This window comes from Homo sapiens, chromosome 1 (genome assembly GCF_000001405.40).
Source record: "Homo sapiens chromosome 1, GRCh38.p14 Primary Assembly".
In the NCBI taxonomy this organism is placed as follows: Eukaryota; Metazoa; Chordata; class Mammalia; order Primates; family Hominidae; genus Homo; species Homo sapiens.
The window spans coordinates 161,556,776-162,042,598 of record NC_000001.11 but is presented as its reverse complement, the minus strand read 5'-3'; the positions used below and the strand labels follow the sequence as shown (position 1 = coordinate 162,042,598).

General features: G+C 41.5%; 7 protein-coding genes, 2 long non-coding RNA genes, 1 other non-coding gene and 6 pseudogenes across 56 annotated transcripts, besides 38 other annotated features; 6 read left to right on the top strand and 10 right to left on the bottom strand.

Annotated features, from left to right (window-relative positions):
• Window positions 18,106-18,400: a silencer, noted in NCBI's record as "tiled region #11962; K562 Repressive DNase matched - State 4:PromP". NCBI's record gives its function as "represses a minimal TATA promoter and a strong SV40 promoter by Sharpr-MPRA in K562 cells {active_cell/tissue: K562}" and the evidence as "EXISTENCE:reporter gene assay evidence [ECO:0000049][PMID:27701403]".
• Window positions 18,469-18,618: a silencer, noted in NCBI's record as "silent region_1489". NCBI's record gives its function as "represses an Ori minimal core promoter by ATAC-STARR-seq in GM12878 lymphoblastoid cells {active_cell/tissue: GM12878}" and the evidence as "EXISTENCE:reporter gene assay evidence [ECO:0000049][PMID:35858748]".
• OLFML2B (olfactomedin like 2B) lies at window positions 18,730-59,407 on the top strand. 4 transcript variants are annotated; one of them, NM_015441.3, is made up of 8 exons: window positions 18,730-19,342; window positions 22,417-22,680; window positions 25,092-25,199; window positions 36,126-36,302; window positions 42,261-42,486; window positions 44,250-44,774; window positions 57,619-57,795; window positions 58,323-59,407. In NM_015441.3, exons 1-8 carry the CDS (start codon window positions 19,169-19,171, stop codon window positions 58,922-58,924), a joined length of 2,253 nt encoding a protein of 750 aa, NP_056256.1. In that variant the 5' UTR covers window positions 18,730-19,168; the 3' UTR covers window positions 58,925-59,407. The 4 variants fall into 4 exon arrangements, with proteins under 4 accessions (NP_056256.1, NP_001284642.1, NP_001334629.1 ...); NM_001297713.2 differs by having other exon boundaries at window positions 42,258-42,486; NM_001347700.2 differs by having other exon boundaries at window positions 42,255-42,486.
• Window positions 39,223-39,724: an enhancer, noted in NCBI's record as "H3K4me1 hESC enhancer chr1:161972665-161973166 (GRCh37/hg19 assembly coordinates)". NCBI's record gives its function as "activates a minimal SCP1, AML or CMV promoter by ChIP-STARR-seq in naive H9 embryonic stem cells {active_cell/tissue: H9 hESC(naive)}" and the evidence as "EXISTENCE:reporter gene assay evidence [ECO:0000049][PMID:30033119]".
• Window positions 71,213-71,382: an enhancer, noted in NCBI's record as "experimental_558 CRE fragment used in MPRA reporter constructs". NCBI's record gives its function as "activates a minimal promoter by MPRAs in K562 erythroleukemia cells, with activity observed for the non-introgressed 1:161941092 or rs61809500 variant allele {active_cell/tissue: K562}" and the evidence as "EXISTENCE:reporter gene assay evidence [ECO:0000049][PMID:34662402]".
• Window position 71,297: a transcriptional cis regulatory region, noted in NCBI's record as "Neanderthal adaptively introgressed variant 1:161941092 (GRCh37/hg19 assembly coordinates) or rs61809500 in the experimental_558 CRE". NCBI's record gives its function as "modulates activity of the experimental_558 enhancer by MPRAs in K562 erythroleukemia cells {active_cell/tissue: K562}" and the evidence as "EXISTENCE:reporter gene assay evidence [ECO:0000049][PMID:34662402]".
• On the bottom strand, window positions 78,529-276,279 carry ATF6 (activating transcription factor 6). 6 transcript variants are annotated; one of them, NM_001437597.1, is made up of 16 exons: window positions 276,157-276,279; window positions 264,279-264,355; window positions 260,600-260,687; window positions 258,503-258,609; window positions 251,062-251,191; window positions 250,272-250,475; window positions 240,327-240,547; window positions 222,781-222,966; window positions 221,438-221,529; window positions 196,019-196,150; window positions 190,764-190,934; window positions 189,276-189,375; window positions 182,322-182,392; window positions 179,287-179,401; window positions 130,219-130,303; window positions 78,529-84,153 (listed from the first exon to the last, which is right to left on the bottom strand). In NM_001437597.1, the coding sequence occupies exons 1-16, from the start codon at window positions 276,236-276,238 to the stop codon at window positions 83,945-83,947; spliced, it is 2,070 nt and encodes a 689-aa protein (NP_001424526.1). In that variant the 5' UTR covers window positions 276,239-276,279; the 3' UTR covers window positions 78,529-83,944. The 6 variants fall into 6 exon arrangements, with proteins under 6 accessions (NP_001424526.1, XP_011507611.1, NP_031374.2 ...); XM_011509309.1 differs by having other exon boundaries at window positions 179,287-179,398; NM_007348.4 differs by having other exon boundaries at window positions 190,764-190,877.
• Window positions 150,922-151,659, bottom strand: LOC100422526 (proteasome activator subunit 3 pseudogene; annotated as a pseudogene).
• Window positions 260,301-260,390: an enhancer, noted in NCBI's record as "active region_2008". NCBI's record gives its function as "activates an Ori minimal core promoter by ATAC-STARR-seq in GM12878 lymphoblastoid cells {active_cell/tissue: GM12878}" and the evidence as "EXISTENCE:reporter gene assay evidence [ECO:0000049][PMID:35858748]".
• Window positions 265,089-265,208: a silencer, noted in NCBI's record as "silent region_1488". NCBI's record gives its function as "represses an Ori minimal core promoter by ATAC-STARR-seq in GM12878 lymphoblastoid cells {active_cell/tissue: GM12878}" and the evidence as "EXISTENCE:reporter gene assay evidence [ECO:0000049][PMID:35858748]".
• Window positions 269,984-276,150, bottom strand: LOC124904444 (uncharacterized). The gene is made up of 2 exons (XR_007066695.1): window positions 275,793-276,150; window positions 269,984-273,571 (listed from the first exon to the last, which is right to left on the bottom strand). It is a non-coding gene; the product is annotated as an uncharacterized LOC124904444 (long non-coding RNA).
• Window positions 276,272-276,351: an enhancer, noted in NCBI's record as "active region_2007". NCBI's record gives its function as "activates an Ori minimal core promoter by ATAC-STARR-seq in GM12878 lymphoblastoid cells {active_cell/tissue: GM12878}" and the evidence as "EXISTENCE:reporter gene assay evidence [ECO:0000049][PMID:35858748]".
• Window positions 276,382-276,461: an enhancer, noted in NCBI's record as "active region_2006". NCBI's record gives its function as "activates an Ori minimal core promoter by ATAC-STARR-seq in GM12878 lymphoblastoid cells {active_cell/tissue: GM12878}" and the evidence as "EXISTENCE:reporter gene assay evidence [ECO:0000049][PMID:35858748]".
• On the top strand, window positions 276,452-278,816 carry ATF6-DT (ATF6 divergent transcript). 2 transcript variants are annotated; one of them, NR_187279.1, is made up of 3 exons: window positions 276,452-276,769; window positions 277,098-277,171; window positions 278,442-278,816. It is a non-coding gene; the product is annotated as an ATF6 divergent transcript (long non-coding RNA). The 2 variants fall into 2 exon arrangements; NR_187280.1 differs by having other exon boundaries at window positions 277,098-277,175.
• Window positions 278,001-278,170: an enhancer, noted in NCBI's record as "experimental_482 CRE fragment used in MPRA reporter constructs". NCBI's record gives its function as "activates a minimal promoter by MPRAs in K562 erythroleukemia cells, with activity observed for both the introgressed and non-introgressed 1:161734304 variant alleles {active_cell/tissue: K562}" and the evidence as "EXISTENCE:reporter gene assay evidence [ECO:0000049][PMID:34662402]".
• On the bottom strand, window positions 285,361-292,813 carry DUSP12 (dual specificity phosphatase 12). Of its 2 annotated transcripts, none has more exons than XM_005244862.4 (6): window positions 292,454-292,813; window positions 290,818-290,944; window positions 290,615-290,733; window positions 290,135-290,231; window positions 289,338-289,524; window positions 285,361-285,813 (listed from the first exon to the last, which is right to left on the bottom strand). In XM_005244862.4, exons 2-6 carry the CDS (start codon window positions 290,883-290,885, stop codon window positions 285,652-285,654), a joined length of 633 nt encoding a protein of 210 aa, XP_005244919.1. In that variant the 5' UTR covers window positions 290,886-290,944; window positions 292,454-292,813; the 3' UTR covers window positions 285,361-285,651. The 2 variants fall into 2 exon arrangements, with proteins under 2 accessions (XP_005244919.1, NP_009171.1); NM_007240.3 differs by having other exon boundaries at window positions 290,818-290,931.
• Window positions 291,797-292,443: an enhancer, noted in NCBI's record as "NANOG-H3K27ac-H3K4me1 hESC enhancer chr1:161719946-161720592 (GRCh37/hg19 assembly coordinates)". NCBI's record gives its function as "activates a minimal SCP1, AML or CMV promoter by ChIP-STARR-seq in primed H9 embryonic stem cells {active_cell/tissue: H9 hESC(primed)}" and the evidence as "EXISTENCE:reporter gene assay evidence [ECO:0000049][PMID:30033119]".
• Window positions 292,505-293,014: an enhancer, noted in NCBI's record as "active region_2005". NCBI's record gives its function as "activates an Ori minimal core promoter by ATAC-STARR-seq in GM12878 lymphoblastoid cells {active_cell/tissue: GM12878}" and the evidence as "EXISTENCE:reporter gene assay evidence [ECO:0000049][PMID:35858748]".
• Window positions 294,586-294,635: an enhancer, noted in NCBI's record as "active region_2004". NCBI's record gives its function as "activates an Ori minimal core promoter by ATAC-STARR-seq in GM12878 lymphoblastoid cells {active_cell/tissue: GM12878}" and the evidence as "EXISTENCE:reporter gene assay evidence [ECO:0000049][PMID:35858748]".
• Window positions 294,736-294,815: an enhancer, noted in NCBI's record as "active region_2003". NCBI's record gives its function as "activates an Ori minimal core promoter by ATAC-STARR-seq in GM12878 lymphoblastoid cells {active_cell/tissue: GM12878}" and the evidence as "EXISTENCE:reporter gene assay evidence [ECO:0000049][PMID:35858748]".
• Window positions 298,396-298,555: an enhancer, noted in NCBI's record as "active region_2002". NCBI's record gives its function as "activates an Ori minimal core promoter by ATAC-STARR-seq in GM12878 lymphoblastoid cells {active_cell/tissue: GM12878}" and the evidence as "EXISTENCE:reporter gene assay evidence [ECO:0000049][PMID:35858748]".
• Window positions 303,392-303,601: an enhancer, noted in NCBI's record as "active region_2001". NCBI's record gives its function as "activates an Ori minimal core promoter by ATAC-STARR-seq in GM12878 lymphoblastoid cells {active_cell/tissue: GM12878}" and the evidence as "EXISTENCE:reporter gene assay evidence [ECO:0000049][PMID:35858748]".
• Window positions 306,389-306,498: an enhancer, noted in NCBI's record as "active region_2000". NCBI's record gives its function as "activates an Ori minimal core promoter by ATAC-STARR-seq in GM12878 lymphoblastoid cells {active_cell/tissue: GM12878}" and the evidence as "EXISTENCE:reporter gene assay evidence [ECO:0000049][PMID:35858748]".
• On the bottom strand, window positions 306,497-306,791 carry RN7SL466P (RNA, 7SL, cytoplasmic 466, pseudogene; annotated as a pseudogene).
• FCRLB (Fc receptor like B) lies at window positions 314,456-321,055 on the bottom strand. 6 transcript variants are annotated; one of them, NM_001002901.4, is made up of 8 exons: window positions 320,938-321,055; window positions 320,749-320,844; window positions 319,896-319,946; window positions 319,590-319,610; window positions 318,978-319,232; window positions 316,512-316,778; window positions 315,606-315,896; window positions 314,456-315,352 (listed from the first exon to the last, which is right to left on the bottom strand). In NM_001002901.4, exons 3-8 carry the CDS (start codon window positions 319,924-319,926, stop codon window positions 314,937-314,939), a joined length of 1,281 nt encoding a protein of 426 aa, NP_001002901.1. In that variant the 5' UTR covers window positions 319,927-319,946; window positions 320,749-320,844; window positions 320,938-321,055; the 3' UTR covers window positions 314,456-314,936. The 6 variants fall into 6 exon arrangements, with proteins under 6 accessions (NP_001002901.1, NP_001307170.1, NP_001275760.1 ...); NM_001320241.1 differs by lacking the exons at window positions 320,749-320,844; window positions 320,938-321,055 and adding an exon at window positions 320,315-320,342; NM_001288831.1 differs by lacking the exons at window positions 320,749-320,844; window positions 320,938-321,055 and having other exon boundaries at window positions 315,606-315,792.
• Window positions 315,109-315,158: an enhancer, noted in NCBI's record as "active region_1999". NCBI's record gives its function as "activates an Ori minimal core promoter by ATAC-STARR-seq in GM12878 lymphoblastoid cells {active_cell/tissue: GM12878}" and the evidence as "EXISTENCE:reporter gene assay evidence [ECO:0000049][PMID:35858748]".
• Window positions 315,419-315,678: a silencer, noted in NCBI's record as "silent region_1487". NCBI's record gives its function as "represses an Ori minimal core promoter by ATAC-STARR-seq in GM12878 lymphoblastoid cells {active_cell/tissue: GM12878}" and the evidence as "EXISTENCE:reporter gene assay evidence [ECO:0000049][PMID:35858748]".
• Window positions 315,709-315,758: a silencer, noted in NCBI's record as "silent region_1486". NCBI's record gives its function as "represses an Ori minimal core promoter by ATAC-STARR-seq in GM12878 lymphoblastoid cells {active_cell/tissue: GM12878}" and the evidence as "EXISTENCE:reporter gene assay evidence [ECO:0000049][PMID:35858748]".
• Window positions 315,769-316,008: a silencer, noted in NCBI's record as "silent region_1485". NCBI's record gives its function as "represses an Ori minimal core promoter by ATAC-STARR-seq in GM12878 lymphoblastoid cells {active_cell/tissue: GM12878}" and the evidence as "EXISTENCE:reporter gene assay evidence [ECO:0000049][PMID:35858748]".
• Window positions 316,219-316,358: an enhancer, noted in NCBI's record as "active region_1998". NCBI's record gives its function as "activates an Ori minimal core promoter by ATAC-STARR-seq in GM12878 lymphoblastoid cells {active_cell/tissue: GM12878}" and the evidence as "EXISTENCE:reporter gene assay evidence [ECO:0000049][PMID:35858748]".
• Window positions 319,994-320,093: an enhancer, noted in NCBI's record as "active region_1997". NCBI's record gives its function as "activates an Ori minimal core promoter by ATAC-STARR-seq in GM12878 lymphoblastoid cells {active_cell/tissue: GM12878}" and the evidence as "EXISTENCE:reporter gene assay evidence [ECO:0000049][PMID:35858748]".
• Window positions 320,174-320,273: an enhancer, noted in NCBI's record as "active region_1996". NCBI's record gives its function as "activates an Ori minimal core promoter by ATAC-STARR-seq in GM12878 lymphoblastoid cells {active_cell/tissue: GM12878}" and the evidence as "EXISTENCE:reporter gene assay evidence [ECO:0000049][PMID:35858748]".
• Window positions 323,653-323,702: a silencer, noted in NCBI's record as "silent region_1484". NCBI's record gives its function as "represses an Ori minimal core promoter by ATAC-STARR-seq in GM12878 lymphoblastoid cells {active_cell/tissue: GM12878}" and the evidence as "EXISTENCE:reporter gene assay evidence [ECO:0000049][PMID:35858748]".
• On the bottom strand, window positions 328,247-335,370 carry FCRLA (Fc receptor like A). Of its 11 annotated transcripts, none has more exons than NM_001184866.2 (6): window positions 335,256-335,370; window positions 332,107-332,124; window positions 331,687-331,839; window positions 331,125-331,391; window positions 330,381-330,665; window positions 328,247-329,514 (listed from the first exon to the last, which is right to left on the bottom strand). In NM_001184866.2, the coding sequence occupies exons 1-6, from the start codon at window positions 335,332-335,334 to the stop codon at window positions 329,219-329,221; spliced, it is 1,098 nt and encodes a 365-aa protein (NP_001171795.2). In that variant the 5' UTR covers window positions 335,335-335,370; the 3' UTR covers window positions 328,247-329,218. The 11 variants fall into 11 exon arrangements, with proteins under 11 accessions (NP_001171795.2, NP_001353124.2, XP_011508367.2 ...); NM_001366195.2 differs by having other exon boundaries at window positions 332,107-332,121; XM_011510065.2 differs by lacking the exon at window positions 330,381-330,665.
• Window positions 334,895-335,074: an enhancer, noted in NCBI's record as "active region_1995". NCBI's record gives its function as "activates an Ori minimal core promoter by ATAC-STARR-seq in GM12878 lymphoblastoid cells {active_cell/tissue: GM12878}" and the evidence as "EXISTENCE:reporter gene assay evidence [ECO:0000049][PMID:35858748]".
• Window positions 336,615-336,834: an enhancer, noted in NCBI's record as "active region_1994". NCBI's record gives its function as "activates an Ori minimal core promoter by ATAC-STARR-seq in GM12878 lymphoblastoid cells {active_cell/tissue: GM12878}" and the evidence as "EXISTENCE:reporter gene assay evidence [ECO:0000049][PMID:35858748]".
• Window positions 357,347-358,904, top strand: RPL31P11 (ribosomal protein L31 pseudogene 11; annotated as a pseudogene). The gene is given in 1 exon segment (NR_002595.1): window positions 357,347-358,904. The product of NR_002595.1 is annotated as a ribosomal protein L31 pseudogene 11 (transcript).
• Window positions 363,945-395,356, bottom strand: FCGR2B (Fc gamma receptor IIb). 15 transcript variants are annotated; one of them, NR_169827.1, is made up of 10 exons: window positions 395,338-395,356; window positions 379,246-379,429; window positions 372,327-372,347; window positions 370,950-371,207; window positions 370,550-370,687; window positions 369,370-369,624; window positions 368,526-368,639; window positions 367,286-367,342; window positions 365,234-365,271; window positions 363,945-365,123 (listed from the first exon to the last, which is right to left on the bottom strand). NR_169827.1 is itself a non-coding variant. In NM_004001.5 (9 exons), the coding sequence occupies exons 2-9, from the start codon at window positions 379,355-379,357 to the stop codon at window positions 365,046-365,048; spliced, it is 933 nt and encodes a 310-aa protein (NP_003992.3). In that variant the 5' UTR covers window positions 379,358-379,429; window positions 395,338-395,356; the 3' UTR covers window positions 363,945-365,045. The 15 variants fall into 15 exon arrangements, 14 of the variants coding, with proteins under 14 accessions (NP_003992.3, NP_001002275.1, NP_001372932.1 ...); NM_004001.5 differs by lacking the exon at window positions 370,550-370,687; NM_001002275.3 differs by lacking the exon at window positions 370,550-370,687 and having other exon boundaries at window positions 370,950-371,204.
• Window positions 371,021-371,599: an enhancer, noted in NCBI's record as "H3K4me1 hESC enhancer chr1:161640790-161641368 (GRCh37/hg19 assembly coordinates)". NCBI's record gives its function as "activates a minimal SCP1, AML or CMV promoter by ChIP-STARR-seq in naive H9 embryonic stem cells {active_cell/tissue: H9 hESC(naive)}" and the evidence as "EXISTENCE:reporter gene assay evidence [ECO:0000049][PMID:30033119]".
• Window positions 395,105-395,164: a silencer, noted in NCBI's record as "silent region_1483". NCBI's record gives its function as "represses an Ori minimal core promoter by ATAC-STARR-seq in GM12878 lymphoblastoid cells {active_cell/tissue: GM12878}" and the evidence as "EXISTENCE:reporter gene assay evidence [ECO:0000049][PMID:35858748]".
• Window positions 404,049-404,238: a silencer, noted in NCBI's record as "fragment chr1:161608151-161608340 (GRCh37/hg19 assembly coordinates)". NCBI's record gives its function as "represses an EF-1alpha promoter that drives an FKBP-Casp9 reporter gene in an ReSE screen in K562 erythroleukemia cells {active_cell/tissue: K562}" and the evidence as "EXISTENCE:reporter gene assay evidence [ECO:0000049][PMID:32094911]".
• FCGR3B (Fc gamma receptor IIIb) lies at window positions 410,636-419,403 on the top strand. Of its 5 annotated transcripts, NM_000570.5 has the most exons (6): window positions 410,636-410,713; window positions 411,461-411,544; window positions 412,211-412,231; window positions 412,564-412,821; window positions 416,197-416,454; window positions 417,960-419,403. In NM_000570.5, exons 2-6 carry the CDS (start codon window positions 411,505-411,507, stop codon window positions 418,082-418,084), a joined length of 702 nt encoding a protein of 233 aa, NP_000561.3. In that variant the 5' UTR covers window positions 410,636-410,713; window positions 411,461-411,504; the 3' UTR covers window positions 418,085-419,403. The 5 variants fall into 5 exon arrangements, with proteins under 5 accessions (NP_000561.3, NP_001257964.2, NP_001231682.2 ...); NM_001271035.2 differs by lacking the exon at window positions 410,636-410,713 and having other exon boundaries at window positions 411,423-411,544; window positions 412,567-412,821; NM_001244753.2 differs by lacking the exon at window positions 410,636-410,713 and having other exon boundaries at window positions 411,423-411,544.
• Window positions 417,666-417,960: an enhancer, noted in NCBI's record as "tiled region #4269; K562 Activating DNase matched - State 5:Enh". NCBI's record gives its function as "activates a minimal TATA promoter and a strong SV40 promoter by Sharpr-MPRA in K562 cells {active_cell/tissue: K562}" and the evidence as "EXISTENCE:reporter gene assay evidence [ECO:0000049][PMID:27701403]".
• Window positions 417,697-417,889: a silencer, noted in NCBI's record as "fragment chr1:161594500-161594692 (GRCh37/hg19 assembly coordinates)". NCBI's record gives its function as "represses an EF-1alpha promoter that drives an FKBP-Casp9 reporter gene in an ReSE screen in HepG2 liver carcinoma cells and K562 erythroleukemia cells {active_cell/tissue: HepG2 | K562}" and the evidence as "EXISTENCE:reporter gene assay evidence [ECO:0000049][PMID:32094911]".
• RPS23P9 (ribosomal protein S23 pseudogene 9) lies at window positions 423,014-424,604 on the top strand (annotated as a pseudogene).
• Window positions 429,425-430,118: an enhancer, noted in NCBI's record as "NANOG-H3K27ac hESC enhancer chr1:161582271-161582964 (GRCh37/hg19 assembly coordinates)". NCBI's record gives its function as "activates a minimal SCP1, AML or CMV promoter by ChIP-STARR-seq in primed H9 embryonic stem cells {active_cell/tissue: H9 hESC(primed)}" and the evidence as "EXISTENCE:reporter gene assay evidence [ECO:0000049][PMID:30033119]".
• Window positions 429,631-429,680: an enhancer, noted in NCBI's record as "active region_1993". NCBI's record gives its function as "activates an Ori minimal core promoter by ATAC-STARR-seq in GM12878 lymphoblastoid cells {active_cell/tissue: GM12878}" and the evidence as "EXISTENCE:reporter gene assay evidence [ECO:0000049][PMID:35858748]".
• Window positions 430,119-430,813: an enhancer, noted in NCBI's record as "NANOG-H3K27ac hESC enhancer chr1:161581576-161582270 (GRCh37/hg19 assembly coordinates)". NCBI's record gives its function as "activates a minimal SCP1, AML or CMV promoter by ChIP-STARR-seq in naive H9 embryonic stem cells {active_cell/tissue: H9 hESC(naive)}" and the evidence as "EXISTENCE:reporter gene assay evidence [ECO:0000049][PMID:30033119]".
• TRL-CAA6-1 (tRNA-Leu (anticodon CAA) 6-1) lies at window positions 430,570-430,653 on the top strand. Its single transcript has one exon. It is a non-coding gene; the product is annotated as a tRNA-Leu (tRNA).
• On the bottom strand, window positions 434,049-436,427 carry HSPA7 (heat shock protein family A (Hsp70) member 7 (pseudogene); annotated as a pseudogene). Its single transcript, NR_024151.2, has one exon. The product of NR_024151.2 is annotated as a heat shock protein family A (Hsp70) member 7 (pseudogene) (transcript).
• On the bottom strand, window positions 441,379-461,260 carry FCGR2C (Fc gamma receptor IIc (gene/pseudogene); annotated as a pseudogene). Its single transcript, NR_047648.1, has 7 exons — window positions 461,050-461,260; window positions 454,157-454,177; window positions 452,780-453,037; window positions 451,201-451,455; window positions 450,357-450,470; window positions 447,009-447,046; window positions 441,379-442,969 (listed from the first exon to the last, which is right to left on the bottom strand). The product of NR_047648.1 is annotated as an Fc gamma receptor IIc (gene/pseudogene), transcript variant 1, non-coding (transcript).
• Window positions 449,684-449,890: a silencer, noted in NCBI's record as "fragment chr1:161562499-161562705 (GRCh37/hg19 assembly coordinates)". NCBI's record gives its function as "represses an EF-1alpha promoter that drives an FKBP-Casp9 reporter gene in an ReSE screen in K562 erythroleukemia cells {active_cell/tissue: K562}" and the evidence as "EXISTENCE:reporter gene assay evidence [ECO:0000049][PMID:32094911]".
• Window positions 452,873-453,373: an enhancer, noted in NCBI's record as "H3K4me1 hESC enhancer chr1:161559016-161559516 (GRCh37/hg19 assembly coordinates)". NCBI's record gives its function as "activates a minimal SCP1, AML or CMV promoter by ChIP-STARR-seq in primed H9 embryonic stem cells {active_cell/tissue: H9 hESC(primed)}" and the evidence as "EXISTENCE:reporter gene assay evidence [ECO:0000049][PMID:30033119]".
• Window positions 463,515-464,457: an enhancer, noted in NCBI's record as "H3K27ac-H3K4me1 hESC enhancer chr1:161547932-161548874 (GRCh37/hg19 assembly coordinates)". NCBI's record gives its function as "activates a minimal SCP1, AML or CMV promoter by ChIP-STARR-seq in primed H9 embryonic stem cells {active_cell/tissue: H9 hESC(primed)}" and the evidence as "EXISTENCE:reporter gene assay evidence [ECO:0000049][PMID:30033119]".

Genomic DNA, 485,823 nt, shown 5'->3' with positions numbered 1-485,823 from the left:
TTTTATTAGATGCTGGACATTTTGAATATTACACTGTTGGTGGTGTTTTAATGTTTTCCTTTAAAGAAAGTTTAATTTTATTTTGAGAGGCAGTTAAGTTACTTGCAGACTAACTTGATCATTTTGAGACTTGTTTGAAAGCTTTTCTAGGGTGGACCTTGGATAGGTTCTACTCAGTGGTATTGAGAGGCTTTTTTCTTCCTGACACCAACCAGTTCTGACACCAATGAGGTGTCCTGCAATTCAATTCAACGCCAACACCAACTACCTGGAGTTGGCATCAGACTCCACAGGTTTAAGGGCTCACTCCACAAAATTGTTCTTACTTTAGATGCTTCTCAATTATTGGGTCCCCAGGTTACCCCCATTCTGCCCAAAATGAGTGCAAAGTTGGAAGTTCCCACAATCCCCCCTGTTTCATGTTTGATAATTTTCTAAATGACTCACAGAATTCAGAAAAGTGCTTTGCTTACTATTACTGATTTATGATAAAGGATACAACTCAGAAACAGCCTATGGAAGAGATGCATAGCGCAGGGTATGAGGGGAGGGGGACTCAGAGCATCCATTCCCTCCCAGTGCCTTGATGTGTTCAACAACCTGGAAGCTGTCCAAACCTTGTCATTTGGGGATTTTTATGGAGGTTCTGTTACTAGGGCATGATTAATTGAATCACTGGCCATTAGTGATTGACTTAATATTTCTAGCCCTGTTTCTCATCCTCCCCACCTTCCACTGCCACACACAACCCCCAGGTTGAGCGGTGGGGTGGAAAATTCCAAGCTTTATCTTTCTGGTGACTATCCCCCATCCTGAAGCTATCTAGTGGCCTGCCAAGAGTTGCCTTGTTAGAACAAAAGACACTCCTATCACCCTTATCATTCTGAAAATGCCAGGATTTTTAGGAGTACTGCGTCCCCGTGACCAGGGACAAAGACTATATATCTTCCTACAATACCTGTGGTATTATACCTGGTAAGTGCTCAACAATCAGCTCTCTGGGGTGGGGGTGGTTGAAACAACTGTAAATTGTAGTATATGCTGATTTACTTGGCGTAAATATTCTGTAATAGCTGATTTCCAGCTACCAATGTATGTCATTGAAGTTGAGACAAGAGATATACACAATTGGCTCTCACAAACTAGTGCAAGCCAACTTCAACACACCACTGCCTTTACTGTGGCCTGGCTGAGCCCTAATACTTCATGAAGCATAACCATTTTGGGGTCTCTACTGAATGCATGACTGTTGAAAGAGGCCTCTCTACTCTGAATGGTCAGAAATCGAACATCTTATCCATCCTGTGTGAGCTCATGTTAATCGCTTATGTTAGATCTCTCTGGTAATTGTTCCTTCTCTCATAATTTTATTTGTACACCTGTCATGGAGTTTCATTCTACATATGTACAGCTTAGTGTTCAGTCCAGGGTTCAAGACAAAACCTTATGCCCATTTCTGAACCTATCTCACTCCCTTCTTCCTGATACTGTACCTTGAATATTCAAGCTGCCTTGGCCTCCCTGAACTCTGATCTCTGTCTCCTTAACTCAGTTAGGAAGATGCCACAATCTTCCTGGGTTTCCCCTCCCTGCATCACACTCCAGAAAGTTCCTCCAGGCAGAAAACTGTGCTAATCTTAAGTCTCACCTTGTTTGTTTCCTTTCTCTGAGGGCTCATGGTCTTGGGCTACCTGTTGTGCAATGTCTGAAACTTGTTTCATGTCTTTTGTCTTGTCTTCTGGTTGTCTGCAGTGGGGTGGAAGTCTGTTAGCAGTTACTCCATTGCAGCCAGAAGAGGGAGTCCTCCTCAGTTTCCATTTAAGTAAAGCCAATTCTTTTCTTATAGGAAGATATCCCATTTCTGATTTTATATTTTCCTTTTACTAAGGAGGAACTTACCTTATTTCTGTTTTCATAGAAACCATCAGCTTGCTACTCTTTTACCTACCATGCTACTCCTTCCTCTACTGCTAGTAAATGGATTGCCCACACACCCTGGAAAAAGCCTGGTGGTCGCAGCATTCTGAAAGAGCACCGTGCACCTGGCTCACCCTCTCTGAGCAACAGAAGTTTGATTGCTACACTCTGGTGGGGCCCATTGGATCTAGAATGATCCATAACACTATCTGGAGGAGTTTCTCTCCTCAGGAAACTATAAAAATGTTATAAGGACTAATTGAAAGTAACTGAATGCACATCAACAAATGAGTCTAAAGTAGAATTGGTTATATCTAGTTAAGCATAAAATAAATACTGAACATTTGATTCTTTTATATTAACTTCAAATTCTCCCTTATGAGGTAAGTGGGAAAAAATCTGTAACTGCACAGGCCTAAGAGGTTATGTCTGTTCTGGTACAATCTGGATTTCCCTTTTCTTGCATTATTGAGGCTTGGCCAATCGTCTTCAAGTGACCTATGCTGCTCTTGCTCCATACGAGTCTGTGCTGGGAGGGAGTCATCTATTCATCAGTGACTTTCTTACCTTACACATGACCATTTTTTAGCCTCTGTCTGAAATCACTTTTATCATTTGAACGTCAAGGTCTTTAACAACGAAAATGATAATAAGATTTTTCTTTCTTACAATATACTCTGCAAAATGCCTCCTGTCTGTTACTTACCATTAGGGAATGGCTTGTCTTTCTGGTGGTATTATGGTATATATCATTTCTTGTGGCCGCTATAACAAATTACTGCACATTTAGTGGCTTAAAACATCAGAAACTTATTCTCTCACAATCTTGGAGGACACAAGTGCAAAATCAGTTTCACTGGACCAAAATCAAGGTGTTAAAGGGGCTGCAGTCCTTTTAGAGGCTCTAGGAGAAAATCTGTTCCTTGCCTTGGGGACGTATTACTCCTGTTTTCAAGGCCAGCATCTTCAAACCTCTGTCTGCTCCTTCTTCATGTTGCTTTCTCTTTTGTGTGTATCAAATGTCCCTCTAACTCTCTCCTATAAGGACATTTGTGATGACAATTAGGGTCCACCTACACAAGCCAGAATAAGCTCCTCATTTCAAGATCCTTAATCACATCTGCAATGACTCTTTTTCAAAATAAGGAAACATTTACAGGTTCCAGAGATTAGGATTTGGTTATCTTTTTGTGTGGGGATGGGGCAGGGAGGTTGGAGGAAGCAGTCTGCAGCCCACCACACAGGGGTTCTGCTCCATGTCTACATGCATCTCCTCAATGACTGTTGACTTCTGTGAGACAAGTCTTCTGTTCATGCTGTGGCACTTTGAGGGTAGCAACTAAAGAAAGAAAAATCCAGAAAAAAATGAACTGTGTAGAAATGTGGGTGCTATGGAGCCCCCGTGTAGGTCCCTGTGTAACACTGTTAAATTACATACCATTTCTGTCTGTAGAAACTAAGGGTTTTTCTTTTCAGCCATTTCAGGCCCACTTTAGTCAAGGCATCCCTATGTTGGTAAGAAGCACAGTGACATACTCCAGAGACTCTTCAGACAGCACTACCATCTCTATTTGTTACATGATCTTCATTTATTCTAGAAGTGTTCTGCACAGTTAGCCTCAAGAGAACCCAGATCAGCAAGGCAGTGCCCACAGCCACCATTAGTCACCTGAGAGTTTCAGTGAGGAAGAAAAATTAAAAAAGCAAAAAGAGAGATTCTGGGGCACAGATAGATAGTAAGAGATGAAAAAATAATAAAAGAGGAAAAATAAAAGAAATAGCTCCATCTGGAGGGGAACAGTTAACCAATAAATGACTATACATTTAATGAGCAACTATAATACAATATAATGTACTAGAGCAGAAAGAAAGAAAATAAGTATGACATCATCCTTGCCGTCAGAGAGCCTTTAATGTAGTAAGACAGAAGTATACACATCTAACTATAATACAAGATATATTAATACAAGGATCATGCAAAAGGGTCAAAATGATGTGGAAATTTATTTTTTTAGAAAGTGGGGTCTTGCTATGTTGCTCAGACTAGATTCAAACTCCTGGGCTCAAGCAGTCCTCCTGCCTCAGCCTCCTGAGTGGCTAGGACAACAGGCATGCACTACCACACCTGGCTGCTGTGGGAACTTAAAGGAAGTCCACAGCCAGCTTAAGAGATCACGGAAGGTTTCACAAAGGAGACAGTGTGTGAGTGACACCTAGAACTAGTAGCAGAAGGAAGATAAGAACTCACACAACTCTGTGCCTGAGTCCTGTACAAATCCATGGTCTGTAACTTCAGCTGAGCAAGCTTTCAGCACAGGGCATGCCGACTCCAGGTCCTTACAATTTCTCTTTCATTCCCCCAGAGCAACTATTTTAGAACTCCCTCACTCTCCTCAAGCTCTACCCCACCACTTCTTTCTAATTATCAACAGAAAACCGTTAGCAAGAACATTTTCAACAGCTTTCATACATCTGTGAGTCAAACTGCATCATCTACATCCCACCCTACTTCTCCCCTGGCTCAGGGAAGAGGTGTTCCTCTTCCTGTGTGAGGTGGGTGGATGACCATCCCACCCATGCTTGGAATTACTCCTCCTCCCCCCTTGTAAGGGACTTTGCTCTGCTTGTCATTCCCTCTTTCTTATATGAAATGGTGAAGAGAGCAGGTTCGAAGTGGAATGGCTTGGGTTCCCATCTTAGTTCTACTTCTCTCTAGCTATTACATGAATAAATTTTCTCTCTGGGCCTTGGTTTCCCTATCTGTAAAATGGCATCTACTTTGTAAGGTTGTTGAGAGGATCAAATGAGCTATTCCTGTAAAACAGAGTTGAATCTCTGGCCCATAGAAGGTGTTCAGTAGGTGCCAGTATTTATCTTTCACCTCTCGTCAGTGGGCCCTTTAATCTCTGCCTCTAATCATGCTCAAATCACATCTGTCTATGGAAATAAAAATCCCTCTCTGGATTATCTCCTCTACCATTTGTTCTTCCTCTCCACTTCTCTTATGGGCTCTTTCGTTCCACTTCTCTTCATAACCAAAACTCTTGAAAGAATGGTCCATGCAGATGGAAGCTGTAACCTGAGTTTCAAGAAAGCCTGGAGCATGATTGGAGAGCACAGGGATAGTGGAAAGTGGGTAGCCCAGGTCCAAGTCACGGGCAAGCTGAGGTGTTGGACTTTATCCAGAAGGCCGTGCCGAGCTGTTGACTTCTGGCAAAGAAGTGGTGCAGTCAGAACTGTTCTTTAAGAATATTAACCTGGTAGCGATGTGTAGGTAAGAGCTCTTAGAAAATTGTTGCACTGGGAAAGGTGAACTTACGAGCTATAAAGGGGTGAAATACATAAAATCAACACTAATCGAACTGAGAGTCCTTGGCGAGGGATGAGGTATGGGAAAAGAGACAGAAGAAATCATGATGAGTGTGAGGTTTCCAGCCTGGTGGCTGCCTTCATTCAGACAGGGGAGTGAGAGGGAGGAGGAGAAGCTAGTTTGGGGATGGAAATGATGAGCTCAGACTGGGACTTGCTGGGTTTGAAGAATGACACCAGACACCAGGTGTCACTATACTCCCAGTCTGAAAATTGCAAAGCAGCCACTGCGCTACCAATCTTTTTTTTTTTCTTTTCTTTTTTTTTTTTTTTTTTGACAGAGTCTCGCTCTGTCTCCCAGGCTGGAGTGCAGTGGTGCGATCTCGGCTCACTGCAACCTCCGCCTCCTGGGTTCAAGCGATTCTTCTGCCTCACCCTCCCAAGTAGCTGGGATTATGTGCGTGCCACCACGTCCAGCTAATTTTTGTATTTTAATAAGGACAGGGTTTCACCAGGTTGGCCAGGCTGGTCTCGAACTCCTGAACTCAGGTGATCCACCCACCTCAGCCTCCCAAAGTGCTGGGATCACAGGTGTGAGCCACTGTGCCTGGCCTATCAAAGAATCTTAAAAGGCTGTGCAGATGGCAATCTCTAGGCAAGGCTCCTGTCCTGACTTCCTCTCATCTGCAGGGCTGGCACAGAAACTCCACATGAATTAGAGACTCTAGGTGTGTTAGAAATCCCACAGTGCTGATGGCTCCCTAGGAGCTCAATGCCCTGAAGGACTACTTCTTCAGGCCTTTAAGGATTTTGACCTTGGGGAAATAAGGTCTTAAGCCAAGAGTCACAAACTCATATGCCTTCTGGTAGTTATCGTAGGTAATATTATCAGGAGAGGGGAAGTCTGTGCAAACTAGAGTGCATGCCCAACCTAAAGACATTCAAATTCACAAATTAAAAACAAAGAGATCACTGTGCTGGCCTAACTAAATACATCTGCATCCAACCACTTTGCAATTTATGCCAAACTACTCACTCAAGGAATATGTTGACATCAAAGCCTTGAATGCTTAGGAGATGTAAAAGGAAGGGGGAGATATTAGAAAGAGGATAAATTGAGCCTTGACCAATTAACTCTCCTGAAGACAGTTTGTTTCTCTCCCTGTTTGTGTCCCAAATGCCCTAGAGCTAGGACACTGTGCTGGAGGCTCAGGGAGGCCATGGTCCTGCTGTGTCCTGCAGGAACCAGAAAACATTGGAGCATATTATCTGACTCAGTAATCCCCAAACTTTAGGCATTTGTGAAGGTCCTCACCCTCACCATGTTTGCCTTATCATCTGGACTGACTTTTCTATAAATAGAGCCTAAATCAATTCCCCTTTATATTTGTATGCATCCTAAATGTGTGAGTTTGAGTTACGTTTTTCTTAACACCCTTTAAAATGAAAAACATAGTCATTAAAATTAAAAGTGAATATCTGGACACCACCTAAAATAGTCTCAAGTACCCCCAGAAGTATGCATGTCATATGCTGGAAAGCACTGGTTCAAGTCCCTCACTTCACAGATGGAAAGGTTAAGGGAACCTGAATATAGTTTGGTGTTCGAAAGCACTGGCTCTGAATAAATAAGCCCTCGGTTCCAATCCAGACTCTGTGGCTTTGTCTAACTGCTTACACTTTCCGAGTTTCTGTTTTCTCATCTCTAACATAGGGGAAACTGCACCTGTCTCCCAGCAATGCTTGGAGAATTAGTGAGATTGCATGGAAAGCACTCAAGAAGTGGAGCTGTGGTGAATGTTCTATCACTACTGAGCTTGTTCCCATCCCAGAGTGAGCCAGGGGCAGGTCTGGAACCAGGACTGTTTCTCCTGCCACCTGGGCCAGGACACGTGCTCCACAGGAAGTGATTCACCACTTCAGAACGGACCAGCCAGATTCTCTTGGCAGTGAGCCCTGGGGCAGCCCTCCTGCTTCCCACTCCTCTCCCACTCACCTTTGAGGTATAGGCTGCCCACAATGGCTATGCAATTACCATGTTATAATTTATGCAAACACAAGATGTACAGGTGTTGAGAAATGTGGCATGAAAAGCACCAAATGTCTATCCTTCTTACACCTCAAATGTTCAACATTTTCTACAGCGACTGATGGCCTTATGAAAACATACAGAACAGCCATTTTCTGTGGATAGCTACATTTAAGACAGCTGTGTTCTAGAACACACTACAAAGGACCAATAAATCAAGCTGCTTGGCTTTACCCAAGAATTCAGAATTTTAGGGCTAAAAGGGACCACCCTGAAAATCACTCAGTCCAACCAGTTGTTTCGGCAAATAGACAAAACTGGGGCTCATGACTTCCTAGAGAGGTCAATTACTTCCCAAGTACACAGAGCTGGTGTGGTAGCTCTGGGACACCTCACTCCGTGACTGCATCTGTGATTGGTTGGTTAAAGCTGTTCGTTCCACTTTGCATGTAAGTGGTTGGAGAGCCTTAAGCATGGAATTCTATAATGAGATAAGGCATGTGGGTGAAGGGCTGAAGTCAGATTTTAAAAAGCTAAATGTTCCAGGATAGAGTGTGATGGATGGCATGAACTTGCAATCACACAGACCTGGGACCAAAGCTACCTTGCTACTTACTAGCTGTACATTCTTGTCCTTGAGCAAGTTAGTCCAGCTGTCTGCCTCCATTTCCTTATCTACGAGCTAAGGGTAACAACATCTACACTGCAGGATGGTTATGAGGATGACATTACATGCTTGTACAGGGCTATACAAAGTACTTGTGTTGGTCCATTTTCTGTTGCTGTGACAGAATACAACAGACTAGGCAATTTAAAAAGAAAAGGAGTTTATTTGCCTTGCTATTCTGGAAGTTGGGAAGTCCAAGAGCATGGCACCAACATCTAGTGATGGTCATCCCATGGTAGAAAGGCAGAAAGTGGAAGTCAGTGCAAGAGACAGAGAGAGCACAGGAAAAGAGAGCCAGAGGAAGCTCACTTTTATAACAGAGCCACTCCCTTGATAATGAACCCACTCCAGCGATAGCTACATTAATCCATTCATGAGGACAGAGGGATTAACTTTCCACATGAAGTTTTGGGGACTGACATTCAAACCATAGCAGTGTTCAAATCCTCATTAATCCTAAGGGATACAAATCATATTGTAGGGTTCCCTGGAGTTAAGCAAAAGCCGTGTGGTTCTGGGCATACATTTCAAGGTCAATAAGAAGTGGAGCTAAAACACCAAAAAGCTCCTGGGAAGAAATGGAGAGCTTGAATAGCACATGCTTTTTCGGGAACCACATACATCACTTCATGTAACACAGCCCTAAATTGTGAGAGAAGTAAGGAAGAGAGAATAAGAGGAAAGGAGGGTGAAATCAAAGTGTTGAAGGAAGATGAGAGTTGAGGGGGGCTCCCAAGATTCACTGGAACAGCTTGAGTTGGGTTTTCAGAAGGAAGAAAGTAATTTTTTAGAGAAAGGAGAATAAGAAATGTCAGCAGGAGTTGGAACTCTGGGGCGGTGCCGCCCTCTCTCAATCGTGTTGCTGCTATTTTAGGAGTCTCTTTGGATGGCAGCGTTGGCTCTCAGAGCACATAACCAGGTTTCCTCCTGTCTAAAGTGAGGCGTCCCTTGGGTCTCTACTCAGGACTCAGCATCAGGCCAGGGATGCCTGTGCCAGCCTCGCTCTGCTCACTGCCTTGCGTCAGGCGGTGCTGTCTGTCCTCCAGAGAAAGTCCTCCCCACTCTCTGGGTTTCCAGGCAGCAACTCCCTGGGCAGCTGCAGCCACCAGATATGCCTGGCTGCCCTGCCAACAAAAGCAAGGAAGGGGCTGGCAGTTGGCTCCACAGACCCATCTCTGAGAACACCTCAGGAATCACCCAAGCTTCAGCAAGTTATCTGCTTAAAGTTCAGTCCCTGCAACAAAGCAAACCCCCAAAAAGGGTGGGGTGGGGAGAACCTCAGCTACTTAAATCACAATCACTAGATGGAAGGAACAGAGAGTCAAAAATAATAAAGTTTCCTTTTTCAAATACGAAAACAGAGGTGCAGACAGAGGTCCTAATCAGTTCACCTGGTGAGTCTGAAATGGGCATGATTATAATTATCTCTATCTAATAAACGATTACTATTTTAAAATTCATTCAACATTCAACATGTATTTGTGAATGGGGCAAGCAACGGGTTGGACATTTTTACATACATCTCTTATCTCCACAACAACCTAGTACTGTTAGAATACTACGGCTTAGAAAAAAACAACTTGCCCAAGATTCCCCACCATATGAGTTGCAGCATTGAGATTTGAACCTGGGTCTGTGGTTTTGAAGCCCCCATAAAGCTGAGACTAGACTCATCTCTCTTGCTCCCAAGTAAGACTTCACCTTCATATTAGCGTCCAAGTTTCCCCTCGATGCTAAATCTAAGATTTACCCTTTGTTAAGCCTTCTGTGATCTTTACATTCTTTGTTATTTTCAGCCTTCCAATTGAGGGTTGGGGTTTCATTTCTAAAGGGATAAAGAAAGGAACATGTGGTTAGCAGTAAGCACCAGTAAGCAGAGGTGAATATTTTTATGATCCCCACCTTAGTATTAAGAAACTGAGGCTCACAGAGATGAAGTGACTTGCCCAAGGTCAACAGCAGTTATGGTGGAGCCAGAATTCCACAGCCAGTCTGTCTAACCCTACATCCCAGACTCTGTCATGGCTCTAGGCTGCCTGACAAGGCTAAAATTGTTACATTCATGTACCCCAAAGAATGGAGGGGTGCATGAATGTAATTTAATTTCATATTCAAATGTATGAATGTATGGATGAGCAAGTGTATTGACTAAATATTTTCAGTGATTAATCTACCAAGTGAAATATCTATAGCAAGCTGAGGTCTGCATGTATACACACCAGGTTAAATTTACCATTTAGTCTGTTGGCTGTAGGATGGTGAGACATCACATCTGGATTAGAACAAGCCAAGCAGGAGGAGGAAAAAAATATCACCTGGAGAGAGAGGCACACAGAGGAGTTGCTTCTGCCATTCCTGGATACTAAGTTGGGTTGTCTCTTACGGGGAGATACTTTTCTATAAGATGATTAATTTATGCTAAATAAGTACATCTTCAGAAGTAGAAGGAGGCAGAGAGCCAGCCAGCAATGGAATAGGAGAGAGTGGACATCCATTGATTTGTCTGGTCTAGCAGCTCCTCCCTAGAAACTGCCCCTCTTTCCACTTTGTTTCTACCAAGTGACCTGTCCCCCTGCCCCCCGCCTTAGTTGATTAGTTCAGGATTGGGCATCTGACCCATTTTAGAGCAAGGCCTTCCCTGGGCATTTGGAATTGGGCCTGAGAAGGAAAACTAACCACACTCAATATTCAAGTAACTCTGACCGGGCACCTTCAGTCTACTGTGTGGACCAGAGATGTCCTAGGTTCAAATGAGCCTCTGATGACCCCAGTGACATTAGAGCCCTTGGGTTTTGTGAGACACTCCTACATCCTTATAATAAAGTCTCCTTTACCCCCAACACCTTTTTTCCTTTAATCTATATAAAGTTGCTTGTAACTTACAAGCAGGAATCTAAACTAACATCCTTCCCCTCTCTCACCTCCATATCCAGAAAGTCACCAAGTCCCACTAATTCCACCTTTTTGGTATATCTCATACCCACCCCTTTCTCTTCACCTCCATGCTACTGCCTTTATCAAAGCCTCCCCATCCGTGCCTGGATTTCTACAACAGCCTCCAAATAGCTCTCCCTACTTCAGCCTGACTCTCCCATTCATTCTCTGTGCCACTGCCAGGGCCACCTACTAGAGTTCACTCCCTTGCTTACCAGAATTCTCATAGCCTTTGGCTTGAACTCCAAACTCCACAGCACATACACAAGCCTCGTGTGATCTGGCCCTCCACTCTAACTGCTCGCTGCATCCCCTCTCTCCCTCTGCTGTGACCCCTGTGTTCCACCTGAGCTTGCATTTCCCAGTAACTCATCACCGTTTTCTAGTCTCTAGACTTCTACTTGGCACACTCCTCTCCCAGCCTTTTCTCAACCAGCTTCTATTCATCCCTGCTGATCAGGAATAAATATGAGCCCTTAGACATCAATTCTAAGTCTAAGAGGTGGTAATGCATGGGCCAGGTCTTCCTTTTCTCTACTTCTGCCTCTCTGGGGTTGTCCCATAAACAAGGCCTTTTGACTTCTCAGTGTCTTCCACTGCTACTTTTCTAGCAAAACCAGCTCTCAGGAAGGGGCCTGTTATTTACTCTCTGGTATAGATTTAAGGCAATGAATCACCTCTTCCAGGAGTATCTGCATGTGGAGATTCATCACTGAAGGCAGAACTCATTAGCCCTAGTAAAGGGCTATCAGGCTTCTGTGAGAATGCAGGGGAGGTGTGTGAGTGCCCTGAAAAAGCACACCACACGGACACTACATCATGTGTAGGAGCTGCCCTGAGCACGGCGGTCTCTTAGAACCAGGAGAGAGGGAGAGAGAGAGAGATCATGGTGTGTAGAAAGCAATGGGCTGTATGCAATGTTCCTGACCTGTCCCAGGACAGTGTTCAGTGGTTGCCAGACATGCCTTGCATGATTCTCAGGGGCCCCATTCACAGGGACTATGATATGAATGGTATCCCCTAGAGTTGTGCCATGTAGCAGCCCTGGAAAATTCCTTGGAAAGGCAGAATCTCTGCCTACCTATCCCTCCTTTAGTCACCACCAATTATAGAGGGCAAGGGAGCTTCCCTTTGAGTCAGAGCAATGACCCACTCAGCACAGGACTCTGGCTCAGGCAGAGCCATTCCAGGAGGCCAAGTGGTCTGCAGGCAGGGAATTGCAGTCATTGCTCTGCCTTTCTCTCTTCTGTCCACTCTTCACCACCTGAGTCATTCATCTAATCTGCAAGTCTGACAATGGCACTCTCTTGCCCCCAATCTGTCAATGGCCCCTCAGTGCCTGTGAGACATACTCCTAGCTCTCTGGGATGGCACGTAAAGGCCTCCACAACCTGGCCTCTCACTCTTTCACTAACTTCATTTCCTCTCACTCTTCGTCTTGTATTTTACACTCCAGCCTCTGCCTACATCACAACCTTCATATCTTGAAATCCCAGTCCTTGTGGTCCCCTTGGCCTGGAATGCCCTTCTCTCCTCCTCCACACCTTCTTTCCCTGACCCCACTTCCCTACTTCTGTCCCTCAGGCACCATTGTCCTTTACCTGGCAAACTCCTGCTCCTCCTGGAAGGTCCCCCAGAGCACCCTGACACCACTCTCCTCCCATAGACAGTTGGATTGGGTGGCCATTACCTTGGCCATCCTGTCAGTGGGCCTCCACAGTGTCTGGCACTTGTCCATTTATGTGTCTCTCTCAGGAGACTGTGAGATCCTTGAAATATTATCTTGAATTAATTATTATTAATGTCTTATTCATTCATGTTTCTTTAGTGTCTAACTCAGGACCTGGCACATAGATATTATACTCAATACCTGAGTGGATTTCACTTCAATTAGCTTTAAACTTAAATTTTATTATGTAAAGCTTAGTTTAATAAAAAGAAATTACCATGCTTGGCGTATGAGGAAATGCAAATTGTTCTTAAAACTGGGGAAATTCAGAGAAGGAAAAACTTATTTTCTTTGCTAAAATATCTTGAGGAAAAACATACTCTTCTGTACCCTTTCCCAGGATCAAACATTTATAATCTTTATAACATGAGTTCCTGAAGGCAAAGGTTTTTTGTCATCTTCATCTTTGTGTATTCAGCAGTTCACAGAGTGCCTGGCTCATAATATATATATTCAATAAATGAATTAAACTGAATTAAAGGAGAGAGAGAATGTAGAAGATCAGAGGCAAAATAAGAAGCCAGGAAAGCAGCAAAGCAGGGTGACCAGGGGAAAAAAGACCTCATTTTCAGTTGTGCTTTCCATCATTCCTTTCCAGCATTTTTATGGCAGTTCCCTGGCACAGCTCCCACTCTGCAGCGAGCCAGGGAAAGGAGATGGCAGAATGATGTTGCTCGTGGGACTTTGCCTTGCTCTTTGATTCTGCTGCCGTGGGGCAGGTGCATTTTCTCAATTACACACAAAGGTGGCAGGCCATTTCTAGCCACCTTGGCCCCACCTGGCAAATGAAGCCTTAATTTTCAACAGACAGACATTTCAGAGCAAAGTCAGGAGGCTCCTAGGTAAACGGGAAAACAGATGCTCTTGCCAGATGCAAACTGGCTCGTGAGGGATGGTGGTTGTGGTTGCTGAGGGATCCCCAGAATTCAACAACCTGCTAGCCAGCCACAACTGGTGAGGTCCAGGGTCTAAGATAGATGAAGTGGCACACTTACGGCTTTCTGAGACCCAGTTCTTGGAACATTTCCACAGTCTGTCCGTCTCTAAACCTGTTTCCTCATTTGTAAGAGGAAATGATACTGACTCAGGGGATTTCTGACCGTCAAATGATGCCTGGCACATGGGAAGCACTCAGTACAGAGTCGCCATCATACATATCACTGTGTTGGTGCTTCAATGACTTCATCTGTTAACCAGGGAGGGCAAGACTTATTTTACACCATGATGCGAGGATCCAGTGACGTGGAATTCATAGGCTCTGAGCAAAAGATGCAGGGATTTTTATGTGAATTTTATGCCGGTTTCCTCTATCCTGTGCTTTCCAGCTATGTTTTTTTTTTTTTTAACACAAGTAAAAAGCACTTAACCCAATTTGCTAAAGCCAAACCAAGCTCATCACAGAATCATCAGTTCAGGTTGCCAGGCAGGCAGGTAGAAGCAATGCCATGAGCAGTGTATCTTGATTTCTGAAAGACAGTGATAAAAGTCTCTCAAGAAATGCTTGTAGACATGATGAAGACATGTGGACTAGGCACCAACACCCATGACTGCCTGAACAGTCATACACCAAAACGGTTAACATCAATAAGGAGAGACTTTTCCTATTATGGAGGTAGAGCTCTAGAATATGGCCCTATCTGAAGGAAGATGGCTTTTTAAAATTAATCATTTGAACTAAGACAGAAACTATGCTTAGTGAATTTGGAAATTATGCAAAACCAGGACAAAAGCAAAAATAGCAATATTTCAACAGGATGAAAAAATGGACCAAAATCATCACACTGTTACAGTAAAAATGTAAACACCTATACTTGGATTAAAAAAAAAGAGAGAACATAGCTGGAAAGCACAGAATGGAGGAAACCAGTAAAAAATTCACACAAAAATAAATTTAAAAACTACACTTAAAAGATAAATCAGTGTGAGTCGTTGGTGCAATCTGGCTGCCAAAACTAAGGTAATCTTAGGCTGCATTAATAAAAGCACAGTGCCCAGAAAAAAAAAGAACAAATTGTTTCAATAGGTTCTAATATCTACTCAAACTGGAGTCTTTCTAGAGAGAAAATAACCAAAATAATGAAGAGTTTGGAAGGCCATGTGGTTTGAGAAACAGTTGAATATAATGGAGATAAAAGATGAAGAAAGTGGGCTAGTGATGTTGAGAAAGAGGATATTTAGAAGGTACTTAACCTTTTTTTTTTTTTTTTTTTTTTTGACAGAGTCTTTCTCTGTTGCCCAGGCTGGAGTGCATTGGTGTGATCTCGGCTCACTGCAACCTCTGCCTCCCCGGTTCAAGTGATTCTTCTGCCTTATCTTTCCAAGTAACTGGGATTACAGGCGTGTGCCACCAGGCCCAGCTAATTTTTGTATTTTTAACAGAGACAGGGTTTTGCCATGTTGGCCAGGCTAGTCTTGAACTCCTGACCTCAAGTAATCCACTTGCCTCGGCCTCCCAAAGTGTTGGGATTGCAGGCGTGAGCCACCATGCCCGGCCAGTACTTAACTATTTATCTTTAAGTGAAAGGAATGAAACTCTCCGTGAGAAAGTCCTTAGACATATTCTGTGTAGGACTGTAGGACTGGACATTAAAAGGTGACTTTAAAAGTAGACCCTAAAGGAAATATATTTTAGTTAGATAAGAGAAAGGACTCATGGTCATAAGATGGCTGCCACAGCTCCTGGCACTTTTGAAACAGCCCCTATAAACTTTATAAAATTAACCAGGGAAGAAGGAAAGGGAAGAAATGAAAATAAACCAAGTTCACAGCACATTCAGCAGTAATCGTGAGGTCTACTTGCTCTCTGACCTGTTTCCTCATAGTTACTCTGTGCCTATTGCCTCAGAATCACATAGATCCTGTTAAAAGATTATAAAGCCCCTTAACTGTTCTATAGAAAACAACTTGAACATTATGAAACATTATGTTTTCCCTTTGAGATACTCTTTTGGGTCCTGCATACTGATGAAGCTACTGACTCAGCTAGTTTGAAGGACCCCATGAGATCCTGACTCACCAAAGAAGGCAGTTTCCACATCCTGATGATAGAACTTTGTTCCATCGTCTTGGCCCAACCAATTAATAACCTCAATTTTTTAGCCACTCACTCTCCACAATCCCCTTAAATTAAAACGCCAGCCCAGAGCTCCTTGGAGAGATGGATTCAAGGGTCTCCTCCCATCTCCTGACGTGGTGCCCTGCAATCATCAAATTCTTTCTCTGCTGCAAACCCTGCTGACATAGTGTAATTGGTCTGTTACTGCACAGCGGGCATAAGAACCTGTTGGTCCTATAACACTTTGACTGTGGTCAAAGACACAATCAAAGACAAGAAGTGAGGGAAGAGTAGCACCAGAAAGGTCCTCTCTCCTATTTGTTTCTTTTATCAGGAAGCAAAATATCTTGTCCGGGTGGTTACCCCTAGCTGTAAAGGAGACTGGGAAATTGAATGTCTGGCACAGGGGTAGCTGGGACTTGCTTAAATCAATTATGACTAGGTCAAAAAGCCAATGCTGTAAGAATAATGGAGTGGAAAATGGAAAGAGCTTGGGTCCTCGCTGACATCACTGAGTTGCTGAATTAAATTTTAAACAGCCAAGCTTGTCTTCTTAGAGTGGGATAATAAATGTATATTTGACTGAGACATTCCTAGAAGGATTTTCTATCACTTGCAGTCAAATGCACCCTAATGGATACAGAGATGGTATTTATAAAGGTAACTGAGCCTACACCCAGTTGGACAATTCGTAATTTCCATTCATTCAACCAATATTTATTTAGTGTCCACTTTGTTCTAGGCACTGGTTAAACTCTGAAGATGTAATGGTGAGCAAAACTAACAAGGTCCTTGCCCTCTTGAATTTATAGTCTGGTGGGGAAGACAGGCACCCCCAAAACAACCCACAAAGGAGGAATATAAATATCCATCTCTCCTGCTTCTATGAAAAAGAGGTACATGGTATTATGGGAGCATTTAATAGAGAAATTATGCTGGTGGTGGAGTCAAGGAAGGCTGCCCTGAGAAGTGAGCAGCCATCTGAAATATGAATATGCACATTCAGGATTATGTCTTTGCCCAGAATGCTCTCTTTCTCTCCCCTGCCATGGCCCCCCCTCCCATCATGTTGCCTTATCCACTGTTTTGTTGAAACCTCCCATCATCCCAGTCATCTTCAGTATCATGCTTTCATGAAATCCACACTGACCTTTCCACTAGAAGTGACCTATTCCTTATTTAAACCCCATGAGATATGTTCTTACTCTGCCTCACAATTTCAGTGCTTGTTCTGCTTACCTCCTGACTCCCACGCCCACTTTGTAAGATGTGGACTATCTCATCTTCCCATTAAATGTCTAGCAACCTAGCTTGTTGTCTTGCACTTAATCAACATTCAATGCTTACTGTAATTGATTTTTTTTTTTTTTTTGAGACCAAGTATTGCTCTGTAGCCCAGGCTATAGTGCAGTGGCGGATCTCGGCTCACTGTAACCTCTGCCTCCAGGGTTCAAGCGATTCTTCTGCCTCAGCCTCTAGAGTAGCTGGGATTACAGGTGCATGCCACCAGGCTAGGCTAATTTTTGTATTTTCAGTAGAGATTACAGGGGTGAGCCACCACACTCCGCCCCTTAACTGAATTTTAAAACTACACTTTATCGGTGGGGCACAGTGGCTCACCCCTGTAATCCCAGTGCTTTGGGAGGGCAAGGCGGATGGATGGCTTGAGGCCAGGAGGTCGAGACCAGCCTGGCAACACGGCGAAACCCCAACTCTAGTAAAAATACAAAAAATTAAACGGGCATGGTGGCGTGCGCCTGTAATCCCAGGTACTCTGAAGGTCGAGGCACGAGAATCACTTGAACCCAGGAGGCGGAGGTTGCAGTGAGCCAAGATCATCCCGCCACTGCACTCCAGCCTGGGTGGCAGAGCAAGACTCTGTCTCAAACAAACAATCAAATACACCACATTTTATCAATGTTTACCCCCATATAGTTTCAGAAAAGATTTGATAGCTTACACAGAGGAGGGTGTGTGCATGATGTCCCCACAAACCTAGACACCCAGAGCATTGAATTTTTGTCCATAAACTGAATTTTTTGAAGATTAAAATATACTAATAAGGGTTATTATTATACTTATGTCAACTATTACTTATATGCGCTAGTTTCCTTAGTTTATTACAACCCTTATTCCTCAGCATAAGAAGCAAGGTGTTTGAATTTCCCAAGGGTGCATAATATCCTTTGAAGGGGCCTGGCTCTGTTCAATATTCCGAGTGACAGTTGTCCAGGATGGCACAGTGCCCTTCCTTAAATTCACATATTGGTAATCTTCACTGTAGGTTTATAAAAGGTTGTCCTCAGTAATTGAGGGACATAGTAACATAATTGCACACTATTGAAAGTGGACTCCCTCTTAGAGATAATCTGGTAACAGAGACCCGGAGATTTGTCCCAAACCAGGAAGACAGGAAGAGCTGTTCCCTTTGGTAATCATTTATCAGGCAGTAGCTTTCCCCATGGGGACTCGCGGAGAGTGTCGGAGATGTACAGTCATTCCCCTAACTTTCAACGTTTACACAACTCAGGACACACTCTAGGAAGGAATTCAATGATTTTCCTCTGGGTGGAGGTATTACTAGGTTCTAAAGCCGTGGCAGGCAAGCAGCTACCAACGGCGCTAAGTTCAAAGCTGCCCGAGAACTCGCCCAGAGTTAAGTCAGGGAAAAGAAACGCCTGGGAACAAACGCGCCTTCTCCCCTGCCCCAGGTGTGCTAAAGGACGATGCCGCAGATCCCTAACTAGCTCAGCCTTGGAGCGAGCGCTGGGTGCCTGCGATGGAAAGTCGCTCTTCTCGCCAAGAATGGTCGAACCCCAAAACTTCAGGGACGCCGCTCGGAGTAACTTCTCTTCACTCACTTGCGATCAGATGAGAAGAAAGTAAAGCCCTTCCAACGTCACCCTCAGCCGGCGCGCGGCAGCTGAGTCCCAGCGGGGACGGGGTCCGCCGGGTACCCCTCCGCCCGAGCCCTGTGCGCTTCCAGGTCCTCCTCCTCCGCGCGGTCACTGGCTGCATCTCCGCCGCCCCGGCACAATAGAGGCTCCGCCCTCCTTCCGCGCGAGCTCTCCGCGGCTCCCTAGCCCAGCAGCCCTCGCCCAGCAGCCCGCGCCGCCACCGCCTCTTCCCTCCCCGTGTCCGGTCCCCGTGCGTCCCGAGGCTCCCCGCCGCCCGTCCCGGCGCGCACCGCGGGCGTCTGTCCGAACGCCTTCCAGCCACCTGAGCCCTCCTGCGGGCGACTCGCTCAGCTAGCCCGTGCCCGCCTCCACCTTCTCCGTCATCCCCTCTTCCTTGCGTCCGGCTCTCCACTGGGGCTGCACAGTCGAGGGCTGCTCGCGTCGGGAAGGAGATGCCCAGAGTCTCTGGGGCGCACCCTCCCGTCCCGCTCAGCCGCACCCAGCTTTAGAAGGTGCTCTCAGCAGCCACTTTCGGGCTCTAGCGAGGACACCCTCTCGCAGAAGTCCTTGCCGAGACCCCCCGCCCCAGCCATTCTCTGAAGGGGCTGAGGACACTCTTATCGCGCCCCTCATGGCCAAGCCTCGGCTGCTAGTTCTCTACTTCGCTCTGATTGTGGTTCCGGCCTGGGTGTCCAGCATTGTCCTCACAGGGACAAGCGAGCCCCCAGATGCGCAGACAGTGGCGCCTGCGGAGGACGAGACTCTGCAAAACGAGGCGGACAACCAGGAGAACGTTTTATCTCAGGTAGGATGCAGAGTGCCACGACCGCCCTTCTTGCCCTGGATGGTGGTGAGAGCCAGAAGCTGGTCCTTGCTGAAGTGTTTGAGGGCAGCTGTTTTTCCTTCCATTACCAATGGAAAGGGCTTTTGATTTTTCATGTATCGGAATATTTTCTTAATGGAAGGATATAGGTTCTCCTCGCAAAATCATAGGGTGCTTAAAGGTCATCAAATCAGGAGAAAGGAGAGGTGAAGGAAGGGAAGATGCCGCTCGACTTCTTGAGAAGAAAGAAAACAAAGTTGTTTTTGGTTTCAGGGTTGTAAAAAGTATCTCTTGTCTATGTGGCTGTCTGTCAGAATTGGAATGTGAAAACAGCCGGATATGTTGACCAGGAGGCAGATGGCATATCCCATCGGGAGATACTTTATGGCAGAGGGTGGGACACCAGGCGGGAGCATGGGGTGAAGTCAGAACAGAAGCATGTGTGATGAATGTGAGGTGACCCCCAAACAGAGAGACTGAGAACATGACGGAGTGTACTGGGAGGGGAGAGTGGGAATGCAGATGCAGGCAGCTAGGGCAGACTGTCAGTGGGGGCCCGAGTAACCCATGATAGTGATGGGCTTCGTAAAGTGTCCGTTTACCAAGTACTTAAACTTGTTTTTTCTGACTCAATCTTCAAAACACCCTAATACCCATTTATAGATAAAGACCATAAGAGATACATGGGTAGGCCGGGCGCGGTGGCTCACGCCTGTAATCCCAGCACTTTGGGAGGCCGAGGCGGGCAGATCACGAGGTCAGGAGTTCAAGAGCAGCCTGGCCAATATGATGAAACCCCATCTCTACTAAAAATACCAAAATTAGCCAGGCGTGGTGGCAGGCACCTGTAGTCCCAGCTACTCAGGAGGCTGAGGCAGGAGAATCGCTTGAACCCGGGAGGTGGAGGTTGCAGTAAGCGGAGATCGCGCCACTGCACTCCATCCTGAGTGACAGAGTGAGACTCCGTCTCAAAAAAAAAAAAAAAAAAAAAAAAGAAGAGATACATGGGTAGAGCCAGGGCGTCTGACAGTCTTCAGCCCAGATCTCATGTCTGTAAGGGGTAGTTCTCTCTGGAGTGTTTATTTTGTGCTCTCCAGAGCCGGCATGATGACGTGTGGTGGGTGTCACCAGAATCCTCAGAATGGGGGATGTCTGAAAAAGGATCCTCCAGGGCTGCCTGTACCTTCACCTCCACCAAGCCCTAGGACTGGGCCTTGTCTCCTTCCTGTAGAGAGAATAATCAGCTGCACTTTGGGATTTATCAAACACTAGCCTCCTCACTCTTCCTTTAATAATGATGCTAATGTATGCCCTCTGCCCCCCCATTACCTCCCACTGACCCCTAAATCGAAAAGACATAAAAATCTCTCACACTGGGGCTCTGGAACACTATCAACAAAAACTTTCCTGAAACCCGAGCCTCCTGTAAGGAAGGAATCCACCCAGGGTTCTCAGAGCAGGGTTATGTAGGAATCCAGGCAGAGTTTCAGAGAGCAGACAGCCACAATTTACTATCAGCCCGTAAAGAACAGCCGCTTAAGTCACCCTTAACTACACCACCTTCTTCCACTGATCCATTCTGTGTTTGACAACAGCCCTAAAGCAAATATTAGTATTAGAAGAAACCCAATCTTTGCAAGGAAAACATTACAAGTCTTCTTCCCCCAGACAGCATCCCAAGGAACATTTCTACTCAAACAAGCTCAATGCTTGCCCACTGAAATCATTAATCAAATGAAGGGAACCCTTCTGCCTGCCTAGGAAGGGAGCCCTGGCTTTGGGGATGTAGGGCCTTTTGGAGAGGATTGGGAGAGAAGAGCCTTTTCCCAGCAAGCGCCCAGAGTTGGGGCTCCAGAAAGCCTACTGTCGCGTGTTTTCCTGCCTGGGGAGGCTGGCAGGGGCAAGTGCCCAGAAGGAAATGTTTAGCATTGCAAAAGCAGCAAGTGCTGCCAGTTTGCTTTCCTGGGTTTGGCCTGGGGTTTAGGTTCAGAAGCATGAACTCTTAGACTGAGTAAACCTTACTAACTTCTGGACCTGCCTCTTTCCTCTCAATTCCCTTTCTCCACATCTAACCCATCCTTCAAGGCCCAGATTAAATGCCACTCCTCGAAGAAGTCTTCCCTGGCTTCCAGTTGGAGCCGCTCTTAGCTCCCACTGCCCTTTCCCTCTGCCTCTTCGGGGGCACTTATCACTCTGTACTCTGTGTGACTGCTATTTCTATGCCTCCTGCACTGTAGGCTTCTTGAGAGCAGGCTCTCCATCTGGCCCATCTCTTTATCCTTCACAGCACCTCACAGTCCTTAGTAGGCACTCCATAAATGTTGAATAAATGAATGAGAGATGCCAGTAGTCTTCAAACTTGAATACCAACTTTTCAATCTCTCCAATTTCTTCTTTTCCTTTTTACACTTAAACCTGGATTCTGATTGGGTGCGGTGTCTCACGCCTGTAATCCCAGCACTTTGGGAGGCCGGGGCAGGTGGATCACTTAGGGTCAGGAGTTCAAGACCAGCCTGGCAAACATGGTGAAACTGAAAATACAAAATTAGCTGGGCATGGTAGCATGTGCCTATAATCCCAGCTACTTGGAAGGCTGAGGCAGGAGAATCACTTGAACCTGGGAGGTGGAGGTTGCAGTGAGCTGAGATCATGCCACTGCACTCCAGTCTGGGCAACAGAGTGAGACTCTGTCTCAAAAAAAAAAAAGAAAAAGAAAGAAAGAAAAGAAAGCCTAAACCTGGATTGTAGCAGAAGGCAAAGGCTATTGGACAAATGACTTGGCTCATCTGGTTTTTCCTTTAAATAATGAAAGGCTAAGGCCCCATGAGAAAGGCACAGCTTTCCAAGACAAACGAAGAGAGCTGAACTCTGAATGCCTTCAAGGAAATGTCAGAGTCAGCAAACTGCATCTCAGTGACCTATTGGCTCTGTGGTTCAGAGTTTTCTGAGGTCTCTGACTAGTGCAGGACATTTGACTAAGTAAATGGAGAGCCTCCTTCTGGAGGCTGACTGACACCTGTGTTTGCATGCCCCTAACCCGTTTTCTGTGTGTCTAGTTGCTGGGGGACTATGACAAGGTCAAGGCTATGTCTGAGGGCTCGGACTGTCAGTGCAAGTGTGTGGTGAGACCCCTGGGCCGGGATGCCTGCCAGAGGATCAATGCGGGGGCCTCCAGGAAGGAAGACTTCTATACCGTGGAAACCATCACCTCAGGCTCGTCGTGCAAGTGTGCCTGTGTAGCACCCCCATCGGCCCTCAATCCCTGCGAGGGAGACTTCAGGCTCCAGAAGCTGCGGGAGGCAGACAGCCAGGACTTGAAGGTAGGACCTGGTATGGGGCAATGCCTTGGACGAGAGGGCACTTTTGAGATCCACAAGTCTGGTAAGGCCATGGTTGAAGATTCTAAGCCCTTTGAAGAAGGTCAGGCCTGTTCCCTAGAGTGCTGTGTGTGGATCAAGGTTGATGTCCTAGCAAACTTGTCCTTTTCAGCTCTGGTGTATAAGGGAGATGCTTAAAGCAAAGTGTGCCTACCCCTCCTTATGGAGCCAGAGAGGCTGGGCCTGGGAGCAGCTGCCAGGCCCAGCTGGCCAAAAGAACTCAGCGTTCTTCAAGAAAATTGCTGCCACAATTTACTATCAGCCTAGCACACACCCCAAAGAGGCAAAAGAAAAATGCGAGTAAGGCTTTGGCCCTTAGCACAAGGGCTGGGTTGGCCTAGGGAAGGAGAGGCCGGGGGCCTGCTCTAGATTGGGTCATCAAACTGTGATCCTATAATGGTCCTTAGGGTAGGGAAGCTCAGGCCCCACTTAGGCAGCCCCATGGGTTGGCTGAGGGCTTCTGATCCTGCACCCCCTCTTCCCTTGCAGCGTGGGGTAGTGGAACAAGCTGGGTTTTGGAGTCAGACAGACTTGGGTTCAAATCATAGCAGTGTGATCCCACTTAAGTTATTTAACTTGTCTGCCTTCCAGCTCCTTGAATAACATGTGGTAATAATAACATCTACTTGGTGGAGTAATGAGATAACAACTAGGAGGTACTTGGCACGATACCAGACATTCAGCTAGGCATGACCATGTAAATGAATGAATGGATGACTATGTAAAGCGCTGCTGGCATCTGGCACTCACTCAGTGACTAGTAATCATTAGTGTCTCTTTCAGCAGAGTAGTGTTTACCAATATCAGGAGTATCTCAGGATTTGGCCAGAGCCGCAGCTCTGCCATGGAACAACTTTCTGAACCAAGTGCCACACTCACTCAGTTGTAGGATTAGACTCTGGGGGAATTCTGGAACACTATAAGGCAAAATGTCTATTAGAAATCAGGAAATTATCACAGTACATACTAAGAGCCAGCTATCTTTTTATGGCTTCTATCCAGGATTCAGCTCTCTTCCTCTGGTAGGGAGAAAGGAGTTTACCTTCTAAACATGAGTATTTCATACTTGGACTTCTTCATGTAGAAGCTAGGCTCTGAGATAAATGGGGAGTGTAGATTGCAAAAGTGTGGCCCAGTAAACTTCCAAGAACTGGCCCTCATCATCTTCCCTCTTACCCTGCAGTCTGCATGCCCTCAGTGCCGCCAGAGCCTCGGCCACCTTCCTGCCAGGGCCTCTGTACTGGCAGGCAGGATGGTATTGATAAAAACTGAGAAGGCTGGGTGCACTGTGGCAGCTTGCCATAGAGCAAGAGTCTCAAAGATGGGACGCTGAGTCCTCTTTTAGCCCAGGGTCAGTTTAGCACTTTGTGCTAAGGAGAACCTGTCGATGTCTTTCAGAGCCTTTAGTAGACAATGAAATTGAGTGTTTCAGAAGCACATCCTCAGGGTATTGACATGTAGAGCCACCTTGTTGAGTATTTATAGAATAAAAATACCTGTTATGAGCCAGCTATCTTGGGGAAACAGAGATGAAGGATACAGAGACACTGCTTGCTTGTTTTCTTTTTTTAACTTGTATTTTAGGTTCAGGGGTACATGTGCAGGTTTGTTATAGAGGTAAACTCACGTCATGGGAGTTTGTTGTACAGATTATTTTGTCACCCAGCTACTAAGCCTAGTACCTAATAGTTATTTTTTCTGCTCCTCTCCCTCTTCCTACCCTCCACCATCAGGCAGCCCTTAGCATCTGTTATTCCCTTCTTTGTGTCTTTGAGTTCTCATTGTTTAGCTCCCACCTATAAGTGAGAACATGTGGTATTTGGTTTTCTGTTCCTGTGTTAGTTTGCTAAGGATAATGGCCTCCAGCTCCATCCATGTTCCCATAAAAGACATGATCTCATTTTTTTCATGGCTGCATAGTATTCCATGGTATATACATACTGCATTTTCTTTACCCAGCCTGTCATTGATGTGCATTTAGGCTGATTCCATGTCTTTGCTATTGAGACACTACTTTCAAGGAGCTCACAGTCTAGTAGGAAAGACAGATGTCAATGCAACTGACAGATTTCATAAAAGAGGTATAAACAGTTTGTGAAGAGGTCTAGACCTCAGGTTTACTTGTTCTTGTAGGACTCTCCCATTTTCTTACCCAAACATTTCGGAAGGCAGAATGCACATACACCATTGTGCTTGCCTACATCCCTGTCTACACAAATGTGTTTCTCACGGCAACCTCTCAATTCCTGGCTAGTGGCTTTCCTGTCGAGCCCCCAGTATGCAGATCTGAAAGGAAACTCTGCCCTGTGTCTGTGTGCCCCAGCCCTGGACTAACCCCTTGCCTTGTTTCATAGCTCTCCACAATCATAGACATGTTGGAAGGAGCGTTCTATGGCCTGGATCTCCTGAAGCTACATTCAGTCACCACCAAACTGGTGGGGCGAGTGGATAAACTGGAGGAGGTAAGGAAGATTCTGGTTTCTATATCTTTTTCTTGATTGAGCCCAAAAGCATATCAAACGTCCCACAGTAAATTTTCAGCTAGCACATGTGCTGACTAGACTTAACCCATCCTATTCTATGAAAGGGAAAATATACATAAAAGATTCATTCAAAATTATGCCAAATTGTTGGTGACAAAGAAAATCAGTTAAGTAGAAATGCCAATACTGTACCTTCTTTTTTTCATAAAATCCCCTTAATCATATAACCAATGTCTTTCCATTTTTACCTTGACTTCCAGGGACCTCAGAACTCAATGAAATGTAAAGGTACAATAAGCATCTTACCTCCAGTTTTAAGGTGGAGTCATCTCCTTCCTTTGTATATGGTTCCTAATTTCTCTTAACTGTTCTGGTGCATACCCCTGTATTTATGTGTGTGAATCCATCTGAAATTCATTTTAGAGGAAGAAGACATAAAAATGATTACTAATAAGTAATGTTCCCTACTCAGCATTCAGGCTGGTCATGCCCAGAATGAATGGACGAGTCATGCAATTTTCATAGACAAAGACACCATACTATTCTGACTGGGCTCTGGGAGTGGTACAGGTGGTGCTGTGGTTTTCATCTAGTGGTGTGTGAAGGGAGCTGGGAGTTGTTACAGATACTGTAATAATGTTGACAGTGCTTGTTGCTGTGATGCCTTAACATATAGATGAGAAATCATGTAGTCACCCAAAAAGTAACTAACGATCATTATTCAATCTTATTGGTAAGGAACTTTATGGATATGTTTCATTGACTCGCACCTGGTTCTTGGACTGATAACTTGAAACAGTGACTCAAAGAGCTGCTGCTCTGAGTGGAAATCTATTTCTTTAATGTTTACAGCATTACTGTAAGTGGCAAATTTAATAACACAATGACTGTAAACATATCAATATTCCTTATGAAAAAGTGGACTTTTGGGGGGCTATCATGAAAGAGCTAAGGTTCTTCGATCTATGATTAGTAGATGTAGCGGTTTGTGGCAGAAAGAGCAGCAGGCTTGGAGTCAGGACAGAATGAGTTCCTTACTCTTTGTTTGTGCTGCCAAGCAGCCATGTCCTACCTTCTCCATCTGGACAGTGAGAATAGTACCCTGCCTACTCCATATGATTGCTGAGAGGATACAAAGTATGCTAATCAGTATGAAAATGCTTTGAAATGGTTAAATTAAACAAGGCTCTGACCATGGAGAGATTGAGGACAAACATTCCTACATTACTTTGCCAGGATAGCTGGCACAAAGATGATGAAACACTGAAGTTACAAGGATTAGTTTCAACACACTCCTTCCACCCCTTAAAATTTTCCCGGAAAGTGAACACTAGTTCCTTTTCCACCCGCCCTTGGGCTTAGCTCCTCCAATGCTATGATGAGATGTTTTCTGAATAAGGCTGTTGGCTCTGGGAGGGTTGGTAGGTCCTTAATCACATCAGATATGAGGTCTGATGAGAGGGGTCAGGGTTTTGGATCCTGAGATTTGTACACAGATCAGAGTGGCCAACAGAACCGCATCAGCCTCCTCCTCGCTGTCTGCCACTCTCTTCAAGGGGTTCTCTCAAAGAACTAGGACCCTGGGCATCTTGAGTCTCTCCTTCCTCAATGTTAACAGCCAAAATGATGACATTGTGGATGGTCAGCACCATCCCACTACTAATGGACTTCATGCAGGCTTCGGACTCTTCCTCCTAGTTAAAACCACTTTCTGGTTCTTTCAGATACATTCAAAAGGAATTAAACCAAGGTCCAATATTGGGAAGTGCCTCTGTTTTCCTAGGCCCCCAGAACCATCCAAATGTGCAATGCCCCTTTAAGAAAAGGATTGCTCTTCTATAGGAACAGGAGCGACAGCAACCTCTTCTGCTTTTACCTGACCTTGGCAGCCAAACAGTTGCCATTCTGCCTGGAGAACACAGCTTGAGAAAGATAGATCTGGAGGGAGAGTACAGTGCTCTGGAGGCCAAGGTCAGGTACTCAGCCTCTGAGAAGGCCAGTGGGCTGGGCTTGTCCAAGGACCACAGTCTTGTTACAGCCTTGTCTAGCAGCTGAGCCCTCCCTGCTCAGGAGGGAGTATGGGTGAATTTGATGCAATACCAGTGCCCCAGCAGGGTGGTATCGTCTATACAGTCACACAGTAACCTCGTTTTTGCAAAAAACAGTTTTAGTTACATCAATGAGAGTATCTGCTTGCCAAAGCTGTGATATGTTTAGTAGCAAAGATTGGACCTTAATAATAATAATCCCTTACATTTGTATAGCATATTACGTTTTGTAAAGCATTCTGTATACATTTAGCCCATTTGTTCCTGGGTAATGTGAGAGCCAAGGAAATTAGATGACTTGACCAAGATCACAGTGCTAGGAAGTACAGGGCCTTCTGGTTCCTGGTCCAGGGCTCTTTCTAATCAACCCCGTAAGTTTCTTCAAATCATTGCCATCTGTCCTGCAAGCATCAGTTTTTCTTAACAGGAACTTCAAACAATAGCTCTTCCAGGGGAATTTCTAGGCAGAACTGTGACTCTATCCCATAGACCCATTAAATAGGATTAAAGTTGAGTTCGGGAAGGAGGTTTCCCCAAACCAGACAGCCTAAGGTGATAGGGTGCTGAAGTGTGACAGTAGTCTTCAGATGGGTCTGGGCCCCTGTGCCCAAATAGTGGAGCACTGTATTTGTTTGAGTTTGTCTCAAGGCTCATGCCAGCTGACTGTCTGGAGTCTGCAGTAATTGAAAAGGCAGAATGTTGGGTAAATTGAAAAAACACTCCCTCTCCAGCTCGGTTCTGCAGGAGGAATGGAAGTTAAATTCTGCTCCTGGTCCTTGAATATTCTTGAATCCCAATGGGAGCTCTTTGGAGGTCAGACAAGACAAAAAAGGGGTCAGATTGGAGAGGCATTTTGCCCAGAGTAAGATCAATGGTTGGCAGTATAAGCAAGCACACATTTATGGGATATAGCCACAGTTCCACCTTGGGTATATAGGAGGAGGTAGGAATGGAAACTTCATTTGCAGATGAAAGAGGAAGGAAGGAGAGAGAAATGGAATCTGAACTATTTTGAGTTTACCTTTTGGTAAAATCAGCTCTGGGAGCAGCTCTGCTTAGTGGAATGATTTTGGGTAAGCTTTTGTTTTAAATACTGAAAAACGACACATGCATAGAAAAGTGTATAAACAATGAATATAGTTTAACAAATTACCATGAACAAAATGCCTGTGTAACCACCAACCAGCTCAAGAAACAGACCAATTTTAATACCCCAAAAGGCCCCCATATGCTCTCTCCTACTCATACCCTTCCCTCAGGGGAACCTTTATCCTTACTTTTATGTTAATCATTTTCCTTGTTTTTCTTTATAGTTTCATCGTTTAAGGACGCATCCCTAAATGTAATAGTTTTGCCTTTTTTGAATGTTAAATACATAGAATCCTACAGAAGTGTGTGTGTGTGTGTGTGTGTGTGTGTGTGTGTGTGTGTGTGTGTGTTGGGCTTTTTTCACTCAACTTTATATTTTTAATATTTACCTATGTTGTTTTTGTGTCTTGTGGTTCATTCATTTTTATTGCTGTGTAGTATTCTATTGTATGAATATACTACAATTTATCTGTTCTCCTGATGATGGGTATGTGGATTGTTTCCAGTTTCTGAATGCGTAAATCAGAATAGCCCTATGGACATTCCTATACATGAACATCCCTGTGCATGTACCCTGGTGCATGTGTGCCTGCATTTCTCTATGGTACATTAGATAAGTGGAACTAGAAGATAAGCATTAGTTATGCTTATCTTCAACTTCAGGAGATATTGCCAAACTGTTTTCCAAAGTGGTAGTATAAGTTTACATTGCCTCCAGCAGGGTATAAAAGTTCTGCACACATCCTCACCAACACTTGGTATTGTCAGACTTTCTAGTTTTTGTCAATTTGGAGGCTATAACTTAGTAGGGTCATTTCACTGTGTTCTAGAAACTTAACTCCAAAAATATCTTTCCAGTTCACTGGGGGAGGTCTGAAACCTCATAAACCAGTTTTAAAACTGCTCCAGGAATAAGAAACACTCAAGGTGGTCAGCAGTCCAACATAGACCCCAGCTGACCTCTCCTTCCTGTGAGTGGCTGGGAAGGGGAAGGGCATGCAGGAAGTGTAGGTACATGTTGGAGTTGAGGGGTGGGTGGGCACAGAACATAAGTATCTGAAGAGATAGGAGTTAAAAGTCTAGAAAGAAAACCTGTAACTTCCAAAGGCAAAGGCAAGCCCTGTTCATTGCATACAGAGCTGGCAGTGGCACTCACTCAGCTCAAGAAAAGACTTCATCCGGGCTCTGAGTGCACTCAGAGACCCATAGACTTGTAGGCTGCCAGGCCTAAAGGTGGATTCTGAAGGCAGCAGGACTAGAGGCATGGTGTTCAACCCCTAGCAGCACATACTGCTTCCAGGGGCAGATTTATTACTAAAGTGGAGAAAAAGACAAACAGAGGGACAGATCATTATAATAATCTTCTAGCATCAAGGCTTTAGTTGGTTTCAGTCATTTCTGTAAAATTTGCAAATTTTATGAAGAAATGTCCCACCCCCACCTTGCTGCAGGATACCTGTAAGTGTTTATAAGTGCTTGAAATGCTTATGTACACATGTGCCTTTGTATATGTGTGGGTGCATAGCCCATGCTCTTAAAATAGATGCATGCCTGCAAGCTTTCCATAGCGTGGTTTCTGCTTTGTCCCTTCTGGTGTGTGTATCTCTTTCCTTTTTCACGAATCTACCTGCTGGAATTTGCAAACCACACCCATGAGCATAGATGGCACGAGGGAACCTTGTGTCCCAGCTGAAGACTTTTCTCCTGATAATGTTGCCTCCGAGGAAGATTTAAGTCCACGATGGATTTACCAGACCCAGAACTGGTCCGCTCCCCAGAATGTACTGGCACAGGCATTGCTGAGGGCTTCTCCCCCACACCTAAAGCTTTGGTGGCTTTTGTGTTTCTGGACTGAAAGGCATGATCAAAGAAGCATTCCTGACCCTGGGGGATATATCGTTTCACCAGCTAATAGGAAAACGTAATTTTCATCTGTGCAGACTTGGCTGTGAGTTGGGGGAGCTGTCTCTTTCCAAGCCCTACCTTTCCTTCCACCCTCCACCCCTGTCGAGACACCCCCAGGGCTCACTCTCCTGATCAAATCTGCTCTTTCCGAGGGGTTTGCTGTAAGTCATTTCACTCTTCTTCCTCAAGTGAAGGCTTGGAGAGGGGCACTGCTTACCCGGCCTGACTTCAGTGTCCTTATACGTGAAAAGGCAGAGGGTCGAAGTTAGTGTTTCTAAAATATATTTCAGCCTAACACTATTTAATTCAATTTACATCTTAATATGAGTTAAAGCCAATATATTACCTCTCCCAGGGTTGTATATACTTCAAATCTAATTTGCAATTGTGGGATATAAAGTTTTCTTCTTGGCTGAAGAGACTTACAGTGCGAGTGTCAGCCCTCCATCCGTCGGCCTAGGAACAGTTTAGAGCTGCCAGGATGTGCAAGTGTGCATGGCTCGAGTGGCTCTATTTTAAGGGGTAAGATTACCCTAATATAGAAATTCATCACCAGAGGCCTGGGTCTTCTTGCTGTTGCCTTGTTTGACTTTCCTGCCAGGCCCTGGACTTCTTAAGGGCAAGCTGGGTCAAGTCATCTTTGTTTCCCAGGCCCTGGTCCAGCACCTGATGTGGGACAGATGCTCCACAGCTGTTTGGTTGGATGAATGTTCAATGGGGCAGCTGGTGGCTCCCTGAACCCAGGCCTGCCTGTCTCTCCCATCAGCTGTGGTCGGAGGGATTAGGCCATGGCCTGCCTGTCCTGCCATCAGGAGCACCGGCTGTTTCCAGCTGTTCTCTTCCCCAGCTCTCTTACCAGGGGCTAGGAGACAGCTGTCAGCTGGGGTTGCTGTCCCAGGCCATCTGGTCGTAGCTGTCTCCTGGAGGGTGCAAAGGTTGAGCACGGTGAGCTGATGGGAACTACGAGCCCTCCCCCCTTGGGTCCAGTTACCCTCACACTTGCTCAGGTCACTCCCATGAGAAACTATGTCCCATCTGCCCTTGGGCTTGCCATCTGTATCTTAGCCCTGTGCGCATCCAGCTATCTGCCAGGGAATCCTGATGCCCACAGGACCTACCAGGCAGCCTCCCAGGCAGCCTCCTTAGATATGGCTGTGTGCACCTGCTGTGTGACTTGGGGCCAGGGTTTGCCTCACCTGCAGTCTGGCTTTGTCTACTCCCACAGGTGTCTAGTGTGTCTCTCTACAGCACACCAGCCTTGGGTTCTTACCTTCCTCCCCATGCCAGCCATACCAAACCCTGGCTTCCCTTTCCTTTTCCACCTGCATGTCTGCTATGGAGACCCCAAGGGTCCCTCCCACTCCAGCTTCACCCACATGCCTCAAGCCTGATTTCCTTGCCCAGCACTGTACCACATGCAGCCCCTTATCCATCTCTGTGCCAAGCTTGGGTGAGGTAGGTGTCATCATTCCTTCTTTTCCTGCCTGGGGCCTAGAGAGGTTTCATCCCTTGCCCTATGTGGTTATATAAGTAGGCCATGACTGTGGTGTGGGTTTACACCTGATCTCCAGAGCCAGCACCCTCCCCCGACCACACCCCTGTCCCTGGTTCTATTTGTAAAAACGAGACCACAGAGAACTGCCAGAATTCTGCCCCATGGTCATCTTTCCCCTGGTCCCAAGGTTTTGGCTTAAGATACTACACGGTCTCACCCGGGCACACGCACACGTGTCTAAGAGCTGGACAAGGTCAGGATACGGTCTGTGTCCTTCATACCCATTCCATCGGTCTACACATCTGGTTGTGCTGGCCCTACATGGCTTGTCAAAACACCAGCCATGCTGACTAGGGCTGACTGATGGCTGTACCCCTAACTCCACCTGCATCCGGTTCCCCTTTGCCAAGGGTCCCTGCCTTGTTTGCACGTTCTCTTCCCTCTGGTGTGTGTGCATCTGGCTGAAGTTAGCAGTGGACACCTGTTCCCATCTGGCAGTGTGGCACCAGTGGACACCTGTTCCCATCAGGCACCCTCCAGTGCCCAACTGCATACCTCTCCTGCACATGGCACTTGTTCTATGAACACCTCTGAGTTCCTTGGCTCTGCCTGGCCCAAGGAATCATGATGACAACGTTCCCAAATCTTTCATTGCCACAGTTGGCTGTGTCCAGCCTTCTGTCTGAGCCCTCTATCTGTCTGCTCTTTCTCCCTCTTCCCTTCCCTCTTCTTCAGTGTGCCAGGATCCTTGGCAGGGGCCATGGGTACACTTGCTTCTGCCAGATAGGCACGATTCCCACCTCTGCCGCCACATTGCCAGCACTGCCCACGAGCCAAGTTGCACACACCAGAAATGTCATGGTTGCAGCTGTCCCAGGGGGAAGAGCCTGAGGCATGAGGTCATGGGGTTCACCTATTTCCCAGGGCAGAATCGAGGGTACCCTGTGCAGGTGGCATCCCCTGCATCTCCTGAGAATCGCCTCACCAAAGGCCTTTGGTGTGAGAAGCGCAGAGTCCCAGGGAGAGGTGGGGAGCTCTTGAGGGCCAGCACCCCCAGGTTGGAGGTGGCTGACTGGGGGTGGCCAAGGAGGGGCAGCTGTGGCTGCTGCCCTGGGGGACACCAGCTGGCTGAGCCCTGCAGGCCAATGGGGTGATGCCACCGCCAGCCTCTTGTTTATTCAGGCGGCTGGCAGGCTTTGCCATTCCCGTGAGGGGAATAAACTGTACTGCTTCTCTGGGTTCTCAGGGGCAGGCTTGCCTAAAACCCTCATCTGTGGAAATGCAGAATAATGGCTCCTCACTGACACCCAAAAGGGGATGGGAGACTATAAATCAATGTGAAGGGGGACTCCCTAGGGCCCTAGAAACCCTAAGACCGGGGTTGGGGGGGCACCCTTTGCCTCACAGTGAGTGTGCCACACCCACTGATGCACAGTGTTTAGGAATCTAGTGAGATCTTCCGTCAAATAATAAGGATACTTAGGCCCAGCCAGTCAGTCCACCCAGAGGTGTCACCACCTTTAGTAGAGTCCTAGGGCCAGAGCTGGGCCGCAGGTGTGGACACTCCTCAGTCCGCTCCTCAGAGAAGCCTATCGACCTGGCTGAGGAGTCAGTGCGTGCATCTGTCACATCACCCTGGCAGAGTTTCTGCAGAGCACTTTTCACTAGTTGATATTTTCTTGTCTATTTCTTTGTCTATTGCCTACTTCCCCCTCATGGAGGGTGCCCTTCACCAGGGCAGGATCCCAGTGGCCTTGCTCACGCTTGAACCCTCAGTGCAGCACTGAGCACGTGAACGCCTTAATAAAAAGGTAACACATTGAATCCCTGCACCTGCTGGGCTTGGTGATCTGTCTTAGGCTGTGAGAGCTACAGGAGGGGCATCCACAGGTGTTGCTCTCAGCAGGTGCTGATGGATTACAGAAATGCTTGAATCCCACTAAGGGGCCAGGAACTTTTCCCGTCAGTCCCAGAAAGAACTCAGCTCCTATAAAACAGCCCTTCTCACACATTTCTGTCCGTTTTTCAAGCAGCTGTGCCCCAAGCTTTCTCCACTTAGGGCGGTGCTTCTCAAACTTTAATGTGTACACAGAGTATCTGGGGATCTTGTTAAAATACAGATACTGATTCAGCAGGTCTGAGTGGGCCTGGGAATCTGCAGTTTTAACAAGCTCCTGTGTGATGCTGATGCTGCTGAACTCTGCACCACACTTTGAATAGTGAGGATTTATGAGAGTCCAACATTTCTGTATTTCTCAGCATCTATGCATATCCTGTCATGTATCCTGAACCCAAACTGTAAGTATTCTCCGGCTTTTTGACATGCTTGGTGCTGCTGAGAGCTGTCTGTGTGCCGGGATCCTCTCCTGGTGTTCTTAGTGATCCAGCAGGTGAGCTGAAGAAGCAAGGGCCAGGAGGCTGGGTGCTGGTTCCACTCTGCCACTTTTTTGTAGTGACCTTGAGCAAGTCACATTCTTGCTCTGGGCCTCAGTTTCCTCTCTGTGAAATGAGAGGTTAGTCATGAGTTCTTGGGTCCATTCCAGCTGTAACATTATATGAAAAATAGCAGCCACTTAGTCCGGTATGTTTCATGCACATCCATATATATTAACTCACTTAATCCTCCTAACAACCCATAGGAAAAGTGCTAGTATTATCCCCACTTTACAGATGGGAACCTGAAGCAGAGGTGTTTCAGTAATGTGCCTGAGATCTCAGATCTAGCAATAGCAGCATGGAGGATGAACCGGTTTCCTTCAAAATCCATGCTCTTACCCATTACACTTGACGGCCTGATAGATAACACCTAGGAGTGACTGCGCACCCGGGAAGATCACTCATTCTGAGCATTCTTAAAACAAGATCTCTTTCTCATGGAACTTAGCTCTCACAGTTAATTCTGTGCAATTTAGAGAGGCTGGCTTAGCCTAAGTGCCATGGAACACACTGAGCCCTTCCAGCACTCAGGATCTGGCATGTGATGAAATGCCATAAGAATGGCATGGCTGATGGTTCGGGAGCCAGGTTCATTTAACAAGCACCTATGGGGCTTCTCTGGGCAGCCCCTGTAGGAGACTCTGGAGCCGCGGTGTCTGGGTGTCACAGCCTGGATATGCCCACCTCCTCTGGCTCTGCACTACTGGGACTTCCCTCTAGGATGTTAGTAGCATCCCACCAGGCTGCAGAGCTGTGCCTGGCAATGTCAGCTTTTACACTTCCTGTGTCTGTTTGTTAAAGAAAGATGGAAAGCAAACACATCCTCTATTTTACATCATTGCTTCCTCAACCTCATAAACAGGGCCCAAAGGAGAACATCACATTTAAGAATGTAGATGCTCATGGAAACTTTAGAATGAGGGCCAAAGTTGGATCTCAATATAGTCAAATCTCTTTAAAAATAACTAGAGGAAAAGGGGCACCTCTAAGGCTGTCGACAACTTTCCTTGATTTAAATCCCATTCAGTGTTCAACTTCTCTAGGAAGCTACCTGGGACGCCTCCACTTTCCTCCTGCTCTGAACTCAGGAAACCTCACATTTGGTATTTACAGAACCTGACATGGTTTGTCTGTCTCCAGTTATAGTTGCCATCTCTCCCACCCCACCCAGATCCAGAACCCCAAGGATACTTACAGCCTTTCTTTCTGTAGCACTACACTTAGACACTCAAGAGGTACTCACCAGTGTTGGTTGAATGAAATGTAGCCTTGATCTTCTCTGGTATGAACCAGGTCTGGAACATGGCTAATTTGCCAAGTGAGGGGTCATTTAGTGAAACTGTTTTTATGGGTAAATAGGAAAGTTTGAAGCCAGCCTATCAATTTTCTATGTAAATGATGCTTTTAAAGTACCAGGGAATGGTTTGTGCTCACTAAAAAGGCAGAGTAGTTTTTTGTTGTTGTTGTTGTTGTTTGTTTTGTTTGTTTGGCCACCTCTTCCAAAATTGCTTAGAAAGCCCCTCTTTCATTAACTGAGCTACTGGTTCAGATGTATGGGATGCGAGTGAATGGAATTCTTTAATGTTCTTCAACACTGGATAAGAGTGGACTATATACAAAGGACAGAAAAAGAACCTGGTGTCCTGGTGGCCCAGAGACTTGTCAATGTTATTAATAGAAAAGCTATGGTAGTTTGGGCAGTATTTTCTGTAGTTGGATATCCAAGCGCTGAGCTGCCCTGGAAATACTGCCAGGAGACCTGGTACCGGTGCTCAGCCCAGGGCTGGGCACACTCTCTAGCCCCAATCACTTGTTGGATGATTTCTCAGCCTGTCTGTTGTGTCTGTGTGCTCTGAGCGAAGATGGCTGCTAGCTGCCTCCTGCTTGTCTTCAGGGTGCTTTAATGGATCATCTTTTTTTTTTCCTTCTCAGGAAGTGTCTAAAAACCTCACCAAGGAAAATGAACAAATCAAAGAGGACATGGAAGAAATTCGAACCGAGATGAATAAGCGAGGCAAAGAAAATTGCTCTGAAAACATCCTAGATAGCATGCCAGACATCCGCTCAGCCCTGCAGAGGGATGCAGCAGCAGCCTACGCCCACCCAGAGGTATAGCCCCAGCCTCCAAGGGCCTCTGATCACAAGCCCTGGAAGTGTGATATCAGCATCTCTCCTCTGCATAGAACTTTTCAGGCTTCAGTCCTTTCACAGAGATGAGCTCGCTTCATCCATACAATTGTTCTGCAGGTTCTGTAGATTTGATGAGCAGTTGACTCCATTTTACTTCACACTGAAGCCCAGAGAGGATCAGTGAGTGTTGAAGCCAGGACTGAAATCTGAGTCTGAGTCCCAGCCCCCATTTTTTTCAAGATCTGATATCCCACCTTTGTGAACATCTCTTGTGTTTGTAAATAGGGAAGATATGCATGCTGGCTTGTCTGGGACCATCCTGGTTTACTCCTGCTGTCCTGGCATGATTTTTTTTTTTTTTTTTTTTTTTTTTGATAGGTTCCAGCTCTGCCACCAAGGCTGGAGTGCAGTGTTGTGATCATAGCTCACTGCAGCCTCAAATTCCTGGGCTCAAGTGATCCTCCTGCCTCAGCCTCCTGATTAGCTAGGACTACAGGCACATGCTACCATGCCTGGTAATAAAATTTTTTTATTTTTTGTAAATACAGGGTCTTGTTATGTATTTTCTGTAAATGCGGCTGGTCTGGAACTCCTGGCCACAAGCAATCCTTCTGCGTCAGCCTCCCAAATCACTGGGATGACAGGCGTGGGCCACTGTACCTGGCCCTGGCATGGTTATTAGTAGCACCCTCTTTTACTCTAAAAAATGCCCCAGTTTGGAAACAAATTATATTCCATCCCTCCTCATTTATAGGGGACTTTGTAATTTACTACATATTTTCATAACTATACCATGTGGCTGTCGTCACAGCTCTAGAAAAGCAGGCCAGACGGAGATCAATAGCCTCATTTTACAGATAAGGAAACAGATCCAGCTATGAGCATGGTCTCCCTCTCTCAGTTGGGAAGTGGTGGCAGAGGGTCTCAAACCTCTGTTTCTTCCTACCCAGTTGTGTCCCTAGCACGAAGTTACCCATGAATGGATTGCTGCCTAATGTGATTTGAGTGATACCAAAAGACCTCCTTGCTTAAAAATGCCTCCCCATTTGGTGCCTGTTTCTTTTGGCTCCAATTACTACTAAGTTATGTTTATGTACTAATGGTTAAGTGCTACCATTTAATGTATTGGGTTATTTACTGAATTGTTGTCCAAGAAATAGGCATTAATTTGGGAGATAATCCAAAAGGAAGAGGAAACAGGTAAGTTTTGGTGGCAGGACTTGAAGAGTCCTATTAGCAAGACACATTATTAGCAAGATGGGTCTGGATCAAGTGTTATAAAAGGGGTCACTGGGCAGCCAGGGGATGGCAGCATTTAAGAGAGACTTTGCTCATTTTAACTGGTTACCAGGGGTTGATGGTAGATGGCAGAGTTGTGGCACACTGGTGCCCAGGGAGTGGGTTCCAGTTGGGCCATTGAGGGATCCCCTCGGCTTCGGGGAGTCGTTCTGAGTGTGGATTGAGCAGGGCCTGGGACAGCTAGAGTCCCTGAGCTGGTCTGTCTGTATGCTGTGACATGAAGAACTTTTGGGAAGCATTGCTGTGCAGGACTGTGTTGCCTGGGCCATTAAGAATTGAGATAAGAGAGGCAGGAAGTCTGGGTGTGTGGGCTTGAAACTCTTGGGTAGGGCAGTTCATCAAAGGGTGCCAGGCAGGCAGCAGCTGGGTTTGGGGATCTTGGGCACACATGTTCCAAAGGCAGGACTGCAGGCAGATTGGGGCTTTTGAGGTAACAAGCCCTGAGAAGAATATGGTGCCTCCACCCTCCCCAATATGTAACTCAAAATAAAAATTCCAAACCATAAAATAGATATAAGAAAGGCCAATAATTTTCTGGCTTTGCCCATGATGACTACTTTGGTGCTTTTTTGGAAATATCATATTTCTTCAGAAATTATTTTGATTCTCATTTTTGGGTGTCCCTGACAGGCTGGCTACTGAGCAAGTGTTTAGTCTGCTTGGTGGATCATCTCTGAGTGGGTATGAGCTCATAAACCAAGGAGCCAGAAGACATTTGGGCTGGAAGGGAACTTGAAGGCTCCCACTCATTACACCTGGGCTCAGTGTCTCTTATTTCAGCCCACCTGGCATCGGTGGCTCAGCTGCCCAGTGGAGCCAGGCGCCCCTTTCCTGCTCTGGCTTCCAGTTTCCCAGTCGGCTGAGCTTAAGAGTGCATCTGTTGTCTTGATGACACATTATGTGGTATGTTCGGGAACCCAGCTCAGATTTCCTGAGGGCAAACAGCAAACCAAATAAAAAACACCAAACCCTTTTTCTCCTTGCTCAGCAAAGTCCCTTCCCCTCCTCCAGTCCCCATTCATCAGGCTGCTGAAGTTAGCACAATCCTTCCCCACCAGGGTGGTGGGGCAGAAAGGGGAAGTGGTGCCGGAGGCCCCAAGGCAGGATCTTGCCATCCCTCTCTTTTGTGAACCCCATGCCAAAAAGCGGGTGGAAGGGGCGCTGGGTTTAGTTGTTCATTTTCAGGGTTCCTGTAGATAATGTCAGAGCTTTCTTGGAATGGTGAGTGTTAATTTGTTGAGGGCTTCTCTCTAAGATGGTCCTTGCCTGAGGGGTTGGCATGGGGCTCTGGGGGCTGGGTTGGGAGTGGAGAGAGCAGGGTGAGAGTGGAGAGAGCAAGGTGGAAGTAGGAACATTCGACTCCAGGAGCTGAAGTCATACAGCAGACACTTGGATTCATAGAGAAAGGAAATTGAAGCTTGGAGGGGGCCGCTGCCGCCCAGTGCAGCCTGTCGCCAGTGGATCCGTGGAAATTATATGTTCTCTGGCAAGGGCTGTCCATGGTCTTGCTCCATCTCCTTGGCTGGGAGAAAGCACTGCAGTTCCCACCCTTCCCTGAGAGCCTGGAATTAAAGACAGTTACTGGGGTTTGCGGCGAAGAAATGACAACCTGCTTTTGCAATGCAGAGGGAGACCAGGGTCCGGTAATTAGATGCCGTTCAGCGTCTGAGTCACGGGCTGTGGCCAGGGTCTCCTGACAGCCTGCCGAGCAGCTCTTCCCAGTGGGAAATGAGGGATCTCCCAAGTCTGCTGGGTAGGAGCCAGACCATGACCCGGAGGACTAGGGCAGGCAGGCGAGTTTTTGGATGGCAGGCAAGTTAGTCCTGTGGTCACAGCTGCAGGCAGAGGCTTAATGGAAGGAAGAGGCAGGCTCTGAGGGCAGGCAGCCTGGGGCTGACCTGAGTTGTGTGACTTAAGAACTGCCCCTCTCAGCCACTTAACTGATTGACTTTCAACCAAATTGCTGAACGACTCTGAGCCTCTGTTTCCTCATCTGTGACGTGTGGATAATGGTATCTACCTTCCCCATTGTTGTAAGGGTTAAAAATAATACAAAGGGACATGGCCATAATAGGTGTTCATTAAAATATCATCTCCACCAACCAGATATCCCCTACAGCTCAGGTGGAGGTTACATCACCAGCAAGAACAGGGAATTGAGGGAGGGGCAAGGAGCAGGAGTTGGGGCTGCCCCAGGCACAGCCGAGCATGTCGGCCTGTTTCCCCTGGGCAGACAGGGGAGGCTGGCAGAAGGATGTCCCCTACCTTTCAGGAGTCGGTCACCACTGTGTGCTGGGGAGAGAGAGATACACAACCCCATTGGTTGTGCCATCCAGAAGAACTCTCTTGTCATGAGAAAACAGGCACACGCTTGGGGGTGTCCTTGGGGGTAATGAGGACTCAGGGCTTTTTCCAGGCCAAATTGTAAAGATCAAAGCAAGAGCCTGGTTTGCTTCTTCCTGTGCGAAAGGAGCACATTGGCCGTGGTGGCCAGGTTCCTACAGCCAACATGGAGTAGCTAAAGGCCCTGCCCTGCCTCCGGGCACTGGGCATCTAGGAACACAGGTTTTGTTTCCACATGGGCTCTGCTCTCTGGGTGGCTTCCACCAAGGCCTAGAATTACAAGATTAAAGGGAGCTCACTCACCTCCCCCTGGTTGAGAAGGGGCCTCATGGTTCAGGGGGCTGCAGGAAGCCGCCTCTTCATTATCCAGCCACTGGAGTCCTGGGGAGAGCAGGGCTGGGCCACGCTCCTCTCAGGCTCCCACACTTCTCTGATGGAGCCACCAAAGCAGCTGGACCCACCTGTGGGGTGGCCCTGACTTTGAGCACAGTCAGTTCACAGGTTGTATGCCCAAGGTCCTTTGCTTTCAAAGGTGGGTGATTATAATCCTGGACAGGGAGTCTGGCTGAACAGACCAACACAGGACCAGAGATCCCGCCACACTGTGGACACAGGGGCTCCTCCTTGGGCAGCAGCTCTGTGGAGGACAGAGTGGTCCATCTACATGATCAGAGCTGTCACAGGGCACTCTCACAGCGCCATCCAGATGCCCAGTCACCGGGCCATATGAGCATCATTTGTTTTGACAAAATTAAATGCTGGTTAGTTACCAATGTAGATGATTCCTTGGGATTTGTTATGATTCAGAAATTCAATTTAACAAATATTAGGGAGCCTCAATCCAGGGGAATCAAAGATGAACAAGAAATGGTCTCTCTTCTTTCAGATTCCCATAGTCTACAGAGATAGCAACATCCCTAAATAGTGCCTGTGGAAAGCAGGCTAGGAGAGGTGCTACAGCAGAAGCACAGACTTATATTCATTAGGACTTGTGTTCAGCTTGGGTAAGAGACCCAAATACAGTGCCTTAAACAATAGAAATGTTTGTTGTTCTTTCACGTAAAACAAGCTCTGGAGGCAGGCAGTCCAGGGCTGGCATGATCAGCTCCAAGATGTCGTTAGTGACTTTCATCCTCAAAATCCCCTCATGATCACAAGATGGCTGCTCAGCTCCAGCCATTCTGTCCACATTTCAGTCCAGAGAAATGAGGAAGAGAGCAAAAGATGCCTCCAAGCTGAATCAGCCCCCCTTATGCAGAACTTTTCCAAATGCACATCCCATCAACTTCTTCCTATACCCCACTGGCCAGAATTCAGTCCCATGCCCACTCCCGTAAAACCAGGTCTTCATTAGTAAGGAACAAGAGGGCAGGGAATTTGGGTAATCAGTGAGAAATCTCTGCCATAAAGCACAAAATGAGGCTTGGGGAAGATTGATTAATTCTGAATTAGAAGGTCCAGGAGTATTTCCTTGGGGACCTGAAATTTTAGCTGGGCCTTGAGAAGTAGATAAATAAGTAGATATATGGGGGAAGGAGGTATAATGGCTATCCAGGCAGAGAAAACAGGCTGAACATAGATCCAGTGGCTCAGGAGAGCCAAGAGTTTCAGTAGTCAGCCAAGTGACTGGAGTGCCTAGGGCGTGGGGTGCAGGGCACGCAACAAGAGAGAAGAATGCTGAGCTAGATCAAGATCAGTTTTACTTTGGACTTTATTCTGTATGTAGGAGGAAGGGTTTGGGGGCTGGGGGTGATATGTGTTTTAGGAAGCCCATTTTGATTGCTGTAACAAGCTTCATCCTGAGGCGGTGTGCATCCTGGTCCTTGGGCTTCATGTCCCAGCCCAGGCATCCTTCCCCTCACATGGATCTCACCCAAAACAACTTACACCAGATCTAAGTCACCCAGCATCCCTAGGCCAGATCCAAGAGGAGGACTGCATTCTCTGGGCAGTATACGTCAAGCATAGCGACACTGATTCTGGAACCAGACATCCTGGCTTCAATCTGCCTTACCACTTACCTGTTGTGGGACCTTGGGAAATTTATGTAACCTCTCTGTGCCTCAGTTTCCTGAACTGTAAATGATCATGATAAAAATATGTCCTACCTCATAGAACTGATGAGAAGATTAAATTAGTTAACATATGTAAATGTATAAAGCACTTAGAACAGTGCCTGGCTCTTCGGAAGTGCTGCTGTTATTAGCACAGCCTTGGCTCCAGCCTTGCCCCCACCTGCCCACTGCCTCTCTGACCAGTGACCTGACCTTCCCTTGTGTCCCCTCTGAGGAGCAGTATGAAGAGCGGTTTCTGCAGGAAGAAACCGTGTCCCAGCAGATCAACTCCATCGAACTTCTGCAGACGCGACCCCTGGCTCTGCCTGAGGTGGTGAAGTCACAGCGGCCCCTGCAGAGGCAGGTCCACCTGAGAGGCCGGCCGGCCTCCCAGCCCACTGTCATCCGGGGCATCACCTACTATAAAGCCAAGGTCTCTGAAGAAGAGAATGACATTGAAGAGCAGCGTGAGTTGGGGTCAACAGGGCCGCCCCAGAGGCAGGGTAGGGAGGAAGTCACCATTTGGACCATAGTGGGCTGGATTCCTGGGAGCCATACACCCCTCCATACACAGCATTCCAATTACTGCTGTGGCCCTGTTATCCAGAGCTCTCACTGCATTTCCTCACAGCTCGCTGAGTGGCCTTGGGCAAGTCACTTAACTTCTCTGAGCTTGCAGAAGACCATATGGCAGAGTGTGGCTGGGCTGGAAGGGACTTCAGTGCCCTCCAGTACAGTCCTCCCCATTTGCAGATGAGAAAACTGAGGTTTGGGGAGACTGACTTGCTTAGAGCCACAAGGTGGGCTTCTCCAATACTTGCTCCTCCCTCCGGGGGCCCTGAGCTTCCTGTCTGAGTCTCCAGCACCTCCCCTTTGATCTCTGTCCTTCTTCATTTTTCATGGAAGAGAGACGATCCCTTTTCACATCACGTTTACCTTGTTTCCTTAGGCTTCTTCCTCTTCCTGTGCTCCTCCTCGCCTCCTCCTCCTCCTCTTGTCTTCTTTCTTTTCCTTGCCCAGCACTCCCAGCAGGCCCCGACTCTTCCCCTCTCCCCAGTATGTCTGAGCGAGTCCTTCCCCATCAGGGCTGATGCAGCAGCTTCCTGTCTGTCTCCTTGCTTCTGCCTTTGCCTCCACCATGTTTATTCTCCACCCAGTAGCTGGCGTCATCATTTTGCCCATGTGTTTTTTTTGGTCATTTTTTTTGTGTCATTGATTTGTGGTAGTTTTTTACATATTCTGGATACAAGTTCTTTGCCATCATATGTATTGCAAGTATTTTCTCCCTACCTATGGCATGCATTTTTAGTTCCTTAATGGTGTTTTTGATGAGCACATGAAGTCTACTTTACCAATTATTTCTTTTGTGGTTAGAGCTCTTTGTGTCCTCTCTAAGAAATGTTTGCCTCTCCATATTCCATCTCTGCTCAAAATCCTGCAGCCTCCCCCATTTCTTTCAGAATAAAAACTGAACTCCATACACAGCCTCTAAGTCATGCATGCCCAGCGCCTGTCCTCACTGTGACCTTGCCTCTGCTTCAGTCATGCTGGCCACCTCGCTGCTCCTGGGCCGCTGCACGCATGTCCTGCCTCAGGGCCTTTTCTCTGTGGTTATTCACCCATGGAATCTTTGTGCCCGATGGCTGCTCAGCTGACTCCTTCACCTCCTCCAGGCAGCTGCTCATCTCCCCAGCTCAATGAGTCTCATCCTCACCACTTTATTCTTCTCTGCAAGTTTCCCTTCCCTTCTAGCTTGTTTGACCCTCTTTACCCTACATTTTGTTCCCCATAGCACCTTCAGGTGCACAATCCTGTCTATTATCAAGCGTCTCCACCACTATATAGAAGCTCTGTGAGGTCAAGGATCCTTGTTTTGCTTGCTGTTGTTATCCATACTCCATAAACATGTGCTGGAAGGATGGATTGGATGACTCACTTACTCCCAGCCATCGGGGTTCAGGACCCATGACTATGCGTCCTGCCAGTGACCCCTGAGTCCTGGGGGGAGCATGGCTGCAGTCTATTCAGAGAAACCCCCTGGAAATTCAATGTCCTTCCACCTGCGCTCCTGTACACCTTCTTCCAAAATCCCAGCCAGGCCCCCTCTGTAACTCAAGCCGTCGTGTTAAGGAAAGGCACCCTCTAATTCACCTGCTCATTGCCATGTGCTCTTGTCATCTGTAGGTTGTTTCTTTCCCGTGCCACAGTGAACCTTGTGTTTGTTTCACAGAAGATGAGTTTTTCAGCGGTGACAATGGAGTGGATTTGCTGATTGAAGATCAGCTCCTGAGACACAACGGCCTGATGACCAGTGTCACCCGGAGGCCTGCAGCCACCCGTCAGGGACACAGCACTGCTGTGACAAGCGACCTGAACGCTCGGACCGCACCCTGGTCCTCAGCACTGCCACAGCCCTCGACCTCAGATCCCAGCATCGCCAACCATGCCTCAGTGGGACCAACACTCCAAACAACCTCGGTGTCTCCAGATCCCACAAGGGAGTCAGTCCTGCAGCCTTCTCCTCAGGTACCAGCCACCACTGTGGCCCACACAGCCACCCAGCAACCAGCAGCCCCAGCTCCTCCGGCAGTGTCTCCCAGGGAGGCATTGATGGAAGCTATGCACACAGTCCCAGTGCCTCCCACCACAGTCAGAACAGACTCGCTGGGGAAAGATGCTCCTGCTGGGTGGGGAACAACCCCTGCCAGCCCCACGCTGAGCCCCGAAGAAGAAGATGACATCCGGAATGTCATAGGTAAGTTCATTGTACCTGGCCTTGGTCTCCTGATCAGCTCAGGTAAAAGGCTGAGCCTGGAAATATCTTGAGAGGAGAGGGAGGCACCAGATGGTCAAAGTTCTTTATGGGAATGGCAAGTGGAGTTAAGCCTTTGACCAACGATTAGTTTTAACATCTAGGGTTTATTTATTGAAAATGTGCCAGTGGCAAGGGTGGGACTCTTTTTTCCTAAAATAGACATATAAATTAATGGAGTCAAGATTTGGCTTCAGGAGTTAGTTTTATAAATATTTGTTGAGGGCTATCCATACACTAGGCTTTGTGATGGCTATTGAGGTATCCAGTGATGAATAAATGAATTTTTCTGTGGTAAGTTTACCAAGCCATAAAAGAACAAAGGGTTTTTACTGGGGGGAAAGTCTCAGATTTGTAGTAGAGTGAGAGCAGGGGAATAGCTGGGGCAATGGGCCTCCGTGCAAAATCATGAGCCCCACCCATGGAGAGCATAGAAACATCATGGCACCATGTGACAAGTGCTGTACCAGAGGAATGGAAAAACAGAGAAAAGAAAGAAGGAATATTAGCTTGGCCTGGCTGCCAGGAAGGCTGGGGAAACTTTTCTAAGGAGGTGTCATTTGAGCTGGGATTTGAAGGATGAATAAGAGTTTTCTTTTTTTTTCTTTTTTGAGACAGAGTCTCGCTCTGTCGCCCAGGCTGGAGTGCAGTGGTGCAATCTTGGCTCACTGCAAGCTCCGCCTCCTGGGTTCATGCCATTCTCCTGCCTCAGCCTCCCAAGTAGCTGGGACTGCAGGTGCCCGCCACCATGCCCAGCTAATTTTTTGTACTTTTAGTAGAGACGGGTTTTCACCATGTCAGCCAGGATGGTCTCAATCTCCTGACCTTGTGATCCCCCCACCTCGGCCTCCCAAAGTGTTGGGATTACAGGCGTGAGCCACTGCGCTGGGCCTGAATAGGAGTTTTCTAAGCAGAGAAGGGAAGCCTCCTGACTGTTAGGTCTAAAAAAACAAGGTATGTTCCAGAAGCATGGAGAATGCAGCCCTATTCTGTGCCTGGGAGCTCCGTGGCCCAAGAGAACGCAGAGCAGTGAAATAGGAAAGTAGAGAAAAAAGGAACTATAAAAGGAAAAATGGGAGCCAGTTACAAATGTCTTTTCCAAAAAGAACTAAACCAAACATTCATTAAATCACCACTGATCATGACTGAAAAATAACACTATTGAGTAATAATTTCATCAAAATATTTGTTGAAAAATACACTTGATTTGACAGAAGATTTGGCCTGCCTTATACATATCTTTCCCTTCTCCCATTTTTCTTGCCCTTGGCAGCCTCATTCCCAATCCTTCCTCAGCATAAGGTACCAGCTGCTGCCAGAGACAGAGCGGTGAAGGAGTACCTGCCAGGAGTCAGACACTGCTCTCTGCCATTGATAGCTGTGTGACTTTGGCCAAATCTCTGCCTTCTCTGGGTCTCAGTATATGCTATGGTTTTCCGCAGGAAGTTTACCAGGTCATGATTCTGCTCCTCTTCTTCCATTCATGGTGTGTATGTGCCTCTCTCTCTGTCTCTCTCTCCTTATGGTGTTTTTTATTTGCTGTTCCATGCTATTGTAAATAAAGATTCTTGTTGGGTGAAAGTTTCAGAATAATGGCAGAATGACAGCAGTGAAATAGCCCATAGAAATGGACCCCAGGGCAAAATCTCATGAACGCTGGCCTGGAGGAAGCTAAGCGAGAAGGCAGTTCTTGGGCCTTAGAGGTGAGGGTGGGAGCAGGAGAGAATGTTTAAGTTTCTGAAGCAGGGGTCCTGCTGTGTTTCTGCAGACTGCCTTGGGGTCAGAGAAGAGGCTACCACTTGTGCACCAGCTCTGGGCAGCCTGGCCTTTGTGCTCTTGAGAACAGGCCCTGAGCCCAACACTCCATCTCTCCCTTTGCCATGGAAGTGAACTTCCCTGGGCCCCCATACTTCTACCATTTCAGCTTCCTGTCACCCTTGGGTGAGAGGGAACATCCCTCCAAATATTTAGGAATCTGGCCCCTGTCACCCCTACCACAGTTTTCCAGAATGCTAACAGTGAAGACAGGCTGCAGGTAGGACCCACACACCTTGCAAGCCATCAGGCAATGGTGTCTGCCAGCCTGGGAGCCTCTTCCGTCGGTGACTTGCTAGCCAGGAGTGAGTTGTTCACTCTCTCCATAACCTACCAACCTGGGTCCCAGAACCCAGCCTCTCCCCAACTGCCTCCCCAGGACTTTGCCATCAGCAGGCTTTTCTGGTGTTTTCAGGGACACTTATAACTCTTTCCCCCTCCAGTAGCCTAATTGAGATGCTGATGCCCAGAGAAGCCATGTGTCCCAGCAGCCATTTACCTGGTGGTAGGAATGACATTTTCTCTTGTTCAATATTCTGTTTAACTAGAATAGCATCATCATGCTGACGATGTAAGGTTTGCTTAAAGACTAGCCCGTGGCATTTTTCAGAGGAGCTGGGGTTCTCACCTCTTATGTCGACTGCAGAAGAAATAGACATGGACACAGATGTAGTGTGTTCTTCAAATGCCAAGGGGTGAGAGGAGGGGTGGCCCAGAGAAGAAAGCTTTGGCTGTCTAGGCATTGTCTAGCTTCAACAAGTTTGTTTCTGGGAATTATTTTCAATAGTTTATCACTGCCAAATGCCTCCCTCTGGCTGCTGTTGGTGTGGATGAGATTTTCATACCCTAACATTCTCTGCAGACCCCTGACTTGCCTGTGTCTGGCCAAGAAAGACCGTGATGTGATGACATCTCCCAGTCATCAGTAAAATTAAAAAGCTTTTGGCTGAAATAGACATGGGCCACTGATTTGCTACCTGGGAAAGCTTGTTTGCTGTTTGATGAATCCAGCAATTTTGATTTTTGAGCTATTTAAGATGTGGTTGTAAACAGCACTAATTTTAAAAGAAAGATTTTTATCCCATGGTTTCCAATCCTGATTTTGTGATGCCCTAAAATGTCTACCATTATCCTCAGGAGAGTTATAAAATGTTCAAAAAAAATCCAAAAACAAGTAAATTAGAATTCATTTTTGGCTGTGCAAACGAAACATTTGGCCGTAGTGTAGCTCTAGGACAGGGAGAGGAAAAATATTGTCAGTAATTGGAGCTGGGGTTTGGGTAGGATTGGTACCATCCGAGAAGGCGCTTCTGCTCGGGACAGCCCTGGCTTTGGGAATAGCTCAGGCTACTGCAGAGAAATGAAACTGCCACATGGCCAAGGCTCTGCAGATTCCCAGACTTTAGCAACTACAATTCCTGATGCATTTTGTAGAAGGGGCTGGTTTGGAGTGGGGGAGGGCAGGTGGCAGGAGCAGACAAAGAGGACAGTCAGTTTATAACAATACCAGAGAGAGCCTGGCTCCTATTTGAATCTAGAAAATACCATGAACTATGAAGAATGTCTCCCCCACAAAGCAGATGACTGTAACCACCCCGAGGCTTGGCCAGCTGTGCCGACCATGGGGCGTGATGGCCAGTCCTGCCTGTCTCGTGTCAGGGAGGCTGGTCTGGGGCAGCCCAAGGAAGGCGATGCTGACGTGGGCTGGGACAGCTTCCAGAGCCTCTGCAGAGCCCAGACTCTAAGTCACTAGACAGGCAGCTCCCCCAGCCCCAGCTCCACAGCCCCAGCTCCACTGGTCTCAGTCTCTTTGCTGATGCTCCTAACCCAACTTGCTCAGAAAACTGGAAATCCAGTCATCGTATAACACAGGGGCCTCTGGCCCTAGAAATAAGGATATAAAATGGATAAAATATACCCTTGCAGGTGGTAAAGGACTGAAGTCTAAGCCTTTTGATGAGGATAAAGAGTCATCTAGTATTAATAATTCATCTACCACTACAGCGTGCTCGGCTGCAAAGATCCAAAGTGAGCAAGAAGTGGTCACTTTCCCAAAGGTGCAGGGAGGCAGCAGTGACTGAAGTGGCCGAGCACATGGGAAGTGTGGCTGGCAACGGATGCATGCTGTCCAGGGGCGTCGTATCACTTCTGCCATGGGGCTCCTCTCTGAGGGTGTTCTCCAGCTCACCAGGCTCAGAGGGCAGAGAAGAACTCTCCAGGCAGAGCCAAGAGCATGCGCCAGGTTGGGCAGGGAATGGAAGGCAGCCCAGGTACGCCAGCACAGATGGGGTCGAGTGAGGGAGAGTGATGGAATTCCAGGGTAGGGAGCCGGGGCCTGATGATGAAGGGAATGAGAAGTAGGGACTCGATGCTAAAAGAGATAGAGAGGGCTCTAAGCATGGAAACAATATTCAGATTTGCTCCAGTATTAAGTGGACCATCACACACTCAGGATGTGTGAGTGCCGTGGGTGTCAGGGATGCAAAGACAGATACGGCAGGGGCCCTGCCCTGGAGTTGCACAGCTTGTATTGAGACCAACACAGACACATGACTTCAACGCAGGGTGGTGAGCACTGGGGGGCACAGGCCACAGTGGGTCACAGAGGGAGACTGAGGCAGCCCAGGACCCTCTTCCAGAAAGAGGTGCTGGCCTAGCTGTTTTGTAGCATCAGGGGAAATTAGCTAGGCAAAGAAGGAAGGTAGCACTGCAGTGAGAAGAACCAGAGCCAACAAGAGCATCGGGGCCCAGTGCAAAATGACAATGTGGGGCCCGTGCTCAAAAGGCAGGGGAAAAGTGCCATGCCGAGTAGTAAATATAAAGCTCCTCTTCTTCCATTCATGGTGTGTATGTGCCTCTCTCTCTGTCTCTCTCTCCTTATGGTGTTTTTTATTTGCTGTTCCATGCTATTGTAAGTAAAGACATACAGGCATGCCCCATCTTATTGCACTTTGCTTTGTTGTACTTCACAGAGAGTGCATTTTTTTACAGACTGAAGCTTTGTGGCAACGCTGTGTCAAGCCAGTCTACCAGCACCATTTTCCAACCCTATGTGCTCACTTTGTGTCACATTTTGGTAATTCTTGCAATATCTCAAACTTTTTCTTTATATCTGTTATGATGATCTGTGATCAGTGATCTTTGACAATTACTATTTTCATTGTTTTGGGGCATCACCCACCCACACCGATACAAAGCAGTGAACTCAATCCATAAATGCTGTGTGTGATCTGCTGCTCCCCCAACTGGCATTCCCTGGTCTCTCTCCCACTCCTTGGGCCTCCCTGTTCTGTGACACACAACAATATTGAAATTAGGCCAATTAATAACCCTACAATGGCCTCTAGGTGTTTAGGTGAAAGGAAGAATTCCACACTTCTCACTTTAAATCAAAAGCTGGAAATGTCAGAGCTGAGCGAGGATGGCATGTCAAAAGCCGAGATAGGCCAAAAGCCCTCTTGTGCCAAACAGTTAACCAAGTTGTGAATGCAAAGGAAAAGTTCTTGAAGGAAATTAAAAGTGCTACTCCAGTAAACACATGAATGATAAGCAAATGAAACAGCCTTATTGCTGATATGGAGAAAGTTGTAGTGGTCTGGATAAAAAGACAGTCCAACCACGACATTCCCTTAAGCAAAATTCCCTAATCCAGAGCAAGGCCCTAACTCTCTTCAATTCTATGATGGCTGACAGAGGTGAAGAAGCTGCAGAAAAAAGTCTGAAGCTAACAGAGGCTGGTTCGTGAGATTTAGAGAAAGAAGTTGTCTCCATAATGTAAAAATGCAAGTGAAATAGCAAGTGCTAATGCAGAAGCTGTAGCAAGTTATCTAGAAGATCTAGCTAAGATTGTTGATGAAGGTGGCTACACTAAACAACAGATTTTCAGTGTAGGCAAAACAGCCATCCATTGGAAGAAGGTGCCATCTAGGACCTTCATAATTAAAGAGGAGAGGTCAGTGCCTGGCTTCAAAGCTTCAAAGGACAAGGTGACTCTTCTGTTAGGGGCTAATGCAGCTGGTGACTTTAAATCAAAGCCAGTGCTCATTTACCATTCTAAAAATCCTAGGGCCCTTAAGAATTATGCAAATCTACTCTCCTGGTGCTCTATACATGGAACAACAAAGCTTGGATAATAGCACATCTTTTTACAGCATGGTTTACTGAATAATTTAAGCCCTTTGTTGAGACCTACTGCTCAGAAAAAGAAATTATTATTTGAGACAGAATCTTGCTCTGTCACCAAGGCTGGAATGCAGTGGCACGATTTCAGCTCACTGCAACCTCTGCCTCTCAGGTTCAAGTGATTCTCCTGCCTCAGCCTCCCAAGTAGCTGGGATTATAGGCACATGCTACCACGCCCAGCTAATTGTTTGTATTTTTAGTAGAGATGGAGTTTCACCATGTTGGCCAGGCTGGTCTCAAACTCCCAAACTCAAGTGATCCGCCTGCCTCGGCCTCCCAAAGTGCTGGGATTACAGGTGTGAGCCACCGCGCCTGGCCAGGAGATTATTTTAAAAATATGACTGCTCTTTGACAATGCACCTAATCACCCAAAAGCTCTCATGGAGATGTGCAAGGAGATGAATGCTGTCATGCCTGCCAACACAGCATTCATTCTGAAGCCCATGGATTAAGGAGTCTTTTTGACTTTCAAGTCTTATTATTTAAGAAATACATTTTGTAAGGCTATAGCTGCCATAGATAATGATTCCTCTGATGGATCTGGGCAAAGTAAATTGAAAACCTTCTGGAAAGGATTCATCATTAAGAACATTCATGATTCATGGGAAGAGGTCAAAATATCAACATTAACAGGAGTTTGGAATAAGTTGATTCCAACCCTCATGGATAACCTTGAGGGGTTCAAGTCTTCAGTGGAGGAAGTCACTGCAGATGTGGAAGTATCAAGAAAACTACAATTAGAAGTGGAGCCTGAAGATGGGACTGAATTGCTGCAATCTGATGATCAAACTTGAATGGATGAGGAGTTGTTTCTTATTGATGAACAAAGAAAGTGGTTTCTTGATATGGAACCTACTCCTGGTGAAGACAGTGTGATCACTGTTGAAATGGCAACAAAGGATTTTGAATATTACATAAACTTAGTTGATAAAACAGTGGCATGGTTTGAGAGGCTTGACTCAAATTTTGAAAGAAGTTCTACTATGGGGTAAAATGCTATCAAACAGCATCACACACTACAGAGAAATCTTTCATGAAAGGAAGAGTCAATTGATGCAGCAAACTTCATTGTTGTCTTATTTTAAGAAATTGCCACAGCCCCCTAGCCTTCAGCATCCACTCCTCTGATCAATCAGCAGCCATCAACATCGAGGCAAGACCCTCCACCAGCAAAAAGATGACGACCCACTGAAGGCTTAGATGATCATTAGTATTTTTTAGTAATAAAGTATTTTTAAATTAAGGTGTATACATTTTTTAGACATAATGTTATTGAACCCTTAATAGACTGCAGTATAGTGTAAACATAACTTTTATACTCACTGGGAAACAAAAAAGTTGTGAAACTCACTTTATTATGATATTCGCTTTATTACAGTGGTCTGGAACCAAATCCACAATATCTTTGAGGTATGCCTGTATTAAAAATTTAATTTACTAGCATGAATTATACAATTCATCTTTATATTGTGCAATGTTAGTTTTAAATGCAAATATAAGATCTTTCAACTTTTATGCAGAATCCACCAAAATGACTCATTTCATATTTTGTAACTCCTTCATACCTGTGTATGTATGTTCTTATTAGAATAGTGGAAATACTGCACAAAACTAATTCATCTGTTTTTGTTTTACTTGATATATGAACATTTTAACAACACTCCCTGCCTTCAGCTTACTGAGTGAGGAAGGACTAAAAAGAAACGGAACTATGAGTTGCCCTATCCTTCCCTCTTCTTTCGTATCAATTTCAACATAGGTTGTTGTCTAATACAGGGAAGTAACACAAGAAAGAATATGATAGGGTTCCTTGACCATTTGTGTTTCTTAGAACACCACTGCCTTCTTCCTGCTTTCGGAGCACGATCTGGTTCAAATGTAAAATGTGGCCTCTGGGGCAACACACCTACCTTGTGCTCACTTTGAATCTCACTGAACTCAGGCACGTAGTGGGTCTACCTGCAATTCTGTGCTCATTGGGCATAGCAAACCCTATATGCAAGTGGGGGACAAAGAATGTGGCCACACATATCTTGCATTCTCCTCTGCTCACAAACAGGCTGCACTGTTAGACTTCACATAAAATACAAGTTCGAGGGTGAAAATATTAAGATATTCAAGATGGTGACAGCAGATCATTAAATGAAGGGCAGCCCTTCAAAGCAAGGGTCCTGTGTGATTGCACAGATCATATGCCCAAAAAGCCAGCCCTGGGTTTACGGTGAATACCATAGCCCTGGCAACTATGGTGAATACAAGCAGCTAGGTGTGGGCAAGAGATCTCAAGCTGGCAGCCTGAGGGCCAAATTCATCCTAAGATGTGTTTTTATGTTCTTGAATCTGAATGCCTTCAGGTCAGCTCTTCCAGTTCACCACAGTGTCTTCTGCCACCTTTTGTCTCACACTCAGCCTGACTCATCATTTCAGCTCCTGCCTGACCCCTGTAGGCATCTGAGTTTGAGACCTCTGAATGAAGGCAGATGACAACAGTAAGAATGGTGATGCAGGAAGGGCTGATGTGCTAGGATGGGGACTCTGGGCTGCACTTGGTGGTTGGAGATGGTGAGTCATTAAGGGTTTAAGAAGATGTGCATCTTGGAAAAGCAGCACAGGGAATACTGGGGAGGATAAGTTAGAAGTGGGCAGAGATGAGCCAGAGAGACAAACTGGCGCAATTGGAGTGATCCAGGCAAGAGTTGGTGAGATCTGAACTACGCCATAGAGGTGGAGGATCAGGGTCAAGATGTTACTCAGTGCTGAGTTGGAATGTGGGTGAAGGGAAAGGGGACATCAGGGATGACCTAGGTTTCTGGCTCAGTTGGTGGATGGTGTGCCATGGCTTTCTCTGGGACAGTAAATACAGGAGGAGCAGGCTGTGAACTGAAGCAAATGATTTCCATTTTCAGTCCTTTAAGTTTGAGGAGCCATGAGGACATCCAGAAAGAAAGTGCCTTGTAGGTAGTTGGATGGATTCACGGTGCTCAGAATCAGGACCTGGGCTGAGTTGTTGGCAGGAGCTGAGTCTGCAGGAAGAATGAGGAGGGAGGAGGCTGAAGGTGGAACTCCAGAGGGTGGCATTTGAAAGCAGGCAGAAGAGGAAGCACTAGCCAAAGAGCTGGAGAAGGCCAGACCAGGCAGGTGGGCGGGACCAGGAGAGAGTGGTGGTGGAAGCTGGGGGAGGAAGGAAATGCCTTCTGAGGTGGGTGGGTGGGTGTCAGCGGGGGTGGGGGGTGGCTACCTCAGTTTCCAAGCAAAAAACAGAGGCTTGACTAGAATAAGAGGACTGGAGAACACCCCAAGGGGCAGCAGTCGGGTTGAGGGGCTGAGAGGCATTGCTGACGAGGTTAGTTGGGGAGCAGACGCCCAAGGACCCTACTGGGGAAGCTTGCCAAGTAAGCACCAGAGCTGAGAGCTGGGGAGAGCCAGGAAGGCTCTTGCTTGCTGATTTATTTCTTTTAGAATGCTGAGATTTGAGGAGGTTTATATGCTGAGGGGAAGGGCCCCTTCTTTTCAGACCCTGGTAACGTTTGAAACAGGACCAGCTGTCTCCCAGGACTGTTGGTTAAACGACAGAATACATAGAAAGTGCGTAGTAAATGTCAGTGTCACCGGCATCCTTGGCAGCCCTGCTCTGGGAAAACCTAAGATGAGATGCAGACTGCACTCTCCTGTCTGCAGTTCCTTTGAACTTTCTCCCATCTTTCTGTCATCCCCCTTGAAGAGGAGTCAACATACAGTACCTTCTCTCCAAAGCTGATGGTTTGCTGCCAAGTGTGGGAGCATCTGAGCTGCCCCAGATTCTCAGAGCACAGTGATGCGTCTGGGTCTCATGGTTTACTGATCTCTTCCCTTGATCCTGTCTTCAAATGCTCTGAAATCATTTGCATTTGTCCTGCCTGGGCTCATCCGCAGGGCAGCAGTGTTTGCTCTCTCTGAGGGCATGTGAAAATGCAGCCTGAGGTCCTAGTACTAGGACTATGAAAATGCAAGCGGGGACTCCCCTCTTCCTGCAGAAATAAGGGTGCCCTAACCCAAGAAGCTGACTCCATCTGTATCCATTTCCTATGCCTCCAAATTGCCACAAGCTTAGTTGCTAAAAACAGAAATGTACTCTCTAACAGTTCTGGAGGCCAGAAATTCAAAATGAGTCTTGCAGGGCTAAAATCAAGGTATCAGAAGGGCTGGTTCTTTCCAGAGGCTTGAGGGGAGAATCCGTTTCTTGCCTTTTCCAGCTTCTCATGGCTGCCAGCATTCTTTGGCTTGTGGCCACATCACTTCAGTCTTTGCTTTTTTCATCACATTGCTTCCTCCTCTCTTGTGGTCAAATCTCCCTTTGCCTCTGTGTCATAAGGATACTTGTGACTGTATTTATTCAATAGGACCACCCAGATAGTCCAGTATAGTCTCCCCATCTCAGGATTTTTTTTATGTAATCACATTTGCAAAGTCCCCTTTGTTTCCTTTTGTCCCAATCACAGGCTCCAGGGATTTGGACCTGGATATCTCAGGGGTATATTACTCAGTCTACCACATCATCTTCAGAGGGGACTCTCCATGCACTCTGGTGAAGGAGGCAGGGCATGCATTACAATCATTTTACTTCTGAAGAGATTAAAACTTTTTGACATTACAGTTGCAACAGACTTTGGAGTTGGTGGCTGGGCCAAGAGCAGAGCCAGGCCTCTGGCCCCAGCCTGGGGCACATCTATAGCCCAGCATTAGGGCCCTGCCACTGCAGAGCCTTGGTGTGAGACGGAACCCTGCAGGGATTTTCAGGGCTGCTGGAGCTGCACAGACGAGTCCTGGCTTTCAAGAGTCCATCTGCAATTTCTGTGTTTGGTCAGAGAGGTGGCATGGCCATGGTAATCCCCAGACAGAAAACACCTCACCTCATGGCCATCTGTGGGGCTTGAGGGCATGAGCCAGGGATGCCGCTGGACAGGGAATTGGTGCCCTTTCTGAGCTTTGCCAGGGCAGAGGATTGCCCGGTGATGGCAATCCTCATGGTGAGCTAGGGCTCACCTCAGTGCAGAAGGAGCGTGGCGTCCTCATTGGCAGCCAGGGCCCTGCTTAGCTCCAGGGAATGAGAGCTTTTCCATCAAATCTCTGCTGCCAGGGCTCAGTCAGAGTTTTCTGTTTTATTGTCTTGAACAGATGAGCTCAGCTCTGGGGGAATGAGGCATTGGCAGGGAGGTTCTTTTGTTTGTCTTATGGAGACTGAATCTCTCCCCGCTCCGTCAGACCAGGACCTAATAAACCCCACACTGAGCTGCCTAAACCCTGCCAACTGCACCCAGCTATGGGGCCTGCCTGCAAAACAGTGTTCATGCCTCTTCCATCCCCAGCTGCCCCAGACCCAGGGCCAAGGGCCCAGCTGCTTGCTCCTGTCCTGTCAGCTGCAGGGCTTGGACTCCTTCCTCAAACCACTGCGGGGAGCAGAGTAGATGGAACGGATTGGAACAGTTTGGAAATGAGGGTGACCTAGAATTTAGAGAACTCTGGAAGCCAAACTGTAGGGTCTTTTGTTACTTTTGTCCCAGGTGAGTGTCAAGGACCAATTATTCTCATCACCCATCAGTGTCGTCATGATGGCAGGTGGGGCAGGGGTTCTGCTGGCCCCAGCTGCCAGCAGGGGGTAAGGAAGCTGTGAGGGCAGCATTCATGTGGCTCTCTCACTGCCCCCTTCCACTGCCCTCTTCCCACCTCCTCCATAATCCACAAGTGTGAGGACAGGAAGAGCACATGCCCTTAGTCACGTGTGACTTCACTATCATTCAAGGCTATGCTCAATAATAATACTGCATATAAGCATTGCAGGCTCTCAACTTCATCTAGAACCCAGTATAGTTCCAGTGGCTTTTTAGGGCCTCTCCTGGGCACCGGATCCAGAGCCACTCAGAAGGACGTTGCTGAGTTCCTGTCCCATCGTGGCCGACTTGATCTCTGAAGGAGGCTTCTATACCCAGAGTCAGCTCCTTATTCAAGAACTTGGTATCTTGCCCCCCAGTTACCCAGCAGAGGGCCCTGGCATCCTGCTCCCAGTAGTGACAGGGGCTTAGGCTTGGGGACAGCTCTCTAGGACAGCAGGTGGGCCTCAGGGACATGAATAGCCATTGCTCCACTAGGGCTGGTCCCACAGCCTGGGGCAGCTCAGCAGCTGGCAGAGCCGAGTTCCTGGTTACACCCAGCAGAGGCCTCTCCTCTGGCCACACTTCTCATGCTGTGTGTTCACCCTGGGATCAGACATTTGGGTGCCTGCAGCAAGCCAGACACCGTGTTCTGAGCACTGAGAATGCAATGAGGAAAAGCCACATTCCCTCATCCCTTGGTGCTTACGCTCCGGTTGGGGGCAGGCGTGGAGGGAGGAGAGAGAAGCACAAACATTGTGGAGATGCAGGATGACATGCTCTGTAAGAGAGCAGCATTCATGGTACCCTGAGAGCTGAATGGAATAGAATAGAATAGTTCTCCAGAGGAGGGCATGATGTCATAAAAGGACTCTGGATCTTAGGTCTTTGAAGGATAGGACTGAGAAGTCAGAACAGGAGCAAAGCATAGTGGTGTGAAAGTTGCCAAAGATGGGCATGGTGGAGGCTCAAGTGTAGGGTCAAGTGTAGGGTGGATCAGGGGAGTAGCAGGAGATGGTGTGGAAAAATGTTTGGGGTCAGGTTATACAGGGCTGTTAAAGCCTGCCGAGGAGTCCAGACTCTAAATGGATGAACAGCAAAGGTTTAAGGGGTGAGGCATCACTAGATCAGCCCAAAACCTCCATCCACCTCTTCTCCACCAGGAAGGTGCAAGGACACTCTCTCCACAATCACGGGGCCGACCACCCAGAACACATATGGGCGGAATGAAGGGGCCTGGATGAAGGACCCCCTGGCCAAGGATGAGCGGATTTACGTAACCAACTATTACTACGGCAACACCCTGGTAGAGTTCCGGAACCTGGAGAACTTCAAACAAGGTACATGATAAAGATCCAACCCAGACTGCTCCTTCCCTTCCCCACGTCCTCTGTTTTTATCACAGCCAGGCCTCTTTGGGTGGTAATGACGGATAGGAAGGATGACACCTTCTTCTGATGGCTAAAGGACCTTTCCTTGGAGAGCGGTCCCCCTTCCCCACTCCCTCACATTCTCTGCCTCTCAGCTCTGCCCCTCCTCCTGAGCTCCTGGGACATGGAAAAACCTCCGAGTCCAGAAGACAGGCTCCCTTTCCCATAGCCCTTGACAATTTATGAACCACATTCATGTATATTAGCTCCCCGGATCCTTGAAACAGGCAGATGGGAATTGTCACTTCCCTATGACAGATAAGGACACTGAGGCACGGACAGGTTGAGTGATGTGCTACAGGATGCTAGAAAGTGGCAGAGCCAAGACACAAACCTGGGTTTCCAGACCCCTCGTTGATCATCACTCACTTAACCACATGGGCTGCCCACCCTCTGCCATGCCACTCTGAAGCCTCCTGTTTTCTCCCCACCTGCAGGTCGCTGGAGCAATTCCTACAAGCTCCCGTACAGCTGGATCGGCACAGGCCACGTGGTATACAATGGCGCCTTCTACTACAATCGCGCCTTCACCCGCAACATCATCAAGTACGACCTGAAGCAGCGCTACGTGGCTGCCTGGGCCATGCTGCATGACGTGGCCTACGAGGAGGCCACCCCCTGGCGATGGCAGGGCCACTCAGACGTGGACTTTGCTGTGGACGAGAATGGCCTATGGCTCATCTACCCGGCCCTGGACGATGAGGGCTTCAGCCAGGAGGTCATTGTCCTGAGCAAGCTCAATGCCGCGGACCTGAGCACACAGAAGGAGACCACATGGCGCACGGGGCTCCGGAGGAATTTCTACGGCAACTGCTTCGTCATCTGTGGGGTGCTGTATGCCGTGGATAGCTACAACCAGCGGAATGCCAACATCTCCTACGCTTTCGACACCCACACCAACACACAGATCGTCCCCAGGCTGCTGTTCGAGAATGAGTATTCCTATACGACCCAGATAGACTACAACCCCAAGGACCGCCTGCTCTATGCCTGGGACAATGGCCACCAGGTCACTTACCATGTCATCTTTGCCTACTGACACCCTTGTCCCCACAAGCAGAAGCACAGAGGGGTCACTAGCACCTTGTGTGTATGTGTGTGCGCGCACGTGTGTGTAGGTGGGTATGTGTTGTTTAAAAATATATATTATTTTGTATAATATTGCAAATGTAAAATGACAATTTGGGTCTATTTTTTTATATGGATTGTAGATCAATCCATACGTGTATGTGCTGGTCTCATCCTCCCCAGTTTATATTTTTGTGCAAATGAACTTCTCCTTTTGACCAGTAACCACCTTCCTTCAAGCCTTCAGCCCCTCCAGCTCCAAGTCTCAGATCTCGACCATTGAAAAGGTTTCTTCATCTGGGTCTTGCAGGAGGCAGGCAACACCAGGAGCAGAAATGAAAGAGGCAAGAAAGAAGTGCTATGTGGCGAGAAAAAAAGTTTTAATGTATTGGAGAAGTTTTAAAAAACCCAGAAAAACGCTTTTTTTTTTTAATAAAGAAGAAATTTAAAATCATCCCCCAGTGCACTTTTGTTCAGCACCGATATGTCTGGCCAGGTGTTGGATCCCGCTCCCGGAAGGAGACGAGGTCTGGTGTTCCTCAGAAATGTTCTCTAGCTGAAGTGGCCTGCGTCCAAGTTCAGTTCCTAGGAGCTCCTCCTCCCCTCCTGATAGGGGCTTCCTGGTGGGGGATTTGGAATGAGCGACCCCCGTGTTCTCTTTAATTTTGTGGCATTGATCTCTTCATTTTTCTGTCACACTGGCTTCCTTGCTCTGTTCTGCTACTCCTCTGATCACTTCACCCAAGGTTGGGGAACCCGTTCATTCATTAGCCCTGCTTCTCGAGGTCTGGTCTTAGGCACTGTTGAAAATACAAAACTGAGTGAGTGCGACCTTGTTCCCACACTTCCTTAAGAAGTTCTCAATCAATCCATCTCTCTCCCCTTCTCTCCTTCTGCCCATAACCCTGTCTGCCTTTTCCTGAACAAGCTCATTCGGCCAGGCTTTCCCTCCCACCTTCCCTTCCAGGAAAGGGGCCCCTTTCTGAAACAAGGTCCTTGAGGGAAGCACTTGAGGGATGGGGAAGAACTGCAGCCCCTCCCGGTGCAGGGCTGAGCCCTGTGCAGTGCCTGCTGTCCACAAGTGTGATTTTTTTCCTCCACATTACACAAAACAGGAGATAGAACATCTGAAAAAGCCTGAACAGGCATCTCCTGAGGTTATGAAGGAGGGCAGGACCCAGGGATGCCGCAGGGAGATCAGCACAGCTCTCCTGTTGCAGCTCCCCTCAGCCTCCTCCCGACCCCTCTGTAGGCGGCCTCACTTCCTGACCCCAAGTTAGAGGGTCACACCAGGGAGCACCCCCGCTGTGTAGAGAACAAGGTGGGGGGCCATGAGGAACAGCCCTCCAGGGAGGCCGGCTGCAGCTTGTCTGGGTGAATCAATTGGTTTTAGAGCCAAACTGCCCACTCAGGCCAGGTGAGGACACTTCTCAGGTTCCTCCCACATGCCGGAAGGAGGAAGCAGAGGCAGGGGTAACCGCAGGCCTGAAGCTGGGTGGTCGTTAATGTTTTCCCTGAGCACAACATCCAGGACTTCTTCAAGCAGCTTTCTTTTGTGGGGTTAAACTTTGGAAACACCAAGACTTAAACACCAAGATTTAAACAAAGAATGAGTTTCTCCAAAGCCTAAAGAGCAGAATCATGACCAGGCTATGCTCCACCTGCTGCCGCCTAGGGCAAGACCTGAGACCCGCAGCCCCACCCTTCTGGGCCTCTGCCCTCACCTGTAAAATGAGGGGGTGTTTCCCAGCCCTCAGACTTGCTGGCTGAGTCTTCTCCAGCTCTATAATACCTCGTCAAACTTAGAGCATTTTAATTGCTTGATACTGATGGGAAATATATTTATTTTTTTTCCTGTTAAAAGACTTCCCAACAGTATATTTCAAAAGTAGAGAAAAAATTCCTAACAATTTATCCTTTCATTCTTTTTACATTCATTGATTTATGTGTACATTTATTCATTCAGTAAATATTTATGGAGCCCTGACTGGGGATGGGAGTAAATAACACAAAGTCCCTGCCCTCCTGAAGCTTATATTCTAGACAGGGAGAGAGAAAAAGAAATACATTACGTGTAATGTGACAGGTGACAATAAAATAAAGCAGGGAAAGATGGGAAGGGAGGGGGTTGAAGTTTACAAGAACAGGTCCGAGAAAGCCATCTGATCAGGGGATATGGAGCAGAAACGGAAGGCAGAGGGGTTGAGCGAATCTCAGACCTGAAGGCTGTGGGCAAGCAGACAGTAGGGAGCTAGAGGCCTGAAGGGGCCCCACGGGCACCCCAAGTGAGGCTGGTGGAAGCACCTGCAACCAACCCAGCACCCTGGGCAGGAACAAGGTGCATTCTGCTGTCGCTCGGCATCCAACACAGTTGAGCACAGCTGGGTGATGGTGCGCAGGCCTTCTTCCTGCCTGCTTCCTTCCCCACCGTGAAGATGGGTGTTTGATGGAGAAGACCATCTCCAGGGGCTGGGTCTTAGTCCCAGCTCTCCAACTTGGCATTTGTGAAACCTTGGATAAGACCTCTCTGAGCCTGTCTGCCGTCTGTAAAAAGGACCACATTCTGTCTGCAAGAAGGGTAGATTCATGAAGATTCAAGTAAAGCAAGGCAAGTAAAAGAGTGTAAAACACTGGCCGTTATCACGGTCTAAAGTGAAATTCCTTAACTTGATTTCCCAAACCAGCTCCGCCTTTGGCATTCCCTGACGATCTCCTGGTCCCCTGGGATATAAGCTTAGGGGCCCTCTGTTTACTCCCTGCTCCCGGGGTCTCCATAACAACTTAATTACCCGGACCTCAGGTCCTTTCCTCCCACAGAGGCATGGTGGGACACAGTGGGCTCTCATGGCCAAATCCCAGCTCTGCCCAGTCTGGCTTATGATCTTGGATAAGACATCGGACTTCTCTGAGCCTCATTTTCCTCCTCTTTAAAAAGCGAGTAATGAATCTTTTTTACAGGGCTGTTTGGGGACATAATGAAACAACGTTATGAAACACAAGGCAAGTAACAGGCATTCAATACTCTTTGTTTTTTAATTGACACATAATTATATAGCTTTTTATTATGAAAACCTTCAATCATACAAAAAAATAGAGAGGAAAGTGTAACAAACTCCACATTCCCATCACTAAGATATGACAATCATCAATATTTTGTTATATTTGCTTCATCTTTTCTTTCTTTCTTTCTTTCTTTTTAAGACAGGGTCTCACTCTGTTGCCCAGGCTGGAGTACAGTGGTGTGATCATAGCTCATTGTAGGCTTGAACTCCTGGGCTCAAGCCATCCTCGTGCCTCAGCCTCCCGAGTAGCTAGGACTATAGGCACGTGCCACTAAACCCAGCTAACTTTGTTATTGTTTACTTTCTGTAGCAATAGAGGCTCCCTATGTTGCCCAGGCTGGTCTTGAACTTCTGGCCTCAAGTGATCCTCCTGCCTTGGTCTTCCCAGTAGCTGAGACTATAGGCATAAACCCCTGCACCCAGCCTTTCATCTTTTACAAACTTTTTTGTGCAAATATTTTAAATTAAGGACAGCATGACATTTTACCCAAACACTTTCGTAAGTATCTCTTAAGGAAATTTTTAATATAAACTTAACCTAACAAGATTAATTATGATTCCTTAAAATCAATAACATACAACCCAAATTTAATTTCCCCAATGTTCCCAAAAGTGTCTTGTATAGCTGGGACTTTGAACCAGGATCAATCAGTATCCACACACTGAATTATGTTTTTGTATCTGAAATCTCCCTCTACCTCCTCTCCTTTCCTCTCCCCTCCTCTCCTGTCAACTTTTCATTTTGGAATAATTTTAAATTTACAGAAAAGTTGCAAAGTAGGAAAGAGAGTTCCTGCACACCCTTCAAGTAGTTCCCCCTAATATTAACATCTTGCATAACATAGTATTTGTCAAAGCTCAAGAAACCCATATTAGTGAATTATTGTCAGCTCCAGTTAAGCCTCTTTTCATCTAGCATGATTCTCCCTGCCCGACATCTTTCTTTCATGTCTTTGATTTGCTGAAGAAACTGTGTTGGGTTTTTGGTGACACATCACTTTCTGGATTTATCTGATTACCTCCTTCAGGTGTCATTTAGTTTATTCCTCTGCCATGGTCTGAATGTTTGTTCCCCCCACCCCCAAATTCTTATTTTAAAACTTACTCCCCAGTGTGACGCTGTTGGGAGGATTAGGCCATGAGGACAGAGCCCTCATGATGGAATTAAAAGAAGCTCCAAGGGCGGGATGTAGTGGCTCACACCTGTAATCCCAGCACTTTGGGAGGCCAAGGCCGGTAGATCACCTGAGGTCAGGTGTTCAAGACTAGCCTGGCCAACATGGTGAAACCCCATCTCTACTAAAAATACAAAAATTAGCCAGGTGTGGTCATGGGTGCCTGCAATCCTAGCTACTTGGGAGGCTGAGGCAGGAGAATTGCTTGAACCCAGGAGGTGGAGGTTGCAGAGAGCCGAGATCGCAGCACTGCACCCCAGCCTGGGCAACAAGAGCAAAATTCGGTCTCAAAAAAAACAAAAACAAAAACAAAAACAGAAGCTCCAAGGAGGCCCCTTGCCCCTTTGGCCATGTGAGGGCACAGCAGCAAGGAGTCATCTAGGAAGCAGAAGTGCCCTCACCGGACACTAAACCTGCCGGTGCCTTGATCCTGGAATTACCAGCCTCCAGAACTGTAAGCTATAAGTTTCTGTTGTTTATAAATTACCCAGTCTAGGGTATTTTTGTTATAGTGATACAGACAGGAGACAGGGAAATACTGGGTAGAAGAGGGCAGTTCCCCAGCAAAGGCCCCACCCTCAAGCCTGAAGACACACAGCCCTAATTGAGGACAGACATTTCTGTTTTTGAGCCCAAAAAGTTGCCTTTTGATCCCCCACGCACCCTGCATCCTGCCCCCATATAAACCCAAGACCTTAGCGGGAACACACAAGTAGCTTGGCAGTTCCCCCAATAGGGAACATTGGGACTAGCAGACCAGCAACGGCGGAACAATGCGGCAGAGAAAGAGAGACCAGGAGGGACGCCTGGATACCGACGGGAGTTCGCCCGGGGACGGTCGGAGAAGAGTCCAGCCACTGGGCAGCCCGACTCCAGGGGAAGACCACCTTCCCACTGCATCCCCCCGTTCTGGTTCCCCATCCATCTCTCGGAGAGCCACCTCTGTCACTCAATAAAACCCTGCACTCATACTTCGAGCTTGCGTGTGATCCGATTCTTTCGGGACACTGGGCAAGAGCTGGGGATACAGAAGGCAGAGGGTCCATTGAGCTGATTAACACACAAGCCGTCTTCAGACAGCAAATCTGAAAGAGCCTTGTGACACACGTCTACCTGGGCTTCCGGAGTCGCAGACATCCGCCCCTAGACGCTGCTGTGGAGCCAAAGCCCAAAAGCAGATGCGCCGGCCTCTGCACGTGTCCCTAGGGGTTGCTGGGCGACTGAGCAGGCGAACCACACCCCTGTCTCGCCTGCTGCCAGGGGAATCAGGGAACTCTCCCTTTTCAATAGTAGTCTGAAGGGCCTAAAACATCCTCTTTCCAGCTTTTGCCTTAAAGTGGAGGTTAGATCTAAAAGCTTGATTAGATTTAGGAGAGACATTTTTGACAAAAGACTTCATTGTGATGCTGTGAACTTGGTGCTCCATATTTTCCGTATTTGTCCTACTCTTTTCAGTGCCTTTTGTCAACCTCACCACCCTAGGATGATGCATTGCAAACACCCCATACATGTTCTGCCTGCCTCCTTGGTCCCCTCCCACCCCCACACATCTGCAGTTCCCATGCTGACAGATGAATCTTGCTTTGGTCCTGTCCCTGTAACCACTGTCAGGTTAAATAAGAGTGCCTCCTGGGCAGTAGTCATCAAGCAGGTTTGGTTTTTTCCTGTCAATATCCCCATGAATTTATTTGGTGGGTCTAGTTCTTTTCCTTCTCCTGGACGAAAACTTGGACAGACCCCTTGATTTCTCTGGCAACTCTCAGGTAATAAAAAGTCCTGTGGTCATTTTAAATTAAAACAAGAACAACACAGACTCTGTTGGGTAATTGAAACAGCCAGTCCATTTTAATCATCAGAATGTTGAACTTGACTTCAGGTTGCTGCTCCCAGCCTCGTCCTTGCTGAGGCCACTGGTGAGGGGTCATCCACTTCCCCCATGGCTAACTTTGGTACCTGCCCTTCCAGAGTTGAGCAGGAGAAAGAGGGGAGGACAAAGGGGGCAGGAAAGGTGTTACTCTGTGGGTAAAGTCATAGGGTCTAGCACTCCTGAGAGGTGCTTAAAGTCTCCTGAGCACTTTTGTGGGTTCTTTGAAGAACTCCCCCTTTTTGCTAGGGATGCCTTGTCACTGTCTCTTCACATGGACTAAAGCTTCTCCATTCCGGCTGGTTGTCCTCCCCTTCCCCAGCCCTTAGAAATCTAGGGGTACATCTGGCTGATTCTACTGGTATCTCTGCCACTCTAAATGGTCCACTTGGATAGGACTTAAGATGACCCCATTCATGGACATATCTGGTGCACAGAAAATTCCCGTACATGATGTATCCTGACAAAGCTGGAGTGCAGGTTGGTCCTCAGCTAAGTCGTCTTTGCTGAAGAGTAGCTAGCCAGCCCACCTTCTCTCGTTAGGTCTCCCAAATGGGAGTGCATCACTGGTCCACTGTTAGCCCCAAACTGCAAAGAACATGGACTATGTGCCCCAAGAAGTTCACTTAAAACTCTCTTCCCTTAGCCCTAAGATAAAGGGCAGGCACGTCTCGCCCCAGGGTGGAAGGGGTGGGACTCCAGAAAGCTCTCTCCAGAGGAATCCTCTTCTAACATCCTCTTTCAAAGTTTCCAATTCTCAATTCTTTTACACTCTTAATGTGGTTGAAGAGTTTAAAAGTCTCTAACCAGTTTCCGGACACCTCTTTGGTGAATGTTGCCTGCGGTCTGGCCCATCCTTTGGAATGTGAGATCTGGCATCTCCTGGGGCCTTGGCTGAAAACTCCCACTCTTATACCCCATAATGCTTTGGCAGTTCCCTCCTCCAAGGATGCCTTCCCAGCCACCCTGCCCTTCTTGACACCTTAGACTGTCCTCAAGATCCAGCTCAAGTAAAGTCTTGTCCGATTCCTTAACTGGAGCAACAGTAGCCCTTACTACCATGCATGGCACTGACTACATGTGTCTTTTTTTGCATGTATTTGTATTTTGCATGTATTAGAACAAATCTGATCAGTTCAGTGAAGTTTCTCTCTCTGGAAAAGCAGAGGCTGTTCCTTATTCACCCAGGATTCTCCGCAGCACTTAGCACAGAGCCTGACTCACAATACCTGCTCATTAGGGATGTGCTAAATGAATAAATGAATGAACAAGGAATTAATCTTGGCCATACAAAATTCAAGGTCACATCAGTGCCTTCCCAAACAGGAACGTGACCAAAGTCACAGGCCTTCCTGCAATCTGTATTTGGGGAGCCATTCTCAAACAGTGCTTTTCTCAAGGCTATCCTGCCCACAGACTCACAGTGCAATGCCCACAGACCAGGTGGATCTGGTTGCTGGAACTCAGGAAGTTGAAGCTTGAGAAGTGCAGGCCACTCTTAAGAGAGAATCGCTGCAAGGGCCAACAATCTCCACCCTGCGGTCATCTGTGAGCCCAAGACGTGTCCTGTTCATCTTACGTCGCCAAGGTCTCAGTGAGGATAATGGGCTGTTTCCCCACTTGAAAGGAAGAGACACAGAATTATGCCTAGTTTCTCAACCAGTTATACAATTAACAGGAAATATGACAACTTGGGGTTTTTGTTGAGCACAGACAAGCAATATTCAGTGTCTGAGGCCTTGATCCTGGGGGGGTTTGGTGGGTGACTTCAGCCCTCCTGACCAGGGAGCTTCATGTGGCTGCCCATGTACCCTCAACAGCCAGGTCGTCTTCCCTACCTCCTCCATCAATGCTTGACTTTCTCAGTGTGTCCCCAACCATCATGAAATCACAAATGGGCACCAAGAAAATGTCTGGGACTATGACTTTCCAAGAAGACAACACAGAAGGAATATTTGCTTTTTGAGAGCATTCTAATATTCCTTATGGACTTTAGGAATCCTTGGTTTTAAGCAATAGAAATAGAGTTTTTCTAGCTTAGGCAAAGAGGAATTTATTAGGAGGATACTTGGAAGTTCACAGACTCAAAAGAAAACCTGGAAAATCAGGCCATGGGAAGGCAAGAAGCAGGCTGGCTCTGGGCAGCAGGACATTCTCTTTGAAGATACCTTCATGGGAGCTTCTGTTTCAGCCATGCATAGAACCCAGTTGTCTCCATTCAAGACACAAATTTTTAGGAGAGAGTCTGGTTAGTGAGCTTGGGTCCAAAGACCACCTTGTCACCAGGGTCGGATTCTGTGGTTGACAGCTCCACCCTAATCACACCAAGTCGGGAAGGGCCAGTTCCCCCAGTGAAGGGCTGTTGAGCAGACAAAAACAAACAAATAAAAACCAAAAAACAAAACCAGATGTCTACTGAAAACAATTCCACTAATATATTTGAAATATGATTCAATTTTCCAAAGTTCAGTGTATACACAACTCTTTGTTCAACTGAATTTCTCTTTTCCTACTACCTGCTGGAAAGTTTAAAGTTCATAGCAAGCATGTAGGATTTTGATGGTGTCCACGTTGCCTTTGTGTCTCTCCTGGTTCTATTTTATGTTTTTTGTTTGTTTGCTTGTTTGTTTTGTTTTGTTTTTGTTTTTTTAATGTTCCTTTATCTCTAGTTTGCTGCCTTGGTGTATGCTGTGACTTTTTTTTTCTGGAATAAGGCAGAATATAAATGAGCAGATTATCTGTGACTCTTCAGAAATGTATTATGGTGTAAAGCAAGGTTTGTCTGTGCTGCGAGTTTTCCCACTGGAAGGGCTTGTAGTCTGGAAGCCAACAGTGACAAAGATGTCATCGTGGCACGGAATCCCTGGAGTTCTCTATTTTTAAAGCTTTCCCAGAGCAATTAGATGCAGACAAGTTGCATCAAACTTTTACTGCATAGTATTCCTATGGTTAGGGGAATGCAATTTGACACATGGTAAGACAGGCCAGTTGAGAGAGAGAGAGAGAGAGAGAGAGAAAGAACAAGAACAAAGGGAGGTTGGCTGAGGCAACCTGGGGCCAGGCCCTGCTCTGGGGTTATTTTCCATGTGACCTCAGCTGAGCTCTCTCTTTCTGGAGGAGCCTGCCTGGCTCTGGAGCACCAAGGAAAATTTGGCAGTGCCTGAGGGAGTTAAAGTGCGGCCAGCAGCAGCAGGTGCCAGGAAAGGGCTGGAAAACGCTGGTGAACTTCCCAGAGTCACACAGCAACTTCAGTTATGGTTTGGAGAGGAAAGTCTGGAGTTGGAGAGGAAAGTCTGGGGTTGGACAGAAAAGTGGGAGGTCTGCCAGCTGCCCTCAGAAGAACCCCAGCTCCACCCTCCAACCTCTGTGATAAGCTGGCTTTTCCCCCCTGAGCCCAGAGGTTAGGAGAGGCCCGAGGGCTGTGCGCTTAGCAAGGATGTCTTGGTTGTGGAGATCAGAAACCCACTCAGCCTGGTTCAAAGAGAAGCTAGCTGTGAGAGCGCCCCAGGCAGTCCCACAGATACTCAGTGAAGCTTCATGCTCCTCTCAGGGACCGGGACAGGAAATTCTGGAACTGTGTCAGTCCTCCCAAAGTGCTGGGATTATACTCCTCTGAGCCCTCAGAGCTCTCTCACTTCTGCTCAGCAGCAGCACAAGGAGCCTCCCCAAGCCGCCCGAGCTCGAGCATCCACGACTCCCCATCCTCTTCAGACTCCTGAGGGGCTCAGCTCATCTGTCCATGCTGAGCATGTGGACTGACCATATCCACCCCTTGTCCAGTCAGCCGTATAAGGAGGAACAGGCCGTGTAGACCCCTAGGCTCATAGGAGGGCTCAATACATGTGGATTCCATTGGGAAGGGTCAACACTCGTTCTTCCTCTAGTGGAAGGGCCACTGAGAGCTTCAGGGTCCAGATTGACTCCTGTCAAGAGCACTGTGGGAGGGATTCCTGCACCCCAGGGCTACTGGGCTCAAGGACTCTGAGGACACGAGGTGTGTTTGGTCACTGAAGAAGAGCAATGCTCTGTGACTTCCGAAGAAACAGACTCAACTTTGCAGGCTGACACCTGCATAGCTCCTGCTGGGGACCTCTTCCAGCATGACTCTCTTGAGACAGAGCTACCCAAGTTCGAGGAACCATGTGAGCCCTCGGAGGGTTGTTCAACACCGATTTCACATCGAAGTGGTATTTGAATGCAGAAAGTTGTCTACCCACCAGCTTCACTTCTGCCGGGGCCAAACAGGCCTTTGCCAGGAGGCTGCAATGGCTCCTGAGTATCTCTTCCCTGCCTGTGCTCAAGCTGTTCTCACCCCTGCCATGCCTGGACAGGCGTCCTTCCCCAGTCACGACCTGACTGACCTCTCCCACTCCCTTAGGCCTTAGCCAAAGCCCACCTCCCACAGGAAGGCCCCAGCCCCATCCTCTCCTCCCCTCTCCCTTGGGCTTCCGCACCTTTGTCTTAGCCTGCCTGGCATCTGGCCGCCTCCCAGCTACTCACGCCTGTGTGTGCTTTCCTCCCTAGCCTGGTTGCTGGAGGACGTCTCTGTGTCCTGTCAGAGCGCGGCCAGGAGAGTAGAGGGGCTGATGGGCTGATGTCGGCTGCCATCAGAGAGCTCCAGTTCTGGTCACACAGAAGGACTTCTGACCCTTCAACAGCCCCTAGAACCCACCAGGGCCCAGTGGCCCCTAGTTCACCCTGCCCCTCTAGCCCTCTCTTCCAGCAGTGGAATTCCCCTCTGCCCCCGAAAGACCCTAGCCCTGTGCTGACTCCCTCACCTCACAATGGCCACTTCTGTTATGGAGTGGCCATACCCTGCTGTGGCACATTTTCAGAACAGAAAGGGCCTTCACTGGAACACCCTTGGGGTTACGGCATTCCTGCAGAACGCACTGGCCTATTCTCTGCAGATCTGCAGGAGACAGGCCCCTGGGTACCCAGGGTGAACCCCACCCCTAACTTCTCTCCTCTCTCTTGAAAAAGAAGGGCCAGTAGCTGGCACTGACCCCAGGCTCTGCTGCATTTCTTACTCTGAGGAAAGCCAGTCCACATTTTGTTCTTCTGTGAGGCCAGGCCATTGGTCAGGATGGACATGAAGCCGCGCAGAGAGAAGGGAGTTCAGTCAGGCGGTGAGGAGCGGAGGCCCCAGGCGGCTCTTCTGCAGGAAACTGCTGTCTGGAGGCATGCAAGGCGGCTTTCCACTGTGGGGCACAAACCACTGTCCTGTGAATCCCCAGAGCACCTCAAACCTAGCTGGCAGGATAGTCCAGGGGAGATGACAGTCAGGGAGAGAGGACAGTCTGGGGGGAGATGACAGTCTGAGGGACAGGACAGTCTGAGGGAGAGGACAGTCTGGGGGAAGAGGACAGTCCAGGTGGAGAGGACAGGATAGTCTGAGGGACAGGACAGTCTGAGGGAGAGGATAGTCTGAGGGAGAAGACAGGACAGTCTGAGGGAGAGGACAGTCTTGGGGGAGAGGACAGTCCAGTGTAAGAGGACAGTCCGGGGGGAGAGGAAAGTTCATGGGGAGAGGACAGTCTGAGGGACAAGACAGTCTGGGGGAAGAGGACAGTCCAGAAGGAGAGGACAGGACAGTCTGAGGGACAGGACAGTGTAGGAGGACACTCCAGGGGGAGAGGACAGTCTGAGGGAGAGGACAGTCCAGTGTAGGAGGACATTCCAGGGGGAGAGGACAGTCTGGGGGAGAGGACAGTCTGAGGGAGAGGACAGCCTGAGGGAGAGGACAGTCTGGGGGGGAGAGGACAATCTGAGAAAGAGGACAGTCCAGGGGACAGGACAGTCCAGGGGAGAGGACAGTTCGGGGGGGAGGACAGTCTTGGGGGGAGGGCAGGTGTAGGGGGACGACAGTCCAGGGGGAGAGGACAGTCCAGGGGAGGGGAGAGGACAGTCTGAGGGAGAGGACAGTCTAGGGGGGAGGGCAGTCGTGGGGGGGAGAGGGCAGTCTTGGGGAAGAGGACAGTCCAGGGGAGAGGACAGTCTGGGGGATAGGACAGTCTGGGGGAGAGGACAGTCCAGGGCGAAAGGACAGCCTGAGCCCAGGTGCTGAGGGGCCTGCCATGCTACGGAAGAGTGAAACTGGCTGGTAGATACACTCAGCATCATGAAGCACTTGATGTTGACATTAGCTTTGAATAAACCCAAATGGTTCACCTATCTTGACACTGTCAGGAAAACAGTTCCACTGGTGGGGAGCACTGATTGCAGGCTGGGCTGGTGAGGGTCTTCATACCTGCTCCACCCTGTGCTGTCCCACTAGCAAAGATGGGACCTGCCCGCCCACTCCCAGGGCACACTGAGAACCGAGGGGCCGTGTCATGGGCTGGTATTTTGACTTTGCTGATGGCTTGTCATAGCAGGTGGGTTACAATCACACCCACTTGTGAGGCGTCTCCTGATTTTGTACAAAGTTGGAGTCAAATCTTTCCTCTAGGAATTTAAGAACCTGTATAATTTTTCTTGGTTTTGTCTTCAAAGTTTTTTTTTTTTTTCCCCCTGTGACTCAATATTTGGATGTCTCTCCCTGAGAGAAGCCATTAGGGTAAGATCTAAGAATCAGGCTGGTGCCAACCTTAGAGAGGGGGAGCTGCCTCCACCCCAACAGTCACGGAGACAGAGGCCTGCACCCACAACTCACCTGCCTGTCCCTGGGGCACCGCCCCTTGGCTGCCATGGCAGCACAAGCCGGCTCCCCAGCAGGGAGATTTCAAAGAGGGAGGGTCTGGCTTTCTAGCCACAGACCCAGAGCTCCTTCCTCTAGGAGCTCTGCAAAGTTTGGAGGGGAGAGAACCTTCAGGACAGAAGGGAATGAACACACAGGCAAATTGCAGTGTCTTCTCCCTTGCCTGAGGGCTGCTGTGAGAAGGGGTGCACTCAGCCTCCCACTGGCCTGAAAGCCCGAAGTGGGGTGGCTTTGGCTGGCCCGCTGTTTGTGGTTTGTGTACTATTCTCTCCCTCCTGGTTTACCGTTTCTTCTGTTGCTTCAGGCTTCTTCTGTGTCAGCAGTTATCCTCTTTCCCCATTCCTTGCCCAACCCAAACCTTCTCTCCTTTCCTTTGCAGTTCTTTTCACATCTTTCTGTTTTTGTTTTTGTTTTTCCAGTTTCCTGAGGTCTGGGAGCAGACTCTCCATCTTATTCTCTCTGCGCCGGGGCCTCCCCCCACCACTCCTCTCCTCTCTCCCTTTTCTCCGTCTCCCCCTCTCTCCTTCTCCCGGCTCCCTCTCCCTCCAAGAATATGCCATTTCCCAAAAAGTTCCATTTTCACAGCCATGGTTATTTTCATGCATTTCCCCGTTCTAACATCGCAGAGGAATGTCTGACATCATCTCCACAAGTGAATCCAGCACTTTCCAGCCCCCACCCCTACCTCTCTCCCCTCCTTTCTTTACCAGCTGTTTGCTAGGTTTGGACTTTGATTATCCAAAAGCATTTTTTTTTCTTGTTCCAGGGACCCTACTCCACCCTCAACCTCTAGGATGGTGTTGCTCCATAAACATCAGAACTAGACCTCAAAAGACAGCGTCCATTGGTTCCCAAGCTTTTCTGCACATTAGAATCACCTGGGGAAATGTTCACACTCCTATGCCCAGGTCACACCCTCTACCAATTCAGTCAGAATGTCTGGGGGTGGGAGCCACGCACCAGTATTTGTTAAAGGTCCCCAGTGGTTCCAAAGTGCAGCAAAGTTTGAGAACCACCAAGCTAGGGCTGAAGTGAAGGGGATTCCAGCCTTTAGCCAACTCTGCCCATGGAGCCTGGGGCACACACCTTGCCTTCAGAGCTGCGAAGGAGGGGCCACGAGCATTCTCTCTGGGGTGCCCCTGCCCAGCGCTGGGGGTTCTCCCAGCCACCTAGTGAAGACCTGCTCCAGGGAGGCTGACGGCCCCCTCCCACAGCAAAGGGTGCTGGTTCGAAGCAGGGGCTCCCAGGAGTTCAGTGCCCAGGAGAGCTGTGGACCTGTTGGGGAGCAAGCAGCCGGTTCCGCCTCTCGTCCTGGATGCATCCCCCGAGCCTGGATGGTGGCTGACTTGGCTGAGTGCATGCATCTGATTCCTTAATCAATTCTTTTTTTCTTTTTCTTTTTCCATAGGGTGTGGTAGCTAGTGCAGTGTGACAAATGCCAGTCTATCATGCACATTCCTGGAAGGACAGTGTATATTTGTGGCTTTCTAAATGCTCAATAATTCAACAAAACCTGGATTTCACCTAAAATGCCCAAACCACCATGTCCCAAGCACACTATATCCACAGGCCTGATTCAGGCCTCTCAGCTGGGAGTGCAGCCACCCAGGGTGGCAGCAGCAGGGATGGAGGCTGTGGATGCTGAAGATGTAACCCCTGTGGACTTCCAAAAATGCAGCACACACACACAATTCTTTCTTTTTCTTTCTTTGCTTTTTTTTTCTTTTAATGGAGACAGAGTCTGGCTAGCTCTGTCGCCCAGGCTGGAGTGCAGTGGCACGATCTCCACTCACTGCAACCTCCGCCTCCCAGGCTCAAGCAATTCTCTTGCCTCAGCCTACCAAGTGGCTGGGATTACAGGCGCGCACCACCAAGCCTGGCTAATTTTAGTATTTTAGTAGAGACGGGGTTCCACCATGTTGGCCAGGCTGGTCTTGAACTCCTGACATCAGGTGATCCTGATATTACCACCCACCCCAACATCAGCAGCCAGGGGAAGGTTCATCTCTGGCAGGAGTCTGCATCTTCCCATTCTCCAGTCTTGCTGACAGGGAACTACACGGGTGTTTCTCAGTCCCCTCTCAGAGTCATCTGGGGAACTTGTTGAAACACAGGGTGCTAGGCCCGGCCTTGGAGTCTGACTCAATGGGTCTGGGTTGGGACCAGAAAAGTTGCATTTCTAACAAGTTTTGAGGTGCTGCTGCAGTCTCAGGGCCCCGCTTGCAGACTCGCTGGTTTACATCCTCTTTCCAGGCCCATTTCTAATATGCCACAGACTGAAGCCAGAGGAAAAAGCAATAGGATGAAAAGAAAAGGGGAAGGCTGGGCCCGGTGGCTCACACCTGTAATCCCAGCACTTTGGGAGGCCAAGGCGGATGGATCATGAGGTCAGGAGATCGAGACCATCTTGGCTAACATGGTGAAACCCCGTTGCTACTAAAAATACAAAAAATTAGCAGGGCGTGGTGGCGGGCGCCTGTAGTCCCAGCTGCTTGGGAGGCTGAGGCAGGAGAATGGTGTGAACCCCAGACGCAGAGCTTGCAGTGAGCCGAGATCGCGCCACTGCACTCCAGCCTGGGCAACAGAGCGAGACCTCATCTCAAAAAAAAAAAAAAAAGAAAAGAAAAGGGGAAGAGGAAAACAAATGATGCCTCATCTTTTAAGGGAAGGCAGGGATCTCTGCTGTTTTCCCTTGCAGTCCTGCCTCAGCACTGGGCATCGCACATACTGCAACTTCTGTGCCCTGTGAATATCTGAATAGGGTGCGGTAGCTAGTGCAGTGTGACAAATGCCAGTCTATCATGCAGACTCCTGGAAGGACAGTGTATATTTGTGGCTTTCTAAATGCTCAATAATTCAACGAAATCCTGATTTAGCCTAAAATGCCCAAACCACCATGTCCCAAGCACACTATATCCACAGCACTTTTGGAGGAAAAAAATCGAATTCAAGACATTAGTAGGGTTCCTGCTCTTCTGGAGCTCACTGTCCCACAGGGATGATAAATGTTTACCTGGTAATTGCAAAGGCGATGGGAGTTAGGAAGGGATAAGTACAAGATGCTGCTATGGCAACAAAAACAATCTTTCTATGAGTGGCCTTTTCCTTCCTTGGACTATTTGAGCCCTGCTGCCTTGTACCAGATGATAAATCCTGGGAAGATGGAATCGGCCCCAACCGTGCTGCTACTTGCAATGTGCTTCTAGTTGTGCTCCCCTGGGTGGTGACCTGTAGAGTCATTTAAAACAAGAGATTAAGTGTTTCAGCATCTTTCCTGCTCATATTGTCTAAATTAAGACGAATTTCCTGTTCCCCCTAGCTGGTGATTTGATGGAGACAGCCTAGTTGGATGTGTGGGGGTTGCTGTAATTCCGTCTTCCTAAAGGTTGCCAGGCGGAAGGGGACAACATGTCGATCTCATGTGAACGAATGGCTTAGCAGAGAAGAATTCCAGCAACTCCAGGAAACCAGAGACAATATGGCGAAATGGATCATTTGATGTCCTGGGGCCAGCAGCCAAGTGAGTGGGTGAGATCTGTGCCCATGGCAAAGATGCTGGCCATGAACCTCCCACCCCCAAACTCTCCTGAGAGTAGCTTGTGTCCAACTGAACTTTCTTTTTCAGGCTGACCAGAAATCTTACCCTCACCTGGAAATGATCTTTACTCTTCTGTGGGGACAGAAGGGTGACCACATAGTCCCATGGAAGAGACATAACTCATGTGTCTAGACATGTAAAGGACATGTCAAGGATGTTGTCTAGTTCATCTGTATGGTTTCCTACAGCTCCATGGTAGATGTTGGAGCTTCGCACAACACTTAGAACTAGTGGCAAATGTTTAAATTCCAGGGCCATTGCCTCTAGCCCACTATGAAGAAATGCAGCCCAAGAATCGAAGCTCCATTGGGTGCTCAGGAAATGGAGATAACTCGGAGGCTTCAGAAGTCAAGCAGGACACCTAGGGAAGGAGCATCTGAGATGGCTTTTGAGGTTCTCAGTTCTTCCTTTGTACCCAGTTGATGTTTGCAGAAATATGGGCTGTACTGTAAACAATTGGCAACAGTATTTTCTGTTAGCCTTGCAAGGTCCGCCTTCCAAATGGATACAGCTTTTAGGACTGACACTGCTGCACTCAATCTTACAAGATGATCCATTTATTAATATGGTGTGTTGTATTTATTTTAAAGATATATCCTTCACTTCTGAAACAAACCATTTCAATTTTGGGTCTGCAGATTAGTGATCTCTTACACAAGCATCTCTATTTCATAGTCCAGCATCCACATCAGCAGTTAATTCTGCAGTGAAAACTTTCTATAGAACTTGTGATCACAGGGAAAACAGTGGATACATCCTGGGATGGAGCTGGATGCCACACTTGGGTGGGCTTTTGGATATGAGTAGAGTAGGAGAGTTAGGAGAGCCTAGGATCTTCAATTATGGAGGAGCCAGCTTGTATCCACCCCACTGGGTAACTCGTCCAAGATGGGGACTACAAGGACTGAGGTCTAGAAGAATTGGTGCAGCAGCCCAGCATGGGCTCTGCATGCAGCCAGCATCGAGTGTATGCCTTCTGAGTCACTCATAGAAAACCCTCGAGTACTGCTGGACCTTGCCTCTTAGCGACTCTCCCTCTTTCCTGAACATGCCTCAATACCCTGGTTGCCTGTGTTGTGTGGCTTGGTTTCTTCCTCACTCATTTGTCTCTTTATGACTTCAAAGGATGAATGACAATGTAGCATAGTAGAAGGAATGTGGCTTTAAAATCATGACAGACTTCATTTCAAATCTCAACTCTGCTATGTACTAGTTGTGAGATCCTGGGCAAGTTACTTAATCTCTTGTGACTATTTCTTCATCTGTAATTCACAGACATAGGTATTATTATGTCGATGATGAAGGCTTGCTGCAAAGTTCAAATGAGCTAATGCTTGTAAAGGCTTAGCATGATGTCTGGAAGGTTAAGTCCTCAATAAGCATCAGCTCCTACTCTGAACTGAACTAAGAGAACGATTCTCTTCAGGCATTTGCACAGATCATGCCGAATGAATACGACGGAGTGAAATATGCGATAGGTTTCCTATGGTGAGCAAAACATTGGAAGTGATTTAAATCTCTACCAAAATTGGACCAGTTAGGTAAATTACAGGGTAAATGCTAAAGAGGCCCTCTATCTATGATACCATGTATTATATAACCCAAATGTCATTTGTGGTTACCCTTTGAGATTCAAAAATTGGCTTGAACCATATCCCACATAGAGTGAGAAGTCCCAGGGGACAATGCCATAAAGATTGTGGGGGCGGGGTGGGGGGTTGGAAGTTTTTATTTCCCTGTTTCACCTGACGTCCACTGACACTTCAGTGTATGAATTATCTTGCTGTGCTGTCTTCTTCTTCACTAGTAATATCATGTTGAGTCCTACCTTCAGTCTCTCACTCCCAAGGCAACATTGATACAAAACTGTGTATCTGCTTTTACTGAAGAGTTGGGGCAATGAAGAGGATTTGCATTTCAGCATCACAGTTTGTAAAAGTCCTTTGCCCTCCTGCCACCAGGGGGTCTTTTCATGACACTCCCCTTGGGGGCTTTAGTCTCCAGCCCTATTCCTTGGTCCCATTTCTCTTTTCTGCTGTTCAACCCTCTACCCTCCAATCTCTGCTAACTTTGTCTGCAGTAGAGGTGATTTGAGGTTGGTCTCCTAGATGAGGGGGCGGGGGGGGGGTCTCATTTTCTAAATAAGTCCATTAAAGTATCTTCTGAAACAAATGTAGTTTTGCCTCTCAGAGAACCCTGATGTTATTGTAGTTTTGTAATTTATGTATATGGCTCCATGGGCTGACTGTGAGCTCTTTTAGGGCATGAACTTATGCCAGATCTATGTATCAGCAGGTGGAATAATATAATGGTGAATAATTCACATAATTGCCTGGGCCCAAATATTGGGCCACTATTTTTTAATTTTTATTTTTGAGACAGGGTCTCACTCTGTCACCCAGGCAGGAGTGCAGTGATGTGATCTTGGCTCATTGCAACCTCCGCCTCCTGGGTTCAAGTGATCCTCCCACTTCAGCTCCCCATGTAGCTTGTAGCTGGGATTACAGGCACCTGCCACCATGCCTGGCTAATTTTTGTATTTTTTGTAGAGACAGGGTTTCACCATTTTGCTTAGGCTGGTCTCAAACTCCTGAGCTCAGGTGATCCACCTGCCTTGGCCTCCCAGAGTGCTAGGATTACAGGCGTGAGCCACTGCACCCAGCCAGCTCCACTACTTATTAATAACCATCTTACAAAATAGGATGTAGAGACGATTGAAATAAGATAATATAGTTAATAAACCAGTGTCAGAGGTAATCATTGGGTGCTCAGTAAATGCCTGCATTAATTACTCCTGGATGGATCCCTTGCTGTCAGTCTGCAGTGACTAGCTTCAGGTGTGGTGGCATTTGCCATTGCAAGCTGGGAAGAGGCCTTTGGTGAGGACAAGATGCGTGACCGAGTAACCCACTTTCCTGAAGACATAGATAAAATATGGGTTTTTAGATTTTTTTTTCCTTGATAAGATTGTAGTTTAAATATCTGGACACTTAAATAAAGGAAATTTTTACTTAATTAGGCTTGGGAGAAGAGTGGAAAATAGTTCAACAGTTTCATCTGAACAGTAACACAAGCCACAAAGCCTTTTCAGGCTTCCTTTCCCATTACTAACCCCCCAACACTGAAGATTCATTTGGGGGCTTTTTTCTCTCTTTCTACATACAGAATAAACAAGGTAAGTTTAAAAATTCTTTATTTGAATTTTAGAGAAATAACAGGTAGTATAAAGACTTGCTTGAAAGTATGAAATAGTCTGTTGTTATTATTTCTTTAGGTTTTGCAAACCAACATCATTATTAAGGGAGAGAATGGTACATCTCTCCTCCTCATCTTTAACACGTTCTTCAATTGGCATGGGTACAACCTGAGCAAAAAGATCCTGGTGAAATGGCATCTCTAACACTCCCCCCTCAGTTCTAATGGCTCCATGGATGAAGCCCTACTGGACTTAGACCATCCATACTTGCCAAAGTGGTAACAGGAAACCAGTGCCTCTAAGGCTAGTAGTGCATAGTAGTTTTCATCTAAAGCTCTGTTTCCCCATCATCTCCTCTGTCCTGGTGACTGGCCTGGAAATTATGGCAAGGATGAGTTAAAATGGATCAATATACAATTGCTGTGAAAGTCAACCTACTAATCTCTAGCTGGGATTAACATAAAGGGGATATGCCAAGCCTCCTGGTTTATTCAACTTCATTGAGAGCAAACAGCACAATAGTGTTGTTTGTTGGCCTTGGCAAATGATAAATTATGATTTATTTACTCCTTAGTTACCAAACCTAATATAATTAAAAGTATTTTAGTGTGCTAAATCCCTAATGCTTAAAGTTAGCAAACCAATATGTTGAGAATGGCACCCACTATGTGACAGTGGCTGGCCATGACATGGATTCATGCGTAAGATCAAATTTTCTAATCAGATACCTTTGTCATTCTTCTTTTCATAAATTCTATTGCATCTAATAACACACATATTAGAACAAATGGCCGAAAGTTCTAGTCTTACCCAAAATAAACTGTTTAAAGCTTAGTCATTAAAAAGATAAGAACAGAACACACTTTACTTTCTTTTTTTTAGGTAGGAGAAAACTGCATTTCTTTTACGAGCATAGTTCCTTTTGGATTCTGGCAACATCTTTTTGGGTAGTCTAGTATTGTTTCCTAGGAAATTAAAAATCAATCCCAATCCCTGTGGGTGGAAGAAAATGGGAATATTCACTTCCAAATGTTATTAGGGGTGGGAACGAACATTTCTTATATTTCATTCTCTTTTAGGCTTTATTCTTGTTTCTAAAAGTTATAATTGGTATTCATATTAGCAGCAACAATCCTAATTTCTGTAAGTTAAAATGACTCAGGACTGATGAAAATAACATTTGTGGTAAGGAATATGGAGTCCACAGGTGGTAATAAGTGTCTATCAATTTTGGCAATTCACAATCTTATTTAAGAGGTTAATTGGTATGAAATAGCCAATAGTATGAAAAGATCTCAGTCGGCTGAAGGAAGCTGAGTCAGCCCATCAGTATGCAGTGGAAAGAGGGCTTTCATGGCTGGAAAATTTCCCATGACTTCAGAGTGAAAGGGGGCATCAGATCAGGCTCTAACTCTTCAGGCTGTGAAAGCAAAAGTGGTTACTTCTAATATGTTGTTGAAAGTGAAAGTCACTTTGAAACTTTGCAATGTGTTAGAAAGTCAAATACAATTATAAGTTTTTCCTGTAATACATTTCTGTCAAGTTTCACAACCTAAGCTTGGTAAAATGGCAAGAATCAAAAAATAGTAGGAAAGTGGCAAAGAGCTTGAGAGTTTTCCAGTTTTAACGATGCTAAATGCCACCACGGCAGTCTCACCAGCATCTCGCTGCGGTGACTACCGGGGAATACACACAGGGGAGGAAGGTTCAGGCTAAGATTTAGTCAGGATGATGTCTCTTTAAAAATGATTTGAAAAATCAATTTGAATCCCAAGTTCCTTTTCTGTTTCTAAACTTACTTGGAACACTTAAGAATGACTCACATAACATTGCTTTCAAATACCTCCGTGTCAACTTCTTACTGGCAAGAAATGGCAAAGAAATGCCAGTTTTGTGCTGGAACTTGTAGTCATTAAAAAAAAAAATTAGATGATGCTCTGAGTTTTATAATCGTGAGGGATTTTTTACTTGTGAAAACACAAATCCCACCCAAAACTCCATGTGAAGTTTCTGTACTACAAGCATGGCAAACAGCAGATTTGTTTCAAGGATGATCCTTTCACATTAACTCCTAACTTTGGAGTTAGTTTACACTAACACTCTAATGAAGCTGTGTCCCTGTACTGCTGGGCATAAGTCAACCCCAAAGGGACAAGCTCCTAACATCTGATTCAGTAGTTAACATGAGGAAACATCCACTTACTTCCATTAACCCTTAAAAATTTGGGACTTGCAACCAGGCAGAAAGACTATTCCCATCAGTCTCTACCATCACTTCCCAAGAGTGTATTATTGTCAGCCCCAAGAGCACAAAATCATCTAATAACAGGAGGACCTGCCTCCTCCATGAGTTTATCTAATTGTCTCATAAGCTTGCACAATCCTGTTTAAAATTTAATAAATAAAAAAATACACACATTACCCACAATTTCTGGCTGCAACCCCCAAAAGGCAATCCCACCAAAAAAAAAAAAAAAAATTAATCTGGCATGGCAACTTCTCATTTCCTAAAGGGCCTTGTGCATACAAACATTAAAATAAAAACTACAATTGTGCCTAGGGATTAATTATAGCTTTGCCAGCAATTTAAAAAGTGACTACTTCTTTGCATTTGTCAATTGCCTTTCACTCATTTCCTGAAACTCTACCCTTAGGAGAATCCTGTCCCCTCATTTCAAAGATCCACTCAAGAACAGGCAATGACAAAGAGTAGAAGGGCTAGTGAGAGACAAAAGAAGGCAAAGCTCCCAGGCTGCTCTAGGCGGCACCTTACAGGCACCCCTAGCTCTGTGGCAGAGCTGCCGGCCCTGCTACCACCTTCCTGCTCTTCAGTGGAGACTCCCTCCCAACCGCTACCCACCTTTTCACCTGGAAGAGAGGGACTAACGTTGGTGAGTATGACATAACCAAAGTCTTGCATCTGAGGAGTTGGCAAAATGATGATAGAAAAAGCTGGGAATCGAGGGATGAAGTAAAAGTGAAGCGCTAAGAACAAGAAGGCCACGAGATGGGTCCTTCTCCTGTGATTCTGTCACAGAGAGGAGGGAAACTCTATTTATAATCACCCCACACAAACCAGGTTTACATTGACCATGATAACGTATGACAGTTCCAGCAGAAGATTAGCATCTTGGGGATGACTATGTTGCCACTGTCTACTAGCCATGGTCACAGCCTCTGGTGTGGCTAATTCACATTACAGAATGGGAAGGGGCAGGGCCAGAAGAAATATCCCATGATAAGACTGCCCAGTCACCTGAAGGTCTTCTGGGCATTTGCCTTATATTCCTTGGCACCCAGCAGAAGAATGGTCCCCAGAGAAAATGGTTCTTGTCTGAAAATCACCCAGGATAGCCAAATCTAAGGGGAGTGCTGCGCTGCTTAAAAAGGTTTGTAATGTGGAAAAAGAGGAAGGTTAATTAGCACTTTTCAAACTCCAGACTCCCAGGTAACACAACAATAAAGCCCTGCTTTTCCCCGCTCACAAAAGTTGAACTGATTTCCTTGGAAAGCATTTAACTAGCTTGGACAAAGAGGCACCTGTCCAGAGAGTTAGAAGTGCTGATGGTTCTTTAAAATTATTTAGGAGCCAGACCTAATTTCACAGGCAGAAAACTAACTAGCTGCATATAATCCTTGAGAGGTTGCTACAATTTCTCGTTCCCTTTCTTGTAAGGAAGAAGAGAAATTGATTGCTATAGTGTGGAACAAGAAGAAATCTGACAAAGGCAAGTCAACTGGGGTAAGAAACAGTATTTGTAGATGAGTTACATCAAAAAATTGAAAAGTTTTGTAGGAGAGGGAGGAAGACTCACTTTAGAAACTGAAAGGTAGAACATTAGAGAGGACATCGCTGTATGAGATCCAGTTCTATGAATTCATCAAATGAAACATAATTGTCTACTATGGTGAAAAAAGAGGCATAGTACAGTAAAAATGAACACAGCTTTTTTTTTTTTTTTAACCATGGGAGGACAAAAGATTTAATTCCTTCACTATCTTTTCGTTGGAGAAACTGAAAATTATTGCCATATTATGGGATGCACTCCCTCAGCAGGAATCCACGTTCACTAATCTGCGTTGTTTTAAGGAGCAAATACTTGTCAATTCTTCAGTGAAAAAACTTTTGTCTTGTTTAAGTCTAAAGTTACTTCCATATTCCTCAGCTGAATTTGGTATAATTTCAATAGAAGAATGAATGAAAATGAAAGCTTTGTCCTGTGGTCCATGAGGACCTGGACCAGATTAGTAGAGAAAACATAAGTATGTGTGCTAATACTTGGTGGCCTAGAGTCCCCAAAATAAACAATAGTTGTGGCTTTAATCTCATACTGCAGTCACATCGAACTTTCCATCTTTTTTTTTTTTTTTTTTTTTTTTTGAGACGGAGTCTCGCTCTGTCGCCCAGGCTGGAGTGCAGTGGCGGGATCTCGGCTCACTGCAAGCTCCGCCTCCCGGGTTCACGCCATTCTCCTGCCTCAGCCTCCCAAGTAGCTGGGACTACAGGCGCCCGTCACTACGCCCGGCTAATTTTTTGTATTTTTAGTAGAGACGGGGTTTCACCGTTTTAGCCGGGATGGTCTTGATCTCCTGACCTCGTGATCCACCCGCCTCGGCCTCCCAAAGTGCTGGGATTACAGGCGTGAACTTTCCATCTTTTAAACATGTGTATTAATGGAGCTATCTCCTCTCTCCAAACCCCACCACTGGCCCTTCCCTTACCCTTCTATTTTCTCAAATTTGTACCCACTCCCTGACCCCCTTTGTTTAGGTGTGAGCCACAAATCCTAAGTAAAGATAAACTTTACCAACTGGGAGTTTTTCCTTTTATCTAAAGCTCCAAATTGTTTTGCTTGTTTTTGGAGTGTTTTTGGCTTTTCTGGTTTTGAAATGTGTTTTCTCAAATAAGCACAATATCCAGAATGGGTTTGCATTAAATGAATGAAAAATCGAATCAGTGGAAACCATTTGAACATGCATGTGTGGCATAGCTTTAAATAAAATTCACTTTATGAATCAATAAGTGAAATGGCAAAAAGGAGAGGTGGATATTATTTAAAAGAAGATGACTGTTTAAACACAAAACCATCACAGAGGGAAGAGAGGTTTAGAAAGGTACAGAAAAAAAAATCTACACCAGGTAACACTGGAGGATGCAGGGCTACATTTGCCACTGAAGAAACATTGTTCTCTTGCATCTGAATTCCAGTGCTTTCCAAATAGATGGGTAGATGATGAAAAATGGAGCAGCTTCTTTTATTTCTTCTTCTTTCCTCCTTGAATTCTAGTACGAGACAGTTCTCTGCCTGCCACCAAGGCAGAAAGCAGCATTTTGCTCACCTGCTCTTCAGTCTGGCAGGGTCCCACGCTCAGTTTTCCAGCATAGCTGCAGGGTGCTATTGTAATGACTCAGGGATGGTGCTGACAACGTGGGTTGCCTCTGTGGCTGCGGGAGGGGAGCCAAAGAAGGTGTTGGTTTGATTCCTCTGCTGATCTCGGAGGTAAGGAGGAACTGACGAACTTTTGATATGGAGGATCCTGGTGTCCATCACCTGACAGTCAATCTGCATCATCACTTCGTAGTCCTGCCCATTGATCACATTCTCTGCAGACAGGAATATACACAAAGAATAAATATTCAACAGAATGTGCATCTCTGCCATAAGCTTCAGCCCCAGAAATACAGAAATGTGCTTTAAGGGTGTGAACTGTCAGTAAACTTTCAAGGGGTGCAGAGGGACTCTCAGTCAGTAAGCAGAGCTACAAGTGGGCTGGGTGCCAGGATCACCTGTTCTCTCCCAATTCTAGCTCCCAAACAACCTCCATTGACTAAACAACGGCTAAAGCAACTGCCAGGGTTAATAATGCCACAGAGCATCTGTCCACAGACATCGTATATCTTGTATGCTTTCTGTGCAGTGTATTACTCTGATTGGAGCAACTGGAACAGAAGGGCTTTTTAGTGGGGAATACAGAGAAGAATCCCTAAGTCCTCCTCCCTGCCTTCAACAATGGGAAGAAACAACTGTCAAAAGGACCAGCATTCCATGTGAATGGTAAGGAGACCCTGGCCAAGTACGCTTAGCTCCTATTCATCAGTAATATTTCTGACTTCATTAAGACACTTCCAACTATGAATTTAAAGGTTTGCCATTAGGAGTGTGAGGTACAGTGAAAACTGACAAGTTATAGACATCTGACAATTATGCTCTTTTCCAGAGATCACTTCCCTTCCATATTGAGGCGATCTTTATTTCCAGAGTTCCTGATTCCAGGCACAAAGTGTCAAGTACAATTCCAACATGGAATTAAAGGGAGTCTACAGAACTTGCAGGTAAGCTAGAGAATATTTACAGAAGGGAATGGGAAAACCATATAGAGTCATGCTTTCTACATATGGGGCAACTCATTATCATGAGTTTAAAATACACAGACACAGACTATACTCCATTCCTACTTCTTAAGAGGATAAAAGCTCTTTATTTTAGGGAGAGGACCAAATTACTCCCTGATTTGTAATTCTGGGTGGTCATCTTCCAACTTGTAGTCAATGAAACTTAGACATAAAACTGATGAGAAAATAAATAATATTTTTCAAGCCCAACTGAACAATCACAGCAATACAGTAAAAAGATGTGTGAACATGGGAGAATTCTGAGTACTTAATATGGCATCTGAGTTTGCATTTTCATCCATGAATCCAGAGCGGGGTGTGGGGCTGGGGAAGAACTGCCGGCAACAACCTAGTTCTGTACTGCCTTTCTACAAAGATGACACAGAGCCAACCAGTGATTTTTAAAATTAAATGTTTGGCTTTTCCAAGACAAAGAATTGAATTTAAACGTAGAATTCTTTCTATTCTACTTTTTTTTTTTTTAACTTTGACACTGAGCATGCCAAGCATTACAAATCTGGAGGAAGAAAATGCAAAGTCTGACATTTGGTCTTCAGATTCCATTGTTATGTATGGGACAACTATGCTGTGGAGCTTGTCACTTAGAGAGCTAAAACAGACTTTTGGAGATCATCTAGTCCAGGGTGTCCTAAATTCAGGTCTAATTTATAGACTTCAGGGAGTCTGTAAGTTCCCTGAAATCATACGCAAAGTTTTGTGTGTGCATGTTTTTGGAGAGAGGGGCCATCAGATTCTGAATGGGGTCTGTGACCCCCAAGAGTTAAAAATTATTAGACAGATCTAATCTATCAATTCTAAGTGTCTTGAGCAGATGATATATTCTATTTTAAATCCAATAGAATACATAATTCCTCCACTTCTGTTGGTCACTCATTTGTTCCAATGTTTAAAATAGTCTTCATTGATGATAAATTTCCCATTACCAGTTTTGAAAATCTCTTCCATTATAGTTGAAGTTAATTTCCTTCTTTCCCAGTCTCAGCAGGGAGGAAGAACAGCTGGTTGCTGCTGTGTATTAACTAACCCTACCTATTCTTTAAGACCGCTGTTATGGAAGCTTAACTCCAATTTCACAAGTACGGCTGCTTTGCAATGGCTATTACTTATCTTTACAGAAATAAATCTGAAAGTCTATAAGTTAGCCAATGTTTCTCATCAAAGGGTTTTCCAAAAAGTAGGAGATGAAAGAAAGAAATCTTGTTAATGTGCCTGGAGTCATTTCATTTACAACACGTGACTAAGTTCAGATTTCAAGGCACCACACCAGTCATTTCCTTTTGGAACCATAGTCCCTCTCTCCCCATTTTAGAAAAACTGAAGGGCTGTGTGTGCGTGTGTGTGTGTGTATGCGCATGCACTGTGGAAGACCAAATAATGGAAAACACATGTATCAGAGACATGCAATACACATTACTAATTCTTACTGGTTTCCTGGATTAACTCAGAATCCAGATGACAGTTTAAGATCAAGACTAGGTTCTCTAATACAGCCCAAACCACCTGCAGAAGTCATTAGAGCCCACGTGCCTGTTATGGTTTAAACTGATAACTGCGGTTTTTTAAAGCTTTAAATATCAAGAAGAGATGGAAAACCTGGGAATGTAAGCTCAGATGCTTTGAGGGAAATGTAAAGCTATGATCTGATTCCAAGACTCAGGAGTTCCTAGCCATGGTTGGAATGGCATTGTCATCTTAAGCCCAACCAGAAGGAGACTCAGGCTAGGTTTGGTCTAGGTGGCTTTAGAACGGGATCTCTTCCTCACACTCTTCTTCTGAAGGTAACAAATTCTGGACCAAGGAAACTATCAGCATTGCTAGAAGACGACTCTACCAGATAGCATGTGAATGCCTGAAGCTGAAGTCAGGAAGCTCCTTCTGAGTGACAAGCTGGATAGTTCAGCATTTGGGGTAACATGCCATTAGGAGTCCCAACATAGCCACATCTCTATAAATGATAAAGGAGTCACAGCAACATTCTCTGGTCTACTGTATGAGACATTATAAAAAGGTTCTTTGGGTGGCTTAGTACTAACACCCTTGGACAGTTAGTGAGGCAATCTCGTCATTACTGACGAGGCTCTAATTATTTTAATTAAAGGAGGACAAACTGGAAACAGCTCGTGGTAACTCATGATCTTTGTAGGTCCCTCCCCTGGGTGGCTGGGCATCTGTTTATATAGTATGCACCCAGGAGCAGCAGAGAGCCCCCAGAACTCCTCTTAATCATGGCAGATGAAGCTCCTGCTACCCTTTACTTTAAGACTTTGAGTTCTGGCCACCCCTGGGAAGAAAGCCACCTTCAATCGTTGCCTACAACTTGCCTGTCAGTCTGAATAAAAACTATCAGATCGAGTTTTAACTGGGGAAACAGAGAAGACTCTGGCTTAGATAGGAAGGAAAGGAAGGTCTCCTGAAGGAAAACACAGGCAGGGATATGAGACACTGAGGATGGACCCCACACTTTCATTAAGGACCAGGTCTTCACTGCTAATATGCAGGGCTCTAGTAAAGAGAAAGCAGTAAAATCATGGGTTTTATGACAAAATAGAACATGGTCAACATTAGATTAGGGAATTGTGAGAGCTGAGTTATGTGCAAAGACTGAACCATTTTTGTAAATGTATACTTAATGAAAAAAGACCATGACTTATTTAGGAAAAATAGAACCAAATAGTACGGGAGTCAAAACATTAAAGGTTCACTCTTCCATCAGCACACATTTGGGCACTGCACAAATGGTTCAAATCTTATGTTCTGGGCTTTCTGAGTAAACAGAATGAGATGAACACTGAACTGAGTCAGGAAAAGGGTATAAAGTATGATTAATTCAAATTCAAAATTAATCAGGCAAATAAAAAGGAAAGAGCTAAATGGCTTCAAATATGAGCACTAAACTATGATTCTGAATGCCCAGAGGGTTGGAGAAGCCAGAAAAAGTGTCTGGACATTGGAGGTGGAAAAACTCTAGGCAATGTGGAATTTTGAACAGCCTGTTAACATGCAATAACTGAATTAAGCATGGCCTGCCAAGAGACTGTTAGCTGGGAGATGACTAACACACTAGCCAGACACCTTGATCATAAACAATTAAATATCCAAAACATTTACATGAAGTTTAATATTAAAAAGTGATAAGACTTCACCAGTACTTTGCAAAGAAGCATAAATAATGAGATTTCTATTCAGAATCAAACACTAACCCTAAAAAGAGGTAGCTTTCTCTGTGTAAACTAGGCTGGTGACAGGTAGTGCTGCTGTATATGTGCCTGAATCCCCTGGGGTGTGGGGTACACAAGTGTGGAGGCATGGAAGGTAAATAAATATCCACTCACTCATGGACCACGAGAGACCTCTTCAACAAAAACAAACAGAAAAACAAGGGAGGCGGGAACACAATGAACAAGGAAGTGGTAGAATGTCATGTTTTTACTGTGGTTTCCAAGAACTTCCCTAAGTTAACTCTACTGTGCCATTCTTACTTATAATTTTCAATCTGAGTCCTGGTTTTGACCATCCCTACACACCATGCACTGCATTTCTGTTAGTATTTTTTCCCTCTGCTTGGCAAACAAACAAACCCCCTCCTTTCCTGCTCTTTTCTGCCCAGTCTAATTTTCTACTTAGTCCAATTCTATTAATTCTTTGAGGCCCACTTCTTCTTATAAACCTTCCATGGGAACTCCAATATTGATCTTTTCCCTTATAACCAATTTATAAATGTTCCATTTAATTGAATAATGTTAAAATACTTTTAGAAATGAAGTTTGGCTCCCTTAAGAAGTGCCTGGCAAAAATTGAGGTGGGGTGAAATTGAAGCTGGTCAGGGAGCGTGGTAAAACTAGAGCCCCTCAGTTATAAGTGGGAAGAACGCTGAGTGAGTAACAGTAAAACTGCAGATGGGGTAAGTGCTTCCAAACTCAAGAATCTTTCTGGAGGCTTAAGGGAGAACACATGCATGGGGCAAAGAGCTTCTGGCCACCACCACGTATTCCTTTTGCTGAAATAAATTAAAAACAGTTCCTCTGACAGGAGAGATTCAGGATGGGAAGTGTCCAAAGGCAGGGAGGGAAAAAAAGAGACAGCACACATTCAGCTGTGACATAGCAGAATTTGTTCACTGTGATAAGGGTATTGTGGACACTGGGCAATGAGGATTCAGATAGGGAGAGCTTGTCTAGTTAGATGATCTATAATGATGTCACAAAACAAATGTATAGGCCTCGCTAGAACAGTGTATGTAAAAACCACCAACCTTCCAGGCACTCTAAGTGGTCATGATGATTGAAGGGTATTACTAAAATTTAGTGAGCAGGGGTCAGGGATGCTGGCCGTTCTGTGACACACAGGACAGTCCCATATGACAACTGTCTTATATCTCATATAATTCACGTAGGTTAAAAAGAAACTTGATTATTACTAAATTAGTCTAGAAGCTCACTGTTTTAAATTTAAATATAAAGTACTTTTACATGAGTTTAATATACCCTAAATTTCCAGGAACGAAGCTACTGAATAATAATTTACTTAAGAAACACTTAGTGTTTCTGTGTGCTAAACACTGCTCATCTAATTCTTGTAACAAGCTCCTAAATGAGGAAGAATTATTATTATTCCTATGTTGTAGATGAGGAAATGAAACATGGAGACATCACGTGACTAGCCACTCAGCTGGCAAATGGCAGGAGAGATTCAAACCTAAGCAGTATGGCTTCAGAATCCTTTCTCACCACCATTCCACTTTGCTGGGAGCATTGTTTTTGTCTGAATTCAATCAAGAATTGTCTATCATTTCAGAAAATCACATCATCTATGGTCAAAGACACTCCTGATATCTGAGTCACCACCAGGAACACTTGGATCAGTCTGTATTTGTTACATTCACAGTGACAGTACAGATCAGTGCAAGCGTCTGACTTGTTCACTGTCTCCTAATGCAATAGAAGCATTATGATATATTATATATATATAATGCCTGAACATTAAATATTCATTTATTCAACAAACATTTAGTGAATTCCTACCACATGACAGGCACAGGGGGACACAGTAGTAAACAAAACGGAAAAAAAAATCCTGTCCTCATGGAGCTTAATTCTTATAAAAAAAGAGAGTGAGAGGGTGGATACAGAAAATAAAGAAAATAAGTTATAGAGAATGATGAATAAGTGCTATGGGGGGAAAAAGCATGGAAGTTGATTAGGGATTGAGTGTGGGGTGAGGTGGGATGGGAGAGTAGCTTGCAGTTTTAAGTGCAGGGCCCAGAGGAGGACTCTCTGAGAAGGTGACCTCTAAAGACTTAAGGAGGCAAAGGGGGAAGAGTTGCACACACGTCTGAGTTTCCAGGAGGACATTTTAGTGGAGAGGACTGGCAAGCAGTAAGAAACTGGGGTGGGGACTGATACTCTGCAGGAGAAAACAGGGCTAGAACCTGTAGGCTTGGGACTTATATGTAGAAAAGAGATAGATGGAGCCCTGGGGCCATAGGGTATTACTCTTGGGGAGAGAATGCTGGGAACACCTGTGTTAAGAAGGAGGGGCATAATGGGAAAAGAGAAGGTTTGTGGTTCCATCAGATAATTGGGAGAGCACTTTTAACTGATAAACCACACTCAATTTGTAACCTTCACTAATTCATTCAACAATTATATGAGCACTGATTATAGACCAGTAATGGCCAGGTACTATTACAGACTCATAAAGATTTAGATTCTGTATCCAAATTAGACAGAGGGAGGATTGCCTAAAGGAAAACAGACACCACAAAATGGATCCACAAAACCGTAGTCAGCATTTACTGAGTGGCTTAAGAAACTGGGAGGAATTACAGAAGATGAGTTTTTTTCCCTTGTGCAGCTTACTCAAGTTCTGTGAAACCAGAAATTACATTTAAAATACTGGTAAATCATCAAACAAATGCATTTCCTCAGGTCTTCTCCTATGACCAAAACTCTAATAGCACTCCCAAATCATATCTGTTCTTTTCCTTCATAGTATCTGTTACAAAGTGTAATTAAACTTTGGCTTATTTGCTTATTTAATAATGTGTGTCACCCCTACTAGACTATCCACTCCATAAATTCAGAGAGAACATCTGTTTTGTTCACCACTACATGCCCAAAGCTAGCACAGTGCCTGGCACCCAGCAGATGATGAAAATATAGAACACAACCTTCAGCAATGAGAAGGCTGTCCTCTAATACTTGCTGGTCAAGTCATCAAGAAATCCTTTGCTTTCTGAAAATTCAACCATTCTTGGCTCCAACTTGAGAAAGTGCCATCGCAGAATAGTTCCAGAAATGGTGGTTTCTGGATTTCTAATATCCTCAAATACAAATTTAGACAATACTTTGTTAAGACCTTGTCCCTAAAACACAATCAAAGTCACTTCTCTTCAACCTCAAGCTTATCTGTTGAATTCATAACCATCAACAATGACTCTTTGAAAGGTGACCCAATGACATTTCTCCCTTGGGAAATTTAGCAGCCTATGCCACAGAGGTCTAAGCTATATATGGTCAAGTTCCTATAATATTTTCAATCAAGTTTAGCTCCCCTAGGGCTTTTGATAGTCTTCTAGGACTATTTCAGGAAATCTGGCTAATTCCATTAAAGTTCAAAGACTAATGGTATTAGATTTGCTTTTCACTGGACCTGGCTACTCTTTTCCAAAAATGCTGCCCACAACTGTGGGAGGTTTCTTCATTAGATCATAGAAAAGAATATCATTTCATCGATCTCAAACACTTCTTGAAACACCATTAAAAAGAAAATGACTAACAAAATTATTACGTATTTTCTTCAAATAGAGTTTCTAGACTACCAAACTGACATCTGATTATGTAGTTACAATTAGTGCCTCAAAAACAGAAAACAAGTGAACTTCAGGTGTGTGTACAAAGGGGCCCATGAGAAGACTGGGTTGGGGTAAAAAATCATTTTGAAGGCTGAGTGAACTAGCCCTGGAACCTGATTCACTGTCCTAAACACAGCTTGGAGGTTTAGCCTGGGGTCATCAGCCAACATGAGGAATGGCCTATTACTTTCTGGCTTCTAATGATTAAAACACTGGCACCATGTACTAGAAAACTGTTTTATGTCACAATCTGAAATTCAAGACCCATAAAAACTAAACCAATGTTCAGAAGCACGTCCCTATAACATCCAGTAACCATGAAATAACTACCCTGAAAACAGATTAAGGACCAAACCTCTGCAATGACTACTGTTTGCCAAAGAGTACTCTTTCTTCTGAAAAACTATGGCTCTTTAATTGCATTTAAAATCAAGGCATGGGAATTACATGTTCTTCTCAGAGTATCAAAATGGCATTCTCTGCAATATCTCTGCCCATGGTGTTGGGCAGGCTAGCTTCTACAAGGAATCACTGAATTAAATTCTAGAGCATGAAGGAACTTTAAAGGATAAGAGGAATGATACTACCAAATTACTCTCTGCCTATTAAAAAGCCTGGCATATGTTTTACTGATAAAATGGAATCTTAAAATATTTTGGATAGTTGTCACACAACACCACGAATATTCAGGGGAAAAATGTATTCAAAGGCTAGAATAACTGCCTTAAGTTAAAATGATTGAGATCTGACATGACACTATAATTTTAGACCAAAACCCCATAAACGGAATTCTCTTATATGCAGTCAGAAAGCAGTTTGTATAACACTGAAGACAACTGTTCTTCAAATTTGTGTTTTCATAGGAGGGAGTGTCTCTTCCTGCTATGATTTGGATATTTGTCCCCTCCAAATCTCATGTTGGAATCTGATCTCTAATGTTGGAGGTGGGGCTTAATGGGAGGTATTTGGGTCATGGGGCAGATCTCTCATGAAGAGATTAATGTTCTCCCTCAGGGGTGAGCGAGTTCTTGATTTATTAGTTCCCATGGGAGCTGGTTGTTAAAAAGAGTCTGGCATCTTCCCTCTTTCTCTTGCTGCTTCTCTCATCATGTGATTTCTGCACACACAGGCTCCCCTTCACCTTCTGCTGTGAGTAGAGGCAGCCTGAGGCCCTCACCAGAAGCAGATGCTGGCACTATGCTTCTTGTACAGCCTGCAGAACCGTGAGCTAAATAAACCTCTTTTCTTTATATATTACCCAGCCTCAGGTATTCCTTAAAGAAATGCAAAACAGACTTACTACCATACCTGCACAGGTAATAAAGCCTGTTGGAGGACAAAGAAACAGGTTGGACACCCCCATTTCCAAACTCCTGAGGCCTCTCAGACACATCTACTTCTGAGCCTCAATTCAACTCAGACACACTCCTAGCAGTAATCACACTAGAATATCAGTTCCCTATGGACAGGTGTTTTTATCTGTTTATTCACCACTGAATCCCCAGTCCTTGGCACACAGAAGGCACTCAATAAATATATTTTGGAATAAACGAATGAATGAGGCCTTGGTTGTGTAGACATGGCCCCACAGGAGGCTGATTTAAAGAGGGTGTGGGTGACAGTGATCTCCTCTGCTAAACTCAAGAAACTGAGCTAAGCAAGAATTAGCATAAGTCAGCTGCCTCAGGAGAGACAGGTTGTCCTATAGATTCAGTTTTTAACTAGATAATTCCTTTCCCCTCCAAAAAAGGGTGAGAATGGGGTTAAGTACAGGGTGGAGACCAGTCTGAGAAGTCAATGTCTGAAACATTATTTGCCATTCTGGGTCTCATGTTCTCCATTGTCAGCAGTTCTCAGTCCACGCTGAACTTGGCTGCTTTTTAATCATATAATGTTCAGCAAAGCCTAGACATTTGAGTACATTCAAGTGTTTACTTCCTTCAGTTCCTTACAACTGATCGTTTTGTCGGCTTACATAAGTGAAACCAAGGAAACATCCTCATAAAGGTGTCTGGATTTATAAATAGTTTTATTGCTCCGTTTAAGTTCTGCAACATGCAGCCCTCCTTGCAGGCAAGTTTCATTAACAATAGGTAAGGCCAAATATATGTTGAGAATCTGAGATCGTGAATTCAATCTCATCCTTAGATGGAATCTAATCACCTGTTGAGTCATTTAAAATTTTACTTTTTAAAAATTTTTAAAAATGTAAATTTTAAGTTTATCTTTCAAAAATAAAGGTGGGGACAACAGTAGGATTTTTTTAAAGTCTTGCTTAAGAGACTAATGCAGATACTACTCTCAGCAATACAATCATGTGAAAAAAGTAACTGATGACTGCCTTCTTTAAACAATTCTTATAAATGACTGAAGCTCACTTTGGTATTTTCAATATTTACTTTACTCTTGCAAATGAAGTGATCAGAAAATATTAATTCTGGAAAAGATGGGATAAAGGATTTTCTCTTTCGCTACTATTGGAAACCGATCTAGAAAAGCTGTCTAACAAAGTACTAAGAAAGGATCTCCATATTATTCAGATAAAAAGTACTGGAGGATTCATGATTGAACAACTAGTAGTGGTCACTACCAAGTACAATTAAGGCACTGCTCTGCCATGAACTGATAATCCAAACCAAAAACATTAGGAACGTACCCTTTCTTCAGAGTCTCAAAAGGAATGGCTTAAGGTACTTTGGGAGGCTGACGGGGGGGTGGATCACTTGAGGTCAGGAGTTCGAGACCAGCCTGACCAATGTGGCGAAGCCCTGTCTCTACTAAAAATACAAAATTAGCCAGATGTGGTGGCGCACACCTATAATCCCAGCTACTCGGGAGGCTGAGACAGGAGAATCACTTGAACTTGGGAGGCAGAGGTTGTAGTGAGCTGAGATCATGCCATTGCACTCCAGCCTCGGCAAGAAGAGCAACACTCCATCTCAAAAAAAAAAAAAAAAAAAAAAAAAAAAAAAGGCGTGGCTTAAGGACTATGGAATATTTTTTATTTCTATAATATGAAATAATTTGGAATATACTATCTTGCACACTAAATAATTGTTCCTTTCTGTGAATTCTGATATACTACTACTTAAGCATATAAATAGCAACATTTATGACTCTGATAACAAATGCTTCTTTTTTTCAGAAATTATTGAGATTTTTGAATTATTATAAAATGGACATAGACAAGTCATCTCTTGCTATGATTACACTATTATTCTGAGCCATAAAAACGAATTCTTTTCAGCAGGTGACAAAGACTCTCATTAAACTAACTCTAATCAGATCTCCATAAGCCCCCTGCTCAAATGGGCCTGACCCTGGGCTTCCCTCTCTGTCCTTACAGAATCCAGTTTGAGCAAGAATCCGGCTAAAGTTTAACAAAAATCCTCCACCCTTGTTATCTGATTACCCTCGACATCTAATCACCCTGGCCTGCCTTCAGCAAGAATTCTGTTGAGTCCATCTAGCAAGAATCTCCCTTACATTGGTGTTTCCACTTAGTAATTTTCCATCTACTGACCCCCACACCTTGCTCCTTGGCTACAAATCCCTACTTGTCCTTGTCAGAGTCAGACTCCAGCCCAATCTCTCTCCCACACTGCAAGACTCCACTGCCGTAATCCTTGTATCGTTCCCATAGCCTCCCTTGAATAAAGTCTTCTCTATTGTTTTCAACAAGGGTCATGAATAATTTTTCTTTAACACAAGGAAATCACTGCTCTTAGTTCTATTTCTATTTCTCTCGGAAAATGGAAGCAGTCATTCTTACACATATACCGAGTGAATTCTGGTGCTATAGCTCTGTAGGTAAGAAGCCAAATGGTATTTTAGAAAATTGAACAGTGAATTAACCATAAAATGCTCTGATGAATAAATGTCATATCTTACTTGCTTAGGAAAGAGTAAGAACAGAGAATGAAGGGTAACAGCCAGGGATGGAGTTCAGGGGCGAGAAGTTTTTTGCTTTCATTTGTTTTAGAAACTAAAATCACAAAATCAGCAATTTTTTGTTGGTTTTTTAGAAGACCTGCCACATTAAAAATTATAAATACTGAATGAAAAATGGGCAAAATTGAGTAAATATCACATTCCAGTGTTCCATTTAACTGTGAAGATAACAAACACTGCTGAAAACCAAAAACTAGGCCTGCTCCATCCCCCAAGGGCTTTGCAGAATGTATGCAACACATGCTCTGAGAAGAGCTTGGAGACCAAATTCCCAGAGATTCCTGGTTGTAACTATGGAACTCAAACCATAAAGAGATTTTTTAGCAAGGATGTCATTTTGACTTTTTGAACTCCAGAGAGTTTCTCATGCTCTTTTATGGAACAATTCCTAATAGGTGGCACTGATACAGCAAAAACATAGTCTTTCTGGAGGATCCATAGTTGTATCGCTGGAGTGTTAACACCAAGGTAAATCAAAGAGAATTCTTCCCCAGGCTCCTCCTAATATTCACTTCTGTTTGATAAAGACTCTGCAGGGGCCAGGTGTAGTGGCTGACGCCTGCAATCCCAGCACTTCGGGAGGCCAAAGCAGGCAGACTGCTTGAGCCCAGGAGTTCGAGAGCAGCTGGGGCAACATGGAGTACTCCTGTCTCTATGAAAAATACAAAAATTAGCTGGGCATGATGGTTTGTGTCTGTAGTCCCAGCTACTCAGGAGGCTAACACCTGAGCTTGGGAGGTTGAGGCTGCAGAAAGCTGAGATCTAGCCACCGCACTACAGCCTGGGTGACAGACTGACACCCTGTCTCAAAACAAAAGAAAACAAAACAAAACAAAAACAGACTCTGTAGGTCTGAAGTCAGGTACTCAGTAGCATCTTACGTAAGTACTTAAGCAGGAGACATAGAAATGTGCTCATCAAAGCAGGTGGCCAAGGGCTGAATGTCCCAGGGTGGTATCAGGGCAGGGACTGTTCAGATGAGATGTCTAACCAAATTCCCAATTATTTGTGATTCATTGAGCCAGCATGCGTGAAATGCTTATATAACATAGCTTCTATCTTTAAGCAGTTTACAATCAAGTTGGTAGGTAAAATACATATGGAAGAAAAATACTAGTAACAGTTCACAAGACCAGATATGAAAAATTACAGGAAAATATGACAGTATGCCTATATCTAACACAAATTAACAAACAGTAAACTTGTTATTAGGATCCCATTTGTAGTTTTGTTGAAAAAGATAAGTATACTATCTCCCAGTGAAAAGTCATTCAAGAATAAACGCAGTAAGGATGGGATGGTGTTTTGGAAACTGCAAGACTTATCTGTGAAGTCCAAACATACTGGACTGGCATAGTGACAACAGTGATGATTATGGTAAATTAAGGAAACTTCTGTCCAAACAAAGAAATTAATAGAACTGCCTTTAACCCAAGTGCAGATATATAAAAGTGCTCAAGGGTAAGGAGAAATAAAGAGATTAATTCCTACTGGAGCAAATGGGAATGGAATAAGAAGGTGACTGAGGGCATTGGTGTTTTGTTTCATTTTGTTTTCAAATAAATGCTTTGGTTTAAATTACTGATAGGATCCAACTTCTGTAATTAACGTGCCATTCTTACTTTTGCAGACTTGTTCTATCTTGCTATCATTTGCAGGTTCACTTTATCATAAGCCATGTGCAGCATATAATAGAAATGAGAATTATAAACCTTACTCAAGTTGTGTATTTAAGAGCTGGTATGTGTAAAGGAGCTTAGGACGGTGCCTCCTGTTCCTAAGGATATGGACACCACCTCAAAATAACTGTATTTTACTCTCTACAGAGGGAATTTTTAATGAAGAAATGAACCAGGATGAGATACAATGCCAAACACTGCATTTAACCTTCTTTGCCAAAACTTGTATAGAGCTGGATAACCAATGGCCTGACTTATTGGTGCACTTCTTTTAGGTCTGATTACCATGTGCAGATTTAATTCAGAGTGACAAAGAATGCCAGGCCATGTTGTACAAACACTTGCTTTCCTGACCCCCAGACACCATTATTGCATATTTAGTTCCCTGGCCTTAAGTCGTCCTGCCTTCTGGTTTCTTTGCCCATTGGATAACTCTGAGGAGGCAGTGGTGAGAGCTTCCTTGCAGCAGAGGCTGCATGAGATTAGAAGACACATGAGATCCTTGACATGCTTGCTGATCCTGCAATACAACACAGTGAGATGACAAGCCTACATTTTGCACAAATGTAGGGGAAAGAATCAAACAGACGGTAATGATGATAAAAGGAGAGTTACAGAAATACCCATGTGTAGTTTATCTACAGAACAAACTGCATACCTTGTATGCATAGAACTGAACAAATTACAAAGAAAACCAGGCATTTCATTCATCCATGAGATGGATTCAAGATTAGAGCTGTGAAGAGCTCTGAACTGACATGGTCCCTTCATTGTGGACATTAAGAATCTCAGGCCCAGAAACACCTGGGTTTATTTTAAGTTCTGTAACTTATTCTCATTATTCCTGCTGCTTGGAGACAGTCCAAGGGAAGGACTGCTCTTCATCCTCTATGATATAGTAACTGATGAAAAATTATTTTAAAAGTGCAAATTACACCAAACTACTTTATTTGGCTGAGTTTTATTTCAGAACTTAACTTACAACTTTTTCGGATTCTGGCCTAACTGAGCACCAAACTGCATGTGGATCAGAAGACCAGTCTTGGTTTTAGCTTTGATGCTGCTATACCATATCATTTTGGGGAAACTCACTTAGCTTCTTTGACTTTCTATTTTCTAATCTGTTTTCATTCATCAAATATTTATTGAGTGCCTGCTATGTGCCCAGTATGTTACAGGTGCTGGAGTGGAGAAGTGAACAACAAAACAGATGAAAGCCCTACCCTCACAGCATTCACATTCTAGTGAGCAGATGGTAAGCGAGAGAAGTAAGTAAATACACAGTATGTTTGAAAATGATAAAGACTAAGGATAAAACTAAAGCATGGAAGGTGGATATGACATGTTAGGGGCTAGACTGGAATTTTGCAAAGAGTGGTCTGGCAAGTCCTGACCAGCAAGATGGCTTTTTGTGTGCGTGTGAAAAGGTGATTTTTTGTTCGAGACCTGGCAGAACTGGGGGAGCTAGTCAAGCAGGTGTCTGGGGAGAGGGCATTACATATAGAGGGAAGAGCAGGTATAGAGGCCCTGAGGCAGGAGCGTGCCCTGAGTATCTGAGGAATAGTAAGGTGACCAGTGTGACTGAAGCAGAGAGAATCAAGGGAAGAGTAGGAGGCGATGAGGCTGGAGAGGAAACCAGCGGACCACTCTCCTTACAGGTTGTATTAGTCCGTTCTCACACTGCTATGAAGAAATACCTGAGACTGGGTAATTTATAAAGGAAAGAGGTTTAATTGACTCACAGTTCCACATTGCTGGGGAGGCCTCAGGAAACTTACAATCATGGCAGAAGGCAAAGTGGAAGCAGGCACCCTTTTCACAAGGGGGCAGGACTGAGTTAGTACAAGCAGGGGAAATGCCAGATGCTTATAAAACCATCAGATCTCGTGAGACTCACTATCATGAGAACCGCATGGGGGAAACAGCCCCCATGATCGAATTACCTCCACCTGGTCTCAATCTTGACATGTGGGAATTATAATTCAAGATGAGGTTTTGGGGCTGGGTGTGGTAGCTCATGCCTGTAATTCCCACATTTTGGGAGGCCGAGGTGGGCGGATCACGAGGTCAGGAAATCATGACCAGCATGGCCAACATGGTGAAACCACGTCTCTACTAAAAATACAAAAATTAGCCGGGTGTCACGGCGCATGCCTGTAATCCCAGCTACTTGGGAGGCTGAGGCAGGATAATCACTTGAACCCTGGAGGCGGAGGTTGCAGTGAACCAAGATTGCGCCACTGCACTCCAGCCTGGGTGACAGAGTGAGGCTCTGTCTCAAAACAAACAAACAAACAAACAAAAAAAGATGAGGCTGTGGGTGAGGACATAGCCAAACCATATCACAGGTCACACAGATTTGGGCCTTGATTCTAGACAGATGTGACATGATTGGAAGGTCGGAGTAGTAGCATCATGAACTGACTTAAATTTTAATAAGATCACATTGATTAGTGACTTGCTTATTTCAAAGTGTGTGATAATCACTGATATTTCCAAAGTTCTTAAGGATTAAATATGATGATGTTTGTGGAGGACTTTCAGGATGTCAAGTGATATGAAATGGGAGTAATTGTTATTGTGTGGAGTCAGTGTGTGTGGCACAGTGGAGAGACATCAGGCTTTGGAATCACAGACTTCATCTATAACATGGGGATATTAATACCTAACCCATAGGGTGGTTGCAAGAGTTAATAATGTCAAGTACTGTACCTATCACATGCAACACACACCTCTGAATACAGCAACAACTGAAAGGTGTCACTGCATTCTGGAGCACAGGAAAAGAGCCCTAGGAATCAGCCATCCTGGGGTCTAGCCCTTACCTTCCACTGCCTCACAGTCTTATGGAGACGAAATAAACTGCATTCTTCATAGTTTGCTCATTTTCTTCATCTCCCCAATGGATGGGGGTTAACAATGATTGCTGTTTTCCTGTGATGGTATGAGGGCTGAGGAGTTAATGCTTCTAACACCACTGTATGAAACGAGATACTGCAGAGTGTTTCTACTGTTAATACAAGTGTGATTAAGACTTACATTAAGGAGGCAGTGAAAGAACCCAGAGAAAGCTGTTGTATTGGAAACAATGTGGCTTTATTTTGAAAACATTACCCAGAGTCTTTTCAGTTCTATGACTTAGTGCAAAAAACAAACAAACAAAACCCCCCCACCCCGCCGAAAAAAAGAAGATAAGAGGAAGAGGAGTAGGACGTGACTTCGAAGAAGACAAAGAAGACAGTGGATGAGAATGATGACAAGCTCGTAGCGGCAGATCTCTATCACACAGTGGAAACAGTTCCAAAGGGGAAAATTTGGCAAGGACTAAACTTTCTTTAAGTCATCATTTAGTGCTAAGAAAGCACTAAAAACTTGTCAAGTTTCTCATCCCTTTTTCATTTTTAAGACAAGTTATCCTAATCTGCTTCTTATAACATAGTACTTCTCACCGGAATCCTTGACATCTCTTCTTTCTGGGCTTCTTAATAAAAACCTTGGGGCTTTTCCTGACTAAAAACAACTAGAATCGCCATGTAGTTTATATGGGTTACCATTCATCTCTAAGGGAGCGGAGCCCGGCTAAAGGCTGAAAACTGGGTTGGTTTATGACAGCAAATACAGGCCATAAACTTTTTAAAGAGAACCTACCTTTCTTGGGATTTTTTAAAAAGCAAGATTTTAAAGCAGTGAAGGCAAGTCTAAGTCCACACAACTTCTCCCACAGACCAACAGTGACTTGTTACTTTTAAACTACTGACTCATCTAGTCAGAATACCTTCAAACACACAAAGCTACCTAGACTATAGCTGGGCCTCACAAACCCCAGACAACTGTAAAGTTCAGTCAACAACCATGTTTTTGCACTATCAGGCATTATGTAATCCTAACAGAGCAATGAATATGCTCAATTTAACCTTTATTTTTTAAGCAGGGCCTAAAATACCCACTTTAATATATAGCCCAGCAGATTCAGTTGATAGGGTACAATAAACAAGGGCTTTTCTCAGATATGTAAGGCAGAGGTGATGCTCTCCCAATGGGAGTTTGTTCCCATGATCAATATGATTCAATTACATAAATATTTACTTAGCAGCTATTATGTGTTGGGCACTGAGAGATGAGTAAGCCCTTGCCCCTGACCAAGGCACTTGCATCTAGGAAAAGAGGCAGCTATGTAAACTGGTATCATCCAGGATAGGTGTGATACGGGTATGCATATGGTACAACAAGAATAAAGAGGAAGGTGCCTACCTAGCCTGGGGAGGTGGAGAGATGACAAAGAACATTTTCTGGCCAGGCACGGTGGCTCACGCCTGTAATCCCAGCACTTTGGGAGGCCGAGGTGGGCGGATCACAAGGTCAAGAGATCGAGGCCATCCTGGCCAACATGGTGAAACCCTGTCTCTACTAAAAAAAAACAAAAAAAATTAGCTGGGTGTGGTGGCACATGCCTGTAGTCCCAGCTACTCAGGAGGCTGAGGCAGAAGAATCGCTTGAACCCGGGAGGCGGAGGTTGCAGTGAGCCAAGATTGTGCCACTGCACTTCAGCCTGGGCAACAGAGCAAGACTCTGTCTCAAAAAAAAAAAAAAAAAGATCTGAAGGAGGTGACACTTGAGACTAAGGGATTCTTCAGCCAGGTCTGAGGTGGGGGAAATTCTACAGAGGGATAAGCATTAGTAAATACATCAAGTCATGAGGTGTGTTGTGCTAGGTAGTACTGAAATACAAAATATAAGTGGAAAATGGGAAAATGAGGCCAGAGAGATAGAAAGAGTTGGTTCACACAGGGTTTAGAATTTATCCCAAAGGCAATAAGGAGACAGAGGAAGGTTTTAAGGAAGTAAGAAACAGGATGGGGATATGTATTTTATTAAAATAAGTCATTGGTGGTAATGTGGAAGATAGATCTGATGAGAAGTGGTTGGATTTGGAGTCCATTTTGAAGGTAAAGTTAATAGGATTGGCAGATGGATCAAAAGTGGATGAAAGAGAAGGCAAGGAATCAAGACTGTTCTAAGTTTCTGGCATGAGCACCTGGGAGACCTAAGATGGGTAGGAGTTTGGGGAGAAAAGTGAAGAGTTCAATTTTGAACAGGCAGGTGTTCGAGAATGTTAGGGAGGCAGCTGAGGAAAGAGTCCTGAACTCAGGAAATAGCTACAAATCTGGGAGACATTAGCTCATAGATAGTATTTAAAGCCATGTGCAGCAGAAACTGCTCCCTGTCCTCCAAAATCCATCACGCTCTTTTTCCTCTAGTAAAAGAACTGCTCCATTTTAGCTGGAAGCCATAGCTACCTACCTAAAGACTATATTTCCTAAATTCTCTTCAGCAAGTTATCATCATGTGACTCAGTTCTGGCCAATGAAATGAGAGCAGATGAAACATGTTTAACTTCTGAGTCCTAAAGGGAAGGGATACGTTCTCACTTCCTATCTTCTTCTTCCTGCTGGTTAGAATACTGACAGGATGCAGGGGCTGAAGCAGCCATCTGGGACCAGAAGATGGAGACAGCATGTTGAGAACAGCAGAGTGCAGGAAAGAAAGAGCGTGGGTCTCCAGTACTAACAAGCTATCCTATCAGTCTTGGACAAGCTCCCACACTTTTATAGGAAAAAGAAATCAACTTTCATCTTGTTTAGGCACCTTCATTCTGGGGCCTCTGTCATAGTAGCCTATATTGTAATTTATATACCATGTGATTGAATAAGATCACCTAATATAAATGACGAGTTAATGGGTGCAGCAAACCAACATGGCACATGTATACATATGTAACAAACCTGCACGTTGTGCACATGTACCCTAGAACTTAAAATACATATATAAAAAAAGATCACCTAGGCCAAAGACTAGAGGGTCTAGGCCTTGGGATATTTCAATGTATAGGGTTTGGGAGAAGAGAAAGAGTCAAATGAGACTGAGAACTAGCATCTAATGAAATAAGATGAAAAACAAAACCAGACAGGAGGTCTCAGTGAAATCACGTAAATAAAGTGTTCCAAGGTGATGTCAAATGTTGCTGGGAATAAGATGAGGATGGAGAAGATAATATGGTAGCATGACGGTGATGGAAACTTTGATAAGTAGTTTCAGTGGAGCGACGAGATGAAAGCCTATTTGGAGTGGGTTATAGAGAGAACAGCAGGAGAGAAGGAGGAAACAGCAAGTATAGATGAGTCTTTTAAGGAGTTCTGCTAAAGAGGATCACAGAAAAGTGAGCTGGTGACTGGAGGGGAAACTAAAATTTAGGGAATTTTTTAAAAGTGAGCACTATTATTATCAAACCCACTGCAATGAAAAGTTTTACTAAAAAGCAAGAGATCTGAAATACAGTATGAAGAAGTTACATTTTTATAAAGGAGTAATTCTCTCTTTAAAAAGATAATAGAAACTCACCTTCTTAAAGGAATGGCAGCTTTCCTCATAATAAGCTGTTGAACTTGAGACCTTTAAGGTTAGTATCACAACCTATTGCTATACTACAAATGGAAATAGCAGTGGTTTATGGAACTCATTTGGAAATCAGTGCCTACAACTTAAAAAAAATAATTGTTACAGTGTGATGACTTTCTTCTACTAACTTCTTGCCTGCCTTACATTTCTGGCACCAATGGGTAAAATCTTTGGTGAACTTTTCTCATCTGAAAAATATGACCATTTCCTTGAAATCTTTACACTCTTATGTTTCTCTGATATTCAAAGGGCTATCTCAGATACTGTGAAAATCACTATCATTTAATAGGAAAGGAGATGGGGCAGGACTCTAACTCTTCACACACAATACTCCATTTATAGGCAATTATTTCTTTAGATGTAATTCTAACATATTCAGTTATGTGAGTCCAAAACGCAAATCTATACTTGACACTAGCCAAAAGAGCCCTATAATTTCTATTAGTAGCACAGTCTCATATAATACCTTAAACAAAAATGAGAGCAGAAGGAAGATTCATAGTGCATGGGATGAAGAAAGTGCACTCCAGACAGGCGAACAGTAGATGCAAAGGCCCTAAGGTGGGAGTATGCCTGGCATGTTCAGGGGACAGCAAAGAGGACTCTGTGCATGCAGAGGAGGAAGCAAGGGTAGAAGGCTAGAAAATGAGGTCAGAAAAGCAAATGTGTTTGTGTACATGTGTGGGAAGGGGAGGCAGAACCATGTAGAGTTGTGCAGGCAATTGTCAGGGCTTTAGCTTTGACTCTGAGTGAGATGGAAAGCTACTGGTAAGTTCTGAACAGAGGAGTGGCGTGATTTTTTTTTTTATTATCTTTTCAGTTCTGGGATACATGTGCAGAACGTGCAGGTTTGTTACATAGGTATACATGTGCCATGGTGGTTTGCTGCACCCATCAACCTGTCATCTACATTAGGTATTTCTCCTAATGCTATCCCTCACCTTGTCCCCCACCCCCCGAAAGGCCCCGATGTGTGATGTTCCCCTCCCTGTGTCCGTGTGTTCTCATTGTTCAACTCCCACTTATGAGTGAGAACATGCAGTGTTCGGTTTTCTGTTCCTGGGTTAGTTTGCTGAGAATGATGGTTTCCAGCTTCATCCACGTCCCTGCAAAGTCCTTTGTCTTTTTATAAGAGCAGTAATTCCATTCATGAGGGCTCTGCCTTCATGACCTAATCACCCCCATAAAGGCTGATTTTCATATCATTACATTAGTGAAGAGATTTCAACATACGAATTTTAATGGGACACAAATATTCCAACAGAGATGAATTATTTATGGTAATTATGGTGTTGAAGTAACCAGAGATAAAAGGCATTAAGGTGATTTTTTTTTTTTTTTTTTTTTTTAACTGAGAGGGAGTCTCACTCTGTCGCCCAGGCTGGAGTGCAGTGGCACAATCTCTGCTTACTGCAACCTCCGCTGCCTGGGTTCACGTGATTCTCCCAACTCAGCCTCCCGAGTAGCAGGGACTGACTACAGGCATGCCTCACCACACCTGGCCAATTTTTGTATTTTTAGTAGGAGTGACATAATTTAAGTCTTAACAGGTTCATTCTAGCGTCAATATTTTAAAAAGACTAAAGAATGTAAGGGTAAATACAGAAAATGTTAGGAATCTATTTCTGATGATTTGGTCCAAAGTGGTAGTGCAAGAAGGTAAGAAGTAAGAAAGGTATGACTCAGGATGCATTGTGAAGTAGAGTTTGCTGAGGGATTAGATATGGGATGTGGGAGGAAACAAAATGGGTCAAGGATGACTGCAAGGAAGGTTTTTGGCTGTGCAATGTGAAGGACGGATATGCTTCACTGTGACTAGGATGAGAAGACTACAGGAGAAGGTTGAGGGTGGAAATCAGTTTGGTTAAGTGTGAACTGACAGGAATCATCTAAGTGAAGATATTTAACAGGCAGTTGGTTACATGCATTTGGAGTTCAGGGATTAGAGTGGGTTTGGAGGTATAAATTTCCCTTCCTGTTAAATATTTATAAAAATGTGAGTGTGGATATTAAACACATGCTGATTAAGTGCATAGCCAAGTGACTTACTGTCATAGTTAGGGTCCCAAAACAGCTTCATAGGTAAGAAGAAAACGAGCAAACTCCAACAAGATGAAATTTAATATGTCAAAATGTAAAATCCCATACAAATATATGATGAGAGAGATAGGGTAGAACAGAGACATGTTTGAAAAACATCTGTAACATTTTAAAATAACTTAAAGAGTGTAATAATTGGATTGTTTGCAACTCAATGGATAAATCCTTGAAGGGATGGATACTGCATTCTTCATGATGTAATTATTTCATGTTGCACACCTGTATCAAAACATGTCACATACCCCATAAATATATACACCTACTATGTACCCACAAAAATTAAAAATTAAAAAAAATTAAAAAGAAAAACATCTGTAGGTTTTAGTCAAGTGTAAGTTTGACAAGTCAAAGGTGAAATATAACTGCTCCTCAAATTCATGCCAACTAAGGTTGTGTTAAGAACACAACAAAAAAGGTGATAGTTCCATTCTCACCTGCTAATTAACACACCAGTAGCGTTGTGTTCCATTCTGAGTTGCTTCGAACCTAAACCATAAGGGAGCAAATGAAGAAACTGTATTTCTATGAGCAGATGTGGAGAAGATGTGGGATACAAAATGGCCATCTTCAAAGACCTGGTAGCCTACCACGTGAAGACGGCATTAAGGCTTTTTCTCTGAGGCCTAAAAATACTGAATTAGAACCAATAATTGAAAAGCACAGATTCTGGAGCAGTAACAGAAAGAAATTTCTAACATTTATAACTGTCTGAAAAAGGAATGGAATATAATCAATTCCGTTTCTTTAGAAATGCTCGAGCATTGCCACTCTTTACTGAGAACCTATTATGAATGCTTTCATATGCTGGACCTATTATATTACTAGGCACTTTATAGAATATATTAAATCATTCTTTCCTACAGTCTCATATGAGAAAATTACAACAGAGAAAAGTGAGCAAATATTATGTTGGTGCAAAAGTAGCTGTGATTTTTGCCATTAAAATGGCGAAAACAGCAATTACATTTGCACTAACCTAATAATACAGCTAAGGAAAAGATGGGATTACACTTGTCTCTGTCTGTTCAGGCTGCTGTGACAAACTGTATAGACAGGATGGCTTATAAAAACCAGAAATTTATTCCTCACAGTCTGGAGGCTGAGAAGAACTAGATCAAAGCACTGGCAGATTTAATGTCTGGTGAGGGTTTGCTTCCTGGTTCACAGATATTCATCTTCTCACTGTGTCTTCAAATGGCAGAAGGGGTGAGGAAGCTCTCCAGGGCCTATTTTATGAGAGCACTAATCCCATGCATGAAGCCTCTGACCTCATACCAAAGGCTCCATATCACAGTATGGTAGGGATTTCAACATATAAATTTTGGGAGGCTACAAACGCTTAGTTTACAGGAACATCTATACCTACCTATCTCAAAAGTCCATGATTACATACGAGTCTATCTCTCTGTCTGTCTCTCTCTGCATTCCCTGGATATTTTCAAGTGTGTAAAGAGGATTAGGGCATTCTTATTAACAACATGGAATAAAAAATATTCCACCTAGTTTATAAGTACTTGCTAATCTAAAGAGCTTTGTGACAATGTTGTACCAATTACTGAAACCCATTTGCATCTGTCTTTCTTTACAACTGAGTGCAGAACCTACTAGATTTCCCTATAAAACCAGATTATCTGTAATGAAAGGTCACTTGAATCAAGGGTAGGCAGAGAAGTAATTCTGTTTTGGGGAGGAAACTTCTTGGGAATGGTTATCACAATGGATGATACCCCAAGAACAAAGCAGACAATGTGAAAGTTGGTCATGACTCTTCCCCTGTTTCTAGGAAAACATGGGTTACCTTAGGAACATGGATTTAATGCTCTCAGTGGTAGAATGATCTTACTCCATGGAAAACAATGCATTTATAACATGCTAAGTGCCATGAAAACATATCTGTTCTTTCCATAAGCATATGTAAAATACAGGGGAAAAAATCACTAGCTTAAAAACAAGAGGAAAAACAATTAGAAGGGAGTTTAGAAGAAGCAGAAACACCCAAATGGTAACTACTACGGAAGAAACTTACATTTGAACCCAGGATCCTTAGAATTATGAGACTTTACATAGAGGGAGTTGGATTGGGAAAGAATGTGGTACAGCCAACAGAAGCTTTGCCAGCACCACTAGGAAACATCTAGGATTGGAAGGAGTCTCAGGCACAACAGCACACAGCTGCTATGTCACTTTGAAGCACTCACTCCTTCCTCTTGCAGAGCCCCTACTGCATTGTGGTTTCTAGTCCTAAAACCTAACCATTTCCTGCTAATTCTTTGGTGCTTCTTATTTTTTTCAAACTTTTCTTTAAAAAGTTTTGGTTCTGAAATGGCTCTGTTAGAGGAGGATGGAGGAAGGTGGCAACAATTTACCGGCATCACAAATCCGAGGGAAGACCTGGTTTTGGGAGAATGTTTGTGTAGCTTTACTCATGCCCAAGGTGGTCATAACTGGATCATTATCAATTCACACCTGAATGAATGTGAAAGTTCCTAATTGTGGCCCCCACTCATCCATGTCTAATCCAGCCTGTTTACGTACAAGTTATCTTGTACACTGTCATGAGATTAATCTTTTCAACTATCATTTTTATTGTGTCTCTTGCTTTTTGATGGTCCCTGCTGTATTGTGAAGAGTGCTGGTGGGATGCTTCTTTATGGTAGTGATGCTGGAGCAGAGAAGTAAATGAAGTGAAGCGAGCCATGTAACGATCTGGGTAAGAGGTTTTCAGGAAGATGGAAAAGCCCTGAGGCATGCATGAGCATCAACATGGGGAGGAGCAAGAAAAACTGTGCTGGAGTGGAAGGTTAAGGGAGATGGCAATAGGAAATGAAACTGGAAACATAGACAGAGATTGACTGAGCTATGGGAGGCCAAAATTAGGAGTGCAGACTTTTATTATGAGTGTAACTCATGATGAGTTAGAAGAGTAATTCAATAAGCCTTGCTGAATAAATGAATTAAAGTCCATTCAGGATCACCTATTTTGTTAAATTAGGGTTGACTTCTAAAGTATGATTTAAGGAGAAAAAATATTCTTTTGCATGTTGTACATGTTCAAATTAAAATCATCTTTACATTGGCCAAAGTTTTCCAATACTAAAATTCAATAGCAATCTTTATAAGTCAAGGGGAGAACATAAAGTTACACATAAAATTTTCTATTCTAATTGTGTCTTACAACTTTAATGTTGTCTCTTGATAAAACAGATTAATAAGTAGCAAATGTATATGCAGACTAAAGATGCTTTAAAAATAATACATATACACATATGCATATTTTAGGATGGAGAGACTTCCTTATATATTTTCAGATAAAATTATCACTTGTTTGCAGGATGGAACTGTACATATCAATGTTCTATATAAAAACACCATGACTTTTGGATTCTCCATGATTAAACAATAGATTCACTGAGTGTGACAGGCAGCCTCTAAGATGGCCCTCAGTAAGCTCCATATTTTGGTGTTCATACCCTTGGTATTTCCCTTCTATAGAGAGTGGGCTGAACATAATAGTTTGCTTCTAATGAGTAGAATATGGGAAAAGTGATGATATATCAACTCTGAGATTAGGTTACAAAGATACTATGGCTTCCATCTTGGACACTCTCTTGTGTTGCTATTGTGACAGAGCCAGAGGCCATGTCATGTGCTGTCTCATAGAGAGGCGCATATGGCAAGGAACTGAGGGAGAACTCTGGCCAACAGCCAGTGAGGAATTGCAGGTCTCAGTCCAAAAGCTCAAAAGGAACTGAATCCTCCCAACAACCATACGAGTGAGCTTGCACATAGATCCTCCCCAAAAATGAGACTGCAGCACCAGCCAGCAGCCTGACTTAAACCTCATGAGAGACCTAGAGCAGAACCACATTGCTAAACTCTACTTGGATTCCTAAACCAAAGAAACTGTGAAATAACAAATGCTGCTTTAAGCCATTAAAGTTTTGGGGGTAATTTGTTACACAGAAATATATAATTATTCATTGAGCTAATATAACATTTTAATGAAGTAGATCAGCTAAATTCTTAATAGTAGCTAATCAAAAAGACATTTAAAATGGTCTGCAATTTACATTTAATCATTTTAATGGCAAGTTTACCTTTAGAATTTTTTTAGCTTTGAAAATTGTTATAATTTGTTTAAAAAGGGCCAATTTGGAAGGGACAGTCAAAAAATCAAAAGGCTATAGAAATCAAATCAAATTTCTTGGTTCAGAAACCAAGAAATTCCAGTTTTAAAGAGACAGAAGTGAATGATTCGGTTCCAATATGCCTGAAAAAATCTAGGGATTGTAGTGGATGGAAAATGAGGCTGTAAAATAATATTGTCTTAAAAAGTACAATAGTGGAATACAAACACCCCACATAAAATGTGAAAGTTGGTCAAAAAAAATAACTTGCATTGTCATTCCAATTGACCATTTATTAGCACTTTTTGATTTTGTGCAACTTACTTAACTTCTTCAAGCCTTTGTTTCTTCATCTATGTAACAGGAATAACAACCCTATATTTTAGGGTTGCAAAGCACTCAGCACAATGCTTGGCACAGGGTAAACAACCAAAAAAAATGTTGGTTCCTATAGCAATTACTCTTTTCTATTATAGACTTAAATTAGAGTTTAGTTCCACTTTCAAAAAATAAAGTATTCATTTCAGGCTACTCCACAACTGGAGACCTTTAGAAAATTTAGCAAAATGTTCAGAAAACCAAAATTTAACCAGAGTTAAGAATAAGGCTTGCTCAAGATAAGGCTTGCTCAAGAAAGTGAAAAGACAAACTCACAGAATGAGTAAAAATATTTGCAAGTCATATATCTCATAAGTGACTTGTACCTAGAAGATATAATTTTTATAATTCAATAAAAAGATAAATTATCCAATAAAAAATGGGCAAATGTTTTGAATAGACAGTTCTCCAAAGAAGATATACAAATGGCCAGTAACACATAAAAAGATGCTCAGCATTACTGGAGTGGGGAAAGGGGTGAATGAGGAGTCACTGCTAATGGGGATGGGTTCTTTTGGGGTGATATGTTCTAAAATTGTACTAAAAACCACTGAGTTATAGATTTTAAATGGGTGAAATGTATGGTATGTGAATTATAACTCAATAAAGCTGTTCTAGAAAAAAGAAGTATAAAAAAGGATAAGGCTTGCAAGGTTTAAATATATATTATTTCGTCTGAAAAAGATAGTGGAAGGCAATTCGATACTGCTATTTAATATATAAAAACATGCAGTCATAAGGGATGTTAGCCAGTTTTTCTCTATTTCTTCAAAGACTTAAGTAACAATATCAGATTATGTTAATTATAAGAATTTTTTAACAGTAGTGTTTATCATTAAAGGACTATAGTTTAGAGGTAAGTTGTTCAATAATTTTTCTCCTTAAAAACAGAACAAATATTAGAATTTCTTGGAACCAGCCAGGTGCGGTGGCTCACGCCTGTAATCCCAACACTTTGGGAGGCTGAGGCGAGTGGATCACTTGAGGTCAGGAGTTTGAGACCAGCCTGGCCAACACGGTGAAACTCCCGTCTCTACTAATACAAAAATTAGCCAGGCATGGTGGTGTGCACCTGTAATCCCAGCTACTCAGGAGAGACTGAACCTGGGAGGCGAAGGTTGCAGTGAGCCAAGACCACACCACTGCACTCCAGCCTGGGTGACAGAGTGAAACTATGTCCCCAGGGGAAAAAAAAAAAAAATTCTACGAACCTACATTTTAGGAACATGTTTTAGATGGAGCAGTTTGTATAATAAATTCCTTCACGTCATTCCAGAAATAAATTCTCTTGTGTTATGTCTTGTATTCTAAGATGGTCCTATTAAAATAAATATGGTGTAATTTTTATTTTTCTGACCTGGTTTACATATGGTCTTTCTTGAAGGCATGGAGATAAAATTCTCATCTCCAAATGGCTACTTCAATCTCTATCTCTGCATAAAGTTATTTATTTGGTTTACTTTAAATGTACAATTTGCTATGATTTTCCATCACCAAATCAAAACAGTAACTGACCAGTGGATATAGAATGTCTCAAAAATTCTCCTCTTTATAATAAATGTGAATAATCTTGCATTTCATATTGAGATAAAGCTATTTTTGAAAGAAACGTAAGGTTCTAATTCATTATGACAAATGCAATTTAATACTCAAATGTTAAAATATATTGTAGCTTAAAATCTAAAAAATAGATCACTGAAACTAGAAAACTAAAATGGCTCTCATAAAGATAGAAGCCAAAAATAATGATGACAAATTCAATGAGTATTTCCCCTGCTGCAACTTGAATGCTTAAACTGTACTGTGTGGGAAAATAAAATTGTTTTAAAAAACCCAAAACAACTAAACTAAGTGGGAGGTGGAGATTTAATTATTTTGGGTTTATGAAAATGTACTGTCATCAAAAAATAAGCTCATAATTTATTTGCCTTCTAAAACATACAATCGGCTTGAGTAAAAACATTAGTTGTCACTGGCCTATCATGTACAAAGTATAGAACTTTAGAGCCAAGGGGGAACTTTAAAGATCACCTACCTCAACCTTCTCATTTTATAGATGAGGATACTAACTGAACTCCTTGCTTACAGGTCACACATCTGGTTAAGGGCTGCGCAGGGTAAGAACAAAAGGCTTTGACTCCAAATGTGGGCTGCTTTCCTAAACATCATACTGACCCTTTACAGAGAGAGATGATAGTGCCTGTACCTGCACAGACCAAATGGGTCTCAAGTAGAGGCTACATTCTTTAGGACTTTATAACTTTGGAGAATATAAGCTATCACCTAGCCTTTCACTAACTGTGGGTTTGTAAACTGGTTTAGGAACACATTGTTTTTTCATCTTTTTGTGATATTAAGGCCAAACTCACCATATTTCTTTTTTGGTTGTTGTTTCCTGGTTCTCATCTCCTGTGTTGAATCTTCTCTGATTATTCAAAATGCTGCTGATAGAAGTTTTTGGCCACTTAGTGCCTGACTGCATACCTAGGTTTACAGAACCTCCTATCTTGTGAGATAGAGCTGACCTCCTACTAGTTAAGTGTATAAAGTACCAGATAATTTATTTCCCAGACTTCCTTGTAACTAGGGTACAGGCATATGGCCTAGGCTCTGCCACACAGATGCACCAGCTCCAGACTGCAAAGGAGACTCTTCTGGAAAGAAGGGTGGCCCTAGAAGGCCTAGAAGGAGTGGTATCTAGTTGCAAGGGCCAGCCATGGCTTTGGTTCTGGAAGTACAGTTCAGGATCAGCACTATCACTGATGTAAGCTATGGTCTATGTCCAGCTCTGTGGTGTAATTTAGGACTTTGTTTTTGTTTACCGTACCTCCAAGTCAGATTCTTTGGCCCTCCTAGAAATTCTACTTAAGTTACCCAGAGTTAGTTTCTGTCACCTGAAACTAAGAAAACTGATTGATACACAGCACCTAAAAAGTAGCTAACAAATGTTCTTCTGTATCATAGTTTATCTGGGGCAGGAGCTTTTATATAGTTTTCATATTTGTACCTCTCAGTTCATAAGGCAATGCCTAGCACCCATCAGGTTCTTAATAACTGGGAGTTACATTGACTGTTTTCAAAGGTGTATGCGTATGACTAACTATATGCCAAATGAGGCTCCCTGGAGTAAAAGGGAGAACAGAATGGTACATTGCTAGAATGTATGAGAGCAGCAAAATTAACCAAACACAGAATAGGGGGCGGAAGATTTCTCATGTTTATAGCCCACTTTGTCTAAATGGATCTTAGTAGCTATCTTAGTTTGAGTTCAAGCCAGTTTTCCTGGGAAAACACATGGCCACATCTATGGAAATGCAGACAGTAAATTCATTAGTGAGAAGACAGTTTATTTTTACTATTAAATGCTATGTTTTGTTTTGAAAGTAGAACTGGTCTGTTGGTCTAGGACAGGCTAGTTTAAGAAAGTGACTGACATTTACCTACTAAAAAATGCTTTTTTTTTTAAAAAAAAGGCTTTTGTATATTTAAATGTCATGGAAAAAGGAAGCAAACTTTGCAATAGATGGCTGCTAAATTTGGATGGAATGAATTTATTTTAAAGTGCTTTAATTAGGTAAACTTAAGATGATAAGAAAGCTATAGCTTACCATCTCCTAATTTATTTCTCCATATTTTAACATACTGGTGGGGAAAAAAAGCCTTTCTGGTTTATCATGGAAACTCCAGGATAGACATCTTTTTGCTGCCATCATGCCAAATTATGTGCTCAGTATTAAATATTTATGTAATAGATGACCAGAACATAAAACAGTAGCTGTTACTCTGAAATTATGGTAACATAAACTCGTATTTAGTTCTGCTGTCTTGACTTAGTCATACGCTGTTGCCTGAGGGAAAGGCTAAAGACACTATTAAAAGTTAGCACTTGCTTTTCAGAAAAATGACCTCAAAGGACCATGCAGAAAGTTCAGTTGTGGTTCTCTTAATTTCTCAGTTATCTCAGCTGTAAAATGGGGAAAATGTTTATCTCACATAGGCTTTATGAGGACCAAATGCAATTATATCTGTTAAAGAACCCAGTAATATACTTAACATAAATGGTGGGTACTCAAAAAAGGGGAGCTGAACCTGAATGTACAACTTAAAACTATTTGGTAATATAGGCAATGAACAGTTAAAAAGCATTTTGTTTTTAAAAAAGGAAACAAAACTCCAAAATACTTTAAACCTTGTAAATACTTAATTTTACTCATTTCTACTCTTATTATTCCAACAGTATAGTTCAGACATTTTTTACTATTAACAGTAATAGTATTCCAATTATTATTTCATAATCTACCCCATAATTCTTTCTTCATCGAACACTGAATATTATCTATTTTAAATGGGAAAATTAATATAAAGATCTCACTGTCAATTAGGGTGGTCCTTGCTTTAAAAAATGCAAGGGATGTGGCATTGCTCATTATTTTCTTCTGTATTTACTAATGTGTTGTAATTTAGCTCAAAGTCACACAGTAATCAGTGACAGGATGAGTTGGTCTTTCAAGAGAAGACAGAAATGTCTTCTAACACATTTATGTCTTGCCTTTCCCCACATCAAATACTAAGTCATTCTGATTTCAAATAGAAAAATGATTTAAGTCCTCAGACAATGTTCTTGGCCTGGTGTGGTGGCTCACGCTTGTAATCCCAGCACTTTAAGAGGCTGAGGCAGGAGGATTGCTTGAGCCCAGGAGTTTGAGACCAGCCTGGGCAACACCGTGAGACCCTGTCTCTATAAATGTTTTTTACATTATATTTAAAAAAGAATGTTCTTGGTATCGTAAACAAATTACATTTTATATTTAAATAAAATGCTTGCCTACAGACCTAAAGGTCTGAGATCTGGTCTCAGCTCTGTCAGTAGCTGGGCTGGATCAGCCATTCACCTCCCTCAACCCGTTTTCTTAGCTGTTTCATGAGGCTGTTGTGTTAAACTCCCCTAAGTTTTCTCTGGGGTCTAAGATTTTCTATGATCTATGTATGCCTTGTTTTCCAGTAAATTAACTCTCTGAAGGCATGAATCACATTTTAGTCTTCTTTTGAAACCTGTACATTACTTGGCATAGTGCTATGCGCTGAATATAAAGCTGAACAGCAATCACATTATACTAAAAAAAAACATGGAACCAAATCATCATAATTTATAGTATAAAACTAAGCAATGACTGCAACGTAACTATTACTTGACATTTAGAATGGTGGGTTTTAACCCTCTTACCTTTCAGTCAAGCAAATGACTTTATTTACCTGCTCTAGGTAATAGGATAGTTTCTAGGTGGAGTGTTCTGCCCTCTTATCTCCATAAGCCATCAAAATATTATGGACTTGTAGACTTACTCTTTACATTCTTTGACAAGCAGCATGGAAGGCAGCCTCTAGGATGCCCCCAAATGATCCCCACTTTCTGGTATTCATACCCTTGTACAGTCCCCTCCCACAATGTACGAGGGTTGGTCTAAGTAACCAACAGCACGCAGCAGAAGTGATGGTATGAGACTTCCAAGATTAAGTTTAAAAGACAGTGGCTTCCATCTTGGGAGTGCTCTTACTCACTTGCTTTCTCACTCTTACGGAACAGTTGCTTTGGGGAAGCCATGTTGTGAGCAGCCCCAGAAAGAGGCCACCTGCTGCGTGAGTGAATGTGGAGGCACATCCCTGAGACCCAATCAAGTCTTCAGCCCCAGTCAACAGCTTGACTTCAATCTCAAGAGAGATCCGGAAGCAGAATCACCCTGCTAAGCTGGCCCTAGATTCCTGACCCTCAGAAACTGTCTGAGATAATGTTTGTTTTCTTTCAGCTGCTAGGTTTTGGAGTAATTTGTTACACACAATAGATAGTATACAGAAAGAATCCTTTTTTAAATATGAACTACCCATCATCTATTGCCTAGATGATAACTTTCTAACTGTTGTCCCTATAAAAGCATAATCCCCTCTCATCTATCTTTTATGTTGCTGCTGGGGAAATCTTTTGAAATGTAACTCTGTTTGTGCCTCTTCCCTGCTCAAAATATTTTAATAGTTCCCCATTACTCAGAGGCTTAAGTCAAACTCTGTATCATGTCCTACACAAGGCCATGATGAACTGGCTTCTGCTTGCCTCTGCAGCTTCATCTGTACCTTGATCCATGTGCACTTTAGTCCAACTTTAATTCCCCAAATGGACTAAGTACTTTTCTTTCTCTGATATCCCTACTTATACTGTTCCCTATGCTCAGAATGCCTCATTCACTTGGCCAGTATTGAAGATTCAGTTCAAATTTCACTGTGTGTTCATTTAATTAATTACATTTTTTTCTTAGATACAATGGACAGTGCCTGGCTTATATAGATACTTCATATATTTAATTCAATTCAACAAACATTTTTGAGCAGCTACTATGTATTAAGCACTTACTCTTGTCAGGCAGTAGGAATAACAAAGAATATTGAATAAATAAGGTCCTAACCTTAAGAAGCCTCCAATTTAGCAGGGAAGTTGATGATAACTACTGATTACAAGTAAGATGAATGTTACAAAAATAAGAAAGTTTGGAGTATTCTGGGTACATAAAGTTGGGAAGGGATCCTAACCTATTCCATGGACTTAGGGAAGCCTTCTCTGAATGTTTATTGAGTAAGGAACTTAAACTGTATCTAATCAGGATAAAAACACAGTTCTAAATTCAGGCCAAAAATCCAAATCAGCAAATAAAATTAAAAAGCTTGGTAGTAACATATATGAAAAAGCTAAAGACTATATTTGACAGAAGGTACAATGTATGATGTAACTAGAAAAAAACACCTTGGTTTCACCAATAGAAATACACTATATAGAATTAGGAGATCCTCCACTATGCTCAGCATTCATCAGCCCTCTTTAACAGATGTGGAAAAACCAGAGCCCATTCAGAAGAGAATGACCAGAATCGAGGCACCATGAACCCAGGTCACAAGAATAGCTTCCAAAAACCGGAAGGTCTTGGGATGTGAAGACTCAGAGGGTATATAGTATACACACAGCTGAAGGTTTGTCATGTGGAAGAAATATTATATTTATATATAATCCTGTGGATTTAAGAGACAGAAAAGGAACAATTTACAAATTGCCAGAGCTATTTAAAGCAGGCAGTCTCTATACATGGCGGTGATTATATCTAAACTGGTTGGCCACAGAGCAACATGTTGCAGAAAGGAATCCAATCCCTCGAAGGGAGTTACCATGGATAACTTTGTACTAAAGCCTTTTTAACCATGATATTTTATGGCATGAGTACAGGAATATTAATGCATCTTTCTTTGTCCTAATCCATACCATAATGATGCCAAGTAGATCACATTTCCCACAAGGTTCTGTCCTACATAATAGAGTGAAAAGAAAGAGATAGGTCCTAGGTATCTTCAAAGAAACTGCTTATATGGCCTTCCTAACAATTCCTTTCCTAGCAGCAAACTATTGTGCAGGTTACATTTGTCTCACTATTTAATCTAAATATTATATTTAAGCTAGGCATTTGTTTCTGTAAAATTAATAATACATATAGAGGCAAATATCTCTATGGATACTTGGTTGAGTTCAAAGGCAACTTTTGTCTGATGTACTCAAGATCCCCAAAGCAAGAATGCTTTCTTAACACAGGAACATATAATTAACAATCTGCATTTATATTTTCAATGTCAAGATTCTAGATTTTTTTAAATATGTGGATTTCTTAGCACTCTCTAACTTTTATTTGTAAAAGCTCAAGAGAAGGAGTATTTCCCAATGTCAATGAAAACTACCATGTCTTTGGCATGTACATCTCTGAAATGACACTGGCCATCCTCAGCTTGCAGATGTCTTAAATAACAAAGAAAGTATCATGTAACTGCTGACACACCTATGTAACACTCCACAGAAAGTTATGATCCCCAATGTTTCCAGTTGGTGTAACTGCAAAAGAGAGAACGCAGAGCAGTCGAACCTGTGCTTACTAAGCAATTCTTCTAAAACATAGAAACTTGAGATTATATGAAGTGGCTCATCTTCTGACAAAGTGCAAGGTTCTTGATTTCCCCGTACAAAGATAAATCCATTAGGAGGAGCTTAACATTAAAAAATAAAAAATAACAGACTTTGGAGAGTTAGTGGGAGGCTCAAACCAACTCTGTTGGCTTAAGTAGATGCTGATCTCTAGTTTTTATTTGTTGAAAGCTAAACCATCTGTTTGAGTAGAAACAGATTTTTGCCATAAGGCAGAAAGAGTGAATGTGATCTCACTGAAAGCTAACAGGACTCTGAAGGTCACTTAGGTACAGGGGGCTCAGCAACTGGCTCCTTTGGGTCAAAGAAGTAACTAATATCCTAGAAGGATCAATGCAAGCTGATTGAATCTAAACCTCTGGGGTCTTGTGAAGGTTCTAATAAACTAAATAATTAATTAGTAAATCAAATACAATGAATATAAACTATTCATGGAAAAATTACCCATGCAACTGCCAATAAATCATCAACACAATAATCATTCTTAGCAAAGTAATAACATTCCAAGTATATAAAGGCAGCTCTACCATTAACCCTATTTTTTCCACTTAAGAAATCTATTTATTTCCAGGTTTACCTTATAGTAGAGAGTTCAGAAGAGGCTCTGCTAAGTGGGAGAAAATCTAATGGTTTGGGAAGAGTTAAAAATGGATACACTAATGACTTCAAGAAATAAGAGGGAAGTAAGGCCAACCAGAGGAAATGAGGGAGGTAAGATACAGCTATAGAACAGCTATTTTTTGTGAATCATAAAAAGGCAAAAATTTCCCAACTCTAAGTATATATTAAAAATTAAGTATCAGAGCATTTCTTTAGGCATGGGATGAAGAGGAGGAAGAGACACAGTTAAATAAAAAAAAAACACCACCACCTTCAAGGTAATTATCTTTGAGTAGTGTTAGATAAAGCCATAAATGAGAGGTGGTTACATTAAGGAGGTTCAGTGGAGGAAAGACTATTTATTCTAGGACCTACAGAAGTATTCTAGTGGTCCACAGAAGTAAAGCAAAAGTTTTGCAGAGGTGGTAGGATTTCAGCTGGATTTTGAAGGATGGGTAGGAGATAGCCTGGAGGGAAGAGGACAGGTAATCCAAGACATGGACACCACATGTGCAAAAATAGAGTGATCTCTTTACATGTACATCAGATCAAGTCACTTCCCACCTCAAACTCCTCAGCACCTTCCCACTATATTGATAAATCACAACTCTTCACCGTGGCCTACAATTCCCTGTCTGATGTGGCCCCTGTTTACCTTCCCGATCTGATCTCGTATCATTCCTTCCTCTCCCTACTGGGTCCTACTCTAGCCTTACTGGTCTTCTGACAAATCCTAAAACGAACACATTCTTTCCAGCCTCAGGGCCTCTGCTCTCTTGTTGCTCCCTCTTCTTGGAATCTTCTGCCCCTTGACTCTTCACAGTTGATTCTTCTCATCCTTCAGATCTTGGTTTAACTGTTATCCCCTCATTACCCAATCAAAAAGGTCTTCTCTACCCCTGACTCCCACCATATTTCATGAAGGGACCATATTTCTTTCTTTCTCCCAAACTGTCATAAGCTGCAATTGTTTTGTTTGGGTTGTTAATTTTTTTTTGTTTTCTTCTGTCTCTTGCACTTAGAGGCTACAGTAAAGTACAAATCATGGGTACCTTATTCTATGTTGGTATCTCCAGCATTAGGCATAAAGGAGAATCAGTGAATGAGTATTTTTAAATGAACTAATGAATACAGATTCAAGGAACTGTTAGTAGAACAGTTTGGTTAGAACTGAGTTGAAAAGGTAATGTGGGGACAGACTGTCCTGGGCCTTAGATGCCAGGCTAAAGCATTTGGATTTCATCTGATAGACACTGAAAATCCACCGCTGGTTCTCAAGAAGGATAATGATATAACAAAAGCAGTATGTAAGGATGACTCATCTTGGCAGCAGTATGCAGGGTGAATTGTAGGAATTAAGATGGAAAAATAATAAATTAGGGACACCAGTTAAAATACTAATGCAACAATATAGACAAGAGGAATAATCTCAGTAATCCCAATCATGCCCAAGGCAAAGCAGAGAAAAAACAAACAAACAAACAAACAGGGAAAACAAGCAAAGAAAGAGGGCTCATCTTTCTTTTCTCTGCAGATTCCCACTCTATATTTCTTGCTGCCCCATGCCTATCTCCATAAGCTTTGTTATCTTGTAAAAGCATCAAGGTGGTGAATGAGGAGAAGTCTAAGACAATACAACAGATGGAAAGGGACACTAACTTGTGAGGGGGCTGGTAGTATCTAACAAAAAGGAAAGAAAATGAAATTCATCAGTCAATAATTACTTGGTATTCCGTTACAAGAGACACACAGAAATACACACCAATCTGTTACAAGAGATACACAAAAATACCCACCAATGACATCTCTAATTCAAGATGCATAAATCTCACACTGTCCCTCCCATTTTATCCATTTCTTTGAATGGCAGTACTAGTCTCTCAGTGGTCTGGTCTCAAAATCATGGAATCAGCTTTTCCTTCTCTCTCCTTTATAAATCATCAGCTGCCAAATGCTATAGATTTTTCCTTTGGAATTTCTTTGGAAATTTTTCCTTTCTTCCCATTCCAAGCTTTGAATCACCTCATCTTGAGATTGTTCCAAAGTATCTATCCTAGTATCTATCCTAGCTCATCTTCGCTCTTCATTTTTTTCTATATACAATTCTTAGCCAGATTAATAATCTCTTAATAGAGTCTTCATTGTATTATTCTTATGTTTGATAGTTTAAAGTTACTTCCTCAACTCATTAATGACCTAAATCATCTGGCTGCATCCCATGCAATAAATAAATATTTATTTCTCTTTTCAACATGAATCCTCTCTTTACTGTCTCTTCCCAGACACTTTGCTCAATTCCAATTTAGCATATGATGGAGTGCTGCAGCAAGCAGCTGCTGCTTGGCCTTAGCTGCTCTTAAGTTGTTGACTCAACACAGCAACTGGTTCATCACTGTGATTCTTTGCTGTGGACTTCTCAATATAATAAAACAAACAAACAAAAAACAACGGATGGCCAGGCACGGTGGCTCATACCTGTAATCCCAGCACCTTGGGAGGCCGAGGGTGGATCCTTACTAAAAAGACTCCAAATTTTTTTTCAAATCATAATGTGCCTAGTTAAAATATTATCTTTCTGAGCCTCCTTTGAAGCCAGGCCTAAATAGTTGACACAGTTTATGTTCAATAAGACATAAGCAGAGCTTTCTAGAAATTTCTGGAAAATGTCTGCTTTCTTGATAGACACCTCCTTTTTTCTGCCTGTAATACAAATATGATGGCTTGAACTGCAACAGTCACTTTGTGATCATCTGGGAAAGGCCAAAAGAATTTCTGCAATCTCGGCCTTAGCCACTCTTAAGCCGTTGACTCAACACAGCAACTGGCTCATTCACTGTGATTCTTTGCTGTGGACTTCTCAATATAATAAAACAAACAAAAAACAACTGATGGCCAGGCACAGTGGCTCACACCTGTAATCCCAGCACTTTGGGAGGCCGAGGCGGGCAGATCATGAGGTCAGGAGATCGAGACCACCCTGGCTAACATCATGAAACCCCGTCTCTACTAAAAATATAAAAAATTAGCCGGGCATGGTGGCGGGCACCTGTAGTCCCAGCTACTTGGGAGGCTGAGGCAGGAGAATGGCGTGAACCCAGGAGGTGGAGGTTGCAGCGAGCCAAGATCGCGCCACTGCACTCCAGCCTGGGCGACAGAGCGAGACTCTGTCTCAAAAAAAAAAAAAAAAAAGAGAGAGAGAGAGAGAAAGAGAACTATGATTATGTATTTTTTAAAAATTAAAACATAGTTTTAAGTGAAGACTCCATTCAACTGTCTGGATGCAATTATATGAAACTGAAATGAAATGAATTACAATGAAAATGCAAGGTAGATAATACTTTTTTAAAAAAAATAGACAACCTGCAGACCTTTAAGGAGAAATATATTGAGAAGAATAAAAGGAAAAACTCTCGACCTGCTTAGGAAACCAGGCTGCTTGAGCAGAATGAATAGGACGGTTTCCAAATATATTTGCCTTGGGATAGTCCAAAAAACTGTGATCATCAAAAGCAGTTATATGAATATTCTTTTATTTTTAAAACCAACACATTTATTTGGTTGGTTTGCTTCCTACCCTTCTGTTACGACCTCTCCAACTAAAAATGTGTTGCATGTGCTGGCACTAGTATTTGCAACCATTGCTATTAAGCTCTTCTAGATTTTCTTTATATGGATGGAAATTACCTTGAGATTAAATATAATTACAGTTTAGCCTGGTAGTCATTTGTTCATCTACGTGGGCCCTTAATTCAAGTAACAGTTATAAACAGTTGTTTATTTTTATTACACATGTACCACACAAACAGGTACCTGGCACACAGAAGGGAAGGGAAACAGTAAAAACAAATCAATGAACATGTTGGCCAAATTATGAAACATATCTGCTGATGGCTTGTTCATAGAATTCATTCCCCTATGAAAGATATCTACAAAGTTTAGCTATCTACCATTAAAAAACAAACATATCACTAAAAAATCAAATTAAAAACCCCCTTTTCTATGCTCTATCTTGTTCAATTATTTACCAAGAGTGAAAGAAAGGAAATGAACAGTTTTACCACAACATAAGTAGAAATAATTTGAAAGCAGGAAATGTTAGCTTACAGTAACTACTAGTAGAACTTCCAAAATCCTTTAAAAAAAAGAAATCAGTAGCTTTTAGTCCATCATCCACTGTTCCACCAACCATGCAATCCTTTTTTAAAAAAGCCTTTTCAAAGCATACCTAGCATTCTATTTTTATTTCAATAATCTTGTGTGACAACTTCCTCAGACAAAGAAAGACTTACTTTCTTGCAGCTTCACTAACCTGTTTTCAACTCTCTTATGAAACAAAGGAATTTAAATAATAAACAGAATGCAAAGTAAAAAACAATAAATTACAAAAATAAAACTGGCATGGAGAACACAGATGATATGACGTGATTTCTAAATGGCATTAATTTCACACCCATATCCTACTCTCTTTAGCGATTTCTGAAACTTTCTTCCATGGCTTAAAACCACAAAGTATAATCATAATACGTTACAGTTTAAGACCAGACATTGACCTGGAAATGTAATTTACTGTGCTTAAATTGGAAAATCAAATTCATCTTACAAATATCCCCATCCAGCATATTACATAAACCAGTTGCTCAATAAAATCTGAATTTCTGTCTTCACTTTCTATCCTTTGCCACCCTCTCCAAAATTTTACAAGCTCCACTTGAGTCAGAGAGAGGGATCACCTCCACAACTCATTTTTGTTTCCAAGTTGTATGTAACTTTTAAACTCAGAAATGACAGAAAATGTATTTTATTCAACTTTCTCAAACCCTTATATGCTCAGAATGAACAACTCTGATATTAGGGATAGCCTCACAATGTCTCTGCTCTTTCAATAAATAGGTACTCAAACTTTTTGTGCCTACATAACTTAAACTCTTCAGATTATACATTATGTAATTATAATATAATTTGTCAAATCCATAAGTCTAATAAGCCAAAGAAATTTATCTCTGGGTCTTGAAGAATCCTATAGAATTATAGTTTCCTATAGGACAACTTTTTGCATGGTTTTATTTATAGAACAATTGCTGAAAAGGAGGCTAATAATTTCAATTCACTCTGAAGTCCAAATCTCAATGTGGTAGAAAGGTAGCCTAGTATATGTTTTAATTACTTTACACTTGAAAAGATTAGACTAATCTGTGCTTGCTAACTATTATTAATTATATAAAATATTATTAAACTAGTAAAATATTTTCAAGTGGTCACAAAGTTATCACCAAATAACATTTACCTTACTTATTCTTTTATTCAACAAACATATACCTATCAAATTCAAATGACTGTATTATGTTATACTGCTCCCAATGAATCTTTCCCACCTTATAGTGTAGGAATAAAATGGTATAAAATCTATCTTAAATTTTGGAGTCCCAAATATTTTCAATCCTTGCACATCTGTCTTTAATATTGAATTAACAATATAATTAATTAGAAGATATTTTATACAATGTATGTAAATCTTGGCTCTGCTATATAGTGGTTGTGCAAATGGTATGAATTACTTTCTTGAGGCATTATCTATAAAAAATAAAGAGAATAAAAGTTGAGTATCCCTAATCCAAAAATCTGAAATCCAAATTGCTCCAAAATCTAAAACCTTTTGAGTGTTGACATAATGCCGCAAGCAGAAAATCCACACCTGACCCTTTCTGATGGTTCAATGTATATTAACTTTGTTTCATGAGCAAAATTGTGAAAAATTGTGTATAAAGGCCGGGCGCGGTGGCTCACGCCTGTAATCCCAGCACTTTGGGAGGCCGAGGTGGGCGGATCACGAGGTCAGGACATCGAAACCATCCTGGCTAACACGGTGAAACCCTAACTCTACTGAAAATACAAAAAATTAGCCGGGCGTGGTGGCAGGCGCCTGTAGTCCCAGCTACTCGGGAGGCTGAGGCAGGAGAATGGTGTGAACCCGGGAGGTGGAGCTTGCAGTGAGCTGAGATCGCACCACTGCATTCCAACCCAGGCGACAGAGCGAGACTCTGCCTTCAAAAAAAAAAAAAAATTGTGTATAAAATTATCTTCAGACTGTGTATATAAGGTGTATCTGAAACATAAATGATAAATTTCATGTCTAGACTTGGGTCCCATCCCCAGGATATCTCCTTATGTATATGCAAATATTCCACAATCTGAAACAATCCAAAATCTGAAATAATTCTGGTCCCATGCATTTTGTCCTTCTTATCTTTCCTTTTTGACCAATGGATTCACACCACATGATCCCAGCATTTGAATAAAGAACAGTTAGCCTGCACTTAACTGGCAGCTCAGCATGACATGAGTTAATGTAAATGAAAGTGCCTCATCTTTCAAGGTTTCCTACACCAGGTACTGTTCCAGGGGCTGGGGATATGGTGGTAAGTGGCGAACATAACAAACAAGATTCCATCCTGACAGAAGAGGAGAAGCTGGATAAGCTGACTGAGGAGATACAGGAGGAAACCTAGACAAGTCATGGTATCATGAAAGCCTAGAAAATAACATATTTCAAGAAAGAAGGGATGTCAAAAATGTACAGGAGGGGAACGACTGGAAAGGAGCATGAGGGAATTTTTTGAAGTAGTGACAACATTTATATCTTGATTGAAATGGTGGCTTCACAATGGTTTACTTTTGTCAAAATTCATTACATTGTATACAAAAAATTGGTGAATTTTATTGTATGTACATTATACCTAAATAAGTCTAATTTTTAAAAACGTAAATGTCATCAAAGACAGTAAAAAGGATAGGAGCTTTTCTAGATTAAAGGAAACCAAAGAGGTATGATGAGTGGGTGTAATGTATAATCTTTGGAACATATATTCAAAAAGTTATAAAGAATATTTTGGGGGAAAATGGAGAGATTTGAATATATGCTATACATTGAACTCTACTGTATCAATGTTAAATTTTTTTTAGTATCATCATTTTATTGTGGTTATGCAAGAGAAAGTCCTTTCTATAGCAGATGTATTTTCAAATATTTAGGGGTAAAGCACCATGTTATCTGCAATTCACTCTCAAATAGGTTTTAAAATCTGGTGAGTGTACATAGATAGATATAAAACAAATATAGAAAAATGTTAACAATTGGTGGTATCTATTTAAGGGTCTCTAGATATTTACTGCACTCATCTGTCAACTTTTCTATAGATTTGAAATTTTTAAAAATAAGAATTGGGTGGACTAAAAAAAAGAGGGAATAGTTAGCTGTGTCAAATACTGTTGAGAGGTCAAGTAAGATGACCATGGAGACATGACCTTTGACTTGGCGAGATATTTGTCATTGACTTCCGTTTTGCAAGAGCATTTCAGTGGAGTGGAAGGGCAAGAGCATTTCATGAAGTGAAATGGCAAAAGCTTGGTAAGGGTGAAAAGAAGACAGAATCAGAGGTAAGGAAGTAGAAGCAGTGAGTGTAAGTCTTTTGAGAGTTCTGCTCTAAAGGGTAACAGAGAAATAGGATGTGAAGTCAAAGAAGTCTCCCTACACCAGAGGTAACAGTAATATTAAGACATTTTGGGCTGGGTGCAGTGGCTCATGTCTGTAATCCTAGCACTTTGGGAGGCTGAGGCAGGAGGATCACTTGAGCCTAGGAGTTCAAGACCAGCCTGGGCAACATAGGGAGACTCTGTCTCTACAAACAATTTAAAAATTAGCTGGGAGTGGAATGTGCCTGTGTTCAGGAGCTGCTCGGGAGGCTGAAGTGGGAGAACTGCTTGAGCCCAGGAGGTGGAGGCTGGAGTGAGCCATGGGTCACGCCATTGTACCCCAGCCTGGGCAACAGAATGAGTCCCTCCCTCGAGGAAAAAAAAAAAAAGACATTTGTATGCTGATGGGAATGACCCAGTAGAGAAGAAGAAACTGTATAAAAGACGAATGGTATAAATGCAGAGTAAAGTCTTTGAGCACTGTGAGAAGTGCTAGGAGTCAGGGTCCAAAAGGAAGAAATTACCTTAGAAGTTGGCAATGATGTCTTAAGGACAATGGCAATGATGATTATTGCAGTAAAACAGCAGCTAACCCCAAAATAGTCAGGTACTATTTAAAGCTTTTTTACTCATTTCATTCTCACATCAACTCTTAGAGGAAGGTATTACTAATATCTTCTTTTACAGATGAGGAAGCTGAGGTACAGAAAAGTTAATTAACTTGCCCAATGATACATATCCAGCAAGTAGCAAAGCTGGGATTTAGAACCCAATGGAAGAGACTTTTCTTTCAGTGCAACAAGAGGGAAGGCAGAGTTTGTGGGTGTAGATGCAGCTGGGCCGGTGGTAGTGGAAACATGATGTAGCTCTTGCATGATGACATCTATTTTCTCAGTGTAGTATTTGGTGAGTTCATCAGCTGAGGGGGTGGGGAGAGAGGATGTTGGAGTTTTGACAAGAGAAGGTGAGAAATTCTTTTTTTCAGAGAGAGGGAAAGTGAATTTACTAGTAATGACTGGCATATTAAATATCCCTTTGAAATTAATGGTCACAAATTTGAAGTGAATCTACTTGTTCTCACTGAACGGTACTTTCTAGCAATTTTCAGCTGCTTGAGAGCAGGCATAGAGAGAAGAGCTGGGTTTACCTAGAAAGCAGTTTTTCCAAGAAAGTGGGACCTAAGAAAGGAGCCAGGAAGTAAGGGGTGTTCACAAGAGAGTGGTGACAGGACCATGGAATTTAAGCTGGGTAAGGAGGAATGTATGGCCATTAAGGATGTGATGGACACAGAAAAGAAGTGGCAGGGTCAAAGGACTGTAGACTTGTAAGTTAAGAGAGTAGTTGGAGTGTGAGTTTTAAAGTAAGAGAGTAAGTAACAGTCAGAGAGTGGGATGCCTGAAAAGGAGATTTCAAAGAGAGTGCTGCTGTTGATGATGATAAGGTCTAGATTATGACCATATGGATGGGAGGCTGAGGTGGCGCGGAATAAAAGATGACTGGATCAAAAAAGGCTAGAGTACTAATGACTCCTCTATGCGGATGCTGAAGTTAGACAGCAGGATGACAGAGGCAGTGGAGGAGTCGTCAGTGAAGGTGGAGTAGACGGCAGCAACAAATAAGGGTTAGAGGAGTAAAGTGTGATGTGACAGATTTGCAAGATGTTAAGGGGACTGAAGGAGAAATAATTTGAAAGTTGTAGTGGGAAGCAAGGATACCACCTGCCCTGCTGCAGACTTTGAGGTACATGAGGAAGGGGAAAAAATCAGGCTCTAATTTAAGAAGTATCCTCAGAGCAAGACTGTTAAGAGAAAAGGCTGAGGATGTAGCATGGTACTTGAAACACGGTATATATTCAATCAATATTTCTTGAATTTGAATTTTGATTTTTTAATAGGACTTATCCTAAAAAGGGAAGTTTTTAAAAAGACTATTTACAAAGAGTCTGAAACAGATTAAAAAGACAATGATCCTCTAATGACTGGATTTTTCCAAATCCATGAAAGGCTCCTCTTCAAAAATCAGTCACCTGGCCAAGATAAACATAGTCAAACAGCATCTTGTTGGTTTTGGCTTAATATAAAGATAGCTCACTGTTACAAAATAAGACCAGGCATTCTCTTGCATAAGAACCCAATATCAGAAGAACAAAATTAAGTGAATTCTGCCTTGATAAAGCTTAGAAAATAGCCTTTCTGAGCATAAGCTGACCCTTTGGTCTATTCTAGTTTAGGCAGAGAAACTTAGGTACCTATAGATTGAGTATAAGTGAGACTTCCTAAATACATTCTTTGGAATGTAATAAAATGCACTTTGGAATATATTCTTCTTCAGGTAGTAAATGATTATTCCATGAGTAACTTCAAAGGTATGTCTTTACTGAAGAAAGAGATGTTCTTCTCAATGTTACTGTTTTTCTTAAACTTATTCTGAATGTCTTTGTAAGGCTAAGTAAATATTGTAATTTTTATGCTTTAACAAAAAGCCCATTTATGTTTATGTCTATGAAGTTACTTCCTAAGCATTTCTAATAAGCTGTCTATATACAGATCATGAAATTCTAAGGTCCTCTATGGTCTTAAAATGTATGATGAATACCACTTTTCCCCTAAAGACTAAATTTTATTGAAACTTATCTGGAATCCCCCCAAAATTCTAGTGTTTTGTTTTATAATTGTATTTGAAGGTTTAATTATATTTATCAATCAAAATGTGAACTGGTTCGACTGCAGGTTAGTTCAAAGGGCTTTTCGTTTCCATCTTCTTCATATACTGAGGTTTTTGCTACCAGACAGAAAATTTACTAGTACCTACATTATGTGAGATACACAAACTTGAAAAAGATGGCCAACTCTCCGATTTTCAATATAATGTGTCAGAGAAAGCAATTAGTCAATAACATACACTGTGCTCATTTATAATCCACAACTGGTAATGGGAGTGAGTTATTTCACTTCTCCATGAAGAATCAAGCTGAAAGTAATCTCTTTTCACTAGATTTCTTAGTACCTCACATATTACTTACGTGACTTTCTCTTTGGAGTACAGTGATTTTTGTGCTTGTCTTTTTTTTTCTTCTAAACTATAAGCAGGTATATTATGCCTTAACATCTGTGCATTATATTATTATTTGTATTTTGTTTAATGTCCAGGGCTAGTAATATAACAAAATGCAATAGTAATACTATCAGTGTCAAACTCATCAGTATTATCAATTAAACATAAACAGGCTTCTGTGGCATGGTCTAGGATGATATCAACATTTAGGTAACACAGGAAACTGCTTTGAGTTCCAAAAATCTAATTTACAAATTCACTGTCAGAACACAGCAGGGGCTTCTTACACTACATTTATGACTAGAAGGGTCGCAGATGCAAGTCTGTAGAGCAGTCAAGATGCTAGCTTTTCCAATTTTGTAAGTAAAAGAAAGCTACTTTTTCTTTTAGGGATGTAGTAATTTTTTTTAAAAGAATAATGGATCTTAAAAATAATAAAACAGTGGAAAAATGTTTCAGAAATAATGTACGGATATATACTCATTTAACTGAACATTTTAAATGTCTTTGAACTAATGAAGAGAATCCTGGTTAAACAAAGAAATCTCATATTGTTCATACATCAGAATTTCAACTTACCATTTATGTTTATTGCTGGTAACACAATTGACATTTTTGGTCTTGTGGTCTTGTTATGGGTGGTAGCTGGTAACAGCAGGTGATCCTAAAATTAACAAAGAACAATCTGTTATATATAACAATTGGCTTAGTCCTAGAACAGGCCAAATTCAGGGCTTCTAAGAGGTCAATATTTCGTTGGGATGATGAAAAATTATAGTTTTTATTTGAAGTTGGCTTAATTAACTACAAACCAGCTTAGAATCATTCATTCATTAATGTAATACACATTTACAGAGTGTCTACCGTTGTCAGGCACTATGCAGTGATCTTGGAAAACTCCTAGGTTTTTACAACACATATGCTGTAGCACCACTATAAAGAATACTGGTCAAGCAGTCAAGACAAGGGATTTTAATTCTAATTCTGCCACTAAATAGCTGTATAATCTGGACAAGACTACGTATCCTTTCTGTGTTTCAGTTTCCAGTCCTGTAAAATGATGGGGGCTAGACTAGATAATGTCACAAGATACTGAGAGTATCTCCCCTAAACAGTCATTCTCAAACTTTTTTTTTAAAGGCAATAAACTCTTTTTCCCATCAAAATTCTTATCCCAGGAATTTTCTATCTGTAGAAGAAAGAAATTATCAACATGTACAAGAAAGATTCTGACTGAAGCAGGGCCAAGGCCTAGAGCCTTGCCTGCTTAGCCTCCTCTTCTCCCTTTGAAGGGACCACAGAATTAGACATTTATTTGCAAGTGACAGGTGCATGCTAAAGAAGTTGTACAGTTTTTGCCCTTAAAAAGCACACAGTTTGGTAGAAGAGTTAAAGAATTATAAATACATGCCTAGCACAATTGTATAGTCCTACACTGTGCAGGGCATCTGAGGTTTCTAATTTCCAGCACACAAGTACTAAAAGTAAGAATAAGCCAAGAGAAGCTTGGCTTCAGAAAAGGCAGAGTATAAGTGTTTTGAAAAATGTATATACATCTGTAGGCATTCTAAGGCTGATTATAAATGACTTATGACTTTGATATTAACTACTGTTTTCAGTAACTCCTCTTCTTCCTAGCAAAAACATATGAACTGTTACAGAAAAAAGAAAAAAAGAAGTATATTAGCATTTCCATTTAAGGGAGCATGGTTAAACTGGAGATAAAACTAAACCTAAGTTTGATGCATTTTGCTTTCTTTTCTTGTTCCTGTGTTCATTGTTTCACCATTCATTCAACAAACTTACTATATGAAATAACTCATCAAAAAGTAGGATCTGATACAGCTGAGAGCAATAAAAATTCAACACAACTTCAAAGTTCAAAGTTGATATGATTATGAAGTGTGATTATCAGCAAAACTAAGAAAAAAATCTAAAAAGTGAAAAACAAATTGAAATTGATATACATGAACAGAACTGTGTAGAAAACATTTCCAGTAACTGCTTGTATTTTGTGTAATTCAAGGCAACATTTCCATGAGAACATGTTTTTAAAAATTGGGGAGGAGAGAGAAGATGAGTAAATTCTGTTAGAATTCCAGCATTGCAGCAAGGGAATTTTTTGTTTTGTTTTTTTAAGTGCATTGTTAGACACAAAGATCACACATTTCTGATTAAGATAACATTATAACCAAGAAAAAACAGAATTTGCTGATCTTCAAGCCATGAAAGTTATACATAGCTTAATTCCTATCATTAAAATACTGCTTCAGGGTCTCTAAATTGAATGTGAAAACAAACCAAAAAACTTGCAAGCCCCAAATTAAGGCTATTGTAAAAATAAACAAACTTAGATTCCACTGGTCATGGGTTAAGGTCAGGCTCAGACTTAATTCTGAGTTTCCTGCTAAGATACAGATGCCATACTAATTGTTGTTTTTAAACATGATCTTCTGAACACAATGTCTCCTACTTTTTCTTTTCACTAAATTTCTAACAAACTAGTTACTTTTGCAGCAGAAAGCTAAAAACTAGGTATGATTTATGAAAAAGAAGAATCATATCTTGCATGCATACGAATTATTACAGTTAACCTGCCTTGTCTCTAATTATTAAAGGTTTGCAAACTGGGGTAACAGTTTTTAAGTACTTGTTTACCAAGAGGCCCAAAAATCAGACTGCAGGGAACCAAAGCTGGTATACTACCAACTCTAACAGTACATATCTTATAATAAAAATAAGTGTCTATATAATATATACATTTTATCTATCTTATCTATATATCTGGGACAATGTAGTTAACTTCATTGAATATTTACCTCCACTTCCTCAAAATAAATGTTTCTTGAACCTCACAACAATGAATCCTGAATCATTACTTTCTCTCTGTGTTCATCTTACTCTTTTTCAGATCATTAGTACTGTGAGTCACATTTTCAGAAACAAAGGAGCTGTAATCACTCAATAAATATTTACTGGCCTCTTACTGTCTTTTCTTTTTTTTGAGATGGAGTCTTGCTCTGTCACCCAAGCTGGAGTGCAGTGGCACGATCTCCATTCACTGCAAGCTCCGCCTCCCGGGTTCATGCCATTCTCCTGCCTCAGCCTGCAGAGTAGCTGGGACTACAGGCGCCCGCCACCATGCCCGGCTAATTTTTTGTATTTTTAGTAGAGACGGGGTTTCACCATGTTAGCCAGGATGGTCTTGATCTCCTGACCTCGTGATCTGCCCGCCTCGGCCTCCCAAAGTGCTGGGATTACAGGTGTGAGCCTCTGTGACCGGCCCTTACTGTTCACTTAAAAAAAATTTACTGAGCACAGTGTCCTGTCATGTATTCAGCACTGTGCTACAGAGGATATTTTCTTTTAAAGAATATAAATCCAAGTTTTTATTTTGTTGGGGAAACTGAATTGTGGCAGAAACAGCCTTTTTTTTTTTCTTACCCAATATATGCTCTCCTTCCTCTGTAACATTAAAATAGCAACAGGACTTGTGATATTTAGTTGGGCACAAGGCCACCCAGAATAAAGACTATATTTCCTAGCCTCCTTTGCAACCAAATAAGGCTACACGGTCTGGTCAACGGACTGTAAGAAGAAATGGCAACTTCTTCAAGGTGGTAATGGTGGAAGGCTTCCCTCCTCCTTCCCTTTCTCCTTCTTGCTAGCTAGAAGGCAGATATGACTGCCAGAGCTGGAGTAGCCGTCTTTGTTCCATGAGACAGAAGCTGCAAGTTGAGGATTATGGAGCAAGAAGACAGAAGGAGACAGGGATCCCGATGATTAAGTAGCTATCATTAGATCTCTGAAACTTATACATGAGACAGAAATAAACTTATAATTTATCTAAGCCACTATTATTTTGGATTTTCTGTCACTTAAACCTAAACCTAAACCAAATTACTAGTTAAATTATAAATCTGTGAAACAGTTCTAAAGGTATTTGGTCAAGAGGAATCTCCATAATGGTTAATTAAGGACAGGACTGTTATTTTTTAACAGCATAGAAACCATATTTATAATTTAGTCTTCTTGATATTGCACCCCCTTTTACTTAAATACTTATTAAGGAACTAGTGAAGGAAATTCAATTCTGGAGGTAAAATTTGATGAATTTGTATTTCTTTCCCTCCAATTAAATTGTTTAAAATAACCCAACAGTGACAAAAATGAAACTACTTAAAAATAAAAAGGATAGTAGAATAAGAATGTTGCCATAGAAAGAAATATATTTCGGCACTGTCACTCAAAACAATGTCATTAATTTTAAGACATCTTCGAATGGACTCCTGAAATGTCTTTATGAGGCTTTCCGTAGGGCTTAGATACTATAGGATTTCCTCTGGAATGAAATCATGTGGACAAATATTATAATCAATGTATTGTTACTCTTATTCCCAGAAAAAGTTAGAGAAACATGGAGGGGAGGGGGCGGGGAGAAACATCAAAACATTTCACCATGAAAATAAAGCATCAGTTTTCTAATGTTGTGCAATATTGTGCATGAGAAAATATGCTACTTTCATATAGTTCTCCCAATTCCCTCTTCCAAGCAATTTGTTAGAAACCAACAGAATATTAGTGTATAACACAGCCTTCAAAGTTACGTTTCTTGTCTTTTTAAGAAAACAAAAGCATTGGAGACTGGCTTATCAAAAGAAAAGGACCACATTTTGCTCCACTGAAATTAATTATGGTAACTCACAATAAAATTCAGGCCCTACTGAGAGTTATCAAATGTTGATTCTACGTATCTATGTAGAGTACAGACTGATTAAATGACCCTTCCCATTCCCCCTATAAAACTCACTGACTGGTGCCCATAGCACAGGGAACATTCACGACTAGTTGAGTTGTGTCTTTTTTCAAGACTACTTTCATTAATTGTATTAGTATAATTGTGTAATAAAATATTACATAAACTAATAGTGTGAAAAGAGAGCAAAAAGATAAAGGTAAGTTTTAAAATGTTCTCTCCTTGCAAAGCAACCATAAAAATCATAATAGTCTGCCCTCAGATTGCTTAACAAGTACCTTTAAGTTCTTATTCCAATATACAGTAACTGTAACCAAGACTGGAAATTATGGTTGCTGATTTGTGAGTATAGTTTATGCAAGAATGGCAACATGGAACTCTGAAGAGTGGATTTGGACTCAAAGAAAAGAAATTGGCCCTGCATACAAAACTAGCCAATGAGTGCACATTAATATAATCAAATGAAATAAAGATACATATCTTTTTAAAAAATTATTTTAGCCAGTATTGTTTATTAACAGACTATCTACTAGTACCCACTATATAGATAAGATGGCTTCTACTGTATTAGAAAACTCTGGCTCAAGGTTGGAGCCCTTTATCTTTAATAGAAAGGAATGTTATTTCTATCATAATTTCCCCTAGAAATGAATGAAACTCAGGCTGCACTTGTGACACTGAGCAGCTTTCACACAGATCAACACAGACCTCTATTAGGGAAAAAGTTTTGCATAGCAGACCAATAGTAACACCAGCCTCTTAACATTTTATATTTGGCCCATATCCACTGGATTCCAGAGATGGGTTTGGTTTTCCAATATAGGAAACTGTTAAAAGCAGATCAAAAATAAAAATAGCACCTAGCCTTATTTCAAAAACAGCTTTGTATTAAATTTTCTCTAACCTATGTCCCTGTCCTAGAGAGCTTTTGTTTTCTATCACTCTATTTCATAACTTTCAAGCTGTCAAAGAAGTTGAAGAACATATTAACCCTCAAAAATCAGAGCCAAAGCATCAACTAGAAGTAGGCCTTTCAGAGTTATTTATCTAAATTCACATTTTGCACTAGTGTTGTTTTCTAGTAGTTATAGTAATTCCTGATCAAAAACCAAATGTGCTCATTCATTAAAGCAATGGCAATTTGGGAATTTGAAATCATAAAAATATACAGACATACATCATGACATATCCTGAAAATAAAAATTACAAAAAACAAAATTAGGGGTGGTAAAATTAAGTAGAATGTAATCATTTAAAGTCTATTAAAATGTCTACGATACAGGGCTTCTCAGCATAGTAAAAACATAAGCAAAGTATATTAGTCACCCCAAAACTAGAAATAGTTCATATAAATAGCTAATATGAATGCTGTATTTGTGCCACTAATGTATGCAATAAAACTACAGACCCATAAAAGGAAATATAAAGCTTGCATCTGTACCATTAATACGCATGTCAGCCAGAAGAATAAATCAAAACTATTAGTGTACAACAGATGGCCCAAGAATGAGCCAAGGTTTACACTTTGACAAGAGGAAACTTTTGACACTTAATACAAATCTGATAATGCTGGCAAGGTCACCAGAGGAAAAATGAGCTTGAAATCCTAATAAGTACAAATTCAAGTTTTGATTTAAGATATACTTTTCATGTCAAACTCTGTAGGATGTCCCCCACAAACTGCCCAACTAACCCTGCCTCCCCTTTTATTAACACCAAAAAGTATTAGGTTGGACCATAAAAAACTGTCATTTTGGTGAGTCAAATATCAGTAATTTCATAAGGTTCAATCTAAGAGTAATATATGCCTCTCTTTTTAAAAACCAGAATTAATTTTGAGTTTCTTGGTCAAAATGGTTTCTTGTAAATACTTTCCGATAAGACAGTAGCATCCAAAATCATTCTTCTCTTTTCATGAGAGTTTCAGGAAAAAATGTTTCTAAACCAGGTCAGGATTGATCTCCCTAGGGAAAGCTCTTAAACAAAATGTTGGTTACATGCCTTGGACAGGTATAGGACCAGGAAGTCTCTGCCCATGTGCTTCATATTACTTCATTCAATAACTTGAGTTGGCCAGGCGCAGTGGCTCACGCCTATAATCCCAGCACTTTCGGAGGCCGAGGCAGATGGATCATGAGGTCAGGAGATCAAGACCATCATGGCTAACATGGTGAAACCCCGTCTCTAATAAAAATACAAAAAAATTAGCCAGGCGTGGTGGCAGGCGCCTGTGGTCCCAGCTACTCAGGAGGCTGAGGCAGGAGAATGGCGTGAACCTGGGAGGCTGAGCTTGCAGTGAGCCGAGATCGCTGCCACTGCACTCCAGCCTGGGCGACAGGGCGAAACTCCGTCTCAAAAAAAAACAAAAAACAAAAAACAAAACAACAACAACAAAAACACTTGAGTTAATCAAAGTTCAAAACTTTGTTAGCTATAATAGAGAGCCTTTTCAAAAACTGGGAAGTATATGATTTAGGAAAATAAGTTAGGGCCTCTGAAACTTATTAGCAATTGTAATTTGTTGAGTGCCAACAGGACAGCAATCCAAAAAAAAGTCTTCTTAAGGAAAAAGATCAAACACTAAATGCATAAAGAGTTTAACCATTTGGGAGTTTGTCATATATAATGTTTACAAGATGTTTCATTTTAGAAAATTCACTTTACTCAGGACTACTGGTAGGAAGTGAATTTCCTGAAGATTACATTGCCTCCTACAGGTGTGTTACCAAAGCAGACCACAGGGGGTCAGGTAGGAGGCTCTATGACTACAGTAAATTGAGTCAACAAGTTTCCTGAGAAAAGTTATTAGGAAACACTTCTAGCAAAAAGCTAAACATAGATATATAGGAGAATCATTATACTTTTTGTTGAAAAAAAGGAACATATTGGGTTGAGACAAAAAATATATATTTTTTTAACCCAGCAGAATCTCAAAAGTTACCTCAAATGCCACTTGTGTTTGTGTGGATAGCACAGCAGGGTGGGAAGGGAACACAGGGAGATATACTAGCCAACTCTTTCATATCAATGATTCTACAAATTTCTGGAAGGGGAGAAAAAAAGGGGTTTCATGTAATATATATTTCTAAAGTTAACTCTCCTTGCATGAGCCTCAGTGTCTAGCTATTCCTCCAGCCTTCACTCCAGATCTTGATCCTTTTCAAAGCAATTTTGATGTTGGCGTCACATAAAGAAATATGGAGGACTATAAAATGCCCCTAAAGCACATTTTAGGAAAGACTAGTCTTAACAAGGCAAACTACAAAGTGGAATAAGAAATTTTAACCATAATATGCTTTATGTACATCAGTGAACAAATTTTCTCTCAGGATCTTGGGTTAACAAAATAGCCAAACTCAACACTTGCTCGCATTAGAAGCTGAGCTTTATTGCCAGCTGCAATCCTAGTTAAAGATGGAGGTATGATACTATATAAAGCTGTTCCACAATCTAGAAGAGTTCACTTTTCATATCACATAGGGTGTACTTTCTAAAGCCTACCAGTTTTCTTTCATCATAAATAGAACAGTAAGTTCTCAGTTTCCATTCAGTTTTGTGTGTGTGTGTGTGTGTGTGTTTTGTTTTTTTTGTTTTTTGTTTTTTTGTTTTGTTTTGTTTTATACAGTCTCATTCTGTCACCCAGGCTGGAGTACAGTAGCGCAATCTCAGCTCACTGCAAACTCTGCCTCCTGGGTTCAAGTGATTCTTCTGCCTCAGCCTCCTGAGTAGCTAGGATTACATGCACCCGCCACCATGCCCAGCTAATTTTTGTATTTTTAGTAGAGACAGTGCTTCGCTATGTTGGCCAGGCTGGTCTCGAACTCCTGACCTCAGGTGATCCACCCACTTCAGCCTCCCAAAGTGCTGGGATTACAGGCGTGAGTCACCATACCTGGCTTCCATTCAGTTTTAAAGTGCATTTTTAAGGTATGATGCATTTGTAGGAAATACAATTTTTAAATTGTTTGGTCAAGTATTGTTCTAAAAAGGATTTCATTTAAATTTCAGGTGGTAACAGCTTAAAAGTCAAACTGGGGTAAAATAGTATAGAATAGTATAATAGTATTAAGTTCTGTACTAACTATGTATCTTTCAGAAAGCATTTAATCATAGGAAGCTGGGATCAGAAGCAAAAACAGTGCCAATGGTAGGTCCTTCTAAAACAGAAGTTCTTAACAAAAGATACATATCAGAATCACCTGCAGGATTTTATAATATAAATACCCACATTCCTCAACTCTTGAAAAACAATTTCTTACATGGTAAGTCTGAGGTGGGCCAGAATTTTTCACTATTAACAAGTATCCCTGGTGATTCTGATGCAGATAGTTCCAGGACTCTGCATTCACAAACACTGGCCAGAGTGGCACAGACAGAGATTAAAAGGATGGACTCTGGAGCTAGACTGCCTGGGTTTGAATTCTGCTTCCATCACTTAATTTCTAGCTGTAGGATATAGAGCAAGTTCCTTAATCTGTGTCCTCATTTTCTCTTTAGTAAAATAGGGACAGTAACAACACCTATTGCACCGATTGTTTATAAAGATTAGACAAGTTAGTATTTCAACACTTATAAGTGTTCAATAATTTTTTTTTTAAAAAAAGGGACCAAAAAGTTTGAGGAGAGTGAAGTCCCTGAGGAAACGCAACAGTTAAATGCAACTGATATAGGAAATTTAGATTTGTTGTTTAAGTTTATTCCCTCAACCACATAGTTGAGAGCCATTGTTCCACTACTGAATGAAATAAAGGATGACAGGCACACATGACCAATCCAAACTCTTTAGCCTAGAAATGAAATCTCTTTATAATTTGGTCCCTACTGATTTGGTCTCTCTCCATCATGATCTCACTTGTGTTTATTCCTTTTTATAAACATTAGCACTAACTGCCATAGATATTCTCTACCAATTCAACCAGGAAAAGGAGACACCCCTATATTTTATTTCCTTTAATATAAAAGATGACAGGAGAAAAATAATTGAAGCACAAGTATTCAAAGCCTCTACTCTATCCCTGTACCTTTTGTAAAGAGGTAAATTTTTGTTTTTGTAAGTGCTGATTAATTGTGTGTGTGCTAGGGGCAAGGAAGTGGTGGAGAGCAGAGTTGGAAGAAACTAAATTAAATTAAATTAAATTAAAGTTTAATTAAAAGGTATGAGTTATCAGCAGAAAAAAAAGGTCTGGAAGTTGGAAAGATGAAAAGAGGTAGATAAAGAAGGGCGGCCTCAGCTGTGGCCTTTGTAGAGGCACACACCTTTACCTGCTCCCACTTCAGATCTTCATTCAAATGTCAATTTCTCAGTGAGGTCTTTCCTAGCCACCTTAGTTAAATTGTACACACACATTCCCACCAAACACACCTCCTTTCCTTTCTCTGCTTTACTTTTCTCTCTAACACCTATTATATATCGTTACCCTTTATAAATGAGCTCCATGAGCTCCATAACAGCAGACATTTTCATCTGTTTTGTTCATTGGTGAATCCCCAGGATCTACTACAACCTTTCATATAGTAGGTAACCACAAACGATTTATAATGTAAACTAGCTAAAGGAGAGCTATTATAATAGATTTTTAACTAGTTTTTTCCCTAAGGAGGCAAGAATCTCTAAGACCCTTTCAGGTCAAACTATTTTCAAGCCTTTTTGCACTTTGTTGAAATTTACTCTGTTGGTGAAAAAGCAAAGCCAAACTGCTAGGCCTTAGTATAAATCTATGTAGTGGCACCAAGCTAGTCTAGCAGTCACTGTATTCTTCACCGCCACATACAGTAACAATGAATCAGCCAACAAATGAATAAATGAATAAAATATTTTAAAGCCAATTTCAGTTTAGAATATCCTTGTTGAAGCAGTAAAAATTATTAACATTCTCTGTGATGAAAGGGCAAGAACATAAAAAACTGTTTTGCTGCCTACTGAAGCATAATGGCTATCTCAAGAAAAAGCACTTGGGTGAATGATTTACAAGCTGAACAACCCACTTTTTTCAATACCACTTTTACTTGAAATAATGGCGAATTATTGTTATTCAGGCAAGGGTAACCCATTAAGCACTTTTTAAAAATGCAGTAAGCCTGATATTTCAAAGAAAATACTTGACAGTATTTGCAAATTATAAAATTTGGGATTTTGAGTGAAAATCCGAATTTCGGAAACCATGTATCTACCACCATGAGTATGACCTTCTTGATGTGATTCGTGGTGATATTAATGAATGTGATTTTTTGACATTGTATAATGAAATATGTTCATATTTAGAAGATCTGCCTAACTCTTAGTGAACCAGTATCTTCCAAATGAGCAGTGAATGATGTTACAAAATCATGCATGGGTACAAGTTCCATTCAAACTGCAAGATAGATCAATGGATTTTTAATGTTACAGAGGGTAAAAGTATCACTGATATGGCTTTAGATTCTATAGTGCAACTAATCTTTAAAGAAATTACCACTTGCTGAGTTTTTATGTAGTATCAAAACAATAATTCACAATTATTTGAAAAGGCTATTAAAGTACTCCTTCCCTTTGCAACTACTTACCTGCATGAGGGTAGATTTTCTTCATATATTTCAACTAAAACAATATATTGCAACAGACTGAATACAGAAATATATAAGAATCTTGTTATCTTCCATTAAATCACATATTAAAAATCTGCAAAACTGTAAAACAGTGCTACTCTTCTCACTAATTTTTTTTTTTTTTGCTTTGGGAGATATAATTATTTTCCATTAAAAATGTTATTTAAAATTTTAATTGTTTTTTTTTTCAAATAAAACATTAAATATTTTAAACATTTCTTAATTTTTATTTCTACTAATGGCTAATGATATTGAGCACATTTTTATGTGCTATTGGCCATTTGTATATCTTCCTTTGGAGCAATGTCTACTCAAGGGTTGAAAAACTAACTGGTTGGGTACTATACTCATTATTGGGTGATGGGATCATTCATACCCTAAACCTCAGCATCACCCAATATGCCAATGTAACAAATCTGCACATCTACCCCAAATCTAAAATAAAAGTTGAAATTATAAAAAAAGACTAGCCTTAAAAATTACTTCCAATAAATACATACAAATATTTCATATGTATGACAGACAGAAATATCTGCTTTATTATAGATAAGAATAATGTTTGTTGCTTAATACGACAGAAGAATGTGTAAGTGGGTAACACAGTGATCTATCTACTATAATTTTATATGTCATATGTCATATGTTTACATAACACCATAATGATGTTACTAAGATTATACCCAAAAAAGTATTCTCATATACATGTACTATCCTATATTTGAAAATACTTTTTTTAATCAAAGTTTTCATTTTTCAGTTTCACACAGCATTGCTTAATTATCTATTTCAAATGTAAAACTTTTAAATGTTCTTGTGTAACTGAAGATCATTAGTTTTGTACAAAACTTACAGAATGAACATGTCTCAGCTAATGCATAAATGTATGTCATGATGTGTACATATGCAAAGCAAATAATTAGCATACACTATAACATTAAGGAGATACTTTAAATAAACTACTTTAATCAAGCTATTCTGACTTCATTTGTTGTCAATACTTTTAATCCTCTTTCTAAAAGTATAATCAGAAATTATATTCATAAGTAACATTTTATTCTTCCTACCATACTGTTTGGTTTTTAGACTTCTAGTAATATAATGATGTAGAGTTTAAATGCAAAAGATTATATTTGACTTAATGGCTTCTTATTGAAAATGTTAACTCCCAGTTCAGCAGGCTCGTAAAAATTGCTTCCTAAGAGGTCTCTTTTCATGTCATCTGTTAATTATTTTTCATGCCATCTGTTAATTATTTATAAGCAAAAGTTGAGTACTATTCCTCACGTCGTCCATAAATTCTTTAAGCGAAATGACATAAAGGAAACCAGTTTTATGATAGCCTAATTGATATAAATGAGAGTTACGTTCCTACAGCATATTTCTGGCTATAAAAACATCACCAAACTTCTAAATAAAGACCCCAAGCACTTCTAATATTAAATATTGAAATAAATGTGAGCTATACATTTAATAAAAACTAATAAAAACAAGTAAGATAATTTATGCAATTTTTGGTGAATCAGTAAGTGATGGTGGTCGTAGTGATGTAAGTTAAGTCAATAAATGTTTGTGAAGCAAAAGTTATAAGGATGTGGGAGGAAACTGGAGAAAACCTGTGCAGACACATGGAGAAAACGTGAAAATTCCACACAGACAGTGGTCCCAGCTGGGAACTGATTTTTTTTCTCATCAATGTTATATTGAAATGAAGCTAAACAAAATGACATTTTTTGAGAACCTGCTGTGATCTGAGACGTTTCTTCAACTCTGGACGGGTGCCTAATAGAAGCATTGAAGTAAGCTGTGGAATATATAGGTCATAGGTTCAATAACTCTGTGCCTATCCCACAATGTAAAATGTAAAAAAATAGCAGAGAAAAATTTCCACCAATAAATATGCAAGACCCAGAGGAATAAGGCAGTGGAGTTTTGAGTTGACTACACTTACTTTATTTAAACTGTTTAAAATGTATGAAATAATTTTTACATGGAATGTTTTGTCTTTTATATTTACTACCAAATAAGACTTAATAAACTTAAGGGAAATTCTTTTTAATCATTTATCAAATGATCTAAATTTTACACATTTAAGAAACTAACTTTTTAAGTACCAAAATCTGGAAGGGTAAATAAAAACATTATGTTCGTGACCACAGAGAATCGGTTTTGAAAAGCAATTTTCAGGATTCTTCATTCTGATATACTAGACTTATTTCTCCCTAACTCTTGGTTAGAAAAGTAATAGAGAATTACTGAAGCTGTTAATAGGGTGACACAGTTGATTTCAAATGGGCTTGTAGAGTGTAAAGATTCAGTACAAATGTTTGGAATAACTTGCAGCTGTTGCAGGGTGAATAGGCTTAATGACATCCTGGGAATACTGAAGGAGAACTGCCTGGAGTACTTTAAAATATTTATATTATTGTGATATGAAAAAAATGTTTAATTAGAAGCCAGAAAACAGTGTAGAAACTTCATTGGCCTTTGTTTAATTCTGAATCAGATTTGTAGATGTCTCAACATTGTTACATATTCCTGGGTACACTTATCCACATATATCCTCTGTTGTAACAAAGTGCCTCCTCTAATAAGAAAGGGGAGAAACGATTTTCTTTAGTTTCATCCAGGTTTGGTTTAGCTCAATTTAATTCAGAATACTTTAGAATTTTACCATATGCAAAACACCATAATGGAAAAAGGGTGAATAAAAAACCCTACACTATTCTCAAGAAACTTATTTAGTGAGGATATACATAAAAATACAGAATACAGGCCTGGCACGGTGGCTCACACCTGTAATCCCAGCACCTTGGGAGGCCGAGGTGGGAGGATCACCTGAGGTCAGGAGTTCAAGACCGGTCTGGCCAACGTGGTAAAACCCTGTCTCTACTAAAAATACAAAAATTAGCTGGGCGTGGTGGCGTGCGCCTATAGTCCCAGCTACTTGGGAGGCTAAGGCAGGAGAATTGCTTGAACCCAGGAGGTGGAGGTTGCAGTGAGCTGAGATCACACCACTGCACTCCAGCCTGGGTGACAGAGTGAGACTCTGTCTCAAAAAAAAAACAAAAACAAAAACAAAAAAAACACACACACACAGAATACAATGAGTACTATATAACTATATTATGGGAATTCAATGAAATCATGGGGATTTAATTGAGTGTTCAAATATTGCTCCTTGAGAAAAAGCCTAACTGCCTATAGGTACTCTCGAGGCACCAGAGGTACGTTATTCTTTCATCCAGATAAAAACACTGGGTAAATGTCTCAATATTCATGCTAAATCTACCCTCTATTTGGTTTATAAAGCATATGGAGCAGCCCTGAATTAGCAATACAGAATATTAGTACTCTAGTCTCTCACCAAAAGCCTGGATATGATATTTAAAAGGCTTGCATAAAGCACATGCTAGCCATCCATTCCTGTAAGCATTCTAAGTTCCAAGACCAAGTTGCACTGTAAGAAGGTTTGGCTTACAATGTTTAGCCTCTCTCTGAATGGCTTTTACTGAATTGTACATTATGAACCAGATGACGAATCAATAAAAATTTACTAGGAGTCAAAAAAATCTATACTTAATGGAAACCCACATCTCCAAAATATACCACAAGAGCAGGTTTAGGCTCAACTCCAAGGATCATCTCAGTTACCTTAGAAATCTTAGTTCCAGAGCAGTGTTGTTTAATAGAAATATACTGTGAGGCATATAAGCAAGCCACATATATAACCTTAAAATTTCGGGCACACAAAATAAAAAAGTAAAAGGAAACATATAAATTTAATTTTAATAATCTACTTTATTTAATGTATCCAAAATATTATCACTCAACACGTAAGCAACATAAGCGTTATTAAAATATTTTACTTTTTCTTCACCCTAAGTCTTCAAAATCTAGTGTGTATTTTACACTTACAGCACATCTCAGTTAGGACTAGCTACATTTCAAGACTAGTGACTACTGTACTGACCAGTCCAGCTCTAAAAGATAAACTTCTTTTGGGAAATGACCCTTTCAGGCTTCCTCCCGAACAGAAAACTACAGCTCTTCTTTCCCCTTTTATTCTGTAGGTTTTTTAGGAGCAGCAGCCATGACAAATCTATGTAGCAGTTCTTTGGTGCTGAAGGTTAGAAGGTGGGGGAGGAGTTGGCCAGTAGAATATTTTTATTTATTTTATTTTTTGAGACAGGGTCTCGCTCTGTTTCCCAGGCTGGAGTGCAATGGCACCTTGACTCACTGAAATCGCTGTTTCCCCAGGCTCAAGTGATCCACCCACCCCCGCCTCAGCCTGTGAGTAGCTGGGACTACAGGTGCATGCCACCATGCCCGGCTAACTTTTTGTATTTTAGTAGAGATGGAGTTTCATCGTGTTGCCCAGGCTGGTCTCAAACTCCTGAGCTCAGGCAAGCCGCCCGCTTCAGCCTCCCAAAGTGCTAGGATTACAGGTGTGTGCCACCGAGCCCAGCTCTTTACATAATATTTAATTCAGTAAAAATATTATAGTCCATTCTGAGTTGGAAACATTTCAACTTCTCTTACATTTTGCAGAAAAAAATAACACACAACTTGAAAGGGATGTTAATTTGTTGAAATTTTACTGGTTTGCGTATTTCTGAAAGAACTCTCTTCTAATGTAATTTTATTTACTGATTAGAACATAGTAAAGTGCAGTGAAAAGTGCACTAGCCTGAAATGGAAGATGATTTGACTTCTAGACCTTGTTTTGTCACAGATGAGTTGTGTGCTGCCATATATATCTCTGATTCTAAATTTCTTCATCTATAAAACAAGGGGCTAAAAGTACACCTCTAAATCTCAAACATCTAAACTGGAAACTATATATTTATTTAAGAAATTCTAAATACTTCACACTTTCAAAGCAATATTATTTTTCCAATATACTATTGCATAACTTTGTAAAAATGAGATTAAATAATAAAGCTAAAATAAATGGCCAAATTGTAAAAGGAATCTAATTTTACTGATAATAGGTTCGATTCCTGTTCATCTGCACCAGCTAGGTTTTCACCAATAAGGAAAAATAACACAACATTCTCTATGAAAGAGAATTCGTTAAATTCAGTTTACTAGTGAAACATTTTAAATTTGAGTAACTGGGATTACTACACTTCACTAATAAAATTCTGCTACTGACTTGAAGACTCATCAAAATAAAGCAAGCAAAGAAAAATATATACAAATGTATAATCATCCAATATGGAGGCTGGGCATGGTGGCTCACGCCTGTAATTTCAGCACTTTGGGAGGCCGAGGCAGGCAGATCACTTGAGGTCAGGAGTTCAAGACCAGCCTGGCCAATGTGAAGAAACCCTGTTTCTATCAAAATTACAAAAGTTGTGGCACACACCTGTAGTCCCAGCTACTTGGCAGGCTGAGGTGGGAGAATCACTTGAAACCGGGAGGTAGAGGTTGCAGTGAGCCGAGATTGTGCCACTGCACTCCAGCCTGGGCGACAGAATGAGACAAATACATCTATCTATCGATTGATGGATAGATAGACGGATGTATTTGGCTTCCCATGGATAATTTCAGTTCAAGGTGAGCAGTTATTTCTATGTGTTAGCAGTATAGTTTTCTAATGCAGAGAACAGGGATGGTCCAGCATCTATTTCTGTAACTCACTGGGTCCTTTATTTTTTCTCAAAGATCAGTAATTTTTTAAAAATGCCTGATGTCAATGCACTACAGCATTTTCCAGAAATGTTTAAGTGCTGACAGAGGAAGTAGAATTCCCTCCTACTCATACCAAATCATGAAAGCTGAAACAGTTCATCTAATCAGTATAAGGCATGAATGCTTTCTTGTACATATTTTTAGAGGTAATTAAATGCTCTAGGGGGAGGGAAAAAGCACTGAGTAATAAAATGATCAGATATGTTGCTAAAGCTATTATGAAGCCCCAACCTAAAAGCAGAGTAAAACCCTATTCTAAATATCTAGACATTCTCACAGTCATATAGGCACATTTCCTCCCAGCTACTTGATCTCTATGTTCCATACTCTAATCACAATTCCTGCCTCAGACAAGTATCATTTTCACAATTAGGAAACAGAGCCTTAAAAATATTTGGGGGAATGGATGTATCTGTTATCTGAATCAGGGGATATCTATCAAACGAAGTTATAATATTAGATTGGATTTAAATGCAGATGTTTATCCTCTATAAAAGTAGGCATATACTATATTGCAATGATGTAAAAACATATATGCATCCTTTAAAATAAGTAAAACACACACAAATAGTAATGATTTTGTTAGGCTAGTAAACCATAGGTGATTTCTCCTTTTATACTTTTCAAATTTCTGACCATTGAGATGGTACTTTTGAAATTAAAAAGCTTTTTATTTATTTATTTTTTTGACACAGGTTCTCACTCTGTCAGCCAAGCTGGAGTGCAGTGGCATGATCTCAGCTTACTACAACTTCTGCCTCCTGGGTTCAAGCAATTCTCCCACCTCAGCCTCCAGAGTAGCTGGGACTACAGGTACACACCACCATGCCCAGCTAACTTTGGTAATTTTTGCTTGAGACAGGGTTTCACTATGTTGGCCAGGCTGTTCTTGAACTGACTTCAAGTGTTCTGCCCACCTTGGCCCCCCAAAGTGCTGGGATTACAGGCATGAGCCACTGCATCTGGCCTGAAATTAAAAATCACTTAAATTGATCACACAGTTATCTATTAATGGTTGAGACTACTTGGTAAGAATTCTATATAAATATGTAAACCTCATAAAGACTACAAAATAGGACAGGCACAGCAGCTCACGCCTGTAATCCCAGCACTTTGGGAGGCCAAGGCGGGTGGCTCACGAGGTCAAGAGTTCCCGGTCAGCCTGGCTGAGATGGTGAAACCCCGTCTCTGCTAAAAATACAAAAAAAAAAAAAAAAAAAAATTAGCCCGGCTTAGTGGTGGGCGCCTGTAATCCCAGCTACTCGGGAGGCTGAGGCAGAGAATTGCTTAAACCTGGTAGGTGGAGGATGCAGTGAGCCAAGATCACGCCACTACACTCCAGCCTGGGTGACAGAGTGAAACTCTGTCTCAAAAAAAAAAAAAAAAAAAAAAAAAAAAAAAAAGACTACAAAACAAATGTTGCCTCTAATAACCAAAGAAAAATTTATAAACGATTCAGTAATTTTTTAAAACTAAGCCCAAACGTTTAAGAAGTTTGAAGTTTAAGAACTTTAAGACTCTTCTCCATCATTTATGTGGTTTAAGACATTTCACTCAATCATAAAAATTAGATCTACTAATTTCAACTTCCAATCAAATTTTAGTGGTCTTCATGTTTTAGTTTTAGAATTTAAAACTAAAATTACTTAATTCCAAAATAAGTTTTTAAAACCATTTCTTAAAAAAAAAAAAAAAAACACCTGCTCAATTCAGCTGCCATCTTAAAAGGAACAAAAACGTGGCTTCAAGTAACAAGTACTAATAACAGGCAAATGATTCACATTGGATACCATATTGTAACACCAGTTCCTAAGTTTATTATTATAAAAGTTTTTCCAACCATTTGCAAGAAAGGGGAAAATCACAAAGAGATTAATTTTTGCAGAAGTAGGGACTTTATAAAGTATTCCAGAGCCAACTTAATTTGATACAGAGTTGGAAAAAGGTGAAAAATGCATATACCAGAAATCTTTAACTACAAAGGACATATTTTCTCAGTAAAAGGCATGCCAGGGATTGGAGAAAATTTATTTCAATCTGTCATAAAGCTTGACAGTTTGAGTAAAAGAAACAAGCAAAAGATGATTATATTATGTGAGGAACAGATATGTTAAGTCTTAGATGATTAACATTAGTTGAAAAATTAAGCAACATTTGTTCTTCCCTTACATTGTCCATTATACACTTGTGTGCAATTAAAGCCTGTCAAATGGTATGAACTGATTTAGGGTTCCCAGCACTTTTCTGAATCAGATAGAACACCTTACAGGGAAAATAAAAAGAACTCTTTTTACTTGAAGGGGAAGGAAGTAAGACGTCTTTCTATTAGGCAATACCTTTTGCTGTTGTTGCTTTTTAAGCACAGATTTGAAAGACTCAGGCTTTTCAGAAGGTCGACAAAAGAATAGTTTCACTTGTTATCATTTTTCAGGAGTTTACTTTGAAAATAAAGTTTCCGTGGCGGGGCGCAGTGGCTCACGCCTGTAATCCCAGCACTTTAGGAGGCTGAGGCTGGCGGATCACCTGAGGTCAGGAGTTTGAGACCAGCCTGACCAACATGGAGAAACCCCGTCTCTACTAAAAATACAAAATTAGCTGGGCATGGTGTCACATGCCTGTAATCCCAGCTACTTGGGAGGCTGAGGCAGGAGAATCCCTTGAACCTGGGAGGTGGAGGCTGCAGTGAGTCGAGATCGCACCACTGCACTCCAGCCTGGTCAACAAGAGCGAAACTCCATCTCAAAAAAAAAGAAAGAAAGAAAGAAAGAAAATAAAGTTTCCGCTAAACCAGTGTATGATTTTTCTAATCTACATAGGTTAGAATAGACTCACAGTGCAGTAATTTATCTTACCTGCAAATGAAATCTGGAAATGCTGAACTTTAAAAATACCAACCATATAGCTTACTGTTGAGAAGACAATGGCTTCCCCTCAACGACGTAGCAAAAGAACACAAAGCCACATTTTAGGGTCTTTAAAGAATGACCCGCCAGGCGCGGTGGCTCACGCCTGTAATCCCAGCACTTTGGGAGGCCAAGGCGGGTGGATCACCTGAGGTCAGGAGTTCGAGACCAGCCTGGCCAACATGGCGAAACCCCGTCTCTACTAAAAATACAAAAATTAGCTGGGTGTGGTGGCATGCGCCTGTAGTCCCAGGTACTAAGGAAGGCTGAGGCAGGAGAATCTCTTGAACCTGGGAGGCAGAGGCTGCAGTGAGCTGAGATCACGCCACTGCACTCCACACTCCAGCCTGGATGACAGAGCGCGACTCCATCTCAAAAAAAAAAAAAAAAAAAGAATGACCTGTATAACCTGAGAGGGAAATGCTAATGAGGGACTTTAAGAAATATCTAAGAGACAAAAAGAAAGGGCAATGAAAATCAACTGGGGGAAAAAGTATTACAGGATACACAGCTTGATGGATTTAGCAGAGACTTAAAGAGACAAACGGATATACAGAAGGAATTCTAAATTGTGTAAAAAGAAATGAAGATCCTGAGATGATAGAAGATTATGGAAGGAAGTCATTTTCCACAGATTCCTCTTTTCATTCTAAGGGAAGTAGATGTCCATTTGTTTAGAATAATTAAAATACATTACTCTTTGCTTACTTTTCTTACCCATCAGAGTTGAAAAATATCAAGTGTATGAGTCCACCTGAAGTAGGAAATTATCATCTGAATTGTCCACATCCGAAAATTAAAGCTCAGATAAGCACACTCAGGCCATCACAAAATTTTATAACCAAGTTTTATTTCAATCTGTTAAACTGGAGGCATACAATGACCTAAACATATCCCTTTAAACTCCGTTCCTCGCAAAAAAAGAAAAATGATGCTGTAAAAGGAGCATTTCTGTAAGTTTGAACAAAGTTCAACGGATAGCAGAACTTTAGGAAAAACTTCATTTAACTTTAAGATTTAGTTTTTAAGTAGCCCCTAAAACCATTCAATGTCGCTAAGGCCATAATAAAGAAACCTTGGGCCAACATTTATCTATAAAGCTGCTTTTAAAAATGGCAGTCTTTTCTTTTTGATGGTTTGTCCCCATTCTCCTCACAAAAGGAAAATCAAATAAAAATTACACCAAAAGATGATTCAGTATGAGGATAAGCTGTATGAAATTCTAAATGGTAACACACATTTCCAGTAATTTCATGACCTGTAGAGTCATTAATAACCAGCCTTCTAGGTGCCTAAACAGCTCCGCCAACTCCTGAAGGCAAATGGGGTGGAGAAAGGCTATCAGTATAGGTTATCACGGTTGGTGCTCCGAGGGATCTTGATCTTCTCAATGTTTTTAAGGATTACATCACGCAAGGTGGCATACTCGTTCCGTAGGTGCAGCAGGATCTGGCGCACACTCAGGTACTCGTTTTCGTCGACCTCTGCTACAGTGCAGCGATAATCTTCCACTTGGGGGTACTTCACTATCTTGGATACCAACTTGGCCTGGGTGTTGTAGTAGGTGGAGAAGCCGCATAGAGAGGAGGCCGCTGTGCTATCCACGGTCCACAGCTGGTCCACAGTGTCTTCCTGGATAGACACCCTGAAGTTGTTGCCGTCCTGCACCTTCAGGATAAGCGGGTGCACCTACATGTGCACTGTGTTGCATTTCTCTCTCAGCAGCTTGATCTCAGGTTTCACCCACTCAGTCAACTCCACCAGATGCTGGTTGCTCCGCAGAAGCTGTCCCTCGCTGCCAAGCAGTGCTGGGACCTTGATGGAGAACTGAGTCAGCAGAACTGGCAGATTTTGGTTGGGCCCATCTCCCTTGTTGCCTGGGGTGGCCAGGGGCTCCGAGGTTGGCACCGAATGGATTCTGGACAGGTCTTGCAGCCGGAGCTCCTGAACTCGGCTATTCAGCTCCAAGACCTTCTGAGGAAAGAAGGTGGACACGAGATCCTCGGCCTCCTGGGCGATACGGGCTCGAAACAAATCTACTTTCCCCTGCATGTCCGGCTCTAGCTTCAGCAGAAAAGCCATGGCTTCTAGAGGCGTCGAGCTTTGGGGTGGACACGACCCGCGTTTTACACCCGCCTTGGCCAGCTGTGCTTGGGCCTCGCCGCCGCCACAACTCCCAACAGACCACTCCAGAAATTATGTCATAGGGTCCCAGAAGCCCACGTGGCTGGAAAGGAAGTGGTGCAGCAGGAAGTCACGCCCCCGCCCAAGTCCTCTAGACGCCTTCAGCAGGCTGACCTGCATCCCCAGCCCTACCAAAGCTCTGTGTGCTGAGGTTTGGGGCCAATCCGCTAGAGCATCGAGGACCACATGTTAGCAGAGAACCAGCCGGATCTAGTTCCCGAAGCCGCCCTTCCACCTACCTGGCGGCCTGGCTGGCGGGTCGCCTGACTATGAAAGACAGTTCCAAAGAATGTCGTTTAAGAAAGCATTGTGAAGACCTGTCAATGGCAAGGCGGCATACTTACATGGGAGCTCAACAAATCGACAATCCCTGGGTCAAAAATATACAATCTCTTTTGAAAAGAACCTCACCAAATGGGGTCTCCAGAGCAAGGTTCACTTCTGGGGAGCCCTAAGTCACACCTTTACAGGTAACCTGGACCTAACCCTTGCTTTCTCCGTAGAAAATCAGAAGTGGTTCATTTCACTGTGGTATTTAAATCAGGTTAGCAAACTTCCGAGATCTTTAATTTACATTACAAATGTTAAGTTATATGACTCTTCCTAAACTCATCTTTTTGGGGACAATTAACAAAATCTGAATCTGGACTGTAGATTAAAGATCAAGGTCAAATTACCTGAATTTGACAACTGCATTGTGGTTATGGAGGTGAATACCCTTGTTTCTAGGAAATACTACATTTTTAAGGTATGAAGTGATATAATGTAGTATTTAACCTGTTCTCAGAGAGTTCACAAAAATAATTTGTATGTGTGTAAAGAAACAGAATGAGGGAAAATGTTAAAAACTGATATATCTGCATAAAGGGTGTATGGGAGTTCAGTATTCATGTGACTTTTCTGTAAGTTTGAAATTATGTCAAAATAAAAAGTGAAAAAATTACCTTTTCCCTAAAGGCTTTCAGAATTATAAAGACAAATTCTGTGCTCTTCTAAAATTTCATTCTACTTATTTATATTCATTTTCCTTCCCCTGAAATATTTTCCTTTTGTTCTTTGTAACACCACAAAATCCATGCTTTTGAATTTTATACTAAAATTATTGACATTTGAATCAAAAAGATTCTCAAGATGCTTTAATACAGTTAGGTTCATATGTAACTGTCACCTCAGACTGTAAACTCAAGGACAGAGGCCAAGTCTTGATTTGTTTCCATTGTATCTGGCACAATGCCTGACATGAAGCAGGTGCTCAATACACGTCTGATGAAATGATCTTCCAATTAGTAAGATTTTGGATAACTGTAACTTCCCATGATTTAGAACTCAGAAGAAAGTGTGAACAAGATAAACATGTTGTTATAGCTTGGGTTCCCCAGCAAGCTGACTCTGAGAGTGTGCTTACAGGAAGTTTATTAAGGATTGTTCTTGTGATAAACACCTGTGGAAGGGAAGCGACAGCAGAGGGAGAAGTTGACTTCAGTACAATCTCAAGGCCTCAGTGGACCCCATGGAAAACTGGGAAAGGTCCTTCAGGGTTGTCTTGAGTTGGGGACAAGGCAATTCCTGAAGAAGGCTGTCTGGCAGCAGGACTTCCAGCTGTTGGGAAATAACCCTTTAGTCCTGAAAGGGAACTTGGGGAATGCATTATAGCTTCAACTATACACATGTGCCATATTAGGATACCTATACTAACAAGGCAGCAATCTGTGTTCAAGACAAGTATGTTCAGTCCCAATTAGGAGTTGAAAATCAAAGATGGTTTCTATGTTCAGATTGCTTCAAGGCTTGTAGGAGTGTGATAAAGGATGCGGTAAAGAGAATTATATATGGGTGGTACATGAGGGAGGGGATAAGGGTGTATATGTATGTGGTTGTATATGCGGTGGAGGTATTGGGGAAATACTGGCAAGCTGGATCTCAAGGTATAAGGGAAAGTGTCAGGAAATAAGGCAGGAGAGGTATGGACCAGCTCGTGGAAGCTGGCCCCTGTTTGCCATGCTTAAGGAACTTGGATTTAATAGAAGCCAACCAAGGAATTTAGGCAGGGAAAAATACATGATGGATGATATGAAGGATGGAGGTGGATTTGAAGGAGAGACTAAAGGAAGAGAGACTGCTGCCATAATCCAAATGAGGAAGTATGCCTCATTTAAAGCAGTGGTGATGAGGTTGAAGAGACATATCAAGAGAGCTTTATAAAGTAAAATTAACAGTACTTGGTGATAGTTTTGGATATAGAGAAATGAGAAAAGGTAGAATTAAACACTATGTAACTTTTTTTTTAACCTGGGGAAAGAATTTTTATTTATAGTTACATTAAACCTCCCCCAAGAGGTGAATTAGATACACATTTTTACACACTCATATTTACTACATTCAAGCTAGGGGAATTTAGATAAGGCTATCAAACAGAAAAGGAAAATCAAATATTGACCACAATTTTCCCAAATCCTGATCTTCTTCATAACTTTGGCTATAAAAGATTACTATGTAATTATTATGGAAATTCCCTTTTATACCCAAAACATCTTCAATGGTATATACGGTTTAACAAATGGTTACTCTATTTTCAAAAAGTAAATACTTCTAGTTGCTCTTTTAAAAAAGCAGGGAAGTTTCTTTCAATGATTCATGCAGCCATTTATATGGAATTATTTTCTTTCGTTGTCTGATGATAGAATATGAAATCCTTTAGGGGATTCAGCTGTTCTTTTTTCTGGTATGATGTAAGAGTTTTATTTATTCGTAATGTTTCCTGTTCTTGTTAATGAGAGTGATGGTTGATAGGAAAATAACAGCCCCTAATTTTTCTTCCCTCATAGACGTCAGCAATCAGCAGTTGTTTTTTAAAAAGTTATTTAATGCACTTGCATGCCTTGATTTGATCCATGAAATTAATACTGAATGCTAACAGGTGGTAGAATGTCAGGGACAGCTGTGTAGAGTATAGTCTTGTTCAGGTTAGTTTCTCCTTTCTCCACAGCCCAGCAGGATTCATGATGTACTGGTGCCAATAACTGACACACCACTCTTCTTTTAGGAATACTTAGAGATTTATGGATTGATTTATCCTTTTATATGTCCTCCAACTCTGAAACCCTGTGAAGAAGCGATTCTGGGGTCCTATGTGTGAATTCCATTTATAGAACCTATTCTAAGCAACATATTATATCACAACTATTAGACATAAAGGTAGCCTTGAGCTATGGATTGGGATTTAATCCTTAGAAATACATATTTTTCACTGATTTCTCTGTCTATAAAAGTTAGGAGAAATATAATTAGTGGGACTAAATCTAGATCATCTTAAAACTCTGATGCTCTGATGGGTGATAACAATTATCCCCTTTACAAAGTTCTTCATCTCCAGGTTGCAATGGATCTTACATTACCTAGCCCAAGGGCTTTATTTACCGCTTATGAACACTTGGTAGTGAGCATCATAAAATGCTTCAGGCCGAGTGCAGTGGCTCAAGCCTGTAATCCCAGCACTTTAGGAGGCCAAGGCAGGCGGATCAGTTGAGGTCAGGAGCTCGAGACCAGACTGGCCAACATGGTGAAACCCCGTCTCTACTAAAAAAAAAAAAGCACAAAAATTAGCCAGGTGTGGTGGCATATGCCTGTAATTCCAGCCACTCGGGAGGCTTAGGCAGGAGAACAGATTGAACCCGGGAGGTGGAGGTTGCAGTGAGCTGAGATCGCACCACTGCACTCCAGTATGGGTGACAAAGCGAGACTCCCTCTCAAAAAAAGAAAAAAAAAAAGCTTCATTTTACAATGTAGTTAGGGTTGACAAATATATCACTTCCCTTCCTTCATTCTTTCTTGTAGACCACTGCAAGTTAAGGGTACAGAAACAAACAACGTAGAGGTACTTGCTGCAATGTCTCTTTGTCGACTGTAGTTGCCAATTCAGTGTCTCTAGAACTGTCTCCAAATCTAATATGTGCATGCATGCCTTTAAATGAAGAGGAGTGGCAATACAGGACTGTGGTTAAGTCCATGAAGTTGGCTTAACATGTCGAATCCTGACTTTGCTACTTATTAGCTGTGTGACACTGGCTAAGTTATGTAACCTCTCTGTGCTTCACTTTGTAGTTGTAAAACTATAAGTACACTTACGCACCACATAATGATGTGTCTGTCAACAATGGACCGCATGTACTATGGTGGTCCCATGAGATTATAATGGAACATATACAGAAATCTGATACATGGCACTTAATGTTGGTGATGCAGATCAAGTAAGGGAAATGACTGACATTCAGTAACATGGCTAAGAAATTTGGTTTTCCATATGAAAAAATAAATATAAACAAAGATATACATCTAGGTTTGTGTAAGTATACTCTATGACGTTTGTACAATGAAGAAATTGCCTGACAATGCATTTCCTAGAATGTATCCCATTGCTAAGTGATGTATAACTGTATAAGATGTTTCTAGAATTTAGTTTTTATATGTATTTAATAAACATAAGTCAATGCTGGAGAAAATTTCTTCGTTTAACAGGAATTGCAAACAATTACAGAGTTATCTTCCTGAAATGCAAGTCTGATCATATTTCTGTCTTCTACAGGTTAAGAACCAAACTTCATGATCTGGACCCTGCCATCTTTTATTTCCTAGAACTGACTACATTCCAACAATTCTCTCACTCATCCTGTGTGCTTACATATTCACCTCTCTGTCTGAAATGCCACACTGCCTCATCTTCCTCCTACTCTCTACCCTACTCATCCTTCTATAACCAACTCTCTTGTTTTCTGAAAAATTTGATACTACCTCCTCCTTCCTTGATGAATGTAGTGCTCTTGGCACAAGTAAAATAGTGTAATGATATCTACCTCATAAAGCTGTTGAAAGGATTAAATGAAATGACTTCTATAAAACAGCTAGGACACTAAATGCTTCAAACATACTAGTTTTATTTATAATCTCAGTATTCTGCAGGATGTCTCTTTTATAGTTCCTATCCCAGTATGAAATTTTGGATTTACAAGTCACTTTTCTCTACAATAATAAATTCCTTGAGAACAAGGATTTTAGCTTATTTGTCTTTATACCGTCTATGGTAGCACAGTGCCTGGTAACAGTAAGTGTTCAATGAACATCTACTGAATGAATAAACAATGAAGCAAAACAGAATAAAATTTTATCAGACAGAAGCCGACTAGCAAAAGAGATGGGACTTTCAAGCAACTTATCTTTTTCTTTTTTCCTCTGAAAAAAATGTTGAATTATATTATATTATATAAAAACCCATTTTGGAAATCTAACAGGAATCTTCTGGGCTTTATACAGGAAAGGTAGGAAATATATTTCTTTTTTCCTCCCATCAATAGCATACAGCTTCACATTCTGCTTTTGACTGTGGTAACATGCCAGAATTCTACTAGTTACAGTATTACTTAGTTCTAAAAAACAGGCCTCACTTAAATAACTGGAGTTCATCTGTAGAACAGTAGTTACGCAGTACTACATGTTTGTGCAAAAGGAACATACTGGGGAGTACTAGAGAGGTACACACAAGGAATGGGGTGATGCTGGCTCTGACTCATGCTCCTACTGTTTATTTATAGCTTCTTATTAATATAGGATTTGTTTTATTTGGCAAAAATACAAGATTTCAACTGACTGAGAGAAGAAGATGTAAGAAAATGCCTAAGCATAAAACTTCTACAGCTGAATAATAATCTGTAGCTCAGTGCTGTATCAACAGGCTCCCCAGGGGATGGTGCAAACTGAAACCACTCCAGAATTACAAATTTCATGAGCTGCAGACTTTACTGCTAAAAGTAAAGTAGTGGTTAACCAAAGATTTTATTCCTCTATAGACACCTCCATTTATAAATGCTAAATTCACTAGTTGGAATTAGATTTTTAGAGTAGTGTACAAAATATTTACGATGAGTTCCTAATTACTTTAAATAATTTTCGCCAGCAACAAACAGTCAAAAGCAAATTTAAAAAGAGAAGCCAAAGAATTTATATGCTTAAAATGGAAACATTTCTCAATGTTAATTTAAAATGACTACCTGCCTTCTTACTCTGATTTTGCTTTTCAACACTTAAACCAATATTTTATTATATATGTATCTGTGTATTTGTTTAGCATCTGACTCTAGAATGTGGGCTCTGGAAAAGCAAGGGCTTGTTTGCTTTGCTCATTGCTGGAGTCCTTGTAGTGTTAACAGCCAGGAACGTAATGGCTATTCAGTAAATATCTCGCTGGACTAATGACAGAAAATTATTGAATTTCTTAATCCAATTCTTTGAGGATAATTACAGTTAGAAGAGCTTTTTTAAAAAAAAAACTATAAAAGTAAGGTAATTATTCAGATAGTCACACTTAGTATGAATAAAGTTGTTTTGGATAATAAAATCAATTCCTAAAAGGTTTGAGGAAGAAAACTTTTAAGCTCTAAAGTTATTTCACATTTATGTTTTCTTTAAAGATCAACAAACGCTATTCATTTAAAAAATTTTAACGTTTTTGTATTTATCACTACCGTTCATCTTCTTAAAGCAGAGGTGTTTGTTTCAAAATGAAAGTAAGATTCACATTTTGGTAGATGAAAAATATGCCTTCCTAGTTTTATATTTTAAAATCAGGTCAACTGCACAAAACTGCAGTAAAATAAAAATAAAAACAATTTAATCTGGACTTTTTGGTTCTAGTAAGTATTTTACCTAAGGAGACACTATATTCTCCCTAATCTAAGCTGAATACAAAATTGGTCAAATAATCCTAGGAGGAGAATGGCTTTCAAATAACCAGCAACCATATATGCACAGAAATTCTGTTGACCATTTCTCTTTGCATGATAGAGTATTATACATACATATTTTAATGAAAAATAAGATAAACTTTTAAAAGCTGACCCAAAAGCCTCAGACCTAAGTGACATTGCTTCATCAGAATAGACCTGAACTATTTTATAATCTGAATTCAAATTATCTTAATTTCCTTATGTTTTTAACAACCTGTGGATTCCTATTATATATAAAAATGTCAAGGTGACAGGCTTCATCTGAAAATGAGAAATAATGCATAGCGACCTTATGCAATTACATCTATTAACAATTACAGAACCTATGCTGATAGAATTTTTTAATCTATATGATTTTATATATGTGTGTGTTTTAATGCTTCTAAGATAACACTAAAGACTGCTTTTATGCTACAAGTGAAAATAATGTTTATTATATCTTGTGAATGAACCCATGACATAGTCATGTGGCTCCTATCTAATATCAATATGAAAATGTCAGATTAAAGGCTAGTTTCTTTACAATTATCAATTGATGTCACTAAATCCATCCAAATGAATGTGATGTAGTCAATCTGAATAAACCCTAAAAACAGCTGAAAACCTGGTGTCTGCTGTTACTCAGTTTTCTGACTGTAATCTAAGTCTGTAGTTCTATAGACATCACATGAAATGAGCACTGAATTAGAATCAATACAGGAAATATTTAAAAGAACTCAAAAGTCACTTTTGCTAAAGATTATTAGAAGAGATTATATAGACTATTGAGAGAGATTCTAGCTATCTTTCTGTTTGGAAGAGCTCTTCCTTTCAAGTTTCTGATTCTCTTTCCCCACAAAATGGAAAAAGGGTAAGTCTAAATTATCTAAATCTAACCTTCATAAATAAACCCAGTTAGATAATGGATGGTAGTGTAATGATACCATGTAATACTCTTGCAGTTTTAACACTCTTTCGAAACATGCCAATTTTCTGTCTGTTTATGGGTGATAAGGAAAATAATAGCATTAAAATGAATTTTTCTGGGGAGTTGGGGGAAAGAATGAATTTGCTAAATCTAATGAAAACAAACTCCTCTCCCCTTGTCATATCCTTTTATGGGTTCTTTCTATGTACCCATATGCTTCCAAGGTCAATCCCCTGATGATAAAGAAGTATACATATCTTGAATACCTATTATGTGTTAAGCACTGTGCCAGTACTTAACTTATTATTTCATTTAAACCTCTCAACAACCCAGGAAGAGGTAACTATTAATATTACTATATTAGAGATAAGGACACTGAAAATTAAAACCGAGATTTGTCTGACTCCAAAGCCCATGCTACCTGATTTTCTACAAAAAAAAAAAAGCTGTATCGACCCCCACTAAAACTTAATTTCTCCACGAAACTAAAAAGTAATGACTCACAGCTAAATGGAAAAACTATTTTTCTTATTTCTGAATAAGACTGCACAATACTACAGCATAAACTATTCCTGTGCTGTTTTTATATTATCTAAGCCAATGCATAGAGTATGTATATGTGTATACATGCATAATATATATAGTTTTAAAAGATTCACTCTAGAGTCTGATTCTGAAGCTCTTTTTCAAATTAAGGAAAACAAACTACTAATAGATTAGCCCAGAAGTAGCAGCTTTTCTTATAAGAGGCTTATTTTTAGTTCTTTGTTCACTTTTCAGTGTATTTCCTAGCACTGTGACCCATACAGGCACATATTATGTGTTTGTCTCATCTGGTCTCCAGAATTTTGGTTTGGCAATATCTTCTGCTACCCATTACACTTTTGTTATAATTATCTACAGTATATGTTATGTTTCCAAAGAGTATATAAATAACATTTCATTGGTTAAGTATAAAGACTGGAAATTTGAGGTTGAAGAAGTTCAATCATAGGATACTGTTTTAAGAAGTTCCAGCAAAATGTGCAACCTAACAAAGTCAAGGATAACACAAAGAAAACTAACAGTCTGGTATAACCTATTTAACTTGGCTTTGCTTTAATTCTTCCTTTAAAAGCTATTAGGTGAAAACACAGCATTGAATATCATACAATACTGGATATCCACACACACAAAATGAACTTTGATATACACCTTGCACATATACAGAAATTAATTCAAAATGGATCATACACCTAAATGTAAAACCTAAAATTGTAAGACTTTAAGAAAAAAAATATGAGAAAATATTTGTGACCTTTAGTTAGGCAAATATTTCTTAAAACCATAAAAACACAGTCCATAAAATAAAAAGCTGACATATTGGACTTCATCAAAATTAAGAATTTCTGCCCTTTGAAAAACACTAAAAAGGAAATTTAAATACAAGCAAAAAACTGGGAGAAAATATTTACAAGTCATGTATTTGATAAAGGACTTGTATATAGAATACATAAAGAACTCGCAAAGCTTCCAGATTGCTGAACATGAGGAGGTGCCTGGAAGGTAGCCTACTTGGAGAGGGTATGGAAGCTCCATACCCCTTCCACATAGCTTGCCCTATGCATCTCTTCCATCGGGCTATTCATCTGTATCCTTTGTTAATCATAATAAACCAGTAAACATAAACACTTCCATGCTGGCTTTCATGAAGCAAGTTGTCATGTTGTGAGCTGCCATATCAAGAGGCCCATGTGGCAGGAACTGAGGGGAATCTCCAACTGAGCAAATAACTGAGACCCTTAGTTCGGCATCCCACGAGGAGCTGAATTCTACCAACAATCATGTGAACTTATGAGTGGAACCTTCCCCAGTAAAACCTTGAGATGCAACTGCAGCCCTGGCCAAGACTGTGATTGTTACTTTCAGATGAAACCCTGGAGTAGAAGACCCAGCAAATCTATGCCTGGACTCCTGACCCATAGTAACTGTGAGATAATAAATGTGTGTGTTCTAAGCTGCTAAACAAAACAACACACACACAAAATCCTCAAAATGAAATCTCAATCATTAGAAAATAACTCAATAAAAAATCGGGAAAGATTTGAACAGACCCTTCACCAAAGAAGATTTATGGATGGCAAATAAGCACATAAAAAGTTGGTCAAAATTAATATAGTTATTAGGGAAATGCAAATTAAAACCACAATGAGATACCACTACATACCTCTATTAGAATGGCTAAAAATAAAAAGATAGGCTGTATCAAGTGTTGCCAAGGATATGGAGGCACTGCAACTCTTATTCCCACTGGTGGGAATGTAAAATGGTACAACCACTTGTACCAAAGTAGTTTGGTAGTTTCTTAAAAAGCTAAACATATGCCTACTATATAACCCAGCCATCCCACTCCTAGGTATTTACACAAGGGAAGTGAGTGCATTTGTCCCTACAAAGACTTGTACACAAATAGTCACAGTTGCTTTGTTTGTAGTAGCTAACAGTAGAAGGTGAATATATTAGTAAATTGTGCTATATCCCTACACCAGAATATTAGCAGTAAAGACGAACTACTGATACAAGCAACACCATGGATTAATCTCAAAATAATTCTGCTGGAAGGAAAATATATATAATTAAGATCCCTTTATATACAATTTTTAAAACTATAAACTAATTTGTAGTAACAGAAAGATCAGTTGACTGGTGAGAGGGCAGGGAAAAATTACAAAGGGGCATGAGAAACAAAACTTTTGGGACTGATGGGGATGCTGATTATTTTGACTATGGTGATGATTTCACCTATATAAGTATATACATATATACACACACACACACACACACACATACATATCACACATAAAATGTGGTGTTAAATATGTGCAGTTTATTATATGTCAATTATACCTCAATAAAGCTATTAAAAAATGAATCTTCACCTTAAAAGAACACACATGACATTGCATGGCACATAAAATTTCACTATCAATTTTAATTTTGAAACTATGTTAAATAATAAATCTTTGCTTCATATAACAGAAAATTAGATTCAAACCAGCCACTCAAGACAGAAATCTGAACACAAGGATTTTATTTTTGTATAAAGACAATTAGTCTTCCAAGTGGTATAGTTCCCTGATTGCTATAAAGGGCAGCTCCTCAGAAAGTAATAAGGGCAGATACCCAAGATAAGCACTAAATGTTCAAATATTCCTGATTGTGGCAGCACAAAATTAAAGTTTATTTATTTTGAAAATGATGAATGACATGCCAAATGAAAACAAAATGGCATTATTAAGTTGCATCTAGCTGCCAACAGCTAGAACTGAAGAAAGGTGTTAAGGAAGAGAAGAGGGTGAGGAAAGAGAGGGATGATACTTTGCTTCACAGCATTTCGAAGTGTTAAAAAAAAAAGAAATTTCAAAGATGCCTGATGATGTCAGCAGAAATAAAAGCTACTGCATAAAGATATAATAATACAGTGTGACTATCATACCTTCTAGAATATTTTCATCCCCAGCAGCTATTATGTAATAGCTTTAAGTAAGGTACTTGCAGAACAGGCAGGTCTTAGCTTAGCTGTTAGGTCTCCATGAAGACCTCCTTGCATAGGACAGCCCCTCCAAGATTGGTTAATGTGTGCTCTTATGACACCCTATATTTACCTTGTTCATCACAACCATCACACCATATTGTAATTATATGTCTTTCATTCTCTAGATTACAAACTCCTTGAGTACAGGGGCTGTGTCTTATTAATCAACTGTAACTCTACACCTGGCATTCTGTTGCAGAGATTTGACTTTAAAGCATACGGCATACTGACACCCCACCAAGGCCTCACAATCCAAATGTCTCTAGTAGGCTCACTATCCCACTGGCCAAGACAACTACTTCATACTTGTGCCTCTCTGCTTAAATCTTCTACACCTCCTCTAATATCCTTACTTTCAGCTGATGACATCAGTTGAGATGTCCTTCACTGGGAAAACAGAAACTGTTAGAAGTGTCTTCTCTTTATCTTCCTGGAACCTAAGGTCCTATCTATGAACTCATCTTGCCTCTACCATAATGTCCTGCCTTACTAGCAAAGGGCCATCCTTCCACCTGTTATCTGAATTCCACCCTTTTGCCCCTTCTCAAGGACTCGACTTCTCTTTTAACATTGCTTTCTTCCTATCTATGGGTTCATTCCTTTAAAATATATAATTGATATCTAGAGTTTGAAAATAAGACAAAACCCTACCTTTTCTCTATTTTCTTTTATAGGCAAACATTTTTAAATAGTTATGCTGTTCTCACTTCCTTACTACTTAATCCATCTTTAACTTTTATGTTTCATGTCATCACTAAAAGGCTCTTGTCAAGTGTATCAGTGACTTTCATGTTGACATATCCAGTGAAAACCAATCCTTCATCTTATCTAACGTCTCAACAGTATTCAAGAATAAACCACTCCTTCCCCATTCAAAAGTCTCTTCTCTTGGTTTTCTCCCTATTTGCTGACCGCTCCTATTTAGTCTCCTTTGCTGCTCTCATCCTTCTCCAATTCAAAATCTAATTTGGTCCTGAACCCTCCTCCTTTGCTGCTCTCATCCTTCTCCAATTCAAAATCTAATTTGGTCCTGAACCGTCCTTTGCTGCTCTCATCCTTCTCCAATTCAAAATCTAATTTGGTCCTGAACCCTCCTCTCTCTATATACTCTCTTCTTGATGACTCCATTATTCCCATGTAAATCCATGAGATAATGTGTGTAAGCTGACCGGGTGTGATGGCTCATGCCTATAATCACAACACTTTGGGAGGCTGAGGTGGGTGGATCACTTGAGGTTGGGAGTTCAAGACCAGCTTGGCCAACATGGTGAAACCCTATCTCTACTAAAACATACAAAAATTAGTCAGGTGTGGTGGCAAACACTTGTAATCCCAGCTTCTCAGGAGGCTGAGGCAGGAGGATCATCTGAACCCAGGAGGCAGAGGTTGCAGGGGGCTGAGATCACACCATTGCACTCCAGCCTGGGAGATGGAATAAGACTCGTCTCCAAATAAATAAATAAATGTGTATGAGCTGACAATTCTTAATTACTCTTCTTAGCTCAGATCTATCCTCTCTTGAGTCCCAGATTCACAGAGCCAATTGCACACATTCCCTTGAATGTCTCACAGACATTTCAAATTTAAATGTATCCAAAAATAACTCTCCACATTTATACCAAACATATTACCGTGCCCCCCAAATATTTTCATCTTAGTAAAAAATGATAGTCCTTTCTACCTAGTAATTCAAGACAGAAATCTGAACACATCTAATATCTCTCCAATTCTCACTAAATCTATCCACAAAATGTATTTAGAATCCATTCATCACTTTGCTGCCATCATCATTTTGCCGGAGCTACTGAAAAAGCCTTCTAATTGGTATCTCTGCTCTCTCTGCTCCTACTGTTAATAGGTCTCTCTCTAATGCATTGTCCATGTAGCAGTGAACATCTTCTACGAACTAAATCATTCGTGTTATTCTGCTGCTTAAATCCCTTTGCTGGCCCTCAGAATAAAACCCAAACTACTTACTATAGCTCATAAGGCTTTGTAGAACTAGCCCCTTCCAATCTCCCAAACCTCATTTTCATTACTCATCCCCCTTCCCATTCACTAGTCTCCTGTCACATTGGTTTTCTTTCAGTGCCTCAAATAAAGCTCTTTCCTGCCTTACTTAACTGCCTTCATATGCTCTTTCCTCTGCCTGGAATCCTTGAATTCCCCCCATGTTTGAGATATCAGCTAAATGTCGCTGTCTCAGGAGAGCATCCTTGTTATTCTCTGAGTCCATTGTGTGTTTTCATCATGCTTACTATATCTGTCAATTATTTTGCTAATTTATCTGGTTAGCACCAACTAAACTATAAGTTCCCTGAGCACAGAGACTATGTATTATTTATCACTGGAACCCATGCTCCTTGCATATCCTCAGAATACTCAGTACATACTTCCTGAAAAACTATTTTCTGAGTGCATGAAAAAACTAAACCTTAAGAGAAACAAGCCTTCTATGATCTAGTAGTAGAATAATGGAGAAAGTTATGAAACACATTATTATGGAGCTTAGTTATATGGACTCCACTACTGAAACTTCTATCTAAATACAACAAAGAAGAATGTATACTTTGTTTTGTTTTATAATATTATTTTTAAATCTTTTTGGAAAAGTTTTCTAAATCTATCTACAGCTTCTTAAATTTTAATATTTCATATAAAAATCTATTACATACTTTTCTTATATTTAAGAATGAATTGCTGGCTTAAAAGACAGGAGATTAGAAAACTTGCCTCCTTAACCCACAACTATACTGTCTACATATAAGATACAGAAAAGATAAAACTGATATATTTGAGAATTTTATGACTCACGGAAAGGTGGAATCTAGCAAAGAAACTGGTCAAAATTGTTAATAAAAAATGACCATACATTGAAAGCCATCTTTCTCTTGTTTCAGACATATGAATAATCTATCTTCTTGTCGCTTATGCAACAAAATCTTTCAAATACTATAATGGTGCCAATTAAGTTGTGATGTCATTCTGAAACCAATCATGTAGAGTTCAAAGAAAATGGAACTGGATATTTTAAACACAGGTGTGAAGAATCCTCTAAAAAAAAATTCTATTACAGCTTATCATACTGGAAATGAAAAGACCACGGAAGTATCCTACATTGTAAGTTATTAATATAATGCAATGACTGAAAAAGTGCATATAATAGCTGAGAGACTAATAAAATTGTGGATAATCGACCTTGCTCAATGCCTGCTGAAAAGTCAGTATAAGAAATCATGACACTTTCCAACCATATGTTAATTCATCAAATTACACTTAGTTGCAAATACGAAGGCTGAGTTAATATCTCAACTACAGAATTGTGCTTTTGTTTTACAAATGGAAGAATCTATAAACTTTATGTTTTGCTTAGATTTATTCAGTATGAGCCCCAAGTAATCAACAACAAAGACCTTTTATAGGAATGCTTGGCAACAAACACTAACAGTACTGAAATATTCAGTGTTGAATAACTTTCTTAAATCTCATCATTTATCTTGAAACAACTGTGTTGATATTTACACTGATGATGCAAAAGCAATGATGGTGCCCTAGCATGAATTAAGACAGCAACATCAAACTGTATTATATAGTTCATCATATTACTGCCCTATGTTCATATACATGCACATACCACACACAGTCAATGTAATTGAAGGAAGTCTTTGATGAAGCAATAAAAGTTATTAATTTTATGAAATCTTGACCCTTGAGTAGAAGTCTTTTTAATATTCTGTACGACAAAATGGGAAATACACATAAAGCATTTCTGCTGCATATCAAAGTACAATTGTTGTCTAGAGGAAAACCACTTGTGTAACTGAGTTGTGAGCTGCACTAGCTACTTTCTTCATGGAACACCACTTTTACTTGAAAGACTGATAAATTATAGTTGTTTAGCCTTGGGTATCTGACAGATATGTTCTTGAAAATAAATTAGTGAATCTACCACTTCAAGGAAAACTGACATATTTTTGACAATGATAAAATTTGAACCCTCAAGTGAAAACTAGAATTTTGGAAAACTTCTATCTGCTACCATGAACTGCTCACAATATTTAAAGACTTTTCTGATAAGATTTGTGATAGTATTAAAGAATGTGACATTTTAATACATAATAAAATGTGTCAACATTTGGAAGATCTGCATAACTCAGTGAACCAGTATTTTCAAATGACCAATGTATGATGTAACAAAACCTTGCACAGGTAAAAGATCCATTCAAAGTGCAAGATCAACCAATGGATTTTAATTTCAGAGTACTAAAAGTTCACAGATTTGGCTTCCGTGTTGCAACTAACCTTTAAGAAACTACCTCTTGTTGCATTTTGGTGTAGCATCAAAGAATACCCACAATTATCTGAAAGGCTTTTAAAATAGTCCTTCCTTTCCAATTACATCTCTGTGTGAGGCTGGATTTTCTTCATATATTTTGACCAAAAAGAACAGATATAAGAATCCAGCTGGTTTCTATTAAGCCAGTTATTAAAGAGGTTTTTCTTAATGTTAACAAAATGCTACTCTTCTCATTAATGTTTCTTTGAAAACATAAAGGAATGTGGAAACCAAAAAGTTTGAGAACCACTGATTTAAGGATCTCCACTCTCTTATCGCTCAGTTTGGTTTTGGACCTGATGGCAAAATAGGAGCCTGAAAGGTTAGGGTCAAATATATAGAAAACAAGGAGATGGATAGATAGACAGACATGCAAACATACCTACATACATCAGAAAATGTCTGCCTACATGGCTGTGGTTTAGATTATCCTCATTCCAAAGTCAAAGAAAAATTATTATTTTTATTGCATATCATTCTCTCTAGTTCATATTGCTCCTACCTCTACTAGAATAGATATTCAAAAGCTGCTAATTCAAAGCACATTTTGGGGGGAGAATTCAACTAACCTCTTTAAGGAACTTCAAAGTAAATATGTGACACTGACCCTCTCCAAGACAGACTCATTCTTAACAGAATAAAATTTATTGAACTTCTATTCAATAAAAAATGGAATCAGAAAAGAAATAGTTGTAAAATGTAATCTGAATAACACTTTACATGTAACTGTTAACTGTTACATGTAGACTGTTTATTCTGTATGATATATTTTAATTTTTCAAGATTTATTTTAGGGCATATTATAATCAGACAGAGATGACTCCAAATAAATTATTCAAAAGATAGTCTATGTCAGATTTAAAATTTGACAAGCTTATCTTAAATTCATTCCATGCAAGAAATAAGCACTATGCAGGGGTAGTCTCATCTTTCTAGGACATTACAGACACATTATAACAGGCATCTTATACATAAGGAGCTTATTAAATCTGGGGCTTATTCATTCCAGAGGTTAAAATGATAGCACAATCTGTTTAACACCCTAACTGAAAAATAATCCTTTCTGTCCATGTATTACCAAGATCAGTGTTCTGACTTTGAAACCCAGAGAAATTCTTACTAGGTATATAATTTCCCTCATGCAAAATGGCACTTAGACTTTTAAAAATGCATTTGAATTCACTCATTTTCAAAGACTGATTTCTAGACTTAAACATGAGACACAGATGGTCCTGATAACAATGCTCAGTAAACTAGACTATCACAATTTCTTTATCACATTACGGTGACTATATAAACTAATTTAGAATATAGTGTCAAACTGATGGATTTGGTATCTAATTAATTTGTTCATTTATTCATTCAATGTTTATTGAATACCTGCTACATGCCTGATATACCATGTATTGGGAACAAAGTCATGACTAAGATAGAGGGTTCCTGCCCTCAGGGTACTTCCTAGCAGGGGAAACAGACTTATTATTATTTAGAAACTACACTCCTACTCTCAGCCAATCATCCATCTTGCAGGCTTCCAGTGTGATGCCCATATTATGAACTGGATATCTCTTCAAAGCCTACCCATAATGAGATCTTTATAGAAGACTAGCAGCAATGTGTTGAAATAAATATCACACAATTATTAGCCTTAACATTTTTCAGGAAAACACCAACTGTCAGTGTTTAGATTTGCTGATGGTGTCAAAAGTTAAAATATTAAGAGTCCAAAATGAACAAATCACTGTATACTATATAGGAGAGGGGAGGAAATGACATGAGTGTTTCAGACCTTGATCCTGAGTCAGATCATAAGTCATCAATTTTTCCTAATTATAATAATTGCTTCCTCCATAATTAAGTTTTGTGACATCATAAGAAAGGTTATACCAAATTTTATGTAGGTTACTTTGCTAGTTTTCTAACTTAATGTGAGAAAAAATTATAAAACCATTTACATATAATTAAATGAGAAATAGTTCTATAAACTTTAACATTTTGAAAACTCTTTACCATTATTAAAAACCAGCTCTGTATTTAAGATTTAAAAGACTTTTGATATCTCAAGCAGTACTTTAAATATGATTTGATTTTTCAAAAATCTGGTTTTAATTCCATACGCTCTTTTATTTTTCTTTTCTGTAGTCCTACTGCAAATAAACAAAAACTGTTCAACTTTCTCCATGCTTTTACTTTAAACAGAAAACAATACAGAGGAGGAACAATGACTTGTTTATTTTCCTTTAGAACATCTGTCAAGCATAAAACATAAACTCTATTCTTATATGTATATAAACTAACTACAATAGTCCTTATTTACCTTATACCCTATCCCTATATCTCTCCTGTCCTTAACACAAACACATACATACACACTCTTAGTTCTCTTCTCCTTATCTATATCTAGGCTATCTCCATTTCCTTCCAGTGTCAGATTTACCAAACCATTGTTTTTCTTTCCCATTCTCTTCTATCTCTTTTCTGGATTCTGTTCTGATTACTCTACAATAAATGTAATCTCAAGTTACCAATGATTTTAATGTTTACACAAGACAAATGAGTTTCTTTCATTTCTCATTCTTAGGGAGCGCTATAACATCTGATACCACTGACAGCCTCGTTTTCTGAACTCTTCCTTGACCTCTAGGTTTTAAAATAACATAAACAAGTTGATTTATTTTCCTTCATCTGTACTCTTCCAATTCTCCTATATTTCTAATAATTTCCTCTGTGTTTCCCTGCTGGCTCTTGTTCCTCCTACACTATTACTTTGAGTAACATGTGGCTTGGTTTTCCACAGGGCTTTGTCTTAGTCTCTGGAAAATGATCCCGAAACAACTCAAAATATGTTTTGAAAAGAGAGATCAACGGAATTAAACTCCAAGTTGACTACCTTCAAAGATATGATATTTGGATATCTTAAACAGGCAATAGAGGGAAATGATCAAGAACATAGAGCCAGACTTTCTTGGTTAAATTCTGACTGCTATTTCTAAACGATGTCACAATGGATAAATTTGTTTTTTCATTTCTACAGCGGACTTTTTCTTCCTTCTTTTTAATCTTTCTTATTGGAGTTCACAATGGACACGACTGCCTCAGGTTCTTCATCTGTAAAATGATGATAACTGCACCTATCTCAATTATAAAGATTAAAGATTATCGTATTGTGTTCTGTATAAGTGTTATTAAATAAATTACAAAACTGCCAGCTATTCAAAAAACAAACTCATTAATTTATAGCCCCACCTTGTAACTTCACATTTTGTTGTTTTTGTTATGGCTGTTTTTCAAAACTCTTAAAATACACTGACTCCACTAGATTGAATCACTTAGTAACTTCAAAGAGTTTAAAGCAATACTACAGCTTTCTAAGAGGAAAGCACACACACACACAAACACACAGATAAAAACTATAGATTTCTGGAGCCAGAAGGAAAAAAGCAAATCTACATTAACTTTATCACTTAACATATAAGGAAACTGAAGATGAGAGGGACTAAGTGATTTGTCTAAAGTCACATAGCAGATGTCACTGAGTGGCAACATTGGGGCTAGAATGCAGGTTCCTAGGGTCTGTACCTATCAGTTGTTTAAAATACATTTTTTCCTCACATATTCATGATGTGAAGAAATGTTCTTTCTGGGAATGCAGTTCTGCTTTGGGGAAATATTTTCTTCCCTCATTACAAAAAATTTGATGAGAACTTTAAGCTATCAATCATTAAATCCTACCTTTCTTCTTTTTTAACTTTTATTTTAAGTTCAGGGGTACATGTGCATGTTTGTTTTATAGGTAAACTCATGTCACGGGGGTTTGTTGTATGGATTATTTGGTCACCCAGATAGTAAGCCTGGTTACTCAATAGTTATTTTTTCTGCTCCTCTCCCACCTCCCACCCTAATTCCTGCCTTTTTTCAAAGTAACTTTAGAAGTCTTTCAGGAATTATTCTATTCCACAGCAAAAAGTCCACCCACACCAAAGCTGACTATATATTCTTAAAAATTTCATTGCTATCCAAGTCACCGAAGTAATTTTAAACATTCATTGAGAAAAATGTCCTCCTTTGTTTCTGCAAACCCCACCTCTAGTAATCTTTTGAAGAGTAGGACATAAAAAATAAGGGTAAACAACACAAATAAACAGTTAGTGGTCTGAGTAGTCAACATTTATTTAGGACTTACTCTGCCGAGCCTGCAATGCATTGCAATAGATCTTGTAAAAGACAAAACAGAATGAATAGACTTTATCCCTGCACAGAGAAAGCATACAACCTGAAAAGGGGAGATTAAACAAATGCATATGAAAAACACATTTCATAATAATAAGACTACCAAATAGAGCAAACAAATAAGAACCATTGAAAAATTATCATGACTCAGATGGATCTGCCCACCATTCTGAGAATTTTGAAGACTTCGTATTATTCTTGAGTTATAAGTTCTCTGTTTGTGGCTATATACAAGTCTACTTACAGACTACTGAACAATCTTTTCTCAAACATAAAGCAAGTTATTTTAGACTTTGTGATTGAAAAGTGTAAGTAAAAAACATGTTTTTATGTTAGCTAGCAATGTTATAGAGACAAAGAACAAATAGTTGAATCCTCTAAAACCACACAACAGTAACTCACATTTAACAAGGAGTTTGAGATCAAATGCTTCTGATCTCAAAGATCTAGCACGCCATATACAGAATCCATAATAAAATGTATTTACACACACAAAAACCCCACTCTTTTCTATGAGAAGCTCTAGAATACCAATAATTAAAACAGCTTCTGTTTTTGCTAAACTACTTCCTTTTTAAGACAAAGCAAAGACATTTCTTTTCCACCATGTTGGAAATTTCAGACACTGTTTTAAAAAGAAACCAGAAACTTTCAAGGCCTATTTATTCTATTCCCTGACTTGAAATCTGAAGCTATACTATAATATTTCAAACCATTAAGTTATTCTCCAGCATTATGAAAGCATAATCTATTAAAGTACTTAATCTATAATTATAATTAACAGGTAATTAACAAACAAACATAATCAGGTAATTAACAAACAAACAATTTTTGAAGTTGTGTAATGAATCTGCCAAAACTGTCCAGCAGATTTTTCAATGAAATATCTTGATTTTGGAGGGTTAGATTAATTTATTTACATATGCTGTAATACATCTAAAAGTGCCAGATATAAAGAAAAAAGCACAACAATGTAAAGAAAAAAAAATCACTGTATTAAATTAGAATCTATCAATTATTGCCCTAGTTCTAATGCTTACCATTTTTGTGTCCTTAGATAAGCTACTTAATCTCTCTTTGCTTCAGCTTTTTCAGCCATAAAATAGGACTAAGAATACTTGTGATTATATGTAAGGAATTGCTAAGATTATGTATGTGAAAGAGGTTTGTAAACTACAAAGGTAGTATACATTGAAGTGTTAATATTTGTATATAATAAAGTGAAATAGAAAATGGACATATAAAAAGAACATTATTGGCATAATGATTAAATAAATCTAGGTTAAGTTTATTAACCTAGGGTACTCAGTCAACTCTGCTCTATTTTTTTATAATGTGCTTTAGACCTGAATGAGAATATATTTTAAAGCTAAAAATTAATTTTAAAAAGCCTTCTAAAAGAAGGTTTTTTAAAACATCTCTCTTCTGAGATAAGACCCTTTTCTAAAATGCAAGTATCTTTCCAAACTCATCTATTCACTTTTTTTTCCAGCTAGAATTTGGCTCAAAGGCCATGAAAGTGGAGATAAGAAAATGGCCAAACTCCAACATCTATGTGTACACTCAAGTTTTGAGGTCTCAGAAACAAAAGAAGGAGCTGTACCCTTTTGAAGTAGACTTTATAAATGAATTTCCTTTGATACTAAAGAAATTCCTCCTGCCTCTGAAGATTTTATATATATACATACAATTGAATTTTTATATATATACATATGTTGAATTTTTATATATGCATATAAACTAAACATAAATTTCTAAGAAATAAATAACAGGCATTAAGAAAATATGCCATTCTTCATGTGTTAGGTATTAATCTAGGTATTAAGTTAGAAAATATCATTGCTATTTTTGAAATTCGTTTTTATGCCCATCCGTGGGACTAAACCTCTGGCAAACATTTTGAACAAATAACACCACTAGTCAACCTTTTTTTTTGCAATAATCACAGTATTTCCTACAGTGTTTCCAAAGTTTCAAGTTTCTGGCTCCTACTGCTTGAATCTGTACAAATAGTAGAACCCATCCCTTCTCCAAAAAAGAAATCAGTGAGGTCTAACAACAATCTACTCCAAAATGCTGCCAACAAATAATTTTAAATGAAGATGCAAGTATCTCAAAGTTCTACTTACTGACATAGAAAGCTGTTAAACACTACACTCAGGTGAATTATTTAGCTCTACAGCTTAGATTCAGAGACAAGAATAAGCTGATGATATCTGGCTAGTGCAAATCATAAATGGACAAAACAGAGATCATCTTTAACTAAACTTTCTACTGGCATTCAGCACAGCTTATATTACTTCTTAGATCAGTAAAATAGATTCCAATTTCTTTAAGCAAAACAATGTAAAAAAAAAAACCTTTTAAATGATTATGAAAAACAACAAACTTCCATCACTGTGACTTCTCTCAATGGCTCATGTCTAAAACCATTCTGTTCAGTAAGCACTCAGTGGTAGGCATTGCTGAGTGTCAGGGGTAGTCACAAAAGCATACGATATTTCCTGCCTTCAAAAGGCTTATCATATAGATGAGAAGATGGGCCTTTTAGATCAAACAATTAGGAACCAATACAAGAAAGAATTTAATGCACACTTACTAAGAACGGGGAAAAAAGAATAATAATTAAAAAAAACAGGCTGTGTGGTATAGTAGTTTATGAAGCTCCCAGTGCCTGCCAAAGTCATTTTCTCAGAAGAGTGGCCCCAGGTTTTTCTCTTGTCACAAATGAATAACTGTGGATCATAAGCCAAAGCTGCCATAGTAATTCTCTGCGTAAGAGATGGTGACCAGAACTACCCAATCAGATCTTTGTGTTTGAGGAGTATGAATCAGTAAAGTGTAAAAAAAAGACTAAAGTGGAATCACTGGAGCTGCTGTCAAATCAGAAATGACAATAAACCACTATTCCAATTCTCCATGAAGACTAGTATACATTCCACCCAATGAAGCACAAGCACAGAGGGATTATTTGGATTCTGAGCCAGTTTCCTGTGCTTCTTTAATCTCACATAACTTACAATAAGTCCCTATTACTTAAGGCTACCCTTATAATCCATGCCGTATATATGACAGTGTTAATAATTTTTATAAGGGACCAGTAAGGGGTGCATACCCAAATATGGTACTATTGCTAGAATATATAAAATACTTGGAAAGAGAGGAGAAAGAGACATCTCTCAGGCAGTCATATGGCTATAGCTCAGATTCTTCTGTAATATTATGTATGTATTTGAAACTGATGAAAAGACACTTTACGTGTTTACTTACAATTTGAGACAGGTACTGAAAACAGAAAATGTAATAGAAATAAAAAATGTTCCCAAAGTAGGCATCCATCTCATTTGCAAAAGAAAAATATTAAACAAGTAGAGATAATATGGCAAACTGACATTCACAGCCATCTGATTCAAAGAGAACCTGTTTTTAATGAAAAACTGCCCCAGGAAGAAATTCTTTCCTTATATATTAGTGGATGAGACAGCTACATGTAAGGATGGTATTTAAATGTGTATTGAAATAATAAATTAATATCATTTCCCAATCTTTCTTCTCAATGTTTCTTTTCTGCCCTTTTAAAATCATCTTCTTCTTAACTTTATTTGAGCTTTCCTGAGTATTTGTTTCTGTCTTAGCTCTTGAATTAATTTTGTTATATTATTTAATCAACCTCCTCCCTCCCTCCCTAAATAGACTATCATACAAAAGCATTTTTTTTTTGAGATGGAGTCTCACTCTGTCACCCAGGCTGGAGTGCAGTGGCGCGATCTCGGCTCACTGCAAGCTCCGTCTCCCAGGTTCACGCCATTCTCCCGCCTCAGCCTCCTGAGTAGCTGGGACTACAGGTGCCCACCACCACGCCCGGCTAATTTTTTTGTATTTTTAGTAGAGACGGGGTTTCACCGTGTTAGCCAGGATGGTCTCAATCTCCTGACCTCGTGATCCACCCGCCTCGGCCTCCCAACGTGCTGGGATTACAGGCGTGAGTCACCGCGCCTGGCCACAAAAGTATTTTTAAAATAAGCATTATTGAGTCCAGGAGTTCAAGACAAGCCTGGGCAACAAAGTGAGACCCCATCTCTACAAAAAATAAATAAAAATTAGCTGGATGTGGTGGCACTCTCCTGTAGTCCCAGATACTCTGGAGACTGACACAGGAGAACTGTTTGAGCTCAGGAGTTGGAGGCTGAAGTGAACTATAATTGTACCACTGCACTCCATCCTGGGCAACAGAGACCTTGTCTCTTAAAACAAACAAACAAACAAACAAAAAAGGCATTAAACTTAATTGGATTTTTTTCTTATTAATGTATCAGTTATTCTACACTCAAAGTGACTTGGAAGTTTGAGAAAAAGTTATTCTCCAACCTCCCTCTCCAAATCATACTAAAACAAACAAATCAAAGAGAGGAGAAAAAGGCAAAGTATTTACAGGAAAATAAGCTACAAATAACTGGAACTAAGCAAAGAAAGCCGAATAGATTACTATGTTGGTGGTAAAAACTCTTTAAGGAGAGTCAAAAGAACAGAAGCACTTTGGACCTTTGTCTGGAGTACTGGGATCATAAGCATTTTTTCTTGCTGAGCTATAACAGGAACTCAGTAGTTATCCAAGAGTGTGTCTGCTTTAGAGAAAATAATTTCAACCGCTCAACTGTAAAGAGATTAAAAGGTACAGGAATGCAGGGTGTGAGGGAGTGTAAGTTTGGGAGAGAGTGGCTTAAATAACAGTACGAAACAGTCAATGGCTACTTCTACATCTTTAGATATTAAAATATTTTGTTAAATACATGTCCATTCATAAAATAAAATAACATAGCTTGCTTATTGGCTTTGTTATAAATGTCTGGTTCATGCTAAGCCGAAACCTGGGGCTCTGGAATCTTCTTCTGAATTTCCAATGTAGTATCAATTATAATAATTTCTGCCAATAAAATTAAGAACCTAAGTGGGAGAAAAAGTCTACATCCTTCTGCACAAGAAATGATGCCACTCACCTTTTTAATGAAACTGTTAGAATATTTTATATTGAAAGATGAAAGAAGACCAAGCATGAGGTAATTTATTATTTCATTTTCATTTCAGCAAGAGCAAAAAGAACAATCCAGGTATTAAAGAACAAAATTCCTGTCCCATAACATAGTTTACAGTCATCAAGATAAAATTAACTTCCTTTTCCCTACTATTGAAACAAAACAAAAAAAATAAAAAGGATGTTATCTTAATTACTATTATCTAATTCAGTTCATTTGTCTTTACTCTTCCTTGATATAAAACACCAAAATGTGATAAATCAGTAATTTGAAAATGAAAAATCGAAACAGAATGTTAGACATACTCCTAATAGTAATTGTGTGAGAGCCAGTCCTAACAGTCTTCCTGAATGAACATCAAGGGACTAGGGAGGAGTGGAAATCAATAATTTTCTAACAGCACTTTTATAGCAAACTAATGAGAAATCACTTTTTACAAATGCAAAAAAATGCAATGCATATATATTTTTTAAACCGCCATTCACTGTCTTTTATAAAAATACAGTCTGTTTAAAGCTAGGATTGGTTGGGCGCGGTGGCTCATGCCTGTAATTCCAGCACTCTGGGAGGCCGAGGCGGGTGGATCACAAGGTCAGGAGATGGAGACCATCCTGGCCAACATGGTGAAACCCCGTCTCTACTAAAAACACAAAAATTAGCCAGGCATGGTGGCATGCGGCTATAGTCCCAGCTATTCAGGAGGCTGAGGCAAGAGAATCACTTGAACCTGGGAGGTGGAGGTTGTAGTAAGCCAAGATGGCACCACTGCACTCCAGCCTGGGCAACAGAGAGAGAATCCATCTCAAAAGAAAAAAAAAAAAGCTAGGATTGTCTTCTCTATAAAAAATACTTGTTCTCTTCCCTTAGAAAAACATTACTAACCATGACTTCAATCCATGGCTTGACAAGTGTTACTTCTAATATCTGTTATACTGTTTTGATCAAATAATACAGTAATTATCCTGAACCTCAGAAAAACTGTCTATTTGAGTGTTAAAAACATTCTCCTACAGTAACTTCCATAAAATATACTTCAACACAATCATTTTAACACCCAGCAGGTTTCTTCTTCATAGTACTGAATCTTCTTAAAAGTTTACTTTTTTTCTCCTACTTTGAACATAATTGTGTCAATAGTAAGGGAAATACTTTGTTTTCATAGACCAGTACAGTTGGAGCCTTGCAGGAAACATTGTTCTCAGCTGCCCCCTTGCTGCTGAAAAGAAACTTTGAGGCTGGTCCTGTACAGAAACATACCAGTTATGTCTGATAGAGTAAGGTGAACACAGGGAATTTTGTGAAAAGGCAGTGATCATGAGACGCTATGGCTAAAGTGTTCCAAATCTCTTAGCATGTTTGATTAATAACTGAAAATATATAAGATGTTTGATCTCCCTAGTTTTCAAGTATCAAAGTTCTCTGGTCCTAAAAACCTGAGCTGCTAGATATTTATACCTTAGGAAAAGAATTAACTAGTTAACTGAGAATTTCAGTGACAGTGAGTGGTAATAATCAGAGAATGAATTTGCTCATTCTATTGTTAGTATAGACACTCATCCCTCTGTATATGTGGAGGACTGGTTACAGAGCCGCCTGTATAACTCCAAATCTGTACATACTCAAGTCCCACAGTTAGCTCTGTGGAATCTACATGTGTGAAAAGTTGGCCCTGCATATAAGTGGGTTTGGCATCCTGCTAAGGTTGAGAAAAATCCACATATAAATGGACCTGCTTCATTCAAACTTGTGTTGTTCAAGGGTCAACTGTACTTACTTCTAACCATACCCAGTGTATTCTTAAAAAAAAAAAAGAAAGCCAGCTACTCAGTATCACTTGAGCCCAGGGGTTTGAGTCCAGCCTGGGCAACACAGTGAGGTCCCTTCTCTTGTTTAAAAACAGAGAGAAAGAAAGAAAAAACAGCTTGGGATAGAAACCACCACTGAGGAATTCTAATTCATTCATGTGCTCCTGGGTTAACCTACAGCACTCTAACAGAGATATTCACATGGCAATTCTATGAAGAAAATATTTTCATTTTATAGAAAAAGTAGATGAAATATAAACAGCTATGCATTTTTTCCATTTAGCCTAACATTCATAACATTCAAAAGTGCTAGTATAAACATTTACTTTTACATAAGCTAACTGATTATCTAACACATTCTTCACCAACCAAATGTTTAATTAAGAAGAGATAAAAGAGGAATAGAGATTCTTAGGAACATAGATCCAAACATTCCACAATTAATAATCAGCCCATGATCCATCTCAAACCTACATTTCAGAAGTCTGTTTCTCAATAACCAAATGGGAATTGGTTTAAAAGCCTAAATAGGAAAAGCCTAAATAGAATATTTTTATGTTTTTACTTTTCCTTTTTTTATAAACAGCATGGCTATCAGGATTACAAACAATAAAAATCAACAAGTAGTTTATATTTCCTAAATACAAACTCATAGTCTGACACCAATTCCATGTTCATCTTTATAATACTCAACAGCTCAAAGTAAAGCATATATTACAGTACTTAGACTGTTCCACTCACATAATTTATTTTATATTGCTTCCTATTTCTCACATCTTTGTATTTTCCACAATATTCAGCCCAATGTCTTGTGTACGGCAAGCACTCAAAAATATTTGCTCTATTCTTTCAAGATGAACTTACCCTTCGAAATGACACAACATAAAATGTGTCTCCCCTTCTGCGGATGGCTTCAAAAAAGTCTTGATAACTTCTGGGTGAAGCATAATACACTTGTAGCTCACTCCCTGAGTTCCTGCTAAAGTAAGAAAAATATAAGGTATTACTAAAATAAAAAGTTTCCTGTTTTCCCAAAATACTTCCCATTCTAAGGCTATGTCTGAATTCTAAGAATCTCTCTCAACCAAAATATTAGTTGCACTTTGGCAGTAATTTTTATAACAATATTTTGCAAAGCCCAAGGATCAGGATATTTTATAAGAACCCATTCACTTATGCTAAAATTCTGATTTCTGAATCAAGGCTCTAAAATGTACTAGATGGTCAAGTACATTGCAAAGCATGTAAAAATAATGAAAGTATCAGAAAATAGAGAGATTTCTGCATAGGTTTGAACGATTTTTAATTTTTTTAGTAATACAAATTAAATCTGAGGAAAAGTCATTTTTCACCACCCTGTCGAATATATGAAGGTATGCTTGCCTACGAGGCTGTGCAAAAAGGTGGAAAAAGCTTAGGACTTGAAAACAAGCAGACTTGGTTTAGAATTCCTGCTTCACTTCTCAAGTGGGCACTCCTGGGGAAATTGCCCTCCATGAACAAACTGTTTCCTCCTCAATAAAAAGAGTATAACCACACAACCCTTGTAGGACTGTTACTGGAGATGTTATATGTCAAGTGCCAAGCATGGATCCTGTCCCATAGGAGTCACTCAACAACTGCTAGTCATTGATATTAAAAGTACCATGTATGTGCCTTACTAAAATTAAAAACTAAAATGATAATACCTCAAACCACATCATGCCCCAAAAAATACAGTCAAATGATTCTAATAGAGTTCTTAATGTGTTCAGGATTTTCTAGGGTTTAGGACCAATATCTGGAAGAGTTAAAGGGATCCTGTAAAAATGCTTCATTTTTCCTCAAAGAGAAAACTTGTATGTATCAATCAAATATTATTAAGAGGAGAAAAAGACTGACCTAAATGGAAGTAATAAATGAGTCATAAGAATTTCCTTTGAAATAACTCCATTTGTTCACTAGGCCATTTCTGATTACAATATTTTGAATATATAGTCGCTTCTTGCTATTTTGTGATAGTTATGTTCTAAAAAGTCACTGCCAGCAATGAATTAGTGAATCCTAAACCATCCTCCTGGGGGAAATACAGGGTTAGGTTCCTGCAAGCCTCTGGTTACAATATTTCTGTTAAGTGATAAATATATAACCTTATTTATGTGTTTCTGTTTAGAGATACCTTCTTTAACATATATTATTCATTCACTAACTTGAACTCACAGCCAACTGCACTATAAATCATGCCTGAATGAAACTTATCTAACATACGTAGTTTCTCCACACAGCACATCACAGCCCGCTTCGGCTTAGCAACACTAGACAGCAATTCAGCAATATGCCTCGGGGCCATTTCAAACAGCAAAATTACCAACAAAAAGCACAAAAATATGAAAAATGTGGACTGTGAAAAGGACCTTGTTTATATAGCTGAGACTAAAAGGCAGAACACTGCCTTGTTCAACCTCACCAGGGAGCATCTACGCATGTTTGCAAATGATGACAAAAGCACTGCTAATATTAGGGGTTACAAATACATTTTAGCAGATTTTAGTAGGTGAATTAGCAAATATGGAATCCACAAATAATGAAAATTGGCTGTAATTCACTAAAACATTTTAACTAATGAAGAAATACCATGCCATTATAACCATGCATCCAAAAATTGATATATTTTTAAAATAAATGTAATTGAATGATATATTCTGGTTAGCAGAGAATGATTAGTTATTATTTAAACATATTTGAATTATCAATTTCAACAGGATAATACAATCTCAGGATTTTAAACATTCATGATTGCTGATATGCTGCTCATTGTCATTTAATAGGAATTCTCAGTTATTAGTATAATGAATAAAATAGCTTTTGACTTCATTTTTACTATCTATCTATCTATCTATATTTTTTTCTCAGTGCCTAGAACACTGGCACACAGTATATTCTAAGTAAATGTTAAATTCATATAAGTGAACTGCAAATGTGTGGTAGAGCTACAGATAGAAGCTGAGATCCTCAAATTTCACTTCAGTGATACTGTTGTCAATGACATCACATCATTATCATTTACCATTTTGGGGGGCACTTATGTACCATGCTAAGTGCTCTAAATATATTATCTAATTTAACCATTATATCAACTCTGTGCAGCCAGCATTTTGTAGATGAGAAAACTTCAATTGCATGTAATCTGCTTGAGCCCACAAAGTAAGAGGTAGAGTTATAATTTGAACTCTGCCCAACAGGGCAAATAAAGCTAGCATCTTAACCATGACACCATATTGCTTCCCATATTATATTTCCCTTTGAAGACATTTAAACCTGTAGATACAGCATTCTCTTTGAAATCTTTCAAAATCTTAAGTATTATTGTGTAGTGAAAAATGCATTGTAAGTAAAACAGCTATGATCTGAATTCTGAGTCTACCACTAGGTCTTATGACTCTGAAAATTACAAAAAAAATAAATGATTTGACCAGTTTTTCTATATATAAAATAAACTTTTAGTTATTACATGGATTTAAAGATAAAATACATGTAAAACACTCAGCAGGACACCTGGTACAGAGCACTCAAAAAATAACATTCCCTTCCCTAGGTTCATGAAACAGATGCAAATCAAGGGCAAGAAAGCTATGGGTATTCAAGATTTTCATCAAAATTATGATGGAACAGCATTCTGACTAAATTTGTATTTAAGGGATTTGGGAGAGTTGAACTTTTGAAATTATCTGGCTTTATTCCAACTGCTCAGTAGTATGTTATATATATATATACATATATATATATATCTTAGAGTATATGACTAATATAAAACTCATAGATGAGAACAAATTTAAGGTGAAAGGGAAGTGTGAATTTCAACTTTCTTAAAATACCAGCTATTTTAAATTCCTTGGCCAAGAGCTTCTGCACTGTCTTACCTGATACTACTAGTGGTTTCTGTGTATTGAACAGCCATCAGCTGAGAATTTGAGCCCTGTTCCAGAGCACCCTGGAATATTAAAAAAAAAAAAAGTTTAATACTGTATCACAAAATTATATGAAATCTTCCTATACTGGTTCATTCTATACTTAAATTTGTTAAACTTCCATTGCTAAGATTTCTGACATATTCAGTTCAAATAATTAAACACTGACAGATATTAGAACTCTTTAGGTCCATTCTAGTCTGGGAGAAGTGTCTTATGGAGATTAAGGCATTTAAGGCACTTTCCATTAAGTTTAAAGAAAGAGCCCAAAAGCTAGTCCAAGCACCACAAATTTTATGACCAAGCTATATAAGTGTTACTGAACATATAACAATGTCTGCTTGTCTAAAATAATTATCTTCCCAATGACAAGTTCCTAAGAAGTATGAAAAGTCCATAATGAAACTAGATCCTATTGTTTACTGAGTTAAACACAGAGATCTTCATGCCAAAATACATCTATGAACTAAGCCATCATTAAAGAGTTCTTATTGATGACTCTTGGCAAGAGAACAGTTCAATCTACACCCATTAGTGGCCCACATATGCTACACTGGAAACCTGTCTTTCACACAGCATTTGCTTTGCACTATGCCTTTTTATTCTCCCTGGTAGTTATGTAAGCTGATTTTCAGAAGCGGTTTGTCAGGGTATCAGACTTCAAGGGCATATTACCAAGTTCTATTTCATTAGAAAGTAATCTTACCCTGTCAAACAATGGTTTAAATAATTTTTTAATCATTTGTTCATTACTGTGTCCATATATCCATCTTTCAGTAATCAAAGCACCTACATGTGCCCAAGCTACAAAATTAAATATTTGACTTCTGCCTTTAAGAAGCTCGCAGTTTAACTGGGAAGACAGATATAGGAAAACAATACAATGCGATAAGCGCTAAAACAGAAGCATGTACAGAAGTTTAAGGGAGAAAAGAAAAGGAAACAATTTTGTTTGGTGGATGGAACCAATATGCAGAGATGAATATAGGGGTTCCCACTTCTGGCTCTGTAACAAGTCAAGGATCTCATTTTATAAAAATCTAATGTGGGTCTTGTATATTGTAGGTGTTCAATAAATGCTCTGTTTAACAACAAATGAAAAAAATCACCAATAAAATGAAAAGAAGAACACAGTTAAATAATAAAATACTATACTTACTGGCATAGTTATCCAGTAAGTAGTAAATAAAACCAAAACTAAATTATAGCTAGTTGATAAATATAAGGTTGAAAATGAACAGATTAACTGGTGAATTTTAAATGATTAGTGCTACTTTGGCCCATATGAAATGAGCAAAGAAGTTTGAAAGAAGCCAGACTTATTTCCCTAGTCTCAGAAAGCAATGGGTAGGCCTTAGGAAAAGCCAAGTTACAGAGATATCAGGCAAACAGAAAACAGATATTCCGTTTACCTATCCAAGATTTATACCAATTAACTAAGGAACCTCTGAAAAACTAGTCATGAGCTTTTGCATTTTCAGCTGTATGGGTTTAGCAAAAGATCATAATTGACAAAAATGTGAGAGGCATTTACACAGAAATGAGAGGATGTTAAAATCTCCAGTTATGCTGTAGATCTTTTTCTCAAGTTCTGTCACTTTTTGCTTTGTGTACGTTGAAGCTTTGTTATTAGGGGCCTAGACATTTAGAATTGTTTTATCTTCCTTGTATGCTCCTTTTATCAATAAAAAATTTCTTTTGTTGTCTCTTAGAATAATCTTTGTTTGGAAGTCTACTTTTTCTGATTAATATAGCCATGTCAGCTTTTTAATGCTTCATGTTTGCATGGCATACATCCTTTTTCACCTTTATTTTCCATCTGTCAGTGTCTTCATATTTAAAGTGTTATTTCTTATAAACAATATATAGTTGGATCTTTCCTTTTTAAAAAAATCTAGTTTGAAAATTTCTTCCTTTTAATTGATGTGTTTAGCCCACTGAATTTAACTACTAATATGGTTGGATTTAAGTCTACCATCTTGGTATGCATTTTTAATTTATTCTATTTGTTCTTTATGTGTTTCTCTTTTCCTGTCTTCTTTTCACTGAACTGCATATTTTTTAGTATTCCATTTTTATTTCTTACATTGTCTTTTTAGCTATATTTTTTCTTTTCTTTTTAAGACACAGGGTCTTGCTTTGTTGCCCAGGCAGGAGAGCAATGATGTGATCACAGCTCACCGCAGCTTCTCAAACTCCTGGACTCAAGCAATCTTCCTGCCACAGCCTCCCTAGTAGCTGAGATTATAGGCACAAGCCACCGTGCCTGGCTCTAGCTGTACTTCTTTATGTTAGCTTTTAGTAGTTGCTCTAGAGATTATACTTTGATATCAGTTACTGCAGTCAATCTTGAAATATTATTCGAACAACATAAAAATTTTATTAAGAGTATTATTCCATTTATCCCTCCCCCCCTTGTGTTCTTATTGTCTTATATTTTACTTCTATATAAGCTGTAAACCCCATAATAAATTGCCATTATTATTGCTTTAAAAAGACAATAGTCTTTTAAAGACATTTAAATACACACACATAAGATAAATATAGTTTCTTTTTAAAAAGTCCTGTTCTTTTTACCCAAATATTTGCCCATTCTGATGCTCTTCCTTCCTGCTAATCTGGGGTTCTATCTGGTATCATTTACCCAAGTCTTTTAAAAAATATCTTTAGCATTTCTTATAGCACAGGTCTTCTGGAGACAAATTCCCTTGGTTTTCTCTATGTGAAAATGTCCTTATTTTGCCTTCATTTTGAAAGATATTTCATTAATTTTCCCCTTTACCTTCTCTAAAAACTCAAAGTCTAGGAAGAGGGTAGAACTATGAAACAGGACAAGTCAAATCAAAGACATAATGCTTAGATACAACAGATATTTCAAAGAAATCAGTTCACTAAAATTACAGAATATTTTATAAGACATAATGCTTAAATACAACAGATATTTCAAAGAAATGTCAGTTCACTAAAATTACAGAATATTTTATAAGAGTTTGGGATACTCTTAGCAACTGAAAGAGGTAACCGGAAGAAAAAAAGGTTGAAATGAGAAAAGAAAAAGGAGAGCAGTTACAGGCTCTTTACACCAAGAAACAGAATTTTTTTAAAATCTTGATATGCTTTGGCATTGACAACAGCATAAAAGCAGAATAATTCTTCTCCTTCCTCTAACCAGGAACTTCTTTACTACTGACAAATACTACTGACAAATACAGATTCTTCCCCATCATTCCCTTCTATAGTAGCTAAGATTCTCACATTTCTGAGCATATCTAAGCTCCCTACAGAAAGAAGTGTACCCAAAATAGCACAGAATGAAATAAGACTTTAAACTACACATCTCCAAATGAACAAAGACAGTAAAATTAAAACAAAATTCTTTTTCTTGCATTGGAATTCCTTTAAGAATAAAGAATACCAAGCACCCCTTCCACAGTAAATGCTCTATTCATTTAATGACTAGGAAAGAAAAACATGACAAGTTCCATCTAATGATAAGGCCAAAAAAAAAGCATTTAGGGCAAGAATTTTAATCTAATTTTTCATTAAGTTAATTATACTAGCTGTGTGGGATTACCTACTGGCAATGATCTATTCCTGACTCCTGTGCTCTTCCTCTGTGTAGCAAAGGATGGAAGCCTGAAACCTATATCGCTCAAACTATTTTGCCACCAGAGCTCTGGATATAATTTAGATTCTGCCAATAAGATGCACTTGCTTCAGATGTGGAAAGCAGAAGGGAGAGAGGGTCCATTTTTCCTCTGACCATGGTAGCAGCTGACGTGTAGGCTTTGGCAGACATGAATTTTTGAAGTACTAGGCTCCACATACCAATGCCAATAAGCAGCTTTGGGACTTTGGGGTACATGTGACATTGTTAATGACTGTCTGCAGCCTCTATTAGTATTAACAACCAATAAAGTTGCCTACTATAGTAGGTGAAAAAAGTTGGAGAGGCCAAGAGAAGCACACAGTAGATAATTACAGAATTTCAGAATGTCAGAGTTTGAGCTCACCTAGACTAGCCCTCATTTTATGTATGAAAACAGTTCCATAATGGTTAAAAACCCATGTTTCTTGTTATCCTTTTAATGTACTTTAGAACATAACACATACTGCTTCCAATTAGTCAGGAAATAATTAAATAGTTTAAGATGTTTCCATTAGCATGTAAACATGTAAACCTGGTGAAATATTTCCCATCCAAAAATAAAACTCTTTCTTGACTCCTGTAGCTACTCCATTTCTCTATTCCCATGTATAGGGATCACCCTGAAATAATTTTCTTCACTTCCCCCTCTATTATTACTTCCCTGAATCCACTTCAGTTGGCTTTTGCCATCACCACTCCAATGAAAGAACTTTCACGAAGGTCACTAACAAGTTCTGATGGTCAATTCCAAAAGTAATTTCTCACTCTTTATCTGAATCAGCATCTCTTAGCTCTCTTAGCCCCTGTAATTAACTGTTACATCCCCTTCTTTAAAAACTTTCTTTGCTTGAATTTTGGGACACCACTATCCCTACAATTTCTCCTATTTTACTGGCCAGCTACTCTTCTTCCTTTTCAAGTACTGGTTCCTCTTTCTCTTTCAACCTGTAATGTTGGAGATGGCCCAGAACTTGGTACCTCACTCTGTTTTCTTTCCTCTTTATTTCTCTCTAGCTAGTAGCACCACAAATTAAACTTCCAGTTTCAACCTCTCTCCTAAACTCCAGACCCAGATATTTGATTGTCCACTTGACTTCTCCACTTGAATGCCTAATAGCCATAACAAACTTAACATACTTAAAATTCTTGACTTCCACCTCTAACTGCTCCTTCCCCAGTACTGGTCTCAGTAAATGGTATCACCAATCATCCAGTACCTAAGCATAGGATTTATCATTATATCAACAATTTCCATCAGCTTTACTTTCAAAATATATTTGGCATCCAGGTACTTTCTGCCACCTTCACGACTACCACACCAGTATGGACCACAACAATTTCTCTCACCTAGCCCACTAAAATGGCTTCTTGTCTCCCTACTTCCAGTCATACTCCCCACCATGGTCCACTTTATGTAGCAACTACTAATTTTTTAAAATATAAATCATATCAAGTCACTCCCCTACTCAAACCTTTCAATGGCATCCCCTCAAACCCATGATGAAACCCAAAGTTCTCATCAAAGCCTATGAAGTTTGCTATGAGCCTACATCTGCTGCCTCTCCAATCTCATCTACCACTCTCCCCTCAGCCCCTGCATTCCAGTCGTACTCAGCTTCTTCATGTTCCTTCCTGAGGGTCTTTACATTTGCTGTTCCCTCTGTCTGGAAGCTCTTTCTCCAGATTTTCCCCTAAATCTTTTTTTTTTTCTTTTTTAGACGGAGTCTCGCTTTGTCACCCAGGCTGGACTGCGTGATCTCGGCTCACTCCAAGCTCCGTCTCCCAAGTTCATGCCATTCTCCTGCCTCAGCCTCCCAAGTAGCTGGGACTACAGGCACCCGCCACCACGCCTGGCTAACTTTTTGTATTTTTTAGTAGAGATGGGGTTTCACTGTGTTAGCCAGGATGGTCTTGATCTCCTGACCTCGTGATCCACCAGCCTCAGCTTCCCAAAGTGCTGGGATTACAGGCGTGAGCCACCACGCCCAGCCTCCCCTAAATCTTTACATTGTTATTTCAGTGACTTTTCTGCCTATGGCAAAAGCAATGTTCTCACCAAACCCTTGTCTTCTTCTCGAGCACACAGAAAGATACATGATCCCAGTCTTTCTAACAGTAGTTTGGGCAAAGTGACAGAGTTTTAGCCAACTAAACATTGGCTAAAAGCCAGGCCTGATTCTTAAAACATTTTGCACAATCCACCAAACTCTTTCTTCCCTAACATCTCAAGCAAGAAGCAAAGAATTTCAAGTTGTTGGGGCTACACAATAGAAGGAACCTGGATCCCTTACTCCCTGCTTGGAGAAAAGCAATCCTAGAAAGTGAAGTCAAATTTTGTGCAAGTGAAAAAATTTTATTCCATTAAGCTACTGAGATTTTGGGGCTGTTATAACAGCTAGCATTAATTACCTTAACAATGTTGTCTTAAAGTGGAACTTCTTCAGAGAAGCCTTCCCTGACCACTCAGTCTAGTCACTCATTTCTCAATTCAAATTCTAACCTCCTATGCTGCTTTGTGTTTCTTTAGAGAACTTAGCTCTAATTTTCAGTGTATTTGTGTATTTATTTATTTGCTTATTGTTTAGCTCTGCACTAGAGTGTAAGCTCCATTAAGGTAGGGACTTTATCATACCCATTACTTTATTTCAGGATCAAGAACAGTCCTTGGCTCATTATTGGGAACTTGCAGATGCCAGTTGCTAGTCTAAATTCTAACAACAAATATTTGATGAATGACGGAATGACTTAATGGTGTTTTGTGGCAAACAACATTGAGATGGAACCCCCACTTAACAGATTCTAAGTAAGACCTGTCATTAAACCATAGTAGTAAATGTCTAAGTTCAGAAATGGATGTCTTCATTTCCAAACTGCCCCAGGTCTTAACATTCTCTTTTTGAAAAGCTCTAAGAAAAGAGGAGATAAGCAGTATTATTTATTATACCATTGTGACAAAGACATTTGATATAGATATCCATGCATAGGAACTCCTGGCTTGAAAGCAAATTTGAAGGTGAGAGCAAGAAATAGCACGATGCCTGATCAGGGAACTACTAATACTATAAAACCTAAACTAGTGCTATAAAACCTGGGAGGAGGACTTCAGTGGCAATGATAGCTGCATCGGAAGCAGCAGGAGACAGTGGGAAGAGGCTAAAGCTCAAGTTTACCAACCTTCTAGGGAAGAGAGTAACCCAGCTGGGAGAAGCCTTCCAACAAATACGCCAACTATTGTTCAAAGACAAACAGAAACATACCTGAAGAATACGGGTTTTCTGTTGATTATTTGTCATTCTTCTTGACTTGGTCCTTTCTACTTCATGTCTATGAACCCATCCTCGAAGTTCATGATTTAACCTATAAAATATAGTTTAATTAATTAAACATAGAAATTAATTAAACATAGAAATGGATGTTTCACCCTGTGGGTGGAAATGAATCTAATCATTTGTAGGTTCCAAAGAGCATTCCAAGTGCCTGATGACTCAATATTGCTTTTTGATTTGAAAAAGTTGACACTTAACGTTGTTTTTAATAAGACATGCATTTTTACATGGTAAACCTGTCAACCATGCATTCAAACTTCAAAGAAAACTACAGCTAAATACCTCCCAAATATAAACACTGGATGCTAAGGTTTTTCCACCAAAAAAAGTATTTCCTTGCCAGGCACAGTGGCTTACACCTGTAATCCTAGCACTTTGGGAGGCTGGGGTGGGAAGACTGCTTGAGCCCAGGAGTTTGAGATCAGCCTGCGCAACACAGTGAGACCCTGTCTCTACAGAAAATTTTTTTAAAAAATTAACTGGGCATGGTGGCATGTGCCTGTAGTCCCAGCTACTCAGGAGGCGAAGGCAAGAGGATCACTTGAGCCTGGGAGTTTGGGGAAGCGGTGAGCTATGATCCAGCCACTGCACACCAGCCTGAGCAACAGAGCAAGACCCTGTCTAAAAATAAAATAAAATAAAACAAAACAAAATAAAAAGTATTTCCTATTTCTGTTCTTGGGCTATATAAACACAAACATTTGAGACACATTGTAGAGAACTTAACAAGTCATAGGACCCCTAACAACAAATAGATGCATTAAAACCTCTTGAAAATCATGCTCTTTTGGGAGAAGAAAAAGAATGAACTCAATTGCCTGGGGTAAAAAAAAATTCAAATTTTTCAACACACGAAATAAAAGCATAGCTCATATATAACTTCCCTTATTTTGCTTACTTTTTACAGCAGCTGTGAAGATGTTAAACTATGTTTAACTGTAGTTGATTACTACATATCACAAAAAATCTGAGGTAGTTTTTGAGGTTTTAAGGGTAAGGTCCAAAATCACAGGAAAAAAAAATTCAAGGGAAAAATTGATAAAGAAGTGTGTACTAACGGTAAAGTATCTCCAGAATCACATACCCACAAATTATTATCTTCCTAATTGGAAGAAAAAGGTACTTTCTGCTATGAATGTTACCAACTGTAAGCCTAACACCATGAAATTTTAATATTAATTTCATTCTGTAGTTTTTAAAGAAGACATATTTAAGTAAGCAACTATCACATAAAATAGACCCATCACCATCTCCATGAGGTTGGTGGAGAAACTGGACAACTAATATGCCTACAGTTATCCACAAATAATTCAGAGATTCTCTCAGTCACTTAGTGAACTTGACCAATTACTTGTCTAGGTTCCAAAACTAAACATGGGAACCAACTCAGATGTTTCTGCAATAATCTACAACACTCACCTGAGAGACTCTGTTGTGTTAATTAGGGGCTGACAAGGAGGTGGAGGAATGTAAAGCAATGGTTCTTCAGTTAGCACCATCAGGGCTTTGTCATTTGAAACAGAATGATCATATCTGAAACATGGATGCACAAAATTTGTTTCCTTGTATCTTAAATTCCTAAGAAGTTTGCTATAAGAAAATCATCATTAGTGTTAACTTTTCATGGAAACAAAAATATAGTAAACAGAATATACTGCAAGATAAAGTATAAAATACAAAACCTTATTTTACATGAAATGTCATTTTCTGATTTTCTACAGAGACAGGATGGTAATTCACATTTGTCTAATCACCATTTATTGAGCAATTAATTTGGAATAAGCGATACAATAACACATGGTTCATCATATCTTCAATGAGCTTAAGACATGCACAATGCTGCTGGTACAGAGGTAGTAACACAGTAACGGGGTAATTGAGGCGAAAATCAAGTGGTATTATGTGACCAGACTAAAGTTTAGGGGTCATTCACAATTCTATGATAATAAAATTGGATAGTATCTGTAAAACAGGTAGGGGTGTGTGTGTGTGTGTGTGTGTGTGTGTGTGTGTGTGTGTGTTAAGGATAGGGTGAGACACAATTCTATGATAAAACTGGATAGTATCTGTAAAACAGGTAGGGGTGTGTGTGTGTGTGTGTGTGTGTGTGTGTATGTTAAGGATAGGGTGAGACATAAAATGCTTGGCAGGAGAAAAGTGAAAGAGTTGAAAAGCCGAATATAAACTATGGGATCATGGAAGAATGTGAATCACTAATAAAACAACAGAGTGACTGACATTAACTAGTTACTCCATTTGCTTCAAAAATATATACTTTCCTAGCCATCGCACTGATGTAGATCATGTGAATTCATATCCAAGGTGTGACGTAGGGAGCAAAACTGGAGTTGAAAGTTAGAATTTGAGATGGGGATATTACTGTTATTTATGCTCTTCAGTCTGCAATCTTAATCTCTCTCACTAACAAAGCTTGCATCTCTCTTGAATTTCTTTATATAGGATGATCTGGATTTAGAAAACTAGATATGCTAATATCTCAAAAGAAAACATGTAAACATATAAAACTGAACATAGTGAGACTCACACTTTTCATTTATTCATTCAACAAATACTTGCTGCATACCAACTGTGCACCAGGTATTGTGCTAGGTGCTGAGAATCCAGTAGGGAATGAGAGAATCAAAGTTTCTGTCCCCAAAGACCTTAATGGGGAAGATGGACCAAATAGAAGAAAATAAATGCATAAAATAATCCGAACTCTAGTAAGTGCTATGAAAGAAACAAACAAATGGTTGAAATGGAAAAGCAATGGTAGTATATACTTTAGATAAAATGGTCCGAGAAGGAGATGGTAGTTACATCAAGGCCTAAATGATGAGAAGACGCCGCCTCTATAGAAACTGGGGTAAGAGCATTCTAGGCATAAAAGAGGCAGGTGGGGGAAAGGTGGGCTCAAAGAACTTTAAAAAGACCACTGGCTGAAGAGTTGCAAGCAAGTGGGGAGGTAGAGAGGGAACAGGATGAGGCTGGAAAGGAATCATAATAAGGTCATAATAAAAGACCAGGTCATAATAAGGAATTACTAAATGTAATAAGAAGTCATAAAAGTGTTTCAAATAAAGAAGTGATATATTTCAATTTACATTCATACCTTGCCATGGTACCAAAAATGGACTCAATGGAGGCAAAAGGGGAAGCTGAGACACTGATTAGGAAAGAGCTATGGCAATCCTGGCAAGAACTGATGATGGCATGGACTAGGTTTGTGGCAGCAGAGACGGAGAGGAGTGGACCAATTCAAGACAATTTTGGGGAAGAGTATCAACAACACTTGTTGAAAGACAGGAATCAGGATTTCTGGCTTAAGCAATGGAAAGGAAAAAACACAGTTGTAGAAAATTGGTTGGAAGTAAAACAGGGAGAGGAACTGAGTTCCACAGTGCACATGTTAAGTTTGAAATGTTAAAACAGAGATGTCAAAGAGACTATTGGATATGTGACTCTGGAGACTCAGAAGAGAAGTCTGGACTGAAAACATAAATTTGAGAGTCATCAGGACATATAGATATGAACTGTGCATGAAATTATAGATGAGTCACCTAGGCAGAAAGAAAATAAAAAAAGTTTACAGTTCCAAACCTTGAGAGTTGGGTAAAAAAAGAGCCCACAAAGATTACTGTGAAGCAGCAGCCAATAAAAAAAGGAAACTAAAAAACCATAGTAACACAAAAGGAAAGTCTTTCAAGGAGCAAATGACCCACACAGCCAAATGCTGAGGAAAGGGCAAGTAAGATGGCAGAAAGCACTGGCCCCTTAACAGAAATAACTCTGGCAGAGTGGAAGGCTAACTTCAAGTTAAAAGTTAGAGATAGCTATTTATGCCACACACGAGAGAAAAGAAACAATAGCAGAGGATATATAGAACATTCTTCCCTGCAACTTGCACCAGGAATATTCTCAATGTCCTCTCTTGTGGCTGTAAGGGTTAAGTAGGTTTAAGTTGTTTGGAATAAAACAGACATGTTGGTGCACAGGTAATGAATGCAAACACAAAAGGATCAGCCTAAAATGAAGCATTGAGTGAGAAGGAAAAAAAGTATCTGTCTTGTGTTTGATAAATCTGAATGCCTCTAAGAGGAGGCTGCTTAACACCTCTTCTTATAAATCTATGACATACGCATTATTTTAAAAATCATGCCTGCATACTTAGAAAAATACAAACACTGTAGTCCATGAGAAAAGTCCAAAACTGCTTTTGAAAATATATTTGTGATCTGAACTCTAGTAATGATTTCTGCACATCTGTGCTAACTGGCTTTGTTCTATCAGCCAAAAATATTCTTTGGAAAAAAAAAAAAAAAGTCTGATAGGAGAAATACCAGGACAAGGATTGGGTGGAGTTAAAGGAGAGAGAAAATCAGCCAACATACAATCTGGAGACAATTAGACCAACATTAGCCCAGGAACAGTCAGAGTTCGAGTCTGCTTGCAAACATTTTATGCCAAGAGAAAAAAATTCAACAAATAAATCATTAAAGTAAATAAAGTAAAGGACAGTGCTAGGGAGCTAGAGTTAATGAGAATTCTTGGAGTAAAGATCAGTTCTGGGTGACATCTTATATAGGGTGACCATCCTTTCTCATTTATCCAAGACAGCAGTACTGGTATTCTGATGTAATTATTACTAGCACTACCTTTCCTTCTTAAGAGTGTCCCAGTTTGATAGAACATTATATGGTCATACTATTTATATGCCACACATTTCTATGACTGAAAAAATATAAGCAGTTAATTACTAAATGATAGGCTAATACAATATTATAAACTATGGGATTAGAATCTACTCATTTTTTATTTGAACCATGTCTCATAGCTCTCCTTAGAAAAAGAAACATAAAGTAAGCTGCATTAAAAAAAATGTATAGGTATCACGGCTGAAAATAGATAAAACATCTAAAATTCAGTTCAGAACACAGAACAAAGTAATATTAGGTGCTTTCAAATGTTTCACAAACATTTTTTGGTATCTTTTATTCAGTATTTATACTGATAAAATCAAGAACATCAAATTAATGGACTGACATTTATTTAAATCTCTCAAGTTGCTGAAAAATATTTCAAAGGACTTGCATGGAATCAAGAATCCATAATCTTTCCTGGGTTGTTTTTTGGTTTTTTTTTTTCCCCAAGACCAGTAACCCAGATTATTCACTCAATGGTGACTTTGGAGAAGGGAGGGAAAAAATAGCTTGCATCCCATGTACTACTCTGAAAGCTGATAAATTTCAGCCAGAAAGTCATTCAGACTTTTAGTTTGAACTAGTATGATCAGACTACTATGCTTTCTGGGAGCCACCATGTTATCTTATGCTAATGTGGAAGGCTTCTACTTGCTGCAGTTAGTGCAGAATAAATAATATTCTTGTAAAGCTTACCTGAACTGTAATTTCAAGCATTCAATCCATAACTTGTTCTATTCTTTAGCAAGACGCTATCTCAACTCTCGTAAATCCAAAGGCTATTAGATTTAAATTTAATTTTTGATGGATCTTATGTGGACACTAACAGAATTCAAAATTATAGAACACGTAGGGCAAACCTGCACAAATTACTTATGAAAATTAAATATACTATTAAACTCTACCAATATTCAGGGGCACCGTTAAGAGATCATCAAGGTGAATATTTTAAGAAGTATGATGAATTTTGGCATGTAAAAAAGCAGGAAATGCTATGTTTTCCAACATTATGACATCTATCATTGCTATGTTGCGTTGCAGCTACTGCCATAAAATCCTTTGGGTCCTCCACTGACTTGGCATACTGTACTCCACAAAAATAACAGTTTTTTCAGGAAGGCTAAGTGGAGACAAGCCTGCAGGATTGTGGTGATCATCTTTCAACAGTATGGATGTAACACAGTAAAAATCAGGAAGAAAGATTGCCCTCAACCTACAAATCCTTAAAGAGATAAAAGTAAACAAATCTGTAATAATTTTCAAGCATTATACTGTGCAATAGTTACCATACTGTGACCTCCCTTTGCCTTGTTAGTCAAGGACCTGGCTCCATTTGGCTCTAATACAAATTCTAAATAACACAGGGAAATGTTTATCAAAAAGTATACAACTATAAAAATGTCCACTATACCTTCTTCTAGTTAACATAATATAGAAATTGCATTTTTATACAATTAAAGCCTTTTGCTATTGACAAGCAATATGGAAATTTATCAAGTCATTATTAAATTGCAACAAGGGAGGGATTCAACAAAGATCACAATAAATGAGTATAAATGATTTTACCTAATGACTGCAAATAGGTTCAATCATGTTATTCCACCATATCATATCCATCCACAGGTGAGACAGTAACAAATATTAGATGTATTATATGTATAAACACATGATAGATAAAATAATTATTAAAGACATTATATATAATATGTATATATTTCAATATGTATATTAATGCACACAAACTGAGATTTTAAGATTACATCTCTATAGGAATTTTAAAACTACAAAAGGTTTCAAAGTAAATTTAATTTTACAATATTAAAAGTAAAATGTATTAATGGTTTCAGTAATTTATGTGTTCTACTACTCAAAATATACACGAACAATTTAGATGCAATGTTATACTACAGATAATTCTCTTGTTTCAGCTTCATTAAATCACTTAGGCCAAAAGATAGATGCATGCCATCTTACCTGTAGCTGTTTTTCTGGATAATACCATCTGATGTGTCCTGTGCCTCTTTAGCAGAAAATCCTAGAAGGTGCCTCCTTTGATTTGCAGGGCTCACACTAGGGTTCATTCTCCTGGAATCCTGTTCCAACATGCTGAAAATAAAAAACAGGAAATAATAGCTGAAATAAAAATATGTCACACATATGCCTGCTACATGCAGCTGTGAAACAAACCACAATTCCTTTGCAGATCCATGCACGTAACAAAAATGCTAGGCATAGACGCAAGTACAAATAGGGTACTGAAGGTGTTCAAATCCTTAGCATGGTAACCTGCACATATCAAAAACAATTTTTCTAAGTATAAAAGTACCTTATTTATAAACTGTTTAAACAATAGTAGTGTTCTATATGTTTTAAAAACTTGATAATTACATGTATATATGAAGTAGAAATAAATACGACACACCTAAAAACAAATTTTAAACTCCAATAATAACTGAAATAAGAAGGCCTCCTGGATGGTGCAAACTGGTGTTTTCAATGAGAGAATACTTCAAATGAAGTAGGAATAAAAGTCAAATTCATTGTTAGCCTTTCACAATTCCAGAAGGCAGGCTATCAGATAAAGCTAAGAAAAAAAAATTTTTTAAATACTTCTATTTGTATTTATATGTAAAAACTTCTATTCTTTCTCCCTACCCTCCCTAATATCTTCACTCATCAATGTATATCCTCTTCAGAGGCATAAGCATTTGGAGAAAACAACAAAATATATACATATAAGCAAATACTGCCTACTTAACTTTTTTTTTTTTTTTTTTTTGAGACAGGGTCTCACTCTGTCACCCAGGCTGGAGTGCAGTGGCACAATCACAGCTCACTGAAGCCTTGACCTCCTGGACTCAAGCAATCCTCCCACCTCAGCCCCTCTGAGTAGCTGAGACTATAGGCATGTGCCACCACATCTGGCTAATTTTTATTTTTTTTAATTTTAGTAGAAATGAGGTCTCACTATGTTGCCCAGACTAGTCTCAAACTCCTGAGCTAAAGCTATCCTCCCACCTTGGCCTCCCAAAGTGCTGGGATTACAGATGTAAGCCACTGCGCCCAGCCTTAATTAACACTTTTAACTCATTAATAGTGCTTAGGAACTTGGCTCATCAATAAGACTTTGTGTGTGTGTTCGCACTTTGTTTTATGATGCAACCCACACAATTTACACTACTCATAAAATTCAACACAAAGGGAATCTCCCTAGAGAAGCACAAAAGATTCTATTTGGAGGGATAAAATGCAAGAGGAAAGTAAGGCTAATGAAAAAGGGTAGTTAAGGAGCCTGTGGTTCTAAAGGAAAAGCGGTTCTTTGAGATAATAGTAGTTTGTCTCCAAATTTGGGGAAATCAGTGTTGGGGGAAAACGGGGAGCAGACACACCTCTCTAGAATATTTTTCTGATCCCTTAATATATTTTCCATTCTCCTCAATTCTTCACCCCCAGAAATCATTGCTACCCAGTGATTCTCACATGGTATGCTTTAGCACTTGGGCATACTGCAAACTCTTCAAAGGTGTACCACCAATTAAAGCCATTGTGTAACATTTAATTTTGCTACAACTGAGGCTATATTTTGTCATAGCTGTATCATTCAGACTAAAGGTTTACCTGAGCAGTCACACATCAATATAAACCTTGCCACAAATGAGGTAAGAGACCTAGTGGAATGTCTGTCTAAACTTAAGAAAAGTCACCCTGATGAGTATTTAAGAAAACATGAGAGAAGCAGAAAACAATAGCAATTTGGGAGGGAAGTCAAATGAAGAGTGTGATGACAACTAAGAAATTTTATTTCTTCTTTAGGAAACTAACTTTAAAAAAAAAGTGTTTACTTTTTCTTTCAAGCATGGTGCCAAAAATTCTAATTATGAAAGTAAGCTATGAATAAAATCAAAGTTAAGAACTTTCCCCTAAGTTTAGAGAATCTCAATTAATTCAACCCCTACTGACCCCGCTATTGTTATTAGTGAAATATCCATATACTAATGTTCCTGTTTGGTGGAAGTACTCACTCCCTGATCCCTCCAGTATCTCTACCACCCTAATTATTAAGAGTTTCCCCTTGTTTTAACTAGAAATGTGCTTCCTTTTTAAAAAACAAAAAACAAAAAAACTTCCACCTTTTGATACTAGTTCTGGATTCTGTGGCTATCCAGAACAAGTCTAAGTAAGCCTTCTTCTAATGTCCAAAGACATCTAACATCCCCCTTACCCCAGGCTTTCTTTTTCAAGATTATAGTTTCTTGATTCTTTCACATGCTCCTCTTTACAGCATAGTCTGAAGTTCCTTTAGCATATTTGATCACTGTCCTATAAACATGCTTCTCAGAGGTAATGTCCAGAATTGGCCACAGTACTTCTTAGGTAGTATGACCACTACAGAATGGAAAAGGATAATTCCTCCATTTGTTCTAGACACTGTTGTTCTACTGATGCAGTCTAATATCGCATAGGCTTTCCTGGCAGTTATATTACACTCTATTTATATTGAGCCCAGTGTAATTAAAACCCTAAGTCCTTTCACACAAATCGATTTTGAACCATTACTTTTGCTTCTCTTCCTATCCCACCTCAACTCTGAATTTGTGTAACTGAGTTTTAGGATCCAGCTGAATAATTTATATCAATTCCTTTAAAAACACTTACCTACTAATCAATCAAGAACTTTTAGGCTCCTCATTAGCAAAAGAAATTCTTCCAAGAAAGTATCAGCATGCCATCAATATCCTGTACTGAGTTGTTATTAAAATAAAAAGCTCCTTCTAAATCTGTAAAAACGTAGGTTTATCTACTTATGAATTAACTGAAATACCACCTAGGTCAAAATTTCCCATCTTGACCATAAAGATATCACAAGAATGTTAAATGCTCTTCTAAGATGCAAATACAGTATATTTTAACAGTAGCTACCACTTTTGAGTACCTACTATGTACTAAGGAAATGAAGGCTCAAAGGAAGTTGAAGCTCAAAGAGTTTAAACAGTTTGCCCAAGTTTATGCTCTAAATAACTAAGAAAGTCAGGATTTGGATTCAGGATTGGAATTCCATCACTGCACTATGTTGACAACATTTCCCAGAATGAATGATTCATCCATTAATTTATTCATGTAGTAAATACCTATTATGTTCCAAGAACTATATTTGGTGCTAATGACTCAAAGATGAAAGATAAAAAAAATCAGAATACAGCAAGTCTTCAAACAATGCTGGTTCATGCAATGTCATTTTGTGATAACACTGATGACAAAAAAAAAGTCAATTCCCAGCCAAGGTCACTGTCTGTGTGGAGTTTGCATACTCTCCCCAAGTCTGCATGAGTTTCCTGTGGGTACTCCAGTTTCCTCCCACATCTCAAAGATGTGCATGTTAAGTTAACTGGCACGTCTAAATGGCTCCAGTCTGAATGAGTGTGCGGAACATGCGTGAGTGCACCCTTCAAAGGGATGGCACCCTGTCCAGGGTTAATTCTTGACTTGTGCGCCGAGCTACCAGGATAGGCTCCAGCCATCTACCACACTGAACTGCAATAAACGCATTGGAAAATACAAATCATTGTAAAATAAAAATGTGTACAGTATACAATAATCATACAAGTGCATGACAATAAATGATGTATGAAAGCTCTCAGCAAGCCTGCCATATTTGTGATTGTTTTTGAACTGTGTGGTAGGATGTGCTCCTTTCACTTTGAAAACATTTATTCCTTGATTTAAACCACCACTACTATAACCACTGTCACTCACTGATTCACCAAAAACTGGATTAATAATTATCTTTTTTTAAAATTTTTTATTTCCATAGGTTTTTGGGGAACAGGTGGCATTTGGTGAGATGAGTACGTTGTTTAGTGGTGATCTGTGATATTTTGGTGCACCTATATCCCAAGCTTAGCTCCCACTTATGAGTGAGAATATAACGCTGTTTGGTTTTCCATTCCTGAGTTACTTCACTTAGAATAGTCTCCAATCCCATCCAGGTTGCTGCGAATGCTATTAATTCATTCCTTTTTATGACTGAGTAGTATTCCATCATATATATATACCACAGTTTCTTTATCCACTTGTTGATTGATGGGCATTTGGGTTGGTTCCACATTTTTGCAATTGCAAATTTTGCTGCTATAAATATGCATGAGCAAATATCTTTTTTGTTTAACGACCTCTTTTCCTCTGGGTAGAAACCCAGTAGTGGAATTGCTGGATCAAATGGTAGTTCTACTTTTAGTTCTTTAAGGAATCTCCACACTGTTTTCCGCAGTGGTTGTACTAGTCTAGGTGACTTTACCAATGTTTGAGAACCATTATTCTAAACTAATCCTGTTTTTCACATCTTTCCTATCTCAGTTCCCTAAAAGGTACACATTTTTACAATAGATTCAACAGAAGTGGACAGTTTGGAAATAGGGACTGGGGGAGTTTGGAGGGACATGAAAAAGTACAAAGTGGCTATTTGTATGACTTATGGATAATTTATAAATTGAATTAATTCAGAACTATTGATACTTTAAGGTTTGTAAAGAATTCTTCTACTAATCATTGTTCTTTTAATGATTTTACTAACACTATGTAAACTGGCATTTCACCTCACAATTCATGGCTGTTAACAGGCAAATGCTTTGAGCTTAACTATCCTTGTAGTCTATCCCATCTGTATCCAGGCTGCTCTATAATCACTTGGCAGCTGTACTTACTGGAAATCAGTTTTAATGTTGATTGGTTTGGCTCATAAGTGGTCACTATTTTTCCAAGTGCCCACTTTGGTAATGATTATCACATTGTAATGACAATATACCCTTAACCATAGCTATTTCAGTAACTTTTAGCCTTTTTTGAGTTAAGGAGCTCAGACGCATTCAATGAGCTTCACAAAAATTATCTTATTTACATTACACAGAGTCAATAAAGTATTTTCAACAAGGGAGTCATGATGAAACAAAATTTAGGATCCAAATAGTCTGTGGGTCTCAATTTTATTATCTATCCATTGGCTAGAATATATTTTGAAGAGGTAATATATTAATAAATTCTGCTAAGAATCTTTTAACGTTTTTCACTTGTTTGTTTTTGGTTGTTATTATTTTTTGGCCTACATTCCCTGTAGTTTTTTTGTCTTAAAATGGAATTTCTCTTAAGCTAAATTACAGACAAGTTGATTGTCCAATTCAGCTAAAAAAACATTTAAATACTTGAACTCTATGAAATGACCCACAGAAACTAATTTTAACCATCTGAATAACTACAGGTTTGTATTTCCCTTATTTTTATTAACATCTGAAAGACAGGTAAGAACTTCATTTCGCTGCCAGAATTCAAGATTGTTTTAGTACGACTGTGACATCACAAATATTGAAAGGAATTTGACAGATCTTGTAATGGTCAAATGTATAAAAGAGTATGAGAAAATTATTATTTATATGAACTTTTAGATTCTTGCCATGAGTGCTTTTGCATCATTCAAATGTCCCCTTTTGTTAATTTTAGAAAAATTAGATTTCCAAGAACTCAAAGAAATGACTCAATCATAGTAAGGATTAGTATAATGAATGCGCATTTGGTGACTGTTTCTAGTTCATAATATTAATAAAGCAATCTAACCAAACTTTGTATAATTGCTTAAATCAGGTTCTACTCAGTACGTTTAAAACAAGCTACAAATATTAAGAAAAAAGAAGAAGTCTCTAGCTGTCTCTATGATCAGAAACATGCTAGTCCAAAGAGTCACAGTAGTTTTAGGCCACAAAATAATCATTACACCAATAAACCTTGCTCACATTATGGGCCATTGGTCCTGAAAAGCATGGATTAATAAAACACAAATGATTTCAATTTCCCCGAAAGTCTGGAAAAAGTATTATAAGAATTGTTACCTTACTTTTTCATTTATTAAATTCTAAAAGCCAACAACTGTTTTAGATTATTTATGAAGCCACTTAATCCTTACAGTGTGGTTTCAGATACTCAGTCTTCATACCAAGTAGCTGAACAAAAAATGGCATATCTCCAAGTCTATTCTACTCCTTGCAAACCTGCTTTCTTATGGTACAAGTAGGTCAATTTTGAATTCAAGCCATCTTACCAGGTAAGAACCATACTGCTTCTTATCCTTAAAAGAAACTGCTTCTTATCCTCAAAAGCTGCTGCTGCTCTGTGGCTTGGAGAGCCACACACAAAAAGCTGAAATTACGTTAAGATGAAAAGAGCAGGGAGATCTTCAGGTTTTAATGTGAAATAGTGGAATGAGCACAAAATTTGGAGACAGGAGATCTGGGTTCAAGATGTTACTCTGAGACTGCTCACTTGAGTATGTCTGGGATACTTGGTCAACTTCTCTAAGCCTCCAATTCCTCACATGTAAAACATGAAAAATAACAAATATTTCACAAGGTTTTCCTGAGATTCAAATGAGACAACAGATGGAACATGGTTTATAAAGCCCAAAGATGACACAGAGCAGGACACTTGTCTTCCTGCCTACCAGGTTCAGGCTAGTGGCAACATAGTAACTAAAGTGATCCTTTTAAAATCTAGGTCAGATTATTATGTCACCTCTGCTCAAAACCTTCTGATGGCTTCCCATTTCTATCATGGTAAAAGCCCAAATCTTTAAAACGACAGAAGTCTTACCTCAATTGACCTCTCCCTGTATCTCACCTCTCTGACATCATCTCCTACTACTCTCTCTTTAGCAAAGCCACCTTGTTTTTCCTTGAACATGCAAGACACATTTCCACCCCAGGATCCCTGCAATGGCTGTTTCCTCTGCCAAGAATGCTGTTCTTCCTCAGATATCCATATGGCTAACCCTCTCCTCTCCTTTAAGCCTTGGCTCAAACACCTGCCTTACAGTGATCACCATTTAAAACTACAGTCCTGGCAGGGAACAGTGGCTCACACCTGTAATCCCGGAATTTTGTGAAGCCAAGGTGGGCAGACTGCTTCAGCCCAGCAGTTTGAGACCAGCCTGGGCAACACAGTGAAACCTCATCTCTACGATAATAATAATCATAATACAATAATTAGCTGGGTGTGGTGGAGTGTGCCTGTGGTCCCAGCTCCTCAGGAGGCTGAGGTGGAACAATCGCTTGAGCTCAGGAGGTCAAGGCTGAGTGAGCCGTGATTGCATTGCTGTACTTCAGCCTGGGGAACAGGGCAAGACCTTGCCTCAAAAAAAATTAAAAATAAGTAAATAAAACTACAGTCCCAACAACTACCCTTCAACATGTAAAACCATTTACCCTACTATACTTTATCCCTTTGTCCAAAGAATTTATAATTTTCTCATTTTACTTATGTTTATTGTCTCTCTTCTTGTTAGAATGTAAGCTAAGGGGTGTTCTAGTTCCTGGTTCATAAGAGGTATTCCTTTTTCAAAAAATAAACAAATAAATAAACTTCATGCACCATCTGCCTCTTGTCAAGATCTACATTTTAGGGAAACTAACCCACAACTCAAGAATGGCAGGTGGTGAAGTCACTATTACACCATTTCCAGATCCAGGAACAGAACATTATGTTAACTTTCAATGCAACTGAGACTAAAAGGAGGAAAAAATGGGGAGTTTTCAAGGTAGTTTCCAAATTTTAAAAAGGTTTTCTTTTCTCTGTTTATTGAATGGTTCAGAGATGATTTTTGCAGCCTAGTAGTAACTGGGGGTAATTTATTAGAAACATAAATGTGGTTAAATGAAGAAATAGACCTTCAAGTCAAGATAAAAGAACCCTCTAAATAGCAGTTCTCAGAGCCAGGGATTACCGTGCTCTGGGAAGAAACCTGCACTTTACAGTGGCTATTTGCCAAATGGGCCAACATGAGCAAGAAAACAACCTGAGATTCTTTCATTCATTCAATAAGCAATTATAAAGCAAGCACTATTCTAATAGATGATGCTTATTCTTGGAACCCAGACACTAAACTGTGAGGAAACCCATGCAGCTGTGGAGAGGTCCAAATGAAGAAAAACCAAGAACCCTGGCCCACATCCCAGGCTCAGGTCCCAGCTGAAAGCCGTCACCAACTTACTGGCCATGTGAATGAGCCAATCTGAAAGTGGGTCCTCCAACCTAAGCCACCCCAGCTAACACTCCACGGAGGCAAAGAAGAACTGTCTGTCCTGAACTCTGCCCAATTTGCAGATTTCTTTACCAAAATAATAACTGCTGTTGTCTTAAGCGTTTAGGTTTTGGGGTGGTTTGTTCCACAGTATTAGATAACTGATACTCTATAGTAATTAGATTGCTGACATCACTGAGTCAGTGTTTAATATAAAAGGTGTGTGTGTGAACAACTCTTTGTATATTTCTCACTACAGAAAAGTATCCTCTGATTATTCTAAATGTCAAAAAACATGGCTGTAAATTTGAGTACAATCTCTCTTTTCTGTTATACTTACATCAATCCAGTCAATTCATAAGCTACTTTCCCCTATCACAGCCAATCCTAAGCTTTAGGGAAACGGGCAGAGTTACTAAAGTCCTAACTCCTCTAACTGTAAATGCCAACTCCTTTTTCTCTGCCTGAGTGGCTGTTGCTCTGTCAGTGATTAAGCCAAGGCTCCAGAGGCAGATTGTGATTCTGATCTCTGCCACATATTAGCTGTGTCTTCGGTTTCCTCATCTGTAAATCAGGAATAATAATACCTGCCTCATGGCACTAGGAGGAACAAATGAATTAATCCATATATCAAATAGAATACTTGGACTAGTATTTAGTGCATAAAACGTAATTAGTATTTGATAAATAATGGCTTAATACAACACGCAGAAAAAACTAGCTACCTTTACTACCCAAGCACACATGGTATCAACCCATAGCCAACCTAGCTTATTCCACAACTAAGAATCTTCACCTGTTTTCATCCTCTTTTCTTCCAACTGCCTTATTTCCATTTATCTCTCATTGTTAATTTACCAAAAAAAAAAAAATGGGAGAAAGGAAAAATAAAAGCAAGTAATTGAGAAATCTGCTTTATTGGGAATTCTGGGAAAGGGCTGAGACAGAAAATAATATAAGGTACATAGATCGTCTGTACATTCCGTACTTCTGGCTCCTCAGAGGCCATGGATTGTGATAAACTGACAGTGTGCATAACATACTAAGGCCAATTTATGTTCAGAACACACAGACACCAAAAAGTCCAAAGGCACGGCACACACCTGCAGTTCATACTGACATTAGTCATAAATCAATTAAGAACCATTTGTAGAATGACACTTAAAATTATGTTTCAAATGCTCACTAATGTGACAAAACAGCTCAATCTGGAGACAAAAAAGACATGAATGGCAAACTGCCTAGAAGTCTAAGCAATATATAATAATTACATATGTACTTCTGTACATTCAAAAGCTTCAAAAGTATCCTATACTACCCTTAATATTAGCCTAGACCTTCACTTGTTACAAAATTAAGATGTTTATTTCCTTTATTATTTATGTTCTGCAGCACTTACACAGCATGATTCCACCCAGCTATATTAAGTACTGAAAATGGTGGTTGAAAATGCTATTTCACACAAACTATCCACTAGTCCTTGTTTTATGTTAACTAAGATGTATGGTCTGAAGAACATATCGAAGTACTCAACTTAAACTCTGATAGTAGTTTTCTCACCTGGCCTAGTTTCTCACCGACCCCTTCTCACTAGGTAGAAAGCAGAAGAGATAAATTTCCTTTTATCTCTTAAGTTGGCAAGGGATGTAGGTTTCTGGTTTCAGCTGCCTTTCCCTTCATTACAACAATGAAGTGTGGGGAAAAAGTAGCCAAGTGATACAAGGTAAAGCCACTAGGATGCTCCTTATAAGCCTCCCTATGTACAACTCACATGAAAGCCAAAACTAGAGAAAAGCATCAACAGAATTTTCCATGCCCTCAAAACCCAGCTCTGCACTTGATAGGTTCTAAGACATCTTTTTCAACAAAGGATGAAATCTACAGAGAAAAGAGAACCAATTACTTTGTGTAGACACATTTTTGACAAACATGAATACGTTAAGACTATTTGAGGAAAGGACTGCCTTTGGCTCTGTTACCCTCCTGCAATTCCAGATTCAGTAACACCTGGTACTCAGATACATTGTATTTCTTCAGTTCATGTGTCACTTTGATAAATGTGGAAAGTACTTTTAGCCAAAAACTCAAATTAGATTTCATTTAAAAATCTGGCTGAACAAAACCGTGTATACTTGGTGGTTTGAATTCTGACGTTTAAGTTACACGGTAACTTTTAACCTACAGCCAATAGTGATATCATATGGCGAAATGTGCTCAACAACAACAACAAAAAATTGGAACCAGATTTGGAGACAAGCTCATCTCAGGATAAGAAGCTAGAATTCTTCCTATAAAATAATGAAAAGCTGACAAACTCAGAGAATGCTGGAATAGAAACATTTTACTTCTAACCAGTTCCACATGACTCAAACTCAATGCCATATGCTCCGTGGTTACCTTTTCCTTAAAGCACAGTCTCATAAGAAAACCACAGAGTAACTGGCCCACTAGTAGCATGATTTACCCTTCCTCATCCAAGTCTGATGTCTCAAACTATAAAGATTCCAGACCTAGTGAGGGCGCAGCATTAACCCAGAACAAAAACAGGGTAAAAGCACTGTCAATTCCAAACATTTGTTAATTTTTTTAAGACCTAACTAAAACATATTTAAAACCTCCTTAGTATGTTCATTTATGATTTGCAGCAAAGGAGGATGACTATAGTGACCTTTAAAATAGAAAGGGGAAAACATAACAAAGGAATCTATAATCTGCAATCCTATGTGCCAGGAAGAAGTTCCCTTCACAGATTATGCTGTGGCCCCTACTCTGTCCAAAACAGAGGTCCATAAATGTCCTCAAGTATATGAGACAAACCTATCTATACAGAGGTGTCTGTCTAGAGACATTTTAATAAAAACTTCCCTTACGTACATTATCTTATAATCTAATGAATAAGTGCTTTTACAATTTCCATAGTGGCTAATGTATAGGAAGAAAGAAATACAAAACTATACAAAACAATGTATAGGAAGAAAGAAATACAAAACTACACACAACAGTTTTCAACCCTAGACATACTTCAGAATCTCCTGGGAAAAATGTTTGGTTTACAAACAAATGCCTTTGACCTACCCTATCAGACTTCATAGGTCTTGGGTAGGGCTCAGTTAGCAATATTTTTAAGATTCCAGAGTAAGGCTGGGCATGCTGGCTGACATCTGCAATCCCAACACTTAAGGAGGCTGAGGCAGGAGCATCACTTGAGCCCAGAAATTCGAGACCAGCCTGAGCAACATAATAAGATGTCATCACTTCAAAAAAACTTTTTTAAATGAGCCAGGTACGGTGGTGTGTATCTAGAGTACTAACTACTCAGGAGGCTTGAGCCTAGGAGTTCAAGACTGCAGTGAGTCATGATCATGCTGCTGCACTCCAGCCTGGAAAACAAAGCAAGATCCTGTCTCTAAAAATAAAAATAAAAAATAAAATTAAAGACAATTCAGGTTATACATTTTTTGGGACAAGAACATCATAGAAGTGATACTGTGCCCTTCTCAGTGCATCCCATCAGGAGCTGCAGATGTCAATATGTCTCATGACTGGGAATGTTACTTTATTCCTTAGTTATGGTGGCATAACCTCTTGTCCAATATCTCTCACATTTTCTATCTCTCTGTCTCCCTGTGTTACATTCTATATAATTTCTTCAGATCCATCGTCCCATTCACTATTTCTTTCTTCAAGTATATCTATTTTTTTGTTTTGTTATTATTATTATTATACTTTAGGTTTTAGGGTACATGTGCACAACGTGCAGGTTTGTTACATATGTATACATGTGCCATGTTGGTGTGCTGCACCCATTAACTCGTCATTTAGCATTAGGTCTATCTCCTAATGCTATCCCTCCCCCCTCCCCCCACACCACAACAGTCTCCAGTGTGTGATGTTCCCCTTTCTGTGTCCATGTGTTCTCATTGTTCAATTCCCACCTATGAGTGAGAACATGCGGTGTTTGGTTTTTTATCCTTGCAATAGTTTGCTGAGAATGATAGTTTCCAGTTTCATCCATGTCCCTACAAAGGACATGAATTCATCTTTTTTATGGCTGCATAGTATTCCATGGTGTATATGTGTCACATTTTCTTAATCCAGTCTATCATTGTTGGACATTTGGGTTGGTTCCAAATCTTTGCTATTGTGAATAGTGCCGCAATAAACATACGTGTGCATGTGTCTTTATAGCAGCATGATTTATAATCCTTTGGGATTATAAATCCTTTCCATGTTTAGTGCTTCCTTCCGGAGCTCTTGTAGGGCAGGCCTGGTGGTGACAAAATCTCTCAGCATTTGCTTGTCTGTGAAGTATTTTATTTCTCCTTCACTTATGAAGCTTAGTTTGGCTGGATATGAAATTCTGGGTTGAAAATTCTTTTCTTTAGGAATGTTGAATATTGGCCCCCACTCTCTTCTGGCTTGCAGAGTTTCTGCCTAGAGATCAGCTGTTAGTCTGATGGACTTCCCTTTGTGGGTAACCCAACCTTTCTCTCTGGCTGCCCTTAACACTTTTTCCTTCATTTCAACTTTGGTGAATCTGACAATTATGTGGCTTGGAGTTGCTCTTCTCGAGGAGTATCTTTGTGGCGTTCTCTGTATTTCCTGAATTTGAATGTTGGCCTGCCTTGCTAGATTGGGGAAGTTCTCCTGGATAATATCCTGCAGAGTGTTTTCCAACTTGGTTCCATTCTCCCCATCACTTTCAGGCGCACCAATTAGACGTAGATTTGGTCTTTTCACATAGTCCCATATTTCTTGGAGGCTTTGTTCGTTTCTTTTTATTCTTTTTTCTCTAAACTTCTCTTCATGCTTCATTTCATTCACTTCGTCTTCCATCGCTGATACCCTTTCTTCCAGTTGATCGCATTGGTTACTGAGGCTTGTGCATTCGTCACATAGTTCTCGTGCCATGGTTTTCAGCTACATCAGGTCCTTTAAGGACTTCTCTGCATTGGTTATTCTAGTTATCCATTCATCTAATTTTTTTTTCAAAGTTTTTAACTTTTTTGCCATTGGTTCGAACTTCCTCCTTTAGCTCGGAGTAGTTTGATCTTCTGAAGCCTTCTTCTCTCAACTCGTCAAAGTCATTCTCCGTCCAGCTTTGTTCTGTTGCGGGTGAGGAGCTGCGTTCCTTTGGAGGAGGAGAGGCGCTCTGATTTTTAGAGTTTCTGGTTTTTCTGCTCTGTTTTTTCCCCATCTTTGTGGTTTTATCTATCTTTGGTCTTTGATGATGGTGACGTACAGATGGGTTTTTGGTGTGGATGTCCTTTCTGTTTGTTAGTTTTCCTTCTAACAGTCAGGACCCTCAGCTTCAGGTCTGTTGGAGTTTACTGGAGGTCCACTCCAGACCCTGTTTGCCTGGGTATCAGCAGCGGTGGCTGCAGAACAGCGGATATTGGTGAACTGCAAATGCTGCTGCCTGATCGTTCCTCTGGAAGTTTTGTCTCAGAGGAGTACCCAGCTGTGTGAGGTGTCAGTCCGCCCCTACTGGGGGGTGCCTCCCAGTTAGGCTGCTCGGGGGTTAGGGACCCACTTGAGGAGGCAGCCTGCCCGTTCTCAGATCTCAAGCTGCATGCTGGGAGAACCACTACTCTCTTCAAAGCTGTCAGACAGGGACATTTAAGTCTGCAGAGGTTATTGCTGTCTTTTGTTTGTCTGTGCCCTGCCCCTAGAGGTGGAGCCTACAGAGGCAGGAAGGCCTCCTTGAGCTGTGGTGGGCTCCACCCAGTTCAAGCTTCCCAGCTGCTTTGTTTACCTGCTCAAGCCTGGGCAATGGCAGGTGCCCCTCCCCCAGCCTCGCTGCCGCCTTGCAGTTTGATCTCAGACTGCTGTGCTAGCAATGAGCGAGGCTCTGTGGGTGTAGGACCCTCCAAGTCAGGTGCTGGATATAATCTCCTCGTGTGCTGTTTGTTAAGCCCGTTGGAAGAGCACAGTATTAGGGTGGTAGTGACCCGATTTTCCAGGTGCCGTCTGTCACCCCTTTCTTTGACTAGGAAAGGGAACTACCTGACCCCTTGCACTTCCTGGGTGAGGCAATGCCTCACCCTGCTTCAGCTCATGCACGGTGCGCTGCACCCACTGTCCTGCACCCACTGTCTGGCACTCCCCAGTGAGATGAACCCTGTACCTCAGTTGGAAATGCAGAAATCACCCATCTTCTGCATTGCTCACGCTGGGAGCTGTAGACTGGAGCTGTTCCTATTCCAAGTATACCTATTTTGCTGTCTTAACCTGGTCATTGTTTTTATAATTTTAACTTAAATTTTTATTTCCAGATTTTTTTTCAAAATGTTCTGGCCAATTCTGGTAGTCTTTTGTTCCTTTACCAGACTTTAATTCTGTCTTTTAATATATTTTATATTCTCTATCTGATAATTCAAATATCTATAGTCTTTCAGAGTGTGATTCTGTAGTTTATTTTTTCTAACTCTTATTCATGGTGGTATGGTTTCCTGGTGTGTTTAATGACTTTTGAGGGAAAGAAGCAGACATGTGCTCATGTTCAACTGGCTCTGTATCTCTGGAAATTTTTCTTTCTTTTTTTTTTTTTATTATACTTTAAGTTCTAGGGTACATGTGCACAACGTGCAGGTTTGTTACATATATACATATGTGCCACATTGGTGTGCTGCACCCATTAACTCGCCATTTACATTAGGTGTATCTCTGAATGCTATCCCTCCCCCCTCCCCCGACCCCACCACAGGCCCCAGTGTGTGATGTTCCCCCTCCTGTATCCAACTGCTCTCACTGTTCAGTTCCCACCTATGAGTGAGAACATGTGGTGTTTGGTTTTTTGTCCTTGTGATAGTTTGCTGAGAATGATGGTTTCCAGATTCATCCATGTCCCTACAAAGGACATGAACTCATCATTTTTTATGGCTGCATAGTATTCCATGGTGTATATGTGACACATTTTCTTAATCCAGTCTATCATTGTTGGACATTTGGGTTGGTTCCAAGTCTTTGCTATTGTGAATAGTGCCACAATAAACATATGTGTGCATGTGTCTTTATAGCAGCATGATTTATAATCCTTTGGGTATATACCCAGTAATGGGATGGCTGGGTCAAATGGCATTTCTAGTTCTAGATCCTTGAGGAATTGCCACACTGTCTTCCACAATGTTTGAACTAATTTACAGTCCCACCAACAGTGTAAAAGTGTTCCTATTTCTCCACATCCTCTACAGCACCTGTTGCTTCCTGACTTTGTAATGACTGCCATTTTAACTGGTGTGAGATGGTATCTCATTGTGGTTTTGATTTGCATTTCTCTGATGGCCAGTGATGATGAGCATTTTTTCATGTGTCTTTTGGCTGCATAAATGTCTTCTTTTGAGAAGTGTCTGTTCATATCCTTCACCCACTTTTTGATGGGGTTGTTTTTTTCTTGTAAATTTGTTTGAGTTCTTTGTAGATTCTGGATATCAGCCCTTTGTCAGACGAGTAGATTGCAAAAATTTTCTCCCATTCTGTAGGTTGCCTGTTCACTCTGACGGTAGTTTCTTTTGCTGTGCAGAAGCTCTTTAGTTTAATTAGATCCCATTTGTCAATTTTGGCTTTTGTTGCCATTGCTTTTGGTGTTTTAGACATGAAGTCGTTGCCCTTGCCTATGTCCTGAATGGTATTGCCTAGGTTTTCTTGTAGGGTTTTTATGGTTTTAGGTCTAACATTTAAGTCTTTGATCCATCTTGAATTAATTTTTGTATAAGGTGTAAGGAACGGATCCAGTTTCAGCTTTCTACATATGGCTAGCCAGTTTTCCCAGCACCATTTATTACTTAGGGAATCCTTTCCCCATTGCTTGGTTTTGTCAGGTTTGTCAAAGATCAGATGGTTGTAGACGTGTGGTATTATTTCTGAGGGCTCTGTTCTGTTCCATTGGTCTATATCTCTGTTTTGGTACCAGTACCATGCTGTTTTGGTTACTGTAGCCTTGTAGTATAGTTTGAAGTCAGGTAGCATGATGCCTCCAGCTTTGTTCTTTTGGCTTAGGATTGACTTGGCGATGCAGGCTCTTTTTTGGTTCCATATGAACTTCAAAGTAGTTTTTTCCAATTCTGTGAAGAAAGTCATTGGTAGCTTGATGGAGATGGCATTGAATCTATAAATTACCTTGGGCAGTATGGCCATTTCCACGATATTGATTCTTCCTATCCATGAGCATGGAATGTTCTTCCATTTGTTTGTGTCCTCTTTTATTTCATTGAGCAGTGGTTTGTAGTTGTCCTTGAAGAGGTCCTTCACATCCCTTTAAGTTGGATTCCTAAGTATTTTATTCTCTTTGAAGCAATTGTGAATGGGAGTTCACTCATGATTTGGCTCTCTGTTTGTCTGCTATTGGTGTATAAGAATGCTTGTGATTTTTGCACATTGATTTTGTATCCTGAGACTTTGCTGAAGTTGCTTATCAGCTTAAGGAGATTTTGGGCTAAGATAATGGGGTTTTCTAAATATACAATCATGTCATCTGCAAACAATTTGACTTCCTCTTTTCCTAATTGAATACCCTTTATTTCTTTCTCCTGCCTGATTGCCCTGGCCAGAACTTCCAACACTATGTTGAATAGGAGTGGTGAGAGAGGGCATCCCTGTCTTGTGCCAGTTTTCAAAGGGAATGCTTCCAGTTTTTGCCCATTCAGTATGATATTGGCTGTGGGTTTGTCATAAATAGCTCTTTTATTTTGAGATATGTTCCATCAATACCTAGTTTATTGAGAGTTTTTAGCATGAAGGGCTGTTGAATTTTGTCAAAGGCCTTTTCTGCATCTATTGAGATAATTATGTGGTTTTTGTCTTTGGTTCTGTTTATATGCTGGATTACATTTATTGATTTGTGTATGTTGAACCAGCCTTGCATCCCAGGGATGAAGCCCACTTGATCATGGTGGATAAGCTTTTTGATATGTTGCTAGATTCAGTTTGCCAGTATTTTATTGAGGATTTTTTCATCGATGTTCATCAGGGATATTGGTCTACTTTACTTCCAACTATGTGGTCAATTTTGGAATAAGTGCGATGTGGTGCTGAGAAGAATGTATATTCTGTTGATTTGGGGTGGAGAGTTCTGTAGATGTATATTAGGTCTGCTTGGTGCAGAGCTGAGTTCAATTCCTGGATATCCCTGTTAACTTTCTGTCTCGTTGATCTGTCTAATGTTGACAGTGGGGTGTTAAAGTCTCCCATTATGCATGAACCCGGGAGGCGGAGCTTGCAGTGAGCTGAGATCGCGCCACTGCACTCCAGCCTGGGCAACAAAGCTAGACTCCGTCTCACCAAAAAAAAAAAAAAAAAAAAAAAAAGTCTCCCATTATGATTGTGTGGGAGTCTAAGTCTCTTTGTAGGTCTCTAAGGACTTGCTTTATGAATCTGGGTGCTCCCGCATTGGATGCATATATATTTACGATAGTTAGCTCTTCTTGTTGAATTGATCCCCTTACCATTATGTAATGGCCTTCTTTGTCTCTTTTGATCTCTGCTGGTTTAAAGTCTGTTTTATCAGAGACTAGGATTGCAACCCCTGCCTTTTGTTTTCCATTTGCTTGGTAGATCTTCCTCCATCCCTTTATTTTGAGCCTGTGTGTGTCTCTGCATATGAGATGGGTCTCCAGTTTTTCTAGGATGGACACTTTCTTTTATAAAGTGTCTCTTCTGAGAAGAATTTGCATTCAATTCCCTCAGGTGCCTACAGGCACCACCAACATAAGCCCACCTAAACTGCATTTTTGTCTTGATTTTGGGGGGATCACACTAGTAGTATAAATTTAGGCTCTAACCTGATTAGGTAGGGGCTTTGAGTAAAGAATTATCAGGAAAGACTTTTCATTTGTTTCCACTCTAACTAAAGCCAAAACCAAGATAGGTACTTAATAACAGTCTCCCTGAGTGGTAGGGCAACTTTTGTTCCCCTCTTTTGGCAACCAAGAGTGTCATTCTTTGGAAGTTCTGGCTTTATTTGGGTAGAGGAAAAGGGAGGCCTCAGTTGTGACTTCCCACCTCACTTGGGTCCACAGCTTTCTTTCCCATCCCCAGACACTACGCCGCAAGGATCAGGAACTATATCCAGAACAAGCACCACTTCCAATGCTAGCTTATCATTATAGACTCATCTTATCTTTTATTATTTCTGGCCTCTGAGAAGCCCTTACTTTGTCTCCAGTGGAGCCAGGAAATAAGAGTTTTGATTTATTTTTTCAATCCATCATTTTTTAGTGTGCTAAACTGCAATGAGTTTCCTGTACCTTTAGCCTACCATATTGCCAAAAACAAAAGGTTAAGGTTCCTTAACCTTAAGGTAGAAAAAATAAAATAAAGTAACACTTTACAGCATAGTAGAAAAGGCAGAGTCTGTAGTGATAATTTAAAAAAAAGAAAAAAAACCTGGGTTAAATTTCAGGTTCTCAACAATAAAATATGACTAATAATCATAGAATTAACCCCAATGAGTAATAAGAAGAGGATTTTCTTTTTAACCAATTCACATTTGTCCTGTTTAGCCAGTCCCTGCTACCTAGAGTTACTATTTATAGACCACCCAGAGTGGGCCAGCTCCTTGAATCCTATGCCAAAAATAGCTAGATGACTTCTTTACTATCCACAAAATATCGATAAGGTCAGAAAAATTAACCCTTATAAGTCCATTTAGTTTATTTTTTTTTCCTGTGTGACGTCTATTCAGTAACCCAAACCTCTTCAAACTAGTCAGCTTTGCTGCATATTACCTTTGACAAAACTCTCTTACTTTATACATTAGATATATTTATATTTCATCACCAAATGCCTTCAGGAAATGTTTAAGGCATACCAATATTTGGCAAACTTGTGTGTTTTATTTTTTTTTTTTCATTTGGCCCATACCAATAAGGCACAAACATTCAGTTCTACGCTGAACATCTGAAACCACATTAATCACTTTACTCGGTAATGTGATCTGTTCTAAAAGAGTTTAGGTTCCTAAATTTAAAATACTTTGGAAATCTCTGATTCAAATGTCTATTTGTCTGACAAACTTAATTTTGTGGTACTTAACAAAAGTTCAGATAGAGCTCACAATCTTTTTTTTTAAAGCCTATGCATTTTCCAATTAAAACATAATAATGCATGCTTAAGGTTTCTAGATACACAAGACTACAGATGTGACACTTGTTCAATAAATATCTTCCAGGTGGTTACTAATAAGGTTCAACTGGGAAGTTCCTGCTCCTCTGGCAGACTCCCGGACCAGAGAAGATCATAGCCTTGCAGTAAAAAGACTGAAAACAGGCCAGGCGCAGTGGCTCACACCTGTAATCCCAGCATTTTGGGAGGCTGAGGTGGGCAGATCACAAGGTCAGGAGTTCGAGACCAGCCTGACCAACATGGTGAAACCCTGTCTCTACTAAAAATACAAAAAATTAGCTGGGCATAGTGGCAGGTGCCTGTAATCCCAGCTACTCGGGAGGCTGAGGCAGGAGAATCGCTTGAACCTGGGAGGCAGAGGTTGCAGTGAGCCAAGATCGCACCACTGCACTCCAGCCTGGGGAACAGACTGAGACTCCATCTCAAAAAAAAAAAAAAAAAATGGGGCCAATCAAAAAATTCTTTTGAATAACACAAATGATGAAACATCTCAATTCCCAACATTTGATTCAGGGACAAATTTCAGTCTTTCAAATCACTGTTGTTCTCTGGGCTTTAATATTTCACTGTTCATGCCAAATTTTGTCTACAAGAAATAGTTCTTGGTTTTTATAAATTTCACAGCCAGTTTCCTCCATATTTCCTTGTTGGTGTCAAAGATATTCTGACTTGTTAAGATACTTTCCTACACTTCCTCATTCCTTCCAGCTTTTCTCCTTGATGCTTTTCTTCAAGTTAAGCCTTTTAACATGTTTTTTTAACTTGAATAGTTCCTAATATTCCCACTACTTCTTCGCTGGCTGTTCCTAAAGCATCACACAGAGAAAGATACAGATCTTAACTGATTGATCCTCAAGATTTTCAAATATTTAAGCTTTCTCCGATTTTTAATCCCCTCTTTCTACTAACTCCTTTTTGAACACAAACCACTTCTTGATAAAATAGGGACCATCATCTCTTCCTTTCATAATCAATCAATCTACCATGGAAATGAGATCCATCCCCACCTTTACTTCAGCAGCTGTGAAGATCATTAATTCATTTTTAAAAATTTTTTGTCTGGTGGGTGGGGGCACTCAAAAAATTTTTTTTGTTCCAGTCTTTTCTTTCCTAAAATTCTATTGATTCATGAGGGCTTCCACAATGAGATGTCCCCCCTAACCCCACTGTCACTTCCTGTAGCATAATCTAATCCTCTTTATTCCTTCATCGAGTACTACTGCATAAAGCCTCCCATGATTGCCACTAGCAGCGTTACTGGTTACTTCTATGTTCCCTCAAGAATATGCCTGTGAATTTGCGATATAATAAGAAATAATATATTTGGTTTTTATTCTGGTTCCTGTCACAGAGCTCCTAAAACCCTTGGAATTTCCTGAGTGATAGGGGGTAAGAAGAGCATCTTTTGTTATCCGTAATAAGCCCCTTCCAGCTGGACCTGAGTTTATGCTAATGAGGTGACTCTTGGATGATGGAGGCTGATTGCCAGAGAAACCAACCACATAATTAGTGGGTTGGGATTTTCAGTCCCATCCCTCAACCTCCAAGTAGGGGAGAGGGGGCTGGAGTTTAAGTGCAATCACCAATGGCCAATGGTTTAATCAATCACACCTACCTAATGAAGCTCCATAAAAACCCCTAACAATGGAATTTGGAGAGCTTCCAGGTTAGCAAACACAAGGAGGTACTAGGAGGGTGGTGCACCTGGAGAGGGCATGAAAGCTCTGCACTCTTCCCCTATACCTTACCCTATGCGTCTCTCCCATTTAGCTTGCCCCACATATCCTTTATAATAAAACCAGTAATAGTAAATAGAGTGTTTTCCTGAGTTCTGTGAGCCATTCTAGAAAATTATCAAACCTCAAGAGGGAATTGTGGGAACCCTCAACTTATAGCCACTTAGTCAGAAGTTACAGGTCACAACCTGGGACTTGCAACTGGTGACTGAAGTCAGGGGCAGTCTTTGGATACTCAGCCCTTAACCTGTGGGAGCCTGTGCTAGCTCCAGGTAGTGTCAGAAATGACTTAAATTGGCCAGATATAATGGCTCACACCTGTAATCCCAGCACTTCGGAAGGCCAAGGAAGGAGAATCATTTGAACTTAGGAGTTCAAGACCAGCCTGAGCAACTTTGCCAGGTGTGGTGAGGTGCACCTGTAGTCCCAGCTACTTAGGAGACTGAGGATCGGGGGATTGCTTAAGCCTGGAAGATGGAGGCTGCAGTGAGCTACGATCACACCACTGCACTCCAGCCTGGGCAACAGAGCAAGACCCTGTCTCAATAAAAAATATTTTACAATTAAAATTTAAAAAAGAATTGAGTCAAATTGTAGGACATCCAGTTGGTGTCCAGAGAATTGGAGAATTGCTCAGTGTAGAAAATCCACATATCTGGTGTCAGAAGTGTGTAAACAAAAAGTTTTTCATTTTTTTAATGCCTATATGTTTATATGACATCCATATAATTCTTTCTCATACAACAGTTGTTTACATATCTGATTCTCTTACTAGACTGTACTTTTATTCATATTTGCATCCTTGATTCCTTGCTCAGTACCTGGCAAACATTAAGTGCTCTATAAATATTTGCTGTATGTCTGACTAAATAAATAAGTACCACGTATACCAGATAAGAAATGAGGAACTAAAAGAACACACAGTTTTTTGAGAAATAGTTTATGAACATATATAATTCCTACTAATTGGGTGAGGGAGACATTCATTCATACTACAAGTATTTATTGAGTAACTACTATGTGCCAGCCACTGTTCTAAGCACTGGAAAACAAAAGAGATAAAAATACCTCCAGGGAGAGAAAGAAAATAAATAAGTTACATAGCATACTTGAAGGGGAGAGGTGCTATGTAGAAAAATGAAGAAAGAAAGGCGATAGGGAATGCAATGGCAGGAGCTGGGATAGACATTTAGAAAAGGTAGTCCAGGAAAGCCTCACAGGGGTGGCATTTGAGCTTTTTTTTTTTTTTTTAATTTTGACCAAAAAAACTTGATGTTTTTTAATCACTTTTTTAAAACTTTTATTTGAAGCTCAGGGGTACATGGTATTTGAGCTTAACACCTGACAGAAAGAATCTCTGAGGGAAGGGCACTGCCGGCAGTGGGAATGAAAGTGAAGACCATGAAGTGCTAGCAGGCTTAGAGTGTTTGAGGAAGAGCACACAGGCCAATGTGACAGGCTAACAATAACATTTTTGATCCACAAGATAGGCAAGAATTTTAAAAATACAATATCCAGTGTTAGGAAATGCGAGAAAATGGATACTCCTCTCTCCTGCTAGTGGGAATGTAAACGGATACAGTCTTTTTGGAAGGCAATTTGGCAAACTCTATCACAATTTCAGATAATCGTAACCTCTAGCTCTAGTCTAGATTCTATCATACACATACAGACACATAAATATATGGAAATACATTTTATGTACACATATCAACAAGTAACTGGAAATACCCTAGCTGCCTATCAAAAGATGGTTAAATAAATTACGGCAGCAGTTGGGCAAGTGTGCACTGGGGTTTTAAGCAGTCCAAGGAACTCTGGGGATCCTAAAAGTCTTTCAAAGTCTGCAAAGTTCTCCCTTTTCCAACTGCATACCGATGTGAGTCTAAATTTTCTTCATTTATTTCAACCCAAACAATATATCATAACAGATTACATGAAAAAACAGATAATCCTGCCAGATCCTGTTAAGTCGGACATCAAAGATTTTTATGAAACTATTGATTTGACCTAAAGAAGCAACAATAGGTCTCAAGTATCCCCATGTGTTTTAGAAGCCTGAAGTCAGTGAGATAAAACCCAACATTAAGAATTTGAAGGAAAGTAACTTGGAGGAAAGAATGTAAAGAAAATACTGAGTAGTCTGGCCACAGCATAATAATAATTAATTTGGTTTTCTGGTTTTCAAAATTTTGGATTGCAACAAAAGGAAATTTCAATATGCTATTTCAATTTTTAGTAGCAAATAAATGTGTATATAGAGAAAAACTAAAACTGATGTATTTGAGCTTCCCCCCAAAAAAAATATTTTTACAAAACTATAAAGTAGTACCACTCTTCTGTATCTCACTAAATTTTTGGAGGTTTGGGAGATATAATTATTCTTCATTAACATGTTATTTATGTTAACATGTAAAGTAATGGTTTACGGTTTATTATTTTTAAATGAATTAAAAATTTTTTATTTTTAAAGTTTTAATTTCTCATATAATAAATATCAGTATATATAAACCACAAAATCAAAAATTATTTGGGATCCTTGGTAACTTTTAAGGGTACAAAGGGGTTCCCAAGACCTAAAGAGAATTGCTAAATTATGGCACATTTACACTACAAAAAACTATGTAGTATTAAAAGAGAATAATGTATTCACATATTTTAAAGAAAGCACAATTTGTATATAATTGTTTCATGTAAAACCAAAATTTTTAAACTAAATACATATAAACACAAAGACACAACACAAATGTGGGAATAGATGTTTATATATTCTATATGAAATGTTCTTCCTGTATCTTACCTAAATAATTCCTAATCTTCTTTTAGATGTTAACACAATCACCTCTTTCTCAGAGAAACCTTGCCTTACTTCCCTAACTAGGTCAAGTGACCCTATTATGTGGCCTCATGATATCATGTACCTTTCCTTCATGGCACCTAACATTGTTACAATTTTGCATTTATTTGTGTGATCATTTTGATTAGTATATGTCACCTATATTAGATTATAAATTTCATGAGAGCAAGGGGTTGATCATATTATTTTCTCAAATTTCCTATATGTTTGAAAATCTTCATAAAAAATGTTTTTTTTTAAAAAAGAGATCATTCAATTTTAACTCCTTTCAATTTCTCAACCAATTTTAATACAGACTTCATGCCTACCCCTACTAAATCTGCTTTCCAAGATTACAACTGACCTGATAATTGCCAAATTCAGCTTTCTACATCTCCCAAGCTCTCAGCAGCATGTGATACCACTGCCCAAGACCTGCTTGAAGCTCTTTTTACTTTGGCTTCAAAAAGCTACTTTCTTTCAGTTCTGCCCCTAATATGCTGTGAGTTTCTTTTCCCAAGGCTATCTACTATTCATACTGGTGTCCCCCAGATTCTTGTTACTTTCCTTCCTCTACTTGTTCTCCTTGGATAATCTCATCTACACCACTAACATTATCTGTCTGTCAGTCTACCTACCTATCTATAATGTTAATTCTCAATATCTAGTCAGTGCCACAAACTTCCTATACTTAAAATAAAAACTATTGTCTTTCTTCATAAAACTATCCATCTGTCTATGTTTGCTTCCTCCGATGACAGCACCACCATTCGGTCCCTCAAGGTAGAAATTTTTGAATTATCCTTAACTTCCCTCTTTTCTTCCTCATGTCCCACATTATACCAGTTAACAAATCCCACAAAAGCTACATCAGAGAGGTACCCTAAGATTGCTCATCCTTTTTATAACCATAGTGTAAGTTCAGACTCTCATTTATTACCTGAAACACCTCAATAGTCTTCTAATGCTTTCTCTGCCAATAGTTTCTCCTCACTGCAGTCTATACTCAATACAACACACAAAGTCCTCTTCCTAATATGCAAAGCTGATTATGTTACCCTCCACCTAAAAGCTAGGGATGCCTCATTGTACACAGCAGCACCTATACTTCTAACCATATATCTAGCCTCAGGCACACTCCCCACATATACAAGATACACTGAACTTTTCACTTTTTTATGAACATGTCATGCCATTTCATAACTGTGCCTTTAAACATGCTGTTCCCTTTGCCTGGCATGCCTTTCTCATACTTTGCACATGGCAAACTGATATTACAGTTCAATGTTCAGCTTCCTTCGTAGGTATCTCCCTTATAACTCAGTCACTCAACAAAAAATGTATCGAGTACCCATCAATACGACAAGAACCTTCACCTCAAGGAACTCGTACTCTATATTATGTTAGGACTCATTCACACTGTTATTATTATGTTCATCACATTATACCATAGTCATCCTTCTACTTGTCTCTCCTCCCAGCTGGATCATGAGATCTTTGAAGGCATGGCTCCTGTCTCATTACTCTTTACACATCTTGAAAAACAAATCATTTTTTCTCTAGTTTATGACAAAAGCTAAAGAATAATGAGAATTTAAGTTTTTAGCATTAGTGTCCAAAATAAATATCTATTCACTTACCTCATAGGTCCATAGTTCAGTATTATAAATGCCAATACTATCATCACACAGACAACTCTTCGCTTTGGACTAGGGACTTTAAGCCTCTGGTTCTAAAGGAAATGACCACATTAAATACAATTAAACTAACATCGATTTCAGAAAAAGCAACGCTTAAGATTAGAATTTTCCTCTTTACCGGTTACGTAAATCTCTTGTCTTACAAATACCTTGTCTTATTTAAAAAAAAAAAAAAAATCAAAGGTGAGGAAATAACACTTTTCAAGACTAGAGCAGAGACTTCCAGGTTCCCTTTTCCAGCAGGGAGAGAAAAGGAGAGAAGCAGAAGAGAAAAAAACACAGCAGCCACTCCATTGCAGTTGCCTCTTCACCCAAGAGGAAAGAATTCAATATATATATGTATATATATTTTTTTGAGACGGAGTGTCACTTTGTCGCCAAGCTGGAGTGCAGTGGCATCATCTCGGATCACCGCAATCTCCGCCTCCCAGGTTCAAGCGATTCTGCTGCCTCAGCCTCCCGAGTAGCTGGGATTACAGGTGTGCACTACACCCAGCTAACTTTTGTATTTTTAGTAGAGATGGGGTTTCACTATGTTGGCCAGGATGGTCTTGATCTCCTGACCTTGTGATCCGCCTGCCTCAGCGTCCCAAAGTGCTGGAATTACAGGCGTGAGCCACCACGCCCGACCAGAATTCAACATTTTTTATATTTTTACGGATCCCCAAAGAATTTTGAGTCACTTCTATAGTTTGCCTCCCTAACCTTTTAAATCATTGTTTTCAGTAAAATATAGGAGTATTCCCATGTACTCAGGGCCAAGAGAAAAAGAGTGTAAGAAGCCCCATTCAGTAGGCATCTATATGGTTCAGCACTGCAGTGAGAAATTCTGAAAACAGCAAATTTCCCGAATAGAACTGAGGAGATTAAAACCTCTTGGAGTCAGCATAGTAACAGAATGCAAAAATCACATTAGTTGTTAGGTGGACTGAGAAAAAATAAAAACACTTTTATATTGTTTTCTTTTTTAAAAGGGAAAATATGGCAGGGCACTTTAGAAGCCTCAGTGTGATTCACTTAGCCAGAAAAGAGGGTGCTAAGGCAATGAATGAGGAGAAACCTAGGAAAAGGAGACAACTTTTCTATGTAGATTGGGGAGTACAATTCAAAGGGTCCCCTTCAAATGCTTTATCCTTACTGCAAATGTTTTAGGACTTATTATACCCTCCTTTTCCTAGCACTATTATTTTACATAATTTAATTTAAAATGTAAAAGTTTCTCTATTTATTAATCCAGAGGATACTTTAGCCCATCTCGACTCAGCCGTATTACTAACACTTACCTCTGACACAACTTCATCCAGCTGCCGCTTCAGTGTTCCATTTTCTTTCTTCAGTTGCTCGTTTTCTGAGAGGGCAGCCTTTAATCTCGCCTCTAACCCTAGCATATATTCTTTCTTCTTCTTGCGAGACTGACAAGCGGATTCTCGATTTTTTATCATACGTTGCTGTCTCCTTAGCACAGCAATCTAGAAAAAGTTATAATGAATCAGAATACCCTGGTTTTAAAATCAGATCAAAATAGATCAGAATATACTCATTTTTACAATTATTTTAACCAACAATTTTTTCAAAGCATAGGTTACTAGTTGTTTCAAAAGAGGTTTGAAAACACACTGCTCAAACTAAATAAGTTAAAATCAAATGATTAAATAAGGCCTTCTAAAACCCAAATGTTAAATAATTTCTTCTTATGTTTTCTAAGGCTCGTTTATTAATCTTCCAATTTTCCCCTTAGAAACTCCCTCAGAAAGTATCTTTAAATATATATGCATATATACATACATCTTAAATCTGTATCTCTGGCCCTTAAATGGCTATGCCCCAGAACCATATATTCAATTAATTATAAGGCCACTTCTTACAGTTATTACCACTTCAAATTCATTATGTGCAAACTGAACTATCTCCCTCTAACTAGATTGTTTAAAAATCTATCCATTTTCTATCAATAGTAACTATTATTTTACTTTATTCACTATATTCAGTCCTTCTCAATCCCTCATTCACTCATTGAATATGTTAAAAGTATATACTAATGACCAAATTTATTCCAGTGAAAATGTGTCTCAGTAATTACTTTCTCTCTATTCCCTCTTCCACTCTCCTAATACAGGCACTCATTAACTCATCCCTATACTACTGCAACAGACTCCTATTTCAATTGTGTTCCATCTCATCCTGTCCACCATTTCTAAGATAACTTCTCCTAAGAAAATATTTTTATCTTACTACTCAATTGCAAAAACAAGCTAGTCATGTATCCCTGCTACCCATCTTTTCTTTTAAGGTCTTCCATATTGTGACCTCCCACGGCCTAACCAGACCTTCTGCCCTAAATCTACAGCTATTCAAGCCACACTCCTCCAATCTTATCATTTAAGGCTACTTCATAATCTCCATACATGTCTAACATGTTTCCTTATTCGCATTGTTTATTTCCATTTGGAATGCTATCTCCTCCACTAACCTAATTCCAAGGTCCATTTGAACTCAATTATTCTAACCCACCCTGATTTTTTATTTTCTCTGAACATCTTATACCCTTAGAATTTGGAGGATATACTGGAACACTCTAATGCTCTCAATTGTTTCAAGAATGTTAACTCTCTCTCTCTTTCCCCACCTAGATTTTATACCTTGAAAGCCAAACCACATCTGATCCTACTTTTTTGTTTAATACCAACAATATCTACTACAACAGAAACTTACTGAGCGAAATTATTTTTGTTATGTTTTCTAAATTAAGTTATGAAGCCTATTGTTATACATTAGTCTAATTTCTTTGGGGAAGTGAGAGAGGTGGCAAAATTAAGTGCATAAAAAGCGCCAACCTATATTACATTGATTAGTATGAGTACACAGATGGTTGAATTACTAATTTCTATATATTTTGCAATGGACTTTAAAAAGTAAACACTCTAGAGTGTTCAATAACTCTTACTGAGACCAGTAAATAAAGTTAAAGAATGTAATCTATTTCCTTTTTTTTTTTTTTTTTGAGATGGAGTCTTGCTCTGTTGCCCAGGCTGGAGTACGGTGGGGAGATCTCGGCCCGCTGCAAGCTCCGCCTCCCAGGTTCACACCATTCTCCCTCCTCAGCCTCCCGAGTAGCTGGGACTACAGGTGCCCACCACCACGCCTGGCTAATTTTGTTTGTGTATTTTTGGTAGAGACAGGGTTTCACCGTGTTAGCCAGGATGGTCTCAATCTCCTGACCTCCTGATCCGCCCGCCTCGGCCTCCCAAAGTGCTGGGATTACAAGTGTGAGCCACCGTGCCAGCCTGTAATCTATTTCTTTTAAAACAACAACACAATTCCCACCCTGATACTACATTTCCTAGAAAGAGAAGTATGCCAAAGCCAACCAAGTGATCTGCCAACACCAAATATTTTCAACAACCTTTAAATCAGAACCCACAAGGAAATGTTACATGAAATGTCAAAAAGGGTGTTTTTTTATTTAAACTACAAAAAGGCTGATTTTTGTGAAACCATCATCTGTAAAAATTTCCCTGAAGAATAACTATCTCACTCTTAAGTAATGCTAAACACGCACATGCACACACACTCACACACACACACACGCACGCACATACAAAGAGCAATGGCAAAGCCATGATGGATTGATTATTCACCAAATGCAAACTATTCTCCGGACATTGCCACTTTGTTCAGTCTACTTTTATTTTTAGTGTTCTTCATGTTACTTAGAATGCCAGTGTCCATAATTAATACTAGAGTGCTGAAGTACACAGAACACTGAACAGGGACATAAAAGTGAAAGTTCCCAGATGGAAGAGTTTATACTAAAAGTTAGACAAAAGGCAACCTTACTTTAAAGGCTAATTAATCTGTGGAATTTAGAGGGGCTTACAGATGGCATACCATTTAATAAATTTCAAACAAGGATTAGGCATTTCTATAAACAATAAAAGCACCTGAATATTACACAGCATTCAAGTTTCAAAGGCTGTCAATCCACGTGCCCCATACTAAAAAAATGAAAACCATCTGTGGTCAAATATTCATTTCTTCCCATAGAAACAGATACACTATAATAGTTCTGAAAATAAATATTCAATACTATCAATAAATACAGAGGATAAAGACAGTAAAAATAAATGAAACCCACGGCTATCACCAAACACAGGGCTCCAATGTTTTATCTCAGCAAGCCATCTTTAGCTATCTGAATATAAAATATTTAAATTATTCAATACTTCCTAGGCAAAAAAAATATGATTTGTAGGCTAAACATACACACATTGTGGTGTTTGGTATTTTTTTAAGTGGGGGGAAGTGGGTATTTTCCTATATAAGAAAAAAAGGATTACACTGTATGTAATTCTGTTTGGTAAACTGCTTTTGCACATACAGTGTATCAAAATGACCTTTGACATGCAATAATGGCAGCACAGATTTTCAATTATCTTGATGTTTCATAATATATTCAATTAATCTCCTCTTGTTGAAATTACTATAGTTTTCAAGATTCTTTAAAATAAGCCTCATCATTTAATCCACTGTTAAGACAGTAGAAGGGCCAAGGCTAGAACTTAGGTCAGTTGACTCCAAGTCCAGTGATACTTACACAACAGCTTCAAACTGCTTTTAAATACCAAATAGAGAGGCTTGCATCACAGCATGGAACTCTAACCTCAGAGAACTGTGTGGTTACTTTAATTATGTGCCTGTCTGAAAACAGAGACTTGTGGAACTGCTTGTATCTGGAAGCCTAATCTCTCTGTCAGCAATCTGAAAACATAAAATCAATACTCTGACCCATTAGCCAATTGACACATCTCTCTTATGGGCATATCAGATGATTTCATACAGACTGAAATAAGCGAACAGCTGGCCAGGTCCTGCTTCTGATCATCCTGCCTCCAGACAACTCTCCCACCAGGCATCTTGCCTTGGAAAAAGTAAAAAGGACAAAAGAAAAAACTCTACAGCTGCAAAATAGTTTCCTTTGAGTGCCACTGCACTATAAAATGTAGTATTTCACTTAGTAAACACTTATTTGACTGTAAGAAAGACTTATATAAAAGGAAAACTTTCACAAATGGACAAGTTCCTTTGAAGGTTGAATCAATGTAAGAGTCAAAGTTTCAAGTACGTCCACATTTTGTTTTTAGTTTAATTTAATTTAATTTTTTGAGAAAGAATCTCACTCTGTCACCCAGGCTGGAGTGCAGTGGCACAATTGCAGCTTACTGCAGCCTCAACCTCACAGGTTCAACAGATCCTCCAGCCTCAGGCTCCCCAGTAGCTGGGACTACAGGTGCATGCTACCGTGCCTGGCTAGTTTATTTTTTTGTAGAGATAGGATCTCTCTATGTTGCCCAGGCTGGTCTTGAACTCCTGGGCTCAAACAATCCTCCTGCTTCAGCCTCTCAAAGTGCTGGCCCAGCTTGTTTTAATTTAATTATCAATTTAATTATCAATCAATAAGGTTTTTAAAACTAAAAACCTTATTGATTGATAAACACTGTAAGTTATTATAGTCTCTTTTTATTAATAAAATTGACTAAAGCCTTGTTTCTGTGATGTTGCTAAGAAATGAGCTCAATGACCATAAATTAAATTAGATATAATACTAGATAGGAGCCAGTAGTGGTGGCTCACACCTGTAATCCCAACACTTTGGTAGGTCGAGGCAGGAGGAACGCTTGAGGCCAGGAGTTTGAGAACAGCCTGGGAAACATAGGAAGACCTCGTCTCTGCTAAAATTAAAAAATTAGCTGGGCATCGTGGTGCACAATTGTAGTCCTAGCTACCCTAGAGGCTGAGGCAGGAGGATCACTTGAGCTCAGGAGGTTGAGGCTGCAGTGAGCCATGATCGCATCACTGTTCTCCAGCCTGGGTGACAGAGTAAGAGCCTATCTCAAAAAAAAAAAAAAAAAAAAAAAAATTAAAATGGGATTTTTATGCTAAGAAATACATTCGAATATCTCATGTAAACTCAAGTCAGATCAAGTATTGATAACCTATGGATGAATCACATGGTAATCATTGACTTGCTGCACATCTTTCTAACAGTTCTTATTCTCATTTGGCTGAATCTTGCCCTCTAAACTGATAGATAAAGTGGAAGCCATTACTGATTAACCTCTTCACTGTAACTGACCAAAAATAAAAATACAATCTTTCAATTAAATAAAAATTACATAACATACATTATTGCATATGTATTGCAGTAAACATATTTATAGATACATTCTTAAAAAACACACATAGTTAAAATCATTGGCAAATTTAATTTGTGGCAATCCTACTTTAAATATTCAAATACATTAAAAAACTTAATTTGATTTTTGTTAAGAATCTTACGTACACTTATTTTTCTCATTAAATTGTTTAAAGCAGAAAAAAAGAGAAAATTTAGACTTTCACTATCTCTACTCTTCTCAATCTCATGACAGTCAAAATTTTATTTTACTCTTTCTATTAAGTTTTGTGTGTATGTATGCATATAACCAGCTCCCATTTGCCAAAAATTAAAGAAGCTTCATACTGGCAACCTGAACCATTTATTTGGCAGATTATCAAGGAAATAATCTTCATCCTGCAAACTATTTCCTTCTATTTTTTAAAATGAAGAATGCCTTCTGATATGTAGTATAGTTTCCAGAATGAGAACAGATAATAGACAAAGTCCCTGCTAGGTTATAGGATGGGGAAACCCTACCAATCTCATCTTCTGAATGAAGATAAAGAACAACCAAAAGAGAGGTAAAAGCAGAAGTATGCACCAGATGCTCTCAGCAAAGCCACACCATGGGCACAGCCTCTTGAAGAATAGAGGGACCCAAGTCCTGAACACAGGGATCTTCAAAGGAGCCTCAAAATGGTTTCCTGTTATTTCAGTTAATGACTCCACTGCTTCACGTGTCTTCAGAAATACTTGATGGAGGCCGGGCGCGGTGGCTCACGCCTGTAATCCCAGCACTTTGGGAGGCCAAGGCGGGCGGATCACCTGAGGTCAGGAGTTCGAGACCAGCCTCAACATGGAAAAAACCCATCTCTACTAAAAATACAAAAAAATTAGCTGGGAGTGGTGGTGCATGCCTGTAATCCCAGCTACTCGGGAGGCTGAGGCAGGAGAATTGCTTGAACCTGGGAGGCAGAGGTTGTGGTGAGCCGAGATCACACCATTGCACTCCAGCCTGGGCAACAAAAGTGAAACTCCATCTCAAAAAAAAAAAAAGAAAGAAAAGAAATACTTGATGCAACTAAATAAAAGTAATAGTAATTTAAGTCATTAAATGAAAATACAAAATTGGAAGTTAGGAGTCCTTAATTCTTGGCCCAGCATTGCAATGAATTAATTGGAAAATCTAAAAATAAAAATAAAAATAAATCACGTCACCTTGTAGGGTGTATTTACATATTAGTAAAAAGAGAGAGTTAGACCAGAATAGTGCTTATGACATTATTATAACCCAATATCAGGTTTATCAATTTAGTAAATCACCACAGCCTTCAAAAACAATTTGACAGAAAAGCACAGGACAGAATAAAAGAAAAAGGGTGCATTATATTTAGTAAGAGTTGTTTCATGAGATTGAGTATAAGAGAGAAAGAGAGGTTAAATACATTTCTTACTGTGGACTGTGTACAAAAAAGTTTAAAGCCACTTCATTAGTCCTCTAAAGGTCTCATCCAATCCAAAAACAAAATAATTCTGGGGCTGATGCTAAATAGATACACTTAATTTAATTGGCACAACGACATAGCACAATAATGACTACTATATAATGAAATATGGATCTGATTATTTTTGCTACAGGTTTCATTTGATACCACCAAATTATTCAAATAAGGTCAATCTTTCTAAACCTTTGTCCCTCATGACTTAAAACTATCTGCTACCTTAATTTTTAAAAATTAAATCTTAAAACTATCTTAATTTTTATAAATTAAGAAAAAACATTTGTAAAGGGAGAAAAAAGGTATCAGCAAGTTTCGAGACTTGGGTAATTTGTTCTTTTTTTTTCTTTTTTCTTTTCCCATAAAGTTGTAAGCAAAGGACGTGGGTAATTTAAAGTCTGAGCTGCATCAGGACTACCTTGAAAGTAAAGGCTCTATTAATGGAGCACAGAGTAATGATGACACCACTGGATTAGGAGAAGACCAGTTATAATTGAGCTAGGCTTGAATCCTAACTCAATTATAAGTGGTCAAATGATTGGGGTGAGAATCAACTGTGTAACAGACATGAAGGTTCTCTGTAAGCTATAATGTACCATACAAATATGGCTTTCAGGAAAATTATGTGACACACACACACACACACACACACACACACACAGAGGAGGCAAAATTATTACTTCCATCAACAATGTACCTCACAGCTGCTCTGATATACCATGCAACTAAAGCAATATTGAAAATACCTGCTCCTGGCCGGGCGCGGTGGCTCACGCCTGTGATCCCAGCACTTTGGGAGGCCGAGGCGGGTGGATCACGAGGTCAGGAGATCGAGACCATCCCGGCTAAAAACGGTGAAACCCCGTCTCTACTAAAAATACAAAAATTAGCCGGGCGTAGTGGCGGGCGCCTGTAGTCCCAGCTACTTGGGAGGCTGAGGCAGGAGAATGGCGTGAACCCGGGAGGCGGAGCTTGCAGTGAGCCGAGATCCCGCCACTGCACTCCAGCCTGGGCGACAGAGCGAGACTCCGTCTCAAAAAAAAAAAAAAAAAAAAAAAAAAAAAAAAAAAAAAAGAAAATACCTGCTCCCATTCCAGCTCCCATTTTCAGATTTTAAGTTTTAAAATTAAAACACACACACACACACACACACACAAAGCATGAAATGTTATTTAATCACTAAAGAAGCAGAAAAAGAGCCTAAAACTTAACATTCCTCTGAGCACTCTGTCTGTTCCTTACTCTGTATTCCTCAGGGCCCTGATTCATTTCAAAGAGCTGTTATAAGATTTAAAGAGAGTATTTACAAGTTATGCACTTAGAAAAGTGCCTGGCACATAGTACTTTATTAATATTAGCCATCTTAGCAATATGACATTTGTTGAATCACTTAGCTAGTTGATTCCTTCAGTAGTAAAATGGGAATAAATAATGTCCCCTTCACAAAGACTTTGTGAAAATCCAGTAAATATTTGGTCGACTGACAGAATTGTAATATTGACAGGTGATTGAACTATTTTATTAATGTAAATTATTGAAGTTAATAAAAGAATGTACCTAGTCTTAGAAAATGCACACTGAAAAAATTAGGGGTAAAATACTGTGAGGTATGTAACTTACCCTAAAATAGTTCAGGAAAAAAATTGTGTGTGTATATGGATGGATGGATGGATGGATGGATGGATGGTTGGATGGTGGGTGGATGGGTGGGTGGATGGATGGATGGATAGTGGATGGATGGATGGATGGATGGATAGTGGATGGATGGATGGATGGGTAGGTAGGTAGATAAAGAATAAGCAAGCAAATTGGGTAAAATGTTAACAACAGGTGAATCTGGCTGAAGAATACCTGGGTGTTCTCTGTACTATTTTTTGTTTTTGTACTTTTTGAAATTTAAAATTATAACTAAATATAAAGTTTAACATGTGTACCCATACAATAACCAAAGTTTAACATGTGTCAGCACACACACACAACCGCAGTGTATACACACTGGGAAGTTATAAGAAGCCATAAGACATTTTCCTTTAGATCTCATACTCAAGGGAGGTAAGAGCCACAGAAAAGTCTAACCATAACACTTTAAATTCTTGAATATCATTCTCGAACTACCTGTAACCAGCCACAAGATCTCTCCTGCTAACAATTAATATTCTTTCACATAGTTATAAAATAGTAATCTTTCAGAGGGAATATCCCTTCAGGAATACACAGCCATTGATACTTTCATTTTTAAAATTTACCACTCTTCTTCGTGAATTATCTATTCGTATATATTGTCCATTGATGGTTGAATTAATTTGCATTTTTCTCACTGATTTATACTCTATATATTAAAAATCGTTCTTAAAAGACTGTGAAAATGTACATGAGTGTTCAAAGTGGCATTACTCATAACAGACAAAAAGTGGAGACAAGCCAAATGTCTACCAACTGATGAATGGATTATCAAAAATGTGGTATATCCATATAATAGAATATTATTCAGTCATAAAAAAGAATAAACACTGACACATGCTTCAACATGGCTGAAGCTTGAAAAAAATATGGTAAGTGAAAGACGCCATACACAAAAGGGCACATAGTGTATGATTCCACTCATATGAAATGTCTGGGACAACTCCACACAGAAAACAGATTAAATGGCTACCAGGGGCTGCAGGGAGTGAGAAATGAGGAAAGACTATGGCTAATGACTATGGGGTTTTCTTTTTAGGGTGACAAAAATATTCTGGAATTAGACAGCAGTGATGGTACCACTAAATTGTACAGTTCAAAAGGGTGATCCTTATGTAATGTGCATTTTATCTCAATGAAGCTGTTAAAAAAAAAAAGACAACAAAAGAGCTTATGGACTCCCCAGACAAATGCACTTGCACATTGCTAACAACTATATGAGGGATGAGGTGAGGTGGGGTAAAGGGGTGTGATATGATCTAGATTTGTGTCTCTACCCAAATCTCATGTCGAATTGTAATCCCCAATGTTGGGGGAGGAGCCTGGTGAAAGGTGATTCGATCATGGAGGCAGATTTCCACCTTGCTGTTCTCATGATAGTAAGTTCTCATAAGATCTGGTTGTTTAAAAGTGTGTAGCACTTCCCTCTTTTCTCTCTTTCTCCTGCTCTAGCCATGTAAGATGTGCCAGCTTCCCCCTCACCCACAGTCATGATTGTAAGTTTCCTGAGGCTTCCCCAGCCATGTTTCCTGTACAGCCTGCAGAACCATGAGACAATTAAACCTCTTTTCTTTATAAATCACTCAGTTTCAGGTATTTCTTTATAGAAGTGTGAGAACTGACTAATATAGGATGCTGATTATGGAAACACTGAAACCCACCCAAGGACTCCATTAAGCCCTGTGACTGACTTCTCAATTAGAACTACCTCAATGGAGGACCATTTGGTAAAACCTATCAAAACTGAACAAGTACATACCTTCTGGCCCAGCAAATCCAATTCTAAAAATTTCTCCCACAAAATTTTTGCAATCTACTCATCTGACAAAGGGCTAATATCCAGAATCTACAAAGAACTCAAATTTACAAGAAAAAAACAACCCCATCAAAAAGTGGGCGAAAGATATGAACAGACACTTCTCAAAAGAAGACATTTATGCAGCCAACAGACACATGAAAAAATGCTCATCATCACTGGCCATCAGAGAAATGCAAATCAAAACCACAATGAGATACCATCTCACACCAGTTAGAATGGCAATCATTACAAAGTCAGGAAACAGGCAATCATTACAAAGTAGTGAAACAGGAACACTTTTACACTGTTAGTAGGACTGTAAACTAGTTCAACCATTGTGGAAGACAGTGTGGCAATTCCTCAAGGATCTAGAACTAGAAATACCATTTGACCCAACCATCCCATTACTGGGTATATACCCAAAGGATTATAAATCATGCTGCTATAAAGACACATGCACACTTATGTTTATTGCAGCACTATTCACAATAGCAAAGACTTGGAACCAACCCAAATGTCCATGAATGACAGACTGGATTAAAAAAATGTGGCACATATACACCATGGAATACTATGCAGCCATAAAAAAGGATAAGTTCATGTCCTTTGTAGGGACATGGATGAAGCTGGAAACCATCATTCTCAGCAAACTACCACAAGGACAAAAAACCGAACACACATGTTCTCACTCATAGGTGGGAATTGAACAATGAGAACACTTGGACACAGGAAGGGGAACATCACACACCAGGGCCTGTCGTGGGGTTGGGGGAGGTGGGAGGGATAGCATTAGGAGATATACCTAATGTAAATCACGAGTTAATGGGTGCAACACACCAACATGGCACATATATACATATGTAACAAACCTGCACGTTGTGCACATGTACCCTAGAACTTAAAGTATAATAAAAATAAAATAAAATTTCTCCCATAGATATATTTGTATATGAACAAAATGAAATAAGTACCAAGTTATTCAATGAAGAAATGTTTATAATGAAAAGGACTGCAAAATTTTACAATAATTATGGCACCCCTATGAAGTAGGTTACTATGTAGCCATTAAAATGCAGCTATTAAAAGAATAAGAAAAAGACCAGGCATGGTGGCTTATGCCTGTAATCTCAGCACTTTGGGAGGCCACTGCAGGAGGATCATTTGAGGCCAGGAGCTCAAGACCACCCTGTGCAATACAACAAGACCCCCATCTCTACAAAAACAAAAAAAAAAATCAAAATTTAGCCAGGTGGCACACATCTAGCTACTCAGGAGCCTGAGGCAGGAGGATTGCTTAAGCCCAGATATTTAAGGCAATAGTGAGCTATGATCATGCCACTGCACACCAGCCTAGGCAACAGAGCAACAGACTGTCTTTAAAAAAATAAATAAATAAATAAAAATTTAAAAAAGGAATGAGAAAAGTTTTTAGTACTGATCTGAACAGATCTCTAAGGTATAAGTGAGAAAAGCAAGTTGCAGGATGACATGTACAGTATGCTACCTTTTCTATGAAATAGGTCAATAAATAAAACTATAAGTACTTACATATTAAAGAACTGTCTCCAGAAGAATGCACACAAAACTAGTAAGAATGACTACCAGACAAGGAAACTGATTTGCAAGAAAGTCTCTGGGGTATAAAAGGACTGTCTCCCTAGAATGAGTCCCCACAAGGTTTTGAGAAGGGAAATTAGAGAAAGGAGAGAGAAGTATTTCATTGTTTATTAAGATAAAAATCAGAATCCTTAAAAATAATTATTTATTATTCTTATAAAGATGCCAAACTGCTGGGCGCAGTGGCTCATGCCTATAATCCCAGCACTTTGGGAGGCCGAGGCAGGTGGATCACTTGAGGCCAGGAGTTTGAGAACAGCCTGGCCAAACTGGTGAAACCCCATCTCTACTAAAAATACAAAAATTAGCTGGGTGTGGTGGCACATAGCTGTAGTCCCAGCTACTCAGGAGGCTGAGGCAGGAGAATCGCTTGAACCTGGAAGGTGGAGGTTGCAGTGAGCCAAGAGCGTGCCATTGTACTCCAGCCTGGGCAACAGAGCAAGACTTTGTCTCAAAAAAAAAAAAAAAAAAAAAAAAAAAAAAAAGATGACAAACTAAAAAGTACAAAAAGTACAGAATAAAGAATGCTGAGGTTGCCACAACATAAATTTATCCTAATGCAATGCATCAGGAAGGAAAAATAAACAACAACAAAAAAAAGCTGTTCACTTCCCCTTCCAAAGCTACTGTAACCTCAAATGAAACTGAACTGCTATTCAAGATAAATTTTTAGAAGCTCCAAACCTACATTTAAAGAGATACTGCAAATATTTAAACAAAGCATATTTTCTTTTATTTGCAGAGTCCCTGGTAGCAGCAAAGCCACAATGCAGTCAGCACAGAAGTAATTTTTTTACTAAACCCTGGATAACTCCAGCTCTCCAAATCCTTCCTATTGGATTTGTTCTGATAGATTCCTCTACTTTGCAGCCTAAAGAAATATCATGATCTCAACTTGTTTGTTGTTAGAAGTTATTAAGAAGTGCCTATTCATTATTTATCTTCTGAGATCTAAGCTAGCCACATAATTTAAGGAGATTCAGCTCACATTTTGACCTAACCAGCGTCCTATTCTTGGATGTTACAGATAAGCAACTTCAACGTCTATTGAAGTTTTGCTTTTTTTCTGAAATAGAACATAGGCAGTCTCTGTTTTTCTGAGTTGCTATGCATTGCAAATAGATTATTATAGACATATTTTTCTTGAGAAACACACCTCCAGGGAGTCTCTTATGAGTTTTGCTCCTACACGTCTTATTGGGTATGCAAAGAATGCAAGGTCCGGACCACTCTTTTCCCAGGCCATTCTCAAGGTTCAGTTTCCAACAAGCAACCTTGAAGGATGAGATAAAATCTCCCTCTAGACAATGAGGAGGCTTGCTTTCTGCTTGCTATACACATGGTAGATTCTCCAAGCTCATGTTCCTCCACTGCAAGAGAGGAACACTGTGTGCAGGGCATCCATCTAGGCCCATGTCACATCACTCCCATAGAACAATACTAAAAATACCTGAAATCCCTAAATTAACTGTACACCAATTCTAGAGAAAGGAAATACAAAGTTCTAATTTGGTATGACAGGAGAATCCCCTTCGCACCATTTCTAATACCTGCAAACCAGTAGCAAAGGATTCCCCCCAGCACCTACCTTCTCATGATGACTCTAGGAACCCAAGACAGGGACTCCCAAAGGGAAGTCATTTTGGGATGGAAGGGATCAAGTTTCCTAACTATAGGATTTAGAAACAGGGTAAAAGGTGATACAGAGTTTGGAAGATATTCAGTGGGGTGACTGAGCCGGAAGGAAGGAGACTCCTAACAGTAGTTTGTATCCCTTCATCAACCTCACATCTGAGGTTATTTATAGTTCTATATCAGTTCTGGATACTTTTCTTTCCATTATTCCCACCTACTGATTTCCACTAAGAGTATTTGCTCCAATGTGGCCCACTGTGGAAGATGTAGAATTTTACCACTTGTTTTTCTGGTCTTTTGTTCCAATAACTAAAACAATGTAATTCCTATAACCTTAAAACAAGGGCAGTAATGTTTCATAAAGTTTATGCGATTATGATGGGTAGGTGGAAGTAGTGAGTGTAATGCAGATTTAAACAGACTGCTTGTTTTTAAGCCCTTGGTTTGATGTGTGGCAACACTAAATAGCCCTTTAAAGAAAGATAAGCATGCTGTCCTATAAAGTCAACTTTGTAGTTCCAAGATTGCCATTTACTAAGAAACTGCACAGAGAACTTCTACACTGAAATGAGAGATCATGTTCATTTTTTCCATCAGGATCACAGCCAAAAACAAACCATATTTCTTGAAAACTTAGGTGAGGTCTCCAAGAGTTAAACAAAACAGATTTACCAGCAAAAGACAGGAAGAGTAAGATATAATTTGAACCAGGCAAACTGTTTCATAACAGAAAATGTGGCATTTAATGCAGTTTGCAGAATATGGTATGCTAAAAACGCTACTTATGGCTGTAGCAGGCCTCTGGAGAGTGAAACCAGCCAAACAAAAGAACTAAAAAAGGTAGAAAAAGAAGCCATGTCAGCATTACAAAGCCACAAAAAAACTGATATGATTTTTTTTTTTTTGGTGGATTACAATTCTTTCACCATACTTTTGGTTTAAAGGCACAAAAGGTATATGATAAAAAATATTTTTTTGATCATTTTAAATTAGGAATTTATATTAATTTATCCTAATTTAATAGGACTTGTGTTTTAACAGACACATGTAATACTGAGGTCAACCAAGTTACTAACACAGAAGGCTATACAAGCTGATCAAAGTTCTTCTCTGCAACTCCTTCTGGAACAGATTTACTTTGGGTTCCTGAGTGGGTTGGCCTGCTGCTAGGACAGACTAATGCTTCTTTACTTGAAATAAACATTCAGTCAAAATTTCTACCAAAAAAACTCATATTGAAAGGCTTGGCTCACGTCTCGATGTGCTGGCCAAGTAAAAATAAGCACAAAAACCTCAATGCAGGTTGACTAGAAAATTATTCTAATTGTCCTTAGGTCTCTTTGCATTAAACATAAAGTGTTTGAATCTTTCTTTATAATCCTGTCAATTCTAAACTTCAAAAAGACTGTGTCTGTTTGGCTTTTGTACTCTTAAGGGGGCTCTGTAAATTTAAAGTATTTTTAATGAAATATTTTAGACATGAAAAAAGATAAAGACTAATTAGAACTTTAAAAATATGTAGGTCAACGGTATATCATTGTTAAAAAAATTAACCTCATCTGAATATACATTCATACAATAAATGTAGACATTCATACATTGAGACTTTGCTGACAAAGTCTCAATTAACGTTGAAGAACTGGGGGATGTGTGAGATGAGAAAACATAGAACCAATAAGTATTAGCTTTTGTTTCTAGCAGTATTTATTGGTTCTACATTTTCTCATATTTTTAGCAGTGACATACTCTTGACCTATATATTTTTTAACTTCTAATTAGTCTTTATCTTTTTTCATGTCTAAAATATTTCATTAAAAATACTTTAAATTTACAGATCCCCCTTAAGAGTACAAAAGCTGAACAGACACAGTCTTTCACACCAGAGAACTAATAAAGGATGTCTGACTAATAGACCAACATATAATTAATTGGAATATGTTTAGAGATTATAAAATGGGTCAATGGCATACAGTGATGATTGTCAACATTAAGATGCTCATTATTCAGATAGTAAGCCTAAAAGTAGAAAAAAAAAAAGGCAGGGGGGTTGCTCTTCTGGTTTTTAAATACAATGATTGTATCAAAAAACCTTATGTTTAGAAGAAACCTTTCTATATTTTTCCTGCACCTGTTCCAGATAACTCTTCTGGAACAAGCAGAACAATTCTATTTTCCACATAACAACCTTCCTTTCCTGGAAGATGGCTCCCAGGTCTACTTTCCATCCTCTCTTCTTCAGTTTACTGAATCATTCCAACCTTTAACCCACTCCTCTACCCCATGGTTTCTAGATACTCTCCCCATCCTAGCTATGCTTTTCTGGACTTTTCCATGTTTGGGATGACTTAGATTAATATTGTTAATATTTTTTAACAACAGTGATATACTGTTGACCTATGTATTTTTAAAGTTCTAATTAGTCTTTATCTTTTTTTCATGTCTAAAATATTTCATAAAAATATTTTAAATGTCCTAACATATTACATAAAGGCAACTTTGGATATTTTCTATTATAAGTTTCATTTGGGGGTATTATATAAGAAACATTCAAGTTCATAATTTAAAAGAGTATTAAAAGGAAATCATCATTCTCAGTAAACTATCGCAAGAACAAAAAACCAAACACTGCATATTCTCACTCATAGGTGGGAATTGAACAATGAGAACACATGGACACAGGAAGGGGAACATCACACTCTGGGGACTGTTGTGGGGTGGGGGGAGGGGGGAGGGATAGCACTGGGAGACATACCTAATGCTAGATGACGAGTTAGTGGGTGCAGCGCACCAGCATGTCACATGTATACATATGTAACTAACCTGCACATTGTGCACATGTATCCTAAAACTTAAAGTATAATAAAACAAAAAAAAAGAAATTTCAAAGCATTATTTTTAAAAATCCTTTTTCATCATTCTTAACCTGGTTGGTCTCCCATGAAAATCATACTCTTTTCTTATTGGTCACACAACTTTTTAATTGAAAATATCACAGAAAGCTTTTGGATTTTTGTTATTGTCATTTTTTTAACATATTGTAGAAATTTTTCCATGCACCAAAAGGATAGAAAAATAAACACCCAGCTTCCATCATTATCAACATTTTGCCAATCCAGTTGCCTCTATCCTGTGCTCACCACCTTCCCATCCCAGCAACATTGTTTCATCTTCAACTGAAACACACGCTATGTATTAGAGCCTATTATGCCATAAGCATTGTGCTTACCTCTTCTAGTCCTCAAAACAAACCAACATAACAGTCAAGCCTAATCCTGTACTGTCCATGGTCTCTAGTCTCATAGCAACACTAATTTTCCTATTCCATGTCTTGACATGCATTGTTTTCAATACCTATACAAACGATGGGACTCTTATTCTAGAAACTGGATGTTCTACTTTCACCAGACAATATTCCTTTGTTATGAATTTTTACAATATTGCTGGCTGAGATTACTGTTTATGCAACTGTGGAGCAATTTTATAATTAAATGGGTCACTGACATGCTGGTTAATAAATTCTGGCAGACAGATCAGACAGTAGTCTGATAAACAACCTTGCATAACCCACAGGATTTTAAAATTACTTTTCAAATGCATTCTACCTAAAGAAAGGATGAAGTAGTAATATTAACAACTAGTAGTATCCATTTTTATTTTAAAGAAAACATACACACTTTGCTTTCCCAATCGTAACTTTAGAGAATCCACTGTTTGACTATATAGCTTTAACATTCATTAAATTTTAGGACCAAGATGTTCAATTTAATACATAAGTTATTTCCAATCATTTTGAAAGAAAGCAAGAGTTAGTTGGCAAGTGCAGTAACTGGCTTTAGAGAGTGACAGGTCTTAGGAAACTATGTGATTTATAAATTATAAGAAATCCCTACAACATGCTAGAAAATTTAAAGGTTTGCAAAAATGGGAAAGTACCAAATAATCACTAAGAGACAGAATTCCTAAGAGTAGCTAGTCATCATTATGAAGTGGTGAAAATACTTCAAAACGGCAAGGAAGAAAGCTAAATATAAAACCTACCTAAAAAGTAATCTATAGACTCTTATCTGAAGATCGCTAAAACATTTCAATCAGGAAACGTTGAATCTGTAAAATATTAGTGGATGACTGGGTTGAGGGTGTAAGGGCTTGAAGAGAATAATAAGAGGGTTGGTTCTAAAGAAGGAGTAAAGAAGAGGGAGGTATGCATACTTTGCTTTTCATCAAACCACTTCACTTTCAAAAACCTTTTCACTTAGATTCTAACGTAGTAAGCCTTACCCTAATTTTCCTCCAAAGACTAGATGTGCAATTCAGCACACTCTTTTATTTGATGCAATATAAGAAACTCTAAAAAAAACAAAAACAAGGCAACAAAAGCAAAAGGTGTTTTTTTGTTGGTTTTTAAATCAGGCATTAAGAGAAGCACTAAGTTTCAAAACTTACATCTGAACCGACATTTCTCATGGTACTTTGTAGGACAGGTTTAGTCACGGAAAGTTTTCCATTCACTGGGCTATTCGCTGAAGGGGCTGGTACCACATTCACCACGTGATTAGGGAGCTGTGTGACTCCCCCAGCAACAGCAAGGACTGGCTGAGCAGAGGGCAGAACTCCAGGTGCTTGAAGTTGTACCACAGTAGGCTGAGACAGCAAAACCGTCTGGCCTGCGTTAGAAAAAAGAAAAGGAATCAAAGGGTACACAACTACTGTGGCAGGGGAAGCAGCTTATAATTAGGTCTTTTCTGCAGACGTAATGGGTAAGATCAACACCAAGGGATTGGACACCATCAATTAAAACATTGGATCAATAGCAGCACACGCTTATGGTGACTTTGTTATGTTTTTAATGTGACCAACTAAATTCATCTCTTTGAGTTATCATTAACAATATACTTTAATATACTTTCTTATTTATCTTTCTCAACTAAACAGCTATCAAATTTGCTGTAATCCCTAGATTTCTAAGAATTAACCTCTGAAATTTATTAGTGCTAAAAGGATTTGTCTTATTATAAATAACAAATCTTTTACACTGAATATGGAGAGTCATGTATTCTAAATTAATAGGATTTACAAATGCATACAATACCAAAAATATCTGAACATAAACTTAGTAACTCAATATTAGAAGAAGAAGGAGCTACAGGCCATGCACTGTGGCTTACACCTGTAATCCCAGTGCTTTGGGAGGCCAGCAGTTTGAGACCAGCCAAGGCAACATAGTGATAGCCTGTCTCTACAAAAAAAAATTTAAAAATTAGCCAGGTATGGTGGTATGTGCCTCGAGTCTTAGCTACTCAGGAGGCTGAGGCAGGCAGATCCCTAAAAAGGACAAAAAAAAAAAAAAAAAAAAAAAGACTACAAATACCAAAAAACTTAAAACCATTTGAGATTAAATCTTAGCTAACAATCACGGTAAACATAAATCTGTGATTCAAAATAGTCTGTAGATGATACCAGCCCTTTCCCTCTTCCCCCAAAAATGGCCTTCAATTCTTTTCTGAGTATTCAGAGGTATCATTATTTTAAATTTATGCTAATCTGACGAGAATTATTAGAGGTTGAACATCCTTAATCCAAAAACCCAAAATCCAAAATGCTCCAAAATCCAAAACTTTTTGAGTGCTGACACAACTTCACAAGTGGAAAACTCCACACTTCTGGTCCTAAGTATTTTGGATAAGGGATACTCAATCTATAATAATGACAATGAAGATGATGCTGTTAACGCTGCAGAAAAAGTGCCTATAGATGACATGGTAAAAATGTGTGATGGGCCTAGTGAAGGACTAAAGCAGCATACAGTCATAACAGAAAAAGAAATCATGTCAGTTTACAAAATCAAAAAGAGACTTCTAAAACAAAAACTTGTTAATGAGGCAGATGACTCCATAGAAAACATTTTTAGAAGTCATCCAGCAGAATGCCTCCTCATCCCTAGAGGACCCACTTCCAGTCTCTCAACTGCTTCTGATGTTTCTTCTCACCTGAAGACATAAAATAGAGGGTACAGTAGGCTTTTAATGAAAACAGCATCAAAGGCAGAGACTGAAAGCTGCCATTTTTTGTTGTTGCTGTTGTGTAGTAGCTGACACTGGTATTCTGGTGATTCTACTGTCCTGCCTTGTTACTCTGCACACATTATTTTTTCACTGTATTAATGGTATGTCATAATTTTTGTTAAGTTCTTAGGTGTGAATTTGTGAATAAGTGTAAGAAAATGATTGCTTGTCAGTAGCATATGAATTCAGAGCCAGGAATGATGGTGGTGCCAAACAACTACAGATTGTCCACAGGAGATAGTGACAACTGTGCTTTCTGATGGTTCACTGTATGCAAACTTGGTTTCATGCAGAGAATTATTTAAAATATTATATAAAATTACCTTCAGGCTATGTGTATGAGATATACATGAAACATAAATGAATTTCATGTTAGACTTGGGTTCTGTCCCCAAGATATCTCATTATGTATATGCAAATATTCTAAAATCCAAAAGTACCCAAAATCTGAAACACTTCTGGTTCCAAGCATTTCATTTAAGGGGTACTAAACCTGTACCATTAACCTAAAGACTTATACAACTCATAACACTAATCTATTAAAAATTTTACTTGCCTGCTAAGTGTTTCCTTTCAGATCTGGCAGATTTTTATAAGGTGCTGAAAGCCTTGCCTAACATCCACAGCTGCTTGAGCCTATCTAACAAAATGAAGGTACTAAAATAACTGGCAACTAAAATATCATGTAAATTTATAATTTGTTTAAGAAAAAAAAAGCATTATGCTTTCAGACAGGTTGACCCATGTAAAACTCAGCTCAATATTTCAAAGGATCGGGGAAAACTAAAAATCAAAATAAAGCTTCAGAACACCTGTTTGTCAAGAACATCTGTCTTGGCTAAAAAAGATAACTTATAAAAGCAAAGCCCTTGTTTCAGATGGCCTCAAAAAACACACTGAAAGTAGCAGAATTTCAATAAACAGCATTTTATCCCAGATAAGAAGATCTAAAAATAATTTCATGGATTTGGAGTAGATACAATGTATTAATACTTCGGCATAAATGATCATTAAACATTTTTACCTTCTCGTTTTCCCTTGGATTCAGTTTTTCTTTCCCCCAACTTTTATTTTAGGTTCAGGGGGTAGACAGGCAGGTTTGTTACATGGATAAATTGCATGTCACAGGTGTTTGGCATACAGATTATTTCATCACTCAGGTAATGAGCACAGTACCCAACAGGTAATTTTTAGATTCTCACCCTCCTTGCATCCTCCACCCTCAAAAGTAGCCCCTGTTGTCTATTGTCCCCTTTTTATGTCTATGTGTACTCAATGTATAACTCCCACTTATAAGACAGAACATGAAGTATTTGGTTTTCTGTTCCTGCATTAATTATCTTAGGATAATGGCCTTCAGCTCCATCCATGTTGCTGCAAAGAACATGATTTCATTCTTTTTTATGGCTGTGTAGTATTGAATGGTGTATATGTACCACATTTTCTTTATCCAGTTCACCACTGATGGGCATCTAGGTTGATTCCATGTCTTTGCTATTGTGAATAGTTCTGTGATGAACATATGTGTGCGTGTGTCTTTATATTCCCTTGGGTATATACCCAGTAATGGGACTGCTGGGTCAAATGGTAGTTCTACTTTAAGTTATTTGAGAAATCTACAAACTACGTTCAGTGGCTGAACCAATTTACATTCCCACCAGCAATGTATATGCATTCACTTTTCTCTGCAATCTTGCCAGCATCGGATATTTTTCAACTTTTTGATAGTAGCCATTCTGACTGATGTGAGATGGTATCTCACTGTTGTTTTGATTTACATTTCTCTAATGATTAGTGATGTTGAGCATTTTTTCATATGCTTATTGGCCATGTCTATGTCTTCTTTTGAAAGTGTCTGTTCATATCCTTTGCCCACTTCTTAATGGGGTTGTTTTTTGCTTGTTAAGTTTCTTGTAGATTCTGGAGATTAGACCTTTGTTGGATACACTGTTTGCAAATATTCTCTCCCATTCTGTAGGCTGTCCTATTCCTCTGTTGATAGTTTCTTTTGCTGTGCAGAAGCTCTTTAGTTGATTTTTATTTATTGATTTTTGAGCTCTGTCACCCAGGCTGGAGTGCAGTGGCACAATCTCAGCTCACTGCACCTGCCGCCTCCTGGGTTCAAGCAATTCTCCTGCCTCAGCCTCCCAAGTAACTGGGATTACAAGCATGTACCACCATGCCTGGCTAATTTATGTATTTTTAGTAGAGATGGGGTTTCACCATATTGGCCAGGTTGGTCTTGAATTCCTGATCTCAAGTGATGCACCCCTCAGCCTCCCAAAGTGCTGGGATTACAGGTGTGAACCACCACGCCCAGCCTCTTTAGTTTAATTAGATCCCATTTGTCAATTTTTGTTTTTGTTGCGATTGCTTTTGGAGTCTTCATCATGAAATCTTTGACAAGGCCTATGTCCAGAACCATATTTCCTAGGTTTTCTTCTAGGGTTTTTATAATTTGAGCCTGTACATTTAAGTCTTTCATCCATCTTGAGTTGGGTTTTGTATACACTGAAAGGAAAGGATCCAGTTTCAATCTTCTGCATATGGCTAGCCAGTTATCTTACCACCATTTATTGAATAGGCAGTCCTTTCCCCACTGTTTGTTTTTGTTAAAGACCAGATGGTTGCAGGGGTGCAGCTTTATTTCTGGGTTCTCTAATCTAATCCATCGGTCTATGTGCCTGTTTTTATACCAGTATCATGCTGTTTTGGTTACTGTAGTCTTGTAGTACAGTTTGAAATCAGGTAGCTTGATGCCTCTGGCTTTGTTCTTTTTGCTTAGGGCTGCTTTGGCTATTTAGGCTCTTTTTCAGTTCCATGTGAACTTTAGAATAGTTTTTCCTAATTGTGTGAAAAATGTCATTGATAGTTTGATAGGAATAGCATTAAATCTGTAAATTGCTTTGAGCAGTATGGCCATTTTAACACTATCGATTCTTCCTATCCATGAGCATGGAATGTTTTTCCATTTGTTTGTGTGATCTCTGATTTCTTTCAGCAGTGTTTTGTAACTCATTGTAGAGATCTTTCACCTCCCCAGCTTGCTGTATTCCCAGGTACTTTATATTCTTTTTTTGGCTATCGTGAATGAGACTGCATTCTTGATTTGGCTCTCAGCTTGGACATTACTGGGGTATAGAAATGCTGCTGACTTTTGTACATTGATTTTGTATCCTAAAACTTTGCTGAAGTTGTTTATCAGATCTAGGAGTCTTGGGCTGAGACTATGGGTTTTCCAGGTATAGAATCATATCGTCTGTGAAGAGAGGTAGTTTGACTTCCTCTCTTCCTATTTGGATGCCTTTTATTTCTTTCTCTTGCCTGACTGCTATGGCTACAACTTCCAGCACTATGTTGAATATGAGTGGTGAGAGGGACATCCTTGTCTTGTTCTGGTTCTCAAAGGGAATGTACTTCCAGCTCTTGCCCACTCATTACAATGTTGGCTGTGGACTTGCTATAGATGGTTCTTATTATTTTGAGGTATGTTCCTTTGATGCCTAATTTGTTTTGAGGTGGCCTCCATCTTTTATGAAGTAAAAACATATAAAATGCAGAAATTACTCAGAAGCAGATATAAACATGCTTAGGCCAAATACGCAAATAAAAATTAGAAACACATAAAGTAAATAGCATATGACCAAGTGTTAGGTTTTAATAACAATAAGAAATTACAGTAAATCTGGCACTATGAAAATATATATTTATCATAATGTGAAAAAAAAAACCAAAAAACAAGAATTCCCAAGTGCTCAAGTCATAGCCAGAGCAATCAGGCAAAAGAAAGAAATAAAAGGCATCCAAATATGAAGAGAGGAAGTCAAACCATCTCTCACACAGATGATATAATTCTACACCTAGAAAACCCATAGTCTCTCCCCAAAGGCTCCTGAATATAAGGGCTCTCTTTTAATATAAAATAATATCCTGGTCACCCAAAACCATCAAGGTTGTCCTTTCAGCTTCTGTGTACTGAGAAAATACATGATGGAAAAAGGCTGCTAAGAATTTAGTGAAGATTTAAAATGAACTTGGAGTTTATTAGTCAGAAGTATAGCTATAAAAATTTGAAGAGCTGTACAAAGATATATGAAATAAATTATTTGGTCTACAGAAAATGCTTGCTTCAAGTATGGATTTGCAGATGCTTTGCAAAATGCCATAAAGCTACTACCCCCATCACCCACATCCCAGGGTCCACAATATACAGACTGAGAACCACTGACTTAAACCAATACTTTGAGAAGAGTATTATAGGAAGCCATGTTCTACATCCTCTGAGTTTAAAATTATGATTAAAAGATCCCTCCCCAAAATTAAACACTGTTCAGGGAACTTTGGGACTATTTTAAAGAACAGAAGAGGTGTAAATATAATGAATTAGGCAACTTATAAGAAAGAATCCTATTTCTAGCTACAGTTACAGATTTAAAGCCCTAGCAGATAACATGTACAGAGGGCTTTGTAATATTTCTTAAACTAATTAAGAAAAATAATCCAAATCTGTACTACCAATTGTGTAATTACCACTGTCTCCTTGCTGAGACGACCGCATCACACAAAGGAGATGGAAGAATACCAAGGCAAGGCCAAATGTGGCTTGAGTCCTACCAAGCCACTGCTGCTTCCTTTTTTTCCCATATTGTATCAAGCCTTTTCATCCCAGAGTACCCAACTATCCTCAAATTACCCAGCAGCTAAATCAGGGATACTCTAAATATTCTAGGCATGTTTGGGTTCAACACAGAATGAGGGGAAACAACTAAATTTCTATGACAATATGTTCAAGTGAAAGAACAAAAAACTCTCATGGTGACTTGGTAAATGCTGACCAGGCCACAAACTACAATGCAAAGAATTGTTTGGGGCCTTAAATAGCAGCTGAACATAGTTACTACTGTTCCTAGTGTGGAAACAGTTAAAAAGGACATTCCAAAGGCTGTTTATCCATTTTAGCATGCTCAAAATCCTCTCTGGCATTACATGCAAATCCCCCTTAACGGAACATGGCTGGATTCAATGCCATATATTTTTTTGACTATGTGTAACTCACTGATTTTGATAGTTCTTTCTTTTAAACTTTCTTCAAAGATTTTAAACTATGTATCAAACATTTATTGAATGCCTACTTTGTCTGAAACAGCATCGGTGTGTGACTTAGGGCAAATAATCTGTACTTAGCGTTCTCATCTAAAAAATGGAGATATCACAACCCATCACCATAAATCATAGAAACATACTGAAGTTTCAAATAATGTGTAAATATTATTTGAAATAAGATAATGCACTTAAGCACTTAGAAGAGTGTCTGGCACATAGTAAGAACTTAAATGCAATTATTATTATTATTAATCTCCTTTTCTATATAATAATAGCTTCCATAAGGGCACTGCATGAGTTATTAATTTATTAGTTATCACAGTGACTGTTATTTAACTGTTTATGTGAATTTAATCCCCCAATTAAAGTGTAGAATTCTTGAGAGCAAGGAATACATCTGTCATTTTTTTTTTAAGGCGATACAGTATAGTGATTATTCACATAGACTCCGAGCCAGACCACCTGGGCTCAAGTTCTGGCTCCACTTCTTATTAGCAGAGTGATCTGGGCAACATATTTTACCTCTGTCTCCCATTTCAATAATTTTCGCCATCATCTACCCAAAAAGCCCCAAGATAGAAAAACGGAAGTCATCCTAGACACCTTCCTCTCTATCGTTCAGCCTCCTTCTACACAATCCAATTACCAATCTCTAAGATTCTACACTTTTAACATCTCTACTCTTCATCCTGGTTCTCCACTTTCATTGATATTCCAGGCTTTCATTATCTCTCATCTACACTACTCAAAACAGTCTTAAAGGACATGGAGGACTGAGAAGTAGAAGTAGGCATAAGTTGTTGCTGGTTGGTAGAAAATGGTGAGCCAAAAAACTAGGAAAAACAAGAGAATTCAAAGGACAATGACAGATTAGTTGAGCTAGAAGAAGGGATTTATAGAAAAGAGTAATATTATAAAGTTCGAAAACTAAACTAGGAGGCCAGGCATGGTGGCTCACGCCTTAATCCCAGAGCTTTGGGAGATCAAGGTGGGTAGATCCCTTGAGCCCAAGAATTCGAGACCAGACTGAGCAATATAGTGAGATCCTGTCTCTATTAAAAACAAACAAACAACAATAACAAAAAAACAAAAAACTAAACTAGAGCCAAATTGTGAAGAGTTTTACATTCCAAGCTAGAGAATCTCAGTCTTAAACCTGTGGAAATTACCTCTTCTTTTTCAATGGTAACATATTTACTACTAGTATTAACATGATTAACTGTATAATGTCTTGCCCATACTTCCCTTCTTCCTCCCCATTCTCAAATAAATGAAAAACATACTTTAAATCTGTATGTTATTATAATAATACCACCTATTTAGATTGTACTATAAAAACAGACAAGGCACCAGGCGCGGTGGCTCACACCTGTAATCCCAGCACTTTGGGAGGCCGAGGCAGGCGATTACGAGGTCAAGAGATCAAGACCATCCTGGCCGACATGGTGAAACCCTGTCTCTACTAAAAATATAAAAATTAGCTGGGCATGGTGGCACGTGCCTGTAGTCCCAGCTACTCTGGAGGCTGAAGCAGGAGAATCACTTGAACCCAGGAGGTGGAAGTTGCAGTGAGCCAAGATCACACCACTGCACTCCAGCCTGGCAACACAGCGAGACTCTGTCTCAAATAAAAGAAAAAAAACAGGCAAGGTGCAGTTCCTCATATTAGCACATGCTCACAAAAAAATAACTATAGTCTTCAGATGACAGGAAAGTATTGAAGTTTCAAATAATGTGTAATTCAGGTTTCTGGAACTGATAAACTGCTCAGAAAAGAACAGTTTGTCTTCTTATTATAGGTAAGATCTTCCATCACTCAAACATAGTCAATGATCTGCTAAGGGCAAATTCTTAGGAATACCCCTGCTTTATACGCTAGTCATATTAATGTCAGACTTTTTGTATAGACGTATTTTAATAGCTTATGGGAACTACAATGAGGTTCTTCATTAGTTTAAATTCTTAGCCTTTGGGAAGGCACAGATCCTTATGAGATCCTAATGAAAGTTTTGGAGACTATCCCTAGAATAATCCACATATGAACATACATTAAATCCTGCATTTTGTTTCAAGGAGTTCATGAACCCTTAATACACATTTATAAATCACAAGAATACCTATTCTATAGGAATGCTACTTTTCAGATGGAAAAGGCAGCAGTTCTGACTTTGTACTGAGAGAGCAGGCATTTCAAACTGGTTTTTGTTTGTTTGTTTGTCTGTTTATTTTTGGTGGGACTGATGGATGAATTTTCACTGATTCATCCATTCTCTCATCTAGGTCTTCTTTTTATCAATGTCATATTGTCTATGACCATGTAATAGAACAAAGCTAAAAGAGTATCTGGAAATTAAATTTATCAAATTTACCCTCATTAAAACTATGCTCCAAAAAACGAGCTACCTATTCACAATTGGAGATACAGTACAAATGTAACATTGGTGTTTATTTACAACCCATACCCCATTATCGCCTAGTCATATCTGGTGCCAACAAACTAAATCCAGAGATAAGAATGCTGCAAAAGTTTTCTTGTACCCAGTGTATACAGATATCAGTATGAGTACAATGATGACTAATCTACCTAAGAGATCTCCATACGGAAATGACTCCCATATCTGAATAGTACCAAATCCTCAGACTTGAACTTCTTTCAATAATGACATAAACCTCTCATAGAATCACAAGTGTATGAGGCCATCTGGTGGATAAAATACGAAACACACAAATTCTTAGCTAGTTGAAAGCAGAGTTCAGGTCTCCTCATGACCAGGTCAATATACTGTTTACTAAACCATGCAGCCTCCTCAGAGATTAAGGGTGTGATTCTATTGCTATAACACACCTGAAATGGACCCTATTATTTTAAATATTCCTTCAAAACAAAAAAAGTTCACAGCCACAAAAATCTGGCTGACCTGAACTCTGCCTTCAACTAGCTTAAAATTTGTGTTCCTGTATTTTATCCACCAGAATAAAATGGCACCAAGAAAGTGTCCCAGATTTTCAAAATAACCATCAGATGTAACTGGTCTGGAGAGCTATATCCCTTGTTATGACAGGAACCACACATTAGTCATCTCTGCAACGTCCTCATAACCAAAGACATTCCTGACAAACAGCACGTGCTCAGAAATTATAACCTGAATTAAAACAAATCATATGACACAACCCTTACTGCCCTCCAAATAAATTTACACAGCCTTAAATTCTGCTCAGGTACCTTTAGTGGGTGCAGGTTGTAAACTGATAATTGGTTGCTGCTTTGCCAATGGCATAAGCGTTGGTACTGTCTGAATAATGATGGTTTTTGCTGGAACACTGGAGTTTGTTTGAGTCTTGGGTGCTGCTGGAAGCAATAAAGGCTTGGGCTGAATTGAAGGTTTTGAATTCACCTGAATTTTTTTCTTTGGAGTCAGTCCATTTTCTGGAGAAAAACCAGACAAACCACAAGTCAATGTGAAAGCAATTACGCAAGCCCTAAAAAACAGATTCTATCACACACCTTTCTCTACACATTATCTTAACTTCGATTAACAATCTTTAACTGGAGTTTAAGCATAGCTACAGTACATATACCTGAATGAACTGAAGAAAAGTACTTAAACTGTTACCTCCTTTTCTAACCAAGCTGCAGTTTTGGGAATGGGACACACTAACTGGTAAAGGAGAATTGCTAAAATCACGGGATAACACCCAGAGATTAATGAGGTAACAAATGTCATAGCTCCATTCAGTTATCTTTAACTGAAACTTTGAAATCTCTCCTGAAGATGGTGGGGTCTGAGTCTATTTTAAAGTATCTTTCACCTGTAAAGACAGAGACAACCAAAGATTATTTCTCCCCTTTCCTCTCCACGGTAATCACTCACAACAAACAATATAGGTCCACCAATTAAAAAACAGCAAGCCAGCCTAATAAACATAAATTTAATCCAGCATTTTCTTTTAAGAAATGGAACCTAAGCTCAATCTGAAATAGAAATAACAGAAGTTAGGAGATAGAGTAATACCAGTCTTGTTCCTAGGACCAGTGACAGGCTTATCTTCCTTCAGTGGCTCCGCTGAAGAGAGACTATTAGAGTTTTCACCATATAAGGAAAGGGGAGACATCTGAGAACTAGAAGACAAATCCAACTCCTCCTGTAGCATAATAAAAACAAAAATTAATGAGTATAATCCTTAAGCAGCAAATTGCATAGAAAAGGAGGAGACCCACATATAAACAGAAAAACACTTCAGGGTAACTTCAAAGGAAAGGTATATTAGAAACTGTATATATATATTAAGTAATAAGTGACTATCAGCATGATCCATCTATACCAAAGGAAAAATAACTCAAAATGCAGAGTAAGTCTATGCCATCCTGTTAAAGATATGAATCATTGATCTGTTGCTACATTTCTTCCTACAAACTACACACACACACACACACACACACACAGAGACACACACACACACACAGAGACACACACACACACACACACATATAAAACTTGGTTCGTAGTCATACAAACATTCAGTATCAGTATAAGGTTGCAGTTAAAATGCCAATATCCTTTCTCCATAATCTCTCTTATTTGGTCTTAAAAGAATATCAAAAGCAAAATAATTTTATTTGTATTCTTTTCTGTTTTCTATTTTGTAATACTGCCTTTGTTCCAAATGTTGTAAAAGAAAGATGCATGAATGGAGCAGTGCTTTGTTGTTGTTGTTGTTGTTGTTGTTGTTGTTGTTGTTGAGACAGAGTCTCACTCTGTTGCCCAAGCTGGAGTGCAGTGACGCAATCTCAGCTCACTGCAACCTCTGCCTCCCCAGTTCAAGCAATTCTCCTGCCTTAGCCTCCCGAGTAGCTACAACCACAGATGTGTGCCACCACGCCTTGCTAAGTTTTTGTATTTCTGGTAGAGAGGGGGTTTCACCATGTTGGCTGGGCTGCTCTAAAACTCCTGACCTCATATGGTCCACCCACCTCAGCCTCCCAACGTGCTGGGATTACAGGCGTGAACCACCCCACCCAGCCAACAGTGCTATTTTCTTTAATTTAGTAGGTGAATTCATAATGATTGAGATACATAAAGATAACATTCGCATTTTCCCAAAGTCTTTTAATATTCAGTGAATCTATCTCATTTTGTTAGAATAAAGAAACAACATAGAAGTAGCAATTCAATTCAGACAGAAAAGATGGCATGCATGATCACGCAATAGACATAATCTCTACTTCATAACATCTTCAAAATAATCTATAAGATTATAATATAAAAATAAAATTTAAGAGAATACTTGTTTACTCTCAGGGTGTTGCAGACCCTCTTAAGTCAGAACACACAGAAGCCACAAAGGAAGAAGAAATAGATTTGAACAAATAATAAGTAAACTATTTAACAATAAAAACTAGACCATAAACAAAGTTAAAAGATATATATTGGTAGAAAATATTTGCGAAAAATAGACAAAAGGCAGGAACAGCCATTTCACTGAAAAGGAAACGCAAATGGTAGTCAAAGGCAAATTTAAACTTTTTTTATCATAAAAAAAAATTTAAATGACCTTGAGAGGATATGGGAGAAAGAAATGCTCTCAGTCTCACTGGTGAGAGTGACAAGTGACAATTGCATCTTCCTTCATCCTTAACACCTACTCAGCATGTAAGCTGAGCAATATGTAGAGTGTATTAAAATACATTTCCAAGAAACCAAAGAGTACAAGGTAACACGGGAGGAGACTATTATCTTCACGGCCTTTGATGCTTAAAAGGTATTTGATAATATTCGACAAGTATTCCTCAATAAAATCCTAGAAAACAAGGATCCGAGGAATACTTTCTTAACATTAAAAAGCTATCAGTAATTATACAGCCAAGTCCAATGCTGAATGCATTACAATTAAAGTCAGGATAAAAAATAGATACCTGCTTTTTCTGTAATTCTAGTATAATTACACTAAAAGAAGAAATTTAAAAAACATTAAAACAAAAGAGACAGCGTGCCTTTTAGCAAGGTAATATGCTATATACTTGAAGCACATGTAACAATCCACTGAAAAAAAAATTTGACTTGAAAATATTGTATTAATATACACTTAGAAAACATAATAAAAAATAAATATTTCAAGCCAGGCACAGAAAGACAAACATCACATGTTCTCACTTATTTGTGGGATCAAAAAACCAAAACAATTGAAATCATGAACATAGGGTAGAAGGATGGTTACCAGAGGCTGGGGAGGGTACTGAGAAGCTGGTAGTGAGATGGGGATTGTTAATGGGTAAAAAAAAAAAAAAAAAAAAAAAAAAGGAGAAGGAATAAGACATATTATTTAATAGCACAGCAGGGTGACTATACTCAATAAGAGCTTAGTTGTACATTTTAAAATAACAAAAAGTATGTAACTGGATTGTTTATAACACAAAGGATAAATGCTTGAGGGGATGGATACCCCATTTTCCATGATCTAATTATTTTACATTGCATGCCTGTGTCAAAACATCTCATGTACCCCACAAATATATATGCCTACCATGTACCCAAAAAAAGTTAAAAATAAAAAAGATTTAAATAAAACAAATAAATAAATATTTCACTCACAATAGCAATAACAATTACAAAATACCTAGAAATTTTCTAAGGAATGTGCAGGACCCATATGAAGAAAACTACACAACTGAACTAAGGCATAAAAGATTTCAGTAAACAGAGAGATATACAATATTGTTGAAAAGAGTGATTACAAGTGATTATAAAGACAATACAGTTAGGAAAACTGATTCATTTTATAGAGAAAATTAAAATTAGATCCCTACCTAGTGCTAGATCCCTACATAATACCACATATTAAAGTGGTGTCTAAGAGTATTAAGAAACCTAAATGTGAAAGGTAAACCATATGGTTAATAAAAGAAAATGCAGAATACCTCTGTGCTCTAAAAGCATAGAAGGACTTCTTAAATAAGCCATAAAGGAAAAGAAAAAAAAAGATAAGCCTGAGTAATTGAAAATTAACTATTTATACTTAATAAAGACTACAAAGTTAATAGATAATAGAAAGGGAAAAGATATAGGCAATTTGAATGTCTAAATCCAACAAGAGTTTTACTATTTCAAGTATATGAGGAATTCCTGCTGATAAACAAGAAGACAACAACTGAGTAGAAAAACTGGCAAAGGACAGGAATAAACAATGTATAAAAGAAAAAAAGTCCAAAAAGCTCATAAGAATGTAAATAAATGTTGAAAACAATAACCAAAGAAATACAAAGTAAAACAAAATAAAAGCAAACAACAAAAAAACACATTGTGCCATGGAGTAAAAATTAAAAAGGCAGACAATGCCAAGTATCAGGAGAGAAGTCACAGGGATCCTCAGGCACTGCTGCCAGCCCACAGAGTACTATGATGATCCTGGAGAGAAATATGGAAGCACTTGTCAAATTAAATACCTGCACATTCTACTACCCAGCAATTCTAGGCATATATTCTAAAGGATTTCTCACATGGGTCCGCAAGGGAACATTTTTTAAAATATTCATTATGGTGTAGGTAAAAATGTAGTGAATGCATACTTGAATGTTGTACAGAGTTAGATGCAACAGATTTGATGTACACAGAGCAATAGGAATTTATCTTAAAAACACTGTGCTGATTTTTAAAAGTAAATAATATAAAGATATCTACTATAATGCCATTTACATAAATTTAAAATACATGCATATAATTGAAATCAGATGAACTTTTTGATAAATGGTACTAGAATAATCATTTTGATAGTCATTTGGAAAAACATAAAATTGGATTTGTATCTCATATAATACACAAGGGTAATTTCAAATGGATCCGAGATCTAAACACTAAAAATAATATCTCATGATAAATACTTATTCATAGTCACTTAGAAAATATTCCTTCCTGAATAATTTTATCCTAAGCCACTAGATGGGGTAAAGCAAGACCACCATCCACGCAGAGAAGTAGCCTGGTGGAATGTCAGGGTCCAAGAAGGGTAGAGAGGGCACTGATATGGCAGGCGGCCTGGCATGAGGAGTCACAGCAGAGTGAGGAGGGCATCCGCATGGGAAGACAGCCTAGTGTAAGGACATCAGAGCCCAAAGGAGACATGTTAAAAGAACATAAGAGCTGGTGTGAAGGGACCCCCACTGGCCAAATCCAGAACAATGTAAGAATCAGAATAAATAATTATAGTAACGGATTATAATCTGTTGAATAAAATAAGAAACGATGAATCCATACAGATATTAACAAATAAGTGAACAAATATAAAGTGTGATGATGAACAGGATATTTTTACATAGTCTTAAAGTATCTTTCTCACAAAATATGTATGGCATAGAGAGAAAAAGCAACTTCACAATGGAATAGGTTGGCAGATAACATCTATGAAGGGATCAAAGTGAAAATAATCAGTATTAGAAAAAATCAAAATTGGGTCATCAAAAGTTGGACACAGACAGCACTTCTGTGACATTCCTGCCACAGATATAAAACCTGAATATGATCCTAAAGAAACATCAGACAAACCCGACTAAGAAATGCTCTTCAAAATAACTAACTCCTAATCCCCAAAAGTGACAAGGTGAAGAAAGTCAAGGATTAATGAAGAACTGTTTCATACTGAACAAGATTAAAAAGACAAGATAACCACATGCAATGCTTGATTCTGAACTGGGTCCTTTTGATAGTCTAAAGGACACCTCTGGGATGTCTGGCACAATTTAAACGAGAGCTGAAGGTTAGATTATAGTAACATATTAATGTTTATTTCCCGATTTTGTGCTTGTATTATGGCTAAGAAATATCTGTGCTTGTAGGAAGTAGACACTAAAGTATTGGAGTGATAGGGGCATCGGACTGGTAACTTACTCTGAAATGCATAAGGAAAAAACAAGTTATTTGCAAGGTACTCACAACACTTCTGTGAATTTGAGATTGTTCCAAACAAAAAATTAACATAAGCAAAAAAAAAGAGTAAAAATATGAGTGAATTATTTTATAACCTCTCAGTGGTGAAAACCTTCCTTTGAGTGAACAAAAAAGCAATTAAAGAAAAGATCAATAATTTGGCTATAGAAAACAGTACACCTGGGGAAAAATAAACACCAGAAATAAAGCAAAGAGACAAAAGAAAAATTGGGGAAAAAATATTTGCAGCTTATTTCACAAACTAAGGACTAATAATCCTAATATATAATAAAGCACCTAAAATATTAAAGAGAAAAAGACCAATACAATTCAATTAAAAAATGAACGGCCGGGCGCAGTGTCTCACACCTGTAATCCCAAGCACTTTGGGGGGCCGAGGCAGGTGGATAACCTGAGGTCAGAAGTTCGAGACCAGCCTGGCCAACATGGTGAAACCCTGTCTCTACTAAAAATACAAAAATTAGCCGGGTGTGGTGGCAGGTGCCTGTAATCCCTGTAATCCCAGGTACTCGGGAGGCTGAGGAGGCAGGAGAATTGCTTGAAGCCAGGAGGCGGAGGTTGCAGTGAGCCGAGATCATGCCATTGCACCCCAGCCTGGTAGACAAGAGAGAGAGTTCATCTCCAAAAAAAAAAAAAGAACAAAAATTTGAAATGACAGTTCATTTTTTAAAAAGAAATGCAAATAGGCCTTAAACATATAAAACATATGAATAGATATTATTTAACCATACTTATAATAAAAGAGATATAAAACAAAACCTATTGTGGAGTGATGATGGGAAAACAGGCCCTCTTACATACTGCTGATGAGGATGTAAAATTTTACAACCCCTATAGAGAGAAATTTGGCAGTATCTAGCAAAATTCAAGTGTATTTACCTTGGTGTCAACAATCCCACCTCTTGAAATATATCCCAAAAATATCCTGGTAAAAATATAAAGTGACTTATGTACCAGGTTATTTACTATAGGTTATTTGAGTCTGGAAAAGACTTATGTACAGGTTAATTGGGTCTGGAAAAGACTAAAAACAACACAAATACTCATCAATAAGGAAATCACTAAATTAAGCATGATAAGGCCATGCAATGAAACATTATGTAGCATAATGGGAAAATTATATACTCTGAAATTAAGAGTTATCCTGCTAAGCTAAAAAAACAAGGTACAGGACAGGGTATACAGTATGCTACCTTTTGTAATTATTAATTTTTTAAAAAATTAAATCATTTGGAGAAATTGTGGGACCTCAGAGAGCTACCAATAGCAGCAATCAGAGAAAAGCTTCATAAAGGAAGTAGTTTTTGAACTGGGACTTGAAGGATGAGTTTTCCAAGACAAGAAAAAAATGGGGCTATTCTAGGCAGAAGAAAGAGGATGTGCAAAAACCTAGAACTGTAACAGCAGCAATCTCACTGCTGTTGTTCACTGCCAGCATCTGGAACAGTGCCTGGCACAGCGGTTGAATGAGTAGAGTGCATAGGAGCTCTCAGAGAGGAACTCTCACAGGGCTCAAATTAAGGGGAATGTGGAAGTAGGAGGGGATAGCAAGAAAAGAGACTGGAAAAGTAAATGGGGGCCAGATCATGGAAAGCCTAGTACTCTGGGAATTTAAATTTCATCCTTGTAAGGACTGGGAAGTTACTAAAAAGTTTTAAGCAAATGACTGATACAGTAAAGCTTGTGACACTGAAAGATTTCTCTTTGAAGATTCCACTGCTAAGAAAGGTTTGAGGAGTTGTAAGGCTGACCAGTTAAAATCCTATTGACTTAATCCAGGTGAGATAGTGATGGCCTGGCAGGGGCAGAAAAGATAAATCCTTGAATTAATATGTGCATATAACCACCAGGATTTAGTAACTAAATGTAGAGCCTGCAGGAACAAAGATACCACAATTTATAGCACATATAATATACTAAAATATTATTTGATTTTTTTATTCTTATACTTTCCCTTTCCCCATTCTAAAAAGTACCTAAATCAGGTACTTCCTTTTCCTGGCCTCAGGGCTTTTGTCTGGACACAGAGCAGAAGTGTTCTTAAAAGAGCTACCAGACTTCTATAAAAACGTGAGCCCCTTCAAAAGGTAGCACTAGGCATTCCCAAACTAAGGCAATCATTCTAGATGCTGTGACTAAAGAGATATAAAAACTGACCATCTTACATTCTTCTATGTCCATATATAAAGAATGTATATCCTAATAGGGAGGAGAAAGAAAGGGTGGGAGAAAGGACAGTAAGCCAATAAACAAATACTGGATACTGTTAAAATGCAATGAAACAAATGAAACAATGAAATTATGGAGGCATGAACAGAGGGGAAAAGAGAGCAAAACCAAAGGCACTAACAACTTTCTAGCTCCCACAAGGCTCTTTCTTGAGTCTCAGTTCCCTCAATAAATGAGACAATATAACTCATAGTAGTATTCAATAAATGTTAACTGCCTCCTCCATATACATATTTTCCAGATAGCATATTATAACCAAAATCATTGTAAAAGACTGGCTACTCACAGGAACATGCTGAGTTGAAGAATAAGAGTCCACTGACCGAGGAGACGAGACTGAATAACTTGAGGAGGCTGGAGAAAGTGGCTGAGGTTCTGCCTTAATATCTTTAACTGGAAAACATGGAGGAAAGGTTTTACCCACTGGACAATAAAAACTTATAATAAAATGAACAAGAAAGAAGGTAAAATCTACTTTTAAAATTCAATCAGATATGGAAGCTAAGGTCACCAAAATATAACGAGTGAAAATGAAAGATGCAGAAAACAATATATCTAGTATGTTTCCACTTGTGTTACAAATTATATATATATGTGGGGAGGGGGTATATATGTATGTCTGTGTGTGTGTGTATATATATGTGTACACTTGCATCTGCACTAATTCTCTGGAAGGGTAAACAGAAGAAACTGGTAACAGTGGTTGTCTCTGGAAAATAGAACTTGTTGGCTGAGGAATAAAAGCAGGAGACATTTTTCTACTATACAGATTTTTGTACCTTTTGAATATTTTACCATATGCAAAATATTATAGCTTCCCAAAAAATTTAAAAAAATAAGAAACAGGAAATATTTTGGAAAGCATTTTTGACAATACAATTCAAACTCATAAAAAATGTTCATATCTTTTAAACTATTAATTTATCCTATAAAAATGTACTGAGCAACTATGGCCCAGGCAGTATCCCTTGGTGTCAAAGATAGAATAGGGTGGGGATGGCAGACTGTGTTTTCCAAAATTAGCCATACGATATCTACCATCCTTCATGATCTTCCCTCATGATCTTCTACAATGTGATCTTGCCACTTTCCCACCAAGAAGTAGAGTCGATTTCCCCTCCCCAAGAATTTAGGTGGGCTTGACTCCTTCAATCAAGAGAAGATAGAAGTAATGCTATGTGAATTCTGAAGCTGGAAATGCAGCCTCTGCTTTGTGTGCTGGAACACTCATACTTGGAGCCTTTGAAGTCTGACTACCCTGAGACCACCATGACTGAGAACACCACGCCACACAAAGAGGCCCTATGCAGGCACTCCATTTAGTAGTCCTAGTCTTCAAGTCATTCCACCCCAGGTGCCACACATATGAGTGAAGAAACCTCAAGATGATTCTAGCCCCCAAATGTCAAGCTACTACAATCTTCAAATCTCCCCAGTTGTGGTCTGGACATCATGGAGCAGAGACAAGCCATCCTTGGAGCACCCGGTCAAAATTCGTAAGCACCCAGTCAAAATTCGTGACCCATAGATTCTAGCAATCTAATAAAATGGTTGTTGCTTTAAGCAACTAAGATTTAGTTTGTCAAACGATAAAACCAGAACACTGACTTTGTGTATCCCACATTCTATGAAGGCAAACAGGCATGAAACAGTATAAGTAAATACATAAAATGAAGAGGAATAGGTAGTGCAGAGGTAGAGAGGAATTTAGATAGGAGAATGTGCTGGTTATTTATTCACTGTCTCTCAGCACTAAGTCCACTTTCTATAATCGGTGATATAAATTATTCCCAGCTGGCATCCTTTTAGGTCCTGTCAATAGGGGATACTAGAAAAAGCTAGAAGGGAGGAGAAGGGATTTTTCTTCATTCTACCATCAGCTGTATCCCAGCACTGGCAATTTGCTCCAGGTTCTGGCTTCTTTCAGTATACTCAACCCCGACCTCATCAGGCCCCCTTAAAGATATTAGTATCAGCCAGGTGCTGCCCCTTCTTAGAAGTACATGTATTAAATGCATGGGACTCCTCCACCAAGTTCCTAGGTTCTGGTAACCCAGGCTCTTCCCTTTGATTCCCTAAGCCCTGTCTGGTTCTCAGGTTAATCTTATACAGAGACATTATTCATAATTCAAAATCACTATTTCTATTTCTGATATGAACTGTTCATTCATTACACTACTGAAACATAACTATGAAACTCCTCATATCCATTTTTGGCAAGAAATTTGTTTACATAATTGCCATACCAGAAGTAGAATGCATAACACCAGGAATCTTTTAACCTACCAGAATAGCCCAATAACCCCACCTAATTTTGAGTATGACCAAACTACAAAATAAAATTGATCTTTTTAAAACTTTTACCAGTGAAACACATAATTACCTGTACAGATTTGGTTGTTGATGTCCCAAATGTCTGACTCCCAAGGCATCAAATCCAAATCAAAATCAAGATTATCAAAATTGTTTTCCTGTAGGTTTCAAATCAGCAAAAGAATATTAAAAGAATAAAACATACACATCTTAAAATCAAACTGTGAGACACAATTTGGCACAAATAATTTAACTGCTATTAGCCAACCTAGTAAAAAGAATACTCTAAGTCAGTCTTGTATGAGAATACATCTTGGATAGCCTAGAGATAAAATCAATTCAGTTACTTGAAGCACAGCAGCAACAACTAGGAAAGAGGTAAGGGATTCAGTATTTAAAACATTTAGTTGGCTTCATTATTTTCTATGAGAATGACCATTACAGGAGTCAAAAATGTGTCTTTTATCTTAAGGGAAATCCAGCAAAATACATTTTCCCATTGCCATTAAGAAAAACAAGACAAAGTAAATGCTATTCATAATATAATCTCTATATACAATAGAAAGAATATAGATATATCCAAAAGACAGGCAAGAATCATAAAGAGGATAGTTACCACTGAGTAATTTTCTTTTTTTTCTACTGTTCTATACTTCCTAAATTTCTAAAACTTTTATGAATCACTGAGTAATTTTCCTTTTTTCTACAGTTCTATACTTCTTAAATTTCTAAAACTTTTATGAATCAAAAAAAACACCACTTTTTAATCCTATAAAATAAAACTAATTTTCTAAAACAGGGTCCAGCAAACTTCTTAAAGCCTGCATTAAGTTCTTTTCATTTAGGTGGTTTTTCTAACCAAAATATAAGCATATTCTGGGTCATCCAGATAACCACCTTATACTATATACATGAATAAAGAAGTGTCACATAATTTCAGAGTCCTCATGTAAGTCTGAGATCAAGTTAGTACCAAACAGTACTATTTTAAATTAAGTGTCTGGAGTCACAGAGACAAAAAGAAAAGTAAACTTAATACATAAATAATGCAATAAAGTCAAAAGGCAGTAAATATTAACTTAATGTCACAAATGATAAAACAGCAACAATAGGATTGCTTGAGCCCAGGGGTTCAAGACCAGCCTGGGCAACATGGCAAAACCCATCTCTACCTAAGAAAAAAAATACAAACACTAGCTGGGCATAGTGGCGTGCACCTACGGTCCCAGCTATTCTGGAGGCTGGGGTGGGAAGATCGCTTGAGTCCAAAAGATGGAGGCTGCAATGAGCCAAGATCATGCCACTGCACTCCATCCTGGGAGACAGAGCCAGACCCTGTCAAAGAAACAAAACAAAACAACAACAACAACAAAAACAGCAACAATAAAATACACCTCGGCCGGGTGCAGTGGCTCACGCCTGTAATCCCAGCACTTTGGGAAGCCGAGGCAGGTGGATCACGAGGTCAGGAGATCGAGACCATCCTGGCTAACATGGTGAAACCCCATCTCTACTAAAAATACAAAAAATTAGCCGGGCGTGGTGGCGGGTGCCTGGAGTCCCAGCTACTCAGGAGGCTGAGGCAGGAGAATGGTGTGAACCCGGGAGGTGGAGCTTACAGTGAGCCGAGATTGCGCCACTGCACTCCAGCCTGGGCGACAGAGCAAGACTCCGTCTCAAAAAAAAAATAAAAATAAAAATAAAAAAATACACCTCAGGCAAAAAAAGTAAAAATGTATCTAGTAATTGGTAACGACCATTTGTTAACAATTTCTAGAAGAATATTATCATTTCAAAATGACTACTATATGGTTCATTTTTATTGAGAATGTAACAGAAACACAGAAGGGAAACTATTTTCTTATGATGCCCATAACTGAGTAAATATTAGTACAAGGTACATAAAGAGAACATGTGAAAGTGCACATGAAAAAAAAGTATTTAAATCATAAAAAAACCATTTTTTAAAAAATCAATCTCCTTCACTTTTTTCTCTTATTTGGATCTTCACATCAAAAAATTAAGCAGCCTTAGCCAGGTGTGGTGGCTCATGCCTGTAATCCCAGCACTTTGGGAGGCCGAGGTGGGTGGACCACTTGAGCTCAGGAGTTTGAGACTAGCCTGGCCAATGTAGTGAAACCCCGTCTCTACTAAAAATACAAAAATTAGCCAGGCGTGATAGCATGCACCTGTAGTCCCAGCTATTCAGGAGGCTGAGACATGAGAATCGCTTGAACCTGGGAGGCAGAGGTTGCAGTGAGCCGAGATCAAACCACTGCACTCCAGCCTGGGCAACAGAGTGCGACTCTGTCTTAAAAAAAAAAATTAAGCAGCCTTGTTTTAGCAACCAAAAAATCCTTAAACTTTCTTAATCTAAGTAAAGTTACCAATGTTGCTTGCCTGAGTGCCAGCAACACTTTTAAATAAGGGCATGATCTACTTGAGGAAACTTCTGACTCAATCTTCAGCCAAATAAGTCAAATACCTTCTACAGCATAAAGATTTTATCACATCAGAAATTTAACAGGCCCAGTTCATGCAAAATGAAACATACTGGCACTTATATACTCTAACTCTTCAGTGATTTAGCATGGGAAATTCTATTGCCGTTTGGAAGAAGAATGACATGAGGGGTCTCAGAGATTCAATCCCTTCATGTCATACTAGAAAAACTAAGGAACTGAAAGATTGAGTGATTTGCATAAAATAATAGAATGTTAGTTGTAAAATCAGGAATATATTTCCCTTAATCTTTCCAATTGAGCACACAGTTTCTTGACATAGTTTAAAAGAAACATTTTCTTTTAGGATTCTAGATGTTATGAAATATGAGTATCAGTTGCTTATTCAAATAGCCAATATTAAAAGGCAGTTTAATCAATGGGCCACATTCTAAAGTATCTCATGGAGTAAATGAAACCATTAAAATCCCTAGTACTGATTTTTTAAAATATATCATGTCCTTCATTCTCTTCTGTCGATTAATGGTAAAAACAACTGCTAAATCATTGTTTAAGAAATGTCTGAAACTCACTAAGCAATCTTTACATATTTTGTACTCAAGTTAATAAGAGCCTAAAATGATGTGATATTCAACCTGATTGACAAATTACTCTGCTCACTTGAATTACTTCTTAAGTGAAACAGCACCTCATCCATTAAAGAATAAGACAAAATCAAAGTTCTATAGGGCAAAGAGTTTTATATGTACTAATCAAGAAAAGAAAATCTAAGATATTCTCGGGGACTCAGTGTTATAATAGTTTTCACACAGACCTCTAACCAATCAAAGGTAAGGATACACCTACTTTTCAGAGCTTTCTACATGAATACACAACTTTTAAAAAGGACTAACTTAGTCAAGCAGAACTTACCAACTTCCTTTTTAAAAGCAAAGAATCTGTAAAAACCAAGAAGTAGGCAGGTTAGTGACTTTTCCAAAGTCACCTGCCAATTCCCTTATGTAGCAAAGTATCTGTAAAAACCAGGTAGGCAGATTAGTGACTTTTCCAAAGTCACCCATCCCTAGGGCCAAAGGTGGGCCTAGAATTGCAATACAATGCAATTTCTACTGTCCTACATTTACTGATTACAAAATGGCTACTAACTTTCATACTTAATGGTAGAAGCTATTTACCATTAAGTATGTAACTTAAATTACTAGCCTGAACCTGTTGTCCTGAAACTTTCTTGCAATAATTAGGGTTAAAGACTAAATATCACATTATTCAACCTTAGTAAATACTTACATACGTCTCATTTGCTGCTTCCAATTGCAGCTCATCAGTGTCTGTGAAATAACCGAGTTCAGCAAAGAGAGCAGAATCTTTGGACAAAGGAAAAGAATAGAAATGAACTGTCAATTCAATTATTTGACAAAGAAACAAGCACTGTGTCCCTATGTCACCTCTATTAAGGTTTCTCATTAGCCATTACTATTATTGATAAACTCCAGTAATGTGAATAAGCAATTCAATGCTCATTTCCAATTTATGTGTTGTTTTCTGCATAATTTTTATCTTGTGAACTGAATTCTTACACCAGGGATCAAAAAAGGTTTTATGTCATATGTCATGTAAGACTAATTGGTAGTGGCTTTATGGAACATTACTAACAAGAATTCTGATGCTACATCTGGGTTCAGCATGAAGAGTTAATGTGGTTCATAAGTAATAGGAGACAACTGTGGAAAGTAGACATGGTTCATAAGCAATAGGAGAGGGCTGTGGAAAGTATATACACACTGCGTATTTGTTATCCATGCCTTAAGTTAAGGGTGCAACCAATTTTCTATCTAGACAATAAAGGATTCATTCATCTAAACCATCAAATTCATTTCAGCAAATCTAACTATATTCCAATTTCCTAATGAGGTTTCATTACAAATCAAGAAATATGTGGATACAGAAAACATTCTTCAATACACTATACTGAAAACTTTTTGTAAAGAAAGGTTAAGGTGTTGACCAAGGCCCAAGAAGGCTCCTCACCATAGAATCTATGAAGTTCCTATTTCCTCTGACACTTTCAAAACTTTAAGCACTTTGAAGAGTTTTTCAAAACTAGGTCTTCCTTTGTACTCTCTACCTATTTTATGCTGCTGAAACTGCTCTGATGATTTCCTCAGTGCACAAGTGTAGGAACTGCACTGTCAGTCTGTTATTAACCTGACCAATTACAGTAACATTTCACCGCCTAAGACAAAATAGTATTTAGCAAAAAAATGTATACGTAGTAATAACAAAAGGTTACTCACATGACTCTCAGAAAAGACTACTCAGGTGCAGAGCCAAGAAACATATAAGCAGAGGACTGCGGCTTATATATAGGCTGAAACTCCTTTAAAGAGTTCTCTATCTGGCTCTCTCATTTCTTTCCTCCCATTCGTTCTAAACCTGCTCCAATCAAGCTCCCCGCTCCACATACACATAATTATTAATGTCCCCAGTGACTTCCATATTGCTAAATTCAATGGTAAACTCATAGTCCTCATCTTACTTGACCTATCAACAGCATTAACATAGTTGATCCTTTCATTTTAACTGAAGCATTTTCTTCACTTGACTTCCAGAATATCACACTTACCCAGTTTTCCTCCCACCTCAGTGGTTGACCTACCTTGCTGGTTCTTCCTCATCTCCCTAACACAAATTTGTCCCTGGGCTCAGCATAAACGTTTCTATCTATCTTACTTCCTTGGTAATCTCAGCTGAGCTCACGGCTTTAAATAAAATCTATATACCAAGGATTTCCAAATATACATCTCCAACCCACACTTCAAGATGCATGTGCAGTGAGTATGACATCTCCTCTTAGATGTTTAAAAGGCATGTCAAACCTAACATATCCAAAATGAGCTCCTCATCAACCCCACCAAACCTCCTACTGCTTTGTCCTCATCTCAGTTAATGACAATTGGATTTTCCCAGTTGCTCAGGCCAAAAACCTTGGGATCATTATTACTTAATTATTTACTTCTCTTCCTCACTCTCCATAATCAATCTACCAGAAAATTCTGTCAGCTCTGTTCTCAAAATATATATCTGTAATGTGGCTTCCTACCTTTCCTCCCATTCTTCCTTCCCTTCCCAACCTTCCTTTTCTTCCCTACCCCTCCCAACACAGAGATGTCAGCTTCCAAAGAAGCAGGGCAACAAAGGTGATGGGGTTTTGTGCACAGTCATCTCCAGCAATATGCCTCATATCCAAGGAAATAGGATGGTGTGGGAGAGACTATTGCCCAGCAAAGATGCCAGCATGCCCCAGCCCAGTGGGAGGGGGAATGGAGTAGCAGATGGAAAACGCAGGCTGAGTGGTTAGGAGAGTGGTCATACTGAACAAATATGTTAGGTGACTGAGCAAATGGTTGAATATATCTAAAATAATTAGAATGCTCTGGTTTCTCTTCAGAACGAATGAATCTTTTGCCTTTTACTAAAATAATTGGAGTCAGATTTCTCACAGTCTGAGAAAGGATTTAAGAGCATGGAAAGAGTCGGGAGACTAAAAGAATCCTAAGATGTTGGATTAGAACTAGAAGTATTAGTAAATAAACTCATTTAAAATATAACACATACAGATAGCTGTGGAAGTATATATATATGTACACACATATGCAGATGTTTGTATTATGCATATATACATATATACACATGCACATATATATATATATACACACATGTATATATATTTCCTAGTTCTGTCTGCTAAGAGGTCCTAGAAGCAATGACATCCCAGTAGCAATGAAAATACTGGGTGACCAGATCTTGGATACTAAATACCATCTTCCACCAAACAGAAGTCCACTAAGGGGTTCCTTGGAGAAATAACCAATTCCAGGGCTTGCAGCAGGGAAAGTGCAAAATAAGCCTGGAAATCTTGCTGTGCCAGAAATTCTCAGCAAATGACAGGAATATGTCAAAAAGAACAAAGGCCCCAATATGAATGAATTCTCAGTGGTCAAATCTGGGAAAATCTGAGCATCAGAATAAAATGAGAGTAGCGGTTTACCAACCACCAAATAAAAAAGGAATCAATGAGTTCATCACGGAACAAAGGAAGGAAGGAAGGTAGGTAGGTAGGTTGGTTCTTATAGTGCAATGTCAATCAACAATGATAGAATGATAGACAGAATGATAGAGTTAGATAGTTACCATTTGGCAACCATTAGAGTGGTAACTGATATAGATTGGGGTTATTAATGAGGCTAGGGCTCGTGGTTAGAGGTTTAATAAGAAAAGGATATTGGTGTTATGTCAGATTATCTCCCCCAAAATAGCAATAAAATACAAAATGGGAAGCAGTGGCTTTACAGTGGTGAAACCTAGAAGATACCAACTTGACCAAGTGATCATGTGACTATATCACAGGATGATATGATGGCATAGGAACATCGCATAGTATTTACACTATAATGTATACCCTCATTTTATTCTGATGCCAAATTTTCCCAGATTTGACCACGGGGAGTTCATTCATATTGGGGCCTTTGTTCTTTTTAACATGTTCATTTGCTGAGAATTTCTGGCCCAAGATTTTCCAGGCTTATTTTGCACTTTCCCTGCACTTTCCCAGCCCTGGAATTGGTCATTTTTCCAAGGAACCCCTTAGTGGTTTAGGATCATCTTGTCGAATAAAAGACTTCTACTCTTTAAGACTGTCAAGGACATTAGAGACAGGAAAAGACTAAAGAACTGTTCCAGATTAAAGGACACTGATGAGACATGATAAGTAAAAGCAATGAGTGTTTGCAAGTAAAATCCTAGACTAGAAAAGCAAATCATTATTGAAACAGATGGCAAACTTTGAATGGTGTCTTTGAATTGGATGACACTGTTGTATCAATGTTTATCTCCTGACTGGAAGAAATATAGGGTAGTAATAGAGGAAAGTGGCCTTCTTTTGGGAGGCAGGAGGATAGAGAGTATACACTACAGTATTTAAAGGTGATGGGTCAACACATCTCTCTCTCTTGAAAGGGAGAAAGAGAGAAATTGAGTAAATGCAGTAAAATTTAACAACTGAGGAGTCTGTGTAAAAGGCATGCAAGAGTTCTTTGCACTGTTCTTAAAACTTTTCTATAGATTTCAAACTATTTCAAAATTTTAAAATGTATGTATATATATGTGTGTATGTGTGTGTGTGTGTGTGTGTGTGTGTGTGTACATATCCATAATCCAACTACTTCTCATTACTCCACTGCTACTATTGTAACTCATGGGGATTGCTATAACAGCCTCCAAAACGTCTCCCTGCTTCTGCCCTTGCCCCTCTTTCAGTTTATTTCCAACAGAGCTGCTGAAGTGAGCCTATAAAAACAAAGGATGTTATTGGGAATCAGGATTCTCATAGCGGCAGAAGAGAAATACAAGCATATGGTGCAAGAAGGTGAAAAAGAACCCTGTGATGTTAGCTTTGAAGTATAAAGCATATTAAAATGAATTGATGCTTTTTAAAAATAAACATTTCCTCATTCTTAGGAAATACATGGTGAAGTGTTTAGGAGTTTCATATTATCTGCAGCCCACTTTCAGATGTGAAAAAGGAGGAAAGTGTGGGTAATATTAAGATATAAAGTGAATGTGGCACGATGTTAACAGTTGGTAAATCTAGATAAGGAAAACGCACGTTTATCAGTGTACTGATCTTTTGACTTTTCTGTGGTTAAAAAAATAACTGAAGGTGGGTTGATAAATATACTCGTATATTTATAGAACATTCCAAAAGAATCCATAAGAAACTGTTAGCATCAGTTACCCCAAAGTATCCTAAAACCTATTGCCTATTTCTATATCCTTTGCACCAGTCCCACACTATTAGATTTCCCTCAACAGTAGTAAATAATGGTAGTTACTATTTTTAGTGTACTCAACAAACTTTCCCACCTCACCTCCACCTTGCCCATTTATTTATTCATTTACTCCTTATAAGTTTAATAAGATCAGACACAGTCACTGGGTTTAGCAATGTGGAAATCAGTAGTGCCCTTAAAAACAGCAGTTTCAGGCCAGGCATGATGGCTCACGCCTGTAATCCCAGCACTTTGGAAGGCCGAGGCGGGTGGATCACATGAGGTCGGGAGTTTGAGACCAGCCTGGCCAGCATGGTGAAACCCCATCTCTACTAAAAATACAAAAATTAGTGGCTGACGCCTGTAATCTCAGCACTTTGGGAGGCCAAGGTGGGCAGGCGGATCATGAGGTCAGGAGATCAAGACCATCCCGGCTAACACGGTGAAACCCCGTCTCTACTAAAAATACAAAAAAAAATTTAGCCAGGTGTGGTAGCAGGTGCCTGTAGTCCCAGCTACTCGGAAGGCTGAGGCAGAAGAATGGCGTGAACCTGGGAGGTGGAGCTTGCAGTGAGCCGAGTGAGCCACTGCACTCCAGCCTGGGTAACAGAGAGAGACTCCGTCTCAAAAAAAAAAAAATACAAAAAGTAGCCGGGCATGGTGGCAGGCGCCTGTAATCTCAGCTACTCAGGAAGCTGAGGCGGGAATCGCTTGAATCCAGGAGGTGGAGGTTACAGTGAGCCAAGATCGTGCCATTGCACTCTAGCCTGGGCAACAGAGCAAGACTCTGTCTCAAAAAAAAAAAAAAAAAAAAAACAGGAGTTTCAGTGGAGTGGTGGCACCTGACTGGACTGGGTTCAAGAGACAAGGAGAAATAAAAAACTAGAGTCAGTGAACGTGGACATTTTTTAAAAGGAATTCTGCTGTAACATACAGTAGAGAAATGCAGTAACAGCAAGAGGTGAAGTAACATCTGAAGAGAGTTTTGAGTTTGTTGGTTTTGTTTTTTTTTTTTTTAACTCTAGCTAGAGTACTATCTAGATATAGAAACAGTACTTCTAGGAGAAACAACAACATGTTCATTTACTGACAGAGATGATCTAGTAGAGAGGGGAAATGCTGATGCAGGAAACAGGAGGAAGAATAGCTTGAGCAATATTCTTGAACAAAACAGGAAGAATCTAAAGCACATATGGAAGGACTGGCTCTAGCTAGGAGCAAGAAGCCACTCATTCTCACCAACAAAAGAGAAAGCAAACATGTTGATAGGTGGGTAAATGAGGTAGTGGGAGACTGTAGAAGTTCTCTTCTGATTCAAAGGATGGGAGAGATGTTGGAGGTTTGAAGATAGAAGAAACTTTATAAAGCAATCATCAGAATGGGACAGTGAGAGGACCAGGGAAATATGATTGGTCTGGCAACACTTAAATTGAGACCAGTCAGGACAGTTGAAGTGTTTTCTTCAGCTGATTCAGCTATACTAGGACAGGCATGAAGTGGGCAAAACTGAATTTAACTAATAGGTTTATCCAAGAGAAACCTACCAGAAAAGAGACAGACATGAATATGAAAGGTGAAAGGAAGGAAATAGTGACAATGACTGTCCATGGTATTTAAACTGGGTAAGAGGGACGTGATGAACTGAAGAGAATGAGAGACACTGGAAACATGGCAAAATCTCAGAAGGACTGAACAACTATTGAAACTGGAATACTAAAGGAAGTAAGCTGGTAAAACAGGCGAAGGCAGTCAGAGCAGGATGTTTGAAAGTGAGATGTTATTGGTAGTGACAAGACTTAGGCTTATGATCAGGAAAGCAAATGGCTGAGACTGGGTAAAAGGTAAGATCAGTGATAAAGAGGAGGTCCAGAAAATGACAGGTCAGTGTATCTGAAGGATCTTCTCTAAGGATACTGAAATCATCCAAGAATCATGATGGAAGTAATGGTGAAGAAAGTAACAGTAAGCTAGTGGCAAAATGTTTTCAAAAAGCCAAAAAGAAGCCAGGCATGGTGGCATGTGTCTGTAGTCCCAGCTACTCGGGAGGCTGAGGCAGGAGGATCCTTTGACCCCAGGGGTCTGAAGATGCAGTGAGCTGTGATTGCTCCACCGCATACTCCAGCTCCAACCTGGGCAAGAGAACAAGACCCCATCTCTAAAAGAAAAAAAGAAAAGTGAAAGAGAGTGATCCAGGAATCAGGAGAGGTAGAGGATGGGATATTGTGACAAAATGAGATTTCAACTTAGATATTTTTAGGGAGGAGGAAAGGAGAATAGCAGTGAAGGACAATGGAGACACCTATCCCACCAACAGAGGCCCTATGGTGAAAAGGTTTTGAGAATAAAATTAGCAACCGTTCACCGGGGCATTACGGGAAGTTGTGTCATCCAGGAGCACCAGATTTTGATTTAGTGCTAGAAAGCCAAGAGAACCTTCACAGAAGAGACTGAAGACATAAACGAAACCACAGTGGCAGACGAAAGCTTCTGATCTTGATACACATATCTTAAGTACAGCTGACAGAAGAATAAAGAGAAGGAAAAAGGAGAAAGGAGAAAGGAGGAGGAGGAGGGAAGAAAGAAGAAAGCAGAATAAAGCAGCTTTTGCACAAATTCAAGCAAGAGTAAAAGAGAAGAGAGAAGGAGAGAGGAGGGTAAAACATACAGACGGCAAATAAGCATATGAAAAGATGCTCAACATCATATGTCATCAGGAAACTGCAAATTAAAACATACCACTACACACCTATTAGAATGACTAAAATCCAAAGTACTGGCAACACCAAATGTTAGCAAGGATGTGGAGCATCAAAAATGCTCATTCATTGCTAGCGGGAATGCAAAATGGTATAGCCACTTTGGAAGACAGTTTGGCAATTTCTTACAAAACAAACAAAAAACATGTTCTTACCACACAATCCAGCAATTGTGCTCCTTGATATTTACCCAAACAATTGGAAAATGCATGTCCACACAAAAACCTGCACACAAATGTTTTCAGCAGTTTTATATATAATTGCCAAAAGTTGGAAGCAACCAAGATGTGCTTCAATAGGTAAGTGGATAAGCAAACTGTGAATTTATGGCCTAAACTGTGTCCTCCAAAATTCGTATGTTGAAGCCCTAACCCCAAATATTACTATATCGAGAGATACAGTCTTTAGGAGGTAATTAAAGTTAAATGAGGTCATTAAAGTGGGGCACTAATCTGATAGGACTGTGGCCTTATAAGAAGAAGAAGATTCTCTCTCTCAGTGCCATGTGAGGACACAAGAAGAAGGCAGCCATGTGCATGCAAGCCAGGAAGAGAGCCCTAACCAGAACCTGAAGGTGCGGCCATCTTGATCTTGAACTCTAACCTCCAGAACTGGGAGAAAATAAATTTCCATTGTTTAAACCACGCAGTCTGTGGTGTTGTCTTATGGCAGCCTAGGCAGACTAATAGGCTATAGAACATACATACTATTTTTTGTAACACTGTAAATAGTATTTTTGTAATACTATTTAGTGCTAAGAAGAAATGAGCTATCAAGCCATGAAAAGACATGGAGGGACCTTAAGTGCATATTGCTAAGTGAAAGAAGCCAATTCAAAAATGCTACATACTGTATGATTCCAACTATATGACATTCTGCAAAAGGCAAAACCATGGAGACAGTGAAAAGATCAGTGGTTACCTGACCAGAGGTAGGGAAGAGGAAGGAGGAAAAAATAGGTAGAGCATAGGGCTTTTTTAGGGCAGTGAAACTATTCTATATAATACTGTAATTATGGATACATGTCATTATACCTTTGTCAAAACCCATAGAACAGTGGTTCCCAACCCTGTTGGGAACCAGGCCACACAGCAGGAGGTGAGCAGCAGGTGGGTGAGTGAGCGAAGCTTCATCTGTATTTACAGCCACTCCCCATCACTTGCATTACCGCCTGAGCTCCACGACCTGTCAGATCAGCAGCAGCATTAGATTCTCATAGGAGTGTGAACCCTACTGTGAACTGCACATGTGAGGGATCTAGAGTGCACGCTCCTTATGAGAATCTAACGCCTGATGATCTAATCACTGTCTCCCATCACCCCCAGATGAGACCATCTAGTTGCAGGAAAACAAGCTCAGGGCTCCCACTAATTCTGTATTATGTTGAGTTATATAATTATTTCATTATATATTACAGTGTAATAACAATACAAATAAAGTGCACAATAAATGTAATGCACTTGAATCATCCTGAAAACATTTCCTGTGCCTCCCTGTCCCCACCTCCTGTGGAAAAATTGTCTTTCATGAAACCAGTCCCTGGTGCCAAAAGGCTGGGGATCCCTGCCATAGAATGTACAACAGAGTGAACTTTAAATGATGGGCTTAGTTAATAATAATGTATCAATACTGGCTCATCAATTGTAACCAATGTACCACACTAATGCAAGATGTTACCAATAGGAGAAGCTGGGGATGAAGGGGAAGTATGTGGACTCTTTGTACTATCTGCTCAATTATTGTGTAAATCTATAATTATACTAAAAAAGTAGGCTTATTATTTAAAATAATTATGTGAAATTCAAATTTCAGTGTCTATAAAGCTTTATAGAAACACAGCCATGCTCACTTGTTTATGCTGTCTCTGGCTGCTCCTGCACTATCACAGCAGACTTGAGTAGTTGCAACAGTGACCATGTAATCACAAAGCCTAAAATATTTACTATCTGAACCTTTACAGAAAATGTTTGAAGACTCTTGCTCTAAATTTCATTACCTAAGTTAAAAAGAAAAAGGAAAGCACATCCCTCACAGGCTGTTCTGAGTTAATCACTTTATTTAAATTATTTAGAGTTGTTAAAATCACAGGACATACTAATTACATAATCTGATTTTTAAATTTTAACTAGATAGTGTCTAATATTAAAAAAAAATCAAGGCTAGACACAGTGGCTTGAGCCTGTAATCCCATCACCTGGGAGGTTGAGGCAGGATGACTGAGGCCAGTTGGAGACCAGTCTGGGCAACACAGCAAGACCCCTGTCTCTACAAAAAATTCAAAAATTAAAAATTAACCAGGCATGGTAGCGGTGTGCACCTGTAGTCCTAGCGACTCAGGAGGCTCAGATGGAAGGATCACTTGAGCCCAGGAGTTCCAGGTCACAGTGAACTATGATTGCATCACCGCACTCCAGCCTGGGCGACAGAGCAAGACCCTGTCTCTAAAAGAAACAACAACAACAACAACAAAATCAAGTAAATCAGTGAAGTACTTGAACATCCAAAACAGCAACTGTCACAGAACGAAACACTATCAGACAGTAGTGTTTCACTCTATTGCCAACAAAATCTATCCTACTTACTGAACACCTAAGGAATTAAATTAAAGTCTTCAAAGAAGAGAAGACTGTTAACAGTTTGAAAAGGGAAACCTGGAAAACAATGGAAATGGGCACATTCAGGGAGGGACAGGGCAGGATACCCGATAGAAGTGAGTCGGTGAACTGACTACAAAGAACTGAATGCTCTGTTAGAGAACATTAAGTCAAGTGATCAGATAAGTCTGGAAAATGCAGCCTGGGTATCAGAAGACGACATAAAATTATGCTACCAGGAAGTGTCCCACAGTTATACTTTAAGAAATGTCACTGGCCGGGCACAGTGGCTCACACCCGTAATCCCAGCACTTTGGGAGGCCGAGGTGGGCGGATCACCTGAGGTCCAGAGCTCCAGACCAGCCTAACCAACATGGAGAAACCTCGTCTCTACTAAAAATACAAAATTAGCCGGGCGTGGTGGTGCATGCCTGTAATCCCAGCTACTCGGGAGGCTGAGGCAGGAGAATCGCTCAAACCCGAGTGGCGGAGGTTGCGGTGAGCCAAGATTGCGCCATTACACTCTAGCCTGGGCAACAAAAGCGAAACTCCATCTCAAAAAAAGAGGTAAAGAAAAGAAATGTCATGAAAATATAATAGCTGACTAGCTGACAAAATAAATCATAACTACCCAATATATTCAAGTAGTCTTATTAATAACCAGGGATCTTAGGAAGAATAAAATCTGTAGACATGAGTTAGGAAAGCATTATAGAATAGATGCTAGGGGTACAGACTTTGGAGGTAGAAAAACCTGGTCTGATCCTTCTTCTGCCACTAACTAGCTCTAAGAATCTGAGCACAAATTCTGTTAGCCTCAGTTTCCTCATCTCTAAAATAAACAGTACCTCATTGGACTGTTGGTAGGATTAAACAAAATACTTCATGTCAAGAGTTTAACAGGGTCCCTGACACAAAGAGCTAAATAAATGGTTACTGTCACTAATGCATTTGGCTTGGGAAAATGGGAATAAAAAATCTTAAGTTTTCCAGCAACTCTTAAAAAATCTACCCAAGGATTAAAATAAATCTCCAATAGAATATAGTTTTAGAGAACATCTGTCCTTGAAACAATTAAATGACTTTGTTCAATAAAAAGTTGAGATTCCTTCCACTCCTGCTATTGAGAATGCTGATCCAAGGGAGAAAGATAAACTGGGTTCCCCCCAGTTCCAAGGCTGATGAGTGGTGTAGGCTCACTAGCGGGCCCATTTGGGAACCTACACAATCCCAAATTCATATTGGAACCTAAGAACAATATTACTATTATATCTTGCAATCAAGAGGAGAATAAAAGTCTCCTCTAAATACTTAGATAACAAAGTTTCTTCATTCTCATTTCCACTTCATCCCATTCCACCCTTCCTGACCACCAAAACCAAACAAAATATCCATTAACAAGAAAATTAAGAGCTGTATCTGGAGAGCAGTCAGGATTACACCATAAGTATTAGGTGTAGCTAAGCAGGGACCCGAGGTCAGGTGCTTGGGTGTTTTGCTTTTCTGCCAAGACGGACATCAGGCTTAAACCAATAGTAAAAGCTGTAAGATTAGAATTTCTTGTATATAACCACATTCTCTCATATACACCAAACACACAAAAACCCACTCCATTGTGCTCACCGCCCACATTTCACACTCAGGAAATAGCTTGTAGCCTTTTTGGCGGTCCCAGCCATTTTGCTCTAAACCTCCTAAAGACGTCCAGTGTTAGCCACACAAAAAGATCACCCGGTACTTCCCCAGTGGGAATAGTGAAAAACGACAGTTAACTCCAGTTAGACAATATTCTACTCTCCCTGTGGCCAGGACAGAAGCCGAACGATACTCCCAGACTCTTCCAGGGGCACGAACAGGAGTGACGAGGGGCCTCACTCCCCAGGCAGGGTTGGTCCACACCTGTCACCACGAGTGGGCGGAAGTAGGGAGGAAGAAACCTTTAGACGCGAACCCGAGCCACCCTGGTACATTCTCAGATCCCACTCACCCCAATCTTCATCCAGCCTGTGAAAGAGTCCCGGGCTAAAAGGTGACTCCATGGTGCCGGCAACCCCAGCCGGCTCCCCCATTTCACAAGTTCCTTCTCCCTGGAACTCCGTGATTAATATCTGGGACGGCGGCGGCAGGCGGACAAAATACTCCGTAACGCTGACGAGACGGTGGCCTAGTAAAGACAAACTACTTTTGCCGCACGAGGGATTTGTACGACACAGGAAAACGTCAGAGACTAAGCAAATTTGAATAGACCTCTGAGTAAATATTTCCCTTTTGGAGTTTTCAGGACTTTCTGTCCCGCTGTTTTATGGGGAAGGCGGGGGAAGACACGCAGACATCAATTCGACTAAACAAAGTTTATCAATAATATTAAAAATAAAAAGTAAAGCCCCTTTCTGAACATTATGGCTTATTCCTTGATTATCCTTCTTAATGCCACAGCGTGGCTATCTCAGAACAAAATTAGAGACTAACAGTAAATTTACTTTAATTTTTACGAATAATTCTCTATCAATGTAAAAATTTTTCATATACGCGTGTATGAAAGAAAAACACTACTATTTTTCCACATTCGTGAAAACTGCTTAACTGGGACAGTAACCGAGGTAAGTGGTACTATAAAACATACTTCTAGAAAGACTACTTTTATTTAAATAAATTGAAACAAAGCAAATATAAAAAGATAAACCCCCCAAATTTATCTCCTAAAGATAAATTTCTAAAGCATAGTATTTAGTCAAAGTCCAAGCGAGTCTACCCTAAGACCTACAGTAATCGAAGTTCCCAATATTTGTATTACTAAAGATTCGGGTTTTATTTAAAGGAAAATCACATACATCACGAACTCCAACTGAAAATATGAACTGAGTTTGATAAAGCAGTTTCAAGAACGCTACTTAAGAGAATTTCTTTTTCATCCATTTTAAATTTCAGCGGCCAGTGAATATTTAAAATACTGTAACCGACGAATACGTATGCTTCTAGGACCACGTGGAATCTTTCCCATGGTAGGTAAGCAAAACAAATGTGCTTCCCAGAACCCTCCAAACTGCTCGTGGGTATATTACTACAGATTACATAATGCAGCAGCGTTCCGGGACGCAAGCCCAGAAAAAGATAATTAAATCCCCTTACGTCAGATGTAACTACTTTTGTCATTAGAAAACTAATAAATTTTCACTTAAGGTGAAATTTATAACACTTTAATTCTCACCCAATTACAAATTCAAAAATTGACATAAAAAACTAAAATAAGGCCGGGCGCGGTGGCTCACGCCTGTAATCCCAGCACTTTGGGAGGCCGAGGCGGGCGGATCACGAGGTCAGGAGTTCGAGACCAGCCTGGCCAACATAGTGAAACCCTGTCTCCACTAAAAATACAAAAAGTTAGCCAGGCGTGGTGGCGGGCAAGTAGCTGTAATCCCAGCTACTCGGGAGGCTGAGGCAGGAGAATCGCATGAACGCGGGAGGCAGAGGTTGCAGCGAGCGGAGATCGCACCACTGCACACCAGCCTGGTCGACATTGCGAGACTGCGTCTCAAAAAAAAAAAAAAAAAAAAAACCTAAAATAAAATAAAATCATCGAGTCTTCTGTATCCCACTAGACACCTTAGTCTTTTAAGAAAATCACCATGACAAATCGCCAATTTTTTTAATTTCCAAAAGATTTTATTTTTATTCAAAAAGTGCAAGTAATTATGAAACAAACATTTGTGACCTATCACCAAGAATTTAAAAATTTAACATTTTTCATTTTTGTCCCAGATTTTTCATAAGAAATTAAATACTACAGAATTGAATTCCTCTTTCCTCCCTGCTTCATTTTCCTCCCTTGGCGTAGGCCACTTCTACCATGAATTTTATGGGTATAAAATTTTATTTTATAAAAATAAAAGTGTAATTCTAGTCCACTTTTATTTTTAGTTTTACGGTGCTTAAACATGTTTATAGACACATGCATTTAGTGTCATTTGGGTTTTTTTAATGTATGTAAACTTTAATGTTCTCCAAATCATTTTTCTTATTGGATATTAAGGATCTACCCATGGTATTTCCTTGAATGAATCTCAATTTCTCTCTCTCTCTCCCTCTTTTTTTTTTTTTTTTTTTTTTTGAGACAGGGGCTCACTTTGTCCCCTAGGCTGGATTGCAGTGGAGCCATCTCAGCTCACTGCAGCTTGACCTCCCAGGTTTAAGCGATCCTCATGCCTCTCCCCACAATAGCTGAGACTACGGGAACCCACCACCACACCCGACTAATTTTTGTATTTTTTGTAGAGACAGGATTTCACCATGTTGCCCAGGCTGGTCTCAAAACTTCTGAATTCAAGCAGTCCGCCCGCCTCTGCCTCCCAAACTGTTGAGATTACAGGCGTGAGCCACCGCACCCAGCCTCAAGAATGTCTTAAATAATGTATGTACTATTTTATCAGTTTACACCCTCACTAGCATTGATGAGTTCTCTTTGTTCCACATTCTCTCCAACACAAGATATGGTCAGACTCTTACCATTTTTACCGCTGTGAAAATTGCAATTTACATTTCCCTAACAAAGTGGTGCATTCTTCCATACTTATGAAACCTTATTTCCTCTTCTGTGAACTGTCCACTCTTACCTTTTATAAAGTTTGCTATGGAGTTTTCTTTCACAAATGATGTGTACGTCATTAGATAGCCTGCTCTATTCATTCACCTGTATAAAGTAAAACTAAACTCCTAAGTCCGCCACCAACAGAATAGGCCCCCTTGTGGCCAAGGGGATCCTAGAAAACCTTAAAACTGAGTTCTAGACCACGATGGGACAGGTTAGACACACCTTGTTATACTCCCTCCCTTTTGTAGTTTAACACAACAACTGGCCAGCATTAATGTTAAAACAGAGATGATAAGACTGACAGAACAGACTCTGGCAATAAGATGCCAAATTATAAAAAAGACCTAAAGCCATTCCAGGCAAGGTTTTAGTCCCACACCCCTATACTTAAAGAATAAACTGTGTTCTAACTGCCACAAGATTCTTCTCTAGCAGCTAAACAAGTACTGGCCTAAAGATAAACAATATTAAAATAATGTGCAGCTCCACGAGATGCTGACTTACTGACCCCCAGTCCCCGTTCCACCAGCCATAGCTACAGCTTTCATTGGACAACTTTTTGTTGATTTCAGTAACTTTCTCCAGGTAAGAAGACCACTGGCCATGGACTGGTTCTGGCTGGTCTACAGAGGTCGCACATTTGCATGGCTTCATGTCCTGAAAGACCTTTTGACGTATAGGGCTCGTAATACATTTAAATGTTAAGTCTTGGCTGGGTGTGGTGGCTCACGCCTGTAATCCCAGCACTTTGGGAGGCCCAGGTGGGAAGATCACGAGGTCAGGAGCTTGAGACCAGCCTGGCCAACATGGGGAAACCCCATCTCTACTAAAAATACGAAAATTAGCCAGGCGTGGGGGCAGGTTCCTGTAATCCCAGCTACTCAGGAGGCTGAGGCAGGAGTATCGCTTGAAACCGGGAAGTGGAGGTTACAGTGAGCTGAGATCACATCGTTGCAGTCCAGCCTGGGTGACAGAGCAAGACTCCGTCTGAACAACAACAACAAAAAAGTTAAGTCTCCATCCCAAAGTGAATATGGGTCATATGTTACATGAGTTTTTGTTCAATACGCATGTGTCAGGACCACTTTCATGAATATTCATAGCTCTTCCTGTAACCTGGTGAAAATGTAGGTTTAGCCAACCTGTTCAGCCTGAACTACACTCCAAGCCCTCCTCCTTCAAAGCGCCTGTTTCTGGAGGCACGCTTCCCAGCCTGCAGGATGGCCACCTTGCAGGCCATAAAGTCTCCCCTTCTTTTCTAAATTTATTCATTGTGGGGCTTTTTAATATATACATTTTTAAAAGAGAGAGAGAGACAGAGTCTCGCTTTGTTGCCCGGGCTGGTCTCAAACTCCTAGGCTCAAGCTATCCTTCTGCCTCAGCCTCCCAAAGTGCTGGGATTACAGGCATGAGCCACCGCACCCAGCCCATTGTTGGGCTTTTTTAAGTTAACGCTTGGTATATGTTATAAATACCTTCTCCCAGGTTGACACTTGTCGTCTTTGTTTACGGTGATTTGTTCTCTAGATTTTAATTTCAATGTAGTCAAATTTATCAATCTGTTGTTATGATAGCTGACTTGTAGCTTTCTTAAGAAATCCTTCCCTCTCCTGAGGTCACTAAGATTTTCATTTTCATTTTCATAGTTTTATAGTTTTGTTTTTCACATCTTTTTTTTTCTATTTGGCTATTATTGGGGTATAGCAACACTGTGGATTTTTGTACAGCAATCTTGTACCAAAAACCTTGTTGAATTCTGTTATTCTAGTATTTTGTCTGTGCCAGGAACAGTGGTACACACCTGTAATCCCAGCTTCTTGAGAGGCTGAGGCAGGAGGATTGCTTGAACCCAGGTGTTCAAGGCTAGCCTGGGCAATATAGCAAGATTCTGTCTCTAAAAAAAAAAATCATATTATGGTAGATGGAAACTAGTATGTGATAAAATAAAAATGACTTTAAAAAAATTTGTCTAAAGTTCTTTAGGATTTTTTATTTAGCAGAACATTATGCAAACACCAACCTTTTAAATTCTATTTTATTTAATGTTTTAATTTGTAAAATAAACTTAGTATGAAAATTTTCAAACAAATACAAGAGATGATATAATAAATCCCTGTGTTCCTATCATCCAGCTTCAGCTTAAACAATTTGCCATTCTTGTTTTATCTATCCTACCTCTCCTCTCCACAACTTTTTTCATTTTGTTCTGTGTTTTTCCCAGAATTTTTTTTTTTTTTTGAGACGGAGTCTCTCTCTGTCACCCAGGCTGGAGTGCAATGGCGTGAGCTCGGCTCACTGCAACTTCTGCCTCCCACAATCAAGCGATTCTCCTGCCTCAGCCTCCCAAGTAGCTGGAATTACAGGTGCCTGCCACCATGCCCAGCTAATTTTTGTATTTTTAGTAGAGATAGGGTTTCACCAAGCTGGCCAGGCTAGTCTTGAACTCCTGACCTAAGGTGATCCACCTGCCTCGGCCTCCCAAAGTGCTGGGATTACAGGCGTGAGCCACCTTGCCCAGCCTTCCTGGAGTATTTTAAAGCATATCTAGATATATTATTTCACCCATAAATACTTCAATGTATATCTCTAAGAGACAAGGCCTTTTTTTTTTTTTTGAGATGGAGTCTTGCTCTGTCGCCAGGCTGGAGTGCAGTGGCGTGATCACTGCAACCTCTGCCTCCTGGGTTCAAGCGATTCTTCTGCCTCAGCCTCCCGAGTAGCTGGGACTACAGGCGCGCGCCACCACGCCCAGCTACTTTTTGTATTTTTTTAGTAGAGATGGGGTTTCACCATGTTGGCCAGGATGGTCTCGATCTCTTGACCTTGTGATCCATCCGTTTCAGCCTCCCAAAATGCTGGGATTACAGGCATGAGCCACTGCACCTAGCCTGCCTTTTCTTATTTTTAAAAAACATACTGATAATCCCATTATCATACCCAACAAAATTAATAATTCCTTAATATCATCTGATACCTGTTCCATGTTCAGTTTTCTGTCTCAAAAATGCCCTTCCTTCCACAGTTAGTTAAAATCAGGATCCAACAAGATTGTCACATTGCATTTAGTTCACATGACAATTCCCTCTCCATTTCTTCCCCCCTGCCATTTGTTGAAGAATCTAAGTCATTGGTCCTATAGAATTTCCCACTTCATGATTCTGCTGATTACATCTTCATGGTGATGCTTAATTTGTTCCAGAAACTGCCAGTGACATCTAGAGGCTTGATTAGTTTTTGGTTTTTTGTTTGCTTTTGCAAGAATACTTCATAGGTACTTCCTTGCATCATAGCAGAAGGCATATACATACTGTCCCACTTTTAGAGATGTCGAGATTTATTAGTGAGTTCAGATTTTTTTCCTACGTCTTAAACTGTTTAGCCCCTTGTTTTACTGCAATGGTTAGGCCCTCTAATACGATACAGAAGGTAGGGGCTAGACATCTTTTAACTTACTTCTAAATTTTAATGTGAATGTTTGAAAAGTTTTACCACTAAATAAGATTTTTTCCCATATATTTTTCACAGCTGCTCTGATTAAGGAAGCTTCCTTCCACTCTAGTTACCAGGCTTTTCTTTTTAAATCATTAAATGTTGGATGTTATGGAATTCTTTTTCTTGAATCTACTCATTCATTTTCAACTTAAACCCTTGGAATAGAAATACAATTTGAAAAAGAACCTTATGTCTAGAGACAATACCACTCTTTGGTCTAGGTAAGAGGAGCCCCTACCCTGGACCGACACTTTAGAAGACTTTACTCTGACCTCTGGCTCTGCCCCACAGGATAAGAATCCATACTGCCAACGTGATGTGCCCAGCTAGAACAGATGCCCCCTTCTAGAAGTGCATCTAACACCCAAATAGCCCAAATAGCTCCAAGCCGGCTTCCAGGGCTTGCTCTGGCCTCATACCTCTTACGAGTGAAATGGGCTAATGGTATACACCAGGGCTGTAGCCAGATCTTATACATATAGGTGGGGGACCCACATATATATATATGCACCAGGCTCTTCATGATGCAGAACAAATCAAGGGGTGGGGAAATAAAGGAGGCACCCAGTGGGCGGGGGCCACCTCTCCCTGCATTGCCATGCTTTGTCATGGAATCTGATAAAATCAGAGAATTCTGAATTCAAACCTGGTCTGACAGGTCATTATGAAGGGATATTTGTCAAGATAATAGAATAAAACATTTTATTTAACAGATAGCTTGATTTATAATTTTATTTTTTTAAGACAGAGTCTTGCTCTGTCGCCCAGGCTGGAGTGCAGTGGCGCGATCTCGGCTCACTGCAAACTCCGCCTCCCAGGTTCAAGCAATTCTCCTGCCTCCCCGCCTCCCAAGTAGCTGGGATTACAGGGGCCCACCACCATGCCTGGCTAATTTTATATTTTTAGTAGAGATGGGGTTTCCCTATGTTGGCCAGGCTGGTCTCAAACTCCTGACCTGCAGTGATCCACCCCCCTTGGCCTCCCAAAGTGCTGGGATTACAAGCGTGAGCCACTGCACCCGGCCAATTTATGTTTTAAAAGTTAAGACACTCATGCCTGTAATCCCAGCACTTTGGGAGGCCGAGGCGGGCGGATCACGAGGTCAGGAGATCGAGACCACGGTGAAACCCCGTCTCTACTAAAAAATACAAAAAAATTAGCCGGGCGTGGTGGCAGGCGCCTGTAGTCCCAGCTACTCAGGAGGCAGAGGCAGGAGAATGGCGTGAACCCGGGAGGCGGAGCTTGCAGTGAGTCGAGATTGCGCCACTGCACTCCAGCCTGGGCGACAGAGCAAGATTCCGTCTCAAAAAAAACAAAAACAAAAACAAAAACAAAGTTAAGACAAATAGTATATAGGCCTCGATGTGTACTATTGTTGGAACCCTGCAAATGGTGGGGAGCATGACTAGTGAATTTACAACTTAATTAACATTGCATTTGATCCATACTATTTGATTTTATAATCTGATCAACAGTGTATGATGGATAGGCATTGAGTCATATTAAACTGCAGCTATGTAACTACTTTTTACCTACAAAAGGGGTAACTTCATGTGCCGCAAACTGTTATTATTTTTTAAATAGAGACGGGGTTTTCACATATTGGCCAGGCTGGTCTTGAACTCCTGGCCTCAAATGATCCACCCTCCTTTGTCTTCCAAAGTGCTGGGACAGGCATGAGCCACCACACCTGAGCTCCTCAACCTGTTTGTTAAAACTTTCTAGAGAATAATATATGAATAGAGAATAATAGTATGAAGCAAAAAAGTAGATTTTATGAAAGCTAAAACAAATGGAGTAATTTTTTCTCAAAAGAAAAAATTATGGCAGAGAGCGGTGGCTCACGCCTGTAGTCCCAGCACTTTGGGAGGCCGAAGTGGGTGGATCACTTGAGGTCAGGAGTTTGAGACCAGCCTGGCCAACATATGGAAACCCCATCTCTACTAAAAATGCAAAATTAGCGAGATGTGGTGGCTACTTGGGAGGCTGAGGCAGGAGAATCGCTTGAACCTGGGCAGTGGAGGTTGCAGTGAACCGAGATCATGCCATTGCACTCCAGCCTGGGCAACAACAAAACTCCATCTCAAAAAAAAAAAAAAAAAATAGAAAGAAAAATTATTACATGGAAACTGCCAAAGCCTTCAGGTCCAATGTTAAGATTTTTCTCAAGAATTTTCCATAACACTCCTATACCTTTAAAAAACTGAGCTAGGCATTTATTAAGAGGATCATTATTCACAACATATTTTTGCATTTAAAAATTACTCCCACTACGGTGTTTATGTATATAAGCCTCAATGTGTACTATTGTTGGAACCCTGCAAATGGTGGGGAGCATGACTAGTGAATTTACAACTTAATTTACAACAAAAATAAAGAATATTTTTCTTTATTAATTCTTGTTCTTTTTTGGAGTAGCCTCCCAAGCAGCTGGGACTACAGGCGTGTGCCACCATGCCTGGCTGATTTTTTTATTTTTAGTAGAGACAGGGTTTCACCATGTTGGCCAGGCTGGTCTTGAACTCCTGACCTTAAATGATCTGCCTGCCTTGGCCTCCCAAAGTGCTGGGATCATAGGCATAAGCCACTGCACCTGGCCTTTATTAGTTAATTCTGATTCTTGTAAATGTTCAAATATCTAATTAGGTCCAATTGTAATTATTAATAATGAGTAAAATAATTCTAGTTTCTATACATCAGGTTAAAAAACTAATCTGGACGTATTACCTTTTCCAATACTCACATATTGGGCTACAAAATGACTTGATATATAGTAACTCTACATTTGTTTTCTTCATCATTAGAAACACATCTAACATTTATGTATTTCTTTATGTAGATCACTTCAAAAGGGATCTCAAACACTTTTCTAAAAATATAGATAATTGGGATTACTGAACAGTAATAGGAAAATTGCCTTTTAATCAGCGTTTTACTAATGGCCTTTCCATTTCCAAGAAAAAAATCCAGACATGTATGGGTTTACTAATGTCCCTTAAAAGAAAGAAAGTGAAATAATTCCAAAATATGTCCAAACAAATCTGCTTTATGTGTCTGGAAATAAAAGAATACCCATTTAAATATAATAGTTTCAAATTTTTGTACATAATTTTGTCTATACAGACCTTAAGATCATATAACATTCCAACAATCAAAACTTTTAAAAATATATGAAACACAGACAGTATCTGGTTATAAAAGATTTTAATATCAAATAAAATGTACATGATCAAAAGGCTTTGATTGCCATGTAAAGCATAGTTTCCAGGTTACATCAAGTGATTTTATCTTCTCCCATTTCAAATGAAATGTTGAAAGCACAAACAATCTGCCATGAATGATAAGAAGCAAAGGCAGCACATATCATCTGCAAGTTTCTTCCCAAGCTATAAAATATCATGTTCATATTTTTCCTGTTTGTGATCCCAAAACAGGCAATATTTTCATTTCATCCACTCTATTCTTATGTATTTGAAAAGCAGGTGTTATCCACCTACCACAAGAGCACTGTTCACCATACCAGTTGAAGGAACCCAACTTGGCACTGCATTTTGGGCAAAGAAGCTGAAATAAAGCAAATGTGTTACTTTATTCATTCACTTTTATACAAAACAAATCATTATCTTTGGCAATCAATATAGGATATAAAAACAAGACACGATCCCCACGTTGAGTTTATAATCTAATCAGTGAGATAAAATGCATTGGAAATTTACTGTAATAGATAGTAGACTACAATTATCTCATAGGAAGAATGTTGTATTCAGGGAGCTTGAAGGGAGAAAAGTGAAGCTTGAGATTTGATTAAGGAAGGTTTCATGGATGTGGCATATATATATATATATATATATATATATATATATATAGCTTTTAAATCAGTTTGTAATTTAGGACTTCAAATGAAAATGATCACGGCTAAAGTATAGAAAAGCATGTTAGGATTTTCATGCTGTATTACTAACTGTGTGTATTGACAGCATATAAGTCAGATTCTTAGCTATTTAAAGACAAACTGATATTCCAGGAAAATAGGTAAATCAAAAAAGCCTAATAAGGCAACTGCATTTTCTTCTAATGTAGTTAGTTATAGCATTAATTTTTATGTTTAGCTCTTTGATTTATGCATGGTATAAGGTAAGAGTTTTTATTTTTAATCTTGAGCTATAGAAAACTAGACATAAAACTCAGAAGCAGGCTGAGTGTGGTGGCTCATACCTGTAATTCCCAGCACTTTGGGAGGCCAAGGCGGGCAGATCACCTGAGGTCAGGAGTTTGAGACCAGCCTGGTCAACATGGTGAAACCCCGTCTCTACTAAAAACACAAAAATTAGTTGGGCATGGTGGCGGATGCCTGTAATCACAGCTACCTGGGAGGCTGAAGCAGGAGAATATTTGAACCCAGAAGGCGGAGGTTGCAGTGAGCCAAGATCACACCACTGCACTCCAGCCTGGGCAACAGAGCAAGACTCCGTCTCAAAAAAAAGAAATTCAGAAGCCATAAATAAAAAAACTAACAAATTTTATTATGTAAATATCCTTCATTTTAATATGACAAAACATAAAAAATCTGATAAGCAATAGACTGAAGAAAATAGTTGCAATATATTAGATGAACTATTAACATCTAGAATATATAGAGGTCCTACAAATGAGTAAGAAAGAGACAAAACCCATAGGCAAATGGGCCTAGGAATATGAAAGCAATTTATAGAAAAGAAAACAGTAAATGGCTGGTAAATATATAAAGATGGTGGTTGATGACTATTTTCATAAAATTCCAATTAAACATTTTAGGATTAACATTTTTTACCCCACAGACTGACAAAATGTTACCAGTTTTATAGTATCTATTATGTCAAGGATATGGAGTAACGGGTACATGCATTCAGTTACTGAAAACCAAATTTGTATGGGCATTTTGAATATCAGCCTGGAATATCACTAATATTTAAAATACATTCTTCGAGCCAGGAATTCCACTTCTAGGTACATATTCTACAGAAAAAAATCAAATATGTATACAAATAAGTATGCACAGGATTTAGAATCTTACATAAAAATGTATTTAACTTGGCTGGAGTGTGTGTGTGTGTTTCCCAGGTTAAGTAAAATTAGAAAGCCAGAATCACAAGCCACAAAAAAGAAAAACTGATAAATTAGATACCATCAAAATTAAAATCTCTAACTGCTACAAATAATACCATCAAGAATGGGAATTGCAGCTGGGCATGGTGGCTCACGCCTGTAATCCCAGCACTTTGGGAGGCTGAGGCAGGTGGATTACCTGAGGTCAGGAGTTCGAGACCAGCCTGACCAACATGGAAAAACCCCGTCTCTACTAAAAATACAAAATTAGCCAGGCGTGGTGGCGCATCCCTGTAATCCCAGCTACTCAGGAGGCTGAAGCAGGAGAATCACTTGAACCCGGGAGGCAGAGGTTGTGGTGAGCCAAGATTGTGCCATTGTACTCCAGCCTGGGCAACAAGAGTGAAACTCCGTCTCAAAAAAAAAGAATGGGAAGAGTGGGAATGTGAATTGTGATGTGATACGGTTTGGTTCTGTGTCCCCATCCAAATCTCATCTCAAATTGTAATCCCCAAGTGTGGAAGAAGAGAGGTGATTGGATCATGGAGGCAGATACCCCCATGCTGTTCTCGTGATAGTGAATGAGCACTCATAAGATCTGATGGTTTTATAAGTGTTTGACAGTTCCTCCTTCACATATGCTTCTCTCTCCTGCCGCCTTGTGAAGAAGTGGCCTGCTTTCCCTTCTGCCATGATAATAAGTTTCCTGAGGCCTCCCCAACCATGCAGAACCATGAGTCAATTAAACCTCCTTCCTTTATAAATTACCCAGTCTCACGTACTATCTTTATGGCAGTGTGAAAATAGACTAATACACGATGGTTGCAAAAACCACTGTGAATACACTTTAAAAGCCACTGAACTATACACCTTAAATAGGTAAATTGCATGTTATGTGAATTATACTATAATAAGGCTGTTTTTTTTAAAAAAAGCAGCATTATCCGAAAATGTGAGTTTGATTATATGGTACCACTTTCTAGGCAAGACACTACTCATAAACAGTTTCCTCATGCACAACACGTGAATATAACTGCTCTACCTATTTTATAAAGCTATGGCATTCTTCAAATGGTATAATACAGTGAAAGGGTTTCATAAACTAGCCACTATACAAACTTTTATACAAACCATACAAACTTTCAAAATCATTATTAAGATGATTATTATAGAATACCTTCACATTAATATCAAGTAAACCTAAAGGAGAAATGTGGCTGTCATGGCACACTCCAACCAAGTTAAACACTTTTTTATGTAAAATGTCACATGAACTGCATTCTTTTTTTATTTCCCTACCCACTGGTTACAGGAGCAATAGGATGAGCTGCATTATTTAACTGGAAATGAAAAAGAATCTCATAGCAAAACAAACTAAATTTCACTCTCCTAAAAGATAAGAAAAAAGAGAAAGACACATACAGGAAGCCAACAGAGAAAAAGAAAGACAGAATTTTTAACCTAATTTTAAAATCCCTGATTTACCCTATCTTGTTACAAAGTTCAAATTTTGTTTAATACATTTTTTCTTTTCTTTTTTTCTTATTAAAAATTTTTTACTTTCTTTTATAGAGATGAGGTCTCACTATATTGCCCAAGCTGGTCTCGAAACCCTGGGCTCAAGTGATCCTCCCGCCTCAGCCTCCCAAAGTGCTCAGATTACAGGCATGAGCTAATGAGGCAAGAGTGCCCAGCCAATATATTCTAATTAGTTTAAAAATAAATGTTAGTCTTATATTTGAAAAAAATATAAATAGCCTTAAAGGAAATTTATTAACTTAGACCAGGGCTCTCAACCAGAAGTAGTTCACTATGTTGGATCAGCTGGTTTTTGAAAAATATTTTATTTTTGATAGTCTTATCTACACTAGAAAGATATAATCTTCAGAAATAAAGAAATTAAGAAATGGAGCAAAACACTAGTTAAAATAGAGCTTAAAATGCAAGAAGGAATAAAATATAGATCATAAAATAAAATTGTAGAAAATAAAATGTGTTCTCACCTGTCCATCCATCACTCCCAACAAAGCAGATTCCATCCACTGTACAGGTTCAATGAAATAAGATGTACATTGAGCTTGCCTCCCTGTGGTAAGCATGGAAGATGGTGTCATTCTCTTGTGGGCAAAGGCTATAGGTCCACTTCCTTCACGGTGATCCAGAATACTAGAACTTCGAAATAATGATCGCCTGCAACCCCCAAACAAACAAAAGCATTAATGACTTCCAAAAGGATGAAAACATGGATGAAATGTGCGGTATTTCTTTTTTTTTTGAGACAGAGTCTCACTCTGTCGCCCATGCTAGAGTGCAGTGGCGTGATCATGGCTCACTGCAACCTCCGCCTCCTGGGTTCAACCAATTCTCCTGCCTCAGCCTCCTGAGTAGCTGGGATTACAGGCACCAGCCACCATGCCCAACTAATTTTTGTATTTTTAATAGAGACGGGGTTTCACCATGTTGGCCAGGCTGGTCTCAAATTCCCAATCTCAGGTGATCTGCCTGCCTCGGCCTCCCAAAGTGCTGGGGTTACAGGCGTGAGCCACTGCGCCCAGCAAAATGTGCAATATTGCTTAGAGAACAAAATAATGTAACATTGATTACACTACTTAAATTTTCAATAACCCTTACAATCTGATTATTTCTCTTTTTAAGAATTTATATTCTTTCTGAAAACAGATCTGAACTAAAAATTTCAATTAAACAAAATCTTCCTACAGAAATTTAAGAAAATAAAACATTAAGTACTTTTCAGCTACTGAGACAAGATAAAATATCCAAAGGATATAAAATAGTTTACCTGCACTTTCTACACTTGTAGAGAACCTCATCTTTCAATCCTTGTGAAACGGTAGTTGGGTCAACAGCAAAGAGTTCTTGAGGTAAATTCTGCAATTCTATATGACATAATTAAAATGTATTTATTTGTCAAAATCAACTCTGCATTTTCAGATAAATTCAGTTAATGTCAAATTGAGGCAACAAGTGCTAACCTCAAAAATTAAAAAAAAAAAAAAATCAAATTCCAGTGTTGAGAAATCAGGCTAAGGTAGGAGAGGACAGTGATTTAAGTGCTTAGGTTCTGGGCACGGGCTGCCTGAATTCAAATCCTGACCCTGCCATTTATAAACCATGTGATTTTGAATAGGTTATTTCTGGCTAAATCAGTTTCAAAAAGAAACAATAGTTTCTCAGGGATTGCTGGAAGTAAGGTAAAGCATACAATGCTAAAGTAAATGTCATCTAGAAAGCCCATTACACACTAGCAATTATTACTTACCTGGATACTTCTCTGTAACCTTTTGTAAACGATATTGCTTATAAATTGCACTAGAGGTATCCACTTCGTATCCCATTGCCTGGTATAATTTCAGTTGCCACTCAAACCCCTCATTCATCCTGTAATGATAAAGAAATATAAAGTTTCATTTTCTTAAAATTATATCACAAAAGCATAATTATTACTATAAAAAAAGAACCCACTTAGCCTCTGGTTTGAGAATCTGGAGCTTTTCATAGGCTTTTTCAAAGGGAAGTTGGTCAGTCTTCATGAGAAAAGCAGTTATTATGGCCACACTTCGACTGACTCCTGCATGACTGAAAAAGAGACCTTTAAAATAAAACAGCAAATAGCAACAATTAAAAAAAAAAACACACAAAGCCCAGCCCCCTATTAATAGTAAAGTTTAGGCCCACTTCATTTTTGCTTCTCAAATAAGCCCATTGCCTCTGAAATATTATCAAGGTACAAAATAATTATTCCTTTTTCCTTTTGAATTCTGAACCACGTGAATCTATTACCTATTCAAAAATAATAACAGTAATTTTTAAAATTTTTATAATGGCTCAGAACAAATCCAAACTCCTGGCTAGACACAGTGGCTTACCTACGCCTGAAATCCCAGCACTTTGGGAGGCGAGGTGAGAGGATTGGTTGAGTCCAAGAGTTGGAGACCAGCCTGGGCAACAAAGTGAGACCCCACCTCTACAAAAAATTAGCCGGATGTGGTGGGGTCTGTAGTCCCAGCTACTCTGGAGGCCGAGGCAGGAGGTTCACTTGAGCCTGGGAGGTTGAGACTGCAGTGAGCCGTAATTACGCTACTACACTGTAGCCTGGGTGACAGAGCAAGACCCTATATCAAAATAAAAATAAATAAAACAAAACAAAAACAAATCCAATCTCCTTTCATCTTAGCATTCAGGGACCTCAAAATCTGGTCCCAGACTTCTTTTGATTTCATCACTATCTTCTTTTATGTGCTCAATAAATTTAAACGATTATTATACTCCAATCCAACCAAGAACTGCTTAGGGATTCCCATTTTCTTTTTTTGGGGGGAGGGATGGAGTCTCGCTCTGTTGCCCAGGCTGGAGTGCTGTGGCATGACCTCGGCTCACTGCAACCTCCGCCTCCCAGGTTCAAGTGATTCTCCTGCCTCAGCCTCCCGAGTAGCTGGGACTACAGGCGAGAGCCACCACGCCCGGCTAATTTTTGTATTTTTGGTTTCACCATATTAGCCAGCCTGATCTCGAACTCCTCACCTTGTGATCCTCCTGCCTCCCAAAGTGCTGGGATTACAGGCGTGAGCCACCGCGCCCTGCGGGATTCCCATTTTCTTTTTGTCTTTGCTGCAACCATCTCCTCCCTAGGCAAAGCCCAGGGATCCTTTAGATCCAAACCAATTCATCTCTTCATCAACCACCCGCCACCCATCCCAAACAAAAACATTTAACCCTAAATCTTTGTAAATCCCGTTTACAAGACACCAAGCAACCTAATCTGCATTACAATAATCGGGGTGGGTGTCTAGCTTCTCCAACAGAGCTGTAAACTCCTTAGGGTGTAGGTAATTTGTCATTTATCAGATGACACCTCCCCCGCCCTCTGCTGCTGCAGGAAGAACCAACTAAAGCATGAATGAATGAAAGCCTGCACACACCAGGGGCCCGCCTCAACCCTCCTCCTCTCTTGGAAACACGCCTCCTGCGGGAGGCAGCGGGAGGAGGTTCACGCGGCATGACCGCGCTCTTGTCCTCCCGACGGCCTCGGAAGGTAAGGGGCGACGGGGGCCGGCTGGAAGCTTGGCGGGGCACGTCACCCACTGACCCGGCCACTCACCAGTGCACCAACACCGCACGGCCCTCAGCGCGGGCCTGACCGATGAAGGCCACGCACCGGTCCAGATGGCTGAGTAGGTCCGTCTCGGGTTTGTCCAGCGCTGGCACGAAGAGGCGCCATAGATCCTCGACCCCAGGCCCCGCCTTGAAGCTGGGCTCCTCCGAGTCCACTGTTAGCACGGCCGTGATGCCCGCTTCCCTCAGGTGATCTGGCTCCGCGACGGCCGCGGCCCCACCGAAATACAATCCTGGCTGCACTTCCAGCATCTGCCCGGCACAGCTGACTCTGCTGGCGCTGGGGTTGCTGAGCTCGCAGCCATCACTCGGGCCCGGAGCCTCCAACATGGCCGCGCCCAGAGACAAGGCGGCTTCCTGCCCTACCATCGAGTAGACTCCGGCTAGAACATCCTTCCCCTGGGACTCGCCAGCCTCGGCGGCTCTGCTGCTCCCTCGGAGGACCACGTCGGCCGCAGGAATCTGGACTTATCGCTGAGGGGCGGAGCTTCGGCCCCATTCAGCGCGGCCTTTCCACCCTTGTTCCCTCTGACCCCTACCCCCAAAGTTGATGGTGAAGGATAAGCTTCCCCAAATACAGGGTTTCTCGAGCTCTTAGTATTGAAATTTTCAGGAAAGAGACATCAGGAGCAGCTGAACTCAAATGTGAAATAAATGTCGCACCAGCTGAATCAGAAGCATCATTTTATGCATTTGAAGTAAAATTTTTTTCAATATTATGGAGCCATCTTTACTGTGCATTTCATGATTATTTTTCCTTTTTCTGCCCAATTTCATTATTGGGGTGTGAATCCTTGTTGATGTTTACTGTCTATTTATTTTGAAGATACTAATCCTATATTTTTGTAAGTCAATGTCCTCCGGCCAGGACTACAAGAAACCAACTTTAATTAAGCAAGTTGGTTTTATTACTCAGTCATGAGTTATGGAGAATTTCAGGGCATCTCAGCACGAGGATGTTAGGAAGATCCTCTACAGATTTTGGGCTTTTATTTGGGGATTTTGGAAAGGGTTGAAGGAAGCAGGCTTTGCTCCAGACTGAATGCTGCAGGAAGATACTCAGTACAGTGAGTATATTTTATATATCTTTTGTATAGGGAGGACAGGTGAGAGAGATACTAAAGCTGTAATTGGTCAAGAAGTAGCAGCTATAGTACTGGTATAAAGATAGATACATCGACGTGTCTCTATTCTGGAACAGAACAAACCCTTGCGTGTGGAGTCCTAATTAGGGAAAAGGAGTCAGGCTGGCTGGACGAAGGGAAGCAAAAGGAGAAAGCAGACAAGCCATAAGTCTGCCTTTCTTCGTGGTCCAGGACACATAGCCCTGCTGTGCAAATAACTCACAATCTGCCTGTGCCCAGCCATCACCAGACCCTCAGCTGATAGAAAAATGGAAGTTAGTTCACTGCAACCCTGGCATTATTAGTACTGCACAAAGCCCTCTTCCACCCACAACATAAGCACCATTCTACAAAATCCCCAGCAAGCCTTTGTTTCCTAGCAGTCAGCTTCTCTCTTGCTGACCTGCCTGTTGCACCCTTGCAATGTATTTTCATACTTTATCTAATAAACCTGCCTTTCTTTACCTACAACTGTGTTGGTAAATTCTTCCTACCACCCATGTCACCAGCCCAGAAAGCTGCTAATCACCTGCAACACTGCATATATGTTAGAATAATCTTCAAAAAGAGTGCCAAGACCACACAATGGAAAAAGGACAATCTCCTCAACAGTGTTGGGAAAAACTAGATATCCACATGCAAAAGAATGAAGATGGACCTTTACCTTGGACCATACACAAAAAATAACTCCAAATAGATTAAAGACCTAAAAATATAACATTCTTAGTAGAAAACATAGGGGGAAAGCTTCATGGCCTTGGATTTGATAAAAATGTTGAAACAGGTAAGGGTTAATGGTCTCATTGTCTAAGGTGTTATCCGAACTTGTCTAACGACCGAGAAAACTAAGGAGCATGGGCACAAAGAGTGAGGTTGAAGCAAAAGTTTAATAAGCAAAAGAAGAAAGCTCTCCACAGCAGAGAGGGGAGCCCAAGTGGGGTGCCATTTTTACAGCTGAATTCAAAACCTATTATAAGAAACTCCTCTCATCTCTATAGTTGTTTGAGTAACTTCTCTTATGAATAAATCTGTCTGTGCAACTTCCCTTATCTTCTGCCGATGTGGGTATGTCTCTAGGCAAGCACAAAGCGTGGGTTCTCTTGTTTGTATCACTGTAGGTTTGTTTTAGGTAAGCCCCCCTCCTTCCTGTGCAAGTTCCCACGGAGTCCACTGTGTATATACCTGAAAAGGGGAGGAAAGTTTTTCCTGGGAGCTCGCCAATTACACGAAGAATGAAAAGCGTCTGTGCTGGACCCTACCTGCTTATCTGTGCAGGTGCAGCCTGAGTTTTGCCTAAGCTGCTCTATTTTGTTTGTAGCTGTGATTTTTCAGGCAGACTGCTTCTCCAAGGGCTAGCCTTAGCTGTCTACCTAACTGATTTTTCCTTTTCTTCTCCCTCAATTTTTTGGATAAAATACCAAAAGCACAGGCAACAAAAGCGAAAATAGACAAATGGGACTATATCAAATTTTAAAGTGTCTGCATATCAAGCAAAACAGTCAATAGAGAGAAAAGGAATTTGTATGGAATGGGAAAAAATAATTGCAAAGCATATATCTGATACGTTAATATGCAGAACATATAAAAAACTCCTACAACTCGACAACAGAAAAACAAGTAACCCAATTTTCAAAAAACTGGGCAAACGACCTGAATAGACATTCCTCCAAAGAAGATATACAAGAGGCCAAAAAGCATAGGAAAAGATGCTCAAATTGCTAATCATTAGAGAAATGCAAATCAAAACTACAATAATAATATCATCTTACACCCATTAGGATGGCTAGTATTTTTTTCAAGCACAGAAAATAAGTGTTAGCAAGGATGTGGAAAAATTGGAACGCTTATGCATTGCTGAAGGGAATGTAAAATGGTGCACCCACCAGGGAAAACAGTACGGAGTTTCCTCAAACGATTAAAAATAGAATTACCACATGATCCAGCAATCTCACTTCTAGGTTATATAGCCAAAAGAATTGAAAGTGGGATCTCAAAGATATTTGCACACCCATATTTATGGCAACATTATTCACAATAGCAAAAAGGTAGAAGTAACCCAAATGTCCATCATGGATTAATGGATAAAGAAAATGTGGTATGGGCCGGGCGCGGTGGCTCACGTCTGTAATCCTAGCACTTTGGGAGGCCGAGGCAGGTGGATCACCTGAGGCCAGGAATTCAAGACCAGCTTGGCCAACATGGCAAAACCCTATCTCTACTAAAAATACAAAAATCAGCTGGGCATGGTGGTGGGTGCCTGTAATCCTAGGTACTCGGGAGGCTGAGGCAGGAGACTCGCTTGAACCCAGGAGACGGAGGTTGCAGTGAGCCAAGATCATGCCACTGCACTCCAGCCTAAGGGATGGAGCGAGACTCTGTCTCCAAAAAGGAAAGAAAGAAAGAAAGAGAGAGAGAGAGAGAAGGAAGGAAGGAAGGAAGGAAGGATGGAAGGAAGACGGAAGGAAGGAAGGAAGGAAAGAGAGAGAGAAAGAAAGAGAAAAAGAAAAGAAAGAAAGAAAGAAAAAGAGAAAGAAAGAAAGAAAGATGGTATATGCATATGATGAACTATTATTCAGCCATATAAAAAGAGGGAAATTCTGTCACATGCTACAACATAGATTATCTTTGAGGTCGGGCACGGTGGCTCATGCCTGTAATCCCAGCACTTTGTGGGGCTGAGGCTGGCAGATGACCTGAGGTCAGGAGTTTGAGACCAGCCGTGCCAACATGGCGAAAACCTGTCTCTACTAAAAATACAAAAAAAAAAAAAAAAAAAGGCGGGGCCCAGTGGCTCACACCTGTAATCCCAGCACTTTGGGAGGCCAAGGCAGGCAGATTACCTGAGGTCCGGAGTTCAAGACCAGCCTGGCCAACATGGTGAAACCCCATCTCTACTAAAAATACAAAAATTAGCCAGGCATGGTGGCAGGCGCCTGTAATCCCAGCTACTTGGGAGGGTGAGGCGGGAGAATCACTTGAACCCCCTTGAACTCATGCCACTGCACTCCAGCGTGGGCAACAGAGCGAGACTCCATCCTAAAAAACAAAAATGAAAACAAAACCTTAGCTGGGCATGGTGGTGCATGCCTGTAATCCAGCTACTCAGGAGGCTGAGGTAGGAGAATCCCTTGAACCCCGGAGGTGGAGGTTGCAGCGTGCCGAGATCGCATCACTGCACTCCAGCCTGGGTGACAGAGCAAGACTCCATCTCAACAACAATAAAAACTTTGAGGACATTATGCTAAGTAAAATAAGGCACGACTGTAGATGCTGAGGATATAAAGATGTATGACAGTCTTTGCCCTCAAGGAACTTGGTGAAATGCTGGAGTGAAAGTAAGTAAATAGCTAATTAGTGTTATAGTAGAGGCAAGGGCCGTGTACTAAGGGAGCACATGGAGGCATCCAATCCTAATGGAAGGAGGGTAATTAGGGATGGCCTCCCAGAGGAGGTGATGCTTGATCTGCATCTTGAAGGATGAGTGGGAATTTGTCAGGGAAAAAGGAGGGAGATGAGGAAAGAAGTTCTAACCGGAAGGACCAACATCTTCAAAGGCACAAAGGCCAGAAAGCCCCATCGAAGTGTAAATGTGTTGTTGGAAAAGGGAGAAAGAAGGATGATGCAGATGGTGTTCACAGTTGCTTTCAGGACACTGGAAAGATAGGCATGACCAGATCATAAGGGCAACGTATGCCTTGCTAAGAAGTTTTAAATTTTTCCTAAAGATCGTGCAAATGCTAAAGAAGTTTAAGCAGCAGAATAATGCCACTTGATTTGTATTTTAGAAAACAACCCTGACTACAGTGTGTGGAATAGGCTGGGAGGACAATTCTAGAGGCAGAGTCTGGTTAAGAATTAAGGCAATAATTGAGTCAAGGAATGAAGGGTGCTGGTAGAGGAAACACAGAGGAAGGGAATGTGTTTAAGAGCGATTAAAAAGGCAGAAGGGAGGAGGCTTAGAGACCAAATGGATATGAGAGAGGAAAGAGGGAGGAATAAGAGATAACTTTATTTCTAGTTTGAGTGATTGAGTGGATGATGATTTCATTCACCAAGATGGGGAACAAAGGAGGAGGGACAGTTTGGAGAAAAGTAAATGTCATCATTGGCTGGGCTGGCTGGAGACTGGGATATGACCCTCAGAAAAGAGATAAAAAAGAGATCCAATCATCATCATCATCATCATTTTTTTTTTTTCTTTTTGAGATGGAGTCTTGCTCTGTCGCCCAGGCTGGAGTGCAGTGGTGCGATCTCAGCACACTGCAACCTCCACCTCCTGGGTTCAAGCTATTTTCCTGCCTCAGCTATTCTTCTTCCTCAGTTCAAGATATTCTCAGCCTCCCAAGTAGCTGGGATTGCAGGTGCGCACAACCCTGCCTGGCTAATTTTTTTTTTTTTTTTTTTTTTTTGTATTTTTAGTAGAGACAGGGTTTCACTATGTTGGCCAGGCTGGTCTTGAACTCCTGACCTCAGGTGATCCACCTGCCTCGGCCTCCCAAAGTGCTGGGATACAGGTGTGAGCCACCATGCCCAGCCCCAGTCATCATTTTATGAATGAACTAGGATTGATGAGATTGCCTAGGATGAGAGAATAAAATACAAAAAGAATTGAGCAATTGCTGAGGAAAAATAAGATTTAAGGGACACATAAGCAAAAGGAACCCACAACAGAAACTGAGTCATAGTGGAACAGATAATAAGAAAATTTGGTATCTTAGAAACCAAGGATGAGTCATACTAGAGAGGCCAAATAAAGTGAGGACTAAAAGCTTTCATCAGGTTTAACAATCACAAGGTCTTAGTATCCATAGCGAGAGTAGTTTCGGTGAGATTGTTGGGAGTGGGGTTGGGGAAATGGAACCTGATTGCAGGAGGCAAGGAGGAAGTGGAAAGCAGGAAAATGGAGGTGGTAGGTGTGGACTCAACTTTCAAGATGAAAGAAAGGAGAGACCATACCCAAAGGGAAGTGTGCAAGAGGGAGGTGTTTCTTTTCTTTTTCTTTTTTCTATAGGAAAAGTTGTAGACATATCAGAAGAGGGAAAACAGTTAAAGATACAGGAGAAAAGGAGTCCTTGAATTAATTAGGGGGTGGAATGGGATCCAAAGCCCAGTGGATGATTAACCTTTTCCATGGTAACCAGAGGAAAGAAGAAAATAATGGGTGGGGATGAAGGGAGGCTCAGGAGTTTTGGCGGCAAGAAGTTAAAGGCATTCTCTTCTGATGGTTTCTATTTTCTGGGTGAAATAAAAACCTAGTTTATATGCTGTGAGGATAGAGCTGTGAGAAGAATAGCCAGTTTGAGGAAAAATTGCCTGAGGAGAGTGGCGAATATGTGAATACTCTCTGTGGAGAGCATACATGGAAGCAGACCTGTGGGAACGGGCTGCTGAAGGCCTAGTCAGTGTTCAGATCATAAATATAAAAGACGTATGTGTAGTAAAGGGTTAACTCTGCAGGTTCTGATTGCTCAAGCCCTGCAAGTTCAAGGAATGGTCTGTCTTCGGGAGGACTGGCCCTTGACCAACTCCTCATGCCACACTATATCAGTTTGACTAGATATGCTAACAGCGTGACTATGGTAAAGCCTGTTTCCGTATGCCTGAGGCCCTGGGCCATGCTGTATCAGTTTGACCTCCGGGAGGCTGGAAATTGAGTAGGTAAGGTCAGTCATGCAGGTGACGCATGCCCATGCAACTGGCCCGCAATAAAAACCCAAGGCTTGGGTGAGCTTCCTGCTCGGCAATACTTCACACATGTTGCCATGCATCATTGCTGGGAAAATTAAGCACATCTCTGTACAAATTCTTCTGGGAGGCCATACCTGGAAGCTTGCACCTGGTTTCTCTTGAACTTCACCCCTGGGCCTTTTCCCTTCGCTGAATTTTAATCTGTATCCTTTCACTCTAATAAACCATAACTTTGTATATCAGCTTTTCTGAGTTCTGTGAATCCTCCTAGTAAATCAGTGAGCCTGAGGGAGCCTGAGGGAGCCTGAGGATGATCTTGGTGACTGCCGATACAGCATCCACTGTCTATAATATTGAATAACTGGAGACATCTAAATGACTACAAGTAATAGATTGGTTAAATGGGTTGTTTTATCAATTCAGTGAAATACTAGGCAACTACTAAGAAATATAACAAAGAGGGATGTGGTAGCTATATCAGAAAGTTTTTTAAAATAATATTTTTTTATTTTGTGGGTACATACTAGGTGTATATATTTATGGGGTACATGAGATGTTTTGATATAGGCGTGCAATGTGTAATAATCACATTACAGAAAATGGGGTATCCATCCCCTCAAGCATTTATCCTTTGTGCTACAATCCAATTACACCCTTTTACTTATTTTTAAATGTAAAATTATATTATTATTGAGTATAGTCATCCTGTTGTGCTATCAAATACTAGGCCTTATTCTATTTCTTTTTCTTTTGGTAACAATTAATCATCCTCACCTCCTCCCTAACCGCCAGCTACCCTTCCCAGCCTCTGGTAACCATCCTTCTACTCTCTATCTCCATAAGTTCAATTGTTTTGATTTTTAGATCCCATAAATAAGTAAGAACGTGCGATGTTTGTCTTTCTCTACCTGGCTTATTTCACTCACATAATGATCCACAGTTCCATCTATGTTGTTGCTAGTGACTGAATCTAATTCTTTCTATGGCTGAGTAGTACTCTATCACATGAGTACCACATTTTCTTTATCCATTCATCTGTCGATGGACACATAGGTTGCTTCCATATCTTGGCTACTGTGAATAGTGCTGCAGCAAACACGGAAGTGCAGATATCTCTTTGACATACTGATTTCCTTTCTTTGGGGTATATACCTAGCAGTGGGATTGCTGGATTGTATGGTTATATCATAAAGTTTTAAAAAGCTGGTTTACAAGTAGAAATGTCTGAGCACATTTACTTTAAAAATACATATATGTATGCACATATATGAAAAATGTTGAAAGATAGATGGTATATAAAACCATTAACTAGTTATTTATGGGAGTGGGCATTATGAGAGAGACTTACATGAAATGCATTATGTACTTCTTCTTATATAGTTTTTATTTATCTATTTCAACTAGTATTATTAAAATTCTTCACCATGAAGAATAATAGATATTTATATTCTGGAAAAGAGGTGAAACGTAAGGGTTCATTTACTGACATTTTATTATGGTATCCTTAGAAGTGAGATTTCCCTTCTCAATTCCCTAAAATTACTGCATAAGTTCCTTCAAGGATAGGGGCAGGAGACACATCTCGATTGTTACTGAATGCCCGCAGAGGCTGGCTCAGTATATATCTAACTGGGAGTGAATTTAACAGCTTCTGTATTTAGGATTTTAGCCACTAGGGGGCATTATTTGCCTTTTGGTAAAATACGTTTTCTCTGCACTTGTCTTGAAAAAAGGAAAAATGAATATGGAAGCCCTGTAAGAGCATAATCAGGATGTTAGGCCCAAGGAAGGAAATGCTATCTTTAGAGAGGGAGCTGGGTTGCTTTCCCGTCAAGGAAAGGAGAAGAGGCTCTCTGTTTTAGGATTAGTAGATACACACAAACACACACACACACACACACACACACACACACACACAGCCACAATTTGTTTTTATCACCATTAAAACTGCAATCTTGATGAATATTGAGTAAGCAAAAATTTCTTATAAATGCTAAGAGATCGTCAAGTGTGCGATGGCTTGCTTTTTTGAGAAGGCACCCATTTTATGTAACAAGGCTGACCGCATGCGGATACACATGACCCCAGTCTTCTTACTCTAGTTGTTTCTCAAAACTTGTGGGCTTCTAGAGCATAGTCACAGTTGTGATTTATAATTATCATCTATAGAACATTTACTATAAGTGCAGATCTCTGCTGAGCAGTCACAGAGAAATTTCCCTTCTTTTGTCTCATCACCTCCTCATCATGGTCCAAATACAAGTTCCTCTTTCTATTAATATTTCCAGCATTGCCACCAGTGCCCTCCTGCATCCGTGAGTTATCAGTAACTGTTTGTCAATTTTTACAATTATGTTCTTAATGCGACTTAAGATCTAGGACAGATGTGAAAATATACTTTGAGGCTCCCAAATAACAATGTCGAACAAAAATATAAATGGAAGAATAATAACATGATTCTATAGAAGGTAGGTACCTAGGACGTGATGAGTTCAAATTTAGCACTGTCTTTGAGGCACATAGTCTGAGGCCAGAGAAAACCTAGAAGTGAATCCCAAGCTGCATCTGGGCCTGCTACTTACTAATAGGTAATCGTGTACTCTTAAAAAGTTATTTGATTTCCCAAGTCTCAGCTCCTTAATATGTAAAATAGGAATAAGTATAGGCACATTGCAGAGCCGTAGTAAGAATGGACAACATATCTCATTAGTGCGATAAAGAAATTCTAAGTTAAACCACTGCACTAGAGGCAGTTCAGAGAGGATGCAGAACAGGAGAGGCTGGAGCTATGGTGAAGAAGTGGCCTGGAGAAATGGCTATGGGTGACTGGTGAGAAAAGCTGTTGGGCAGAGATAAATCACTACACAACCAGTCCAGGAATTCAATGGCCATGAGAACTTAGAGAAAAGTAGATCTTAATCATCTACCCTGCCACAACCACATCCCTAAGTCTGCATATTCATTTAGAGGCTCGTCTTTGTAAAGATGTGTCCTCCTTCTGTAGCACCTATTATCAAGATTCTGAGGCAATAACTTCAGCTCTACAGAACCCTAGGACCAGCGATAATGGATTGGTAGTTGAAGCCCTCTCACTGCGTAGGAATAACTTGGCCAACTGAGCAAATAACTCTTCCTGCCCAACTTCCGACCCTCCCCACCCAACCCAACATTAGCACATCCATCACATTGTTTATCTGTCCTTCTGAGAAATGCTGGGGCAGGAACCGGTTCGTGACATTTGGGCCATGCTCTCAGTTCCTTTTTTGATTCAAGAAGAAATTGGTAAACAGAGAGTCAGATGAGTGGGGCAAGGGAGACCACAGATGTTCCCCATTCCACATCAGGGTTTGCTGAGTGACACTTTGCACAAACCCTCTCCCTCCATTCTTCCCCGGACAGACAAAATGCAGAGAATGGCCATGGGTCCCGTCACAACCTTGGAGAGCTTTTGCTGCCTGCACTTAGGCCAGTGTGTTATAGTGGAAAGAGCTCTGGACTTGCATGCACAAACCCTAGATTTAAATTTTGGTTCTGTCACGTAGTAGTTAAATAACTTTGGCCCAGCCAGTTAAGCTCTCTGAACTTCTGTGCCCCTATCCAAAAAAAGTTAAGGCCAATAATGCCTTCTCTAATATTCCCTAAAGGATTTTTGAACTAGAAAAATCAGAAGTCCTGTAAACTTTAGGTTAGTCCACAGATTATTTCCAAATCCTTTAAGATGTCATGCCAACAAACATATCTCCTTACCACCAAATATATCCCCTTCTTTCTCCCAGATGTCTCAAACCATACGTTCAATTGACAGTACAAACAAAATACTTTGGCGGCTGGGACAAAGAAATAATTCATTTTAGCTGGAGGAAGCTGGGAAAAATTCTTAGAATAGGTGACTTTAAGCTGGGTCTTTCCCACGGGTGAAAGAAATGAGGGATAAGGGCCTGGAAAGGGTGGTAGAAAGAGCGATGAGGCAAAGGTGGCAGAGACATGAAGGCTAAGACACTTGAAGTTGTTTTATTCAATGTGCCTGGCATGTCTAGGCAAAAAGGAGAATTAGTTTTGAGACTTTGCAAGCTGTCTTGGAACATGTGTTCAGTCACCCTGGCCACATCCGCCCTTATGGTGGCCACAGAGTCGCAGTGCTGTCATAGGCCAGGGCTCCTGCAGTCTCGTGTCCTTGTCCCTCACAGGCTTCATGTTCACAGCCCTCTCACAGAGGATCTCAAATCCCCTTACTGGGGCTACAGGGGTACTCCATGGGCAAGTCCCACCTGCTTCTATACCTTCAGGCTATCAAACCTTAAGGCTGCCTCCAATCCAAAATGATATTCTCAGGGCAGATGACTGCAGGAAGGGCTTGTAAATGCTCCTAAAAAGAAGCAGTGTCCACTAGGTGCCAGCATGAGCTTACCAAGAATGGTCTTGCCCTGATAGTCTGTTTTTTTGGTTTTCTTTTTTTTTTTTTTTGACAGGATGAGTAGACAGGCAGATTAGGGAAATGTTCATATACTGGGTACTTCCCTAGGCTTCTGGACAGACCTCCTTGTGGACAAGGGAGATAATTATGAGCTCAATATGAGAACAGTCAACTACTCAGCCTGGCCAATATGGCGAAACCCTGTCTCTACTAAAAATACAAAAATTAGTCAGGCATGGTGGCAAGCACATGTAATCCCAGCTACTCTGGAGGCTGAGGCAGGAGGATTGCTTGAACCCAGGAGGCAGAGGTTGCAGTGAGCCAAGATCGTGCCACTGCACTCCAGCCTGAGTGACAGATTAAGACTTTGTCTCAAAAAAAAAAAAAAAATACAAAAAAAATAGAGAGAGAACAGTCAACTAGGCTGGTAATTGGTCAAACAATCATACCAAAAGAGTACAACACAGATAGGTAGCGATCAAGAAATAGATTTCTAGTGAGATAGAGCTCCACCCAAATTTCTTTCATCTGCTTTATTCAATTTTTTAAAAAAGTAATTTTGATTAGAGCATAAAGATATGCTTACCTAATATGCATGTGTTACAAGCTGGGAGGGACTGTACTGGGATCAAAAATTGTCTTATTACATTAACAAAGACATAATTTAAAAGAGATAAATATAAGGTATAAGGTTTTGCATTTTGGTCCCCAAAATGAACTGCATAAACAAAAGTTGGGGAGCAAAGAGGTGTGCTTTAGATGAAAACAATCTCTCTGGTAAGTTTATAGGCAATAAGCCCAATGGGGCTGGAGAATATCACGAGTCCTGGAGAGGAAGCTATCTCGTTAGGCTACATTCAACTCCATGTAAATGGCTGGAGTTCTATTTCTATTCCATCACTATCAAGTCATTTCAGCTCTCTGGGTCTCAATTTCCTTTCTCTCAAATTAACAAGTTAGACTAAATCCCTAAGTCTTTTCCAGCAATAAAATTCTAGGACTAACCCCTTTGTTGTCTGTAGAGGTGGTGTCAACATCCACTCATTACCATCTCAAGTGCCTTTCTGAACTGCAGAGCCTGGAAATGTAAAAGGGACCGTGACTCCCCTGCAGTGAGGTGCTTGGTGTAATTTAAGTCTGGCCATTCAGAAGCCCTTATACAACACATGGAAGGTAAAAGTGAAGCGGAGGCTGTACTACTGCAGCTGATGTTGCTTCTGGAAACCTGGTTGAGAAAGATTTTGGTTTTTCTTTACCAGCAATAGTACCTACCTAGTGTCCAGGATCTAGCTTTGTGTTGCTAGGGGCAGGGCCCTGAGCATCCATTCCTTGGACCATAGAAGACAGGTATGGTCTTGGCACCGTAGCAATAGCAGTGTCTCTTCTATCGTGACTGTTTTCTTAATCATAGCAATGGCTGTGTGACCCAAGGCTGGCAAATTTCTGATCTCAGAAGAGGCAGCAACTCCCTTGTTGAACTGATATTGGGAAACTTTGCTGAGAACACAAACTACAGTCTGTCTCTTCATCTCTCCCAACCATTTTGTAAGCTATTAAATACTGTGTAATAAATTCCTTCCTCCTTAATCCAGCTAGAGTTAATTCTGTTCTCTGAAATTGAATCCTGATCAATATAATAATATACTTAAAAAGCTCTTTTTTAAAATAAAAGGCCTGGAAGAGTGCACATCAAATTGTTAAATAGTGGTTACATCTATAACCCACTGAGGGAGTGGGTGGGAGGATGGCAAGAAAAATAGGCTTAACATTTTTTTAATACAGTATGAAGTTTTCAAATAGACTATATTCATAATAATGTTTGAAAAATTAAATAAAGTGTAACTTGTATGTTAAAAGCACAATTCATTACCTGATCAAAATGTAGCTCTTTTATCTTTCAAAATCAATTTAAAATGTATTCAGTGTGGGTAATCCTCCCTGGCTCACAGCACCCTGCTACTCAAAGTGTGGCCCAAGAACCTTCAACATTGGCATCAATTAGAAGCTTCTCAGAAATGCAGACTCTCAGGCCCCACCCCAGACCACTGAATCACAATCTGCATTTGCCGTGGATATTGGCAAACTTTAATGTACACATGAATCACCCAGCGCCCTGGTGATTCATGTGTACATTAAAGTTTGCAAATAGCCATGATTTTTCTGCTTCTTTAGGTAATGGAGAGTCTTATAATGACTTTAGGCTACAAGTATAGTTTCAATTTCTAAATCAGGATGCCCATTCTAGATGTTAATCAGACCTCCAGTCTTTATCCAAAGGTAAGTCTGTCTTCTTACTTATCCATTTAAGGTGTTGACTTGGGGAAGGGACTTGATTGGTGTTTCTCTCTCTCTCTCTCTCCCTCTCTCTCTCTCTCTCCACATCCCCTCCTCCTCTCATTAGCGTCTGTTTGCTTCTCACGTAGGCCAAAGTAGGAGAGCAGAGGGAAGAAAGGGAGAATAGGTAAGGGAACAGAAAGTTATTTGGCTGAGCTGCTTTCTACTCTCTGAATTTGACAGGTGGCTAAAGCTAACTTGTTCTCCCATGAGCATTTTTGTAGACTTTTTGGATGTTTATTTCTGGGAATTGTTTCCTTAGGGTGTTGTGCTCAAGGCAGATGCATCTCTCCTCCAGGTGTTCCAGTGCACCTCTTTCCTCTGCCCCTAGGAATATAGATGCAACTCCAGCTTTTTGGTGCCTTTATCTGCCCCTCCTGGTGACCCTATAGTACAGGAACCAAGGCAACCCCATACTAGGTCTCTTTCTTCTTAATTTTATTGTTATTGTTTCTTTCTTTTTATAAAGACACAGTGTCTTTCTGTGTTGGCCAGGTTGGAGTGCAGTGGGTATTCTCAGGTGCTATCTCACTATTAGTCAGCACAGAGTTTTGACCTGCTCCATTTCTCACCCGGGCCATTTACCTCTCCTTAGGCAATCTAGAGATCCCCTGCTCCCAGGAGATCACCATATTGATGCCGAACTTAGTATGAATACCCAATGGGCATAGTGCACTAGAGCCCAGAACTCCTGGGTTCAAGCGATCCTCCTACTGCAGCCCCCTGAGGAGCTGGGACTACTGGCATGCACCACTGTGCCCAGCAAGCACTCTGTTTTTCATAGGCCACAGAAATATATATAGATGTGGCTCCTGGATCTTTTGTAGGGCTGGCTAATCCTAAAATAGGCTCTTCTATCCTACCACCATAGCTCACTTTAACTTTCTCAAGCCTAAGTCAGGCCCAGTTCCCTGTATCTCCCTACTGCAGAGAATACATTTCAGACCTACCTGGGTGATTCCATGGGTATCTTTCTCATTAGGCTTGAGAATGAGGAGGTAAGCTTCCCATGCCTCCCCACTATGAAGGGGAAATATGGCAAATAAATCATTTCACAGATCCTCTCTCCTCTCCATATCCTGGCCCCTTTTTATCCCTTGACATGATTTCAGAGTCCAAAAGTCAAGGAACAGATAGATCCTCAACCATTTCCTTTGTAAATTCTTCATATGATGATCCAGCTTCAGAATTTCATGTCCACTGTATCTTGAAATATCATTTCTGACATCCTGTCACAAGTACAATTGTTTAATTGTACAAAATAAAAATAAAACCCTGCCTTCCTGCCGTATTCTCCCTGGACACATCCATCTGAGGAACATGGTAAGTAAGTCATGGGTCCCAAATTTTAAAACTGGAGATATGCTATTTAAAAAACGAGTGGTTTGGGGGGACATGGATGAAGTTAGAAACCATCATTCCCGGCAAACTAACACAAGAACAGAAAACCAAACACCGCATGTTCTCACTCATAAGTGGGAGTTGAACAATGAGAACACATGGACACAGGGAGGGGAACATCACACACTGGGGCCTGTTGGGGGCTAGGGAGGTAGGGAAGGGATAGCATTAGGAGAAATACGTAATGCAGATGACGGGTTGATGGGTGCAGTAAACCACCATGGCACATGTATACCTATGTAACAAACCTGCACGTTCTGCACATGTACCCCAGAACTTAAAATATAATAAAAATAAAACAAAATAAAAATAGGTTAACAGCAAAAATAAAAATAAAAATAAAAAGGCCAGGATGGAGAAGGAATTCCAAATTTGAAAAAGTTAAAAACCCTGAGGAAAAAAAAATTCGAATGAAATAGTATACCTTTAAGAAAACATAGGCATGAGCTAAGCAGTGTCTTTAGTTATCTGAAGGCCTGTCAAGAGGGCCAGAAATTAGATTTGTTCTGTGTAACACAAGGGGGTACAGTGAGTAGAAGTTACAACAAAATCATTTTGCTCATTATAGTAAGGAAGAACTTTTTAATTTCTAGAGCTGTCCAAAGATAAGAGTGGGCTTTCCTTGGGAAGTAATGGAAGGCCACATTCTCACAAAAAGTCAAGCACAGCTGCGTGGCCACATGGCAGGAAAAATTTAGAAGCATCTCTTTTTTTTTTTTTGAGACGGAGTTTCATTCTTGTTGCCCAGGCTGGAGTGCAATGGGGAGATCTCGCTTCACTGCAACCTCCGCCTCCCAGGTTCAAGCAATTCTCCTGCCTCAGCCTCCCAAGTAGCTGGGATTACAGGTGCGTGCCACCATGCCCCACTAATTTTGTATTTTTGGTAGAGACTGGTTTTCACCATGTTGGTCAGGCTGGTCTCAAACTCCTGACTTCAGGTGATCTGCCCACCTCAGCCTCCCAAAGTGTTGGGATTACAGGCATAAGCCACCATGCCCAGCCTGAAGCATCTCAATAAATGGTTTCTTGGTTGAACTAAACAGTCTTTACTTTCCCCTTCAGATTTTTTGAGGACCTCCAATTCATCCTGAAAGATGTCCACCTTTAGTCTCTGGCCACATGTAGGACTATATGTAACTTTTTTTCCTAGACATTTTGAAGTTTGTTTGCCTAGAGCTCAGGATTTTTTATTTTATTTTATATATTCTAAGACTTTTTTAAACAATGTTTTAACATCTCTGAAATCATGATGTATCTAATAATTGCTGTCTTGTTATAGTTTTCATTGCTTATATGAACATTAAAATACCAGCATCAAAATTTACAAAATGGTGTAAGCAGCTTGGAGAAAATTTCTAGAGACAACAGTGAAGCAACTGTTAGTTGTGGGAAAAATGGGGTGGGTGGTGAATCAGACTTGTGTAGCAACATTCCTGGAGCAGAAGTCAAAAGCAAGTTAGCTCCAGATAATTATAAAACCAGCTTAAAAGTCTGGCAACAACGACTGTTACTTTTTTATGACTTCCTTTAAGAAATGCAGCACTTCCCATGATTTTCATAGAAAAGATGTCACAGGAGTGAGGAAACATGGGCACTGATAAATATGAGTTGGAAAGTGATTCAGAAAAGTCAGAATCTGAATGTAAAAACATTTTAGAAGTATCTTACCCAATTTATTTCACATATGTTTCCCTGTTTATTCATTATTTATGATTTTATAAGTCTATTTTAATTAAGTCTAAAAGACATTGTGTAGTTATTTAGCCATGTTTTCCCTTTTCTTATGCTTTCTTTAATGGTGTATCCTATAATTAATATCATTTTAGATTCAATGAATTACAGTCATAATAACAGTTTACTGCTTCTTATGTATTAGATGTACTACTTACAAATCTCATTTAATCCTTCTAGCAATTCTATAGGCATGTACTATTATCATTCCGTTTTACAAAAGAGGAAACAGAATTTCAGAGACAATGTATCTTGCCCAAAGCTACACAGCTGTTAAGTAGTAAAAGCAACATTCGAACCCAAGTCTATTGACTCCTGAGCCAAGACTCTTAACTTTATACAACTCTGCCATCTCTAGGTCCAAAGCTAATTAGCTTGGCTATTACAACTTAACATGATGCACTAGGGTATATTTACTGTTAAGAGATGAGAGAATGATCATCTCCCACACTGCAGTGAGACTGACGCCTTTGAACTGAAAAAGACAGTAGTGTGTTGTACCAATTTTTTAGTCTCAGCTCTATCAGGCGTGTACATTTATATGAGGATTCTCATTATAAGTAGAATGTCAAACATTGAAACCAATTATCTTTGCAGGTAGAGTGACTAGGGAACAAACTAAACCAATATGGGCTAACTATAGTACATGCTGAAAATCTCGCGAAGGACTACAATGATCTAGCTTGGAATAAGAGCTCTAATGGACAGAAAACGGGTATTTAATAAGGAATTACAGTCAGAAGTGCAGTTCTTTGAGCTAACTACAGAACAGCTAGCAAGGAATTCAGGAGTTGGATGGGTTAGCATTACAAATAAGTGCACTGACCCTTGGGGGACTGTACCACTGGACTGCTGTATGGCACAGGATAGTAAATCTATCGGGATCTGACTAGGGACACTCAACACTGGATAGTCAAAAGGTTTTCGTGGGTTTAATTAAAAAATAAAAGTACAATGATATGCTCTCTTGACCAAGGTAAGAGAAACAAGCTTTCACCTTCATAATTAGTAGAAGCACAAATTGGTACATTCTCTTTGAGAAATAATTTGCAACATCTATTAAAATTCTAAAAAGACACATATCCTTCGATGCAACAATTCTACTTCTAGGAGTTTATCCTACAGACATATTCAGATATGTGCGTAAAGATACAGATGTAAAGATATTCATTGCAACATAATTTAAAACAGCACAAGTTTAGAAACAAATAGCTTATCGGTGGGGACTGGCAGGAAGTTGATTCCTGGACCCCCACACTGGGCTTAGTATCTCTCCTCTGTGCTTCTTATCATCAACTGTTTTAAAACCTCTAATGATGAAAGGATCTGTTTGTTTGTCTCTCCCTGTGAGGTTACTATTATTTCCCTCACTTTGCAAATGAGGAATCTTGGGCTCAGAAGGCCTGTGCAGCCCTTCTACAACAGTTGAAGCAAAAATATATACAAAAATAAAGTCATGAAAGGTGGTGGTGTGTTGGGGAAAGAGCAGGTGGTCATTGTGGCCATAATATATGATGAATGGGCTCAATATACTGTGATGGGAAGTTTGGACTTTAACCTAGAGAATTTAATTCAATCTCTTAGGAAAAAAGCCATGAGTGTGAAACCTATAAACCAAAAAGCATCTGAGACGGGTCTCAATCAGTTCATAGGTTTATTTTGCCAAGGTTAAGTACCATAGCCCGTGATACAGCCTCAGGGATTCCTCAGAACATGTGCCTAATTTGGTTGGGCTACGCTTGGTGTTATACATTTTAGGGAGACAGAAGTTACAAACAAAGACATAAATCAATACATGTAAGGTATACATTGGCTTGGCCTGGAAAGGCAGGACATCTCAAAGTCGGGTTGAGGGGGCGACTTCTAGGTAATAGGTGGATTCAAAGATTTTCTGACTGGCAATTCGTTGAAAGAGATAAGCTATGCCTGAAGAATTGAAGTCAGCTTGAGTTAAGGGAAGGGAGCGGTTCTGGAAGCCAAGGTTATTCTCATGTAGGTGAAACCTCCAGACTTCAGAGAGAATAGATAGTGAATATCTCTTATCTGACCTTAAAAGATGTCAGACTCTTAGTTACATCTCTTCTGGATCAGGAAAAGACCTGGAGAGGGAAGAGGATTCTCTACGGAATGTAAATTTCCCCCACAAGAGACAACGTTGCAGGGCCATTTCAAAATATGTCAAAGAAATATAGTTTGGGGTAAAATACTTTGATTTTCAGAGTCAGGTTGGAGTTGGTATCTTATTGCTACATAGTCAGTTCTGTCAGTCTTAGGATCTCTATTTTAATGTTATGCTGGTCAGTTGTGCTAAACTCCAAAAGGGGGAGGGTATAATTAGGCATGTCCAATCCCCCACTTCCCTTCGTGGACTAAACTGGTTTTTCAGGTTTCTTTGAAATCTTCTTGGTTGTGAGGGGGGTCCATTCAGTCTATTGGGGGGGCTTAGAATTTTAATTTTGGTTTACAAACCCAAAGAGATCCCCCTTTCATAGTGTAAGGTCAAGTAAAAACTGAGACTCAAGGAGAACAGTTTAAAGAGTAAGGCTGAAATCCAAAGGGAATGCGACAGAATTTTTTCTGCTCTCTGATAGCGGACATTGGGGTTCCTTGTCTGGCATCTGCTATGGACAGCCGCAGGATTAGGGTTTGCAGCCTAAGTCTGAGACACCAAACTGATCAGAGTATCAGAGAGAAGCAGATTCCTCCCTAGGTTTCTCCAGCATTTTTCTGCCATCCCTGCTGTTTGGGAATGAGCTCTGAGAGTCCCCTTGGACAACCTGGGCTAGCTAGCCTTCTGGTTTCCCTAAATGCATGTAGGAACCTCAAACAAAAGGGATGAAGATGAAGCTGATATTTCCTTAATGCAGGTCTTCCTGGGAGATCAATAACAGATATCTTAGAAGATCATCTTGATCCTGCCCTCCTCTTAAAAGCTGGGGTACACGAAGAAGACAGTGGAGTCTACAGGCCATATGAGTCAATTCCTCTCCCCTACACCAGAAAGTTGAGTCATGAATGATTTTCACTCTCACCAAAAAGTCCTTGTTCTTCCCCATCCCCCCGCATCCTAGTTCTAAATGGAAGTAGATGGCAAAACAAGAACAAGGATGTTGATGTTGCCAAAAAGGTGTGAATGAAAGAGATACTGCTGCCCTAGCTCTCCTTTGAGTAACTATTTCTCTTTTTTGTACTCTTAAAAAATGATCAACTGATTTTTTAAATGACCTGAGATTCTTTGATTACTAAGCCTCTTGCCACTAATGTTAGTCACTTCCTGTCTATATCAAGATGGCAGAAACCGGCCGGGCGCGGTGGCCCAAGCCTGTAATCCCTGCACTTTGGGAGGCTGAGGCAGGTGGATCACCTGAGGTCAGGAGTTCAAGACCAGCCTGGCCAACACGGTGAAACCCCGTCTCTACAAAAATACAAAAATTAGCCTGGCATGATGGCAGGTGCCTGTAATCCCAGCTACTGGGGAGGCTGAGGTGGAAGAATCACTTGAACCTGGGAGGCGGAGGTTGCAATGAGCTGAGATTGCTCCAGCCTGGGTGACAGAGTGAGATGTGAGACTCCGTCTCAAAAAAAAAAAAAAAAAAAAAAAGCAGAAATCTCAGGGAAACAAAATCAGAAGGGGAAAAGAGCCTGGGCACTGAAATAGAGTGCAGTTAGCTAGGAAAGGTGGCCTTGGAAGAGAGTTCTGAGAAGTGAGATGAGCCTGCATCAGAAAGCTGGAAATCAGAGCCACAAAGGCCCTTGTAGACCAAGACCCCAGAACTGAATTATAGGCACCTGGACATATCTCTCAGAGTTAAGCAAAGATCCACTGAGATAAGTTTGATTCTTCTTGTCTAATTTTAAGTTAGCATTTCCTCAGATTAGACATATTGATGCCTTCATGTCAGGAATGCTTTCAGATAGCCATCCCAAGTATCCAACAGGCTAAAGCACTTCTTAACAAGACTTTCATGTTCTGATTCCTTCCTACTTCCCCATATTCATCTCTGTCACCTCCTCCCTAAAATACACCTACACAGATACACATAAACACACATAATTCTCCAACCACTCCCAATTATTTGTAGCTCCATAAACACGCTACAGTCTTTCATTTCTTTGTGTCTTTGCTTCCTCAGCCTACTTGCCATACCCTCAATCTTTCTCACATCTCCATGTGGTAGTTCTTGCTCTTCCTTAAAAATTCAACTTTCTTCTCTGAATTCCTATCATGTTTCATAGAGCACTTATCACATTGCAGTGTAATTTATGTGTGCACCTGCCTGCCTGCCTGCCTCTCTGTATAATTTCAGTGGCTTTGTAATAATAATATGGTGAAGAACAATATTAAGAAGAATAGGATGAAGGCTGTTGATATTATTCTGGTTAATCACTCAGAAAGAAATGGAAAATCGGGTTGTGACGCAACATCTATCAAGCAGAAGTAAAGGATGAGAGGGTACAGTTGTTACAGCTCTAAGCCTTAACAGTGAAACTTAACTGAAGAAGGATATGGACCTGATGAGAACGAGGCCTCCTGAGGACAAATCACACTAGCTCTGCAGAGGATTGATGGCTCCAGTAGGCAGATGGGAAAACCCATCAAAATGGGACTTTCCAGGAACATAACCATGAAATTGCAATTGAAATGGCTTCTCACTTTTCTTCTTTTAACTAAGTGAGAGTAAAGTCACCATGCAGGATGGCATACTGATCTGTGCATGTGTGTATCTTGGTGTATTCATGTTGGAAAGGCTCTTAAGAAAAAAGCTGCTAAGAATGAGAACTCAATTTTGAGGATTTGTCTTAAAGTTTCTTCAAAAAGATTTCTCAATGCAAATGGTACACTTATTTAATATACGGCTAAGGTTAGCATAGTCTGCCTGCTGCTACCACAGCCCATCAGTCTGTCTAGCTGCACTGGGGCAGGGGGTGCACCTGGGTTAAGTCTAACAGAACTCTGACCCTTTTTTTTTTTTTTTTTTGAGATGGAGTTTCACTCTTGTTGCCCAGGCTGGAGTGCAATGGCACGATCTCGGCTTACTGCAACCTCCGCCTTCCAGGTTCAAGCAATTCTCCTGCCTCAGCCTCCCAAGTAGCTGGGATTACAGGCGCCTGCCACCATGCCCAGCTAATTTTTGTATTTTCAGTAGAGACGGGGTTTCGCGATGTTGGCCAGGCTGGTCTCGGACTCCTGACCTCAGGTGATTCCCCCCCCCCCCCCGCCTCAGCCTCCCAAAGACTCTGACCCTTTTAACCAGGGAATGGGAGGCCCACACAAACAACTTTCTCTCGCCAAAACTAAATAGAACCCAGGATTTATTTGAAGATGTAAACTCATCAGTAATAGGACTGAACGTCTTTTTAATATCAACAGAGTAAATTCATTATGAATAATTACACTTTGACCCTAAAATATTCTCAAGTGCTCAGTTACCTCAATGTACTTAAATACCAAAAAAACTGCCTGTGCTGAAATATGTACTGGCTAGGCTTATCTGAAGGGCTAAGGGTGACTAAATTCACATCCAAAGTTAAATCACAATGTAGTAAATAACAGGTTTCTACTTCTTGCTGAATTCTGTGAGAATTCAAAGAGAATGCTTGCGGTTACAAACTGCTGTGTGAGGTTGAAATCGTCAGCCACTACACTTCGTGGGCGCTCCTTTAAAAACCACAGCAAAACACAAGGATGCAAACAGATGGCTTTGAAAGAAATTCGCGTGAGGGGAAGCAGGAGACCAAGGAGGAATGAGCCTGCAGAGGGGACGGTAGCCGCCCCCTCAGCTCTCCACAGGAGTGGTCTCTGGGGTTCCCGGGCTCACAGCAAAGTGAGAGGTGGGGGTCTCGGGCGTTCCCCTGAGCTCCCGGAGGGCCTGTGGCTCCTTTAATTCCAGGACCACCCGGCTCAGAAGGCCTTTGAGCAGCTGCATTTCTCGGAGCAGAAGGTCCACGTCGGGTTTCAGGGCTCCAGCCGATTGTTCCAAGGGCGTCGGCGGAGCGCAGGCGGGTGGCCCCGCAGTCGGGGCGCCGCTCGCCGGGAACTGCAGCCCGGTGGAGGTGGTGTTCCGGACGGAGGTGACCAACGGGACCGATCTGGACACCGGGGGCTTTCTGAAGGAAAGCGGCCTATTACCAGGAGCCAAGGCTGCGGCCCATGGAGCTGGGGCGGTGGTGGAGGCCGGGTCCAGGGGAGAACCTGTGAATGCATTACGCCCAGTCACGCGCGGCTTGCATGGTTCTTCTCGGCGCTGGGCTGGGGGAGGGGCGTAGGGCGGTGGGCGGGGATGGGGAAGGCCGGAAGAGGGGTGAGGAGGAGGGCGGCGAAGGGGAGATGGGAAAGGCGGGGGGCGGGACGGGAACCAGGGGGCGGGGGTGATTCGTGGGTGCCGAGAGGCGGAAGCAGGGCTGACCGCCAGGGTCGGCGTCCGGGAGGGTGTGCAGGCACTCACCCGGCCCCGGGAGCTGCAGCCACGGACTGCGTTTCCGGACACTGCGGGTGGCGGTAGCCGCCTCGCACCAGTACGATTCGAGCTCCTCGACCTCGGGCTCCGGGACTGTGTACTCGGCGCCCCAGTCGAAGCGGCGCACCGCGCGGCTGTACTTGTAAAACGCGAACTGCAGCGGCGTGTCGCGCTTCTGCGGGTGCAGGCGCGTGTCGCAGCGCAGCACCACCCCACCCAGCGCCGCGCCGCGGGCCTCCCGCGGACCCATCACCCTCAGCACCGGCGCCCGGAACAGCTCTACGGAGAGGGCGGGGAGCAACGGCGCCGGCTTGTCCACCGCTCCGCGACCCCGCTCCTTCCTGCTTCCCGCGAGGGCTCCTTGCAGACCCACAGACCAAGGGGGGAGGGGAGGAGGCCGTGTGTCCACGTGGAGGGGGAAGGGGAGCCTTCTGAAATGTGGGGCAGGGGGACCGAGTCCACGAGGGACGGGGAAAGCTTGAAAGGAAGAGGGACCAGGCCAGACGCTTCATGTCACATCCCGACTGACACTCAGCTCGGGTTCTGCAGCCTAGAATAGGAGACGCTGCGCCTGCCTTGCAGGACGCTAGGGAGTCGCTCCTTCGTCCCAGTCCCACAGTGGCCCCTGCCCCTGCCAGAGCTGCCCTCTCTGTGGGAGTCCCCAGCCAGAGTGAGAAGCCAGGATGTGCGTCGGGGAAAGGGACCAGCCTCCAAGCAGGCGGCGGATCAAGCGCTGCTTCACGGCAAAGGAGAGGAGACAGCGTCCATAGTCTAAGAGAAACCCTCCAAGTGGCAGCTATTTGAACTTCCGCCCCTTCTTTTCTCGCCGAGCTCCTGTCCCAGAATTTCTCAATGCTCATTTGCCTCCCTCCCGGGGCCCCTGGTCTCTCCCACCTTGCACTGTCACAGCCACCTTAGCGGAGAACATGGGCGCGCTCTCCACCGGGATGCGCATGGTGCCCGAGCACTGGTAGCGCCCGCTGTCGCTGGCACGCGCCTGTAACACAGTGTAGTTGGCGCTGGAGTGGAAGTAGCGCACGGCCTGGCCGTCGTGGTAGTAGTGAAGCTTGTAGACCACCTTGTCGTACCAGCCGCGGCAGCGCAGGACTAGCGGCTCACCCTCGAACACTGGCGCATAGGGCACTTGCAGAATCAGCCAATCTGCGACAGACACCACAGACACGCTTGACTCCACAGAAAGTCCAGCCCTGGAGATCTCCCACTCTCACAGCCTTCCAGCTTTCTCCTCTTAACTCCTCTCCCTCCCTTCCCCGCCATCTCCCACCGCTTTCTTTTCTTTTCTTTTTCTTTCTTTTTTTCTTGTTCTTTTTCTTTTTTTGAGACATGGTCTTGCTCTTGTCGCCCAAGCTGCAGTGCAGTGGCACAAACTCGGTTCACTGCAACCTCCACCTCTTGGGTTCAAGCGATTCTTCTGCCTCAGCCTCCCGAGTAGCTGGGATTACCGGTGGGCGCCATCACACCCAGCTAATTTTTGCATTTTTTAGTAGAGACAGGGTTTCACCATCTTGGCCAGGCTGGTCTTGAACTCCTGACCTCAGGTGATACGCCCACCTCGGCCTCCCAAAGTGGTGGGATTACAGGCGTGAGCCACCGGGCCTGGCCTCCCACTGCTTTCTTGAGCGGACAGGCCTTCCCTGGTGGTTGGCACCCAGCAGCCTCATAGTGCAAGATATATTTGTAGGTGAGTGGGAAGGAAGGGGGATGGCTGGTCTTTCACTTAGCCAGGGAGCAAAGATGCCAGAGACTTGGCTCCACCCTCAAAGGGTTTTGACCATGAGAATCAACTATAACCTCCTTAGGATGGTGTCAGAGTCCTCCTGACTGGGTCCTGCTTACCTCTCCCTCACCATGGCAGTATTCATTCCTGCCCCATTTCCTCTCTACTTTCCTCATCTTCCACTCCTAACAGGATAAGTTCCAGCCATACTGAACTGTTGAGAGAACTGGCCCTGCTCTGAGCCCGAGGCTTTTGTACCTGCTATTTCCTCAGCCAAGAAGACTCTCTTTCACCTGTTTAAGTTCACCTGCTTGTCCTGCATGTCTAGGCTTAGACCTTATCTCCTCCAGAAAACATCCCTGACACCCCAGGAGAGCCTTAGGTATCTCCTACAGCACCTCATAATTACCCTGTGATCATTATAGCACGCTTACATAGCCCTAGCACAGAGCAGATGCCATTTTAGGTGTTGTACATTGAGAAAGAATCCTGCAAGTAATAGCCACAATCCACATGCACTCCCAATCTGTAAGCAGTAATTACTCCTATAGTACTCAGTATAATTATTGCTATCACCAATGATTTCCGAACAAGAAACCACAGAGTATGAATATGAAGTGTGTGTAAGTGCTAATCTGAACATTGAGTGATGTGCTTTAAATTCTGAATACAAATTGTGGCTAGGAGTGCACGATCTCAGCTCACTGCAACTTCCGCCTCCCAGGTTCAAACAATTCTCATGCCTCAGCCTCCTGAGTAGCTGGGACTACAGGCACCCGCTATCATGCCCAGCTATTTTTTTTTTTTTTTTTTTTTTTAGTAGAGAGTGTTTCACCATGTTGGCCAGGCTGGTCTTGAACTCCTGACCTCAGGTGATCTGCCCGCCTTGGCCTCCCAAAGTGCTGGGATCACAGGCTTGAGCCACCGTGCCCAGCAATCCTGTACTTTATTGAACAAATTATTGTTATTTTTCTTATCCTGTTTTAAAACCCTTCAAGCATCTCGAGAATCAGTTTCTCAGCTGACTCCTGTGTACACATATACACGTCTGCAATAAAACTTTGAGTAAGTGCTCAGTTCAATTGCTGCTTTTTTTCTTTAGCAAATCATAATTCACTTTTAATCCTCAGAGCAGCCGAAGAGATACATACTATTATTGTCCCTTCTTTACAGATGTGGACACTGAGGCACAGAGAAGCATCACACTGTTCAACTGAGAGTAGATCCTTGATCTATGCTCAGACTGCCAGGGAAACTCACCTTTCCTGTTTGGTGAATTTCCTTTACTGCTCCCTCCCCAACCCCCTAAAGTTCTCTGTCCAGCACTCCAGGTCCTTGGAGCCTTTGCTCTTCTGAGCTGGTCTCAGAAACAAACAGAAATGTTCACACTGTGCCTCACACTATGGCAGGAGGGTAAGGGGACCTTGGGGGCTAGGCATGCCTTACTGCATCTCTCGCATAGTGCCGTGCAGGTCCCTACCTGCTCCAGAGACTTAAGATAGGCCCCAGTGTGGCCCTTGTTTCCTGCACCTTGGGATTGGCCCAGTGTTCCCTCCCACCAGAGGACTAGTATTGCCAGAGGAGACACGTGCTCCCCCTCCCCTCGTGCTCAGTCCACTCACCATTGGATACAGAGAGGTGGATGGGGTCACTGACGGGTGCTCCCCGTGTCTGGCATCGATACACCCCTGGTGTCTGCACCTCAATGCTCTTCTTGTGAGAGGGCAGAAGTAGGTGGCCCAAATACCAGAGAGTGCTGATGGGCTGGAGCTCCAGGAGCAGTGGGTGGTATCCATCACACTTCAAAGTTACCCGCTCCCCTTTGAAGATGGTGGTCCAAGGTGGATGTAGAGACAATATGGGCTTCTCCAGAGTAGCTGGGGTGGGGAGTGGGGTGAGAGGGGGCAGCATGCAAAGAGAATCAAGGTGAGGTGCCCAAAGAAACGACCTGAGTTTGGGAAATCTTAGGAAACCCCAGCTCGCAGGCCCCAGCCCATGTACTAACCCATCCCTGCAGGAGAGGAGATCACATTCATTGGGTTACAGACTACCAGTCCATCAGCCAGCACCCATTTCTAAATGCCTTCAAGCAAATTTAGTCCCAGGGGTTGACGAGAGTGGGAAGAGACACTATCCCAGCGCAGCCAAGAAGTGAGGAGTCTACTTGAAAAGGTCACTTAGGGGGTTGGAGTGGAAGCTGTAGAAAATTGGGATGAGAAATTTATAAGACTCACCAGCTTGCCCACTGCTTGGAACTGCAGAACAGGAAAGAAGGAAGAGGAAGGAGAAGGAGAATATTGGCGATGAGAGGAGAGAGACTCTTGACGACAAGAAAGGCTGAATGGTCCCAAAACCTGTTTTTCTTCTTCTGCCCCTGGTTTCCCAAGCTCTGAGAAAGCCCCTTCTTCTTCACCCCTCCAAAAAAAGATAATGAACCACTTGGAAACTGAGGATTGGATACCCACCCTCCTCTCCCCATACCTTGGTCCACCCTATTCTCCACCACCCAAAGCTCTTCTGCTGCCTCACTGTGGACTCACCCAGGAGCAGAAGGGCTGTCAGTGGCCACATGATGGATCTGACTGCAGCAGCTGCAGAAGGATGGAGATGCACTGGCATGAGATGGGGAACAGAGAGAAAGAATGTGGCCAGTGGATGCCACTGAGTACTAGGAGACATTGCTGCTTCTCCCACCCACTCCTAGTTCCTGAAGATAGCAGACCAGAACCAGTGGGAGACAGGCTGAATATCAGGTATCCCAAGTGCCAGGCACTGTCTCATCTACCGCATCTACAGCCACCTCACAGCTCAGGCCAGCCCTGACTACTGAAAGGAAGGCCTGCAGAACTTGTGCCCTCCACAGCACAAGAGAGCCCCATAGAACCCCAGGCTCCAGCAGATGACCCCGCCATCTTCAGGCTCCCATTGACATCCCACTCCCATCCCATCCCTTCTCCACCTTCCAGCCAGCCCTGCAAGGCTCAGCTGAGGAAGACACGGCCTCATGTCCTTAAGGACCTTTTTCCTGCTCACTCCTGATGACAGACATTGGCATGAGACCTAGAGAGGTCAGTGTTCGGTTGCCTGCCCCCAGAGCTCACATCCTGCCACAATGAGTAGACGAAAAGGCATGACTCACCAACCACCCTTCACATCCCTATCATCTAGTTCCCCAGTCAAGGATAGAAATGCAATGTGTTTCTTCTTCCTCCCTTCCTGAAATCTTGAGTTCTCATAAATTCTTAAATTCTTAAGAAGTTAGAAAACTCTTCTTTCCTACCCATCCCAATGAGCTCATCCTGTGGCACTTCCAATCACTTGTTCTTTTCTTCCTTCCTCCCACCCTTCCCTGCAACCCCTCCCCAGCCACGCCCCAGTTCCAGAACTCCTGACCTGCAGCAGAGAAGTCACTGCATCGGCCCCTCAGAAGCCTCTCAGATCTGACCTCGGGGCTCTACTTCTTGTGCTTTCTGAGCCATGTGACCGTACCTGAGCAATGAGGAGAACCTGAATTTTCATGTAAATACTTAATGAATTTTCCAGCCTGATAGTGTGTCTCCTTGGACTCTATCCTGTCCTTACCTGTGGTTGTTTAGAACCGGGGCACCTTGATCCCTTGGAAATCTGATGGGAAGGAGATCAATTATCAGGTACTGTCAACTCCCAGGAAGATAGTATCTTCCCCTCTTGCTGATGCCTGAAGTTCCACTCTGAGAGTCCCCTCATATTTTGCTTAATGGACTAGCCCCTTTTAAAAATGCAAATGCCTCTTAGGAAAATGTGACTGGTCATTTAAATTATGCTGGTCACTTCAGATCATGTTTTGAGTGCAGGTTTTGATAAAAGAGATAGAGTCCTGTAGATTTCAAACAAAGTAGGGACATATTTGACAATGTGCCCAAGAGTAGGGGAGGCAGAGAAGAACTAATTACTGGGAACAGGGATGATCACCTGCCTGCTTTAGGAGTGCCTGGGCTGACCAGCACTCTTGTGCTTCCCCTCCATCCTAATAATTCCTCGTCTCAGGGCCAGTGTGTGGCTTCCCACATGATCCACAGCCTGCCACAGAGGTCTGACTTCTGCACCAAGCCACCACCTCAATGGTAAGAATGCAATGCAGTTGTCAGCTGTCCTCTTAGGCAACACAAGCTGGCTCTATTTTGGCTTCTCATCCCCCAGAGCACAGATCTCAGCCCCTTTACTCGATTCAGAAGAAACCTTAGTACACCAAAACTTTGTGAACTGTATAGTCGTCCCTAGAAACCTCTGGAACCATCCATACTGTTCATATTATACAGTGCTCAGAATTTGACTTGAAAAATTTCCCACGAAATATTTATTTATTCTAGGCTCTCCTCTAAGTTTTTCCCAAAGTGAGTCTTTTTACTCCATCTAGGACTTTTCCCCAGAATTTCTAATTCTTCACTCCTTTACAATGCAGAAAAATTTAGAAATTATCATTTGTAACTTGAGCAATTATTTGAGGCCTATCACAACATAACATCTGGACAATATATGTCACCATTTGATAAGCATTCTGGTGATAAAGTGTTCTCAGTGATAATTACAGTAATGAACTAATGCTGTTGTTGCTGATGACAGCTCACTTTAGTGTCTCGGCATGTGGCAGGCACTATGCTAAGTGCTTCACAGATATTACTGCACTTAATTCTTGTAAGGCCCTTTGAGGAAGAATTATTAATATCCCAATTTTGCATATGAGGAAACTGAGATGATGAAACTGGGATTTGAATAGAAGTCTGTCTCCAAAATCTGTTCTCTTATCTCTCTGATTGTCAGGGATTCAAGATGCTGCTCATGGCCGGCTGTCATTATTGGTCTTTGCAAGTTCCCCCTCTTATTGTCTTACCTTGTTGACTTTCACCCACATTATTGTCCTCCTCCCCTCCACATAAGCACCCACTGTAAAATGTTTACTGTGTGTTCCCATATACATGCTATTTTTTTTTGTGCTTTAAGTTCTAGGGTACATGTGCACAACGTGCAGGTTTGTTACATATGTATACATGTGCCATGTTGGTGTGCTGCACCCATTAACTCGTCATTTACATTAGGTATAACATGCAGTTTTTAGCTTTGAGAAATATTTAGTGTTGTTAATTTACATAAGTGGCATTGTGTTCTAGATATTATATTCACTTCTACTTTTAAAAATTAATCCCAGATGTTTCAAATTTGTTCAGATTGCTCTACATGCATCATGTTTATTGCTTTTGACTGCCCTAATATTCTTTTTTTTTGAGACGCAGTTTTGCTCTTATTACCCAGTCTGGCATGCAATGGCATGATATCAGCTCACTGCAACCTCCACCTCCTGGGTTCAAGCAGTTCTCCTGCCTCAGCCTCCTGAGTAGCTGGGATTACAGGCGTGCATCACCACGCCTGGCTAATTTTGTGTTTTTAGCAGAGATGGGGTTTCACCATGTTGGCCAGGCTGGTCTTGGACTCCTGACCTCAGGTGATCCACCCACCTCAGCCTCCCAAAGTGCTGGGATTACAGGCATGAGCCACTGCGCCCAGCCATGACTGCCCTAATATTCTATGCTTCTGCTACACTGCACTTGTCCATTCCCCTAACATCCTAGTTGCTGCCCACCCTCAGCTACCACAGACAATTCCACAATGGACTTCTTGGTACATATTGTGAGGGCTGGATGAATTAACATATGTAAAGGGCTTAGAACAGGGGTTGGCACATAGGAAGTTTCATGTAAGTTAGTACTGGTAAGGACATGATGCTTCCCTACAGAGCCCTGAAGCGCCTTTATGGGATACACACCTGAGAGCAAGACTGCAGAATTATGTTCATGAGTTACATGCACACTCATTCCAAAACTCAAATCTAATTCATCAGCAAGTCCTGATGACTCTACCTGCTACATTGATCTTTTTGTACAGTAATTTATTCACTGAGTCGCTAGAGAGATACTTTTAAAATGTTAACCATATTGTGTTACTTTCTCTCAAAATTCCCCATAGGTACCCTCAGAATAAGTTCCAAACACCTTCCCATGGTCTACAGGGCCCTACAAATCGGGCCTTTCTCTGACCCTTGGCCTCATTTCCTACAACTCTCCCCCTCACTCACTCTGATCTAGCCACATTGTGTTTAGAACAGTTGCTGGAACATTCCATGCTTAGTCTTGCTCCAGGGCCTCACTTGCTGTTCTTTCTGCCTGAAAGATTCTTATTCTCCTCCCAGATTTTTGTAAGTTTCACTTCCTCACTTCACTCAAATATTACTTCCTCAGAGAGATGGTCGCTAACCGTGCTATCTAAAATAGTATCTCCTCACTGTCATTTGCTGGCTCCATATTTTGCTTTATTTCTCTTCAATGTACTTGTCACCACCCGGAATTGTATTTGTTTGTTTGTGGTAGGTTCCCCCATTAGAATGTAAGCTCCATTGAGGCAGGAATTTTTTCTTTTTTGCTGATGTATCACCTACAGCAGTGACAGCACATAGCACGTGCTGTGTAAGTATTTGTGGCATAAACAAAGGAAGAGATTGAATACCGTGATATTACTCTCAAAAGTGGCTGCAGAAGCTTATACACCCACCAGCAATTCACGTGGCTCCCATTCCCTCTTGTCATCAATATTCAGTGTTTCTTACCTTTGTAATTTTATCAAACAAATTTTTCTTTTCCTAAATAAGAACATTTAAAATTATTCTTATTTTATTTTCTGTAACCCAGGATAGGGCTGATAATAATATATTTTTTAAAATTGCTATTGCTATTCTTTTTTTTTTTTTTTTAGACGGAGTTTCACTCTTCTTGCCCAGGCTGGAGTGCAATGGTGCAATCTCAGCTCACCACAACCTCTGCCTCCTGGATTCAAGCAATTCTCCTGCCTCAGCCTCCCGAGTAGCTGGGATTACAGGCATGCGCCACCATGCCTAGCTAGTTTTGTATTTTTAGTAGAAACAGGGTTTCTCCATGTTGGTCAGGCTAGTCTCGAACTCCAGACCTCAGGTGATCCGCCCGCCTCAGCCTCCCAAAGTGTTGGGATTACAGGCGTGAGCCACCGTGCCCGGCATAAAATTATATTCTTTAATGTAAACTTTTCAGCAAAAGGAAGGCATTTCGATACCAAAGGAGTGCAAAGGACAATTTCAGAATAGAGAGCAGAGTATTTCTTTACATTGAATGTCTTTAGCTTTATGAGAAATTCACACATAGTTAATGAAAACTAACAGTGCCTGTCTGAAGGAACTCTGGCAGGAAGGCTGTGCTGTAACTCTCCGTATTTCTCCACATCTCCTCTTGTCCAGTGGGAAGGGAGAAGGTTGATACCAAGAGGGAAGAAAACTTTTAAGAAGACAGGACTAGGGTGAGGCCTATCCCAACACACCCTCCTTAAACTTCCTCCTATGATTCTAGCAGGTCATTTTATCCCTTCCCTAGTCTCTTCTAAGTTGTAACTGAACCAAGTTTTTCTACCTTGGGCTACTGGGCTGGGTACAGAGAGCTTTGTGTTTGGGAGGTGCAATGCTACTCCATATCTGATCACCCAGACCTGTTAACACCTCTCAGATCATTACTCTCTATTCCTCCTGTCCCTAGCCAAGGCCCTTGTCTCAGAAGGCTGGATGAGAACAACAGCCTTCAAATCCACCTCCCTCAACCTCTCTTCTAGTCGCCCCATTCACCTTATACCAGAGTGCCAGAATAATCATCCTAAACATCACTTTTCACGAGTTCCTCCTTTACTCAAAATTTACCTACAGAATTCGATCAATTTTCTTATGGACATTTAAAGAGCCTCTATAGCACATTTAAGAGCCTCTGTAGTCTATTTACTTCTCCATTATTATTTCCTTCCGCTGAACTCTGTTTCAAAGGATTTGCCTTCTTTTTCCCTGACATCTGCATGCCAGTTTTCCCCTTTATGCCCTTGCTTACATCATCCCACTCTGGAACGTCCTTTCCTCTCTTCTCCTGTTCTGTAGATCTGTCATGTTTTTCAAGGCCCCACCCATGTATTATCTTCTTCATGAGATGCACCTGAACACTCCAGTCCCCAGTGAGCGATCTATTCCCTGAGTTCCTGTCTTGTTCATCATCATCCCCACTTCCAAGTGCATAGCTGGTAGTACAACATCCTATTTATATAGAGTTTGGTGTTTAATATGGTTTGAAACAAATTAACATGGTAATTTACTCATTTTCCTGTTGGTGGACATCTGCACTGACTTCTTTTCAATAAAAGAAAGGCATTTCAGTACCAAATTTTGCTTTTACAAGCTTTGTTACTGTAAACGTTATCACACCTGTCTTCTGGCGTGCATATGCTAAGTTTTCTCTTGGGCGCATCCACCTAGGCATGGGGTTCTGGGTTACAGAGTATGCAGATGCACTGTTCAACTTACAAGATAATGGACGTGTGTAACACAATAAGAAATATGTACTTTTCTCTGCCCCTTTGGGTAGCTCTTTGGCAGAGAGCTACCAAAATCCTGGGGATTTCCTGAGTGATAGGGATGAGATGAGTATTTCTTGTTATGTATAATTAGCCCCTTCAATCATGCCTGAGTTTATGCTAATAAGGTGACTCTTAACTCTGCAATTAGAGGGTTGGAACTTTCAGGGGTCTGTGCTAACTCTGGGTAGTTAGAGTAAGAATTGGTAAATTACACAACATCTAACTGGTTTCTGCTGAGAATTAGAGAATTGCTTGGTGTGGAAAACTCACCTTGACCTCCTGGAGGAGAAAAGGGCTGGAGTTTGAGTGAATCACCAATTGCCAATGATTTAATCAATCATGCCTGTGTAATGAAGCCTTCATTAAAAACCCTAAATGGTGGAGTTCTAAGGGCTTCCAGATCAGTGAACACACGGAGAAGCTGGAGGGTGGCACACCCAGAGAGCGTGCAAACTCTGCACCTCTTCCCACATACCTTGCCCTATGTATATCGTCATTGGCTGTTAAGTAAACTGTTTTCCCAAGTTTTGTGAGCCATTCTAGCAAATTATTGAACCCAAGGAGTTGTGAGAACCTCTGACTTATAGCTGGTCGGTGTCAAGTACCAGAAGCCTGGGATTTGCAATTGGCTTTTGAAGTGAGAGCAGTCATGTGGGACTGACCCCTTAACCTATGGGGTCTGTGCTGACTCTGGGTAGTTGGAGCCAGAATCGATAAATTGTAGAACATCTAGTTGGTTTCCACTGAGAAGCAGATAAAAACTTGGTATGGGAATCCATATGTTTCATGTCAGAGGTATTGTGAGCGGAGAACAGTTTTCCTTTTCATGTGCTTGCTATCTAATGTTTATTTCAGAGACAATGTTGAGCATAGCTGCATTGGGACCTCTGTCAATTACAGAATCCTAAATGGCACAAGCCATAAACCAGATCCATTGTAACGATTCCTCTTCCCTACTCCCTCTCCAACCTCCCCAGGCTAGACAGAAAGAGACGGGTAAATGCTTGCTCTCCCTATCTCTCTCTCTCATTCTTTTAGCTCTGTTCTTGCCTTCCTCATCCCTGTTGATAGATCCTCTCCCTGAGGTTTCTAAGTCCTTGACTGAGGCTGGGTCCCCTGGATAGAGTCTGGAGATTTAGCTGATGCCAGACATGACATTCATCCTTTAAGGTCCAGCTTCATTCCCATCCTCTTCAAGATGTTTTCCCTTATTTTGCTGGCCCAACTCGATTCAACTAAACAAAATTTACTGAGAACTTACATATGCCTCATTATACTAGACATCAATGACACAACATGGAACAAAGAGCTCAGGAGTATTCTCAAAGACCTCACCCTCTGGTGAACAAAAATGAGTAATAAAAAATTAAAATGCAGTGTGGTGATAGAGGTGCACAGATACACATGGATGAGGTGTACAGAGATTACATTTATCTCAGCCAGCTGCATCCATCTTTTCTTTCCCAGATCTCTGATAGCTTCTACTATCTGTAAATGAATTCCCCATTTAGCAGGAGCTTGCAGGATGCATTCATGCAAATGCGAGCATTAGCTGAAATCAACTCCATGTAGAGTGGTTATAACATAGTATCTTTGGAGACACATCCACCATGGTACATTGGCAACTGAGCTTCCATTTTTTCAAGTCCATCAAAGTCATGACAGTTCTGGTCATTCTTGCAACTCCCATTCACACAATTGTAAATCAGTCCTCTCAGGCTGTAGTGTTGTTTACAGACTTCTACCAATTCCCAGATGCCTCCTGATCTTTTTTTTTTTTCCCTCGAAGGTGGCAAGAACTACCATAAAACTCTCATTTTACCATCGGCATGATTCTATGTCTTTGTTTCTTTGTGGTATGTCTAGAATGATCATGTGCATGTCTCTTGTAAATCATTTTGGGTCAAAACTGCACGGAATAAATGGCACAAAGAAAGGCCACAGTGGAGAAAATCACACCATGTAATTCAGAATAACATGGTAGAACAGCCACTGGCTGAGGTCATGATAAAATGATGTGCTAACTGATTGAGTTAAGGTTATTATAGAGCCTGCCAGGCCAGCTCTCATTGGCTGAGAATGTACAATAGAAGTCCAAGCATAGAAAAAAGTATTAATATGAGACTAAAACGGAGTCATTATGTGTTATTAAAGAGAAAGATTTCAGAGACCGATGAATTAAAAACAAATATCTGCAACTCTGGCAACATTATACTCGGTCACTTATTTCTGAGCCCAGTAGGATCCTGTGGGAAATTTTTATATACCCTGCTTTAATTGTGTTATAGGATGGGGTACTATTCCCTTCTATCCCACAGTGTAAGCCCTCTGTAGACAAAGACACTGTTTTATGAGTATTTTTAACATATCATAAACTCAGTCATGTGGCAGAGGCCAACTGCCTAGTCCATTTGGGCTACTATAACAAAATACACAAACTGAATAGCTTACAAACAACAGAATTTTATTTCTCATAGTTCTGGAGGCTGGAAGTTCAAGATCAAGGCAACGACAGAGTCGGTGTTTGGCGACAGCTGTTTTTTGGTTCTCATACATGTCATCTTCTTGCCACGTCCTCATATGGTGGAAGGGTGAGTTAGCTCTCTGGGGCCTTTTTAAATAAGGGCACTAATCCTAATCATGAGGGCTCTGCACTCCTGATCTAATCACTTCCCAAAGGCCCACTTCTTAATGCCATCACCTTGGGGATTAGGATTTCAACATAATGGCTTTTGAGGGGATACAAACTAGAACTAAAGAACAGACCATAGCACCAGCTAAAGACTGGTATGTCAGTAAGAATAGCTGAATGAGGCTGGAAAGAGATAATAATTAGAAGGGACAAAGTCCCATTCCAGAGCCCAACACCTAGGGTTTCATTAGGCTGGGGTTTCTCAAACTCAGTACAACTGACATTTTGGGCCAGATTATTTTTCGTTGTGGGGTACTGCCCTGTGCATTATAGGATGTTTAGCGGCACCCCTGGCTTCTATTTACTGGATGCCAGTAGCACACACATCCCACCATCCCCCAACCCCCCAAGTATAATGACCAAAATGTCTCCAAACATTGCCCAATGTCCTCTGGGGGGCAAAATTGCCCCCAGTTGAGACTGCTGTATTCAATCCACTTCCATTAGTTCTCTTTAAATCACAACATTCTGGTCGATATAACAGATAGAAATTCCTGATCTAGACAGCAGAATTCTGTTGTGTTAAGAGAGAATACACAATTATAGCTAAACTCTAATTCTCACTTTATATAAATTTATTTACACTCACCTAACTACATTATTCTAACAAAACACTGGGACAACTTGTAAAAGTACTTATGCATATGTGCAGGACAGGAAGAGAAAATAAAGAATCAGATTTATTGGGGTGGTTAAGTGAGATCATGGATGAACTGTTTACTTCTATTCAGCAGTAGCCTTTGTGGTCCCAGGCTTCCGGTGGCCAGATAATTCCCTCAACTCCATGAGCAGGTGACCGAGGAGGACTCTCACATCCTGCATGTGTTTGAGAAGAAGGCCCATCTGGTGATACAGATGAGGATCTGGCATCCCCAGAGGAGAAGAAAAGCCTGGATCCTCAGAAGATGGGGTTGGCGGCGGAGGCAGAGGCCCAGGGGCCTCCTCAGGAGCAGTTCCTGGAGCAGCTGATTTCTGAGGAGCTGGATTCAATGTGGGAGGTGCAGCAGAGCTGGAAGCACCTGAATTATGGGGCAGGAGGCACATACAAGAGTGAAGTCTGACTCTGGCCCTTCCCTCCCATCCCTGGCCAATCTTTCTTGTTCTCTGAAAGTGGCTGTGGGGCCCAATGGCAGCAGGGACTTGAGGACTCTAGTGTCCCTCCTGGTCCAAATTTTAATCTGAAGCTTGGCCACTTCTGTTTGAAATTCTTCAGCAGTGAGGCTTCACCACTGGACAGCTATAACTATTAGCCAGTTCTTTCTCTATCAAGGCTGAATCTAATTCCCTGAAGCATGAATGTGGTAACTGGTTCTAGGTCAGCCTCTTTATTATATAAGACATTAGTCCAATTCCTTGTGCTAATGCCAGCCTTCAGCTTTTTGAGGACACCTCTGCTGGCCTCTGAGTCACCTCCTCTTCAGGATAGCATCTCCAGCCCCTTCCATTATTTTTCATATGACATGACTTTAAGCCCCCTTATCACCCTGGACACCTCTTCTGGGAGTGTTTCAGGTCAAGTGCAGCCTCTTAACAGTGGCTCCCAGAATTGAACATAGACTTCAGACTATCCCATCTTCATTCCAGATATTAAATTCCTATAAATGCCCAGAGAGCATGTTGGGGGGGATGCTAAGGCTTGTGGGGCAGCAGGTGTGGAGCTGGCTCAGCTCTTGGTCTGGTGAGGTGTGCACCACAGTCTGAGGGAGAAGTTCTCTATTTGTGCTGTCTCTCATCATCAGGGATTCTGGCCCATTGTTCCTGCCCCCTCTGTGTCCCTTCTTAACCTGCTCACACTGAACCCCAGCTCACAGGTCAATTTATCCTATCCCTCCTTTTCACTCACACGCATGCCAAACAGACAACCTGCACTCTGATGCGAACTCACCCTGCACTCTGATCTCTAGCTGGGGGCTCTGTTTCCAAACTTGGTTGTCCTCAGTGGCTGCCTCACACCAGTATGACCCGGAGTGATCTTCTGAAGCTGTGGGGATCTGGAATTCTGAGGAGAGCCCCCTGCTTTGCACTATCCTTCCATCCTTGTAGAAGGAGAAGAGGAGGCGGGCAGCTGACCTCTGCAGGGGCAACTTTGTCTGACAACTCAGGGTCATGGGGCTTCCTGCTTGGGGTTCAGCTGAGGGTACAGCTCTGAGAATTGGCGCTGGAAACAGTTCTGGGAAAAAGATAGGCAGGAAAGAAGAGCTCAGCCATCTTATATACAGGTAGACACATGCAGGTGAAGAGACTTGGGGAGTCATACTTCCTTTCCCCTGTTTCCAGCAGGAATGGGCTCTCTTAGATTCCATTTGAATCTGTCAAGTTCTTTCTGTAAGTAGACAGGACTAGGAAAGATCCACAGATGGGCAAATCTGATAGTTGTCCAGACACCCAATCAGTGAGCACTAGGAAGCATAGATCTGGGTGGTAGGAACTATGCTGGACTCTGAGTGGGGCTGGATGACTTCAAAAGGCTGAGGTCTCGTCCCTTTCGAAGCCCAACTTGGGCATTTGCCAGCAACCTGCTCCATAGTCTGTTGATGATCTTGCTACCTCCAGGCTAAAGAAAGACAATTTGGGCTCCCTGTCTCTCCTTACCCTCCCCTGCCATGACAATGCTGCTTCTAGCTCTCACCTTGGACTGTGATAGCCACAACAGATGCTGTTTCTGGGATCCCAGGACCAGGGCTCTGGAAGATGCCACTGCAGTGGTAGTGCCCGCTGTCTGCCTTTTGTACCACGGTGATGGAGAATTCCCTGTTAGGCCCGGGGGGACCCAGAGCTGAGCCATCTCGGTAGAAGGTCACCTGAGTCAGTGGCCAGTCTTGCCAGGCCTGGCAGCGCAGAACCAGCAGGTCCCCTTCAAAAACTGGCTTGGCTGGACCTTGGAGGATCAGCCAGTCTATGGTCCAGAGAAAGAGCTGAGTGTCACCCAGGGCCTCCCTTGGGGGCCACCCCCAAGCATGCCTACTCCCCTAAACTTTCTCTGAGGGTCCAGGTAAACTCTCACCCCTGGTTGGGAGTATGGGACAACTTCCCTAGGGCCTAGGACTTAGAGCACCCTGGTTGCTGTGGGCTGAAGACTGGGAAGGAAGTACCTCATCCCATAGCCAATTTCCTAGGGACACTTTCCTGGGTGGGCTCTGAGGCTGAAAGAAGGGGTTTGGGGCACTGCTCAGGCCTTCCCAGGACCTCACCATAGGACACAATCAGGTGGAAGGGTTCACTGAAAGTGTAGGCCTTGACCTGGAAGCCAGCTTCCCTTGCATCAGTCAAGTCATCCTCCGTGTGGCAGCTGCTCTCCTCAGTGCAGACAGGTCCCTCACACTGCAGCGTCTCAAAACTGGCAGCTGAAGAGGGCATGGCCCAGGGAGAACCAGAAAATGATGATGCAACTTGGAGAAAGAGGACAGGGTTCCTCCATCTCCCAGGATAATCATCCTTTTTAGAATGAGACTAGTAAGACATCAAAACCTTTTTTTTTTTCGGAAAGACCCCTGAGAGTGTCTCAGGGGGATAGTTTTGACCTTGATTCACTGGCGTCCAGGTGCTCTCAGCAAATGCACTGTGGTTTGGAGAAGAGGGAGGGGAGAGAATGAAAGAATGGTGAAACTCACCGGCATGACATCCAGCTGCTGGTACGGGAAACCAGGAGCAAAGACAATGGTAACTCGAAGCAGGGAGGCATAGGACAGGAATGAAAGGGAGACATCAGATTCTAATGTTCACTGGGTGCCAGACCCTGCTAGCACTTGTGTGCAGTATCTAACTTCATCCTCACAAACTTTCCAGGTAGGTGACTTTATCCTCATTTTATAATCTTAAAGAAACACACTTAGAAAACCAAATTAACATACCCAAAGCTTAAAAAGAGACTAAGCAATGGATCGGGAAAGGCAGGTGTGTCTGAGTCCAAAATCAATGTTCTTTTTACTTCACTGTGCAAATATGGTCTACTTCAGTCCTCAGACCTTCCTCGGGGACTTTCTTTCATATTCTGATTTTCCCAAACTTCACTTGGCTCCTCAGCCTTGAATATGTTATCTAACAAAGAGCTTTCAGTACCCAGCAGTGTCTCTCCTCCTTTCTTCCTCCCCCTTGCAGGTCTTCACTTTTCAGCCATCTTTACTTTAATGTCCTCTGCCACTTGAATTTTCCCTGGCAGTGGCACAGAGCTTTCTCTGTCTTTTTTCCCCTCCTCCCAGTCCATATTAGTAACTGTGGAACAATTCTTTGCTCCAGATTGAAATTTAGAATTATCCATTTCTCACCACATCTCCTCAACCTATCTCTTACCTTCATGGTAGACCTAGGCAAGGGAAGTGACATTTCTCCCTTCTCTGGGACTGCTCTTTATCTCCCTAACTATTCTCCCCCTCCTCCAGCCTCATGGCCATTCACATGTGCATACTTCTTCACTCCATCTGACTGTCATTTCGTGCCCCACTTGCCTTTATTCTCTTCCACTCCCAATAGCCCAGCGTTCTTCTTTGATTTTGTCATGTCCCTTACCAAGACCCCTCCCTACTTCCTAATTCTCATCACATCAGTACCAGGTGTTTTCTTTCCATCCTTTCTCCGCTCCCTTCACTGTAATGCTACCTCTTTTCAGTTCCTCCACTGTCACTCATCTGTGCTCTGCCTCCTCTCCATTTTTTCTTTTTAAAAATAAAATCTTATCCAGGCGTGGTGGCTCATGCTTATAATCACAGCACTTTGGGAGGTTGAGGTGGGAGGATCCCTTGAGCCCAGGAGTTTGAGACCAGCCTGGGGAACATAGAGAGACCCTGTCTCAACAAATAATTTTTTAAAAAATTGGCCAGGCCTGGTGGCACTTGCCTGTGGTCCCAGCTACTTGGGAGGCTGAGATAGGACGATTGCTTAAGCCCAAGAGGTCAAGGTTGCAGTGAGCAGTGATTGCACCACTGCACTCCAGCCTGGGTGGCAGAGCGAGACCCTGTCTCAAAACATAAAATAAAATAAAATAAAATCTTGTTGGGTTACTGGGAACTCACTCAATAAACCTTAGGTGGTAGGTATTATTATTTTCATTCTACAAATGAGAAAACTGAACCAGAAATAGAAAAAGTGATTTTCTAAAGTGACATAGAGCTGGTAAATAGAAGAGGGGCTTGAAACAGGAGTATCTGATTCCAAGTCTGCAGTTCTTATCACAAGACAAAAACAAAAAAACATTGTCACTACCCACAAATAGCTCTCAATTTAGTGGAAGACACAGGTAGATGAAAATATTATTTCAGCATAAGTAGGAAAATATTATAATAAGAAAAATGTATCGCAAGCAGCCATTGGAGCAGAAAGAAGCATTCAAGAAAAGCTACCTGGAAAAGATACCATTTAAGCTGAGTCTTTAGGGGTACCTACACATTTGCAAGGAGAAGGAGAGTAGGGTGCCATGGAAAGAACTCATTTCAGGTAGAGATAGTGGTATAAGCAAAGCCTTAGAGACAGGCAAGAGTCTGGTGTGTGAGTATGTAAATATGAACTGATTGAGATTTATTAGAGCATAAGTTACAAGGCTGAGAGGGTAAAAGTAGAGGCTGCTTGGCCTTTTGTGCCATGATAAAGAATTTGGGCTGGTAAACTTGAGTTTTAGAAATTACTCTGTCTGCAGGGTACAGAATTCATTTCAAGAACACAAGGTTTGGACGAGGAGATTAGTTAGGAATTTACTGGAATAGCCCAAGTCATAGAGGATGAGGGCTTGTCCTAAGACATTAGTGATGATCCAGGCAAGGGACTGCTTCTATGAACAATTTAGAAGGTAAAATTGGCCAAACCTAATGATTGATCAGATTTAGAGAATGAAAAAGAAGGAAGAGTCTGGGTTGTTTCTGAGGTTTATGGCCTTGTAAGGGTAGATGCTGGTGTCATTAGCTGAGATCAGAAAGTGGAAAATGAATTAGATGAGGCAGGGGCCAAAAGGACAGATAAGTTCAACTCTAGTCACATGGTGCAGAGACACTTGTGAGATATGTAGGTAGATATGTCTGGTATGAAGCTTGATATTTGAATGTGAAGCTCAAAAGCATGGTTAGGGTTGGGGATATGATTTGGGACTCTTAAATACAGAGTTATAGTGGCAAAAATTAAACAGACAAATAAGCTCATGAAGGAGATTGTGTAAAGAAAGAGGAGTACAGAGGCAAGGCTATAACTATAGAGAACACTAGTGTTTAAGGGGAAGAGAAGAGAAGCTATTAAGGGATCAAGAGAAGTCCATGTAGTACAAGGAGAAAATGGTGCCATGGAAGCCAGGGTAGTAGAGAATGCAAGAAGGAGTAAGTGATCAACAGAGCCCAGTGCAGCAGAGAAGTCCAGCAGGATATGAACTGAAAAGCATGCCATAACCCAGTCAATATAGAGATCGTTGTGCCCTAGACAAAACCAATTCCAGTGGAAGCCAGGCTGCAAGCATTGAGGAGCGTGTGAGAAGTGAGGAAGTGGAGATAGCAAGTGCAAACTATTCTTTTAAGAAAACTTGTCTCACAAGTGAAAGAAAAGAGTTGAGATTAGAGCTAGAGAGGATATCATGATCAGAGGGGACTTTCAGGATGGAAGATTTTTATATTCAGAAAGTAATTCAATCCTGTACACCAAACTTTCTTATACCTACCCTTCTTATTCCACCTGAATACTGCTTCTTTGGAGGGCCAGAATTAGTCCATGTTTCTTTCCTTCTGGTCCTTTCTCCCAAGGTAAGCAAAGCTCCATTCCCACACCAATATTCAAATATTTTACTTACCCAGTAGCATCTGGGCCACCCAGAGCACACCAAGGGAAAGGTAGAGGGCCCAGGCCATGAGGACACAGCCCAGCTTCATGGTGACTGTGTTTAGGTCTCCTGCAACCCCAACACTGATTTTCTTCAACATGAAACCTCTCAGATTAGAAAAGAGGAAGTAAATTTAACTGTCTCATCTCCTTGCATCTGGGGTCTGTTTTCATTTTCTAGTTTGTAATTGGCTTTCATCATTCAGATTTGGCCAACACGCTTTCAGCATCATCTGCACCCTTAGGGCTATGACAAAATGGTAGCACTCTCAGCTGTTCAAGAATTTACTCACAGAGCTCAGGGGCCTGTCAAAGCATGTCATTGTCTGATAGCCAGCTGGCCTTCATGTACACTCTGGGAAAGGTCAGTGCAACAACCACCCTTTTCACTGGTGATGCAACTGGGGACAGAAGGTGGGATGTTGTTTGAAGGCCAATAGAAAATCACTGGAGAATCAATGATGAGAATTCAAATGTCCTGCCCATTCCAACACTTATATGTTTCTAGTGACTAGAAGGTAGCGAGACAGAGAAGGAAGATTAGTCACGGCACCAAGTTAGATATCAGATTAGTCTCTAGTAGGCTCTGACTATCCAAAGCCCACACAAATTTGCATGCAAATTTCTCTAGACTCGTGTCAGCTCTCTATTTCTGGAGCATGACTAAGTCTGCTCAGTCTCAGTGGAAATATGAGTACAAGGCAGGGAGAATCCACTGGGAAAGAGTAGAGGAAAAAGAAAATCTATTCCCAGAGGATCCAGCAGTCAGCTCAGGGCTTAGGCTCATAGCCAAAGCTCAGGCCACTGATCCTGAGGAAATTAGAGATAGGAGGCATCCGATATCTTGAGAAACCTGAGGAGACTCAGGAATAGGAGCAATATAGAGGCTACAGCCTCTCCCTTCCGTTCCAGATGGCCTCCTGGGAACCATTGTCCCTGCCTCTGAATGTTTGCTATTTGTTTGAGGCCTACTTAATGGTAGGGCCCATGTGTCTTTTCACAGTGGCCACATTCCTCCCCTTTCTGTCATCATAACACCCACCAGGCCTCCAGTAGGTTATTTGGAGATGAAATGAGCCATCAGAAATGGGGTAAGGTAGGCCAGGCACTGTGGCTCATGCCTCTGTAATCCCAGCACTTTGGGAGGCCAGGGTGGGCGGATCACTGGACTGGAGGTCAGGAGTTCAAGACCAGCCTGGCCAGTATGGTGAAACCCCATCTCTACTGAAAAAAAAAAAAAAAAATTAGATGGGCATGGTGGTGCATGGCTGTAGTCCCAGTTACTTCAGAGGCTGAGGCATGAGTATCATTTGAACCCAGGAGGCAGAAGTTGCAGTGAGCCAAGATTGCACCACTGCACTCTAGTGTGGGTGACAGAGCGAGACTCCATCTCACAAAAAAAAAAAAAAAGAGAGAGAGAGAAATGGGGGAAGGTAGTTTGGTCCTCCTTGAAGGCAGAGAGAGGGACAGTATGACCCTTCAACTGTGCAAAAACCACAGGTCAGAGCAGACATATCAACCACACGGGCATAAGAGAGTGGATCTTTCTGAGTCTAAAATAAGCATTTAGAATAAAATTTCCATTATCGAGAGGCATACGCTTCTGTGCAGGTGGCCCCAGGGAGTCCAGGGGTGGTTGAATATGGGTGCTGGGGAAGGCAGTGAGGCAGTAAGCCTTGCAGCTGATGTGATGTGAAGCCTCAGAAGAGGAAGAAAAGCCTAGCTAGCCTTAATAATTTTTTTTTTTTTTTGAGATGGAGTCTCTGTTGCCCAGGCTTGAGTGCAGTAGCGCGATCTCGGCTCACTGCAACCTCTGCCTCCAGGGTTCAAGCCATTCTCCTGCCTCAGCCTCCCGAGTAGCTGAGACTACAGGAGCGTGCCATCACGCCCGGCTAATTTTTTGAATTTTTAGTAGAGATGGGGTTTCACCCTGTTAGCCAGGATGGTCTTGATCTTCTGACCTCGTGATCTGCCCACCTCGGCCTCCCAAAGTGCTGGATTACAGGTGTACGAATTAAACAAATAAAATGTGTTTAGATGCATCGCCACTCCTAAAACTACATAAAACATAGACCCTCAGGGTTAGGCAGAGGCTAAGGGGCTTCTAAACAAATCATGATATCTTTCTCTTCTTATGTCACCCTTTCTCCTTTACTGTCCTTACCATAGCATCTTACCTGGATAGAGACCCTCCCCTATACCATCTGCAGCAATCCTTGCAGGACCCCACTGTCAATATGGAAGGCAAGGGGCCTTCTGAAGATTTGGGGTGAAGCTATCAAGTTCTTTACACTGAAATTTCCATTAAGCTGCTGGGAAAATTTACTCGCTTGAAGCTTAATCAATGAACTATTTAGAATAGATGTGATTCACTGCGAGGAAAAAGCAACATTGGGTCTGCTGTTTGTTCATGGAGACTGAGATTCGGTTTATTGAGTAAGTTCCTCCATCAGGATCACCTCAGAATACTCAGGGGGAGATGGGACAAATCCCAGCTCTCATCCCATCCCAAGACCAATTAGGTGGTGGATGCCCTCCTTTGCCATTCCTGGCTTGTCACTAGTGGACTAATGCTTATCTCTTCTTTATTTTTAATTGAGTAGATAAAAATATTTATTAAAAATGTGAAGGTGTAAAAAATAATGCAGTGTATACTTTTGAAACCTTATATGGTTGAAGGAACAGACTAGTACTGTTATCCTTGAAGTACTGCATAGATCCCTGTCCGATTACACTGTCTTCCCTCCCCACCATCATCAACCACAATCTTTACCTTATATTTATCACTCTCTTTATTTTATGTAGTAATCATTTTGTATTTTTGAACTTTTAGTAAGTGGAATTGTACTGTATTTATCATTCTAAGGCTTTCTCTATTTTTTTTTTTTGAGATGGAGTCTCACTCTGTTGAGTGAGTGCAGTATGTTTGATCTCAGCTCACTGAAACCTCCACCTCCCGGGTTTAAGCGACTCTTCTGCCTCAGCCTCCCGAGTAGCTGAGTAGCTGGGACTACAGGCGTGTGCCACCACACCCGGCTAACTTTTGTATTTTTAGTAGAGACGGGGTTTCACCATATTGGCCAGGCTGGTCTCGAACTCCTGACCTCATGATCCACCTGCCTCGGCTTCCCAAAGTGCTGGGATTACAGGGGTGAGCCACCTTGCCCAGCCAACTTGCTTTCGTTTAACTCAACTGAAATACAACCTGATGTTCTGTGTAGCTATAGTTAACTAATTGTATTGCTGTGAAGTATTTCATCATGTGATCATGTCACAAATTATTCTATTGACAATGGACATGTGAGTTATTTTCAGGTTTTTGCTGTCAAAAACCATGCATCTATTCATGTACATAATTTGTTATTATAAGAGTTTCTCGAAGGTACATATATGAATGGAATTTTCTTATTGACTTTTAAGAGATTGTATATGTCCTAAACATAAATTTTTTGTCAGTCATATTTGTTACAAATATTTTTCAATTTATGGCTTGTCTTTTCATTTTGTGTTTGTAAAATCACTTTATTGAGAAATAATGACATACGCTAAATGCACATCTTTAAATTGTACAATTTGATGAATTTTAACAAAAGTGTGTACCTATGAAAACATGACCACAATCAAGATAATAAGCAGATGAATTACTCCTGAAAATTTACTTGTGCACTTTTGTAATCCCTTCCTCTCTATCCACCTTCTCCAGGCAACCACTAATCTGTTTTGTGTCATGATAAGTTTTCTATAGTTTACTGAGATTTTACATAGATGAAATCATACAGCATGTGCTCTTTTTGTCTGTCTTCTTTCATTCAGTATAATTATTTTCAGATTAGTCCATGTTGTTGTGTCTATCAACAGTTCTTTCCATTTTATTGCAGAGTAATATTCCACTACATGACTGTACCACACTTTGTTTATCCATTCACCTATTGTTTGATATTTGGGATGCTTCCAGTTACGGCTACTACAAATAAAGGTACTATAAACTTTCATGTACAAGTTGTATGGACACAGGCTTTCATTTATCTTGGGTACCTAGCAGTGGACTGGCTGGATCATATAGGTGTAGGTGTATTTTTAGGTAGTTTTTTAAATTTTATGTAGGTAATTTAATTTTTCTTTAAAAATTAAAAATATTTAATTTTTTAAGAAAATGCCAAGCTGTTTTCCAAATTGGTTGTATTAGCCAGGGCTCTTCAGAGAAACAGAATTAATATATGCATACAAGGAAACACAGGAATTGACTCAGGCAATTTTAGAGGCAGACAAATCCCACCCTCTGCTATCAACAAGCTGGAGAACCAACAAAACCAATGGTGTAATTCAGTTCAAGTCCAAAGGCCTGACAATCAGTGGAGTCAATAAGTCTCAGTCCAAGTCTGAAGACTCAGAACCAAGAGGGCTGGTGTCTGAGGGCAGTTAATGTCCCAGCTCAATCAGAGAGATCAAATTTGCCCTATCTCCATCTTTTTGTTTTATTCAGGCCCTGAGTGGTGGGATCATGCCCACATGCATTTGTGAGGACAGATCTTTATTCACTCTTCCAATTCAAATGCTAATCTCTTCCATAAATATTCCTTTTTTTTTTTTTTTTTTTTTTTCCCAGACAGAGTCTCACTCTGTCACCCAGGCTGGAGTGCAAAGCCGTGATCTCGGCTCACTGCAACTTCCACCTCCTGGGTTCAAGCAATTCTCCTGCTTCAGCCACCCAAGTAGCCGGGATTGAAGGCGCCCGCCACCAACCCTGGCTAATTTTTGTACTTTTCAGTAGAGACAGGGTTTCACCATGTTGGCCAGGCTGGTCTCGAACTGCTGACCTCAGGTGATCCATCTGCCTTGGCCTCCCAAAGTGCCAGGATCACAGGCGTGAGCCACTGCGCCCAGCCCTCTTCCGTAAACATTCTCACAGACACAGCCAGACATAGTGTTTTACCAGCAGTCTGAGCGTCTCTTAATCCAGTCATGTTGACACATAGTTAACCATTACAATGGTTGAACCATTTTACAATCCCACCAGCAGTGTATGAGAGCTCCAGTTGCTAGACAGCCTCAATGATGCTTGGTATGGTCAGTCTTTTTACTTTTAGCAATTCTAACTGGTGTTTCCTACAGCTCATTGGTTTTAATTTGCATTTCTCTAATGAATAAGGATGTTTATTTTTTCATGTATTTATTTACTAACTGCATATATATTTTGGGGTAGAATCAATTCAAATCTTTTGCCAGTGTTTAAAAACTGGGTTGTTTTCTTATTGAGTTGAGGTTTTTTAAAAAAAAATTCTAGATATGTGTCCTTTGTTAGATAGATGTTCTGCAAATATTTTCTCTCAGTCTGTGACTTGTGTTGTCATTTTCTTATCATTATCTTTTAAAAAACAATCTTTGTGTGAGTGTGTGTGTGTGACGGGGTCTTGCTCTGTTTCCCAAGGCGGAGTGCAGTGGCATGATCATGGCTCACTGCCACTTCAACCTCCTGGGCTCAAGTGATCCTCCCACCTCAGCCTCCTGATTAGCTGGGACCACATATATACACAACTACACCTGTTTTTTTTTTTTTTTTTTAGAGACGGAATCTCACTATGTTACCCAGGCTAGTCTTGAGCTCCTGGGCTCAAGTGGTCCTCTTGCTTCAGCCTCCCAAAGTGCTGGGATTACAAGCATGAGCCACTGCACTCAGCCACATTTTACATTTTTATGAAGTCCAATTAATCAATTTCTTCTTTAACAGATCATGATTTTTGTTTCCTATTTAATAAATCTCTCCCAAAGCTGAGGTTACTAAGATTTCCTACCATTTTCTACAGGTCTAGCTCTTACATTTAAATATATGATTCATTTCAGGTAAATTTTCATATATGATGTGAGTTAAGGGTTGAGGTTTAATTTTTACATATGGCTACCAATTGTTCCAGCACCGATTTGTTGAAAAGATTATACTTCCCTTATTGAATTGCCTTAGCATCTTTATCAAAAATCAATTGATCATATATATTTGATCCTATTTCTAGACGTTCTTCCTCAACTTTGTTTTTCTTTTTCAGAATTTAAAAAAGCGATTCCATATGAATTTTAAATTTTCATATAAATACGTTTGTACTTCCATAAAATTTTAAAATCAGCATGTCATGGCTGGGCGTGGTGGCTCACGCCTCTAATCCCGGCACTTTGGGAGGCTGAGGTGGGTGGATCACTTGAGGTCAGGAGTTCAAGACCAGCCTAATCAACATAGTAAAATCCTGTCTCTACTAAAATACAAAAATTAGCCGGATATGGTGGCGTACACCTGTAATCCCAACTACTTGGGAGGCTGAGGCAGGAGAACTGCTTGAACCCAGGAGATGGACGTTGCAGTAAGCTGAGATTATGCCACGGCACTCCAGCCTGGGCAACAGAGCAAGACTCCATCTCAAAAAAAATAAAAATAAATAGATAAAGAAAATCAGCATGTCAATTTTTTTAAGCCTGCTGGGACGTTGACTAGGATTACCTTGATTCTATAGATCAGTTTGGAAAGAATTCACACCATAACAATACCAAATCTTCTGATCCATGAAAACAACATTTCTCTTCATTTATTTAAGTCTTCCTTAATTTCTTTCAGCAGTTTTCAGCATATAGGTCTTGTACATCTTTTGTCAAATATATCCCCTAAGTATTCTATATTCTTGATGCTATTATAAATGATATTTTTAAAATGCATTTCTGATTGTTCATTGTTGGTATACAGAAATAGAACTGAGTTTTGTATATTGACTTTGTAACCTTGCTGAACTCACTTACTAGTTATAGGAGTTTTTCAAAATAGATTACTTGGAATTTTCTATATAGACCATCATATCACCTGTAAATAGGGACAGTTTTACTTCTTCCTTTCTGATCTGTATGCTTTTAAATTTTCTTTTATTGCCTTACTACAGTGGCTAAAACTTTCAGAACTATGCTCATAAGAGCAGTGAGAGCAGACTTCTTTGCCTTGTTTCCAGTCTTAGGGAGAAAGCCTGCAGTCTTTCACTTAAGTATGATGTTAGATGTGTTTTTTGTATACGTCCCCTATAAGGTTAAGGAAGTTTTCATCTATTCCTAGTTTACTGAGAGTTTGTGAGTATTTTTGTTTGTTTTATCATGAATGGGTATTGAACTTTATCAAATGCTTTTATGCATCTATTGAAATGATGGGTTTTTTTTCTTTTTAAATCTGTTAATATGGTAAATTACATTCATTGGTTTTGAATTGGTCCAAATTTGTATTGGTCAACATGTATTATCCTTTTATATAATATTGAATTTGTTTGCTAAAATTTGGTAAAACTTTTTGCATCTATGTTCATAAGAGATATTGGTCTCTAGGCTTTGTTTCTTATTTTTTATTATTTTTATTCTATTCTATTTATTCATTTTTGACACAGAGTCTCACTCTGTCACCCAGGCTGGAGTGCAGTGGTGCCATCTCGGCTCACTGCAACCTCTGTTTCCCAAGTTCAAACGATTCTCCTGCCTTGGCCTCCCCAGTAGCTGGGATTATAGGTGCCTGCCACCACGCCTGGCTAATTTTTGTATTTTTAGAAGAGATGGGGTTTCACCATGTTGGCGAGGTCTCTAACTCTAGACCTCAAGTGATAGGCCCGCCTTGGCCTTCCAAGGTGCTGGGATTACAAGCGTGAGCCACCGCACTTGGCCTCTTCTTTATTTTTTAAAATACTTTTTATTTAAAGGCTATTAAAATGGAGCTGTGGGAGTGGAGAAGGAACAAAGAAATCTGTTAATGGTCATGATCAATTAGTTGTAAACACCACTGCACTTGGAACAGCCTAGGTTTGGTTTCTTTTCATGCCTTTGCCTGGATGTCTGAGTTGCAAAGTGTTCTTTTCTCCCTAATTTTCTGGAAGACTTGGTATAGAATTGGTATTATTTATTCCTTAAATGTTTGTTAGAATTTGGCAGTAAAACCATCTGGACCTTAAGTTTTCTTTGCAGGAAAGTTTTGATAATAAATTCAATTTCTTTTTTTTTAATTTTTATTTTACTTTAAGTTCTGGGATACATGTGCAGAAAGTGCAGGTTGTTACATAGGTATACAAGTGCCATGGTGGTTTGCTGCACCTATCAACCCATTATCTAGGTTTTAAGTCCCGCATACATTAGGTATTTGTTCTAATGCTCTTCTTCCCCTTACCCCTACCCCCTGACAGAGCCTGGTGTGTGATATTACCCTCCCTGTGTCCATGTGTTCTCATTGTTCAACTCCCACTTATGAATGACAACATGTGGTGTTTGGTTTTCTGTTCCTGTGTTAGTTTGCTGAGAATGATGGTTTCCAGCTTCATCCATTTCCCTGTAAAGGACGTGAACTCATCCTTTTTTATGGCTGCATAGTATCCCACTGTTTATATGTCCCACATTTTCTTTCTCCAGTCTATCATTGATGGGCATTTGGGTGGGTTCCAAATCTTTGCTATTGTAAATAGTGCTGCAATAAACATATGTGTGCAGGTGTCTTTATAGTAGAATGATTTATAATCCTTTGGGTATATACCCAGTAATGAGATTGCTGGGTCAAATGGTATTTCTGGTTCTAGATCATTGAGGAATCACCACACTGTCTTCTTCCACAATGGTTGAACTAATTTACACCCCCACCAACAGTGTAAAAGCGCTCCTGTTTCTCTATCTGTTGTTTCCTGACTTCTTAATAATCACCATTCTAACTGGTGTGAGATGGTATCTCATTGTGGTTTTGGTTTGCATGTCTCTAATGACCAGTGATGATGAGCTTTTTAAAATATGTTTGTTGGCCCCATAAATGTCTTCTTTTGAGAAGTGTCTGTTCATAACCTTCGCCCACTTTTTGATTGTTTTTTTCTTGTAAATTTGTTTAAGCTCCTTGTAGATTCTGGATATTAGACCTTTGTCAGATGGGTAGCTTGCAAAACTTTTCTCCCATTCTGTAGGTTGCCTGTTCACTCTGGTGATAGTTTCTTTTGTTGTGCAGAAGCTCTTTAGTTTGATTAGATCCCATTTGTCAATTTTGGCTTTTGTTGCCATTGCTTTTGGTGTTTTAGTCATGAAGTCTTTGCCCATGCCTATGTCCTGAATGGCATTGCCTAGGTTTTCTTCTAGGGTTTTTATGGTTTTAGATTTTTACATTTAAGTCTTTAATCTATCTCGAGTTAATTTTTGTATAAGGTGTAAGGAAGGGGTCCAGTTTCTGTTTTCTGCATATGGCTAGCCAGTTTTCCCAGCACCATTTATTAAATAGGGAATCCTTTGCCCATTGTTTGTTTTTGTCAGGTCTGTCAAAGATCAGATGGTTATAGATGTGTGGCATTATTTCTAAGGTCTCTGTTCTGTTCCATTGGTCTACATATCTGTTTTGGTACCAGTATCATGCATTTTGGTTACTGTAGCCTTGTAGTTTTGTTTGAAGTCAGGTTGCATGATGCCTCCAGCTTTGTTCTTTTTGCTTAGGATTGTCTTGGCTATACGGGCTGCTTTTTGGTTCCACACGAAATTTAAAGTAGTTTTTTCTAAGTCTGCAAAGAAAGTCAATGGTAGTTTCATGGGAATAGCATTGAATCTATAAATTACTTTGGGCAGTATGGCCATTTTCATGATATTGATTCTTCCTATCCATGAGCATGGAATGTTTTTCCATTTGTTTGTATACTCTCTTATTTCCTTGAGCAGTGGTTTGTAGTTTTCCTTGAAGAGGTCCTTCATGTCCCTTGTAAGTTGTATTCCTTGGTATTTTATTCTCTTTGTAGCAATTGTGAATGGGAGTTCACTCATGATTTGGCTGTCTCTCTGTTGGTGGTGTATAGGAATGCTTGTGATTTTTGCACATTGATTTTGTATCCTGAGACTTTGCTGAAGTTGCTTATCACCTTAAGGAGTTTTGGGGCTGAGACAATGGGGTTTTCTAAATATACAATCATGTCGTCTACAAACAGAGACAATCTGACTTCTTCTCTTCTTATTTGAATACCCTTTACTTCTTTCTCTTGCCTGATTGCCTGGGCCAGAACTTCCAATACCATGTTGAATAGGAGTGATGAGAGAGGGCATCCTTGTCTTGTGCTGGTTTTCAAAGGGAATGCTTCCAGCTTTTGCCCATTTGGTATGATATTGGCTATGGGTTTGTCATAAATAGCTCTGATTATTTTGAGATATTTTCCATCAATACCTAGTTTATTGAGAGTTTTTAGCATGAAGGGATGTTGAATTTTATCGAAGGCCTTCTCTGCATCTATTGAGATAATCATGTGGTTTTTGTCATTGGTTCTGTTTATGTGATGGATTACCTTTATTGATTTGTGTATGTTGAACAAGCCTTGCATCCCAGGGATGAAGCCAACTTGACCATGGTGGATAAGCTTTTTGATGTGCTGCTGGATTTGGTTTGCCAGCATTTTATTGAGGATTTTCTCATCGGTGTCCATCAGGGATATTGGCCTGACATTTTCTTTTTTAGTTGTGTATCTGCCAGGTTTTGGTATCAGGATGATGCTGGCCGCATAAAATGAGTTAGAGATGAGTCCCTCTTTATCTATTATTTGGAATAGTTTCAGAAAGAATGGTACCAGCCTCTTTATACCTCTGGTAGAATTCAGCTGTGAATCTGTCTGGTCCTGGGCTTTTTTTGGTTGGTAGGTTATTAACTACTGCCTCAATTTCGGAACTTGTTATTGGTCTATTCAGGGATTCAACTTCTTCCTGGTTTAGTCTTGGGAGGGTGTATGTGTCAAGCAACTTATTCATTTCTTCTAGAATTTCTTGTTTATTTGTGTAGAAGTGTTTGTAGTATTCTCTGATGGTAGTTTGTATTTCTGTGGGATCAGTGGTGATATTCCTTTTATCATTTTTTTGCACATCTATTTGATTCCCCTCTCTCTTCTTTATTAGTCTAGCTAGTGGTCCATGTATTTTGTTAATCTTTTCAAAAAACCAGCTCCTGGATTCACTGATTTTTTGAAGTGTTTTTCATGTCTCTTATATATTTCAGTTCTGCACTGATCTTAGTTATTTCTTGTCTTCTGCTAGTTTTTGAATTTGTTTGCTCTTGCTTCTCCAGTTCTTTTAATTGTGATGTTAGGGTGGTGATTTTAGATCTTTCCAGCTTTCTGTTGTGGGCATTTAGTGCTATAAATTTCCCTCTACACACTGCTTTAGCTTTGTCCCAGAGATTCTGGTATGCTGTCTCTTTGTTCTCATTGGTTTCAAAGAACTTCTTTATTTCTGTCATAATTTCATTATTTACTCAGTAGTCATTCAGGAGCAGGTTGTTCAATTTCCATGTAGTTTTGCAGTTTTGAGTGAGTTTCTTAAACCTGAGTTCTAACTTGATTGCACTGTGGTCTGAGAGACTGTTTGTTATGCTTTCTGTTCTTTTGCATTTGCTGAGGAGTGTTTTTCTTCCAATTATGTATTAAATTTTAGAATATGCGCTATGTGATGCTAAGAAGAACGTATATTCAGTTGATTTGGGGTGGAGAGTTCTGTAGATGTCTATTAGGTCCACTCGGTCTAGAGTTGAGTTCAAGTCCTGAATATCCTTGTTAATTTTCTGTCTCATTGATCTGTCTAATATTGACAGTGGGGTGTTAAAGTCTCCCACTATTATTGTGTGGGAGTCTAAGTCTCTTTGTATGTCTCTAAGAACTTGTTTTATGAATCTGGGTGCTCCTGTATTGGATGCATATATATTTAGTATAGTTAGCTCTTCTTGTTGCATTGATCCCTTTACCTTTATGTAATGCCCTTCTTTGTCTTTTTTGATCTTTGTTGGTTTAAAGTCTGTTTTATCGGAGACTAGGATTGCAACCCCAGTTTTGTTTGTTTGTTTTTGTTTTGTTTTGTTTTTTGTTTTCCATTTGCTTGGTAAATATTCCTCCATCCCTTTATTTTGAGCCCATGTGTGTCTTTGCACGTGAGATGGGTCTCCCAAATACAGCACACCAATGGGTCTTGACTCTGTATCCAATTTGCCAACCCGTGTCTTTTAATTGGGGCATTTAGCCCATTTACATTTAAGGTTAATATTGTTATGTGTGAATTTGATCCTGTCATCATGCTGCTAGCTGGTTATTTTGCACATTAGTTGATGCAGTTTCTTCATAGTGTCATTGGTCTTTATATTTTGGCGTGTTTTTGCAGTGGCTGGTACCAGCTTTTCCTTTCCATATTTAATGCTTCCTTCAGGAGCTGTTGGAAGGCAGGCCTGGTGGTGGCAAAATCCCTCTGCATTTGCTTGTCTGGAAAGGATTTTATTTCTCCATTTATGAAGTTTAGTTTGGCTGGATATGAAATTCTGGGTTGAAAGTTCTTTTTTTAAGAATGTTGAATATTGGCCCCCACTCTCTTCTAGCTTGTAGGGTTTCTGAAGAGAGATCTGCTGTTAGTCTGAGGGGCTTCCCTTTATAGATAACCTGACCTTTCTCATTGGCTGCCCTTAAAATTTTTTCCTTCATTTTGACCTTGGAGAATCTGAAGATTACGTGTCTTGGGGTTGCTCTTCTTGAGGATTATCTTAGTGGTGTTCTCTGTATGTCCTGAAGTTGAATGTTGGCCTGTCTTGCTAGGTTGGGGAAGTTCTCCAGAATAATATCCTAAAGTGTGTTTTCCAACTTGGTTCCATTCTCCCCGTCACTTTCAGGTACACCAATCAATTATAGGTTTGGTCTGTTCACACAGTCCCATATTTCTTGGAGGCTTTGTTCATTCCTTTTCATTCTTTTTTCTCTAATATTTTCTTCATGCCTTATTTCAGTAAGTTGATCTTCAATCTCTGATATCCTTTCTTCCACTTGATCAATTTGGCTACTGATACTTGTGTATGCTTCACGAAGTTCTCGTGCTGTGTTTTTCAGCTCCATCAGGTCATTTATGTTCCTCTCTAAACTGGTTATTCTAGTTAGTAGTTCCTGTAACCTTTTATCAAGGTTCTTAGCTTCCCTGCATTAGGTTAGAACATGCTCCTTTAGCTCAGAGGAGTTTGTTATTACCCACCTTCTGAAGCCTACTTCTGTCAATTCGTCATTCTCATTCTCCTTCCAGTTTTGTGCCCTTGCTAGAGAGGAGTTGTGATCATTTGGAGGAGAAGAGGCATTCTGGTTTTTGGAGTTTTCAGTGTTTTTGCATTGGTTTTTCCTCATCTTCATGGATTTATCTACCTTTGATCCTTGAGGCTGATGACCTTTGGATGGGGTTTTGGTGTGGGGTTCCTTTATGTTGATGTTGATGTTGTTGCTTTCTGTTTGTTAGTTTTTCTTCTAATAGGTCCCTCTTGTGCAGTTTGCTGGAGGTCCACTCCAGACCCTGTTCACCTGGGTATCACCAGTGGAGGCTGCAGAACAGCAAAGACTGCTGCCTGCTCCTTCCTCTGGAAGCTTCATCCCAGAGGGTCACCAGCCTCATGCCAGCCAGAGCTCTCCTGTATGAGGTGTCTGTCAACCCCTGTTGGGAGGTTTCTCCCAGTCAGGAGACTCGGGGGTCAGGGACCCACTTGAGGAGGCAGTCTGTCCCTTAGCAGAGCTGGTGCGCTATGCTGGGAGAATCCCGCTAGTCAGGATCAGCTGCTCTCTTCAGAGCCAGCAGGCAGGAACAATTAAATCCGCTGAAGCTGTGCCCACAGCCGCCCCTTCCCTCAGGTGCTCTGTCCAGGGAGATGGTGGTTTTGTCTGTAAGCCCCTGACTGGTGCTGTTACCTTTCCTTCACAGATGCCCTGCCCAGTGAGGAGGAATCTAGAGAAGCAGTCTGGCCACAGCCGCTTTGCCACGCCCAGCCCAGACCTCCCAGCCTCCTAACCACTGTCTGAAAAATCGCCTACTGAAGTCTCAGTAATGGCGGACGCCCCTCCCATGACCAAGCTCAATTGTCCCAGGTCTACTTCAGACTGCTGTGCTGGCAGCGAGAATTTCCAGCCAGTGGTTCTTAGCTTGCTGGGCTCTGTGGGAGTGGGACCTGCTGAGCGAGACCACTTGGCTCCCTGGCTTCAGCCCCCTTTCCAGGGGAGTGAATGGTTCTGTCTCACTGGGGTTCCAGGAGCCACTGGGGTACAAAAAAACTCCTGCGGCTAGCTCCGTGTCTGCCCAAACAGCTGCCCAGTTTTGTGCTTGAAACCCAGGGCCCCAGTGGTGTAGGCACACGAGGGAATCTCCTGATGTGCAGATTGCAAAAACCGTGGGAAAAGCGTAGTAACCCAGCTGGGTAACACAGTTCCTCACAGCTTCCATTGGCTGGGGGAAGGGAGGTCCCTGGCCCCTTGCACTTCCTGGGTGGAGCATCACCCCATCTTGCTTCTGCTCGCTCTCCACGGGTTGGACCCACTGCCTAACCATTTCCAGTGAGATGAACTGGTTACCTCAGTTGGAGATACAGAAATCACCAGCCTTCTGAGTTGGTCTCGCTGGGAGCTGCAGACCAGAGCTGTTCCTATTTAGCCATCTTGGCCCCTCCCCCCTTGAAAATTCCATTTCTTTAATAGATATAGGGCTATTGAGGCTATTTCTCCTTAAATGAACCTAGATAGTTTGTGTGCAGCTGTCAAGGAATTTGTCCATTTTATCTAAGTTGTCATATTTATCTATATAAAGTTTTTCATAATATTCGTTTATTATCTATTTACCGTCTATAGCAGTACTGATGGCTTTTGAATACTAGCACGGCTAATTGCAAATCTATAGTCATGTCACCTGTCTCATTCCTAAGATTTAAAAATGCACTGCAGGACACAAAGTTATTCCACACACCTCGACTTAGCTTATTTGTGTATTTCTTCCAAGAGAAAAAAAAAAAAGAGGCCAGGCATGGTGGCTCACGCCTGTAATCCCAGCACTTTGGGAGGCTGAGGCAGGTGGATCACTTTAGGTCAGGAGTTTGAGATCAGCCTGGCCAACATGGCGAAACTCCGTCTCTACTAAAATACAAAAAGTAGCTGGTCGTGGCGGGCGCCTATAGTTCTAGCTACTGGGTAGGCAGAGGCAGGAGAATCGCTTGAACCCGGGAGGCAGAGGTTGCAGCGAGCCAAGATAGAGCCACTGCACTTCATCCTGGGCGACAAAGTGAGACTCCGTCTCAAAAAAACAAAACAAAAAAAAAAGGAAGGTAAGAGAAGCACAGAGAGAGGGATGGAGAGAGGAAGGGGAGAGGGAAAGAGAAAGAAAGAATTCACTCAGAACCAGTTTCAGGTTGTTCAGGTAGAAGCTGGAAGTCTCCACATAAGCTAGACATGAATTGACATGCCCCTTTCTGGGTACCTATTTCATCACCTGTTAAACTTTTAGAATACACATTCAGAAAGCATACACAAAGATGCTCTGAGTTCTCCCATGCACCAGATCTCCCACGCACCAGGGAGTGGCCCCAGTTTCTAAGGAAAGCCAATCCCTTACCGTCAGGTCACTGGAATTATGGGAAGCTCATTCTACTGCCAGGTGGGCCTCATTTTCGTAAAGAAAACTCACATATTCCTGGAAGACAGTGTCCTGGGCTATTTTTTCTACCTGACTGCTAGCAGCAAATAAAATATTTAAGAATTTATGGAGTATAGTGCCCTGAATTCCTTCCCTTGGAAATTGAAATTGCTTGAGGTTCTTAGGCCACAAACAATTTTTAAAATAGGTGTATGTTTTTTTTCTTACTCTCTTTGTGATGGCTCTGCAGATTTGTTCAGCAAAATGACTCCTTAACAGAGTTATCCTGAGCTGGTATATCAGAGACAGGAAGGCTTCTGCTGGAGCCTAAGGTTTCTCTCCTCTCTCTTAGCTGCTTTATTTGAGACTGCCAGCATAGGGCACAGCCTTCAACTCTCAGCTCACCATGGATTTGTTAATTAATTGAAATAATTCTCCCAATTTTTGCATTGAAGTAGAATATCTTACAGAACCATGAGCTTCTTTCCCCTAACATGAATAACTGAGAAAATGAAGGTATCAGTGATCCACTTCCAATTTGACAGAGCAATTTTACAAGTATTTATTTTGTGCAGGAGTATATAGATGTAAATTAAAACATTATTGCTCAGGCGACAGATTTTGAAATAATATCAAAATGAAGAATGGATTTATTTTTGAAGATAATTTTCACAGGATGTGGCAGTTTTTAAAGGAATTCTGCAAGTTCTCATTGCTCAAATTTTACTTCCAAGGACAGATTGTTATCAACAGAACAGGTTGCAAACAAATATGAATATCCACACATCTCCATTTTGTCCAAGAAAGCAATATTGATATTTTAATAAAACGCTTCAGTTTAACACCTTATCAAATTGGATTCTTGAAGCAGCTTTATGACATAGAAGGATAGTCCTCCTCTGTTAATCAAAGGGAGAGGGGACATCTCTTTCTGAGACTCCTTATATTTCTTATGAAAACTTGCATTTTTAAAGTTAAAGCCTGCAATTTTATTGGTTAGCAAATAAGCAAAAAGAAGGCCTATAAAACTCAATTTTATTCATAAAAGTGATGTAGAAATAAACAGGATTTTACTTAATAATAGTAAAATAAGGTGCATAGAACACTGAGCTTCCAAATGTTATTTACAATACATACTAATGGTAGAAGGAAAAAGGAAATTAAAAAATCATCCATAAGTCCTTCACCTAGAGACTTCTCCTATGGTTAGTTTGGCTTATTTTTATCTGGGTGCTTTTTATCCCCCAAAAAGTTCAAGGGGGAAATATAGACTATGACTAACTCTATGTATTGATGAAAATATAAGTGCAAATATGTATATTAAAAATATTAGGAGCATAGCTTGAGCCCAGGAGTTCAAAACCAGACTGGGCAACATAGTGAGACTCCATCTTCACAAAATTTTTTTTAACTTTTATCTTAAGTTCAGGGATACATGTGCAGGTTGGTGACATAGGTAAACTTGTGTCATGGGGGGTTGTTATACAGGTTATTTTATCACCCAGGTACTGAGCCTCGGATTCATTAGTTATTTTTCCTGATTTTCTCTCTCCTCCCACTCTCTACCCTCTGGTAGGCCCCAGTGTTTTTCCCCTCTCTGTGTCCATGTGTTCTCTTCATTTAGCTCCCACTTATAAATGAGAACATGAGGTATGTGGTTTTTGTTCCAGTGTTAGTTTGCTAAGGATAATGGCCTCCAGCTCCATCTGTGTCCCTGCAAAGGATGTGATCTCATTCTTTTTTGTGGCTGTATAGTATACCACAGCATATATGTATCACATTTGCTTTATCCAGTCTATCATTGATGGGCATTTAGGTTGATTCCATCTCTTTGCAATGGTGAATAGTGCTACAATGAATATACATGTGCATGTATCTTTATAATAAGAGGATTTCTATTCCTTTGGGTATGTACCCAGTAATGGGATTGCTGAGTCAAATGGTATTTCTGTATTTAGGTATTTGAGGAATCGCCACAAATTTTTTAATTATTAGCTGGGCATGGTGGTGCGTGGCCTGTGGTCCCAGTTACTTGGGAGGCTGAGGCAGGAGGACAGCTTGAGCCTGGGAGGTCAAGGTAGCAGTGAGCCATGATCAAACCGCTGCACTCTAGCTTGGGCAACAGGGCAAGACCCCATCTTAATAATAATAATAAATAAAAATATGCCAAGCTCAGTGGCTTATGCCTGTAACTGCAGCACTTTGGGTGGGAGGCTGAGGCAGGAGGATTGCTTGAGCCCAGTAGTTTGAGGCTAGAGTGAAGTATGATTGCACCACTGCACTCCAGCCTATGTGACACAGTGAGACCCTGTCTCAAACACACACACACACACACACACACACACACACACACGCAGCTTCCAGACTACTGAAAATATGTAATAGAGGTACTTTTCCCTATTCCTCCTGCTAAGTACAGCTAAAAACCCTAGATATTATATATAAAACAGAAATAAGAAGACTTAAAAATGGAGAAAAGAGAAAAGAAAGCAGATGAGCAAGGGACCTTGGAACCTGGGGAACAAAATGGTGATGAGTTCCGTAGGTTTTCTTTTTGTTTCATGTATGCTACATCTGGAGCTGAAAAAGCCAGCAACCCAGAAATGCCAAAGGTATAGAGAAAAAAAGCCTCGGGAAAATCCTTCTCTTCCTCCCCAGAAGACAAGGAAAGGGGCAGCCTAGCATGACTGAAAATGTTTAGATAGTAAATGCACTAGTCTAGCAATACCACAGGAAAAAAAAAACAAAAAACAAACTGTGGCCCCACCACCACCCAAAACAGCATCAGATAAAGTAGACCACAGAGCAGAGTAAATTACCAGAGACAGAAAAGGACTTTATTTAATGATAGAAGGGCCAATCCACCAAAAAGACATCCTAAATGTAAATTCACCAAGCGAGAGAGCTACAAAATAAGTGAAGCGAAAGTGATAGCATTAAAAGTAGAAGTTGACATATCCACAATTATAGCTAGAAGCTTCAGCGCTCCTCTCTCAATATGATTGATAGAACAACTAGATGGAAAATCAGCAAAAATACAGAAGAACTCAATGACACCATCAAGCAACATGATCTAATCAATATTTATATAACACTCCACCCAAAAACAGCAGAACACACATTTTTATCAAGTGCTCACTGAGATAAATCATATGCTAAGCCAAAATAAATCCTCAACAAATTTAAAAGACTCAACATTATACAGAGCATGTTTTCCAACCACGATGAAATCAAACTAGAATCAATAACAGAAAGATAACAGGAACGTCTCTAAGTACCTGGAAACCAAACAACATACTTCTGCATAATCCATGGGTCAAAGAGGAAGTCTCAAGGGAAATAAAATAAAATACACTAAATGGAATAAAAATGAAAATACGACATATAAAAATTTGTGGGACACAATTAAAACAGTATTGGAATGGAAATTTATAGCACTAATTGCATAGAGAAAAATCTCAAATCAATAATCTAAGCTCCCACCTCAAGAATCTAAAAAAAGAAGAGCAAAATAAACCCAAAGCAAGCAGAAGGGAGGCAAGAATAAAGATAAGCACACAAAACAGTGAAATTGATGACAGAAAAACAATAGAGAAAATAAATAAGAAATAGAGAAAATTGATCTTCATTGAAAAGATAAAATTGACAAACCTCAAGCAAGACTGACAGAGCAAAGATACAAGTTACCAATAAACCAGCAGATATCAAAAGGAGAATAAGGGAATACTATAATTTTATGTATTTATTTTTATTATATATATTTTTATTATTACTTTTTTAGACAGAGTATCCCTCTGTCACCCAGGCAGAGTGCAGTGGTGTGATCTTAGCTCACTACAGCCTCCGCCTCCCAGGTTCAAGTGATTCTCCTGCCTCAGCCTCCCAAGTAGCTGGAACTACAGGCAAACCCCACCATACCAGGCTAATTTTGGTATTTTCAGTAGAGGCAGGGTTTCACCATGTTAGTCAGGCTGGTCTCAAACTCCTGACCTCAGGTGATCTGCCTGCCTCAGCCTCTGAAAGTGCTAGGATTACAGGAGTGAGCCACTGCTCCTGGCCCATATTTATTTTTTAAAAAATAGAGATGGGAATCTCACTATGTTGCCAAAGCTGGTGTCAAACTCCTGGCCTCAAGCAGTTTTCCCATCTCGGCCTCCCAAGGTGCTAGGATTACAGTCATGAGCCACTGTGCCTGGCCTATAATTTTAAACACATAAATTTGCCAACTTAGATGAAATAATTCCTCAAAAAGCACAAACTGCCACAGTTCATCCAGAATGAAATGGATTCTTGTGTAGCTGTGTAATTATAAGGGAAATTGAATTCATAATTTTAAAACTCCCCAAAAAGAAATCTCCAGTCCTAGATGGTTTTACTGGTGAATTCTGCCAAACATTTGAAGAAGAATTAGCCAATTCTTTTTTTTTTTTTTTTTTTTTTGAGACGGAGTCTCGCTCTGTCGCCCAGGCTGGACTGCGGACTGCAGTGGCGCAATCTCGGCTCACTGCAAGCTCCGCTTCCCGGGTTCACGCCATTCTCCTGCCTCAGCCTCCCGAGTAGCTGGGACTACAGGCACCCGCCACCGCGCCCGGCTAAGGAATTAGCCAATTCTATACAATGTTTTTCAGAATATAGAATAGGAAGGAACACATTCCAATTCATTTTACAAAGTTAGTTTATCCTGATACCAAAGCCAGACAAAGACTACACATTCTTTCTAAGTGCCCATGACACATATACCAAGATGGACATATCATATCTTGGGCTAAAGACACATACAGGTTTAATACACACACACAGACACACACACACACACACACACACACACAAGAAAACTACAGACTAATATTTTTCATGACTATAGGTGCAAAAATACTAAACCAAATATTAGCAAATAGAATTTAGTAACATATAAAAAGAATTATACACCATGACCAAGTGGGGTTTATTCCTGGAATGCAAGACTGGTTCAATATTTCAAAATCAATCAATGTAATCCATCATGTTAACATGCTAAAGAAGAAAAATCACATCAAAAATCATGTCAAACCATAAAAAATCCTGTCAATCAATGCAAAAAAATCAACAAAATTAACACCTATTCCTGATGGAAAGTCTAAAAAAAAATTAAAAAAAGAAACAAGCAAAAAGGAGAGGGCATAGAGGGAAACTTCCTCAACTTGATAAAGAGCATCTACACAGACTTTTGGCTAACAACATACTCAACAATGAAAGACTGCATGCTTTCCCCCTAAAATCAAAACAAAGTAAAGATGTCTGCTAGTACCACTCTTATTCAACATAATGCTGGAAGTTCTAGCCAGTTCACTAAGATAAGAGAAGAAAATAAAAGGCATATGGGTAGGAAAGAAAGAAATAAAATGCCCCTGCTTATATATGATGTGATTGTCTACCTAGAAAATCCCAAGAATACATTAAAAACTCCTAGAACTAATAAGTGAGTCTTCAGCAAGGTTGCAACATACAAGATAAACATACAAGATAAAAAATCAATTGTATTTCTACATATTGGCAATGAACATGTGGACTCTGAAATTTAAAATAGTATCATTTACAATTACAATACTAAGAAGAAAAAAGAAATAGGTATAAATCTAACAAAACATGTATAGGTTTTGTATGACAAAAACTACACAACACTGATGAAGGAAAGTTTGTAAAAATCTAAATAAATGGAGAGGCATATCGTGTTTATGGATTGGAAAACTTAATATAGTAAAGAAGTCAATTCTTCCCAAACTAATGTACACCTTTAACACAATTCTTGTCAAAATCCTAGCGTGATTTTTTATAGATGCAGGCAATATTATTTTTAAATGTATATGGAAAGACAAAGGAACTAGAATAGCTTAAAAATCTTGAAAAAAGAAGAATATTGGGAGGAATCAGTCTAACCAATTTTAAAACTTACAATGTAGCTACAATAATCAAGATTGTGTGGTATTGGCAGAGTGATAGACACAGAATAATGGGACAGAATAGAGAACAGGAAATAGGCCCACCCAAATACACCCAACTGATTATTGACAAAGGTGCAAAACCAATTCAATGAGGAAAGATGGCCTTTTCAACAAATGATTGTTGGAGCAATTGGTCATCCATAGGAAAAAAAAATAAACTTTAACTTAAGTACCATAGCTCATAAAAAATAAACTCAAAGTGGATCCTGGGTTTATGTACTTACTAATTCATGTACATTTTTGAGATAAGGTCTCACTCTGTTGCCCACGCTGGAGTGCAGTGGTGCAATCATAGCTCACTGTAGCCTTGACCTCCTGTACTCAAGCAACCCTCCGACCCTCCGACCTCAGCCTTCCAAGTAGCTGAGACTTCACAGGTAACTTTTTTTTTTTTAGAGGCCAAGCCTCACTATGCTGCCCAGGCTGGTCTCAAACTCCTGGATTTAAGCAATCCTCCTGCCTTGGCCTCCCAAAGTGCTGGGATTACAGGTGTGAGCCACTGTGCCTGGGTGATCCTGGGTTTAAATGTGGAAAGTAAAACTATAAAACTTAAAAAAACAAAACAAAACTGGAGAACATATTCTTTGGGACGTAGGACTAGCCAAAGAATTCTTAGACTTGACACCCAAAGCATGATCTATTAAATGACATAGATTCTCGGCTTTCCTTCTCCCTCAATCCCTCGCGCTCTTCCTTTCCAACTTGGACCCGGCAGAATGGCTCCCGCAAAGAAGGGTGGCAAGAATAAAAGGGCCGTTCTGCCATCAACGAGGTGGTGACCCGAGAATACACCATCAACATTCACAAGCACATCCATGGAGTGGGCTTCAAGAAGTGTGCCCCTCGGGCACTCAAAGAGCTTCGGAAATTTGGCATGAAGGAGATGGGAACTCCAGATGCGCGCATTGATATCAGGCTCAACAAAGCTGTCTGGGCCAAAGGAATAAGAATGTCCCATACCGAATCCGTGTGCGGCTGTCCCGAAAACGTAATGAGGATGAAGATTCACCAAATAAGCTCTATACTTTGGTTACCTATGTACCTGTTGCCACTTTTGAAAATCTACAGTCAATGTGGATGAGAACTAATCGCTGATCGTCAAATACATCAAATAAAGTTATAAAATTGCCTTCAAAAAAAAAAAGACATAGGTTCTCGTTGGATATGTAGAAATCGCAGATTGAAGAGTTTAATTATTTGGCTAACAACAGTTACAGAAATGTATGCTACAATGTGTTTGACAAGTCTTAAGTAATCTTGTTGAGATAACAATTTGTATAATTTAAATTATCTGTTGAAATTGTGGTTTTCAGCAAAAATAGAAAAATTAAGGAACATTTCATTCCAGTGGGCACAGGAGTACAGTAAACAGAGAGACTAGTGTGGTAGGGAAAATATATACTTTTTTTTGTATTATTCAAGACTAAGAATGTTACAAAATAGAAGAGATTACAATGTACAAGATTGCAAACAGAAGGAAGATGTGATCAAACAATCAAAAACTAATTCTGTGAAAAGACCAATAAAAAAGACTTCTGACAAGCCTAATTAAGATAAACAGAGATATAAAGATGTCTCTTTTATTTAACCATTTAACATTATTTTTGTCTAATATCTAAGAAGTAACATTGGGATAACCACAAATCTTGGTCATGTTGTTATAGAAAATTGGGTAATAGGGAATTGAGTTTATTTCCCTAAAGAAAGGAATGCTAATGAAAAGCAAGCTAATTTTCCTGGAAGATCTTAGAAAAAGTCCAGGAATTTGGAGGAATCATGTACAACAAAATATATGGTTAAAGAATGATTCTAAAAATGAGAGGATAATTGTAAACTCTGTATAAGGAGAAGTTAGACTCTTAGGGCCTCTCTCCTACCCAGGGTGACTATTTGCAGGTGACTAATTTTTCCCTGTCATAGTTTAATTCTCAGGAGAAATTGACCCAGCCAGCAGCTGCAGGTGAATTCAGGTGAGTTGAGTGAGTATGAGGTGAGGCATTATGGCCTCCACTATATCACCTGCAAACCCTTTCTCAGGATGCCCTGGCAAACATGCTGCAGCCACACAAGGAAGAAACCAAGAAATAGGAAGACATAAGATTCAGGAAACAGGATTTCATATAAAAGATAGAGAAGTCCTAGGACAACAGCTGTGCAAGAGGTCCAGAGATCAAATGACCGAAAACAGTGTCAAAAAAGGAGGGACATCTTGCTAATGGAAAAAAAAAAAAGAAGGAAGAAAAACTGAAAAGCTACATGGTGCATTTGACTACTATGGAAAATAGTATTAAGCTGCTTTAGAACTTTTTTTAAATCTTTGGAAAAGCTAATAAACACATAGACAACTAAAAAATATATGAAAATGAGGCATTTATTATATCTAGAGGAAAAAAAGATTGTTCAAGAAGGGAAATATAAGCAGACAACACTATTTGTCTCAGCAACAAGGAGTAATCATAAATTGTGATAAAGCTATGTTGGAGCACATGGTAGGAAAAGTGGGAAGTAAGTAAGCACGGTATAATAAGAATAGTCCTTGTATTCTATAGTAGGAAATCAAATAGATAATGTCTAATATTGAAAAATCAAGAAATAGCAGCGTATTGTCTTGTTTGGAAATATGGAGGTAAATTAGCAGAAGACATAGTTGAAAGAATTGAACATGGTTGCCTCTGAGAAGTAGAGCTGAGATGTGAGGGAAGGGGCAATAAACAGCTATTTCTTGTTATATGCCTTCTATTCCATTATACTATGTAAACTAAGGGTGTGTGTTGCCATAATAAAAAACAAAACTTTATTTTAAAATGAAAGAAAATATTGTCTTCATACATATACTTAAAGATACTCACATACAGAAAAATCATACAGACCACATTTACTGACCGTCCCGCAATAAAATAGAAAACAAAAAAGGTAGCGCTCATTTCTCTTGAACAAAACAAACACAACAAAACGCCCTTCCAAATAAAGTTTGAGTTAAGAAGAAAATAAAACTAAAGTTACAGACTGTTTAGAAACAACAATGACAGGGATACATATATCTCAAAATCTAATGGGTGTGGTCAAAATGGCAGAAGAGGAAAAGGTATAGCCTTTTGTGAATCTATTTCAAAACAAGAAGTTTAGAAATTAATGAATAATACAGTAAATATAAATGAAATCTAAGAAAGAAATAATACATTAGAAAACAAGCAAAAGGCAAAGTACTTGAGCCAGAAGTCAAAAGCTGATACAAGACTAATAAAGCAAACCTTTGGTAAGTCTGATTAGGATGAACAAAGAGATAGTGTCAGGATGGGTGACTCTCCAAATGATTAAGCTAAGTGAATTATGGTCATCTCAGTCCCCTTTCTCGTGATGGTTTTAAGAATGAGCATGTGACCCAGTCGTGACCAATATGATATGATGGGAAGATGGTTGCAGAACTTCTGAGAAAATGTTCCTCATTGTCAAAAAGAGACACAAGGCCAGGCACAGTGGCTCACGCCTATAATCCCAGCACTTTGGGAGGCCGAGGCAGGTGGATCACCTGAGGTCAGGAGTTTGAGACCAGCCTGGCTGGTCTCTACTAAAAAATACAAAAATTATCTGGGTGTGGTGGCGCATGCCTTAATCCCAGCTATTCAGGAGGCTGAGGCAGGAAAATTGCTTGAACCCAGAAGGCAGAGATTGCAGTAAATGGAAATTGCGCCACTGCAACTCTGTCTCAAAAAAAAAAAAAAAAAAAAAAAAGGCTACACATAAAAGGAATAGTTAGTCCCTTTCTTTCTATAGTGGTCTGGGTATGATGCTGCTTAGAACCGTTATAATCATCTTGCTGCTAGCTCAAGGGCAGTGCTCACAGAATTGTAGAAAAGTGGACCAAGAGTTCTGATGTGCTAGAAACTGTCTGTCTCTGGACTTTTTGTTATGTGAGATAATACATTTCCTTAATGTTTAAGCCAATTTGAATCACGATTTCCTGTTATTTCCAACTGAAGTCATCCTAACTGATAAAAGAAAGAAAACCCAAAACCTAGGAATGAGAGGAGGGACATAAACACAAACACACAACTTATTACCAAAAAATAGGGGAAAAGTGCGATGTACCACTGCATACCAATAAAATGGATGATTCCTAGGAAAGCAAAAGTTTTCAAAATTGACTCCCGAGAGAGAGAAAATCATAACCAGACCAAAAATGACAGAAAGAAAAGTCTGTCAAAGATCTGTCACAAAAAAATGTGCCAAGCTCATATGATATTATAGGAAAATTCTGTAAGTCTGAATGAATGAAGAGTTGTAACTTAGGAAGCCTCAATATGACACAGATGTCAAACCTTACCCAAATAATCTATAAATGCAATGCAATTCTACCAATATCATAATAGTGTTATGGAATTCTTAAGTACATCTGGAAGAGAAGCAGCACATTAGTAGCCAAGAAAACCTTGAAACAAAAGAATGAGAGAAAACTTGACCTTCTATATATCAAAGTACACTATAAAGTTGCAATAACTAAAAATGTGGTATTGATGCAGAAATAGACAAATAGAACAATGTAATAGAAGAGAGGCTAAAAATAGACCTATGAGTGGGAATTTAGGTGATAAATTAGGATTTCAAATTATTAAACTGTTCAACAAATGATATTGGAACAACTGACTTTCATATGGAAAAATTATATTAGGTTCTCACCTTACACCAAGTCCAAAAATAAGTTCCAAATATAGTAAAGATCTATTTAAAGCATTTAAGAGTTTTAGATAAATATAATATTATTTCATTCGTTAACTCATTCAATAAATAGTGATTGCATTGTTCTAGTCTCTGGAATACACCAGTGAATAATACAAACATCCTGCCCAGAGTGAGCTTACATTTTAGAACTTGTAAGTAAATATTTAAGCAAAAAAATGCATGATTACATACAGTGATAGATACCATGAAGGAAATAAGAGCAGAGGAATAGCAGTAGGGGAAGTGCAGTCAGGGATGTCCTTCCTGAAGAGGATATTTGAAAGAACTCATCAAACTCTACCGAGCATGCTCAAACAAAGTGCTTATTTAAAAGTATAGCAAGAGAAAGAAAGTCTAGGCAATTACTGGGAGTCCAAGAGATTCCATGTGCAAGCTCCCTAGCATCCTTATAGTTACCGTAACTTATTTACGCTTTTTGTCTGGATTAAACCACCGGGATCCATACAAGGAATCTTGGCTATGGGAGAGCTCAAAGCAGAAGTTCCTAGAGGGATTTTTATGCCCCCTCTGGCTACGTAATCATGCCAACTATCTAAATGGCTTATTGAAAAACTATCAGTAAAGAAACTGACCCTGGGGATCAGGAGTCAAGTTTCAGACTTTAGGTAGCATGTCAGGGCCAGGCACCGTGGCTCACACCTGTAATCCCACCACTTTGGGAGGCTAAGTGGGGAGGATCGCCTGAGGCTCACAGTTTGAGATCAGCCTAGACAACATAGCAAAACCCCGTCTCTACAAACTATTTTTTTTTTTTTTGAGACCGAGTCTCTCTCTGTTCCCCAGGCTGGAGTGCAATGGCATGATCTCGGCTCACTGCAACCTTCGCCTCCCAGGTTCAAGCAATTCTCGTGCCTCAGCTTCCCAAGTAGCTGGGACTAAACAGTCATGAGCCACCACACCCAGCTAATTTTTGTATTTTCAGCAGAGATGGAGCTTCACCGTTTTAGCCAGGCTGGTCTTGAACTCCTGACCTCAGGTGATCCACCCACCTTTGCCTCCCAAAGTGCTGGGATTACAGGCATGAGCCACCGCGCCCAGCCAAAAAGTTCTTTTTTTTTTTTTTTTTTTTGAGACGGAGTCTCTGTCGCCCAGGCTGGAGTGCAGTGGTGCAATCTTGGCTCACTACAAGCTCTGCCTCCCGGGTTCACGCCTTCTCCTGCCTCAGCCTCCCGAGTAGCTGGGATACAGGCACCCGCCACCAAGCCCAGCTAATTTTTTTTTTTTTGTATTTTTTTTAGTAGAGACGGGGTTCCACTGTGTTAGCCAGGATGGTCTCGATCTCCTGACATCATGATCCACCCGCCTCGGCCTCCCAAAGTGCTGGGATTACAGGCGTGAGCCACCATGCCCGGCCAAAAAATTCTTAAAAATTAGCCAGGTGTGGTAGTCCCAGCTACTAGGAAGGCTGAGGTGGGAAGACCACTTGAGCCCAGGAGTTTGAGGCTGCAATGAGCTGTGATCCTGCCACTGCACTCCAGCCTGGACTACAACCCTATCTCTTAAAAAAAAAAAAAAAAGAAAGAAAGAAAAGGGAAGAGGATAGAGGGAACTGATGACAAAATGGAACTTCTACTTTTTACTCCTTATCTTTCTGTATTATTTGGGCTTACATGCTTACAATGAGCATACATTTTTGCCTGAGTGTATTTATTAACATGTAAAATATATGATATGATCCAATTTTTTTTTTTTTTTGAGACAGAGTTTCACTCTTGTTGCCCAGGCTGAAGTGCAATGGTGCGATCTCAGCTCGCTGCAACCTCTGCTTCCCAGGTTCAAGCGATTCTCCTGTCTCAGCCTCTCGAGTAGCTGGGATTAGATCCAATTTTTAAAACACAAATACACACTGCCACAGACAGGAATATGGATTGATATCCTTAAATGTTAGCATTAATTATTTCTGGTTTATGGATTTATGGGCGATCTAATTTTTTTGTTTTCCCTATCTGTATCTTAATTTTATAAAAAGAATACATTATTAGTGTAGTGAAATAATTTACATATAAATAAAAGGAAATAAGTTACTACTATGCAATTTATAAATAAAGGGACATACATTGTATCTACAAAAATGGGCAAAGAATAAATACACAGGAAACTCACAAAAGAGGAAATATAAAAGGCTAATCGTAAATTCTCTAAATTCTAAAGCATATAGTTTGGCACAAACTATATGGCACAAAGTAAGTCCTTAATAACGCAGTAATTTTAATTATTATCCCTTATTACTAAAACAATAAGTGTGTATGAAATCTGATTGTGGGACCATAAAAAGTGAGTACTTTTTATCCTACCATAAAAAGTGCAACAAATGTTGCACGATGTTACTGCGTAGAGTCCCAGGAAAATGAAGCCTCTCCAAGGGCACTCACCAAACCCTCAAGGAGACTGCCAGTCATGTTTCTAATCTGCCTGAGATGACTTCTCTGAGAAGGTCACATCCTTCTGGTAACTACATTGGGAGAATAGCAGAGCAGGACATGTCAGCAATCTCCACTCAGGGCTCATCTGAAGTTTGACTTCCCGTGAACTTGTGTTGCAAAACAGTGTTTTATTTGCCATAGGAGGAAAGAGAAGAAGACATGGAAACAAGAATACAAGGTCATTGGCAGAAGAGTACAGTCATGCATTGTTGAAATATGGGGATACATTTTGAGAAATGCAGGCAATTTTGTTGTGTGAACATCATAGCAGGTACTTATACAAACCTAAATGGTGTGGCCTACTACACACCTAGGCTGTAGCGTATAGCCTATTGCCCCTAGGCTACAAACCTGTACAGCATGCTACTGTACTGAATACTTTAGGCAATTGTAACACAATGGTAAGTACTCATATATCTAAACATAGGAATAGAAAAGGTACAATAGAAATATGGTATTATAATTTTATGGGATCACCATCATATATGCAGTCTGTTGTTGAACTAAACATCATTATGTGGTGCGTGACTGTATTCAGTTTTAAGAAAAGGGGCACTCACTCTACATTCTAAATCCCCATCTCTCCTCTCCTCCCCCTATCCTATCCATTCCTGCCTTCCTAAGAGTCTCATCACTGAAGAGAAACAGACCCCAGGCAGTTCAGTCTACACTCCAACCAATACAGCCTTGAAAAGGTAAACAGAATGTTGTTTTTATAATGTTTTATTATAAAAGTAATATATGATCTTTATAGAAAAATAAAGAAAATAAAAATCATCAATAATTTTATCACCCAGAAACAATCACTTTTAATGTGCTGGTAGAGGTTAGTCTATTTTAACATTTCTGAAATCATATAGATTTACATGATTGTTCTCACGTAACCTGTAACATAAGCATTTCCCAAGTTGCTATTATCTGTTAATAACAGTGGTTTGATTAATTGGATTGGCTGTGTGGATGTGGAACGGAAGAGCCTTGATGTCAAGAAGAGCTGAAGCACAGAAGGTGCAGTCGGTTATTTGGGACCATATTGTCTGTGGCTTTCAGGACAGGGAGCTTCAGGACTCAGGTAGATGACTCTGGAAGAAACCTTCTCTTTTGGAACTGCAGCATCTCCCTGTCCTCCCCAAGGGGAATTTAGGCCAGGAAATACCAGATCTTCCCTCTCTGATTTTCTTCTCAAATCCCAATGCAAGACAATGGAGACTAAATACGGTTCTGGTCATCAGGCTCTTCCAGAGCATCCGGGTGCATGAGAAGTGAATAGGTGATTGTGTTCTCAGCCTAGAGAAGGCAGAAACCAGCAGTAAGGATCCACAGAGAGGGCCTAGGAAAGAAGGCAACAGAAAAGGCAACAGGGGAGAAGGGAGGGGGAGATGGCTGGGATCACTCACCCCAACTTTGTCAGCCTCATCAGGATTAGTGGGATTGGCTGTGGGAAAAAGAAGAAATATCAGCCAGAGCACTGCTGGAGAAGAGGGCCTGCCTGTGCTGATGCTGAGGCTGCAAAACCAACGCCCAAACTAGAGCCAAAGCAAGCACTGCTGACCCTGTCTTGGGCCTCTAGGCCAAGCACTGGGTAAATATGACCTCATTGATCGATGCATAGGGTAGCCCAGCCACAGCCTTCCGCAAAGGCCAAGGTGAAAAAGTGGAGCAGTCACTTGAGCTGCATTCTTTTCAGGGAATTGCTGAGCTTTCCTAGAAGCAAACCAGGGAGGCTTGGGATCTGAGATATTGGGGAAGAGGTGGGGGAGGGGGGTGTTCAGCATCAGAGTGAAGTAAAGTCCAGATTTTTGCTGGCCACAGACTTCAGGGAGAGAAGGCTGAGGGCCATTTCCACATTGTCTAAATGTAGTGCATCTTTGTTGGAACTTTGAAAAATATGGTACTCCATGGCATTAAAAAGAAAGAGAGAGTGAGTGAGAAAGGGAGGAAGGGAGGGACGGAAGGAGAAAGGAAGGATGGACTTTGGTTAGTGTCTGAAACACACTGAATTCCCTCATATTTTGCCATGAACTGACTTAGCCAGTGTGAAAAGCAGCCCCATATCTGCAAAGTGGCATTTCTCAGGAAGTCAGGAGACATCTGAGACAATGCATCTAGTCTCTTCTCTCACCCCCTGAACATAGAGAGCCTTTATTGCCATGCTGTAAATTCTGCAGTAAACCGCATTCTGAATTCCCATTCTATTACATTTCCCAAGAATCCCAGCAACCCAGCTTTGCCTTTTGGGAAAGGATTTTTAAAAAACCATTTATGCAGCCCCAATGCCTGGCTGCAAAAGTGCCTTGTGAAATGTGCTTATGCCAGTGCAGACAGAACCACACAACAAGATGGATAATCCAGTTGCTTGGACTTTGTTTTTTCCAGATCTGTTTTGGCCCTGGTGTGAACACAGGCCCCTATCACCACTGGGCCTGGCCAGCAGACATGCGACCTTGCTGCAAGCACAGCTGAACAAGTGATATTTTGCTCAAGCTCTTAAATCTGTTGGCTCTGCTCTGAATCATACTCCAGCCATCTGAGGTGGGGTCTTTGACAGCCTCTTTTTTCTGCCTGTTCTTACTGTCATGGAAGCCCCCAGAGAAAGCACTGGTTTCCTTTGTGCTCTGACTTTAACTACAGTCTGGAAGTTGCCTGGCATCCTCCTGGAAGTTCCTTTACACACTCCCACCTGGGCCAGGGCTTGGGTGGCCCCTGGTTCTCAGAATGTCAAATCTAGAAGACCTGAGAGGTCACCCTGGCCACCCACTCATTTCCTCAGTGAGGAGACTGAACCCCATCAGGGAGACTGACTTGCTCAGGGCTCCACTGTGTGATGAGGGCAGAACCAGGCCAAAATTCAGTCAACCTTGAGTGCATGGGCATCAGAACTGAGTTTTGCCCACAGAGTAGAGCCCACTAGTGCCCCTAGTCCCCCAGAATTTTCTCAAGCCCAAACCTCCTCCTAGTGTTCCACAGACAGCTGAGCCTGGCCACTCCACCCCATCCCTCCACAGAGGCAGATTCCTCAGCAAATCAAGGGGTTTCCAGGCCTCCTCCTCCTTTCCCCTTAGACTCCTGCCTCCCACGTCCTATTGGCCTCAGTCTTACAGCCCCTAACCCCATCCTTTGCCAGCTCTGCCAAAGCTCCACAGGAAGACCAAAGTATCTCTGATTTCTTGCTCTGGAAATATCACCAGATTCCTGGTACCAGAAATTCGGACACAGCCCTCTCTTCTGTATCTGGGACTGGTGTTTCTCTTCTCATCTCCAGAGAGGTCGTCTTTAGGCCCAGGAGTTAGACTAAGAGCTGACCAAGCGATTTGAGCCCCAGCCATCCTCCCACTGCTGCTCCCTCCCTGGCTCCCAGCTGAACTTGCACAAGCCCCTTCTCCCTGGCTCCAGTCCAGCCGGCAGCCCTGGTGAGCCATCACTGAATCCCTGAGACAACCTGTACTCACCTGGTTTCTCAGGGAGGGTCTCTCCCATTTCCCTGCACTCAGGGTATCCTGGGAGAGCTGGGAGGGGCACACAGGAGGTTAGTAGGATTAGGCGGTGGGGCCTGAGTCCTCAGGACCAAGGACCAGGGCCAGGGTTGGATGGGACCAGCTCAGGCCTTCACTCTGGCAGATGTTTCCTGTCCTCCCACCCCCAGCTCCCCTGCTCAGAGGCTGCTCCCGCCTGGAAAAGGGCTGGTCCAGAGGCAGAATTCAGCTCACCCATGGGGATGCCCAGGAGTGTCAGAAAGTCCACGCCATGGCATCTGTCTGAGGCTTGCTCTGCCTTTTAAAAACACCCCTGTGTCTCAGTCTCTCTCTCTCTGTTTCTCTGTATTTACTTATCATCAGTAACTGAGGTGTTGGCTATGAACCAATTGAAAAGTGCTTTGTGAGGTGTTAGCAGGATTCTTTCTTTCTTGGTGGCTTGCAGTACCCTCTCTACTCCCCCTTCGACACCCATATGAGCCCCACCCGGCTTCAATCCCTGCCTTGGCCCAGTGCCTGGAGGGTCCTCCTTCCCTAGCTAAGCGCTGCCCTCACACACCACCTCCTCCAGAATGGCAACAGCCCTGTTTGTGTGCTGTTACTGCCTACCAGGCACTGTGTAAGAGCATCAGCCTCTTTCATCCCCATGGCAACCCTCTGAGGTAAGTCCTATTAGTGTCCCCATTTTCCACTTGAGACAGCTGAGGCACAGAGAGGTGGAGTGACTCACTTGGGTCATATAGTTGGTATGCTGTAGAACTAGATTTGAACTCAGGCAGTCTGGCCCCACTATGTGCACTCCATCACTACACTACACTGCTCTCCCCAAGACCTTCTCCAACTGCCTCAGCCCTTGTTGGGCTATGGAGCCTCCTCTGTACTTCTATCCTAGGCTTTTCATGTCCCTATCATTGCTCTTATCCCATCTTATTATAATGACCCTGTCTTCCTCACAATGCTGAGAACTCCCCAAGGGCAGGGACTGGACTTCTCTTGGCATCACCCACCATGTCTCACGCATTGGCTGACACATAAGCTAGTTTGTTCAAGTCTTGTCAAATGAATGATCTAATAAACGAATGAATGACTATAATACAATACGGGCCTAGATCTGAATGTGTATCTAGCCCAAAGAGAGGGATTCTGGCAATGTCTGGGGTTAGGGCCTGGGCCAAGTGGAAACTGATAACCAAAGGGACCGGGAGGAGCTACAAACCTGAAATCCGCTTTTTCCTGCAGTAGATCAAGGCCACTACAGCAGCAACAATGGCCGCTACAGCAATCCCAGTGACCACAGCCACAATGATCCCCATCGGTGAAGAGCTGGGAGCTAGGGAAGACAGACATCAGGACAGGCAGTACTCTCCTTGTCCCACCTCCCCCCCATCCAATGCTATGTCCTAGTGCTTGTCACCCGAAGCTCTTCTGTGTCTGAGTCACTCACTTCTGCAGCACTCACTACATCCCCAGCCTCATCTGCACAGGGTTTCTGTGGCTGGACTTATGCCTCCTGCTTACCGAGGTTTCTCCACCAAACTAATAAAGGTACATTTGTGAGCAGGCAGGAACAGAGGGAAGGGCTCCCCTTAGCCCTCAGGGGCAGTGGGAAGGGTGGGCCCAAAGCCTCGCATAGCTGGAGGCATCATTACTCTATGGAGCACAGCCTTGAACGGTCCATGACGTGCCAGGCTTTCTGGAGTGAATGGCTGTAACATGAGCCATGAGAAGAATAAAGGCAAACCTCAGTTCTTAGGAATGCCCAGGAGCTTAGGGAACCTCTGCACCAACGAGGGAGCTCTGCTTCGCTGCCGTCCTTAGTCTGGGGCCTGCATTTCAAAGTGGAACAACAGCCTGGTCACCTATCACCTGAGGGCTCCAAGCTCTGGCCCCTACTCCTGCTCATTGGTCAATACTTAGCCAGGCCTCCACACCACTCCTCTTTGCTCCAGTGCCCAATTTTGCGCTGTGGCCTTTCTCAGACCTCCATGTAGGCCCATGTGACCTCAGCCCTTGTCCATCCCCTCTTCTCCCCTCCTTACATCTTGGCAGACTCCGCATACCTTGGACAGTGATGGTCACAGGCTTGGATGAGTACAGCGTGTAGCCTATGTTTCCTGTGCAGTGGTAATCACCACTGTGACTGTGGTTTGCTTGTGGGATGGAGAAGTTGGGATCCGAACGGGAAAATTTCTTGGATTTTCCATTCTGGAAGAATGTGACCTTGACCAGAGGCTTGTCCTTCCAGCTGTGGCACCTCAGCACGATGGTTTCTCCCTCCTGGAACTCCAGGTGAGGGGTCTGGAGCACCAGCCACTCTGAAAGACACAAAAAACCGCAGAGGACCCGGGAGGTCTTGGCTCAGCTCTGAGACCCAGATCTTCCTTACTGGTGGGACACGATGTGCAGAGGGAACAGCTTAGGTCTGAAATCAGACAGTCCTGGACTCTAATGCTGGCTCTGTCATTTATGAACTCTTGGGCAAATAATTTAAGTCTTCTGAGCCTCAGTTTCCTCATTCGTGAAAATGAGCATGATAGTGTCATGTATCTACAATAGCCCCTAGCACATAATAGGTGTTCAGGATACACTCATCTCCTCCTTCTCCCAGGAAGGCAGCTGCAGCCTTTTCCTGCCCGACAGGCCTCTGCAGGAAGAACACAAGAGACCCTAAGATGCCATCTCTTCCATGTCGAGGAGGGAAGGAAGAATCCAGTGTGACCGAGGAGTCCGCATATGATAAGGACATATGCCTTTGTGGACAGTAGAAAAGTCATGAATGTGCAACAAATGTTACCTGATGAATGCTACCTGATAAATTTACTTCGGGAATGTTAATAAATGTGGAGCTTCTTTCCAGCAGGGTCTAAAGGCAGCAGTGTCACCAGTGGGTCATTCGTTTGCTGTGTACTTTTGAGGAAAATTTGCTCTTCAGGTGAAGGGAGGGGACTAAGTGAAAAGCCACAAGGACAATGTTCATCACAATCTCATTGTAACTTTGCTTTACAGAGAGCCACCTTTCAATGGGAGCTTTGTAAGATCATCAACCTCTCCAGCAAAATATTTATTAAGCTCTGCCCAGTTTCAGATGCTGGAAATACAAAGATGGGTAAGACACGACTTTCATCTCAGGTTTCCCACAGGCTGGTGGAAGAGAAAGACAGAGAAGAGCACCTAGCACAGTGAGAACGTGGAGAAGGGGCATGGAGGGCGGGGCGGGGGCAGGGAAACACTGATTCTCACCAGAAGCCTCTGAGGGAGGCGTTAGTGCCCCACGGAGCAGGTGAAGAAATGGAAACTCAAGGGTTAAATGAATTCATCATGTTGTATAGTGAGTCATTTCCAGGGCTAGGATTCAGTTGTGGTCTGTGCTTTTCAATTCTGCCATTAAAATGGAAATGGGTTTTATGCAGTAGGGATTTCCTTCTGCTTCTCTCACACTTGGCTGCCTGTTTTTGGCCTTGAAACCTTCTTCTGTTCAATCAGAACTGAGGCAAAAACAACCACTGATATGTGCTGAGGCAACTCACAGCGATACTTCCCAGTAAGCAGGCCACCCCCCTTTCCTGCAAACCTCTGCCTGAAAGCAGATTTCATCCGTCCTGGCCCTCCCAGGTCCACCCTGGGGCCTTCCTCCACTGACCAGAAAGCACAGTCAGATGCACAGGGTCGCTGAGGCTGGTCTGGCCAGTCTGGCACGTGTACTCCCCGCTGTCATTGTTGTTGGCCTTGAACCTGTAGCTGGGCTGCGTGTGGGTGGGAATGAGATTCCCATTGTGGAACCACTGAATGGAGTCGCTCTCAGGGCTGTGAGTCCCCCGGCATGTCAGAGTCACAGAGTCCTCCTGGAGCACGTTGATCCACTGGGGCTCGAGTTTCAGCACAGCCTTTGGGGGAGCTGCTGAGGGGCAGAGAGAGGAGGTAGCATGAAGAAGAGGAAGCCCAGGAGCTTGAGAGGCCCTGAATCTCAGACAAAAAAGCACCTGTAGGCCTACTAGGGGCACCAAAAGCCGAGCCAGGCCCAGAATGGTTCTGCAACTGAAGGCAGTTGCTTTTGCTCATACATCCCACCACAACGGCCCCAGGGAGCCCAGGACTCCGACAGGGCAACAGGGAAGAAGGAGGGAGCAGGCAAGAGAAACACCCTCGAAATACATATACTTTACCTGAGATATCCTCACCAGTTCTTTCTCTCTCTCCCCACCAACCTCTCCCCACCAGCACAGACACACAGACACCCCATACATACATACTCTTTCGAGACTAACTTTTCTCCCCGATAAACAAAGGCATTTAGACACTAGTGGATAAATTTCCCCTGGGGCTGGCTGAAGATAAGTGGGGGCTCTGGTGGAGATGGCAGGCATGGGAGTTGGATATCAGGTTTCCGTTCTGACCTAATGTCATTCTGTATACTTTAAAAACGAGGTCAAGATGGCCCGTCCTCACACCCAAGCATACACGAGCCTCTCTGGCCTCAGAAGGATAAAGAGAGAGGGAGAAAAGCCGGAGGGCCAGTCCTGGAGCGGTGGAGGCTGAGTGGCACAAACACAGAAGTGCCCGGCAAAGTGTAGCCAGAGGTATGCAGAGACCACTCTGTCAGGGAACAGGCCTTGGAGCTCTCAGAAACATGCACAGTCAAGGATTTAGCAACACAGGGGGACAACATATGCAGGCCATGTGATTTTGCATGTGCCTGAATTTTATTTGGAGAGAGGAAGCCCTTGGTTTTATTTGGACAGCGGAAGGCAGTTGAGAGAGAGATCAGAGTTCTCATTTTCTGTGACAGCTCCCCCATTTGAACACCGTGGCTGCCTACCACTTGCCTCCGTGGAAGGAGGAAAAGGAAGGAGGAGAGTGGAAGAGGGAGAGGGGATCTTTCGGGAGCAATTACCCTTTCCTGGCCCTGACTTGGTACTGGGCTCAGTTGCTGGTGCATTTAGAGCACCTCCAGACAGGGCACTGGGAGGAGAGGAAAAGGGGACCCGAGGGAAGGAAAGGCTGTGGGTGGAGTACTTACCAGGTGTCCCAGCAACAGGAGCTGTAAGACAGAAAGCAAAGATCAGCCCACAGTGGAGTGTCTGAACTGACACCTGCCCACTTTGGCCCAGAGACTGCCCAGGCCCAGAGCGCCCTTCACCTACAGCACAGCCCTCGTGGCCATATCCCCTGGGACTGCCTGGATGAGCTGCACTTTTAAAAGGACTGAGAACTCCCAGTAACATACAAAAATGAAATAAAAGTATATAACACCCTCTTCCACCTGTTTTGTGGCATTTTCCTTTGGCTTACCCCTCTTGACTGATTAAAATAAATATGCCTCTGGAAAGAGGTCTCTGTTGGGCTTTACATATGATTTATGCATCAGTATAAATAATTTTGCCAGAGTTTATCCTGAGAGCAAGATTTGTTCTTTTGTTGGGAGGGGGTAGAAATTGCACAGGTAATCCATGATCACTACAGAAAAATAGAAAATACGCAGGAGCAAAATATTATCACCTTGGCATACATCCTGTTGGATTTCTTTCTGTGATCACACACAGACACACGCTGTTCACATACAGACATACATAAGTGTAAATGAGGATATACTCTAAAAACTGTTCTTTAACCTGATTCTTCACTGAGCAATGCAAGTTCTAGAAGATGAATCTGTTTCTATGTTGTCATTTTATTTTATTTTATTTTATTTTATTTTATTTTATTTTATTTTATTTTGTGGGGGGACAGGGTCTCACTCTGTCACCCAGGCTGGAGTGCAATAACGCGATCTTGGCTCACTGCAACCTCCGCCTCCCAGGTTCAAGTGATTCACCTGCCTCAGCCTCCCAAGAGCTGGGATTACAGGCCCGCGCCACCACACCCAGCTAAGTTTTGTATTTTTAGTAGAGAAGGGGTTTCACCATGTTGGCCAGGCTGGTCTGGAACTCCTGACCTCAAGTGATCTACCCACCTCAGCCTCCCAAAATTCTGGGATTACAGGTGTGAGCCACCGTTCCCCGCCCATGTTGTCATTTTAAATGGCTACACTATATCCTACTATTTGGCTGTCCTGTGATTTATTTAACAACTCTTTTGCTTGGCATTTAGGTCTTCCAGATTTTTGCTATTAGAAATATCTGATAAAAGGAAGAAGAGACTGCAAAAGGGCACTAGATCTGTGACTTCATGCAGGGGTAGGGGGATGCCACTGGGTTAAGAAAAGAGCTTCCGTAGTGGAGGCAAAGTGTGGGCTAGGGTAGATAAAGATTTGTGGGTGCTGTTATTGGGTAAAGAAGCAAAGCTGGGTCCTTAGGTGAATCAGAGCTCTGTGTGTGTGTGTGTGTGTATGTGTGTGTGTGTCCATCTGTCCATGGGTGAAGGTTTTCTCTTGCATCTGGGCTGAGAGAAAGTCAAGAAGCTTCCAAGTGCATGTATATTTTCAGGGACAAAAGTACGGAAGGAAATGGAATCAGAACCAAGAGGTAAAAAGGGAGCAATGTGGAGAAAGTGTTGGCTTCAAAGTTTACAGAACTGGATTCTGGTCCCGATGCTCCAATATCTCGAAATATACACTTGGACCAATCACTTCCTTCCTTTGCATCCAAAATTAATCAACAAACCTGCATTGGCTTCCTACTGCCCTGCAATGCATGCTGAGTTCACCTAAGGGAAAAGAACGTTAAGTCCCTACTTCCACTGAAGGCAAGAATCTAACGGTGGAGATAAGCACATGTGTAATCTGATGTAAAAGAGATGACATTAGAGGAATTTGGATAAAATGCTATGGAGGTTCAGAGAAAGAAAAGATCCCAGGGCTCTGTGTTTGGGAGGGTTTGGGGTTCATAAGGAGGGGAATCCTATGGAGAAGATGGGACCTTTCAGGTTCATCAAGGACCTTCCAGGACTGATAGGATTTTGGCTGAGAGGGAAAAGGTATTCCATGGGAAGGAGCAGCAAGTACTTGGCAACATTCCCAGCAAGTTGCAGCCCAACTTCTACTTGATTTCTGGTCTCTCCTCAAGCACTTCCAATAATGAGGGACAAAGCAGGAAAGCAAGGTAGAAGTCATACTCTGGAGGGCTCCTAGTGCCAGGTGGTGTGGCAGTGGGGGAAAGCACATACTGAGTTTAAATGCTGACTCCGCTACTGCTAAGTGACCTTTCACAAATTACTTAACTTTTCTCTGCTTCAGTTTCCTTGCTTGTAAATGAAGATAATGACAGCAGTATCTACCTCATAGGGTGGTTGTTAGGATTAAATGAGATAATCCAGAGAAGGCATTTAGTGTGCTACATGACACATGGTGAATTTCAAATAAATTTAAGTTTTTTTTTATAAGTTCACTCCTTGGTTCAGTATACAGTGGGAAGTCACTTAGAATTTTCAAATTGGGGCTGAAAGTGCAGTGTCAAATAGATTGGAACAGGGCAAATGCCAAAGAGCTTAATTAAGAAAGAAACTAATTGTGATGGAAGAATGAGGTCAGAGAAAAAGAAAAAGAAAAAAAAAAGAGATGACTGTAGTGATCCAGAATATGTGGATAACCCATCAAACAACTGGCCTCTTCATTCCCTGAACTGCTCATCATCAGTAAACTTTCTTTCTTTGGAGATGAACTTTCTCTGCTCAAGTACAGCCACCAGAATAATCTTTGACCTTATCAAGAACCCCAAAGCATCCATCTTACCACTGCCTATCCTTGAGCACATGTTTGCCTTTACCTCCCACCCTCCCCCATCTAGCTTGAATTCAATGAGGCATCATTATAATTACCTCCTTGCAAATCCCCTTAACTTCGTTGCCTTTCTCTGTCTCTACCAAATGCACCTGTATTCGCCATGCCTTTACTTGCTCAGCTGCGTGTTATTGAAATTACCACACAAGAAGGCAAACTGTTGACGCAGTAAATGTGCGATCACCGCATTCAAAAGGACACTGAACTGCCATTGTGGCACTTTTTTCCAAGAAATTTGCTCTGCTACTCTGAGTAGTGACACTCATCTTTTCCTCATTCCCCAAGCTTTCTCATCCCACCCTCTGCCTCCAGTCCTCTCTCATTTTTAGCTGATGCCTTTCCTCATATTTCACAGAGAAAACAAAAGAGGTTACACAGAAGATCTCACATCGTCCCCCGACTAAATCTACCAGTCTTTTCTGCATCTCTACCTGTCTTCTCCTTCCTCGCATTTCACTGGAGAAAGCATCTCTCCTCCTGTCTATGGTCAGTCTCAAAGCAAGTACTCTGGATCCCATTCCCTTTAATCCTCTCAAAGATTTCCCTTTCTGTTATTCACTTTCTCCTCTGCATCACCAGTTTCTCTCTTAGCTGGATCTTCCCATCAATGGTAAATTTATTTCAGTATCTTCCATTAAAAACAAAAAACAAAAAAAAACTTTTCCTTGACACCACATATAATTCCAGCTACTGCCCCATTTCTCTCGGTTTTTGTTGTTGTTGTTGTTTGCTTCACCCAGGCTGGAGTGCAGCGGCACCATCTCAGTGCACTACGACCTCCGCCTCCCAGATTCAAGCAATTCTCCTGCCTCAGCTTCCCAAGCAGCTGGGATTACAGGCATGCACCACCACGCCCGGCTAACTTTTGTATTACCACCACATCCGGCTAATTTTTGTATTTTTAGTAGAGATGGTGTTTCACCATGTTGGCCAAGCTGGTCTTGAACTCCTGACCTTAAGTGATCCACCCACCTCGGCCTCTCCAAGTGTTGGGATTACAGGCATGAGCCACTGTGCCTGGCCTGTCTCATCCCTTTCAAAACTAAATTTCTCCATTGTTTTTCTTACATAGGCTGTCCTGATTTCTTCTCCTCTCATTCACTGTCTAATTCTCTGCAATTTGGACTCGGCCCTCAGCAGTCCACTAAAACTTTTCTTGTCAAAATCACCAATGGCTTCATGTTGTCATAGCAAGTGGACACATTCTGTTTCTCTCCGTCTTCCCCATGTCAATATGTATCTTCGTTATCCACCCAGCTACATAGGCCAGAAACCTGCAAGCCATCTTTTAACCTCTCTGTCTCCCAAAATCCAGTCCCTTCCACACCAGGAAGTCTTGTTGATCCTGCTTCCAACTTAGATCTTGCACCCACTAACTTCTCTTCACCCCCTTTATAGACACTACTCAGTTTAAGTCACCATCAGCTTTTTCCCATATCTTAATTTGTCCCCTCACTTCTTATGGTCACCCTACAATCCATTTTCCATAAAGAAGCTAGTTCCTTAAAAAAAAAAAAAAAACGAAATCAGATGATATCACTCCCCAACTTACAAGCCTTCAGTTGCCTTTCTTTGGTCTTAAAATAAAATGGAAATGGCCTGCAAGCCCTATCAAATTGGGTCCGTGCTTCCTTCTCCAGCCTCAGCTCAGATCCCTTTTCACCTACTCATTGAGCCTCATTAACACTGGCCTTCCTGGCATTCTTCAAATTTGGGGATTTTCTGTATGCCAATCCCTCTACCCTGAAATGCGTCCTTGATCACCAAATGGCTGAATCCTTACCATGTTGAAAGTCTCAGCTTAAATGTCACCCCCTCAGAAAACTCTTTACATAACATCCTGTTTAAAGTGGGCTGCTCTCTTCTCTTCCCCACAACTAATCTTATCACAGTACCCCGTTTACATCTTCATAGCCCTTTTCCATTTGTACTTATGCCTTCTTGTTTGTTTACTTACCGTTTATATCCCTCAGTAGAATATAAATTCAAAGAGAGCAGTAGCCATATTAATTTGATGTGCCATTGCTCTGGAAATCATTCACTGGTTGAATCTAGGTGGGAGATAAGAGAGCCCAAAGTTGTACTGACAATAGGAGGTGAAGAAGAGGAAACAGATGCAGAAGAAATTTAAGTGGCAGAGAGAAGTTGGCATTTAATAGACTGTGGGGGTGATTTAAGTTGGATAACTAGGAAAAGGGTGGCTGCGCTTACGCAAATACAAATGTTAGGAGGAAGAGAACATTTGTAAGGAGGAGATGATAAGTTGCATTTTGAATATGCTTTGTTTTTGAGCTGGAGAATCATTTTAGAGGTGTCCAACCAGCAGTGGAAATATAAAATTATACTTGACAGAAGCAAGCAAGAGAAATAGGTTTAGGAGTTATTGACATAGAAGTGGTAGCTAAAAACCTGAGTATGTAAGATTGGCAAGGGGGACGGTGTAGTGGGAGAGAGAGTAAAAAAGAAGAGGAAGAGCGAGAGAAAAAAAAGGAAAAGATGAGGAAAGGAGAGAGAAGTCACCAATTATGTATCCATTCCACAGTTAATAAATAGTAGTAAATACCAAATATCCTCCCACCCGGTGTACTTATTGCTTCACAATAAGTTCATTGACCTCGTATTTCCGGTCAGGAAGGCTGTCAGTCATGTTCACTGATAAGTCTCCAAGTCCTAGAACAGTGCCTGCACATAGAATTTGGAGAGTCAGCAGGAGCAAAGGTGGTAAAAACAGAAAGTGCAGTGTACATACTGCCTGGCTGTAGAAGAAGATTCATGTGGGGTGCAATGGAGAACACAGTGTGCAGGGCAGAATTAGAGTTTTTGCAGTGGGCAATGGAGCAGCACGGAAGGCATTTATTAAATGCACTGACACAGCCATAGCTGGACCTGAAGATGCCGTGGCCTTGGTGGGCAGCATGGATGCAGGGGAGGGGAGACAGGATCAATCAAGACCCCATCAGAGGGTGCTATAAAAATTGAGTTATCAAGTGATGAAGACGTAAATGTGGCAGCCCCAATAAGAATGGAAAAAATGGGGTAAATCTTTGATGACTTAGTAAAAGGCAAATGGGAAAAAATACCAAAGATCTTTCCCAGGAGTCTTGCCCAGGTGGTAGAGAAGCACATCACCTCTCTAGGCCTGAACTTCCCCACATGACAAATGAGGTAGTTCACTTTACTTTCTCTTCTACTTTAATCCATTCCATCCTATTCATGGGGGAATACTCTGTCTTCCTTACCTCTTTCTCCTGTAGCCCAGTATCATCCTGCATTGACAGCCAAGAGCCGAGGGCCCCCAGAGCTGATCACGTTTCACTAGTAATCACATCACACAACTTGGCTGAGTGGCAATATGCTTTCCTCTAGAATGTGAGGGTGGAAGCCCCAGGAACTGAGCTTGGAGAGATAGTCCTGGCAGTAAGTCTCCCCTACTTGGCCTCCCCTAGGCTTTTCAAACCACTCAGCAAAATCAGTCGTCGTCCCCTATCCAACAGCTGAGAACATGGTTAGAAAAGAGCCCTCCATTTTGGCCAAAGACCCTGTCTCTCTTGCTGATCAGATGCAGTACTTCCCCATCATGGTCTGTGTGGTCAAAAGCAGCATGCATGATTTCTCTGGTCCCACAACAGATGACTCCAGACTTACCCAGGTTTTTGTATTCTCAGAGTCCCTTTTCCCTGGATAACCCAGATCTCCCTGTGCTTCTGCCTAGGGGAATATTCTTACACATGAAGACAATAGGCTTCTGCTACACAAAGTGGTTTCAGGGGCACAGAGAATGGCCACTGCCACCTCCTCCCAAAAATGCATCTTACAACTTCCTCCCTACCCCTTACCCAAGGCAGCACTGGCCCTCCTGCCTAAGATTTGGTCTTTTGTGAAGCATAAATTTCAAAGAAGGCAAACACTCTGGCCATTCATTTATCATTCAAGTATAGGTTACTAGACTTTTCTCAGAGCGGGTTCTGATGTGGAAAGCAACAGAACATCAAGAGTCTGGGTGTTCAGTAAGATTGGGTGAAAGACACTGAAAAAACCCTGAACTCTGCCACATTGGATGACTTTCCAAAGCCAGCAGAGTCATCAGGGTTTCATCTTCACCAGCCTGCCTTCCCTCCCCTGGGTGTCCTGACGGTCTTCCCATGCCACCCCTCATCCTTGCCCAGGGTTATCCCCAACTGAGGTTCCCGTTCCTCTCTCCCTCCTGGGGGCCCTGACTCACCCAGGAATAGCACAGCTGTCCACAGAAGCATATGACCCCAAGGCTGGGGGGACTTGCAGTCAGCCCAGTCACTCTCAGTGGCAAGGACAGGTAAGAATGACAGGATTCCCATCACTCCCTGGAGCGAGCTGGCGCCCAGAGCACAGCAGTCACAGCCTTCTCTCAAAGCTTGGCGGATTCTACCCTAGAGGGCAAACAAATTCTGGAGTCTGAAAGGGGAAGTGAAAAAGAAATGTTCTGTTTTATCACAGGCTCCTCCCTTTCCACCCTCTTTCCTCTCAGTCTTTCCCTCCTAGAAGATTCAGAGCTTCCCAGAATAAATCTGGTGTAGCCCATGTTCAAATTCACAGAAATTTTAGAAACTAGGGAAACAACTCCCTTCTTCTTCCTCTGAGGCCACAGCTGGCCTGGGCCTCTGGGAGAAAGAGGGAAATGGTCACCAAAACTCAGCTCAGAACCTCCTGTTTCAGTCTCTATCCTCCTGAGAAAGGGTGATGCAGGACAGCGTGCACCAGCAATCTTCTAGTACTTCTACTTCCATTTGGAGACCCAGGCCCTGGAATCTGGATGCTTCTTGAAATTGAGCATGGGGACTCCAGGCCACCTACCATCATTTAATTTTCTCTATTGTCATAATCCCAGACTCACTGCTGAGTTGTGGAACAAGGACAAGGAGGTATGTCAGGATGGCAATAGAATGACCACACTCATCCTCATTATTCCCCTGCCCTCATTCATTCTTTTTCTTATTCATTCTTCTATTTAATGAATATCCCAATAAGTATCTATTGAGCACCAATCTGTGCCCTGGTTTTGTATCTTGGTCATTTTTGCCACCCTCATTTCCATCCCTGTTCTCACTGCAACGGCATGGTGAAAGAGCATGGGCTTTGGAGCTGTGTTAGGTTTCGGGTTGAATGCCAGGTGGCTTCTCAGAGTGTCAGGTTCCAATCTGTAAAAGTGAAGATTATTGTGCCTACCATTTAAGCACGGTTTCTCAGCCTGAGCACTATGGACATTGTGGGCCAAATTATTCTTGTGAGGACCTTCCCTGAGCATTGTAGGATGTTCCGCAGCACTCCTGGGCTCTACCTGTTAGATGCCAGTGGCACTCCCAGTTGTGAAAACAAATATGCCCCCAGATATTAGCAAGTGTTCCCCAGGGGATGAATTGCCCCTGGCTGAGAACCACAGTACTACAGGTTTTTGGAAAGTAAAAGAGAATATGAGGGTTAGCAAAGTGCTTGGTACATCGTGGGTGTCCGGTGAATGCTAGTTCTCTTTTCTTGCGTTCTGTCATCATCCTCATTACCATTTGTTCACCCTCAACATCTCCAAAACACGAGTTTCTCTGGAATCTCTCCTGGGGCCCCTTTCTGGGGACTCTTTCCCAAATGCCTTCTCAGGAAGCAGGCTGTAATACTTTAATACTTAAGGAAATGACACTGTAAAACCTTGTTATCACACTCTGTGGTCTTCAGAAACCTTCGACAGCCCCACCCACTCTGACGCGTGCTTTTACTACTGCCCCCGTTCTACCCCCAGATCCATCTCCAGCTCTTATCTAATTTTTAGGTTAAAAATTAGTTTTTTTTTTAACTGGCAATGTGATAACAATGAGCTGGCATCAATACTTTATAAATATCATTAGAAACAAAGGCATACAATATATAGGTAACACACTAAGAAACCAAAATTAATAGTTACTATGTAAGCATGTGAATTCTTACTGTAAAACCAAGGGTATCTGAGACAGGTGGCAATTAATTTAGAAGTTTATTTTGCCAAGGTTAAGGACATGCCTGGAAGAAAACAACACAGAATCACAGAAACAGTATGTGGTCTGTGACTTTCTCCAAAGATGAATTTGAGGGTTTCAATATTTAGAGGAAAAGCAGGCTGGAGGGGAAAGAGGAAGAGTATGGTAATCCACGTGTTGTAAGGGAAAAGTAGCAGGTAGGGGAATAGTCAATTATGTGCTGTCTTGCTCTCGGTAAATTGGCACTTCATGTAAGATAAGGTAGAAACGAGTAACCTGTGGAGTTTTTCCTTTCTTTCTTTCTCTCTCTTTCTTCCTTTCTTGCTTCCTTCCTTTCTTTCTTTCTTTCTTTCTTTCTTTCTTTCTTTCTTTCTTTCTTTCTTTCTTTCTTTCTTTCTTTCTTTCCTTTCTTCCTTCCTTCCTTCTTTCTTTCTTTCTTCCTTTCTTTCTTTCTCTTTCTTTTTCTTTCTTTCTTACTTGCCAGAGTCTCTCTTTCTTTTTACTTTACTTTACTTTCTTTCTTGCCAGAGTCTCACTCTGTCGCCCAGGCGGGAGTGCAGAGGTGTGACCTCGGTTCACTACAACCTCCGCCTCCCGGGTTCAAGCGATTCTCCTGCTTCCTCCTCCCAAGCAGCTGGAATTACAAGCATCTGCCACCACGCCCTGCTAATTTCTTTCTTTCTTTTTTTTTTTTTGTATTTTTAGTAGAACTGAGGTTTTGCCATGTTGGACAGCCTGGTCTTGAACTCCTGACCTCAAGTGATCCACCCACCTTGGCCTCACAAAGCGCTGGGATTACAGGCATGAGCCAACACACCTGGCCATCTACGGAGATTTTTAATCTTTTCTCTGTAGCTATCTGCTTAGGATCCAAAGGAAAGTCAGTATCTTGCACGACTCAGCTTTCAGTTTAATTTGTTTTTTCTTTTGGCACAGTGTATTGGAATCCTGAGTTTTTATTTTCCTTTCACATTATTACTATGGAGGAGGCACTAGACTCACATTATTTCTAATTTTCAACAATCCCAGAAGATAAGTATTATCACCCTCATTTGCACATGAAGAACTTAGATTCAGAGAAGTTAAAATGATTTGTCCAAAGCTACATGGTTAATAAGTGGTGGAGTCAGAATATGAAACCAAGTCTGCCTGACGCTAAAGACTTAGGTTTTCTACAACACTAAATGAGCTTCACAAACAGTATGCAGGGACCACCTACATGCCTTGTATGAGTAACCAGCACACAGAACTAATGAGTGGCTCTCAGGCCTAGGAATAGCCAGGTAGGGCCAGTTGCCCCTGGCTGTAAGCAGCCTCATTTGTTTATAACTTTACTTGTGTGGTTTTCTCTGTGCCACGATTTAAAAATGATCAGGAAGTCCTACACAGTGCACATGCTACTTCCCTGAATTGTCTCAGGATCCAAATACCACTACTAGACATTTGACTGAGACAAAAGAACCAGACAATGTCTTTTAGATGACTTATTAAAGGAGATAGACACAGAATCAGGTAGGGCATTTCCAAGGACACTAAATCAAAACAGAAATGAGTCTCTTTTTCCCATCACGGCTGGGAAAGGGAAAGCACAAAATACAAGGAGATATTTCTAAAACAAAATGGTTAAAATAGAGGGGCACACTATTTATTAAAACTGAAATATGTCAGTCAGAAAGGAAAATTCTTGGGCGGGGCCCAGTGGCTCACACCTGTAATCCCAGCACTGTGGGAGGCCTAGGTGGGCAGATCACTTGAAGTCAGGAGTTCAAGAGCAGCCTGGCCAACATGGTGAAACCCTGTCTCTATAAAAAATAAAAATTAGCTGGGCGTGGTGGCGCATGCCTTTAGTCCCAGCTAATTGGGAGGCTGAGGCACGAGAATCGCTTGAACCCGGGAGGCAGAAGTCGCAGTGAGCTGAGATCATGTCACTGCACTCTAGCCTGGGCAACAGAGCAAGACTTTTCTCTAAGGAAGAAAAGAAAGGAGAATTCTTTGAAAGGGACGATTTTATATAAAATGTGTATTCTGGTAAGGGGAAAAGTATGAATAACTCAAAAATCATGAGAACCCATAATGAAGATGCTTGGAGACAGACCCAGATCAAGAGCCTCATCTTGTCTCTTATCAGCTGTGCAGTCTTGGATATCTTATTTATCCTTTTTTTTTTCTTTTGACAGAGTCTTGCTCTGTCACCCAGGATGGAGTGCAGTGGCACGATCTCAGCTCACTGCAACCTCCACCTCCTGGGTTCAAGCGATTCTCCAGCCTCTGCCTCCCGAGTAGCTGGGATTACAGGCATGTGCCACCACGCCCAGCTAATTTTGTATTTTTAGTAGAAACGGGGTTTCACCATGTTGGCCAGGCTGGCCTTGAACTCCTGACCTCAAGTGATCTGCCCACCTCGGCCTCCCAGAGCGCTGGGATTACAGGTGTGAGCCACCGTGCCTGGCCTATTCATGCTTTGTAAGCTCTGTTGTCTCATCTGTGAAATGGAGATTACATTAGTACTCACCTTATAACATGAAGATTAAATGAGAAAATCCATAAATAATGCTAAACACAGAACCTGCCATATAAATTTAGTCTTAATCATTATTATCATTAAAAGGCTAGAAGAATCTAGTCTCTGCTTCCAGTTGGGACTAGTGTTTATAGACCCACTTTGGGAAGGCAGATTAATGTTATAAACTCAAATGGTTCCAATTTTACATACTCTCAGATTCCAGCCTCTTGATTCAGAATGTACTCCTTTCTTTTTGTTCTGCTTGGTTGAATTTTGTTTCTCTTCCTCTTAATATCCTGACCACAGGCTCAGTGAATCCCTGTGGTTGTTTTTATCAATCCTCTCTACAGTTTCCTCCTTATAGCCACTTCCCCACAAGCTGAGACAGCCAGGCACTACAGTCAGCTGCCAACCCCAAAGGAGAGGGAAGCCTGGCAGAGAAGGCAAGCACCAGGAAAACAAACAAAAAGGATGATTGACTGATGGAGGCTCTGGTTGGAGAGGCCTCAGCCAGGTCTAAGCATCAGCCACACCTCCTCAGGGAATTCAGGTCTTTGTGTTAAAGCATCATCATCTCTAACAACCCATTAGAAATGCAAATACCCGGCCAAGAGTGGTGGCTCACACCTGTAATCCCAGCACTTTGGGAGGCCAAAGTGGGTGGATCACTTCAGCCAGGGAGGAGGGAGAGAGTAACATTTCTAAGTTTTATGGCTTGCTTTGGGGAAGAGGGATTTTGGTTTCTATGACTTGCTTCAGGGGAGAAGGAAGGGTAAAGGACAGAAGGGCAAGAGAATGTCAGAGAGACCTTGCTTCTGAGGTCTTCCAATCTCCCTTAGTTCAAAGCACTCAGCAGGCCAAAGTGCCATATATTGGGGTATTGTTTCTGTGCCCCAGCTGGCAACACTGGGTAAAATTGGAAATTAGTCAATGCTTATCATCATTAGGAACATGGTGGTTAGAACCAGGAAGAACTTGTAAAAAGTATCCAATTATTGGTGAAAGAACAGACAAATAGATTAATGGAACAGAATAGGGAGCCCCCAAATAGGCTCACATGAATAGAGTCAACTGATCTTTCACAAAGAAGCAAATGCAAAGCAACTGAGAAAAGTCATTAAAGACCCTCGTTTCAGAGGAGTACTGCCCCACACCCAGGAGGAAGGAATGGTACACAGGCCAAGAAGAATCTAAACACACAGGCCTTGCTAAGTTTTCCCCATCAGTCTGTTAGCATCAGACTCTACCCTTTATCCAGTCACATTTCTACAGGGCTAGGCATTCCTCATTGAACCTAAGCATAAAAACAGAGTCTTCCCTGAGTCTTTGGGTCTTCATTTCAGAAGGCTCCTGCATCATGTAAAATTTTGATAAAATAAAATAAAACTTTGACAAACTTTTCTCTTGCTAACTCATCTTTTGTTATAGGAGTGTCAGCTATGACGCTCATGATGGGCAAGGAAAGTTATCACAACTTTCCACCTCTATGAAGCTCCAGATTCTACTCTCTCTTCAATGATGATTTTCAGTATGAGGGTGCCCAGTCTGCCACAACCTGTCAGGGACAGAAGAGAGTTGAGATCTTAGGTAACCCCTGGGCAGGCTCATCTCTGGGGCAACACACAGAAGGGTGAGGACAAAGAGATAGCTTACTGTAAGTGCCACCCTAAAAAGGTGCTAGCCAGGAAGGAAGATGTAAGCCATCCCCTGGAGAGAAAGCAGAAGGGTCGAGAACCGGAAATGTCCATTAATCAGGTATCCAAAGAAGAAGGACTGATGTGTGAGGAGTCAGAAGCAGAAGGGAGGGTGCCGGGTCCAGGGCCAGTTTGAAACAAATCGTGTCAGCCAGGCATGGTGGCTCACGCCTGTAATCCCAACACTTTGGGAGGCTGAGGCAGCCAGATCACTTGAAGTCAGGAGTTCGAGACCAGTCTGACCAGCATAGTAAAACCCCATCTCTACTAAAAATGTAAAAATTAGCCAGCTGTGGTGTCACACACCTGTAATCGCAGCTACTTGGGAGGCTGAGGCAGGAGAATTGCTTGAACCCAGGAGGTGGAGGTTGCAGTGAGCCAAGATCATGCCACTGCACTCCAGCCTGGGCAGCAAAGCAAGACTCTGTCAAAAAAGAAAAAAGAAAAAAGAAAAAAGAAACAAATCTTGCCACCATCAAGTTCCCATCATCCATTTCTCTTTGTGCATTTATTGGCAGATTGTTAAGGCAGGACAGATCCTAAAAGTGATTGGAATGTAAATAAAGGAGATCTCTGCCTCTACTAAATAAATACACAATAAAAATTAAAAGGAGATCTCCTCTGACCAAGGTATTTCAGTAAAGTTGCAAATATGAAGGTAAGTATTGCTGCTGGTTGAGTAGTCTTATGGAAAAGCCCTTCAATCGGGTCGCGGTTTATCGTTCTAGAAACTGGGAAAAGTATTTTGTACGAGAGGACAGTGGAGGTTCCTGCTCAGCATCTGTTCTTTCCTGTGGCCTCCAGTCTCAGTAGAGACCCTAGGAGAAGAGTTTACTGTGACTGGAGCAGAAGAGCAGGCTGCAGTTAACTTGGTCCCTGGCAGAATTACAGAAGTAAAATGAGGTCTTCAGGAATCACTGGAGGGAAATGATACTGAGAGTGGCAATAGCAACAAATTCTGAGCAGGAAAGCAATAACTCATGGGGATCAACTAGTGACTGATTTACTCAACCCATATGCAGTGCTCTAACCCAATGTTGACTCTGCTAGGTAAGAAAGATGGGGTGGGGATGGATGGGAGGAAGAAATGAAGAAATGAGAAGAACAGTGGTCTCTGTCCTGAGGAACCCTCATTACAATGGGAAAGATAGGATACATGCAGGAGACAGATATAAAAACAATACAAACCTATCCTGTGCTTCACCTGAATTAGAGCAGAAAGTCGTAGAATTAAAAATTGAGGCTGGGCACGACGCCTGATGCCTGTAATCCCAGCACTTTGGGAGGCCGAGGCAGGTGGATCACCTCAGCTCAGGAGTTTGAGACCAGCCTGGCCAACATGGTGAAACCCCATCTCTACTAAAAATACAAAAAATTAGCCAGGGGTTGTGGCACGTGCCTGTAATCCCAACTATTTGGAAGGCTGAGACAGGAGAATTGCTTGAACCCGGGAGGTGGAGGTTGTAGTGAGCCGAGATCACGCCATTGCACTCCTGCCTGGGTGACAGAGTAAGCGACTCAGTCTCAAAATAAATAAATAAATAAATAAATAAAAATTGAGGAAAAGTGTGAGTGTTAGAAGAAACAATTGATTATAGAGCCAAAATATCTAATCAGAAAGATTGTGATTTCAGACATATCTGCATAATCTCTCTTCTTTACCTCCTCCCCCTGTAGCCCACTATCACCCTGCATTGACAGCCAAGAGCTGAGAGCCCCCGGAGCTGATCAGATTTCACTAGCAATCACAGCACACAACTTGGATGAGTGGCAATATGCTTTCCTCTAGAATGTGAAGGTGGAAGGCCCAAGAATCGAGCTTGGAGTGATAGTCCTGGCAGTAGGTCTCCCCTACTTGGCCTCCCATAGGCTTTTCCAACCACCCAGCATGATCGGTCCCTGTCCCCTGTCCAACAGCTGAGAATATGGTCAGAAAAGAGCCCTCCAATTTGAAGGGTAGTTCTGAATATTAAGGTACTTCTGAATAGTAAGAAGTAATAACATAAATATATGAAGAATATAGTAGCTCAGAGAAACAGGCTTGCACCATGAAGGGTTAGGACAGTCATAAAATGGAAATCATGTTTATATGAGAAACAACATAGCCTCAAGGGAAACAAAAGCCAGTATCAGGCTTTGGTGAAAACTTAGAACAAGGAGAGATTGTAAACTAACCAGAGGTGTGAAGAGCAAATAGCAGAGCCTACCTACATAGCACAACTCCTGCCTGCATGGCCATCAGGACACAGTCAGTGCCGACCTCAAGGACACTTTTGATGATAACTTTTAAAACATACCATTTTACTTTCTGCTTTTTAGATTATCAAGTCATGTGAGAAACAGATAACTTCATCTAATTTCTGTGCTTAAATTCATTATGCCCTGCCATTCTGGTGATTTTTCATTTTGGACTTGGCCATTTTGATTTGTGGTATAAAAACAGCTGTGAAAACCAGCCTCATTAAAATGTTTTCATTAGAAACACCCCCCAAAAAAACCTGTATTAATTAGAAACACCTGAAAAAAAACAGATAATACACAAAGTGATAACTTTTCTTGAACCCATCAGAGTGCTGAGGTAGTGAGGCAACCAAATACCCTGAAATCTAAGAAAAGACAGGTGTTTCTAAAGAGGGCTAGGATATGAGCACAGGCTCACCTGTAAGACAGCGTGGAAGGAAGGCAGGGCTACCATTCAAATGGGTTAGAAGAATTCAGCTAAAATTTTTAATAAATCGCTGAAAGCCAGATGTGGCCAAGAACTGAGAGCTCATGATACAAGGGCCATTCCTACGCATTTGAAGCATCTTCATGGGCCTCCACCAGAGCTCATGAAAAGCTTGTGGCCAGGGAATACATACCTAGGTAATGGAGCAGCCATCATTCTGGGAAAGGCATGAAGCCCACCTGAATCCTTTTTTCTAAGGAACAAATGTCTTAAATCACTGGAAGAAGGGCCCAGGGCACAGGAAAAGAGCCCATTACACCTGGAGGAAAGGAACAGGAAAAAACAACAACAACAACAACAAAAAACAAACATCTCTCTACCCTTGGGGAAGGGGCTGGAAACCATCCCGAGCCTAGATGATTACAGGTCTTCTACCATTGGGTGAGATCTAGGATCACTGAAAAAGCCCTGTCCTCAAGATCCAGGGACAGAAGGCCCGACTAAAACTGAGGCGGGACTAGAACAGCTGTCACAGCCCCACACGTTCTTCTTAGCCACTGCCCTGAAAAAATCAATAAGAACAGCGGCTATTGCAGCAAAGAAAGAGTTTAATAATCACAGGGCCAGCCATGTGAAGAGAGCAAGCAGCAATTTCTCAAACACATCTCCCTGACAATTCAGAGACTAAGGTTTTTCATGGGTACTTTGGTGGGCAGGAGGCTTGGAAACTGGAACAATCGATTGGCTGGGGATGAAATTACAGGGGTGTCTAAAGCTGTCTTCACGCAGCCAAGTCAGTTCCCAGGAGTGGGTGGATCTCAGGACCTAGTGGCGTCTCTTGGTCTACTGAAATGTTGAATCTGAAAAATACCTCGAAGACTCGTTCTTCAGGGTTCACAATAGTGATGTTATCTATAGGAGTAGTTGGGGAAGTTATAAATTTTGCAATCCCCGGTTACGTGACTCTGGTGCAGTAAGCAACATGCTACTGTAAGGACACATGGAAAGCAAGGAAGTGAGGAAGACACACTAAGCAATGGCAGGTCATTGTTTAACTGAGTCTATTCTTCAGCAAAGTTAAAGTCCCTACCGTATTTTAACCTTGTCTTATGAATGCAGTTTCAATCTTGAACAAGGAGGGAGATCAGTTTCCCTTGACTCAAAGTTTAACTATAAACGTCACTCATAGCTATTTTGACCTCCATGCTAGAATAAGAAAAAAAAAACTCGCCTGTGGGTTAGAAGCAGGATGGAGTCAGTCATGTTAGATTTCTCTCTTTATTCGTTTATTTTTTATTTTTATTTATTTATTTATTTATTTATTGAGATGGAGTCTTGCTCTGTCACCCAGGCTGGAGTGCAGTGGTGGGATCTTGGCTCACTGCAAACTCTGCCTCCCTGGTTCAAGCAATTCTCCACCTGCCTCAGCCTCCCAAGTAACTGGGATTACAGGTGCCTGCCACCATGCCCAGCTAATTTTGTATTTTTAGTAGACACTGGATTTCACCATCTTGGCCAGGCTGGTCTCGAACTTCTGACCTCAGGTGATCCACCTGCCTCAGCTTCCCAAAGTGCTGGGATTACAAACATGAGCCACCACGCCCAGCCAGATTTCTCTCCTTATTTATATATATATTCTGCAAAGGCAATTTCACAACAGATAAACCTCTGCCCTACCTCCCAGCCTAGCAAGTACTGAATAAGAAGCAAAAGTACTCTGCCACTGAAGAGAGAATCTCTGAGGTGCAGGCACATACTTTAGAAAGTCCTAAAGTTGGGGTAGTGCAGGAAAATTGAGAAAATACCATCCGGGAATACCGGTGTCTCTTGGTCTACTGAAATGCTGCCTCCACCCAAGCACAAGATAACACTAGAAGAATTTGAAGGTAACTATGGCAATAATAAAACCCGAACCCAGCTCAACTCTTGACTAGATTGGCCCACACTAAGAGCTTACCAGAATAAGAGGGGTGCTCATTTCCAATCATAAATGCAATTTACCTCAGTCCCTACTGTCCTACATATAATGTCCAGAATTCAATAAAAACAATGAGCCAACACAGAAAAGCAAGGTTTAAAAATCCTGTCAACAGACAATGCAAGCAATAGAAACTGCTAAAAGATGATTCAGATGTTGGTACTATCAAATAGGGAATTTTAAAATCAAACCATTAATTACAACCATACTTAACATGTTAAAGGCTCTAGTGGAAAAGGTAGACAACATACATAAACAGATGGGGAATTTCAGCAGAAAGATAGAAACTATATGAAGAGTCAAATGGAAATGTTAGCAAATTTTGAAACAGAGTAAAAGAGAAGAGGAATGTATTTGACAGGGTCATCAGTAGATGCCATACAGCTGAGAAAAAAAAAAATCAGTACTTTGAAAATGGGTTCATAGAAATTACCCAAACTTAAATTCAAGGAGTAAAAAAAAAGAAAATAGAACAGAACACCCAAGAACTGTGGGACAATGTAAACTGGCCTAACATATATGTAATTGAAATCCCAGAGAATAGAGAAAGAATGGGAGAGAAGAAACATTTAAAGAGAAAATGGCCAACAATTTTTCAAAAATAATGGAAGTTATTAAACCACAGATCCAAGAAGGACAAAGAAGCATAGGCAGACTAAAATACACACACACACACACACACACACACACACACACACACACACACTCCTAAACATATCATATTTAAACTGCTGAAAATCACAGATAGAGCATTATTAAAATGCCCATAGATCTTTATTTTATTTTATTTTATTTTATTTTATTTTATTTCAGTTTTTGAGATGGAGTTTCGCTCTTGTTGCCCAGGCTGGAGTGCAATGGCACAATCTCAGCTCACCACAACCTCTGCCTCCTGGGTTCAAGCAATTCTCCTGCCTCACCCTCCCAATTAGCTGGGATTACAGGCATGCGCCATCACGACTGGCTAATTTTGTGTTTTTAGTAGAGATGGGGTTTCTCCATGTTGTCAGACTGGTCTCAACTCCCGACCTCAGGTGATCCACCCCCCTCGGCCTCCCAAAGTGCCAGGATTACAGGTGTGAGCCACTGCGCCCGGCCAGATCTTTATTTTAAAAATTTTGATTGGAGAGCTAGGATGCCAGTGCCACCACTCTAGCCAGCCACAAAGGAGATAATCAGAAGTTATATTGGCGGAAATGTCAAAATATCTAAATCTTTCTCTTGGCCAACTAAACTGGCTGGAAGATTTTAAAAGAAAAGTTTTCTAAGATATGAAGATAAGCAAAAGAAGAGTACAGAGCCTAGTTTCTAATGCACGATAATACTTTGCTTCCAAAATAAACGGGAACCCAGACCTTGTTTTCTGATCTTCCCTTCAAGACCAAAACCTCAGGCCATCTCCTCATCTGCAGTTTTCCTTATCTCTCCCTTGGCAGAAGAAGTCATTTTTCTTTCTGAATCTCAAAGTTTTCTTCCCCGAGTTGTCCTAAATGTTGCATTGGGCCCTATCACTGGAAATGCCTTTTTTACTCTAAGCCCAGGGAGAACTCAGAATTCTCTCACTTCTCTAAGAAGTGATTTATGAACCCCAGGGGCACTATGCAGTCTTTTACGATGTACCCTTGCAGTTTGCAGGGCCAAAATACTCTGAAGTCATTCACCATCTGTTTCATCACGACTTACCAGGGTTCCCCTCCTGGTGTCCCTCTGATGACTCCCCTTACTCTCCCTGAACACTCCTCTGTCTTCACCTGTCCATTAAATATTGGTGTTTGTTCAGCTTTCTGTCCTCTACATAATTCTCTATCAATAATTTTCTAAGTGAGAAGAGACCCCCTCAAAGGGTGCATCAGAACTGGAGGGGGAAGGAGAGGTAGAGGTGTAATTTTAAAAGCCTTTTTAGCATTATAATACAATTTAATACTTGTAAACTTGACAAACTAGATATGAAAATTAAGATAAAATTAAACAAAGTATGTTTATGTTCAAAGAGGTTGAAAATGAACTTTAAAGGGCTAAGAAACGTGATCCTGCATATGTCTTACTACTTCTAAATGATTTTATCTACATTCTTGGCTTCCTCTACACCAGTGGTTCTCAACAGAGTTGGTTTTGCCCCCCGCTCCCAGGGGACATTTGCCAATGTTTGGAGACACTTTTGGCTATTACAACTGGAGAGGGCTTCCCCTGGCATCTATTGAGTGGAGGCCAAGAAAGCTGCTAAATGTCCTCCAGTGGAGAGCATAGCCCCCCACAACAAAGAATTATCTGGCCCCCTGTGTCAATAATGCTGAGAATGAGAGCCTTGCTTCACTCCCTATATGCTGATGACTCCTCAGTCTTTATCTCCGGCCAACACTTTTCTACTTAACTCTAGAAAGATACATTAATATATTTATCATATATAATATATATAATATAATGATAGCTACCTACTAGGCATTTCCACTTCAAAACTTTTTTTTGGCAGGGCACAGTGGCTCATGCCTGTAATCCCAGAACTATGGGAGGCCAAGGATGTCAGGAGTTTGAGACCAGCCTGGCCAACTTGGCAAAACCCCATCTCTACTAAAAATACAAAAATTAGCCAGGCATGGTGGCGTGTAGTCCCAGCAACTCAGGAGGCTGAAGCAGGAGAATCACTTGAACCTGAGAGATGGAGGGTGCAGTGAACAGAGATCATGCCACTGCACTCCAGCTTGGGCAACAGAGTGAGACTCTGTCTAAAAAATAAAACACACATACGCATATTTTTTTTTCTAAAACAAAATTCACTTATTTCTCCCAAATGTACTCTTCTTTCTCTAAGATCTACTAAGACAAAATCCTTCAAATTAATGTATCTACCATTCCCATCCAATCAATAAAGTTCTTGCACGTTTCTTTTCCTCTTGCCAATTACTAGCAGTAGAAAACCTTCAGGCAAGTCATTTAATTTCCCCATGCCTTGGTTTTCTCAACCATAAAATAGGAATAATAATAGTACAACGGCCTCCTAGTTATAAACAACACAAGTTTATTTCTTATAGCTCTAGAAGCTGCGAAGTGCAAGATCAAGGTGCCAGCAGACTCTTTGGTGAGAGGTCGCTCTCTGCTTCTTAGATGGTAGCTTCCGTGTCCTTTAATGGCAGAAGGGCTGAAACAAGCCTTTAACTAGTCATCCTGCCTCAGTCTTGCTCCGTTCCAATTCATCTTTCATAGGGTTTTCAAAAAGATTTATCAATTGTTCATGAAAAGATGTCATTTAGTGGTCACTTGCACCCTGCTAAACTTCTGCCACCATCACAATGAAGATGACAGCAGGGTAGAGTTGTATCATGGTGAGAAATGAACTTCCATTCTTTGTGCTGAAATGGCTCAAGAAATTTTCAGCCCTCTTCTGCAAAACTTTTCTTTTAAAGAGGTAAAAGGTAACGGATTTACCTATGGAAATTGACCTGACATTCATATTATTGGCAGTGATTTTGATAGCATGCAAAAAAGTAAAAGAGGAGTTTCATAACACTTCTACTTTCAATCCTCTTCCTTTGACACTAACTGCTTTCCTCATTAATATTACGGTTGTATCTGAGTTGGCTTATGAGCCTTCTGAAAGTGATGTGTCAGAAATTACTACTGAGATGGTGAAAAGGTATTTAGAGTTCCATTTTTTAGGTTAGAGGTTGTAATGTCTAAAAGGTTTTCTGTAGAATGCATTATTAACTTGTTTTAGAAGAGTCATGCTTCAGTGACCTTCATAACTGTATTCATTAATCTCCCAAATATACATTACAGATTTTCTCAAATAATACAAAATATATTTTTGGTATAATCATTATTGAAATATAATATTAAAAAAAGTTCCAGCCTGACAAACATGATGAAATTCCATCTCTATTAAATAAAAATTAAAAAATTAGTCAGGCATGCTGGTGTGTGCCTGTAGTCCCATCTACTCTGGAGGCTGAGGCATGAGAATCACTTGAACCTGGAACATAGAGGTTACAATGAGCCAAGCTTGCGCCACTGTACTCCAGCCTGGGCGACAGAGCAAAACTCTGCCTCAAAAAAAAGAAAGAAAAAATTAAGACATCATTTGAAAAGTTAGTAGGAAAGCCACAGAGTAGGAGGAATATTTGTAATAGGTATATTTGACAAAAGACATATCTAAAATACATAAAAAACTATTAAAAATCAATGAGAAGATAAGCTAATTCGTAAGTGTGCAAAAGCCTTAAACAGAAACATCATAAAAAAGGATATCCAAATGACCAAATAAGCACATAAAAAGATAATAAGTCACTACTTATCAGGGAAACGCACATTAAAAACACAATATCACTGTATACCCACCTGGGTGGCTAAAGTTTAAAAGATTAACAAGACCATGATATACCTCAATTAAAAACAAACAAGAAAATCTCAAATTGCCTAATAGGTTAGATCACCACCCTACTCAAAATTCTTCAATGATTTTACATTGCTTTCAGGATGATATTAAACCCTTCAAAGTGACATTCAAACACTTCGGGATGGCACATAGCATCTGAGAGTGTATGTAATATCACAGCTGCCCCACGGCACAGGATGCTATGTGCCATACTGAAGATTCCAGCACCTAGAGTCTTGAGGTATATTGCGGTCTTGTCAGATTCTGCCCAATCCTATTCTTAACTTCCCCAAGCTTGCCATGCTATTGCCATGTTTGAGCCCATGCTGCTTTCTGTGAACAAAGCTATCTTCCCAACTCATACTTATCCTTCAAGATCAAACTCCTTCTCCATAAAGCCTTCCATGAGTTACACATAGCTAAACTGTTGTTCACAAGACGAAGGGTCGTCTACGAGTCGCTGACTCTCCGGGATCTGCCCTACTTTCACAAGGACATGCCCCATTTATGAACACACGAAGCACAGTGTGCCATATTTTGGGTACCTTGACCTGAGGAGAATGTTGTAAATGGATTTGTTTTATTTCTTCTGGGCTTAGAAATGTAAACTGTTTGCTGTTCTCTACTGCCCTCTGTTGAAACAAAAGTGGACAATATACATCTCTTCTGCAGGACGAAGGAATCCAGTTTACAAGGAAATGAAAGAGAGATCTGAGTGGTTTAATGCAAGAAACAGCCAACTAATGGTCTAGGGGAGTGAAATTAAGAGTCCAGAGCAGGCCGGGCACAGTGGCTCACACCTCTAATGCTAGCACTTTAGGAGGCCGAGGCGGTGGGGGGAATCACCTGAGGTCAGGAGTTCAAGACCAGCCTGGCCAACATGGCAAAACCCTGTCCCTACTAAAAGTACAAAAATTAGACGGGCATGCTGGTGGGTGCCTGTAGTCCCAGCTACTCAGGAGGCTGAGGCAGGAGAATTGCTTGAACCCGGCAGGCGGGGGTTGCAGTGAGCCGAAATCACACTACTGCACTCCAGCCTGGGTGACAAGAGCGAGACTCAATCTCAAAAAAAAAAAAAAAAAAAAGAGTCCAGAGCAAAGAGAACCCGGGGCTGCACTTACCTTAAGCCACTTGGTCTGCTCTTCTGATTGAATGTCTCTTGACCTCAGCATGACTTCAGACAGTGGTACTCAGAAAGAAAGGCTTGATTCATTCATCCGCACTCTGGCTTTAGACCCTTAGTGAGGAGGGTGGCATTTGAAGTTGTAGTAGAAAACTAGGAGTTAGATTCTAACACCTACGGTCTGCAACGCAAATGCGTTGGAACCTCCCCATCAGGCCTGTTTTGCCCTTTAACTGTATCAAGTGCATGTGTCTCCAGCAAGGGTAAAATTCAGGAGGGTGGGAACTTGGTCCTAAGCCAAACATGCTGAAGGATGCTGGAAAATGGTCCTGGGGAAGGTTGAAGCCATCCTCCTTAGTAGCAAGTAAATACTTGACAAGAACATTTGAAGAACTGTGAATGAGGCTCTAACCAATTCAAACTTGCCTCCTTGTCACTGGAAATAGACCTGCTGCAAGGTATCAGCAAATAAGGAGTCATCTCTTTGGCTTCCAGTTAATTTTCTAAAAGCACAATTCAGCTCCAGTCTGTGTCTCTAGCTCTAGCCCAGATTTCTCCTTCCAGTTACCCAGCTGATATTGACCACTCTCCTGCTATGTCCACAGGCACCTCAAACGCAGAATATCCAAACCTGAACTTACCATCTCTCCCCAACCCCTTCCAGCTAAGCTTCTTTCCATCATATTCCCCACCTCAGGGAATGGCACCTCCTAAAGCAGGAATCTGGATATCATTGTGATTCCCACATTCTCTTTCATAACCCACATCCAATTGTGCCGGTTCTTCTTGCTAAATATCTCAACCCCACCACCATTACCTTAGCCTGAGGCTATCTTCATCTGCCACCATGACTACCGCAAGAGACCAACTCATCTTTCTGCTCCCAGTCTTACTCCTCCAGCCTATTTACAAGCAGCAACCAGAGTAATTTTGTTAAAGTACAAATTATATTATGTCACTTTCCTGCTTCAAATAATTCAGTGGCTCCCCACACCCTCACGACAAAACCCAAACTCCTTAATGTGTTCTGTAAAGCACTGTGATACCAAAAACCATTTACTCCACTGCAGCTTCATCACACTGTCCTACTCTCCTCATACTCAGAATACAACAAACTCTGCTCTAGGGGAGACTCTTTGATCTCAGTATAGACATTTTCTACGCTAGAGGCCTGTTCTGGCATCCTACGATTGAAAGGTTCAAGAATATTTAGCCATTTCTATCTTTAAGGTGCTTCTGCCTTGATTTTAAGTACTAATCAGAAAGGAAAGATACATGGAAAAAAGTCAGCAATGTAAAATAAATGGTTTAAGCACTTCACATTTTTATGTCACTTATTTTATATCTCTTTTTGTTGGGTTCTAAGGAGAGTTGTAAAGAGAGTCAAAAAGCAGGGAGCTAAAAGGCATTAGTAAGCCCCTCGAGCCAGGCAAGTTGTTAAGCAGACAGCTCCTCTCAGAATACAAGCAAATCTGTTTCATAAGGATCATAGAGTGAAACACATGAATCAAGCTATGGATACACAAGAGGATAATAGAATTGAATCTTGAGTAAATTCTCTGAAGGAAGAAAGATTTCTAAGCTTAGGAAAAAATAGAGGAAAAAAAAAAAAAGAAGGAAAGAAAAGAGACCAGGCGTGATGGCTCATGCCTGTAATCCTAGCACTTTGGGAGGCCGAGGCAGGTGGATCACATGAGGTCAGAAGTTCGAGACCAGCTGGCCAACACGGTGAAACCCTGTCCCTACTGAAAATACAAAAATTAGCCTAACGTGCTCACTTGAACCCAGGAGGTGAGTCAAAGGTTGCAGCGAGCGGAGATCATGCCACTGCACTCCAGCCTGGGCAACAGAATGAGACTCTGTCTCAGAAAAAAACAAAAAAAGAAAGAAAGAAAAGAAAAGAACTTCATGAAACTTTTAAATTTCGGAATGATACAAAACTAAAACCAACCAAAAACAAACTACTAACTGCAAACTGGAAAAAAAAATGTGTAAAAATTCATGTCTCCCTGCAAAGGGGTATTTTTATTACATAAGAAATTAATGAGAAGAACATAGAGTTTTGATAAATAGGCAAAGGCAGGGATATCAATAGAGAAACCCAAAAACATTTAGTTAAACAAAAAATAAATATCCAAGAGGGCCAGACATGGTGCTAAGTGCTTTCCATCTAATAGCAACATGAAAGAGGAAATGCAACTGGTTGACAGACACATGGTAAATGTTGACTCCACACTAGTAATCAAATAAATGCAAATAAAAATTATGAGACCCCATTTCTCAGCTATGAAATTGCCCACAATTAAGAAAAAAGGACGTGATTAAATGAACTTGCATATATTTCTGAATAGGGTAGAAATTAAAACAATTGTTTTGGAAAGAGATTTGGAAAAACTATCAAAACCTTGGAAATTCATATACTTATGACATTGTAATTTTGCTTCTGGGAAAATGACCTTTGGAAATATCCCAAAATATACAAAAGCATTGTTACTCTTTGCAGAGCTACTGAATGATAATGAAAATTAGAAACAACCTAAAATATCCAAAATCATGCTTAAAGTAAATTGCTCTGCTGCTACATCAGCTGGAGTCTCTCTGAGCACTGAGAGAGAAGGGTATGAATGAATCAGTTAGGTGGCTTTCTGAAGCAAGTACAGAAAATTCTGCTCAAATGGCTTAAATAATAATAAATGTTTTACTATCTCACATATTAAGTTTCTTGAAGTTAGGGCAGCTCCAGAGCTGTTTAATCTACAATAATGTCATCAGTAACCCAGATTCTTCCCTCTCTTTGCTTTGCTACTCTCAGCATGTCAGCCAGTCTTCTCTGGAAGCAAGTTGGCTGCCGTAGTAGCTCCCAGCATCACATCTTTAAGCATCACCATGTCCAAAGACTGAGAAAGAACTCGTTACTTCCTGAGTCCCAGAATCCCTCTAGCAGATTATCCCTGAGGATTAATTGTCCAGAACTGTATCATATGCTTAGTCCTAAGCATGGCAAGACAATAGAACACCATAATTGGCTTAGAGCAGCAGTTCTCAAAGTGTGGTCCTTGTACCAAGATCAGCATTACCTGGAAACTTATTAGAAATGCACATTCTCAAGCCCCACCAGAATCAGAAACTCGGAGGGTAGAGTAGAGCTCACCAAGTTGTGTTTTTAACAAGCCCTCCAAATGGCTCTGATGTAGCTCAAATTTGAGAACCACTGGTTTAGACTAACCGAAAGTTCACACACTGAGGCTGGAAAAGGTCTAGGCTTCTCTACAGCTCATGACCACAACATTGCTAAACGAAATCAAGTTCCGTTAGCAAAGAAGAAGGGAAGAAATGGCTGTGCAGTAGGCAACTGCCCATACAGGATAAAGTTCCTGTTTTGGTGGCCAAAATGACCCAAATCTTTTAAAAAAAAAAGAAAGTCAAAGTAATACCATTTCTTCCTTTCCACACACCCTCAAATACATTTTTTAAGCATTTCTCCTCCCATTTAATGTGAAATGTGAAAGATGTTGAGTGGAGTTTGCAGTTGTTCGAGACCAGCTGGCCAACATGGTGAAACAACATGGTGTTTATGTATATGTGGAATCATTATAAAAAAGGAAGTTGCAGAAGAATATGCATTATGTAATATGCTAACAATAACTACAGAAATGAGCAAAATATAAATACATAAAGGTGGATGTGTGCTTATATGAATATAAGTGTATGGGGAAAGTTCTGGAAAGATATACTACAAGCTTCTAAGGGGTTACCTCTGAGGAAGGGAGTGAAATTGGGGGAGGGAGTCATTAAATCTCACTGTTACTTTTATTTTATTTACGTCCGAATTGTTTCACTTATTTGCAACAAGAACATATATAGATCACGCGTGTATTTTCAAACCAAAAAGTGCTTAAAGCCACAATAACAAAATATTGGTGAAAGGGACAAGGACTGAGTCTCTAGGGATGGTTCTGAGCTCTGCTCATACTCCCAATGATGTTGCCAACCTTTCTCTCTTCTCCAGTGGGATGGCACGGATTAAAAACAGAACAACACAAAACAGTATTTCCACTTCTTTTTCAAAAACTTTTTCAAAAACTAAGTTTTCTTTTTGGTGTTACCTTGTATTGTTCTGGTAGATTCTGAAGATTTTGCACATGAGCAGAAGCATGAATTTAGTTTTTATAATTAACTTTTAACTCTTAGAAGTATAATTTGCTAGCTCTGCTAGAAAATCCTTTTGGCTCCCAAAAGCTGCCTTCATTAGGATTTTTAGAAGACAAAGGCTACTACATTCTGCAATATCTAGAAACTACCACTGGAAGGCAACATTCAGAATTAGAGAATATTTAAGATGGAAAGAGTTAGATATAATCTAGCCCAATTACCTCACTTTGCTATGAGGAAACAAGTTTAGGGAAGAGAAGTGGCTTGACAACTGACCCCTGTTAGACTGAAACCAAAACTGAGATTTCCTTCCTCCTTGACCAGTATCCTTCCCATAACACATCGCCATCACTCTCTTTTTGAAACTTTAAAAACTTGCAAGTCTGGGAGGCATCTAAGCATGTTCTGATGTGAGATAGCACAAGGCAGGGCATTTAAAACTCACTCTTGGCTATAGCATAAAATTTTGGAAAGTTCTTGTATGTCAGCAGGTCATATTATTTTAATAACCACAGCCAACGCCAACAGGTGCAGCTTAAGGTCATCCCACAAAATCTGCTTCAATCCCATGTGCTTTTTTTCCCTTGTTGTCTGTCTATCTCTTCCTGGTTTTGTGAAAGTGTTCTCTCCTTGTCCCATGACTGCCTTTGTATGATGTATCTCGAGGTGTGTCTGTTTCCAGATCTCTCAGTAGATGCCTTGCTCTTCATGCATTTTCCATCTATTTTTAAGACACCATATTTGTAAACCTGGGTGTCTCTCTCAGTTTTTTGTGGGGTTTTGTTTTGTTTTGTTTTTTACTGTCCCAGTAACTGTGTCTTTCTGAGTTTTCTCTCACTGGTTTTCCTCTAAGTCCCATCCCATTTTGTGTCTTTATGTCTCTAACTCTGCCTGTTCTCCTCCCTTTTCTTTTATATTGACAGTTTCCTTTCCTATTTCTTTTCTTCACTTTACTAGACACATAATGGTGAATATTTTGTTTTGTTTTGTTTTGAGACGGGGTATCGCTCTGTTGCCCAGGCTGGAGTGCAGTTGCACGATCACAGTTCACTGCAACCTCCACTTCCCAGGCTCAAGTGATCCTCCCGCCTCAGCCTCCCAAGTAGCTGGGACCACAGGCATGTAGCCCCAGGCCTGGCTTATTTTGAATTTTTTTAAGAGATGGGGTTTTGCCAGGTTGCCCAGACTGGTGTTGAACTCCTGGCCTCAAGCAATGCTCCTGCCTCAGCCTCCCAATGTGCTGGGATTACAGGTATGAGCCACCATGCTGGGACCATGAATATTTTTTATTAAATAATTTTGATATCTATTGTATTTAAAGCTCAGAGCTAACTATATTTTGTTATTAATATTAAAATAAGCAAGTAGAAGCCAGGCAGTAGTGCTGGCTACTCAGGAGGCTGAGGCAGAAGGACTGCTTGAGTCCAGGAGTTTTTTAACCCAGCCTGGCTGACACAGTGAGACCTCATCTCTAAAAAAGAAAGCAAGCAGAATATTTTCTTAAAAGGCAATTATATTCCTTCTTGGCCAGGCCCAGTGGCTCACACCTGTAATCCCAGCACTTTGGGAGGCCGAGATGGGTGGATCACCTGAGGTCAGGAGTTCGAGACCAGCCTGGCCAACATGGTGAAAACCCGTGTCTACTAAAAATACAAAAATTAGCTGGGCATGGGGGCATATGCCTGTAATCCCAGCTACTTGGGAGGCTGAGACAGGAGAATCGCTTGTACCCGGGAGGCAGAGATTGCAGTGAGCCGAGATCATGCCACTGCACTCCAGCCTTGGCGACAGAGTGAGGCTTTGTCTAAAAAAAAAAAAAAAAGGTATTTTTTGCCTCTCTGTTGGTACCAATTGTTAAATTCTTTGTGGACCACTGATGCTTACCAAAAAAAAAAAGTGGGGGCGTCATATTTCCTCTAGTTGACATTAAAACACAGTAATTTAGCCAGAGGAGATCTTAGCAAACATACAGTCCACACTCCACTTTCTCATTTCATGATTGTAGAGACTGAGATCTAGACAATTTAATTGGTGGTCACCCTGGGTGACATAGCTAGGTCTAGAGCTCCTGGTCTCCATGTCAGCATTTCTTTCTTCTTCATTAAATGTCAAGTTTCCTCCCCTGTTCATTATTAGCTCCTTCCAGAAAAAGAGTTTCTTATCCTTTTAGTAGGTACTCAGTAAATACCAAGGTATTCACTAGGATGCCTTTGGATGAAGGTAACAAGCCCTGACTTAAATTGGCTTAAACAGCAGGGAAATTTACTTGAAATTGTAAGAAATCTGGGTTGGTTGCGTTAGAAGCTCAGTGATGTCACCAAGACCATATTCTATCCCTCCACTCTGTCCTCCTTGATTTTTTGGCATTGACCTCAGACTGGCTGCCTTCAAAATCTTAGGTTTTGCCAGCAGAACCTAGGACAAAATGAGCCCTTGTTCATGTACAGTGGGAGAGAGAGATCATCTCTCCCAAACATGGCACTCCCCTCTACCAGATTGGCCCTATTTAGGACAAAGTTCCGTCTTCTCCCACTTAACCAATAAAAGCCAGGGGAATGCTACACCCTGAGTGGCTTAGATCAGTCAAGATCCACCTCTGCATATGAGGGTGATTCCTGAATAGAATCAAGGTTATATTAGAAGGGAGGGAGAGGGATGGATATCAGGCTAGTACATCATATTCTATTTGTTGAGTTAACTGAGCATAGCAATTGTTGAGTTGGAAAAAACTCAGAACCTACTGTGGATTCAAGTTCAAGAAATCATTCTTTCCTACATACAACAGCATTGCTCTGTAGCCCTGAGCTAAGAGAGCATCACGAAATACAGTCTTCTTGCTGTTTATAATCGTAAGCAAACTCTTGGACCTGGGAGGGGATGAATGGATAATGTCTGTCTGACTTGCTTCTTTCTAGTTAGTACCAACTACCTCCCTTCTTCCTGTGATTGTTCTTAGAATAGGATAAAAAATTTTCCCTTCCCTAGATCTTACAGTCTCCCCTTCCCCCAGGCCTTTCTATTTTTCAGGATTTTACTCTAATCACACCACCGAAGAATCAAGAAATCTTTAAAGTGTATTAGAGTAGCTAGTTGTGGCAGCACTAAAACACGGCTGCAAATTCTTTGACACTCTCTCCATCAAGAAATGAGGCCTACATCCTCTACCCTTGAATCTGGGTGGGCTTATAACTTCTGGTGATTAGAATACAGCAGAAAGAGAAGCTGTATAGCTCCTAAATGTTATAAAGTCTTAAGGATAGCTGCCAGCAAGACCTTAGGACAAAATGAGCCCTTGTTCACGTCCAGTGGGAGAGAGAGAGAGAGACCCTCTCTCCCAAATATGGCAATCCTCTCTACCTATAACATTTACATAAATGTTATAGGTTAAACGTTCCACAACAAACTAAGTACTATTTAACATCAAGAGGGAAAAGAGACAGGAGAAAGGGTTAATAAGCCTGTTGATGAGGATCTAAGAAGACCAAAGGAGTCCTGGTCTGGGCCTGGCTACCCGTTGGTCTTGCAAAGAAGAGTCTGAGGTGGCAGAGCCTTCAGTGGCAGATGCCAAATTATCATCATGAGTGACTGCAAGACAGTGTCAGCTAAGATAGCCATTTCAAGCTGCTGAAGGCCTTCTCTTTTAGTCATGGAGTCCTGTGATAAGAACTGAAAGTTGGAAGAGTGTGCTTGTCTGTGGCCTTATTTGGTCGGCTGCAGTCTTTATCATTTTTAATTTGTTTCTTAGAACATTTTATCTTGTTGGCCAAATGCCCTATGAAATATAAAATGGAGTCTTTTTCTAAGATGGAGTTAGTTATGTCAAGGGTCCTTTATACAGTCTTCATCCTTTTTCCTGGCATACAACTCCTAAAATCCTTAGAATCTCCAAAGTGATGTCTTTTGGTGTGCTAATGAGGTAACTGATGGCTGGCAGCTCTTAGGTAGCTTCATAACAGGGGCTGGGCACAAGAAAGATCATGGCAAGGTCAGAGGATTGGGGCTTTCAGCTCCACCCTCCAAACTCCCTCTGGGAAGTGGAGAGGGGCTGAAGGTTGAATTGATCACCAATAGCCAATGATTTAATTAATCATTCCTAAGTAATAAAGCTCCCATAAAAACCCAAAAGGACAGGGTTTGGAGATCCTCCAGAGAGCCGAACACAGAGAGGTTCTTGGAGGGTAGTGCACCAGAGGGCATGGAAGCTCCAAGCCCCTTCCCACAGGTCTTGCCCTATGTACTCTTTACTTGTGTCCTTTGTAATATTCTTTATCACAAACTGATAAATGTAAATGTTTCCCTGAGTACTGAGAGCCACTCTAGCAAATTAATTGAACCCAAGATGCAGGTGGTGGGAACCCCCATTTATAACTGGTTGGTCAAAAGCACAGATAAAACAACCTGGGGCTTCACCCTGCAATATCAGAAGTGTCTTGTGAGACTGAGCCCTTCACTTGTGTCACCTGATGCTATTTCCAGTTAGATAGTGTTGGAATTCAATTGAATTCGAGCAGAAGTCCCAATCCCCAGATTTGTAGTTGTCAGTGACCTCTTAGGAACTGGGCTGCACAGCAGGAAGTGAGGGGCAGGTGGGGAGCAAAGCTTTATCTGTATTTACAGTAGATCCCCATGGCTCACATCACCGCCTGAGCTCCTCCTCCTGTCAGATCAGCTGTGGCATTAAATTATCACAGGAGCATGAACCCTATTGTGAAGTACGCATGCAAGGGATCTAGGTTGCGTTCTCCTTATGAGAATCTAGTGCCTGATGACCTGGCATTGTCTCCCATCACCCTAGATGGGACTGTCTAGTTGCAAGAAAACAAGCTCGGGGCTCCCCCTGATTCTACATTATGGTAAGTTGTATAATTACTTCATTAAATATTACACTGTAATAATAATAGAAATGAAGTGCACAATAAATGTAATGCACTTGAATCATCCTGAAACCATCCCCCACCCCCCTACCCCTGTCCGAGGAAAAATTGTCTTCCATGAAGCCAATCCCTGGTGCCAAAAATTTTGGGGACCACTGGATTAGAAGACACCCAGTTGGTGCCCACTGCTGAATTGCTTGCTTGCTTGCTTGCCAGTGGAGAGAAATCCCCACATATCTGTTGTCAGAAATGTGTTGTGAGAGCATAGTGGGAGGAACTGAGTTTGTTTTTTCTACAGTTACAGCAATAGGTAACTGGAACTCAACTGCTGGACTATACCAAAGACTGCCAGGCCAGCCTACCTTTCTCACAGCCTTCCTGACTACTTGTCTTGGATGAGCTCACTGAAAGCCCACATACCTTCATTCTAGCATTTCCTCAGTCTGGTTGAGCTGCTTTGGAGGTAATACAGGTTGTAGGACCTCCCTCCACTCCTGCTCAGGACTGTTTTCAGCAGGCTAATCAGACAGCAGTTGGCACTGAGTACAACTGGAGAAATGTTACCAGCACTGAAGACTGATCCAGCTACAAATCCATAGTGACCCACCTCAGGTGGGCCCTTGGCATTGCTTGGCAATCCTTACAATTGTTTGGAATTCTTGGTAATTCTTGTACATACAAACAGTCGGCTCCTTCTCCCATGCACCACAATGGCCATTCTCAACTCTGGTGTTCTCAAACCCCCACCACAACTGTTACCCACTCTTTCTCGACAGGTGTCTTTGACTCCTCCTTAACCAAGAAAATCAGGACCAGCAGATGTGGATGGTCACTCAACATCTGAAAATGGATTTGCATATGTACCCCCTCAGCCCCTGCCTTCAGCTCAGAGCGAGAGGTAATCCGTATCCAGTTCACAGCCAACTCCCTGTCCATGTCCCATTTCCATCTCCTCAGGACCCACACTTGCTTCTCTAGGTATTCCGTCCCTGTTAGGCATCCAACTTCTCCCACCCTGCTGGCTTCTTCCCAAAGACCTATAACCAAGCTTGTATCTTTCACTTAAGGAAAACAAAAACTCCCATTCTCTTGAAACTACCTTTGCAGAATTGTGTCTGAAACAGTGAGAGAGATCTAACTTAATTGACTCCATCTTGCTTCTAACCTCCAAGCTGTCTTTCCTCATTCTTGGGCATAGGCTGAACTAACTTTGGGAGAAACTTAGTTTATAGTTTGTGGTTTAAAGCAAAGATGATAACAGCCCTTTCCCAGGGCAGACCTCCTTTTTTTCTGAAGACTAGATTGTCTTTGTAGGACTAACATTAGCCACAAGATTGGAAATTATGGTTTAGGAATCATGCAGGTGGAGGCTACAAGATTCTGACCCTCCCTAAGCACTGATCCTAAGATCGGTGCTTGAGATATTTTGCAGACCCTGCACTTGATGGATCACCTGGCAACACCCAGATCAATAAACTGGCTCATCTGATCTTGTGGTGCCCACCCAGGAACTGACTCAGAACAAGAAGACAGCTTCAACTTCCTGTGATTTCATCCCTGACCAATCAACACTCCTGGCTCACTGGCTTCCCCTCCACCAACCAAGTTGTCCTTAAAAACTCTGCTCCCCGAATACTCTGGAAGACTGATTTGAGTGATAATAAAACTCCAGTCTCTGGCTCAGTCAGCTCTGCATGAATTACTCTTTCTCTATTGCAATTCTCCTGTCTTGATGAATCAGCTCTGTCTAGTTACCATCCTCCACTTCTCCTTTCTTATTGTGTCACTTAGGGCTCTGGGTTATAAACAACTTTATCAGAATCCAGATCTTTTAAGTAGAGGAAACAAATTTATTGGATGGAAACTAGAGGAGGTCAGCCCATCCCACTGCTGTGATGACTGGGACCCAACCATCTCCCTCTCCTAGAAGTGAATCTCCCTTATGAGTAAACAAGTGTCTCTTATTCAGGATTCATCTCAGAAGAGACTCTAATGGGCCAAACCTCAGTTATATGCCTGTCCTCTGTCTGCCTGTATCAGTTAGCTAGCACTTTTATAACAAAGTACCACAGACTGGGTGGCTTAAACAACAAAAATGTATTTTCTTACAGTTCTTGAGGCTGCAAGTCCAAGACCAAGGTGTTGACAGGGTTGGTTTCTTTTAATTTTTTAAAAAAACTTTTATTTTAGATTTAGGGGTACGCGTGCAGGTTTGCTACATAGGTAAACTCCTATCACGGGGGTTTGTTGCACACATTATTTCATCACCCATGTACTAAGCCTAGTTACTCAATAGTTATTTTTTCCGATCCTCTCCCTCTTCCTACCCTCCACCTTCAAGTAGGCCCCAGTGTGTCTGTTGTTCTCCCTTTGAGTCCATAGGGTTGGTTTCTTCTGAGGCCTCTCTCCTTGGCTTGTAGGTGTCCATCTTCTCCCTGTATGGGTCTGTGTCCCAACTAATAAGGACATCAGTCATATTGGACTAGAGCCCACCTAATGATTTTATTTTAACTTAATTACCTCTTTAAAGGCTCTATATCCACATATAGTCACATCCTGAGGTATAGGGAGTTCCACATGTGGACTTCAATATATGAACTGGGAGAGACACAATTTAGTCCTTAATAGTGCCCCAAAGTGGGGAAAAGGAAGATCTGGACCCTCGGGTTTCCATAGTAGAAAGCAATCACTGCTTTCTATTAAGTACTCACAGTGGGGCTTCTCCAGGAAGAATGATATGCTAATAAGAAGGGGAGGAGGAAGTGATCCTGGACAGCCAGATGATATGTGCACTATTCCTTCATAATGGAGATTCTGAAGAGGAGAAGCACTTCACTAAACACTATTTCATTCCTACTCCGTCTTCAACCAAAAGCTGTCAAACTTCTGTTTCTCAGCCCCAGCCCCTGAAATTGCTCAGGAAAAGGTCATTAATAGTTCCTTGATTGCCATATTTCAATCAAACTCTTGTTTGAATTATTTCTACACATTAATAGTGTTATTGTTGACTACTCCTTCCTTGAAGATCTGTTCCCACTAAACTTCCTTGTTCCCTCCTCTTCAGCCCCTCCTATACAAACTCCTTTGTCAGCTATTTTTCCTGTGCACGCTTCAAAAATGTTTGCATGTCAAGTTTCTGTCATTGACTCTCTCCTCTTCTCCTCTCCCTCTCAATCCCTCCTTCCTTTCCCTCACTGTTTCCCTTTAATTCTCTCTCAATACTCTTACAGTTTCAGAGATCTTATCCTTACTTTATCTTAACCTAGGATCTCTGGATGGATTCAAATAGAGCTTCTTAAATTAAAGGAAACATAATGTGTATATTTGCATCCTTTCTTGGGAGAAGGCCCAAAGGTTTTTATCAGAGGTTTGAAACCTCAACCGTGTTGGTGCCTCCTAAATTGTGTCTTTTGTCAAGACCTGTCTTCTGAGTTCCAGGGCCATGTGTCTCACTGCCTACTGGAAATCTTCACCTGAAACCTTCACAGCTACCTCAAACTCAATAACATCAAAAGCTGAAATTATTGTCTCTCCCTCCCAAAGCCTGCTCATCTTCCCATTTTTCTTTTGTCCATGAAAGCTACTGCCATCCTCCTTATCACCCAAATTAGAAATCCGAGCATCACCCAGACCTCTCCCCCTTCATCACCCCTCAGCCAATCACTCACCAAGTCTTGTCCATCCTTCCTTCCTAACTTCTCTCCTGGATGCTTCCATTGCATATCCACTTTTTAAACAGAGTGGCTCTTGTCTCAACTAGACTGTTGAAATAATCTTCTAACTTTTCCCTCCACCTTCCATCTCTCTCCCCTCTAACTCATTCCTTGGACTGCTGTCAGAGTACTTTTCATAAAATATAAAACAGATCTTGTGATTCCCCAGTCTAAAGCCTTTTTATTAGTTCCCATTACCTTTTAGAATAAAATATGTACTGTTCATCCTGACACACAAAACTCTTCGTGATAAATACTAATTGAGTGCCTAGTATGTGCCTGCCCTTGTGCTAAATGTTGAGGGTACAGGGGTAAACAAGGTGAACAGGTTCCCTGCTCTCCAAGACCTTTCAGTCCACAAATGCAATGAGTTTACAGAGGAGAAGCACAAGCTCCGAAAGGAGCTGGGGTGGGGTTGGGGGTCAGAACCTAATTTAGAAAATTGAGGAAGGTCTCAACCTCCCATCTTGCACTTACAATAGTAATCAGCAGGTGTGGTACCAAATATGGAACCAACAATTTTATCTGCATTATCTCATTTAAGCCATGAGTGCCATTATTGTTAGCCTCACTTTACAGATAAGGAAACTGAGGGCTAGAAGGTTAAATAAGTGGCAGAGTTGGGATTTCCTCCAGATTCATGTGAGACCCAGACATCTTAATCCTTTTGGAACCTGTGCTTCTCCTTTGTAGTACTCACTACACTTGTGGAACTACATCCAACTACACTTGTGGAACTACAGCCAGCTCTGCAAACATGACAGTCTACTTCACTCCAAGTCTTTGCTCATGCTGCTCCTCTTGCCTGGAATGCCTATTTCTCTCAAAAATCTTCCTGCTGAATATTTTGCGATCTAATTAAAGTGTTCTCTCTTCCATGTACACTCCTCCCTCAGATAGAATTAGCCACTGTCTTCTTTGTGCATACACAGCATTTCATAAATACTGTCACAGTCCCTCTAGCACTTCAAATACTTATCTGATGTTCTCCCCCTAAGAAACTGTAAGTCCTAGAGGATGACAATCGACTGAATTCCATAGTCAGAAACTTCTGCTGTGCCTGGCCTTCCAATGAGAAAAGGAGAGAAGAGGAGGGGAAGGAAGAAAAAGGGAAGGAGAAGAAAGAAAAGCAAACATGAAGATAAACACTTCAGTATATGATATCCCAAGACCATCTACCCTTTTGTAAAAATTTTGCTCTTTTTTTTCCCCCCCAAGAGTCAGGGTCTCACTCTGTCGCCCAGGCTAGAGTGCAGTGCCATGAACATAACTCACTGTAGCCTCTAACTCCGGGGCTCAAGCAATCCTCCTGCCTCAGCCTCCTGGGTAACTGGGACTACAGGCATGCACCACCACATCTGGCTATTATTATTATTACTATATTAGTAGAGATGGGGTCTTTCTATGTTGCCTAGGCTGGTCTCAAATTCCTGGCCTCAAGCAATTCTTCCACCTCACATTGGCCTTCCAAAGTGCTGGGATTACAATAAGCCACCATAGGCCAAAATTTTGCATTTTATCCATTACTGTAAAATTAACCCTTACAAACCCAACAACACTCAATTCGAGAATTGTTCAACAACCACTTAATGAAAACCCCCTGAAAGCTTCCCATCCTGTTGCAGTCCCTTTCTCTCCTCCTGTGCTCTCTCCTCTTCTTCCTATCTAGCCCACCCTTTTGGCAGCTAAGAATTCCTCCCTCCATTGGAGAGTCACAGACCAAAGAGGAGTCAAATAAGAAAATAAGACCTCAAAGAAGGAAAACAAAGTGAAGGCCTTGCATCAGAAGTCACGTGGCAGAAAGCCACCTGGATATCTGAAAAGAAGAAAGAATTGAGGGATATCCGCTTTTTGCCTCAGAGACCATCCTTAGCCCTGAAGGCTTTGTTTCTGCTTTAGGTTTCCCAGATGAGCATCTGAAGTGCTACAGCAAGGAACTTCAAGTTTCCAGATACTTGTCTGGATTTTGCAAGGCGTAGATGAGTCACTTGAGAAGGAGAACTGGAATGGCGGCCTGGGTTCATTTCTGTTGTCCAATCCAAGGGCCTGTGGAGAAGGGGCTGCTGCAAGACTCTGTGTGTGGCAGGGGGAGGGGTGGGTACGTGGATGGCAATGGGAGGATCAATTAACTCCACCCAGGAGCCAAATGAAACACACAAATAAAAAACAAAACCTGAGTAGTGGTTTTTAGGTCATTCTGGAGTAGAAAGAGCATTCATTTATAGCAAAGGTTGGCGGGCACCTGTGTCAGCCCCTGCCTCCACTCCACCCCTAACAAGTATCAGGTGCCCACACGGGCCTGCTGCTCGCCTCCTGGGCTTTTCTAAGCCAAGTGAGACCTGTCCCAGATGTCCACGAATCCACTGGGGGAGTGGCACTATCAAGCAGAGTCATCTGATTTTCTGCCTGGGACCTGGACCATTGTGAGAGTAACCAACATGGGGTTACGGGGGAGAATCTGGAGAGAAGAGAAGAGGTTAACAACCCTCCCACTTCCTGGCCACCCCCCTCCACCTTTTCTGGTAAGGAGCCCTGGAGCCCTGGAGCCCTGGATCCTAGGCTGACAGACCAGCCCAGATCCAGTGGCCCGGAGGGGCCTGAGCTAAATCCGCAGGACCTGGGTAACACGAGGAAGGTAAAGAGTTCCTGTCCTCACCCCTCCCCACCCCCACCTTTTCTGTGATCTTTTCAGCCTTTCACTGGTGACTTGTTCTTCCAGGGCCCATTTCTCTACCCTACCTGGGTTTCTTCTAACCTGGAAATCTAATGATCAAATCACACTAAAAAGTCAGCTCCTGTGGATTACATATCCCAGGAGCATATAGATTTTGAATTTTGAATTTTGAAAGAAATTCTGCGTGGAGATAATATTGAGGCAGAGACACTGCTAGTGGTCAAAGATTTGAAAGGACAACTTTCTGTGTGCAGGCAGGGCCTCGGCTGGAGATAGATGGGTCTGGACGAGGCAGGAGAGTGAGAAGTTCTGAGGTGAAATGCAGGAAGCCCTCAGAGAATGCTCCTCCCACCTTGAATCTCATCCCCAGGGTCTTGCTGTCCCATTCTTGGTGCTGGGTGGATCTAAATCCAGGAGATGGGGGCAAGCATCCTGGGAAAGCTGAGGGCACACTCTGGCAGATTCTGTGTGTGTCCTCAGATGCTCAGCCGCAGACCTTTGGGAGAGTAAAGGGGGCACACCCACCCACCTTGCCTCCAGGCTCTTTCCTTCCTATTCCTGTTCTATGGTGGGGCTCCATTGCGAGACTTCAGATTGAGAAATCAGATGAAGTTTCAAGAAAAGGAAACTGGCAGGTGACAGAGATGGGTGGAGGGACTGGGGAAAGGCTGTTTACTCCCTCCTGTCTAGTCGGCTTGGTCCCTTTAGGGCTCCGGATATCTTTGGTGACTTGTCCACTCCAGTGTGGCATCATGTGGCAGCTGCTCCTCCCAACTGCTCTGCTACTTCTAGGTAAGTCAGGATCTCCCTGGTTGAGGGAGAAGTTTGAGATGCCTTGGGTTCATCAGACACCCCTTTTCAGGCTACGAATGAGACTCCCACAAAGGGATGGGACCCCTCACCACATCTATAGCTGTGGATTGAGCTACCAGGACAAGCCAAGATGGGGCTAGAAATGAGGAGAATGCTGGTTCCAATTGGGTCATAGTCATGAGTGAGGCCAGTCACTTCACCCCTCTGGGTCCCAGAATCACTATGTGGAACCAAAGAGCTTCGACTAGATGGTCCCTAGGGTCTGTCTCTTTCAGTTTGACATTCCAGGGTTCTCCTCTATGGTTTTTAATTTCTACCCTTTCTTGTGGGGATATGGGTTGAGGCTCTTTCTGTAGCTTGGTTCAGGGAAATTCAACCTGTACCCTTAATTTGTGAGTTTGCACAGGGAGCAAGGGGTAAGGGAGCAGTGTTGAAAATAGGGATTTGTGTTGACAGTGGCGCAAGAGGCATGAACAGTGGAGACCAGAGAGCAGGTAGCAAGGTTTCCACCAGAAACATCCTGATTCTTGGGAAAATTGGGCTCCTGGGGCAGAGGAGGGCAGGGGAGTTTTAAACTCACTCTATGTTCTAATCACTCTGATCTCTGCCCCTACTCAATATTTGATTTACTCTTTTTTCTTGCAGTTTCAGCTGGCATGCGGACTGGTGAGTCAGCTTCATGGTCTTGGATTGACCCAGTGGGGCACATATGGGGACAATGGCCATAAGATATTGGGAAATGCTTGTTGAATGGGAAAATGCTGATGTGGGGTTAGCAGGGATAGTTCCTCCAACACAGCAGAACTTGGCCCTGTGCTTCTCTGGCCAGCTTTCCTTAAGATACTGAACAGGCCAAAAATGGGGCCAAGATGCTCTAAGACTGAGCCACCAAGCATGGGTTTGCAATGAGCTCATTCTGGCTTTGAGGCTCCCTGGGAATGGCAGTGTAGAGCCTGCTCCTCTCCCTGTCCTCACCCCACATTATCTTGGCTCCTCAGAAGATCTCCCAAAGGCTGTGGTGTTCCTGGAGCCTCAATGGTACAGCGTGCTTGAGAAGGACAGTGTGACTCTGAAGTGCCAGGGAGCCTACTCCCCTGAGGACAATTCCACACAGTGGTTTCACAATGAGAACCTCATCTCAAGCCAGGCCTCGAGCTACTTCATTGACGCTGCCACAGTCAACGACAGTGGAGAGTACAGGTGCCAGACAAACCTCTCCACCCTCAGTGACCCGGTGCAGCTAGAAGTCCATATCGGTGAGTTGATGAAGGGGAAGAGGAAAATCACCAATAAAGGGTGAAACAAAGGGTCCTGAAATACTTGGTAAGAGCCAGAGATGATATTCTTAGAGATAAAAGCTAAGATGAGATGATGTGTGGTCCCACTGAATGGTATCAGAGTTGTAGTCCTAGCTCTAAGTAGGTCTTGGGCAAAATGTCAAAGCCTGTCAGACAGTAGATATAGGCTGCTGCATTGCACAATTCCAAGAATCCCCATATGGAGTGCATACAATGTGAATGTGTCATGTGAAGGTTAGGCCATGGCATAGATGCTCAATAATAGTTATTTATTTATTTATTTTCATTTTTTTTAATTTTATTTTTTGAGACAGAGTATCACTCTCTCACCCAGGCTGGAGTGCAATGCGGCAATCTGAGCTCACTGCAACTTCTGCCCCCTTGGGTTGTAGTGATTCTCCAGCCTCAGCCTCCCGAGTAGCTGAGATTACAGGCACCCGCCACCACGCCCAGCTAATTTTTGTATTTTTAGTAGAGACAGGGTTTCACCATGTTGGTCAGTCTGGTCTCAAACTCCTGACCTCAGGTGATTCACCGGTCTTGGCTTTCCAAAGTGCTGGGACTACAGGCGTGAGCCACCACACCTGGCCAATAATTTTTATTGAATAAATTAATGAATTTGGTGTTAGGACCTCAATCTCCTTCTCGCTCTCAGACATGTAATGCCCTAAGCCACCTCCCAAAGCAATCCTAGTGGCCTAGAATCATATCTTTCTGTCTCCTCATCAATGCTATACTCAAACCTATAATTAAGCATAAATTTGGTAATGTGATAGCTCTTCCAATAGAGGCAGATACATGTTCAGCCTGCACATTAATCATGACATGAAAGTCCTTGTGTACTATTAACAGAATATAGACATCAGACACAGGTAGGAGAAATATTTTGAAGGCAGGGGTCTTTCCTGGTGTCCCTACAATCTTACCACATAGCCTGGTCCCTGCAGTGTCGCCCTGCAAACCTAATTCTACTTCCACGGCTGTTCCATTCATACAATGTTTATGGGTGGAACAAGCTTTGGGGGAAGAAGGGCATAAGGAGGTGGATCTGCAAGAGAGCTCCATGGAATTGGGCCTCTGAAACTGATTTTTGTGGCTCTTTGGCCTCTGACATTACCACTCAACTGACATGGTCTTCACTCTCCAGAGCTACAAGAAGGTATGTCCATTTCTAGCTAGGTAAGAGATGTCCACCTACAACCAAATAAAATGGGGGAATTACCAAGAGAAAGCAATAGAAAAATCAAGTCTAGGAGTTACTAGTTTGCCTTGAACTTGGCTCTAGAAACTGGCTTTAGAAGTCTAGCCAATCAAGGCTATATTAAACTGTGACCATGAGAATTAGCTTCACCAGGTAAACTTCTGAGCATCCTTTATTCCTTTAGGACCCATTTCACTTATGTCCTCCTCTGAGAAGCACTTTTTACTTCTTTGTTTGTTTGTTTGTTTTTGTTTTTGTTTTTGAGACAGAGTTTCTCTCTGTCACCCAAGCTGGAGTGCAGTGGCGCAATCTTGGTTCACTGCAACCTCCACCTCCCTGGTTCCAGCGATTCTCCTGCTTCAGCCTCCCAACTAGCTGGGACTACAGGTGCATGCCACCACGCCCGGCTAATTTTTTGTATTTTTAGTAGAGACAGGGTTTCACGGCATTAGCCAGGATGGTCTTGATCTCCTGACCTCGTGATCTGCCTACTTCAGCCTCCCAAAGTACTAGGATTACAGATGTGAGCCACCGCGCCCAGCCTGCATTTTTTACTTCTTTCAGGCAGAATTTCTTTATTCCAATCTAGTCGGCCCCGCAGTCCTTTATTCTTAGCCTGTTGTAGCACTCGTCATATTGTATTGTGATTATTTCTGAATATTTATGTTTCTATGTCTAGGCTGTAGATTCTTTGAGGCTGAGAACTATATGTCCCATCATCTGGGTATCTCCAGTCCACAGTGTGTCATACATAGTGAGTGCTTGATGAAATATCACTTGAAGGAATATACACATGGGCATTCACTGAGTCCATGACAGGACAGATTCGAACAAGAATGTTCCTCCAAAGGCCACCAGACTATATACTAACCATGACTTTATGCTAATAATGATTCATCTCTTTGCTGAAAAAGTAAGTGGATAGATAGGCACATGGCTTCTTTTGATAAATGATATCTCTTAATAGGTAATGAAGATTACTTTCTGTTTGGCAAATCTTTGTGTTAGAGAATCATGACCAACACACGTCCTACCAATTTTGTTTAGCATCAGGTAGTAGATTTTTAAAATTATAGTAATTCAACCTGAGAATGTAGATTTAAAAAATAAAATTACAGTAAATTTAGTTTTGCTCTTATTACGTTTCGGGTCAATTTCAAAAATATATAAAAGTAAACAGGAGAAATTTAAAATGTCCTTTGGTCCCACTCCTTCAGAGAAAACCCCTGTTAATATGTAAGTGCATATCCTTCTTTTTTCTGTGCATAATACTTTTTAAAATATTTGAAGTATTATGCTTTTTTAACTTAACATTGTCTCATGAATATTTTCTTATGCCATTATAATACTTACCTATAACATCATTATTTTTTTAATTATTCAGGCCATTTCCCGACCATGACCTCATGTTCTCTCTTTGTGAAGTCTGATTACTTGGTGACATGATTGTGAGAATAAGCTCTGGCGATATAAGAATTTCCTCTCTTGAAGGCCATGCTCAGTAATAAAGTTGGTCTCACCGAGGCCCTGTGACACCTTAGAAACCACGAATTGCCACTCTGAGCACTACCAGTCCCGCCCTTCGCCACCCTGATGTTTACATTGAGTTAGTTCTCCTTCACAATTTCTGCAGCCACTCTGTGGCGACCGTCAGCTTATTCCTGAAGGCCACAAGAGTCTTTCAATATTCCTTTGATTGCCTATTCCTTCTGAAATCTACCTTTTCCTCTAATAGAGCAACTCATCATTTTCAAATGCAATTTTTACTCTGATCTAGAACTTACTGTGAATCCTTGTCACCTGCCACAGCAAATCTAAGTCTAGCACTTAAGGATCCTGCAGATATGCTCATCGTTGCTTCTCACTTACCTCATTGCTTAGTCCCTCTGCTCTAACCCTGTGTGTTGATCACATGTGTGTGTGTCCCTCTTCCCCATTAGACAAAGGTCTTGGTATGACTTCAGTTCTCTTGCAGGGCCCCATCAGCTCTTCCCCAAAGGGAGCTATGCAGGGTTGACTCCCAATCTGGCTTTCCCTTATGCCTCAGGATCTGGGTGGTACGTGGCCCCTTCACAAAGCTCTGCACTGAGAGCTGAGGCCTCCCGGGCCTGGGGTGTCTCTGTGTCTTTCAGGCTGGCTGTTGCTCCAGGCCCCTCGGTGGGTGTTCAAGGAGGAAGACCCTATTCACCTGAGGTGTCACAGCTGGAAGAACACTGCTCTGCATAAGGTCACATATTTACAGAATGGCAAAGACAGGAAGTATTTTCATCATAATTCTGACTTCCACATTCCAAAAGCCACACTCAAAGATAGCGGCTCCTACTTCTGCAGGGGGCTTGTTGGGAGTAAAAATGTGTCTTCAGAGACTGTGAACATCACCATCACTCAAGGTGAGACATGTGCCACCCTGGAATGCCCAGGGACGCCTGTGTGTGGAACCTGCACTCACACTGGGAAGTTGAGTTGGGAGGAGATTCCTGATTCTTACACGCACTTCTTCATATGTGGTTCCCTCCTGGTGATCACCAGGAGGTCCCCAAAAGTCCCTGATTGCAGGGTAGGTTTGCAGCTCTGTTTCAGTCCATTCTTTTGGGGTAGCTAGGAGGTGTCATTCACTCTGCAGCATGATGGCAGGAGCAGAAGCCACATCTCCTCCCCAATAAATACCTCTGTCTTTCCTTACCCTAATCACACCCACGGTGTCATATGTTCCTATCGTGCTGGCCTCCTTCTTATCCAAGCCTTTTAGCCACGATCCAAACTGGCAGGAGCCCCTCATCCCCTCACAGAAAGAGCCCAGAACCTGGGTTCTGGCCCTGCAGCTAATTAACCATCTGACCAGAGGTGAGCCACTTAGTCTCTCTGAACCCCAATTTCTTCTTCCGTAACAAAAATAAGCTGACATTTATTGGGCACCTTTCAGTGTGCTAGACTCTGTGCTAAACAATTCTTTACATGCACCTGGTTTGACTACCACAGTAGACCTTCACAACATGAGATAGGTAATATTCCATTTTACAGATGAAGTAACCGAGGTGCAAAAATAAATAAATAAGTTGCCCCTAAGGTCACATCAAAGACTTCAAAGCCTGTATATTTAACCAGTAAGTAAAAGATTTGAAGAAGCACTAATATCCTATGATCCCATTAAGTCATCCACAAAACATCTCTAGGTTCCATAGCACCAGCCTCCAGAATCAGAGCTCTAGAGTGGTGTGCCTGGACTTTCCAGTTTCACAGAACTTCTATCTGTAACTAGCCCAAGACATAAATTGTAAACAATTTGCATGTAGAAAGGCAGCAAAACACCTTTTGAGATTTTGACACCACAATGCCATAATTTGTACAAAAATAATTTCATGACACTTTAAACTGAAAGTAAATACTCCCAAGTGGTTAGGGAAAGAGAGCAAATAAAGCAAATGGGGTAACATGTAAACAATGAGTGGATCTGGGTAAAGGATATACGAGATTTCTTTATACTATTCTGGTCATTTTTTTTAAGTTTGGAAATATATCAAAATCAAGAGTTTAAAAAATTGAAATGCAAAATCAACAAATTTATCCCAGTTTCTAGACCATAGCATTGTCTGACAATTTCTTAACTGTCACACAAAACCCAGCTTACAACCTAACTTGTTAACGCTCCCTGTCACATCTCTGTCAAACAAGCAGGAGCCTTTGCTAAGTGTTTGGTGAGCTGTCCTCTGCTCAGATAGCACTAAGATCAGGAACCAATGGGAGGAAGCAATACTTTCCCCCAGACCTCCCCACCATTCCTACCACTTGCCTGTTGGCACTTGTCAAAGACTCTCTACTGGTGACCTCACTGTTTGTTCCAAATATCTGCCTTAGTGACTGTCATTTTTTTTCATCTCTCCACTTCTCCTAATAGGTTTGGCAGTGTCAACCATCTCATCATTCTCTCCACCTGGGTACCAAGTCTCTTTCTGCTTGGTGATGGTACTCCTTTTTGCAGTGGACACAGGACTATATTTCTCTGTGAAGACAAACATTTGAAGCTCAACAAGAGACTGGAAGGACCATAAACTTAAATGGAGAAAGGACCCTCAAGACACATGACCCCCATCCCATGGGGGTAATAAGAGCAGTGGCAGCAGCATCTCTGAACATTTCTCTGGATTTGCAACCCCATCATCCTCAGGCCTCTCTACAAGCAGCAGGAAACATAGAACTCAGAGCCAGATCCTTTATCCAACTCTCGATTTTTCCTTGGTCTCCAGTGGAAGGGAAAAGCCCATGATCTTCAAGCAGGGAAGCCCCAGTGAGTAGCTGCATTCCTAGAAATTGAAGTTTCAGAGCTACACAAACACTTTTTCTGTCCCAACCATTCCCTCACAGCAAAGCAACAATACAGGCTAGGGATGGTAATCCTTTAAACATACAAAAATTGCTCGTATTATAAATTACCCAGTTTAGAGGGAAAAAAAGAAAATAATTATTCCTAAACAAATGGATAAGTAGAATTAATGGTTGAGGCAGGACCCTACAGAGTGTGGGAACTGCTGGGGATCTAGAGAATTCAGTGGGACCAATGAAAGCATGGCTGAGAAATAGCAGGGTAGTCCAGGATAGTCTAAGGGAGGTGTTCCCATCTGAGCCCAGAGATAAGGGTGTCTTCCTAGAACATTAGCCGTAGTGGAATTAACAGGAAATCATGAGGGTGACGTAGAATTGAGTCTTCCAGGGGACTCTATCAGAACTGGACCATTTCCAAGTATATAACGATGAGTCCTCTAATGCTAGGAGTAGAAAATGGTCCTAGGAAGGGGACTGAGGATTGGGGTGGGGGTGGGGTGGAAAAGAAAGTACAGAACAAACCCTGTGTCACTGTCTCAAGTTAAGCTAAGTGAACAGAACTATCTCAGCATCAGAATGAGAAAGCCTGAGAAGAAAGAACCAACCAGAAGCACACAGGAAGGAAAGCGCAGGAGGTGAAAATGCTTTCTTGGCCGGGGTAGTAAGAATTAGAGGTTAATGCAGGGACTGTAAAACCACCTTTTCTGCTTCAATGTCTAGTTCCTGTATAGCTTTGTTCATTGCATTTATTAAACAAATGTTGTATAACCAATACTAAATGTACTACTGAGCTTCACTGAGTTACGCTGTGAAACTTTCAAATCCTTCTTCATGTCAGTTCCAATGAGGTGGGGATGGAGAAGACAATTGTTGCTTATGAAAGAAAGCTTTAGCTGTCTCTGTTTTGTAAGCTTTCAGTGCAACATTTCTTGGTTCCAATAAAGCATTTTACAAGATCTTGCATGCTACTCTTAGATAGAAGATGGCAAAACCATGGTAATAAAATATGAATGATAAAATTCTTTCTTCTTCCCTTTGTCCAACATTGTAACAGAGATTGGTTTGGATTGGTAAGAAACACCCCCTCCTCCCAGCAGCCATCTCACCACAACTCATATGAATTAGCCAGCTTGCTTTCCAAATCTTGCTGAGAAAATTGGGCTAAGGGGGATTCTTATGGGAAGTATGGGATAGGAGGGTGAATAAGCATTAGAGATCGTTTTAGAGCATTGGGGCAGATAGGAGAAGGCACAGCTACACAGGAGGTAGAGGCCTGGGCAGAGGTAGAGGGTCAGCCTGATTGTATGAATTATGAGCTATATACCAAGACGATTCAAGCTAGATTACATACATAAATATTACATAAGATTCCGACACGACACAGGTGCATTTGGAAACCTTGGACATTCAACTCACATTTATTTACTACCTACAATGTGCAAGCTTGAGTTCAGGTGCTGAAGATACCAGATGAACAACACAGGGTCATTCCCTGGAGAAGCTTTATTTCTAGTGAGAAAAACAGTTAAATAGGAAGAGAATGAAGAAAGGGCTGCAGAAAAGAGGCTTGATTTGGGGGGTGTGGTCATGAAGGATGAGTAGGAGTTCGCCAGGCAAAGAAGAGAAGAAAAGCCCAAGGTTCATAGGCAAAGATTCAAAAGCCAGAGTGTGAGTTCAAGAAAGCAGTTTGGTTCTGTGTCGGTGAGGGAGAGGAAAGAGTTTCAGGGCCAGATCATGAAGGGCATTACCTTCCAAACTAAGAAGATCGTATCAGACCCTGCAATACATTGAGAGAGTTTAAGCAGACCAGGTTTATACCGTATAGTATTTTAGAAGGATTCTCTGGCAACTACTTGATGGATGGACGGGACAGGAGAGCTGAAGACCGGAAACCAGATAGGGCATGCAAGGCAGGATGCAATAACCCAAAGGGAGCAATGAGGAAGTAACTGGCGGTGAGGCTGGAGAGGAAGGTGCTTAATCAACAAGGTATTTAGGAGGCCGACTCTCCAAGAATTGGCAGCCGGCAGTACATGGCATGACTAAGGACCAGGTTCCACACATAGTGCCCGTTTTCTGAGTTAGGAAATAGAAAGGCAAGGCAGGTACAGGTTTGGTGGAAAGACAAACAATTTGTTTTGGTATTATTAGTACTTACTTCCTTTGGTCAGTAAATTTTCTTAAAGTGTCAGTTTCCATAACGTAATTGCAGTGGTTAAGCAGCTAAGAGTTATCACTACAACCCTAGTCGGAAAAACCAAATACCTCAAAATTACCCGTACAGCACTAAGGCAGAAGAGGACATTGGGAACCACACAACGCGGAGGTCAGCTGCCAGGGATCCCGGCGGTTAGCACCGCGGCTGGTTTTGAGAGCCAAGGCTCCAGCGCTCCCGGCGGATAGCATCGCACGCGGTTTTTTTCAGTGAAAGTTTCAAAAACTCAAGGTTCACAAAAGTGGGACTTCTGTCCCGGGGTGGGAACGAACCACCAACCTTTCGTTTAACAGCCGAAGGCGCTAACCGATCGCGCTACAGAAACGGGCGTTGGCGACCTGGGCTGCCAAGTCACTTCACTGAAGAAAAAATGCTCAGCACTCTTACGTCTCCAAAAAATTTGAAGTTGATTTGAAACCAGTGACACAATTAGCTTTCCGTGCTTCAGGGCGCGGCTCACAGCCCTGAGCGAGGCAGGTCTTTTTTCCGCGCTAGCACTTGCCTAGATCTGGAGCAGGACTCAGCTTCCAGCAGAAGAGGCTGAGAAAGGGAGAGCAGAAGAGGATGCAGGAACGAAGGGTCTTCGGGGAATCCAAAATGGATGCTCTCTGTGATTTCGGGGGTTCCGTTGATTTTGGTCAGAGAAATACGACGATAAGCTTTTTTTGCTGATGTAGACAACTTATGTATGCATGTGCACACGTTTAGTGCTGACTCATAAAAAGGTTATTGTCGTGAGCATTAAAAATATTTTCTTTCAGGTCCAATCACGTCCAGCAAAATGTGATATCTAAGTAAGTGAGTTTTGTGTTACAAAATTAGTCTTCAACCCACGCTGTTTTGAAAGGTTTCTACGGGCATATTAGCCATGCAGACAGAACACGGAGCTTAAAAAGCCTGTAACATTCCAATTAATGGTATTCAGCTTGGAAATAAAAAATATTTTTTAAAAAATGCCTGCAACTTAAGGACTTTCATGCTGACATATCCAGATCCAAATGTCTGAGGACAGAGACCCCTAATTCCACCACCATCGACCTAGGGAATCTCGTCAGTGCTGGGTCTAAAAAGCCTTTTTTTTCTTTAATTCATATATATATACTTCAAGTTCTAGGCTACATGTGCACAAGGTGCAGGTTTGTTACATATGTATACATGTGCCATGTTGGTGTGCTGCACCCATTAACTCGTCATTTACATTAGGTGTTTTTCCTAATGTTATCCCTCCCCCCTTCCCCACCCACGACAGGTCCCGGTGTGTGATGTTCCCCACCCGTGCACACGTAAGTTTATTGCGGAAATATTCACAATAGCAAAGACTTGGAACCAACCCAAATGTCCATCAATGATAGACTGGAGTAAGAAAATGTGGCACATATACACTATAGAATACTATGCAGCCATAAAAAAGGATGAGTTCATGTCCTTTGTAGGGACATAGATGAAGCTGGAAACCATCAGTCTAAACAAACTTTCGCAAGGACAGAAAATCAAACACCGCATGTTCTCACTCATAGGTGGGAATTGAGCAATAAGAACACTTGGACAAAAGCCATTTTCTATACTGCCCAAGACCCAGGGCCTCTCCATAGCCTCCACACAGAATCTCCTTTCTTTCTGCCCTGCCATCCTCTGTCATCAGTGGGCTCCAGTTTAGTTGCAGGTGGAAGTTTTCAATGATGTTTAGTGAAATGAGAAGACATGCAAACATAGATATGCATATGCAGAAATTATATATGCATATATGTTTATGTGTACACATATTTTATATCTTATGTAAAATACATATATGTGTATCATATGTATACTAAATAAGTAAATAAATAAATTTGCCAAATGATCTTTAAACTAGAGTCATTTATTTTTTTTTAATTAATTTTTTTTTTTGAGATGGAGTCTTGCTCTGTTGCCCAGGCTGGAGTGCAGTGGTGCGATTTCGGCTCACTGCAACCTCCACCTCCCACATTCAAGCAATTCTCCTGCCTCAGCCTCCTGAGTAGCTGAGAAGATTACAGTCATGGGCCACCATGCCCGGCTAATTTTTGTGTTTTTTTTTTTTTTTTTGAGACAGAGTCTCGCTGTCGCCCAGGTTGGAATGCAGTGGCGCGATCTCGGCTCACTGCAGGCTCCGCCCCGCAAGGTTCACGCCATTCTCCTGCCTCAGCCTCCCGAGTAGCTGGGACTATAGGCGCCTGCCACCTCGCCCAGCTAATTTTTTTGTATTTTTAGCAGAGATGGGCTTTCGCTATATTGGCCAGGCTGGTCTCAAACTCCTGACCACAGGTGATCCTCCCGCCTCAGACTCCCAAAGTGCTGGGATTACAGGCAAGAGCCACCGTACCAGGCCTAGAGTCATTTCTTTTATTTTAAATTTTTGTCTCTGTTCTTTTGCTCAGACCTGTGGAGCTGGCAATATGGGCAAGTGTCATGGACTGTCTACCTCCAGGAAGCTCCATTGTCACCGACAGGATCAGAAGTGGCATGGTAAATGGTACAAGAAAGCCCATTCGGGCACAGTCCTGAAGACCAGCCCTTTTGGAGGTGCTTCTCATGCAAAGGGAATTGGGCTGGAAAAAGTAGGGATTGGAGCCAAATAGCCCAGCTCTGCCACTGAGAAGTGTGCCAGGGCCAAGCTGATCATCCAGCATAAGCTAGATGCTGTGGTCTCCACTGGCACAGCTGATCCTCTTGTTACAGGTTGGAGGCTGTGAGGCAGATGAGAGAACAGCAAGAAAATCACAGCCTTTGTACCTGATGATGATTGCTTGAATTTTATTGAAAAAAATGATGAAGTTCTGTATCAGGGGAACCAGCACCCAATATTTCAATGTAGGTTCTTTTCTATTTTCCCTAAGTGTTGACCGGTCTGAGAAATGAAGAGAAAGAGTACAAAGAGAAAAATTTTACTGCTGGGCCGCCAGGGGTGACATCACATATTGGCAGGTTCCATGATGCCCACCTGAGCCACAAAACCAGCAAGTTTTTATTAGGGATTCTAAAAGGGGAGGGGGTGTACAAACAGGGAGTAAGTCACAAAGATCACATGCTTCAAAGGGCGATAAAAGATCACAAGGCAAGGCAAAATTAGAATTACTGATGAGGGCCTATGTCCCGCTGTGCACACATTGTCTTGATAAACATCTTAACAGGAAACAGGGTTCGAGAGCAGACAACTGGTCTGACTAGAATTTACCAGGCTGGAATTTCCCAATCCTAGTAAGCCTGAGGGTACTGCAGGAGACCAGGGTGTATTTCAGTCCTTATCTCAACCACATAAGACTGAGACTCCCAGAGCGGCCATCTATAGACCTACCCCCAGGAATGCATTCCTTCCCCAGGGCTATCAATTATTAATATTCCTTGTGGGGAAAAGAATTCAGCAATATTTCTCCTACTCACATGTCCATCTATAGGCTCTCTGCAAGAAGAAAAATATGACACTATTCTGCCCGACCCCACAGGCAGTCAGACCTTACAGTTATCTTTCCTTGTTCCCTGAAAATTGCTGTTATTCTGTTCTTTTTCAGGGTGCGCTGATTTCATATTGTTCAAACACAGATGTTTTACAATTTGTACAGTTAACGCAACCATCACAGGGTCCTGAGGTGACACACATCCTCAGCTTACGAAGATGACAGGATTAAGAGATTAAAGAGAGGCATAAGAAATTATAAGAGTATTGATTGGGGAAGCGATAAATGTCCATGAATTCTTCACAATTTATGTTCAGAGATTGCAGTAAAGACAGGTGTAAGAAATTATAAAAGTATTAATTTTGGAAACTGACAAATGTCCATGAAATCATCACAATTTATGTTCTTCTGCCTCGGCTCCAGCTGGTCCCTCCGTTCAGGGTCCCTGACTTCCTGCAACAGTTCTGGTTGCTGGATTTGGCAGAAAAGGTCATGCTGTTGGTGATATTCCTGGAGTCCACCTTAAAGTTGTTAAAGTAGCCAATGTCTCTCTTTTGGCCCTATCAAAAGCAAGGAGGAAAGACCAAGCTCATCAGCTTTAATGGTGAAAACCCAATAGTAATAAGTTTTCATTTGCCAAAATAAGTTGTTTTTAAATGTCCTTTCTTTTTTAAAATTAAAATTAGGATAGATGATAGTTTTGTGGCTATTTGTTTTATGAATTTCACAATTTGGCAAAATGAAAAGTTGGCCACCCTATACTAGTAACCAACTTTTCTGATGTCATTAGAGACAGGGTCTTGCTCTATCACCTAGGTTGGAGTGTAGCTGCACGATCTTAGCTCACTGCAGCCTGCAACTCTCAAGCTCAAGCAATCCTCCTGCCTTAGCTTCCCAAGTAGTTGGGATTACAGGCTTGAGCCACCTCGCCTGGCCAGTAACCAACATTGTGGGGAAATTTTGTTCATCTGTGAAGTTCAAGTTTGGAACTACCACTCTGTGCTTTACCTCCATTGTTGGATTGACAGCAGAAATAAAAAGTTATTAGTTTCCAGTTGATTGTGAATACACATACATTTCCTGTGCTACATTTTACATGTATGTGACAGCAATGCAAAAGCAGGAGAGTAAAAAGGAAGAATTTTTAAAGAATAAAAGAATAGCTCTCCCTCTCCCTCTCCCCCTCCCCCTCCCCTCCCCCTCTCCCCACAGTCTCTCTCTCCCTCTCTTTCCACGGTCTCCCTCTGATGCCCAGCCGAAGCTGCACTGTGCTGCTGCCATCTCGGCTTACTGCAACCTACCTGCCTGATTCTCCTGCCTCAGCCTGCCGAGTGCCTGCGATTGCAGGCGCACGCCGCCACGCCTGACTGGTTTTCGTATTTTTTTGGTGGAGACGGGGTTTCGCCGTGTTGGCCGTGCTGGTCTCCAGCTCCTAACCGCGAGTGATCTGCCAGCCTCGGCCTCCCAAGGTGCCGGGATTGCAGACGGAGTCTCGTTCACTCAGTGCTCAATGTTGCCCAGGCTGGAGTGCAGTGGCGTGGTCTCGGCTAGCTACAACCTCCACCTCCCAGCCGCCTGACTTGGCCTCCCAAAGTGCCGAGATTGCAGCCTCTGCCCGGCTGCCACCCCGTCTGGGAAGTGAGGAGCGTCTCTGCCTGGCCTCCCATCGTCTGGGATGTGAGGAGCCCCTCTGCCCGGCTGCCCAGTCTGGGAAGTGAGGAGAGCCTCTTCCTGGCCTCCATCCCATCTAGGAAGTGAGGAGCATCTCTGCCCGGCTGCCCATCGTCTGAGATGTGGGGAGCGCCTCTGCCCCGCCGCCACGTCTGGGATGTGAGGAGCACCTCTGCCCGGCCGCGACCCCGTCTGGGAGGTGAGGAGCGTCTCTGCCCAGCCGCCCCGTCTGAGAAGTGAGGAGCCCCTCCGCCCGGCAGCCGCCCCGTCTGGGAAGTGAGGAGCGCCTCTGCCCGGCAGCCACCCCATCTGGGAGGGAGATGGGGGGCGACTCTGCCCTGCCACCGCCCCGTCCGGGAGGTGGGGGGTGCCTCTGCCCGTCTGCCCCTTCTGGGAAGTGAGGAGCCCCTCTGCCCAGCCGCCACCCCGTCTGTGAGCTATACCCAACAGCTCGTTGAGAACGGGCCATGATGACGATGGCGGTTTTGTGGAATAGAAAAGGGGGAAATGTGGGGAAAAGATAGAGAAATCAGATTGTTGCTGTGTCTGTGTAGAAAGAAGTAGACATGGGAAACTCCATTTTGTTCTGTACTAAGAAAAATTCTTCTGCCTTGGGATGCTGTTGATCTATGTATGACCTTACCCCCAACCCTGTGCTCTCTGAAACATGTGCTGTGTCCACTCAGGGTTAAATGGATTAAGGGCAGTGGAAGATGTGCTTTGTTAAACAGATGCTTGAAGGCAGCATGCTCGTTAAGAGTCATCGCCACTCCCTAATCTCAAGTACCCAGGGACACAAACACTGCGGAAGGCCGCAGGGTCCTCTGCCTAGGAAAACCAGAGACCTTTGTTCACTTGTTTATCTGCTGACCCTCCCTCCACCATTGTCCTATGACCCTGCCAAATCCCCCTCTGTGAGAAACACCCAAGAATGATCAATTAAAAAAAAATAAAAATAAAAGAATAATTGAGGTCAAAAGTACAAAACGAGGTGGTGAAATAAATTCAAATATATCAGCTATTTTTTTTTGGAGGGTGGGTGGACAGAGTCTCTGTCACCCAGGCTGGAGTGCAGTGGTAGCATCTTGGCTCACTGCAATCTCCACCTTCCCGGTTCAAGCGATTCTCCCACCTCAGCCTCCTGGGGACTACAGGTGCATGCCGCCACACCCACCTAATTTTTAGTAGAGATGCGGTTTCACTATGTTGGCCAGGCTGGTCTTGAACTCCTGACCTCAAGTGATCCACCTGCCTCAGCCTCCCAAAGTGCTGGGATTACAGGTGTAAGCCACCATGACCCGGCCTATAACAGTAATTATAATAATGCAACTGAACAAAACCTTCCAGTTAAAAGATAAAGTGAATTTTTAAGATCAGTTTTATTCTGTTTAGAAGAATGACATTAAAATGTAAAGAAACAGAAAGACTAAATGGAAAAGGGAATGCCAGGAATATTCTAACAAAAAGAAAGTTGGCATATAGCTATACAATATCAGACAAAATAAAGTTTAAGAAATAATGCATCATTAGGGATGAAGATGGTCATCATATAATAAAAGATTAAACTACTGATGAATATATAACAGATAAAATGGCATTAAAATATGAAAGCAAGAATTAGGCCTACAAGGGAAAATGAACAAATCCGTCGCCACAGTGAGAGAATTCCGCATACTTCAACCCTTACTAGATCAAACAGAAAAAAATTATTAAGCGTGTGTCTCTTTTTCTTATTTACTTTTATTAAGCATATGAATGCAATTAACAAGCTCAATTTAACAGATATATATATATAGAACTGCAATCAATAATTATTAGTTGTACATTCTTCTCAAACTCACATGGGATATTATGAAAACTGACTTTATATGAGGCTGATAAGTTTCTTTTATTTATTTATTTATTTTTTTTTGAGATGGAGACTTGCTCTGTCACCCAGGCTGGAGTATGATGGCACTATCTCAGCTCACTGCAACCTCCGCCTCCTGGGTGCAAGTGATTCTCCTGCCTCAGCCTCCTAAGTAGCTGGGATTACAGGTGCGTGTGCCACCACACCTGGCTAATATTTTTCATTTATTTATTTTTTATTTTTAGTAGAGATGGGTTCACCATGTTGGTCAGGCTGGTCTTGAACTCCTGATCTCAAGTGATCCACCCATCTCGGCCTCTCAAAGTGCTGGGATTACAGGCTTGAGCCACCGCACCTGGCTAAGGCCAGTAAGCTTCAACATATGTCATGGAATCAGTACTATATGAAGCACATTTTCTGAACATAAGGAATTTAACTCAGAAATCAATAACAAAAAATAACTTTTAAAAGCCTTCATATATTTGGAAATTTAAAAAAACAAAATTTATGGAATGCAGTGAATCCTGTTATAATGGGGAAATGTATAGCCAGTGGCTATTCTGATTGGTCAGTGCTATATCTGTTAACTCCTCCACAAAAAGAATTATCTTCTGGGTTTTGCTTTTGGCTTTCCCTAGACATCCCAAAAAGCCAGCCCCCATACCTTGGCTGGCCACAGGGAACTCTAGGTGGCCACTTCCAGAAAAACCACTCAGTGAATCCCAACGTGAAGGGCTAACTGAAGCCAGCCTATGGCAGGTGTTGGTTATAGGTCCCTGTCCCTATATGTCTCCCAAGACAGGGCAGCCTGAACACTGATCCACTTAGCGATTGCGCAGTGTCAATCTGGCCCCACACAGCTGTGGCTAGCCACTACCAGTCAGTACTACCCTTTGGTTCTTCTTGCCTGTGGGCACTGCAGCCTCTGTGGGACCTTAGTACTAAGAGTCAGAGAATATCAGGGAGAACAGGTGGGCAGTAACAGGTTACATTGGAGGCATAAGCTAGATGCTGTGGCCTCCACTGGCACAGCTGGTCCTCTTGTTACAGGATGGAGGCTGTGGGGCAGATGAGAGCATAAGGGAGGTTTGGAGCTAAAGGGTGGCTGAGGTGCAGATGTTCTTTCTTCCCATCCCTGTTGAATTTCACCTCCATTTTAGGGAATGAGACTTAAAATCTCAAACATCATCCCACTACAGGCATTAACAATGGACCCTCCTGGCAATGTTTATACATTTGTAATATATGTTTATATATTAACCCATTGAAGAATTAAAATTATCATCATTATCCTCTTTTACAGGAGGAAATGGAGACAAAGAGAGCCAAGATTCAAACACAGGAAGCACAACAGAGCCCATGCACTTAATCTTCACACTGTGTTGCCTCATCCAGCCTGAATGGTTAGGGTCAATCTAATTATATATGTCATTCCAATAAATGACTTTTGTATAATAAAAGATAACGGATACATAAAACCCTCAGACAGTATTTTAAAGGCTGGAAAATTTGTGAATACAATTGCTGTTAGTTCAACCGGTGACAAAGAACTCAGTATCATAAACAGCATGTTAGGAAAAAGTTTCAACTTATCGAGACTACAAGTCATCTAATGACTATCAGTTTATTAGGAAATTATCAAAAGAGTTTGATTCCCAGCCAAACTGAATCCCTGCTTCTCTCCCATGTAACTCAGTTCCAAATCAAATGCACAGTCCAGTACATCTGAGCTTTTTGCCAGCAGAGAGGGGGCCCGAATGAGTTGCTTACTATGAGGCCACTTGGGGGGGGGGGTTTATGGACTGGAAACGGGAAGGAATGTGCTTAGTTTGCCGGCTGTTTTGGAGAATGCGTGATTTAGGTTGGCCTGGGACCTTGGCCTGGGACTAATTAGAAAGCTTGGCCCGGGACCTTAGCCTAGGACCTCGGCCGGGAATAATTAGGGGCTTAAGTGATGATTTGTAGAGGCTAGCGAATGAACCTCGCAAGTGAAGACACAAGAGCCCCTTTCTGAAGCTAAGACTCATCCCAGGATTGAAATGATCCCAAAGATTCCTCAAGAGTTGGAAGTTTACAAAGGAAGGAAGGGAGGAAAGAACCATCAGAATTTAATCCCTTCAAAAAAAGCCTGGGTTTAGAAAGAGGCCAGGGGAAAGACAGGAAGCGAGTACGGAAAGTGAGGTATTGCTGCAGTTTCGTTGAGGCGTAAAACGAATACACAGCGCGCTGGAGGCTCCGGCTCAGAAAAGTTTTTCGTAGAAGGAAAGACAAAAACGTTTCGTTACCCGGGAATCGAACCCGCGTTAACTGCTTGAAAGGCAGCTGTGCTCACCACTACACCACCAACGCGTCCCCGGTTTGGAATTTTAGAAATCTATATATAAGATAAGCAAAGCGTATGACTTTCCCGACCGTTCTAGCAGTGTCTTTTGTTTATGATCCTGAGGTTAAACATGCTAAGCCCTCCATTGGTGAGAACCGATTCTTATGAATCGGCCCCGCCCCACAAACGGCGGGGGGCGGTGAACGCAGAAGCCACTTGCTCTGGAAGCCGGAGGGCGGAGCCGGCTCACAGCCGAGAGAGAAAGCCGCAGTTGAGCACCGCCGGGGGATTTTCCTCCGCCGTCTTCTCTTCCCCCCCGCACTCCTCATGTCCCGTAGCTCCCAGCTCCGCAGCTGTTCGAGACTCCGCACTGGATCCGCCGGGTGTCGGATTCAGCAACAGTGATTGGTGCGGAGGATCCGAGGGAGACGGGCCGACACAGGGTCTACCTTGACATGGCTCGACCCCTCTACAGAAGCAGAGGGGCGCTCGAAGAGTCGCCAGGGAAAATGGAGCCTTAAGGTTTAGTTTGGGTAGTGAGGAAAGAGGAAAGAGCTGTCGGAGGCTGTTTCATTTTTCCCGCTTTGCGACAAGGTCTAGAGAGAGTTACAATTTTATTTGAAACAGTAAATAGACACATTAATGTGACCTGATAGCGTGCACCATCAGTATATGATAAAATTAGGAGAAATTAGGAAGTTTAGCAAAACGTGTGTCAGGATGGCCGAGCAGTCTTAAGGCGCTGCGTTCAAATCGCACCCTCCGCTGGAGGCGTGGGTTCGAATCCCACTTTTGACAACGTATGTTTTCCATCCTTACTTTTCCTCCTGATTTGAACCAACCAGCAATTATGTTTGAATTCTTAGAGAAAGACTTTTCGATCGGTCAACACTGCGTTTTATCCTGGGTATCTACATTTACGAAAATTATTTGTGCTTCTCTGCACATATAGAACTAAATCTATTTTTCCTGTATTGTAGGCTGGAGTCTGGTCTATGAAAACAGGGAGCAGTTGAGACTAAGTTTAACTTTGGACTCCAACTTCCCAGTGTCAATTTATCCATTCTTTTATTCAACAACAATGTGTTGAGCCCTTTCTGTGCGTCAAGCACACTAAGGCAGGCAGATACCATCTCCTTTGACTAAACAAGAGAACGCCCTCAACACAGGATCCTTTAATTTGCTCTACAGTCTTAGCTGGGTTTTTTTTTTAACGCTAACGCAGTAGTGTCAAACTTTGGTAAGGATCAGATTCTCCACCGCCTTGCCCCGCTCCCCAGCTTTTTTTTTTTTTTTTTTGAGACAGGTTCTCACTCTGTACCCCAGGCTGGAGTACTGTGGCGCGATCTTGGCTCACTGCAGCCTCCGTCTTCCCGGTCCACGCGGTTCTCGTGCCTCAGCCTCCCAAGTACCCGGGGTTCGCGCCTGTAGTCCCAGCTACTCCGGGAGCCTGAGGCGAATCTCTTGAGCCCAGGGGGCAGAGGTTGCAGTGAGCCGAGATCGTGCCACTGCACTCCAGGCTGGGGTACAGAGTGAGACCCTGTGTCCAAAAAAAAAAAAAAAAGTCATTAATGTTATACCAATGCCAATTTCTTAGGTTTGATAAATATAACATGGTTATGTAAGGTTTTAACATTAGGGGAAGTAGAAAGGATATAGAGTAATAACTTTATGTAGTATCTTTGCAACTTGTCTGTTCATCTAAAATTATTGCAAAATCAAAAATTCTTTTAAAAAACCAACAACTTGAAAGTGGTTGCCTGTGAGGAGTAGGACCTGGGAAGGGGGCAAGAAACTGCTTGTACCAAGAATTGATTTTTTTAATAATGGGCATGTGTTCTGATTTAATTTGTTCAAACTTTTTCCCCCCCTTTGGAACTGGGTGACATAGTTGTGATTACAATAATCAAACTAAGACTACATACAATATAAGGATTTTTAGATACCTAGTATACAAGAAACAGTCCCCAAAGAAACTAAACCAAAATGATCAACAGACATTTAAAAGTAAATAAAGTTTGTTTATATTTCTCTGTAGAAAAATAGATTGCACCCAAATGGGAGGATCTGAGATGTCACAACTAAACACGATAAAAATCTTTCTTCTTATATTCCGTGTGTGTTGGGTTTTTTAAAAGGAGAAAAGGCATGCTATCAAAATACTAAGAAACTATATAAAAGTGAGTACCATCAATCCTCTTGAGAAGTTCAAACAGGTTGAGGGGGGTCAATGTTGAGAATTGAGATGAGATTCAGGAAAGGAAGAATGTAATGCAGGATGTACGTGTCACTCCATCTCTCTCTCTTTTTTTTTTTTTTTCAGGTTCCTTCCATGTGAAGCCAGGCTGCGTAAGACTTGGGCCAGGGCCAGGAAAAAAGGGCAGTTAAAAATGTGAAATGACAGCCAGGGACAAGTGCGTTGTTAGTGTAACCTTCTCTCCGTCTTTAAAAAATCAACCTAAGAAATATAATGTATAATGTAGCATTGTTCTAGCCAAGCTCTCCCATAATTTCTGAGATGAAAATAAATCTCCCAATGTGCACAGGGCAAATATACTCTGGATTGGATTGACTGGGAACTAACACAAGGTTATCCTTTTGATTATTTTGTTTACACCAACAAAGCAAAGGCAAATATCCTTGCTTTTATATTGTCATTGACTCAACTGGCAGTAAAGTTGTGCCTAAGGATATTTTGCAGATTCCGTCACTTGCTATAAAAAACACACAACTAGCTAGGCGTGGTGGCTCACACCTGTAATCCTAGCACTTTGGGAGGCTGAGGTGGGCAGATCACCTGAGGTCACGAGTCTGAGACCAGCCTGACCAACATGGTGAAACCCCATGTCTACTAAAAATGCAAAACTTAGCTGGGTGTGATGGCAGGCACCTGTAATCCCAGCTACTCGGGAGGCTGAGGCAGGAGAATTGGTTGAGCCCGGGAGGCAGAGGTTGCAGTGAGTTGAGATCGCACCTTTGCACTCCAGCTTAGGCGACAGAGCAAGACTCTGTCTCTGCAAGTATACAATAAAATGCACACTTTTTCTCACGGGGCTCAGCATCCAGCTGTGTTTCAAAGGAATAATATGACCAATTTCAAAACATCTAGGGGAAGGTCTGGTAATAAGTGGAGTTATGGCCTATTTGTAAGGTGGCATGCTGAGGCTCTAGACTCAGGCAGGACAGGGTTCTTCATTCCAGCCTTCCTGTCCCCACTTTATAGCTTTGTGTCTTTGAATAAATTGTTTAACCTCTTTGAACCTCATAATGCTCATCTTCAAAAAGAAGATAGTATTCCATAATGCTACTGTGAAGATTAAGTTAGATTGTGTATGTCAAGTACCTAGTACATAGTTATCACCCAACTAACAATTAATAGTAATTGCTAATATTTGTTGATAGTATATTATACGCCTGACATTCTTCTTTGCCTCTTACATATATTAATTAATTGAACCCTCACAACAGTCTGGAGGTTGGTACTGTTATCATCATCATCATCCCCACTGCAGGGAAGGAGAAACTGAAGCTTGGAGAGTTTAATTTGCACAGTATATAAAGTGGCAGGGCTGAAAATCTATAGAGTCTTGTTCCAACATCCTCATTATGCCATGGGCAGAAACCACATGGGATCATACTATTTCTCTGACATAGATAAAGTCAATAGTAACTTTAATCGTACCACCAGATCTACTTCCTCTGACATATACCATCCTCCAGAGTCCAGGACTCAGAGTCTTTTCTCTAAAAGAACAATGGATAAAGTGACATGATTACAAACAGCTAATAAGCATGTAAACTATTTGTTAGTGTTATTAAAACAGCTAGACTGACAAACTCAACCAGGTTCCTATGACAAAAATACAGAATTTGAATCATAGGATCACACATGGAAACACTGCCAGTACTTAAGTTTCTCTTCATTCTCTGCTTTTCCAATTCCACATCTCTCCCTCTCTCTTCCTGCATTATATCTCAATCCTCTCCTCTTTACCAGCCCTAACTCTTCAGTACTGTTCCAATGTATTGGCCTCAAACTCTTTTCCAAACCCTGCCTTCCCCTATAGGAATCATGCACACGGTCTCAGGAATATTCTTCACATTCCTCCTTCAGCACCCACCCCAACATTTTCTGCTTCTGAAAGCCTTTATGTACTTTTGTACTTTGATTGGTTGGAATGAAAAGCAAGAAGGAGTTTTAAAAGTTTATTTAGGTCTATAACTATATTTTACATAACAAAATTCATACATACAAGTAACAAAATACACAAAATATAGGTGAAAGCAATGTTAAAGTGCCACACAAGTTTTAATAAATTAATGACTTTTTATTTGAAGCAGAAGAGGATGAACCGCCCTCCCCCCAAAAAGTCAAAAGACTTCAGTTATCCTGGAAAGAAAGTTCTAGCTTTGGAGGGAAGACCCCCCCAAGCCCTTCATCTCTGAAGGGCAGGATCATAGAAGACAGTCTAGAAGGCCCATAGCATAGCCCTGACAGTCACAGCTGACTTATCACGAAGGGCCATTCAATCAACCTCCTCAATGATGGGGCCGGTGCTGGGGTCCCCCTGGTGGGCTTGAGCGCTACAACTGCTGCCCCCAGGGACACCAGGCCCCCCATAGAGCCTGGAGAAGATGGGGCGACAGATTTGCTCCAGCTCCCTCTTCTGATGCTCATACTCCTCCTTCTCTGCCAGCTGGTTGTGCTCCAGCCAGGCAAGGACTTCCTGACACTTGTCTTGCACTTTGCGCCTGTCCTCTTCGGGAATCTTGTCCCTAAGGCTTTCCTCTTGCAAAGAACCTTTCACATGGAAGACATGGGCCTCCAGCGAGTTTTTGGCAGCCACTCTGTCCCTCTGGGCCTCATCCTCAGCCCCGTACTGCTCGGCTTCATGAACCATCCTCTCCACCTCCTCCTTGCTCAGCCGGCCCTTGTCATTGGTGATCTTGTTAGCCTTACCTGTGCTCCTGTCAGTGGCTGTCACGCTCAGGATGCCATTAGCATCAATGTCAAACGTCACCTCTATCTGGGGGACTCCATGTGGGGCAGGAGGGATGCCAATGAGTTCAAAACGCCCCAGCAGGTTGTTGTCCTTGGTCATGGCCCTCTCAACCTCATACACCTGGATGAAGACCCCAGGCTGGTTGTCCGAGTAGGTGGTGAAAGTCTGGGTCTGCTTGGTGGGGATAGTGGCGTTCCTCTGGATCAGCGTGGTCATCACCCCACCTGCTGTCTCCAGCCCCAGAGACAGGGGAGCCACATCCAGCAGCAGGAGATCCTGCACTTTCTCACATTTGTCCCCCATCAACACGGCCGCCTGCACAGCAGCCCCATAGGCCACAGCCTCATCAGGGTTGATGCTCTTGTTCAGCTCCTTGCCGTTGAAGAAGTCCTGCAGCAACTTCTGCACCTTGGGGATGCGAGTGGAGCCCTCCCCCCAGGACGAAGTCATGAATCTGGGCCTTGTCCAGCTTGGCATCCCGCAGGGCCTTCTCCACCGGCTCCAGGGTGCTGCGGAAGAGGTCTGAGCACAGTTCCTCAAAGCGGGCACGAGTGATGGACTTGTAGAAGTCCACGCCCTCGAACAGGGAGTCTATCTCCAGGGTGGCCTGGGTGCTGGAGGACGGGGTGCGCTTGGCGCGCTCACAGGCTGTGCGCAGCCTGCGCAGGGCACGCTTGTTCCCGCTCAGGTCCTTCCCATGCTTCCGCCGGAATTCTTCCATGAAGTGGTTCACGAGCCGGTTGTCGAAGTCCTCTCCTCCCAGGTGGGTATCTCCAGCAGTGGCTTTCACCTCAAAGACACCGGCGTCAATGGAGAGAACCGACACATCGAAGGTGCCCCCACCCAGGTCAAAAATGAGCACGTTGCGCTTTCCCGCGCCCCGCCGGTCCAGCCCATAGGCGATGGCTGCTGCCGTGGCCTCATTGATGATCGGCAGCACCTTGAGCCCCGCGATGGCCCCCGCGTCCTTGGTGGCCTGGCGCTGCGAGTTACTGAAATAGGTGGGCACGGTGATCACTGCGTGCTTCACGGGCTGGCCCAGGTACGCCTCGGCCGTCTCCTTCATCTTGCTCAGCACCATGGACGAGATCTCCTCGGGGTAGAACGTCTTGTCCTCCCCGCGGTAGCATACGCGCACCTTGGGCTTGCCGCCCTCGCTCACCACCTGGAAGGGCCAGTGCTTCATGTCCGACTGCACCGTGGTGTCCGCGAACTTGCGCCCGATCAGCCGCTTGGCATCGAACACGGTGTTGTGGGGGTTCAGGGCCGCCTGGCTCTTGGCCGCGTCCCCGACCAGCCGCTCGGTGTCGGTGAAGGCCACGTAGCTGGGCGTGGTGCGGTTGCCCTGGTCGTTGGCCAGGATCTCCACGCGGCCCTGCTGAAACACGCCCACGCACGAGTAGGTGGTGCCCAGGTCGATGCCCACCGCGAGCTCCCGTGGGGCCTGCATGGCTGAAGCTTCTTGTCGGATGCTGGAGGCCACGGAGGCTGCTGCCGCTCCGCCGTCGAGGGGCGCTCAGCAGTGAGGCTCTCCCTGCGGTTTCTCTGCCGCCAGCCCGGCTCGGATCTGCTCAGCTCCGCTTCCACGGGCTTTTCATCCTTTTGCACCTCCCCGACCCCGCCGCCGCGAACCTTCCCGCACCTTCCCGCCCAGTCGAGAGCCTCCCGCCCGCCCGCCCGGGCTGAGTCAGCCGGGCGGCGCAGCGCGGCGCTGACCCCGGGAGAAGGTTCGGGCGGATCGGGCCGTGAGCCGAGAGGCTGGGCGGCTATGCCAGGCCAGCCCGCCTCTGACTCAGGGCTGCTGAAAGAAACGCGGGGAAGGTTCTAGCTCCTCCCGGCTGGCTCTGAGGACGCGCGGTTGTGGCAGAGGCTGCAAAAGCAGCAACTTTAGAGGCAAGGTCTCCCCGGGGCTGTGGGAGGTCGGATCCCTGAGGCGAGCACGGGCCTGCGGGCTGCCTTGGAGGGCCGCTGAGAGCCCAGCGGCTCAGGAAGGCCGAAGATATGTTACCATGCGAATACAGATATATAAGATATATATACATATATCTTAAAACAGTTTTATCTTGAACAAAATATTTTCCAAACCACGATTTAAGACAGTGCCTGTTTCCTTAAGGAATGGCCAGAGATAATCAGCTTTAAGAGATGACACTGCAGCTCTTTCATCGACATTAGCATTGGTGGTGTAGTGGTAGACTTCTCGCCCGCAACGCGGGAGGCCCGCGTCCGATTACCGGCCAATGCACGCTTGGTTTTTTCCGATCCATTTCAATTCTTTTTCTCATCTAGGATTAATCACTCTTGAATAAATTAAACCAGGTGGCCGAAGACTTTAGGTTCCTCCAGTTTTGTTCTCTTTTACCAGTCACTTTCCACAAAGGAGATGTGACATTGCACTGTGGCCCTGGGACTCGGGAGAGACCTCGCCACTCAACCCAAGAGAGAACGCAACACCTGGGAAAGGAGGACGCAGTGTACGGTCAGGATGTCCCTCATGTTCTCCCCACTGTTTGTATCCCCGAGGAGCCTCGTCTCCAGAGGCCCGGTGGAGAGGCACAGTGTGCGTTTTTCTCTATGGCCTAAGTGGGTTCCCAGCCGGAGACCAGGACTCAGGTGGAGAGTAAACTACTGCAGGCTCCAGTCCAACCTACCTCCTAAAGGCTGGAGGACGAGATGGGTTCACTGGGCAGTAAAGTCACACTGGTTTCTATCAGGCTGTGACTTTGTGAATTGAGGCCATTTCCCACTTTCTTCAATCCAGAACATTCCATTCAGATCTTCTGGCGTTCGGATTTCCGCTGAAAGCCAAAACAAGGAGACATTTCTGAGACTTTTGAAGGTTGACAAAATCCCCACACAATTTTCCGTAACCTCCCCGTCAGGGAATCGACCCCCTCTCTCATGCATGACAGGCAGAGATACTTACCACTATAGTAACAAGGATGGCAACTGCAATAGCTGGCAGCTGGAGAGTATGTGGTACAGTCTGGTGTTATAATTTAGCAGTGTGTTATAAGGAGAAACTTAAAAGTTGGCTTCTATTTAACGTTACTTGCCTGATTCAAAGGAAACTTCCATTTGTAAAAAGAGAAACTAAAAACCCTTACTCCATAGGTGGCTATTTTCTCCTTTGACAGGTTAGAACCCACTAGGAAGTTCAAGGGACTTTTTAAGAGGGAGGCAGGAGTCCAGAAGTAGAGGTCAGTACTGTTCCTGGGCTGGGTTTCTTGGTTAATCCTCTCTCCGAGAGCACCAGTGACAGCTGGTAGAGATTGCTGCTTGAGAGATCAGCTGTACTGGTAAGGTGATCAGTTCAGGAAAAAAGGGAATGTTTAAAGAAATGTGCAATATATGACTTCCACAGTGGAAAATCAAACTGTCCTTGAAAAGAAGTAACCTATTTCATAATTCCAAAAGGGAAAGAAGCTGTCAGCTTTAAATTCACTCACTCTCAGGGTCTAAGCTGGTCACACCTGGATGCCAGAGTCAAGACGTTTGCCGACGGCCTGCAAGAGATGGGTCTTCACCTCAGCAGGGAAAAGTTGGCCCAGCCTGGGGTTCTGTGCCCCGGCGTGTTAAGGGACTGTCTTGTGTGGGCTCCTCCAACCTTCTCTTCCAGCCCCCAGCCACCTCAAAACCCCACTTACCCACTCATCTCCAAGAGTTACAGGCATAGCCCTAACGCAGCCTATGAATGTTACCACAGCATCACAGAGGCATGCTCCCAATGTCACTCACTTCCTTTTAATTGATCTCTTCAGAGTGGTTCAAACATAGCATAGGGGAGCTTATGCATGCAGTACAGTTTTGGTTTTGTTTGTTTGTTTTTTGTAAAAGAGCCACTGCAGGGTTATTGGGGGTTTTTTTGTTTGTTTCTTTTTATTTTATTTTTTTCTGGTTCCTGCTCTGTCCCTCAGGCTGGAGTACAGTGATGCAATCACAGCTCACTGCAGCCTTGAACTCGTGGCCTCAATCAATCCCACCTCTACCTTCCACAGCTTTGGGATTGCAGGCATGAGCCACCGCAGCTGGCCTAGTATAAATTTTATACATACACTTAAATATATCCACTTATGTTTAGTAGCTTAGTTAGAGTAGCTTTAAAAATAGAATCGACCTTAAAGTAATGACTTAAATAGACATTGTAAAGTGGTGCAAAGCTCACGACTCAATATTGAGTACAAAAAAAAAGCAAGTTGTATGTGTTAGCCCATTCTCACACTGCTAATAAAGACGTACCTGAGACGGGGCAATTTACAAAAGAAAGAGGTTTAATGGACTTACAGTTCCACGTGGCTGGGGAGGCCTCACAATCATGGCAAAAGGTGAAAGTCATGTCTCACATGGTGGCAAACAAGAGAAGAGAGAGCTTGTGCAGGGAAACTCCCCTTTTTAAAACCATCAGATCTCATGAGACTTATTCACTATCACAAGAACAGCATGGGAAAGACCTGCCCCATGATTCAGTTACCTTCCACTGGGTCCCTCCCATGTGTTGTGGGAATTCAAGATGATATTTGGGTGGGGACATAGCCAAACCATTTCACTATAGAACAAAAGTTATAGTATAATCCAAACTATATATATATAAAGGTCAGTGACATCCACTACCTGTTTGTCCTTGAACAAGTCATTTCACCTGTCTGGGCCACAGCTTCCTCCGTTTTAAAATGAAGAGATTGGACTACATTGTTTCTAAGGACTTTCCAGTTTAAAGTCTCTGATTTCAAACGTCAAAGAATTTACTCATTCCACACATATTTATTAAGCCCTTTACCATGCACCAGACACTGACCTGGGCTCTGAGTATGTGGTAGTGAACAAAACAGACAAAGACCTCTCCTGGAGCTCGCATTCTAATGAGAGGAGTGGGGAAGTCAGACACAAAACAAACAGTAAACATATATTAATAGTACATCAGTAGTAATAAGCACAATGGAGAAAAATGAAGAAGGAAAGGGACATTAAGAGTATGGGAGGGCGACGGGTTATACCGAATGATCAAGGAGACCTCACTGATAAGGTGACATGTGAGTAAAGACCTAAAGGACATAATGAGGCATAATGTGGGTCTATGAGAAAGAACATTCCAGAAACAGGAAATAACATAGGCTCTGGGCAGAAGTATAATTGGCACGTTCAAGGAAGAGCAAGAGTGACCAACAGCAAGCAAGAAAAAGCAGTAGGAGATGAGGTCAGAGAGAGTGAAGAGCAAGATCCTGTAGCATCTTGTAGAATATTGCAAAAGCTCTAGCCTTTACTCCAAGCACAAGGAGAAGATAGTATATGATTTGGGGAAAAGAAGTGACAAATATGACACATTTTTAAAAGATCACAATAGCTGTTGTGGTGAGAATAGACTATAGGATGGCAAGGGTGAGTGCAGGGAGGCCAGTCAGGAGGCTATTGCAGTAATCCAAGTGAGAAATGATGGTGGCTTGGACCAGGGTGGTAGGAGTAGAATACTGAGAAGCAGTCAGATTGTTGGGTGCATTTTAATGTAAAAGCAGGATTTAACAAGGCTTTACATATTTGAGGAGCCTCTGTCTAGGGTGATATGGTTTGGCTCTGTCTCCACCCAAAGTCTCATCTTGAGTTGTCATCCTCATAATCCCCATCTGTCAAAAGTGGGACCAGGTGGAGGTAACTGGGTCATGGCGACGGTTTCCCCATGCTGTTCTCATAATAGTGAGTGAGTCTCACGAGAGCTTAGGGTTTTATAAGTGTCTGGCACCTTCCCTGCTTGCACTCACTCTGTCCTGCCATCATGTGCAGAAGGTGACTGCTTCTCCTTTGCCTTCTGCTGTGATTGTAAGTTTCCTGAGGCCTCCCCAGCGATGAGGAACTGTGAGCCAATTAACCCTCTTTTCTTCATGAATAACCCAGTCTCAGGTATTTCTTCATAGCAGCATGAGAACACACTAATACATAGAGACAGACTAATACATAGAGTTTGGAAGGGTGGGTGGAAGCTCCATAGCCTCCTTAAAAATCGATGTAAACTATCCAACAGAGAAAGCTGCTACTTTTCAAATGCAAGAATTGTGCACAGTGATGCTGTGTCCCAGGAAAATGGAAGGCTCTTTAAGGGCACTCACCAAACCATCAAGGAGACTGTGGGTCATGTTTCTAATCTGCCTGGAATGACTTCTCTGAGAAGGTCACATCCTTCTGGTAACTGCACTGGGAAAATAGCAGTGCAGGAAGTCAGCAGTCTCCACTGACGATTCACCTAAAGTTTGCCTTTCTGAGAACTTGTGTTCCAAAACAAAGTGAGTGTTTTATTTGCCATAGAAGGAAAGGCAAGAAGACATGGAAACAAGAATACAAGTTCATTAGAAGAAGAGTATTCAGTTTTAAGAAGAGGGGCACTCACCCTACACTCCAAATCTCCATCTCTCCTCTCCTTCACATCTTATCCATTACTACCTTCTCAAGACTTTCATCACCGAAAAGAAACAGACCCCGGATAGTTCAGTCTACACCCCAATCAATACAGCCCTGAAAAGGTAAACAGAATGTTTTGGTTATAATGTTTTATTACAAAGGTAATATATGATCATTATAGAAAAATAAAATAGGTCATCAATAATTGCATCACCTTGAAACAATCACTTTTAATTTGTTGTTAGAGGTTAGTCTATTTTAACATTTCTGAAGTCATATAGACTTACATGATTGTTCTCATGTAACCTGTAACATAAGCATTTCTCATGTTGCTACATCTTTTCATAACAGTGGTTTGATTAATTGTATTGGCTGTGTGGATGTGGAACAGAAGATTCTTGATGTCAAGAATGGCTGAGGCACAGAAGGTGCAGTCAGTCATTTGGGACCATATTGTCTGTGGTTTTCAGGACAGGGAGCATCGGGACTCAGGTAGATGACTCTGGAAGAGTCCTTCTCTTTTGGAACTGCAGCATCCCTTCGTCTTCCTCAAGGGGAATTTAGACCAGGAAATACCAGATCCTCACCTCTCTAATTCTCTTCTCAAATCCCAAGGCAAAACAATGGAGACTTAATGTGGTTCTGGTAATTGGGCTCTTTGTTCTTCTGGAGCTTCCGACTGCATAAGCAGTGAATAGGTGATTTTGTTCTCAGCATGGAGAAGGCAGAAACCAGCAGTAGGGATCCACAGAGAGGGCATAGGAAAGAAGATGTTAAAGAGGCTGGGCATTGGGGCTGATGCTGGTCATCCCAGCACTTTGGGAGGCCGAGGCGGGCAGATCGCTAGAGGCCAGAAGTTCGAGATCGGCCTGGCCAACATTGCGAAACCCCGTCTCTACTAAAAAAAAAAATAAAAAATACAAAAATTAGCTGGTTATGACGGCACATGCCTGTAATCCCAGCTACTGGGAGGCTGAGGCATGAGAATCGCTTAAACCTGGGAGGCGGGTTTGCAGTGAGCCAAGATAGCACCACTACACTCCAGCCTGGGTAACAGATTGAGACTGTCAAAAAAAAAAGATGTTAAAGGAAAAATCTGAGGCGCAATTCATGAAGTTTAGTGTTCCAGTGGCAAAATGTCACAGGCAAGTATTTATTGGGAAAATGTGGAAGCAAAATAAAGGCAATCGATGGGTTTTCAATTACATAATTGTTTTTTGGGGGTAGGTATCTTCTTAGAAAGTCCCTAGTCACCTAATTATATGTTAGTAGGCTGCTTGTGATTGGCTGGGGTTGTCTTATTTCTAACATAAGCATTTACCAGAAATCATCCAAGTTAAGTTTTGCTTATGCTTGTATGTAGTATGACCCCGTGAAGTTTTGCTTGTGTTTGTAGTTTAAGCAAAGTTAAAGCTATTTCTAAGGGCCAGGTGGTTTTGTTTGCTCAGGAATTTTTCCAGTCTCCATTTAAATTTTCCTTTAACAATTCCCCTCTTTTTGTCATCCACTCAGCAAGCTGAGAGTGTGACCACATGGCATAACGTTACTCTTTAGTTATTACTGTTGACATGGTCGTTGGGAGGAAGAGTCAGGTAGATGTTTTTATCATCGTCAGTAGGTGCCCTGGGGTTCAGAGTCATGTAGCCGCCGTCAGCTGTTTCATAGTCATTGTTGGTTTCTTCAGGTTGTCTCTTTCTGATGGCAATCATTTGACGTCCAGGTGGGTGCAGGAAAGCATTTAAAACCCATAGGATAATTCAATACACCGGGGAGGTAAATACAATAACTATAAGGAGAATAATAGCCAAGGATTGAAAAATTCCTCTGAGCAAAGATTCTCGGGAGCCAAGACTTAACCAATCAAATAAATTAATGAATACAAATAAATATTATCTGATGAAAAACTCATGTATGTTCTTTAAAGTCTTTTAAATTTTAGGAGGCTATTGTTTTGCACTAAGCTCCTGCACTAGGCCCAAACAGAACAGACTAAAATTCAAAATGGAATCACCCACGATAAAGTTTCAAGTCACCAAACAGAAACTACATTCTTATCTGGCCTTTGGAAAAATCAGGAGAGAGAGATAATAACCTAATAACCTAAAAATCTAATTTTCCAAACAGGCCAGTTTCAATTGGCATCCTTACAAAAGAGTAACCTGATGTTAACCAACCAGTTATTTATTATTCTGTTTCCCTATTCCTGTCTTTTGCAACTTTAACCAGCTTTAAAATAGCCAATCCACTTTAAATTCTTTGTTTCTGCTTTCTTCAGACCTTTTTCTGTCTATGAAGCCAATCTCCTCTGCTGTAACTCATTGGAAACCTTATTCTAATTTAAGGTGGCAAGTATTGCCCAGTTCTAGAATCACCATAAAGCCAACTGAGATCTTTAAGCATTTCTTTTGACATCAGTAGGAACACAAGCTCCTCCTTGTTAAGCTGTTAAGATACCAAGAACTTCTATTTTGGGGTGCTATTGAGGCTAACTTGCTCATTTTAGATTGTATTGCTTGAAAGGAATTCAGAGTATTCTTCTATTAAAAAAACAAAGTTAATATTTGGAGCAAATTATGATCTTAGTTTTTGAGTTTAGAGGGCAGCTAGGTGAAACAATTTCTAGAGGTGAGTTTGAGGCAAGTTTAAATGGTAGACTGAAGATAGCAGTTGCAATGTGATGTGCTTTACTGGTTTGCAATTTGAATGTCTCTGGTTATTTCATTAAACATTCTGGTAAACTCTCTGAGTGACCCAGATAGCAGCAGGCATTAAGATTGGCATTAAGGCATAAGTGCTCTGTTGCAGTGATTTTTCTGAAGCTTAAAGTCACCAGTTTCAGTTTGCAGAGCTTTGGAAAAGGGCAGTTTTAGTTTCTAGTGGAACTAAAAAACAAAAATTCAGGAGTCAATCTGGTTTATAGGGAGATAATAAAACTTCAAAGAAAATGAACAGGCCTAGAATTTGACAATGGATGCACAATAGTTTTCTACTAAAATATAATCTTTTTTATTCTGGAGAAAAATATTTTTATTTTCCATTTTTACCAAAAATCAAAGTTGACTTTTTTGCAAAAATAAATCTAGTTTCATTAATTTTGACCTGATTATTTATATAGGTATAATAAAAACAGTAATTTTAAAATATATTTTAGCCACAGCTTTGGTGATATCCAAGAGACTTTACTGACTTTGTTATCAGTCAACTTTAGTTTTTAAAAACTATCTAGTAATTGAGAAATCTCAGATTAGACCTTTAAAAGCCTCTCTAGGCTAAGAAGCCAAGCCAAGGACTTGCCCAATTATGTCCTGTCATAAGGAGAATAGATTCTTATTGAACCTATGCAAACACCCAGATTGAAAATAAAAATACTTAATAAGAGTTTCCAAATTCTGAAACAATCAGGTAGAGAGAAAAAGATAAGTGGAACACTTTTTTATTTTTGTTTTAGTAGTTTGTCTTATCTGGAAATGGTGTAGATATTTAATGAATACCTGTCATTTCATTTAACATAGTTAAAGTGGCAAACATAATATTAACAAAACCAACTACCTGTCATCTCAAGGTATTTTTTTGACAAATTGTATAGCAGACAACATGAGCTTATTTGGGTAAAACTAGGTAGAATATTCACTTTCATTAATGCCAATATTCTTATTTATAAAAGATTACTCAGGTCATATGAAGTTGAAAAGCATTTTGGCAAAGTTCTTTTCTTCTGAGAAAATATGTAATTTATATAAGTGCTTATTTTTCTCTAGGCCAGTTGAGCTCCTTTAATACTGTTTCTAATAAATACCATCTGGAGATAGAATAATATGTACAAATAGCATACACATGTGTAGATATATGTAAACATACAGAAAGATGCAAACAGAAATTCATGGCTTTTGTTCTGAAATTTTAGCCATGTGCCAGGTATAATAATATAAAACTAATTAGTTGGATCTAGCCTCTAGTTAAAGTTAGCTGTTCAGATGGCTGACACTTTTTATTGATATTTGTGGAGAGGACTATTAAGATTTTTCATTTGCCAGTTTGTTTCTAAAAAATTCCTCCTTCTTTCTTTTTGATGAGTCATTTCGCTGAAGCTTGTGTTTTAAAAACATTTACACAATTCAAAGGCCCGGAGAAAGGGTACGAAGCTTCTCCAAGAAGGAGTTTTGGGGCATTTTCACCTATTATTAGGAGTCAATCTTATTGAGACTGGATTAAATTTTAAATGAGTGACTAAGGAGACATCTAGTTTATCTGGCCTATTTCCAGTTAGTTTTTATTATTTTTAGCCTTAGTGGTTGCTTTTATAATAGTTCATGTGTGCAATAACAAGAGTTAAATTTAGTTGTTGTAGATACTCCTGGCTCATTTGAGGATCTAATTTTTTAAGGAGGTTAGCATTGAGTAGGTTCAGATGGAAAAAGCAAGCAATCAAAGAGGTTAATAGGTTTAGAATACTTTCTTATTAGCACATTGTAAAGATTTACTTAGAGAGACTATTTTTTTAAATCATTCTTTTAGAAACCTTTACATACCAATCAAAATTATTTATCATTGTTTCTGAGACATTTGGGATCTCATTTTTTCCCAATACATCCCTTAAATGAACAATTTTTTCTAGATTTAAATATCCTCACTGTGACCATTGCAACTTTAAGTCATCTCTGGTAAGGCTCAATAGGTAAGGCACACCTATTTCTCTAGAAAGTCACAGGTTCTGGGCCCATATTATCTGAACATAGAAATCACTGTGTTTCAGATGGAGGAGTCCCAGACTCTGTACATTCTGACAAAGCCATAATATCTTGCCCTTCTGAAATTTACCTACCTGAGGACTGCAACTGGACCCCCAGTTCAGTTTCTGTTGAACACCTAGTTCAATCTGTCAAGTACCCAATTTGACCTCTGGATCCCAATCCAGAAATCAGACCTTGTCTGGAAACTAGTACACTATACTGGACCTAGTATAGTTCCTGTTGGAAACAGATGAACTTGTCAAATACCCAGATTAACCGCTGAATCAAATGAGAAATAAAATTACTCAAATAAACTCAGAGAGCTCAGGACACAAGTTGCAAGCCTGATATCTGAGAGGGACTTACCTAGTGACTCACAAATGCAGGAAGAAACCAGTGAACACAATGGGCTTAATGGGTACCTATGCCTGGTCACCCATTGCTCTTAGGGATCTTTGGGGGAGATTCTACTTTATATCCTACTTCTGACACCAAACTGTTAAAGAAAAATCTAAGGCACAATACAATTTTAAAGAGTTCATTTGAGTAAGAAGCAATTCATGAATTGGGTGACACCAAACCAAAAGAGGTCTAATGTTTTAATGACAGAAAGTCAGAGACAGGTATTAATTGGGAAAATGTGGAAGTAAAATAAAGAAATTTGATAGGTTTGCAGTTACATAATTGTCTTTTGGGTGAGGTACCTTATTGAAGTGTTCTTAGTCACATAATTATGTTAGTTGGCTGCTTACGATTGGCTAGGGTTAAATCTTATTTCTGTCTAACATAAATATTTACCAGAAATGATCCAAGTTAAGTATTACCTATTTTTAGTTACAATCCAACTTGAGTTTCACTTATGTTTGCAGTTTAAGCAATGATAAGGCTATTTCTAAGGCCCGGGTGGCTTTGTTTGCTCAGGAGTTTTCAGGCCCAGTCTCCATTTTAATTTTGCATTAACAAAGGCAAAAAGAGAGGAAACAGGAGAGAAGGGACAAGGCAGGAAGAAAAGGAGATGGCTGGGATTACTCATCTCAAATTGGGCAGCCTTCACAGGATCAGTGGAATTGGCTGTGGGGAAAAAGAAAAGGATTAGCCAGGGCACTGCTGTTGAAAAGGGCCTGCCCACGCTGATGCTGAGGCTGCAAAACCATAACCAGACTCAAAGCAAGGACTACTGACCCCTTGACACAGTCCTGTAAGGCCAAGGGCTAAGTAAATATGGCCTCATGTACCCACCCTTGGGGTCACCCAGCCACAGCCTTCCCCACGGGCCACACTGGTGGAGGGAAGCAGTCACTTGGGCCACACTCTTTTCAGGGAATTGCTGAGCTTTCCTAGAAGCAAACCAGACAGCTTGGGGATCTGAGATACTGGGGAAGATGTGGAGCAGGGTGTTCAGCATCAGAGTGAAGTAAAGTCCAGATTTTTGCTGACCACATCAGGAAGAGAAGGCTGAGGGCCATTTCCACATTGTCCAAATGTAGTGCATCTTTGTTGGAACTTTGAAGAATATAGTACTCCATGGCATTAAAAAGGAAGACAGAAAGAGAAAGTAACATGAGAGAGAAAAAGAGAGGCAGGGAGGGAGCTTAGGGAGGGAGAAAGGGAGGGAGGGAAGGGGGAAGGAAGGAAGGCAGGAAGGGAGAGAGGGAGGGAAGGAGGGAGGGAGGAAGGGAGGGAAGGAAGGACTTTCTCTGGTTAGTGTCCAAAACACACCTAATTGCCTCATGTTTTTGTCATAAACTGACTTGGCCAGTGTGAAAAGCAGCCCCAGTATTTGCAAAGTGGCATTTCTCAGGAAGTCGGGAGACATCTGACACAATGCATCTAGTCTCTTCTCTCACCCCCTGAACACAGAGAGCCTTTATTGCCATGCTGTAAATTCTGCAGCAAACCACATTCTGAATTCCCATTCTAATACATTCCCCAACAATTCCAGCAAACCAGCTTTGCCTTTTGGGAAAGGATTTTTAAGAAACCATTTATGCAGCCCCAATGCCTGGCTGCAAAAATGCCTCATGAAATGTGCTTATGCCAGTGCAGACAGAACCACACAACAAGATGGATAATCCAGTTGCTTGGACTTTGTATTTTCCAGATCTGTTTTGGCCCTGGTGTGAACACAGGCCCCTATCACCACTGGGCCTGGCCAGCGGACGTGCAACCTTGCTGCAAGCACAGCTGAACAAGTGATATTTTGCTCAAGCTCTTAAATCTGTTGGCTCTGCTCTGAATCATACTCCAGCCATCTGAGGTGGGGTCTTTGACAGCCTTTTTCCTGCCTGTTCCTACTGTCATGGAAACCCCCGGAGAAAGCTCTGGTTTCCTTTATGCTCTGACTTTAACTACAGTCTGGAAGTTACCTGGCATCCTCCTGGAAGTTCCTTTACACACTCCCACCTGAATGTCAGACCTAGAAGGCCTGAGAGGTCACCCTGGCCACCCACTCATTTCCTCAGTGAGGAGACTGAACCCCATCAGGGAGACTGACTTGCTCAGGGCTCCACTGTGTGATGGGGGCAGAACCAGGCCAAAATTCAGTCAACCTTGAGTGCATGGGCATTGGAACCGAGCTTTGCCCACAGAGTAGAGCCCACTAGTGCCCCTAGCCCCCCAGAATTTTCTCAAGCCCAAACCTCCTCTTAGTGTTCCACAGACAGCTGAGCCTGGCCACTCCACCCCATCCCTCCACAGAGGCAGATTCCTCAGCAAATTGAGGGGTTTCCAGGCCTCCTCCTCCTTTCCCCTTAGACTCCTGCCTCCCACGTCCGATTGGCCTCAGTCTTACAGCCCCTAACCCCATCCTCTGCCAGCTCTGCCAAAGCTCCACAGAAAGACCAAAGTATCTCTGATTTCTTGCTCTGGAAATATCATCAGATTCCTGGTACCAGAAATTCGGACACAGCCCTCTCCTCTGTATCTGGGACTGGTGTTTCTCTTCTCATCTCCAGAGAGGTCATCTTTAGGCCCAGGAGTTAGACTCAGAGCTAACCAAGCGATTTGAGCCCCGGCCATCCTCCCACCGCTGCTCCCTCCCTGGCTCCCAGCTGAACTCGCACAAGCCCCTTCTCGCTGGCTGCAGTCCAGCCGGCAGCCCTGGTGAGCCATCACTGAATCCCTGAGACAACCTGTACTCACCTGGTTTCTCAGGGAGGGTCTCTCCCATTTCCCTGCACTCAGGGTATCCTGAGAGAGCTGGGAGGGGCACACAGGAGGTTAGTAGGATTAGGCGGTGGGGCCTGAGTCCTCAGGACCAAGGACCAGGGCCAGGGTTGGATGGGACCAGCTCAGGCCTTCCCTCTGGCAGATGTTTCCTGTCCTCCCACCCCCAGCTCCCCTGCTCAGGGGCCGCTCCCGCCTGGAAAAGGGCTAGTCCAGAGGCAGAATTCAGCTCACCCATGGGGATGCCCAGGAGTGTCAGAAAGGCCACGCCATGGCATCTGTCTGAGGCTTGCTCTGCCTTTTAAAAACACCCCTGTGTCTCAGTCTCTCTCTCTCTGTTTCTCTGTATTTACTTATCATCAGTAACTGAGGTGTTGGCTATGAACCAATTGAAAAGTGCTTTGTGAGGTGTTAGCGGGATTCTTTCTTTCTTGGTGGCTTGCAGTACCCTCTCTTCTCCCCCTTCGACACCCATATGAGCCCCACCCGGCTTCAATCCCTGCCTTGGCCCAGTGCCTGGAGGGTCCTCCTTCCCTAGCTAAGCGCTGCCCTCACACACCACCTCCTCCAGAATGGCAACAGCCCTGTTTGTGTGCTGTTACTGCCTACCAGGCACTGTGTAAGAGCATCAGCCTCTTTCATCCCCATGGCAACCCTGTGAGGTAAGTCCTGTTAGTGTCCCCATTTTCCACATGAGACAGCTGAGGCACAGAGAGGTGGAGTGACTCACTTGGGTCATATAGTTGGTATGCTGTAGAACTAGATTTGAACCCAGGCAGTCTGGCCCCACTATGTGCACTCCATCACTACACTACACTGCTCTCCCTGAGAACTTCTCCAACTGCGTCAGCCCTTGTTGGGCTATGGAGCCTCCTCTGTACTTCTATCCTAGGCTTTTCATGTCCCTATCATTGCTCTTATCCCATCTTATTATAATGACCCTGTCTTCCTCACAATGCTGAGAACTCCCCAAGGGCAGGGACTGGACTTCTCTTGGCATCACCCACCATGTCTCACGCATTGGCTGACACATAAGCTAGTTTGTTCAAGTCTTGTCAAATGAATGATCTAATAAACGAATGAATGACTATAATACAATACGGGCCTAGATCTGAATGTGTATCTAGCCCAAAGAGAGGGATTCTGGCAATGTCTGGGGTTAGGGCCTGGGCCAAGTGGAAACTGATAACCAAAGGGACCGGGAGGAGCTACAAACCTGAAATCCGCTTTTTCCTGCAGTAGATCAAGGCCACTACAGCAGCAACAATGGCCGCTACAGCAATCCCAGTGACCACAGCCACAATGATCCCCATCGGTGAAGAGCTGGGAGCTAGGGAAGACAGACATCAGGACAGGCAGTACTCTCCTTGTCCCACCTCCCCCCCATCCAATGCTATGTCCTAGTGCTTGTCACCCGAAGCTCTTCTGTGTCTGAGTCACTCACTTCTGCAGCACTCACTACATCCCCAGCCTCATCTGCACAGGGTTTCTGTGGCTGGACTTATGCCTCCTGCCTACCGAGGTTTCTCCACCGAACTAATAAAGGCACACTGGTGAGCAGGCAGGAGCAGAAGGAAGGGCTCCCCTTAGCCCTCAGGGGCAGTGGGAAGGGTGGGCCCAAAGCCTCGCATAGCTGGAGGCATCATTACTCTATGGAGCACAGCCTTGAACAGTCCATGACGTGCCAGGCTTTCTGGAGTGAATGGCTATAACATGAGCCATGAGAAGAATAAAGGCAAACCTCAGTTCTTACGAATGCCCAGGAGCTTAGGGAACCTCTGCACCAACGAGGGAGCTCTGCTTCGCTGCCGTCCTTAGTCTGGGGCCTGCATTTCAAAGTGGAACAACAGCCTGGTCACCTATCACCTGAGGGCTCCAAGCTCTGGCCCCTACTCCTGCTCATTGGTCAATACTTAGCCAGGCCTCCACACCACTCCTCTTTGCTCCAGTGCCCAATTTTGTGCTGTGGCCTTTCTCAGACCTCCATGTAGGCCCATGTGACCTCAGCCCTTGTCCATCCCCTCTTCTCCCCTCCCTACATCTTGGCAGACTCCTCATACCTTGGACAGTGATGGTCACAGGCTTGGATGAGTACAGCGTGTAGCCTATGTTTCCTGTGCAGTGGTAATCACCACTGTGACTGTGGTTTGCTTGTGGGATGGAGAAGTTGGGATCCGAACGGGAAAATTTCTTGGATTTTCCATTCTGGAAGAATGTGACCTTGACCAGAGGCTTGTCCTTCCAGCTGTGGCACCTCAGCACGATGGTTTCTCCCTCCTGGAACTCCAGGTGAGGGGTCTGGAGCACCAGCCACTCTGAAAGACACAGAAAACCCCAGAGGACCCGGGAGGTCTTGGCTCAGCTCTGAGACCCAGATCTTCCTTACTGGTGGGACATGATGTGCAGAGGGAACAGCTTAGGTCTGAAATCAGACAGTCCTGGACTCTAATGCTGGCTCTATCATTTATGAACTCTTGGGCAAATAATTTAAGTCTTCTGAGCCTCAGTTTCCTCATTTGTGAAAATGAGCATGATAATGTCATGTATCTACAATAGCCCCTAGCACATAATAGGTGTTCAGGATACACTCATCTCCTCCTTCTCCCAGGAAGGCAGCTGCAGCCTTTTCCTGCCCGACAGGCCTCTTCAGGAAGAACACAAGAGACCCTAAGATGCCATCTCTTCCATGTCGAGGAGGGAAGGAGGAATCCAGTGTGGCCAAGGAGTCTGCATATGATAAGGACATATGCCTTTGTGGACAGTAGAAAAGTCATGAATGTGCAACAAATGTTACCTGATGAATGCTACCTGATAAATTTACTTTGGGAATGTTAATAAATGTGGAGATTCTTTCCAGCAGGGTCTAAAGGCAGCAGTGTCACCAGTGGGTCATTTGTTTGCTGTGTACTTTTGAGGAAAATTTGCTCTTCAGGTGAAGGGAGGGGACTAAGTGAAAAGCCACAAGGACAATGTTCATCACAATCTCATTGTAACTTTGCTTTACAGAGAGCCACCTTTCAATGGGAGCTTTGTAAGATCATCAACCTCTCCAGCAAAATATTTATTAAGCTCTGCCCAGTTTCAGATGCTGGAAATACAAAGATGGGTAAGACACGACTTTCATCTCAGGTTTCCCACAGGCTGGTGGAAGAGAAAGACAGAGAAGAGCACCTAGCACAGTGAGAACGTGGAGAAGGGGCATGGAGGGCGGGGCGGGGGCAGGGAAACACTGATTCTCACCAGAAGCCTCTGAGGGAGGCGTTAGTGCCCCACGGAGCAGGTGAAGAAATGGAAACTCAAGGGTTAAATGAATTCATCATGTTGTATAGTGAGTCATTTCCAGGGCTAGGATTCAGTTGTGGTCTGTGCTTTTCAATTCTGCCATTAAAATGGAAATGGATTTTATGCAGTAGGGATTTCCTTCTGCTTCTCTCACACTTGGCTGCCTGTTTTTGGCCTTGTAATCTTCTTCTGTTCAATCAGGACTGAGGCAAAGCAACCACTGACATGTGCTGAGGCAACTCACAGCGATACTTCCCAGTAAGCAGGCCACCCTCCTTTCCTGCAAACCTCTGCCTGAAAGCAGATTTCATCCATCCTGGCCCTCCCAGGTCCACCCTGGGGCCTTCCTCCACTGACCAGAAAGCACAGTCAGATGCACAGGGTCGCTGAGGCTGGTCTGGCCAGTCTGGCACGTGTACTCCCCGCTGTCATTGTTGTTGGCCTTGAACCTGTAGCTGGGCTGCGTGTGGGTGGGAATGAGATTCCCATTGTGGAACCACGGAATGGAGTCGCTCTCAGGGCTGTGAGTCCCCCGGCATGTCAGAGTCACAGAGTCCTCTTGGAGCACGTTGATCCACTAGGGCTCGAGTTTCAGCACAGCCTTTGGGGGAGCTGCTGAGGGGCAGAGAGAGGAGGTAGTGTGAGGAAGAGGAAGCCCAAGAGCCTGAGAGGCCCTGAATCTCAGACAAAAAAGCACCTGTAGGCCTACTGGGGGCACCAAAAGCTGAGCCAGGCCCAGAATGGTTCTGCAACTGAAGGCAGTTGCTTTTGCTCATACATCCCACCACAAGGGCCCCAGGGAACCCAGGACTCAGACAGGGCAACAGGGAAGAAGGAGGGAGCAGGCAAGAGAAACACCCTCGAAATACATATACTTTACCTGAGATATCTTCACCAGTTCCTTCTCTCTCTCCCCACCAACCTCTCCCCACCAGCACAGACACACAGACACCCCATACATACATACTCTTTCGAGACTAACTTTTCTCCCCGATAAACAAAGGCATTTGGACACTAGTGGATAAATTTCCCCTGGGGCTGGCTGAAGATAAGTGGGGGCTCTGGTGGAGATGGCAGGCATGGGAGTTGGATATCAGGTTTCCGTTCTGACCTAATGTCATTCTGTATACTTTAAAAACGAGGTCAAGATGGCCCGTCCTCACACCCAAGCATACACGAGCCTCTCTGGCCTCAGAAGGATAAAGAGAGAGGGAGAAAAGCCGGAGGGCCAGTCCTGGAGCGGTGGAGGCTGAGTGGCACAAACACAGAAGTGCCCGGCAAAGTGTAGCCAGAGGTATGCAGAGACCACTCTGTCAGGGAACAGGCCTTGGAGCTCTCAGAAACATGCACAGTCAAGGATTTAGCAACACAGGGGGACAACATATGCAGGCCATGTGATTTTGCATGTGCCTGAATTTTATTTGGAGAGAGGAAGCCCTTGGTTTTATTTGGACAGCGGAAGGCAGTTGAGAGAGAGATCAGAGTTCTCATTTTCTGTGACAGCTCCCCCATTTGAACACCGTGGCTGCCTACCACTTGCCTCCGTGGAAGGAGGAAAAGGAAGGAGGAGAGTGGAAGAGGGAGAGGGGATCTTTCGGGAGCAATTACCCTTTCCTGGCCCTGACTTGGTACTGGGCTCAGTTGCTGGTGCATTTAGAGCACCTCCAGACAGGGCACTGGGAGGAGAGGAAAAGGGGACCCGAGGGAAGGAAAGGCTGTGGGTGGAGTACTTACCAGGTGTCCCAGCAACAGGAGCTGTAAGACAGAAAGCAAAGATCAGCCCACAGTGGAGTGTCTGAACTGACACCTGCCCACTTTGGCCCAGAGACTGCCCAGGCCCAGAGCGCCCTTCACCTACAGCACAGCCCTCGTGGCCATATCCCCTGGGACTGCCTGGATGAGCTGCACTTTTAAAAGGACTGAGAACTCCCAGTAACATACAAAAATGAAATAAAAGTATATAACACCCTCTTCCACCTGTTTTGTGGCATTTTCCTTTGGCTTACCCCTCTTGACTGATTAAAATAAATATGCCTCTGGAAAGAGGTCTCTGTTGGGCTTTACATATGATTTATGCATCAGTATAAATAATTTTGCCAGAGTTTATCCTGAGAGCAAGATTTGTTCTTTTGTTGGGAGGGGGTAGAAATTGCACAGGTAATCCATGATCACTACAGAAAAATAGAAAATACGCAGGAGCAAAATATTATCACCTTGGCATACATCCTGTTGGATTTCTTTCTGTGATCACACACAGACACACGCTGTTCACATACAGACATACATAAGTGTAAATGAGGATATACTCTAAAAACTGTTCTTTAACCTGATTTTTCACTGAGCAATGCAAGTTCTAGAAGATGAATCTGTTTCTATGTTGTCATTTTATTTTATTTTATTTCATTTTGTGGGGGGACAGGGTCTCACTCTGTCACCAGGCTGGAGTGCAATAACGCGATCTTGGCTCACTGCAACCTCCGCCTCCTAGGTTCAAGTGATTCACCTGCCTCAGCCTCCCAAGAGCTGGGATTACAGGCCCGCGCCACCACACCCAGCTAAGTTTTGTATTTTTAGTAGAGAAGGGGTTTCACCATGTTGGCCAGGCTGGTCTGGAACTCCTGACCTCAAGTGATCTACCCACCTCAGCCTCCCAAAATTCTGGGATTACAGGTGTGAGCCACCGTTCCCCGCCCATGTTGTCATTTTAAATGGCTACACTATATCCTACTATTTGGCTGTCCTGTGATTTATTTAACAACTCTTTTGCTTGGCATTTAGGTCTTCCAGATTTTTGCTATTAGAAATATCTGATAAAAGGAGGAAGAGACTGCAAAAGGGCACTAGATCTGTGACTTCATGCAGGGGTAGGGGGATGCCACTGGGTTAAGAAAAGAGCTTCCGTAGTGGAGGCAAAGTGTGGGCTAGGGTAGATAAAGATTTGTGGGTGCTGTTATTGGGTAAAGAAGCAAAGCTGGGTCCTTAGGTGAATCAGAGCTCTGTGTGTGTGTGTGTGTGTATGTGTGTGTGTGTCCATCTGTCCATGGGTGAAGGTTTTCTCTTGCATCTGGGCTGAGAGAAAGTCAAGAAGCTTCCAAGTGCATGTATATTTTCAGGGACAAAAGTACGGAAGGAAATGGAATCAGAACCAAGAGGTAAAAAGGGGGCAATGTGGAGAAAGTGTTGGCTTCAAAGTTTACAGAACTGGATTCTGGTCCCGATGCTCCAATATCTCGAAATATACACTTGGACCAATCACTTCCTTCCTTTGCATCCAAAATTAATCAACAAACCTGCATTGGCTTCCTACTGCCCTGCAATGCATGCTGAGTTCACCTAAGGGAAAAGAACGTTAAGTCCCTACTTCCACTGAAGGCAAGAATCTAACGGTGGAGATAAGCACATGTGTAATCTGATGTAAAAGAGATGACATTAGAGGAATTTGGATAAAATGCTATGGAGGTTCAGAGAAAGAAAAGATCCCAGGGCTCTGTGTTTGGGAGGGTTTGGGGTTCATAAGGAGGGGAATCCTATGGAGAAGATGGGACCTTTCAGGTTCATCAAGGACCTTCCAGGACTGATAGGATTTTGGCTGAGAGGGAAAAGGTATTCCATGGGAAGGAGCAGCAAGTACTTGGCAACATTCCCAGCAAGTTGCAGCCCAACTTCTACTTGATTTCTGGTCTCTCCTCAAGCACTTCCAATAATGAGGGACAAAGCAGGAAAGCAAAGTAGAAGTCATACTCTGGAGGGCTCCTAGTGCCAGGTGGTGTGGCAGTGGGGGAAAGCACATACTGAGTTTAAATGCTGACTCCGCTACTGCTAAGTGACCTTTCACAAATTACTTAACTTTTCTCTGCTTCAGTTTCCTTGCTTGTAAATGAAGATAATGACAGCAGTATCTACCTCATAGGGTGGTTGTTAGGATTAAATGAGATAATCCAGAGAAGGCATTTAGTGTGCTACATGACACATGGTGAATTTCAAATAAATTTAAGTTTTTTTTTATAAGTTCACTCCTTGGTTCAGTATACAGTGGGAAGTCACTTAGAATTTTCAAATTGGGGCTGAAAGTGCAGTGTCAAATAGATTGGAACAGGGCAAATGCCAAAGAGCTTAATTAAGAAAGAAACTAATTGTGATGGAAGAATGAGGTCAGAGAAAAAGAAAAAGAAAAAAAAAAGAGATGACTGTAGTGATCCAGAATATGTGGATAACCCATCAAACAACTGGCCTCTTCATTCCCTGAACTGCTCATCATCAGTAAACTTTCTTTCTTTGGAGATGAACTTTCTCTGCTCAAGTACAGCCACCAGAATAATCTTTGACCTTATCAAGAACCCCAAAGCATCCATCTTACCACTGCCTATCCTTGAGCACATGTTTGCCTTTACCTCCCACCCTCCCCCATCTAGCTTGAATTCAATGAGGCATCATTATAATTACCTCCTTGCAAATCCCCTTAACTTCGTTGCCTTTCTCTATCTCTACCAAATGCACCTGTATTCGCCATGCCTTTACTTGCTCAGCTGCGTGTTATTGAAATTACCACACAAGAAGGCAAACTGTTGACGCAGTAAATGTGCGATCACCGCATTTAAAAGGACACTGAACTGCCATTGTGGCACTTTTTTCCAAGAAATTTGCTCTGCTACTCTGAGTAGTGACACTCATCTTTTCCTCATTCCCCAAGCTTTCTCATCCCACCCTCTGCCTCCAGTCCTCTCTCATTTTTAGCTGATGCCTTTCCTCATATTTCACAGAGAAAACAAAAGAGGTTACACAGAAGATCTCACATCGTCCCCCGACTAAATCTACCAGTCTTTTCTGCATCTCTACCTGTCTTCTCCTTCCTCGCATTTCACTGGAGAAAGCATCTCTCCTCCTGTCTATGGTCAGTCTCAAAGCAAGTACTCTGGATCCCATTCCCTTTAATCCTCTCAAAGATTTCCCTTTCTGTTATTCACTTTCTCCTCTGCATCACCAGTTTCTCTCTTAGCTGGATCTTCCCATCAATGGTAAATTTATTTCAGTATCTTCCATTAAAAACAAAAAACAAAAAAAAACTTTTCCTTGACACCACATATAATTCCAGCTACTGCCCCATTTCTCTCGGTTTTTGTTGTTGTTGTTGTTTGCTTCACCCAGGCTGGAGTGCAGCGGCACCATCTCAGTGCACTACGACCTCCGCCTCCCAGATTCAAGCAATTCTCCTGCCTCAGCTTCCCAAGCAGCTGGGATTACAGGCATGCACCACCACGCCCGGCTAACTTTTGTATTACCACCACATCCGGCTAATTTTTGTATTTTTAGTAGAGATGGTGTTTCACCATGTTGGCCAAGCTGGTCTTGAACTCCTGACCTTAAGTGATCCACCCACCTCGGCCTCTCCAAGTGTTGGGATTACAGGCATGAGCCACTGTGCCTGGCCTGTCTCATCCCTTTCAAAACTAAATTTCTCCATTGTTTTTCTTACATAGGCTGTCCTGATTTCTTCTCCTCTCATTCACTGTCTAATTCTCTGCAATTTGGACTCGGCCCTCAGCAGTCCACTAAAACTTTTCTTGTCAAAATCACCAATGGCTTCATGTTGTCATAGCAAGTGGACACATTCTGTTTCTCTCCGTCTTCCCCATGTCAATATGTATCTTCGTTATCCACCCAGCTACATAGGCCAGAAACCTGCAAGCCATCTTTTAACCTCTCTGTCTCCCAAAATCCAGTCCCTTCCACACCAGGAAGTCTTGTTGATCCTGCTTCCAACTTAGATCTTGCACCCACTAACTTCTCTTCACCCCCTTTATAGACACTACTCAGTTTAAGTCACCATCAGCTTTTTCCCATATCTTAATTTGTCCCCTCACTTCTTATGGTCACCCTACAATCCATTTTCCATAAAGAAGCTAGTTCCTTAAAAAAAAAAAAAAAACGAAATCAGATGATATCACTCCCCAACTTACAAGCCTTCAGTTGCCTTTCTTTGGTCTTAAAATAAAATGGAAATGGCCTGCAAGCCCTATCAAATTGGGTCCGTGCTTCCTTCTCCAGCCTCAGCTCAGATCCCTTTTCACCTACTCATTGAGCCTCATTAACACTGGCCTTCCTGGCATTCTTCAAATTTGGGGATTTTCTGTATGCCAATCCCTCTACCCTGAAATGCGTCCTTGATCACCAAATGGCTGAATCCTTACCATGTTGAAAGTCTCAGCTTAAATGTCACCCCCTCAGAAAACTCTTTACATAACATCCTGTTTAAAGTGGGCTGCTCTCTTCTCTTCCCCACAACTAATCTTATCACAGTACCCCGTTTACATCTTCATAGCCCTTTTCCATTTGTACTTATGCCTTCTTGTTTGTTTACTTACCGTTTATATCCCTCAGTAGAATATAAATTCAAAGAGAGCAGTAGCCATATTAATTTGATGTGCCATTGCTCTGGAAATCATTCACTGGTTGAATCTAGGTGGGAGATAAGAGAGCCCAAAGTTGTACTGACAATAGGAGGTGAAGAAGAGGAAACAGATGCAGAAGAAATTTAAGTGGCAGAGAGAAGTTGGCATTTAATAGACTGTGGGGGTGATTTAAGTTGGATAACTAGGAAAAGGGTGGCTGCGCTTACGCAAATACAAATGTTAGGAGGAAGAGAACATTTGTAAGGAGGAGATGATAAGTTGCATTTTGAATATGCTTTGTTTTTGAGCTGGAGAATCATTTTAGAGGTGTCCAACCAGCAGTGGAAATATAAAATTATACTTGACAGAAGCAAGCAAGAGAAATAGGTTTAGGAGTTATTGACATAGAAGTGGTAGCTAAAAACCTGAGTATGTAGGATTGGCAAGGGGGACGGTGTAGTGGGAGAGAGAGTAAAAAAGAAGAGGAAGAGCGAGAGAAAAAAAAGGAAAAGATGAGGAAAGGAGAGAGAAGTCACCAATTATGTATCCATTCCACAGTTAATAAATAGTAGTAAATACCAAATATCCTCCCACCCGGTGTACTTATTGCTTCACAATAAGTTCATTGACCTCGTATTTCCGGTCAGGAAGGCTGTCAGTCATGTTCACTGATAAGTCTCCAAGTCCTAGAACAGTGCCTGCACATAGAATTTGGAGAGTCAGCAGGAGCAAAGGTGGTAAAAACAGAAAGTGCAGTGTACATACTGCCTGGCTGTAGAAGAAGATTCATGTGGGGTGCAATGGAGAACACAGTGTGCAGGGCAGAATTAGAGTTTTTGCAGTGGGCAATGGAGCAGCACGGAAGGCATTTATTAAATGCACTGACACAGCCATAGCTGGACCTGAAGATGCCGTGGCCTTGGTGGGCAGCATGGATGCAGGGGAGGGGAGACAGGATCAATCAAGACCCCATCAGAGGGTGCTATAAAAATTGAGTTATCAAGTGATGAAGACGTAAATGTGGCAGCCCCAATAAGAATGGAAAAAATGGGGTAAATCTTTGATGACTTAGTAAAAGGCAAATGGGAAAAAATACCAAAGATCTTTCCCAGGAGTCTTGCCCAGGTGGTAGAGAAGCACATCACCTCTCTAGGCCTGAACTTCCCCACATGACAAATGAGGTAGTTCACTTCACTTTCTCTTCTACTTTAATCCATTCCATCCTATTCATGGGGGAATACTCTGTCTTCCTTACCTCTTTCTCCTGTAGCCCAGTATCATCCTGCATTGACAGCCAAGAGCCGAGGGCCCCCAGAGCTGATCACGTTTCACTAGTAATCACATCACACAACTTGGCTGAGTGGCAATATGCTTTCCTCTAGAATGTGAGGGTGGAAGCCCCAGGAACTGAGCTTGGAGAGATAGTCCTGGCAGTAAGTCTCCCCTACTTGGCCTCCCCTAGGCTTTTCAAACCACTCAGCAAAATCAGTCGTCGTCCCCTATCCAACAGCTGAGAACATGGTTAGAAAAGAGCCCTCCATTTTGGCCAAAGACCCTGTCTCTCTTGCTGATCAGATGCAGTACTTCCCCATCATGGTCTGTGTGGTCAAAAGCAGCATGCATGATTTCTCTGGTCCCACAACAGATGACTCCAGACTTACCCAGGTTTTTGTATTCTCAGAGTCCCTTTTCCCTGGATAACCCAGATCTCCCTGTGCTTCTGCCTAGGGGAATATTCTTACACATGAAGACAATAGGCTTCTGCTACACAAAGTGGTTTCAGGGGCACAGAGAATGGCCACCGCCACCTCCTCCCAAAAATGCATCTTACAACTTCCTCCCTACCCCTTACCCAAGGCAGCACTGGCCCTCCTGCCTAAGATTTGGTCTTTTGTGAAGCATAAATTTCAAAGAAGGCAAACACTCTGGCCATTCATTTATCATTCAAGTATAGGTTACTAGACTTTTCTCAGAGCGGGTTCTGATGTGGAAAGCAACAGAACATCAAGAGTCTGGGTGTTCAGTAAGATTGGGTGAAAGACACTGAAAAAACCCTGAACTCTGCCACATTGGATGACTTTCCAAAGCCAGCAGAGTCATCAGGGTTTCATCTTCACCAGCCTGCCTTCCCTCCCCTGGGTGTCCTGACGGTCTTCCCATGCCACCCCTCATCCTTGCCCAGGGTTATCCCCAACTGAGGTTCCCGTTCCTCTCTCCCTCCTGGGGGCCCTGACTCACCCAGGAATAGCACAGCTGTCCACAGAAGCATATGACCCCAAGGCTGGGGGGACTTGCAGTCAGCCCAGTCACTCTCAGTGGCAAGGACAGGTAAGAATGACAGGATTCCCATCACTCCCTGGAGCGAGCTGGCGCCCAGAGCACAGCAGTCACAGCCTTCTCTCAAAGCTTGGCGGATTCTACCCTAGAGGGCAAACAAATTCTGGAGTCTGAAAGGGGAAGTGAAAAAGAAATGTTCTGTTTTATCACAGGCTCCTCCCTTTCCACCCTCTTTCCTCTCAGTCTTTCCCTCCTAGAAGATTCAGAGCTTCCCAGAATAAATCTGGTGTAGCCCATGTTCAAATTCACAGAAATTTTAGAAACTAGGGAAACAACTCCCTTCTTCTTCCTCTGAGGCCACAGCTGGCCTGGGCCTCTGGGAGAAAGAGGGAAATGGTCACCAAAACTCAGCTCAGAACCTCCTGTTTCAGTCTCTATCCTCCTGAGAAAGGGTGATGCAGGACAGCGTGCACCAGCAATCTTCTAGTACTTCTACTTCCATTTGGAGACCCAGGCCCTGGAATCTGGATGCTTCTTGAAATTGAGCATGGGGACTCCAGGCCACCTACCATCATTTAATTTTCTCTATTGTCATAATCCCAGACTCACTGCTGAGTTGTGGAACAAGGACAAGGAGGTATGTCAGGATGGCAATAGAATGACCACACTCATCCTCATTATTCCCCTGCCCTCATTCATTCTTTTTCTTATTCATTCTTCTATTTAATGAATATCCCAATAAGTATCTATTGAGCACCAATCTGTGCCCTGGTTTTGTATCTTGGTCATTTTTGCCACCCTCATTTCCATCCCTGTTCTCACTGCAACGGCATGGTGAAAGAGCATGGGCTTTGGAGCTGTGTTAGGTTTCGGGTTGAATGCCAGGTGGCTTCTCAGAGTGTCAGGTTCCAATCTGTAAAAGTGAAGATTATTGTGCCTACCATTTAAGCACGGTTTCTCAGCCTGAGCACTATGGACATTGTGGGCCAAATTATTCTTGTGAGGACCTTCCCTGAGCATTGTAGGATGTTCCGCAGCACTCCTGGGCTCTACCTGTTAGATGCCAGTGGCACTCCCAGTTGTGAAAACAAATATGCCCCCAGATATTAGCAAGTGTTCCCCAGGGGATGAATTGCCCCTGGCTGAGAACCACAGTACTACAGGTTTTTGGAAAGTAAAAGAGAATATGAGGGTTAGCAAAGTGCTTGGTACATCGTGGGTGTCCAGTGAATGCTAGTTCTCTTTTCTTGCGTTCTGTCATCATCCTCATTACCATTTGTTCACCCTCAACATCTCCAAAACACGAGTTTCTCTGGAATCTCTCCTGGGGCCCCTTTCTGGGGACTCTTTCCCAAATGCCTTCTCAGGAAGCAGGCTGTAATACTTTAATACTTAAGGAAATGACACTGTAAAACCTTGTTATCACACTCTGTGGTCTTCAGAAACCTTCGACAGCCCCACCCACTCTGACGCGTGCTTTTACTACTGCCCCCGTTCTACCCCCAGATCCATCTCCAGCTCTTATCTAATTTTTAGGTTAAAAATTAGTTTTTTTTTTAACTGGCAATGTGATAACAATGAGCTGGCATCAATACTTTATAAATATCATTAGAAACAAAGGCATACAATATATAGGTAACACACTAAGAAACCAAAATTAATAGTTACTATGTAAGCATGTGAATTCTTACTGTAAAACCAAGGGTATCTGAGACAGGTGGCAATTAATTTAGAAGTTTATTTTGCCAAGGTTAAGGACATGCCTGGAAGAAAACAACACAGAATCACAGAAACAGTATGTGGTCTGTGACTTTCTCCAAAGATGAATTTGAGGGTTTCAATATTTAGAGGAAAAGCAGGCTGGAGGGGAAAGAGGAAGAGTATGGTAATCCACGTGTTGTAAGGGAAAAGTAGCAGGTAGGGGAATAGTCGATTATGTATTGTCTTGCTCTCGGTAAATTGGCACTTCATGTAAGATAAGGTAGAAACGAGTAACCTGTGGAGTTTTTCCTTTCTTTCTCTCTCTTTCTTCCTTTCTTTCTTTCTTTCTTTCTGTCTTTCTTTCTTTCTTTCTTTCTTTCTTTCTTTCTTTCTTTCTTTCTTTCTTTCTTTTTTTCCTTCCTTCCTTCCTTCCTTCCTTCTTTCTTTCTTTCTTTCTTTCTTTCTTTCTTTCTTTCTTTGTTCCTTTCTTTCTTTCTCTTTCTTTTTCTTTCTTTCTTACTTGCCAGAGTCTCTCTTTCTTTTTACTTTACTTTACTTTACTTTCTTTCTTGCCAGAGTCTCACTCTGTCGCCCAGGCGGGAGTGCAGAGGTGTGACCTCGGTTCACTACAACCTCCGCCTCCCGGGTTCAAGCGATTCTCCTGCTTCCTCCTCCCAAGCAGCTGGAATTACAAGCATCTGCCACCACGCCCTGCTAATTTCTTTCTTTCTTTCTTTTTTTTTTTTTTTTGTATTTTTAGTAGAACTGAGGTTTTGCCATGTTGGACAGCCTGGTCTTGAACTCCTGACCTCAAGTGATCCACCCACCTTGGCCTCACAAAGCGCTGGGATTACAGGCATGAGCCAACACACCTGGCCATCTACGGAGATTTTTAATCTTTTCTCTGTAGCTATCTGCTTAGGATCCAACGGAAAGTCAGTATCTTGCACGACTCAGCTTTCAGTTTAATTTGTTTTTTCTTTTGGCACAGTGTATTGGAATCCTGAGTTTTTATTTTCCTTTCACATTATTACTATGGAGGAGGCACTAGACTCACATTATTTCTAATTTTCAACAATCCCAGAAGATAAGTATTATCACCCTCATTTGCACATGAAGAACTTAGATTCAGAGAAGTTAAAATGATTTGTCCAAAGCTACATGGTTAATAAGTGGTGGAGTCAGAATATGAAACCAAGTCTGCCTGACGCTAAAGACTTAGGTTTTCTACAACACTAAATGAGCTTCACAAACAGTATGCAGGGACCACCTACATGCCTTGTATGAGTAACCAGCACACAGAACTAATGAGTGGCTCTCAGGCCTAGGAATAGCCAGGTAGGGCCAGTTGCCCCTGGCTGTAAGCAGCCTCATTTGTTTATAACTTTACTTGTGTGGTTTTCTCTGTGCCACGATTTAAAAATGATCAGGAAGTCCTACACAGTGCACATGCTACTTCCCTGAATTGTCTCAGGATCCAAATACCACTACTAGACATTTGACTGAGACAAAAGAACCAGACAATATCTTTTAGATGACTTATTAAAGGAGATAGACACAGAATCAGGTAGGGCATTTCCAAGGACACTAAATCAAAACAGAAATGAGTCTCTTTTTCCCATCACGGCTGGGAAAGGGAAAGCACAAAATACAAGGAGATATTTCTAAAACAAAATGGTTAAAATAGAGGGGCACACTATTTATTAAAACTGAAATATGTCAGTCAGAAAGGAAAATTCTTGGGCGGGGCCCAGTGGCTCACACCTGTAATCCCAGCACTGTGGGAGGCCTAGGTGGGCAGATCACTTGAAGTCAGGAGTTCAAGAGCAGCCTGGCCAACATGGTGAAACCCTGTCTCTATAAAAAATAAAAATTAGCTGGGCGTGGTGGCGCATGCCTTTAGTCCCAGCTAATTGGGAGGCTGAGGCACGAGAATCGCTTGAACCCGGGAGGCAGAAGTCGCAGTGAGCTGAGATCATGTCACTGCACTCTAGCCTGGGCAACAGAGCAAGACTTTTCTCTAAGGAAGAAAAGAAAGGAGAATTCTTTGAAAGGGACGATTTTATATAAAATGTGTATTCTGGTAAGGGGAAAAGTATGAATAACTCAAAAATCATGAGAACCCATAATGAAGATGCTTGGAGACAGACCCAGATCAAGAGCCTCATCTTGTCTCTTATCAGCTGTGCAGTCTTGGATATCTTATTTATCCTTTTTTTTTTCTTTTGACAGAGTCTTGCTCTGTCACCCAGGATGGAGTGCAGTGGCACGATCTCAGCTCACTGCAACCTCCACCTCCTGGGTTCAAGCGATTCTCCAGCCTCTGCCTCCCGAGTAGCTGGGATTACAGGCATGTGCCACCACGCCCAGCTAATTTTGTATTTTTAGTAGAAACGGGGTTTCACCATGTTGGCCAGGCTGGCCTTGAACTCCTGACCTCAAGTGATCTGCCCACCTCGGCCTCCCAGAGCGCTGGGATTACAGGTGTGAGCCACCGTGCCTGGCCTATTCATGCTTTGTAAGCTCTGTTGTCTCATCTGTGAAATGGAGATTACATTAGTACTCACCTTATAACATGAAGATTAAATGAGAAAATCCATAAATAATGCTAAACACAGAACCTGCCATATAAATTTAGTCTTAATCATTATTATCATTAAAAGGCTAGAAGAATCTAGTCTCTGCTTCCAGTTGGGACTAGTGTTTATAGACCCACTTTGGGAAGGCAGATTAATGTTATAAACTCAAATGGTTCCAATTGTACATACTCTCAGATTCCAGCCTCTTGATTCAGAATGTACTCCTTTCTTTTTGTTCTGCTTGGTTGAATTTTGTTTCTCTTCCTCTTAATATCCTGACCACAGGCTCAGTGAATCCCTGTGGTTGTTTTTATCAATCCTCTCTACAGTTTCCTCCTTATAGCCACTTCCCCACAAGCTGAGACAGCCAGGCACTACAGTCAGCTGCCAACCCCAAAGGAGAGGGAAGCCTGGCAGAGAAGGCAAGCACCAGGAAAACAAACAAAAAGGATGATTGACTGATGGAGGCTCTGGTTGGAGAGGCCTCAGCCAGGTCTAAGCATCAGCCACACCTCCTCAGGGAATTCAGGTCTTTGTGTTAAAGCATCATCATCTCTAACAACCCATTAGAAATGCAAATACCCGGCCAAGAGTGGTGGCTCACACCTGTAATCCCAGCACTTTGGGAGGCCAAAGTGGGTGGATCACTTCAGCCAGGGAGGAGGGAGAGAGTAACATTTCTAAGTTTTATGGCTTGCTTTGGGGAAGAGGGATTTTGGTTTCTATGACTTGCTTCAGGGGAGAAGGAAGGGTAAAGGACAGAAGGGCAAGAGAATGTCAGAGAGACCTTGCTTCTGAGGTCTTCCAATCTCCCTTAGTTCAAAGCACTCAGCAGGCCAAAGTGCCATATATTGGGGTATTGTTTCTGTGCCCCAGCTGGCAACACTGGGTAAAATTGGAAATTAGTCAATGCTTATCATCATTAGGAACATGGTGGTTAGAACCAGGAAGAACTTGTAAAAAGTATCCAATTATTGGTGAAAGAACAGACAAATAGATTAATGGAACAGAATAGGGAGCCCCCAAATAGGCTCACATGAATAGAGTCAACTGATCTTTCACAAAGAAGCAAATGCAAAGCAACTGAGAAAAGTCATTAAAGACCCTCGTTTCAGAGGAGTACTGCCCCACACCCAGGAGGAAGGAATGGTACACAGGCCAAGAAGAATCTAAACACACAGGCCTTGCTAAGTTTTCCCCATCAGTCTGTTAGCATCAGACTCTACCCTTTATCCAGTCACATTTCTACAGGGCTAGGCATTCCTCATTGAACCTAAGCATAAAAACAGAGTCTTCCCTGAGTCTTTGGGTCTTCATTTCAGAAGGCTCCTGCATCATGTAAAATTTTGATAAAATAAAATAAAACTTTGACAAACTTTTCTCTTGCTAACTCATCTTTTGTTATAGGAGTGTCAGCTATGACGCTCATGATGGGCAAGGAAAGTTATCACAACTTTCCACCTCTATGAAGCTCCAGATTCTACTCTCTCTTCAATGATGATTTTCAGTATGAGGGTGCCCAGTCTGCCACAACCTGTCAGGGACAGAAGAGAGTTGAGATCTTAGGTAACCCCTGGGCAGGCTCATCTCTGGGGCAACACACAGAAGGGTGAGGACAAAGAGATAGCTTACTGTAAGTGCCACCCTAAAAAGGTGCTAGCCAGGAAGGAAGATGTAAGCCATCCCCTGGAGAGAAAGCAGAAGGGTCGAGAACCGGAAATGTCCATTAATCAGGTATCCAAAGAAGAAGGACTGATGTGTGAGGAGTCAGAAGCAGAAGGGAGGGTGCCGGGTCCAGGGCCAGTTTGAAACAAATCGTGTCAGCCAGGCATGGTGGCTCACGCCTGTAATCCCAACACTTTGGGAGGCTGAGGCAGCCAGATCACTTGAAGTCAGGAGTTCGAGACCAGTCTGACCAGCATAGTAAAACCCCATCTCTACTAAAAATGTAAAAATTAGCCAGCTGTGGTGTCACACACCTGTAATCGCAGCTACTTGGGAGGCTGAGGCAGGAGAATTGCTTGAACCCAGGAGGTGGAGGTTGCAGTGAGCCAAGATCATGCCACTGCACTCCAGCCTGGGCAGCAAAGCAAGACTCTGTCAAAAAAGAAAAAAGAAAAAAGAAAAAAGAAACAAATCTTGCCACCATCAAGTTCCCATCATCCATTTCTCTTTGTGCATTTATTGGCAGATTGATAAGGCAGGACAGATCCTAAAAGTGATTGGAATGTAAATAAAGGAGATCTCTGCCTCTACTAAATAAATACACAATAAAAATTAAAAGGAGATCTCCTCTGACCAAGGTATTTCAGTAAAGTTGCAAATATGAAGGTAAGTATTGCTGCTGGTTGAGTAGTCTTATGGAAAAGCCCTTCAATCGGGTCGCGGTTTATCGTTCTAGAAACTGGGAAAAGTATTTTGTACGAGAGGACAGTGGAGGTTCCTGCTCAGCATCTGTTCTTTCCTGTGGCCTCCAGTCTCAGTAGAGACCCTAGGAGAAGAGTTTACTGTGACTGGAGCAGAAGAGCAGGCTGCAGTTAACTTGGTCCCTGGCAGAATTACAGAAGTAAAATGAGGTCTTCAGGAATCACTGGAGGGAAATGATACTGAGAGTGGCAATAGCAACAAATTCTGAGCAGGAAAGCAATAACTCATGGGGATCAACTAGTGACTGATTTACTCAACCCATATGCAGTGCTCTAACCCAATGTTGACTCTGCTAGGTAAGAAAGATGGGGTGGGGATGGATGGGAGGAAGAAATGAAGAAATGAGAAGAACAGTGGTCTCTGTCCTGAGGAACCCTCATTACAATGGGAAAGATAGGATATTTGCAGGAGACAGATATAAAAACAATACAAACCTATCCTGTGCTTCACCTGAATTAGAGCAGAAAGTCGTAGAATTAAAAATTGAGGCTGGGCACGATGCCTGATGCCTGTAATCCCAGCACTTTGGGAGGCCGAGGCAGGTGGATCACCTCAGCTCAGGAGTTTGAGACCAGCCTGGCAAACATGGTGAAACCCCATCTCTACTAAAAATACAAAAAATTAGCCAGGGGTTGTGGCACGTGCCTGTAATCCCAACTATTTGGAAGGCTGAGACAGGAGAATTGCTTGAACCCGGGAGGTGGAGGTTGTAGTGAGCCGAGATCACGCCATTGCACTCCTGCCTGGGTGACAGAGTAAGCGACTCAGTCTCAAAATAAATAAATAAATAAATAAATAAAAATTGAGGAAAAGTGTGAGTGTTAGAAGAAACAATTGATTATAGAGCCAAAATATCTAATCAGAAAGATTGTGATTTCAGACATATCTGCATAATCTCTCTTCTTTACCTCCTCCCCCTGTAGCCCACTATCACCCTGCATTGACAGCCAAGAGCTGAGAGCCCCCGGAGCTGATCAGATTTCACTAGCAATCACAGCACACAACTTGGATGAGTGGCAATATGCTTTCCTCTAGAATGTGAAGGTGGAAGGCCCAAGAATCGAGCTTGGAGTGATAGTCCTGGCAGTAGGTCTCCCCTACTTGGCCTCCCATAGGCTTTTCCAACCACCCAGCATGATCGGTCCCTGTCCCCTGTCCAACAGCTGAGAATATGGTCAGAAAAGAGCCCTCCAATTTGAAGGGTAGTTCTGAATATTAAGGTACTTCTGAATAGTAAGAAGTAATAACATAAATATATGAAGAATATAGTAGCTCAGAGAAACAGGCTTGCACCATGAAGGGTTAGGACAGTCATAAAATGGAAATCATGTTTATATGAGAAACAACATAGCCTCAAGGGAAACAAAAGCCAGTATCAGGCTTTGGTGAAAACTTAGAACAAGGAGAGATTGTAAACTAACCAGACGTGTGAAGAGCAAATAGCAGAGCCTACCTACATAGCACAACTCCTGCCTGCATGGCCATCAGGACACAGTCAGTGCCGACCTCAAGGACACTTTTGATGATAACTTTTAAAACATACCATTTTACTTTCTGCTTTTTAGATTATCAAGTCATGTGAGAAACAGATAACTTCATCTAATTTCTGTGCTTAAATTCATTATGCCCTGCCATTCTGGTGATTTTTCATTTTGGACTTGGCCATTTTGATTTGTGGTATAAAAACAGCTGTGAAAACCAGCCTCATTAAAATGTTTTCATTAGAAACACCCCCCCAAAAAAACCTGTATTAATTAGAAACACCTGAAAAAAAACAGATAATACACAAAGTGATAACTTTTCTTGAACCCGTCAGAGTGCTGAGGTAGTGAGGCAACCAAGTACCCTGAAATCTAAGAAAAGACAGGTGTTTCTAAAGAGGGCTAGGATATGAGCACAGGCTCACCTGTAAGACAGCGTGGAAGGAAGGCAGGGCTACCATTCAAATGGGTTAGAAGAATTCAGCTAAAATTTTTAATAAATCGCTGAAAGCCAGATGTGGCCAAGAACTGAGAGCTCATGATACAAGGGCCATTCCTACGCATTTGAAGCATCTTCATGGGCCTCCACCAGAGCTCATGAAAAGCTTGTGGCCAGGGAATACATACCTAGGTAATGGAGCAGCCATCATTCTGGGAAAGGCATGAAGCCCACCTGAATCCTTTTTTCTAAGGAACAAATGTCTTAAATCACTAGAATAAGGGCCCAGGGCACAGAGCAGAGGAAAAGAGCCCATTACACCTGGAGGAAAGGAACAGGAAAAAACAACAACAACAACAACAACAAAAAACAACTCTCTACCCTTGGGGAAGGGGCTGGAAACCATCCCAAGCCTAGATGATTACAGGTCTTCTACCATTGAGTGAGATCTAGGATCACTGAAAAAGCCCTATCCTCAAGATCCAGGGACAGAAGGCCCGACTAAAACTGAGGCGGGACTAGAACAGCTGTCACAGCCCCACACGTTCTTCTTAGCCACTGCCCTGAAAAAATCAACAAGAACAGCGGCTATTGCAGCAAAGAAAGAGTTTAATAATCACAGGGCCAGCCATGTGAAGAGAGCAAGCAGCAATTTCTCAAACACATCTCCCTGACAATTCAGAGACTAGGGTTTTTCATGGGTACTTTGGTGGGCAGGAGGCTTGGAAACTGGAACAATCGATTGGCTGGGGATGAAATTACAGGGGTGTCTAAAGCTGTCTTCACGCAGCCAAGTCAGTTCCCAGGAGTGGGTGGATCTCAGGACCTAGTGGCGTCTCTTGGTCTACTGAAATGTTGAATCTGAAAAATACCTCGAAGACTCGTTCTTCAGGGTTCACAATAGTGATGTTATCTATAGGAGTAGTTGGGGAAGTTATAAATTTTGCAATCCCCGGTTACGTGACTCTGGTGCAGTAAGCAACATGCTACTGTAAGGACACATGGAAAGCAAGGAAGTGAGGAAGACACACTAAGCAATGGCAGGTCATTGTTTAACTGAGTCTATTCTTCAGCAAAGTTAAAGTCCCTACCGTATTTTAACCTTGTCTTATGAATGCAGTTTCAATCTTGAACAAGGAGGGAGTTCAGTTTCCCTTGACTCAAAGTTTAACTATAAACGTCACTCATAGCTATTTTGACCTCCATGCTAGAATAAGAAAAAAAAAACTCGCCTGTGGGTTAGAAGCAGGATGGAGTCAGTCATGTTAGATTTCTCTCTTTATTCGTTTATTTTTTATTTTTATTTATTTATTTATTTATTTATTGAGATGGAGTCTTGCTCTGTCACCCAGGCTGGAGTGCAGTGGTGGGATCTTGGCTCACTGCAAACTCTGCCTCCCTGGTTCAAGCAATTCTCCACCTGCCTCAGCCTCCCAAGTAACTGGGATTACAGGCGCCTGCCGCCACTCCCAGCTAATTTTGTAGTTTTAGTAGAGACTGGATTTCACCATCTTGGCCAGGCTGGTCTCGAACTTCTGACCTCAGGTGATCCACCTGCCTCAGCTTCCCAAAGTGCTGGGATTACAAACATGAGCCACCACGCCCAGCCAGATTTCTCTCCTTATTTATATATATATATTCTGCAAAGGCAATTTCACAATGGATAAATCTCTGCCCTACCTCCCAGGCTAGCAAGTACTGAATAAGAAGCAAAAGTACTCTGCCACTGAAGAGAGAATCTCTGAGGTGCAGGCACATACTTTAGAAAGTCCTAAAGTTGGGGTAGTGCAGGAAAATTGAGAAAATACCATCCAGGAGTACCGGCGGCTCTTGGTCTACTGAAATGCTGCCTCCACCCAAGCACAAGATAACACTAGAAGAATTTGAAGGTAACTATGGCAATAATAAAACCCGAACCCAGCTCAACTCTTGACTAGATTGGCCCACACTAAGAGCTTACCAGAATAAGACGGGTTCTCATTTCTAATCATAAATGCAATTTACCTCAGTTCCTACTGTCCCACATATAATGTCCAGAATTCAATAAAAACAATGAGCCAACACAGAAAAGCAAGGTTTAAAAATCCTGTCAACAGACAATGCAAGCAATAGAAACTGCTAAAAGATGATTCAGATGTTGGTACTATCAAATAGGGAATTTTAAAATCAAACCATTAATTACAACCATATTTAACATGTTAAAGGCTCTAGTGGAAAAGGTAGACAACATACATAAACAGATGGGGAATTTCAGCAGAAAGATAGAAACTATACGAAGAGTCAAATGGAAATATTAGCAAATTTTGAAACAGAGTAAAAGAGAAGAAGAATGTATTAGGCAGGGTCATCAGTAGATGCCATACAGCTGAGAAAAAAAAAATCAGTACTTTGAAAATGGGTTCATAGAAATTACCCAAACTGAAATTCAAGGAATAAAAAAAAAGAAAATAGAACAGAACACCCAAGAACTGTGGGACAATGTAAACTGGCCTAACATATATGTAATTGAAATCCCAGAGAATAGAGAAAGAATGGGAGAGAGGAAACATTTAAAGAGAAAATGGCCAACAATTTTTCAAAAATAATGGAAGTTATCAAACCACAAATCCAAGAAGGACAAAGAAGCATAGGCAGACTAAAATACACACACACACACACACACACACACACACACACACACTCCTAAACATATCATATTTAAACTGCTGAAAATCACAGATAAATAGAGCATTATTAAAATGCCCATAGATCTTTATTTTATTTTATTTTATTTCAGTTTTTGAGATGGAGTTTCGCTCTTGTTGCCCAGGCTGGAGTGCAATGGCGCAATCTCAGCTCACCACAACCTCTGCCTCCTGGGTTCAAGCAATTCTCCTGCCTCACCCTCCCAATTAGCTGGGATTACAGGCATGCGCCATCACGACTGGCTAATTTTGTGTTTTTAGTAGAGATGGGGTTTCTCCATGTTGTCAGACTGGTCTCAACTCCCGACCTCAGGTGATCCACCCCCCTCGGCCTCCCAAAGTGCCGGGATTACAGGTGTGAGCCACTGCGCCCGGCCAGATCTTTATTTTAAAAATTTTGATTGGAGAGCTAGGATGCCAGTGCCACCACTCTAGCCAGCCACAAAGGAGATAATCAGAAGTTATATTGGCGGAAATGTCAAAATATCTAAATCTTTCTCTTGGCCAACTAAACTGGCTGGAAGATTTTAAAAGAAAAGTTTTCTAAGATATGAAGATAAGCAAAAGAAGAGTACAGAGCCTAGTTTCTAATGCACGATAATACTTTGCTTCCAAAATAAACGGGAACCCAGACCTTGTTTTCTGATCTTCCCTTCAAGACCAAAACCTCAGGCCATCTCCTCATCTGCAGTTTTCCTTATCTCTCCCTTGGCAGAAGAAGTCATTTTTCTTTCTGAATCTCAAAGTTTTCTTCCCCGAGTTGTCCTAAATGTTGCATTGGGCCCTATCACTGGAAATGCCTTTTTTACTCTAAGCCCAGGGAGAACTCAGAATTCTCTCACTTCTCTAAGAAGTGATTTATGAACCCCAGGGGCACTATGCAGTCTTTTACAATGTACCCTTGCAGTTTGCAGGGCCAAAATACTCTGAAGTCATTCACCATCTGTTTCATCACGACTTACCTGGGTTCCCCTCCTGGTGTCCCTCTGATGACTCCCCTTACTCTCCCTGAACACTCCTCTGTCTTCACCTGTCCATTAAATATTGGTGTTTGTTCAGCTTTCTGTCCTCTACATAATTCTCTATCAATAATTTTCTAAGTGAGAAGAGACCCCCTCAAAGGGTGCATCAGAACTGGAGGGGGAAGGAGAGGTAGAGGTGTAATTTTAAAAGCCTTTTTAGCATTATAATACAATTTAATACTTGTAAACTTGACAAACTAGATATGAAAATTAAGATAAAATTAAACAAAGTATGTTTATGTTCAAAGAGGTTGAAAATGAACTTTAAAGGGCTAAGAAACGTGATCCTGTATATGTCTTACTACTTCTAAATGATTTTATCTACATTCTTGGCTTCCTCTACACCAGTGGTTCTCAACAGAGTTGGTTTTGCCCCCCGCTCCCAGGGGACATTTGCCAATGTTTGGAGACACTTTTGGCTATTACAACTGGAGAGGGCTTCCCCTGGCATCTATTGAGTAGAGGCCAAGAAAGCTGCTAAATATCCTCCAGTGGAGAGCATAGCCCCCCACAACAAAGAATTATCTGGCCCCATGTGTCAATAGTGCTCAGAATGACAGCCTTGCTTCACTCCCTATATGCTGATGACTCCTCAGTCTTTATCTCCGGCCAACACTTTTCTACTTAACTCTAGAAAGATACATTAATATATTTATCATATATAATATATATAATATAATGATAGCTACCTATTAGGCATTTCCACTTCAAAACTTTTTTTGGCTGGGCACAGTGGCTCATGCCTGTAATCCGAGAACTGTGGGAGGCCCAGGATGTCAGGAGTTTGAGACCAGCCTGGCCAACTTGGCAAAACCCCATCTCTACTAAAAATACAAAAATTAGCCAGGCATGGTGGCATGTAGTCCCAGCAACTCAGGAGGCTGAAGCAGGAGAATCACTTGAACCTGAGAGATGGAGGGTGCCGTGAACAGAGATCATGCCACTGCACTCCAGCTTGGGCAACAGAGAGAGACTCTGTCTAAAAAATAAAACACACATACGCATATTTTTTTTCTAAAACAAAATTCACTTATTTCTCCCAAATGTACTCTTCTTTCTCTAAGATCTATTAAGACAAAATCCTTCAAATTAATGTATCTACCATTCCCATCCAATCAATAAAGTTCTTGCACGTTTCTTTTCCTCTTGCCAATTATTAGCAGTAGAAAACCTTCAGGCAAGTCATTTAATTTCCCCATGCCTTGGTTTTCTCAACCATAAAATAGGAATAATAATAGTACAACGGCCTCCTAGTTATAAACAACACAAGTTTATTTCTTATAGCTCTAGAAGCTGCGAAGTGCAAGATCAAGGTGCCAGCAGACTCTTTGGTGAGAGGTCGCTCTCTGCTTCTTAGATGGTAGCTTCCGTGTCCTTTAATGGCAGAAGGGCTGAAACAAGCCTTTAACTAGTCATCCTGCCTCAGTCTTGCTGCATTCCAATTCATCTTTCATAGGGTTTTCAAAAAGATTTATCAATTGCTTGTTCATGAAAAGATGTCATTATTATTAACTTGTTTTAGAAGAGTCATGCTTCAGTGACCTTCATAATTGTATTCATTAATCTCCCAAATATATATTACAGATTTTCTCAAATAATACAAAATATATTTTTGGTATAATCATTATTGAAATATAATATTAAAAAAAAGTTCCAGCCTGACCAACATGATGAAATTCCATCTCTATTAAATAAAAATAAAAAAATTAGTCAGGCATGCTGGTGTGTGCCTGTAGTCCCATCTACTCTGGAGGCTGAGGCATGAGAATCACTTGAACCTTGGACATAGAGGTTACAATGAGCCAAGCTTGCGCCACTGCACTCCAGCCTGGGCGACAGAGCAAGACTCTGCCTCAAAAAAAAGAAAAAAAAGAAAAAATTAAGACATCATTTGAAAAGTTAGTAGGAAAGCCACAGAGTAGGAGAAATATTTGTAATAGGTATATTTGACAAAAGACATATCTAAAATACATAAAAAACTATTAAAAATCAATGAGAAGAAGATAAGCCAATTCGTAAGTGTGCAAAAGACTTAAACAGAAACATCATAAAAAAGGATATCCAAATGACCAAATAAGCACATAAAAAGATAATAAGTCACTACTTATCAGGGAAACGCACATTAAAAACACAATATCACTGTATACCCACCTGGGTGGCTAAAGTTTAAAAGATTAACAAGACCATGATATACCTCAATTAAAAACAAACAAGAAAATCTCAAATTGCCTAATAGGTTAGATCACCACCCTACTCAAAATTCTTCAATGATTTTACATTGCTTTCAGGATGATATTAAACCCTTCAAAGTGACATTCAAACACTTCGGGATGGCACATAGCATCTGAGAGTGTATGTAATATCACAGCTGCCCCACGGCACAGGATGCTATGTGCCATACTGAAGATTCCAGCACCTAGAGTCTTGAGGTATATTGCGGTCTTGTCAGATTCTGCCCAATCCTATTCCTAACTTCCCCAAGCTTGCCATGCTATTGCCATGTTTGAGCCCATGCTGCTTTCTGTGAACAAAGCTATCTTGCCAACTCATACTTATCCTTCAAGATCAAACTCCTTCTCCATAAAGCCTTCCATGAGTTACACATAACTAAACTGTTGTTCACAAGAGGAAGAGTCGTCTACGAGTCGCTGACTCTCCGGGATCTGCCCTACTTTCACAAAGACATGCCCCATTTATGAACACACGAAGCACAGTGTGCCATATTTTGGGTACCTTGACCTGGGGAGAATGTTGTAAATGGATTTGTTTTGTTTCTTCTGGGCTTAGAAATGTAAACTGTTTGCTGTTCTCTACTGCCCTCTGTTGAAACAAAAGTGGACAGTGTACATCTCTTCTGCAGGACAAAGGAATCCAGTTTACAAGGAAATGAAAGAGAGATCTGAGTGGTTTAATGCAACAAACAGCCAACTAATGGTCTAGGGGAGTGAGATTAAGAGTCCAGAGCAGGCCGGGCACAGTGGCTCACGCCTGTAATCCCAGCACTTTGGGAGGCCGAGGCGGGCGGATCACGAGGTCAGGAGATCGAGACCATCCCGGCTAAAACGGTGAAACCCCGTCTCTACTAAAAATACAAAAAATTAGCCGGGCGTAGTGGCGGGCGCCTGTAGTCCCAGCTACTTGGGAGGCTGAGGCAGGAGAATGGCGTGAACCCGGGAGGCGGAGCTTGCAGTGAGCCGAGATCCCGCCACTGCACTCCAGCCTGGGCGACAGAGGGAGACTCCGTCTCAAAAAAAAAAAAAAAAAAAAAAAAGAGTCCAGAGCAAGGAGAACCCGGGGCTGCACTTACCTTAAGCCACTTGGTCTGCTCTTCTGATTGAATGTCTCTTGACCTCAGCATGACTTCAGACAGTGGTACTCAGAAAGAAAGGCTTGATTCATTCATCCGCACTCTGGCTTTAGACCCTTAGTGAGGAGGGTGGCATTTGAAGTTGTAGTAGAAAACTAGGAGTTAGATTCTAACGCCTACGGTCTGCAACGCAAATGCGTTGGAACCTCCCCATCAGGCCTGTTTTGCCCTTTAACTGTATCAAGTGCATGTGTCTCCAGCAAGGGTAAAATTCAGTAGGGTGGGAACTTGGTCCTAAGCAAACATGCTGAAGGATGCTGGAAAATGGTCCTGGGGAAGGTTGAAGCCATCCTCCTTAGTAGCAAGTAAATACTTGACAAGAACATTTGAAGAACTGTGAATGAGGCTCTAACCAATTCAAACTTGCCTCCTTGTCACTGGAAATAGACCTGCTGCAAGGTATCAGCAAATAAGGAGTCATCTCTTTGGCTTCCAGTTAATTTTCTAAAAGCACAATTCAGCTCCAGTCTGTGTCTCTAGCTCTAGCCCAGATTTCTCCTTCCAGTTACCCAGCTGATATTGACCACTCCCCTGCTATGTCCACAGGCACCTCAAACGCAGAATATCCAAACCTGAACTTACCATCTCTCCACAACCCCTTCCAGCTAAGCTTCTTTCCATCATATTCCCCACCTCAGGGAATGGCACCTCCTAAGGCAGGAATCTGGATATCATTGTGATTCCCACATTCTCTTTCATAACCCACATCCAATTGTGCCAGTTCTCCTTGCTAAATATCTCAACCCCACCACCATTACCTTAGCCTGAGGCTATCTTCATCTGCCACCATGACTACCGCAAGAGACCAACTCATCTTTCTGCTCCCAGTCTTACTCCTCCAGCCTATTTACAAGCAGCAACCAGAGTAATTTTGTTAAAGTACAAATTATATTATGTCACTTTCCTGCTTCAAATAATTCAGTGGCTCCCCACACCCTCACGACAAAACCCAAACTCCTTAATGTGTTCTGTAAAGCACTGTGATACCAAAACCCATTTACTCCACTGCAGCTCCATCACACTGTCCTACTCTCCTCATACTCAGAATACAACAAACTCTGCTCTAGGGGAGACTCTTTGATCTCAGTATAGACATTTTCTACGCTAGAGGCCTGTTCTGGCATCCTACGATTGAAAGGTTCAAGAATATTTAGCCATTTCTATCTTTAAGGTGCTTCTGCCTTGATTTTAAGTACTAATCAGAAAGGAAAGATACATGGAAAAAAGTCAGCAATGTAAAATAAATGGTTTAAGCATTTCACATTTTTATGTCACTTATTTTATGTCTCTTTTTGTTGGGTTCTAAGGAGAGTTGTAAAGAGAGTCAAAAAGCAGGGAGCTAAAAGGCATTAGTAAGCCCCTCGAGCCAGGCAAGTTGTTAAGCAGACAGCTCCTCTCAGAATACAAGCAAATCTGTTTCATAAGGATCATAGAGTGAAACACACGAATCAAGCTATGGATACACCAGAGGATAATAGAATTGAATCTTGAGTAAATTCTCTGAAGGAAAAGAGACCAGGCGTGGTGGCTCATGCCTGTAATCCTAGCACTTCGGGAGGCGGAGGCAGGCGGATTACATGAGGTCAGAAGTTCGAGACCAGCTGGCCAACATGGTGAAACCCCGTCCCTACTGAAAATACAAAAATTAGCCGAACGTGCTCACTTGAACCCAGGAAGTGAGGCAAAGGTTGCAGCGAGCGGAGATCATGCCACTGCACTCCAGCCTGGGCAACAGAGTGAGACTCTGTCTCAAAAAAAAAAAAAAAAAAAAAACAAAAAAAGAAAGAAAGAAAAGAAAACACCTTCATAAAACTTTTAAATTTCGGAATGATACAAAACTAAAACCAACCAAAAACAAACTACTAACTGCAAACTGGAAAAAAAATGTGTAAAAATTCATGTCTCCCTGCAAAGGGGTATTTTTATTATATAAGAAATTAATGAGAAGAACATAGAGTTTTGATAAATAGGCAAAGGCAGGGATATCAATAGAGAAACCCAAAAACATTTAGTTAAACAAAAAATAAATATCCAAGAGGGCCAGACATGGTGCTAAGTGCTTTCCATCTAATAGCAATATGAAAGAGGAAATGCAACTGGTTGACAGACACATGGTAAATGTTGATTCCACACTAGTAATCAAATAAATGCAAATAAAAATTATGAGACCCCATTTCTCAGCTATGAAATTGCCCACAATTAAGAAAAAAGAACGTGATTAAATGAACTTGCATATATTTCTGAATAGGGTAGAAATTAAAACAATTGTTTTGGAAAGAGATTTGGAAAAACTATCAAAACCTTGGAAATTCATGTACTTTTGACATTGTAATTTTGCTTCTGGGAAAATGACCTTTGGAAATATCCCAAAATATACAAAAGCACTGTTACTCTTTGCAGAGCTACTGAATGATAATGAAAATTAGAAACAACCTAAAATATCCAAAATCATGCTTCAAGTAAATTGCTCTGCTGCTACATCAGCTGGAGTCTCCCTGAGCACTGAGAGAGAGGGGTATGAATGAATCAGTTAGGTGGCTTTCTGAAGCAAGTACAGAAAATTCTGCTCAAATGGCTTAAATAACAATAAATGTTTTACTATCTCACATATTAAGTTTCTTGAAGTTAGGGCAGCTCCAGAGCTGTTTAATCTACAATAATGTCATCAGTAACCCAGATTCTTCCCTCTCTTTGCTTTGCTACTCTCAGCATGTCAGCCAGTCTTCTCTGGAAGCAAGTTGGCTGCCGTAGTAGCTCCCAGCATCACATCTTTAAGCATCACCATGTCCAAAGACTGAGAAAGAACTCGTTACTTCCTGTGTCCCAGAATCCCTCTAGCAGATTATCCCTGAGGATTAATTGTCCAGAACTGTATCATATGCTTAGTCCTAAGCATGGCAAGACAATAGAACACCATAATTGGCTTAGAGCGGCAGTTCTCAAAGTGTGGTCCTTGTGCCAAGATCAGCATTACCTGGAAACTTGTTAGAAATGCACATTCTCAAGCCCCACCAGAATCAGAAACTCGGAGGGTAGAGTAGAGCTCACCAAGTTGTGTTTTTAACAAGCCCTCCAAATGGCTCTGATGTAGCTCAAATTTGAGAACCACTGGTTTAGACTAACTGAAAGTTCACACACTGAGGCTGGAAAAGGTCTAGGCTTCTCTACAGCTCATGACCACAACATTGCTAAACGAAATCAAGTTCCGTTAGCAAAGAAGAAGGGAAGAAATGGCTGTGCAGTAGGCAACTGCCCATACAGGATAAAGTTCCTGTTTTGGTGGCCAAAATGACCCAAATCTTTTTAAAAAAAAAGAAAGTCAAAGTAATACCATTTCTTCCTTTCCACACACCCTCAAATACATTTTTTAAGCATTTCTCCTCCCATTTAACGTGAAATGTGAAAGATGTTGAGTGGAGTTTGCAGTTGTTCGAGACCAGCTGGCCAACATGGTGAAACAACATGGTGTTTATGTATATGTGGAATCATTATAAAAAAGGAAGTTGCAGAATAATATGCATTATGTACTATGCTAACAATAACAACAAAAATGAAGAAAATATAAATACATATAGGTGGATGTGTGCTTATATGAATATAAGTGTATGGGGAAAGTTCTGGAAAGATATACTACAAGCTTCTAAGGGGTTACCTCTGAGGAAGGGAGTGAAATTGGGGGAGGGAGTCATTAAATCTCACTGTTACTTTTATTTTATTTACGTCCGAATTGTTTCACTTATTTGCAACAAGAACATATATAGATCACGCGTGTATTTTCAAACCAAAAAGTGCTTAAAGCCACAATAACAAAATATTGGCGAAAGGGACAAGGACTGAGTCTCTAGGGATGGTTCTGAGCTCTGCTCATACTCCCAATGATGTTGCCAACCTTTCTCTCTTCTCCAGTGGGATGGCACGGATAAAAACAGAACAACACAAAACAGTATTTCCACTTCTTTTTCAAAAACTTTTTCAAAAACTAAGTTTTCTTTTTGGTGTTACCTTGTATTGTTCTGGTAGATTCTGAAGATTTTGCACATGAGCAGAAGCATGAATTTAGTTTTTATAATTAACTTTTAACTCTTAGAAGTATAACTTGCTAGCTCTGCTAGAAAATCCTTTTGGCTCCCAAAAGCTGCCTTCATTAGGATTTTTAGAAGACAAAGGCTACTACATTCTGCAATATCTAGAAATTACCACTGGAAGGCAACATTCAGAATTAGAGAATATTTAAGATGGAAAGAGTTAGATATAATCTAGCCCGATTACCTCACTTTGCTATGAGGAAACAAGTTCAGGGAAGAGAAGTGGCTTGACAACTGACCCCTGTCAGACCGAAACCAAAACTGAGATTTCCTTCCTCCTTGGCCAGTATCCTTCCCATAACACATCGCCATCACTCTCTTTTTGAAACTTTAAAAACTTGCAAGTCTGGGAGGCATCTAAGCATGTTCTGATGTGAGATAGCACAAGGCAGGGCATTTAAAACTCACTCTTGGCTATAGCATAAAATTTTAGAAAGTTCTTGTATGTCAACAGGTCATATTATTTTAATAACCACAGCCAAAGAAAACAGGTGCAGCTTAAGGTCATCCCACAAAATCTGCTTCAATCCCATGTGCTTTTTTTCCCTTGTTGTCTGTCTATCTCTTCCTGGTTTTGTGAAAGTGTTCTCTCCTTGTCCCATGACTGCCTTTGTATGATGTATCTCGAGGTGTGTCTGTTTCCAGACCTCTCAGTAGATGCCTTGCTCTTCATGCATTTTCTATCTATTTTTAAGACACCATATTTGAAAACCTGGGTGTCTCTCTCAGTTTTTTGTGGGTTTTTGTTTTGTTTTGTTTTTTACTGTCCCAGTAACTGTGTCTTTCTGAGTTTTCTCTCACTGGTTTTCCTCTAAGTCCCATCCCATTTTGTGTCTTTATGTCTCTAACTCTGCCTGTTCTCCTCCCTTTTCTTTTATATTGACAGTTTCCTTTCCTATTTCTTTTCTTCACTTTACTAGACACATAATGGTGAATATTTTGTTTTGTTTTGTTTTGAGACGGGGTATCGCTCTGTTGCCCAGGCTGGAGTGCAGTTGCACGATCACAGTTCACTGCAACCTCCACTTCCCAGGCTCAAGTGATCCTCCCGCCTCAGCCTCCCAAGTAGCTGGGACCACAGGCATGTAGCCCCAGGCCTGGCTTATTTTGAATTTTTTTAAGAGATGGGGTTTTGCCAGGTTGCCCAGACTGGTGTTGAACTCCTGGCCTCAAGCAATGCTCCTGCCTCAGCCTCCCAATGTGCTGGGATTACAGGTATGAGCCACCATGCTGGGACCATGAATATTTTTTATTAAATAATTTTGATATCTATTGTATTTAAAGCTCAGAGCTTACTATATTTTGTTATTAATATTAAAATAAGCAAGTAGAAGCCAGGCAGTAGTGCTGGCTACTCAGGAGGCTGAGGCAGAAGGACTGCTTGAGTCCAGGAGTTTTTTAATCCAGCCTGGCTGACACAGTGAGACCTCATCTCTAAAAAAGAAAGCAAGCAGAATATTTTCTTAAAAGGCAATTATATTCCTTCTTGGCCAGGCCCAGTGGCTCACACCTGTAATCCCAGCACTTTGGGAGGCCGAGATGGGTGGATCACCTGAGGTCAGGAGTTCGAGACCAGCCTGGCCAACATGGCGAAAACCCGTGTCTACTAAAAATACAAAAATTAGCTGGGCATGGGGGCATATGCCTGTAATCCCAGCTACTTGGGAGGCTGAGACAGGAGAATCGCTTGTACCCGGGAGGCAGAGATTGCAGTGAGCCGAGATCATGCCACTGCACTCCAGCCTTGGCGACAGAGTGAGGCTTTGTCTAAAAAAAAAAAGGTATTTTTTGCCTCTCTGTTGGTACCAATTGTTAAATTCTTTGTGGACCACTGATGCTTACCAAAAAAAAAAAAAAAAAAAGTGGGGGCATCATATTTCCTCTAGTTGACATTAAGACACAGTAATTTAGCCAGAGGAGATCTTAGCAAACATACAGTCCACACTCCACTTTCTCATTTCATGATTGTAGAGACTGAGATCTAGACAATTTAATCGGTGGTCACCCTGGGTGACATAGCTAGGTCTAGAGCTCCTGGTCTCCAGGTCAGCATTTCTTTCTTCTTCATTAAATGTCAAGTTTCCTCCCCTGTTCATTATTAGCTCCTTCCAGAAAGAGAGTTTCTTATCTTTTTAGTAGGTACTCAGTAAATACCAAGGTATTCACTAGGATGCCTTTGGATGAAGGTAACAAGCCCTGACTTAAATTGGCTTAAACAGCAGGGAAATTTACTTGAAATTGTAAGAAATCTGGGTTGGTTGCGTTAGAAGCTCAGTGATGTCACCAAGACCATATTCTATCCCTCCACTCTGTCCTCCTTGGCTATTTGGCATTGACCTCAGACTGGCTGCCTTCAAAATCTTAGGTTTTGCCAGCAGAACCTAGGACAAAATGAGCCCTTGTTCATGTACAGTGGGAGAGAGAGATCATCTCTCCCAAACATGGCACTCCCCTCTACCAGATTGGCCCTATTTAGGACAAAGTTCCGTCTTCTCCCACTTAACCAATAAAAGCCAGGGGAATGCTACACCCTGAGTGGCTTAGATCAGTCAAGATCCACCTCTGCATATGAGGGTGATTCCTGAATAGAATCAAGGTTATATTAGAAGGGAGGGAGAGGGATGGATATCAGGCTAGTACATCATATTCTATTTGTTGAGTTAACTGAGTCATAGCAATTGTTGAGTTGGAAAAAACTCAGAACCTACTGTGGATTCAAGTTCAAGAAATCATTCTTTCCTACATACAACAGCATTGCTCTGTAGCCCTGAGCTAAGAGAGCATCACGAAATACAGTCTTCTTGCTGTTTATAATCGTAAGCAAACTCTTGGACCTGGGAGGGGATGAATGGATAATGTCTGTCTGACTTGCTTCTTTCTAGTTAGTACCAACTACCTCCCTTCTTCCTGTGATTGTTCTTAGAATAGGATAAAAAATCTTCCCTTCCCTAGATCTTACAGTCTCCCCTTCCCCCAGGCCTTTCTATTTTTCAGGATTTTACTCTAATCACACCACCGAAGAATCAAGAAATCTTTAAAGTGTATTAGAGTAGCTAGTTGTGGCAGCACTAAAACACGGCTGCAAATTCTTTGACACTCTCTCCATCAAGAAATGAGGCCTACATCCTCTACCCTTGAATCTGGGTGGGCTTATAACTTCTGGTGATTAGACTACAGCAGAAAGAGAAGCTGTATAGCTTCCTAAATGTTATAAAGTCTTAAGGATAGCTGCCAGCAAGACCTTAGGACAAAATGAGCCCTTGTTCACGTCCAGTGGGAGAGAGAGAGAGAGACCCTCTCTCCCAAATATGGCAATCCTCTCTACCTATAACATTTACATAAATGTTATAGGTTAAACGTTCCACAACAAACTAAGTACTATTTAACATCAAGAGGAAAAAGAGACAGGAGAAAGGGTTAATAAGCCTGTTGATGAGGATCTAAGAAGAACAAAGGAGGCCTGGTTTGGGCCTGGCTACCCGTTGGTCTTGCAAAGAAGAGTCTGAGGTGGCAGAGCCTTCAGTGGCAGATGCCAAATTATCATCATGAGTGACTGCAAGACAGTGTCAGCTAAGATAGCCATTTCAAGCTGCTGAAGGCCTTCTCTTTTAGTCGTGGAGTCCTGTGATAAGAACTGAAAGTTGGAAGAGTGTGCTTGTCTGTGGCCTTATTTGGTCGGATGCAGTCTTTATCATTTTTAATTTGTTTCTTAGAACATTTTATCTTGTTGGCCAAATGCCCTACGAAATATAAAATGGAGTCTTTTTCTAAGATGGAGTTAGTTATGTCAAGGGTCCTTTATACAGTCTTCATCCTTTTTCCTGGCATACAACTCCTAAAATCCTTAGAATCTCCAAAGTGATGTCTTTTGGTGTGCTAATGAGGTAACTGATGGCTGGCAGCTCTTAGGTAGCTTCATAACAGGGGCTGGGCACAAGAAAGATCATGGCAAGGTCAGAGGATTGGGGCTTTCAGCTCCACCCTCCAAACTCCCTCTGGGAAGTGGAGAGGGGCTGAAGGTTGAATTGATCACCAATAGCCAATGACTTAATTAATCATTCCTAAGTAATAAAGCTCCCATAAAAACCCAAAAGGACAGGGTTTGGAGATCCTCCAGAGAGCCGAACACAGAGAGGTTCTTGGAGGGTAGTGCACCAGAGGGCATGGAAGCTCCAAGCCCCTTCCCACAGGTCTTGCCCTATGTACTCTTTACTTGTGTCCTTTGTAATATTCTTTATCACAAACTGATAAATGTAAATGTTTCCCTGAGTACTGAGAGCCACTCTAGCAAATTAATTGAACCCAAGATGCAGGTGGTGGGAACCCCCATTTATAACTGGTTGGTCAAAAGCACAGGTAAAACAACCTGGGGCTTCATCCTGGAGTATCAGAAGTGTCTTGTGAGACTGAGCCCTTCACTTGTGTCACCTGATGCTATTTCCAGTTAGATAGTGTTGGAATTCAATTGAATTTGAGCAGAAGTCCCAATCCCCAGACCTGTAGTTGTCAGTGACCTCTTAGGAACTGGGCTGCACAGCAGGAAGTGAGGGGCAGGTGGGGAGCAAAGCTTTATCTGTATTTACAGTAGATCCCCATGGCTCACATCACCGCCTGAGCTCCTCCTCCTATCAGATCAGCTGTGGCATTAAATTATCACAGGAGCATGAACCCTATTGTGAAGTACGCATGCAAGGGATCTAGGTTGCATTCTCCTTATGAGAATCTAATGCCTGATGACCTGGCATTGTCTCCCATCACCCTAGATGGGACTGTCTAGTTGCAAGAAAACAAGCTCGGGGCTCCCCCTGATTCTACATTATGGTAAGTTGTATAATTACTTCATTAAATATTACACTGTAATAATAATAGAAATGAAGTGCACAATAAATGTAATGCACTTGAATCATCCTGAAACCATCCCCCACCCCCCTACCCCTGTCCGAGGAAAAA

What these genes read in the sequence shown, in the direction of transcription:
- OLFML2B (NM_001347700.2), top strand. Translation starts at nt 19,169, where the DNA reads ATGGCCAAGCCTCGGCTGCTAGTTCTCTACTTCGCTCTGATTGTGGTT. An exon ending in AGGAGAACGTTTTATCTCAG is followed by an intron (nt 19,343 to 22,416) that starts GTAGGATGCAGA and finishes CTGTGTGTCTAG; the next exon opens with TTGCTGGGGGACTATGACAA. An exon ending in TGACATCCGGAATGTCATAG is followed by an intron (nt 44,775 to 57,618) that starts GTAAGTTCATTG and finishes CTTCTCCACCAG; the next exon opens with GAAGGTGCAAGGACACTCTC.
- ATF6 (NM_001437597.1), bottom strand. Translation starts at nt 276,238, where the DNA reads ATGGGGGAGCCGGCTGGGGTTGCCGGCACCATGGAGTCACCTTTTAGC. An exon ending in ACAACCTGCACCCACTAAAG is followed by an intron (nt 240,548 to 250,271) that starts GTACCTGAGCAG and finishes TTTCTAACGCAG; the next exon opens with GCCAGACGGTTTTGCTGTCT. An exon ending in ATGTTGTGTCATTTCGAAGG is followed by an intron (nt 130,304 to 179,286) that starts GTAAGTTCATCT and finishes TGTTAATTTTAG; the next exon opens with GATCACCTGCTGTTACCAGC.
- DUSP12 (NM_007240.3), bottom strand. Translation starts at nt 292,797, where the DNA reads ATGTTGGAGGCTCCGGGCCCGAGTGATGGCTGCGAGCTCAGCAACCCC. An exon ending in CGTGCGGTGTTGGTGCACTG is followed by an intron (nt 290,932 to 292,453) that starts GTGAGTGGCCGG and finishes TCTCTTTTTCAG; the next exon opens with TCATGCAGGAGTCAGTCGAA. An exon ending in ATTCTCAAACCAGAGGCTAA is followed by an intron (nt 290,734 to 290,817) that starts GTGGGTTCTTTT and finishes TTATCATTACAG; the next exon opens with GATGAATGAGGGGTTTGAGT.
- FCRLB (NM_001002901.4), bottom strand. Translation starts at nt 319,926, where the DNA reads ATGTGGCCACTGACAGCCCTTCTGCTCCTGG. An exon ending in GACAGCCCTTCTGCTCCTGG is followed by an intron (nt 319,611 to 319,895) that starts GTGAGTCCACAG and finishes CCTGTTCTGCAG; the next exon opens with TTCCAAGCAGTGGGCAAGCT. An exon ending in GGTGGCTGTGACAGTGCAAG is followed by an intron (nt 315,897 to 316,511) that starts GTGGGAGAGACC and finishes CCCTCTCCGTAG; the next exon opens with AGCTGTTCCGGGCGCCGGTG.
- FCRLA (NM_001184866.2), bottom strand. Translation starts at nt 335,334, where the DNA reads ATGAAGCTGGGCTGTGTCCTCATGGCCTGGGCCCTCTACCTTTCCCTT. An exon ending in CCACCTGATTGTGTCCTATG is followed by an intron (nt 331,392 to 331,686) that starts GTGAGGTCCTGG and finishes TCTGGACCATAG; the next exon opens with ACTGGCTGATCCTCCAAGGT. An exon ending in GCTAGAGATCAGAGTGCAGG is followed by an intron (nt 329,515 to 330,380) that starts GTGAGTTCGCAT and finishes CCCATAATTCAG; the next exon opens with GTGCTTCCAGCTCTGCTGCA.
- FCGR2B (NM_004001.5), bottom strand. Translation starts at nt 379,357, where the DNA reads ATGGGAATCCTGTCATTCTTACCTGTCCTTGCCACTGAGAGTGACTGG. An exon ending in GCATCTGACTGTGCTTTCTG is followed by an intron (nt 369,625 to 370,949) that starts GTCAGTGGAGGA and finishes TGTGTCTTTCAG; the next exon opens with AGTGGCTGGTGCTCCAGACC. An exon ending in CAGGAAAAAGCGGATTTCAG is followed by an intron (nt 367,343 to 368,525) that starts GTTTGTAGCTCC and finishes TGCCCCTCCCAG; the next exon opens with CTCTCCCAGGATACCCTGAG.
- FCGR3B (NM_000570.5), top strand. Translation starts at nt 411,505, where the DNA reads ATGTGGCAGCTGCTCCTCCCAACTGCTCTGCTACTTCTAG. An exon ending in TTCAGCTGGCATGCGGACTG is followed by an intron (nt 412,232 to 412,563) that starts GTGAGTCAGCTT and finishes TTGGCTCCTCAG; the next exon opens with AAGATCTCCCAAAGGCTGTG. An exon ending in GCAGCTAGAAGTCCATATCG is followed by an intron (nt 412,822 to 416,196) that starts GTGAGTTGATGA and finishes TGTGTCTTTCAG; the next exon opens with GCTGGCTGTTGCTCCAGGCC.